Consider the following 563,800-nt stretch of genomic DNA (forward strand, 5'->3'; position numbering starts at 1 on the left):
AATGCTAGCTTGAGGAGAGTTACAGTAGTCCGGCTAGAGATGAAAGCATGAATAAGAATTTCAGCACCAGATGGAGATTGGGATGGTCTAATTTTATCAATATTGCGCAGGTATGAAAGTTTTAACTACAGAGCTGACATGGACACTGAATGAAAGAACTGAGTTGAGGATGACACAAAGATACACATCAGATGACAAAGAGATACATCTACATCTACATTAATGGAGAGAGTGGGAGTAGTTTTGTTAATGGGTGATTTAGAAAGTATTAACATTCTGTTTTGTCTTGATTGGTGCTCTGCTTCATGCACCATTATGTGCATATATACATTCAAGCATTATGAAGAATTGGTATTTTGCTCATGGGCTCCCCTACAGATGGAGAGTGTATTTCACTGCAGTAAAGACAAATTGCACTTTGAGCCCTTCCTTACATGCATTTTTTACAAGCTGAAAGACAAAGACCCAGCATTAAAAGTAAAAGACACATGTAGACTGAGGTGGTAAAGTAATATTGAATATGCAGCATTACACAGTTCTCGTGAACATTATCCAGCCATACAAAGTTACATAGTGCAGTAGTAGATGTGTCAGGCCCAAGTCAGTGCAGCATCACAATAATTTTAAGTTGTTTTTTAAGGGACAATTTTACATAGTGTTGCTTTTAAAAAGGGACTGGAAAGGAGGGATGGAACTAAACACATTACAATAGTTCTGTCAGAACACTGATTAATATTTAGTGTTCTGTCTTGGTGACTTGTGGGTCCTCCATATTTTTACAAGAAAAAATAATCATAATAAAAGTTTTTGGGCATTCCCAGTATTTTACTTGTATTTTCCTGCTTGAGTTCTTGTTATGTACAGACCCTGCATGCTGAAATAGACCATGTCATTTGCTGTTTTGCTGTGCCAGTGTCTGTTTTTTACAGGTCTATTGACATAAAAATGGCCACAGTCTCACACAATCTCTTTTGGGTTTATGATTTGTACTTCTGGTTCCCTGCTTTCTGTGGTCTATATTCTTGCATGTTTGAAGTATGTTAGTATGTTTGCCTTTATGTGCCCTTAAATATGTCTTAATAATTTTGTTATAAGGTAACTAGGTTTACATTTTGTGGAATTTTCCTAGTCCATTAGAACACCAGGGATAGGGTCAGATAGTTGATTGGTTTGAATAGTTGATTGTTTTCATTTTGTTGGCACCATCTAGCTTGCCTCCCCATAGGTCTGCTGCATTCAAATGCTATTAGGAAAACATGTTCTTCCTAACCTTATATGTGTTTGATGGTTAAATAAGCCATATGTTATATTAAAGAGCTTTGGTAAATGCTAGCTGTGCTGTTACTTTGGTCTTTTCACTCTGGGGGTTTACCACAATTTGTGTTACTTTATCAGCTTTATCAAGCTGCTAGTGGTTGTAACTAGACTCAATAGCAATAGAATAAACAAATGGTCATGAGAAACATATAAATTAGCTAACAAAACTGATGTACATCTGTCCCCAAGCTGTAAATGTGCACAGTCTATCTGTGATTCTGCATAAAGTGTGTTGTGATCTGTTTTATTTATTATCCTTTTAAGCCAGTCTGCAGTCAGTACTAGTTCAGGTAGGTCCAGTTCTAAAATCTGATAGCTGAGCTGAAAAGCTGAGACACATTTCGAACCTGTTGTAGACAAAGTGAGACACAGTCAAATTACAAGTATCATTACATGGTGACGTTTAGAAACATTTAAAATGTGTTTTACAAGAAGCCTTCTGAGACAAGAAGAGTTCTGAAACTAGATCCTTGAAGACAAAAACCCTGCTTACTGGCTTAACCCATAACATGTAATACTTTAGCCTTGAAGAGTGGCTTTTATGCATTATATACTACACAACCTACAATCTCAATCTCACTTTTGTACACTCTTGTACAGTGTGCTCAAATGCTGATTGAATAATGTGAATATGCGCAACTGAATTTTTACATGTGTACTACAAGCCCATCGTCATTTCCCCTTTATCAGTGTTCCATTTATTGTGTTGTAATGGCATTGCTCAGTATGGTCCCCCTTTTAATGTGAAAATAAGATTTAGGCCCATTATATATGGCTTACTATTATCTCAATTTGTCAGTACTGGAAAATTAAAGAAGCATACAGAATTTGCAGAGCGCTTTTGTTTGGATTAATGGCGTCGCAGTCCACTGCACACATTCATATGCAGTTATTGCTTACTATCAATACAGAATGGAGAGACGGAGGGTGACGAGGTCTGCTCCCTGCAGTGCAGTTAGTCTGATGGAATACAGTACAGAAAATGACAGGCCCCGCTGATACAGGGAGAAAGAGAGCGAGAGAGCATAAGAGAGAGGGAGCTAGAGAGAGGGAGAGAGCGTGAGAGAGAGAGAAATAGTGAGAGAAAGATCAAAGTCAGCCAAGATTTGTGACTCAAGTGAGTAAGTGAAAAGAGAGAAAAGCCATGTGATTCTGCTTAGTCCCTAATAATGAATGAACTGAACGAATTGTTCTATTCTACTGTGTGTTGTACACAGTAAGAATAAAATTTTAATGAAAGCTACACTTAAAGGCACTCTTTATTCAGAAGCTGATCTAAAAGAATGAAATGAGGGCAGGTATGCAGATGATAAATTAGATATTTGCAATTGCAAATGTAAAACATGTCTTTTAGAACTGCCATGTGTTTCTGGGCATGTTTTGGGGAAAACAAATAACAGACAAAACATTTCAGCTCCAGAATGTAGTAGAATCATCATGCTAGTTGTATTTACACTTTAAATTGTAGTAATACTTGCATATACTTCACAATGGAATCAACCAATCACATTTACATAATACGGAATCAATTTTGTGAGAAAATGATCAACTTAAGCCTTCTGAAAGTCTTACGCACTGTCGATCAGTTGTTAGAGAGCAGTGGCAGCAACTATCTGCTAAGACACTCTGAGCCTGTTTACACCTGGCATTACACCTGACATGCGTTTTTGGTGATCAGATGATGTTCAGCTTTTAATTGTCTGCATGAAAAGCCAGGTGTAAACACCCCTGAGACACATATTGGGAGGTGGACAGAGACGAATCTCATCCACATTTAATACAAGTGTAAATGAAATGCGTTTTTTCTGATCGGATTTCGTCAGGCAGGCAGAGGCTATAGGGATGTTTTGCGACTCCTAAGCAGTCCATATTGGGGGTGGTCAGAGACAGATAAACGGAATGCGGAATGATTATTCCTGTGGACCTTGCCTTCTCTCTACCTCTTGCTCTATTTCCCTCATTTTCTCTCAGTATGTGTGTGTGTGTGTGTTTTTATGTGTGGACATGTGCGTGTGTTTGCACTCAAACTCATGCTTATTTACCAGTAGATGAGAGCAGTATTACAGAGTTTGTTCCCTTGCATTTGGAATTGTCTGTCGCATTTTCTGATAAAGTCATTACAGGATTGTCAGAACCATTTTGATGTTGTAGAACCACCACCGCCTCCCGGAGCAGGAAACTGTTGTGTAAAATGGAAATGATGTTTGTGATGGTGTGCTTTTTCACAGAGCCATTGCTTTCTCTTTAAAAAGTTAGAATAAAACTTTCTTAATGGCTGACAAATAGACTTAATGACATGTTAAGAAAATGTAGGCTCCACTTAGCACTTAGTTATGGTGATCATGAAGCAGAGTTATGAGTCATGATAATCTAAATAATTTACTTTTAGTCTGAAAACAATGGGAGCAATGTGAATTAAGCACTTTACACACGTTACATTATAATCTATGAAAGGAAGCCACAATTATCATTGATTTCTAATAGTGGCTTATCTATACTTTTTCTCTAAAGCAACATTATCTGTCCAGAGATAATAATTCAATAACAGTTTGTTTCAGTTAATTGATCTCTTTTATTTTGTATTATGTGTGTGTCAGCCCTGCGGCGCAGCGCCCCCCCCCCCCCCCCCCCCCATGTACTTTCTGTTCCTCCCGTTGGTTTTCTCACTAAGGACTTTTATGTTGACAGCGGTCGAAGTAAGACGCCATGTTTTCTGTTTAGTTCTGATTCGTTTCACCTGAGAGCTGGAGTACAAAAGGAGCAAACGCAGATGCCTCTGCACCGAGAATTACTCTTGCGATGCCAAGCTGTGAGGTTGGCTTCACGTTCAGGAGACTTCTAGGGAGGTCTATGAGTTAAAGTAGTATATGCTCTATCGGAGCGGTTTGGCGTTCAGGAGTTCACTGTCTGGTTCACCGGTTGGTCGCCAGGGAGATTTGGCGTCCGGTTCCCTTGCACCCTAGTCGAGTAAGTTTATCAGCACCTGACGAACGCAGTTTTGGGGTGAGGTTTTTGTTTGCTAGTTTCATTGGTTCCTTTGCGTTCTAGCCTTCCTCCCCCCGTTTGATTTGTCCCCTCTCGCTTTGCTCCCGGACTACTTTCCAGCCTCAGGTGGTCTTCCAGGTTAAGCCCCATTTCAGTTGTCACCTGTTTGTTTTTTGTTTCTGTTTATTGGACCCTGTACTTTGCTGCCTCGTTTTGGTTGTGTTTGTTTGTTTTGTTTGGTCATTAAAGACTGTTTCCTTGCATTGCTCTGTCCCTGCGAGTGTTCCCTTGTTTCGCCTAGCCAGCATGACAGAATTCTCGGCCCACCCCCTCCAAACAGCGGGGATGGAGGCCTTGGATCACGCTGTTCGTGCCCAAGGTCAATTCTTGGGGCAGCAGCAACACACTCTACAGAGCGTGTCAGAGACTGTCGGCCACCTGGCGCAGCAACAGGTGGGCCAGCAGCAGCAAGTCACCCAACTAGTGGGTGACGTTCAGGGGCTCACAAATCTGGTTAAGACTTCGACTCACCAAGGGCGACCTGCTGCTGCGGATGGAGCAGGGCTCCCGGTCGGCTGCTCAATACTCCCTCGAGTTCCGTACTCTGGCGGCAGGGAGCGGATGGAATCAGCCGGCCCTCTTGGCCCTGTTCCGCAACGGGTTGAATCCCCGTCTGCAGCGGGAGCTGGCCTGTCGGGGCGAGACGTTGGAGCTGGATGACTTCATTGCGCTCGCGATCCGGCTGGACCAGCTCTTAGGTCGCCCTACTCACCCCAGACCCCACGGAGCTGGGGGATCGGTCGCCTGTCCCACGAAGCAGGCCAGCCAAAAGCGGGGGGTATATTACTTTCCAGTTCTGCGGGAGCAGCGGCCTCCGCCTCACCAAGTACGCTGGAGAGTGAGCCCATAGAGGTGGGTATTGGCCGCTTGGCCCCGGAGGAACGCAGTCGAAGGACCAGAGAGGGGCTGTGTTTCTACTGCGGGGACGCGGGGCATCGTCGCAGGGACTGCCGGAAGAGGATCCTGATGGCTTCCTGCTCAAACACCAATGGGCGCGGGGAGGGCGCTCCTCGCGCTAATGCGGTGAGTCTGCCCGTTCAGGGGCTTGTGTCACGGTCGATCACGTTGCCGGTATTAGTGACCTACCAGTCCCAGTCTGTGTGTTGCAGCGTTGATCGACTGCGGTGCAGAGGGGAGCTTCCTGAGGGCCGACATCGTGGAGCGCTCCTGAGACCTCTCCGCATCACCGCCCTGGACGGGCAGCCCATGGGTCCTCGGCCCATCACCCACGTGACGACTGGGGTCCACCTAGCCGCTAGCTTCTTGCACCAGGAGGAGGCCTCACTGCTGGTGCTCCCGGCCTCTGAGCATGAACTGATACTAGGTCTGCCATGGCTGAGTAAACACAACCCTCATATTTCCTGGCCTGACAGGGAGATAGTGTCTTGGTCCTCATATTGCTGCGCACACTGCCTCAATCTCACCCCCCTTAGAGTCAGGTCCACTTCTGTGGAGAGTCCAGAGCCAGAGTCCCTAGTCGTCCTGCCTTCCGAGTATGCGGACCTTGTAGACGTCTTCTCTAAGTCCGGTGCTGCTAAGCTTCCCCCTCACCGCCCGTATGACTGCGCCATCGACCTAGTGGAGGGAGCGGTCTTACCCAAAGCATGAGTTTATCCCCTCACTGGGGAGGAGGAACGGGCGATGGATGAGTACATAGACAAAGCCTTAGCACAGGGGTACATCACGCCGTCTAAGTCTCCTGTAGCGTCAGGGTTTTTTTTTTATTCAGAAGAAAGGGGGGGGTTGAGGCCGTGTATAGATTACAGGGCGCTTAACTCTATAACCAGGCGCTTCCCCTATCCCATGCCGTTGGTCCCGTCCGCCCTTGAACAGTTGCGGGGGGCCCGGGTGTTTAGCAAGTTAGACTTGCGCAGCGCATACAATCTCTTCTGGACAACATACTGGTGTACTCCCCCGACCTGATCACCCATGTGCGTCACGTCCGCCTGGTCCTGGCGAGACTCAGGTCCCACCTGCTCTTTGTTAAATTAGAGAAGTGTGTGTTCCACGTGCCGGAGATTCCTTTTCTGGGTTACATCAGCGAGCGGGGGGTTCTTATGGATCAGGCAAAGGTTCAGGCGGTTCTGGATTGGCCGTCACCAGGCTCGGTCAAGGAAGTACAGAGCTTTCTAGGCTTCGCAAACTTCTACAGAAGGTTCATTAGAGACTTCAGTAGTTTGGCAGCGCCCATCACGTCATTACTCAAGGGAGCCCCGCGGTGCATCACATGGACGCAGGCCGCGGAGGACTCGTTTCAAGCACTTAAGCGTGCCTTCACGTCGGCCCCATTGTTGCGCCACCCCGATCCCCGTAGACCGTTCGTGGTGGAGGTGGATGCCTCCAGTACAGGGGTGGGGGCCGTCCTGTCACAAAGACAGGAGGGAAGCGACCGCTTGCACCCCATCGCGTTTTACTCAAAGAAGCTCACAGGAGCAGAGCGGAACTACGGGGTAGGGGATTGGAAGCTCCTGGCAGTCAAGATGGCGCTGTCAGAGTGGCGCCATTGGTTGGAGGGCGCTGACCACCCATTCCTGGTACTTACCGACCATAAGAAGCTCGAGTATCTCCAGCAAGCTAAGTGTCTGAACCCCAGGCAAGCCAGGTGGTCCCTGTTTTTCGCCAGGTTCCGGTTTCACATCACGTATAGGCCAGGCTCCCGTAACACCAAGGCGGACGCCCTCTCCCGCATCCACCAAACGGCGGAAGGGGGGGGAGGTCGACCCGGTACCCGTATTACCACCTTCTGTTTCAGTCGCGGCGATTCAATGGGACCTCGATACAGAGATAGCCGAGGCGCTATCCGGCACCGTCGTTCCCGCGGTGTGCCCCCCGGACAAGGTCTATGTACCGAGTGCGTTCCGGGAAAGGCTCATTGGTTGGGCCCACGCCTCCCCAACGGCCGGCCACCCAGGTGAGACCCGTACCTTTCACCTACTGGCAGCCAAGTACTGGTGGGAGGGGATGCGGGCAGACATTCACCGTATAATCGCTTCATGTAGCACCTGCGCCCTGTGCAAAACCCCCAAGACGCTCCCTTCGGGGAAGCTCATGCCTCTGCCCGTATGGTCCGGAGGAACACTCCTGGGAACCGGCTAGTAACGTCCTGGACCCGGTGTTGGTCCAGGAGTTCCATGAACGCTGTCCGGACAAGCCGGCTCCCAGGCCTCGCGGTCGCCCCAATAAGTCGCGGGCCCCCAGGGGCGGCTTCGGGCCGCGGTCCACAGGCTCCTTGGGACTTTTCAGTCGATGTTGGGTTGATTTCAGTGTTCATGTACTTTCTGTTCCTCCCGTTGGTTTTCTCACTAAGGACTTTTATGTTGACAGCGGTCGAAGTAAGACGCCATGTTTTCTGTTTAGTTCTGATTCGTTTCACCTGAGAGCTGGAGTACAAAGGGAGCAAACGCAGATGCCTCGGCACCGAGAATTACTCTTGCGATGCCAAGCTGTGAGGTTGGCTTCACATTCAGGAGACTTCTAGGGAGGTCTACGAGTTCAAGTAGTATATGCTCTATCGGAGCGGTTTCACGTTCAGGAGTTCACTGTCTGGTTCACCGGTTGGTCGCCAGGGAGATTTGGCGTCCGGTTGCCTTGCACCCTAGTCGAGTAAGTTCATCAGCGCCTGACGAGCGCGGTTTTGGGGTGAGGCTTTTGTGTGCTAGTTTCATTGGTTCCTTTGCGTTCTAGCCTTCCTCCCCCCGTTTGATTTGTCCCCTCTCGCTTTGCTCCCGGACTACTTTCCAGCCTCAGGTGGTCTTCGAGGTTAAGCCCCATTTCAGTTGTCACCTGTTTGTTTTCTGTTTCTGTTTATTGGACCCTGTACTTTGCTGCCTCGTTTTGGTTGTGTTTGTTTGTTTTGTTTGGTCATTAAAGACTGTTTCCTTGCATTGCTCTGTCCCTGCGAGTGTTCCCTTGTCTCGCCTAGCCAGCATGACTGTGTGAATGGTGTGTGATAGTAAGCTTAACTATAGAAGCTGTTTGATTAGGGTTAGCTGGGTTAAGAAGAAAATGTTAATGAGTCTCATTTTTAAATGTGCAATTTTTCTTTTTGCTCCACATTGTAGGCTTAGCATGGGGATTACAGGGGAATGACCCACTATAGATATATATTAGATATATATATAATCATATCAGTCAAGTTGAGTGTCATTAAGTGTAAAATGTTGATTTATGTTGTGTTTTCAGGTTTTGTGTACAATATGTACAATATTAACTGAACCTCAAGACTAAAAAGCTCCATCAACAGCAAAAACAAAAAATAGAGATAAGGCAATGTTTTTTCTTAACTGTTTTATAGAGAAGCTTGCTGTCTATTGAATTCATGTTGCATGGGTTCATGTTGCGTGGATAATATGGGTTTATGTTAACTGCAATACCAGGTGCAGGCATTGCCTCAAAGATCCATCAAGATTCATCAACAAACAAGCATGAATATTTTCTAATCTTGCTGTGTTAAATGTGCGCATAAAGCTTTACAAGCAGCATTAGTGATGAAATTTGCTTATATACGTTTCATCATATGGCATGTGGAAAGAATTCAGTTAGAGGACCATAAAGAAATAAGATCATCTACATGTACAAATGTTTGAAGATACCCGCTTATTCACTTTTTGAATACCAAGGGTATTCATACAATTATTGTTCCCATTTGGCATCCATACATTCGTGAATCTTTACTCTAGATGTTTGAATGCTACAGTCAGAATTTTGTTGCATTCATCCAGTCAGCCATTCAGCATCACTGAGGTCAGGTACTGATGCTTTCAGAGGTACATGTCCAAATGTTTGTAGGTACCTAACTGGATTGTGCCCCATCACAAAGTATGCTGTTTCACTGCTCCATAACCCAGTGCAAGGAGGCTTTATGTTCTGTCAGTTGCTTTGTATTAGGCATTTTGACTGAGTTCATCTGTGGTTGTTCTAGAGCATCCCTGTGATTTGGCAGTGCTTTTATACAGAGATTATACAATCTGTGTGTGCAATTAGACGTCTATGTCAGCAATGGGTGCCCCTTAAAACGGTTATTTCATTCCAAAACAGCATTTATGTTATTTTTAAAACATTCAAAAACATTTAAATCTAAGTATGTATGCATCTGCTTATCTAATATTTCTTGGTATGGTAGGATACAGGTAGGATATGGTAGGATACTTTGATTCCCTCCTTTTCACTTGGAGAGCTCTAGATTTTAGAGCTTGGCTGTGAGGGTTTGATTACACTTAGCCACAAGAGCATTATTCAGGTTAGATGCTGTTGTTCAATAATTAGTAATTAATAATTAGTTTGAATGCAGTGTACAGAATATGAAAAGCTGAGATACTTCCATGTGAAGTAGATTCAAATAGACACAGTCTCCTTGTAAATTCAGAGTTGGTATCTTTTTGGCTTAGTGAGTGAAGCCACTGTGCTGTGTTACGGCCAGTCTGCAAGAAACAAATCTGAAAAATGGATGTGTACCTGGCCTAAAGGGTAGTAACACATATTAAAAAACAATGCCTCGGGCATGGGCTGAGCTCTGCTATTGTACTCGTTCTCAGGCGGCCCTCTCCCTGCACTCATCTTGTTTTTTTTTTTTAAAGTTGCTCAACTACATCACAGATCGAAGTGTTTATTAGTTTAGTCACTCAGCATTTATTTATACAGGGAGACTGGTGATTTGTCTAGAATAGGACTCTGGGTCAAAACAAGAACCTATTTTAGATATAAAACACAAAGCACAAGACAAAACTAAAAGATACACGGGGTTAGCCAAATTCAAGACTGACTAACATGATAAATTAAAAAGTAATTAAAAAGAGAAATAATAAAAAAAGAGTATAATGTACAAAAAGGCCTGTGGAAACTTTCTGAGCCCTTTTCCCAGCTTGAATTTAGTGGTTCTTACTACATTAGGCATATTCTACAATGCTTTTTTAGATTATATTTTTAGCCTGTGCTGTTATTATCCCAGATAATCTTCAGAGCATCCTACATGGAATAAACAGTCCACCCCTGCCAGCGCAAGTGAGCTAATTGAGCATGACAGCTATTAAATGATGTTAACTGCAACATGGGCTGTTTGATCAAGGGTTAATGACCAGAGTAGCTCAAAAATAATGGCTGTTAACATTCAGAAGTGTTCACACTGTGCCCAAAAGTTGAAAGAGTAAACTTTCTTTACTGCAACAACAGCCTCTATTCTTCTGGAAAGGCTTTACATTCGATTTTGGAACATTGCTGTTAGCTGTGTGTTAAGCCAAAGGAGCATGAGTTAGATCAGGCACTGATGTTGGAAGGTTAGTTCACCTAATTTTTAATTTGATGAAAACTTTTTTTGCGTGTCTTGTTTTGCAGGACAAAGAAATCTTTGAGATTTTTACCACATTTGTCATTGTTGGACATCAAAGCAAATTCGGATATGTACAGAATGTAAATTTAAATGTAATTACTTAACACACCATTTCAATAAATATGCAATTATTGAGTTACATTTGAATAGTGTAGCAAAACAAAGTACCAGCTATTGCTTTCACAGTTGGTTTAAGTAATATAATTTTCAGCTTGTCAGCAGTTGCCATTTGAAAAAAGCAAGTTCATCAAGAGTAATCACTAGTGTGCTTGCCATCACAATATGTTCATCTCCAAGTTTCACTTCTGGAGCCAGACGCAACTTGATTTACTTCTGAAAAATGGACGATTACGCCGTTAACACCCTGCTTTCAATATCCTGGCCAAAAGAAATCATTTTCCCACTTATTGTAAAAACTGACCAGCTGGTGTGTCGTCCACCCCCTTGCGCTTCCCCTCTCCCTCACCAATCTCTGGGATGCTGCGGTCTCCCATGTCCACCTGCTATGGCTGCTAAGACCACGATTAGCAGTCCAGTCACAGCGCCATGAACTGGGAGTCATTCTCCTTGCCGTGGCAAGCAGGATGGAACCCATTTTCCCTTTAAGATGCCTCTTGCAGTTGAGGCCGGCGCAGTGGGCAGCTCCCATTGTGAGGCACACACTGATTCAGGGCTTTAAGCCTGCGTGATTCACCACCATTTTCCATCCTAAAACTGGGCCTGGTTACAACAAAAAGGGGGCAGAAATAGAACTAATATTATTTTTTAGAGTCTTTTGTGCTGTACCACCAGCTCTGTATGATATTGCGGGTAGTTGTTGTGTTCTTGACCGAAAATAACAAACCTGGATAATACAGGCAGAGCACATTTGGTAGAAGACAATTGCTTTGATTTTCTTTGCATATGTCGAAATAAACATACATATATTATTATAGGCCTATACATATTCTAGGTTTATATTTAGCCTACATTGTATGTATACATATATATACAATACATATACATATACACACACACATATATATATATATATATATATATATAGAGAGAGAGAGAGAGGGAGAGAGAGAGAGAGAGAGAGAGAGAGAGAGAGATCCATAGGATCGGACGACACTGAAGCTAAATGCATACAACCACATTTGTTTGATATTATTTGCCCTTGTTAAAAAATATATTTTCATTAAGAATTTCTAAAGATACATTCATATTTTTATCTTTTTAAAACCATCTGACAAAGAACAAACACATGTATTATTGTAGCCTTTATATTCATCATTACCTTAGGGTGCCAATAATCAATTGTGTATAATATTAAATAATGATTAAATATAAAATCTCTTCTGTAAATTTGTGCTGGATGTAATTCTAGGGCTTAACCTGGTCAAGCCCTGCAGAATGGATATGTTCCAGTTTATGAAGTCCTTCTTTATCCACAGTGATAGTGTGGCCACTCGACAATGTGGTGCCTGCTGGCACCATTCCAAGACATCTTCCCACCATCCCCCCTTGTGTGTAAAATCCTTGCACGTTTTCCCCGATGGCTATCTGCTGTAATCTTCCTGAAAATCAGCAATCGTGCAACAGTGAGGATTCAAAGCTTGCATCTTTCCTATAATTTTTCAGGTGACTATCCCTTAAAAAACACCAAGGGTCCGCTAGTAGGCAGCTGCCCCTGCTACATCTTAAACACATGGGCAACCAAGGAAAGCTTGTCTAGTCCGAACGGACAGAAGGGCTGTTGTCGCATAAGTTCTTACAATGATTACAAGATGGGTAAGAGAAGAATGTGCCATAACAATGTATTGCACCCTGTTGTGTAGCCAAAGACTGGTCAGAGTGCCCATGCTAACCTCTGTCCACTGGCTGAAAATGGCTACAACGAGCATGTGTAAAGTGAAAGTAGACACTGGAACCATAGAAGAAGACCATGTGGTGTCATGAGTCTTGGTTTCCTTTAGATCATGTGATGCTCTATGCAATGGTTTGCTGAGAGACCTTGAGTCTAGGCTTTCATCTGGACACTGTGGTAGTTGTATTTGCTGCTCCGCTAAAGAATCAACTCGATCAGTCCGCCTTAGGAATGTAGGTAAAACACACTTTACTCCTGCAGTAAACGTAATGCCGGTGGAAGGCTTTAGAACTGCGTCTGACAAAAACCTTGCCGTATAGTGTCAGTTACACTTTTTATACCCCACTATTACGTGATGAACGTGATATTCACACTTTGAATCAGCTGTTCTTTGATGTCCATTTGCTGAAGCGCACTGGTTTCCATCGCCTTTGATGTCCATATTCAGATAATGCTATTTTTCTGAGCCCCCTGGTGAGGCTAGAGTGAAGTTGATAGATCTCATTGTTTCAAGATAACAAAGTCACCATTTACATAGAAAATAGAAAATAATCTATGCAAACAATACTGAAATTCCTGAAAAATTCCCCCGCATCAATTTGACATTTTGTACCACCATCCTAAACATTGTTGCAGACCAGGTACACCCATTCATGGCAATGTATTGCCTAAAGACAATGATCTCTTTCAGCAAAGTTCAAAACCATGCTTCCAAACAATATATTTGGCAATTCCACACAAAGATAACATTAGGTCCCCAACTGATTTCCATTGAGACAACAAGAGTGACCAGGGCCCACAGCAATCCTTAATCTGGTAATTAAATAAATTGAGGAAAAGTCTTGACACATTTTCCAACATCTTCCAATTATGATTAAAAAAACAGGAAATGTTCTGCCTTATCAAATTGGAACGACCCAACTACTCAATGTCCATACAGCACTGTCTTTTAGACAGTTGTACCACTTACCATCCCATCTTCTTTTTTTAATCTAGAAAGAAGTCAAATATTAACCAATAGTAATATTTTGCCTAAATATTGTGCCTATGTAAGTACTAACAATATGTATTTAGTGGCCACATGAGTGTATTTAGTGGCCACTTCTACAATAACAAGTACTGTTACAGTGTTCTACACTGTCAAATACAAGTTCAATACTCAAGCAAAATGAGTATGCAATAGCCATTCTCTGTTGTGCATGCAAGTCGATTCAAGTCGAGACTGGCTCTTAAATTTTGCAGCACTGGGACAGGACAGGTTTGGGCTTCTGTTTAATTTCTGTGCAGGCCACTGTTGGAAAGCAATGTAAAAATGTAAACAAAAACACTGGCAATCGTACATTGTTGCCAAAGCTAAAACATCTAAAAATGTTTAAACACCACCCACTAAGCTAAAACACCACCCGAAAGAGATGACAAAGATTAATCAAGTGCAATTTGATCCCATTAGACTCCATTAGTCAACTTAGTTAATTGAACTTTACATAGTTCCATAAAGAACCACATTTTGTTATAAATTAGATTTGTGAGGTGAAGTTCCTTTAGACATTTAAGGGTTCACATTCACATATCTCTATTTCAAACACTGGGTCTTATTCACCAATTGTTCTTAGAAACAATGTTTTTCTTAAAACCCACTAAAGCAGTTTTTACAATTCTTATAATTTGGGATTTGTTCAATTCACAAAGACAATGGGATCCATCATTATAACAGCAGCGCTGTGAACAATTCTGCGATTTTAAAGCATCATGAATCTGATGTAGACTTTTTTCAAGAACAAATGTAAGAAAACTCTGAAGACATTCTTCTTTATGGACCAAAATTTGATTCTTCAATGGCATCCCTCAAAGAGCCATTTGAGGTACCTTAATTTTTAACAGTGTAGGGTTAAATACTGTAAGTCTTAAAGTGAAAACTTGTGATAATGAAGATCAAATTATTATTATTACTAAAAATAATGAGACTTGTATGCTAGCTGAAACTGTGGTCTCAGTGCCTTGCTGTACATATTCTACTGCGTCTATATATTGTGTCCTGTGGGAAGGTTTTTAGCTGGAAATCATCCATTTGTTTATCATAAAATTTAAGCTAAATTAGCATTAGCTTAAATCTTGTTTTTCTCTAACCCCCTTTCATACTAGCTCTAGATATCTACCCTAAAAGCTATAAGCTACCCTTAAATGCAGCCTCTATAAAGTATTCCTCACACTGATGCAGTGGCTAGTTTGGTGCAAGCACTTGAGAGACAATCACAGATTCTTGTGGATGTTTTTTCCATGGTGATTTATACTATCCACGCTGGGAGACTGCACTTTGTTGAAAGCCGCAGGAAGGCCAGGGGTTGTTGCGGAGGCCTCATTTGCACATTAGATTATGTGTTTGTTTGTAAGACCCATGCTAGGCTTGCTCTGCTTGATGGATGTTTTGAAAGCCCTTGTTGGCAGCCATGGCGAGTCAAACACACACCTTCTGTGAACCAGGGAGGAATACACAAGCAGCGCCCCGCCAATCCAGGATGATCCTGTCTTTTCTTGGGTGAGTCTGAAGAAATGGAAGAAGTAGGGCTCTGTATGCATACATTTACAGGTGCATAGAATTCTCAGCTTTTTTTTTAATTTTTTTTTTTTGCATTACGAAAGTTGCATCATGCTATTTACACTGCAGTTTCCACTAAAAGGAAAACTTTTTGGTGTGTCTACACCTGCAGATTAATTCTCAACATACCACAGATGTGTATCCACTGCATCTGCACATATGGTAAATCTTGGAATTTAATCACTTTTGTAAAATTTTTTTGTACTTGAATGTGGATATTTGGCTGAATCTCTTGTTAAAGTATATGTACAAAACACAAAGAACAGCATTCATTTTGAAAATGTGTGAGAACCTTGACAGGAATTATTTGGAACACCAAAATAAATGGGCTTGCCACAATCTCCAGTTCATGGTTTATTTGCTACATAAACTACAAAAACATGTAGGTACCACAGAATCTTAGCACTGTGTGTTAAGTCAAGTCAAGTCAAATTTATTTGTATAGCGCTTTTTACAACTGTTGTCGTCACAAAGCAGCTTTACATAATTAGTACTTAAAAAAGAACAGAGACAGAGAAGAAAGAAGGAATAACATGAAGCGTCAAAGACCCCCGTGAGCAAGCCAACGGCGACAGTGGCAAGGAAAAACTCCCTCAGAGCTGGAGGAAGAAACCTTGGGAGGAACCAAGACTCACAAGGGGGACCCATCCTCCTCTGGCCAGACTGTTTTAAACATTAATGATAAAAATTACCAAAGCAGATACAACAGAAAGTTGATAGTGGTGATATTAATAGTGTCAGACAGGCACGAGTCCATCTAGGTTTCAGTACGGCCACCAAACAGGCAGCAGCGGCAGGCGGGTGAGCCATGGGTGGTGGCGGGTTGGGGGGGGACCCGCTGGCCGAACTGGTAGGTGGCAGCTGGTTAGATGCAAGTAGAGGGGACCTCAGCGGGCAAGCTTCCTGCAGATCGGGCTGGGTGGTCATTTACTCGAAGAAGGTAAAGAGAAAAAAGTTAGTTCTAAGAGGAATTTTATGGAGTGCAGAGAATGTTGAGAATCAGCATCTGGGTATGTCTGACGACTCCGGCAGGTCTGATTATCACAGCATAATTAAAAGGAGAGAGCCAGAAGGTAACACGGACACGGGCGTACCCTGAGAACACCAGCATCTATCTGCTCCACTGTCAACAAACCTGAGTGATCGCGTGTAAGCAGCGAGACGACAGCTCCAGCATCTCAGTGTACATACAATTCCCTGGGTCCGCGAACCCCTGGACCTGCAGCCCTTATCTAAGAAACATTAATTACCAAAAGCTAAACTAAACATATAAGTTTTCAGCTTAGATTTAAAGATTGAGACTGTGTCTGAGTCCCGAACATTATCTGGAAGGTTATTCCAGAGCTGGGGGGCTTTATAAGAAAAGGCTCTTCCCCCTGCTAAGGTTTTCTGAATTTTGGGAACGAGTAAGAGGCCAGCACCATGAGATCTAAGTAGTCTTGATGGTTCGTAATATACTATAAGATCCTGCAGGTACTCAGGAGCGAGGCCATGTAGGGCTTTATATGTTAATAAAAGAATTTTGTATTCGATACGGAATTTAACTGGGAGCCAATGAAGTGCTGATAGAACTGGACTGATATGGTCAATTTTTCTAGATTTAGTAAGGACCCTGGCTGCAGCATTTTGCACCAGCTGAAGTTTATTGAGGTTGCTGCTGGAACAACCTGACAGTAATGCGTTACAATAATCTAGCCTTGAGGTAATAAAAGCATGTACTAGCTTTTCTGCGTCTTGTAGTGATAAGGAGTTTCTTAGTTTGGAGATGTTCCTAAGCTGCATAAAGGCTGTTCTACTAATATTAGCTATATGTTGCTCAAATGATAAATCTGAGTCGAATGTGACGCCAAGATTTTTAGCTGCTAAACCAGGAATGATGGAAGAATCAGCCAAGTCTAACATTAAGTCTGATAGTTTATTTCTAGAGTCTTTTGGACCTAAAAGGAGAACTTCAGTTTTGTCACTGTTGAGAAGAAGGAAGTTATGTGACATCCAGAGTTTTATATCCTTTACACAGTCCTCCATTTTCTGTAGTCTAAATTTATCGTCAGGTTTGGCTGATATATAGAGCTGTGTGTCATCTGCATAGAAATGGAAATTAACGCCATGTCTGCTTATAACTGAGCCCAGTGGTAACATGTATAATGTAAATAATAGTGGTCCTAAAATTGAGCCTTGCTGAACTCCATATCTTACTTCTGCATAGTTTGAAGATAAATCTTTTATTTTTACAAATTGGAAGCGTCCCGTTAGATATGATTGGAACCATGATAGGGCTGTCCCTGTGATTCCAACCATTTTCTCTAATCTTTCTAGTAATATAGAATGATCTATTGAATCAAAGGCTGCACTAAGGTCTAGTAGGACTAATAAAGATACGTAGCCTTGATCAGAGGCAAGAAGGAGATCATTCGTAATCTTCACTAGGGCTGTCTCTGTGCTGTGATTGGGTCTAAATCCAGACTGGAATTTCTCATACATGTAATTTTTACTCAGGTATAAGCAGAGTTGTTGGGCCACAGCTTTTTCTAATATCTTAGATACGAATGTTAAGTTTGAGATGGGTCTATAATTAGATAATAAGCTAGGATCAAGATTTGGTTTCTTGATTAAAGGTTTTGTGTGTGTTTAGGTTTAGGTTGGTGTTGCTGTCCCTTTTTTCTGGGTGACAGGGGTTGAAACGTCAAAGTATTTATACAGATTTGAAATTTGCATTACCTGCCCTACCCTTACAGTAACCTAACACAAACTTGGTAAACGTAACCTGAGACCTCAGATCTTCAGTGAAACGATGATCTTACCCTGATAAGCAGTTTCTTCACAATTTTGGTTTGCTTGTCTGACAAGCATACAAAATGCTCTCTCATAGAATTTTATTGGTCTTTCAGACCTCATCTTGACATTTACAGTTCTCCTGAACAACCTTAATAGCTTCCACACTGTAGAAATCGCAAGCTAAAACACTTCTTCGCGCCATCTTCTTACAGCCTTGAACAAAGTTTTTTCAACAAACAAAGAAGTGTTTTCAACAGACTGGCCTGTGGCTTGTTACATTTGGCTAGTACCGTTTAACAACTTCCTAAGTTTGCATTTATAATTAGGAGAGCTGATGTTGTGCAAAGTATCACTCACGGAATGCCATTAAACCAATCACATTGCAAGGCCTGAACTAAATGAAGTAAAATTAAACATATTTAATGTCTAAAGTTAAAAAAGTTAAAATAAAGTATTTTAGCACAGCAATTTAAAATAATAAAAATACCTTTATATTCACAATATTTGTGCTGTAAATGTATGCAAATATAGGACATTGACATATGTAATACAATATGTGTAATAGCTAGGACTCATCCGAGTCATACCCCCTACAAATTACAACAAATTTAAGAAATAATATCTATCTAGTATTTTTGATGAAAATGTAATGGTTTCTTTCCCCTGCTTGCAGATTTAACCTGAAAGCACTGATGAAGACAGCAATTAAAAGAAGATGGAATTCACTCTATGACCCACCCATCTGTCTTTCTTTCTCTGGACATTTCTTCCCTAGCCGCCTGTCAGTCCAGAACAACAGGAGTGTAAATACTGTTTAAGGTTTACTGGACTGAAAGGCTTCCCTTGGGTGTTTCTTTTCTACTTAACGTCTACTTGGACTAAAGAGGCGGGAGCCAGACCACCCTTGACAAACGTATCAGATGTGCTTTTCCTCTGGAGAGGCAGCAGACTGCTCTTTGTTGGCGGGGCAGGTGCCATATGGACAGGAACATGTTGGGCTCTGTTGCCTCTATAAATTGTTGTTGACACTGCCCTCTAGAGATGTGTGATTGTGCATTAGTTCTGCAGGGTCCTCGGCCCAGGGTCCTGGTCAGAGAGGACCAGGAGTCAGTTTGAGTGGAAGAGCAGGACAGCCAGTTTGTCTTATACCACACAATTACATACTCCAGGCACGGAGCCTGTCCATGACCATTTCTGGGGTAAGTTCTTTATTTCTTGCTCCTTTCTTTTCTTTCGTTGCCTGATTTTACGTCACACCTCAGCCTGGTCATAAATCATCTGAGAGGTTCACTAAGGGCCTCATCATGAGTGGGCAACGTGTGTGTTCAGAGACAACAGCTTAACATGGCCCAGTGCCCATGACTGACAGTGCTGTCTAGTCGCAGCACACATTAAATATGTAACAGGGCAGACTGTGTGTGTGTGTATGTGTGTATGCATATATATGTGTGGGTGTGTGAGCCCTACTGTACATTGTTTCATATTGATTCGACTACTGTGAGTATTCCTCATGTCTTACAAGGATTGCTACAGGACCATGTACGAATGCTTCTATTCATGAGTGATGTGAATTCTGGCTCTTTTCATTGACTTACCTTTTCAGTCATCTCACCTCATCAGTCGGTTTCCTCATTCATATTTGTTCAAAATCAGACAACTTACTGATATTGTGGCCGATTGTTTCTTTATTTTTAATTAATCTATTACTGAAAATGTTTCATGAAATATTACTGTACTGTCTAAGTAGCTAAAGTATTACAGAATTCAACACAGCAGAAACATTCTAAACAAAACCACACACATTAACATAAAACATAAAACACCACATCCAAACAAAAAGAAACAAATCAATTAATCAATCAAGTTATTAGAACGGATATTCTCCTGATACATTGTTCTAAAATGTCTCTTCTTGGTAATAGGCATTTCTATTTCATATATGGGGACAATAAATCCCATAATTGCACTAATGAAAATTAGCAACATTCAATTGAACAGAGGTGCCAATCGAAATTAGTATTAGCATTGAAGTGGTTATTTGGTGAGAAAAAACTCTTAGCAAATACTCAGAATATTCAGAAGATCTATCAATCAATAACTTCAATTAAGATCTTAATAAATTAGTGGATGCCTTTTTATATATATACCAGTGACTTATTTTCCCAGGTTTGTTGTTAAATGTTTTTAGTTAATGCTCTTACTAGTGATGTGTGCTGTTTTGTAGATGTAGCTGTACAACGATATGCACAGTCTAGAAATGTATGAAGTATTAAAAAAACATTTATACTAGCATTTCTACATTTAGGATCCAGAACGCTATCGTTTTTCTGTGTATTATACATCATAATCCTTTGCACTGCAGGCAAATAGTAAATAACTACTATATCAAGCCAAATACGAATTTATTAAGCAGTAAAATAGGGACATTGATAATTTCACAGACCTTCTTTTGTGTACACATCATAGTTATGTGCACAACCAATATCTGAGAATTTGGTCTCTATTGATGTGCTTTTTAATGAACTCCATAATAAAATACCTAGTTATTTGCATTACATGTCATCAGAACTGTTTAGTTGTTTTCTTTTTTTCCAAGGTGTTGTTTTCCACAATAGAACATCAACAATTACTGTATATTGACACTTAATTCTGGAGTGGGAATCAGAATTAGTAGAATTTGTGATTGGATCGTAAGGTTTTAGACTGGTTCCTATGGGCTAACCCATTTATATAAACACATTGCATGACAAACAGCCATGTATTTACATCCACCTCAACGGATTTCAAATAAAGCAATCACTTCCATTTTTCATTGTCCTTCCATTTTCAAGCCTTTACTGTAGTTGCCTCAGTCGTTACTTCTTTATGGGTCTTACTGCCTTCAAAACTGATGAAAAGCATCTAAATTAGCTTGAAGTCGATTATTTGAATTTTTGCCTTGGGTTTGCTTTTGCATTGCTTTCACTGTATATTTTGGGTCTTTATCCATATGAAGAGTTAGACACCATGCCAAGTTTCGCAGCAGTTAACTGAATCTGAGCAGAAAGTATTAGTCCATACATTTCAGAATCTATGCTGATACTCTTATTAGCAGTTACATCATTAATAAACACCAGTAACCCAGTTCCATTGGCAGCTGTTCAGGCCTTTGCCATAACAGTGCCTACATCATGTTGGACAGATAATGTGGTATACTTTAGATCATAAACTCTGTTATTTGCCTTCTGCTACTCAAGTTAAGCTTGGTTTAATCTGTCAGAATAATCTTGATCCAGAATTGATGAGTTTTTTTCTGTTTTTGAGTGTTACCAGTAGTTTGTATCTTAAATCATCAGTAATTTCAAATCCACTTAGGTGGAAAAAATGTGTCACTGTCCAAATACCTATGTACCCAATGCTACATTCCATTTACTTACTACACACGTCAGATGTCAGAGCTGGGAATGATGCCAGAGTTAGTTAAACATTCAGATAAATTGTACACCATGTTAAAACATTTCCAAAAACAGTTAAACAGCTAAAGACGTGTGTTTTGACAACCCTTGACTATTGTTTTATGTTGAATCTAACCAACATTTGTTCCACTTGTCCCACTATGTCCCAGGTTACCATTGTTAGCATTGACCCAGGTTAGCATTGTTAGCAATACATATTTTGTGCATCCAAACATTTTTTTTTTATTATTGTTTTAGAAAAAAACAATGTTGTGTGTGATGGGTGTGAAGGGGAAGAGAAAATTGCATTATAGTTTATTATGGGCTGGTCTGCATCATAGAACTCCCAATCTGAAAAGGAGTCCGATTCCAGCCCTGCTGATCCCATATTCTTCAATTTTAGTTAACATTGAGTTTCATCAAGTTGTCTTAATTCTTATCAATACCTCAACATTAAAGCACCAATTAGCTCATCCCTTATTTAAAAGTAAAACCTTGGATTTCTAGTTCACATTTACACCTAACAAGGTGTTAATTTCCCTAGTCATTGCTTAGTAAGGAGTAGTCAGTTAATTTCCAGCTACTGGCTTGTTAAGGCTTTATAAGAGCATTGTAAGTACATTCTAATACCCCATCATACTGAAATATTACCAAAAAGCTGATGGAAAGAATCAGTTCATTCACAACGATTCACTTAATGCACAACCATCCTCAGCATTCAGGTAGACCTTGAGATGGCCAGCAGTGGATCTTCCCTATTCATACCCTGTGCACTTGTACATTCATTTAATTAGTTCTTAAGGTGAGCTATGTTGAAGAGGTCAGGTATTCAATTTCTAATTGGTGTGCATCGTAACATTCATACTATTTCTCACCTTGCTCGCTTTGGAAGCACACAGCCACTGCAGCATTAAATAACTTGTATCTTAAAGCAATTTAAATAGCATACAAATGTTATGTGGAAAAAGTGCTTTAGGGGCCAAAGTTGCTGGAGCTTCTTTAAGCAGCCCTGGAACATTCTGTTAAAGAATTAATAAATAAGCAAGGAATATACTGTTTATGCCCCAATAAAAATGATTTTAAATGATGTTGAATTACCTCCTGCTGACTCAGGATTCTCCCCAGCTTTAGTCCTGCAGCAAACAAATGACATCTTAAAATGCCAGAAACACAGAATGCCAGTTTTTCACAAATTAAAGTCTGGACTAAGGTCCATACCAAGGTTTATGCTTTTTGTTACATTATATATTTAATCCAGTTACTTTTGGTTTCACTTTGCAATTTAGCATGCACGCTAATGAACTTTGCATGATATACCTATGACTCGTCTTCATCACTTTACGTAGGCAGCATCTCCATTTACTTTAAATGGTTGGACTGTAGAAGGGCGTGTGTCTGATTTCAGCATGGTAAAACAGATAAATTTTAAACAGATTTAGATCCAGAATTATTACTAGTAGTCAACAGTCAGCAGTCAACTTAGCAATGAGCGCGTAATTTGAGACTCATTGTGCAACTGTCTAATCAAATTTCAGTTAAATACTTCACCTTATCTTCTCCTAGTGTGCTACCACTGCTCAGTTTTGGTACCTTTCATACCTGCTATGTTATGCTGAAATCAACCAGAATCTGATTGATGTACATCATGCAGGCACCAAGGGCAATAGTCACTAAAAATTGTGAACAGGAAGGGTTTCATGTTTGTCACGAATCTGTACAGTAGCAACATGCATATATCTACTATGACTTAAACATCAACATCCAATTGACACATACTGTATCAACTAAAGGTATTGCAGAACTCTCTCCTCTGACTTACTTGTAGATCCATGCTCCATCAGCCACAGTGTCCTTAACTTCTTTCTCTGCGTCTCCTTGCCTGTGTTTGTTAAGTACCACACTGTATTTTATTAAATTCAGATTTAGATAAGCTTGGGGCGTAGATTAATCAGTTCAAATATTAGATCTCTTCTCACTTGACTGACCTTTTGAGCTGCCACTTATTTTAAAGAACCTTCATTATCCATCTACAGGAAGGGAAATTTGAGAGACATTGAGAATGATCAACATAATAGACCAGATAACACATCCATTCAATGTAAAGTCAGCTAGCTAGCAAGCAGATAATAACAAAATCTCAGAAGCTAAATTGACTATAATTTGCCATATCGTAGCTAGGTAATGTCATCTTACCAGCTGCCTCATGCACAAACTTCACAACAGGCAACATTTGTGTTTGTAATCAAACACTCCAGCAGATTAGTTTAGATTATATTAGGTTAAATTATACAAAAATTGCCATAAACCAGGAATAGAATTATAAAAAATCATCAGCATTTTTTGGAGGGTTGATAGAGTGTACACCTCTTGTGTATATCATCTATATCATACAATTGTATAAGAATTAAGATCATCAGGTTTGTGAACACTGTTTTTTACCTGCAAACCATCACAAATTATCAACACCATGGCTGACCAACAAAACTCCTTTTCTGTACAGTCTGTAACGCAACCTTCAAGAACACTTTAATCACACACAGCCACTAACAACAATAATCACCTGACCCAAGACTTCTTTATTCTCTGCACTACCCAGAATCTTTTTTTAGCAGAGCCATAATTAGGCCCAGTGGGTCTAGGCCTATCCATTTTTCTTACCGCCTGACCAAAATGACTGCTAAAACTTACATTCAACACTCAAATCTTAAAATACTAAGCTGACATCCATGGGAATACGTTTGCTAAACCTGTGACATTTGTTTTATTCATTTATTTTGGACAAAGTAACATATTTTTTAAAGTAAAGTAAATACTAATCAAATAACAACAGCCTGAATCTGATCTGATCTGATGCTAAAAACATGACAATAAGTACAATTTATAGTATAGTTTGATGGCTGGATTGGAACACATTCACTTGTCAAGGTCCCCTGTCATTAATGCTATAAATCATAATACTTAATACTTAATTAATATTGTGCCTTTTACAATTTTGCACTCTATTTTATTTGCTGGATACTTTCTCAATTTCTTTATTTGGAATTTAATAAATTGTGTGATGTTGACTCATTTGGAATCAGAATCAAAATTTAATTTTGGGATAGGAACAGCCCTACTAATTGCGCATAGTTCGCACATGCATGTATTATTTCTATATATAGAATAACCATATTTTAACACATATTCATTCCTCTGTGCACTTATGTGTTGACGAATGCCAAAGAATTTTAAATCTTGTATCTTAATTATAATTTGATATTGCATCAAAATGCATCACCTTTTGCAGCATTTATTGCTGAATGAATCACATTTTTATTGTTGTCAATATGAGTTTCTGTGAAAGACACTGTAATAAACACAGTAGATTTCTTACAGTGTAAGAACCCCAAAGTGAAGCCCGAAGTGCTTTTCCAGCTCCAGGTCTAAACCAAACTGTCCCGTGTGAAAAGCAAGTAACTTTTGCATTCAACTAAATAGCCAATTACATAACACACTCAGCACAGCTTAGCTTAACTATTATCCTGTGAGAAGCTGTTCAGGCAAAGCTAATGTAACACATTTAGCTTGTCAGTCTCGGTTGCACCTGAATACTGACGTTATTGGTTTGTTTTTCCTCTCATCAAAGACTTAAGTTTCTTAGTCACTCTCCACACAGCACTGCATCACCTCTCTGCTCTTGCTCTACTGATATTTGGTTTCCTTGTCAATGTTTACAGGCAGTTTTTACCCCCCCTCCTTCTAGCTTTATTAGCACTAGCCATGTGCTTTGTACATAAGTGGCTGTAGCTGCTAACCTACACCCTTGAGACCTTGTTTGTTTTTTAGCCTTTTGTTTAGCCCAGAGGTTTTGTTGTTTTCCAGTCTATAATCTCCTTTATTCTTGCTTTATTTTAGGGCTTGCTTTTTTCTGTGTTACTGTTCACCTGCATTAGTGTCTGATAACCTCTTATGAGTGTCATTGCTTACAGCTTACAGCATTATCTTTCAAGATCAAGTTTTATTTGTCACATACATAGTTATGCACAGTGCAAATAGCAGTGATATGCTTTGATAACTGTCCACTCACATGAAGCAAAAGGATAAAATATAAGCTAGAAAAACAATATGAGGTAGAATATATAAAATAAAACAAACAAAGAAGCTCTTTCAAATAAAATAACCTACAGAGATAATAACAAAAATATAAGAATATTAAAAAATAGCAATATACAAAAAAAGAAAAGAAATGTGCAATGCAGAGATGGGTTGTAGAGTGTAAAGGGTAATATTTGTTATCTTATCTTAAGCGTGATATGTGATTATTCGTCTTAACAGCTACAGTCCGGGTTAAGAGTCCGAATGGCTTGTGTGAAGAAACTCCTTCGCAACACAACAGAGAGAACAGTCCACTGCTTGGATGACTGAGGTCTCTTAGGATCTTCCTAGCCTTGGTCCAGAATCGCTTTGCTTTAGATGGTCTGCAGGTTAGGAAGCTCAGTCAGAATGATGTGCTTAGTTGAACACACCACCCTGTCTGTTCTGCTTGGTGCTGTTCACAAACCAGGCTGTGATGTTCCCCTTTAGGATGCTTTCAACAGTGCAGGAATAAAAGTTCTGCAGCACCTTCGAGGAAAGTCTGAAGTCCATTGGGCATCTAAAAATGGTAGAGACGCTGATGGGCCTGCATCACCAAGAAGTTGATATGGCAAGAACATGACAGACCCTGCAAGATGTGAACTCCAAGGTACTTGAACTTGCAGATGGGTGATGGCATCATCTGTAGAGTGGATTTTGGCAGTGAAGATGAAGGTGATGAAGTCTCAGACTGGCTTTTCAAAGCACTTCATTACAACTGATATGGGGGCTACTGGGCAATAGTCATTGAGCCAGGCTGGCTGGGGTTTCTTTGGAATGGGGACAATGATGGACTGTTTAAAGCATGTTGGAACGATGCCCAGCAGGAGGTATTAAAGATGTTTTCAAATACCAGAACAAGTTGAAAAGCTGGTCCCGCTACCTTCCTGGGATTTACTCCCATGAACGCTTTCCACACATCTCGCTCCATGATGTTAAAAGGGCGCTGTCCTCCTACAATCTCCATGCATCCGACATGCGTGCGACGTTAGCATTGCTAGCCCTGTTAGCATCAGTAGTGCTGCCGGTTGAAGCCTTAAAGTGTGCATGGAAGTTGTTCAGCTAAAACACCAAATACATGCCTGCACTTACCAGACGAGAGAATTAGGCTTTGTTCTCGGTTATTGTCTGCAGCCCCTGCCACAGGGTTCTAAAGCCACTCTGCTCTGAACTGTGACTTAAGTTTCCTTCTGTAGCATTGTTTTGCTTGTTTTATTGCCCTTCTTACATCATGGCGTGTAGTCTTATAATATTTTATGTTGCCGCTGATCAGGCCAGCATTGTAGGCAGTGGTGCGAGTATACAGAATGGATGGGTATATTCACCCATGGTTTCTGGTTGGGAAATGTCCTGGTGGTGGATTTTGGGACTGAATCATCCACCAGTTTCCTAATGAAACCCACAAACGCTTCTGTAAACACATTGATGTCCTTAGAGATGCTTTGGAACGTGTCATCCAGGGCTTTTTGCAGAGTGGCCACTGATTGGTCCAACCAGCATGCCACCTCCTTCTAGTGACAGAGGAATTCCAACAGACCCAAACGAATATGTAAGAACATATTCTATCATTTTTGAGTGACAACTGGTAATATAAATCAGTTCTGAACTGAATATTGATTATTTTAAAGCATTAACTAAATTACCTTTACTTTGCTATGGCAAAATGCCTGGTTGTAACTAAAAAATGTAGCTAGCTAACTATCTAGCCATGTGTTCAGCTGTTGGAAATGCATAACTTTTATTTCTCACATAATGACAAGCTAGTGCAACATATAAACTAGTTTATCTTTTCAGTCCTTAGCACAATTATTAATAATAATATTTGACTATAAAGGTTTACGCAGAGTTGAAACTTTTCACATTGCCAAGTTGGCTTTTTAATACAATAATTACTTTAATGCCTTGGATGTGCTTAGTTGGAACAGACAAGTGCTGCACCTGCTTATTTGGAACATGAACTGAGGAAATGAGCATTCATATATGGGAGAGTGAGAAACAACTTCATGCAGGGTAAAATATAACATGGATATTTTTTGTAGCATGTGATTGTGATTTTGATTATGTTGCCCACCCCTAGCAGTGGTAGTTTTACTTCTCAGGTTTGACATTTTTACCATAGAAGTAACTTTTAATAAGTAGTTCAAATAGTAGCAAGAGAGGTTTGTCGCTTCCTAGTAAAATTTAAATATTATTTGCGACAGCTTGAAATGCAAAATGTTTGTATTTATTTATGCATACATCTGTGCAAATCTATTTCTATTTTACTCTGCTTATGTTTACTGATATTTCAGAAAAATAAAATTTGACAAAGGCTCTCTTTTTTTTTCTTTATTCTGCTTTTCACAAAATGACCCTTGCTGTACTATTTTACTGCAGTAATAGGTTTAAAGATGATTTCCCATTGATGTTTTGTTAACATTTCAATGGTGTTTCAAGATTTATTCATAGTGCAAAAGAGTTGATAAATCAACATCAGATTAGAATGTTAATTCAGTGGAGTTAATGTTAACAGTTTAATGTTGATTTAACATCTATGCAGTGACTAATTGCTATGTGGGTAGCTTTATCAAACATCACATTTTACCATACTGGGATTCTTAAAGCTAAAAGGTGTGATGACAGTGCATTCTGAAAACTGTTAGCTTGTTGGGTAGCTAATGTTTACTTTGTTGAGTGTAAATGTAGGTAATTCACTAACCATGGATAGACTAGAGATTGTGGTTGGTGTGGTGTGGTACAACACATAAAACCACTAGCTGCCAGTAAACTATTACACTATGTGGGAGACCAGGGTTCGATTCCCAGTCTGGGTGACTGTATGCTGCGCTACACCAATAAGAGTCCCTGGGGCAAGACTCCTAACACTACATTGGCCCACCTCTGTAATACGAGTTACCTTGTAAGTTGCTCTGGATAAGAGTGTCAGATAAAATGTAAATGTAAATGTGGAGAGAAAAGAGCCAGTTCATCTTCAACAGTCTCAACACATTTGGTGATCCATTTGGAACATTAAAATAGAACACATCATTCTGTGTATATTGCATTAGGATTAAATAAACAAATGAAGAACATGGAGTTTACCCTAAATGCGTCCTGTGTCATGGAATCTCTTCATACCTCCTTACCAAAATGCCCCAAAATGCATATATTTGAACCAATATTACTTCCTTAGCACTAGCGTATCAGCCTGGTACAGTTCAGCAGAATGTTCCTCTCCGAGATACTCTCTTCTACCGCCATATCACATTGCCAGTGCAAAGAAGCCATGCACTCCTAGTCAGAGCATACTCCTTATTACTGTCACAAAATGCATAGCGTCAGAGAACTGCTGGCCTAGGAAACAGCACAAAAAGCACTAGGGTTCCATTGTCAAATAATACCAGGCAAAGACGCATATCAGATATACCACAGGATGTAGCTGCACTGCATGACTTGAAAGCAAGTCCTTTCTATGCAATACAATCACACAATAGGACAGACATTGAGAATGCAGGGTGGTTTCTTGCACTAGAATAGCAGTGAAATGATTTTTAATGTGAATGTTCCCCCTTCAGTCTTTTTTGGTAGACTGGGGTCATCAGGCAGAATGTGTTCAATAAAAAAAGTTTGGAAAGCCCTGAGATAGGAACATCCGTTGCATTGCTTAGAGCATTTTATAAGCAATGTTGTGGAAACTGCTAACACTGCTGCACATTTTTTGGCCATTTTTCTTGAGGTTATTCACTTCTTTTTAGTAGTAGTATTAATATTGATATTATTATTATTATTATTATTATTATTATCATCACTTGCAGCTGTGTTTAGCAATTAGAACATTCTATAGGAGGAGCATCATTGAAAAGAAGGAAACCCACACTAGCAGCATCCTATTAATGCTCCAAATGTTATAAATACAGGGTCATGGGAAGGTATTTTGAGTTGGGGTGCATTTAGTTGACCAGGGGCATATTTTGAGCAGCATAAACAAAATACTTTACATACTTTGTAAAAAGAAAACTAGATCTATATGCATATAATTGATACATCAGACTGTAGACCATCTAGTCAGACTGCTGACATGTGGTATGGTATCTGATTGTGTCACGCCCACAGTGAAGCTATATGCTAAAGAATACATGCAAGACTGATGTGGTGAGCAAATCTGCATCACTTTCGCTCATCAGCAGTGTAAAGAAGTTACAAAAACAACAGTACTTTCACAGAAATTTGAAATTGTTTTTGTGCTGGGAGAGTGCTGCATCAGTCTTTATCAGGTTTTCACACTGGCTTGGGTTTGTGCTGAAGCCCTTTTTTTTATTACAGTCAAATTTTATTGTAAAAGTGCATGTGCATAAGGGGCTTCATAATCTGTGTCACAGCCATGAACTTAGACAAGATCTAAGTAATACAACAAAAGAGGAAAAAGCGTGATAGTGGTCATTTGCACAACTGAAGATTCAGAGTAACATTATCCCCACCTACCAGAAATCAGAACATGATTGATTGATTCCTCTTTTCCTCTGATCAACCAAGACTCCACTGAGTAATTTGCATATAGATTTTCCCAGATAATCTTTTTGTTGTCAACCAAAAATTACAAATGACAGAAGGCTGTACTGAATTAGTATGGTAATCTTGCCTAGTTATTTGAATTTCCAGAAAACATCAGGTCTTCTCTGAAGGTCTAGAAGGTCTTCAAAGCGTCTGTGGTAAATTACCAACATATTACTGCAGTCTGAAAACTCTGAGAGTGGCTAAGTATAGATGACCATTCTATTCCTCTGTATGAACTACAAATCATTTGTCTTTGCCTCGCATTGACTGCATTTTACTGTCCTTATTTCGCCCCCTCGTTCACTCAGTATTATTCACTCACTTCCCTGCCTTCACTTGCCCACACACACATGCACAATTTTGGTGCTACACAGCATTCTGGGCAAAATTTAAGTGGCACACTTGTACTAAGATGACACTGCTGGATTTCGTCTGTTCTCATCATGATCAAAAGGCTTCGTTTTTCCCACTTTCTATGTGGTTAATGTAGAGTGAGGAGCAGCATGTATATGGTTATAATGATCTTTAAAAACCTTTTCAGTGAGTGTGTGGGGGGTGGGGTGGGGTGGGGGACAAAATCCTGCAGAAATAAATCGGCTTAGTGGACAGAATTAGAGGGGAAGGGTTTGGAGCCAGGCTGGGATTAAGGAAAATTGTGTGAAATAAAGAGCGAGTGATCAGGAGTGACTGGGCGTGCGTGTGTGTGTCTATGTCTGGAGGGCGAGAGAGAGAGAGAGAGAGAGAGAGAGAGAGAGAGAGAGAGAGAGAGAGAGACAGAAACAGAAAAATGAGAGGAGAGACTGAGAGAGAGGCCTAGAAATGAAGAGAAAGAGACAGACAGACAGAGAGAGAGAGAGAGAGAGAGAGAGAGAGAGAGAGAGAGAATGAACCTTAACATGTCTGTGTCATCAACAGCTGCAATGCTTCCATTTACACACCATTTTTCTGAGTACTTGAATAAAAAAACAAACTCAACTCTTAGACATAAGTTCACTAAAGCCTGGAAACATTTTACCATGTCTGCGCTCTGTCCTTCAGACATCAACCTGAACAACTTCCAAACTGCTAGCTTTGCTTGTCCAACTAAGAAATTAGCCAGAGTGCTCTTAAACCCCTGAGCTATAGAATACCTACAGGGCAGGTAAGCAGAAAGCCTAGCCATCAGAGAGAGAGAGAGAGAGAGAGAGAGAGAGAGAGAGAGAGAAAAAAACAGGAAAGCAGAGCAAAAACAGGAGAAAAACAGCGAGGCCTAGAAACAGAGAGAGAGAGAGAGAGAGAGAGAGAATGGGAGAGTGACATGAACATAAACATACACATACACAGAGAGAAGCATACAGGAAAGTGGAGCAGAGAGAGAGGGTTAGAGAGACACAGGGAGAGAGATAGAGAGAGAGAGAGACATCGAGAAACCGAGAGGGGAGGAGAAAGAGAGAGAGAGAGACAGTGCGCGAGCGAGAGCGAGAGTCAGAGCGAGAGTGAGAGCGACAGAGCGCGCGCAGCTCACACTGAAGCCCATAGATTTCCATCCTGATGTAAATCCAGGGTTTTAATCCTGCTGCTGCTGCTGTTGCGCCGCGAGCCCCTCATTTGACACTCTCCATCAACCCCCCCACCCTCGCTTCATTTATCCACTTCTTCTTCTCCTCCTTCTCTACCGCTCCCGCCGTCGCCACCGCCGCTGCCTAAGCCGAAGCCGAAGTGAACGATGGTCAGTCCGTGGGCGCCTTCACATCGCTCCCGTTTGGCACGGTGGGGATTACGCAGGGAAGAGGAGAGCGGGAGCATGTAAACGCCAAATGGAGTTTGGGATTTACTGCAAAACATGGGGAAGATGACCGCCTTGTCTTTGTGCTTTCTCCTGTTCGCGGATCTGCTGGATTTAGCCTTCGGTAAGTGACGCTCCAACGACGCCTAAGTGAAGAGAGAGAGAGGGAGAAGGAGAGGGAGGGAGAGAGAGACGCGTTGTAAGACTGCGTGCAGAAAACGTTGTAACGCGGTTCCCATGCTAAGCGTTTGCGCGGGCTGATTTCGCGTTTATTGCGTTGCGTTGCGTTTTGAAAAACGTCTCGCAATAAACTTTGCTCTGTTTTTGAGCAGCGGCTGCTTGCTGAGTTCGGGCTGGGGGTATTTGCACGGTGGCATGACTGCGAGGTGGTTTGGGAGATGGGTAGGGCGAGCTAGTTTTGTCATCTAGGGTGGCAAAGAGATGCTGCATTTTGGGGTTCAAAGCATGTCAGACGTGTCTAATCACAGTGTTGACCGTATGCTCCACCGGAGGCATGAAACGGCACTAGTTGGAAGTCTTGTAGGCAAAAAACGAGGGAAACCCTGAACCCTCTCTGCAGATGATGCCAATTTAAGCGTGGAAGGTGGCATTGAAGTTTATTGAGGGCTTGCTGTTGTACAACATACAGAGCTACCAGCGAGAAATCCCTGTTGTGTACTTCTGTAATAGCCCTGTAATGGCTGCACAGTACTGTCTTATAGTCATATCATATATATAGCGTATAACGTCCTACAGTAAACTTGTAATGGCAACGCCACTGATGTGCAAAAAGATCACTGTACTCTGTAGAAATTCCTATAGTTCATTCCTCTTTCATGAGGGACGACGCTCGTGCACTTGGACATGAAATCCATCACTAGACATATCTAGGCTACTATAACTCTTCCTCCACGCTTCACTTCCTCCTGCCTAATTTAAATAACGTGCTGACAAAAAACAACTTATGGGAGCCTTTCCGTGCTCTAAATGGCGAGCTGATGAGGTCCACAGATCCTATAACAGAGATGTGCCAAAAGCCCCCACAAAAAACAACAGAGATGCCAAAAGAATGAGAGATGAAAGGAGGAGTCAGCTGTTGCCCATCGATTCATTATTATCCTCAATGGTGCAGAACGTAGCCTGGCACGTTGTGTGTATGTGTGTAGTGACAAGAAGCGATATCGCAGCTTAAAGAACTCAGGCTTTGCTCGCTCATAGTCCGCCGGTTTGAAGGGTGTGTAAGGAAATCTCATGGCATTTAAGTCAGCGTGAATCGCTCATGTGGCTTCTCCATATGTTCCCCCAACAGTTCTTGCAAACACGTTGCATCGGGGGTTATACTGCATCTAATCTGCGTGCATATCTAGCTATGTATATGTATATGTGAGTGTGTGTGTGTGTGTGTGTGTGTGTGTGATGCCATTCGTGTCATGCCATTCGTGGCTTTAATGACCCACACGGCTGTACACAAGATTTGGCAGAGATAATGCTTTATGAAAATTTCCCTGTGCAGTCATTTGTACGCAACATGGCAAACAACAGCCCCCAATTATTCACCTAAGAAGTGCCCTGCATGCCAGCAGTGACAGTGACTGCATACAGTAAAGCAAGTGCTCTTATAGTGAGCTTTACAGCACAGGGGGTGTGTCACAGGGTATTTACCAGGGACCAGGGCGCTGCATGGGACAAATCACTATTCAGCTCATCACTTTAAGGTTTAGTGGGGTTTAACTTGCAGCTCTTATATATACACCATACGTCCAAATGTTTGTGGACACCCCTTGAATGCATTCAGCTACTTTAAGTTAGTTGGCCCCCATTGCTGATACAGAAGTGCAAATGCACACACAAAGCTTGTCTAGTCTCGAAAGAGAAGTATTGCCAATAGAATAGGAGTCTCTGGTCGGTGTAGGCTAGAGGGGTATAAAGCCGCCCGGCATTGCGCCGTGGAGCAGTGGAACTGTATTCTCTGAAATTATGGTGCTCCATCCAATACTTTTGGGATGAGTTGGGGATGAGGTGTGGTGGTGATCACTAAATGCAATCAAATGCTCACAACAATGCTTTGAAATGGATAGTAACTCTAACAACAACAAAAAAACCCTCCTGTAATACTGTTTATTTCAAAAGAAACAATGAATCGGCAGGTGTTTCGATACTTTTGCCCATATATTGTATGTTTAATGAAGATTAAAGCAAAGACAAGTACAAGTGCGGGCTAGGGGTGGGCGATCTGGCAAAATTATGAGTATTTATCAATAGTTTATGCAAGTGCTTGCAACATTTATTTGTATAATTTATATGATTTATAAAGTAATTGAAATTGCATTGACAGAACATCTGTGTAAGTATGGGTGTTGAATATGTTTAAAACACTATGAATAATTATTTATATCAGCATTGTTTTTTCAGCTTCATGAAGGTATTTTTGGTCCGTAAACTACCATGTTAAAAGTATAAGTTCCTTTAGAAACTTTTGGAGGTTCTTCAATTTATAATATGGAGGAACCTCTTAAGGTGCTTTAAAGAACTCTCAAGAAAATATTTTTAGAAGAAAAAGGTTCCTTGAAGTTCCACAAAGCATTTTAAGAAGTTTTCAAACCTCAAAAAGGTCCTCAACTATCTTTTTTTAGTTTTAGTTTATAAGACTATTTATAAACAAAACAAAATTATAACAAAATGACGTTCTATCTAGGTAAATCCAGGAGCTTTAGATGGTTTTAGTTCTATTAAGAACCATGTTTAAAATATAGATGTGTAAATTGTTTTTTAATTGGTATAAAACCTTTTTTATTCTTTTGACGTCTAAAAGGTTCTTCATACTTGGTTTATCTCTATTACAAACATGGTTCTTTATCACTTTAGAAGCACCATTATTTTTAAGAGCTTGGTCTTAACTAAAGTGTTACCCAAAAGACATTTTCAGGATACTTATCAGGATATGTTAGTATATATATATATATAAAATATAAAATCAGTAAATTCAGTGAGACATGATATATATAACATTGATGTGATAATATCAGTGGGTGGCACATGGTGTTTCAGGTAGTGCATGGGGTTGTAGGTAAAATTTTTGCATCAGTCACTGTCTGCGAGGAGTTGGTGTCCACGTGGGTTTCCTCTGGGTACTGAGTACAGTTTCATCCCACCTCCCAAAAACATATGGTAGGTCAATTGGCTAGGCTCTGTTGCCCCTAGGTATGGGTGTGTGAGTGAATGCGTGTGTGTGGTACCCACTCTTGCCCTGTCCAGGGGGTATTTCTACATTGCACTCAATGATTCCTGGTTATGGACCCACACGACCTTGACTAGGAAAAAGTGGATCAAAAGATGAATGAATGAATGATAAAGTTTGATATTCACACAAATATTTAGATTTGATCCACTATTACAAAATAATATTTGATGATGCATTTAACATAAACATGCTCCCTTGCAGTTATTGCAGTTCATTAATTGCAATTTTTTCTAGAGGTCTAATGATACACTCAGCACACAATTCAAGTCGATTCACCAGTTCACAGTTCAATATTTGAAGTTTAAATGAAGGAAACTGATGTTTCCATGTTGTTTTAATTTCAATTTCTGTGATTTCTGCTGTGATGCAGGATAATTATCTTGTCTTGCACAGCAATATTACCTTTGATTATGTCTCAATCCATAGTTACAACCATACAACTGATTCACGATATGCTCTAAAATTGAAATTGTAAACATGTACTCTTGATGAAAATGGGATCTGGATTAGCACTACCGTGACATATAACATTTGTTGTTGAAGTAAGGAAAACTACTTAAATGCAAACATTTTGGCCTGGTTGCCCAGTGTCACCTAAATGTTCTGCTCTAAATACATAATCAAATATTGGTTTGAAATATTGGTCAAATCTAATCACCATTTGCTCATAATTGTTTAAAAGCAATTATCTGCTGGTACTGGTAAGATTCCAAAAGCATTTCTACAAATTTTTTACAATAATGTCAAAATATGCACCTGTTGCCCACCCCTAGTGGTAGCCTAATACAGTGACATGCTATTGTAATAAATGAAATCACAGTTTGCTTTTCATAATTTAAAACCAAATATGCATGCTGGTAAAAAAAAATCTATATTGTAATATGCATCATATATCATAAATATGTGTTTCAATTTCAGAATGTCATGGTTTTGCCAAATCATCCAACCTTGCTATGGTGTACTGTTACCAGGATCTCTCCAAACTCGCACATCTTTCTTTTTAATGAGCTCGTTTGCATTACTTTGCAATATTGACCTGCCGTGCGATCACCAGGTGCCTCACAGCTTTGAGGGAAGCAAGCTGCCTGCAAGCGAGTCATTCTGCCCCCTGTGGATTTCCCCATTTCCCACTCTAAAGAGAGTTCCTCCCTGGCAGATCCATCATGATCAGGGCGGCTAGCTGCTCCACAGACAGGTGTTGGCAATCCCAGCTGTAGTCTCTCGATAATCACTCACTGACCTTAGCTCTCCCTCCTGAGTCATATCTCAGAGAAACTAGAGGTGACCTTGCTCGAGATTTGTCACAAGAATAATAACGTGAAAAAAAAGAAAAAGTACACTGATCTTTCTAAGCCTGTCACATTGAATATTCGATGCAGATTTGTTGTCTTACTGCTGAGGTTCGAGCTCTGCAGTTCTCGTAGGTGTAACAGTTTTGTCAGTGGTTTTAGGGTTTGACAGACAAGGCTTGTTTTACATGCTGTTGCAGCAGTTCCTTGTTGGGGGCTCATAAGTTTGAAAGTCATCAGTTGTGACAGTGAAATATAAAAGGGGATGATCTGGAATACCTTAGAGGCCAATTGTGCGTCCTTGATACAGTGAGGGCTGCACATAATATATCATTTTTAATCATTTTCATGTTTGGCCTCTGTAGTACTGATATTGCAGAAGGCTGAAATATGCAAATGACTCAGTAGGTCAGCAGGTCATCAGCCCTGCTTTTGAAGATCCACTTTTCTGCACACCTCTGCTCCAACCCTAATCCAGCCCCACCTGAACCATCTAATGACCCAGACTTGATTAGCTGAATTGAGGAAGGAGGTGTGTTAGATTAGGGTTTAGAGGTGAAAACCGTAGGAAGGTAGAAGATCTTCTGAAAAGATTTGGTGACCTCTAACCATCCATGCTTTCTGTTGGTGATCTACCAGGACATTCCAATGCTAATCCAAACCACCTAATCCATTTAACAATTAGCTGAGGTGTGAGGTGTGTTAGATTTGTGTTTGTACGAGACACCTGCAAAAAGGTTGATCTCCAGAAAAGGGATTGGTGATCTCTAACCATGCATCCCGACCAGCCATGGCTCCTGATGAGTGTTTCTGTGGGTGATCTACCTTTCAGCAGTTCTGTGTTGCACTCCTGATCCATCCCCACCTAATCCAGCTAATGGCTGCCTTCAGCTGGGGTGAGGTATGAGATGTGCTAGATTTGGGTTTGTAGGTGAAACTTGCAGGAAAGTGGATCTTCAGAGGAGGCTTGGTGACAAGGGATACACTGATATGAGAGTTAAGTTTAAATCCAGAGTTCTACATGTATATATTTGGCAATGCTGCGACTAAACCATACATGTGTTTTCATGCTGAAACTACTTAAACAGCCTACCACCCTATAGGAAGAAACACAACTGACAACATCCCATCACACAGTGTGAGTGTGTGCTGTTTCAGACTAGATTTGTTTCAGGATTGGATCAGAGTCATATCCAGTCCCACATTTTCTGCCAATATCCCAACAATGCCATTTCTACTACTACGATTTTCAATCTTCTTTATCTTCAGCATGTATGAATTTGCATTCTTCCTAAAGGTTAACAAATCATACTACGCATTTTCACATTCAGGCCAATATTGTAAAGGCATGGTAAACTGTCTTGATGTTCTTGCTGTGGAGGTAGGCGGAGTGTGACTACGGGCTCCTGCTCGGGTGCTGCATCTTTTTTAAACCTCTTTTCTGGCCTCAGCTGTAAATGAAGCTCCAGAGACTTGGCAATGGGAAGGTGACACAGCTCAAGGTTTCAAAGCCTAGATTCACAGTCAGAGACTCTGAGGACGGATGCAATCAGACCGAAACGCTGACATTCCCTACTATCTGACCTGTATATTCCCTAAAGCCTTGTCATGGGAAGGAAAGAAGGCCATTTCTGGCCAGCATCATCGGACAGCATCAGTCATTGGTCTAAAGAGACCCGTATCTTGGCTGGCAACCTTTAAGGCATGCAGTTGGGAAAAGCAGTTTGTATCGAATAGCCATAAAAGTGGCCTTTATGTGTAATATGTTGGTGGGAGCTGTGCTTGTGTCTCATAAGGTTGTTGCCTAGGTGGAAAATGGACTGCTGGTGTGGACTGCAGGGATAGAGCATTATGATGCTTTGCATTATTGTCCTGTCCTTCCTTATTGGCATCCAAGGGGAATGAGAACATTAGTGCATTATCTGCAAACACATCCAGTGATGCCAAGTCATAACACATGGTCAAGGACAGCTTAAGCACACCACTTAAAGTGGTCCAACAAATGCGTTTCATTTTGCGTTTATTATCGCTGTATGTCAACAGTAGCAGTGACTTGGGATGGAATGGCATCTATGTTGAAAGAGGTTTCACCTAAATGAAGGATTTGACGTTCTCATTCTTCATGGTTCTTATATAAATGTGTCCTCTGAAACAACAGTGCTCTCTGTGTATTCTCTGTGGCAAAACAAGCTATTTTATCCAAGCCTGAAGTAACTTAAAATGATCATATGGTTATAAACAGAAGAATGTAGGTGGTAATTTATAGACCTAGACAGTAGGTGATGCTCAGCAAAATTAATTTGCAAGCAATATTTGAAAATACATCTGTAGATTAATACAGATAGATACATAGATACAGTATATACTGCAAATATTTACTCCACACTCAAATACTACATCGGGTACGGACATTTGGATAAGCCTCTTGGGCATGTAAGGTATAAGGCACATACATCAAACTCCATTCAAGTGAATCAAAACACATTTCAGACCGAAACAGAATTTTGCCCGGGAAATAGTTCTGTGCAGAACATGATTTTATCCATCTCTGTTGGATTGGATTGCTCTTACAATCTACTGTGGAGGACTAATCACCTCCCACAAAACCTTTGGCACCCGCAATGGAGGAGTGAGATGAAATCCTTGTAGTACAGGGGTATGGCAAGGAGGAGAATTTGTACATGGGTTAGATCATGGTACAGTGGTGGTGGTGACTGGTGTTTTTCGCTAGAACTACGACTTCAAATTAAATCAAGAAGTGGTGCTAGATTGTAATAAAATGCTACCAAACTTTGCTGCAGCAAATCCAGATTAACAGGACTAATAATATCCTTTATCAGTGGTATCAAATACTGCCTGCAGAGCAGAAAATACCTGAAGTTCAACTTTGGTCCACTTAATAAATTCGTAATCCATGGTCTTTACAAAGGAAGACTACAAGTGGCTCTTTTTAGAGTTGACTAACAACTGAGAGTCGGCTTGTCAAAAATGTTACTGTTAACAAGCAAAAACAAAAAAAATGTACGTCAAAACCTAACCTTAACCCACACCCAAATTTATACCTAAACCTAACCTTGACCTAACCTTAACCTACACCCAAATTTATACCTAAACCTAACCTTGACCTAACCTTAACCCATACCTTAATTTACACCTAAACCTAACCTTAACCTAAACTTAACCCATACCCTAATTTACACATAAAGCCAATCTTAACCCAAACTTAACCCACACCCAAATTTACATCAAAACCTAACCTCGACCTAACCTTAACCCACACCTTAATATACACCTAAACCTAACCTTAACCTAAACTTAACCTTCACCTTAATTTATACCTAAACCTAGCCCTAACCTAACCTTAACCCACACCTTAATTTACAACTAAACCTAATCTTAACATAGACTTTAATTTACACCTAAACTCAACCTTAACCCACACCTTAATTTACACCTAAACCTAACCTTAACCTAAACTTAACCCATACCCTAATTTACACATAAAGCCAATCTTAACCCAAACTTAACCCACACCCAAATTTACACCAAAACCTAACCTTGACCTAACCTTAACCCACACCTTAATATACACCTAAACCTAACCTTAACCTAAACTTAACCTTCATCCTTAATTTATACCTAAACCTAGCCCTAACCTAACCTTAACCCACACCTTAATTTACAACTAAACCTAACCTTAACCTTCACCCTTTTCTACACCTTTATCTATACCTAAAGCAAGCCTTAACCCTTATTCTAAACCAGGCCTTAGAGTGAAACAAGGAATCCTTACCATTTCTGTATAGTCAAACCACTGTGTGAGCCATGCAGGCTCCAAGCAAATGTTGTACAATGACACTGTTTATAATAATTGTTTTTTGGGAAATGTTGTCATACTACAGCTCCCATTGTCACAATTTAGCCAAAATGTGCTAATGATATCTAATTCTTCATTAGCAAGCTATGAATTTCATGCTGTTAGCATGTCCCTTTTCAAAAGAAGTGGAAGGTGTTAAGGTTTCCAATAGAAATTGGCACAACCCCTTGACACTGGATGTGGAATGTGGCTCTTGCCTAAAAGTGGTATTGCTATCTGCATAGCGATACAATGTTGCCATATTGGCCACCTTTATTTATCAGGTGTAGGTGGTGTGGGGGAAGAAAAATATGCTGTGATTTTATTGGTTTATATTGTTTAGAAGTGACAGAAGTGAGTGTCTCTAAAGATTGATAAAAAATATTACTGATAGTTTTGTTTTGAAATGTGACAGAGTGTGATGATTAATATTACCAAGGACATTATCTAACAAGGACAAAAGTCAAAGGTCAATGTAGTAAGATTACCCTGTGGAGATTTTAAACTTAAAGAGCTGATTCTGAGGATTTTTAAAATCAAACTTCTTAGAATCTCTTTGACAGCCCTCCAGCACCCTTCCATCATACAGTGTTTCATTTTTATAACCGGGCCTTTGGCAGGTTATAAGGGCGGCCGCTGGCCCCACTCTGGAGAGCTGAGTGGGAAGAGTGTCTAGATCTTCTGAGCGGCATTTGTAGAGATTCGTGCACTTCACCCATCTCCTCTCAGCTCATTATCAGCCTTCTAATGCATGGAGCTCCGATTTCCTCAGCGGAATCATCCCTGAAGAGCTTTTGCATGCGCGCTGCTTCCGCAGTAATCACTCTAATTTTGGTTGAAAGGACAATTCTGTCAAATACCCTCATGTCTGGCACACAACACATATGTTTAGAAGTTTCCGAAGTCAGAAACAGGCTGAGGGAAACGTGTTTCATCAGAAGCACCATCCTGTATTATTGTATCCAAGGGAACAGGATGCTTATCCAAAACAGAAGATGCATGAATGTGTCCTTGTGGAAATACCACACTATCAGTATGTTGATGAGTGTCTCTGTATATTGTTGTATTGGCCCTATCTAGGCATGGCATTGAAGCGTGCGCTGGGTCCGAATGCTTCCATCGAGATGACGTGTGCATGGCAGATGTGTCGATCCGGAACGTGATCATATTTCTTTTAGGAAGCATGTTGTGTATTTCAGAACAAGATGTTTACATGTGAACTGTGTGATCGGAATACTTGCCTACTCCATGCAAGATTCATCTTCATGTAAAAGCAGTCACTCTGAGAAGTCACAACCGTGTAGCACAAAGTGGGTGTAAAGAGACATGTTAACTTAGAAGTAGCCAGCTGTGGAAGAAGCAGTCCACCAATGCCACGCATCAACACACAACGTGAAATGGATGTCTTGTGCAGGCGCCTGCTGAAGAGAACAAGGGAAAATTTGAAGTGTCATCTTAAGCTTCAATGCAGCGTCACACCTTGTGTCTTAGCTGTCTGTGGCGTCCTCATGCAGACGTCTGTGCTCTTCGCTAAATTTAACCTGCAGCCGTAGGCTCGCTGACCCATGCATCACGCTGGCTCCAGCATCTGCGTGACACACACTTGTTTGTTTGCTCAGATTGATACTTATCTTCTAAGTGCCTGTGACTTAGAGGCCCTTCGCAGACTCTAATTTAGCAGAAGAGCCTTGACAGGACTGTTTGCGTAATAAATTGTCAGAGCTGAGAAGTCGTTGATGTCCAAGTGGAGCGTTTTGAGTAGTTCTAGCCCTACTAGAAACACTTAAGGTACCACTTTACAGTAAGACTAGTCTTTTATTCAATCATGTGAAAAAGTTAGGACACCTATGAAAACATATGGAACATTTGAACAATATTGAACAACATTAAAATATAACAATATTAAAATATAGCGATAATAAAACTAAACACATTTAACTGAAAAAACGTCTTTGAAAATCATTTGTAAAATGTAAACAATAAAAAATACATTTTCCTGTGAAGAAAAAGTTAGGATACTATTAGCTGGTATTTCCCCCTTGGCTGAAATAACTTCAGTTAGACGTTTCCTATAATGATCTACCTGTCTCTGACATCAACTAGGAGAAAGTCTTTCCCTACTCCTCCATGCAGAATTCTTTCAGCTGTGTGAGCTTTCAGCTTTAGTTTTTATACAGATGGTCTTACATTTTCCTCAAGCACCCTCTGATACAATAAAAAATTCCTAGTGGATTCTATGTTGGTGAGCTCTCCAGGCCCTACTGCAGAAATGCAGCCCCAAACCATGACGTGGGTTCTCTAATGCTGTAATGCTATGTCTGGTGTACGCCAAACGTCCTCTGTTGTATCCAAATTCAACTTTATTTATTTATTGTATTTATTTATTATATTTATTGTTCCAGATGTCTTTGTCTTGGTCTAGGTGAAAACTTTAATTTTGCTCCTCTTTCTGCACCTCCCATTAAAAGATGCTGTACTTTGACAGCTGTGGAAAGAGCTAACGGGAGATCTAACGTTGTGATGACATCTTAGAATTGTTGGAGATTTCTTTATGCATTTTGTGGTCTGCTGTTGAACTGAACATACTAAGACGACCATGTTATAATACCTACATCTCTCTATATTGTTAAGATTAAGATTAAATATATTAAAAAAGAGAAAGGTTTTCATTGAGTGTCCTAAATGTTTCACATGACTGTATGCAGCTGAATCTACTAATAATAAGCAAAATTATTATCCTATTGCTTCATCCTAGTCAGGGTTGTGTTGGGTCCAGAAACTACCCAGAAAAGGCAGGAACACCCCTGGACAGGGCACCAGTCCACTGCAGGGTACCACACACGACACATGTAATATTTCTTTCAAAATCAAGGGAATTAAAAAAAAAATTGTCCATTCACTGCCTCAGTAACTCTTTACCTTTTCGCAAATACTTTCCACAATTCTGGAACACTGCTGTAAGGATTTGATGGCATTCAGCCACAAGAACATTAGTGAGATCAGATACAGATGTTGGATGGATAGCATGCAGCTGAATTTACTAATAGGAAAGGGCAACCACAGACCTTTGGACAAGTAAAAGAGATCAGAACTGTATTCTAAGGTCTTAGCAGTATTTGTATTAACATTTTCAGCCTGCTTTCTGCCATCCCCCTGATGATTGCCACAGGTCATGCTTACAGGAGATCATGTACACCACACAAGAAAGTGGTACTATTTTGATCCTTGAGATTAAGTGTGGCATGTTTTTTAGGCCACAAGTATGGCAAAGTAATAACCTTCTTTTACTGATTTACTGCCCACCCACTGGCCTTTTTTTTTATAGATAATACAGACACATAATTTAGGTATGATGTACATTCTTGCCAGTTAATGCACCAGTAAAACCAGTACTATCAGTACTGTAGTTGTTAGCTAAGAGGTTTGAAATGTATTTTGTTTATTTTTATGTTAATCCATGTGACTGTCATACAGTATTTAAACTCATTAGTCAGATTAAGTGCATTAAAAGGGGGACTTGCTCAGTTTTACATTTTTGTGTCTGCATCATGAAAAGAATGACTGATCATAAAAAAAGGAACATAACGGCATGTCCTGTGGCTTCTGCTAAGCTTTCTATTTGTAAATTAGACTCGCAGTGATGTAACCTGGAGTCAAATGCATGCTATCAAAAAATACAAGCAGTGTCCTGGTTTCATGGTGCTGTTTCAGATGCTGCTAGCCTGCTGCTCCTTGTACTTTTTCCTCACTGGCAGAACATATGAAGACTGTAAGCATAACCCTTTGTGGGCTTGGGTGTTGCTTGGGAGAGTTTTTGAAGTTGGATTTTTTTTTTTTTAAACCGTGAACTTCGGAAGCTTCTCTGGGATAGAAAATATGGATTTCTTGGGGCTCTGATGGAGCAAATGAAATGTTTATTTTTACCCTTTTATGTCTAGCAAGTCTAACTGTTTTATAGAAATCTGATAAAACAGTGGTAAAGTCTGACTTTGAACTGTGGTTCAAACCGTGAATTTCACACATTTTACCTAAGGGACAACAGTCAAAATATGGGAATAAAAATGTGAAGGGGATGCAGTTGTACCTTTTTGTGATATTTGGCACAAAACAATACCTTTTCTGGATAAATATCAGTATGAATCATTTTTAAATCATATTATGTACTGTAAATACACAGTATACTGTATTTACATAATGTAAATATACAGTAAATATACTGCATATGTCACCACTTTGTTTGTTTGAAAAGGCAAATGTCATATTAAGCTTAAATAATTCTTGTAAACTCAACATATTTGAGACATTTTTTGAGTCTGTTTTTGCCGCATGCCACTAAAAGGGACTGGCAAAACAATCCACTTTGTTGCCATGCCACATCAGCAGAGGTTATTACTTTGTGATGGTTTATTTTTCCCTCCTTTGTTGAGCAGTATATCAGAACAGACATTACTTTATCTGTTGAGGAAGACGAGGGAGGACGAATCAGCTCGTAAAACCCATCCAGCAGGCGGGGTACAGCAGTAAACTTAGCACTATCACCTTCCTGTAGAGCAGAATTTGTAAGACTAACCTATAAACTTTTAATGACAATAAACATAAACCTACATAAACATTTATGATGACTTATTCCAACAAATGTTTATTGTCATAAAGGCTGCTTGTGTCAATTGTAATATCACCCCAGAAAATGTTTAATAACATTGGTTAAATCTAAAAATCTGTGTGAATTTTCTGTCAGTACTAATATTGTAATAACTGATTGTAGCGATGGACGATGATATTGGAATCATATTGGATTTCTTGGGGCTCTGGTGGGGCAATTAAAATGTTTTTTGCTTTTTTCATGTATAGCATGTCTAACTGTTTTAAAGAAATCTGATAAAACAGTTGTCTGACTTTGAACTGTGGATCAAACAGTGGGTTTCACATATCATTACCTGAGGGACAGTCATACAGTCAAAATATGGGAAAAGTGTAAAGGACATGCAGTTATCTATAGTTGTACCTTTTTGGGATTTTGGATAAATTTCAGTATGAATCATGTTTATATAATATTACATACTGTATTTACACTGTATACAGATCAGTACCAATATTGCAATAATATTGTAGCGATGGACAATAATATGGGAATCATATCAGTATTAACAGAAATATGCTTTAACTAAATTCAGACAGATTTAGATTCAGATATATTTTAAACACTGTTTCAAATTAATTTAAAATTATTTGGGGTCTAGAATAGCAAAATGATAATTTACCTGCATTAGTAACACTGCACACATAAATGTTCTACAGTGTTGTGCACAAGCTGTCACATCCTGGACACCCACTTTTAAATGACAGGCTGCATGTTCCAAAATCATCTTAGCACAAAGATGATTCTTTAGTGGTTGAGTGAACATTACAATAAACATTCTCTCTAATAGTTAAGATGTCAACACTAAGAAGCTTTTGGGAAACTGGGCCATGTTTTGTTGATGAAGTGAAAGTTAGTGAACAAATCCTTTACAGGAAATAAACTTGCAAATGGCATATGCACACCATCTACTAATCTGACAGACTGAATCTAAGGTCTATCAGAGAACACCACGGCAAAGGCCAGGACTTCTGGAACAATGTGCTTAGGACAACTGAATCTTGTGTATTTACCTGATGTTTTTTTTGATAGCAAGGCTTTTCTTCCTTGCTCACCTCACATGAAAAACAAGCTTGTGCAGTCTCTTTTTGATGGTGGATGCATGTGCTTTGACATCAGCTGGATAGTGGTGGCTCAGTGGTTTGAGTGGTTATTGGTGGTGGGGTTGCAGGTTCAATACCAGGGTCTTACTTCGTGTGTTCACAGCACATATGAGTTAAACTCTATCTGGGTCCAACACAAATGTTGAACCATGGCAAGAGATGCCTGTAAGTCCTGTGATGACATTTTAGGATTGTTGTTGTTTTTTTACCCATCTTGCGACCTGCTCTTCGGCTGAATTTGTTAGGACGGTCTGATCTTGCACTGTAATGGCTGCTTTCAAATTGCAAATATCTTTTTAAATCCCTTTCCAGATATGCATCTACAACCTTATTTTTTAAGGTCCTCAAAGAGCTCTTTATATCTGGCCATGGTGATACTACTCACAATGTAACAATCAAAAGCCTCAAAGGAAAAATTCTCAAAGGCATTTCTGTTTATTATATATTCCAAATGATTAAAGACATTTCTTCAGTTGTATGTGTTTAGTTATATAACCTCCGTCTCTCCGTATTGTTCAAATAAAGATCCATTGTCCATGTGTTTAAATATGTTAAAAAAGACAAATGTTTTCATGGGGTGCCCAAGTTTTTTCACATGACTTGTATCCCTGTTATCACCAGAATAGCAAGTAATGTTGTGATATAATGTTAAACTCATACTGCTCGTCTGACACACTACCGTCAGCCAGAGCCTGAGATGTGCAGCCAATGACATTGAGAAAAACGATCATTCTTTTAGTGAAGGCTCTTATCCTTCCTTTTGCTCTTGTTATGCAGTTAAAGGGGGTTGTCCATCGATCCCCCAAGGGTATTTAGTATTGATTTTAATCTCTTATTGCATTCAGGGTTAATTCAGAAAGGTCACAGTGCAGAGCTGTGCTATTTAATGAACCCCCAATAATCCTGCATCTCCACTCATTGTGCTTCAAACCCTCTCTTGCCCTAGATTTGTCCATGGGGCAGCTCAATGTCCGCACAGATGTTCTTAATGTGCTCGGCTGCGTACATTACTGTTTGTGCCTTTTGGCCAGCTCAGAATTACATCGTGTTTCATCCGTGTACACAGAGAAGTCAGGAAAATTTTTTAGGAAAAGGTTTGGGAAAAATGTGCCAGCTTTATTCTGAAAGAAAGTCTGCGAATGAAAATCTCTGAACTAAGTGCAGATGTATTGAATTTCTAGCTCTTTAAAATTAATATTGATATTTGGGGCAGTCATATCCCTTCTAATATTTACATATGCATTTTAGTTTCGCTCTCTTGCTTTCTCTCACTCTTTATCACTCAAATTTACTCTTAGTCTACTTAAAATCTGCTCCACTGTTTCTAGTCCCATGACACAATAAAGTGGTGCTGAACTCAATTTAAGGCCAGGCTATTTCGGTAACAGCTGGAGGTTCATAGGTCAACGTTTAAAGAGTTAGTTTGGATTACTGTGTCTGCTCAATTGTAGATGAAAGCTGCAGTGGTTATGGAACCACATTTTCCCATTTCTGCTTACTGCGCAGTGGCGCTAGGGCCAAGGATCTGTTAAGCCAATGGCCATATTGATGTGCTAGAGAGCTGGTAAATATTCTCTATACAAGGAAGTGGACTTCGCCTTATATATCAAATAGGTGTGATGTACCATATGCCATATAGCAGCACTTTGTAGTTCTGTAATTACAGACTGTAGTCCATCTGTTTAATTCTTTACTTGCATCCTTTAATTGCCTTCTTTCACCCTGCTCGTTGTGTGCTGGTCATCCAATGGTCCTTCATTAGTTGTCATAGGATGCTGCCCATAAGGCACTTTTGGCTGTGTCTGATCCACTCATACCAGAGCAGCACACACTCCTCTGTGAAGTGGTCTTGTGGGGTCTTGACCTTTGAAAAAGGAGGCTAACAAAGTTATAGTCTGTAATTATAGAACTACAAAGTTCTTCTATATGGTAAGTGGAGCTGAAAAAATACCCAAAGTTTATTCCAAACCAGGGCTGGTCATAATATTTTGATATGACTATGAGTAAAAGTGTCCAGCAATACAGCACAAGATGCCACACGGTTTATTAAGTGAAATTCAGACATGATTTAAAAAGCTCTGAGATTTCTGGGAGGTATAAGAAAAATGTGCTGAGAAGAGAAATCCAACCACTATGGATGGTCTGTGGACTGCAAAGAAGAATGTGTTGAAAGCAGTTCTTATAAATCATTCAGGAAAGTGTGATAAAGCACTGTGAGGTGTCTTTAAGACTAGAGATGCTACAAAATACTGATAAAAGATATAAACTATTAGTGTGTATTTCCTGTTTTATGGGGTGGTGTGTTGGTGATTATTACAGGAAAACAAACTTTGAGTAGTTGTTTAGACAGTGTAGACTCACACTGCTTTGGCAAACTCTCCTAAAATGATTTAATGGTATTGATTTCCACACATTCTTTACTGCAGTGCACAATGGTTGGTTTTTGACTCTACACCCACTTCCAAATGCAGGCCCACTAAATTGCACCCAAATTCCACTTAATGAACTGTTTGTTTTGTGTTGGAATATCTGTCATTTGTTGTTTTAAGGTGAACAGATATCAAACATATCAAACGTTGCTAAGCATAGAAGTAGGACATGTAACTATGCCCCCTTTAACAAGAGGTGTAACAGTGCATCAAAAAAGCATGATATTGCAGTGCTAAAACCTGACAATATGTAGCATGGAGAATAGACCATGCTAGCTGCATTGTACATTGTACTGTCAAAATATCATGACAGTATTGAATTGTGAATCCTGTATTTTGAATCATGTGCTGAGTGTTTTGGTATACCTCTACTTTTAACTCATTAGAGTAGTTGGGTTGTAACCTGCGATGGTCATGCGTCTTGTATAGGGGGCATTTTGCAGGATGAAGTGGACAAAAAAATGGATGGATTGGATAAATGGATGGAGTTGTATTGTATGCATGTCAGCATTAGGGAAAAATAGATCAGCACGTGGAACTTAAGCTTTCTGTTTAAATTTTCTGTCACTACTTAAAAGAAACAATGTGCTTCCTTAATTTTTGGATTCTCTGCGATAATTTCAGTGCAAGTACAGATATTCATTATGAGCCTTAGATCAGTAAGTGCTTTTTCTTTAGTTTAGTTTAATATTCTAACCCCCTTACATAGGCCTATACTTCAGTTCTTCACCCTCTTTACTGCATTACTTTTATTGATCAGTTTCTTAGGTCCTAAAATAGAACCTTGTGGGACTCAACAGATTCATACAGTTCGTGCAATTTGGAATAATACAGAATATTAACAGAATTAGTACAGAATTATTAATCTGGCATTGAAAAATCAGTGTGTATCAGTGTATTTTCCTATTTCTTCATTTCTTTCTGTAGTGTAGGTTGAGTAAAACCATAAGCATTTATTTATCTTGTAAATTGACAACTGATCTTTGCACATTGATGGAAGGTAATTTAATTTTGTATAGAGTAATCAGCTTTAACTGAGTAATCGTGGCTGCCTTAGCTCTGTAAAGTTGCTCTCCTTTGCAGTCTGATAAGCGATGGAGGATTTCCACTGATGCCTTTTGATTCCTCATTGCTGTGTGGATCTGCCCTGGATTGGCCCGGTCCAGCAGCAGGGCGGTGGTGACCCGAGTTTTAGAGCTGTGCTCTGAGAGCTGATCGCAGGCTTTTCTCTCATTCTCGTTCCCGTCTGCCTGCGACAGCTGGGTCTGACTCACAACGAGTGAGAATAGTTATTGGCAGGGACGGGGGATGTGGCTGTCTTTTTCCTTTGCCAATCATTGGCCTATGGCGAGATGCCCCATTTAACACAGTTACATAAAATGATTAGGAGTGAAAAGAGGCAATCATTAGGGATAAAGGCATACTATTCCACTGTAGTCATGTTTATGTTACATGTGTACGAAAGGGTTATAAATTATGAACTTGATCAAAAATGTTATTCATTTCTTTTTTTTTTCATGGCTATGATTTTGCTGTTTGCTGTTTGGTGCACCCACTGGTGGACAGATGTTCAGCTGCACACACACAGCTCGTATAATCTCTAGATGATACCAGATAAGCAGCCACACATGAGCCTAAGGTCTCACTGTGCCCAATGCCAGGCGTCAGCTAAAAGGGGTATAAAGCCCCCAACATTGAACTGTGGAACTGTGAAGCTGTGGAACTGCGTTCTGTGGAATGATGACGTAGGGTGCTTTCACACCTACATACAAAGTCTGGACTTTTCAGTTTGGTCCAAAACAAAAGAGCAGGTGGTACCACAAAAAATGGTGGTATCAGTCCAGATCAACTGAACCATAGTTCGGTTTGTTTGCAGGGAGAAAACACTTTTTTGAATGGTTCAGACTAATTTTAGAAAGCAGAGGCAGGCGATTGAATTAGATTAGATCTGGATTGGGCAATATAATTGTCACATGCTAAGCACATTTATTTGGAAAATTGGAACTAGTCTCAAGCTTGAAGTTGCTGGTAATAATGCTGTAATATTAGCAGTGTAGTGGAACCAAATGAATCAATACATTCTTTTTTTTCCATGAAAGGCTACCTGGAGAATTGAAAAATAAACCCACAATGCTCTACACCTATTAAATACTTTTTTCAGAACCGTTTAGCAACTTTTATTTTAAGAAGTGCTTTACTATAATTTCAGAGAAACCAAAATTGGAAGACAGGTATAAAGCAGATGTACGACTTTCAGCTTCTCTCACTCTCGCTATACATCTAGAGCAATGGACTGCAAATGATTCGGCCATTAGAGAAGAATAAAATCTGTCTGGCTGTTGATTCTGAGTATTGTGTGCTCAAAGAAAGGAAGGCAAGGCAAGGGAGGCAATTTCTGCATGGTCATTTTAATCTGAAGAATATGTGGAGCATGCTCCTTTTAGAAAAGCAATGGGACCTTAGAAATCTTGATTTTGAACACTCCTGCAATATGGCCAGGTTCTAGATAGGGTAGAGCTTGAAATATTTGGTGGATCAGGCTTTTGAATTCTCAAGTATTTGTCGAGCTTGGGACTAGTTCAGATTTTACATTCAGATACATATAGACTTCTGTTCTTCAAGGTCTTTAGTGGTTTTATTCATCTTCCGTGATCTTATTCAGTCTACCTAAAGGAGTTTTTAACCTACTTTTTAAACTGTACTTGTTAAAGTACTTGTCATCACTTGTCAGGTTGGCAGCAAAGTCCACTCAGGTCCAGACTAATGCATTAGTGTAGTGATTTCCACTTGATTAAGTGATCCACTACCTTAAGTGAGCATTGTTGGCCATTTAATCAAAAATATATAAATTTACTGTTAAACAGTCAGTTTATCAACTCTTCTTGTGGGCAGTGGAAGTGTTTGTGGTCATTTGGGCATTTAAATGTATGCCGTCTAAAATGTGTAGTGTTGCACTCATTAGCAGTGTGGAGTTTATTCTGATTGGTGTTGGTGAAGTTGGGTTTAGACAGAAATTTGTCAACTTAAACTGGGTTCAGACAATTGTGTTGCCTGTATTTAGTTTGTTACAGTCTGGTTTAGACAGAAATTTGTTGGCCACAGTAAGACAGACTTTTATTAAACAGAACTAAAAGCTTTTCAGAAGCCTCAAACAATTGTTTACTTTTATAGTCAAACTGCAAAACCAGCAAACTGCAGTACAAACTGCATCACGTTTACAGTAATATTAACCTGTAAACTGCATTTAAATCTAACACTTAGCATTATTATGTGTTATAACCCCAATTTTTGTAAAGTGAACTAATAAAAGCTAAAATAATAGCTAATTACCAGAAACCAACAAAACCATTAAGAAAACAGCAATGGTAATGCTAATACTTATAGTTCAAACCTAAGTCACTGAATTGTTAGTAAGTCCTGTCCATTTGGATTATTTTAAGACATCCAACATTTCAGGGCTGTTTAATGCTCTACAAGATTGAAATGAATTACAATATGTCTTACAATATTGAGATCACATCCAGATACTTAGCATTCAGCGCTCTGTGTTTGCTTTGTTTGGTTTTAGTTATTTGGTGCCCGTGTACTGTATGCACACTGATAAAAAGGCACATAGCAGAATTTATCTCTTTGATCATATCAAGGGGATTTGGGAGTTTTTGTAATCACAGATTGTAATCTTTAGGAAGAACAAGAAATTCAGCATGTCCCACGCCAGCCTGCATCTTCATGTATCGCATTAATATGCAAGTGCACACGACGTCAGTGATATAGAAAACACCTTCAGACAGACATTCTGTGCATGCCATGCTTTGCTCATCCACAGCTTCCACTGAGCATTGACTAAATGCATAGGAACTCTCAGCAAGCTGCATTTCTACCTGTGCTGCTTTTGCTCTTTCTTTATCAGTTCATATTCTGCTTAACTGACAGAAAACACACACTTTTCACATTCCCAAAGGCAATGTAGCCTATACTTTATCATGCACTGCTAAACAGGTGCATGGTATATGCATATTATTTAGAGTTGAAACTATTGTTTAGACCAGACACATTTTAGACCAAAGAAATGGGGGATAAATAAAGAGCACATTACCATCTTTTATTAACCGGCAGATGTCAAAATAGCCCCATATTTGAGATGAGTTTTTGCTCGGCTGTTTGAGATCCCAAGGGAAGCCCGGAGGGTTTAAAGCTCTTTCACTACAAATAATGCAGTGGATTTCTGGCCATTATGCCAAATGCCTGCTCTCCTGCTCGCTCTCTGTTTGCTTTATTCACAGTGATGGGTCCGAGAGAGAATCAGGAGAATTCACTCTTGAGCTGGATGAACTTCTGATGGCCTTTGGAAGTTGGACAGAGTGTACCGACGACTGCTTAAGCCAGAAATGTTCTTTGCCTTCCTTGTCCCATTGCATTTAGCTTTTCTTCTGGATTTGCTGCTGTTGTCAGAGACACTGTTGTTTTGGGAAGGTTTCAGTGAATTAAAGATTATTGTGTAGGATGAGTGTAATTTAGTTGTAATTAGGGCAGTGAGGTGAGAAAAAAGTGATTGTGCTCTTGTCTATCCAAGAAACCGTGTTTTATTTATTTATTTATTTATTTATTTATTTTGGGTTGTTATGTTTTTTTGTTTGCTTTTTGGAACTTCAGTGCAATGCGGTACACTCAAGCAGGGTTATAAATCGTTGAATATCTCATCTTACCATAAGCTTGATGTGCCATAAAATGAAAATGGAATTTCATCAAATCCTCTAAATGGTATTTAATGTGCTGTTAGATGAAATATCAAGGGATTTTTAACCAGGCAAAATATAGACATCTTGCAAACATGCTTTAGCTCATGATATTCGAGCTCAGTAGTTCCACTACCAAAGTCTACTGAATACATTTACTAAACACTGATTTGCTTCAGGTAATGCCATTATTGTGACCAATATTCATACGCAACACAGAACCTGGTTTCTCTTTTTTTTTTTTTTTTTTTTGCACATAAATTATGGGTTTGGAGGCCTAAAATGACTGTTGTAATCCCTACCCTCAAATCATGTAGCTACACTAGCTACAGCTGTTCTGCACAGCCACAATCTAGTGATAACTGCACATTGCGCTTCAATTCTTGGGGGATAATCGAGGGCCACAATCAGTCATCACTTGACAGGGTTTATAAGCGATTTCCGCTTACATCTCTTTTCACTCTTTCCTCATTTTATGGCCTAATGCGGATTATTTGAGTCGTGTACTGCGAGTGAAAATGACAAAGTAGTATTGCATCATGACTGTTATAAGAAACTGCTAACAGGACCTAACTTCTTCCCTTCTCAGTGAGACAGCTTTTGTCAAGATGGTAATTATAAGACATTAGCCTGATGGATGCACTCAATTCAATGCATTATAGCCAAATTGTGTTTTTATATATTTTTGTTACTTTTTACTTTTTATAAGCTCAGATTACTCCTTTAATGATCAACATAAGTTCTAGATTATTAAATCCACACACTCTTAAAACACAGTCTTCTCAAGTCTTCAGGTTCCCAAGATACAGTTGAGTGTGTAAAGCTCTGTATGTACAAGGTTCTTTAAAGAACCATCAAAAATGTTTCTGTATATAATCAAAAAAGGTCCACTGTGGTTATGCATATTCACACTCACACATCTCAATTGCAAGTAGAAATGTATATAAAATGGATAATTCCAATCTCCTTTTGTTTTTAGTGATCTAACCAATATATTTACTGAAAGACATTGCAATTAGCTGACCTAAGTAGACGTCTGTGACCGTCCAAACTAATATTGCTTTCAGTGAATGCATGGTTGATTCGTGGATGAGCAGCTTGCAGATTAGAGCAGGCGAGGGAGGGCATGAAAGAGTGGAAAAAACAGAGGGGGGAAAATTCCTAATCCATAGGCTGACGTCTGGGTGGACAGGCCAGATCAGCCGAAGAGGGAGGGATTGCGTGGGCCGGCCATTTTCTGACAAACAGATTATTTCCCATCAGCATCGCTGGCTTCAGTTCCCAGGAGGCATCGAGTAGCTTGATTCCCCTAAGGTCATGCTCTTTAGGCAGAGCGTTAACCAAGAGGGGGAAAAATAATGTAAAAAAAAAATATAATTTAAAAAATCATAATTGCCTAAGGATGACACGGACAGACACTACAGATTTTGTTGTTTGTGTAACAACAATAATAACATAACGCTGGAATAGAGAGGACTATGTTTCTGAAAGGCTAAAATACATACAAGGTGGTCTTATGTCAGACGTTGAAATAGTAGTTCAATTTAGGGTTGCACAGTAAGGCAAATATATATAGTTATCATCAAACGTTTGGGCAGATGCTGTAACTGATTAAACATAAAACACAATATGTCTTTCTTAACATAAAAAAATGCCACTGGTAGCAACACAACCTCAAGGCATGATACATTCACCCCCATGATTCACAGTTGACAATGTGTTCTTTTTTAATAAAATGCAGTTTCATCAGCCTTGGTGCTTTGATTCAGTAAAGTTATATAGAGCCCCTGGACAAAACAAAAAACAAAAGAGCAGTGCTAAGAATAATGCAGAAACATTGATGCAGTTTACTTGTTGTGACTAGCTCCCTGCCACTGTTGATCCTGCCAGGTCCTAGAAGGGAAAGCGCTTAGCACTTCCACCATACCTGTGGGAGCACGTCAGAGCGATCGTCAGAGAGCAAGTCAAAGCAAGCGACAGAGATCAGTCTTGGAAAAGCTGTACTGTTTTAGTTTTTATTTGATTTGATTTGTTTACTTTTAATGCTGTTAGCCCTCCACCATGTCTACTTCCACCCCTCCACACAGTTCCAATAGCTGTACTCATCTATTGCAGAAGAAAAAGTTAGAGGGCAGAATCACACTGTTGCACCAAATCAAAGAGGGAGAACTTACTGGACTGTGCTAGCCTGGATGGATGTGGCGTCATTGCAGGAAGACCAAACATTACTGTGACTTACTAGAGCACTGCAATGATATACAACTGCTACCACCATGTCATTCTATCATCTTCTAATTTCATCTGCCAAATCTAATGTCTAGCTATGACCTACCATATGCCAAGCAAACTAAACACAAGATCTTAATCTGAACTTGCCCCCACCCCCCTTGCCTGGCCCTGAATCTGTAAAAGGTTTCCCAGAGCTAAGACGCTGAAGAAGCATTTTTATGGACAACCTAGCCACTTCAAACCTAAGAAAAGCTAACAGAGCATTGAAGCCAGACTCCACACATTTGCTGTGGTTTATTATATAAAGCCGATGCTTCAGAATAGCCCCATGAATATACATGCTCACGTTCCTCAGTGATAGCTAATAAATAATGTATGGGCCAGTGCATGTCCATATGACTCTGATCAGCTCCTCTACAAGTTGAGTGATGTTGGGTTATAATCCATTCTATTCAAAACCGACAAGAACAAATGCAGTCAGATTCAGAGTAATTAGGGCTCAACCGCACAGGCTATGCTAATGAGCAGTGGCTCAAAAAGTTTCTCCACCCCGCATGTGGGTTTGTGGAGAGGAATGACTCAAACACTCAGAGGCTTAACTGTCTAAATTGGAACGCTGAGCTTAATTTTGGATATGGAGAACAGACCACAGGTCATTGGCCTAGTTACTGCACATATGGTACAATGGCTATGATTAACCTAATGTCCTGAAATGAACCACCATTCAGCCTGACAACTGGTTGTGTGTTTCTGCAGAAACTGCTGTTGACTTTCTTTGTTCATCTGTTTATACTGTCTGCTATAGGGTTCTTAATGTATGTACTATTTCCTGTCAAATTAAGACGAGATCTTTGCCCTTTTGTGTTTGATAATGCTGGTTTGTTGTTCAGGAGTACTGAGTCGATCTTTTTTGCTAATTTAGTCTGATTGTTTTTTCTTGGACAGTCTCTGCCTTATCTGTAGTAGCCTGTTTGCTAGTGTTTCTGACCTAGGACTGTTTGCCTGTTGATTCTTAATTAAACTGCATCCAAAATTGCATCCTGCCTCCACTTTATCTCAGGACAGCCTCCCAAATGAATGCATCTTTACCTCCATAATCCGATATCTCACACATTCATTGTCTGACTTCTGCCAAAAAAAGAAAAACACTGGAAAATGGCCTTCTGCCATGGGGTTGATTATGTTGCCGTAGCTTAACCACTGTCAATTGCTTTGCAGTCTGAAACAACCACACCATTCTGATCAGATTGTGACAATGAGGTTTTCTGCCTTTTCGTTCCATTTAAAATATGGTTTAGGATTTATTATTCTCAAAGCTGACTTTGCTTAATTACAATGATGTTAGCTCTTTACAATCAGGGAGATTATAATTGAATTGGGGTTTTAACATTTGCATTTGAGTTGACAGCCTATTTAAGCCACACTCATTCATGAAACCCTTTTGTTTTCTTGAGTTTTGTGCTGTATTTGCATTTAATCTGTACAGTACTTTCCTTTTATACGTCTTAGAGTTCAGAATAGATCAGCCTTTAAACAAGATTGTTTCAGTTTCCGGCTTGGATCTGTCATTTAGGGCTCCATCTGTGAATTTACTTCTATTTTATTTTGTTGCTCATGAAACGGGGTTAGCACTTTATTTGACAGTATTTGAAATCTGTAGTTTGTAGATTAGTGTTGTAGTGTTCCAATCTACAGCCCTACCACAAGGTAATAACTAGATAAGATACTAAATACAACCGATATTTCTAGTCATGATACACTGTCAGAAAAACAGGTACTATATAGGCTTAGGTGATAGTAAATTTAGACACATTATTATCTGCAGAATTATTGTAATACACCCTCCTTCTAAACAAGCCTGCTTAAAAATGTTTTTTTAGTCCTCTGTTGGAAATAGTTTATGTGATACTCAGTAACATAAACTAGATGTTTCCATCGTTATAGCACAGCGACTCTGGACATCAGCTATAGCTGTCTTTGAGAAACCAGTTTACAACTTATCTAAACAATCTGGGCTTTTAAAGTTGAGAAAATGCTGAAAATTTACTTCAGACATTTTGTCACGCTGCCCGACAGACACTGTGCTAAATCTACTTTGCTGTGTCCTAATAGCTTATAAATGGCTTGTATTAATCCACTGTCTTAACATTAGAAGTCAATAACCGGGCATATTACTTAGTTCTGTGTGTTCTCCATCAGTTTAGAAACTATGCTTTGGGGCTCCAAGTAGTTCAGCGCTCTAATGCGCTGGCACTGTGGCCTGGGGATCACAATTTCAAATCCCAAACCATGCCGCTTTGCCAGAGTCAGAGAGAATGCAATTGGCCTAGGTTAGTAGATGGTTTTCTCTCCTCTCATCACCTTTAAAGGGATGTGACTGGCACAGACGTCTGTTATTTGTTGCGGTACAGCTGGGGACCTGGCCTTTTCCTCAGAGCCTGGTATATATATATATATATATATCATATACCCTCCTAGTGTCGGTAGCGTTGAGCTATGAACGGATGGGGTAATTACTTGTCAATCATTGTCAATATCCAATTACATTGGCCCATCACCCAGGCTTAATACTATACAGCTACATTTTAGTTCCCTAAGGTACAAAACAATGAAAATGGTTACAAAGTGGCTGTTAATGTTCAGTTTTGTAAGGTATACCACATTCTTCCAGGCTAAAGGTGCATATTTGTAAGTACAAATTTAAAATTAAAGCCTGGTTGACAATCAGTGAATGGGGCATTTACACTTTAAAAATTAATAAATAAAGACAAATGGCATCCTTGAAAGTACAACTACAGGTGCAAGCAAGGTACCTGAGTTTGGTGCTATTTTTGTGAACACTGATAGACAGAATAATACGTTTAACACAATACTAAAACTTCCATTATAACATCAATGCTAGTTGATGTAATTGTATATAAGTGGTATAGCAACAGCAATAACTCCAAACTCTGGGCTTTATGTCGTTTTATTAGATCAGTTTCTGCGGTTTAGGACAAAAATGACTTTGCTGAAATGAAGACGCCTACGGAACATGTTCTTAAATGAGATATCTCCAGCTCGCATCTGACAGACAACATCTTTCACACTGCGGCCCCTTCCACCATCCTCCAGTACACAGCTGAGACCAAGAGCACATCGAAAAATCCCACACAGAGATTATGCCAGGCTGGACCAGGGCCAAATGACTCCTACCCAGTCGGTGGTTTAAGTGGAGATGCCTTTTTGAAATTTAAAGTTATTGAACAGCCGGCGGAGGGCAGAGGTAGACATCTGTCATCAGTGGGAGCCAAAATCAGAAGCTAACTCTGCTCTCTCTGGGCTTATACGAGGCCCGCTGAGAAAAGATGAGAAAAGCTGTGCCGCTGAACGAGAAACCATCAGAGAGAAGGTGGTTGGAGACGTCGCTTTGACGCTACAACAATGTCAAACATTATCCCGTTCATTTGAAATATTCCCTTTTTACTTAGTTTCAACTATTAACTCCTAGTTTCTGAGAAAGAACAATGGCTTCTTCTCTAATTAGAACAAGGTCATAAGTTCCGTTCTTCTGATAGAGAAGACACTTCAAACCACATCATGATTTCTCTGAGGTTTCTGTGTAACTTCAGAAGAGGCTTTGTGGATTTTGTGACCTTCATATTTTTCTCCATGGGTAAAAGGCAAGTAACAGTTGCATAGTAACCATCTCTCTTCACACTTGGAGTCTACTGTTCATGGTTACTGTTACATGTTACTGGTCTTTGTATAAAAAGCATGCATACACTGAAAGTGAGCAATTGCATAAGGAGGCTTGAGTCCAACGTCCAGTGGAAAGTGTTGTATTTCCAACACAGACTTGTTTTGCATCATTGTGTTTCTATGTAGTCAATGGTTTGAAACCATGCAAAATAGAGTGACACGAATGTCACGAAGGGCATATTTAACACTTTCAGGCACAAGAGGTACATAAGAAAGAACATTTCCTGGCAGGTGGTAGCTCCCTGTGACACTTCCCCCACTACTCCTGGTCTTTCTTCTTCTGCTCTGGATTTCTTTGAGAGCTGCACTAGAAGTCGTTTAACCCTTTCGGTTCGTTTACACAAGGCGATTACAGCCCTGGAAAAGATGATGAAGTTCCACATTCTGGTTCATTGTGTCTGGAACAATTATCTCATCAAATGCCTTTCAAGGTTACCTTACGTTATTAACCTTATTGAAAACATGATATAAAAGACCTTATTCATGTGATTTGTAAGTAGACCCTCTTTCAGTTGCAAATGAATAGTTCATTACTTATTGGCTGGCTCCATCAAAGAAGCTTCAAAACAGGAAGACGTCGTTTCGAAAAAGAGGATGAGGCTGGAGATAAACTAACTATGTGGTGAATGCAGAAGGGCTGTGGGACAAGCAAGGAAAATAAATGAATAGGGAGCACAAAGGAGCCTGATTAGATCACATACCTAGTGGTTGTTGAGATGGTGGAAGGAGCATGTGAAACAAGGTACGGGGCTAATTAAGGAAAGAATGTTGAGTGCAACTCCAGCACAGCAGCATCTCTCCACTACTTTTTTGTTTCCGCCAATGCAAAGTCTCAATAATAGAACGATGCATTTCCCCTTGCATGACACCTGGATCGCACAGGCTTTTAACATTTATAAAATACTTTCTTTTGAGAAAGTTCTTGCTTAAGCTTAATCATCTTTCTGCCATGGAATGTTGCAAGAAGTGTCAATTTTGAACATTCAAAAGAGTATTCAAAACTTAGTGGCTCAGGGTATTTTGTGGTGTTTCTGCCTAAGTAAATACATCAACCCTTAGTTACAAGTACAAGCATAAATGTTGACAACAAAAGCATGTTGCAGTTTTATATGAATTACTTACATTTACAGCATTTAGCAGACACTCTTTAAGTACTCTTATATCAGCACTGATTACACTTATTGCACCTACTTCACACATAGAATTGTACCACGAACAGTTGTAAGCCTTAATAAGTGCAAGATAAGTAATGATTTAAGTACTCTTAAATCAGCTCTTTTCTTGCACTAATTGTACATACTTCACACTCGTAGCTCATTCAAAATGCAGAGAATTTCTGTACATTTTTTTTCATTCTGAAATGCTACAGTAGTGGTTATTGTTTTTTTTTTTTTTTTAAACAAATGGTCACATAAATATGTAACTAGAGGTGGACCGATCAGTGGTTTAGAGGTCAATAACAATTGCCAATCATCTGTCAAGTATCGCCACCCAACCAGCAGGGCTTGATGCCACAAGACAAGGAAAGACAAGACAACTATATTTACCTTTGATGTTAACCTTCCCAGACATTACTTTACATCATCATAATGTTCTGTGCAGGATGAAATGTACTTTACAACCACAAAGTTGCTGTTGTGTATGGTTAGTAGTGTTTGCTAGCTCTGCTGTGTTCTGATACTCTGGAGAGGACTATCCGTTTAGTAGTGTTAAAGGTCTTTACTCTGCTTCCTCTGCAAGGCACATTCCTATTACACATTCTACAAATGAGTAGAAGTGAGTTGAGTTTGATACAGTGTTATAAAAATGCCAGACTGACAGAGTGGATCCAGCACAGAGCTAAGTACAACACGGGTTCTAATGAGCTGCTGCCGCTGTGCACTAGCTCTGTAGTTCCTTGTTTGCAGCGTTCTGTGACAGAGGAGCCGCTTGCAGAGCTGCTGTGAGTTTGTTGTAGCAGAGTGCCATCTGACTGCCTCTAGGTGCAATTAATAGAGAGATGAACTTGTATCATGTGATTTGTGACATTATTACAATGAGCAAAACAAAACAGAGCTTTATGTTAACTGATAAGTGCAGTGGAGTTAAGAGTTAGCAATTTAGCAAAACAAAACTTTGTTAATAAATAAAGACAAGTTATAAATAAAAGTTTGGTTGTAGTTGTTCAAGTTCAACCAATTATTTAAATGGTTCTTCTCTACAATAAAGATTCAATAAAGATTCAATAAAGAATCATAGCCTCAGAAAGGATTCCATCAGTAAAAGTCAAAGGATAGGAAAAAGACAGTATTAATAACAGTCATTACAATATGTGACATTTGTGAACTGCACAGCACAGTACAGTTTACCTTTCTCTTCATATCAGAAGCCAAAGTTTAATCAACATCATTAATGAATCTGTTGTTGGTCAATTACCTACGCTTCTGCTCATTACTGCAATTACCACACCAAAATCACAGGCTTTTTTATTCCCAGCTCCTCTGCACTCTTTCTACTGTTGTTCAAGATCAGTGCTGAGAAAATGTGTTTTTCCATTTAGTGCCACAAGGCTTGGAAATGTTTTAATAATACATTCAATGTAAGGAATTTAGCTTTTTGCTGGATTTTTTTTTGTTGGGCTGAACGTAATTAAAGGGAGTATTTCTGCTTTGATCTTGAAGTTCTTATGCACTTTTCCTTTCATCATACTCTTTTATTTTGTTTATTTCACCTACAAAAATATATTGGCATAATAGATTTTAATTGTAAAAATATTTGCGCTGTTAAAATGAAAAATCCCGATGTACCTATACATAAGTAGGACAAAAATGGACTGATGTCCAGTTTATTAAAAAGTCTACAGGAAATTGTTGAAAAATTGTGCCCGAAAGGTAAAACTGACAGACAGGGACCACTGGCGGGTTTTACGGCTTCCAGAATGTGTTAGACGTCATAGCCTGTCCTTCACAACCATTTTCCGAAGAGAACTGCATAGCATGAACATGTGGAGCAAAGTGGCACGCAAGAGGCCCACATCAGCGCATGTATGAATAGAAATTCCTGTAGGTTTTTTGCCACTGCTGATAAATCACTCCTTTTTGCCAAAAATTTACAGCTGCTTTGCAAACAATTTTCCATGCATCAAACAAGACACTGCACTGTACACCCTCTTCTCAATCTATGAGTCCCGTCGCACACCACGCAGGTACTTATAGCCTAGTTACTATAACCTTAAACATGAAAGGTGACCAATGTTTTGTCCAGTGACATAATAATTTTGTCCATTAAAACATAAGAAAAGCTTGCTCTGGCAATGATCTTGCATTTAAACGTTTAATAAAAATCAGATAACTCTTTTACACAGACTCTGTGCAGCCTGTTCTGTTTATACTGATATTTGCACGCACAGACTGTGGAAGATTATTGTTTGGGAATAAATAAATTGTGCCAACATGTAGCTGTGAAATGGTATCAAATGTATTAGTATTACCATAATAGTTTATCAGTAATCCATGTGATCATAGTAAGCCCGAGTGCAGATTTCTAGTATAAAAATGTCAGTGCTGTACTACATGCATAAAATGATAAACTTAAGGCAATCATGGCAGGCATTACCGTGATCTTAAACATCTGGGAGTTAGACAGAAATGGTGATCTTGTGGGCTAGTTGTTGCCCTGGGCAAAAGTGATTAAATCTATATATATTCTCTCTCTCTCTCTCTCTATATATATATATATATATATATATATATATATATATATATATATATGTGTGTGTGTGTGTGTGTATATATATACGTATATATATATTAAATCAGTTCAAATTAAAAAGGATCCACATCACTCCGAAATGCGATGCAAATGCACTGTTTATTCACATTTTGCTTTAGAGCGTCATTGACACTTACTTCAACATTATGGGACATGATATCACGAGATAATCTGCCTGCACAGATGTTAGCTGACAGATTCCTATTTATGGTGGATGTAGAGTAAAGCTGTAGCTGGTGTGTGTTTATATGTCATGATGGACATATATATGGGTTATATTCAGCCTGGCAAAGGGTGATGCAATGGATGATCACCCGCGTCCTTGAACTCTGTGATATGAAAATAGGTCAGCTCCTGTTTTTCTGACATAACTCAAAATTACAACTGCAGTCAGTTCCTCTGATATATAGCAATCTGGAGATATGAATTGTGCCAGAACATCTGAATAGCAGATTTCTTTTTTTTTGGTCTACTACTGTAGATTAGACCTGCAGCCACAGGCGCTACCAGGGATTTTTTGGGCCCATTGTAAAGATATTACACCGGGCCCCACAACTCAACAACAATTATGCGAAAACACATTAATAAATTAATAAATTTTTAGGGCCCGCGTCAGTCATAGAATTGTCCTTAGAATCATCACCCTCCCCATACAGCGCCTCTGCCTGCAGCTGTAGAGCAATATGCATTACGTTGCCATTTTACAGTCATGTATCAAGCACAGTTCCTTACCATTTGGCTCATACGAGCTGTCACTTTAATCTGCGCGAGGGCAGCACAGCGCATGCGCAAGGACTAAAAATACGCTCTAGACATGGTATATATAACCAGTCAGATGTCACACGGCCAGTTTGATGATCTCCGCCAATTGGCTGCTGTCTGCAAGATCAGTGCCGCTGTGTCAGTGTGCAGTCGAGTAAAAAGCAAACAGTTCAGTGTCTGCAAAAATGGCATGCTGCTTTTTAGTATTGTTTTTTTTATAGGGTAAGAAGGTTACACACTCGCACACACACCAGTTTTTATTCTCTGTCAGAAAGTGGGGTACCTTGATGTAATACTAGTCGAGTATGCAACACAGAAATGAGTAAGTATTATTGTCTTTTTGAGTATCAATTCTAAGATTTAATCCTTAAAAGCTACTAGGTTTTGGAATGAATCACATTACTTGAGGTGAACATCCAAAAGCAGGCTTTCTTTCTTAAAATACTTCCATTCTGCTACCACACAGGAAGAAACATTGCTAATGGCATCACATCACACAGTGTGAGTTTGTTCTATTTCAGTCTAGATTAGGTACAGGATTGGATTGCAAACAACCAAACATATTCTGCTAATACTGAATTAAAACCAAAACCTGCTGTCAGACTGGTGTCATCATAATATGTCCAAAATCTATTAATTAAATGTAATTTACTGTATGTAGTAATATGCCATGTATGTATTATTGATATGTAAGTGTACTTGTAAAGGTAATATGCTCTTTAATATTATTGTTTATCTTATGACACTTTAATTATGAAGTCTTATGAAGTTTAAATCTGGCTCCCTTAAATGTACATGAACGAATAAGCTATTGTGTCTGCGTACTAGATAGACATAGAACAGAAATCTGACACATCAGACACATCATAATTTTGAAATACCATTCTCATTGAAATACCAGAAATTTTGAAATGCCATCCTCACCAGTTTGGGAGTTCAGAAAGGCCATATGTTGTATATATTTTTCACATTATTATGAAGTTAAGTTTAGCTTTCACAACTTATTTTTCTTGTGGAAAATTGTTGTGATCTAAAAAAAAATATCTTGAAATAATGAGAAAAACAATGTTTGTTATCTGACAAATCAACTTATTTTTCTTGTGACTTCAAGATAAAATGTTATCACAAGCTAACGCTACTGAAATATATAAATAGCTCTTGGCCTTTCTGTAGATAAACAAGTGAATGGTTTACAGAGGTCAGCGAAACCAACAAAGGTCTCTCAGTGTTTTTAGCACATGATCAAGCACTCAGTCAGACCCTAGTACAATGCACTCTGACCATGCCAACACAGGTTACCCTGTTATTTCTATCACTCCTCCTACATGGTCAGGACCTTCTTGTCCTTAAAGCTCCCGAAAACGAACACGCACACACACATGCTGACACTCACCCCTGAGGACAGATTGATGAGGAATGAGAAGTGCTCTAGTGTGCTCTAACTGCTTTGGCTGTTTGCATGTGCAGAAAGTGTCCTGTAGATGAGCGAGTGCTGCTGGCAGAACGTCTGTGATCATTAACTCTCAGGATGCACATTCCCTATAATTAGTCTCTGACACTGGCCTCACCCTGGACCCAGGCTGCATGAGGAAAAAAAAGGAAAGTACAGCAGGACAATTAGCTAATGATACAGAACAAGCACTATAGCGATCGTTCTGCGCTAGGACGCTCCCTTCTTCATTAAAAAAATCACAACAGAAGCTTCTCTCCTGAGAGGCAGTGAAATCTGATTACTGTACACATGCTGTATAGCTGAGGGAAAAACAATGTATGATTCACAGTGTGGAGGGAAGATAAAAAGAGCAGCACTTTCTAGTTGCTAATAAGGACAACTTTTTTTTTACTAAATCCAATTTATATATACTGTATAGCAGTTAGTCCCCTAACAACAATGGCCCCTGATATCGTCCACTTTTGCGTAGTGTGCATTCCCGATCTCTCTCTTTGCCAATTGCTTGGATGAAATAAAAAAAACTTAAGCTCTTGCCTTAAAAAGGCATTTATACTTTATTCTTGCAACAAATCACATCTGAAAACAATATTTAACCATCATAAACTACATTGTAATCTTGCAAATCTAGAATGGAAATGCGCAAAAGTGGCCAATATTGGGGACGGCTGTTGTTAGTGGACTAACTGCTAGGGTTTAAATGTAGGGTTGGGTGGTATTTACTTACTGCCATACTATTACCATGGGGAGAGTAGCATAAACTGTGCAAGTAGCGCAGATGGTCCAGGGTTTATGTGGCTTTCATACTATTTTTAATTCTGTGTTAATTTAAAACCGAAAACCGATCAAACACAAAGTTCAGTCGTTTACACGGTCACAGACAAAATAAACACAGTGCACACTCAATAGTTTAATAAATGTTTAACCACCAGTCTAACAACAACTGCATATGTTGAACTGCTCTAAATCAAGATAGAGAAGTTGGTTAGCCTAAGCTTAGTTGGCATCTTAAACATTTAGATGGGAATGCTAACTGTGGCTTTAAATCACACATATTTACAAGATAAAGCCTTATACCTCAAAGCATGAAGTCAAGTGAATGGTCTTAGGAGTGTTTTAGACTTAATTGATGCACACATTGAAGCCTGGTTCATCCAGGTTAGCTTGCTCTCCCTTTTAATCAAACACAGTCACTAAATTTGCAGCTATAGTGGGCTTGTTTTCAGAGCGTGACATCACCAATCAGTGAGCTCCCACAGCTCTGGCACCCTGTGGCTCTCTTAAATGCACATGAATGAATAGGTTTGTGTACTAGATAGACACAGTGAAAGTCAGATAGACAAAGTCAGTATTAGGGTTAACTCAGTGTTCAGTATTTATATATTAGGAACTTAACAATAAAACTTCTTAACAATGACTGGTTGCTTTTCAGCAACTTTTCTCTTCTCCTGTGCTACTGTATAAGCCTCATCTGAACACCCAAGAAAGTAAATAGATTAATTTTAGTTATCCATATATTTAAATGATCAATTCCATTCCTACTAAGCTACTACTATGTGTGACTATGTCATTGCATCGTTTGAAGAGCTGGCCTCATAGTGTTACAATGAGAGGCCCAGTGTACATTCAGAACTAAATGCTTGCCAATGAGCCAGAATTAAAATTAGAGTGGAGTATTTGTTCATACAATGTGTGATCAGTATCCTGAAAAACAGAGCAGTCACATACTCATGACCAGTTGCATTAATGAGACAGCAAGCACCTTTTTTTGGTAGGGCTTTGCCATACAGTCAAAAAAACACTATCCCATATAACTACTTGATACTCTGATACAGATTTTTTTCAGTTTATTCTACTGCTTAAATGTGTTACACTACAGTTAAATTGAGAGTAAGTTAGTGCTTACCATGTTGTTATTCTAGATTATTATCCAATTATTACATTGGTGTGCCCTTTTTAGCTTAATAGCTAGAACTTGTTAGGCATCTCAGTGTAATTTAGTTAGTCTATTTATGTACTACTATTTTACCCCAAATAAAATATCGTCCTGTGGAGTTTTCACCACACACTAACCCAGATAATACCTAATACTGTCTTCAAACTCACCATCTTGCTAACCAATATAATTGCCAGCACTCTTGATCTTAAATCCTTCCACAGATCCAAGAGTAGACCTCTATAGTGTTTTGTTAGTTTGAGAAAATATATATATTTTTAACAGATATAACAGATAACAGATGTATAGAAATAACGGTCACATTTACAAACTTGCATTCTATCATTTCTATGGTTGAAAACAAACACTCACATGCTTGCTCTAAAGTAGTCACAGTACATCCAACAAAAACTGTAACCATGCATGCAGTGATTCATTCCATGTTCAAAAATCATCCAGTGCATTTCCATTCCACCAGTGGAATGACCACTAGGTGACCTGCAGGCTACATATTCTAAGGCTGCACACCCAAAGGGCTCCACATTCAGTTAATACAAGCTGATAGTAATTTAAGAGCATGACAGATCAAAAGAACTGTTATAGAGAACCCTTTTGCATCAGACAGAAGTTTAGACGTTTAGGCCGCTGGTTCAAACTGATATTCGATGGTGTATTCATTATACTCTATGCATAATAGCTGCTGTCTACACTGTGTTCATTTCACTGAATTTTAACCTTCTACAGACAGTTCACACCCTCAATTTCTTTTTTCTCCATTACACACATGCATCAATTCTATCTCTTCTGTTTTTTTTATGTACTTATTTTGTACAAAGCAGAGTTGTGTAAAGCAGAGAAGCTCATGAAGTACAATGTAGCTGTTTTTAAAAAGGAAATGCAGAAATGATGCACTTACGTTACTGCTCTGTGGGAAATGTCAGATTAACTTATAAGACAACTTATTTCACAGCTTTTTACAGCTCAGCTCAACCAAGACACTAGAGCTCTCTGGTACTCTCAGGTTACCAGTTAACTCACTTCCTGAACTCTGCACTGTATAAGCACTTCCAGCACTTAGACAGTTGTGCCACTTGGGAGCCTGAGACAACTACTCTGTGGGTGTGTGTATATATTTATTTATTGTATTTGTCTTTTTTCCACATTACTTTGTGCTGTATCAGCTTGAGCTTGACCCACCTTTGGCAAGAAAATGGAACAAGAAGGAGGGAAGAATCTTTATTCGGTCGGGAGGGCTTGTCGTTCTAAAGCCAGCCCTGGAGAGACGAGAATTCAGGGATGGGGGTTTCTCTCCTGGTGCAGCCAGCAGATAATTGGTGTGCTAAAGGGAATAGGGGCCAGGGTCAGCACACATTGACCTCAGAGCCTGCAACCCTCTGATTGCCAGTCAGTAAGTCCAATCTGTGACATCTATCCCATGTGATATGGAGAGTCCAGGACACAGTACTTTTGGAGCAAAATTGTAACTTTACTATAATCTATCTTTCATGTGCAGATAACAGGTAATGAATTACTTTTTAATAATACAGTCTGAAGCCAAAACCAAAGTACAATAGAGAAGCAAGATTAAAACTGTGAGACAGGATATAAACAACAACATGGGCGAAGCAGAAAAATGTACAAGCAAATAGGTCATCAACAGACGATGGGTAAAAAGGGCAAATCCAAAAAGAGGCTGTCGGACAAAAAGAGGTCAAAGCTTGGAAGATAACCCAAGGCAAATACATTTGGTTAAAATGTGTGTCTCATTTTAAGACCTGTACTGACTATGTGCTATGGTTGCATTACATTTGCAATTTTACAGTGATGTATTTCAAACTTTTATCCATGGAATTCTGTGATTTTATTTTAATAATTCTGCTTCTATGGGAAGGATGGATAGGAAATAGTACTGTACTAATGTGGCAAATGCAAAAAGATTGAGAAACAGCACAGTTCTCCTGTAATTCATACTGCGCTTTTGGCAAGGTTTAATATGCTGACAGAAAGAGGGAAAAAAACTTTTTAGCTACTTAGTCCAATGCTATCTTTTCTCACTGCATCTTAATCCCATTGCTCTTCGTCTTGAGCTGTGCCAAGAGAAGTTGTAAAGTACTTATTTTTGGACGCTGAGCGGAAGACGATTTTGCCTGCTGTCCTTAAAACCCAGCTGAAGTTGTGCCCATAAAGCGGCTGTGTTTATTCCTCCTCTGCGGCTCCCTGTGGAGCCAGCTGGGAAGGAGCGCGTGGAAAGATGGGCATCTCTTTGTGGACGTGTCTCCCAGGCCTCAGAGCTTGTTTTTGGATGTGTGTGGGAAGAGGATGGAATGGCACTGGAGCGATGGGGGATTGCCAAGTCCCCCCCGCTGCGTGTTTATAGTCCTTATTGGTTTGAAATGTCAGCCCAGCTCAGAAGGGTCCAGTCACTCTGCCTCTCCGCAAATGCCTTTCCACAGTTGAAGCGCTCGGACCAAATCAGCCTCCTGCCAGCTTGGTGGACAGTGTCAGGGCCGTTCAATCAATAACAACCTACAGAAAAAGTTTCAGCTTTGCAGTACTTTTTAACGAAGGCCACTGATGGCCGCTGAGCCCTGATTCCTGGAACGCTACAGTACGCTGCCCATCAAATTAAGGCACCGAATAACATTGTCAATTCAGGACAAATACTTACAAACATTTCCATGAAACAGATATGTGGTAAACCCTTGAATTAGGGTGGTCATGATTACTTATTATTTACTTGATTTGTAAATGCATGTTTTCACTGTATAAGCTTGCAGCATTGTCAAGTCATTATAAATCCACATTGAGAAGTCTGAACAGTCTCCACAAGGGGCAGCCATTAGCAAAAAGAGATAACTGACTCTTACAAATCTTACTTTGGATTTTACTTAAAATACATTCCCTTATAAAAGTACTTATCCCCCTTAAAGTCATCAGATAAGTTTGGACACTTTCTCAGATTTAATTTGGAAGGCCAATTATCCACATTCAAGTGAACGCCCCCTATTACCAGCAATGCCCCCAACGCAAGACTAGCATGTCTTCTCCGACACATGTGAAGCCAGCCACCACCTCTTTTTAAACTGCTGCTGATACAGCATCGCTAGTAGCTAACAGCTAACAGATACATGTTCTCACCAACATCAGAGTAGGAGTGATGTGGGGAGGAAGTGCCCTCAACTCACCCCTGAGAGAGCAAGGCCAATTGTGCTTTCTCTGACTCTCTGAGCTGATGGCAAACAGCATTACCTGGGACTCGCACCAGCGCTAATCGTATCATAGTAGCCGTGCCTAGTGGCACATATCTCCTCTGCTTGAGGGGCATGTACAAGTTGTGGAGTTCAAACAGATTTCAGCGCAATCCCACGTTTTTTCTCTACTACCCAATGAAAAAGAATGGAGGCAATTTCGGATGCCAAATTCCATGCAGTGGATGCGTACCATTAATCTAGTGGACCGTCTTGCATTGGTATTTAACTTATTTTGACCAGTACTTGGTAGAGCCACCTTTTGCACCTTTTGCACCTATTGCATAACAACTTTAGGTCTATATGGGGTTCTACCAGCTTTGAACACAGTTTGGGAGCAATTTTTACTCTTGCAGATTTGCTCCAGGCTGTTCAGGATAGTTGGAGTACATGCAAATATAATTGATTCAGTCCAATTGCTTGGACTGACTAAGAATGTAGAAATCTTGATCATCATGAAAGTATTCAATGCAGGTTCCCAAATTTACTGAGTGCTGATATCACTTCAAGAAGATGAAATGTGAGCTTTGGTGTTATTCCAGCTGTAATGGCTTTGTTTTGTGAGAAATAAAAATAGCTAATTGGTGTTCTGTTGAGCTGTAAAGAAAATGTGAGAGCAGCAAGAACATTACCGGCAAGCTTGTGTCCCCAAACCTGCTCCAATCCTTGAGTGTTTTGAGGGCAGCTGAATGTGTGAGCCTGACGTTTTCATCCTGTTGTAGCATGTGCTTATATAGCTACAGCACCGCAGGTGAGACTGATTTGGTTTACAAGGTCACTCCTCTGAAAGCGAGGTCAAAAGCACTCGAAAAAGTGTGAGCCAGGAGTTTTTCCAGAGTGTAGCCCCATAACACCTCGCACAATCATTTAGCTGCTTCTCTTCCTCTCGCAATCCCTCCCTCCCTCCTCCTTCTTCCTCCTCCTCTTCTTGCTCCTCTCCAGATTTCTCAGCATTTGGCCTCAAGCCATCACACTGATCTGATCTTCTGAGCTCAAGCAAACAGCCGTAAATGGATTTTATATGCGTTTTCACTCCCCTCGCACCTTTGCTGAGATTGTCAGCACTTCCCACATGCCTTGAGCGTGCAGGTTCACATGCCATCATTTCTGCCACAAAATAGCGTCTTTTATGGAAATTCAATCAGGTTTGAATGCCTTTTTACCTCCTCTCCTCAGTTATGTGGCTAGGAGGATTCTGAATCTGACATGCGTTTACCTCAGAAAACAGGCTGTTTCTAGAGCTCCAATTAAAGGTGCGCTCTGTGCTAGGATCAAAATGGCTCAGTTTGGTACACTACAGTGGGGAAAAAAAATATTTAGTCAGTCACAAAAACAAGTTCTTCCACTTAAAAAAAAGAGAGGCCTGTAATTGACATCATATGTAGACCTTAACTATGAGAGACAAAATGAGAAAAATAAAATCAGAAAATCACATTGTCTGATTTTTAAAGAATTTATTTGCAAATAATGGTGGAAAATAAGTATTTGGTCACCTACAAACAAGCAAGATTTCTGGCTGTCACAGACCTGTAACTTCTTTTTTAAGAGGCTTCTCTGTCCTCCATTTATTACCTGTATTAATGGCACCTGTTTGAGGCTGGGAAGACTGAATCTGCAATAGGCAAGCAGCTTGGTGTGAAGAAATCTACTGTGGGAGCAATAATCAGAAAATGGGAGACCTACAAGACCACTGCTAATCTCCCTCGATCAGGGGCTCCATGCAAGATCTCAGCCCGTGGAGTCAAAATGATCACAAGAACGGTGAGCAAAAATCCCAGAACCACACGGGGGGCTCTAGTGAATGACCTGCAGAAAGCTGGGACCAACATTACAAAGGCTACCGTCAGTAACACACTACGCCGCCAGGGACTCAGATCTTGCAGTGCCAGACGTGTTCCCCTGCTTAAGCCAGTACATATCCGGGCGCATCTGAAGTTTGCTAGAGAGCATTTGGATGTGCCTGAAGAGTATTGGGAGAATGTCTTATGGTCAGATGAAACCAAAGTAGAACTGTTTGGTACAAAAACAACTCATTGTGTTTGGAGGAGAGTGAATGCTGAGTTGCATCCAAAGAACACCATACCAACTGTGAAGCATGGGGGTGGCAACATCATGCTTTGGGGCTGTTTCTCAGCAAAGGAACTAGGACGACTGGTCTGTGTACATGAAAGAATGAATAGGGCCATGTATTGTCAGATTTTGAGTGCAAACCTCCTTCCATCAGCAAGGGTATTGAAGATGAAATGTGGCTGGGTCTTTCAGCATGACAATGATCCCAAGCACACTGCCAGGGCAACAAAGGAGTGGCTTCGTAAGAAGCATTTCAAGGTCCTGGAGTGGCATAGCCAGTCTCCAGATCTCAACCCCATAGAAAACCTTTGGAGGGAGTTGAAAGTCTGTGTTGCCCGCCGACAGCCCCAAAACATCACTGCCCTAGAGGAGATCTGCATGGAGGAATGGGCCAACATACCAGCAACGGTGTGTGCCAACCTTGTGAAGACTTACAGAAAACGTTTGACCTCAGTCATTGCCAACAGGATATATAAGTATTGAGATGAACTTTTGTTATTGACCAAATACTTATTTTCCACCATTATTTGCAAATAAATTCTTTAAAAATCAGACAATGTGATTTTCTGAATTTTTTTTTCTCATTTTGTCTCATAGTTGAGGTCTACCTATGATGTAAATTACAGGCCTCTCTCATTTTTTTAAGTGGGAGAACTTGCACAATTGACTAAATACTTTTTTCCCCCCACTGTATATCAGTGATTCACAGACTGGTCTTTTCAGTACTTTATTTAAATAAAATAGCTTCAAGTTGAAATAGGTATTTTACATGCATTTGAAGCATTTTATATTGATAAAAAGAGACGTTGCAAAAAACATTAATATCCAAATAATCCAATAAGCATTTAATTTTCTTGTTTCTCTGGTAGCATTATTTGGTATTGAACATTGATACTACACTTGATAAAACTGTCAAAATATATATTTTGATATCATGATTAGTGCAAGATGATATGAGCTCAAATCAGTGAATGATGGACATGGCTTTTTTTTATTACAAACTGGAGTCATGTGACTACACACTGTAGTTTTGTAAGATTCTGGCTTTGTAAGGTTTATGGCTTCTTCTATTTTTAGAGTATAAAGGGGTAAAAATTGTTAATTTCATCATGTATATGAAAGCTTAGAGTACTATATGTTTTGATCTACAAAATGACACAATAAATGAAGGAATCAGTTTGCAGACTTTGATACTGCAAATTAACCCCCCTGGCACTAGCAATGCTCCCGACACTAGGAGGGTAAGGACTTAACATTTGTCTCCTCCGATACATGCGGAGCCAGCCACCTTTTCTCCATAGTTTTGAACTGATGCCGATGCAGCATTGCCGGGCAGCAGACATGTTTGGAGGAAAGTTCTAGGTCCCCAACTCCGTCACACCAGCTAACAGATGCCTGTGCCAGCAAATGTGGCTTTAAGAGTGATTAGGGGAGAGAGCGCCATCTACCCACCCAGAGAGAGCGCAGCCAAATGTGCTCTATCGGATAGCTGCTGATGGCAAAGCGGCATGGCTTGTGACTCCAGGGCCATAATGGTAGTGCATTGGGTAGCGAGTTGTTACAAAAGCTTCATTTGTAAGCAGTGAATGGCTTACAGGGCCACTGGTTGCCTCTTCTATGGGTTAGTGGTGGGTTAACCTCTTCTGTAATTGTATGTAAGCTGACAGTAACCAACGCAAAAACTATATATATATATCCAACAAGATCCAGGCAAGATTATGTTGTTTCTAAATGTTGGCTTCAATTCTTTTTCAATTAATCGCCCAGCCCTAATCATGATAACCGACATTTCCAGAAGCCCCTAATAACTTAAGAATTTAAATGTGTAAGGAACACATTTTATTGGAAACCATATAGGACAAAAGCAATGGTTCTCTACAGAATTGTGATAACTCAAAAGTTTATTTGTGTAGTTCTTCAGATTGTTGAAAAGCCTTTGCAGATGGTTCCATATGGAGCCTTACAAATGATTCTACATAGCACCAAACGGGATTCTAAAATATTATTTTACAAAACTACATAGAAGCCTTTTTCTTAGATTTTAGGGGTTTCTGATAAAGTGATGACTGACTGCACACAGTGTGTAAAACCTCAGCAACATGGCTATGCCTGATACATTCATCAGTGGCATACACACTTCTGTGACCACTGCCATGTGACTTAAACTGCCGTGCTGAGAATGGTCCACCAATTCTTTAAAAATCAGACAATGTGATTTTCTTTTTTTTTTTTTTTCTCATTTTGTCTCATAGTTGAGGTCTACCTATGATGTCAATTACAGGCCTCTCTCATTTTTTAAGTGGGAGAACTTGCACAATTGACTAAATACTTTTTTCCTCCACTGTATATCAGTGATTCACAGACTGGTCTTTTCAGTACTTTATTTAAATAAAATAGCTTCAAGTTGAAATAGGTATTTTACATGCATTTGAAGCATTTTATATTGATTTATAGTGACTTAAACTGCCGTGCTGAGAATGGTCCACCATCCAAACAATGCCAGTGGTGGTCATATGGTGGCCTCTTTTCATTTATAGGCGAGGTAGAAGGGGGCTGATAAATGATGGGCTACAGTCAGTAACTGAAAACCTCCATAGTCAATATTTCTAATAATATGGCCAATGAGTGTAGCTACAAGTACCGAATAAACTGGCAGCAGCCAGGTTCTGAATAGTACAGCAGCTGGATCAGAGATACAAAGAAGGCATGGATGAGACAGACCCAAACACCAGATTCCACAGCTGTAGCAGATTAATTGATTAAACGCTCGATTAAATGCTAGACTGAGCAGGCTGCCGGCCTAATTCAAAGGCATATGCAAATAATCTAGCTCTGTAGATTATTAGCTAGTCCACTACAGCCCATGATGTCTTCCATGCGTCTTTACAAACACACACACACACACACACACACACCCCTCAGGACTCCAGGGAACAAGCATAATAGATAAAAGGTGCATGCCGGAGAGTACTGCAGCTTTCAAAAAGGACAGGGGTATTCATTTTGCCTTACGTGTTTGTAGGTTACTGTAAAGCAGCGTTATCTGACTTGTTCCTTCTTCACTCTTGTGGTATTTTGCTTTGTGTTAACCTTAAATAAATGATAAGCGCAGTCGTACCAAAAAGCCTCGGCAGCTTATGTTTGCACGTCCTGCTAACTACCCTATTATATTACAGCAACTGCACTGGGACACTCTGACCTTACCACTGTCTTCACTCCTTTTATAACATCTTAAGGATTGCAGGATTTGTTCACTGGATTTACTTCAAAGGCTTTGTCCATTTGCAGTAGTTGTCTGATATCAGCACTGTTATCGGCACTGTAACAGCCCAGGATTAGGGGGTCAATTACTGGGCAGTGCTGCTCCAACTTCAAACAGTTGGCCACTGAAAGTTGCTGATTTAATTTACTTTCATCTTATTAAATACAGCGGTTTTATTCACATAATATTTGGTGTAGTAGCTATATACAGCTCTGGAAAAAAAATGAGACCCTATATTATCAGTTTCTCTAGTTTTAGCATTTATAGGCAATGTTTATAAGGAAATTAATATTTGCGTTGTATTTCATAAACCATGGACATTTCAGACAAATTCCAAATAAAATTATTGCTATTCAGAGCATTTATTTGCATAAAAAAAAGACAACTGCTAAAAAAAAAAACGTCTCAAATAATGCAAATAAATTATTATGATATCATAATGTAATTAAAATAATATAATGTAAAAATGTAATTATTCAAATGTAAACAACACAACAACAACAAAACTTTAAGAGCATTCACTATGGTGAAATAACCTTGACTGCCAATCATAGCTTTCATGTCTTGGCAGGCTATCCACTAGTCTTTCACATTGCTGTTGGGTGACTATATTTCATTCATAGTATGCAAATTCAGGTAACTCAACTTTGTTTTATGAAATGCCTGGAATAAAATGGAAATAAGTGGTCTCTTAATTTTTTCCAGAGTTGTAAATCATCGCTGTCAGGCAAACAAAACCTGTCCAATTTTTAATTTGGCAGTTGTACCTTATATCACACCAGAATATCACAATGAATAGACCAATAGAAATGCTCCGAAGTTACTTGGAATAAAATCATTAACTAATATATTAAGTTAATATATTTTTTCTATCTCAGGTAAAGTAGCTATTTTGGAGTTACAAGGTTTTTGCCTGACAGCGATAATATGCTATGACATCTCTAAAAGGACATTTATGACCTGTTTTCACTATTTATTTAGATGAGTTTTTCATGCACCATTGATTTGGGACCTCTAGGTGGCAGTAGTAATACTTTCACTAACAAATCAGAATATTAGCTTTTATCAGCACAGGTTGGGTTCCTTTTGTGGTCTTTTTTGCATTTGTTTAACAAATAGACCTGCTGCTTTAGCCTGGTGATTTTTGATGTCTTACTAGAGCTGGGCAATATGATGTCATTATTGTATTGTAATAAATGTGTTATCGTGATGTCTAAGTATATCGAGGATACACTGATCAGCTGCAGGTTTCATTACAAACAGTGTAATTAGACTGATTTAATTGGATGAAGAGCAGATCGTTATAAATATCGCATATCGCAAAGAAAGTCTTTAAATATTGTGATATAGTATTTTTATCGCCCAGCCCTATGTCCAACCCGTATTGTTGATAGGAGTGTAGCGTTACATTAAATTACACCAGCATTCAGTTCACAATACAGTTTGGACATCATATTTTGGTACAAGATCAATATAAAATGCCCCCAAAAGGCATAATGCTAGGTTTCATTTTATTTATTTTAAACAGACAGTACTGCAAATTATAGTTTGCTCCACCTAGTGTTATATAGTCTCCCCTGAGGTTGCCTGTATTGTGTTTAAGCAGTAAAATGTAAACATTAGCATCTGCCACTCTCTCTCTATTGCTGGGAACACAACAATACACAACGCAATTGATTTGAAAGTAGAAGACAGGTCTTCTCCCTTGTGTGTATCATTTGAACTTGTAGTCACACAACAGTACTGTTAAACCCCTAGTTGTTAGTGATTCATTGTTTCACAGCAGTCACTTACTGACATCAAGTCAGCTCATACAGTGTATTAAATCTGTTTCCAGAATGATAGCTCTGCACCGCTTTCAGAAAGTGATGTGATTGGTTTAATTCAGTTGTAGAATTAAATCAATGCAAAAGTAATACAGGGTGCAAGCTGCAATAATATAATGTAATATAATACAATGTAATATATAAAATAGTATGTAATATCCCCATGTTTTGAGGCCAGTGCCCACAAGTTTAAGTTCGTATCCCCGCCCACCGTTGCCATTTTAATCGCCTCATCTGTTTCACCGCACGCTTGAAATTGCTGCGTTACCCAGCATGCAGTGAGAGATTTAATACGCCTGGCCACCCGGTACTCCTTCTATGCATTTATACCTGCAAGCCCACCTGTCTGTGTCAGCAGGTGATATGGAAACTTATATGGATTGGAATGGCCGCTGACCCATTTCTCCACGGACTAAGCAATGAGCCACTGGATCTCATCACCGCGAGTGATCCATGGATAGACATGGATGGCCCCACAGCTGTACAGCATCTGCTCCCATCAGGTGCTCCGAAACAACACAAGGCTGTGACAGAACAGCCAATATACGAGTTAGATGGCATACATCACACAACACATGAACGCTGTCAACCAAGACCATTTTATTCAGAGCAGATGGTGTCTATAAGGGACAGTGGTGAAGTACTGCGGGTCAGGCCCAGGTATTGAGTCTCTGAGTCAATCATATGCTGGATTGCGCTTGTTTGAAAGAATTTTTACCAAGTAATTTTTCTGTTTATTGATTTACTCTGCTTGTCAAAAAACACTTTTTGTAAAACTTCTGAATACAAGTGACCGCATTTTCTCTGTAAGTTTGCAGTAACATAATACACAGGATTGCATTTGCATTTGTTTCCACAGTATGCTACAACAGGTATTGATGTTGAAATCAAATTTCTAGTGTGGACAATTAGAGATGGCACAATATTATAATGTTGAAAACTGACTATCAATATAAAAAACACTAAACTTAAGTAAGTTATTTGAAGTTAAGATACTGTCCTTAGGATGAGGATCTAAAAGTAGGCCATACTTAAACTACACAAACACTCCAGTACCACACAGGTTGACTGTGTGATGGTGTATTGTTTGCTGTGTGATGCCATGTTGTTAGCTATGGGATGTCATTGTGTTGTAATAATAGTACAATCCTTTTAGGGCTAAATAGAACCCATTTGAAAAGGGTCTTTTTTGGAAGAACCATTTAACAAGCCAAATAATAAAGGATTCTTCACTAAAGAACTAAAGGATGTATTTCTAATACATGTCCTGGAAACCAGACCTTTTTTGGCCATGTATGGTTTGGTGCTGAGCATTGTGATACATTGTGAAACTTTCTTTTCTGATATTGATATTGAAACCTTGAGAATAAGCTAATTTCAATCTGATATTTCTTATTTAAAAACTACTTAAAGCTTTAAAATGAACCCTTTAAATTAAAACTCTGAATGACCAAACTACTCTAAGACTCTTCTAACCCAGTAAGAAGCACACAGCTAACTACGGAGATCATGAGAACTGATACTTCACTACCAAGTTGATACCAAAATAGTGGTACTAGTCTTTGTAACACCAAAAACTGGCAGTTGGCAGTTTGTGGCACAATGATGTTTTGTTTTAAATAACAGTTATGTCTTTTTTAAAGAAATTAAAACACATCAAAAGCAGGGGGGGGGGACTGAATCTGTTTCTCTGCATGCTTTTTTTCAACCTGTTCTTCAATGGTCAGGACCCACAGGACCACCACAGAGCAGATATTATTTAGGTGGTGGGTCATTCTCAGCACTGCAGTGACTGTGTTAGTACGAGTGGTTCAGACACAGCAGTGCTGTGTCTCACCTCACCACACCTCAGCGTCACTGCTGGGCTGAGAATAGTCCACCAACCAAAAATATCCAGCTAACACCATCCTGTGGGCAGCATCCTGTGACCACTGATGAAGGACTAGAGGATTAACAATGCAACCTGTGTCATGTTGAAAATTAAGTGGTTTATTTTTTGTCATGGTATCGAAATTGGTATCAAGAAATCACAAAATTTCAGTGGTACCAGTTAACAAAATTCTGGTATCATGACATCCCTATAGCTAACAACACACCATCACTGAATGTGCGCTATTAGAAAAATTAATGTTATATACTCAAAATATTGGGAAAGCTGTTTTATATATAAACCTCTTCATATGTTTTGTTTTTAATTGAAATATGACAGTAGAAATTACAAATGTTATGTTAAAGTTAATGTGTTCCCTGACTTTAGGATGGCAGTTTGCACTGTTCACTTTGTTGTAACTTTATTGCAAAAATCTCTGCTCTCTTCCTGAGCCTTTTTTCTTGCGCCATTACTGAGTATTTCGCAATGCTTGCAGTAGAAATATTAGCAATGTGCAATGCTCAACAAGTGCTTTTCCCTGGGGTGACACTCTGAACTCTCTCACATATTAACTCGCAATTAAATCGAGATTTAAACATACTATGAATTGCACTGCATGGTAAAATAATCCGGACAGACAGCACTGTGACACGTATGATATATAATTCAAACAACACTGTCTGGAGTTCAGTTGTCCGTGCCAGAAAGAGTAATAAAATATTGCTACTTAGGTCTTGGGATTTATGGGCTACTTAAGTAAGAGTGCTCTAATTATTGCAATTTCTCCACCAAGACAGACAGACCTCAATAAAACACAGTTCATTCATTACACCAAATTGGCCATGAGTGATGTGATTGCACCATATCCATATAATTTAAATTAGAGTACAGCTCTGGCATAAGCGTTCGCCAGTTTTTCGTCTCGAATGCTAGTTTTAAGAGCCTTAGTCACTTTTAGAGGTCAGACTGATGCAATTGCCTCTAAATGTTATCTCCAAAAGGCAGAACAGAAAAAGGCCTTTATTTTCTGGCCGGCTGTCTTTATTAGCGTCCATTAAGGCCACACAATGTATTGTTTGCTAATTGGTATCGCAGTATTGCCCTTTCCATCCAGTCATATCAGAATATTCTGACCACCCCTGGTTTGGAATGAACTCTGCCCATTATATTAGCTCCACTTCCCATATAGGAGCACTCTGTAGTTTAAATTATAGACTGTAGTCTATCTGTTTCTCTGCAAACGCTGTTATTCTCTTTTCACCCTGTTTTTCAATGGCCAGAACCCCACAGGGCCTCTGCAGAGTAGGTGTTATTTGGGTGGTGGATCATTCTCAGCACTCAGCACGTTCTGATGTTGGATGTTTAGTAATGCCATTCCAACTCATAATCCAGTTCCACTGCTCCACTGCTCTACAGCACGATGTCTTTATACTGGTCTATGATGCTTCACATTGGGCAGCTGCTTCAGAGAGTTCCATTCTAATGGCAGTGCTTTTCTATAGAGATTATATAAGCTCTATGTAAAACGTAATGCCTTTGTCAGAAATGAGTGCATCAAAAGTAGATAAAATTAATATGGTGTATTTGACTGTAGAGTCACGGTTGACCATATATGCAGTTTTAGTAACAGCCTGATACTTGTTTAGTTTTTTGAGAATGCAGGCTGCTTTAGGTGAAGGAGAAAAAGAAAACACAGGATGTGAAATATAGCTGATTTCAGCTGTGGCCAATGATTATCCTGAAATGGCACCACACACTGTACAATAAAAGCTTTTACAAAGCCTCAGGAACCTTGATTGATTGTGACAGCCCTACAGCAGTGCAATTGTAATATGGTGTCTTGTCTATATCATTCCATGCTGCTGCACATCAAGCTTTGTCTTAAATATCAACAGACAGAGGCATATTGTTTTCTTTTTAATGAAACCTGCTAAATGATAGAATATATGTAATAAGCTCTGGAAGTTGAGACTATTAGCCACTTTTATTGCTCTTGGTTTGCAATGTTTCCGCAAGCTCAATGTCTTTTTACACTGGATATGTTCCATCAGTGATAATGCCAGTGTAGTGTTCCTTGAAACCTGTGTATAATGATATACAAACTGGAGTGCACTTAATATAATGGAGAAATCTCTGCTCAGCATGAGCTAACAGTTGTGGTGTTTTTTTCTTCTTCTTTGCCTTTATTATTCTCCTGAATGGTTCCATTATATCCAAAGTCATTGTCTCGCTGTACATTCTGACAGCCACTTCTGACTTGGTGGCTGCAATGAAGAAGGTTCTGCAGCCACCGGGCTGTTTTGTGTTAAGAACAATGATCATTACACTTTCTTCTGGAGCTGTTTTGGTCATTTTATTTAAAGACCCAGCAAAAGTTGAGTCTCTGTGGGATTGCTTAAACCAACAGGAAATCCTCTCATTAAGGAAAGCTATGAGCCTCATCCACATGGTGCTCGTTTATCTCATTATCTACACCTGATACTCTCTTAGAAGGGTTGAGAAAGTGAGCTTTGTGTGCTTCAGAGATGCTTTGTGCTTTTTCTTCCCATGAAAGTGTTTGAAAGAACTTTGCTTCTGCATAAGTACTGTAATGATGACGCTCTCACTTCAGTCCATTTCAAGTGGGAACTATTTTCAGTTGCTGAACAAAGATAGCATTAGATGCTTTTTGTACTACATAGGGGCATTTATAGTATCTCAAAGGTCCCTAGGCAATAGGCCCATATGAGTAAGCACATAAATAAGTGGATAGAATTATTTTGAAAAATGGCAAAGCCGTCCTAGTCCTTGCTAGACTTAGCACCTAATAAGGCTTGGAAAGTTGAAGATAAGTTGAAGATAAGTTGTAGATAAGTGTTCATCCTTTTTGTATTTTTTATAACTAAAGTTGGTATTGTAATAATTGGTAAAAAAACAGAGGGTAGTGTTGTTAAGGCACTGGGAATGTTAAGGCACTGGGAATGCTGTATCTTTGACACAGGTGGCATACAAAAACCATATATACAAATCCAAAAAAACAAAAGCCTTCTCCAGTTTAAACTGTAACACCACAGCTCAAAAATAAGCAGTTAAAATGTGTATATGTGAGTGTTAAAACCCACAACATTTAAAAAAATAATATAATACAAAATAAATAGGTTTAAATCAATGACTTAAAATGAATTTCTTTTACATTTCAGAATTCGTACTGACCATTTTTATGCATTGTATGCATTGATCTGTTCTTAGGTCGCCAAATATTCAACTCCAGAATCAATGTTTACATGTAAGAAAACTCAATCGCTTTCTTTTGGTGCAGCAGTACCAAAAAAGGGCCTCAACAATAACTACCCCCACTGGGTGGGAAAAGTGCAAATCTGGCAACCTCATGGGAGAAAGTATGCATGATGAAAATGACACAGTGTATCTGTTGCTGAATCCTTTAAAATCCCTTCAGTTTTAAAGCATCAACGGGTAGTTTCACTACCATGCCTCTTCTGTTTTCACTACTTTCATCTGTTTTGAGGGGCAGATGACCCAAGGCCCTTCTGTAGTTGGCACCTATAATCAGGATCGTTTAGTAAAAAAGAATGCAGTTTGTTATTATTATTATTTTAAACAGATGGTAAACTGTTTGTCTATAAAATTAGACTGGATATAAGACTGATCTGACAAACTAGTTATTTACAGCGTACTTTATTTAATTTAAATTAAAAATAAAAAATGTCTTAATTCAAAGAATACAGTAAATGTACCATATCTATTGTTGATATGAGTACACTGCATACGCTCCCCCAAAAAAGAAATATGCAGTATATAACCCTCTGCCTCTTGTTTTTTTGTTCCATCAGCTTTCTGACAAGCAAGCCTGTGATTATCCTTCAGAGACCTAAGTAGGAAGGGTACTTTCATTTGCGTTTGAGACGAAAATCTCATTAATTCTGTTCTTATTACACATTTGCTCCGCAGTGTGATTTCATGTAGCATGTTCAAAGCCTGAAGGTGTTCAAAATAATACAAAACATGGACTTGGCCACGCAGCGTGAAGTAATGATTTGGATATATTAGGCTCTATTCAGCTAAGTTTGGCACAAAGTTTGAGTATGATTTGTCAAGTGGCACTACTGTAGATCACAGTGCTTTTGTGCTCATTTTTGTGCTACAACCCAATGATGGACCAGGAACATGGTTAAAGTTCAACAGTGGAAAAAATGGAATTGGGTGAAAATCCCCAATACATGGTTGGATGTTGGCCAAAGCCATGCTAAAAATGAGCTTCGGTGAGACTTAAGGCATATTTCTTTTGTTCCACCAGGAACATAATCATTACACACTTTCTGTCTGAAGAAAATCCACTCCGGTAGCTTTTTAACAAAGGGTTTTCAAACATAATGCAGTCCATTTAACTTCTGTAGTTTATTAAGCTTTTTCAAGAATTTAAGCACTTTGGGCCTGTTAAAGTAATTTACACTTAACGCAAATGCAAAATATGGCATTTAAAGCAGAACAAAGCAATAACAATAATAGATGCTGTGACATTATGTGTTTATAATGGTATTTTAAGATCTCTGGATGAAAAATATCCACTATCATGCATCATTTCTTTTACATGCATTCTAATTATTGGTTAGGCTCCCCCTTGGATGTAACAACACAAAACCCTGTTTAAGGGTTAAGGATGTTTAGAATTGTTACTGTTACTGTTAAGAATTGAAGCTTAAAAGGATTATTTTTGGGTGGGCAATGCAGATGACTATGCATATACAGTGTAGATCAGGCTTTGGATTTCAGAAGAAGAAAAACAGTACTGAACATTAACATTATTTATTAATAAATAAATAAAATCATTTTATGTTGTGTTTAATATCTTATAGTTACTGTACAGATGATCTCTCTACTTATTTGGCTCCAAGTTGCTTTAAAACGCTATACACTATATTTGTGCACACTCTGAACTGAATATCGTGATAATTTACTTTATTTGTGACAATATCATGCAAATTATTGTGCCTCTGCCGTGCATTTGATATGCTCTTAGTACACACACATTAGCATGCAAGCTGCATCCTGTAAAAAGTGCCATGAATCATCAGTCATTCACTGAGAATGTAGATTAATGTAGACTTATGTAGATGCCAACATTTCCTCCATAGCACTGGCTCCTGTAGAGATTAGCTGTAGTTACTGTTCCCACAAATAATATGGTACATTAAATCTCATGACTTGAGGTACATTTTATAACTATAGAGGTGCCTCATCCTTCCACATCCTGCTGTGTTGGTAAAGGCTGTGAGCCGAGGTCACACCTAAAGTTTTTTTTTTTTTATATCTGATTTTCATCTGTTTCCTCCCAAATTGGGACCAATTTACCCAACCCAAATAGACGTGATGCCCCTGACACCAGTGAGGGCGAACTAGAACACGCCCTCTCTGATGCGTGCGCAGTCAAACCACTCATTTTTCGAACTGCCACAGATGCAACATTGCTGGTCGACCAATGTGGCTGGAGGGAAGCGCTGCATATGTGATGTGCCATTTGCCCTCCCTAAAGAGAGCCAATTGTGCTTTCTATGGGCCTTAGCTGCTGATGGCAAGCAGCATGACCAGAATTCGACCCAGCGATCCTCTGATCATAGTGACAGCGCTATGTTCAGTGATGGTTTAAGAATGTGCAGCACTTTTTCCTGCGATACTGTCTTTTCTAATTAGCAATAATTCAATAGTGAAGACATAGCTAGAGAGTATTTCCCCACAGGTTCAGGTCGGTGTAGGCAAAAACGCCAGAAAATAGACTCCCATCAACTCAAATGCAGTTACAGCAGAAAAAACACAGATGCTAGTTTTCGTGTTTCACTGTAGAATAGTTTCACATTGCAGACTCTAAACAGTAAAATCTAAATAATTTAAATGTAGTAGTCTCTTTCCGTTTTAGCCCACTCTACTTTGACTTCACTCTTACTTTATATCGTAGCAGAACACAACACTGAAACTCCTACTTTCCTGGATGACAACTGAAGAAATTGTGTGCATAGGCCCAAATCTTTGTGACGTGGGAAGTCTGAGATACTATGACCAGCAAAATCACCATACCTTTACTCAATTTTTTAATCTGGAACAGCAGGTGAAATGCCAAAAGAACTCTGAAATGTAAACCCAGGTTTTGGAAAAATTGAAGAAACTGTGGTTTCCTTAACTGACAGGATTGAAGCTGTTATAAAAGCAATGGGATGCATACCCAAGTATTAGAGAAAACATGTATGCATATGACAATTTTTTAAAAGCTCCTTTATGCACACTTGATGCAACCTCTCAATCTGTGTTGAGACCAAGAAGACATTTGAAGAGTTTATTTGGACCAAAGCTGCAGCAGCATATAAATACATTCTTTGCTGATGTTCAAACAAAATCAACTAGTGCTGGGGCAGCGAGAGGCTGTTCAAGTAGCATAATAACAAGTCTAATTAAGACAAATGTTTAATCAGTTTACTATATTTTCCATTGTTTTGATGATTAGAAGGAATTCTTAATTGATCTACAATGATGGTAGATTGAGGCAAACAAATGCAAAACTCAAACTAAATTTCAAACTAAATTATGTTCTATTCCTGTAATTATTAGTAATTAGTCATTTAAATATATAAAAAATGTTCTACCAGCACATTTGCAAAGTGAGGTTGTTTTTTGCCATTAGGACAGCTTGAGGTTAATATTTAGTGGCATCTATAACAAAAAAGCTGTGATTTATACTGTTGGATATGCAACATGGTTCTTAAGGTTAAGGTTCTTAAATAGTACTTGGCTTGGCTTCTTTGGTCCTACGATCGATATAGAACTTTTACATTATGTGGAGGTTTTTTGAACTTTCAAATGGTTTCTCACACATGCACTTGTCATTTACATTTATAGTTCACTACAGAGAGGTTTATAAGCAGTCCAGGCAGAGATTCTAAAATCAGTTCTCACGGACCCTCAGACAGTCAAGACTTTTGCAATACTTGTGGACTGATTTGGGTCCCTAGCTTAAGAACCACTGCTTTAGGGAACAAAGGAAGAAACGAGTCTGGGCTGAAATGAAGACATAGAGTTCCAGGAACTTACATAAAGTATCAGGCCTTTAGTACTGGTAATTTCCTTGGTATCTTTGATGACATCATGCCAATATTCTCTGTTTCCCGTCACTTAGCGGCGTTCCGTTGCTTTAATGAGTATTGACACATGCTGCATACATTTTGAAATCTCATATTGCGTCGACTGCTTTCTTGGAGGAACCAATTAAGTGCCATTACTGTCGTGCTAATACACAATATCGACAAAGCGATAAGCTTTAATTTGCTAAAGAGCCTTTTTGCCGAACAAAGAAGTGTCATTCGCTACCCAGGCCGTCGGTAGAAACTTCAATGGCCCATTTTTCAATCTGAAAGTATCCTTTTTTCCGCGAAGCGAGCAATTAAATCAGACTCTCATGGAAGTTACTCGAATTACTCAGCAGAGTCACTCCAATGACTCCAAAGCAGTCTTCAGCTCAAATCCTTCCTCCATTCTTCCTCATTCATCGCTTACATCTCTCTCGTTTTTTCCCCCTGAGAAACGTATTGAAGTTGTACAGAGGGAGGACATGAATATTCATGAGACACAGTCTCTTACTACGAGTTAATCTTCTTCGTTATCTGAATAAGCACGCATGTGGTAAACTGCTGCGCAGCCGCTGTTAACTGTGGGGCACATTTGAGTCCTCAAGGTTTTTATTAAGGCTGGAAATGTACAGTGTGCACTTCTGTTGGAAGGCATGTTTAGTCACAGCTGGAGTACACTATGTTTGACTTTGTTTTGTCTGCATTTTTCGAGGAAAACGATTCAAAACAGCTGCTTTTACGAGCCTTCCTGTGGAACTGTGACAACATTAGCGAACCAGTCAGTGCTAAAGCAGAATATTATGACAAGCAAATAGGACGTAATGGCTTTCCTCTGATGGGATTCACTAGACATTTGTTTGATCTATCTTTCTGGGTCAATTATCCTTGCGTTTTAGATTGGATTTTATGTTCTATTCTGGAGACGGAAGGGGGGACCGACCATCGCCTAACTTTTTGGATTTGTTGGGAATGAATTGAGACAGATTTCACTTAAACACAATGCTTAATAAATCATTATTGCAGTCAGCCATAAGAAAAAAAAGATGAGATGGACATTTTATCCTGATTAGGAGTCTTAATGGGCATGCCCATAAAAGCTGAACTATCCCTTTAACGACGTGTGCTGACTCTCTGGCCCTGTTATTTTTAGATCAATAATGCATTTAGCGATCCATCAGGATCGACGGTGGTCATTAATACTGTTTGAGTAGCAGAAATTTGGTGTGAGGTCATCCTGGAGAACATTTGCAGTGGCGATAAATTGCCTTCCCAAACTCTTTTCATCGTTAAATATAAATGGACACCCAAAGAGGGAGAAAAAAAATGTCCTCAGGCTGACTGTGATACAACTTGTTCCCTCTGTGGCTCTTTAGGTGTCGTCGACTGAGCCCCATTTGGAGCAAGAGCTGCTTCTTGATGGTGCATTAGGAGCACTTCCAGCACTGTCAAAAGAGTCATGCCACTCACCGTCATGCTGAGCAAATGCATTCTCTCGAGTGTTATTTTTTCTTTTTTTTCCCGGTTGCAGTGTTCAAAATCAAGAAACAGTGCGGGAAAGGTCACGAACAGTGCATGACGTTGCATGGTTTATGTATCAAATCAGCGTTCTGTTTCCGACACCCTCCTGCTGGGAATTAAACTTGAGGTTAGTGGTTCACTCGAGGTCGCGCCTTCTTTCCAATGTGGATTACATGTCCATCTGTCAAATTAAACACGTTTCTCCGGTGGCTATGCAAACGCATTTGGGTCAAGTCACTGGAGCCCGGAGGCTTGACTCAATCCCAATGTCTAAATGATCATTCCGTAGAGTAATACATTTTAATTAGTGTCCTCTAGCTAATAATTCTAATACACCTGACTTGAATGCATCAATGTTTAATAAAAAAAGAAAAATGCACAAACTGCTCTGTTGGCTTAAGGCTGAAAGGCAACTACATTTTCAAACATTAACATTAATTATGGTAAAAGCATATCAGCTTGCATTTCTCTGAATCATTGCTAACATTGATTCGTCTGAGAAAAGGTAAGCAGGACTCTGCACTCAATTTGGATCTGCTTTTAATTCTGGAATTAGTCCACTGTTAAAAGGACATTAATTGCCAAAGGCTATATGCAGGGGCCTTTTTCCAGCGGATCGACTCCTTAAAATACTGCTAAACGAAACTTGAAATTGAATTATCTTAATCTGGCATTAAAATATAGATGTAAGTGCCACGACAACAACTGTCTCCCTGTGTTTTCTCAATTGAGAAGCAACATATTAATTAATTTTCTAAGCCCTAATTGCTATAAGCCAATGAGCTAATGTGTCATGCATTTGCTTAACAGTCATTTAATTTATTTACCATAATTAATAGTCATTGGCTCTGCTTGGCTGTCCTAAATTGACAGTGAGTAATTTATGGAAAATCATAAGCATTCGGTGACACGTTGTCATGTTCAGTTAGCATGAAGCCTCCGAACTGTTGTTTAGGTCCAGCACCGTATGTGTGCTGTTAGGGGTGGACAATGCAAGATTAAATTACTATCACAACATCTTTCAGTGGACATAAAGGATGTCATGAATAAATAATAAAAAATAAATAGATAAATATCTTGCCTGAAATAGCACATGCTCACATTGTAGGTGGGATGTTGAGTTATAGTTGGGTAATGTTTGAGTAGTTTTAGTATTATAGTATACCTTTAGATGCTCTTTCAAACGTGCTTCTGGTAAACTGGAAAGAAGTGGCGGAATTAGAAATGCATGTGAAAAAAAGTTTTAATATGAATATTCAATTGATTTTGTATGAGAACAAGAAATTTTAAAAATGTCTTTCAGTTCAATTACAGAAGTACAAATATCCATACTTGCTGTTACTGCTGCTATTTTTTAGATCAAATATTAAAAATATTTTTTAACATTATTATTGACATTATATGGCAGCAGATAAAAAAATATCAGAAAGCATCTCAACTGCTGTGTGCTAAACACGCTAAAGTCCACAACAGCATTATTGCAGAGGTCCATCTGAATTATTTTTGTTCTACAACTCTAATTAGGTAGCCAGCAAGCATTTTCTCATAGTAATAAATGCAAAAAGAACACAATAGCTAGCTACCAAGCAGGAGAAGTGAGAACATTTGGATTATACCTAGATTTAAAACTAATACTACCATCACAAAAGAGTTTTGTGGATTCATAAAATGTAAAACATGTCAGAAAGTAGCAGCAGTATGTAAGAATTGGTATTTTTTGCTCTTGGGCTCCCAGTAATTTACACTTTGATATACCTCTAAAGGCTTAACACATGCATTTCTGGACAAGCTGAGAGATACAAAACTATCAATGAAAGTGAATGAAGCGTGTGGATTGACATGGTAGAGTAATATTTTAGGTTTTTACACAAATATGAGGGTTACACATCATTACGCAGTTCTAGCGAGTGTTGTTCTACCAGTTTCACCATTTAGCAGCGTGTTGAGCCCAGAGTGGGAATGGTAGTGATGCCATATTCCATATTACAAGACAGTGGAACATCAAAATGATTTGTAGCTGTTTTTTAAACCCTTAACCCAGAAAGGCTTATTACACACTAAGGAGTATTACTCAGTGAGGGACTTCTGTACAAATAGGGCTATTCTATGGCAATAGAAGTTTTGGCCCGCCAGCAGGGGTTATGGTAAAAATACTATCAAATACTTATACACTTATCATTATTATATATTATATATAATATTTACGGCAACCTGACTAGATGGAGTAATTATATACCATTTGAAAGGCTTGGACATCAAGGCCATGGTCTAGTGATGTCACTCTGAAATCTATTTGCCCAACGAAGTACATTATATCAGAAACCTGCCATTATCAATAAAGGATTATCATCCTGACTCACCCTTAAATTGTATGAGAGGTTCGTCTGCATCTGAAGCTATTAGAGCAGCAGTCTGCTTAATCTTTAAAATTGCATTCAATTTCTAGATAAAACTAGTCCATTGAATGGTATGATTTTGTACAGTTGTCATGGCAATGTCCTATAGAGTCAAGGACATATGAGAAACCCACAATTCTTCAATGGGAGCAAAGAAAATGGGCCATTTATTTATTAATTATTCCCATGTACTTCTGGACTGATATGATGAGTCATTTTATAAAATATCCAGACATGTCTATAGCTCTTGTGTGCTTCTTCAAAGAGCAGTTGAGGCATCAGCCTTGGCCTCTTGGCCACATCCTTTTGGAATGATCTGCCAACATTTTTTGCTGGAGGTGGCCACGTCCTTCATCAATCGTAATCAAGACCTAAAGATTCGTATTAGAAACGCGATTAGTCAAAAAAACACCTCCTTGGGTTTTCAACCCTCCTTGTAGTGAAAAACGATATGGAGATTGATTTTTTTTGTGTGTGTGTTCAGTTGGATCCAATGTATTAATTTCGTGCATGGCAAATGTTCCCCTTCCAAAAATCAAATTTCCGACTGAAGCGCGCTTGATCAATAAATTTCACACAATGCAATATGAACTTGGCCCTGAAGGTATGGAGATGAATGCCAAGCAGGCAGCAGAGACTGCTGTCTAAGCGCAGGGTGGTTTCTCTCAGAGACTAGTACTGTGTTTCTAATGCAGTGATTTACATCCATATGAAAGGAAGACATGAGACTATGGAGGAAGCAAGAGCATGACCTCCACAGTTACCAGGAAGGATATAGAAACTGGAGTTGATAATAATACGCTTATATACAGTATACTGGGTGTACTATATGAATATGCACTACACAGTAAAAAGTTTGATGTTTTTGATAAAATAATCCCATTATGTTGCAGACTGTAATACACAGATCTTGTGGGCCTTGATGGGCTATATTTCCAGTTTTTTCTTTATACTTTAGCTATTGCCTATACTAACTGTATACAACAATTCACTGTAAATAACATCTCTACAACATCGCCACAATTTCATGCAGAAGGAAAAAAGTTTTTCCACACATTCCAAAGTTCCAGCATTTTTTTGTCATCGAACCCCAAATATTCTTCTGACAAATAAAGCGTGTTGGATTAAGCCTTATATTAAGCTAACTTATAGTTAGCTAGTTATTGTTAGCTTGTTATTGTGAAAGGCCTATGTAGGTGGCATGTGTAGGTTTAAATGTCTCATTTAAATTATGAAATAGAAGCTAGTTAGCATTAGCCCACTCACTGAGCTAACCTTACACATCACAGCTGCTATTCTGACTAACCCAAGTATAGACAATAAAAAAGCCAAGCAAGTGGTGTTGGAATTACAGTAAAAAGTCATAATTCAACAAATAATTCAGTTCAACATGCCTTCGATAAAGCATGTAGGCATAGATGGTGCTTAATGTGTTGGATGTGGGTTGTTTTTATCTCTGCCTTCGGCTGTTTATGGGCACATTTAGCAGACCTGTCCCTTTAGATTTGCTCGCTCCCCCTTTAATATGGAATTCTTAAATATGTTGGGCTTGTTTCGTAATTCCAAAATACATTCTCATTTGGGAAAATCATCATTGTCATTTTTAACTACTGTGGTATACCTTATTACCGCTGTACTGCCCAACTCCATAACTCTTCAAGTATTACTAGTGTTAGACTACTGCACATGCATGGTGTGCTAAACAGTTCGGTGTCCAACACTCCAAAATTTAACATCTCTCCTTTTGTATGCCTCACGCCATACATTAATGGCGTCCACTTCTCAACCGAGTCCCCTCATTAAATCAGTGGAGCAGCACGGCTGTCAGAGCTACGCAGGTGTGCGTGTGTGTGGAGGTTCGGCTGTCAGAGTGATGCAGGTGTGTGTACGTGTGAAGGTTTGGAGAGATGAGCCGCTCTGTCTGCACTCACAATGTCACCCATTTTGAGGTGTGAAGAGAAGGAGAGTAAAAAAAAACAAAAAACAAGCGATCCTGAGTGCCAGTTCGGCCTCTCTGAGTGATTGCGCCACGGCTCATGGCTGTCAGTCTCGTCTGGAGTTGTCAAGAGCGCGTTTGGCCCATAACTTCGGCTTTGCTCTTTGTTTCCGCCGGTGGTTGGAGCAGAGTGAGTGGCAGCCTAGAACATTAAAATGTTCCTTCAAATACCTTTTGACGTCTAAACAACATGTAGCTAATGGCGTTAGCCGAACGCTATTTTTTTCAAACGCCTCAGGACTTGGGGTGGTCGCGCTTTTGTGAGTGGAATGAGGCCGCTAATCGATTCCCGCGCCAAATTGACGCCTTATAAAAGACATTTCATCATGACTTCCCCTGCTGCTTTTCATTACTTATCTTTTTCAGCACCTCGACATGCTTGCCGCGCCACAGATCCGACCCGATAGCGAACTGGTTTTACTTTCAAAGCGCATTTATCTACAGTCACGGGCTTAAATCTGTTTTGCATTGTACAGCCTGAACTAGTCGAGATCCAAAGTGTTTAGTTTTTTATAGATGATTTGCATGATGGGTCTGCGTGATTGCAGTAGTTTTCTTTTCTATTCATCTTAGTTGTAGGGTTTTTCTATGAATTCTGGGAATCAAATAACATCTTGTTTAAACATTTCTGTTCACCAAACAGTTGGACGTCATGCATATGTCCTTTCGCTATAGAGCTGTGTTTAGCCTTGGCTTGTTTAGCCATTGATTATCACTTGATAATATTAATTTTTCTGTTTCTAGGGATGTCCCAAATCAATTTAGTGGTCCCTTGATCTGATATAAGTACTACCTAATGCTGAGTACCTTAATGCTGAGTACCTTAATGCTAGTCCGGTACCTTAATGCTAAAGGTGCCAAAGAATGCATTTATTGGATATTTTAGGTTATTCTTTGACATATAAATAGTCAGTATATGAAAAATGCTCAGATGAGGTCTGATGCCGTTAGGAGGAAATAGCGACTGAGCAGGTTAAATCACATCTTAGTCAGACGCTAAAGATAACTTCCTCATTGATGTTCTTCTCCTTATCATCTGTTCCAAGCCGTGTGGACGCTCTTGAATGAACAGATTCTCTTGGGCTTTTGAAAGTTATTCCAAGGGAAACTGCAAGGTACAGCACCACCTCTAAGCGTTAATCGACCTGAAGGAGTCTTTTTGACGACGCTCTCTGCAAAGTGACGGCTGCAGACATGAGAGCCGTTTGGTCTATCTTGGCAAAGTATGTAAAGGTACTGTATATTTATAGGTAAAGCTACATTAAGAAAACAGCAGGAAGGGTATTCCTAATTTGGCTATGGCATATGGCAGAAGATGTTCCCATCAGAAGTATATACAGGATATCAGAATAGCCTTTGAATAGCCTAAATCACTGTATCGGAGGGTAAAGAGGGTAATAGAGGTGATCTTTTTTCATTTCATTTAATTTCATTTGCAACAATAACTTTTGTAACACTCAAGCAAATATTAATATAATAATAATAACAACAGTAAGCTAAGGTTTATAATGCTTCTAAGGACAACAGAATTATCCAGGAACACACACACAAATGTTAAAAACTGTGGCTCCGCATATGCACAAAAACGCTAAATAGCTAGCACGTATCAATGCGTAGCACAGCTTGACAGAACACTGGCATTTACTCCCAAATTGGGACCCACTAGCAGATTGTCAGATTGCATTGCAGAGTCCATTTAGAACTTAGTGACGCTTGGTTGGAAATTCATGAAAACCCATGTATGGTGGTTTTTGTTGTGAGTTGTGCCACTGATGAACACAACAAAATACCTGAAGGGTGTACTGCACCATTCAATTTGGTTGGTTTTGGAAATGAAATGACCTGCTAACAGAAACTGATGGAAATGTGAAAAAGGTCCATTAAGATTCCTTAGATGCTTGGATTGGGCCCGATCCACTGGATCAGATCGGGACTTGCCTATCCGTTTCGAAGCATAATACTTACCACACTGGAATAATTTTGGTCATTGTCTGGGCTAAGCGGAATGCAAAACCGCATAGGTTTCAAAACAGGGGTCTGCAGTGGTTAAAACCACAGAGTTTTCAAAACAGCGCAAGAGACCGACACTCTTAACATTTGCAATAACATCTAACATGAAGACTAAATGGTTTGACCGTGGGGGTTGGCGCGAGAACGTTACTAATAGCACGTTTTTACTTAGTAAGGTCACAAATACCGTATCTGAGATGCCTCTGTAATTAGTGAACGGTCCATGCCATTGTGATTGGTTGAAAATGGCCCAGCTCCTGAATGTGGCTCTAATTACACCACCGGCTCTCATCTCTCCCAAATGCTTTCCCCACATCCTGATGATTACTTTTATGCGTGTGTGTGAGTGTGTGTGTTCTCTGCCGGAGAAAGGAATTGGCAGGTCACTGGCCAGCTCCGTTTAAAAAGGTCTAATAAGAATTCTAAATAGCAGCACAACAAAAGCTTAAACTGCATATTATTCTTCACATCACAGATATGAATGTGAAATTACACTTATATAATCTACTGCCGGCCGTACAAAGGACGTGACGAACATGTCATGGACAGAGAAAAAAGACACAGCACAGAAGAAGCGGCCACTCTGCAGGAAGCAAAATCCTGCCCACTGGTCACTCAATGTGTGTAAGCCATTATGTCTGCAAACAAGAGCTCGAATTTGGCAGAAATTATGTGTACTGCCTTAGCTGTGTACAAGCAAATTTCACCCTGAAATACCCTTTCATTGCCACTCCAGGATCAGCACACTGATAATTGCACTATGTAACTTTGGTGAAGCTTCTAGTCATATTTGTATAAAATCCTGTACTATTACTTCACCACCTCAGTCCACATGCTTTTATCACTTCAGATGTGGGTTCTGTTTTGCTCAGCTTGTCAACAAATTCACATTTAGGGCTCTCCATAAGGCAGTGATATAAAAGTGAATTCCACTCCCCTGTGTGGAGAGACAATGCTTGCATAATGCTGCTTTTAATACATTTTTAAAAGCCCCAAGCTTTACATGCCTAATAATTTCACTTTAAATGACCCCTCTTTATCCCTTAGAATTATTTCATTTTCATATGGACTGGGTAGTCATCTGGAGCATTCTACAAACTCTTTTATTTTAGCAGAACTGGAGATATTTAGTATTTTTTTTTCATGAAATAGGTTTTTCATGAAGTAGTTTTACTGTACTGTACTGTACTGTATAGTAATGAGATATACTATAATTTCTACCAGTGAATTGAGCTATAAACACTTAATCCCATTATGTTAGTACTCATTAAGTGCTAATTTTATGTTATTTCTCCTGTACAGTTATTGTTATTTTCTAAATATGAAAGGAAACAATGTGTCAGTCAGGCTTAGACAGTCAATGAAAGTTTTATTTGCTTAAATGTTGAAACCTTTGTGTTTCTGTTGCCGTCTCCGAGCGCAGTGTGTTTTCCTTGCATGTTTTCATGTCTAGCAGTGGGGTGCACTGAGGTGCATATGATCCGCAGGCGGAGTCTAATCTAACATTCCAAATCCAGGAGACGTATTCATAATTAATGTCCTGCTCTACAGAGACTCACTCAGTTTCTGTGGTTTAGCTGTACTGGCTAAAAGGTCAGCTCCAACAAATTAGTCTTGTCATCCCACCAACCCACAAGCTCTCTTTAAAAAGGAACATTTCAAACCACCGGGGGTGTCACTTTGAATCACTGCCAGGAGCTTGGGCAGCCAGGGACCTCTCAAGTCACTGGTGCAGATCCGGGAAATTGCAGAGGAGGAGACGTTTCCACAAGTTATAAATGGATGTCAATAATTAATCATTTAAAAAGTAATTATTAAATGTATCGTATTTGCCCATTAACAATTTCTTCTACTCTTGCATATTTGTCATACTTAAATGTTTCAAATCCAACGAATTTTAATAAAAGACAAAGCTAATACAAGCAAAGACACAGTGCAGCTTTGAAATGATTAAGAAATGTGTGAAAACCCTGTGATAAGGCTTTTACATTGGTGTGGAGACATTCTGGCCAACTCTGCTTTGCAGAATTGTTTTAATTTGGCTGTATTGGAGGGTTTTCTAGCATAAACTGCCCATGTAAGGAATCTCACATCTCATATCCACAGCATCTCACTGGGAATCAAGTCAGGACTTTGACTTGGTCACTCCAAATCCTTAATTTAGTGTCTTTTCAGCCATTCAGAGATGGGCTTGCCTGTTGTTATGATGCTGGTATTGTATTTGTATGATGGTATAATGCAGTGTTATTCATAACAAGCAATGCTCTCTCTCTCTCTCTCTCTCTCTCTCTATATATATATATATATATATATATATATATATATATATATATATATACAGTGAGAGATAACAAAAAAGAGTGAAAGAGAATTAGAGAGAAATGTGTACATCCTCACCCGCAGTGATCTGAACCTTCTCATCTCTTTACCTTCCTCTCCTGTGAGTGTATCTGTATCGCCCATCTGCATCTGAATCATTACCTGCTCTTGACCCAACAGAGGCAGGTGCTGAATGGGCTTCCGTGGTAATGGTTATGCGAATAATTAGTTTAATCATGTAATTACAGGCTTGGGGGCCTCGCTGGCCCTCGGGAGCTTGCATCAAGGATCCCACTTGAGTGCGATGGAATCTGGCAGCAGGCAGAAAGTGGATGGAGCTGGGCTTCAGATCCATTCGTCTTGCATGAAACCCAAGCTAACACTGGCTTTTTTCCTGCTCATTAGAGACGTACTTACGCTCTAATGAGGGAACAGGAGGGACAGCGGATGGAGTGTCCAGACACCCAGCGGTCATTCCACTTAGACTTCAAGGTGATTGAGTTGTGTGTCACTGCGCCGGGCTCTATGATATGGCTCCAAATGCTTAGTTAATCTGTCACTCTCTCAAGGGTCTTTTTTACATGTTATTGTTGTTGGTTTGGTAGGCATTTAACTTACATTACAATAAGTTAAATGTAATTACAGAATTACCCATTCAGTTACAGTTTTGGCTTTTTTTTCCCCAACTTTCATGATGAATGGGCCAGTAGAAATGCTCAAAAATAACTATAAAAAAAATAAAAAAGCCTTTTACATTGACTTCCATTGACGGTTAGAATTTGTTCTTTTTCTTGTGAAGTTGCTGTTTTGGAGATTTTATTTTGTGTAATAAGCAATGTTTTTTGGATTAGTGAGTTATTAGTATATGCTATTAGTATTTCCATAGCAATATGAATTACATTCTGAATGTGTGTGCACTGCATTATCGTTAAGAAACTATCAAAGTGCATCCAACAATAAGGGCAGAATGGAGATTATTTTTGCATCGATAGAAAACATGGCACCAATTACACATGCTGAATATCCCTAAAGAACCTTTCATGGAATAGTGTGAAAAAGAACCTCCTCCGGGGCAATCCCAGGACTCTGTAATCCCGGACTCTTAGTTAGACTTATGCACAACACCCGGGACTGTGGCTTCATAAGCCCTTGCACCACACTCAGTCCTCACCGTGAAATAACTCTGTTACAGCCTCTGTATCACCGCGGTCCATGTCCAGCTCAAGGGAAAAGCTCTCTAGTCTTGGCGCTTCATTCCTGTCTTGTTTGCGATAACCTTGATCCTTGATTTTGTCTTGTACCCCTGGATTGTTTTTTTTGCCCTGCCATAGTGTTTTCCCCCCTGTTTAGCCGAAGCCCTGCATAATTTTTGGTTAATTGCCGAGCTGAAGCTCTGCATTGTGTTTTACATTGATATCCAGTCCGAGGCTCTGCTTCTTGTTTTGTTTTCTGCCCTGCCGAAGCTCTGCTTCGTGTTTTGGTTTTCCCTTTTGTTATCTCCTGAACTAGGCTCAGTCGACTTAGTTGGTTTTCCCCTCCCCCTTTATGTTCTCTAGTTTTCCCCTTTGCCCCGTTCAGCTTTCTCCCAGTCACAGGTGTTTTTATTTGCCCAGTTTGTGTTCTGTCAATTAGTTTGCTGCACCTCTAGTTACCTTCTGTTTGGTTGTTTTTTGTTTCTTTGTACTGTTTTGTACCTTGCATCATCCATCCCTGCAAGTGTTTCCTTGTTTTCACTGCTCCGCCTGACCCAGGCATGACACAAAGAATGTAAAGATTTTAGATTAAAAGTTTGTTGATTTGGCCATATATTCTGGTCAAAAGCCGTTTCGAAACCTAGGAAGGCAAATATTTTTGCTCTGTATAGAGCATTGCACTAATAGTATCAGTACTGAAATTGAACTTCTGGCATTTGAAATATAACTACATACCATACAAATAAGTTGCACAGGAGTGGATAAAGTTCACTAGTCATATGTCTAACAGCTCAGCAATGAAGCCTGCAGTTTAAGCTGTTGCACAATAGGAGAAAAAAGGCACTTTAAAACATATGGAGATCTATTTTATTTATTTTTTTTAAAGGCCAATCGGAAGTTTTTTCGAGTGTGATCTCTCATGAATAATGGGCATCAGCCGCAGAGGTCGACCGTGATGGGCTTGTGGAGATAATGAGTGGAGTGACAGTGCTTGAGCGCCGCCAGATTGCTCAGTCTCGGAGCCTGTCAAAACGCACGACAGGGGAGGGTCCCCGAAACCTCGCCGCGTCCTTTATCCATTATGAATGTCAAGAGAGGCAATGTCAAACCTGTCTGCGTGCCTTTCAGTCCCTTCCTCACATGCACCCAACAACAATCCCTCTGTCATTTTCCCCTTCAACCAGGCAGAAAGCTCCTGTGGTTCATCTGCAGGTCATGCATTTCTATCCAGCGTTTACCGGCTTTGAGAAGCTGTGATTGAAGTCGAAAGGCGACCTTTAGAGAAATGCTCCATTATTTTCCAAGCTGATGCTTATCTGCCACATCTGTAGCATACAGACGATTGCCATGGACAATAATTTCAAGGCCTTTTTCTGTACTTAGTAAAAGAAATGGTTAACTTGAAACCTACAGAAGCATCTGCCTATTGATTTCTATTGTAGTCTGTTTTGAAGTTCTATTTTTTTTAACTAATATTTGTCTGTGTTGCTTTTCAGCCTGATCTTTATCTGTGGCATACAGTCATTTCAAGACTTAGAACTAGAACCAAAGCTGAAGCATCTGCCCATTGGCTTCTGTTATAGTCTGTTTTTGTCAATGTTAAGGTTAATTCTTCATAGCTCTACTGAAGCACTATATTTATGCATAAATGTATTTATTCTTTTTTCTTTTATTATTTTTTTATTGCCTATTTCTGATGCACATTTCAAAGGCCTCAAGTGAGCATTCTCTGGCGGAGAAGAGGAACCAGGAAGCCTCTCCTTTCCCTTTGATTACCACATGCCTCTAAACGCAGAGTTTTGGCCCAAATTGCAACCCATTAAAAGGCAATGAGGCATTGTTGGGTTATTACAAAGTTGGTGCCTGACAGCTCGCTGAATAATCCATCAACAGCCATGAGCCGCTGTTTAGGGAAACAAGATTAGAGAAAATATTCACAAACAGTGCACAGGTTCTATCAAAGAGAGGTCAAGGAACATCAGTTTACCATTATAAGACGAAAATAATAGAGGATGAGTTAGATGAGGCTAGATTCAAATCAGCCAAAGGTAGATTTAAAGGTGTAAATGGTTGCTTAAAAAAGTAGTTTGGCTAAAAATATAATTAAAATAATTTATCAGTTACCCCAGATGCTTTCAATCATCCAAGGTGTGTTGAGTATCTGATGTGTGCTTCTTTAGTTTACAGCAAAAGAGGCTAGCGTTTGTTGTTTCTATTTTTTGCGCTCTGTAACACCAGAATGAAGTATAATAAGCTCTGTTCAGTGGCTAATTTATGTAGTCCAAAATGTGCTTTGGTAAACATCAGGGAGAAGGTTCAGAAAATGGAAGTTATTGTTTACAATACAAAGGTAGGCATGCCATGGTGACATCTTAGCTCAGACACCAGTTAGTGGTCTGAGGGTAAACGGATAAGTTACATTAAGAGACAAATGTTTGAGTTCGGGTAAAATATATTGTGTATGACGCAAGAAAAAATACAAATAAGTTTCATGTTGCCGTGGACTTAGATCACTTAGAACAATCTCATCTCCATTAATAAACGCTCCAAAATCTTCATTTGTTTGCCACATACATATTGAGGAAAAATTATGTGTCGGTTAACAGAGGCAGGTGCTCAGCCAAGATACGTTTGATACAGTTAATTGTATCACTAAAATCTTTCAGCAGAACAAACATTTTTACATTTTACATCTGCCCCAAAACGTAATAAATATGTGTGATAACTATTACCGTTTACATTGTTACTTAAGTCTTGGTTGAGTACTATTAGTGAGACTATTGCGACTTGTTGCACTGATGCCACAATATTAGAATTATTAATAATAGTAATAGTAATTTTGAATATATTCATTAATAGCAATAATTTGCTCATACTATGAGGGGAACTCTCTCATGTTTATTTAGTACCTTCATATAAATGAATTTTCAGCTCTTTCTGTTCATTTTTTGGATGAAAGGAGCAAAGGGAGGTGCATGGTCACGTCCAAATCCTTATTTTTACTCCTGAGGACTTGACGGCTCGACCGCAGCTGAGCAAAATGACACAGAATGACTCAGTTGTTGGCAGTATGATAGTTTTCCCATCCAGCCATAAAGGAATTTCTCCATTTGCTCTGGCCTCTTGAGGAGCTGGAATGAAGAAACAAAATAATGTATTGATTTATCAGTTCACTTTATGACTGTTTGTGTGTGTGCGCACGTTAGGAGAAAACCTGTTAGTGTCGACCCAGGGACAATAGCTCTGGTGCCTGTGGATAACTTTCCCAGTCCCAGTTCTACTTTATCACCATTTGTATACCCCCCTGTTAACCCTGCAAGACCAACGCCTTAAAGGCAGATGCCTGAGTCTGTCTTTATATTTATAATAGTAACTAAGCAATATTTTATCACGTAATCTCCGTTCTCTGATTCAGCTCTAACACAGCTAAACTCAATGTTTAACATAAAGATGTTTGTAGATACAGTTGAAACCAGAAGTTTACATACACTATATTAAAGACGAATGTGCATATCATCCCAAGAACAAAAGCAAAAGACCTTGTGAAGATGCTGGTTTAAGCTGGTAAGAGTGTGTGATTATCCACAGTGAAACGAGTACTGTATCGACATGGGCTGAAAGGCCACTCTGACAGGAAGAACTCCAAAATAAGCATTAAAAAGCCAGATTAATGTTTGCAAATGCACACAGGGAGAAAGACCTTATTTTTTTGGAGACATGTCTGATGAAACTAAAATTAAACTGTTTGGCCATAATGACCATCGTTATGTTTGGAGGGAAAAGAGGTAGGCTTGCAAGCCTGAGAACACCATCCCAACTGTGAAACACGGGGTGGCAGCATCATGTTGTGGGGTTGTTTTGCTGCAGGAGGGACTGGTGCACTTCACAAAATAAATGGCATCATGAGGAAAGAACATTATGTGGAAATACTAGGCAACATCTCAAGACATCAGCCAGGAAGTTAAAGCCTGGGTGCAAATGGGTCTTCCAATGGTCAATGACCCAAAGCATACTGGTTACAAAGTGCCTTAAGGAGAACAAAGTCTTTTTTGGAGTGGTCATCACAAAGTCCTGATCTCAATCCTATTGAAAAATTAGGGGCAAAGGAATGGGCCAAAATTCCTGCCAACTATTGTGAGATGCTTGTGGAAGGATATCCAAAATGTTTGACCCAAGTCATACAGTTTAAAGGCAATGGTACCAAATACTTATGATGCTAATGTATTTAAACTTTTTGACTTTGAAGAAAGTAATAACAATTGCCTTAAACATCTCTCATTATTCTGGTATTTAGCAAAAACATTTTGGGAATCCTAATTGTCCTAAAACAGGAAAAGTTTATTCTAAATTCATGAAAAAAATGCATATATGCCTTTTATATAGTGTATGTAAACTTCTGGTTTCAACTGTATATAGATGTATTATTTATTAATATAGTGTTATAGTTTCATTGTAGACTTTTTAACACTAAACATGATAAAAAGTGAGGAATTACTGAACAAAAACACAGATAGCATACTTTTACTTAGAAAAAGACAAGCCCTCACTGGGTTGTGATCTAGTGGACAGAAAATTCAAAGGAAAGCTGTAATGAAGTCCTAGTGAGCCTTGTGAGACTAGACTAAAGTAAGTCATATCCCCTCGTTTTGCCTTGCGAGCGCTGGTGATGGTGATTGCATTGGTTTCATTTCCACTTACGGATTACACAAATACCTGTATTATTATTATTATTATATCAAACAGTTACCTGGAAATATGATATTCACAGCACACAAAAATATGCCAGATGCCAGCACTGTGAACATGATTAACCTATTGTCCTACCTTAAATCATAGGTATATTGTACCTTAAATCCTAGATATACCTTTCTAACACAAAGAGAAGATTTTTACCTGTGAGGCATAGCACTTAATCACATCTGCTCCAAACAACTATGGCAGAATCGATCTGTTATTATAGCATAGCGCTGCGCTCAAACACTAAGGTATGACACGTTTTAGTTTTTGTGCATTCCTGAGTGACAAATGGACAAAGACAGAAGTGGATTAGAGCAAGTCAAAGCACTAAATCACATTTAAAATAAACAGAAAGAAGAATATTGTGCCTAGTGTCCAGCTCAGGCTGGTCAAGCTGGTTACACTGCTTAGTTCTTGCCCAGTATAGGGTGTGTTTCTGTTTGAGTTTAATTGTTTAGCCTGACCAAGCTAGACACCCACCTTGACTAAGACTAACCATGCTGGTTGACCAACGTGACCAGCATGGTCAAGATGGTCGACGAGCATGATCAGCAATGCTAAGCATGACCAAAATCAAATGCAACATAAACTGGTCAAAAGCTGGTTAACCAGTTACCAGAATAGGTAACATAGGTTGACCAGCATGTTTTCCTAAAAAAAAGATAATGCTTTATTAGTCCCACAGTGAGTTCACAAAATGACCAGCTTTTCAACCACCTTAACCATTTCAGACCAGCTTAGACCATCTGAGCTACTAGCTACCAGCGAAAGCTGTTCTTCAGCTGGATTTTTCTGCAGGGGTAGGGGAGCAACGTAGCAACTTGAAGCTAGCTGAGGTCCATCTTATAAACACTGAACATCAGAAACAGTATATCACTTTGTTCTGCCTAATTTAATTAAATTAAGTTAAATGAAATGAAATAAAGGCTGCAGTTAGCCAAGACAACAAAATGTGTACTAATACTCACTGTATTCCCAAGCAGGGAATTAGTATGTTAGCATGTATACTTTTAAACACAGTAGAAATATAATATATAATAAATAATTGTTATTTATATTTGGAATTTATTTTCTTTTAGTTTATCTTCAGCTGAATAGTACCTAAGTAGGTTTAGTTAATATCATTTAGTTAATAACACATGCTTATGGATAGCTAACAGAAGCTCTCAGTCAACATGCATGGCCCTTCAACATCACATCCAGCTGACTAATAGAAGAGCCAAAGCAAAAATCACATCACCTGCAGTCAACTAGCCTAGCGTTAGATAACAGGCAGCTAATACAATATAAACATGATCTGTTTTCAATTTAAAATATGAATAACACTTATGGCTTCATAATAGTTAACTGCTAAGAACTGCTAAATGTAAGGGTTACAGTGAGAGTGTAGCATCCTAACTTTAGTTATTCTAACGTCAGTAGCTTAGTTACGCTTGGAATGCACAAAAATGAACATATGCCTCTAAAACACCTGGCAGTGATCATGGTATGGAGGATGTATGCTTTATAGCTTTGAGAGTGAGGAACTGAAATGCAGATAATACAAGTGGAAGGTGAAGTGAGTGTCTACAAAGCATCTACAGCGGACCATCAAAATAAAGTGTTACCAAGTATTTTTAAGCCAGATTCTTATTCTTGCTTTGGAAGACTATGCGTCTCCACACCTGCTCCCCCAGGACTCTCTCTGTATCTCTCTGTCTCTCTCTCTCACCCCCTCTCTCCCTCTTTTCCCCAGCAGATGTTTGCACCTGATTGCTCCAGACTTCCTGACAGTAGCCCAGGGCCCCGTGGGATGGGTGACCTTGTGGAGAGTCACACAGGCACCGTGTTCCCTTATTTAGGCAGCGTTTGTCATAGCCAGCCGGAGACAAATGAGCATCCTTTTACGCGTGTGCTCTCGGGTCACGGGGCGGCGCATGATTTTCCTCATCACACCACACACACAGAGGGCAGTGAAAGAAAAAAAAAATGTTTTTACCAGATGGAAGGGAACGAAAAGGGCTTCTTTTATGTTCCTATCACTGACTGCTCTTTGTGCTCGTTCCTGTCTCCTGTTAAAGGTCCCTGTCGCAGCCTCACTTTTAGAACAGCTGACGTTTTTTTTTTTTTTTACCGTAGATTGCACCAGAGTTGGGTTTATTGCACCACTTTTAGCTGAGGTGTAGTTGCCCCGTCATAATGTGCATGAACTCCTAACCTGTTTCTAGAAGTTGTATCTAAAGTGAACCTTGAATCCTGCTTCACACTGTCCCCTCCATGATGGACCAAAGTGCTTAATGCCTGTGACTTTTAGACACCTTTCATTTTTAACATTAGTCTGAGTGAGTCTGTTTAGTATTCCTTGCTCTACTTCAGAGTAGGGCGGCCTGGGGGAGCATTATTTCATTTAAGACTTGGTTCCTCTTAGAGATGCCATTTTTACCAAGATTTCAAAAGTGGTATCAGTATTGTAACACTTCTAATTTAAGACCCTGGTCTGGTCACATCATGTTAGTAATATCTGCATTGTCTCCTGAAAAGGTTGTAGCCATATGTATTTACTCTTGGTAGTCAAATGCGCCATCTGTTGGTTAGACTAAAATCTGATTACTGTGTGGGACAGAATATTTAAATTCATGTGTTGCGGGGCAATTATTACTGGTGTTTCGGTTGTACTGGTAGGGGTTTTGATTGAATCTTGGATAGACAAGTGTATTTGCAATGCTATAACAAGGTTCAAATTTGTCTCAGACCACCTTCTGATGTGGTTCGAATAATCGGATTTGTGTCTGTTTCAAACAGATAATTGACAATATTTGGTGGCTGTTTGTGTATACATTTTTCATGGAACCATAGCGCCAAACCAAGAACCCTTTTGTTTTGAGAGTGTTCCAAACCAGACACCAGACAGTCAGGGCTGAATGTGAGATTAAAATGTTTCAGAAAACGTGCCTGCTACTGTTTTTCCGTGGAGGCTGGGGTTATTTAGCGAGAACATGTTCACCAGGAGACGTGGGGCTGTTGGAGAGAAATTCAATTATTTCTAGACACACACAAGGGCAGACATACAGTAAGTTAAGCAAATGGGGCTGCAACAAGTAGCGGAGCGTTTAGCAGCTTCTATCTTGGTGACACATGTACCTGTCCTTCCCCGCTGAAATCCCTCCATTGCTCCCGCTCCTCGCAATTATTGCCTTCTCACAGGCGTGAAAAGAGCTGTCAGGAGTCATATTGTTTTGTTGTCCCTATACAGAAAACTTTTAAGCTGTTTTTATTGACCAGCTTACTGAAGTATAGGACAGTTTTAACTGCGCCATTTCTAAGGCGTGAGGCCGCTTTGTGTTTTTATCCCGCTATCAAGCAATTACTGCCTCCCAGACGGTTTACCCAAGCTGAAAATGGCAATGCTGTCTTTAAGGAGCCATGGTTACCTTTTTATGTGCTATCATGTGAATGTAATTCATTCATTTTTTTTCTCTTTTGTTTAAATCGCTGTACATCACCTAACTTTGCCAATTTTAGGAAGCTAAAATTGTCACATGCATTTTTCATGTAATCACATGTGAAGTTTCCAATGGCAAATGCAGGTAAAACAAAATAAGTAAATAGTGCTTTGTACATGATGTATGTGATTCCAATGTGTATACAGATAAGCAAAATGTGTTACATTATTACAATTTGCATCAAAATAAGTAAACTAAAAGAAAGCAGTTTATCAAGTGTTTATGTAATATATATATATATATATATATACAGTTCAGATATTTTTCAGTGTGTACATGATTTTATCACAATAGTAAAGAAAACAAAAAATGTGATGTTAATATATTGTTTATATAACTTTTGCCATGCTGCTCCTGGTATAAAACAAGTTTACACTGGCCTAAACCGGTTTAATTCCAGCCAAAAAAAACTCTTTGACGTTTTTGCTCAACTGAACTTTTTCTTCCGTGTTTTTTTTAACATGCTCTACACTTGCCTCTTAGCCTTGGGAGCAGAATCCCAGCAGGACCCCTCCGCTTCACATCCCCTTGAGAAATTGACATTAATTTAATGTGTTAATCTATTTAAATCCACATATCCTGATTAATTAATTCAATTAGCACAAACCTGTACTCATGCAGACAATTGCTCTTTAGGTGCCCGTGGATTACTTAATTATAATCATAATTACAGTGATAATTAAAGGCTTGATTGGACCTGCAAAACTAGGAGCAAAAGGGACTAAGTGAAATTTAATATGCTTATCTTGTAGATATGAGTTAGTCATGTGAAGTCTGGACGGATGCACCAAGCGTGTAGCTGTCAACACGTCTAGTTCTCGGTGGTAGGTCGGGCTACAAAGATGTTTGCCGGAATTAATTCGCCCAAGCTTGCGCGGTTCAAGGAAATTGCCTTCGGGTGTTTTATACTGAGATTTATGAGTGGTGAGAGGTTTGTAATCACGTTTTTTTTTTATGCGACGGCACATCATCCAAACTGCACAATGGCTGCATATAGCCTAGTTATGCCGTATTACATTACATAGTCTCGGATTCAATTCAATAACTGAATCGAAACATCCCTATTATGTAGTCTTGCTTAAATGGATCGTAAATCTGCAGTTTTGCAACACTGGGATGTTTGGGTGCCTGACCTCCATCATATGTGAAAGCACAAAACATGTGTGGTAGGATTGATAGTGAGGATAGTTAATATGGCATACATGTAGTTAGGCTAGCATATAAATATTGTGTTGCCCTATCTTGTATACGACCGTTGTTAGGATAGTGTGCATGCAAATGTTTAAAGAATATGTGCTAAATACAACATTTAAAAAATAGGTCTGTATCTTTGCATTGGGCTGAAACAGGCTGAGGATTATTTTTTAAGTTTAGAGATGCAATTTTCATTTATCTCGTTGATGCTAAACCAGCCTTGTAGGAGTTTACCTTTTGAAAGGGCATGGTAGGATTTGAACACTTCCTGTCTTGAATGTTTCTAAAGCAAGCTCTTTCAGAATGTTAATGTCATTCAGCATTATTGGACAGTGGCTTTTCAGGAGTAATATCTTGTTTCAACATGTGAGGCTAGGTAAAGGTTTTCTGGTTTGCTGTTGTTTAGGTGAAGCCAAAGAACGGATTGAAGTTCTAATGTAGCTGAAATCATGCTTGGCATGCTGTGATAATGATCAAAAGTGGACTGCAGAACACATATACAGCCGAGATATATGTACACCACACTCAAAACATGTAATATATGTGAATTGAATGCCCTACTTTGATCTAATAAACCTGACAGTTGCAATTTATTGGCTGCTTAGAGCACCACTATAATTTCCCCTCACTTCCTTAATGTGGTTTATTCCAATTAATGCAGATGCCTTTGCCTCCCGACTGTTAGAGCAGGATCCTGCATGTGTCCTGTAGATGTCTGTGTACGAAAGCTGAAGGAGATCCAGACTACACAGAGCTCTGTGAATACCAATTTTGCCTTTGTCTAAGAAGTTTCGCAGGAAGGGTGGGGAGGTGCCAGCCAAGAAAAGCAAGTAGACACTGAGAGGTGTGACTGAAGTGAGAGGATAATTGAGGCTGCCAACAAATAATTACAGAAATAGAGAGGGAAAATATGACTGGAGACTGGAGAAAATTTGGAATTTGGGTGCTCCTTTTGAGTCTGGTTTTTGGGGTTAAAAGAAAGTTTCATACCTTTTCCTATAGGCAGTATAGATAGTATGGACAAAATTCAGGCTTCAAGGATGGCTGCTATAACTGTATGTTTCTACCAGAAGCGTAAATCGTAATTAATGAGATGGAACAAGTTAGAACTGTTGATTGTTTTTGGTTCATTTCTCCATCTTATTTCTATATCTTATAGCTTAACAGTTGGTTAAGTAACATTTTCTTTTCCTATACTATTATTGATAGTGAAATCCTGAGTATTGGCCATTTCCGACCCTATATGTTTTCTACTACCCTACAAGACAAAACACTGAGCTAACAGCATCACATTGCTGTAGGCTAAATTTGGCACATAATTCATTCTATTCAATCTGTCAATTTTGTTATGTCAGTTAACAGACTGTATTGGCCACCCAGCCCTCCTAGTGAGAGTGCAACCTCCCAGCCACAGATGGCTATGGAAACCGAACCTGCGATATCCTGATGAAAGGGCCATCGCTTTGACAGCTGCTCCACCCGGGAGCCTAGCTTCATTCTTTTGTCCTGCTGAGATCCAGTGCAATTAATCTCTAATATCAGTATGTAATACAGTGTTATAAGCCACATATTTTTTAAACAGTTTAATAAAGACAAGTGTGTGATGATGCTTTGCTTGTCACTTTAAGGCAAAACTATAAAAGCAAACACATATTGACTCACAGCCTACATTAAATGTTGTGCACATTAGATAGATGTATGGTTAGACTCGGTTCAGGTATAGCACTGTAGTCACATTAATTGGGTAACTCAACAAATGCAGGAATAGAAATGCATATATGTTCGAATATAAGAGACAAGAGAAACAGTGAGTGGCCACTTACTTCAGTGCTTTCAGTGGGAACAATAAATAGAACAGCAAGCCCGCCAAGTTTTGCCTCTCTATCTTAATGAAATACACTGAAGGTAATATGAAGACAGTGATAGAAATCTCCCCAGGCTATTGTCAGATTACTCTTCTTCTCAATGGGAACTTGTGCACTCTGATCCCCCGTTGTCTCCCTCCCTCGTCCTTCGCTTTTCCCAGCGGACTGGCCGGACTCTTCTGTCATCTGTTAGAGGTGTAATAGCTTTAGGGAAATGACACTCGGGAGGAAGGGAGGGTAGTGGAGCTTAGCTCCTTTCACACCTGCTCAGGAACAAGGCTGGAACTGGAGGATAAATCGGCCTTTTGACAGCCCAGCCACTGCAGAGAAACTGAAGATAATAAAGGCTGATTAATGCGAAGACATCAGCATGGCCATATAGTAAAATTTGCAGGGACATGATTGTACCAGAGTCGTGGTTAATCGCAACAGACGCCCTTGCTTTACTGGGGGGGTGTGTGTGTAAGTAGACAGCCATAAGATGAGGTGGAAGCACTGACGTCCGAGCGCAGACAGTGTCACCCCAAGTGCGGAGTGAAAGTCACAGAAATGTCGTAATCACCTCACAGTTTTCAAGTGCATGTTCACTGCAGTTAATGGGCAGATTTATCCTGCTATTTACTCTGTCTGAAAGTGTCTGCTGGTGTCTCTGGGTCTCGTCTCTACATATAATGACTCCCACTGTGCAAACACTGGAAAACAGTAGAGCGAGTCTATTCCGGGAGACTGTAGGTGGAGGTCAGAGCAAATTGTCATTCTGCTTCCGTTACAGTCCCGACGCCGCGAGACGTGCCATAATTAATTGCGTGAAAAATGTTGTCCCCCGAAATTGTCTCCTCTCAAGGATGTACTTCCATCATCTCGCCCGTGACAGTAATGGATAAATGTCGGGGTCCGTCCTGTTAATGAAAACGCAGACGCGCTGGCGCAAACGTGCTCCAGTAAAAAATTGCAATTCAAAAGTATTGTTTTTGCTCGGCCTGCTTTGTCACAGCGTATCGGTGACAAATGTGAAGCGCTTCCCATAACCCAATTTGTTTTGTGCCGCAGACATGCGCTCGCCCATTCTGTGTAAATCCGAGCAACTTATTTTAGTCAAAAGACGGAAACAAAGGCCAAATTGATGTGCTAGATATATAGACACAAGCATGTCAAATTGCCATGTTCCAGGTTTCCACATTGCGTGGATTTGAATGAATTTTTGATTTAAACAGCAAAGTATATCAGCAGCACACATCAATTAGTGCCACATCATGGCCACTGCTTTTCTGTGGTAACTGTGAGTAACTTCACATTCAAAGCCTGGTTCCATGTCACTTATCTATTCATTCTTAAAAGTCAGCATAAAAAAATGACCCAGTGGTCAAAAGGCAGGGGGTTGTGCTGAGTGGAGGAGAGCCGCAGTGGCGGGCTGTAATCTGCTTTAATTTGTTTTCAGATCAGGCTTTTGGAAATAGCAGCCCTCTCCCTGAGCAGAGCTCTGCAAAGAACGTGGGCAGGGACAGCTGTCTTCTCTTCCGGCTCTGTTTAATACAGGTTCTCTCACTGCCGCTGCTGCCTGGAGCTTCCGCTCTGATGAATAATTCTGGCTCGGGTGGAACACTTATTCTTCACCAGTCAGAGGATTTTTTTTTCAATGGACTTCTGGAGAATCACAGACCAGCTCTACTTGTGCCGAATTTCCTTTTTTTTAATCCCTTGGTGAGAAAATAGGGAGAGAGGAAGTGGATGACAGATAGAAAAGACTCACCCATTTCATCAGTATGCATGTGGGCTCGCTTGCAAATCAAAACAAAAATCCAGTAATTGAGTTTGGGGCGTGCCCGTTTCTCCTTCATGTGATAGCAAAGGTTGAGCTATAAAAACATTCTCCCCGCTTTGGACTTCACTCTTGTGCCCGCGCCCCCTTGATTGAGGTGATCTGCGTCCATGTGGGCCGGCCCCCCGTTCTCCATCATTCGGTTTCTCCTTCTCCCTCTGTGGTTGCAACAAAAGGCATCGCTCTCAGGAAGTGATGGAGCGCATCTTGAGAGACAGAGGGGGTTTAAAAGGCACTGAAACAAAGCAAGCAGGCAGAAGGTTGGCAGCGCAAACGGGACGGCTGGCAGCCTTTTTAATCCGCGCCGCCGTGCTGATAAATCGGCATGCAAGCTTCATTTTTTATCCCCTGCACCAGTAGCCTGGCCCTTGAGTAATGAGCAGCCCCGGGTCGGCTGTCGGCCCCTTTGATCCAAAGCCCAGGGATTAGAACCCCAGCTGGCTGGCAGATTGGGCAAGAGATTCCTTACTAGACCACCAGGACCATGAGGTGGCCATCATCCTGGGGCACGTAGGCACCAGATACACAGAGATTTCTGGAGTGTGCAGGAAGACCCTGTGGCTCAGGTAATAGTGGCAGAGCAATTCCAAAAATGCACCCGATGCTGTGGGGTGGCCGTGACCAGAGCTAAGCGCCTGGCACAGTTGAAGACTACCTGAGACTTGAACTTTCTCTAACTCCAACTGTGTCTCTATGAGACTTCCAGCCCTTGGACAACAGGACACAGATTGGCTCTTGTAGAGCAACGGAATAGTAGTAACTCAGACTTAGCCATTGCCTGGGCCTTGCTGAGCCTGCTACTGTGAAAGGCCTTGTAGCTTCCAATGTTTTACTGTTTGAGCCAACAACAAAAATGACAATCATGGCAACATTTCATTTAATTAAATTCTGTCCACTTTATATTAGTGTCTCTAATAACTGTGGAGCTATACATTAACAACCTACACCGTCACAAATAGATTGCAGTAATACAGCTTTTATAATTACACGTGCATTAACCTTAGTTTTGACTCATGATTACACAAGCATTTCTTAATAGTAACAGTAAATAGTAAAGTTCATATACATACATAGTACATACAATATGCAATGCCAATTATTTAGATACACTTGTGTGTTTACATGAGTTAAACTTAAAGCTGATGCATGTGTATTTACATAAGCTGTACTACTGTAATTCATCTGAAACTGTAAAATTTTGGTAAAATGAAAACTGGTAAAATGAAATACCATATACCCCAGGATTTATAAATGTTGATGGTATCCTCAAAATGAGGACGGATGAACCAGAAAACAGTCAAAAACACTCTATTCCCTCGATTTGACTTTGGTGTTTTGCCTGCTAGCTAAGTTATCTAAACCTAGATAGCCGGCTATGAGTCCAAACGGAGCAGAATCTTAGTTTGCCTTTCACTTACTCTAAACACCAGTCCCTTGACTTGATGCCCTCTCAGACATTTTTTTTTTTATCAAGTTTTATTACACTTGCTGGGCAGCTGCACTGGGCTGTCTGATACTTGGTGGAGATGTAGCCGAGCTGGGTAAGCAAAGGCTAGCTTAACAAGTGGGCAATGGTGAAATTCGTCTTTCTGTCCTTTCAGCAGCAGCTCGATCATTAGTCACCAATCGCTTGAGTCATTATGGTCTAAACCTTTATAAGTGGGCTTTCTGGCAGCCAGACTTGTGTTCTATGGTGAGCGGACTGTTATCCTGCTAAATAAGCTAATGCTAAATGTTCAAAACCCTGTGAGCTAAATGTTAAAAACCTGTCAGCAAACGTTTCTTTATTTGGATAATTTTTCATTCAGGCAGGCAGACGTTTTAAGGCAGGATCACATTGTATGAAAGCCATGTAAACGTAATTCCCTTTAAAAGATCTTCAGATGAGAATTTATGTAAAGTTATTCTGATATTATCTCCTGCGATAATTGCGATTTTGAATGGTTGAGGGTTAACTGTTAGACTGTTGGTGAAGAAGCAGTTTTGACAGTCTGAAACTAAGCTTAAGATGCCTCTGACTCAAAGAAAGGACACGACACAAATATTCTTGTACAGGCGATCCCATTCTATTGGGGCTTAGTGACTAGCTGCTAAAAGACTAGACACAATGTCAACAATACTGTTCTACAAAAGTGTGGCATGTACTGATTTATTCATAGCAGCCCGCGCATTAGCCAGAGTGTTTGGACCTCACATGTTGTCGCTAGTTTGGTCAGCAGTGGTCTGTTTATGTCAATGATGTCTCTTAAGATCATTCGAAAGGTTTTTTTTTTGCTGTGTTTGTGTACAGGTGACCGGTCAGTGCTGCTTTGTTATCCTTCCTTTGTGAAACATTTCTTTTATTTAATTCTTTTTTGTTTTTAAACTTATTCTGGGAACAACCGCTGGGTTTTACAGTCTTGCTGGGCATTACAGTGTAACTCAGGAGCTTCATTAGGCCATGCTCTGGTTGATCTTTTGTCTTCAGCTCTGATCAGCAGTAATATGTTTTCAGTGGTTGTAGAAGAGTAGAGTATGGTGTGATGTGCTTAGTGTAAGCAGGATAATAAAGGGGCAGATGTAGTCTACAATAGCAAGTGAACTGTGAATCTGTGAGGTGACATTACATTGGATTTTACTGCAGCGACATTAATAATGTGACACTCAAATTGTCAAAAGCATGTTCATTTGTAAAGCATATTTTATACAGTGAAAGCATTCAAAATGCATTTCATTAAGAAAACAAATACGTGTATAGGAACGAAATAAAATAACATGAATAAAACTAAATATAATAAATTATAAATTATAAAAATAGGATAATACAGTGACATCCCTGTAAGTGCTGTTACAGGATAAAATTGCAATATATATATATATAAAGAACAGTGTTTTAAACTGAGCTGAAAGCTGGGAAATTAAGAAGGTTTTCATTTAAAACGGTGTGATACCAGGGCTCTAATACTATATACTGTGGTATTAAAAATCATTATGGTATCTTAAAATAATGATGGTATTTCAAAGTTACGATGTGTTATCTGATGTGTCAAATTTCTTTTCTGTGTCTGCCTAGTACACAGTCAAAAAAGCTCATTTCTCCATGTGCATTTAAGAGAGCAACAGGGAGGGGGTGCTTTGGAGATCTGACTGGTGATGTCACACTCTGAAAACAGGTGGTAGTTGCAAGTTTAGCAATGTTGAGATTGAAAGCCAGGCGAAGTATAAAGCAGTCTTCTAAATATGCCTGAAAAAACACTCTGAACAGCGTTCGCTCGACTTGATCTTCTCAGGTATGAGGCTTTATCCTCCAAATGTGTGTGACTTCAGTCTGAGACAGAAACGTTGTCTGTGCTGTGGAGTTTAGTCTGCTTGCTAAATGATCTTAGCCTAGATAGCCTGCTATGAGTCCAAACATGGCAGAACGGGACCTGTTTCACCTTTCTGTTATTCACAACACTAGTCACTTGACTTAACTCTTTAAGACACTAGCTAGTTTGTATTGTCAACACTCGTGTCAGTAGCTCAGCAGTTAGTCAACAGCAGGTCATGTCTGATACTCGGTGGAGCTGCAGCCGAGTTAGTTAAGCAAAGGCTAGCTTAGCGAGTGGGCTACAGATCTAAAACCATAGAGAAAAAAACTTTAAATTCAGCTTTCTGTCCTTTCAAGAGCAGTCGCTACATCATTAGTCACCAGCACGAGTCATTATCTTCTAAACGGGGGTGGGCTTTGTCAGTTAGACTTGAATGTGTTCTCTGGTGAGCAGACTGTTAATGCTAATGCTAATGCTACTCAGCTTCTCTCTCCTGATTCAGAGCAGTTAAAGAATTGTAATTGTCACCCTGATGGTCTAACATTGATCAAATTACTTACATTTACATCATAATAGTATTGTTTACTGCAATCATTGTTAAATAACAGTTTACTGTGCACCTAAATAAATACCCCGCTATGAGGTGAAAAATAGAAAGAAAAAACTTGGAAAGTTGATGGAAACTGCTCCCCATCCGATACAGAACATGTCTATACTAGATTTAACTTTATATATTGACAGCTAAGACATACCGACAGACTCGGATCCAGTGCTGGCTTTTTTCATGCATCAAAGAAATGCAATAACTTTATGATTGTGAGCTGGAATATCTAACCCTTGCAGTTGTATTACAGTGGACAGAATGCTCTTTACTACTCTTTGTAAATTGTAGCTTCGGCTACCAGTTGTCCAGTCCATGTAGACAAACTGCTACTATATTAAAGGTCAATGCAGACTTTTAATTAGAATTCTTATACACATTTCTAATTGACCAGATTAATGCTATCAGCATTTTTCTTAATCTTTCATTGACGTGGGTGTAGGTGGAAGATTATCCAGGCTTTTGCACTGGATTAATGCATCCTCCTTTCCTGTTAGTGACAGCAGGCAGTTCAGGGCACAGGCTTGAGCCCTTTTTTTCTGCTGTAGAGTTGAAATTTTTTCCTTTTTTTTTCCACTGTAATGGGGAAACCCCATAGCGCTTTAAGCGCATAGAGCAGAGCTGCTCTCTCTGGGACGCTGTTTTAGGATACTGCTGATGTTTGTGGAAGCCAGCACTGCTGCAGGGGGCATCGTCACAAATGCACACACATACACACACGGGCACTGACTGAGCTCCATCAGCCAAGCATAACAGCCTGTTTGATCTCTTAATTGAGTCCTATCTGACTACACTGCTTTTATTTACCGTTAGCATTAACGCTATCTGAAACGTAGCCGATCGCAGGGAGACCAAGCAGAAAGTGGCTTACATGCCTGTTGAGCCCCCAACCTCCCCCCCCCCGCTTGCCTCCTGGGTCTCTACGGGGTGATAAGTGGGCCGTTTTATTTCGAGGGAGAGCTTGGCACAATGAAGAGGCTGTGAATGGAAAGAGAGATTGCGAGCAGTCACTCGAGGGGTTCGCTCCATAAGGCCCAGCTCAGAGAGCGCTGCGTCCGACTTTGATAGATGGACTCCAGTTCTTTGGCGCTCAGGGGCTGTGTTCTCTCTACAATGGCTACAGTTTGACAACAAAGTGGCTGTTCCTGTTCTTCCATTCTGTCGCCCCTCCGTTTATAGTGCTTGTCACCTCCAGCAAAAATGTGACATACGGATACTCTGATATGGGAATTGTGAGGCAATTTTCAGTATTGGTTATAAAATGTAGAAATTGAAACAACCTGATCTATCTGCATTGGAATGAAGTACCATAACAATAGTACATAATTCTGAATCGCAATACAGTATGTACTCTGCGTATATGCAGTCCCTTCAGTTTAGGTATGGAATATTTACATCCTGTTTTATGGTTTTATTTGTGAAAATTGTGTATTATTTTGTCAAACTTGAAAACAGAAAGTCCTATATCCTCAGCTAGAGGCTAACCAATATAACAGTAGCTCTTATTATTGCAAATCTAGCAAGTATGTTATGTCCATGTTATTACTGTTGATATACAATCCTGGTTATCCTGGTTGAATATAGCCTTAATTCCTGTCTGCGTTCCTTATCCAAATAATATATTGCTGTCACTTTGTTTTTGCAGTTTTTTAATAATAAGCTAATTTAAATTCATTCAATCACATTTTTTATTTCCTGCTTTTCATTTGCAATTTTAAAATTTGTTGTTTACTTACTTGTTACAGTTCTGCTTTCTCACATTATTTTGCTTTGATCATTATATACCAGCAACAGAATACTATTTTCAACTCAAGCACTGCAACTCAAAGAAGCAAATATGAATTTACGGATATAGGAATTGTGGGTTAACACTGGAATCCAATATTTAATGTGTGTCTTCAAAATAATGAAACACTTGTGCATATATGTTAATTCTGAAGGTTTGTGTGTTTATTATTATATAATATATTATTACTTTGGGTTTATTATTGTGATGGTTATTTTTCACATACTACTTTACTGAGATTCATTATTTCAGTGACACTTAGCGACAGATAATTGAAGATACAATAGAATACATACGATTTTCTGTGCCACAGTGGTATTATCGCAAATGCTCTTTAGAAGGACTCCAGCATTGGTCACATGGTATAGGGAGATCAGTTTCCTATTTGTCTTACGTAACACCTGCAATTGCTTGTGGCTTGTTACTAGCCAGAAGTGTGGAATTAGCTGGTAGCGAGGGCTGTGAATACCTTATTAAAACCCTTCTGAATGATCTATTTTCTAGCTTCTGTGGCATTTAATCTTTATCACCCCCTGTTTGCGGATCTGTTTGATGAGAATTTATGCTTGTTGGTTTGGCCTGGAGAGAGTAAACGTGAAGAATTGCAGATCATGACTCAGTCATTACAGTGACTCAAACAATGCAGTGAGGCCTTGTACTGAAAAGGCAGGTTTAAGGAAAACGGTGTGTATACCAGCAAATTATGCAAAATATATGAAATTCTAGTCCTTTATTGTTCTCTCATTGCGAGGCCTGGATATCTAAAGCGATCTAAACATTTTTAAAACACTTAAGACACTTAAGGTATAGGACATGCTGATAAATTACTTCGGAGGCTTTGTTGCCCTGCCCAGTAGAGACACAGGTACATTTTTTTGAGCCTAATGGTTTGTTAATGCCCTGTAATGTTTCCAGTTAATGTGTAACCCACTGTTTTTACGTTTTACCCCAGTAAACTTTAGCTTGATCATTATGTTATTTAAAAAACGGATGTTAATTATGACAGTAATGTAGTTTTCAAAGTGATGAAGGGCAAACCTTAATATAGGGGCTATGGGTTTAAAGGGAAATAAAACACCACATGTACATAATATATTTACAAAGGTGTTCAAGCTTAGTCCTCTCTAGATATCCAGTGATTTTGTTTTCCAACATCAGGTTACTTTTCAATCACTGCTAATATGGCCCAGTTCTACTCACTACAATACCCAACATGCCCAACTACTGCATTATACAGTCATTAGGGTGAAATCCTTTCTTCTAGCATATCTGCTTATTTTTGTGCTAAAAATACAGGTGATTTTAAAGTGTTCAGACTTTCTGACCTAGACATTACTTTGTCACCATTGTAGTAATGCTTTTTTACAGTATATTTTGTATTTTGGCTGGCCCTTTAAGGACAAGAAGTGTATAAGGACTCAATTGCAGTATTATAGCACCATATAACAGATCTTTGGCACATGATAACTACTCTTATGTTAAATCATATATACTCTTTCATATGGAATAATATGGATGTAAATATACATTTACCTTACAAATAAACAGCACTGATGCCAGATGCAAAGGCGTCTTGCTCTTTGTGTGCCAGTGCATTTGTTTGAACATCCTCGCAATTAGAGGGCTTGCTAAAAATAACCTGTCTTGTGTAGTGGGTGAGTTTAACGCTAAACCTACAGGGTGCCCTGCTGAATAAAGCGCATTCACTTTGTTTCCCATTTTCTAGAGCATGGAACAGCTGTTCCCCAATTTAACCGTTAGGATTGGAGTCCATTGTAAATGCTGTGCATATTTATTTTTTATGACTGAGCAGCAGCACAAAGTATTTTAACGACCGGTTAGATATTTGTGCATGTGCAGCAGCAGGTCATTCAAACTGTAATTTTTTGGTTCCGACAGCTTTAATGGAAGCGTTCATTTGCATTCAGCACCCAAATAACAGCTACAATTGGATTCAGTGTGTGGATGTGCGTCACTGAAGGTAATAAAGCATACAAGATCTTGCCAACATCATGTTATGAAAAAATCTGACAGAGATAAAGCAACATTTAACTGTGTGCCAAGCCAATTAACTGCTTGTGTAACTGCCATTAACTCTGATTGATCACCCTGATGGAGCTCGGAATGATGTCCACTTTTTTCCACAAAGATAGCAGTCCGCATGCTTGTTTGGCCTTTTTTTTTTTTTTTTTTTTTTTTTTTACAAGAATACATTTGTGTTTTCCATTTGATAGACATTAGAAACCAGCATGACCTACAGAACTAGATTACTACAGACCACAAGTTTAAACCCAGAATATTCTGATCTGTAGGCAGAGACTTTAACAGGGAGCCACACTAGGGCTGATTGAATAGAACAGTGATTATTACCATATTTGAGTCTGATATGACCTTCTTAAACCCTTTAAACTTTGTGTGCAAGCCCGAACTTCATTACTATGATTTCTTACACTAGATTCATAGACCCTAAAATAGAACCTTGTGGGAATATACACTATATCTACATACTACATACATACAAGAATGTACTACACACATCCTTGTGGGGTAGTAGAGTGTTTGAGTAACAAGAGCATTAAGAGCTTAAGTTACAGATCCATTTTAAATCTAATGCTCAATTGGTTTGAGATCTGGCGGCTGTGGAGAATAATATTTTAGTATTATAATATTTTAGTATTTAGTATATTTTAGTATAATTAATATTTCTTTTTAATAATATATTAGTTGATTCAAGGGTCAAGCTAAAGGTTAGATGCAGGGTTACATTCAGTAGACAGTAATTTACATTCAACTTAGAGTTTAATTACATTTAATAAATATTCAGCTGAATGTTCGTTGAATGTCAGGTGAGCATCTACGAGAAATCTATAATGGACCATATAAGTAAAGATGCCTTTTTATCTTCATCAAATCACTCTTGTGTCCTGTGGATGAGGCAGTGTCAGCCTAGAGGAGACCATTTTATCAGGATAGAATGTTTCATTGTAGTATAAACGTCATCAGTCAGAATAACCCTGTATTGACTTGCAGTGACTCCTTTGCAGTTACAGTTGGACCCAAGTGAGGCCAGAAAAATGCCCCTAGAGCAGTAGCATGAGCATCACACACTGAATGCATGCCTTGGATCATAATTTCAAACCCTGTTTGTCGATATCTTTCTGTTGGATCTAAATGCAGAGGTCACTTTAGTCACTATTCCTGTTGACACTGACCTGCCAAACCCCTGTCATCCAGGCGTTAATAATGATCTCTCTGACAAAGACACTCATATCTTTTCCCTTTCTTTGATCCAATATCAAGGTTAACTAACAAGTGCAACATTTTTTATTTATCATCAAAAAGGGTTATATATAGTACTGAAAATTGTTTATTTGACTTAACAATAATGTAACGTTTTTGGGGAAATATAGAACCGCTTTTGTTTTGATTGTTTCTACAAATGTTGCAAACGTTGTAACCTTATAGTTGGATTTAGCAAGATAGAATGAGGGGAAAAGAGGGGAAAATCTTAAAATAAATTGGGATTGGATAAAGATTCTATAAAGAGATCCTTAATGTAAAGAACTGAGCATTTAGGTCTTCAAAAAGTTCTTTGAGATGTTGTGGGTTGGTATCTGGCCAGTGGATTATGTTTAAAATGTTTTATTTATTATGAATAGGGATGTCAAGATACCAGAAATGTGGTAGTTTGTAATAATACTACCAAAATTATATGCTTCTAAATACCAATTATGATACCACGAACAAAAATAGAAAATAAATAAATAAATGTTTTTTAACATGAGTACTTATTTAAAAGAATCCATTTTTTTCAGCAAGAACAACTCCTTGGGGAAGAACCTTAGAGGAACCTCCTTTGAAGTGTTTCTTACAGACCATAAGATAGGATGTTAATGCAGTACATCTGGACGATATTGTTGTAACACTTTTATCAAAGCTTTCATGCTTTGAAAGATTTTCACCATTCATTATTTGTTTGGAAATATTCTTTGTATTTACAGTAAAACTTTTACATGAAAAAAACATGTAAAATCTTCTTCATGAAGCGGCACCATTTATTTTTGTATATGTAGCACGTGGTTTCTTTTTCACTCTGGTCCCAGCACACTCCGCCTTTTTACGTCCCTTTCGCTAACCAATCTTTTTCTCTCCAGTACTGAAAAAGAGACAGATTGGCTTGGGGATTGAGGTTTCAACTTTGATGCCCCGGAGAGAGGATGAGAGCGAGCACAGAGCAAGAGAGTGAGGGAATGTGAGAGAAAGTGAGCGGTGGTAGAAGAGAAACAGTGACCTATGTAGCTAGTACAATTGGAGCTGCAAATAACGAAACTTTGACTTCATGCCTGTGAGCATGGCAGTGAATGAGAGAGTTATTCGGGGTAGCTCTGCCCAGCCAGTTGTTTCAGATTCTTCTATGCTGGGGCATCTGATCACACATGTCTAACCCCCAACCCCCCTCTAGCCCTTTGGACAAGGCATTGGAGACCATTTCGTCAGTTCATTTGAGCACCCTAGCGACAAATGGGTCAGCCAAGGAGATCCCAAACACTGGTTACATTACACTGGCAGACTTGCTCAGACTGGCTTAGATGTACATATGTCACTCATGGCTAGCAACTGTTTTTGATGGGTTTGAAGAAATGTCTCACTCTCCGTTTGTGATGAAAAAGGGTGTGATACGGCAACAAAGCAATGCAAGAAAGTGTTGAAGTATCAACAACAAATTCGTAATACATACTTTGTACATTTACAGTGGGGAGCCAAATTATCTTCAAGGACAACAAGGACTAGTAGAGGATGCACTATCCCTATTGGTCACTTATTAGTTGAATTTCCTACACCACCCCGAATCCCAGTGCTGCATTGCCCTCCCCAGCAGACAGGGAGATATAACAACGCTAGCTTTCGTCAATTAAAACCTCTCCAGTCTCTTAGTGGATAGAGACTGCCTCCTGATTGCCATCCGCTCTGCGCCACATTGGGGGGTGGTATATTAAAGACGGGCCCCCCACCTCTGCCCAAAGCTTTGCGCTCTCCAAGCTGAAGCATGTCATTATTAAAGAAGCGAATCACGCTGATTGTACGACCCACAACATTCTGTTGACGAACGAAGACCGACTCTGGGAGGCAGATTGTCTTCTTCTTCTTTCACGAACATTGTCTTCTTAAGCAGAAAAATATCTTCAGGTTCATCATGTACAAATACACTTGAGGTGCTGATTTTCTCCGTGATTTGAGCTGTGTAAAGCCTCAGTTATCACTGCGATTTTAAGGGGTCAGAGGGTTGAAATCCAATGTGTCCACCTGATTACAAAATTTGAGGCCCTCACATATAGGCTACAGCTTAAAATGCAATTCTAATATTTCATGTTGGCAAATAATATGAGCAACACTAGATTTATTCATAAACCAGCTTTTTTGTCAAGCTCTTGATCACAGTGGAGAACGGAGTTGTTGTCTAGCTAGGCCTGAAGTGATGCTTGCCATGATTGCATTGATTGCGTATTTCTGATCTTGTTCTAATTGGCTGTCAACAGGACTATTCAGACTGAAGTGCAATAATAGTTGCGGACTGTGTGGGCGACACGGGCACAGATCGTTATGAAACCTCTCTCACTTTCTCTCTCTCTTTTTTCTCTCTCTCTCACTGTAGGTGTACCCTACAGTAAAATAAGAAAATCATTGCTTTCCTTTCAGTTAGCTCGCACATTATTTAATGGGATGGTGCAATGCATATGATTAAAAACAGGATAATTTTCCAAATTGATGTCGGCAAAGCAACACTGATAGAGCAGTTTGTTCTGTTCTAAGGCTATTTTTCCCCTCAGCAAGTACTATACAATGAACATTCTTGGAAAAGGTCACGTGGAGCTAATCTTTAATTTAATTTTTTCGCAGCTTAGCACTGAAGAATTAAATCCCTCAGCTGGGTTTTAGGTTTGAGTCACAGCTGTGCTTTATGGGACCCAGCTCACTGCATTATTCTGGAGAACAACAGATACTTGTGTAACACACCGGCCATCCAGACGGTCTCTGAAGCACTTAGCCTTCAGCTCAGGGCTGATCCAGGTGTCGAACAATGGTGTAGATGATTCTACAGCGTCTGAGAAGCTTCTATAACATGAAGGTGAATAGAAGGTGAAACATAATTGATGTCATGAAAGCCCCTTTTTTATCTATTTGGTGATTTTTTCTCCCAAATTTGAAACTACCAATTAACTCATCTGTTTAAAACTCCCCCCTAGCACTAGAAATGCTCTCCACACCAGGAGGATAAGGGCTTAACACGTCTCCTCCATACACGCGAAGGCAGCCATGGCCTCCCCTGAGCCACTCAGGACTCAGGAAAAGATTGTAAACATTACAACAAAAAATGAAACATTATAACACAAAATGCATTATGATGCAATTTAACTGGGAAGGCTTTGTAAATGTGTTTTTTGATGGAATTGAGACATTGTTTAGAAACAAAACCAAACGTTTCAAGAACATCACTTGTTCTGCGGGACCCTAAGAAAGTGCTTGAATTTCAAAACTTTTCAGCTGAAATTACTCTTAAAGTAATTAACATCTCATTTGTATGCTGTATCCCCTACGCCGCCGCTGGAGGATGAGTGGTTTTGGAGTAGGAGTTTACTTTTTATCTCACTCTCCTGTTTGCCAAAATAGTGCTGGAACAAGAGGCAATCAGGACATATTTACAGTATCAGCTCCTCTTCTGAAGAGTTTTAATTGCTGACAGTCAGTAAAATTATCTCCCATTCTTGAGTTATGGCTGGAAGCTGAAGGACGTTCAGTTCCAAAATGCCTTAATTTACATTTTTTGGTCAATTTTGCCAGTAAACATGCACATTGTTTACTTTGTTTTATAGATCTGCCCCTAAAGTTGCATATAAATGAAGCCTGCTCTGCAGTTGTGCAGGAGACAATTTAACATTGATATTTTTGATCCCCCATGATTGCTTCATTCTATATTTAGTTGTGCAAGGACATTTATGTATGGAATAAATTCGCCAAAAGAGTTTAGCAATGTGCACTTGATTGGTGTCGTCTACAAGGATGGACAGCAGTGGCTGAGCTATTTTTTGATGAAAAATGACTTTGAGTGTGCGTAAATTACATGTAAATTACCAATGAAAGACAGTAGCCACCAACAAGCAAGTTTTCATAGAATTTGAATAGAATTGTGCGGTTAAGTAAAGTTCCATTTGTTACTTATTGGAAGTAATACTTCATAACAGTTTAATTAACAGAATTAACAGCGTTCACTGTAGGTTATAGGGACTAAACTGTAGTTTATTGTCAATGTCATGCCATTTAATTCATAAACACAAACTATGAAACCATCATTTAAACTTTTGCCATGATATTGTAATTTTGCTGACATTAAGGACAGGAATCAGATGGAAGTGCAAGCTGAATATGAATAAAAAATGCACATTTTCTAATTATAATTGCAATTGTGTAGGTAGGACTGTAGTACGGACTTTATTCTAAGGGTTATGGCTATTGTCTCGAGTAATAGCCAGTAATGAGTCACTTTAATCATGCAGCTTCAAAATGCTGTCTAACTCTACATTTATTCAAAGGGCTAAATAAAAAAGCTAAAAACATCAATGTGAGCTGAGAATTAATTACTTTTCAGTCAGACCACTGAATGGTTATAGCTGTAAATCACTGCAAGAACACTATGGCTGCGTTCCACAGGCCAGTTGGCCTTGCTTTTTGACGTTTTCGAGAGGCTTTGTTCCAGAGACGCTTTCTCAGCACAAAAACACTTCCTTTCCTCTCTGTTCCCCAAGGAACAATACGCCTGCTTTGTTCCACCCTGTTTTCTTTCCACAAGCTTTGATAGCTAGCATGGAAGTGCTAAAACATGTCCCTGGCACCACAAATCAGCCCTGTTTATGCTCCTTATGATACAGCAAGGGGTACTCTTGTTGAAGACAAAGTCCGCCATTCTTCTCTTCCAGCAGGCAGTCCCACCAGCAAAACACAGCCCGAGGAGGTCGTTACCATTAATCACACTGCGAAAATTACACAAAGACCAATCTGGCTCAGTCCATCACATGGCGCATTTTGTTTTCTTGTTGTGTGTTTTGGCAGATCTACATTATTAATGGAAGAAAAGCTGCTTTCACAAACCCTCATTAGATGTTGTTTTAATGGAGACCCTGATGGATTAAGATGCACCAGAGGCATTCTCGTGCTTCTATGACCAGCTAATATGAGTCAATTACAGCACTGCACTCCACAGGCCCTGGCATCCTGTGCGTTACGAATATATGTATATTTTTTAGCTGTTTTTTTAGCAGCGATCATCACTTTTTTTCCAGTCCACTTCAAAGCGATTTCAACACCAGACACTCATTTCGCCACACTTTCATTTCTTCTTTCTATTCTGCAATGGTCTGCTAGTGGTCACTGGAGATAAAGTGCTTTAAATGTGGCAATGCACAAACAGCATCTCTACTTGCAACTTATCTCATCATATTTTAGCATTTAAATGTTGTTTTCAGGTCAAAAAAATTAAGATTCTATGTTGGTAGAATGATGTTGATGACAGTTCGAGGTCAAAGGGGAGTCTTGCTGTTTACTATTATATTTGTTTCATGTCTGTAGGTTACTCTGATCCTGGGTAATGAAGCCTAGAATTAAATTCCATGAATGGATCGGTTCTTTGGATCAGACTAATTATCTGATACCCGATCCAGCAAATTATGTTAGTATGGGGGCCGATATTCGATCTTAGTATGGGAACGGTGCATCCCTAATAATCACGGTTCTAGTATTTTGTCCATATTGTGCAGCACTACCAAGGACCACTTTGTCCAATGAGAGCAAATATGCCTCTGCAGATTAAACAAGCAGCAGGCAGCATAAGCAGTGGCTGTGTTGGCAGGTTATGGAAGTGTAATAATCAATATAGCTAACTGATTTTTAGCAGGAGTCCGAGTCCTGGTGGATCTGCTGATTTCTGCTGTGGGTCCTGATCCCTGTAGTAGGTGAAGGTGAGCAGATGGAAAGTCCAGGGCTTTGTAAGGTTCCTGCCCAGCTTTCGCAATCGGGGTCTTTGGCTAGAGGTAGGATCAATACCACGTAGCAACAAGCGTGAGAAACAGAATGTAGTGTAAGCCTTCCCGGTGGATATAAGCTCGGCTAAAGTCTGCGGAACAGCGCACATGGCAGTCTGGCCAAAGTAGATGATTCTGACCAGTTGTTTGCGATACAGTGAAATGCAGTTTTTTTTTGCTTTGTTTACATTATTTACATTATGGGCATTTGGCAGACGCTCTTTTTCAGAGCGACTTACAAAAGTGCTTTTTACTCAAGAATAACCTCAGCTAGTTTGAATAGACAAAAAATTCAAAAATACCTTTTTAGTTTAGACACTACTAAACACAAATCAATATGGAGACACTTTAACTCATTATGCTGCACCTGAAATTGCAACTGATGCATGTTGCAAAAAGCAAGAAAATATGTATGAACAAGTGTATGCATTAGATTCTGCGAGAGACAACAGTACAACAAATTAAATAGGCATTGTCATTACACAAACATCCCACTAATCATTGCTGATTGTTATTATATTACCTCCTGTACAGACACGGGTCAGCATTCTGCATGTCATGAGAAATCACAGGTTTCACTCGTTCGCTCCGGAACAGCTTTAGTCAGGGCCGTTTTGTTGTCAGATATTGCATCTGTCTTCCACCTGCACTGGTTACAGTGCTGCCAGCCATGACAGCAGAAGCGTGCCACCCGTGGGAGCGGCAGCCCTGATTGGCAGCAGACGGTTAGGAGGCCTCATTGATGTGCAGTGTGAACAGCATGCTGACACCAGAGGGCCCAGCACACTCTCAGGTGCGCAGGGACCCACGATGCATCTGGGCACGTGTGTGATGGGATGCAGTTGGCCCTTGACAGGCTGGCACAGAGCAGACCCAGGCAATCTGCAGCCCTGTTGAGATCAGTCAGCGCGGGAAAGGCTTGTAGTTATTGGACAGTTATGATCTTCTTTTCTTTGGTGCTGTCACGATTAATCAAGTAAATTTAATTACTTGATGTAAAAGAAACAATGACTGAACTTACTTAATAGATCAGCAGTAATTATTGGGCAGTAATGATTATGATAATGCATAGCATTGCAGCCTAAAGAATGTAACATGTATCCCTTTTTCTGTTCGTCCTTTAACCATAGCAGCTACCTTTTACACTGAGTGAACATGTGATTAAGAATGATCCAATAGGAATTGGACCATTAACTTACATTAAAAGTTAAGAACATTCTCCTATTGGCCTTTCTGTTCCTGTATTTTGAGTGATCTGATCATGAGTGGACAGCGAGATGTGTAACTGTAGACAGATGTAACAGATGTTGTATGGTAAGGAACTAAATTGAAAGAGAAGTTAAAACTCAGGACATCCTATCAGGATGCTTTTTCATTTGTTATGTGGTCAAATGCATCTCTGACCAAATGCATTCCACTAAGGAATAAAAGATGATTTGAGTGATCCAGTCCAAACAGTTCCTCTTCAAGATGATTTGGACTGAATTCACTCCTGTGTATCATTAGATCACCTAATTCATACATTAACACCACGTGTAAACAGACACTAATTTATAGGCATTACTTGCCATATAGTTGTTCATGTCTTCTAATCAGTGCATTTAGCTATGTTAAGTTGCACCCATTGCTGACACAGATGTGCAAGTGCACACACATATGGCTTGTCTAGTCCCTGTAGAGGAGTTGGGGATGGGGCGGGATGTTAATCATCCAGTATTCTCAGTAACACTCTTGTCACTAATTGCAATCAAATCCTTACAGCAGTGCTCCAAAATCTAGTATATAGCCTTCCCTAGAGAAGGCTTTTGTTGTTACTTCAACAAAAAGGTGAACTCTTTTTTAATACAGTTGAATGACAGTGGATACACAGGTGCCCTAATATGTTTGTCCAATATGTTTGTGTATACTCATCAGACTGTAACTAAATAAGTTAGCACATTGGCTAGTGAGGTGGTAGCATGAACCCTTGCTATGGTATAAACCCATATGTGTTAAAAGACACACTCACAAATCTCTTTTTCAGACACAGTTTCTTTGGTCTGTGGTTCTCAGTGCCCCCCTAACAACCTAGATTTTTCACTCTATTCTGATGTACAGCAAGTTGGTGTAAAGGAAAAATCTGCTCCTTCTCAGGACTGATTTCAAAAGCACTGAAGTAGGAAAACACCAAATTGCTCTAAATAGTTGGTAAATTACTTGTTTACTATATTTGACAGTGCCAGCACTACTTTATAGTTACTTATTTTCCTGCTATTGGGGTCTGACTCTCATTTGTCTGTTCACATTACCCAAGTCTACGGAATTAGAGTGGGTGGTTTGGCACTGACCGATGTTGAGTTGGATTGCTGGACCACACAGCTCTAGGGATGTATTAGAAGCAACATTAGCAAAACCTCTGTGGCTTCAAGACCCACCTTCTGCCTAATAAATCTGAACCTTCATATGTTATTCAACTCTTTTGTGAGCTGCATTCTTGTATTGTGGCAGAAAAATCCTCAAAAAAATTAATTTAACATTAAACTCTGTTCATTTGGTTCTGCCTCAGTCCTGCATTACTGCCGTGAGTGGTTTACTCGAGCAGAACATACACAAGGTGACCTTTTCATTAAAAAAGGTTAACTTTTTCTCCATTTTTTTTTTCCGCACACATTTTTGTTTTCAAAAATGAGTTTTTTTTGAGTATGCATTATGTACTCAAAATGAAGTGTATGTGTGAATATTTCCATCTAATCAGAAGAGAGATAGCATATATGGATGCGTAGCATGTATCACAATGTTGTTTTTTGCAAACAGTTACAATGGGCATACAAAACAATTGTGCCACATTTAAAATAGATGAAAAACTATAAGTATAATTAGTTAACCTACTGTCTATATTCCTGATTAGTCAAATTTTTTTACTTCAGTGTTCAGTTATCAAAAAAATGCACAGCCATGCCGAGATTGTCATTCGGCCCATTCCTCATTCTGTGTTCTTCTTTTGGAGTGTATACTTGTACGTTTTCCTCTGGATTCATTTCCCCAGACAACCTCTCAGACAACAGCAGTTTGTTAGATTGAACTCACGGCTTTAACTCACACACAGATACCTGCTTGAGAGCAGGTATCTGTGTGTGAGTTTTATTGAGATGTGGGAAATAGAGCTGTACGATTTTATGGGTGCTCAAGCTCAGGGCACAGTGTAGGCAACACATCAAGGACAGAACAAAACTTCTTAGAAAAATGCACTTTGTAAAAGAAGACATTTGAGGAGCCCACACACACAGTAGAATTCAATTCAGTTAAATTTGTACAGCATTTATTCCAAAGCAGCTTTCCAGAGCACAGATTCGGCCCCCAAATGAGCAAGCCGAGGGAGATCTAATAAACTCACTAATAGGGCCTAACGATGTTGAGGGGGTAAACTTGCATATGTCATAAGCATTGCAACAGAAGAACAACAGACAAGGAGTCAATGTAGCCATATTTACTACTTTACTCTTTTCACATTATCATGATATAATTATTTTCATATTTTGGTCCCACCATGGCTTCCAGATTAGCTCACACATACGGAGTCACTTAAAGCTGTGCCATCACTTTTGCTTACCAAGCATGAAAGCATTAGCAGGAAGCAGACTCCATGCATAACTGAAAATGCTGCTCTGGGTGGAAATGCAGTTTTATGACCAAGCAATGTGTTATTTCTGCTAATACGGGGTGTCTACTGTAAACTTGAAGTAAACTTACGCAGTGCGGCAGGTTACACTGCTCTAAAACAAATTATGAAGTGTGCGATCTATGTGCTGCCATCTGGTTATGACTACCGCTTTGGATCATGTGATGCAGTCCATTTTACAATACTGTTTAGACCCTTTACAATGCATATGCTGTCCTAAGACATAAATAGTCCTTAGTAGAGATGGACTGATCAGTGTTTTTGGGGTCCATACCGATCGTCGCCTCAGCACGATACCCAACAAGGGCGGGGCTGGATGCCACATTAGCCTTTTCCACACTAGTGAGCACTTGTTCTTTGGTGAGCAACCCTAACTGTGACACACAGGGAGCAGTTGTGCTTTAGGTGTCTTGCTAATGACACTGTTACAATAATTCACGGAATAGACACCACTTTTGGAGCAATTTCTGAAGCTCTTGTTTTTCCTTAAGCATTCACAGAGAAACTGCTAATTTTGATTCCTGTTCCTAAACTGTGGGCACATAATTCAGTTCCTATTCTTAAGACATATTATTTACCACCAGGTTATGTACAGTAGCACTAAAAACCTGGTTAACTGTGTGCTGATCATCACCCTAAAAACATTTGATCCAAATGCTTTTTTTTTTTTAAGAGACACGGACACAGGGGTATCCACAATAGTGAGAATGTTGTGGCTAGGGGTTTTCAAGCAGGCCTAAGTTGTAGAACTGTGGAAATGTGGATGTGTGAGTCTGGAAATACCTCTCAAACCATACAACTACAGTATGTTAATGTACATTAATACATAAACAGTTACTTATTTTGCATTTAGCTAATTTATCAATAAATTGCATTAATAATCTATATGACCAAATGTTCTTCTTTTAGTTCAATGTATAATTAGAGCTACCTGAAACCCCTCAGCAACTACGGTGCATAGCCATAGCTAGGTCACTCTGATATTTGGATTAAATATTTTTAGGATGATAATCAGCCCAAACTTTTGATTGATACTGTAGTTGGGGAGTAATTCTATAGTAAGGAACTAAAGAGAGTAAATAGACAATTACAGTAAAAACAAAGGTAAAAGCAGACATCATTTGAACTGTATTTTGTTTTAACACCTACCATTAATTTCTTGATCCTATGCCGTGAACTTGCATGCAGTTTGATTATCCTATGATAAACTGCTGACCTTTAGACCCATTGGTGTGTTTTTAGACCTGACACAGTGCCATGCATAATGGTGCAGAAATCAAACTGCATGGCACTGCGTTAGGTCTAAAGACACACCAATGGGTCGAAAGGTCAGTAGTTTATCATAGGATAATCAAACTGCATGCAAGTTCACGGCAACATCGATAGCAAAGTGAAGCTCCAGCCCTGGACATCTTATCACCATTGCACCGTGTAATTGGATGATCCAACCGCAATCTCTCAAAACAGTGAGTGCTTGCACATGTGGGGTTGAAGTTTTAATAGCTGGGGCAAGTGAAGCCCATCTGCTGTGGACATGTTAATTGGTAGACCAATGGAAACCTTAAAGCAGAGATTTCCAAGAGGAAGAAATGCCATCTTGGAGGGGCTGAGCGGCCGCGGCACTTTTCTCCATCATTAAAAACTGTTTGTGTGCTGCCGTTTTGCTGTTGAGGCGTGTAGTAATTGGGCCTTTTAGTAGTCGCTCTGGCTTGGACATCAGTGGGGGAAATCGTATGAAATCTGAAGCTCAGCTGAAGCATGAGCGCGCAGGCCATGTAATGAGCTCTTTTAAAATCCCTCTGCTCACGGCTCTTTCACTATCAGTAAGTCACGCAATATTACACTGGCCCGCTCACAGCGCCTCTCACCCACATTCAGCATATGACCACAGAGCTTCTCTCAGCAGCCGAGGACAAGTCAACGCACCACTGACCAGACCGTGCTGCGTTTCAATTGAACAGGGAAATATTAAATATTAGCGCTGCAATACATTGTGTGCTGCGATGTTCAATTGCAATTAAATTCTCTCACAAAGCGGCACTGCACACTACGTGTCGAGAGTGACAGTGGCCAGGAAACACATGAGGAAGAAATACTAAGAAGAACCAAGACTCACAGGACAAACTTCAAGCAGAAGGAAAAACACTAAAAGGATACAAGATATAAAAGCAAAAGCTCTCTAAGAGTGCATTTATTCTTGTCAGCTTCGGTTAGATTAAAACAAACCCTGGTGTGATTTCTCTGTTAGTGAGGTTTGTTAGAATAAGTGTGAATGCATCCTTTCAAACTGAGGTGAGAACCAAACAAGCAGACCAAGTCCACCTGAGCGAGTCTCTGTCTGTTTCTAAACAAGCTCTGGTTTGCTTGCTGGTTTGTTTGAAGTATGAACAGATTACAAACCAGAGGCAGCACATAATGTTGCAAGACGGTTGTGTTATAAGCGTTCTTGCAGCTTGAGTTGAGCATGGGTGAGACTCGGAAATGACTTACAAGACAAACTCCAAATGAACCTCTGAGAGGAACCAAGACCTAAGTAGAAAAGCTCTCTAACAACATGCGGAAGCAATACTGAGAAGAACAATGACTCACAGGAAAAACAAAAAAAGGATGAGGTAGAACCACTGAGAGGAACTAAGGCTCAAAAAGAAAAGTTTCCTGAGATCATAAGATAAAAAAACATAAGACAAGATTTCCTAGGTGCTTGAAGAGCAAAAACCAAACAAGACTCTAAAAGACAAAGTCTCTCAGAGCATGAGAAAGCAAGATTTTAAATGAAGAAAAAAAAATCCTTAATTGCATAGTCAGACAAATAATTCATCTGTACAGAGTGCATGGGGTTTCAAGTAATGTTATGCAAGAATAGACCTTGTTTATTTCAAGAGCCACTCAAGTGCTCGATACTCAGAATAGAACCTCCATCCACTTAAAAAGCTCCAGGGTAGTTTTTTTTTTTAGTGTTTCGAATGACCGTGCCATTTTGAACAGATAATGGTCTAGCTCTTTTGGCAAATGGCTATACCTCACTTAGTCATTTGACATTTAAGTAGAAGAGATCCTATCAACCATGCAATCTCGTCGGTCTGTCTCCTATGGATTCTCGACCATTGCTGGGCCTCGTTTGAAAAAAAAAGCAGTTAAAGGTTCTTTCCATTGCTGAGAGGGATGCATGGGTGCTAAGTGGAGGGGATTTGTTGTAAAAGCTCTGACTCGTGTTAATGACCCGCAGCCCTTGCTGAGGCTTATCCATTCAAATCTCCTCCAGCGTGGAGATCCCTGGAGTGTGATGATTAAATTAAGATTCTTTTAACAAGCATGTCGAGGTGCACTGAGCCCCTTGAAGTGGATCCCATTCATGATCCACCACAGCCGGCCACCGCAGAGTCCATGTTCAAGCTTAGGAGCTGCCCATACAGGGGTGAGCGTTACGATTCGAAATTGGAACAGTGCTATATAGTGGTATAAACTTTGTATCAACTACCAGTTAATGGTAGCAGTATGTGCCCTATGTTAATATGCCATTTTTTTTTCATTTTACGTATTACCATTCATAACCATAAAATGCCGTACCCATGAGTCAAAACATTAGCCCAGGGTTAATTATTAAGTTAAGTATTTGCACAGTGACAGGATTTTTGTCATTTTGCCTTTGTGGCTCAAATCCTCAGTGGATTTGAATTTGAATCAGGCAATTAGGATGTGACAATGGGATTTAAAAAAACTGCATTAATCTTCTAAAAATTACAAAAGTATTTTAATACTTAGATGCAAATTCCTTGCACTCTGTGACTGCCTAGAGTCTGGAAGCCATTGGCATTATCAAATGGCCAGTCCAGTACTGTAGCCGCCTTCAGTTGCTGCTTGTTTGTCTTTCAGCCTTCAGTTTTGTCTTATGTAAATGAAGTTACTCAATTAAGTTGACTCTGCCGTTTAAGGACATTTCACCACTTTGCATTAGGACGTTCTTACGTTGCTTTTGTGGTATGTTTTGGGTCATTGTCCATCTGTATTGTGAAGCGCCATTTTATATGTTTTGCTGCATTTGACTAAATCTGACTGGTAAAGTAACTTGGTCTGAAGATGTTTTTTTCACCAAGGAAAGAATTCTGTGTTCACTTAGTTTTCTGCTGTGGTATCCTAGGCATTTTGGTGTTGCTGAACTCCTCAGAGCATTCCTTCTTTATATAATGTTCTGTTTTTTGCCACTTAAAGTTAGACTTAAAGTTAAAAAAGACTTAAAGTTTTTGCTATCTCTCTGATAAGTTTTTATTTTTTTTGATCCTCTTTCACTTTCATTGACACTTCTTTGGACTGCATTCAGAGAGTTCCATTGAACAGCTATCAACTGCTAATTCTTAGTTAATTGTCCAATTACTTTTGAGCCTGTTAGAAGGAACTATATAATGGATGTTATTCCTAAACTCCCAACCCTTTAAACCCTGTGCAAAGGCCCACACTGGAGTTCTTCATTCTTACAAGTACATTACTGCCACAATTAGCATGCGTTTTATAACCAAACCCTGTGGCACTCCTCAAAATGTGGTAAACTAAATGGTTACCAAACAGTATGGTTTCTGCATAAGGAATAATAACTGAATAATAAATCTAGGGTTCACTGTTCACTGTTATAACCTAATTTGCTTTGCATGTATTTCTCTTTAGGGTGTAATAGTAAGTCATATAACATAAGGGGTTAATGCCCACTTTTTATCAAACCCCTTGACTTAAAGCTCACAATCGCATCTTGCTTTATTTCAAATGCACTAAGGTGGTGTACAGTGGCAGAATTACTGGGTCACTATTCAAATACTTAGGGAACTTATTGTATATGCTTAGGAGGAGAGTATTTTCAGTGTTAAGGATCAGTGTTTCTTTGAGGGCAAAGGCCAATCAAAGTTTGTAAGAAAGTGATGTCAGGGCGCTCTGGCAGTGTGACAGGACAAAAATGTGAATTCTGAGATAAGGATAGGTTGCAAATCTAGAGGAATTTGTTCTTATCTAGCTGGTCAGATTTCCCCTGAGTGTTAGAGTGAGGCTCATCTGTCCTCCTTTAAGATAAATGTACAGAATAGCCGACTCTGTCTGAAGCAGTCTGAGACACTGATAAGGCTTCAGGAACATCGCTCTGGCCAGCGATGGGGCTGTTTTGCTTGACAAGGGTTTAATTAAGACCATAACAAGGGCTGATCATTAGAATGTACAGAACTGGCTGTACATTTTGCTCTGGTCTCCTGTTGGAAATTATATTTCTTTTATTATTGTAAGCTGATTTCTTACACATGATTCTGCAGAGATCTGTATCTGGAGGCAAGATCTGTAAAACTACTGTCTTAAGGGAGAGAAATCTTTGAAAAAAATATTGGATTAAGCGATAAGATAAAAAAATATTGGATTAAGCACCATCATTCTAGAGAACACATTGCACTGCTGTACAGCTCAATGCTGGGGATTCTAATGGCCCTCTAGCATGCGCTTGGCATTAGGCATGGTGCCATCAGGTTCACATTGATCTGCTCCAGAGAGTCTTATTCTATTGGCAGTGCCTCTCTACAGGGGGATGACAGCTGTGTGTGTGTGTATTTGCACATCTGTGTCAGCAAGGGGTGCAACTTGCAGTTGCTGAATACATTAATTTGTAGGGGTTTGCACAAACATTTGGACATATACTACAGACAGACAGGCGGATGGATAGACGGACAGACCAACAGATAGATAGATAGATAGATAGATAGATAGATAGATAGATAGATAGATAGATAGTTAGATAGATAGATAGATAGATAGATAGATAGATGTGTGAAGTGTGTGAGAAGTGTGTCTGACCAATAAGAAGTGACCACATGTTAGAAATGTATCTGGCATCAGTGCCACCAGGTGTCCCAGCTGCAGGAACTTGCTTCTGGTTAGATTTGGTCTCTGATATGCAGATTCTGATCATGACTCATAACAACTGTGTGTTTGTGCTAGGGGTTTTACATGTTTCTGAGAGAAATGCCAAAATTCATAAATATATATTTGGAAGTCAGAAAGATGCTAGCATGTGGCTCAGATATGCTTGTGTTGTATACTGATGTTTAGCAGGTGTTTTCATGTGCTCAAAGAAACTAGTGTCTTAGTGTATAGTGGAGAAGAACAGGAAGTCACTTGATCTGCCAACTGGACACCACAAAAACAAATGATAGAGTGGGTTAAAAAGTGAGAGAGTGCAGGCGATGTCATAAAGAAAATGATCATCAGATGTGGTTCAGAAATGTGTGGAGATGAAAAAATCATTACACCCACTATAGTAGGTCTGTGGACAACAGTACACATTATGTGAGAAACTGTTCATTTAGACCATAGGTGGTGAATTGATGGTTGGAGTATAGCACAGTATGCTGATTTCCCTGCTTCAAAACACCTATTAATTCTGCAAATTAAAGAGTGGGTTGAATCAGATGTGCTTGAACAGGAAAAGCACAAAACTGTGCAGGAAGCAAGCCCTCTAAAACTGGAGTTCTCCACCCCTGATGTAAGCAATTTGTCATCAGTCATCAAGGCCAGAACAGGACTAATGCAGTACTGATAGTCCTCGTTTACACCATGTCACTTCATGTGATGAGTATCTGCATTGCATCCTGATAAGATTTTGGCCACATGCATTTACACTTGATAGTCACACTGAAATTTTGTTAATTGCACAGCAATTATTACTGGTGTTTTGGTTGTTCTGTAGGATTTTGGGTTGTCTGAATGTGTCTTGGTGAAACAAATAGGTATAGACCTACAGAATGGAAATCATTTGTACTTTGTATTTTTTAAAATGTCACCACTAGCTCTTTTTCATCCATTCTAAGATTTTAAATGTCAAAATGGCTGCAACATTTTGACTGCAGTGAGCAAAGGTATATTAGGAGAAAAACTGATGCAGTATTTCTCCAACTGCATGCTTTGAGTTTGTGTTGCAGCCAGTGGCATTGGAAACATTCCACTGAAAGAGAGAAAAGTGAATATAATTAAATTAAATTAGATAATTGGATTGGCAATGTTGTCAGCCAACCAGAACAGAAAGTTTCTCATGTCTAGAACTCTCCATTTCAACAGTGCTATGCTGGATGTGTCACTCTCCGTGGTGCTGAACTGCAATCGCACTTTTGAGTGGGATTGAGTGGATCTGAGTTGAAGTACTTTTGCAAATTGCCACAACACGCCTCTCCAGCTAAGTTCAAATTTGTTGCAGTGATTTTATTTGATTTCTAAAGCTATGTTAAGGCTTTAATCAAACTTAATTCCAAAACACTCAATTTGTGGGTTCCTGTTGAGCCGTGCATATTAAGCACAATATTGCAGAAGTGAATGCTCATGGAAATAATGCACTCAGAGGGATTTAAGCTGCATACTTCTGACTTTAGATACACATTAATTGTGGAAATCCCCGTTCTGGTTAATACTTTCATCAAATTTTCTGTACAGCTGCTTGAGTTTTGCATAGTTGGTAGACGGCAATTTAATTTTCTCATCCCTTCAGGCAAATGAACAGATTGTCAGGGACTGAAAAAAGACTATTTGGAAATTACTTACCACCATTTTGTTAATATTATTTTGGACTGTGTATGTGTGTTTGTGTGATTGTGTGATAGGGGGGTAAAAATATGGAATAATTATAAAAATTGCTCTATAAATGGCCTGGACTACCGATTAAATCTGTTCATGTTTACCAAAAAGTTTAAAAATGCTTGTGTGTTACTTTCTCATTAATAGGAATCCCTAAATGTATTGACCTGCGCATATGGCGTGAGGAGATTTTCATCATTAGAGTATTTTACAGATACCTTCAGTAATGTAAAAGCTCTAAATTTTAAATCCAAATGTGGAGAAGGAGCAAAATTAAATATTACTGTAAATTAAAAGAGTTAGCTGGTAGATAATCAAATTAGACTTTTACCTTGTTTGATGTTCAGAAGCACTTTTGGCCATCTTTCTTTCCTCGGCTGCCTGCTGCGAGATGGATAATGGCTCCAGGGATAGATAGACTGTGTGGGGTGTGTACAGTCTTGCCCACAAGTATATGGTAGAATCAGGGCAATAGTGCCTGAAGGTATTGGTCATAATTCAGTATCACATTTTTCCCCTAATACAGTATTTTGCAATATCAGATGACATTTCCATTGGCATTAATAACATAAATGAATCCATGTTTCATGCAGGACAATGTGCTATAATCTAAACAGTAAAAAACAGCAGTGCTGGTGATAATCTATTATTATTGGAATGAATAATAAAGATTTTTAATATAATATCTATAGTGAAAACTATTTGGTAGGTTTTAGTGCTTTTGCAGTTTGAAACATTTTTTGTACCATGTATTTGAACAATATTACCTATAACACTGACAGTGTGATTATTTATTGACATTTGGAAATAAGCATCAAAAAAGCATAAAGATAAATATTCAAATGTATGCACATTTATGCAAGTAATTATGATTTCATTATGTTATATAGTAGTGTCATTATTAATATATTTTATGTTTATTAGATAAATCATTATTTAATTACAACACTGATGTTGTATCAATCAGGGTTGCGGTGGTATGCAATTTCACAGTTATGCCATATACAGTATTTCACAACTCTTCCTCTTGTTGTTCTTCTTCTTTTGTTTTATTATTATTATTATTATTATTATTATATATTACATAAATGAAACGTTTTTGTTTGTAGTTAAAGCTTGAAACAATTTATTAATAAAATTATATGTAAAATCTCCCTTAAAATGTGATGTGAGGTGGAGCTCAACACTTTTTTTCCCAGCCAATGATTGTTTTCATTATGAATTAATTAGCTGATATAAAGGGTTAATATTCTACTTTGTATTTTGTATATGCTGTTTCCATAATTTGTAATGAAGAAAATTAAATGAAATTTTATGTTGGGGTAGTTGGTGATGGTAGGAAATGGGAACCCCAGACGTTACTGGATACACCTAGACAAAGCACATAAGTCAAGTCAAGTCAAGTCAAATTTATTTGTATAGCGCTTTTTACAACTGTTGTCGTCACAAAGCAGCTTTACATAACCCGGGGGGTTGCTGTGCTGTGTTGCTCCTTGCCTGGTCAAAACCGGTCTACAAGTTACAAAAGAATGCAAAATAAAAGCTTCTTTACAAGTTTACTTCTGGACTGTACTCACCACCACTACGCCACTGGAAATACGGGTATAGACTGTATATAGATATACATGTGTTGCTCAGCACTACAGGGCGCCCCTCTTTTTATTCCTACTATTTTATTTGTTCAGCCTCGCCCTACGTCTCAAATGTGCCATGCCGAGAAATTGGAACAAGCTTTTGTAATTACAGTCATTAACTCCGTAAGAAACCGATAGAATTGTGGTTTCCTAAACAACAAGACAGCAAAGTTCAACACGCTCAAATTAGTCATTTAGGCTGATCCAGAAACATGTCATTTATTTGCAGTATGGCTGTGTATGTTTAATGACATTTGCTTTTTGTATTTGTATCGTAATATAGAAATGATTAATTACAGCTCACATTAGCAAAGTGTTATCATGAATCATTGGTAAACTCGAAAGTCGAAATACTGGAAGAGACAGATTCAAGGAAAGCACTTCATAAAGTGTGCTATATGCCAGAGATCAAATATGGGTCATCGGAAAAGTGGATGTAAAACTGTGAGCCTAATTGTTCACTGTAGTGAAAGCTAATCAGAAGTGGGCTGAAACATGCTTTTATTTATAGGGTGTGGGACACCACAGCCTAACTGACTTAGAGGGGTAATAAAAAAGAGGACAAACTGTCCGATGCTTACTGTAATTAATGAAGCAAAAGGCGCATTTTCCTTCTACTTTCATCTTTTTTTATGAAACAAGAACTATACATCTAGAAGTTAATATACAGAGAAAATGATTTCAAAGATCCTTTCGACCAAGAACTCATTACTGTACATATGAGGAATGTTCCGGGGTGCCGATTGCCAAGCACAGCACATTTGCATTCATATTTGCATTCACAGATTAGTTTTTGTTCTAAACCGAATGCATTGACATTGACAAAATCTGAAATAAATCAGCAGAATGTTCAATCAAAGATAGATTTTTTTCTCCCCCCAATTTACTACCATTGTAACGTCATCAATCATACACTGCCCAGAGGCATTTGTGAAGGCTTAAGTACAGAAACCAATGTAAACAGAAATATGAGCCTTGTAAATAAAAGCAGCCTCACTGAGTTTTTGTCCAGCTGGTGACGCTAGAGAGCAAGTAATCAATTCTTAATCATATAGTTGTGCCCAAGGGCAAAAAAGACAATTTCAGTGCTCAATATTCTGTAATGTAATCTTACTAAGACTGTTGCTTCCTTGATGGGCAAAAAACAGCTTGAATTCAACACTTCAAGATGAACAAATTCTGGCATGAAGCCAAACTGTGCTCATGTTACATCGCCTTCTAGGTTTTTGCAATGAGCAGAGTACTGACATCAATTAGAGTAAGATACATGCCTGCAAATCCCAAACACTTTAGCCGTACAGTGGTATAATGCTCTATTTGGATTTTCTCAGTATGCATATTTCCATCATTGCTCTCTTCTCTAGCAAATAAAAGTTGATGCAAGGTTGAAGCAAACCTTGCAAGCCCCAAAAACCCAATTAGTGCAATCATTGTTTCTAAAGTGAGACTGGCAGTGCCAGTTTCGGTGTACATATTTCTCAGCATGCTTATAAATCTAGAGTTATAAATGTAGCTAGTTGGTTCTCCCACCTCACCAATTAAGAAGCAAATATTTTCACATATTCCAGGAGTTTTTTGATATGTTATCATGATCTAAAATAAATAAAGTAATAATAAGTAATAAAAAAAGCGTAGATCATTAAATCTGCAAAACGCAGCTAGCAACAAACGGAAACTTTTTACATAAAATAAACTTACTAAAATGATTACATTATATAGGCTACAGAACCTTTGAATCTGAATATGTGAAAATATATCTCTTTACAAAATTACATTTTTATTATTAAAATGATGTCAAATTATGTATTAACAGATAGTAGCTTATAGCTTTGTTATTGTTAAACCAGGTAAAATATCATAGTGCATTCAACAATAAAGGCAATACTGTGATTATTGATGTATATTGTTTAGCATTTTTGTTCACGATTTAAATGTGCCAGCTTTCCTTTACTTAATGTCAAAATTTCATTGGTAATAGACCAACAGAAATGGTGATCCATTTATTTTAGTATAAGACCCAACTACTCTGGGGGCTGATTTGAATGAATTTAAAAAAGGATAAGCCAAAGTCTCTTAATGTATTTTAGGTAATATATCAGGTAAGACAGAGTTAAGTGGAGGACTAAGCTAACAGAAAATATTGCACATTGCCCATCTACATCCACCCTCCTCTGTGAAAGTGTAATTTAGTCCAGCACTTGACTCAATATGTGTCCAGAAAACCGGCTCTTAATTTCATGGAGGATGATTTGGATTACAATTTGCTCTACGCTAAGTGATCTGAGTTATGCCAGACCTTTTTTTCCCCTCTGAGTTTGCACTAATTCTGTAACATTCATTGAACCTCGAATCAGGAGAGCACCCGCTGGCCGCCCGTGCAAATGTGTATAAATGAACGCTACTATAATTATCTTTTTTTTGCCCTGCAGGGTATTTGACAGTGACAATAGAGCCTCTACCACCTGTTGTTGTCGGAGAGACGGTGACGCTGAAGTGCAACTTCAAGACTGATGGCAGATTGCGGGAGATTGTGTGGTACAGGGTGAGTTATGTGGAGAAGTTGTCCTTTTTTAATCACTTTTCATACACTATGCTGTACAACAGTAGAGATCCAAGCAGCGTAATTGTGCTTATTCCCGCAGTGATCCACATACAAAAAAAACGAATACAATCAGCCTCGGAGCGTAAAAGCCACATGGTATGAAAAACTGTTTCCGTTTTCACTCAGGCTGCTTCATTTAAGTTTTATCTTCAAATGTTTTCTGCTTGTCTGGTTTGAGCCACAAAATATTGCATTCCAAGTTAAGCGCGAAATGTAATGCAACCAAAAAACAAGCTGAATATGTATTCACTCAACGAGTACTTTATAAGGAACACTATACTGATACTGGGTTAGGCCTCGCTTTGCTCTCAAAACAGCCTCAGTACTTTGTGGCATAGATTTCACCAATGTTGGAAAGATTCCAGTCCTATGACATGACTGCACATTTCCCAGAGATTTGTCAGGAGTGCTTTACTGCTTCAATTCTTGTGTGCTACCACATCCCGAAGTCTGCATATAGAATTAACACATTGTCATGCTCATTTAAAACCAGTTTAACATCTTAACCCAGAAAGACTACATACACACTAAGTGTTTATTGATATTAAGTGCGTATTATTCAGTAAGTACAGAGACTTTTAGTAATTACAGGGACTGCATCTTTGGTAGGTTTGAAGTTCATAATAACACTTTGGACCGCCGACAGTCCATAGGCTGTTTAAGGGGGCTGTTAATACTGTTTAATAGGCTGTTTGAGAAACCTTTGCTTTGTTACATGCTGGAAGTAGCCATTGGAAGATATGTAAGATGCAGCCATGAATAAATGCTCATGGTCAGAAACAATACTAAAGCATACTGTGGCATTCAAGCTGTGATTGATTGGTATTAACAAACATAAGTGGAACCTGCTGTGGTCTGCTGCTGTTGCAGTCCATCCACCTACACTGTTCAATGTGTTGTGCAGTCTGTGATGTTTTTCTGCTCACCACAATTGGACTGAGAGGTCAGGCTTTCTGTCTGCTCAAAGCAGGTTTACCATTCTCTGTTGACCTCGCGCATCAACAAGGCATTTTTGTCTGAGGATTTTGTCACAGGATTTTGTCTTTATTGGACCAAGTGTAAAAAGAGTAAACTCTAGAGACCGTTGTGCTGAAAATATCAGGAGATCAGCAGTTCTAGAAATACTCAAACCAGATTGTCTAGCACCATTGCTGGCTCATGGCATTTAATGGATTGGACTGCTGCATTGCACAATTCACTGGTTAGACAAGAAAAACAGACCCAAAGCATGATGTTTCCACCCCCATGCTTCACAGTAGGTATGGTTTTCTTAAGATGCAACTCAGCATTCTTCTTCCTCCAAACATGACAAGTTGAGTTTTTACCAAACAGTTCTATTTTGGTTTCATCTGACCACATGATATTCTCCCAATCCTCTTCTGGATCATCCATATGCTCTCTGGCAAACTTCAGACGGGCCTGGACATGTACTGGCTTAAGCAGGAGGACACACCTGGCACTGCAGGATTTGAGTCCCTCTCGGCGTAGTGTGTTACTGATGGTAGCCTTTGTTACTTTGGTCCCAGCTCTCTGCAGGTCATTCATCAGGTCCCTCCGTGTAGTTCTGGGATTTTTGTTCACCGTTCTCATGATCATGTTGACCCCACGGGATGAGATCTAGCTTGGGGCCCCAGATCGAGGGAGGGTATCAATAGTCTTGTGTATATATATATATATATATAGTAAACCCCAATCCATTAATTCATTAATTAATCAATCAACTAATTAATTAACAGTAGTTACAGTAGTAGTAGTAATAGTAGTACTAGCAGTAGGAGTAGCAGATAACAATATAAGAAAAATAACAATAATAACAATAATAACAAAAATAACAATATTGATAGTAGTAGTCGTATTAGTAGTAATAGCAGCAGCAGTAGTAACAGGTAGCAATAGAATTAATAGTAGTAGAGACAGTAGTAGCAGTTTACAAAAATGGCTGTTTAAAGAACTATGCTTTAAATTGCTCTTTAAGGAACCAAAAGTAAGTCCCCTATGGCTTTCTTTTTCAGCATGTTGTAGTAATAGTAAAAATATTTGATACAGTAATTTACATGACTGTATCAATTACTGTCATACTTACCGCCATACTTACTGCCCGCTTCGAGCCACAAAATATCTCTCTCTATGCTTAACACTGATGAATCAGCTGTGAAAAGCGATCCAGCTGTAGTGGGATGACACGGCACGTCCCAGCTGGGGACCCTGATGTGATATTCAGCCGGCCAGTGCCAGTTTTAATAGATCGCAGCTGGGCACTTATACTTATTAGGCCCCCAGTCGGTGTATTGCACAGTGTGAACACTAGACCCAATTATGTATTTTAGAATTCCGGACTCTTTGTTTTTTTTCCAGCGCAGTTTCTTACCGCTGTGGCATGTGTTTTGATTAATGAACATCAAACTGCTGCTTCTGAACGTTTGCCAGACTGATAGCGGGCATTTCTGTGCTTGAGGTTTGACTAGGGAAATATGAGTTTTGAACCGGTGGTCCACATTCAAACTCTTCAACAGGCGTCAAGGCAACTGCCAAATCACAGAATTAATAGCATCCCTTGGTATAGCCCGAGGGTGGTGAAAAATGGGACCCATGGGCCAAATTTGGGCTGCAGAACTGCTTTGTTTGTTTCACTAGCTGACATTGACTTTTATGGTGACATGAGATTTGCCATAGCGAACAAACTGCACAGACTGTTGATTTTTTGCTAACCTGTGGCCCTTGTGGCCTAGCACTCAGATTATGTACAACTTGCTTGTTCAAAACGGTTAGGTACAACTTGTCTGACTCAATACGCTGTGCCCTGGGCTTAGCTGGAGGGGCTCTTTACATTTCTAGATACCACTTCCCCACCTGTGAAAGTCCAAAATCTCTACCCATTGCCTCGTTTTTAGTCGCGCAAGCACAATACTCTCAAGTGATGATGAATTATGGTAATTATATTAAACTGCAGGCGCATTATTCAATTATTAATCTTAAGACTTATTATTCACTAACTACTATAAATTATTCAGTAAACACTACGAACCTAATTTGTACATTGCAGAGTTATGACAGCAGCAGGCTTATCAGGAAGTCTTGTGATAAATATGACTAGACACTAAACATTGGTGTACTAACAACCATCGCCTTGGAGGGTATTTAGATAAGGGTGCATTGAGAGAAGACTTCTACAGAATGAAGCTGGAAAACCAGGAACCAGGCAATTCTTATTCAGTTCATGTACTTGTATATATGTTACTCTGTACTCTGCTACTCTGCTACAAAACCATACCAACATAAACACTTCATGAGAAATGTCATTTACTGTCATGGACAGATAATGTCCATTACTGTGTCTATTACTGTAACAATGTAACAGAAAGAGGCAGGATGCAACAATGTTTATGTCACATGTTTATGTCAAGGCAAGAGTATTTTTCATGACAGTTACCGTCATGGTAACGCAACACTGTTATGTCATTGGACTTAATCTGTTATGACAACGCGTGACGTTTTAGGACATGTTTTATGTGCTTCTTCTGTGTGGCAGATTTCTGTTTACTTTTTTATTAATCCCTATTGTTAAGATTACATAACACCTTAAAATGCAGGATAATTATTGCAGGAACATTATTTAGTTGTCACAATGTTGTCACAACCTCATCATTGGGTAACGCTGCCTCTTGGTCATTGCAATACTTAAAAAAAAAATCCAATTATGTTCCGTTATCAATTTGAACACATCTTATATTTTAGAACAATAAAGTATCACAATGTTCTCACCACATAACCATATTTGCTTGAATGCTGCACATATAAACAAGAGAGCACACAAATCAGCTGTTGCAGAGGGCGCGCTTAGAATAATGTCCTGAGGGCATGGTAATAAGGTATCGGGTGAACAGTGCTAACTTTGTGTGATGTTCTATAGCCAGCTATAATGTTATGTAGTGAAGGTGGACCAAGAATGGACTTCTCGTACAGAAGGTGCCTCCTACCTGCATAACAGTGGTGCCCCACGGACCATTGATGCTAGAGGGGAATTACTCCGCCGAGTGGTACAGAGCAATTGACGCGCCACATTGGACCAGTTACCCACTATGATGAACACCTTCCGTCACCTAATACAGCTAATCCGAGCCAAGGGTGGTTATTCCCACTATTAGGTAAGCAGTCAATACTCTGATCTGACTGTGCATATTAGCATATTTTAATATGATTATACTGGTTATTACGGGGGTTGGGAAAAACTAAAAACAAAATTACCCATTTCTGTGTGCCCCTAGACTTGTTCTTGTCTCTGCGCTGTTCTTGTCTTTTTACACTCTGAGTTTAGTTTTTTCTTGGCTGTGACTGTGGAAAACAGATGCTTAGAAAAATACAGTGTAATATTACAACTGAGTTATTAAGGGAACCATAATCACCAGACAGTATGTACCCAGTGGACTGGAACAAGCCTGAAAAAATATAAGATTTCAGCTTACGCAATAGCATAAGCTGAAAAAAATAGAATATAATATTATTAACAAACAAATTACAACCATTTTTTATTATCATTATTAGTAGTAGTTGTAGTAGCAGTAGCAATTCATGACTAATTCAGCATTTGGCTATCTGCCATCACAGTTTCCAAAAAACATATCATGGGATTTCCCTGCCATATGCTGCATGTTTTTTCTGCTGAACAATTAATTATATGTTTTTCATATTTATATATATCATTAGTACACAAAGTGTGCACATCACTATGTGCGACCACACACCACTGCCTTTCATTTAACCTTGGATTCCCCACCTCAACAACAGGAGACTCATATTTGCAAATTCTGACCTTTTCTGAGACAGGACAAAAAGAGATTAATAGCACTTTACATATTAGCCACAGTCTCATACATCATGCTGCACACCTCGACAGTACCATTGAATCAGAATGGAATATAAGAGCATGTGTTTGTGGTTGTTTTGTGTGGTCTCTTTCTCATAAGATTGACTGTGGGAGGCTTAAATAAAGGTTGATTGTGGAGCATTGTATATTTTTTATGAAGCAAATGGCAACGATAAAGAATGTAGGCTCAATATCATCATTTTGTCTTTTCGGAACTCAAAACAAAGAAACCTGCATAATGTGTACAGTACATCATACTCAGTGCATTATTCCTGGGGCCAAATAGTATTATGTTGTGATTTTATTGGCATAATTTAAAATGTATTGGTGGATCAGTAATGTGGTATGGTTTAAGATTGGTCTGACAAAATAATTGACGATCTTTGGATTATATCAAAGACTAGTCGGGCCTTATTCACCAACCGTTCTTGAGAATATTTTTTTTCTTAAAACCCACTTACATAGTTTTAAATTTAAGAAATTTAAACAACAAATATAAGAAAAGTCCTAAAGATATTGCTGAATTGGTTTAAATAATTGCTCTCCACCCAGTCCCCAGACTGTCCACATTGGTGCTCAAACACAGAGTAATAAGCAAAAATGTGGTCCATGGTTCCACCTTGGCCCCACATGTGGATGCCCACCAGGGTCAGTGATTGGACCAGGAGGGGTTAAACCTGGGCTTCATCTGGGTTGTACACTGCATTCAATGCCTTGATCAGAGCCATGTGTATGTAATGCAATGTATGTTCAAACCCACTTAGAGCCCATCCCCACCTTAGAGCCCATGCCCACTTAGCCTGTGTTCCACCCATGTAAGCCTCGCATAAGCATGTTGACTGGAAAGATTTCAGGCTTTTGCAAAGATATATACATATATTATGCAGTGTTACTTTTGTTCTGTTTACTTCTTTATACTATAATTGGAGCACAAAAATATGGCGCTAATGAATGCTTCAGCGGCTCAGGAGCATTTTTTCTTTAACGAAATGCAGGTTTGAGGGAGCCTTCTGCAGACAAAAGCCGTCAACATCTACTATTGACTGCTGATCAAAAAAGCAGGAGGTGGTAATAAGAATCAACTCCTTGTCCCTGGTGACTTCCCGCTCAACTCAAGGCGCTGCACATTATAAATCAATTATCCATGCTTGGCAGTCAACATTTCCTTCTACTTGACTAAACTGTCGACTCCTTGTTTCTTAACCTCACTCAGACCTTCCTGAGGTTGATTTCTACCTCTGGGAATCACCGTATCTAATCGAAAAGAAGCTCTGAAGAAACAGCGGCGGCTGTTTGAATTAAAGATCGCAGCAGTGGGTTCTTCATTAGCAAGGCTGCTCTTATCTCCACAGCCTCTGTTTGAGGATTTTGTAATGCACACCAGCACACAACCTGCTGCTTCAAAACCCTATACACGCTCAGAGAAAGCCTGGACCACACTCAGCCACTCTAGATGGAGCAGAGTTCTGTTGATAAGCGTTTTGCCAGAGTTAGGCAAGAAGCAGTCTTTCCTTTATTTTGAAACACATACATTATAAATCCACACCCCTGCTGTCTGTATGTCTGCCGACTGTGTACTATTCATGTTCTTATAAGTCATATATTTATGTGTACGAGTTGCTATTAATGTCTATTATTTAGGTATACAATTACACAATTACATAGACATCCTTAAGTCTCTTATACTTTATGTGTGTATTATTACAGACAGTTGCAATTACTGTCCCTGTAGGTCCATTTTATACGTGCAGTTACAATAAATGTCATATCAACTATACTACATAGGTGTTACAGTTGTTTACATGTATATTGAATCCCCCTATAGGTTCCGTATATATGTAAAAGACTGTAACAGACAATTTTAATTACAAGTCCTTGTAACTTCACTACTTAGATGTCACAGCTGGAACATGTACAGTTAGTCCAGTATATGCAGTCTATAACAGTTACAGTCAATGTCCTTATACATCCACTATGTAGGTGTACATTGGCAGACAGTTGCAATTAATATCCTTGTAACTCTACTGTGTGCAATTACATTATGTCTCATCTGTTGCTATACAATCTGTCAGCCTCCTTCTACCCCATTCATCACTGGTCGGTTTCTGAAAACAGGACCACTGTAGGAGACTAGATAGGGATATTGGATGGTGGATCATTCTCAGCACAGCAGTGACACTGACATTGCAGTGTGTGGTGTACTGGCACAAGTGTATCAGGCATAGCAGTGTTGCTGGGGGCTTTGCACACATTAGTGTCACTTCTAGTTTAAAGTGGTCATCACCCAAACATATCCTGCCAAGAGTGACTCTTTGGTCAAAAGCTAACCATTTATAAAGCCATAGAGCAGTGGTCACCAACCCTTCTCCTGGACATCTAATGTTTTGCAGATCTTGGCTCCAAACGTCATGGACGATCAATGGTCCCGATCCATTTAATCGCTACCTTCAGAGTTTCTTAATTAGCTGAATTAGGTGTACTAGATTTTGGGCTAAAGGTGAAACCCAAATCTTTGTGACCAAGAAAAACTGTACACCAGCAAAGTGGAGCTGCAATTTTTAATAAAGAGACCAGTGAATGTAATAAGCAGGGTGCTTTTTGTCTTGATTTATAGAATGGTCACATTTGATCACCGTCCTATGTGTGGTTGGTGTCACAATAAACAATTGATTTGGTAAAACTTTTGGAGGTTTAGCCTTTATGCCCTATGAGTGACAAACAATACATGTAAAATAAGAATATAGTGCCTCTATGGAAAACTGCAGATTTAGTAAGATTTTGTTGTTCTCAGTGTCGCCAAATGATTAAGGACGTCGTCCTTTCTAAGTATTTTTCTTCCTAGTGTGATTTATGGTGTTTGCATAAGTTTGCAGTAAATCGTGGTTACTTTTTGCTGGAGTAGTCTCATTAATAATACACAGAGAAGACGGCTCATACCCGAAATACTGGAGCTGTTTGTTCCCTCGCACCTGAAATACACACAAATAGTTATGAACTAGATTAAAAGGTAATCTGAAAAGAGAGCCTGCAAGCCTGCACTGTTTCACGGAGTGCAAGCCACTGCCTGATTTTACTGATACATCATAAATATTGAAGAAGCTCCACACTTATATCCTTAAATTTTCATTGGTGTTTCGGTTGCATTATTAAAGTGAAATGAAAAGAGAATGGTTTTAACGCTCTGCATTTTAAGCGATGCCCTCGCATTATCATGCCCTTTAGCACACGTGTAAAATGCTGGAGGAGAAACCTACTCACTTTGTAAGCACTACTACCATCCATTTAGAAGCAAAAGTATTAACGTGAACACTAATACCAGCAAGGCGGATGCATAAATGCGCCTTAAGAGTGTGTGATATTACACCCAGGCGCTCTCGTCACAGGCGCATTTGTATTTCCAGACGACCACGGATTAGACCACCGTGGCTTCTGTAATTCCGACGAGGAAATGCTAATGCAGTGATAGCCTGCTTTTTTGCCAGAGCTATAAATGGTGCATTATCACTTCAAAACCATCAATGCATTATGTTTGGGGATGGGACTGTGGAGAAAGTGCACTGAATCTTGGAAAAAGCCCACAGAGACTGTCTTTCCCTTAGTGAAATTGCCTTGCAGTTCACCTCATGCTGGGCTTGTTCTGATTATGTCATTCTAATGAAGAGATAGCCTGGCCCAGTCCCAGCGGACCCCTCTGCGCTGAAGGCTGAGGGGGGTTTCCGCCTGGCTGCCTGTTGAGTGCCACGCCGCATTACCTGGAATGTAGCAGGGTTAACCTCCCGCAGCTCAGCACTCTGTTCCTGACCAGTGAGAGGGGAGGGGTCGGCGCCAGACTAAAACACCGCTGTGCTTGGAAAGGTCCACTCGTTACCTCCCACACTGTGGCATATGTGGATACGCCACACTCTTAACAAAAAGGGTTCTGTATAGCAGTGGTTCTCATAATGGTCCTCAGGGACCTCTTGATCCAGATTTTTGCTCTGTCCCTGTGTATTGTGAATTGTGGTTGGAGCACAAATCTGGACCATTTGAGGGTCCCTGAGGACCAGCATGAGAACCAGTGCTGTACAGTATGCTGAGTTCTTTAACTTATGACAATAATGGAACCCTTTTTTGTGCTATTTTGAACCATTTTCAAAAAGATGTTTAAAGAACTGTCTCTAAGAGGGTCTACTTCATAAATAAGTTAAAGACATTTTAGCAGACAAGTAGTTCTTTTTCATGATTCTGTATAGAGTCCTTGCTTTTACTCTTTTACATTAAAGAGTTTACATTTCAGAATAATTTGTCGATGTCAGTGTTAATATGAACTGTATATTTGTATGATGTACTTTTAGATAAACAAGCCCAATGACTTGGATGATTATCAGTTTTCCATTGCCACACATCTTGTACCCAGTGATACAAGTGTCAACAAAAAGTTTTTACTTACTCTGCCATATTACAGACACTAGTTTACCAATACCCATCCACCATTTCATTAATATGACTTTGGAATAATCAGATATAACCCCTTCATATCAGGGTTACATAAGCACAGGTTGGGTTCAAAATTTAAAAGAGGAAATTGAAAGTTATTATTTTTTTAATTTTAGTTATTTAATAGAAAACAATAATACTGATATCTTATATTAAGCTGCCTCCAGTAAATGTTTGTGAGCTAATGCAAATCTTGTCACAAATGTCTTGGCAGATGAAACTGTTTCTGTTCTAACATTCTGTAAGTGGGACAATTAACCCATTGGCTGGGTTATTCCTGTGATCCAGAAAATAATCTTGCAGCTGAACTCCCCAAAGACTCCCCAGCACTGTGGAAATAACCCAAGGAAACACACTTAGCCAGCGGCTGAACTATGCAACAAAATGACTCCTGACACTTACAGTGTCTGTAAAACTTGAACAGTCAGCTTTGTCTTTAGTAACACTTACTGATGCGCTAATATCAACAATATAATAATATAATAATTACAGATAACATTTGCATATACTGTATATATATATATATATATAAGTTAATTCATAAGACCACATTACAGATGATAGAATGCTTTAATATTGCACAATATGATGGAATTGTAATACACTATATGTCCAAATGTTTGTGGCCAACCCATCTAATGCACCCACAAAGCTTGTCTAGTTCCTTGTAGAAAAGTATTACCAACAGATTAGGACTCTGAAGTAGATGAACATAAACCTTTTGGCACCCTGCCTAATGCCAGGAGTGGGCTAGAGGGGTATTCTGCCCCCCAACATTGATCTGTGGAGCGGTGGAACTGTATTGTCTGGAATGAGGATGCCTCTACCAATACTTTTGGGATGAGTTGGGGATAAGGTGGGGTGGTGATCATCCAGCATCCTGATCTTACTAATACTGCTTTGGCTGAGTGCAATCAAATCCTCACATTAATTCTCTAAAATCTAGTCAGTTAGGGTTAGTTTCTGGACAGTTTCTCCAACAACTTTTTAATACCCTTGGTTTTCGAGGGAACAGTAAATGAGCAGGTATCCCAATTACTTTGTCCATACAGTGTACATATAGTGAATTGAGAATAAAAACACAATAAGTACCTCTCTTTATAAAGCACTATTTTTCTAAAACTGAGCGATTCTGAACACAGCCCACATAAGTGCTTTTTAGCATTGACCTTTTGTCCAAGCTTTCGCGAATCAGCAATTTTTTTTTGTTTTTGTAGTTTCAAACAAATGGGGTGATAAATAGATCATAGCGATTCACCATCTGATTTAAAAAAAAAAAATGTATCTCTGAATTTTAAATCTGTTTAGCAAATAGCACTATACCACCTACAGAAATTATTCATTAAAACATAACTACATGAACTGGCTTTGTTTTTTAAATAATTTGTATAGTTTTATTTTCAGTAGTCTAGTGTTTTGAGTAGTGGAGTCCTTTGTTTTATTCAAGTATATTTAATACAGAACAGAACTGGATATGCATACATGCATTCTATCCACAGTATGTCAGGAAAGAATGAACAGAATTCAGATTATTATATTGTATAATGTCAAAACAGCACACAGATCTTAGTATACCTATAATACAAATGTTTAAAACCAATAGTTCTATTTTTTTTCAGTTGCATCCACATGTCATTCAGTATATGCAGAATGTAAAAATAATTTCATTAAAAAATACAAAAACCCACTGTCCACACTGGTCCCACTGTCCTTGCACAAGTGGGCTCGTAAATATCACATGTAGCAGGTGTTGTACTACTGAGATCACTAGACAGCAGCGCAAACTGTCCTCATTTAGGAACATACCTCAAGAGGAAATATATACTGTATATTGCAAGTTGCAGTATGAGCACACTATTGGTGTTTCCTTGCAGCCTTAATCTGCATTTGCCATTGAGAACCTGCAGACCATCTGCACAACTGAACAAAGCTGAAAGCGTAACACTAGCTTTCTAGAAGGGGAAAAAAAAAGAAAAAAAGCTGGAGATGGAGCACCTGCAGAGCACGCCTGTGCTCTCTCCCACACCTCTGTAACAGCAGCAGGCTTATCAGTAATCTTTGTGATAAATATGTTCAGACATTAAACCTTTGTGTACTAACAACCGTCGTCTCAGAGGGTATTTAGATAAGGGAGCATTCAGAGGAATCTACTAGGAGTATATTAGGAAAGGGAGCTCTAAAACCTAGTCTATACTAGTGTATACTTGCTCAGTTTATGCATGTTTGGTTAGTTACTTACTGTAGGAACTTACTAGTGCACCTGATGATTCAGTTAGCCTTTTTATTTTATTTAACTTTATATTGCTGACTTATTTAACAGTTATGATTTGCACTCACAGTACATCATTTGCAATACCAGTTCCGCTAACCAACCCCTGGTTGTTTTACTAAGAGTATTATTTCCATCATGACCATGAGATGTTCTTTGGTTGTAGGGATGATTTAGGCATTATTGTGACCTAACAAATTAGACCAAAATGTATGTTTTGTCATGATCCACTGGGTCAGACAATGAGGGAGAACACTCGCAGGGGATGGACCAAGGCGAGAGAGTTTATTAACTCAAACAGGGCAGAAAACAAGGAAAAAGCAGCAACAGATTAACAGGGTTAACGATAAACAAAAGCCAAACGTGACAACCAAACTGGGCAAACAAAAGAGCACACCTGTGGCTGGTGAGGGACGAGGGCTAGGCTAGCATGCCAGGGCTGAGCCAGAAGGATACAGAAAACCTAAACCTACAGGCAGTGCCTGGGGAAAACCGTGAAACAGAAAGACAGCGCGGGTCAGGCGCTTCTGAGACTTACTGGACCTCCGGAGCTGAGGGATCCGCTGCCGAACCCAAACAACAGAACAGATACTATGACAGGGCTAGCTTACCAGAACACAGGCGATAACTAGAGCGCGCACCAGAGCTGACTTTCTTGACGAGAGCTTCACAACCGAAGCGAGGAGAGTTCAGCGCACTCCCATGAACAAGCCCCTGATACTCCTTACGGTGCTCTTTGACCGAAGGTGAGCAGGCAGTAGCGGTTCAGCAGCCACACTTGAGTTTACTTGGGTTTAGCTGACATTAGCAGAGGCCGTTGGAGAGCCCAACGAATAATGCCAGCACTACAAGACACCAGATCCAACCCAGTGTTGACCTGAGATAATCAGAGCTACTAAGAGTTAACAGAAGTCAACTGAAGTCAATTCTCAGCCCTGGCTGCTTGCGCTAGCCCTCCTTAAATGCACCAGCCCACAGGTGCAACACATCAACAGAACGTGAAGTCAAACACAGGAAAGCAACTGAACAGTGAAGCAAGAATAAAAACATGACTGTCAACATAAAAGTCCTTTTCAACATTGGAATCCATGACATGACCGTTGAGCCGCGGCCCAAGACCGCCCCTGGGGAGGGTGCGGCGGCGCAGGCGTGACATGTTTAACCACCATGGTGGGAAATGAAGATATAACTGGCAGTTTGTCTTTTATTTTCATGGGTTTTATTTGTTGTTTTTTCTTAACACTAATTACCATATCCACAATGTCAAAAGCTGTGCTCGCTTAGCTCCCAGTAGTTCAGCTCTTAGGCCAGTAGCTGCCTGCATTCTTCTCCATAAATGGTTTGGAGAGGGGCCGAGTCACCTTGGCTTTTGTGAAGAAAGCTTCAATGAAACTTGTAAACAGTTTAAAAGCTATATTTGAATAAGAGGCTTAAAGTTGTGAATAAATAATAAATGGCTACCTACTTGATATTTTAGGCATGATACATTACACTCATATGAAATTTAATTAAAACATTTAACAGTAGGTCATATATCATATGGCTGAATATAAATAGCTATTAGACATACAATATAATTAGTTAGTTCTGTGTATTTTGATGTAAAAGCCTTAATTTCATAATTGCACTACACAGGGTGTAAGGAGACATTCAACCATGGATTCTGTCAGAGCAACATACATCACATAAGCAACTGGTGTAGTGCAACCTGGAGGTACAGAAGGCTTTTACTACTTTTACTATTGAAATTTTTGAACCTTTAGGTGAAATGGTTTAACTTGTCCAGTCTTCCTTGAAGTGACTTCCTCGAGAGCACAGCACATTGGCTGCCACTGCAATTCTGGACTCTCCCTTGTTTCCTAGGCTGAGCTTCTAGCCCACGTCTCTGCGAAATCCCATTACTGCTATTGACACTGAAGCACGCCATCGCACTATGCAAATCGAGTTGCTCTTGGCAAGATAACGCAGCTTTTTTTTCAGACAGGAAGGGAGTGTACGAATTGCTGCAGTTGCTGTCTTTTTTGCAGAAAAAAACACCCATGCTAAACAATCCTCGCATTAGTAGCAGCTGGTTAGTGGGTGTTTAGTGACAGATGCTGCATGCTATCTGTCACCGGTGGCATGGAGTTTCACCTGACCCAGGTTTTTGTTTCATTTTGGAGTGTCGGTAATCCGAAGTTAAGGGGTAGCAAAGGCGCGGCATTCAGATCCTGGGTTTTTTGAGAGCTCGTGCCACTCGGTTGCCATGGAAACGGGAGTGTAGGTGCAGTCTCGGCAGCACTCTCTCGCTTTGTGTACACACAGCACACTCATGTGGGGCTCCAGAGTGCCATGCTTCTTTCCGCTTTAAACCTCATACACATCTCCTTCCCCACCACCGCCCGCACCAACGTCACCACCACCGACCATCCCATGTAATTTTACTGTTACACATATTTGCAGCTTGGTGCTCCTTTCCCTGTAATCTCCTGGATGGGTGTAGTGGCAGTGTGCTAAAAATATCGCCACATGCATATATATTTATTTTTTAACCTATCTAGAGGAAGTTTGGTCATTAACAGACCTACTAGGCAAGCAGAAGACCAAACAAGAACACGCAATGTAGATGAAGAAAGTTTATTACTGCAAATCAGAGATGAGTCACAATTTTAGGTTGAAATGGCCTAAATTTGAAACAGCTTGTCCATTTTTGTAGTGGGCAAAAAATTATGATATAACTGAATTTTTGACAGTTTTGATATCAATGCAACAGATTCACATAAAAACCAAGCTGTGGGAAACCCCATAAAAAGTTGCAAAAAAAAAAAATTCAACTATTGGAACAGTTGAAAAACATGTAAAAGAAATTGAAAACTATGGGATTAACTATTTTTACTTTTTATTGCAGTGAAAAAGATATGTTCAGAGGATTAATTAGGGCAATTAGGGAATTATACTATTATACTATTATACTAATACAAACAAAAACTGCACTATATTGCAGTTATTACAGGACAGTAGTATGTTCTGAGATTCCTGCGTGTTTTTGTTTCACGCATTATATATTTAGGGCCTGGTTATGGCAAATTTTGCAGACAGGGATTAAGCCCTTCCGTGTATTATAATTCTATAATATAACTATATTATAATTTTCGTTCAAAATGCTAATGTATTAGTAAAGTCAATAACATTATGAACACTTTCAAGTTAAATCGGCCATCACTCGGCCATTTTATGCAAGAAACATCATACCCACCTGCACTCCTCCCTCCAGTCTTTCTCCCTTCCAGCATTTAAAAGGCACTAGATACTCCAAATCAACCGTTTGTTATATAAGCATTTTCGTAGGGGTCATGCAGAGTGCAATCATAAGAGGACTTGTATTTAATGATCCAAGTAATTGTTTGATATCCCCTTGTATTCACGCTTAACTAAACTCGCGGGAAGCATACATCAAATTTACAGAGATGCAGCGCCACACTGTCATGTCTGTAATGGGGTCACCGTCCTCATTGATATGACTAAGTGTGCCTTTTTTGCATCGCTCGTCTCTTCACATCCACAGAGAATCAACAGATGCAACCCCCCACCCCACCCACACCCCACATGCTAATGGCCCTCTAAATGTAGTGTTGTGGCTAATGAGCTCTAGTTTTGTTAAAGGATTGAATTGCGCGGCTTGGAAAAATCATTACCTCCGCGATAGGCACAGGACTGCCGTTATCTGTGTTTGAAATGGAGGGGAAAAATGGAATGCTAATATTCTTCTGGGATTTCTTAATTAGTCTTTTTCAAGACCCCCTTTCTTCCACAATCCATTTCATGTGCAGTGATTTCTCACCAAAGCAGAGGAGTTAAGAAAATAAAAAAGAAACAAAACGAAAAAAGAAACAGCAAGAGTTTCTCTGAGTTACACATGTGTGGAAACCGAGCCTATTTCCTAATTAAGGGACCACTTTAAGGGATATTACTTCTACAAACTGTACTGTATTTTACTTATTTAAGCACTTGTAAGGGCAAATTTACACATTACGTTGGCATTGGCCCATATACAGTAGCATATATTGTATTTTTTAGTGTATATTGTAACCTGCATACCTCCAGTCTAGAATATGAAGTATGCAAATTAATATAGTAAACATAGGAATAAGTTCTAAATATGGTATGTTGAGCGATTTCTTATATTAAAAGTTCTGTCTTCTTGCACTGCATTGTCTTATTTACTTCTGTATGTGTGTGCTTATGTGTGTGTACGGTATTCTGACCCAGAAAGCAACGTCTGCTCCATTCTTCTGCAAAGCATTAAAACTGCTAAAATCATTCCTGTTCGCGCTACACAGAGAGCTCTTCAGTGTCCCCAGTCTAAGTAGTTGTGCCACATAGTAACATGCATGTAGAATTTCTAAAATCAATGCATATGACTAAAGGTCAATCAGACAAAAAACAAATTGTCATGTGCGTCTTTTCTTCTACAATGGAACATCTGGAACAGCAGCTGAAATACAAAAATAGGCAGTGTAAAAGCTGAAATGTGTGCACAATTCATGGAAGAGTGGACTAATATGGACAGGAAATCTATCTCAAGGGTCTGATGTAATCCTTACCTGACTGGATTAATGTTGTTATTAAGGCACAGAGGCACATAACCAAGGATTAGAGAAAAAATGATGCATGCAGCTATTTTGTCTCCAGTTGGTGTGTGTGCTGGGTGCTATTGATTGCAAAATGAAAATCATTATAACTTTAAAATGTCAAGATCAAAGTCAAAAAGGACTTCACCATCCCCACCATATACAAGTACTATAATTTCCTTTTCAGTCTTTGCTTAGCATCTCTTAAATACAGCTGACATGCAAACCCTATGAAAAGCTTAAGAAGTACTCCTTAAAACAGTTTAAACGATAAAGCACTTGTTATGGATTCTTTTTCTGTAAGTCGAGGGCATTAGCAAGCCCTAATGTAGTGGTACAGAGCAGATTCTTTAAATCCATATTGCTTTTTGAGAATGAAAGCGATTAACTTAGTGATTAGGAGCGGATCAGAAGCATAATTTGATATTTGAGGTAGAAACAGAATAAGATCGAAGCTAGGCGTAGCTCCTGTTTAAATATAGCAAATAAGCACCGGGCACATGGAGAGGAGCTGGCATTCTTATGGAAAATGCAACTTTGCTGTTTTATTGAGGTAAGATGTCATACTAACTGATGACTGAGATGCATTTGGCTTAGATGACAAAATATTCACTTGTTTATTGATTTGCTTTGTCATAAACAGTGGTATTGAGTGGAAAGCATAGCAGTGTAGAGCCCAGACCTCACCATATGCGCATTATTGTTGTGAGAAATCAGACATTAATCTGTCGTGAATCTGGAGCCGGGGCATGTTTTAGTTTAGTTCGAGTCTTTTTTTTCTGTGAACATCGAGCGTGCAGGCTGGGATAGATATAAGGTTCTGAAAGGCTTCAGGAAATGTGCCCTTTTGCCATTTCAGAGTGGCAGCAGCTCATAGAGGCCTGAATGTAGCAAATAAGTGCACCCTGGGTTTACATGGGACCCATGCCGCGCTGTAAAACACATTTTTCCCAACAGATGCCGGCAGGAATCAACATGTTGAATAAGCTGTTAGAGCAGCATGAGCATGATGCTTCATCCAGCTAAAGGGACACTAAAGTGACATAATACATTTGAATGTTGTTCATTGTAAGTGCATCTTTCGGCTAGTTGAACTAATTGTTTGCTAGTTCTGACCATGCCTTCTACGTGAAGGTTGAGGTAGAATGAGACTGTAGGAAGGAGGGAGACGATCTCTGAAAAGTTCTGGATAGTTGAAGCTAGATTCCTCGAACATCCATCCCTACATTCACCCATCTTCTTTTCTTCTTCTTGCTGTTCAGGATTCAACATAAATCCATAGCAGGGTTCTTCTCAAACAGAAATATACAAATGGACAGAGGCAGGACTGAGACATAGAACTTTGTTTAAAAAAATGGAAAGCAGAGATAAAAAATAATGCAAATAAGATTAACCTTATTAGACTGGAAGAAGGCATTGTCCTCCTCCCAAAACGTCAGTTACTTTTTACCTCAGCAACCACAAACATTTGATAAAACTTTGGGATTAGTTGGAGTGGCACTTAAACTAGTTATCCAGACCTAATCATCCAACATTAGTACCTGACTTCACTAATTCTCCTTGTGTTTAAATACAATCAAATCCTGACCGTAGTTTTTCAACATCTGGTATAAAGCTTTTAAAGGTTAATACATTTAATTTCAGAAGTAAACACTGGAAAAACAGAAGTCTACAAACATCTAGATGTATAGGCTATATGCTGTTTATATCCAGGCCTTTAACTCATACACTGAGAGATGGCAAGAAGACATAGAGGGTCAAATTTATACATTTCTTTATTACGTTCTATCATTCATAAACAATAATTACTTATCATTATCATTTGCACCTTTACCTCATTTATTTGTATCTGTTGGTGATTCATAACTAAACATTGATGGGCAGCAAATAACAGCTTCATGAACCTGAGGATAAGTTTCCCAATACAAAGCGGAAATGGATGTAATTCATGTATTTATGTACTGCTGTACATTGACGATGTACAAACACCCACTCACTTAAAAAAACATTATATTGCTGCTGTCCAATGAAAAACAGGTAACATATTTTTAGTTTTCTCTATCATTTGAACACTGTAACTGCTATGTACACTGTATGAATAGAAATAGAAAAGCTCCAAATTACTTGAAATAATCTTTTATTTTACATTAACATCCATTTAAACTGTAAAACTACCATTTTGAAGATGTTTCTCATTGAACAGCGACAATATGTAAAAGGTAGATTTTGATCTGTTTGGATGGGGCATGTACTCTACTTTTTTTGATTTTGGGCTGTTTTGGCAACCAAGCATGTGCTGAGTGTTGGTCCTTAACATGTGGGAGCTTATTAACAAGTCAGTTTTGATTGACTTTAATCCAGATCACATTTAAAAATACAGCAGTGGTAAAGAGATGGCAGTGAGCTATACGGTGCATGTCATACATTTTGTGTTGTGTATTGTCTTATTGGCGTTGGAGTTATGAAGCAAATGACACTGTATTGACATCATATGAACAACTCAGATCACTGTGTAAGGTAGGGATACAGTACCGTTGTTTGTATCTGTATTGGTATCTGTATTCAAATTGAAACTAGCAGTGGGCATGGCTAGAACGTAAGATGTAAAATTGTTTAATGATTTAATAAACTGCAATGATTTTTTAAGCACCATTTTTTCACAGTTGTATGGTTTAAGAATGACGAAGAGCATTTATTTATGTATTTATGTATTTATTTATTTGAAAGGTCAGCAGAGATGTGCCACTCTGTGTCCAGCATCTGGTCTGTGTGGGAGCTGAATGTGTTTGAAGCTGCAGCTTTGCTAGAGAAACAGGGAAACGATTAAAAAAGAAAAAAAAAGAAAAAGAAATGAAGAATTAAATAAATGTATGAAATTGAAGTGGATGTATTTCCTTCAGTAAATGTCAGACAGAATCAAGAAAAGCAGTATGTTCCTTTTATTCTGACTGTGTGGCTGCAGACACAAATGCACACAAAGGAACTGACTTTATTGCGTAAACAGAGTGAATATACAATGTTGCATCTGGTCTGGAGTGGGTTAAAACTTAATTAACTTGCAAATTGTTGCATTTTGATGTGTTTAAAACAAATTTCAGTGATGTATTTTATTTTTTATACAGTATCAGTTATGTTTGAGGACTCTTATTTCAATAGAATTTATTAATATTTAGTTTCTGATAATAAACGAAAATCAAGAGTCAAGCGTTGCTTTGTGTGTGTGTGCATAGTGGTATAAACTAAATAAAAGGCTCAGGGGTTATCTAGGGATAAAGCACTTTTGACTGATGACACAAAGCGTGCCTTTCAGCGTGTTTTGGCAGCTGCAAATCGGCCGTCACTTGGTCATTACATGCAAAATGAATCATCTTTCACTCTGGCCTTTCTGCCTTCCTCCTGCTCTCCTCCCTCCAATCCTCTGGAGTATTGAGTCAGATCGATAGGCGTAGCCTCCCTCTCAGACTTTAGCCTGACGCCCTGAACCCCCGGCTATGTGGGTCAGAGATGTGGCGGCGAAGAAACAATTAAAGAAGCCTGCCTCTCCTCCGGTGGGTATAGTGCGCAGGAGAAAGATGGGCTTTGTAATAGATTTTTGTCGGTGTAAAATGAGAAGCTGACCTCCGAGTACAGGCGATGCTGAAGTATCTGCAGACGAAGCGGTCGGTTTACTCCCTGCGGAGCTGAAGGGATATTAATTCGACACCTCACTCTGCGTTATGTTAGTCATGCCCCACCGTTTTCAAAAGCAAACGCTTCTTGCGTCCAAGCGATTATAACACGGCAAGGGAACCAGTGGACAGTAACAAAGGCCTCGGACTGTGTTCATTCTGCTTTATTATCCTCAAGTACCCAGAAGGTGAATCATTCTGCTTGTACCGCAGTGTGGATTTATGACTCGAGACTATAATGCCAGCAGAATCTAGCTGGTGAAGCTCAAACTCCCTTGTGCCTCAAAGTCGAATTTAAAGCGATAGTCCAGCCAAGAATCAAACATATAGAATTATATCCTTATCAGCCAAAACAGGTTTGGTGTCTAAATTCAGCTTCCTTATGGGACTAATGTGGCTAAAAAATTATAGAATCTTATATTAGAATCTTATATTATACAAATTACATGCCTAAATCATCACACACTGGAGTTAATTTTGCATTCTTAAATAATCCCTGATAGACTTGCTTTTTAGTTTCTGACATTGCATGACACACTGATATCTATACAAATATGTTAAAGTACATAAAGAAACAGAGGTAGAATCCACATTGAAGAGTGTAATTGTCCATTTATATAGATAAATATGTAAATGGATAGATATACCCCTCTTCTCCAAAAACTGATTTCTGGTTAGACTACTGCTTGCATTCAGTGCTAAGGATGAGTTTAGAACTTCCAGAGGCCTAGATTTTTTTCTCATGAATTCAGTCCATTAAAACATAATCACTTGATTTTTCTGTAATTTCCCAACCAATGGGAAAGCTTGCTTGGCTAAATCTACCAATGCAGAACAGTTTGCTGATTGGATATTTCTGTTTGGTGACTAAAAACATTAACCATTTTGCTGTAACCATAACAATAAACCAGGACTAGCACTGCAATATTTGTATCTTTATATTGAATCAGACATAGCCTTATAAATCAAGACTTATGTGTTTAATTAGCCATACTGTTTGATCTCACGAAAACTGTCATGGCGTCTTAGCCATGTAACTCCAGTTCAAAAACTACAGCAGCAACCTTCAGGGCATTTGGGCAGAATATTTGGGTGGAGGTGGAAAACTGCAAATGTGATTGTCCATCAAACTGTCTCTTTAAGTAGTATCTGTGGAATCCTAGACCTTGCTCTCTTTTTATCTCTCAGTAATAGAGCCAGTGTCTAGTCTCTCTTTCTTTACCCATCCATTTAAAGCCTCTATCTATATTCTGAAACATCCTAACCATCACTGTACCTTGCCCTTCCATAATCTGAGCGCATTTTGTGGCCACTTGAATAATCCCATCGGCTCATCATTTAGTCCGCAAAGAAACTGGCTTTTCAGGTTTTCCATGTGAAGGAACCTTCTGTACTGTTTTGCTGCCAGGTGTTTGCTTGCATGCTGCTGTGTTTGATCTCACAGTGTATCTGATATAAGTCTGTATAAATGTAAATATATAAATTCACCTTGGAATCACCTTTAGCTCTTGTAGTGTTCAGTGCATCTTCACAGCAATATACCTCAGACATGTCATGTTTACAGTGGTGCTGGCGAACAGTAGGGTTGGATAGTATACTGCTGTAAAAACAGTGGTGTCCTGTATTTTTGTGAATTCTTGGCATCTTTTGTTGAAGACTGATATCAATAATAATAATGATGATGATTATTAGCATTGTTTATGTTGTCAACGTAAAATAAATAAAGAAAAAAAATATATATATATATATAAAATATTAATTAAATATTTAGATGTCTGGAGTAAAAATTGTATGACAAGAATTTCTCATTCCGAAGAAAGTACTCGTATATCTTGTGAGCTAGTTTAAAGAACAAAGCTTGGTTCCAGATTTCTCCTGGACTGGATGTTGTGAGTTTGCCCACCCCTAATGGTCAGTGTGTTGCTGTATCGCTTTCTACAATACATTTTCATACAGTACAGTGTACTGTAGAAAAGCCCTCACAATGCAAAAGGTCATTTTTGCCCATATGTTCACTTGGTAAACTAATCTTCTAGTCTTTATTGTGTTATTGCATGCTTCACATTGCTAGGACATACTCAAGGTATGAGGTCAGATCCAAGGGCAGTTATTTCCCAGCATACTTGAAGCAGATAGGGGTTAAGGGTCTTGCTCAAGGGCACAAATGTAGGTGGACTACAAAAGAAGATTTGTTTTGTTTACAATGTACATATATATATATGTAGCCATGTTCATGTCTCTTTATGTTTATGATTTCTTGTTTTTAGTAAATGCTGATTCTGTAAAGATACTTAGTGATAACACCAGTTGTAAAAAGCGCAATACAAATTAATTTTATTTTAGGTGGTTTGATTTGTTCTGGTTAAGTTTGTTCTTGGTGGGGAATTGGGCGATGGCAAACTGAAACAGTGCATATATCAATATTACTCATATTGTGAATGTAATGTAATTCTATTTAAATCAAGCTTTAAATGACATATTCAGAGTAACTGATTAACAGAGGGACTGATTATTTTTGGACTATTCATTTGCATTGTTGGCTTACATATAACAGTGTAATAATAAGCTGCCTAATGTATTGTTATTGTGATCTTGGCCTTTTGCAATGCTGATATCACAGAATTATAAAGATGACTACTACACTATTTGGTCTGTTTTAATGTAACAGTACAGAATAAACCAGTGAACCGAAATACCATCAGGTGCTTACTCATAGTACTGGACTTTTTCCCATAGTACTGGATTTTTTCTGTAGTATCTGTACTACAGAAAGTAGTATAAGTAGAAAGTAGTAGTATCTGTATACCTCACCTTATACTGTGCTTCAGCTTTTGATGTTAGCAGAAATGAAGGCTCTGATGTTCTGATTGCTTAAAGAAAGCTAAATGTAAAATTTAAATAATTTGCTTAAGCTGAATTCAAAGCCAATCTGTTCATATACAAAGGGGCTTTGTGTGCTGATCTGGATACACACTGTCAATGTCCACAATGAGGGAAGATAAGTGAAAATTACGTGCACGAACATGTGGAGAGACACAAGACAAGAGCGACCTTGAATGGCGTCCCGCATTGTGTTGCTTTTTTTATCAGACTTTGTGTAAAAAGCTTTTTCTTTTTTTTTACTTTGCCTTTTCATTCACTTTGACATTTTCATCAGTGATCACGACTGTATCCTGCAAAACAAGCCACTTTTCTTGATTTGTCTGCATACACATTTAGGGAACAGGACCAGGGTGTTTTTTATGGGTTAGTACTTACCGGATAGCATAGTTGTTTGAGGCTGCACCTGAGTGTGCTTTGTAGAGATCTGTACAAAAATGAAACTCAAAGGCAGAAATATATATGTGTAATATTAACCGCAATCCATGGTGGGATAAACTGGTATCTTACACAGCTGCAGTACACAAAGAATATTTTTAGTATATATTTGCCAGGCAGAAAACAGCAGAAATCCCCCCTCTTCTGATTAAGCTATGCTAAAGCAATGATGGAAGTCACTACACAGCACCGCTCTGCACCCAAACTCCTGCTGTGGACAAACTCTTTGCTACATGGTTAGGGTTGTTACAAACAAGGCTTAAAAATTATCAAATATACAATGCATAACATTTGCATAAAATGCATTTTTACAAAGTGCTGTGAGAACATTCTGTTGCTCCAAAGTGCTGTAAAAAGTGTTTGATTTCCCAATTTCTTTTTTTGCACATTTCCACAAGTTCCTTCTGCAACTCTTGCTGTTATTCTGAGAACAAATATAGAATAAACTACAGAGAGTGAGATATATAAAGCATGCAAAAGAAAATTGTTAAGAGTAGTGTCACATATAAGGCAGGCTTTATTTTAAAACACACAGAAGACAAAACCCAGGAAATCAAAATGAACACAAATATAGAAATATTTATCTGTAGGCATATCAAACTAGAGAAGAAGCAAACAGAATCCAGGACTAGACAAATAAATCAACTATGCAGGGCATGGGCAGGTTAAACACACATGTTGGCGTAAATGCACAAGACTCAACAAAGACTGAGGAAAATGAAAGGCTGACAAGGTTGCAGAATGGCAGGTCTTGAAACAAAGAACACCTGAATACAATGAGGAGCAGGCTGGACAAGGGAGGAGAGAGAATGCACAAGCATAAGCATAGGCGAGGCGGCACATAAACAAAGAGACGACAACTGAAGACAGGATAGACACGTGGGTAAGATGGGCTGCCACTGACAAGTAGCTGAATTCTATCAAATCTACCTCATAATAAAAAATATTTATAACTGAATCATAGCTTAATTCAAGCCAAATATGATGAATGGAAAAACATGGCACAAAAGCCGTCATTTTGGGCCCCTGGATTGAGTCTGGAACCAAACCTTTAGTACTTAATAAAAACTGGATGGATAACACAGTGTATAAGATGCATAAGGTCATCAATCCGATCATGAGGACTGTGTTTCCACATGGCTCTCTCAGTTTGTCGACTCATGTACATTTGTTGTTGTCCATAAGGGGGCGCTTGTAGCGCAATTTGCATTTGCACATAGGTGCACATATATATTCTGATACTACTGGACACATCTTCAGTAATGTTTATAGACTCATCAGGTGTTTTGGGTCTTTTAGCATCATACACTCTTCTTCAGGTCGGCCCTCCCTCGATAACTGATTGGAGATCGGGCTTTATTGGTCTGTATCTTGCTCTCCAGCCACCTTGCCAACATTGACTAACCAGATCATCACACTGGTGATCAATGCTTCCCCTCAAATGCTGCTTCCAGGTGGTCCTCCCATGCTACTGTCAATTCCAAAACAGTACAAATTCCACAAATTAGGTGGAGGCTATAGTGTGGGCAGTGGTGGCTCAGCGGTTAGAGCGCCGGGTTATCGATAACAGGGTTCGATTCCCGGGCTTGGCAAGCTGCCACTGTTGGGCCCTTGAGCAAGGCCCTTTACCCTCTTTGCTCCCCGGGCGCTGGAGTTGGCTGCCCACCGCTCTGTGTGTGTGTGTGTGTGTGTACTCACTGCCCCTAGCTCACTAGTGTGAGTGTGTGAGTGTGTGTTCACTACCACAGATGGGTTAAATGCGGAGGACACATTTCGCTGTACAGTGTACACTTGTGCATTTACGCCAACACCTTTACTAAGGAGGTGTTGTGTGTTTATGTGCGGAGGACACATTTCGCTGTACAGTGTACACTTGTGCATTTACGCCAACACCTTTACTAAGGGAACTTCAGTTGCCTCTTAAGGTCCAACATCAGCTGCCTGGCTCTGATGAAGGCAGTGGCTTTTTTGAAGAGGCAGGTCTTCTTTGCTTGTTTGACTCCAGCACTGACAGATTCTGCAATGGTCTTCCAGACCTGGTCATGCCTCCATCTGTACCCTTCTCTTTGGGCAAAGGGGGCAGGCTCACGTCTCTGCTTTGCCACATATGTGTAGGTATGATGAACTGGGAAGCAAGCACATCATAGACAATCCGGACAAGGAACTTGATATGGTCAGACCTAGCCTTCCAAGGCTCTGCCTGATTCAACCTCCACTTCACTGCATTGTCCCATCTAGTCCATGCCCCCTGTTGGTTTCTCGTTCCAGAAGAGCGATGCTTGCACACTCGCAAATTCTTGCATAACAAGCCATATATTTTTGAGGAGACTCTACTGGAAAGGGATAAACAAATAAGCCTATTAAAAATGGTGCTACAGTTTGAAGCAGCTCTGAAATGAAACCAATTGTCAATCACAAAGTATATTATACAATATCAATGTAGCCAATAATGCATCACTATGAACACATAGTTTAATTTGTATAATTTGATGCTACAGTCACACTTTCCACTTTGTTACTTCACATATTTGAATGTTACAGTCACCCACATTAAAGGGAAAAGCTCAACTGAACACTGTGCTGCTCTTTAAAAGTGTTTCAGAACTTAAACATTTGGATCTACAGTGCAATCGCCATTTTTAGCGGAGAATTCAAGTTGAATCAAGGAATCGTGACAACCCTAGGAATGGACAGATTTTGGCAGGCTTTGAGACATTTAGCTTGATGACTCCACTCCGTCCACCAGCCTGAGAGGCTCTCGCTCTCCTTCTCCCTCTCTCTCTCCTTCTCCCTCTCCATGAATCACTGTCTGCATTAGAGAGCTGCCGGACGGCCCTCTTTCTGAAAGGAGAGAGAAGACATGAGAAACGTGGTGACAAATGACATGGCGATTAGAACAATTTCTCCACGGGGCGAAAGCGAAATCCTCCAGCTTTATCGAGGCCTTGGTTTCCAAGTGTATTTTGGCGTGACAAATAGGAGGAGATAAGGATCTCCCTTCTGTGCTGTGGACCGGGCCAGACAAAAGCAATATTGCAAGGGTCAAATTGATCCATTGTTAGACTTTAGCTAACACTGGGGTATCTGCTGTGGGTGCAGATAGCAAAGCTCTACTGGACTGTAGCTGAGCTTTTTTTATGGGCCAGACATTTCACTGAGCAGTCCAAGGCACAGTGTAGTAAGCCATGGGGAAAAAAGCAAAGAAAAAACAGCAAGGAAGTTGGACAGAAAAAGACAGAGGCGGAATTGAGGATCAGATGATATTGCTAATGTTTCCAGAATTCAACACAGAAATGACTCACCGGTCACCTCTAATAAGGTGCCTTTTCAGTCCTTCCTGTATGTTTTAGTCATTGTATACTGTATCGCTCACTAATGGCATGGTTATTCTCAACTCTCAGGATGTCCTGTGCTGCCTGTTTTTTATTCTTACAAACTGCAGAGGGTTCTTGTATATCTCAGAACTGAAACACGAGAGGCTGGAGGCAGACAGAGAAATCTAAGCAGTTAGAAAAGGTGGACTGCTGCAATTCTGCAGCATGATCGTACTGTGGTGTTGACCAATGTATTCTCTATATCAGTGTACTAACATTGACATTACACAACTGACTTTTAGTTTTAGCGCTACTGATAAATTCATGTTAGGTTGTTTTTATTGTTTTGAAAGAACAGAGCGATATCAATTTATATTAAAACATTACCGGTCCCATGACATGCCTAAAATGCTCATTGGGCTGGCCTGTTTCACACTAGACATGACTATGCTGTATTTCTCATTCTCATTTCTGATTTCTCATTTGGTTTTAGGTAATAGTAATAGTAATTTATTACCACTTTATATATAAATAAGCTATTTTAAGTATTTCCTCTCAGCATTTACATAACCATTAGCAAGCATCTAATGCCATAGTAAATAGAAATATATGATTTATACATAGGCTTTGATATTGTGTCATACTGCTTTGCCATCAGTAGTCGACGTCACAGAGAGCACAATTGGCCCTGCTCTCTCTGGGTGATTAGATGGCACTCTCCCCCTTCATCACTCTAAAACGTTGTTGGTCAGCAAAGTCACCTGTTAGCTGCTGTGGTGGAGCTGAGAACCCGACACGCTCTTCGTAATAAACCTCGTAAAAAACATAAACATCATGCTAGTTGTACAGATGGCCTATAACTATTTGGAAAGGAGTAGCTTAATGTTTGCTCATTTTTTAAATATATAAAATAATAGCAAATTTTTACATATTCTTTAAAAACATCTCAACTTTTTTCATTTTTGCTATAGCTAATGTGACAAGACATGTAAAGGTTTTTGTTTAAATAATTTAGTGCTTTCCTAATTAAATTTTAATGTTACAAAAATTCATGTTATTTACTAGCATGTTAATAATTGCTTGTTAATAATTAAGTAATCATGACAAAGCAGAGCCAAAAACTAAACTTGTACCTAATATACTTGAGCATATAGCATTTAAGTATTTGACTGATTATTTCCCAACATACTGTTGAGCCTTCTTTGCAGTTGTGCTAGGGCAAGGCTGCTTTATGGACCTAGATTGTCTCATATAGCGTATTTGTATGTGAAGGGCATTTTCCCCTTTATGTGCACATAGTTGCCCTGATAGCATGAAAAATGCAATACCAATATGCTACCCAGGATTTAACAAGCTTCTGTGAAAAGGCCCTAGCCACAAGCAAATTATCTAGCTTACACACTAGCCCCAAGTTTCAGTCTGTTGAGTATATATACAGGGTTGGCCATTTATATGGATACACCTAAATAAAATGAGAATGGTTGGTGATATTAACTGTTTGTGGCACATTAGTATATGGGAGGGGAAAAACTTTTCAAGATGGGTGGTGGGTGGTTCAGTGTTGGATTTGCCAAAATGTGGACGCATGAAAACTGTCACTAATGAAGAAACATCAGAGGCTGTCCTAGCTTCATTCAGCAAGAGCCCACAGCGCAGCACTCGCCGCATGTCACTGGAGAGTGGCATCAGTCAAACATTCCTTTGGCGGATATTAGCTACTTACAAATGGCACCCTTACAAACTCCAGCTGCTGCAGCATCTCAACGAGGATGACCCAGATCAGCGCACTGAATTTGCAGAATGGGCAAAACAAAAATTGGAACAGGACCCTCGGTTTACACAGAACATTTTGTTCAGTGATGAGGCAAACTTTTATGTGAATGGTGAAGTTAACAAACAAAACCACCGCTATTGGTCTGACACTAACCCACATTGGATAGATCCCTCCAAGACTGTTGGAACACAAAGAATTATGGTATGGTGTGGTATATGGGGTACAAAGATAGTGGGGCCACTCTCCATCAATGGAAACCTCAAGGCCACTGGATATTTGAAATTGCTACATGATGATGTGTTTCCCTCTTTATGCACTGAAGCTGGCACGTTCCCTGAGTTTTTCCAGCAAGATGGTGCACCACCACATTATGGGTGTCAGGTCCAAGCATTCCTAGATGAACAGTTTCCTGGAAAGTGGATTGGTCGTCGTGGGCCAGTTGAATGGCCCCCAAATCTTTGAGGGTCATCTGAAGGCAATTGTCTATGCTGTGAAGATACGAGATGTGCAGCACCTGAAACTACGGATACTGGAAGCCTGAGCTAGCATTTCTTTTGCGGTGTTGTTATCAGTGTGTGAAGAGTGGGAGAAGAGGGTTGCATTGACAATCCAACACAATGGGCAGCACTTTGAACATATTTTATAAGTGGTCAGAAACTTGTAAATAACTCATGAAAGAATAAGGCACACCATTGTTTTTCTTGTGAAATTCTCAATAAGTTGTGATGTGTCACATGACCCTCTTCCCATTGAAAAAACTAAAGTTGGATCCAAAATGGCCGACTTCAAAATGGCCGCCATGGTCACCACCCATCTTGAATAGTTTTCCCCCTCCCATATACTAATGTGCCACAAACAGGAAGTTAATATCACCAACCATTCTTATTTTATTAAGGTGTATCCATATAAATGGCCCACCCAGTAGTTTAATGCGCAAGTATATTAAATTGTTTTGTACTTTACAATTGTTGCACCCCGGGTAAAAGTAGGCTTTTTTAAAGCTGGCATCATGCTCCACCTTCCACTGTTAAAAATGACTAAGCCGTTCCAGTTTAAAAACCATGTAACCTAGCTCACTGGCCTCAGTGCACTTTTTGTGATGTACAAAATCTAGTACATTAGCGTCACTTCCCCACAGGCAAGATGCACCTAATTTAAGTCTGCTAGACCTTCCCTTGCCTGCTGATGCTGCTTATATTAGCTCCCTTACAAATCGATCAGCCGCAGAGACAAAGTGTTGTGTTAGCGCTCCCATTACCACAGCTGGGAGATATCGACAGCTACTTGCTCTGTGGCGTCCATGTCTGAGTGTTGCATTCGGCTGCATTAGCTGCTTGAACTGAATATTTCAGCACACGAATTTCATAAGTGGGCCGTAAATGATCCCAGTGATGGACATTAGCTCCAAATGAGCAGTGTGAGCGAAAACAGGGGCAGGCCATGTCTGCGATTTGTGGCCAGTGGATTTAGCAGATATTTCCTTCCAATTGCAAATGAGAAACAATTATATGCCAATTGCATCAGATTACTCTGCTGACTGATCTGAAGGAATTCTAGATTCCTTCTAAATTTTAAGGATCACGCCCACCCAGGATGAGCTGTCCAGCCTTAGCTGAGATGATTTGAATGGCTTAAATGAAATGAGAGAGAGTAAGAGAGTCTGTGTGGTCATGTGCAGGTTTAAGACAGAGTGTGTTAAGTAGAGGATGGTAGCGACAAGGTGATGAGAGCCCAGAGGCGGTGCTGCAGGCCGATGATGAAACACACTCTTGCTGTCAGTGTGTCACTTGGAGAGTTTAACTGGTGACGTGGCCCATCAGAATGCCTGCAGCACTAAGTCAATGATTTTTTAACTTAAATGATCTAGTTGGAGGCCAAGAATGACGTAATGCTGCAAGCTGGACAAAAAGTGCCAATTGGCTGAAGTAGTGTGTGTGAGTGTGTTGGCTTAGATCATTATGGCCTTTAGCAGACTCTTGCCACCCATGTCCAGAGTGGCATTTTCTTTTACAATAATATTGTTGTGTGAATTGCTTATAATATAATAATAATAAAAAAAAATCTAGAGTATTGGCTGATACCAATCTTACAAATAATTTTAGCATCTAAAAGGAGCAAAAAAATAAAAATAAAATCAGATTTTTAAACCAGCCTTTTCTGCTGACATTGGTCCAACATCCATTGATACCAGTATGCCATCTGTAGTTGGAACTAGAAAATGTTGCAACATCCAAAATGTAAACCCTTTCCAGAAGAGTAGAGGATGCAGCAACAACTCCAGACTCCTTGTTGATACCCTTGGTTTCAGAAGAAACAATATGTAAAGGACAGACAGGAAGATAGATAGATATGGATGGGGGAAGTCTTAACAACAGCAGCACAGCACACATTGGAATAAACAAATATCAAATAAACCACAGTCAGGCTTTATTTGACTATTCAGCCCTATTCAGACGTAATACGTTTTTTCCTGGGGGGTGGGGGTAATGTAATTATTACCAGAGTTTCGCAGTGATTTTAGTCCTTTTGAAAGGGCCTTCGATTTTCATGCTTGTTCTGATCTGTAAACTGGGCAGGGTAGATTTACACTGGGGTCAGAAATTGATTCTCAGCTCCAGAACTCATGGCTAGGTTATATGACCTCTGCTGACCCCTTTCAAGTATTTACATGTGCTCAGTGGACTAGTGTGCTTCTCATCCTATGCAGGCAAGCTCCTCCTTTTGAGAAATAAAACCAGGCTCTTAAAGCGCTTTTAATGGGAGCATATTCTTAATGATCTGTGTTGATTGTCTTTGTTGTCTGCCAGGGAGGGGGTAATAAAGGACTGATAAAGGTATTCACAAATGAAGATAAATTTCCTCCAAGTTTCCTGCTGCTAACATTTAGTTAATTAAGACAGATCCCAGAAATATATAAATAAAACCGAAACAATTGAAAAGTGTCCCAGTTAAGATGAAAGCCTGCTTTAAGCCTTGATTTTGTTTGATTCTCGCTCTCCAGAAGCACATTTTTTTTCTTCCCAGGCACTAATTGCTCAGTGAGTTAATGATTTACTAAAATACAAAGATACTCCATATCCCTTGAGGCAAGGTGCTCCCCCCATGCTAGCCTCATGTTGTTTATGGTAGTAAATAAGGATTAAGATTCAGAACGCTTCTCGGAGAGTCTGGGACGTTTCAATGCTACTTGGCAGACACATTTATGCTGTTTTGGTTGGTTTAGAGGTCATGGAGCACAATAAAGAAATCCTTTTCTTAGTTTGTTACTGAAATGTGTTGGTTATTAATGTCTTGTGCATGTCAAGTTGTGACTTGTTTTACTACATTCTTGCTGTTCCACTAGCAATTCTAATAAATATTATCATTGATAAGTGAGGGTGTACTGTTAGTCTTGGGTTTGGCGGTATAATGATAAAATGCTATACCGCAGTATATAATAATAATGATGGTATCTCCAAAAGAGTATTTCAAATGTATGACATATCTGCTGTGTCTATTTTCATCTTGTTCACCTTTGCATTTAAGAGAGCCACAGGATGGGGACACTGTAGGACCTCATTGATTGGTGATGTCACACACTGAAAACAGATGGTAGAAAAACGTCCCACACTAGCTGCTAGTTTAGCAAATAAAAGACAGAACAAGCAAACCTGATGAAGTATTCTGGTAAATGTGCCAGAAAATAGTTGAAAGCACTGCTACGACCATTCACTCGACTCACTCTTAAATATGAGGCATTATTCTCTAAACATATGTAATTCAAACCTCAGTTAGCTGAACACAGTCTTTGTTGTGGTTTTTAGTCTGCTAGTTAACTTATTTAAGCATGTGTAGCCAAATATGAGTCCAAGTACTACATAACCTGTTTAAATAATTTCAACACCAGTCGCTCAACTTCACTCTCTCAGACACAAGCTTTTATCATGAACACTATATCCTTAGTGCAGCAGTCAGTCAGAATTGCCACTGTACTGTGCTGAGTGGTAATTGGTGGATCTGTAGCTGAGCCATCTAAGCAAATGTTAGCTTAGCCAGAGTCTAAGACCTTCTACCAAACCAGTAGCTGAAGATTACAAACATACAATCAAACTTAATTACCAAATATTGTTGCTTTCCTCTTGGCACGCTATGCAGTTAGCTAGTTGAAGAGATTGTTGCTGATTGACTGGGTTAGCTTTTAGTCTAGCACTTGTCTTAAATCCATTTAGCCTGTCTTCCTTCTATGTCCTCAGGTTTTCTGTATGCTTATATTACAGTTGCTAATTTACTGCTTTATTAGTGACTGCACATTGCAAAGCAACTGGGAGCTCCATATGACACTTTTGCAACCACCTGGAGCACCATAGCAACCACCTATAAACATCCTAAACATAAACATATAGGACACAATAGCAGCCACTCAACACCCTGGAACCCCTTGGAACAACATAGCAACGGGCAAGCACCCCTAAAGCAACCACAGGCGACACTAAAGCAACTGCTTAACACTAGCTATGCAATCTCTTGAAAATGCATTCAATAATTTTTCTTTACACTTATGTGGCCCCCTAAAACTGCGAACACAATTTTTATTCCCTCCTGATTCTGGCTCCACATCTGCTACAACTAGTCTCTCTTACATTAAGAGCATTTTGCAATTCGACTGAACAGTATAATTTTCAATATGTAAAATAACTGGCAGTGAAGTCAAAAATATGTTTTTACATGCAGCATTGAGTGCAGACATAGTCAGAGGAGAGGGATTGTAAAATCTAATGTCTGGACTATGGAAAGCTCATGGCTGGTCTGTTGCTGGTAAAAGCATTAGATAAAGCAAGGATTAGTTTATGCACAGTGAATTCCCAAAGAATAACAACATCACAGCCCATAATCCAAATGATATTTGATCAGCTCTCAAATCTAAAGTGGTCTGCACTGCTGGAAGTCAAACTGCCAGTATTTGATTGAACAGGGAGACAATCTTGAAGCATGTAGACCAGATCATCACAGTTAAGCATTGTGTTAGGCACTCAAGTTGACAGTCAAATTCCCAGTCAAACAAAGCTGCCCCTGAAAACACTCCAATCTGTATCGAGGCATAGAAATTCACTGCCTTTCAGCCCTAATGAGAGCAAGCAGGACACTTTCATCTTCCACTTGCTTGCAGTTTTCAAAGGTAGCCCTCTCCCCGAATTTCCCCAAATGTCCAAAATAGTTCCTTTCATCCACAGCCTTCGTCATAATTACAAGGCTGAAGCTGTGACTCCAGACTGCCTTGTGTGGGTCTGCATGCTGGCCGATTTATCTATGGTCTGGTTAAACCATTTTCCTCACCCGGCTAATGACTAAGCTAGCAGGAGCCAAGTGGCATCTGAGAAAATGGAATCCTTCCTCTTGCATTTTCAGCCCACTCCTCTCCTCCAGACGAATCCTGATTATTAACTCACCAAGCTTTATTTGATTCATTTTTTTTAGTCACAGCCTTAATTGTTGACAAGAATGCTTACTGTGTGCTGCGCATGCTGAATTACCCAACATCCTCTGAGGCCTGTCCCATATCCTGCTGCGATATATATTGTTGCTTAAGCAAATGACTGACATTTTTTTTCATGTTTTGCTTTCGCGTTCTCTCTTGCTCTATCTCTTTCTTTTTTAAACCAGATACATTTTCATGCTTGTTTAGCTAACATGGTAACAGTGGGCCGGTTCCAGAGGTTTCCTCCTACTCGTTGACTTCAGAAGCCTTGCTAAAAATAGCCCAGGAATCAGTGTGCCTGCCTTGCCACAATGCCTGACAACTTTAAGGGCTTCATAAGGCCTCAGCTCGCTTATTCACCCAGGCAGATTAAGAGGCAATGTAATTAAATCCACGGGAACAAACCCATCAGAAAGAAAAACGCTTATTTTCTGGCGCCCAGGCTTTTTCACATGAAATCCTTCTTACATTAAAAAACGTTTTTGCCCCTTCTTAGACACCAAGCCACCCTCTGCTTGTCTTTCTCCTCTGAAGAGCTTGCTAGACTCCCAAGGTTATAAGACATCTGCAATTACACACAGAAGCCAGAAAGTTTGAAAAATGCCTTTGATGTTTGCTTCTCAGAAAGGAATTAGAAAGACAACAGTTCTTCATGCACAGTGTCAGTCAGTTTTACTCGCCCAGAATTCGCTAGTAACAGTCGACAATTGATTTTGGACAATCTGTGTAATTAATTTATGAGATACAGAATATAGGATGGTCAAGAACACACATGTTGCATTCAAATTCTGTGCTTGTGAGGCCATGTCTAAGTTAGGGGTACAGATTAATTTGGGCCAGAGTGCACTGGAGGAACAACTTTGGTTTGTGAGAACAAAGTCAATCTAATGAAAATATTAATGATGGGCTGGTTTACATTTTTTTAGTTCTGATCCGATCCAATTCCAATACACAACTGCCAATACAGTTGTTGATTCTGTTGCTGAAATATACCAAACAACCTTTCCATTTTCAAATAAGTTGTGAAATGGAATCTGGATCGGTGGCATCTAATGTTATATTCATGATAAAGTCAGAGTCAGCGGCAGAGGTAATGAGCCGAGTTTGCATTCGAATGAACACTGGAACACAGCTTGCTAGCTAATAGTTTTTAATGCTGATTAATATTAATAATCAGCTCAGTAGTATTACATTGATTAGTTGTGAGGTAGGAAAGCTGGGGTTTTCAGTAGTGTGGGAAGCATTTCAAATCTGATTGGATGACATTGAACATTGAAAGTGTTGCACAGGGGGAACTGCATTATACGCATTATACATTATACAATGGGGAAAAAAAGTATTTAGTCAGTCACCAATTGTGCAAGTTCTCCCACTTAAAAAAATGAGAGAGGCCTGTAATTGACATCATAGGTAGACCTCAACTATGAGAGACAAAATGAGTAAAAGAAATTCTGAAAATCACATTGTCTGATGTTTAAAGAATTTATTTGCAAATAATGGTGGAAAATAATTATTTGGTCACCTACAAACAAGCAAGATTTCTGGCTGTCACACACCTGTAACTTCTTCTTTAAGAGGCTTCTCTATCCTCCACTCATTACCTGTATTAATGGCACCTGTTTGAACTCGTTAACAGTATAAAAGACACCTTCTGCAGGTCATTCACTAGGTCCCCCCGTGTGGTTCTGGGATTTTTGCTCACCGTTCTTGTGATCATTTTGACCCCATGGGCTGAGATCTTGCCTGGGGCCCCTGATCTGCAGCTGGGACCAACGTTACATAGGCTACCGTCAGTAACACACTACGCCGCCAGGGACTCTTGCAGTCTTGCAGTGCCAGATGTGTTCCCCTGCTTAAGCCAGTACATATCCGGGCGCGTCTGAAGTTTGCTAGAGAGCATTTGGATGTTCTGGAAGAGTATTGGGAGAATGTCTTATGGTCAGATGAAACCAAAGTAGAACTGTTTGGTACAAACACAACTCATTGTGTTTGGAGGAGAGTGAATGCTGAGTTGCATCCAAAGAACACCATACCAACTGTGAAGCATGGGGGTGGCAACAATATGCTTTGGGGCTGTTACTCTGCAAAGGGACTAGGACGACTGGTCTGTGTACATGAAAGAATGAATAGGGCCATATATTGTGAGATCTTCCATTAGCAAGGGCATTGAAGATGAAATGTGGCTGGGTCTTTCAGCATGACAATGATCCCAAGCACACTGCCAGGGCAACAAAGGAGTGGCTTAGTAAGAAGCATTTCAAGGTCCTGGCATGGCCTAGCCAGTCTCCAGATCTCAACCCCATAGGGAGGGAGTTGAAAGTCTGTGTTGCCCGCTAACAGCCCCAAAACATCACTGCTCTAGAGGAGATTTGCATGGAGGAATGGGCCAACATACCAGCAACGGTGTGTGCCAACCTTGTGAAGACTTACAGAAAACGTTTGACCTCTGTCATTACCAACAAAGGATATATAACAAAGTATTGAGATGAACTTTTGTTATTGACCAAATACTTATTTTCCACCATTATTTGCAAAAAAATTCTTAAAAAATCAGACAATGTGATTTTCTGATTTTTTTTCTCATTTTGTCTCTCATAGTTGAGGTCTACCTATGATGTCCATTACAGGCCTCATCTTTTTAAGTGGGAGAACTTGCACAATTGGTGACTGACTAAATACTTTTCCCCCACTGTATGTTATTATTTATTTATCAAATGAATAGTTCCAGCTCCAAATTTGATTGACTTAGCCATGTGTAGGGTCAGGCTGTATGAAGTTAATATCATACCACTGCATATAAAAAGTATGTCATGCTTTGAAAATCCTTTAAATGTGTGTAATCATCTAAAAGCTTATAAGTGGGGTTTCTGTCAGCCAGACTTGGGCGTGTTCTATGGTGTGTTCTATACAGAGTGTTATCATGCTACTAAACATTGGTAGTTGTCAGACCGATGATCTAACATTTATTGGTTACAAGTGTCTCTTTTTGAGTTGTGATCAATCTATATAGAAGTGTAAGGGTTAAGAGTGTAGCATGTATTACTCCATGGTGTTCATCATTACTACGGTGTTACCCATCTCTTTCCCTGGAGTAGAATTATCCCCCTGTAGAGTGTTCTGATGGGAAAGAACTTGATTTATAGACACTGCTATCTCTTTGCTACTGAACCTTTATCTTTATGTTTTGTCTCGAGCTTGTTTATTTAAATACTGCAACTCACAAGCACACCATTATTAGGAAGTGCTATGCTCCGTTTGCCTGATCAGCAGCAGTCTTAGTAAATAAAGCATTCATTTTGTTGTGACTGCATATTGCTGTTGCATGAAGGTACATTTGTGCTACAACTGTGCTCAAACATACACCTTGCCCAGATTGCTTTAGAAAAAAAAATGTCAAAAAAGGAACCATCCATTAAAAACTAATAATAGTGTGCACAGCACTACTTTCTGCAATAATGTTCCTCATTTTATTTTATTTTTAACATGCTTCAAACTCGACACCCAAATCAGCCTCTTAGCAGCCTAGCAGTTTGAGCAAATGGGGTGGAAATGAAAAACGGCGGTGTGTTTCATCAGATTTCATTAGACTGGCCCGTCCATGTAGCTCTTGATCACGTCAGTTTGAGTGAGCGGCCCTTCGGGGAGGGCCAGGCTGACCGTGAACGAAACTAGAGTAACCCTACGTTGACACCGAGCTTCAACATTCGAGTTTTCTGCAATTGCAAAAAGTAGGAAGTTGCATGCTCTAGTCTCATCTACGTGAGCGATAGATTAGCAGGCAACCAGCTGTGGACATGAAGGTTCACTGGGGATGGGCTTTTAGATCTCATATCAGCATGATACTGCTCCGATTGCCTCTGATCAGTCTGTTTCAAATGTGAACAGTCAACAGGATAACTTTGCGCCTAAGAAACTGGGCGAATGTTTAAAGGGATGGCGGCACTTTCATGTAGCTGATGTCATCAAAGTTGTTTTCCTAAAGATATTCTAAAGATATCGCTGCCGCCATGAGGGGATAGGGCTAGGCAAGGTGTTTTGCGGTCTTGGAAGCGTTGACTGTAAATTTCCCTGATTTCTGCCGCACTTTTGCATTCTTAAAAACTGTTTATTTCTGTTCTACATACTTTATGCTGCATTTTGCACGGAGAGTGCCTTAATATATTGCCTCAATCTGGAATGGTTAGTGCATCATTTTGATTTAGAGCCCCTCCAGCCCTTGTCCCCAGGTGCACCGGGAAAGCGTCTAAGCCCCCCGGTACAAGAAACCCGAGCTTCCAGATACTCACAGTTTGCAGATTCAATTACCCTATTCACGTCCTCCCATAAAAGGCAGAGATACATAAACATCAGCAGGAATTCATAGTATCAGATAAATCTGTCAAACGGTCTTCCTTACACCTCTTTTAAAGGCTGTTAAAGTACCTCCGATGTGAGGCATTTTCCCCTCCACTATTAGACCACTGCGATGAGCATATGCCGGATGAATAAAAGCTGGAGACCAAAAACAGGGAGATGAATAAAGCTTAAGGAAGTCTCACATCACATACTCAAAAATAATTACGTTTTTGAGCGACGTCATAGACAAAATAATGTTGATTATAAGAAAAACCTTCAATAGATGTATCTTTATAGAACTCTATTGAACACTACATAGTGGTTAAAATGTACAAAAGTGGTTGTTCTAGGGCATCACTTCAAAAAATTCCTTTCTAGCACCTTTGTTATTAAGAATGCACCTCTATCCTGCAAGAAAGCATAGGGGGTGTTCGGCCCAAAAACCCTAGAGCCTCAAAATTATCATGGCAAAACAACAACCTGGCCCAGTCAGGCAAACGTTCACGTCAAAGTGAAGAGAGTGGGTTTAATATGCTTTTGGGGCTTCACAATGATTGCTTATATTACAATGGTCTTGACTGTCAGCTTGGTTTCTTTTTTGTTTTACTCCCTGGGCCATAAACTTGATTGCACGCTGCTGGAAAACGATGTACGAAGCACAGATACAGAATACAAATATCCTTTGTTCAGTTCGTTGTAACAAATAAAAGAGATCGAATCAAAGCATGACTGACTTTCTACACTTACCGTGCACTGTATTAGGAAGCTCTCCCTTCTGGCTCCACCTTGCTGGTACACAGTTTATCGTGCAGTTTGTGTAGGCCCTTCGCCAGTGGTGAGCTTCTGCTCTGTCTGTCTTTTATATGCAGTGTCCCTCCCTATCTAATCATCCATTCATCTTTCTTCCCACCCACTATAGAAAGATAAATTAATATCTAAATATCCCTTCCCTTTTTTCCATCATTGTTCACCATTTGATAGATCTGTCTATCTGTCTTCTTTCTGTCCCCTTTGTCCCTTGCGTTGGATGGACGTATTTGTCCATCCACCTGTGTGACTGCTTCACCATTTATTGGAATAAGAAGCTAGTGGGTAAGAAGCCAACTTCAGCCTCATGGTGTACAAGCAAATAGCAGGCTATCAACATGGATTTTTACACAGTTTGTAACTCCAGCTTATCACTCCAGCTTTTAATAAATATAATCATCTTTTGCTGAATGTTCACATGCATTCTGAATGCATTTTCCCAACCAGCGTAAAGACCTCCCACTCGGTGTGTGTTCCAGCACTAAACCGTTCCATTTCTGATTTCAGTGTGTTGCCTCACAATGTGCAAGACATGTGGCAGAAAATGCTTATTCCAACACAATCATAACCTGAGAGGCGGCCTGTCACAGTGTGATGGCCAGTCTATTAGAAATCTAGGCTGGTTGGGGGACCCCTAGTTGCCAGGGCCCCATGGCATGTGGGGGACAGAACTGGACTGTGATGCTGTAGCTAATGAAGCTAACATTGGTTGATTTACACTCAATCAAAGTCGTTTTCCACCAGTTTACCAGTTGCCATGAAAAAGTGTGTTTATGGACAGCACATAAATAAGTTGCAGTGTCGTTTCTGCTATCAAGCCTTTTTTCACCAAATGATGATCCTTGAACACATAAAACACACTGATGCTTTCATTTTAATATCCAGGTGCATCCTCTGTGCCATCTGTTGGTTCAAATTTCCCCGCCAGTCACGTTAATGGAGGCAGTGCCCTTGAGGAACAGATATACTGCAAACAAGCACGCTCAGCCTGATCTTCAAAGGTGCACTCTACCTAAGTCATTTCCACTGTGGTTTGACTTCTCACAAGGAGAAACTTCTTCTTTCTTGCTACCAGTGGGGGATTTTAAGGCTATTTCTCCTCTCTTTCATGTCTTTGTGATGCCTTATTTTTTAAACTTTTTTGTTCTCACCTTTTGATCTGTGAGCATGAGCCTCCGTGGAGAGGAAGCAACGTGATTAAAGAAAAAAAAATTGCCTCATTTCACTCCTCACTGTTATTGAGACTCTGTGATGAAACTGACCTGTGTGCAAGATTGCAGAAATTTATCGCAAAGCCAAAGCCCTTTGGTATGGTTAATGGAAGTGTCTTAAGCTGTTTCCACTTGATCCAGACATTATCCATGTATATCGGAGTGACTGAAAAAAACATCTATCTACACAAGAACACAAGAGGTCACTTGAGCATGCCAGCCCAGCAGGTGCTGAGTTTTACCACTGTGCTTTTATGAAAACATATATTATGACAACTTGCAAACCAGTGAGCTTCATTTTTAGACGGTAACTGAGTGGTTTACTTGGAACTGTGTGGAACAGTGTGGATCATAAAAAAGAAAAACTGACTACATTTGTTAGTGCCACTTTTCCTGCGGACACAAGCACATTAAATATTGTAGTGTGAAGTAGATGTATGAAGTATCACAGTATTATTTTTTACAATACTGTATCGATTCTCAAAAACATAGGATCCGTTTTTTAAGTTTACATGCAAAGATTCATGGCAGACAGTAGTTCATTTAAACTTTGAGGGAGAGGCAAGGGTCAAATCCCAAGATAAAACTCTTGGTATGTTTCTGAGTTAAAAGTGGGAATACTTCACAATGTATAGACCAAACACACAGGTATATAAGGGGTATATAAAATAAACAAAGCTGTAAACAGTTAGTAATCTGAGGGTGATGATACTTGGATGAGTCAAGACTCACATAAACTGGTGCATTCTTGGGAGTGTTCTGGTAGGTATTGTCCATCGAAAGAACTTGTAAAAAAAATCAGATTTCAGGACTACAACGTGCATAACAGCCATGCCAGTACATTCAGCCGGGCTTGACTGGGCTTGAGTGTTTCTCAACCCTGGTCCTGGAGGCCCCGGCTCTGCACATTTTAGTGCCTTCCTTGCTCCCAACACATCTGATTCATTAACAAGTCCTTTCAGGGGGTGTTAAAGCAGGGAGTCCAAGGTTAAGAAATGCTGGACTAGCATAACTGCCATGGCATATGTTGGTGGCCATTTATGTAAGCATTGTTAGCATGTGTTAGTTAAGCTAGACTCCTCAACAAACAAATTTAGTCCTGTCCTCAAATCACTCAAAAACAAAATGGGAAAACTTTGGGAAAACTGTGGCTAAAAGCATGAATTATGATTAATGAAATACGTTGACTCTTCTAATAACATCCACTGTTTATTTAGGGGAAACACCCCAAATCCATTTTTTAAAGCTCCAGCAGTCTGCGGCCTTTGGGTCAGGTTGATTCTCTCTCTCTCTCTCTCTGATGCGAGACTAAGTGTTTTCTGTCCTTGACTACGGCTGTACATCTCATGCACAGTAAACAAAGCGTGACTTTTGCCATCTATTTCATCCCATCTCTCTTCTGAATCCACATTCCGAATCTGGATCACCACTATTGGCTCTTACGACACCACATTACACCCAGTCAGCCGGAAAAGTGTGTGATATACAGCATGCTTTCCGAGGAGAAGTTTATCCTCTCACCCAGCCATAAACACACAGTATATTGAGCTGTTTTTGTCTCTCTCTTTTCCATCCCTTTGCATGTGTAGGCTCTCTATTGAGCACTTCACAAGTTAACCCCTTTTTAGATTTCCTATGGTGCAGACATTTCTTCTTACATTCATTTTACTCAATTACATCTCGCTCACAGGATATTGAAACAAGCGGAAATCTGTAAAAACTGCAGATGCATAAAGGAGCAGATGTTTTATTATTTATTATTGAAATTGATGACATGTTATTGTTCAGGCTGATAAAGAATATCTCAGTATAGAATGCAAATCACATGCAAATGTAATTTTCTAGCAATGATTCTGCAAAAAAAATGTCAGTATTCAATTCTAAACAGTTTCCAGAGATTTAGGTTGTGTTAGGCAACCTTTTTTTTGCCAGTCCTTGCAAAAATCGCACAAACAACTTCTGAATACAGCCCTGCCATAGCTGTATACAAAGCATAAGCCCTGCCTCATTCCACCTACATTACCCAGGTTGGACATAATCAGTTGCCTAATCATTTGCCTAATCATCTCTTTTCCATTGCAGGGCCAAATGGTTACTAAGGCCACAGTAACTATGCTAACTGGTAAAACAGAGCATACTAACTGAATGTGAAATTAAGTAGGGTGTTTTTGGATTGTTTTGGTAATCTTCTTTCATGTGTGCAAAGCAGCACAGGCTTACACTCCAGGGATGCTTACGAGTGTGTCCTTCACAGACCAAGATACAGTCTCTGCCATTTTCTGTACTGAAAATATAAAGACCCCAGATTTTGTGACACAAAGGTAATGCAAATGTAGAGTCAATTAGTGGATCCCTATGCCATTAAGCCCTCCCACTGAACAGTTCTGCACCCCAAGTAGGGTCAGCTTTTCTTTTTTTTTTTTTGTCTTTTTGAACATGAAAACACATGCATTTAAGTCACACATGCATCTCTCACACTTAATCATTTCTCTGCCAAAACTACCACTACTACTACTAATACAAATACTAGTATTAATGATAACAATAGCAGCAGGACAGAAGATATGTATTGATCAAAATAAATAAATAAATACATAACCAGTTGATTTTCATTTTACAGACAGAATGGCCACTAGAGGGCCTGCTGACGGAAGCTACACCAAATGTGCGTAGGCATTTCACTATACTCATACCACCGTGCTCTCAAAACCTTAATCCTGTGTTTTCCCAATGCGAAAAAGTCACACATGTGAGGTTGGAAATGAAAAGTTTTATTTGACTGCATTACAGTTAGATTACATTACAGAGTATTTGGTGGTGTTATATAGTATATATATATAGTTTCCTTCACTGCTTTCCATGATCAGGTTTTTGCACTCCACCCCACACCGTCTGCTCACTTTAAGTCAGTCTTTTTCTCTCAGTCTATAGCTTCCCTAATCAGAGGTGGGTCTTGCTCTCTAGGTCAAAGGAGAAGCCACCTGAACTCCAGATCCAAAGTTCCCTCCCGCTTAAAGTGTCCTCTCACATTATCTGTGCTGATGACATGTTCTAAGCTAGCAAAATCGTGTCAAAAAAGAGAGGGCTATATTAACCCAAGGGACTTACAAGAGGTTGTGCTTGTGTTGCCAAATATTTGTGCTTATAGCAGGTTTTACAGGGGTTAAATTGGCCCAGAGTGCACCTTTGGTTTTCTGATTATTGCAGTTGTTTTGAGAATGAACTATTCATCAACTAATAAATAAGTAAAATGCTTTCTTTGTATTACTGAAGGGTTCTTTTCTCTCATATTCTCAGCCTGAGATCAAGCTGATAAAACCATTCTTTATCATTGACTACAGCCTTGATGCCCAGTCCATGGTGCTGAAGTGAATAGCCGGGCCCTCTGTAGGCATGAAAGAGGAATCTAAGCACTCCTTAAGGTCTTTCATGAGTTGTTAAGTGACTTTTAACACAGAGGCTCTATTGAAATGCAACACCTCACAACTGATCACAGTGACCTTTGCAGTGGCAACGTTACAAAACACAAGCAGAGCAACGGACATATGCGCCACAGGAGAGCAAGAAGAAGAAAAGCGAGCGAGAAAGGGAGTTTTGGAGAGATAATAAAAGAGTAAGAGGCTGTTCACAGCGCGTAGAGGATGAAAGAGCAGGGTAGCCTGGTGTTTTTTTTTTTCTCATAAGGAGCAACAGTTTAGTGGAAAAGCCCCACATAATGGCTCGTGCTTGTGAAATTGCAGTTAGGGTGTGCTGGGTTTCTGAGCTGAAGTACCTCAGTGCCTTCGCTTACAGATGATTCTACACTCCACACTGAAATGCAGAGCAGATTCAGAGCTTTCTGCCTTTCTTTCTTTCTGTCTTTGCGAGCAGACTTTGTCTTATTGTATTCATCACTCTGTTGCCTCTCACACTCTCTATTTCTCAGTCTCTCTCTCTTTCTCTCTCTCTCTGGGATCTTCTTTTCTCTCACTTTTTCTCTTCGCCTTTTCTTTCGCTATAGACCTTTTTCATTCTCCCAACCCCCTCCTCTCTCGCTGTTCTCTTTTTTTTTCTCTTACTCTGCTTCTTCATTCATCTCTCTCTCTCTCTCTCTCTTTGTTTCTAGATTGCTCTATATCTTTTTCTGTTCACACAGTATCTTTTTCCTTCTAATTTCTTTCTCCCCTTCTCTCTCTCTCTTTCCACTCTGTCTGTCCCTGTTACTCTTTTATTCTTTTTTCTCAGATGACCTGTGCATTCTTTCTCTTTTTTTGCTGTTTCCCTTACTCTGTTACTCAGTAGGGCTGTCCTTATCTGGTCCAGTGGATCGGGATCAGGGTTGATCCAGGCATATTTGAATTGCTTGCAGTCCAGTTATGGTTCTTTGTTTTAAACAGAGTGCCCTCAAGGCGCCATTAACAGACATTATTCCCAGCCTTTTTTTTTACAGTGAAGCAAGAAAACACAATATCTGAAACCTTATTAAACTAACTCTCTGTGTTACCTCTATTTTGACTCTCTTTGGTTTTAAACAAACACTGAAGACTACATTCAGAACCGAGTGGAACTGAGAATGCTAATGCTAATACACTCACTATAGCAACCCCAATCATAGAACATTCACCCACTATAAACCAGTTGTCACTTGTCACTATTTATTTTTTTTCTTTTTAATGTTTTCCAGTTTATCTGCCTCTCTCTCTCTCTGATTCTGCTCGGTGTTAAATTCAGATACAGACTGAGCCTTCTGTCCATACTCTGCATTCATTTCACATATATTTGTGTATGTTGTCTAACATCTTACAGATTATGCATTGCATAACATTCATGCCAACGTATAGGACACATGTAAGTATGTGGGCAGTGACAGCTACAAAGTTTGAAACTGACATATTCATTTTCTGATGTAATGGGAGCATAAATGTGCTTTAAGTCTCCCTTTCATTTAAGGGCCCTTTCTTTGAACTTTTTCTCTTTAACTCTCAAACTTTTTGCTCTGTTCTCTAATGTTTACATTACTTCTCTTCTTCCCTATTCTCTCTCATCTCTCTCTCTCTCTCTCTCTCTCTCTCTCTCTCTCTCTCTCTCTCTTTTACTATCTGTATCCCTTTCAGTTTGTTTTTCTTGTTCTCTGTTTTCTGTCACTGTCTTCTTTTATTTACTCATCACTCGTCTCACTTTATCACTTTATCTTCTACTTTGTCTATTTTTAGCCCTGTTCGGAAGTGAATAGTTTTCCATGAGGTGGTGATGTAATGTATTTTTATTACAGGATGTCTGTAAAATGTATGGCCGATTTGCACACAATTTGGACTAATAATTAATTTTTTTACACCATTTAGGCTATAGGCTATGCTACACAATGACTTAAAGCTGCCAGAAGCATCACGCCCCAAAGGAGTCCTTTGGTTGGTCTTCTGAATTTGACTGAGGTTTGAATGACCCGAGGTATCTATGCCATTTAGGGTGAAAGTAAGTACCTCATCAAGCGTCTCCAAACGTTCTTTTTTCCACATGTCGATTAGCACGGAATTAATATAACCTGAGGCAATTTCTACAGCTCGTTTTACAGAATGCTGCATCACGTAGTCCGTAAAAATGACTGGTACTTTCGTACAGAACTAAAATCACTGAGAAACTCTGATAATACTTACATGATCCCATCTCCCTATGTAAAACTATTCTTGTGTAAATAGTTTTAGTCTCTTTCATTTTCTTGGCCCTTTCTTTTCTCTTTTTCTCTTCTCTTCTCTGCTCTCTCGCTGTCCCTGTTTCTGCCTGACTGGAGTTGGCCTAGCGCAGCACAGAGTGGCTGAAAAGCATCCAGGACAGAATGAAAAGGGTTGATATTGCAGTTTCTGTTGGTAAATAATGCATGGCCTGGCTCCCTGTGGGGTGGCAGAGTGCTTTGCTGTAATAGTGAGAGTGATTTATTTAGTGTCTGTGAGGGACGCTCCGGCTGCCTTTTCATTATCGCCGCGAGCCTGGCGAGGGACAGTTCGTTAGTTCGATTCCTCCAGGGGAATGTTCTTGGTGCCTTAGTTATGCTCGCTGTCGTAGCTTCGCTAGCTCCTGGCACCATGCCGGCTCATGTTTCGGGCACAGAGACCCTGGTCATTCATCGTAGACGGAAGAATGTCACTCTGGTAACGTTTGTGTTGCGAACCTTAGTTAAGCCTGTATGTGACACAGATATGATTTTTTTACAGATGTGTGAACACAAAAATCAGATCTTTTCAAATCTGTTTTTTTCACATTACAAGCCCGGCTGGTCAGGTTAGAGCCGGTCTGATCTTTCTCACTTTTCACATTTACCCGCATGACCACATTAAGTTGCTTTTCATTTTTTTCCTTTCAGTACAAATCAACAGATACAGTTTGCACATTTTAGCTCAGACTACTGCCAATCAGAGCAGAGGTAGTTTATAGGAATGCTTTAGCAATACTAGGTAGGGCCTCTTTTTGCTCTCAAAACAACCTCAATTTTTCTTGGGCTGGGTTACTGCTTGTTTTTTCCAGGGGCATGTTAATGCTGCGGACCTTCTATCACATCCGTGTTCTGTTGGATTCAGATTTGGTTAATGGGAAGTCCACTGAAGAACTCTTTTGCTTTGAGAGACAACTTTTGCTTTGTGACATGGTGAATTATCATGCTGGAAGCTGTCCGATTTTATGAAATGCACTACTGTTACATGATTGATTTATTAGATAATTGCACAAATAAGTATGTGTGCAGGTCTTCCTAAAAATTTCTAGGCGGGTATTTACATTGGTGAGCCTGTGCCCATTGCAGCCTCAGCCTTCTGTTCTTGGCTGACAAAGACGTGGACCCCACAATGGTATCCTGCTACACACACAAAATTAAAAAGTCAAGGCAGGTGGATGGACAAAAAGGCTAAACATGTGAACCTAGCTGAAATGGCAAACAATAGAAAATATCCTAGTTTTTGCTAATGCAGATTTGCAGAGTTGTTTCACATTTAAGCAAAGAAAAAAAAATTGTCACTTTAACCCTGGAATGTGAAGTCAACCTATGATGCCTGTCTCCGCCCCCATCCCCTACCACACATACACGCACACAGACACGTCCTGTGTGGAACAGCAGTGGCTATGTTTGCTAAATTTAGGCCAGCAGGAGCTTGACAGCATGTAACAGTTAAAGAATAATGCCCTCTTGTCTGTAGCACGCTCTTTTTTTCAGCTCCCTCGTCCCTTCTTTCTGTGGATTTTGGCTCTTTCATGCTGGGGGTTTTAGCGGAGTCTGCTTTCTATTCCCTCGGTACGGAAACAATAGCTTTCTTCGTTTCTTTTCGTCTGACAGCGCCCCTTCGCTCTCGCAGCGATGTGCACTACACAGAGCTGCAGAATAATGAGCCATGATTTGAGGTAGCGAAAGAATCAGGGAGAGAGAGAGAGATAGAGAGAGAGAGAGAAAGAGAGAGAGAGAGAGAGAGAGAGAGAGAGAGAGAGAGAGAGAGAGAGAGAGAGGAATATTCATATGAAGGAGAAGGAGGGAAATGAGAGGGAGAGAGAGGGGGAAAATGGGAAGAAAGAAAGAAGAGCAATAGGAAGTGAGAGATTGGCGAAAGAGACAGAAGGAGGTGGAAAATAGGGGAATAAAGGGGGAGAGGGAAGACAAAAGAGAGAAAGGGGAGAGAGAGACAGAGAAAGATACAAATGGGAAGAAGGAAAGGCAGTGAGGGAGGAAAAGACAGGGAATGAGGGAGTGGAAGAAGTGTTTCTCATCCTCCTGCTCGCTCTGTGGCCTGTTCGCTTCTTCATGTGGTCACATGACTGTGCCGCTTCATTAAGCCGAGCTGCTTGATCACAGACCCTGAAATCGCCCTATTCCTTCATAGCAGAGACCACAGTGCTCACATACATACAGTCACTCTCTCTCTCTCTCTCTCTCCCTTTCTCTTTCTTTCTCTTACTGTGTTCCTTGATAATAGTAATGATGCTGTGACCCTCTGATTCTCTCAAACCTTTCTCTTTCTGTATCTCTTTTTTTCTTTATTCTAATATTTGATTTACAAACATACAGTATACAGTGCAGTAGTGCAGCGACTGGCACAAACACACACACACAAGACGAAATAAGAGAACAAACCTGAATAAACGAGTGGAGAAACATAACAAGTGATCAATCAAAAAAGTTTTATAATGTCTCAGTTTGAACTACTCAGTGACTTCCTATTTGAGACTTTGGCAGAATCCCATGAGGATAAGTTATGTATTTTGCATCATCCAGACATCCTTATAAACATCAGTGAATGAAGGCTAAATAAAATCTATCAAATCAATCAATCAATCAAATGTATTTTTTACGGTAGCCACCATCCACAAACCTTAGTGATCGCATAGAAGCAGCAAGACGACAGCTCCAGCATCTCAATATACCACAGTTCTCTGTGTCCATAAACCCCTGACCCCCCTGAATCTGCTTAATCTAAGAGGAAACATTCATTGCCAAAAGCTAAACTAAACAGATGAATTCCATCCTAGACTTCAAGATTGAGAGTCCCTAACATTATCTGGAAGGTTATTCCAGAATTGGGGGGCTTCATAAGAAAAGGCTCTTCCCTGTGCTGAGGCTTTCTGAATTTTGGGAACGAGTAAGAAGCCCTGTGATCTAAGTAATCATGATGGTTCATAATCAGTAATAAGATTCCGTAGGTACTCAGGAACGAGGCCATGTAGGGCTTTGTAGATCAATAGAAGCCAATTCAGTGCTGATAGAACTGGACTGATATGGTCAAATTTTCTAGTTTTAGTAAGGACCCTGGCTGCAGCACTTTATACTAGTTGAAGTTTATTGAGTGATTGCTGGAACAACCTGACAATAGTGTGTTGCAATAATTTAGCGTTGAAGTAATAAAAGCATGTGTGCTAGCATCATAATGTTTAGTTTTTGGAAAGATTCTGAAAAGTAGTTGCTGTTTCATGTCTGCCAGGCTATTGATAGAGGGCCACTATGCTATTCAGGATGGTTGCTACATGCTTGCTATAGTATGGTTGCTAAGATGTTGGTGGTATGTGGTTGCTTTGGTATATTAAATGGTTGCAATGGGGTTAAAAGCATATTGAGGCACAAACAGTTGCTCACAAAGTTTCACCATTAATTCCAGAGGGGTAATAATGGAATCGAGCATGCTGAGCGTCTGATATGGCCACTGTGGGAGCAGTGTGTTCCCCGTGTGCTTTTTTCACTCCTCTCTCACACTTTTTTGACTTAAGGGCAGACCATACCAAAGTAGGGTAAATACTGTGTGTGCCCTGGTGCAACCAATTATCTAGAAATGTCTCTGGTGTTGCCGAAGCATAATTATTGTAAAGATAAAAATATGTTAATTGGAATATTACTAATAATAACCATCATCATCATCATCATCATCATCAAAGCAAGCAAACAACAGGATTATCCTTCACTTTGTCTTCTGTCTTTTGTGCATGTGCTTAAGTGGGGAGCTAGTTGTTGACATCAAGGCCTTGTATTCTGCTGCATTTTCCATGAGGTTGTTTACATTGGCAGCTCAGAAAGATGTGAAAAAGCGAACGCTGCAGGGTTGTGGGGTTTAATGGGTTTATGCATGCATTCGCTGCTGAATCTCATCTTCACACTGATCTTGCAGTACAGTAGAAATACACCTGGCATGGCACCCAGCAAGGACGTGGCAGAGATCAACTGGATGCAGGATTGTAGCTGTCCATACACATTAACTGCTCTAGGAGGAGATAACCAGCCTCTTCAGAAACCATAGAACCTAGAACCTATGGCTAATTCAAAGACCACCTATGGATATCTGAACTGATCTTTGGCTGGGTTTACATTACAAGCCTTTTTGTTCAAAATCTCATCTTTCTGCTTTGATGGTTTGCATGCGTATTTGACCAACATTGATCATTAGTGGGGGTCCCTAAAAAGACATGCATGTACACATTGTATCAGCAGATTGCAACAGCTGCTGTCTTGATAACCACAGTGATATGCACAATGAAAAATGACATGATTTCTGATGTGACCATTTATATTATAGTCGTCATAGACACATCTGGTAGGTCTTTTCAAATTAATGTGTTAATAATGTATTACCATGATAAGTTATTAACGATACTGATTTTTTAAATGCTGTTAACTCATTTTTCTAGTTTGACCTTTGGAACTATCGTTAGTAGAGCAGACTGAAGCCTTGAATGTATTGTTATGACAGAATCCATGGTTGTACACCTCTAAAATACGCCTTTTAAATTAAGTTTGAAAAGATACTCTGAACATGCAAGGCCAATGGACAGAATTATACAACCTGTTTGATTGAGAAAGAGAATGTGACAACAATCTAAACTCACAGAGAGTTGAAAGCACTGATTTGAAACTATATATACTATATGTCCATATGGCCATGGACACCCCAACATTCTGACCTCACTCAATGTTCTTGTCATTGAATGCAATAAAGACAAGACAACCATATTCATTTGTGTCAGACACAGATGGAATTTTGCTTCCCATAACCCATCCATGCAGTGAACACACAAACACATCAGTAAAACACATACAGTGATTGTGAGCACACGTGCCTGGAGCGGTGGGCAGGCATTGCTGCGGCGCCCGGGGAGCAGAAAGGGTGAAGGGCCTTGCTCAAGCGCCCAACAGTGGCAGCTTGCAGAGCCTGGGTATCAAACCCACAACCCTGTTACCAATAGCTCGAAACTAACCGCTGCCCCAATCAAAACCTGCGACTCAAGCCTAACCCCCTAACCCGACCCCCACCCACGCCTCCTTCGACCCAGAGCTGGGCAAGAAAGAACTGTTGCCTCTGCAAAAATCTGCCCTGAATCTCCATGAGCTATTGTCAACTGAGTCTTCCTTTGCTGCAGGGTGTTTCTCTCGGTTTCCGCTTTCTTGTTTACTCACACACAGTGCATTCTACGTTCTGGAGATGTGGAGGGTTTAAATGATCAGCGATGTGTGTGGAGTGCCTTTTAGAGAAATCCTGTGCGTTAACACTGCTGGATGTTGACTGCTGCAGAGTGTGTGACGCTGGATTTACAGGTCCATCTAGGCTCTTAGTGCACAGGAAAAAGCTCATAATGCAGATAGAAAGGCTTGCTGTAGTTTACGCTTATACAATGAAAATACATACACCATTAAAAGTAAATACAGTCACACTGTTGCATTGTTTCTACAATGGCTGTGTCCTTCATCAGTCAAGAGGTCCTGCCAAGAAGTCTTTATTGTCTAAACATTGTCCCTGTTTTCAGGAGGTTCCATGTCTGCCATGTCTGGAAGCCCCAGACATCAAAACTAGCCTTGCTCTTCTGGGGTGGATAGGTTCACCATTAGTCTTCACTACAATGATAGTGAGCTTGGGCATGCGATAGCTGATGTAACAAAATTGTCAGTTAGTGTTTTCCTCCAAGAGCGTTCAGTGGTCCAAAAATAAGCAGTGCCTGGCTTAATGCTAGCCTTCTCTCACTTAGCACTGCGCAATGAGGGGAGGGGGACTTTGGATGCTGCTGTTGTTCATACACTCTGAAAATAACGGTGCTTCAAATGGTTCTTAGAAGAACCAATTTTGGTTCCATAAGAATTCCTATTTGTGATAGAGATGTTTAAGTTTGAAGAACCTTTTAGAGGTCTAAAATACTAGTTGAAGGTTCTGCACCAATGTAAAGGCTCCTCACACTGACACAAAAGTGGGTCCTCTTTTACATCGCTTAAAGAACTTTTTGAAACATCTTCATATCTAGGGGTGTAAACAGCCTCAGCAGTTTGACTTGATCAAATGTTCTTTTTTGTCAGTTTCCTTTGCTTATTAAGCCCAGACCTTAATGTCATTGAGTGTTTGAGATGAATGACTTATTATGAGACTTCTAAGACTAAACATCGGAGGTGTGGAAACCTCTGTTATAATAGTTCTGTGCACTATTCACTATCCCCTACATGTGGAAATCTAGATTATTATATAGGGCACTATTCTAGGGAACAGAATTCTACAAGGTAGTAAACGATTTCAGATGTCGTTGTGTGTGAGCTTAGTGGTCTGCTACACATGGAAAGTCTGAACGTTGGCCTTTCTCAGAGAAGCTGTGTGCGCTAATCTTCAAACCAAACAACACAATGGATTATGAATATTTCATGATCGTTGGTACACTATGTATTATAGTGCATTATGGGATTGTTATAATGCACTGAAAGGACCTCTGAAATGTTATGTTAAACATGTTTTCATTAACAATGAAAAACTTTTATTTAATGGTTTGACTGTATCTAAAATAAATGAAACAAGGTCTCTGACTTCTGCATTGTAGATACTGTACATAGGCACATATATATTGTATATACACACTGAAGATGCTACAATACAGGCACAGAAAAGAAGTCTCTAATATACATAATGTACAAACAAACATGTACACAGTAACGAGGAAACAGCAGCAGCACATCAGCGTCTCATTTACACACTGCACACGCACACACACACACACACACACACACACACACACACAACACACAGGAAACACACCCACGACACACAGGAAACACAGTGACAGAGGAAAAGGAAATCAAAAAGTCTTTCATATACTGTACACACACTTAGTATGCACATGCATACACACACTCCTCTCATCTCTGCACTTCTCCTTTAACTGTGACTAAGGCCTCTGTATGCCAGTAGCAGCTTGCAGGAGACTCTATCCTCTGGCAGCAGTGCACACACACATACACTCGCACACACACACATAAACACACTCTCTCTACAGAATAGGGAGTAAGACGTTTACTCAGGCAGTATGTGCGAATTACTAACATGAGGTTACACACACACACACACACGCACACACACACACACAACGCAAAATGCAAAACAGCCCAATCCACAGACAGGGACCAAACTGTGTTTGACCAATAATCTCAGCTAGTTCTGCTGACCCATGCTAAATACCAACCCTCAGAAAAACACCCAGCGTCCATCAGCTTATAATAGTTTTTAGCTGTTGCATTTATTTTGCTCAAAGCCCATACACTCACCAATGCCATGAACACTCCAACACATACACAATATTTTTCCACTTGTTGCTTTTTTCAAAACTTAAAAACCTACCTGTAAGGAAGGAAATTCATGTGTAGTCCTAAGCAATACTGGAAAAAAAGAACATCCTAATTAAATCTATTGCTATACATCCAACCTTCTTCCCCTTTTTCCCACAGTAACTCTGACTGGTAAAATCAGCTATTAATTGGTACACACAGTTTGTATAACCTCGATAATTCCCAGAAGAGCTTCTGGGAATGCTTTCCATAGATGTTGGGGAGATTGGAACATTGGGGGGATTGTGTTCAGCATGTATTCAGCTCCTATTCTGTGGAGATTATACAAGATGTGTGCACCAATTATTAGCTGAATTCACCAGTTACAAGAAGTGACTGGATACTTTTAAACATACAGTGCATTTCTTGATAATTTGCATTTGATAAATGTGTATTGTCTTGAAGGAAGAAAAAAAATGTTGTATTTTTGCCACATTTCTGTGACATTGAAATAAACCCAAAAAACGTTCACTCAGACCTGTCGAATGGAAATGAAATGTAAACATGTGGCATTGCTGCATAACTGTGTAATTATGTATGTATATTGCATATAAAGAGTACAGCACAATCTGAGTAATAACTTATAATGGTTAACATCCTGCTATAAGGGGGAATGGAAAAAAACAAAACAAGCGAATTAGGGAGAAGAGGAGTGGAACACAGTTGAGAGATATTGACCCCATAGGTGCTGTGTTTGTTTGTTTTTGCAGTGCTGAGTGGCTGTCTGCAGCGATAGACTTCGCAAAACAGTCATTTAATTAAATAGTGGAGTATCTGCCTACACATGGCCCATAATTGGTGTGCCACTTTTTACTGTTTGTTTTTTTTTGTTAACCCACAACACTGTGTGCTGTTAAAAATGTTATTTTGCTAATCCTCAAAACTCATCAAAGCAACTTTAGAAGCGACAGATTATACAGTCCCTGTAGAGGAAGTCAGGCAAGACACTTATGTCCTTTTAAAGACATGGTATCTGCTTTTAGTTTAGAGTTAGTCTAGCTATTATTGTCGTTTTGCAAATAATTTAAATTATGCATTACATATCATTTCCAATTTGGTATTTACACTTTGTATAGACAGTTTTGCCAGTCTGCACTTCTGACATGGTTTATTTTGTTTTGATGTCAGATATATAAATGCTGACTAGCATTAAGCTGAGGGACGGGGAATAGAGGGAAGGACGTCTTGCCCACATTCAGAGAAAGTGAGGCCAGTTATGCTCTCTTGGACTCCTGGCCATGGATGACTGTGGCATCAGCAGGCATTCAACTTACAACCCTCAATACACAATAGGGACGATAGGGGCAGTGCTTTGATGGCCACGCAACTTGGGACAAACGCCACTGTCAGACTGAGCCGCATGTCATGAAATGTTACCACATATTGTTTTGAGGTGAAGGTAATTCTGGTTATTCAATTGCAGATGTTTATGTGTGTTTTTATAGAGTAAAGTAAGTCATACCATGTTCTAAATGACGGCCCAACACAAATGAAGGTCTGGATGCAAATTTCAGTGGGTTGGGAGACATTTTTGGTCATGTAGTTACTGTAAGGTTACAACGGTTCACAAGTTCAGTTAGCACCGCAGAAAAAACACGTAATAAATTGACTGAATCTGGGAGTAAATGATAAATCTTTGTTTATTTGATTTTTTCACCAAGCAACAAAGCACAATAGCTTCTCCACCCCTGTGTATATATCCATAAGGAATATAGGAGACCTAAAGTGTTGATCGTGACAAAATGTTCTTGACTAAAATCCAATGTGACACTGTGCTTAAGGGAGCGTTCGGCCATGAATATTTCCCTCCTTTCCTTTAAATACGTGTGACAATTTTTGGTTTATCTTTGAAAGCCTCCTTGCCCTCCTGCTCAGAAGTCTTCTTTGAAGGCTTCCTTGAGCTGCCACAGGAGATTATGATCCAGTTGGATGAGGAGGCATCAATACAGTGTGACAAAGAAATCAGCGTTGAGTTGGGGGGCGGGGGGTTGGGGGTGGGTCTTGCAGAAAGGAAAATCTGATTAAAACTCCTGTTGCAGAGACGTTTAATATTGAACGAGGATTTTTGTTCCTAAATGAAGCGTGACGGGAAGAGTTCAGCAAATAAACACAAAGTCGGGTCTGTAAAACTATGCTTAGTGGTAAATAATGTCTTCCATCGTCTGCTTCTGCAGCTTAACTTGAGCGTGTCTTATTAAAAATGAACAAAAAATGGGAACCTGATGCCACATTGGGTTGGAGTATGTAAGCTGGAAATGAGTCATGGCGACGAGCATGTATTTAGCCAAATCCCCAGAATTGCATTAATACACTTGGACATTTATGGACCTACGGCTGGACCTAAACAAATACATTTGGTATGAATTGATGCCACCTTTAACAGCTTCAACTTGAATGCATTTTCAATTAATTTTGCTCAGTAAACTTTTCTTAATGTCATCAAACACAATTGCACACCATGAGGAACAAAATGGCATAAAAAAAAGTCATAGTCACCTTAATTTTGTAATGCTTTCTACAGCAATATATCACAAAGCCACTTTACAGAATTCCAGAAATAGCAACAAAACAAATAAACATGTGAGCAGACCAAACTCAGAGGGAAGGAAAAACGTTTTTAAGGTTACCATTTTATTTACAGTCAAACCCGTTAAGCCATTAAGTATTTAATGTTATTAATGTTCAGCTAATAATCAACTAATAATTTTTCAGCAGCTATTTCTGAAGAGATTGGGTATAATCCAGTCCTAGTAAAAAAACAAAACTGGAGTTGGCAGATCACCAAAACAATGCATTCATCTTTGAGAGAGAGGAGGCAATCAAGCTCCACTCTCCCTTCAGATATGAAAACATCCAGAGGTGTTTATCTCCATCCTTCCACTGTGAGAGTACCAGTCAATTGCTATAGATGGGTCAAAAATCCCTAACTTGACATCAACCACTGATTCACAGTTTACAAACCACTATAAGCAATAAGCTGATCCACGTCACAATAAGCCTTCATTTTTCATTTTTCATTTTTTTTTTATTTGAGATCAAGAAAACAATACAACTGGCCTAGGCTCATGCTTATTCATCAATATCAAGTCAGTTAACAATATCACATTACTTAAGGCTAATATAACTAGCTAGGCTGATTTACACCGAACAGTCATAACATTAACACCACTGACAGGTGAAGTGAAAACATTGATTATCGTCATATTCAGCGGCATCTGTCTACAACAAGTGAACAATCATTTCTTGAAGGTTGATGTTCTGAAAGAAGTAAACAGTGTAAGGATGTGAGTGATTCAGAAGCAGCTCATGTTATGATGGCTAGACAACTGGGTCAAAACATCTCCAAAACACTTCAAATTAGGTGTTGTGGGGTTTTCCTGGTTTGTAGTGGTCAGTATCTACGAAATGTGGTCCAAGAAAGGAACCAGCATTTGAACACCTTCAGAAAGAGTTTTTGTGGAGTCCATGCCTCGAATGCTCAGATCTGATGTGGCGGCACAAGGGGGAACTATTTAATATTATTCAATATCTTAATGTTATGGCTATGGCTGGTATGTAAGACAATAATACACTGCTGATACTCATATGTATTGTGTGCAAATGTGATTTATTATCCTTTAATCCTTTCTGTCAGCAGAATTATATTGCATTTTTGTTGTGAAATAATAGCTTCAAAATCTTGTTGATGCTCCACTGACCTGTTATTGGTAGAACAGCGCTGCTATCTTGGGCTTGGTACACTGCTATCTGCACAACGCTGCATAACCCAAGCTTCTTTCTCTTCTGGTGACAGATTTTGCATCTTTCCGCTTGCAAAATGCACATGAAAAGCGTGTCCTTTAGACAAACATATTTAAAATTTGGCATTTCCAAAACAATAACTTCAATATGAGTCCATTTGTCATGTAATTCTGACACAGTGAAATTTAAATAAAAATCAAAAACAACAATAACAGCAACAATGAGTAAATTCCAACAGTGATGCTTTGTGCACATACTTATGGACTAGTGTTGTAAGAGTTATTTCGACACTGTGGATTTGGTGATTTGGTGGTGTAGTATAGGCTTTTGTCGCAGGATCTTTTTTTTTTGGGGGGGGGGGTGGAATAGCAAAAAGCAATTGGTTTACATCTGCATGTTAATCCACATGAACCTGCCTGACACTTCATCAGCACAAAATAAAGGCAAAATCCCTTCACTGGATTACCGATAAGCCAGCTGAGGCCACGCTGACTGCCTTAGTAATACGTAGAACCCAAAACCGGGTTGCCGCTGATAATGTCGGCAGAGTTGGAAATTGCTGCTGTCTGCTCTTAAACACATCAGCCACGGTTTTATTTTTAGAAAATTGGTTATAAAAATATCCACCAAGTCGCATACAAACACACACAGACACACAGACACACACACACACATATTCTCAGTATGCTAGACAGATTGGACAAGAAGTTGTGTCCATGTAGCATTTTGACATGCAATCTAATTAAAGTCATTGCCATCGTAGTGGTGAGAGGCTTCGTTGCATTTACAGTGCAACATTCTTTCTACCTATGCAAACCTACGGGATTGGTCTTTTTAAAAAGAGGATGGCTTTTTAAAACCACCAAGGCAAATCACCAGCATGGCTTCTGCATAATGCACGGCATCCTTCTCTTTTAGCTCAGACACCAGCTGATCCAGATGGTGTGAGCTGCTGTCTGGTGGGGCAGGAGGAGGATGTCTCTTCTGGAACACTCCAAACATATACAGCCACACCAGCTCCTTCGTGGCCTATAATGGCTTCTGGGCCATCTGTCTTACAGAGCCCTGGTCCACCTCTCCCTGACGCAGCTGGAGAGCCAAGAAGTTACATTTTCATGTGGAGGAACACTAATGATTGGTCTTCGTTGCATAATTTAAACATAATATGTTTTAATCCTAGTGGTGTACAATCTTAAGTTCTGAGATGTAGGATCTGAGGTGTAGGTTCTTATCATTCTTCTATGCTTTCTCAACTGGAAATTCAGTTTCCAGCCCAGAAGACTATATTTCTGTCTCTAAGAAGACCACTTTATTAGAAACATTTCAGACTAGAAAGAAACAGTTAGAGACTGAAGCCCATCTGTTGATCTGCAGTCTGAATTAGCCTTCCTCTACCTCTTCATCAGTGGTCAGCTACTGAATATTTCTGTATAGTGAACCACTCTCAGGCAGTGGCATTGACATATGTGAAAACCCTGCAACACTGCTGTACCACTCATACCAGCACCACACAACTACAATGACCACAATGCTGTGAAGGAAGAATAAGTAGAGGCAGGCTGACAAATTGTGCATAAAAACAGATGGGCTACTGTGTTTAATTGTGCACATACAAATCACATACAATTCAGGCTTTAAGGTAGGTGGTACTCTTTTAAGTCACCTGATGTACTCTGTCTTATCTGTTTAACTAAAGAAAAGCACCTGGCTAAAGGCAACCACACACTGTAGGAAAATCTACACTGCGCCAAGAAGGGTTCTCTGGTGCCAGGTAGCAGATAGTACACAGTGTGGCTTTAGCACACAGCCTGAAGTGTCACAAAAAAATGTGCCAATAACAAGAAACTCAAGCTGATTTTACACCTATGTAGATTTATTGGAATAAAACCTTTAGCATCATTTAGTGAATTTATAATAAATAATGTAAAATCAGCTAACTAACTCTTCACACTCTTGCTGCTGTCAACCTAAAAGGAGGTAGAGGATAAAATCTGGTTTTCCTAGGCTAGTAACATTATTTAGAGGCACATTTGTCGATTACCCCTGGTTTGTTTATATTAAAGACCTGGGATTGACTTTCGACCATCACAGCCGGTATGGCCGTACAGTGTCTATATTCAACTTTTTCTTTCTATTTTATGTATTTTTATGTTTGTATTATGTATTTATTCGTTTATGTAGTGCAGACACAGTATTCACTTTTTACACAGCCATTTTCCTCTTAACTTTATTGTTAATAAAACAATGTGTTTTTGTTACTGTGCTTTTAAGACTGTTATGTACTGTTCTGATTGGCTGCCCTGTATGGCGCCTTTTACAGAAAGCAATACAGGCTAAGTTGTGACTAATAAACCTAGCCAACCAAAAAAAAAAAACCCTACCCTACCTAAACCCTTGTATTACAGCATAGCTTTAATACTGTAACGAAAAGTCCTTTCGGATGGTGTTGCTGTCCTTATGTTGTGTCCTACTAGTGTAATGTGCTGTTATTAAGCTAATTGTAGCTGGTTAACTTTTAGTCAACTTTCACTCATGAGTCTTCTTGTTAAAAAAGAAGCTGGTGCTTCTCTTTTAAATTGTGTTGAGCTCCAGTTTGTTTTTGAGGGTAACAGCTAGCGCCGGTTAGCATTAGATTTTATGCTTGCGCGGATCTGTGTTTGCTCCCCCTGGTTTTGCTTTATCATACGCTGAGTTGCATGTGCTAGATTTCTCTTACTGTGGACAGCACAGAAGAAGACTATGAGGCCCGGTTCACATATCAATCTGTATGCTAGTAATCTGTCTGGTGGTGATGTGCTGCTCTCAAGTATCAACAACACATTATTATCCTGTTGCCATTGCATTTTACCGTTTCGCCATCTTTGATTAGAGCTTTCGCTAGTGAGCTGGGTTTATGTGATTCTTGGGCATGTAAATATAAGTCAAGACTTTACCGACACAGTCTTGAGGTTTTGAAATTGGCCCGTTTTCCAGCTCTGTTTTGGTTATATAGTGAAAGTAGATTTACGTTTAAAAGAAGGCACAACAGTGTTTGAGATTCATGGTATGTCAGTTCCACTGTGAGTACCAAACTCACATACACTCATTATTCAACTATGCCAAGGAAAATACAGTTTGACATTCTAGGGCCTTTTTTGAACAGCAAAAAAAGGTGTCAGGACCGTTGCCCATGCCTTCACTGTACTTGTTTCCATTGATTGATCATCTGAATTAAGTCTTGTCTCAGTCTCTTCACCCTTTTCTGGCCTTGTCCTCTGACCAAGCTTTATTTTTAGAGTGTGCAGTCTGCGGATTATGTAATGTATGATTTTGTCTCCTCGTTGACTTAAGGCTTATGTAACACTTCAGATTTTCCTTTTTTCCCTATTTGAGTGTGTGTGTGTGTGTGTGTGTGTGTGAACCCTGCATCCTTGTGCAGCCTCACAAAGCCTCACCTAATTTGACAGGGAATGACAAGAAAGTGGGAGTTCACACTTACATTTAACACGGTGGAGGGAGGGAGGGCTAGATAGAGGGAGGGAGGGGATAGAGGGGGGTGTCTGGCCACTGTCTGCAGGGAGCTGAGGCCTCAGGCTGGATGATCAGCTGCTGTCAGAGCCAGATAGACTGCATTTCCCCCGTCCCTGACTGAATGTCCTTAAGCAGTAGGTTAATGTATGTCCCAGACAGCACACACTAGGCATTGGTAAGCAGTGCAAATTCACAGCAGCATTCTTGATGAAGCCAGAGGAGTCAGTCTGCCTTGATTTATCTGCTCAGCCACTGGGAGACCAAGGCAGCCAGACACTCTTCACTTGTCTCAGTTTGCCAAGGGCTCATTTTTGCCATTACGTTATGAGAGTTAGCTCTTTTGATTGTTAAAAAAAATGTTGAAATAGTTTAAATGGCCAATGGCATTGCCAGTCTCGGTACTTAAACCTTAATGTGACAGTTTGGCCAGTAATCAAATTTGCCCAATTTCCCCCTGAACTTCTAAGTTCTCACAGGGCTTGTTGTCCAAAGTTTGCTCCTTTAGATTTCCACTGATGTTGTGATACTATTGTACTCAATGAAAACATAAGAACCAACATTATAGGAGATACAGTACTGTTCCCACAGTGACAATATACTTGCTTGAGCAACCTGCTGGACTGGGTAAAAACAGACCCTGTGATAGTCAACTGGTTAAGCTGGTCGTGCTGGTTGATTAGCTTGGTCAAGGTGTTTGTGGTGGTAAACTAGCTATTCATCCTGGTATGCCAATTTGGTTTAGCAGGTCATGCTGGTAAACCGTCAAGTTAAATGAAAACTGCTTGGTCAAGTAATACAAGGTAGGTCAGACATCTTGGTCAAGCTGGTGAAACTAGTGATGTTATTATTTTAAGACCAGTTTAAGAATATTCAGACATTTGAATATATATCTGTTTCTCTAAAAGTCAAATGATTACAAGTCACAAGTACATTGAATATGTACTAATCATCATCTTAAAAACATTTGATCCTTATTGCTAAAGTGACCATATTTCGGTTTTCCAAAAAAGCACACTGTTGACACTTTTAAATTTAAATTGTTGCCCTTGTCTGTATTTCTGATATTTTTTTGTTTCTGAGGTAGAGACAGGGAGAATGAGTGGCGTTAATCCAATCTGGATGCTAAAATCTGATCTGATAGCTTTTAGAAAACTTGTCCCAGCTGACCACAGCAGTTGTGGATCTTTACTGTGTATGATTTCAGTACTGTTGTTTAATCTTACTTGCAAACTTGTTCTAAAATAATGGATTATCTGATGTTGCTCAGAGAATGGGTTCCACTTTTGAGTCTGATTTTCTTTCAGTGTTTGTTCCCCAAACTATAAGGAAATTGATAAAAATTTGGTTTGAGGTTTGAGAGACTGAAATCAATGTCTGTTAGGCTCTTCCACCACCCCCACCCCTCCCTCTCTCTAGGTTTTTGGCCTGTTAGACAGAGACTGTTGTTCTTCTTAAGTTTTTTATTTCTGATTTTGGCCAGTGTCAGCCAGCATTGCACAGAAGTGATGTGGGGAGAAAGTGCCATCTACCCACCCTGAAGAAAGCTAGGCCAATAGTGTTCTCTTGGGACCCCGGCTGCCAATGGCTAGCAGCATGACTGGGATTCAAACTAGCAATTCTCTGGTCATAGTGACAGCACCTTATTCCACTGTACCACTTGTTATTCTGAAGGTTTTAATCCACACTCCCTCCTCCAATAAGGGCTCAGTTCTCCCCGGTTGCTCTGGAATAGAAGTGATTGACAGCAAGCATGTGACACACACCTATAACACACACTCACACTCACACACATTGTGGCCACCACCCCGATAGCCTCCTTGCATGTTGCCAGTGCGCAGTGCACACACCAGGGCCTCATTACTGCGTGTTTTTTTATCTTTGTGACAGGTGCAGCTGCTTTCACATCACTTTTGGACAGTGAAAGTGAGGAGGGTGCATGATATGGATATAAATATGAGAAATAAATGTTTTGCTGCGCTTATGTGCCTCATTACCACATCATTATATAAATCCACCTACAAAAAATTGTCTTCAGGGTATGACACCAGCGCATCCATAAAGAAAGTGTGCATGACAGCGGTCTCAGTTGGCAGCAGTCAGAGTCCTCTGTCTTCAGCGACCGCAATGGGGCAGAGTTGAAGAGTGTGGACGTGTGCAGGTGTGCGTGAACATGCAAGTGTGTGTTAGTGCAAACATTCCAATGCCATCTGCACAGACACACAATCAGATTTTAGTTTTATGTATGTGAAAAAGACAGTAATGACAATCACTTGAATTGTGAGTATTGGATATTGACAGTTCAGTGCGGTTCCGCTAGCAGCTGGTTTCATTTAACAGAGGATTGATTAGATAAACAGGGTATTGAATAATGACTGTAAATACTGGACTTATGACATGCCAAAAGCTATGACATAGCAGTATATAAGTATTGATTATGACGTGGTGTTACCTCAGAGGATAGATGGGGGTTGCCCATACTTGCACAAGTTGTGAGGTATTATCTGGTGAGTGAGGTTGAACGCTGTCCTGCGTGCTCATGTCAAGGTGATGTGAGTTACTGGCGTTTTGAGCAAGGGACATTGAAGACGGGACATTTTGTTCACAAAGCTGTACAGGCTTTTAACATTAATTAATCCACAGTGTCACGTGTGTACCAGGAATACATCATAGAATGCATCACCACCCACAGTGGACAGCACAGGAGAGGCCTGTGGGTGCTTAATTGTGGCCACGGCATCTAGCTAGAATTGTCTGTGCAAGTATCCCATCTTCTTTCAATGCAGGAGGCCCCACCCACATACCCCTCAGGTCAGTGCAGCATTGTTTAGATTCCATTGGATCTGGGAGCAAAAGACCCACCAGAGTGCCTCTGTGAACACGACGGCACCAGACACAGCACCTCATTTGGGGTTGCGAGGACCCTGGAGGGCTTGCAACATGGGATCCTGGGATCCGGGATCCTGCACCTAGGCCTGTCACGGTAATCCTGTTATTGACTTATTGTGCAACATATGGACATGACCTCAATAATTTTTGCTGACCTTAGTATTGCCATTATGTTTTGCACTTATATTTCACTGTGTGGAATGATAGAAAATCTGTCATCAGTTTTAGTTTTCTGACCATATCTGACTCTAACTCAGCCAAAGTCACTGTAAAATGTGTAAAACTAACAAGCCTTTTGGGAAAGCAGAGTAAAGACTTAGCACCACTAACTTACTAACATCACTCAGTATAGTGAGTATCAGTACTAACAACTAACCGCACAACAGGTCATTGATTTGTCTTCATATGACATTAGTAATACATAGAGCATGATCACACATCTGAATGACATCAATCTGGTGTTTCAGTGGAGAGCAAAGTTTGTTTCCTATTTTCTTTTTTTTGATCTAATCAATGGTCCAAATACCATGATCCGTTCTGAATTGTGAGTTCTGTGATTCTTTACACCCCATGCGACAGGTAAAGACATGTTACTCTAAACTAACAGCTGCACAAATTCAGCCAGAAAGTTTGAAAGTCCAAAAGGTTTCAAAGTCACTGTCCACAGCTTCGTTGTGGGAACAGTTTGGCTTTAAGCTGAATGAATGTGGAAAGCCCATTAACGTGAGCGAGCTGGTCGACTTTGTTTGAAAACAGTAGTTTTATTGTAGTCATGTTTTATTTATTTATTTATTTAAATCCAATGTCTGAATATTCTTCTTAATTAAAAGGGTGTAATTGCATTATGCTTTATATTATCATTATATCAGTGGCATCAAAAGGTCTTGATTTTAATATAGTTTATTACAATTATTTCTGAGACAATTTATTTAAAGTTAAGAAATACCATGGAGCTGTGGGTGGCTGTCCAGATTGCGTGGCTCAGCACCCCTCTAGACATCTTTCTTCGACTTGAAAAAATGTCATGTCAAGTTGCTGCACTTTGTCGGGCAAGAGGTATGACCAACATCGTATTAGTTTCTGTCCGATGACTTTTGGCATGTCAGTGTATAAGCACACAAGCAAGTCCACCTCTAAATGTCTCAAAGGACAGAAAATTAAGTGGCCAAATCAAAGTCGTACTCGAATTCCAGTGAGATTCTGTGGCAAGACTGTAAATGAACAGTTGTAGCCAAATTAAATTGGATCTGCAAATAAGAGTGGGACCAAAATTCCTCCACAGTGATATAAAAGACAGTGATATTGGGAAAGAGACAAATACTTTTTAGCATTACTGTAAAATACGGTATTAGTGTCCTGCTATACTGAAGTGTTATCAATTTCTCTTCTCATCGTATAAGCCCATGCCTAAAGCAAAGCATGGTTCACCATCACAGACTGAAGCACATTAAGATGAACAGGAAGGATCTGTTTAATGCTGGACCCTGTGGAGATGTTGCAGAAACCTTGCAGATGCTATCGGAAATAGCGTAGTTTGCAATCAGGATGCAGCACGGAGGGGCTTTTATGTACAGATATTGCCGTGCTTCTTTAAATAGAGATGGGCACACATAAACCCCCCCTTGTTCGACCCTCTGCTCATACTTCATACGTCTGGGCCTATCACTGAACAAAACCTGTCGCTCTCTCAGGAAATGTGATTGTTCCTATTGTGAGAGTACAATATTACGCAAATTAGCATGCAGACAAGCTATTGTTACAATATGAGGATGGGCACAATGCCCTGATCATCTCTTCTTTTTTTGGAAGGGGGGTTTCTTTCAATAATTTGTTAGAATCACTCAAAGACTGGCAATAAATCTTATTAAACCAATAACACAGCATTGTTCCGCATGTGTAGAGATGAGCCGAAGTGTGTAGAGATGAAATGCATCCCCCACCACCAGCAGCCCGTGTAGAGAGACATCATTTTGATTTCATTTCCGCAGCCTGGCTCTGAGCCTCGACTTTAGCCTCCGTGTTATGCAGTCTAGTCACCAACTCGCAAAGACGAAACCAGGTCAATGGCAAACAAAGGTTGTTTACCGAAAGCTCTTTGCTGCACCATGGCCAAACAGAGTGTTGCTGGCTCGTGTGTTCGTGTCCTCACAGGATGGAGCTTAACGGCACTATTAATTTTTCCTGTACATTTAAAAAAGAAAAAAAGTAATTGCATGTACAGCACCTGTTTATTACACAGTACTAGTAATAAACAGCACACATTTTATTTGAGAGAGGCCTCCGTCCAGTCCATGCCGTTTGTCAGTAAATATTAGACAGGAGATGAGGGGGGCTGTTTACATAAAGAGCTGAGGATAAATTAATAAACAAACAAGACAGGGCAGGTTTACTCCAACAGTTGCAAAGAATAATGCAGTATCTTGACATCTACTTCTCATCTACTATCACAGTATGGCAGGGATAGAAAGTTTAGAACGTACTTGTTCTCTGTTCAAATTGCAACATGCACTTGTTATTCACCGCCTGAAGGCACACACCTTGGAATGCCTCTTTGTACTTTTCGGTAAATTATTTCTTACTTAAGGCTTCATTCTGTCTAAAGATTTTAAGCTTTCAATCTATTTTCATAACTTGCCAGGCTGTTATTGTAAATAACTTGTTCTTAATTATTTGCCTGGTTAAATTAATGGTTACATTAATTTGAATGCATACATTAATTCATAAACTGTATGTCTTTATGCTTCTGATGAATGCATTCAGCTAATTTAAGTTTCACTCTTTGCTGACACCAATGTACAAATGCACACACACAAACAGCTTGTCTAGTCCATCCAGAGAACCATTGCCAATAGAAAAGGACATTCTGGAGCAGATAAACATGAGCCTATTGGGACCATGCCTAATGCCAGGCATGGGCTATAAGAGGGGGAAAGGGTGGTGATCATCCAACATCCTGACCTCAGTATTGGTATTGCCACTGAGTACAATTAAATCCTCACAGTATCCTTCAAAATGTAGTAGCTACTCCAACAAAAGTATGATTAACAGATGGGGTGTCCCAATACTTTTGTCCAGGCAGCACACTAAAAAGTCATTTAACTACACCCTTGTGTTACACTTTTATATGTGTCTTCACTGGGTCTGACAACTATATACAGTAGTTTACCATTACATTTTAAAAGTATACAATTTAAATATTTAAACTATGTAGCATAAAGATGCCGTTCCACCTTCATACGGTGCCAACTTCATATATATACATTCTTGCACCTGAAACTCTACACTATTTGGAACTTTCCAAAAAGAAGCTGGCGAATAGGAAGCCAAATTCAGCCTTGTCAGAGAAGATTTGTTTGTTTACAGTGTCATAAATCACATCCTTCTAGTTCTGATAGCAGAAATTCCTCACTAAGATCATGAGAACATTATTGTCTGTCCTCCTTATACCCAGTTCACAACTTGACAGGCAGCTCACTTATTTTCCATTTACAGCACTGAGGAAGTTGTTCACTGTTCACTTGTTTAATGCAATTAGAAAAAAAGTTAAATCTGAAAAAAAAGTTTAAAAAGTTACAAAAAAAAAAAAAAGTTTCCACATGTATAAATACTAGAGATGTGCCAGTTTTTTTGCCCTCCGATCTGATCTGAGTACCTTAATGCTGACTGTCGATGATACCTACTCAATTCAGCATACTACCTCTACAAAATGGCCTTTGTGACGGACACAGTGCACTTCCTGGTCCTGATTTGGCAAAAGAGCAAACGGTAAAAAAAGGGAAAAAAAGAAACCCTAACCGGTACAAAGTGGTATGGTGTGGCCTTAGTAACTATTGCCCTGAAGTAGAAAAGAAGTCAATGTAACTGCTTCACTATTTATGGTGAGAATGGAGGGTAGGAATTAGAAGCCAGCTTCAGCATCGTTTTGGCTGTTTGTTGGTAACATCACTACACTTACCAGTTTGAACAAAGCTCTTTTTTGTTTTGTTTACCACAATAATGTCACAAATATGTGAATGTCTAGAGAATTGGGAATCTTCTTTGTTAACGGTGCTTAGGATGCCAGAGGTCTCTCTGCTACAACAAAACTTTACAAAAAGACTAAAAACAAAACATACCAGATCCATTGAAAATGCCTGGATCAGCTCTGATAAAAACTTCATTATTGAGTATTATAAGCACTTCAGAACAAATATACATCAATGCTTCAGAGGACCTGAACAGATAGTAGATGGAACAGGATTAGCAGACCGGTACAGCCATGCTTCTTTTACTACTTCAGGAACAGGCTAGAGCTGATGATATCATTAACAGAAGGCAGGCAAGAAGTCTCTTTTGCATTACTGCACATTTCCATCAGGGGGTGAAGACTGTCATTTAAGCTGGCAACAGACATAAAAATCCCACCACTGGGTCTGTACCCTGCAGTGACAAGCCACAGCAAGTCTCACTGGAGGGGCCATTTATGTGAAAGGGTTGAATATTTATGGCTTTGGTTTGTGACAGTTTCAATAAGAATAAGAAGGCTACCAAAATTAGATTTTTAGATCTTTAATAAATGGTCTGATCATGTGAAAGCTGCATTGTGTGTTTATTTGTGCTGTGTTTATCCTCTATTAAAATATGAAAATAAAATTTTAAAAGTATAATAACCCCAAATTGTAATTGGGGAGTTGCTCACATACTGCCTGCATGTGCAGTGTAAATTAATTAATTAATTAATAATTAATTGAAAAGCTAACTTTTTGCAGATAAAATAGGCAGGCTTCCTTCTGGAGCTGCATAATCTGTTTAGCAATGAAAGTGATCCAGGTCATGTTTCGATTAAGTCACTGGCCCTGAGACATTGGCTTTATGTGTGTGCGTGTGTGCCTGTGTGTGTATGTGTGGTGTGTATCCCGCGGCAGCTGAGCGTATGATGCTCTATAAATAACCCTGGCTCTTTACGACCCAGGGAATGTGCTGAGGTTAGTGAAGATCACATTGGACTCCACCCCTTGTCTCCTCCCTCCCTCATCTCTTCATGTGACTCCCTCCTTCAGCCGCCCCTGAGCCTGTGTCTGTGGATTTGACAGAAGCTGTCTCATCTATTCTTTTTAATAGCTTTTTTTTATATCAGCTTTCTGTCTTAGTTTTCAACTGTTGTTACAAGCAGGGCTGAAATTATTTTCATAGGATTTGCTGACAAGTGTTTTTTTTTCTTTCCATCTAAGAATGTAAAGTAGCTTGTCAAAAGCCCATCTCTTGCATGAATCGTAAAAAAATAGAAAACAGAACAAACTTACAGCCAGATGGTGAGCTTAACCTTTAGATGTGTTAGAGATTGTTCTTTTGCTATACTGTTAAAATGTAACAATGCCATCACATTATAATATACTAGTGGGCAAAGTGAACAGCAGTGCATGTAAAGGTCTGGAATATACAGTGCCCTCCATAATGTTTGAGACAAAGACACATTTTTCCTTTATATTCCCCTCTCTGCCACAATTTGAAATAGCAACTTAGCATTGAAGCCGTCATGTACAAAACTTCAAGGCATGTCCCTTGCATGCAATGGCTGCTTAAAGTTTTTGATTCATAGACATCACCAGGTACTGAGTATCTTCACTGATGATGCTTTACAAAGCCTCTGATGCAGCAACTTTCTTTCAGGCCTTGTTTCTTTAAGTTTTCTCTTCAGCAAACGGAGTATACACTCATGTTGAATTTAAATCAGGTGACAGGGAAGAGCTGTTCACTGATATACTTAGAAAAACACCTGTGTTGCCTTAGCAGTGTTTGGGATCATTGTCTTGCTGTAAGGTAAAGCGCCGTCAAATGAGTTTGGAGGCATTTATTGGAACTTGAGCAGATAAGATGTTCCTGTGCACCTCAGGATGCATTGTGCTACTGCCTTCAGCCATTACATCATCAGTGAACATAAGTGTGGCAGTACTTGTGGCAGCCAAACATGTCCAAGCCATGACACCCCACCACCATGTTTTTTTTTCAGAATTCTGCAGTCTGGCCATTCTGTTTAATGGTTTGTGCCTTGCACTGTAGCCCCTGTATTTCTGTTCATGAAGTCTTCTTCAGATGGTCTCTGGCAGTTGCACACCCACCTCCTGAAGGCTGTTTCTGATCTATCGGACAGACAGTTAAGAATGTTTTTTTACAATAGTGAGGATTGTTCTTCCTTTAGCAGTGGGGGTCTTCCTTGGCCTACGAATCCCTTTGCAATTAACGAGCTCACCAGTGCGCTCTTTCTTCTAAATGAGATTCCGCACTGTTTTTTTTTTTTGGTAATCCTGTCTCAAATGGTTATTCTTGTTTTTCAGCCTAATAGCTTGTTTGACTTTCATTGGAAAAGCTCTTATCCTCATGTTAGACAATGGCAACTACAGACTCCAAAAAAAAAAGCTTAGAATCAAGCCTAGTTATATTGTACCTGTTTGATATGGAATTTTAAAAAAACTGTGGAGCAGAGAAGCATATAAAGAAAAATGTGCCTTTGTCCCTAACATTATAGCCAGAGCATTTTTAAAGTGACAAGGCTTGTAGAGTGCCCCCGTCAGACCACTGTCAGTTGATTGGTTGGTTGGTTGGTTGGTGTGGTGCAACAGATAACACCACTCCATGTGGGAGACTGGGGTTCGATTCCTGGTCTGGGTGACTATGCTGCGCTACACCAATAAGAGTCCTTGGGCAAGACACTACACTGGGCACTACACTGACCCACCTCTGTAATACGAGTAACCTCGCTCTGGATAAGAGCGTCTGCTAAATGCCGTAAATGTAAATGTCATAGGGACAGACCACAAACCACCAACAGGCTAAACAATGTAGGTACCAAACCACTTGAAATTTCCAGGCACTAGACATCTTATGGTACCGAGACTATGGTTACCTGAGCTGCTGTACAGATACCATCTGGTCAGGGCTGGACCAATTCTTAGCCTGCCTTTCATATGAATGGCCCAGATTAAACAAAACTCACTTGATCAAAATGCCCACTGCCCCCCTGAGAGACTATTTTTCTTCATATCACAGTACATTTATTCACGTCTCATTGCGGTACTCCCTCAGCTCAGGTGTTGGCCTCTGTAGTCAAGGAGACATGGACCGAAGGGATGTGTGCCGTTTCACTCAGGGATCCAGGTTCATCCTAATTAAGTGGTGGGAATTCATTAAGGCGAAACGAATTAAATGAAGGCAAGTCTCTTTAGGATAAACTCACCAACGATTAGCCTGACACACAATAGTAACAGTATAATAACAGAGCAGTAATTGTATTGCATGTCACACTGCTTGCCAGAATACATAATAATATCAAATTCTCTGACCATCAACTTATGATTCAAAGAAAATAAAATGCAGTCAGGAATTTTATTGCATTGGGCATGTACTTTCAGTTGGCATGAGTCTGTTTTGTATTGTATTATTGGATTTATAGCCATGCTCTTTTACTGACGGACCTTGCATTTTTGTATGCATTTTATTGCATCCACTCTCCTGTTGGTAAATGCAATGCAATGCTGGCCTTTTGGTGATTTTGAGTTGCATCTTTCTCCCACTGGTGGAAGTTTGCCACTGTGAATTGCTAAGCAACCTGTTTTCCAAAAGACATAAAGTTAAACACATTTCTTTAATATTTCTTTTCTTTAATATAATCAAGATTACTTCCATCATTTACAGTGTCAAAATAACCAAAAGTATAAAAGGTTTGGGCACTCTACATGGTCAGTAACTGGCAGGTATCACAGCATGTACACACTTTGTAACCAGCTGAGAGGTTTTTATTCCTTGTTTGGTGAATTCTTGCAAAAGGCTTTGCAGAGATTCTTGGACCATCTTGCATGCAGTGCTCTTTTGAGATCTATGGATTGTAGATTTGAAGGTGTGTTTAGGACATTTTCCTGCAATAGAAGGCTACTGTGTTACAGTAGATGTGATGTTTGCTTGCAGAATTGCAGGTATTTAATTGATTTCATTCTTCTATCTACCATTATAATGTTTAGATGTTCCTTTGAAAACACCTGTCCCATCCTCCTCTGGTCGACACCAGATAACACAATAGATAAACAACAGTTTAATAAACATTTGTACAGGACGTTTTTCGATGACTCAAATGGGAGTTTTGGTCTTCTAGATATCTTATACATATATATAAACGATTGTGATTGAGCTTATTTACTTTTACAATTTGTGTCAGCAACATTTTGGCAACAACCAAACAAAGAAACAAACCAATAAATAAATAAATAACATGTGTACCTGTCATAGTGTCAACAGTACTGTCAACAGTGGGTGACCTTTAAGCCTGACGACACTCAAACAGTGTGAAAAATCTACTGTTTGCATACTTGTTTACCTGCCATATTATTATTTTGCTTTGTATATATCCCCTTGTCAACTAGGCTTATTTTGTTTACCGCAATCTCCTTATCATCTTCCTCTCGAGCACAATGACAAAGGTGGAGGCTTCTTCCCATCCACTTGCTTCTGTTCATACAGGCGAGTGTAATAACCTTTGCTCTGCACCCGTCACCACTCATAGTATGATTGCTGATTTTTTTTTTTTACAAGCTCCCACTGCTTATTGAATATTTTCATATGCACTTGAACTAACATGAACATATTTTCATTTTAGAACTCAGACAGATTGGGATGTGTCCTCACCTCATGCTGCTGCAGAGTTATCGCACATTCTGAACTTTTCTTCAATATGGTACAGTGTGTAATAAAGTGTCATTTCAAACCATGTTTTTATTGTTTTTTTAAACATGGCTACAGAACCAGTCAAAAGTTTGGATCTGACTAAGCTGCTGAAATGCTTAAAATTTGTTTACAGTCTTCAGTTCTGTCTTAAACCATCCCAAGTGGCTACTAATGTGTAATATCTGAGAGACGAATCAGATGGTTGGCTGTAAATAAAGGATCAGGTTATTTTCTGGAAATAAATTCATACATGGACATTTATTTACTATTTTTATTGGACTTAGAAACACATTTTAGAAGGGCAGTCCACAAAAGCGTTAAGTAAACAAGGCCAGGTCAAAACCGTAAAGATCTATAACTAGTACATGGGACAAGAAGCAAGAGAAAGAAAAAAAAAGAAAAAATGTAGGGAAAAAAAGAGAAGCCAAAGAAGTGGTAATCAAAATCAAATGCTTAGTATGCAAGTCTATGGCAATAAACAGGTATTTATGCATATCACTTGGATGACGTTGGGCGTGGGAACAGTTTGTGATTGGTTGAGGGTGGACATGTAGTAGTAATGGATTACATGGATTATGAGAAATGGAGTCCTGGAGATTTACAGCTTTGGTAGAAGAGACAGAAAGTGTGCATAATTGCATAATAACAAGTACTTTAACTTCAGCAAATTAACATTGGTGCACATGTATGTTTTCTGGCAGTTCTAGTTCAACAGAGATGCTTGTAAAAGACAAGACAGGTACTTAGCTAGGACTTAGTAGAAGACATTGTTTCTTGTGCATGGAAATCAGAACACAATTGGCTGATTTTACTGCCTTTAATTATGAAGTTGGATAATTTGATGATCTAGGCCTTAGTCTAACTCCTAAAGGTCAGTGGGAAAACATGTTTGGATGAATCTACTTTGATACTAAAGAAAAAATACTTATTGGGGTTTTTTTTCAAGAATTTAACTCCTGCAATATAATCTCACTTGATTGTTCCAGTTAAAATATATAACCTATTTGGTGTTTTTTCACCTGTCCACAGGTAGCACTCTTAAAATACACACAAACACACAAATCCTCTGTCAGGTATTCAAAAAAGAACTGAAAAAACAGCACTGTGAGATAATGTTGGAGAAAATTCTGCTGCTAATGAACCTTTTAAAAGTTTTTGGCAATTGAATTAAATTAGGTCCTAGCTCAATTTTAGTAGAGACAATGGAAAAACATATATATATATATATATATATATGTTTACATTTGTAACTTTTTAGGAGATTCTTTTATTTATAGAGACAGCGTAATTATGTTACAAACAAAAGAGAATGTACAGTCAGGAGTCTTGCCCAAGTACCAACCAAGTATTCAACTTCCATATCCATATACCTGCTTATACTTTGCTTTTTCTGGTTTATTCACTATTAGGTCTGTTTAAATTACAATTGGTATTCAGACATGACAAGCACTTTTTTTCTTAGAGTAATGTCAGACAGACATATTCTTGTCTCTTGCCTTTTTACCACAGTTTTAAAGCTTATATTACAGACAGCTATAATAGTGGCCGGCATCAAGCTGATGGGAAAACACAATTTTCAAACATGGGTTTGCTTTTAGTGCCTGACCTTTGTGCCATCACCTCGCTGTAAACTCACAGCAAGGCAACGCAGAGCTCTTGGCGTGTCTGCGTGCCCGAGACGAGCTCTTAAAGAGACGAGCAGATGGCCATAATAGCCGTTTGTGCCTGAAGACTGGTGCCAGAGTGTGTTTCTGGGGCTAGCTGTAACTTGTTGCCTTTGCCTCAGGAGAAACACAACCGCCATGTCATCTGCCAAAGAGTACAGTAATTACTTTTACTGAGATTCCTTGAGAAAATCATGCCTACTGGAAAGGGAGGTTTCATTTAAAAAAAATATATTTGCACCAGCATGTTGGATATTAAATCCATAAATAAAAAATAAATAAATTGCAGATATAACATTTTTTGGACAATTTTCCACTGATACTATTTCTGTAATATTATTCCTGCACACACTCAGTTTTACCACAAGTATGGCGTTGTTAACTTGCTACTTTTGAAAAACATTGTTTTCTATGTATTTATTGTTTTCATAAATATGAGAACTTTAATAAATTATATGCCTATTGACACAGAAAAAAAACACTGCAACATAGCGCTGTTCAAACTTTAAGACAATGTCGCTTATATATCCATGGTCAATGCATTCTGCTTCTTCCAAAAGACAGTGTGAAAGAAATTGTGCAAACCTAATATATACTACGAGATTTATTTCATCAAGCTTTTTTTGCATATTTTGGAAGCAAAAATTGCGCTTTTGTGGACAGGAAAAAAAACATGGGGTTTGGGCTTGGAGGGGGATGCATTTAAATTCAGACTTGAAGGAAGGTTGCAACGGGTAGAGCAAAATTAATCAAAGGCTGAAGTCGTCGGTGGTTATTTAAGTCTGTGGTGGCTAAGTAAATACTACTTACTGCCCCTTAAATCATTTACCCTTTGCATTGGGATTATTTATATTTCCGTTGTGTACGGCGTTCGAGCAATTATAATTTGATGTGCCCCCTAGTTTACTTGTGCTGGCTTTAGGCGTTCAGCATGTGTTTCCCAAAGGACTGTGGGTAGCATGAGTTGTTTGTGCAAATCAAACAAATTTAGCATTTACTTTGGCAAGAAGAAATAAACCACAGGTATCACTCACCATTCACTATATCCAGTATAGATCCAGTATATAGGGACAAATAAAGCCTGTGGTCCATCAGCTGTCATGTACAATTTAACAGCCTCCCTCTATGCTATTCATCATTGCTCAGTTTCTGACCACAGGACCGACCTTTTGCCAACCGTATATTATTAATGGCACTGACATGATACTGACACAGTTGCATGTCCAACCAAGAGCGTCTCCCCTGCCAGTTTGATGAAAAAATGTAAACTGAGCATCAACAATCTGTAATTGCACATCATCAAGGTAGAGGTTTCTAATAATGTGGAAATTGGATTAAAGGGAGAAAGACATCATCTCTCTCATCAGAGTGAACACTTTCTCAAGCCTTAAATTGAGCATTAACAATCCCATTAAAAACCCGTCACTGTCACCCATTTCCTTCGTCTCGCTCTTTCTCTCTCTTTTTCTGTGTCTCAGCGCAAGTTCAGTCATTCAAATGCTTAGTCACTTTCTTTCCCCGATGGACATTAGTGAAAAAAGGTGCTCGTCAAGAAAGGAGATGAATTGAGCGAGGAGTGCTTTGAATACGGCTCTCCTCCATCGTACCTCGTCACATTTCATTAGTTCCTGTGAGCCGCGGGCTGTTAGCCACTGACAAAATCCAGCGCTAGCGTCAGTCATGATTAGAGCCCTGGGCTAAAGTGCTTGACTGTCTAAAAGGGATAGATGAAACAAAACAATACTTGAAAAATAAAAAAATGAACTAGATTGCTCTATTTTTGCAAAATGTACTTATTACTAATACAAATAACTTTATTACTAATACAATTAACCTTTGATCATGAATTGAGAATTACCAATTTACTTTTGTTCAAGTCAATTTGCATACTTAACTAAATATTAATTAGTTAATTTACTATGCTTTCCCTGCTTTTAAAAGTAAAGTCAGCAAGTTTACAGTGAGCAAGTGAACTTGACATAACTTAACAAATCGACATCACTTGAGGCAAGTGTTGACAATTTAGGAATGAAGTTCACGCAGTGATAATTGTATATACTTCCTGTTCTTTCCATTCCAATCTTCAAAAGCATTAGTTAGGGAGCTTCAGTGCAAAACTAAAGAAACAAACTTCAGTCACCTAATATAGGTTAACTGACCGCTGGAATATTTGGGTGGAGGCATATGCACTTGGGGTAAGGGGAGGCATATGCACTTGGGGTAAGGGGAAAATTATGTAATGTGATTTCCTGATGGTTTCATCATGTCTATTTGGCCTAACTGGCCAAACTAATTTCAATACTCCCCAATAGCTCTTAAAAGTAGAGCATTAATAAAACTGAAAGGATCAGTGTTGTAATTGAAAGCTTAAGAACTAACCTTACATGCAGCTACAGAGAGTAAATGGTGTCTAGGACCACTTGTATTGCTGTCTAAAATATGTGCAGTGTATTTCTAGTGCAATTATTCCTAAGCAGTGATGTACCAGTTCATTTTTCTCAGTTTTTTACTCAAGTATCATAAAGTTGAGTATTGGCTTGATTATCTGATCTGATTGTTTCTATAGATAATATGGGCAATTTGGTAAGATGTGTTGTTAAATAATTCTCAAGGAAAATCACTTTGTTTATAGTAAACCATGTATATAATGTGTCATTGTGGACTGTATGAGAAAAAAAAGTTGTCATGTTCCACTGTAAAATAGTTCCACACTGCAGACTATAAACTGTTCTGTTACCTTCTGAGAATTCTCCTAACTGCTGCATACTATGAATAATGTCCATTAATGGGGCTTAGAAGATGCCAGAGGGCACTGTGCCAGAACACAGTGGTAAAAACAAAGTACTGGAAGTGGATCAGGCTTAAAGGCTGATGCCTAATGGCCAATAAAGTATGCCTGGATCTCACACAATCCCGATTCACTGGATCGTATTGAAACATCCTTAAATAAGACATACTAAAGTTTTTCCTTTTGTTCTTGACAGGTTACAGATGGGGGCACCATTAAGCAGAAGATCTTCACATATGATGCCATGTTTAATACCAATTACTCCCACATGGAGGACTATCGCAGGCGAGAAGACCTGGTGTATCAGTCAACAGTTCGGTAAGATTTGTAATTGTGTCTATAAATTCATTTTTGATTTATTTATAGGCACCGAAATGGCAAAATCATTTGATAGATTGTGGGTAGGTGACAGACACTTACATTCTAAAGTAAGGTAGTATCATGAGAGCCATCAATTATGGATATGTGTAAAAAGAAGAGATTGTGCATTATATGTATGCTTATTATGTTGCATACATTAGTGTTCAAAAGTTAGCTTGTTTGGTGTCTGGTTCTTTAATTTCCTCATATGTCTAGACCTATTACCAGTTTGTGGTTTTATATGTATATATTTGCAATAACTGCAACCCCCTGACATCATCACAACTGTTGTATTATTTTTTAGGATGCTTTTCCAAGCAGAATTTCTTGGCAGCGTATTCTGGGTCATTGTCTTGGTGCAATGAAGTTCCTCTCAGTTAGATTTGAGACATCTCTCTGTAAACTGTAAACTCTGTAAATTGTGCTAATACCACCATCACGAGTAACATCATCAATAAAGATAAGTGAGCCACTTCCAGAAGAGGCCATACAAGTTACACTAGCTGTACAGTCCTTGAGCCGCGAGCAGATTCTTTCTTTCTGCAGACTTTGGCCTTTCCATCACTTTGGTAGAGGTTAACAACGGTTTCATCCTCCATGGCACAGATACCCTGGGTTGTTCAAGTCTGTGATAAGCTTCAGTCAAGTACAGGTTCCAAATTCTCTGCTCAGTGCTTATGCAGTGGCTCTGATCAATTAACCACCTATTCTCAGCTGCAAAATGGCTTATTCTTTTCCCATATACTGGGTTTTGGGTAGTCACTATAAATACTGAACTTCCTTGAGAAGAACTGGCCTGAACTAAACTGTAGAAAATACACCGGTGATAACAACTTTCTTTGTTCTACCTCTTAAGATAAACTTAGCAATCAGTGAAAAAACAATGTGAGAGAATCACTGAACATGTTAATAAATGTGTCACATTGCAACAAAATAAAATTCTTTAAATAATTATTATGTTTCTGAATAGAAGCATAATAAAGGATGTTTTTGAGGTCCCAGCTTGTACTTAACCTCTGGCACTGCAGCCTGGGAGCAAAGTGTTTTTTTCTGGGATGATTATTGCAGAGTATACAGTGGTAGGTAGAATCTTATTTTATTCCACTGTGTGTGTCTGTGTTGAAGTATTTTTTACGTAATGCTGGAAGCGCAGTGATGTTTTCCAGGTAACCTCACTTTACCTGAGGCACTGCTTCAGGGACCACGATGCACAGCAACAACACACACACAAACTCAAACACACACACACACACACACACACACACACACACACACACAATACTCCTCTCCATACCACAGCCTAAAGAAACACTCTGTGTGAAGAGACACAGGTGCAAGCAGATGAAAAGGAAAGGAACAGGGGGTGGTGGGTGGTGGAGGGGGTCTGAGAAGCAGAAGGATGAAAAGGGAGATAGATAAGATAGATAAAGACTCTGATAAACAGAGACACACACACATGCACACACACACACACACACACACACACATACATACATATATATATACATACTACGGATGTCCTGATCAAGGTTTTTCACCCCAATCCGATAAATAATACAGCCCCACAATTTTGGTATGGTGTGCTAATCCACACTAGTAAAGAGCAGTAAAAAACTATATTTTTAGTACTAGTTTCTGTAATCAGACTAAATTATAGTCTGATCTGCTTTCTGAGCAGCTTAGGAACATGTCTATTAGTGGAGCCTAGAGGACGCCAGATGGTACCCTGCTACAGCAAAACCTAATATATAAATATTATGTGTTTTTCTATAGTATATGTAAACTTCTGGTTTCAGCTGTAGATACAGAGAGAGTTGCAGAGAAATGTATACAGTCAGGTCCATAAGTATCTAGACAGGCTTTTTTTTTACATTTTGCCTTTGCACACCATCCCAAGGAACTTGAAATGAACCAATCAAAAAATGGTTAAGGTTTTGGTTTTATATAGTTCATTCATTCTCTCAGGCTCAGAAGTCATTGGACAATTCATTGATAAGCACTTTTGTGGCCAGGTGTATACTGTATTTCATTTAAAGCAGCAGTTCATGCACTCCTAATATGTGGTCCAGTGATGTGATGATGCAAGTAAATAAGACCATAATTAGACTAAAAAAACAAGACTAGCCTATTAGAGAGGTAACAGAGAGAGTCTTTATTAGTGGTGAATCGACAGTTAATACAAATAAAGAACACAATAGCAATCTCAGCAACACCAAAAGGTCTGAAAGATACAGAAACCAGCACAGAAAAGGTAGAAGAATGCAGGATTCTTCATTTCAGTCTACTTCAAGTGATACTTTGAGAATATTATATATAGATTATAGAGATTAAAGAAGAAAAGGAAGGGTTTGTGACCGGAAGCATACGACATCATCTGCCAAATGACACTGCTGTGGTAGGGGCATGTTTTGGCTATTGGATCTGGTTCACTGGTGTTTATAGATGATGTGGTTGAGGGTAACAGTAGCAGAATTAATTCTGAAGGGTTTAGAAGGATACATTCTGCTTACATTCAGGTGCTGTAAAACTGATAGGATGGTGCTTCATAGTACAGATGAAGAATGACCCAAAACGAAAAAAAAGAAAGAAACCAAAGCTTCTTTAGGCAATGAAATGGAATGTTCTGAAATGGCAGATCCAGTCAATCGACCACCACCCAAGTTAGCATGTATTTCACTTACTGAACACAAGACTAAAAGCAAAAAGACCAACTGAAAATCGTAATTACCTCAACATATATGCAATACAAATACTAATATGGTTAATTCAATATTCTTGTTAAACCCCTTAAATTAAAGCAGCATTTTGCCTCTGTGCACTTTGAGCCACCTACTTTACACCTGTATTTTTAGACAAGCTGAGAGATACAAAACCGAAGTGAAATAGCACGTAAACTGACAAGGTAGAGTAATATTAAAAGATGCATTATGCAGTTCCACTTCACTAAAGTTATATAGCATCGCTGTCCAGTGAAAAGTATTTATCTCCAAAGGTTGACTTTACAGGCAAAAATATTCTTAACTATTCATAACTATAGTTATGAAGAATGGGAGTTCATGTAAAATATTTTTTTTCCAAGTAATATGAAGCATTTCTATTGGTCTATTCACCCAGAATTCTCTACACAGTGTACAGAGCAGCTACAGGGTTTAAACAATGTAGACAATTAAAAACAGACAAAATAGAAATACTTGTTTTTAAATGGAAATATGAGAGAGAGAGAGAGAGAGAGAGAGAGAGAAATCTGAAAGTGAGTAAAAGAGAGATTGAAGGAAAAAAAGAGATTTTGGCAAGCACAGATAGAGGGAAATAAGGGAAAGTGGTGGAGTCTCAGAGATGCCTAGTGAAGAGAGAGTTGATTATAAGCTCAGTCTTATCCACTCTCTCTCTCTCTTTCAAGCCACATGGCACACAGAGGCGTTCCTGCAGGCTCTTTCACATCTCTAGCACTGGAACAAGCTATTGCTGCAAAACTGGGACACACAGACATACACACACACACACGAACAAACACTCCTCCCCAGCGGGAGGTAAATTGACAGCCGCACCGTAAGCAGCAGCAGGAGAGACCCTGCACTGACCTCTCCATCTCACACAATGCTCAGCGCAAAAGAGTCAAGCAGCGAGGCAGTCTCACGCTACACACACACACACACACATACTTTAAGAAATCTCTTCTTCCTACAGGTCCAAGGCCTCTAATTCAGCCTTCATCCCAGTACTGAAGGTTATATATACTGTAGTGTGTAGTAATGTCCCGTGCTGAATGGCAATATAAACAACATATATATTATCTATTATATTAACTTATATAGCTTATACCAAGCACTGTATTAGCAATACCTGTTCACCAACTCATTAATGCAATTATCTAATCAGCCAATTGTGTGGCAGCAGTGCAATGCATAAAATCATGCAGATACATCAATCAAAATAATTCATTCTCCATTGTTTGCAATAAACTAATACAAAAACAAACAATTTAAATAGCTTGACACAACTAATAGTACAAAATAACAAGTGTTTTCTCCAAATCCAACATACAATCCCGCTTTTAATGACTACTGCAGTCTCAGACTAATTCACCCCTGAACAGAATGCTTCATAAGAGCACTCTTGTGAAAACTGATTCCCTTCTCTCGTCTGCAAACTTTCTTATTGTAGCACAGACAAAAGCTGCACAGTTCGATACTTCAATATGTGCATCCAGCTTAAAAGTTTAAGATGACCGCCATAAGATGGTGGTGCCGCTGACTTGCCTGTCAGGACTCAAATGCACTATTTACATATGTATATTTATGATCTAAAGTTTAGTAATGAGTATATTACACAATATTGCACTAACCATTAAGGAATTAAAATCTTTTATTACATATTCCCTGCATTTTCACAAGCTCTAAAGTAATTGAACAATTGGCTGATAAGAAGTATTATGTCCAAGTGTGGCCTGTTCTTATTTTAATTTTTAATAGTCTCAGTACCACAGAACTGTTAATGTGAGTCCTTTATTAGTCAAGGGAGAGAAAAAATCATAACAGAGAGATAACAGAAACTTAGGAGTGGCTAAATTCACAGTTTTTATATTTTCATTAAAAGGAATGAACCGGTGAGCTCAGCAACACCAAAAGGCCTCAAAAGACTATTACAAAAAGATAATTGCAGAAATCAGCATTTTTACTCTTGTCTACAACAAGGAGATGTTGCCTTAAAATGCAAACCACTAGCAACAAGCAAGGTGTTACAGATCAGTCTGCTAGAAAACATCAAAACAAAAATAAATCTGCCCCATTCTGGAACCAGATTTTTAACTTGAATATGCAAAAGAAAAGGAAGGGTTCATCATTTCAGGCATACTACATCTTCTGTTAAACATGCTGGAGTCACTGTTAAGGCATGGGCATGAATGGCTGCTAATGGATTCACTGGTTAACTGGTGTTTACTGATGATGACTGCAGAAAGACATAGCTGAATGAATTCTTAAGTGTATAGAGCTTTCTGCTCAGATTCAGTCAAATGCTGTGAAGAAATCAGGCTAAGAAATGGAATGTAATTAAAAAACAAGTGATCAAAACATTTAAACGATGTTACAATAAAAACATTTCAAGTTAAAATTGAGAATATCATTTAAAATGAATAACAGTATAAATGTATATATTTCAACAATTTCTCATTAGGTTGATTGAGATGTTCAAGAAAGATTGTCCAACATAGCAACAGTTGCTATTAAAGAACGCCTATGTAAGAGGAGCTTGGATCGATCTAGACTAGCATGCCATGACTTCAACAGCGATTCCATAAAAGAATCATTCTTCTGTTGTTACCTTCTGCTTTGTGGGCGCAACCCCCCCACACACACACATCACACAGCGCGGCCACACACAGCATATTTTATCACTCTCAACCCTGTTGTGCGTCCTCCAGAGAGTCGTGTAAAGAAATCGTCAGTATGTGACTACCAGCGGCTCTCACTGAAGTGGTGAATTTTCCTGGAGGGTGGGCGGTTCACATTGGGTTCGTGGGCCTCTTATATATTGGCATAAGCGCCTTGAGCGTCTCAATGGACCATGTGAGAAGACGAGGTGTCCATGACGATGATAGCAGAGCCGGGGGAACCTTGTGGAGATGCGCTTTTGTTTTTGAGTGACAGCTGAGCTATGAACTCTCTCCTCTTCTGCACTAGCAGCTCAGCGACAAAGAGCTTAGCTGTCATATCGACTGAGAGAGAGAGAAACAGACGAGTGAGAGAGAACAACGTTGCATTGCTAACATTATGACTCTCATTAAACATTCAAACCTACAGAATTAATTTTTCAAGAATCTTCAGCAACGCAGGATCCCACCGGAGGGTCAGGGTTTTCGAGGTGGGCTTGGTCAAGACACGGAATTTCAATTTGCGTCGTAATGCCGTCTGGTTTGACACTCTGGGCCCTTCCTGGGAAAACTAAGCTGTCGTGCAGAATGATGGTTGAGGGGGGGTGAGGGTGGTTGGTCAGTGTTCAAAAAGAGAAAAAAGTTGAATAAAGTCAAACAGGAGCCAATCTTATATGAACGTTTAGGCACCCTTGGCCAAAGGACACATTTTGTCCTTTATGTTTTTTATTGAGAAGTAATAAACACAATGTAGCTAATCAGCCATAACTCACCCTATTTATCCTGTCCATCTTAATGCACAAACACTTCTATTGTATAACATAAAAAAGTGACCAGTGCAAAGATTTGGAATAATGTGCTAAGGCTCATTTTTTTAACAGGGCCTCAGAGCTTGATTAGCTAATTCTCTGATTCTTTAAACCTTGTACTAGCATTCATCAAACATGTGTTCCTCTTAGCAACTGTCGCCTGTGCGCATTGGGGTGGATGTATCATGTTTTAGGTTGTTACCACGACTGGCACTGGCAATATTGCACAGGTGAAGGGAAATAATAGATTCTACTCAATAAAGGCAAAACTGTTCACAGGCTGTGCCAAAGGAGGTGTCCTAGGTCCTAAGTCCTGAGGATCTGAGGTGCCCAAACTTTATCACAGACCATGTTTATTATCATTTATTTATTGATTTCTTTAAAAATATATATATGAAAGACTACACACCTGCTGTATTTATGCCTGTATTATCTACATGTGCTGTGTTTACTACTACAAAAATAAATAAATAAAACTAGTTTCATGCAACTTTTTATATTCAGGTTCCATTCAGTATTCTGTTTTTTGTATATACTCAGGTTCCATTCAAAAAGCTAATTTATACTCAGGTTCTGTTCAATATTCTCAGGTTTTCTTTGAAGATATTCTTTGGTCATCTTGCAAGGTCTGTTTTCAAATTCTCCATGATATTTAGGTCAGCGGACTGTGAGGGCCATTCCAGGAGCTTTAGTTTGTGTCTCTTCAGGTAGTCCCTGTTGGACTTTGAGAGATGTTTTGGATCAGTATTCTCTTGTAGAAGCATCCTTTTTAGCATCAGCCATTTCACAGATGCTTTGACATTTGCATCCAAAAAACATTCTTCGTTCCACCCATGCAATATTGGCAATGCCACTGTCATCAATACACCCCAAACCATAACAGATCTACTGCCATGCTTCACAGCTGACAAGGTGTTCTTTTCATGAAATACAGTTTCCTTTTTTCTTCAAACTTACCATTGCTGATTGTGGCCAGAGTGTTCTGTTTTGAATACATCAGTCCACAGCACTTGCTTCCAACACCGCTGGCTTCTGTAGTGGTTGTGTAGCATACTTTGCTCACAGTTAAGGTTTCCGTTGTATGACTTTTACATGAAGATTATGTTTGTGCAAGCAACGCTGCACATTATTTTTATTTTCATATCTTTAGACAGTTGCCTAGAAGAGTCAGTGGTTGCTGAGGGTTAGCATAAGGTTTGAGGAGTTTGAGAATGTATAAAGTTTGGAAATTTGTTTCAGCTGCCAATTCTGATTTACGGGCCAGCAAAGACACACAATGGACAGTGAGCACAGGTGGCCCAACCAGTGGGCAGCCTCCACTGCGGCGCGCAAGGAGAACTGGATTCCAGATCTGAACTTCTGGGCTCTAAATACTTATACTGGTATAATAATAAAACAATGCACACACACACACACACACACACACACACACACATATATATATATATATATATATATATATATACAGCACCCTCCACAATTATTGGCACCCCTGGTTAAGATGTGTTAAAAGCTTTAAAATAAATTACATTTCTATTGCAGAAGCATAATCTCACACTGAAATTTTAGAAAAATGTAACCTTTAAAAAAGAAAAAAAAGAATCTAGGAACAGTTAATTAGTAATTCATCACTTCTTGTTTTCCTGGGGTATAAATATGACATGACACAGAGCCCTATTTTTCTTATCCACTCATCAACATGGGAAAGACACACCATTCAAGTAACACAGATGTGTGTCGACCTTCATAATTCAAGCAATGGCCGCAAGTAGTTAAAACAAATAGAACAGTGGCAAACAAGCCTGTATGAGGCTGCAATTTTATCTTGCTACCACACACAGTGAAAAGGATGGTATTAGAAGTAAAACATTCTCACTGTTAGAGAATTACATCAAAGAGTAGCATCTTGGGGCCACAAAGTCTTTTTTAAATCCACTGGGTCTTTCAATAAGATAATGACCAATGTGGCCAATTCTACACAAAAATGGTTCTCCAGACACAAAAGCAAGCTCCTCCTATGGCCATCTCCGTCCCCAGACCTCAACCAGATTAAAAACCTGTGGGGTGAGCTGAAGAGGAGAGTGCATAGGAGAGGTCCTAGGATTCTGGACGATGTAGAAAAATTGTGCAAAGAGCCCTCTTTTTGTATTCTCTTGTAAAATGTTATATTTACATGCTTTCATGTAAAATAATTATTTATTAATGTGATATTGGTTCCCACTGAATAAATGCACTTGAATTAAAGGTTAGATTTTTCTTTTTTTTTGCATTATTGTCCTATATGATTAAATTTTCTAATAATTTAAAATTTATTAGAAGCCTAAGAACACATCTTTATTAGGGGTGCCAACAATTGTGGAGGGTGCTGTATATATATTAGGGATGTCTCAATGTAAAACCGTGGTATGACTTTTCTAGCTGTGGTTGAAAAGTTGAGCAGTTGAAATGTGAGATATTTGCTGCAGTATGATTTAGTTTTAATTGCTCTTTAATTACTGTCTAATTAACTGTCCATTTACACTTAATAGCAGGGTGGGGTCTAGAGTCAATTTAAACATCAAGCTGTCCTGCGTATGTAATTTATTTTAGACATTATCAAGCATTATCAAGAAGAGAGAGAGGCAGAGAGAGATGGAGTTGGAGATAGGCAAAGAGAGAAAGAGAGAGAGAGAGAGAGAGAGAGAGAGAGAGAGAGAGAGAGAGAGAGAGAGCCCTTACATTACCCATTTTCTGCTCTTATTTCATCTTTATTCCTCTAAATTATTATCTGTAAGTTCTTTCATAATTTGAAACTAAATCTTTGTGTAATTGAAACTTAAAATTCAATCTGTGAATGTTATTCCTGAAGAGAACGAAGAGAGCATGCAAGTGAGAGAAACAGACAGATAGAAACAAAGACGACTTTGAAACCTCTTCGTTAAATGACTATATCAGTACAGGTTCCGAGGAGAGAGAAATAGAAGGAAGAGATAAAGAAGGAGAAGGAACAGGGAGGAAAGAAGGGAGGAGAGAGAGAGAGGAAAATGGAAAGAGAATGAGAGACAAGAGACCTGACTTTATTAAAGCATCAAAAAAAAAAATTCTCTCTCTCTCTGTTTCACGTCATCTTTCTCCCTCTCTTGTGAGCATGCTCCAGGGGGGCTTTAAGTGTATTGATTTGCGATGGCAGTTTCAGATTTTAGCCGTTCTAGGCGTTTTAAGCGACACAGACGTTTCATAGACTGTTCAACCCAAAAGCTTTTAAGAAAACAGCCATATGTTGAAAGAGTGATGGGGAGGAGAATACCTAATAACACTTTGATGGTAAACTGCATGTAAACCAATCAGATGCAGTCAAACCCCCTAGTGCTGTGTACCTGAAAGCACAAGCAGCCAGAACACGGTACAGTCAGTGTTCAAGCCCCTTGCCAGAAACAGCAGGTACGCTGGTCTTCTTGGCAAAATAAAAGGTGAGAACTATAATTTATAGAAAATAATCATAATTTGTATTGCAGCTATTTCAGATATTTTCCTGGCCTGTATGAAAGTGAGAGAGTCTAACAATCTTGGGGACAGGGAGGATACCAGGTAAGGAACAGAGAAATAGAGTGATGAGAGAGAGAGAGTGATGAAAACATTCTGGATGGGGTTCACATGGGCAAAGCAGAACGACTCATCCAGAGAATGAGAGAGGAGCCAAGACGCTCTTTGAGAGCGGTGCGAGGGCAATGCCAGCAAAACCGCCTGCGGGTGCCAAGGCCCTCATCAAACCATCATAATCACCGCATGTCAAACAGCCCCGTGAACGATCGAGAGAGAGAGAAAAACAACAAACTATCATTAGCAGAGGCTGAAATTGTAGGCATCTGCAAAGTGAAACCCCGGAGTGGATCTATTTCTATTCCTCGCATTGTTGCCACTGTCGCGGCTGCGTAATACACCGCAATTAAGCCTGACAGCGCTGTTCAGCATCAGGCAAAAGTGAGTTAGCTAAAGATGCAGTGCAATGTGTATATGTGTGTGTGTGTGTATGTATTGTGGAACGGAAAGCAACAGGGGATTTTTAGCATGAAAGCAGTGCCAAAATAGCGAGAGAGAAAGAAAGAGAGAGATGAGCGCACCGGCCTCATTCAATATGAATGACTCTCGTCAATCGAGCTGTTTTCTGCTTGTTTAAAAGGTTAAAAGCAGCAGGACTTTTGTCGGGTGGCACCAAATGCAAAGCAAGTGCCGTCAGATCATGCTGGAGCAAGGCTCCTTTCTGATGAGGAGAACAAAACAGAGAGGAAAAAGAGGCAGGGCTGAGGGAAAGCAGGACAAAAATGGAGGAAAACGTGCCAGATGAGTGGATGTCTATGTTGTCACTGGCAGATTGTCGAGAGATGGGAGGGCTGGAAATAAAGGAGAAGGGGAAAAGGATGAAGAGAATGTGCTGAAAGAAGAAAAGGACTGTTCTCCTAAAGGTTGAGCTCCACCACCACTCGTTTTTATATTCAGCTCCATCTATCTTCTTAGCCAATTCTTCCTGGGGCATGCTAAATGTGGAGCCTTGCTAGAATCACTTGACAGGACACCTACTAGTAATACTCCCTCCCCCTCACACACAACAGGTAAAATTTAGGGCGCTGTAGTTGTGCACCCATGGCCTGCTGTAGTTAGCTAGCTAGTTAAGTAGCCAAATTTATCACCTGATAGTACATTTAAATTAAGCTAGCCATCTGTAGCCTTGGTTAACAGGCAGACTGAATGCCCTACCTAGCTAACGAATTAAGCCTCCCAATATCTCTGAAAAAATTTTCAGTTTTGGTCCCTCCAGCTGTTTCTCCTCATGTTCTTATGGAGTTTCAGATGTCACTGTCTCACCCAGTAAGTCATAATGGGGATATACCCATATTTCTGGAAAGCTGCTTTGGAACAACAACTGCTGTAGTAACAAATGCAAATAAAACTCAACTGAACTGAAATGTGGCATTATCGCAGCATTATTATTTTAATTTGTATCTAAATGAATTTGCAATCTCATTCATGTCCAATCGAATCATTTTTATTAGCCATAGGTCATCTGGTTCATTTAGAAACTACTGTGGACTTATTCATGTACACAGTTTAGTGGTTCAGTGAGTACAGTGACTCATACTGTAAAACTGCTTTGGGAATGTATGTTGTAAAATCATGGCTTACAATAAAATGGAATTGAAAAGAGCTGAATCGAATAATCCTCACTGGACCTAGAGAAATCAAAACAAGGCTTTCATCTTCAACTGAGTCAAGCTGCCATGTAAATAGAGAACACACAGCCGCCGTGTTATTTATGAACAACACTGTCTCCTGAGATACAGTATCACAGAATGTGAAGGCTTCACACTGCAGCTGGACTCAGACTGATCAATACTCAGACTTGGACCAATTAAGAACAGCTAATAGAAGATCAAAGTCAGCAGTCATGCCAAAGAAAAGGTGCTGTGATTTATCTCTTGTTTTCCTTTGTGTTTTCTAGGCTCCCTGAGGTGCGGATCTCGGATAACGGGCCTTATGAGTGCCACGTGGGCATCTACGACCGGGCCACTCGGGAGAAGGTGGTGCTGGCTTCAGGGAATGTCTTTCTCACAGTCATGTGTGAGTATAAACTAAAAGCTGTGTGTTAATTCATGGAGTGCGGAATACTTTTCATAGCCTAATACAATGGGCTAAATAACTGTATTAAATCTGTTAAGTCTTCCATATTTTAAATTTTTTTCATTAAAAAGAACAGAGATGCTTAATGTAACTTAGGTCCTGTTACACTTGGCATTAACATTCCTTCACTGCAGATCAAATCATCATTCAATCAAGACAAGTGCTCTTATCAAATGTAACACCCAGGTATTGATCAGGCTGTGTGGCGCTGTGGCAAAGTAACTGGTTCTTATCACTGTTTCCAAACAAAACTTTAGCAACAAACAAGAAAGTGCTGTTGAAGGTAAAAGGCATTATAGGCAGTAGGGTTGCATTAGTCAAGTCAAGTCAAGTCAAATTTATTTGTATAGCGCTTTTTACAACTGTTGTCGTCACAAAGCAGCTTTACATAATTATTACTTAATAAAGAACAGAGACAGAGAAGAAAGAAGAAATAACATGAAGCGTCAAAGACCCCCGTGAGCAAGCCAACGGCGACAGTGGCAAGGAAAAACTCCCTCAGAGCTGGAGGAAGAAACCTTGGGAGGAACCAAGACTCACAAGGGGGACCCATCCTCCTCTGGCCAGACTATTTTAAACATTAATGATAAAAATTACCAAACCAGGTACAACAGAAAGTTAATAGTTGTGATATTAATAGTGTCAGACAGGCACAAGTCCATCTAGGTTTCAGCACGGCCACCAAACAGGCAGCAGGCTGGCGGGTGAGCCATGGGTGGTGGCGGGTTGGGGGGGGGGGACCCGCTGGCTGGACTGGTAGGTGGCAGCTGGTTAGATGCAGGTAGAGGGGACCTCAGCGGGCAATCTTCCTGCAGATCGGGCTGGGTGGCCATTTACTCGGGGAAGGTAAAGAGAGAGAAGTTAGTTCTAAGAGGAATTTTATGGAGTGCAGAGAATGTTGATCATCAGCATCTGGGTATGTCTGATGACTCCGGCAGGTCTGATTATCACAGCATAATTAAAAGGAGAGAGCCAGAAGGTAACACGGACACGGCGTACCCTGAGAACACCAGCATCTATCTGCTCCACCGTCAACAAACCTGAGTGATCGCGTGTAAGCAGCGAGACGACAGCTCCAGCATCTCAGAGTACTACAATTCCCTGGGTCCGCGAACCCCTGGACCTGCAGCCCTTATCTAAGAAACATTAATTACCAAAAGCTAAACTAAACATATAAGTTTTCAGTTTAGATTTAAAGATTGAGACTGTGTCTGAGTCCCGAACATTATCTGGAAGGTTATTCCAGAGCTGGGGGGCTTTATAGGAAAAGGCTCTTCCCCCTGCTGAGGTTTTCTGAATTTTGGGAACGCGTAAGAGGCCAGCACCCTGAGATCTAAGTAGTCTTGATGGTTCGTAATATACTATAAGATCCTGCAGGTACTCAGGAGCGAGGCCATGTAGGGCTTTATATGTTAATAAAAGAATTTTGTATTCAATACGGAATTTAACTGGGAGCCAATGAAGTGCTGATAGAACTGGACTGATATGGTCAAATTTTCTAGTTTTAGTAAGGACCCTGGCTGCAGCATTTTGCACCAGCTGAAGTTTATTGAGGTTCCTGCTGGAACAACCTGACAGTAATGCATTACAGTAATCTAGCCTTGAGGTAATAAAAGCATGTACTAGCTTTTCTGCGTCTTGTAGTGATAAGGAGTTTCTTAGTTTGGAGATGTTCCTAAGCTGCATAAAGGCTGTTCTACTAATATTAGCTATATGTTGCTCAAATGATAAATCTGAGTCGAATGTGACGCCAAGATTTTTAGCTGCTAAACCAGGAATGATGGGAGAATCTGCCAAGTCTAACATTAAGTCTGATAGTTAGTGTAGCAGCCAGAACTAAAGCACCTCATTACATACCTGTAAAAGAGATGCAATGGCAACTGAAGGGTTGTAGGTTCAAATCCCATACTGCAAGAATTCTATCTTAGTAGGTGAAAGCGTCGTAATATACAGTTTATTTGTGAACCATTCCATTGTAGATTTTGCTTTATGTTTTGGATCATTGTCTTGTTGGAAGATAAATCTCCGTCCCAGTCTCAGGTCTTTTGCTGACTCCAACAGGTTTTCTTCCAGATTGGTCCTGTATTTGGCTCCATCTTACCATCAATTTTAGCCATCTTCCCTGTTCCTGCTGAAGAAAAGCAGGCCCAAACCATGATGCAGCCACCACCATGTTTGACAGTGGGGATGGTGTGTTCAGGGTGATGAGCTGTGTTGCTTTTACGCCAAACATAACGTTTTGCATTGTGGCCAAAAAGTTCGATTTTGGTTTCATCTGACCAGAGCACCCTCTTCCACATGTTTGGTGTGTCTCCCAGGTGGCTTGTGGCAAACTTTAAACGAGACTTTTTATGGATATCTTTGAGAAATATCTTTCTTCTTGCCACTCGTCCATAAAGGCGACTGATTGTTGTCCTATGATCTAGTGATCTATGATCGCTTGCACAGTGCTCCTTGAGATGTTTAAAGCTTGGGAAATCTTTTTGTATCCAAATCCGGCTTTAAACCTCTCCACAATAGTATCTCGGACCTGCCTGGTGTGTTCCTTGGTCTTCATTTACATTTACATTTATGGCATTTAGCTGATGCTCTTATCCAGAGCAACTTACAAGGTTATTGCATTACAGAGGTGGGCCAACGTAGTGTTAGGAGTCTTGCCCAGGAACTCTTATTGGTGTAGCGCAGCATACGGTCACCCAGACTGGGAATCGAACCCTGGTCTCCCACATGGTGTAATAGCTCACTGGCAGGTAGTGGTTTTATCTGCTGCGCCACACCAACCTCATGATGCTCTCTGCGCTTTAAACAGAACTCTAAGACTATCACAGAGCAGGTGCATTTATACAGAGACTTGATTAAACACAGGTGGATTCTATTTATCATCATCAGTCATTTAGGTCAACATTGGATCATTCAGAGATCCTCACTGAACTTCTGGAGTGAGTTTGCTGCACTGAAAGTAAAGGGGCCGAATAATATTGCACGCCCCACTTTTCAGTTTTTTATTTCAAAAAAAATTTTTAAATATCCAATAAATTTCGTTCCACTTCACAGTTGTGTCCCACTGGTTTTTGATTCTTCACAAAAAATTACAATTTCATATCTTTATGTTTGAAAGCTGAAATGTGGCAAAAGGTTGAAAAGTACAAGGGGGAATACTTTTGTAAGGCACTGTATATATAAAGGACTGAAGTTGTGTTGTTATTTTGTTGTCAGTAATGGAGTTTTCAAACAATCACCTCTATCGCATTTCGTGGTAAATGAGTATGTTTAGAACCCTGTACATTCTGTCCTGTGAACATTTTTCTCCTGTGCATCACTGGAGCCTCTAAATTACAAGGTCATAATACTAATATTGCTAAATGCAAGCTAATGCTCCTGTGGATCAGTAAGACGTCAGTAAGCTACACCAAAGTAAGTCAGGCTATGGTGGTTGTATCACTTTGTGGTTAGTCATCTTTCTTTAAGAATGACCACAACAGTAGTGAGTGCAGGTCAACTTGTCATGGATTTTCCAAGCTAAGAAGGGAGAAGGGAAAGCTCTATTGTGTTTCAGTGATGAAGAACAGATAACTGCATGATAACCTACATTACTTCCTTGAGAAAATATCCAGTTTAACTCCAGCTTCTGCTGGTAACTGGTTTCAGATTATCTAAGATAGTCTTTAATGGTCAAGATGACTGAAAAGCTGCTCATATAGGTGAAACACTGTATGCTGGTAAGCAAGCTAGTTAACCAGCACAGCATATGATTTCATTTAAGTTTGACCAAGTATAACCAAGGTGGTTGACCAGTTTGGTCAAGCTGGTCATTTTGATGGACTAGTCAATTCAGTATGCAGTAGCCTTAGCTTACATTTAGCAATATTTATATTTTGACTTATTAAGGACCTTGCAAATAGACCAGGAGTGTCAAATGTCAAATGGGCATAACAAGGACCACACATTGGCATATGACTTCAGTGGTCTACTGTTCTTTATCATTATATTATTAAATTACCACAAAAAGTATAATTGAATTATTAAACTTTTTTACAATTTGTTTTATATGGAAATTATAATATCTAATTATTTTATATACAAAAAATCTTATTATCTGCCAGTAACATTTTTCTATGGAAAATAACTAAAAAGAAAAAGTCTAGATTTAAGCAATCCTTTTTTATTCTTACAAAAATATCAGAAGGAGAAATACTAAATATATGGACTATATTTAAGGTGATTTTGCTTGCCCAGATATAATTTTTGGCAGAATCTGACTTCTGGATGTGCCTTTGGGGTATAGCACTCAGCCCCCCACTGCCCCAAGTAACATTATTATGCTGGCAGCAAAATGACCAATTATATTGGAATTGATGGAATTTCACTATACTTCTTCTGTGCATAGATGGGCAACATCTAGACACAGGACACATAAATGCCAAATGTAAACAGAGTCATATTTTTAGCCATTCTTTGGCATGAAAGCACTGGCTCTACCTGTTCTATAAACAATGTAAACAAAGTAAACTTTAAATTTCTTCTGTTTCTTTACAACAGATTTTCTTTAAAGGTATAAATAGTTTTGAATTTGAATTTTATAACGGCTCAGTGAATGTTCCTGGTGTCTAGACCCATCTATCAGAAATGTGTTCCGTGGTCCAGGCATTGATTGTTTGTTTTTTTTTGGTCTTTTCTTCATTTTCACTCTCCTCTATTAGCTGCGCACACTGATTAGCTTGGTGGTTTGGATGTCCTGCATCAGCAAAAGAGATCAGTCTATTATTCTTTCTTTGAAAAGAGAGAAGGGGGGTGAAATGGCAGAGAGGGCGAAATGAGGCCTGTTATGGACGTAATGAAATCATTACGAGCCATGGTTCATGGTGCTAGCTAGTACTTCTGGCGCTGTATTTTTGGGCGTAAGCACTGTGTCATGGGCTTTCAACCATTCTCTGTCATATGGCTGGTGAAAGTGCTTCATCTTCTGGCAGTGATTAGTAATATGAAGGAGCAAGCAAGTGTGTGTGTGTGTAATGACATTTACTTAGTAAGAACGCCATTAGGGGGGCTGCCTGGGTGTGATAAGGGCTTTTGAACAAGCAGGGGTGTGTGTGTGTGTGAGTTGAGTATTGGTGTCTTCGGTTCTACTTCCTCTCCGTGCCAGTGTTTGTGTCGTGCTGCAGGGGGTTGGGGGGTGTGAAGGGGTATGGGGGCTCTCGCTCACACAAACACACATATCATTATGGTGCACTTTCAGCAACTTGTGGAGAATATGGTGAGCGTCTCTGGCTTCCGAATGCTCCACTTCTCTGTGTTCTTCTTCCTCTGTTTTCTGCTTCTTCTTTTAACTTTTTTTTTCAGTGGCCATTGCTGTTTCTCTTTATCCACATACAGTGTTTAAGAAGGGTGGTGATTAGTATTAGTAGTAGGTTTTATCTGCTGTTAATACTTAAAAAGATAAAACCTGTTAAACACATGCAAATATGTCACATGTACCTAGGAGCGAGAAACTGAAGTGGTGGTGTTATGTTCAAACTGGATACATGTCCCTTCCAATAAAATAACTAATATCAAAATTTTTTATATTAATTAAATTAATATCTAATTAATATCTAAATAATATTAGTAAATCTGGTTGACAACATGACAAATATAATTTTTCTGTAAAGAATACTGTAAAATTGGAGCAATTTCTCCAGTAATTTACATGATTTGTTAGTTACAGTACTCGTGCTGTATTTTACAGTTACATTACTGTTTTTCTAGCATTAACCATTTGAATCCAAGGTTTATTATTCTGTTATAAATTATAATGTCAGAAACTACTTTGACTTATTTGGTAAGAGTTTAGCTAGTCTATTTTGTGGAGTTCCACAGGGTTTCATTTGGGTCTATTACAGAATTACATCATGAGGGTGAAGAACTGAAGGTTTGGCCTATGTACATGGTTTAAATTACATAAATTACACTCCCCTCAGGGCATTTGTACTTTTGAAAAAAAAAGAATATAAACTCTAATACATAGTCATTTATTTATTTCAAGCAACAAAGAGCATCATTGTTTGTTATCCTGCTGCATGATGAAGACAGTGTCCTGCACTGTTTGTCAAAATACACATAATTTGAAGGCATCTGAAGTCATTAGCTGCCCTTGCCAATTATTTATTTATTTATTCAGTATGTGTCAAAGATTATGCCACTGCTATTGTTATTATCCAATTCCGTGTTAGTTGTTCACCTCAATTGATTTTAAATCACCAAAACACTAAACCAAAATGTAAGCATGCCTCAAATGTGTGATCTATGTTAGTCTTGAAACCAAGCTAAATATTTTAATCTTAATTAAACCAATGATGCCTGCTTGAATTGCCAGCAATATTTATAGCTCTGTAAGAGGCAGTAAAGGTGGATGTGGAGCTATTTCCGTACCAATGACTGCTTTCTGCCTGTGATGAGTGTGATCTGAGAGCAATTATTGTGAACCTTGATTCTCTTAAACGACAGCTGTAGTTGTATTAATGATATGTAATAAACTTTCTTGTCTGTAATCAGCATTGTTGCAGGGCTAAGGGTTATTTATAATTGAATTATACTGTATTCTTTGCTGAAGATACTAACATATAATTTTATGATAATGGGTGTTTACTGTAAGCATTTTTACTGTCCTATCATCTTGGAAAATCGCTCATTTATGTGTCAAACTAGCATCACGTTATTCTTATCCTCACGTTTATACGTCCTCATTCAGACTTTCATAGTAAAAATATGTTGTCCCCTGATTTGGTTAACTAGATATTGGATGACATTTCTTTCTAAAATATGTATTACCTATCAAACTCTTCAGTTCTTTCCTCTTGCTGTTGGATTTTGCCTTGGATTTTTTTTTTTCAGCATTTTTTACTTGTTAATTTTTAATCTGGTAGTTGTCAACAAGTAAACAATCCTAGGCAAAATCCAACAGCAACAATATTGAAATGATCTCTATTCTGATTGACTGCCTTGTTATTGGTGTATGATAAAAATCTGTCAAGGCCAAAGCACCCCTTTAAAAAAAATGCTAAATGGCTATAGGCTAAATCAGCAGTTATACACTCATGCACAGAGGTTTGGGCATCCCCAAGAATTTAGATTTTTTTTTGGTGCAGCATGTAATGTGTGTGCTGCACTGTTCCATAGGCCTGGAGATGTGTATTTAATCCCTGCTCAGTTTATTTTCTGTGAGGAGTGAATGTTCTCCCTATCCAGGGTGTATTTCTGATTCTGGGTTGGCTCTTGACCCACTGTGACCTTGACCAGTAAGAATATGGAGAGATGTTTATTCACTAATTTTCTTGCTTGCCACTATAAAGGACACCGAAAATCTTAATAGTGTATAAGGTAAACACATAAAGATCCTGCCTGATGCTGAGTTTTTTAAACTCTGTGAAAGAGAATAACCAGAAAGGGAATGCTGCACCAATAGAAGGGGCCACACCTACATGAATGAATTATGCTGGTAGCAGGAGTGTGTTGTTCATTGATGCTAATAGACTGCACTTTATCAATGGACGTGCATTCACCCAATGTATCCCCTAATCATTCAGGAGATGTGTGGAAGTTGTGTGTGTGTGTTTGAGAGTGTGTGAAAGCCATGTGAGTGTGCGGTTGCGCTTAGCCGGCTCTAAAAATTCCCCACTCCCACACTGAGGATGAAGAATGGCCTCTAGCATAGTGGCTAATTGCCATCTAAGCTGAAACAGAATTATTCATAACCTATTAGTGTGCCAAGTTCACTGGGTAGAGAGTGGGGAGGTTGTATGGGGAGGAGGAAACGTAGTGAGTAAGAGAATGAAAATGAGTGAAAAAGTTAATTAATAGAAAGTCGTGTACCGAGAATGTTTTAATTTTTAAAGGACTTCATAAATAAGAATTATCATTTAGGTGAATCCTTGCCAGTTATTCACTTTTTGAAGGCCGAAGTATTCGATTTCTTTGCTGAAAGAGCTGAATGAACTTTTTGGATGCCATTGCTTCCAAATGGACAGCTTTTTGCCTTTTGGTGAAGCATAGATAAATCGATGCTGAAGATGACAACATACAGTATTTTACCATTTTGTTAGCAAGGTGAGTTTTTGTTTTGACTGCAGGGCCAAAATAGTGGTATACACATACGCACACACATCAGGTGGTAAAACTGATCAATAATTCCAAGGCTGCTTCCTTCCAATACTGCATTCTCTATTTACCACAAACTGTTTTGAAACACAACAACAAAAACAACCACGTTTGGCTAATCATACTGAGGCAGCAGAGATGACAGAGTGATAGAGCCTGTCCTGAAATGTCACCATTTGCTTCCCATCTGGCCCACAGTCCAGAGCCAGACCAATCTACTATTACCTGATAATATTGACTGATATAAATTATCCAGTGTTGATCAGCAAACATACTGCAGAAAATGGACCAATATGTCGCTTGTTTACCCCTGTTGCAAGGTTTTTAACCTGCAATTTCCTGACAGTTATATAGGCTGAACTAGTTAAATTGAACAAGATCATGGCTGGTGTGGTGCAACAGATAACACCACTACCTGCCAGTGTGCTACCACACCACATGGGAGACTGGGGTTTAATTCCCGGTCTGTGTGACTACGCCGCGCTACACCAATAAGAGTCCTTAGGCAAGACTCCAGACATTACATGAAATGTATCCATACATGTTGAGTGCAGTCACTGCAGTGTAGAGTAGATGCAGAGTAAATCTGGCAGTGGGCTTGTGTAAACATGACCTGGGCCCTATGACACTAGGAATAATTGGCCACAAGCTAATAAACTTCAGTGTTACGGGGCTTCTTGCCAATTACCTCTGGTGTTATGGACCCAAGGCAATCAGTTACCAGACTGTGGTCAGTCAGCTCAGGTGTTACAGGCCTGTGGCCAATTAGCATCAGAGCTGATTTGTCAGTGACCCATTATAGTAGAGCTAATTTTCAGGGGGGGGCATAACATCAAAGCTGATTGGCCATGGGGGATTCAAAGCAGAGCTGATTGTCGCATTGATATTAGCTGATGTTGTTAGCCTGTTACAGATAGCTATTATTATGCTGCTATCTGAAATAGGCTACATATCACTGATACTGTGATGTGCTGCTGGTATTATTTACAGCATTTTTGCAAGGTTAATGAAGTCACTACAGCCTTCCATCATTGAGTTACATTTATGGCATTTAACTTATGCTCTTGTCCAGATCGACTTAGGTTTTGCATCCTGTTGCACAGAGAGTTTAGCCAGCTTGTCCAAAGTTGATATATTATGGTGGGCTTGCCCAATCAGGGAATTGAACCCTCATCTGCCATACGGAATGTGGTGCTATTACCCACTACTCCACACCATTGTGTTATAGGTTTGTTGTTTAAAAACCACTGTACCTAGTCTGTGCCTGTGTCTGGGTCACTTGTAATGTGTGGTACAGTAAACAGAGCAGGGGTCCTGTGTATTGCAGAATGGCTCTGGAGGAATGTTATTTCATTCCACTGTATATTGTATATAGATGGACTGACAAGTTCCTTTGTGATTGTTGAATTTGATTATAGCACCACAGAAGGTATTTTAAATCACATTCTGCTGTGGTAACTTCAAAACATCAGACTAGTGACAGGACCATGCCTATTCTCTATTGACAAGATTAACCTCAAGCTTCAGTTCAGTAAAAGCTAATGCAAGAATTCAAAACCCAACACAGCCGCAAACTCCCCTTGAGGGTCTGGCAGAAGCAACCACAGCATTAGAGTCTAAATCAGCCAATTCAAAACCCACTTCTACCCACAGGATACATCCCACACAGTTTCAACCCCATGCCCACCAGCATGAAACAGCCCACACAACTGCTACTGCAAACGTACTGATTACTGTACATCCATTACTGTATGTAAATTATTCTTTCCTTTACTTACTCAATCATTTCATTATTTTAATGAGGGTATTTAAATAGCAGTACTTACATGCATTCACTTTCGATTATTACTTTTAACTGTGTCAATTACAGACACATTTCACTTCACTTATGAAGTATGTTTCTCTGTTAACTACAACAGCTGTGATGGCTTTTTAGGTATCTAAGCAGTGCTGGAACCTTATTGCTTACTTGCTTCTTCTTTTTTATCATTAATTTTATTCCTCCCTAAAACAAATGGTGTAAACCAAATGGTGTAGAGGCATAAAATAGGGTCAATATGTAATAGTTTCTCCCAAGACTTTGATTGTCCTCAAGGTGGGCACTATGGTGCAATGCAACAAATTTGTCTCTACAATTCTTAAAGTGTGAGATGTGCATTCAAAATTCATTTTTTTCCTGATTCCTTGGCTTTCAGATAAATCATGTTGGTTGCACTTCCACCTAATTAGATTTTATGTAAATTTGCTTAATATCTGGACATTAGTTTTGCAAACTAGTCAACAGTCAGTCAACATATTACTGGTATTCAAATTAAAATGCTTGCAAACGTCTAAACCTCCAAAATGATCAGAACATCTGGACATTTATAAGCAACTCACAAGATCTTAAATAAATATGTAAGATAAATCAAAAATGATACTCAAATACAAAATTCATTCAAAATTACATTTTAACAAAGCATGCAAAATGTGGTTTGAATCAGCCCTTGACTTTGTGTTAAAAATGTAAAGCCAAAACATTACTTTTTACAGTCCAAAATAGGTTTGTCAGTTCTCACAAAACTGATTTCATAACATTTTCATCACTTTGATTTTCCAAATAATTACTTAAAATATGTTGATGTTTCTAATTGATATGCAACTATATGCAAATGAGCCCTTTGGCACTGAGCCAAAGTATGGAATTTCATAAATGTTTGTGCAATTTTGACACTGCACTCATAAAGACCAGATGAAATATGGCCTTCACATTTTGGTTAATGTAAGTGTCCATAATACTCATAACAGCTAAATAATTGTATTTCAGCAAATTATTGTGAATCAGTGTAGGATTTACAATAGGAAGTTGATTTGCCCCTGGGAGCAATCTATTATATAGAATCTTAAAGAGTCATTGGAATTCTTCATTTGAAAACTGTGGGTGCCAATTATTTTTCTTTTTAATAATCTAATTCTTCTTTTTGTGTGCATACAGCTTTTATTAGGCTTTAAGAGCTTTGACCCTGCATCTTGTCGCTTTCGGCTTTATGTGGAGTTTCCACATAGTTAGGTACACATTAACTGCCCACTGTACCAGAAACATTACATTGTACTTCAATTTCCTGTCCTTTTTATGAGTCTCTATATGTGTAGAATATGTGTAGAAATACAGACTGTAAAAATAGAATAATGCATCACTGGTCAGTTTCTAAACTCTGACCAGACACAGGTACAAGTGTATCAGGCATAGTGGTGTTGCTGAGATTTGTACACATGTCTGTGGCACTACTAAGTCCATAATGGTCCACCACCCAAAATATTCAGTTAAGACTGCATCTGTGGTCAGAAACTGACCAGTGATATGTAGCTAGAGGACAGAAAACACAACCTGTGCTTCAACAAATGGGCTAAAATTTGTACTGTACACAGCAAAATGGAGCTTGAAGGTATGAATTTGGAACTGACCAACTGGAAGTGCGGTTTCATCAGAAGGTTATACAATACAACTCTTAGCCTGCAAAAATATAACCTGAAAGTACTTTTAGAATTACCTTTATTTTAACTGAGTACTCTTAAAGCTTATACTTCTTCTCAAGCAGATTGTCTTTAAAGTGCCACTTTTTAGTCCTCTTTTCTGCCACTGAAACTGACCTGCAGACAATGTTAGTCTACAAGAAGCTCTTCATGCTTCCGACATTAGCATACCACTGCCTGCAGTGCAAAATTGTACAGGATAAGTTGTGGTATAGCATTGCAGTGTAAGAATGAACTGTTGTTTTAATTTAATATATTCAGTAATGTGGTGTACATTGTGAAAGTTCATTGTGACATTGATTGTTTTTAATAATGCCACCCACACAGAACCCAGGTTATGGATCTGTAACTATACTGGGAAACTAAATGAACTTGACTCAGTGTGAAATGATTCAGCCCCAAGTGTGAATTAGTTTTACAGGTTATATGCCATTACTAAAGTTTTTTATTAAGAGGACTGACACACTCTGCATATCTCCGTCTCTCCGTCTATTGTCTTTGCAATTACGATACTAAATAAAATGGTTTGACGGACATTAAACTGGAATATAATGTGTTATTGATTTTGTACACTGTCAAAGCTCATGTGGATTTTTTTATTAACCTTTGTATACAGGATATAGAGTGGGGGGAAAATTATTTAGTCAGCCACTGATTGTGCAAGTTCTCCTACTTAGAAAGATGGGAGAGGTCTGTAATTTTCATCGTAGGTACACTTCAACTATGGGAGACAAAATGAGAAAATCCAGGAAATCACATTGTAGGATTTTTAAAGAATGTATTTGTAAATTATGGTGGAAAATAAGTATTCGGTTACCCACAAACAAGCAAGATTTCTGGTTCTTACAGACCTGTAACTTCTTCTTTAAGAAGCTCTTCTGTCCTCCACTCGTTACCTGTATTAATGACACCTGTTTGACCTCGTTATCTGTATAAAAGGCACATGTCCACACCCTCAAACAGTCAGACTCCAAACTTAACCATGGCCAAGACCAAAGAGCTGTCGAAGGACACCACGAAGAAAATTGTAGACCTGCACCAGGCTGGCATCAGCCTTAGTGATGAGGGAGCAGGAGACAGAGTGTCGTCCTACCAACCAAGAGAAAGTCACTTTCTCCTGGACACCCAGTCATGGATGGCACAGGTATTGCCAGGGATCAAACTTGTGATCCTTCTCAAAAGGCTTCATATATTCTAGAAGACAAGTTATATGTACATACAACCAGGTGACACAAAGTTACATGGATGGTAGCCTTTGTTACTTTGGTCCCAGCTCTATGCAGGTCATTCATCAGGTCCCTCTGTGTAATTCTGGGAATTTTGTTTCCCCTATTCTTATGATCATTTTGACCCCACGGGATGAGATCTAGCTTGGGGACCTAGATTGAGGGAGATTATCAATGGTCTTGTATGTCTTCCATTTTCTTACAATTGTTCCCACAGTTGATTTATTCACATCGACCTGCTTGCCTATTGTGTATTCACTCTTCAAGGATTCAAGGAGACTTGTCATTCGCATCACATGCGGTACATGGGGTGGAACAGAATTAAGATCTCAAGGTCCCTGTTACACCCAAAGAGCAATACACTGAATTAAAAATAAATAAATAAATAAATAATAAAATCTAGAATATAAGAAAGGTAGACATACATAGAAAAGTAAGAAAGCAAAGAAATTAAAAATAAAGTAGCAACAGTCTAATCACAATGTGAAAGGATTGTAGCAGCATGAATGAGTCACATGGCTAATTTTGTGCATATCAGTTACCATCAGCTGCAACTAATAAGGGTACCTTTGTGACTGTTTTGGAGTTAATGCTAAATCTTCAGTTTTTCAAGAACAACATATGTAAAATAACCAGTTTTATTCCTTCATTTGTTCCATATTTAGATAAGCTAACTATTAATTTGTCTTTTGCATCATAGTGGGTTGCATGCTTGTGGATGAGGTATTTTTCACCTCACCTTTTTTTCCGAATAGGCTTGCATATTTGAATTTCTTGACTTTAAAAAAAAAACATTCTTGAAGACCAGACTTTTAAATGCCCAAAGAAACCCTCATGAAGAAATCAGCAAGTCAACCTTATTTGACTGGGATGAAAATTTACCCCAGCTGGTGTGTAGGGAGCTGAGATTGAGTGAAATTGAATGTGCCAAAAAAGGCCATATGCAGATGAGGCTAAATGCTGAAATTAGACAGCGTCTAGACATCCAGAGGTTGAGTCTGGACAGAAGTGGCAGTGGGCAGCTGGGTGAAAAGCTCTCGAGATGTACTTAAAGCCACATTGCTAACTTATTCCCACAGCCAGACGATAAGAGGAACTGGCATAATTTACTTCCAGCTAGTAAAATCCGAGCCGTTCGGAGAGCAAAGGCATCTAGTGTTGCTTGATTTTTCATTTTTTTAAATCATGAGACGAAGTTCAGTTCTGATTGTATTTCATCTATTAATCAGGCTGTGTAAGTCACACTGATGTGGACTTTTCAGCAAGGCCCAGAAGGGAATCCAAGGCCAGGTCAATTAATTGGACTAATCATTTGCTTGAGTAATTTAACCCCTTTGGGCAAAAGCTGCTTAGATGCATCATAATTTAATTTCTCTCTCTCTCTCTCTCTCTATATATATATATATATATATATACATATATATATATAAAGCGAGAGAGAGAATAAACACTAGTACACACAATTAATATTGAAATTTCCAGTGAAAATGCATTTCATTAAAAGAGTGTCTTTGCATGCAGCATTGCATCCCATTTAACTCTACTCTCTACTAAACTAAATACTATATGTTTTTCATGAAGAGTGGTGGGTTAAGAGAGGTGCCTGTGAAATTCTACTGGTTGTAGCATGGAGTTGTGTGTTTCCCAGTGCTGAATTCAGTCAGCAACAAGCTGTCGTACAGTAATTCAGTATTTCAAACAAGAACTCTGTGAAAGTTACAGACCAAATTACCCACTGATTTTCATGAACTTAGCAAGTGGTTATTTTGTCTGTGTCTGGATACACATATTCATGTTTTCTAGACAGATTAACCCCACATTGGAAAAATGGGGTTTTGGCCACTGTTGTTTAGTGTATATTTAGTCTCAGGACATGCATATCCATCAGAGATTCTCTGCTAGAAATGATGGTATCACTTTACTTGAATGGTCCATTATAGATGCTTCATGGATGCTCACTTGACATTCAACTAACATTCAACTGAATATGTATTAACTGCAACTAAAGTATTCTATTAACTATTCTATTGTCTCTTGACTGTAGCCTTGCACCTAAACCCAACCCTAATGTAACATACCCTTAAATCAACCCTAACCTTAACCCTTAACTGTTCTACTGCTCAGGTGTGCTGATATAAGAGTGCATTTACATTGTAACATGGTCATTAGACAGGTAGCAGGAGGGTGTGCATCTGGTCTGGCATAGTGGTGGGGGAGCCTGGTGGTCGGGCTGGTGGGTGGCGGCTGGTCTGCTGCAGGTAGAGAGGATCCCAGCGGTCAGCTTTGTAACAGGTCGATCTGAATGAGTGGACAGCCATTTACTTGCAAAATTACATGCAAAATTTGTGAATGTTGTGAATGAAACTTTATACGAACATTCGGGTACTAGAAACATGCTTGTCCATTTCATCAGTTAGGAGACTGCATTAGCATTTACTGTATTCTTGTCACATACTCTATTTTGGCAGAAATGCAAATTGTATAAAGCTTGTCCAGATCCAGAAATACCATAGTACAAAGCATTGCTTTCTTTTACAGCCAGGATTCATTTTTTTCTAGACAAACAAATACTAATTGTGTCCTTGTACCACCTTTTAATAAGCAGGAAAGTAAGAAATCTTATACTACCCCTCCCAGTACTGAGGAGTGTCTTACTTTCCTACTTAAAAGTGTGACCTTATGGTGGTAGATAAAATTTTCCCAAAATAATTACACGTCACTTAAGTAGTTTGTGGTAAGTTTCACCACACACTTACATAGTTATTACCTAAAACCTGTTTTGGTAGTCCAGTGTAATTTTTAGTTTAGCAATTTAATACAAATTGCCTAGGGCTAACTTGTCTGTAGCATTGATTTAGTATTGATATTGAGGCACTATAGCAGGAGTCACTACTGAAGTTCAGATGTTTGGTATTGATCCAACACTATGAAGCGAAAGTGACTACGGAGGGTTAAAGTCAGTGTGTGAACTATACGGTGATATGTTCAATGCAGCAAGCTGAAATAAATGTCAGTACCAGAGGTAATACATAACACAGCACCATGAGCACAGGCCATGACTATGACTTTATTGAACGAAGGGGCAGGGAGATAAAGGTTTTGGAAAGATATCTGAGCCACATTGGCCTTGAGTCCTAAGCGGATTCCTGTTTGAGGCTTGATAGGTGAGCTCACTACCTGCCTGCTCAGTTGGATGAGCAAACAGCAGCGAATGAACGAAACAAAGGAAAGGGAAAATAAAAGTGGGTTGCTGGACAAGGTCTCTTAACAAAGATGTAGTCAATAGTGCTGGGTTGATATTTCTCTCAAACTTTGGAGATTACATAACTCCATTTTGGTGTCATAACTGCATGTTGCATAAGTGTATTTAGTTTCTGACATCACAACCAATAGCCCAAAATCTCTCTGCAGAATCAGAGACATTCATCCCTTTGTCAGGTATTAAGTTGCAGATTTCATTTAATAACCCAGGGATTAAGGACAGAGGGAACTTAAGTCCACATCTGTTCTGTAATAAACATTTGATGATTTTTTTAAGACGTACTAAAACTCAGGCCTACTTATAACATAAATGATGAATTCTACATCAATTCAATATTCCTTCCTCCAACATTAACACTGTTAATTGGTAACTAATAGTTTGGTGTTTATAAATATGTTAATAAGCCAGTGTTAGGTATAAGATGTCATTTAGTAACTAAGTTTTTTGCTCATCAGTTAGCAATTCAAATTACTGATGAGTTTGTAATTATTTCTTATTGTAATTATTTCTTCTTGTGCTTATTTACTCATTAACTATGTATGATCTGCTGCTTAACTGTGTGAATTAGTTGATGACTGTGTATAAAGGGCTAACATGATAACTAAGATGAGTATTACCTGTTAATCAATCTACTGATTAGGTGCCCAGACATATCTTCATATTTCCAACACATATTTTTTAAATTATTACTTTAAAAGTAAATCTATGATCTTCTTGATATTCTTGATATTCATTATTCATGAATATCATTCATTAGGTCATTTTATTTGCAGGATGGTTTATGTTACCACATTGTTTATCATTGCTATAAAATATTTAGACAAACATGACATTTTGCCACAATATGAATGTATATATCTGAAAATACATGATGCTGTTACTGTAGATGATTTTTGTTTGATAATTATTTGCAAGAGTTTCCAAAAAACATTCTGCTTAGGGGGTAAATTTGTAGTGCATCATTTATATTCATAATATTGTCTGCTGGTGTTAATGTTTATATGGAAATTATATGGAAGTCCCAAGCTCATCCAGTGACATAATTAATGGAACTGGTATTGGCATATATGTTAATCCCAATCCAGTTCCGAGTCCATTAACTGACATTATTCCTAGCTGGCATCACTCAGCGTTCTCAGAAGGTAAATAAAAGTTTAGAGTCTGCAGTGTGGAACTATTTTACAGTGGAACCTGAAAACACCACATAATATCTGAAACTTCAAAAAAACTATCATGGAAATGCTCTGTTATACCATAATATAAAACATCAGTAGTTATTTCACATCATAGTTGACTGATACTGACTAGATCGGCTGATACTCCGCATTAAGAGACTCGAATAGGATTTGGGAGGCAAAATACATCCCAAATGGCAATTACCTGGTTTTCAGCTCTCTATTAATTGACAATAAATAAAATACAGATACATAAATATGCATATTTAAACAGTGTTACACAAAAATCTTGTATCTTCATTGTTTTACTTAATATAATTGAATTGACATAATTGAATTTGGCAGTTGTTCTTTATATTGTTGTTTTTATGTCAAAATTTCTTGATAAACGGACCAATAGGACCAATAAGTTTTATTGAACCAACATTAAGTGAAAGTTAAGAATTCTCTTCTCCTGTAAATTTGCCCTTTTTGAAGATACAATGTATCTGCATGACAGCAACAAAATATGGCTATATATGGATATATGTATATATGACTTGACACCACCACATAAAATGCCAATAATATTAACTTTTTTTACACAATTTCACTACAGCTTTAATAATTTTATACTAATAATACTTTCATCATCTTGTTCTGTTGATTTTCACAGTGGGGTGACAGTAATTCCTGTGGGCGCTGCGTGTTGTAGTACGATTGGTATTCAGGGGTAGTTTCACTTTGTCAGGCAGTTCGTCCTTTTTAGGAAATGTTTAAGCGTGTTGTCCCACTGACCTCCGCCATTTTATCACTGGGCCATAAAAAAACAGGCGCTGCGGTGTGTAGTTTGTTACAGCAAAGAACATCCTGAGCCGTGTTTATGTGGCTTGTCACGTAAAGCTAGAAATCCTTTGTTTTAACCTTTGCAGGAAAGACCAATGAGGTAATTGAGAAAACACTGCTCAAGAAACAGCAGGGCTACAACATGGAAAGGTGTTTCCATTACACATGCCCAGCTTTAATTAAGCTCTGTGTGTATTCAGCCGCACAACATTTGGAAATGGCTGGTATTAATGATGCCTTGACCCTCGCCTAAACATGAACCCAACTGAAGACAAGCAGGGACATTGGGACTGCTGGCATGATGGATGGTTGTGAAATGTGTGTGTGAGCATGTTTTTGTGTGTGTGTGAGAGAGACTTGCTTCTCGTTTGGGCCGGGCACAGGCCTCGTCTCGCCATGATCACTGGCACCAGGGGCTTAGGAAGGTGGTCTTGAGGACAATATATACACCAGATCCATCATGTACGCTCCTGAGTGGGCATTATGTGTAGCTCAAGGTTACCATGGACCATGAGACCATCCTCTTTATCATGATCTCACATCGTGGTGAATCTCATTATCTTGAATCCACATTTTTTCTCGCACCTCATCTCCTCTGAAGACCACTGGAGCGCATAGCCTCTCACTAGGAGGAGATTTGGCTTGTGTAGTGAACGGTAGGTCTATGGCTGACAATGCATTGGGTATTGCACAGCATGAAGTATATTGCTGTCTTCTTTTGTATATCTTATGGCTCTGTTTCACACTTGTTAAACCATAATTACAAAGTTTTTGCGTTTAGCTGCTCTGTCATCAGACCATTCATTAGTTAGGTCTATTTGGTAATTGTACTATTAGCAACGGTTCGTCCTTTTAGAAAAGCATGTTGTCCTCCAGCATTTTATCACTGGGCCATAAAAAACAGGCAGCACAGGGGTGTAGTTTGTCACAGCAAAGAACATCCTGAGCAGTGTTTATGTGGCTTGTCACATAAAGCTAGAATTCCTTTATTTTAACCTTTGCAGGAGAGACCAGCGAGGTAACTCAGAAGACACTTCTCAAGAAACAGCATGGCTGAAACATGCAGTGGTGTTTTCATTATGAATGCCCAGCTTTAATTAAGCACTGTGTATATTTAGCTGCTCAGCATTTGGAAATGCTGGTATTAATGATGTCTTGCCCATCGCCCAAACACAAACTCAATTGGAGACAAGCTTGTCAAACCATAATTACGAAGTCTTTGCGTTCAACTACTCTGTCGTCAAAGCATTCATTAGTCAGGTCTATTTGGTAATTGTGCTACTGTCATTATGATTTGATATGACTTTGTCAAACGGTTTATTCTTTTTAGGAAATCTATGAGCGTGTTGTTCCACTAGCCTCAGGCGTTTTATCAGTGGGCCGTAAAAAGTGGCACAGCTTGTAGTTTTGTGCGTCTAATTGTGCTACTAGCATTACCTAGTTAGCTGTTCTGATCAACAGAACAGCTGAGCCCTACCATCCTGCTACATTTTCCACTGATTTGTACATGTAATAGTTCTTCTATCATTTAATTATGATTTAATCACAATAAGCAGATATACTATTTGTACTTATATCTTTGATAACCAAACTTTCATTACAAATTTTATCACACTGAGAAGTTTGCGTCTAATTTAATTTAATGATGACAATGGAAATTAATAATGACATTGTAAAGGTTTGAAAGGTGACGGTTTTGACAGTTACAACATGAACCACATTTAGTTATTTCGTTTTTTTTTATTATTTATGTGTTTTTTTTTTTCGCCGATTCAGTTTAAAAATGCACTAAGCCACAGGCTTTAAACTGCAGAGATAAGTGCTTTTCACCTCCATTCAAGTCACACAGGTTTCACTAATTAGGTAATGAGCTCAGGTGCATAAATGAGGAGGAACACTAAAATCTACAGAGTTTTACAGCTCTCATCACGTAGTTTCCTCAAACTCTCTTTCAAAGCAACAGTACCCAATTTATACTAAATGTGTAAAACAGCTCTTTGTCTACAAAATATGAAGATACATAATAAAGTGTTTTAGTGTGCATTTTTTATATTCATGTAAATGTCAACAGTTTAACAATTGGTTTTTTTTTTTTACAAATCTGGTTTATTGTTTGAAATATTTGTTTTTGGTCAATCTGAATTTACATGTTGAAGAAAAAACATAGTTTGAAAAAAGGTTGAAAAATCTATGCTGAATCATGATTCAAACTGTGAATGGGTTAAACCATTACACTCCTACTCAATATAGAAATGAATTTATTATTTATAATTTACAAATTTGTGTGTATATAGTCCCAGTAGTGCTGTGTAATCTGCCATAGAATCTGAAATGCCTGAAGTGTCCTGTACTGGGTGGTCTCTTTATTGTCATTTGTAAAGTCAGAATTCCCACTAAGCTTAAAAACAGCATTTGTACATTTATTTGCTTTCTCTGTGGTTACACTAGCACTCTGATCCAACCTTTACATGTTGTTCTAGATTGAGCTTTGTCAGAAGTGTTGCAACACAAAAATTCATTTGTTGACAAAAGCTTTCTTTATGTTTGAAATGTTTGACCTCCTACTGCTGGTCTTGTCTTGAATGAGTGAAGACGATTGAGGAGCATCTTCCAAGACATTTAATCAGAGCTTTGTTGAAAAGACAAAATAGAAACATGATAAAAAAGAGAAATGAATTATTAAATGCCTGTCTGAGAAAGAAACCCGAGGGTGATCATTGAGGGGAAATAAACAACCACCAACTTCCTCAAGGATTTCCACCCGAACTCTTCACTGCCAGCGTCTGTCTCATTTAAGAAGCAAAAAAATGCTTATTTCTTTTATTCTCGCCTTCAGGTTTTTGTTCTTTTTTATGGGCTTTAAAGTGCCACTGCCTGGCATGTGCTGATTTGAAACCTCTTTAAATAGTCAAACCGTGAGCTTCATAATTTATACAATTACTGCATGATGGCATGAACCTGTCACCCCTCTCCAAACTGACACCACCTGGGCCTGCTTTCTGTCAGTGAAGAAGCTCATCAGCTCAGCAGTAAGCGCAAGACCATGAGGTCACATCAGGACTTCAAGAGCGACGTCAAAGAGTGATTAATACGTCTGCTTTCTCACATAAAAATAGTTCATGATGTATAATTCAAAGGCCGTCTATGGGTTAAACATGTGACAAAGTGAAATGCAGACACAGGATAAGCAGGTATATGCCTTCAGTCCACTAACAATATATGCCTGTTTGTTAGGCATATATAAAGTCATTTTCAGTGACATAGAAGCAAGGGAAAAGTTTATTTTCAGATGTGTGACTGGAGATGGGACAAAGTGTCGCCTTGGTTTTAACTGGCGCCTGGTACATCTAAACCGAGTCACGTTTCAAAAGAAAGTAAGCAGCGATAGACAGAATTACAAAAATAAGTTCAGAATCTGACGAATAAATAAATAAAGACAATTTATTCAGCGATGGAGGAGACGCCTTTGACTGCAGTATCGTGCCTCCCTGAGCATAAAACACATTGCACTGAGGAAAACACGTTGCACTTCTCCGTGCAGGCTTTTTAAATTCTTAATTAGCAGCGCCGACCTGAAGGTAATTGGGTGTGAAAGCCGTAAGTCATAAATTCAGTGTGTTGTTTGAGTGCCTTGCGTTTCTGATGCCCAGTGAACTTAGTGACCTTTCAACAAGCCTGAGCTAGCAAAGGTCACAAATAAAGGCTTTTAGAGGAGTTAGCTGCACATTGCGGATAAGGCAGTGTGGGTAGAAACACTGTGCCATTAATCCTCTTTAACTGCCAGGAGTGTATCATTACTATTGCCATTTTTGTTATACATTCAGATTACATTATATAATTATTTACATGTAATAAGTACACAGTTATGTAATGGACTACACAACAATGACTTTTCATCCCATTTTTTAAATAATAAAGTAGCTTCTTTTCAACTTCCAAACACAAATGTGGCATGGACCGCAAGTTTAGTATATGAATATTTCTGCTCAGTTTATTATTGAGCTATGAATGAGACATAATAAACTGCTAAACGTAATTGAGGTAGTAATCATTTTCTCTGCATTTTTAAAGGTCTTTGTAGAACATTACAACATACATATGTGTTGTAATGACAAAAACCATGAATCTGTGTAATTGTGAAAATCCATATAATTAAAATTTATAGGGCATCTGTATAGGTTTGGCAGACCTAAATGTAAAGCAGCTTTATGTTGAACATACAAATAACTTGTAAGATGCATCCAAACCTAGCATGAAGATAACATTTCAATTTTGAAGAAAACTGATAACAAATAAGCAAAATTAGAGCTAATTAACTTCTTTTTTGCCTAACCGTGTGGCTGCCTCTATTAAATGTATGATGCCCTCGCTTGATGTTTAATACATGTGATCTAGTAAAGCTAAAATTACATAGATTTTTATTTTGCTAGTTTCCAAAACTGTCATTTTGAACAAGAGAACACGTGAATTTGAAAGTTACATATCACTCGCATTTTGGACAGAAGGTTTCATCTGTACTTGTATTACAATAAAGTGATACAAAAAAATATGGGAAACTTCCTGTTCTCTACTAAACTGTCTAGTAGCTCTTCTAAATCAAAAGTTACAGTAACTTAAAAAGGCAGATATTGGTGAACATCATATATTTACTTTAAAATAGCTATAGAATATGTCACAGGCTACTGTAAGTATAATTTACCTGCTTAGATAAATAAAGTCCTTAATATGTTTCAATGAGTCAATTAATAAGGACATTTCCAGATTTGATTGTTTGGACTTTTTGTTTTTGTGAACAAAGCCGTACCGTATTCATATAGTCTATTACTGTTGCATTTTTGTGTCAGGTTCGCGTTGCCGCGCCCACCCCGAGGGCGGTCCCGAGCCACGGACCACATGCTTCATGTTCAAGGACTTTTATGTTGACACCCGGTTACTGACTGCGCCATGTTTGTTCATGTGTTCATTCCTGTTATGTTCTACAAAAGGGGAGCAAACACTAAGGTCTGGGCCGAGAATTACTCTTGCGACTCCAAGTGTTATGTTGGCCTCACGTTCATGAGACTTCTAGGAGAGTCTATGGGTTTCGGTAGTTTATGCTCTATCGGAGCTGTTTCACGTTCAGAAGGAGTTCGCTGTCTGGTTCACTGGTTGGTCGCCAGTGAGATTCGGCGTCCGGTTCCTTTGTACTCTAGTCACGTAAGTTTATCAGCGCCTGACGAGCGCGGTTTGGGTTCCTGTATCTTGCTCCCCCCCTGTATCTTGCTCCTCCGTTAGGTTGGCCTCGCTTTGCTCCCTGGCTGCCTACCAGCCTCAGGTGGCCTTCAGGTTTTGCCCGCATTGGTTTGTCACGTTTGTCTTGTTTATCCCTCTCTGTTATTGCTGCACTCTTGTGTTTTCCCCTGTTTATTGAATAAAACGTTATCATGCATCGCACCGTCCCTGCGAGTGTTCACCCGTCCATGTCTAGCTTAGCCAGCATGACATTTTGCTTCAAAAGAATCTCAGAACAGAATTCTTTACAGCTGTCTCTTTGCTTTAGTGTTACCTGTAGTTGGCAGAGGAGAAAACATAAATCACTGAAGGCCGTATTGCACAGCAAACACCCTGGCCCTTTGGCCTACGCTACGCAGCCCAGTCAGCATAGCTTAGCACAACACTGAGCTTTCCTGGCAGCGTGAGGCTACTCAGTCATTTGTGCCTGGCGTGCAAAGTGTTCACTTAACTACTCACTTTAAATATAGTGGGGCCGGAGGAGCGGCCCGCTGTGTTTCCTCTCCCATGCTGAGCGATTGTTTAGTAGATTACTTTAGGACTGAGCGTGTCATGCCTGCCGAGGATCCGCCATTATTTTCTCTGCATGAGCTCTGGAGCTGTTTATTGGACCGGTACTCCCGAAACGCTGGTCCCTCGTTAATGCCTCTTTGGGGGTGGTGGGATGCATCAGGGGCATAGCAGATAACATAACATGGGGTGATGGTATTCACCCAATCATATGACCTAAAGTCACTATGTGATTAATTTGATTTGCATGACGTTGGCTTACTGTAATTTGCTCATTTGTTTGTCATTATTGTTCATTTTCACTGCAACATGAATTTTGCTGTAAAGTGCATCGGATTATACATGTGTTTGTTTATTGGTCAGAAAGTGTGGTATTGGCCCATGAATGGGCCATGTGATGTTTAAGGAGTTACCATAAACCATCAAACCAAAATCATATTCAACTGCAAACTACAAACTAACATGAAAATGTAGTAGTATGTAGTCTGTAATTTACAGAAATCCCAGCAACCCTAATGTGCCTGGGATGCCACACATAGTATCATAGTAGATGCATTGGAAAATAGTTTGTAATAAGGTAGATGGCCCTTATAAAATGGCTATTGAGTGAATGTATAAAGGATGGCATGTGTGTCTTGTGACATGGACATACCAACACATCAGGGTACTATAGAGCATAAAGAGGAACAGCCAGGGCCAAGTCAAACCAAGGTCTCCGACAGGAGGATATGTGATAAAAACAAAAAAAAATTACTTTGTTTGAACAGAACATGATTTAGAACATGATGTCAGCATTGCATCAGACCCCCCCAAAAAAAAAAAAAAAAAGCAAATGCAATACAAATGACCTTTCTCCATTTAAGTTAAACCTAGCAGGACAGTCTTAATGCAGTTCTTCATGCACTCTTGAACAAACATGCTTTTGTGCCTGCGCCCTTCATCAAATTGCAAGATATTCATGAGTGCCTTCTTTTAATAATCTCGCAGGTCCTGTCTTCAAACAGGGAGAGATCTTAAAAGAAGCACTCACCTTGAGATATAACCTTGGAACTGTGTGTGTGTGTGTGTGTGTGTGTGTGTGTGTGTGTGTGTGTGTGTGTGTGTGTGAGTCTTTCATGACAATGCACTCCGCAGGCTTCTTTTACAATGTTCACACTTTTATCTTGGGCAGTGTGCCTGGGCCCCAGTTCCCTGGTGGGGTTTGGGCCCTGTTCCTCCTCCTCTTCCCCACGAGCCTTCATCATTGGCCGGGTTCCTCTCTCTACGGGGCCCTGAAGCACTGATAGAGGAAGAGCTCCTCCCCAGAGAGCCTATGATTGTAGCTCGGCAAACTCATATTCCCACCTCTCCTTTGCTCTCTGTGTGATGAGGCAAATCAATGGAAATGTTGGAAGCTGATAGTGACTTTTCCTCTCTTGCAACTTCAGAAAGTCAGTGGGAACAAAATCCATAAGAACAACTGAGTTATGCACTTACATTACAAGTTTGTCCAACTCAACCATCCAGTCTGTCTGGGAAATCTAGGGCTACGGTCAAATGATAGGACTTTAGTTTTAAAGCTAATACAACCCTGATTACACATAGATCTGATTGCTGTACACATGTTTAAGTGTGCAAGACAATAGAAAAAGGTTCTTCACATGCTCATTAAAACATACAAAATAATTTGACACCTTTAGGGCAGTCATTTTCAAAACTTTGCTGAGAGATCCCTTCTAAATGGGCCATATTTTTTCCTGTTTACTGTGTTGGTTTGACGCAAAAAATTGAGGACCAATTTGAGAGCTACTGCTTTAAGGAAATCAAAAACATTTCTTTTGAAGGCATGGTTGTCCAGTACTGGTCCTGGAGATCCACCCCCCCTGGAAAGTTCAGATTCAACATACGTGGCTCAGATATTAAGAGGCCCTCAAAAGCCTTCATTAGATAAGGGTTGGAGCTAAACTCTGCTGAGGATTACATCATCAGGACTGAGCACACATCTCTCTACACTTTTACAATTAACTGGGCTGCAAAGAGTTATTTGCACGATACCATAGAAGAACCATTTTGGTTCCATAAAGAACCATGTTTGTACAAAAATGTGTGTAAATAATCTTTTAAAGAAATGAAATGGATGTAAAGGCTCTTTATCAATTTAAAGGTTCTGGTGGGAGAGGAGGGTGAGACACATTGCGGACATGTGAATGTGAACCCTGAAGTCAGAAAGATTGAATCTAAGCAAAAAATGAGAATTAAACATGGAGTGACTGTGGCTTATTACAAGCATCACGCTTTGTGTTACGCTTTGTGATGCCTCTTGTGTTGACTTTCCTACATGCCTGAGCCCTGTGCAAACATTAAATCCTGTTGAATCTTTGCCAAACAGCTTCTTCTCAGAAAGTTCATTTCGTGCTGTGGCTAAGCAAGGTCAAAGCTTTTGTCTCTCTGAGAAAGAGCTCACCATCTGTATGGTAAATGATGCATGACACACTCCGACCTATAAAGGCCGTTCTGAAATTGAGATATGAAGAAGAAAGTCGTTTGTAGCCAAGTGGGTCGTTGCATTCACAGTAGATGCTTGGCTTAGGTATTCGATTTGTGGCTCTGGCTGATACACATACACACATTTGATAAAATGTTTACAAAACATATATATAAATAAGTTATAAAACATGAACAAAATAAAAATAATACAGTGAATTAAGCATTGGGCTTTATCCTTGGCTGGGAGTCCCAAAGAGCACAATTGTCCTGGCTCTTTCTGGGTGGGAAGGGTGGCCCTCTGTCTCCCCCATCACTCCAACACAGTGTGGGTGTCTGTTGGCTGATGTAACAGAACTTGCAGTTAGTGTGCTGCTATAAACATGGCTATCAAATGGCAGCAGGTTTTAAAGGTATAATAGAGCTTCAGGTGACTTGGAGGAAACACTCTAGTTTTCACCTTCTCAGCACTGGTAGCATCAAAAGCCACTGAGTGGGAATTGTATAAAATAAAAATGTAAACTAATAGAATGCTAAGCCACATAAAAATGGAACATTAGGGGCATAATAAATATGAACTGGTAAATAGTTCCACATTTTGGTGCTTAAGGATTAAACACTGCATCATTAGTCATTTTGTGCTTTATCCTGGGAAAATTAAATGAAGTAGCAATTGATAATTTTAAGACATGAAGATACAAAAACATATTCTGTCAATCATTCTGAGATGTAGATGCTAATCTATTAAGATATTTATAAACTAGTAAAATTCTATTTTAAAGCCTACTCTAAAGAAGACTAATGCAGTAAAATTAAAACGTTATCTCTTTACAAACTGTTTTTTGTGAGCAGGCAGCATGTACTGTCAGCCACGAGCAGGGGGCCCGGCCAGCAAAGTATGAAAGCTGGTGGGGTTGGAGCAAAGAACTCCAAGCCCCAGAATCCCCAGCGGTAATCAACGCTGACCAGACACACCTGTGTGGCACGGTATGAATACACCCAGCCAAACACAATTCCTCATTGCACCTTTGTAGAGGGGCAAACGGTAACAGTGGTTTTAAGTTGTGAACAGCAAAGAGAAGCTGCAGTGAAAAGAGGAAACAGTTTATGTTGTGAACAGCGAAGAAAAGCTGCAGTGAAAAGAGGAAACAGTTTATGTTGTGAACAGCGAAGAGAAGCTGCAGTGAAAAGAGGAAACAGTTAGTTGTGAACAGCAAAAATCTGAAGTGAAAAGAGAAAAGCATTTGAGTTGTTGTCTTTTGTTTGAGTAAACATCGTTCCTGGTTTTTCCTTTGTTTGTTTTCCCGCCGTTTTTTTATATTGCTTATGATCAGTGTTTATACTGCTACCTCTCACAGCTGTGGTGGCACAGTGGAAGTACACTGGGTTCCCATTACCAGGGTTGGAAGTTCAAGCCCAACAGTCACCAAGCACACACCATAAGGGGAGTAGTTTCATTTAATCATAATAAAACAAAAAGTTTAAACTGCACTTGAGTCCAAACCCCACACCTACACCCGTAGATACAGGTAATCCAGTAAATTCCATGTTACAATAGTCTAGACGTGAATAAACAAAAGCACTGACCAGCTTGACAGCATCTTGCAGTTTTTGAAACATACTTATTTTGTCATAATATTTTTCAGTAATAACACAAGTCTGATATAAGATTTAATGATGAAATCAAAATGTCTTATACTAAACTAAAACCATATTCTGTTTAAGGCTGGTTTATGCAGTCAAACAATGCATAGCTCAGTATTTTTCAGCCTTTTAGGTACACTTTTAAAAAAGGGGCATCACAAAGCATAACACAAATCGTCTTGACTTCCTTCTGTGATAGAAAACAGAGATATGTATGTGGTTCTTAGCTCTTGTATATGTTTTGTTAAAGATCTATTTAAACGATAGATCTTTGTCACTTAAACAAAGGTCACTGTAAGGTCTCTTTTTCAGTACCATACTAAGACTAAGCATAGGTGATATGGTAAAAATATATCACAATATTTATTGCAATATTTTGGCATGCAGACAAAATGCATCTGTAGTATCAGATTCTTAAAAATTGCTGTTCATATTTAGGACAGTTACTTCAAACTCTGATGCACTTCATGTAATTAAACAGTACTAATTACACTTTCTGTAATTAAATGTGCAGTTGGTCAGTGTTCTTTTCAGCGTAAAGTTCTTTTACGCTGCCATGTATCAGAATTTTTCATGAAAAATCATTCCATAAAATTGCCCAGACCTACCATAGTCCAGACCAGAATCTTTGTAGAATCTCCATAAGTCGGTGGTACTTCCAGGCATACAGTGCCCTCCATAATTATTGGCACCCCTGGTTAAGATGTGTTCTTTAGCTTCTAATAAATTGAGGTTTTTTTTAAATAATATAGGACCACGATGGAAAAAAAGAGTAAAATCCAAACTTTAACTCAAGTGAATTTATTCAGTAGGAAAAAAAAACCCACATTAAGAAATAATTGTTTAACATCAAATCATGTGTGCCACAATTATTGGCACCCCTGATGTTAATACTTTGTACAACCCCCTTTTGCCAACAAAACAGCACCTAATCTTCTCTTATAATGTTTCACAGGATGTGAGAATACAGATAGAGGGATCTTTGACCATTCCTCTTTGCACAATCTCTCTAAATCATCCTGCGACCTGGGTCCTCTCCTCTGCACTCTCCTCTTCAGCTCACCCCACAGGTTTTCAATGGGGTTGAGGTCTGGGGACTGAGATGGCCATGGAAGGAGCTTGATTCTGTGTGTGGTGAACCATTTCTGTGTAGATTTGGCCATATGTTTTGGGTCATTATCTTGCTGAAAGACCCAGTGACTACTCATCTTCAGCTTTTGGGCAGAAACCACCAGATTTTGTTTTAAAATGTCCTGGTATTTCAAAGCATTCATGATGCCATGCACCCTAACAAGGTTCCCAGGGCCTTTGGAAGAGAAACAGGCCCACAGCATCACTGATCCTCCCCCATATTTCACAGTGGGCATGAGGTGCTTTTCTGCATACTCAGCTCTTGTGTTACGCCAGACCCACTTAGAGCATTTGTTGACCAAAAAGCTCTATCTCAGTTTCATCTGACCAAAGCACACGGTCCCAGTTGAAGTTCCAGTACTGCTTAGCAAACTCCAAACGTTTGCGTTTATGATTGTGAGTGAGAAAAGGTTTTTTCCGTGCATGCCTCCCAAACAGCTTGTTGGCATGCAGATAGCCCCTGATGGTTGTTTTGGAGACTTTGTGACCCCAAGAAGCTACCATTTGTTGCAATTCTGTAACAGTGAGCTTTGGAGACCTTTTTATTTCTCTTATCATCCTCCTCACTGTGCGTGGTGGCAAAATAAACTTGCATCCTCATCCAGGCTTGTTTACCACTGTTCCAGTTGTTTTAAACTTCTTAATAATTCCTCTGACAGTAGATATGGACAGGTGGAGGTGAGTGGCTATTTTCTTGTAGCCATTGCCTGACTTGTGGAGGTCAACACACATCTGCCTTACTTGAATGGTATGTTCCTTTGTCTTTCCCATGTTGAAGAGAAATGGCCTCTGTGTCACGTCATATTTATACCCCAGGGAAACAGGAAGTTGTGAATTACTAATTAAATGTTCCTACATACTCTGATCAACTTCGTAAACTACTGTAGAATTGACAGAAATACTTTAATTACATTTATTTCCTAAGAAATGTTAGGGGTGCCAATAATTGTGGAACAGGTGATTTTATGAAGAATAATTATTTCTTAGTCAGGGATTTTATTTTCCCCTTAAAATTCACTTGAGTTAAAGGTTGGATTTTACTCTTTTTTCCATCGTGGTCCTATATGTTTCCTATAATTTATTAGAAGCTAAAGAACACATCTTAACCAGGGGTGCCAATAATTATGGAGGGCACGGTATATCTCACATTCTTTCAATGACTGGGCAGCTTATTTTAAGTAGTGGTAAACATGACAAAGACACGCTTATTAAGAGCAGCTTAATTGCATGTACATGATGTGTTTTCTAACCCTAAACTTAAACGACCTCAAGAACTCTTGTTTTTTTAAGAGTTTTTGATGGTCTTTGTTGCACTTGACCAGGTAGGTTAGCCCTGCTTCTCTCTGTTTTTTCCCTCCCTTAAAGATCGTGTTTGTCCTGAAAATAGACGATAAAGAATTTTTTTTGGGGGGTGGGGGGTAGGTTAAGAACCGCTGAGTGATGTCTGTAGGCATGAGACAATGCATTTTTCTCACTCAGCCATGTCTCCCAAAAGTTTGCATACAAATTACATTTAAGGAATTGAGGAATTCACATTGGATTTGGCAACCCTCCTGCCTATAAATCTTTCAGGTTAGCTGGTAAGAAATGCTCTCGTCTGCCAGAATGGCATTCTTTAATTAGCTAAATGGAAAAGCCATGTACCAGCACCAGCGTGGGGAGAGGCAGGATTGTAATGACCCCCCTTGAGAACATATTATATACCCACTTGTTTTTATTCAGCGCTGCCAGTCGAGTCACCCAGCTCACCTGTGGGACAAGAAGAATCTAATTCCTTTGCCAGAATTGGGCCTTGTGCTCTCCCATGTGGCTCAACCCTCTGTTGCTAGCGCTGGTACATTACAAAAAAGAGAGAAATAAACAGAGAAAGAATGGGGACATGCGAGGCAGAAAGAATGATCCCACCTCACCACATAAAATAGGTGTAGATTTAGAGCCTGAGACTTAATAAAACCTTCCATACATACCAAGTTGCATATACTTGCACTGAGCATTGCATATCCAGTCAGTCAGTGCTTATTCTTGTGATCAGAGAGCGCCGCATGACAGTAATAACTTGTGAGAAAAACAAATCCATCTCATCATCCCCTAAAGCAATATTTTCCCTTGTCCTATAGTATGCCTGCCCTGCACATTTAGTGTTTTTCTGCTCTAACACACCCAGATCAACTCAGGAAGGACTTGTTAATTAGCTGAGTAATTAACAAGCCCTTCAGTAATTAGCAGGGTATGTTTGTTCTACCATTCGGAGATTGACGGTTCGATCTCTGTGATGCCCCAGCCATTTGTGCACGAGAATTCAAGAAAGGACAATTGGCCTCACTCTCTCTGGGTGCCCCCCCTTGACCCACATCACTTAATGTAATGCTAGTCAGTGTGGGTCTCTTAGCTGATGTAGCAAAACTAGCACTTTTTTTCAAGCATGTTCAGCAGTTGAATGATGTTGCCTTAGCAGCAGTTTAGTGGCTTACTTCATGTGTCTGGGAGGAAGCACATGCTAGCTTTCACCATCCCAGTAATGGTGGCATTGTGTGAAAGTCCTAACTAGTTGGTAGGAATTGTAAATGACTCAAATTGAGTCTGAATTTTGGGATAAAATAAAAAAAGTTGGGGCAGGGGTGGCATGCAGGTTGGAATGTAACACAGGTTTATGCCTATATATTATATGAAAGCATTATAAATTGCATTGAAAAGATTTGGCTGTATTGAACAACTTGAGGATTTAATATTTTTATTATGATTCATTGTTTTATTATCCAAAATTGTTACATATGCCTTAATAAACATTTCAGTTTAAATTATTAGCCATTTATTTTTCAACATAATTAATTTATATTATTATTTTGAAAATATAAAAAATCATTAGTAATATTTTGTTAAGTATTCAGTCACATGAAACATGGACCTTTTGATGGTCTTTGTTGCACTTGATAAGGTAGGTAAACTATTGAGTCATTTAATGCTGAACCCACATCTAATTAAATGTACCACTGAAATAGTATGTTATTAAACTTGTACTAACAATTCCTAGTTATCTAGATGAACGATTACATAATTATTAATGCATACAGTATCTAATAGTTATATAACTATATATGTTTACATTCTGACAAACTATTAGATAATATCTAGACTCACATTTAGCTTTCCCTGAGGTCCTCTGATAGTGTTTGTATTGGTTTATGTACTAAAACAGTACATTTTTATTATTTTTCAACCTCTTTTTAGGTGGGAAGAATTGGCTACCCTGTCTACGTCCACGTTCAAAAAGCAGCCCAGGCTATATAACTTTATAACTTTAAACAAGCTAATAAAGGTTTGTAAAGACAATGGCTCTTTACTTAAATTGGCCTCTTAAAAAGACTATACTTTAATAGGGTCATGTATTCGTATCAGAATACATTTAAAATCTCTTTGAAGTTTAAAATATCAAAAGGAGACTGTTATTCAGTACAGGGAGGACATGTTTGTGTATGTATGTGTTTATGTTCTGGCTAGATCTTGACCCAAAATAAAATAAAAAACTAAATGTACTGCGCCTCATGCCCCCCCTACTCCAGAAGCAGGTTTGGGAGCCATTGCTCTAAAGGAATTTCTACTCTTTCATCACTATAATGTTAAATAACACCTTGTTATTTCAGGGTCCTTCACTGCCAGCAGTTCTGCTGAGCCCCAAGTCCGAGCGTCTCCCAAGCCAGTGTAGTAAAGTTTGCTGAGCCACAGCAGCGTCAGAATTAAATTAAAACCTAATGGAGTCAGGCGCACCAAAAAATACCCGCAGCCTCGAGTGTGTCAAAGTCAATATGTTTGTCAGATTGGCCCTGGACGGAATGACTCGCCTCTATAAATGATACCTTGTTCCATATAATGAAGACTCCGTGGCTTGGCAGGGCCTGTTGAATGTGACTTTGCCCGAGAGCATGCGCTCTCACAAGCACGAACACCACTGTGACAGAGCGCCTATAAAATAAAATCAGTCACTTTACCTGCCTTACAATAATAGCTGAGCTATTTTTGTCATGATACGCGTGGGTATCACTGAACACTTTCTAATGTCTGCTACGTTACATTATGATGGAGAAGAATCTTGGATTTTCTACCGTACAGTGTGGGAAAACCTTGTCAGCACTCTCTAAATTGATGAGGCTTTTTTAAGCTAAGGGCTCACATGCGTGGAGGGCTTTGCAGTAATGCTGAATGACCCTGCCTTTGCCTTTTAGCCAGGCTCAGAAAGCGCTTCATGAATTATTGTTACGAAAGAGCTTATCTGTTCATGACAGGTAATTACTCAGTAGATTAATGGCTTTCTCTGACCCATCAAAGCTAATACAGAAGCTCTCCTGCTATACGTTCTCTACGCTTAATCGATGGCTTGTCGCTCACAACGAGATGGCAGTCAAAAGTGTCATGCTTTTTGGTGCGATAACACATCATGATTCACTGTGACAATTAATCAGCCTTATTGTTCATTAGTTTTCTGCACCCTCACTCTGCACCTCAACTTGACACATAAAAGCTAGAATGGCTGATGACTGTATTTTTGAGCTGAACTGGAACGGTCGTATTATGCCCCAGCCAATGACAATGTCTGTTTTGCGTAAAGACAATAACCATTGCTTTTTGAACAGCAAATGAAAAAAGGCTGTTATACCATTCAATTGTGGCATGTTACTCAACTAAACAACTAATCCAAATGACATTTAACATTTTTATTATTATTATTATTATTATTATTATTATTGTTATTCAAGGATATGATTATCTATTATATAATCTAATAGAAAAGTTATCAACCTAGAGATATGGTCTCATTGGTCTTATTCCAATGCATTGCACCCAGACTGGTCTGTGACTAGGCAGCCACATATGCATGGTGGGATTCACTGTGTGTTGTGACATAATTTTCCATGTCATTAACAAAAACAAGCACCACTGTGGCATAGTACCCCCAGGTGAATTTATGGGGCAAAACAGTGCAGAAAAAGTAAGTGAGTCTGCGGGTGAGTGTATTATGCCATACGTGTAACAAGATGGCTCAATATGGTGTTTTACATCTAAACTTTTGATATAGTAGCCCTTTGGTTGATTTGGCTGAGATTGAATACCGTTTACTGACCTTATGTGTCAAAATTAGAACGCCCAGCAAACTATTGCAAGTCCTTTTTATTTGACCTTCCTTGGAAGTGCACATCTAGCCATTTCAGAGATACTTCGACCCAGAACTTTGTGTGTAATTGTTATTAATTAGATCATAAATGTCAACAAAACAAGCAGTTAAAACACAAAGTTTTTATGACTATCACAATTGGTGATCTATGTTCACCAAAACAAGTCTTTATTGTTAGGCATAAAGCATTGTAAATGAGTTGAAACATTAACCACGCTGCAAATATGAAGGTAATATTCCTAAGACCTTAGAGTTATGCTGTCTTTTGTTATCTGTAAGCCAAACACCAAAAAATCAGTTGGTGGTTTAAACAATCAGTAAATCCTTTATGAAGGTAGCCATGTCAAATGGTACTGTATATATTTCTTATATATTTCTTATTAGGGATCTTGCATCTGAAGTGATGTGCTGTGAGTTGTGCTCATAATTCTGTCCTTCATTTTGAAGTGAAAGCCTTAGTGTTTGAGTTGCTTGTTGCCTGCGGGTAAACGCAGCCACCCTGGCAACCCTGCCTCAGCTGTGTTTGGCCATAAACAGACAACTTGTATAATGTGCTTAGCGCAAGACTGTCACAACACTTTTAACAGGGCTAAATGATACTCAGCACCTGCCAAACCTCTGAGGAGGATGCACCTGTGTCGCATCTAGACCCCTCTGACAATTAGTCACACTGCCGGCATGTTATTTGCAGAGAAGAGTGTGCCTTCATAATGTTTTAGCTGCAGTCTGTTATGGAAGCATGCGGCCATCTGAGTAATGACCACTACTTTAAAACTCACCCATCAAACACCATACAGCACATCAGAAAATGTACTTCCAATCACTGGCCAGGGTGTGAGGTCATCCAGCTTTATAGGCCCACTATATACAGTAATTGTACAATAAGCTTCTAAAAAAAATTGTTGACAAAGTGTGGTAGTACCATAGCACTGTATGGTAAGTAGTTTGTACACACATTAATGTCCCTCATAGGTTGAGAGTGGGTCCACCACCTGAGAATTCACCCATCCACCCATTCAGAATCTCTGACCACTGATAAAAGGCAAGAGAGTGGCTATAACAATGTACACACACATGTGTGTATATATTAACAGATGGACTCCAGTCTCTTAAGGATGTTAAGGGTTTCTGTTAAAGCGCATTGTGTGCCACTTAGGAAGTGTTCTCTATTAATAGCTCATTGGCACATAAGAGATAATGTATCTATTTGCATAATCAACGCTAACAGTACAGAAAGTGCAGACATAAATAAACACTCTGATAGACAATGACTAAGATGTTGGATGCTTCGGCTTAGAATAGCTTTGTACACTTAAGTGAGGTTGGAGCCATTTTTGACTATGATCGTCACTTGAGGTTTTCATGTTTGCATAGGTTTGCCTTGTTTCCTTTCAATATATGCAAATAAATGTGAGTTATTCTTTTCATGTTCATGGTAATGAGACAACAAAAAAGATGCTGACCCACTGATGAAACTCATCAAGTCTATTATCTGCCACTCACCCACAGCGCATAAATGTCCACACTGTGAAAGTAGATTCACTCCAAATTCCAGAATGTGAATCTTTTTTTAACCTTTTAAATCTTTTAAACATGACTTCAGCAACACATTCAGAGACGGTAGCAAATTATTGATCTAAGAATAATTTATCCAAATTATGTGGGAAAATACAAAAAGCACCTGTGCATGCTTAGTTACGTCATTTCTGTTTATCATGTATGATATTGCACAAATGTACTGCAGACTAACTTTACTGGATCCCTATAGCAAGCAAAGAATCAGCCTTATATAGATGCCGACATCTTGTTAAATGACTTTGAGCTTGAAGTGATTATTTGAACCCTTCAGTGACAGATTTTTTTCCCCAAAAGCGGTGTCTTAACAATATGAAGCAGTCTCATAAGGGATTCATTTTCTACTGCCTTATGATGATTGTGCCGGGCTGCTTTGGGAAACTCTCCCGTGTTCAGTATGTTCCATGTGACTGAGCACAGAGACACATCAGGAGACACTGGGAACTCAAAGGGCTCAAAGCAGCAATTTTTTAGCATGGCCCTGGTACATGGGAGTTTCTGTCATTTTCTTAGTTAACACGTCATACAGTAAGAGTTAATATACATTTCTTATTGACGTAGACAGTCTAAAGCATTGAATTATTCAACTGTCATAGTATTAGAACTGTGTGTGTTTGTGAGATAGTCCTAGTTCAGAGTGTGAATGGCCTGTGAGAAGAAGCGCTTCCATGGCCGCAACAGAAAGAACAGCCTATTGCTGGGATGGCTGAGATCCCTTACAATCTTCCTGGCCTTGGTCCAGCACTGCTGTTTTAGTCTTGAATGTCTCATTGAATTTGCTGTTCTTTAGAGACTGGACATTGTCTACTTGGATCTGCGGTTAAAATGGTAAAAGATAAGGTGATTATAAATGAATAGAATAAGAGTGTTTCTATCATAAGTAACGTGAGCCATGGTGAAAAGAAGAAGAATCCAAAGTAAGTGAAAGAGCGTAGAATTGCAAATTGTGATCAGAGCTGCCATTAGATTACATATTGTGCACCTTGGTCAACAAAATTGTATTTGTGTAGAAGCCCTTTATCTGACGGTGAAGAATTTGCAAGATGGCTGCAGGGATTCACTTCCACTGAGCAACAAGAGAATTAGTGCGATTAGGCACTGGTAGATGATGAAGCATGATTAATCATTTCACCAAAAAACAATAGCATGGTAATACTAAGCTTGTGTACGACTGCTCAGCTATGGAGTCAATGAAGCTCCGGTTCTCAGCAGTGAGTGTTGCAGCCGAAGACAGAGGATTTTACTTGCAATGCGCTTCAGCACTCGGCAGTCCTGTTCTATGAGTCTTCATAGCCTACTGCTTCACAGCTGAGTTGTTGTTGTTTCTCTGAGACATTTTCACTTCACAATACTAGCACACAGTACCATACCACACAGTTGACACATACAGAAATGTTGCCAAACTGACTTATTTGAAATGTGGCATCCTATGACAGAGCCACACTGAAAGAAACTGAGCTTTTCTGCTGTTCATTCAGCAGCCAGAAAAAGGCATATTTATTTGTTATTATTTGTTCCCAATAAAATAAATAAAATGAAAAGAAATGAATTGAAATTGTGCTTAAACAGTTAATGTTACTTTTAAAAATAACCGGCCCACAATATTGCAGTCAATATTGTTGATGGATATGGATAAATGAGTGTGTAATACAATTAGTGTTGTTTTTGGCAGGAGCTAGATGATTTTTCTGATAATACTTTTTTTCTTTCGTAAATTAAGGGAATGTGTTTTTTTTGGGGTTTTTTTTTATAGATTCAATGAGTGCACCAAGAAATTTTGTGTGGTGGACATGAGTTGTTGCAGCAGAAAGCCCATTGATGGTGACTATAGGGTTTTGGAGGATCTTCAGAAAATGGTCAAATGGTTAAATATTAGTGAATCAGTGACTTGTTTTAGACAGGCCGTGTGATCAGCAGTAGAACAGTAGTAAGTAAGTGCAATGACTCAGGCCAGTGTGCTTCTTAACTACATAATTCATTCAAATAAATACATAAAAATCCAAGGCTAATGTAGTTAACTTGTATTTGAGCATTTATTAGAAGTTTATTGGACTTTTACATACATCTGAAAACATCTTGTATTATAGCCTTGTGACATTATTATTTTTAGTATATTATTTTATATTAATGTTTGTTGTAAGAGGTTAATGTAGCTAACAATTAGCTAACTCTTTTTTAGAAAAAGAGACTTTATGTATGTTTCTATTACACGTGTTGGCCATAGTCATATATATTCTTTAAACTATTATAAAGTACTGATCTATTTGTGTATCTATTTGTGTTTTTTTTTTTTTTTTTTGGTGCAGGTGCAACAAATTAAATATATATTTATTATATTATAGTATTATATACTTTTTGCAGTAATATTCACTGTAATATGCAGTATATGTTTAACTGTGCTAGTTTGAACAATGAGAGATGTCCTTGAGACGTCTCATGACCAGGGGCAACCTTTGCAGATTTAATTTAGCTTGTTTTCCAATCTGCTGAAAGCAGAATGCCTCATGGAAAACAGGAGTTTTTTAGTTTAGTGCAATGGGCAGGGAGTTGATAATGACAAATTCCCTGACTTCTAGACTTGAGCAAGCCTCATACAAAAACCGAGACTATTTTGTGCATGGTGCTGATATTAAACACAGGGGAAATATGAAGATGTGTGAACTTCTGTTCAAACGATATAAATAGCGAAGCTAAATAAAAACTTCACATATGGGCAAAACATTTTTGTCAAATGTACTTTAATGTTGTCTCTGAAAAGTTATTCAAGGGCAGGCAACAACTCCAGCCTGTTATAAAATTACAGACCAATTCATTAAATATGTTGAAGTGCTTAAAAAATTGTATTAAAGAACACCTAGGCTTATAAAAAAATAAAAGTTCTTAAATGTTTAGTTTTTTTTGTTCGTTTGAAGGATGGATGATGGAGAACTATTGCATGGTCTGGATGGTCCCAGTAGTGAGATTTAAACAGTGTTTACAACATTTGGCCTGAATTCCTTTTCAGCTGACTTCAGTAATTCTACTAGTTCATCAAGTCTATCATTTATCCTCCCTCAACATGCAGCATGTCCCTAAAACACAAGCAAAACATTGGATGACATTTGTAATATGCTTTTGTGGGAATTGCCATGCGTTTTTTACACTTTTCAACACCGCAAATATAACAAGTGCTTTCTCTAAACTCAACACAAAATGACTTTAATGACTGCAGTCTCACAATTATTCAACCATGACAAGCGTCTTTAGTACTTAGTAGAGCATCCTTTTGCTGTTTTGACCTGCACAAACATGATGCCTAGCCGGACACCAGCTTCTGACAGCATTCCTGAGGAATCTAAGCCCATACCTAATGAGCAGTGGCCTCAGTTCACTAACATTTTTGGATTTGTGTGCTGTAACCACCTTCTTCAAATCCCATCAAAGATTTTCTATAGGGATCAAGTCAGGAGACTGTGATGATCACTCCTGAATCCTCCAGGACTTCTTCTGAAATCTAGCCTTGGTGGGCTTTGAGGTGTGCTTGGAATCGTTGCCCTGGTCCAAAGACGTGATGACATTTTTCTCCTAGAATTTCCTGATACTTGATTAAATCTGTCTTGCTCTCCACACACTGCAGGTTTCCTGAGGAAACAAAGCAGCCCCAGGTCAGTGTGGGCTTCATTCTTCCTCCTCCAGACATTTAGCTGATCTATCTATAGGGTTTCATTGTTTCACAATACAGAAACCCAGAAGTTCTGTGGCTTAATTATATGATTTTGAGCAGATTAGAGTTACTGTTCTTGTGCTTTTTGGTCAGTAGAGGTCATGGAGACCTTCAGCGTTTAGTAAGCACCTTTCTGTGCAAACTGAAACCCCTGTGCCTGCTGCCAGAATCTTGCCAGAATCTTGCTGCAGATCTTTTGCAGTCATTCGAGGACTTTTGACCACCTGCCTTCTCAAGAATCTGGTGAAAGCTAATAATAGCTTCCTCTTTCTGCGACATCCAGTTAGTGTAGCCAGTGTTCCTTTACTTTAAGCTTGGGAACTATGCTTCCAGTTGTCCAAGGCAACAGTCTATTCTCTGAACACATTTCTAACATGCAGTCAAACATTACAGTCAACAAACCCCTGGTCAGTCCAGGTTGTTGATTGTGTTTTATCTTAAGCACATCTTGTGCAACTAACGAAACCTTTGTCACCTCAATGGTGAGAAGTCTGAGCCATTCCTCAGCCTAGAGACATCTTGTGATGCAGAATCCTAACTTTATGGTAGGAATTAGCAATGAACAAATCAAGGCAGAGGAGGACACTGATTAGAAATCCACAAAAGCATCTAAGCTCATAATGAGCTTATAACATTTAACTAAATTCAGTCAAAAAGTTGCCATATCATTTTAAGTTGACCTAACTTTATCTGTAGAAACCTTTTTGGCACCTTTTTAGAGTTATTTTTAATCAAATCCCCTTTGCTTACAGCTAATTTGCAACGCAACCGAGCAAACAGGTTTTCCCCAGAACTCTCAGTTTCCTCCAGCTGCATAATCAGAGGGCAAACCACAGCCAGAGAACAGTCTGAAAAAATCCAGAAGAAGAATGTTTAGAGCCAGTGAATTGAGTGGAGATATGAGCAGAGCATGTGAAATAACAAATGCGGGCGACGTTATCAAAAGTCAAATGCTACGGAGGAAACTAATGATGAATTAAACAACGTTCTATTCACGCTTGAATATTGCATGGGCTGTGTACTGGGCGTGTTGTAAATGGAGTGAATGGGCATGGAGTTGCTGGTATGCATTCAGCCTCTCAGAGGTTGCTTTGGCACATACTCTAAGCACAGCTGCCAAAAGTACCTGCAGAGATGCAGCCTTCAGATTGGCACAGAGCAGAATGCTGACCACCCACCCTCGCATTATTCAAACTTCAAGAAGCCTCGTTCTTTGCACAAAAAGCAGAACAAACCGCACCCCATGCCTGTCTTCGGAGAGCCATGCTAATTAAGTCCCCCGCTAGGTCGGCATACTCAGAACCAGGTCTGCCTCAAACATACTCAAGTAATGAGGAGAGGGGCAAGGTAAGATATTTTTTCAAAGACATAATTAACATGAAGACGTTGCCTTTTTTGACGGCTAGTCCGTGCTCACGACTCTAATTGTACTGTACACAGTTTGGAGATACGTGGCCAGTATTACAAGTGTTAAAATAATTTCCCAGCACTTTGTGGATTATTATCAGCGCAACTTTGTGACTTGCGAATGTTAAAGGGTAAGGCCAGTGTTGGTGTTTATAATTTGTTTAGTATATGTAACCATTTATTGATTCCTACACTTCTTTTAGCCGCTTGCATGACTCCCTGTAGGGTATTGCATTAATTTCCCAGCTTTGTTGCTCACATATGAAATGGTGCAAAAGTCATTAAGGAAGAGATTTTTTCTGAAGATTGGCATAAGACTGCCATAAGAAAAAAGAAGGTCAAAGTAATGTAAGTGCATTTTTTTTTTTTATTTCTAACCACAATGAAAGTCCACTGGTGGACCACCAAAACTGCCCCCTTGAGAGAGAGGAGAAACTCACACTCCACTCTCACTTCAGATCTGTTCATCCTTCCACTGTGGAAAGATGCCCAAACACTGTAGGTCTGTAAGGATGTGAAGCTGATCAAGAAGCTGTTGGTGTTTGCACAACTCTTCAAGACAGACATCATTAAATGTGATTGGAATGACTTGGATGGTGATTAGCAGAAAATCCTCTGCAGTGTCTTAGATAGAAAATGGTGGTGTGGAAAACTGATGGATATTTATTTAAATCAGGTATGTCTACAGATCTGGATCAAGCAAGGCGCAGAGCCCCGGAGGAGCCAGAACTGAAATAATCAATATCAAGTCTCCCCAACAGGGGGAGATACCATGACATTAGACTTAGATTAGATTTTTTCCAATCTACTTCATTTGGTATAGGTTGTGTATAATCCCATCTTTATGCCTTTACATTACTCAAGAGAGTAAGCGAATATAAAAATCACTACAACTATGCTAATAGCAAGCTAACAATCATGTGCACTGAAAGGACACTACATCAGAATAACTACTAATAAACACTATTCAACTTTAAGCTATTAAAGTTATTACTTGCAACTGTTCTAAATTTATGTTAAATGTTTAATGTTTTCTAATGACAGTTAATAATATAAAAATAATAACTTTAACCTAAATAAAACTTTTCTTCAATGAAATGATGGTCTCTGACTGGCATTCAATAAACTTGTGTTTACCCTTGTTGTGTTGACCCTTTCTAAATTTCTCTCAAAAAAACCAACAGGCATATTTGGATCTCTCTCTCTCTCTCTCTCTCTCTCTCTATATATATATATATATATATATATATATATATATATATATATATATATATATATATATATATATATATATATATATATATATATATATATACAGGACAGGGTCCCATTTCATTTTTTATTTAAATTTTACCATTGTTGCATTTCCTCTTGTTGCAGTATTAATATAAATAGGTATATAGGTATATATATGCACTTCAGAAACTTGGACAGTATCGGTAACTGGTGCTCTCCACATGGTAATGAGAACCTCCACAAAGAAGCCTGACATCAAAGGCAATTATTAATGAGTAAAAAAATATAGTGTTTGAAAAGTTTGAATATAAGTTTGTCTTGAGTTTCTTCTTTTAGTATAAAAGGTCAAAGATTTGGCATTTGTAGTATTTAAATATAATACATTTGAATATTTACCACAGTTAATGATGGTTTGTTTATCTTAAATCTGCAATAAAATGTTTTAGGACAACAAAGTTACAGTGCTGACATTTTAGGTAATTTCATCAAATTTCCATTTTACATAGCAAATTTCCATTTTCGATTAAATTCACAGGTCACCCAGATCTCAAAAACAGCATCATATGGAAAAGAGAACCCCACACCTCATTCCTGGGTTGATTTACTTGGATGTTTAGGGTAATTGTAATGTTGCATGTTCCACCTATGCTCTAGTATTAGTTTTTCTTATACTGTCCTCAAGCACCCTCTGAAACAATAAGAAATAAGCAAACTAAACAAAATATCTAAAGTTTACATGAGACTGGCTCCTCTAACGTGTTACGTTGATAATGTCGCACGTGATACTGTGTAATATGTATATCCCACCCCTTGAGGGTGCCATTATAACAAGCTGATCAATGTTATTCACTTCACCTGTCAGTGTTTTAATGTCATGGCTGATTGGTGTATATTTTGTCATGTGGTCTGCATATTTTCTTAGTAATAATTAGTATTGTATGCCACGTGTCAAAAACTTTTGTATTTCCATTTTAATCGCCAGTCCTTTGTGAATGCTTAGAAATACTTGATTCACAATATATTTAAATAGATATACGGTTAATAGTTAAACGCCTGACTATGCAGGAATGATTTGATTTAGATGATTGGATTTAGCATTCACTTCCTTTCTGCTGTCATTTACCTGTTGGTTCAAGTTGGTTCTGTCACACTGTGATGGAGAAATGAGACTTTGCAGTGGTTTTCAGGCCTCTCAAAAAAGGCATCGCTCTCCATCTGTCTAAAATATGTGTGGGCCACACCAAGCCTTTTGGCACTTCGCTGTGAAATATGGTGCAGTTCAATTCAGCTGCCTTTCGGAGGCCGAGCATGCATGATGACTTTTTGGGCCTGGCGCGCGTCTGTCAGCTGGTGTGTGTGTGATGTAGCCTTCTGTGTAATGTTGCCAGGGGGGATTGCTAGCATGGCTGCAGGTGGCAGCGTGTGCTTGTGCTGGGGGTTGAATGATGAATGCCCTGCAGGTCAGATGGCTCTTGTCGGGCTCATAAGTTTATGGCTCCATTTTTTCCCCCTCCGGTCAGTAAATTAGGTGTTTTATATATATATTTAAAAAAGCATCTAGAACAGGCTGTACAACCACGGTGATCAAACAATTTGTCTGTGACACCTTGGTCACTGGGGAGCCCTAAAAGTCCTGGAAAGAGAGCTTTCTGTAAATTACCCCACTACCCACTAGGAAGGGTGGAATAGGCGAAATCGGAGCAGATTGCGTTTTAGGCCCCCTGTTGGATAAGCGGCGACTTTCATGGCCTGCGGGTGCCAGGGTAGCATTACAGAAGCTGTGCAGGACACTGGGCACCCATCTGCTGCTTCTTTCCTTGGGCTTTCTTTTTTTCTAGGAAAATCCTTTCCTTTTGTCTGCCTCGCTCTGTAGCTTCTTCCCTGAAAATCCTCCTCTCATGTCCTGCTCGTCTTCATTAGAGTCTTGAGGCCGCTTTCTTTTTTTCCTCTCCACTGAGAGCTCTGGAGGAAGCAGAGTGGCAGCTAAAGCTGCATGCAGCCGTGACATATCTCATTGCATATCATATGGGAGCAGAGACATGAGAGGCATTTTTTTTCAGCGACTGAGCTTAAGTTCAGTTCAGAAAAGAGTTCCCGGGTGAATGGGGGAGGCTGCTCGCTCACTTTGGCTTTCTGAATGAAAAGAAACTCAGAGGGAAAAGTTTCGCCTTTCAAGTGCAAGAGAATTATCTGTTTAACGTGACATTTGAATAACAATAGCTCCGAGCCTTGATGTCTTACAACTCTAGAAGAGGTGCAACCCCTATGAGGCACTACGCACTGAACAAAGTGTGTATCTGAGGCAGGATGTATATCTCATGCAGTCATTTCAGTGCACATGATTGTTAGCTTGCTATTAGCATAGTTGTGATTTTTTATATTTGCTTACTCTTTTGAGTAATGTAAAGGCATAAAGATGGGATTATACACAACCTATACCAAATGAAGTAGATTGAAAAAAATATAATCTAAGTCTAATATCATGGGATCTCCCCCTGTTGGGGAGACTTGATATTGATTCCCTCAGTTCTGGCTCTTCCTGGGCTCTGCACCTTGCTTGATCCAGATCTGTAGACATACCTGATTTAAATAAAGCTTATGTGTTCCAGGTATTAAATGCTTATATAAAGACTTGTTTTATCATCCCTGCTTGCAAAATCTCTATTGTGTAACCTGGGCATTCTGAGACAATCTCTTGTCTTGTCTTGTCTTGTCAGTTTCTTGTGTTTGAACCCTTTTCCTTGTTTCATGATTGTTGATTTCAGATTTGTTTGTTCAGATAGTTTGTTCTAGTGTGCTCATGCTTAGACCCCTGCCTGCTTTGATGACTGTAAGTATTGCTCATAATAAAGCTACAATAAGTAACAAGCCCTCTGTGGCCATCATAAAACCATTGTTTTCTCCAATTATCCTCCCCAGAAAGTTTGATGGAGCAATAAAAAAGGAGCAGGCTTTTGTGGGTGAGACCTTGTACTATTTGGCCGGTTGTGTAGGGTCTTTCCAGTCTGAGAAAGCCCAGCTCTTGTTTGTAGTGTCTCTGCCCTAAGGCTCTTCATCTAGTCTAGAACTAGAGGCACACCTGAATCAAGTGAAGCTCATTTGCTCTAGATATACTTCCCCATCATTAACAAAACTCTACACAACTACAACCATTAGTGTCGCACCTCATTTCCTGCTCAGCTCAACTTTAGACTTTAATATGATTAATGACTTCTGTGACTGGGAAAGTGGACAGCTTTTTGACATACTGTGTCAGTCCCTTCTGTCACCTGGCAGTCGTTGTGGCTGAGGAGAAACCTTGTCAATGTCTTACTCTCACATACATACACACTAGCAGTCTTACATAGAGTCTCCTGCTCCCCAACCTTCTTCCTTCCTTCACAGAAAAGGGCGGAGACAAGCCCTGATAAGAGCTGACAGCCCAGTAATGATGAATGCAAATGAAAGGGGCGTGGGGCAAATGCTAATGCTAAAAAGCACAATGGGCAAAGTGATTAAAAAGCACTCTGGCGCCTTTTATCTCATGGCGCTGCTCATCCTGGAAGGACTCTTTCAAAGGCCTCTTTCGGATCCCTCAGGCTTCTGCCATCCTTCATCTCAACATCTTTTTTTCTTGCCCAAAAGAGAAGGCCAAGTCTTTGATTGGGCTTCACTGGCTGAGTTTCTATCACTCAGTCCAAATCAGCACCTTTCCACACCAACACAGATTTTTAGCTTGGCTGAGGTGTCACTTTTCTTGTTAGGATCCCGACTCCTGTGGGACTGCTTGTGGATGAAGAGTCTCCAAGGGTGGTTGAGATGCGTTTTTCAGGTGCAAATTTCTTTCCTCTTGCTTACATGCATAAGCTGTAGAAATATTTTGTTAGCAAGGGAGTCCTTTAGCTGTTGCTTGGCCCTAATAGATGTTGACAAGTGGTATCGAGGGACTCATGCTCACAGTGTACAGCAGCAAGGATGGGAAAAACTCCAAGGCTCCACATTTTAGCAGTTACACTGTGACTGCCATAGTACATTTAATACTTTGGGAAATCATACTCATATAATGGGCGCCAGAGATGTCAACAAGTCACCAGTTTGCAAATATATGTAAGTCTTAACAACAAGCCATAGGTAAGTACCCCCCAACCACCTAAAATAAAATAAAGTCAAGTCTATGAATGAAAAAAATGAATCTTATGAAGTTGCAGGTATATGACAAAAAGCTAATCTTTCCAAAATACAAATTATCTTAAAATTAGAACAATATGCTTAGATTACCTTTGAACAAAAAAAAAATGATGGAAACCAGCAATCAAGCCAATTAAATATTTAAGCCACTGAAATGTGAAAACATGTATTAACTCAAATTCTGTATTAAACATTGCTAGCATGTGTGGTTAGCGTACTCATGATTATTGTGAAGTTTGATAAAGTTTATAAGCACATGTTATACCGCACCGGGTACTCCCAAATCAGTTTGAGTTCCCAAGCCATGCCGCTTTGCCATCAGCGGCCGGAGTCAGAGAGAACACAGGTCGTTCTCTCTCCACTTATCACTCTTAAGCAATGTTGGATGGCTCAGGATTCTGTTGGCTGGTGTGAGAGATGGTAATGGTGAAGAGATGGTGGCTGGCTTCACATTTATCAGAAGACACATCGGAAGTCCTTACCCTTAATTGGATTAATTGGCAGTACCAAACTGGGAGAAAGGGGAGGGGCTTAAAACACTGCTGCAGTCTGTTGCAAAAGTTGAGAAAATAGTACTCTTGACAGAACATTCTACTGACATTCTCGTTTTTTAAAAAGCAGCTTTACGGAATCAGTAATCAGTAAAAAGACAAGATATCAACAAAATAAGAAGACATGAAATGTCTTGAAATTAAAAGTGATTAATTAATGGTCTGATTTAGGGCTGTGACAGTTCATCAATTTATACCGAACCCTCACAGTATGGAGGTCACTATGTTCGGTGCACAGTTGCACAGAGCATACATGGTACCGATGTTGGGGTAAATACGGTAATTTCACAAGGGCATGTGCTACCTGGAACCTTTAAGCTGTAAGCAATTGGATTTCCATGGTATTGTGGGAATTGTAGTGGTTTTAGAGTATTGTTATTGTAACTGTAGTCTTGTTTTTCTCCCTCACAGTGCAAACCAAACCATAACCCCTAGTCAGTTTCCAACAACTGGACTACACATTGACATCAAGTATATCAGGCATAATGCATTGCTGGTCTTTTTACTCATCACTGCTTGGTCTAGAATGGTCCGCCACTAAAAGCAGCCCTGTGGACCGAAACTGACCACAAATGAAAGGGCAAAAGGATAGCTAACACAAAATATGCATCAACAGACATGCTACAGGTACTAACTGTGCAAGACATAGCTACAGAGGAAATGTTTCTAAGAAAGTAGCAAGAACGTGTAAACATTCAAAGGAGGTGGAAAAAAAAACATCTTAGCAAATATGTACAGTGAGTGGGAAGCGGCTCGCCATTTTTGTCCACAACATAAAGACTCACTTTGAACGGGTTTTGTGAGTGTGTCAATCGTGGCCCCCTGGAGAAAGTAGGCCCCCTGCCACTTGAGCACTTACTCTGCAGTGTGCAGTGCATGTGTTTGTGATGCTTAAATCTGATGCCGACTTAACAGGAGCTAGACTCCCGGAGTTTTTTTGTTCATCTTTTGATTTTCATAGAGGCTAACAGGCTAATACTTGATCTAATACTTGATGTAAGCACAGTCACTTAACCAGTAACTTTATAGGAAAAGGAAAAAAAATATTCTTAACGTTAATATAATTTGGTTTGAAGTAATTATGATCAATGTCTGTTAGTCAATTTGCCATTGTGAAAAAGCCAGCTAGTGTAGAGAAATAAAAAGTTTATATGACTGAGAAAGCTGAGAATAATATTTTGTAATGTAATGTTTTAATACTTGCATGTTTTAAGCTTGCCACTACAATCAGAGACGTCACATGGCATTACAGAAATGCATTACATTCAGTGTGAATGTTTCTCAAATGTCTAATCTTTGTCATTGTCCTAGGGAATAAAAGCTTTGACAGCCATCTTTAGATCAAGAATAAGTGGTTGACTCTTGCGTACTTCAATAGAATATGTATACTTTTCATTGAAGCTAATTAGTGGTTATTATTTTTATTATTATTTGCACCCACATGGTAGACAGGTAACTGAAACCATTGCTTTACTCTTACTTGAGTCGTGAGCGCATTAATTAAATTAAAGCAGGTTATTTTTGGCTCAATCGCATCATTGGTTTTGTCTGATTATTTGTCATTATTCTTATTCTAATCCCATTTCAAACTGTTGATAAACACCTTGATCACTTGACGAAGTATTTTCAGAGATAGCATTTCATTTTTTTTTCATGCCAGGACGAGCTAAATGTCACCCATAGGACCCATAGAAATTTGGAAGTGATTAGTTTCAGGATTCAGGAGGCCCCGGCTTGTAATTAAAATTAGGGAGATTTGAATATTTCATTAAAAAAAACATATCAGTAAATTACTTTCGGTTGAAAAGCAGCCAGGGTCGACCCCTGTGACCTCCAGCTTTCGCAGAGGGCCCTCGAGAGCTCAGTACCAGACCTGGGTGACAGAGAAGGGGTCTCTGGGGTTTTCTAGGGGTCATTTAAATCCCTTTAATCACAAAGCAGGGAGATGTGCCACATGGGAATGCAAGGCTGTTCCTTTATAGAGCCGAGGGGGAAAAGAAATCCATTTGCAGGTGTATTTTTAAGAGACAGCAGAGACAGTCGCTTCAGTCCATGGCACAGGAAGAACAAGAAGAAAAAGAAGAAGAAGGCAGCTCCTATTAGGAGGTATTGCTCTGCTGTGCAGACTCTCTGAAGGAAGTAAATGGCTGACTCATTTTGAAGGGGACAGAGAGGTTTCAGATCCACCCATTTGGGCCTGCATGTCTACAAGCTGCTCCTTTTATTGGCTGTAGTGTTCCATATTTTGCTTCTTCTTTTTCTTTTTTTCCTTAATGTGGTCAAGCTCTGGAGGAGAGCTGTAGTGGAATTTCCTTCGATGAAACCTTTTTGTGTTAAAGCCCTCCAGCTGGCTAAAGACCTTTTATTGGATTGCTTTGCAAGTGCTGTAGTCTGTGAAGTAATGCGAGGATGAGCTAAGTGTGCGAGAGATAAGGAATATGGAAATAGATTTTCTCTCCCTCTGTGTGTGTGTGTGTGTGTGTGTGTGTATGTGTGCATCTATGAAAGTAGACTGTGTAATGCTCAGTATGTGTCCATGTTTTTTTGCATAATTGGTTATTCATTACTATAAATGACAACAATAAATAAGAATGCTGACATAACATTCAGATACACTTACTGGCCACTTAGAAATCATGGAAATTGCTGCAGGGGGCTGGGAGGATTTAGGCACTCTCATTTCGAGGGCAGGTTTCTACTCAAGAAAAAACATTTTCTATGTCAGTGAAAATATTACAAAATATGCAGAATGAACGCCAAAGAGTTCCAGCATCCCCATTTTCACCATAAACAAATTAAAGCAACCACCTAATCATTATATCATATAGTTTACATACCTGCCATCAGTCATGTAACATTGTGGTATGAAGCACAGGGTTTTTTTTTCCGACTCTAACATTTAATGTTAAACACAGCATTACCCTGCTCTACTTTTTTAAAGACCGTGGGAACTTTAGGTGTGCTAGTTGCTAGCATAGGGTACAACATTCCTAGCTCTATCAGTAAAGTTGCCTGTGGTAGAGAAAACTAAGTTTAATACTGCAGACAGGTTTTGGGGTGAAGACAAGAAGTATTCACACCAAAACATACATTTTTATCAGCTATGTTGTGCTGACAGCAGTTAGCGGTAGGGATGTCCCAGTCAAGTGTTTTTTGCTTCCCCTGATCGTCAGAGTACCTGAATGCTGACTGTTGGCTGACAGGGATCTGATCCAATCTTTATGTTTCTAAAACAACCCCACAACTTGGGTAGTAAGTGCTGCTAATAAACACTAGTAAAATCACTGTATTTGTAGTGAACAGTTTATATAATGAGACATTATATATTTTGTTTGGTACATATTTTTTTATTAGCATTTTAAACTTTACAGTGCACTTAATATCTTATAATCCAGTCTGACTGACCTCCCTAGCCATTCAGCTTCCAGTTCCTTAAAACACTGCAGTCAGAGTGTGTATAGTGGTGGTCTGAACTGACTACTGGTGAGTGTAAGTGGTGATATGTTCTAAATGTGCTTTACCATGCTCGTTTAGAACCAGAGAAAGGAGTGTGGTTCTCCTGCTGGTATAATGAAGCTGTTCTATGACAGTTTTGTTTCTAACAGGTGCAAAGAGAAAAGACAAGGTGGGAGTATATCTCTTAAATGAATATAATGGAATAGAATATCCGTGTTGTTGCACAAGTACAACAAAACTGGGTGGTTTTGGCAGCGTGGACAAAAAAAGCATAAACTTTTAAGAAACACATATTTGTGAAAGGGGTTTAAGTCATTTAAATACAGTCAAAGCACAAGAACCACAGCTATTGCATAGTTCTACACTTCTGACTCAAAACTGTGTTGTTATCTTCTAAGAAGTCCCTCATTGCGACAGCTGAGAATCATGTCTGTTAATAGCATCTAGAGGATGGCAGAGGGAGGTCTGCTTTACCTGCTGCTAAGTCTGGATTGCCCCTGATCCCAACACTGTGGACATCTCTATTAGCTAGGCATTTAAAGCAGCATGTGAGAATTGTCATTTACTGCTTCAGGGCTCCTTCTACAGTCTGGAGGTGTAATAGGCATGAATTTCTGGCCAAGCTGAGAGATACAGAACTGGCATCTGAAGTAAAAGAAGCATGTGGACTGAAGCGGTAGAGATTTTACACAAATGTGACTATAGTAAAGTAGACTAAAAGGCTTGTTTGTGGTTGTGTACATGCAATTCATTTCAAATGTCCTGTAGGGTGGAAGGTGAAGCTGAGTCCTACTGGTAACTTAAAGAGCTCTGGGTATGGATCTGATTTTAACTGTCTGTATCAGGAGGCGAGAATCTGATCCATTTTTTACTTTTGTAGGCAAGGATTTAAATCTACAGGGGGTGCAGCAAAAATATCAAAGGGCTCTAAGATTAAAGAGAAGTTGTAGTTTTATTTTTTGCAGTATATTTTTCTAATGATTTTAAGATCCCCAGAAAAACATTAGTCACCTTGCATGTTTAAGGTGGTAGTCATTTAAGGCACCTGCAGATGGATGCACGAGGATGATCAGGCTATAAATTCCTTGTGGGTTGTGAGACAGGATTCATTGATTGAGAAAGGTGGTACAGTGCAGTGAATGTCTTGTTGAATATGTAAATGGGTTGGAAAGCAGATGTTAATGATGGAATAAAAGGTGAGATAGCATATGGGTGTGCCATAGTGTGAAGGAAGTAAAATTTGCAGGTGTATCAAGGCATACAATTGTATGGGTCTATCAGCAGTGTCAAAAATCAACAGGAAATTCTCGTCATTCTTAAGCAGAAGTGAGGCCTCATGCGTGCCACTCTGCTCCAAATGTTCGTGGTATGCAGTTCCCTGCGGAGTGTTCTTTCAGAAGTTGGTTGTGAGCGACCTGTGTTGAGTTCTAAAAGCATAAGCTGTGAAATACGCCGGTGATCCCAGTCCATCAGTTTCATCTTTTAACCACAATTACAGCCTGGGATTTTTGCCACTGCACTTGACTTTAATTTAAAAGATGGAAATACAGCAATGTTATTTTTTTAACCAGAATGGAGTCACTGTAAGAAATCATTCATTGCATTATTGAACAGTTTTAATTTAGTAACTGTATTTCATTTTTCTGTGCTGCAAGAACAGAAAGAGTAAAGAATTCCACCACTGAAAGAATACAAACAATGCTTTCTATGTCTAAAGTTCAGACTTTGATAAAAGGTGCAACTAACCTTGCAAGTGCAAAAGAAAGGAGTAAGAAAGGCCCAAATGCTGTCGCATCTAGCTAGAGATTTTATTCTTTATGGATTAACTAAGGTAGTGTTGTGTGCCAAGCATGGAAGCTTTAGGTTTTAATCAATTCACCATTCAATATTTCAACTCAGTGCTTCATCAGGGATTATCTTGCTGTCCTTGGCTTTTCAATTTCCTTGTTTACATTCACTTTGTCTATTTGTATTTAGCCAATAGCATTACCAATCATTCCCAATCATATATACATAAACACACAATATGTACACCTACAGAAGCTTTTATGACCTCCCATTCTAAACCCATATATATATATATATATATATAGAGAGAGAGAGAGAGAGAGAGTTCCCCCACCCCCTTGCAGCTCTAACAGCAGGTTTGTAATCAGTTATTAAGTCAGCAGAGTGTTGGAGACCTTTATGCACTATGCTCCTCAGAACTCTGTGACCCCACTCTGTAATGTGGTCTGCCTTTTTATGGCAGTTTCTTTCTAAATGCTTTCACATTTCAATAAAACCACTAGGAGGGTGGAATATATAGGAGGGGAAATAAATTGCAAACTGATTTGTCGCAATGGTGGGATCCTATTACAGTACCACACTGGAATTTGGTGTGCTCTTTAGAACAACCCTTTCTTTCACTCATGTTTGTAAGGGCAAACTGCATGGCTAGGTGCACCTGTAGCAGAAATATCGCCATTCATATTATGACCACCCCTGCTTTGGAATGAACTCAGCCTATTATATCAGTTCTACTATCTGGTGTGCTGTGTCTGATCCAGTCATACCAGCGCAGCACACACTAACACACAACCACCATGTCGCCACAGTGCTGAGAATGATCCACCACCTGCTCTATGGTGGTCTTTTGGTGTCCTGACCATTGAAGATCAGGGTAAAAGGAGACAAACAGAGTATGCAAAGAAACAGATGGGCTATAGACTATAAAGTGGAGCTGTTGTAATGGGCCAAATTCATAATATGAAGGACAATTTTGGCACAAAAGACAAACCATCTCTCACTAAGAGCCAGAACAAGATGGTCCTCTTCAAATGACTCCTTTCATATGAGCTCCGAAACACTTCTAAAACTGATAGAGGTCCGCTAAATTACACGCTATGGCTCCAGTGGGGCCGGATTAAATTAACCGTGAAGATAACGGCAATCATGGAGTTTTCCTTCCAGAGAACATAATGCTCAGGAGTATTACACTTTAATAAGACTAAATTTGTCATCACTGTAACCCCCTGGTCTCACCTTGCACACTCCATGAGGAAGGGAGTATTGAGGGGTCAATTTTCAGGCTGTAATGGAATTTATATCAGTGATATCAAGACATCAGACATTTATGACTACAAAGAACAAAGTCACATCAAAGTTATTAGCAATGGATCATTGTGTGATACTTTTAACCAAAGTCAGTTTTCCTGAGCAGCATTTTTAAAAAGAAAGCAAAGTTTTTTGCTTGTTGATTGTCCAAACTGTGTGGGCATTTTACACAGTCACAGTGAAGGTGTAGCCGTAAAAACATGATTACCCTCAGCACCACAAATGTTTTCTTTTTGCTAAGATTTTATTTTCTTGCAGAGGTCAGACTTTGAATGTGGTAAGTGCACTAGGCAGTAGGAATCAGTGCAATCATGCAAACACGTTAACATTTGCTGAAGTATGTAACAATGGCTAGGTGACTATAATTAGCAACAAATCAATCAAGAAACATTAGCAAGTAATTGACTAGCCAACAAGTTTATTTATGTGTATACTCTGCCTAATAAGAGAGAAGGAGCAGCACTATCTCATAAAGTCCTTTTTTACTAGTGTGAAATTTTGGGACTGTTCTTAAATTTAGGCACTGTAGTCACATTCTGTGTTCAGACTGCAGAGCGTCTTCTACTTAAACCACATGTGCCACAAGCCCTTCACCTGTGACAAGGTCAGCAGTCCGGCAGAAATTATTTTTAAGGGCAGTGTAATGGACGGAAAGTTTAACTCGCACGTTGATGGTAGCAATGTAGATGGTACATGCAAAATATATTTTGCAGCAGTAATGCAGCAGTGAGCAGTTGTCAGCATGTTCTGTGTTTCCTTTAAAAACTAACACTTTCTCTTATATCTCCACTCTCAGAGGTGTAGCTATATTTTCTTTTCTTTTTCCAAACTAAATGGAAAACTATCGGCCAATTCTAACATTCCACAAGATGTTCGAAGCCCAGGTAGATACAAAGGATTAGGTTGTTTCAGGATTGTTTAATCTGTCCAAATGATCAGTGCTATCATACCAAACTGACCCATGTCCTCCAACCGGTTTTAAATTTGCCACCCCCTTTGTTAATCTTATGAATGTGATGTGTGAACAGGACTGTATCAGGGAGAACGACATTGTCAGATGAAGCTAACAGACTTCAGGCCATTTAAAGGATGGTTATATAGTACTCGCTTGTAGGGTTGGACGCTTTTTTATTTTTTTTTCTACCATCATATGGGGCAGGGAGCAGGACAGAAAGTGGAGGTATAGTGAAACAGCAACTTACGTGTGCTTGTAATTATTGGAAGCACTGAAAAATAAGTCAATAACTGCCAAGGACTGTTCTTTAAGTAAATTGACAATTTATTGACAAGATTAATCTAAACAACCAGACCACAAGTTAGAATGTTGTCACTGCTGCCTCCAACCTTGTACTTGGATATTATCAACCCTTAAAAAGAAAGCAAAGTTTTTTGCTTGTTGATTGTCCAAACTGTGTGGGCATTTTACACAGTCACAGTGAAGGTGTAGCCGTGACAACATGATTACCCTCAGCACCACAAATGTTTTCTTTTTGCTAAGATTTTATTTTCTTGCAGAGGTCAGACTTTGAATGTGGTAAGTGCACTAGGCAATATTGACAATTTATTGACAAGATTAATCTAAACAACCAGACCACAAGTTAGAATGTTGTCACTGCTGCCTCCAACCTTGTACTTGGATATTATCAACTGTGGTTGGACTGTGAACAGTTCAGTGCAGGATTTACTTACATTTGTACTGGAGGACTGCAACAACACAGTGCTAACAGTAAAGGTAAGCTGGCTGTAATCAAGGACACTTGTGGTTAGCACTGCAGCCTTCACTTGCATTTAGTTCTTTTACAATTAAAGCAATATATATTACAAATATATTACAAACATTTTACAATTAGCGACGTCCCGATCAAGTTTTTGAAGACCTTAATGTGCTCTTTGTGTTTATACAAATAATACAGCCACACAATTTAGGTAAGACATGCTGTTAATTAACACCAGTAAAATCACTGTATTTTTAATGAACAGTTTGTATAATGAGACATTATTCTAATTTATTTTGTTTGGTAGCATTTTTTTTAATACCATTATAAACTATACATTATAGTGAGCATAGTACCTTTTAATTCAGTCTGACTAACTTACCTGACCATTACCTTACCATGGTGACCATATGTTGTCTATGAGGAGACAGGCTTCCACCATCAAGGTGGAGCTGAAAGGGTAGGTGTTTCTAATAAATTTGCTGGTCAGTGTATCTTTGGCATTCCTCCTTGTGGTCCATTATGCAGTGTTCGGCATTGTTGCATAATCAAATAGTTCATATTGTACATTTTGTTAAATTATTATTTAGCTTTGACTAATAACCCAAAAGAGACAGCAAAGGTCTAATTAATAAAGCCATTGTTCAGTGCTTACCTTCATGATCTTAGTATGACTAATATTTTAGTTACTGCACAACTAACACTGAGCCCTATCAGTGTGCTTTTGATAGTGTTTTAAGTGCACATGCACATTATAAACCAAGCCAGTGGCATCTGTGATGGCATATCACACTATATCTCTAATGTGAGCAGATGCTCTCTCTCTCTCTCTTAGACAGTTAATAGTGCGTTCTAAAGTTAATTTCCCTCCATACGTCCTCCATCAATATGCAATTAAGTGCAGAGGAAACAAAAGCTCTCAGACCATCAAACACCCCCCCCCCATTACTACTCATTTTTAATCAAATAATTGCTGTGCTGTGTTGGTTGAAAAATAACACACAGTTTTAGATGTAAATGTGGCACATAAAAACAATCTGCACTTTTTTTACAATGTAGCTTTCTTTCCCCTAGTTCCTGTGAGCATTATCGATCACATTTCACGGATACTGCTTCTGCAGGGCTCTCTTTTAACCCCCATCCCCCGATTTCACACACCGTTTCTCATCCCTTCATCATTCCTGAAGCCGAAACGGGGCCAGTCCAGGCAGCAGGCAGCTGTATTTCACTCAGCTGGGTGTGAAAGGGAAATCTCAGGACGTCTTTCAAGTGATAATGCAATCGATGGAATATTCGGCGGCCACCCTTGACGGTGCATCAACTTGCAATCAGCAAGAGACAAAATAGCGAAAAAGAATGCAACAACTAATGAACTGACCGTGGCCACACACTGTTTTGCATTTATATCATTTTTGTAGATTTATTTTCTGTCTGTTGTTTTTCCCATAGGAGCTGAGCTTAAAGTTACAGCTTGGTGAAAAATTAAGTGTACACAATTTCAAACTTGTTCTAAATGTAGCCCATCAGCCAAGACATATTTACATGTGTTTCTTTAGTTAGACTGCAACAACGTTCCCCACTGATGCCACAGACGACAGTGTGTGAAGTCCAAAAGATCATAATTGATCTAGCTCTCCACCTAAGCCCCCCCCTCCCCCCCACGTATAAAAACGTTTAGATTAATACAGTGTGGAAACTATTTTAAGATTTATTTATATTCAAATATATATGTTTTTATATATTTGATCATTTTAATGTTACACAGGTTCCTAGTCCTTTTAGAATCTTCTATGGCTTTGTTCATCATTCTTGACATCTATAATTCCTATATTATTCTATTAATGATTGAAAATCTGTAAAACTGCAAAGGACTATATTAGCTTAGTAGCACTAAGGCCAATTTAAAGACACAAACCTCAGGCAAGTAACATTCTGCAACATTTTGGATAATTGGAAAATTGTCTGGGGTTGTTTTGGCTCTTGCTTTAAGTAAGTTAAATTGGTCTTGAATAGATACAGAGAACAGATGTGAGCTAGTTTTAGGGCATTGCATCACTCGCATGTGAAGTATCTGTTGCTGGGGAATTCAGCTTCTCCTGTTCCACCACTTCTCTCAGAGCTGTTGTGGGATGTGTTTCTGTTTTTTTTTTCTTTCCCTGTGCTGTGGCAGGCTGTAGGCTGTGGATATTATATGCACAAGCCTTCACACTTCATCTTTAACAAGCTCCGTCTAACACTCACCAGGGTGGCCAGCCCTTTTTTATGATTTAAAACAGCTGTGCGGGACCATATTAGAATGCAGAAAGTGGTAACAGCACTCCTGGGAGCGATGTGTTGTCTTGCTATGTTGGTGCTTTTTCTTTATGTATAGTGACCTTTCACTGGTACACTGTTGTCTCAACTGGGTCCCCTATGGTGTATATGAAAACATCTCTTCTTATCCTTATGATTATGATGCACTTCAGTTCCATTTTGGTTAATTACTCACTAAAAACACTAATTGTGTGGAAAGCATGGATTCTGATCTTTTAATCCATACCACATTTGTATCTATAAATGGAAGAGGAGTTGTTTTTTTAGGAGTTGCATTCAGTGAAAAGTCATAGTTGTGTGTGCAGTCACGTTCTAAGGAAACCAAAGCCATCCTTTACATTCATGCATGTGCAAAACCAGGGTCTATGTGACAGAACTGAGCTGCCGCCAACATGCCCTGAATTTCTCAGCTGCCCGAATTCTCCCCAGCTTGCGCCTCCTGCACATGAAACAGCATCAGAGATGCACTATTTCAACAAGTGTTTCACAGACCAAAGTGAGGCAGAGGAAAAAGCTAACATGTGAGGGCACTGGCTGATGAGTGAATGCTTGATCGACAGACTGATGCACAAACCGTATGAAGGGGGCATGTAAAAAAGCATTATTAATGGCCCCCATGCTGATATGTGTTGAATTGTGTGACAGTCTGCACTTCTCTCTCAGTCATTCTTTTCCCCTGTGTGCTCATGAATGCTATTTCTCTTTCTTTCAGCACCACCAAACAACATCTCAGTGGTAGCAGAGAACACGCCTGCACCTTTTAGCCGCTACCAGGCCCAGAACTTCACACTAGTCTGCACTGCCAAAGGAGGCAAACCTGCCCCATCGGTAAGTCTGTGTTAAGCATATCTTACCTGACATATTGTTGGCTGTCTGTTCTCATTAATGTACTTGGACAGAATGCATTTTCCTACAAAGCCATAACAGAGTGCTATCAGCATTTGGAACTGGAGGTTACTATGTGTTACCATGTTGTTTATCTATTTATGAAGAAGCTTTCTTTATAGTGAAAAAAAATGGGTATTAATCAGTCTTGAGTGGAGTGCATATTTGTTGTAAAAATTAGAATATCTGATAAAAAGTACAAGATATGTTTAAGTATAAATAAAGTAAATAACCTTTTAGCCTCAGCAGTAAAGGGTTAATTGACTTTGCCACACTTCCACACACATCACAAATAACATTTAATTCGAGCCTCGTTAAACCTTGCAGTCCCGTTTAGCCATATACAATAGCATGATGATGCTATTGTCTGTTAGAGCAAAGACCCTGCTGCTTAGCTCCTGTCCACTTAACGCCCGCAAGCCTCCTGTCCTTCAAACCTTACATTTTTTGTAACCTGCATGGTTTGGAATTGAAGCCATGAACTCTAAGAAATGCCACTGGAGTTGAGATTTTGCCGTGGTCGCTAAACTCCAGTAGGCCATTAATCACGCTCCATGGGTGCATAATAATGTATTCCGGATCTATCCTGCTCCCATCTCCAGCAATTAAGTGCCCAGCGCGAGAGGAGCACGAGGTGAAAATGATTTCCGCCACCCTGCCTGCAGGCTTGGCCGGCCGCTAGGCTAACTTGTGCGAGCCTTCGTCCTAGGAGTGCTGGGCTGGTGCCTGGGGAGATGCTGCCACGTTTCTGCACTCATTATTAGCCTCCCCGCCGATGCTCGCTCACTCAGACATGACGTTGCTCTGAGCTTCATCAGACTCTACTTTACCCTCGTCATCAAACTCCCAAGTAGACCGCCAAGACATAGGCAGGCAAGCGAAGCTGAGAGCAGGTTAGGTTCAAAAAGAAAAGGTTCTGTTGCTGTTCGTCATCTTTTTTCTTTGCACAAATATTTAAAGACAAAAGTTGATCTTGATTTGGGCGTGTTATTATAGTGATAACAATGTCAAGATATTTTCAGTGCTATTTTTGCAATGCTTTTTTCAACAGATCTTTCATTTAATGCATCATTAAATGTATTAATAGTTGCCCCGTATTTTATACTAGGTGAATTAGGTAAGAAAAACAGAGGAGTTTTGCTACGGAAGCTCCGACATAAAAGGCCCAAAATCTCCGTACTGGCACGCTGCGTTGAAGCCTGCATTTGAAACTAACCCAGCTAACACGTGGGGCCTAGATGGAACCCATGTGAGCTTAAGGTGGACTACAATGATTGGGCCCATTTGGGTCCCAGTACAAAAGTATATACAGACCCACTTGAGCCCATATCCACCTGGATTCCACCTAGCCCACGTTCCACCCATGTGAACCCCACATGAGCATGCTGATTGGGAGCTTTCTAAAATGGTTAAATGACATAAGGATGATAGTCATAATGGCAAGTATTAAGTATTTAAATGATTATTGTGCTTCATTTCTGAACATTTTATTACAGTATATTTCCAAACATTTGGAATTAGTGTTTCTTCCCAAGTAAATAAAGAGTTGGTCTCTTCCTTTGCTGTAATAGTTTTGTTTTAGTGAAGGCTTTGCGCTACAATATTGGAACAATAGTGTGAGACGGATCTGATGGCATTCAACCGCAAGAGCATCAGTCAGGTACTGAAACTGATGTTGAGCACAAATGCTTCTCCATCTTACCCCAAAGATACTGGAATAAGCTCAATGACTCCAGAGAATGCAGTTCCACTGCCTCACAGCCCAGTGCTCGGGGCTGTATACTCCTCTATTCAAAGCTTAGCTTTCGCCTTGGTGACATTAGTATAATGTGTGGCTGCTTCAGAGCATCCCATTCCATTATCAATGAAAAGCCAACAGCACTGTATTTATGACCAAGCTCAGTTAATTAGCACAGCATATGAACAATAAAATAGCCATGTAAAATCATTATGGGTATGCTAATAGCATGTCCATTTTATTTTTCGATTGACTAGGCTCACCTCTCACTCACCTCTTGCTTAATATTCATATTTTTGCCCCATTTTACCAAGTCAGTGTGAGGGTTCTCAGTAGCAAAAGTTTTGTTTTTACAGATGTAGTAAAAGAGCATTAGATTGTTATGCTTTCTCCTCTGCTCGTTGCATTAGCTGCCATCATCAACTAAACCATACTAACATGTCCAACTTAACAGAACGTAATGATGACACAACTGAAGAAATGGCTGCAGAATCAGTAGAGCTAATGCTGAATTGAATATATGGAGCAAAACAAAGTGAAACCATGAGAAACTCAAAAGTTTCAAAAAAGCATCAGCCTGTTCTCTCATATTGCCACAATGAGATTGTACTGAATCCAGTTGACATTGCAGAATTCATGACAACTGTACTTTATTTTATTTTAACAAAGCCGTTGCACCCATTGCAAACTTCTATGATTCTTTAATAGGAAATCACCTCTAAGATAAAGCTAATTTCTAAGATAGTACTGGTGCACATAGATATAGATAATTCAAGATTAAACACAGACAATAAAGCTTCTAAAATACATATCATATGATTTATTTGAAGCCTTTAATGAATTTTAACATTTACGCTCTATGTTGACTGTAAATAGTAATTGCAAAGAGCTTTGGCGTAGACTTGCCAGGGCTGTTTTGCCACTGCTGTTTTCCATTTCTGACAGCTAGCATTCTGGTTAGACTATAGCTCATATTGACAATCTCTATACATATGTCTAAACGACTTCTAGAAGGCTCAAATACTTTTTCCTTACAAAATGTGTGCCCACTCATTTGGTTGATTCCACAGTTTCTTCCTATATACAGTTTGTTGGTAGCTACCCACCCAGCAAAAAAACTTGGTTGAAAAGATAACTTTGCATGACATCTTAACAACACTGAAATTTGGTTGAAAAGTGAAAAATAAAAAGCTGTCTTTTAGATCAGTGGAAATACTCTTAGAAAAAGACATTCATCTACATCTAAATTTGGTTGCAAAATGAAAGTTGAAAAGACATTGTTTCAGGTTGCTTCTTGCACTTACTGATATTTACATCAAATTATTGTCATTGCTATTTTAGGGCTATATGTGGTCCAAAAAAGAAATCCATTTTGGACTAAATAAAATTCCATTAAGGAACCACCGGATTTAGCCTATATGGGGTCTGGTGTGGGTGGGTAATATTGGTCCACTCCTGAAGTCCTAGCTGACGTAAGAGCTGGCCTGGTGGTCACATTAAAGTCTTTAACATAGACAATGCTAATTTGCATTGGCTAGCTAATGTCGGCTAACTTTACTAGCATAGTCACATTGTAACTTATTTTACTTACCTGGAAAACATTGAGTTTGTGAAATTAGAGTGAGATAGTTAACTGCTATTAAATTCCATTATTTCATTACATCTGTAAGTGAACATTGTAAGTAAAAAAAGAGCCTGAGCATGATGTTTATTGGTGCTCTCACTGTCATACATTCTATACAGTATCACCATGCCTTATACTGGCTGCTACATGTACATTTATAGTTTTTAGTAGATGCCTTTATCCAAAGTGTTTGGTTTTCCCCTCAAAAATATTCCTGGTAAATATATACCCCTGAGTTATTGTAAGTTCTGCCAGGGACAAGTCAGTGGTGATACACAATACACAATATTTGAGGCCTAGAGAGGCTTTGTGGGCCAACACCAAGGAAGCTACACAAAGCCAGTAAGGAGTATGTAGCACTAGAGTGACATGGTGGAACCTCAGAAGATTGAAGACTTGTCATGTTGTTGCACTCAGAATCAGTCACAGAATGCTCCATGCTGGAAAAACGTGACATACAGATATTTCACTTCTTGATGTTGCAGTCAGTACAGACAGAAAACCTTATGTGAAATGCAGAAACCTTGTTCACTGTAATAACATGCATAAAGCTACAGCTATAGACCTGATGTACATATGCTGATTTTATTTGGCTGGGTGTCAGATCACTATTACTGTCAGAAATCATCTACACTGTCTACATGTCCCTCAACATTCTTAAAGTATGACGCTTTTCATATTTGGAGGATTTATAAAAGTGCAGTAGAGGGTTTCATCCTGTTTCATCCTATGCATTATTCAGTGTTCTTATACATTGAAAAAGTTATTTCTAAACTAACTCTACCTGCTGTCAATTTAAAATGCCTGTCTTCAAACCTGAAGTCTATTGTTTTGAGGTTAAGCGTTGTGGTTATAAAGCCTCAGCAAAGGAATTAATTGTGCTTTGCAAGGGCTCATGCAAAACAGGGTCTCTTTTTCTTGCTTCTTTTTTTCTCTTGCTAAAGCAATATAACAAGATGGGGGAAAACGAGTCCAGTCCAAATTATATTACATCTAATTTGGAACTCTGCCTGCAAGCCTCGTCTGCGAGTCTCTAATACGGCCTTACAAGCTCTACAAAACACTGCTCTGAAATTAATGCATTTTTGGAAATAGTTTGTTGACTCGGAACTTATAACAACCCCGTGGAGGGTTTTTTTGACGAATGCAGCCAAAGTCGTCTAGTACTCTACTGTATGACTAAATCAAGACCTAGTAAACAGATTTGGAGAATGTTCAGAGATGGATCACCCACTGCGGCAGTCTCCAGAGTCTCCGGCCCGCACTGTTTCTTTTATCTTCAGACTGATCTGCAGCTCTGGTCCCCAAGTCAGCAGCCAGGGAGAATTGAAGTGGTAACATTAAAGTAACTTTTTTCCACCATGTGCAATGCCTTCGGTACGTTTAAAAATAGTCTTTTGGTATTTAGGCAAGATAACCACAGAAACAGCTTATATATTGTGATCTGATTGCAGTAAAGTGTGGCAAAGTCTATACACTCACAAAAAAAAGCTATTTTATTTAGACACTTAAAAAGAATATGTCTCAGGTATGCCATTGTTCCAAGGGCAAGGTATCAGCCTGAATTTCATATCCCAGTAACTTCAAATGCTTTGCCCCGTTTACTTTTTTTTTGAAGTATCTCATTTAGGCTTTGTCAGAGTCATTGCCTTACAGCTTATTTCCTAAATGATCTGCTGCATTTTTTTTGCTCACTTTTTTTCTTAGTCTTTCTGTTTGAGAGTCTTTCAATAGCAGCTCAAAGAAAATCAATGCCATGGCTTTATAATTTCACCACCTTCTTGAAATCAATTTGTGACAGCCATTGTGCGTAGCTTGGGGCTCAGAGTAGTACATCATATACACATAGTGCAGTGCACCCAATTTATAATACAGGATTGCTCTCTCTGCCCCTTTATGTTAAGTTGTGTTATCTGACAGAAAGCAAATCCATTCTTCTTTTTCTTTTCTTTTCATCTTTCTTTGCATTTCAAACAACATGAATGTCAGGCTGTGTAAAATAACTGATTTTGACTGCTATACCATTGTTTTCATTACTGCACACTGCAACAGTGTACAATAACTTTAATAATGTGCGTTAACTCTTAATTCTCTAAAGTTACTCAAACCTCATTCTCAGAACTGTTTGATGATTTTCAATACCGTACAATATTACAACCAGAAAATATAAGAAAATTCTTAATCCTGCAAAATCCATCTTGAAATGGAGTAATCTAGCACTATGACCCGGAGGTCGCAAGTTTGAATCTCAAGCCATGCTGCTTTGCTATTTTCAGGTGGGCAGATGGCACGCTCTCTGTCCTTATCACTCTTGAAGTGATGTCGACTGCTTGGCTTATAAGTAAAGCATGAACATGCAGTATGCTGTACAACTTCTAAATGCTCTATAGTGGCTCTCAATACTGTGTTTAGTACTGTGTAGGCCCTTCCAAAACCGCGTAATCACTCTCAAAATTATAGAGTTATGAAAACTGGCTTCTGAGGATTTTTCTTCACCATGATACTTTAGAATTCACTGCAACACAAACATAGCCTTTGTGCAATGAAGCAGCATCCAGCCATGTACTCCAAGCACTGAGAAGAACCTGTACGCTGACCCTGCAGGCTTTAGTTCTTTCTCCCCTGAAACTACTTGTGAAAAGCCAGCGGTCGAGCTTATGTCGGGCCATTGAAGCCGTCCACAGAACAATCTGGCACTGATTAAGAGGAAGTCGGATAATGAAGGCTAATAACGGCTGTGATTAAGTAAGCGTGGGCCCTCCAAGTTCTCACTCCTGTGCCGTCGCCATAGAAATGGCGGCACCATCCCTATTCAATGATGAATTGTGACAATGTTAGGTTGGGGGGTGGGAGGAAGGGGTGGTGTGGCAGTGGGGTTATCTGTCCAGAGAAGCAGAGGCTATTGTCAAGCAGCTAAATGAGCTAGCTGCTTGAAAAATTGGGCAGCTGGCAACACTCAACATGCAGGTGCTTTCATTAGCGGCCATTCACAGACGAAGCATGCTGCTTTCCGTTTGCCATTGTGCTGGAGCACGCATTGCGGAATTACATTTCTGTTTGTTCGTGGCCCTACATCTCTTTGTATGCAGCCTTTCATTGTGATAGTGGGGGCATGAGGACACAGATACAATTGAAGGCCTCAGCAAAGGCCTAATGGAGAGTCTCTTTAATACAGTCAGGAGGTGTTTCTCAGCCAAACAGGGACATACTTCCAAAATTCCCCCAGGGGCACCACACTACCACTCAAAAAAGTGGCCATCTAGTTTTTGGCCATATGATGAAGAGATAGTTAGATAGAGTTAGATCCAAGTCCAACAGAGCAACAGAGCATGATGTAACAGAATTTGCTGATAGTGTTCTCCTCCAAGATCATTGAACTGTCCTGTGGCATGGTTTTAGAGGCCAAAGATGTGGACGATGCCTCAAGGGACTCGCATCACTTAGGATAGTATGGGACACACTAAAACTAGGGTGTCCATCCATCTATCCTCTTGTTTTTCTCATCCACTTCTTCCTGGTAAGGGATGCGGAATCACTGAGTGCAAGGAAAATAATTGTATCTCTTTTTTAATTGTAATAATTTTTGGTTAGACTTATGGTTCTAATAAAATCATTGGCTTAGCACAGATCACTTCATGCTGGGGAGGATTACAATTCCATGTATAAATATGTTCCCTTAAAAGTCTATTGACATGCTACTGCTATTATTGTATATTGCTGTGGACTTAACCCTGGTTCTGGCATCACTCTGTTCTCTTGCTCTAATAATTTTCATCTCAGGGTGAATTTTTTCTTTGTTATGCTGATTTTGTTTTTTAAATCACGTGTGTTACAGCAGTACAAAAAGAGCAAGGGCATCTAGAAGCAGTCTGTAAAACCACTGTTTTAGGGATCCAAAAGTGGTTTGTCTGTGGCATCACTTCAGAGAACCCTTATTAGCAGCTTTATTTTGGCAAGTGTAGAGTGACAATCAAAAGTTGAATGCCTGTCATGTGTTTAGCATAATCTTAAAAGCACTGTGATTTAAAGCAGTGGTCACCAAACTCGCTTCTGGAGATCTTACCCCACTAAGGAGTTACAACACCTACTGAACACAGCTGATCCTGATATTTAGCCCACTGGCTGAGCTGGATCAACATTATTGTACTTGACTTGAAGCTTTGTAGTTAGATGGAGCTCCAGGTGGAAGGTTAATGGCCACTGACCTATAGGGTTATGATTAAATGCTGTATTGAAAAGTAAATGCTTATGTTTGAATTTATTTATATACTCATACATTTATATAACATGAAACACTATAAAAAAATAAAATGCATCCAAGATGACTCCTTCTGATGCTGCTTGATAGGGGAGGTATGCATGAGTGCTGCCACTGTTCCTGTATTCTGAATTATTAAAACATGATTGAAACATTTGAAAGGAATGTGCCACTTACTGCTCCTGTATCCTGAATTATTAGTGCACAATGCTCTTAAATGTTCTTGAGAGGACAACATCTAAGCTTCTTCAGGTTTTACTTCTAGAACAAATTTAAAACACATCATTCAGACATTCAGAGATTTCTGAGGGCAGACTCAGGTGGAGTTAGAGGTAAAGTTTCCAAAAAGGTCGATCATAAGGAGTTGGGTTGGTGATCACTGCCCTAAAGTTATATTAAAACAGTGGTGCCCAATCCTGCTCCTGTAGACCATAGTGAAGAGGTCAGATCAAGCACACCTGAACGCCTTTATTACTTGACGTTCACTACTGTTCTAAACTTTGGAAAAACCTTATTGTGTGTAGGCAAACATTTGACTGGCACTGTATGTCTTTGCATTTATTCAAGTCTCTCAATGTCAGGTTGATGTGTAGACCCTTCTGCCTGGTTGTAATCACTCTCTTAACTAAGACATCAGCCTTAGGCAGGTCGCCGCTGCGTGAGCAGTTCATTACCGCTATAGAGTGACTGTCAGGAGAGTGTGACAGCTCAACCTCTACAATAATAGCTGAGATTTAAGAAGACTCATTGCACTTGTCGCACCAAGCTTGGGTGCAACAGGAAAGGCAATTCGGCAGCAATTTGCAAAAAACACAGAAAATCCATCATTGGTGTTATCTGAAAAGAATCATAGCAGTGAGTGCAATAGTGGATAGCAGGCAATCAATGTAGCACATTAATGTGAAGTTAATATAAAGCTGTGTTGTCGTTTATACAATTGATTATATTCAGTGAAAAAGAGAACAATGAGCATGTTCCTTGACAACTGCAGTAGTAAGCATTTACCAGTAATGAGCATGTTCTGCATTTTAGAAATTATTAATCTAATTCAGTGGTACATTAGGCTTTGTACATGAACTACTTTTACAATTCCATACACTGTTTGTTTGTTTGTTTTCTTATTTTGTTAAGCAGATCCTTCCTAATGCAACCTTTTATCTACTCAAAGGTGCTGCATTTTTTTCTGTGCCGTGTGAAAACACACTGAGGCTTGTGAAAAAAATACAGTTCTACATACTTCACCCATGTGAAGGTATTATTTATTTCATGCTCCACATGTGTATCCGAAAACGCCATTATTCAAGGGGTGTGTTCCCGCTCACACTCAAACACACACACACACACACAAAAAGCCTTCGCTACCTCAGTGTTGGCTTGATTTCTTGCAAGGGGAACGAGGCATAAGAAATGGAGGGAGTGGGGGTGAGCTCAGAATAGACAGCACTGGGAAAACATCAACACTTTTGTGCTGCAACCTTGAAAGCAATATATATTTATATGTTTGAGTCTGTAACTGTTGGTTCCTGTATGCGTCTGGGGCGTCTAAAACGAAAGAGGGAGGGAAGCTGCTTGTGTGATAGTAATCTGTGTGATTTGCATCACTATGAATAGGCGTTCTGTGAATTGTTTGCAGCACCAACATGGTCATGGCCGTGTTCAGACCCTGCGAGATTGAGAGAGAAGGATCTACAGCTCCACACGCTGGCGAACAATGTTCAGTGCAACCTGAAAAAAATCCAGCCAACCCAGAGAGCTGCACAACTGTGTGGCAAAAAAAATGAACTAAAACATTTTTTTTTTTTTTTTTTTTTTATTGTTTTATTTATATATTTATTTATTGCTACTGCTGTTCTTGCTGCTGCCTCTCGGAGACAAGTGCCCAGGCTTAACGTCAATTTGAAAGGATCTGCCGTATTCACAACTCGTTTCGGTCCATATGCCGTAAGTGGCTGGTGTTACATTTCCGCGGCGATGCCCGCTGTGCCCAGCGCCTGACTGTGATGGCTGTCATTGCTGGAGCTGGGCTAGAGTTGGTTTAGCATTTAGCTCAGCGAGTGGCTGAGTGGTGGTGGTGGGGGGGGGGGGTGATAATGGTGCAGCGATAGTTAAATTGACTCACACTGTGCTGTGCAACTCCTCAGTCCATATGCTACCAAATTTCACAAACAGTGCTACATAGATGGAGCCTTTACGTTTATAAGAGCAGAGCACATCTCTGTAGGACTTCCAAGATTATTTGATCAAATTAATTATTTGATCTAAGTAATTAGGCCTAGTGTAAATTTTGCATGACAATGTAATTGCAAATTATTCTGGTAACTTTTATTGCAATCAGAAATGGAGCCTGAAGCACACAGTCATGGACATGCTCTTGAAGAATACTGTTTGTGTCTTTTTAAAAACTTCATAGACTTTCCAGTCAGATATTCTGGATTTTTCCAAAAGCTCAAAATGCTTTGCAACTGTTCAGTTGAGCTGTGATTACTGGATTGCTTATGAAAAGAACTGGGGACTAATTGGGTACTAATATAATACTGGGTTTCCTGATAGATCCACAGAGCAGAATTTTCAACTGCAGAGTGAACATCACAGTGAATACTCTTTCTACCATTTAAGATCCATTTGGAAACCGGGCCCTAATCAATAGACAGCCCCATGCCAATGTTCAGCTGAATCTGTCTGCAATTACAAAGCTTTTTTTACAAAGCTTTTTTTATAAGCAGTGTACTGCTTTTTCTTTATGTATACTTATATTCAGCATGATTTACGGCCTTTGTCTGCACAGAACAAACTTTCTGTGCAAAGAAACGAACTTTCACTCTCTCTTTGCGGACTTCTCCCATATCTCTCCTCCTACATATATATATGTGTGTGTGTGTGTGTGTGTGTGTGTGTGTAAGTGTAAATATTCTGTTTACTTAAAAGCACATTTCTACTTATTTTCAAAATTTGACATATTGGAAAAACTAAAACCGAACCTATCCTTCAAACCGTATACTGAAACCCATAAAACACACCCATCAAAGCAGCTGTCAAAAGATCTAAAAAACTAAAGTAATCAATGCCCACAAGTCAGCAGAAGGCTGTTTTCAGCTTGCATGTTACACAGTGTATACTGTTATTAAGAAATTGCTGTTTAAGGGACCCGTAGAGGTCAAGATGACATCTTGAAGTCTAAGCAAATTCTGAGAGAACTACTTGACAGGTAAATCTAAACCAATATATAACTGCCAATAACCTGCCCGAACATCTAGCTGATTCAAGAGGGTAGTGCATCTACACAAGGGGAACATCTACACAAGTGGGGATGAGTTTTGGCATGACAACTGGGATGAGTTTTGGTAACAAGTGCTGATCAAGTAAAAATAGAACTCCATGGCCACAGTTAGCAAATGTACACTTGGGGAAAAAACTGCAAAAATGTAGAAACTACATTTCATGAAAAAAAAGCCTTCTGCAGCTGTTTTAGGATGGGATGTATGCTGAGCGGCGACGCCGCATTGGCATTGAATAAGAATCAGATATAGATTGCATTATATATTCTGCAACATTTGCAACTGATTATTGTTTATTTATTGAGTTACTGTCAGTCATTGTGTAATCAAGAAATTGGTTAATCGTGACAGCCCTACAGCAGTCATGTTTTCTACTAAACATTATGCTCTAACAAGTTCTCTGATGGAGTTCAGTTGATTTGCATCAGATAGTTTGCACCAGATAGTTTGACAACAATGTTTTGTTAGAGAAGGTAAGTGTGACATCATATGGTCATATGGTTCCTACTCCTTCATGATTGTAACCACTTGTTCTCACTCTCGTCTAAAGGATTCCTTTTACAGTTGAGTCTCTCTAGGGGAACTGAAGCTCCATTTTGCTCATTCTTGTAGTAGTTTGCTGCTCGTTTATTTATTCACTGGTCTCTTGTATTATCTTCCAGATGTGTTAAGGGTATTGCTTTACCTTTTAACCTAAGCTATTTCTTGAGAATTTGCTTAATTTATAATCTGTATATGAACAAAAAGTCTACAATCACTGATTCTCTCATGGCAACATACATCTAGCAACTGGGTTGCAACATGCACTGATGAGGCTGCAACAAAGAATCAAACAATAAAACCTGCATAGTTGGTTAAAGCAATGAAAAGATACTGTGTAATGCTAACAGTCGTAATATTGAATCAAAAACCCTGTATATGTATACCTTTATGCATCTACAGCATATATATATAATTACTCATACACACACATGCTCATAGATATTGACACAGTCTGAAGGCCAGTCTTTTATATCACCCCTGTTTACTGCCATTACACTTATTTACCCACTCAAGTGGAGGGGCCCAGGAGGTGCATGGAAATCAAAGCATGCCCCAACAACCCACATGCTCTACGCATTCACCAAAAAAATAGAAAGACAGAGAGGACAGAAAGAGGCAAGGTGCAGGGAAATGTGGGGTGTTGTGTAATGACCCTTTGATCTTTTGCAAATTGAATTCGAAATGTCCATAGGTCCCTAAATGAACAGGCGGATTAGAGAGACAGAATTTCTTTTTTCCCCTCCTTTTTTTTAGGTGAGAGGCAGTAATTATACAGAAGGACGAGTAAAAATGGTACTAAAAAAAGCAGTGTTTCTATATTCTAATTTTGCTACATATATCTGGAGGTTGTTTGTAGAAGTGGTGTCTTAATTTCCTGTCAAATGATTTGCCACTCAGGATGCTTAATACCGAAACAGAACAGAGTAGAAAAAGCCTGTGTAATATTAATGTGCTCTGTCTGAGCAGTAGTACAATACAAAAAGCATGGCACATGTCTCAGCCATGGCTTAATGACAGCACGGCATGGATCAAGCTTAGCTGTGGCCCAGATTTCTGCATTTAGATATTCCATTTAGAGTAGCTGTAATTTCAATAGATTGCTGCAGCTACTATTATTAAGACTTTTTTTCATGTTTTCTTCCAAGATGGTTTACATTCACGTCCGTAAGTAACCCATTTCTATAACTAGTGTTAACACACCTGTGCTCTGTGCACTTTAAGCACATTTAACAAGTTAGTTGCAGATATGAACACTGAATGATGAGCACAGTAATATATGCATTTTTTTCCAATTTACTTAATTAAAGTAAACTATTTAATTAAAAATATTATTTTGCATTCCTGATGAACCAGCTTAGTGGTTACAGTAATAATCAGGGAATCGGTAGGTCATTATTAAGCAGTGTTCTGAAATCTAAACATTTTCCACAAGAGCTATTGGCACTTACTTACCGACAAAACCGACATTTAGGTCCAACTAAGTTACTACACTAATAGTAAGTGGAATAAATATGTAGAGAAGTGCTCTGCATGTAAATGGAAGAGTGAGCAGGGAGTGTATGCTGAGGTAGACCAGTCTAGTTTATGTTGTAAACTGCATCTCATATGTAAACATAGTATACAGCAACAGGAAGAGTAAATCAGCTGGTGTTTAGGTAGTGAGAACAGTACATAGCCTTTGTCCAGAGAGGAGTTCAGTTGAAGTGCATCAATTCCCTGAGTTAGTGGAGCTCAGTGTGGATATGGTGGTTGACCTGGAAGGATCAGAGTAATCAGTGTATATGTGTGTGTGTGTGTGTGTGTGTGTATATATATATATATATATATATATATATATATATATATATATATATATATATATATATATATATTGAGGTTGGTTAGTGTTGCTGATATGTGTGTTAGTCATGTTCATCACTTCAAAAAATCCTGACTTTATAGGCAGCCTGAGTATAGCTAATGTGCTAATTTGGTGCTACCATACCATTCCAATAAAATTGCTGGTGGAAATTAGTTTTACCATATTGTTTGTACTCAGGCTGCCTATAAAGTCAGGATTTTAGCAGTAAAGACTACTGTATAAAGACATACTGCTGTGGCAAGTTAATGAAATTAACCCTCTACTGAACAGTGTGATTAACATGACTAACAGCTCAAGCTGGTTAAGCAGGTTGACCACCTTAGGTCTTGACCAGCATTTTCATTTGCATCTTAAGGTGGTCTTTTTTAGCAGGGTGGCTAAAAGCGATACAAAAGATACATTAAAATAATATCTAAATTACTTGGTCAAATGGTTAATCAATAAACTGAACTGTAATGTGTGTTTTTTCTGAGTCAAAAGTGCAAATTAAGTGATGTTGGACATATATTGATGGTACTGTAGCTTTACCAATGAGAAAGGCAACAAGGGACAAAGTAAGATAATTGCATTGCTAATCTGTAAAATCGTTGCGCTTGATTTGTGCCCAGCTTCGGTCATTGAAGATGTTGACTTTACGAAACAAATGGTATTCTTAGAACATGACTACAGTGTTTCACGCCAGAAGACCCTGATGGGAAATTAGCCATAATAATTTGCCTTTGCCAACACGTTCCTGTGGTCATAAACATTAACATGTTTTAATTTTCCCCTATTTCCCTTTATAGACTATAACATTAACTGTTTTAAAAATAGAAGGTTAAATGTTTAGAAATTGGATTTGTGCCACTGCAACCCAGTAGCCTCAGATATTCCATTCTCAATAGCTGTAATGTCACTAGCATGTTGCAGCTGCACTGCTAACTCCCTCTTCTCTGTGTCGTTCTCTTGCAGGTATATTTTAAACGAGATGGGGAGTTGATAGAAGTGATTTCCTACATTTCACCCACGGTGGGCGATGAGGGCGGGGGTTCAGCTGGGGTTCGGGGGGCCAGACCCCTCATCAGCAGGGACCTTGATGATACCAAGTTGCAGAAGTCTCTCTCCCTACTGGGGCCGGATGGCCGGCCGGGCCGCCTCTACACGGAGAGTCCGAAGCGGAGCTACACAGCCAGGCAGCCACGCTACGAGCCCAGTCCGGCCACAGAGACCATCCCAGAGACGGTGGTCAGTCGAGAGTTCCCACGCTGGGTTCAGAGCACGGACCCGCTCTACTTTTTCAGCAACACGCACATTCCCCAGAGCGACGGCTCTGTCATGGTACAAGCCAAGCTCACCTGGACCCTCAACCCCCAGTTGGACAATGATGCCCTGTTCAGCTGCGAGGTCAAACACCCAGCCCTTTCCATGCCTATGCAGACAGAGGTTACTTTGGGTGAGTTGGAGATTTTTTTGGAATAATGTTATATAATAACAGAATAACTAAAAAACATAATAATGTCCCATGTTTTGAACCACTTTAACATTAAATATTGGATCTTCATCTTGTAGTTTAACTATGGGCATGACACAACCGGTTTCCGCAGCACATATTTCCGGTCTCCTTGTTTGCATAAACTGGCTGCTTTCTCTGTGCAAATTTCGCATGTCACATGTGATCTACTGTGGCTTTCTGTTTTCTCAGTGTGGTTTTAAAGTAAGGTAGTACTGTCAGAAGTACTGTGTGGCATTGTGGTGCACTAGGGAATTGAAAAGCTTGAAGTCAAGAAGCACCTGCATGCATCGACGCGTGGTGCCGACACTGGTGTGCGTGCGTCAAACTGTTAGGTGGACTTGAGGTGAAGGGCAAGAGAGTGATTTCCTGTTTGGATGCCACCTACAAGATTTCATGGTCCACTCTAAATTAATGTGTATTCAATGTCATTCTGACTGACAAACCTTCATGTTATGGTCAATTTTGTGATTTTGACGGATGTCACCCTTCTACTACTACTATGCTATCTGGGAAACATTGTATAATACAGTGCTACTTGATGTATTAGTCTAGAACTAAACTCTGAATGCAGTCAAATCCCCCAGCAGAATCTAGTAGGCAACCTTTACTGGACAGTAAAGACTGTTACTCAGACAAAAACAGGATACATTCTTTTAATAGATTTAGAACGGTGTACTGTTAAAGAATGGTGTACTGTCAAACTCAAACTCAAAGCTACCTATTGTAAGGTATGAATACACTTACTTCTTAGCACTATGGTTTCTTTTGAGCTAGTCAGGATTTGCATAAAGGAGAGAGAAAGATTTATCCTTGGACCTACTTTTATTTTCCTGAGTGTCCTCCACTGCCTTCCTCCTATCATCTCTGCATCTCTTTACATCGCCCTCTGACAGATGCGTTTAGAACAACTCTGATTTCCATTTGTTGCTTAATTGCGTTACAGCCGAGCAGATTGCGGACCCTAACGCGGAATGCAGAATTTCTCCCGTGACTGACAGGCCAATTCATTGCACTGTCTGTGCGCTAGATTGAGTTAACTTACACCCATTATTGAAAAAGTCAACCTGAATTAGGAGAGTCGAGTGAGAACTGAAGCATGCGGTGGCCTTAGAGATAGTGTTGTCGTAGACCACACTGAAGTTGTCCAGTGATTTCTAAAAGATGATGCACTTGCTGTGCCAAGTTAGCGCTTAGCACTAAAAAAATATCATTGGTTTGTGCTTTAAACTTCTTCTTCAAATGTGTTTTCTGTGAGCTGATGATGAGGAGAGACAACATTATTGTGATAATGAGTGGGCTACCAACAGCCTTATTTTTTATGGAGATCTGAGCCTCAAACGCTATGCAGACAATTTTTTTGCTTTTAATGCTAAAACAAAGATGGCCTCCAGCAGACACCATTATCACTTCAAAGGCCAAACAAGCTCACAACCCTCCCTCCATCAGCCCCGGCGATGTGACGCAGCTAAACAGACGTTTCTCTCACTTAGTGACATGGAAACAGTTGAGAGCGAGTGAGAGAACACACAGGGAGCTGGGTTGGTACAGGTAACCTGCAGTGCTCTCTCTGTCTCTCTCTCTCTCTGTCTGACGAAAATCTTTCCATTCTTTTCTGAACAATACATCCTCTTGCTCCCTCTGTGCATTTCATGCCTGGTCAGGCTGAATAGGAACACATGGATTCTCACAGACCCTCACAGTGGTATGTTGTTCTTGTACAAATGTTTGAATTTATGATCACTGTAGACATCACATGGCTGAAGTACAGTACATTAGCGCTAGGTGATCTTGCCAGAAATCATGCTACGATATGTTTTTCCATATAATAATTCCATGCAGATCTCTATATAGAATATATAGAAGTCTCATAGATCCCTTTTGCCATTTAAAACCGCCAGCTGCTCTTTATGTTTTATAAAATGGGCCAGTAAAATTGGGTGGTTTTGATTTTATTTTGATGTTTTTATACTCTTATTTTAACATTAAAAAGAAAGAATGCACAGATATGGGAGATATCCGATATGCCGATATCCACAACATACGCATCTGTCAATGTTGGTTGTAAATAAATACACTGCTCAAAAAAATAAAGGGAACACTCAAATAACACATCCTAGATCTGAATGAATGAAATATTCTCATTGAATACTTTGTTCTATACAAAGTTAAAAGTGCTGACAACAAAATCACACAAAAATTATCAATGGAAATAAAATTTATTAACCCATGGAGGCCTGGATTTGGAGTCACACACAAAATTAGAAAAAGTGGAAAAACACACAACAGGCTGATCCAACTTTGATGTAATGTCCTTAAAACAAGTCAAAATGAGGCTTAGTATTGTGTGTGGCCTCCACGTGCCTGTATGTCCTCCCTACAACGCCTGGGCATGCTCCTGATGAGGTGGCGGATGGTCTCCTGAGGGATCTCCTCCCAGACCTGGACTAAAGCATCCGCCAACTCCTGGACAGTCTGTGGTGCAATGTGACGTTGGTGGATGGAGCAAGACATGATGTCCCAGATGTGCTCAATCGGATTCAGGTCTGAGGAACGGGCGGACCAGTCCATAGCTTCAATGCCTTCATCTTGCAGGAACTGCTGACACACTCCAGCCACATGAGGTCTAGCATTGTCCTGCATTAGGAGGGACCCAGGGCCTCACAAGGGGTCTGAGGATCTCATCTCGGTACCTAATGGCAGTCAGGCTACCTCTGGCGAGCACATGAAGGGCTGCGCGGCCCTCCAAAGATATGCCAAGACTGCCAAACCGGTCATGCTGAAGGATGTTGCAGGCAGCAGATCGCTCTCCACGGCGTCTCCAGACTCTGTCACGTCTGTCACATGTGCTCAGTGTGAACCTGCTTTCATCTGTGAAGAGCACAGGGCGCCAGTGGCGAATTTGCCAATCCTGGTGTTCTCTGGCAAATGCCAAGCGTCCTACACGGTGTTGGGCTGTGAGCACAACCCCCATCTGTGGATGTCGGGCCCTCATACCATCCTCATGGAGTTGGTTTCTAACCGTTTGTGCAGACACATGCACATTTGTGGCCTGCTGGAGGTCATTTTGCAGGGCTCTGGCAGTGCTCCTCCTGTTCCTCCTTGCACAAAGGTGGAGGTAGTGGTCCTGCTGCTGGGTTGTTGTCCTCCTACTACCTCCGCCATGTCTCCTGGTGTACTGGCCTGTCTCCTGGTAGCGCCTCCAGCCTCCGGCTTGATGTGCCATCCTGGATGAGCTGCACTACCTGAGCCACTTGTGTGGATTGTAGAGTCCGTCTCATGCTGCCACGAGTGTGAAAGCACCACCAACATTCAAAAATGATCAAAACATCAGCCAGAAACCAAAGGTACTGAGAAGTGGTCTGTGGTCCCCACCTGCAGAACCACTCCTTTATTGAGTGTGTCTTGCTAATTGCCAATAATTTCCACCTGTTGTCTATTCCATTTGCACAACAGCATGTGAAATGGATTGTTAATCAGTGTTGCTTCCTAAGTGGACAGTTTGATTTCACAGAAGTTTGATTTACTTGGATTTATATTGTGTTGTTTAAGTGTTTCCTTTATTTTTTTGATATATATATATATATATATATATATATATATATATATATATATATATATATAGTGGCCTTCAAAACATTTGGAATAAAGCCACATTTTTCCTCTACAGTTTCAAATCAAACCAATCAGAGACATTCCAGAGTTTAACCCTTTAAAAAGTATGATCCCAGAAAGTATGGTCTCCAGCTTCTTACTAGATCTTAAATAGTTCAGTTCATTTACTTGAAGCAGAATCAACTGCAGCGCTGTTGTAAAATTTGTTTTGTGAAATTTCAGCTTTATGCTGCGAGATAAGCACAGGACAAATGTTTTGCGTTATAAATATAATATATAACTTTTTTATTTAAAAATTTCATTCAAAATAAATGTCATCAATTGATTATAACCTGCCACTGCCAATCATTCTGCAGTTCTGAGCAGGCTGTTGCTTGTGATTTTTAGATCATTTAATTGTGATTAAAGTGCATTAATATATAAATATATGTTGAATAGGACATTAGTAAATGCTTATTCTTAGGCATATCTTTTGTATTGAAATTAGTCTTTTTAAATATTTTAAACTGGTAGTCAGTAGCTATAATTTAAGAGTATGTGCTTACATTTCGCTGACGCAGGTATCTACACTAATAAGGCAATGAAACAAACCATTGTAAATATGTTGTAAATACCTGTGAAGCCGAATGTTCCAAACATTAGGGTCCTCTGAAAAGAATAGGGCTCTGTTAAAATCTCAGTATGGTAAAACCAAAATGTATGTGTTTATAATTGGTTATTTAGTAAGCAATTTATTTATTTAATTTACGATCAACCCAGTGGGTTGTGCATTAACATTTATGAAATTTAGCTGACGCTCTTATCCAGAGCAACTTACAAGGTTACTCGTATTACAGGGGTGGGTCAACTGTTGCATATGCATATTTATACTTGTTTCCCTTTTAAATGAAGCAAAAAGCATGCTTTGCAGCCTAGTGTACTGAAGTAGCAACTGTTTATCAGATAGTTATAGGTCTATATTTGGGCTCAAGTCTTTTTCCAGCAATGTAACAAGACTTTCTAGTTCACAATAAAGCACTTTTGTACATTATGCTCAGTAATGCAAGTGGCAAAATGATTTCATTGAAAAATACATATTATATCAACTAAATTGTATTTTTATATGATGTAAAACGTACAATATAAACTTACAATATTCTTATTTTAGGCAGTGTGGTTTCAGTAAGAAATATAGAACAAAGAAGTATATTGGATACAGTGGATTTTCCTTAAGTATCTCCAGAAAATGGCACAGTCAAGTCCCCTGCTGGGTGACAGCTGGTTCTTCTCTGTTAACCCTTCTCGGGGAGCTACAGAATTTTTGGTTCCGTTGGCCTCCTACAGCTCTCTACGACACAAATTCCCAGTGTTCTCACCAAGTGTAATGCAAAATAACACACAAAAATGTCACCCATAGTGAAACAAGGCCACACTCATTCAAGTCTGCCCCAAGAGGGCCAAGCTGCGGATCCAAAGCTGCAGTAAAAAGCGTGCTCCCACACGATGTAGGCTGGAGGAAAATGAACTCACAGGAGTGTAGGCCTAGAAACAGTGGCTTGCTAACTGTCAAAAGCTTTCATATTTTGACGAGGCATTTTCAGCATAGCGATTCATGCCATTAATTTAACAGTAGCTGTGCTCCTTTAAGGAGACCGCTGTAGCACCCTGCCCTAGACTTTTCGTTGTTATTGCCTTGAGAATACAGAACAGAAAATGCGCATTTGTTGATTTTAATTGGAACACATTTAAAATTCAAAACATCTGGAAACCTGGCTTGAGTTACACACATCCCAGAGTGACACTAATGTTGTGTGTCATGCTGTATGTGTGTGTGTATGTGTGTGTGTGTGTGTGTGTGTGTGTGTGTGTGTGTGTGTGTGCGTGCATGCATGCGTGAGTGAGTTAGGTGATAAGAGAATGTAATTTGCATGTGTGTCATAAGTTCACCCAGAATATTTACATGTAGATTGCATTATCTGCTGTGACAGCAGTGGCACAGGATAACATTGTGAGCATGGATGTATAAGCTGTGACTTAACACTGGAGGTTGTCACACTGCCTAAAAGAAGCTTTGTTGTACTTCAGAAACGCTAAGACCATTTTAGCTACAACTAATTCATTCTGGCCCAGAAATATGACAACCAAATCCAACAATGAAAAATGGATGAGTGGAAAATCAAGATGTAGAAGAGGTTAATAGGTGATGTGCAGGGTCTTTTACAGAAGCACTAAATAAACAGAATATTTGGACGTTTACTAAATTACATTTATAAGAAGAAAAAAAGGATTCTGTTTTCATTAAAATGTAAAAACGTACTCATTAGAGTTAATGTGATTTTTCTTAAAATTGAAGTACATGAATTGAAAAATAGAATTTAAATTTAGGTTTAAATTGAAGTAAACTGTTCATCCTAAGAGTAATTATGATAAGTTTTGGGAGGAGGAGCATGCTTGAAGCACCTCATCCTCCCAATCTAAATTAATGTACATTCCCATCTTTACCTGTGTTTCATCAACAATGTCACAAAGTCACAAAATTATGGATTCTATTTGTACAGAGCATTATAGATTTTTAGATCACAGTATTTCTTTACATGTTGAAATCTAGTATTTGGGATTCAGCCAGAAACATGCATTTTCAGTGACCAAAAACTGTGTTTTCATGTGGACAAAAAACTAAAAAACAGACAAAAACCTCCATATACTTGAGGATAAGGCATGTCTCACTCATAGCTTTACTTACTCATAGCTTTACTTACTCTGGCCTTCAAGCTCAAGCAAAAGCTGCCTAGCTCAAATGTTCCTCTCTCTTACAGTCTTCACCTTCTTCCATATCCATTCTTGCAAAAAATAAAGTAGTACAAAAATTCTAAAGTTGATGATTTAAACAAGGTTTTTCTAATAAGGATGCTCTAACACACTTGTTGCTCCCTCCACCCCTCATTTGTAAGATCTTATTCATTAATTTTTCCAGTGCTTTAAAAGTAAAGCCTCATTCTCCAAAATCTTCCTAAGAATGTTCTTAAATTTGTTCTTGAGAAAAGTCCTAACAAAAAGTCTGTCGAATTCATGATGTGTTTCTAAACTGTTCCTGCTCTGCTCCTATAATGATGGATCCCACTGTACTGTACAAATCTTAAATAAGTAAACACTGGTGAATGTCAGAATCTTTGTAAGAACTGTGTAAGTGGGTTTTAAGAAGATATATCTTTTTAAATTTTAGTTTTGGTATGTCCTTACATAACTGATTGTGAATAGTGTATTAAAATGAAAGTAGTAAAGACTTTTAAGCAGTTAAAGACAGCTTTTATCTATCCTTTATTGCTGAGAAACATATTCACTCTCTCACTCTGTCTCACTCCTTCAGTTGTCCTGGTTATCTCGGCACTTACATCAGTACTTGTGATTCGCTTGCGTGTGTTTGCTCAGGAAATGAAACAGTGAGACTCACAAGTAATAAATCTTGCATCGTTTTTATTATTTCCATGCGAGCTGGAGAAAGACCCAAAATGGCCTGGTATTGTAGAACATGCGCAAAACGTTCATGCTCTGTGACCTGCTCAGTGCCACAAATGGATGCATTTGGTCTATGGAGGTGGTTCAGTCTGAGCTTTCCCTCCACCTCAGCACACTGTGACTGGGCTTTAAGCCCTGGACTAGCTGGCTGTCAGTCAAATCTGAAAAACACGCAGCCTATCCAGCCGGTGCCTTTCCATAATTAAACCCCGGCTCAGCAGCAAGGATTTTGCATGGAGGCAAGGTGTTTCTGATTCAGCGAAAAAAATATCAGTTCTAATCTCTCGGCCCGAACAGAGTGATGATCTCTGCCTACCCACACGCGCTCCTCCATCTGAACAGTGATAATAAGGACGCAGATGTTCAGCTAAAGATGCGTGCCTGTGCATGTGAGGCTATGCATGTGTGTACATGTTCATTCAAGAGTTTGGAATCAATGTTTTTAATGAACTAAAATCTTTTTTTTTTTTTTTTTACATGTCAAGTCAAGTGAAGTCAAATTTATTTGTATAGGGCTTTTTTTTACAACTGTTGTTGTCACAAAGCAGCTTTACATAATCAGTAATTAGTAAAAGACAGAAAAAAAGAAAAAATAAATAATGTAAGAAGACATGAAAAATCTAAGACCCCCAGTGAGCAAGCCAACGGCGACAGTGGCAAGAAAAAAACTTGGAAGTGATTTGGAAGAAGAAAGAAACCAAGGAGGAACCAAGACTCACAAGGAGGACCGATCCTCCTCTGGTCAGAACTATTTATAAATTATTGATAAAAGTTACCAAACCATCTATACTGTTGAACTGCTCAGATCATAATCATAATATAAAAATCATGGTGTAGTATAACTTATAGTCAATATAGTCATGGCACTGATGGTAAGAGTAATTAGAGTAATAATAGTTAATAGAGGTAATATTAATAGTGGCAGATAGTTGAGTCTGTTTAGGTTTTAACATGGTCATTAGACAGGTTGCAGTGGTAGGAGGGTGTGCCGCTGCTCTGGCATGGGTGGTGGTGCATGTATGCAGCATGTATGCAGCAATTCTAACATGATGCAATATTATACCATATTGTGTGACTTTGGGTAGTCAGCCTTGAATGTTTATCCGCCTCAACACAAGAGCCAATGGCATCAACCAGAGTTAAAACATTCTGAGTTTAAAAATATATTATATACATACACATAGCTATAGCAGTTAGTGGAGCAGGTGTCAGGCTGGCTTGCTAACATAAGCTAATCTACACTGAACAACCCTCCTGCCTAACAGGACACAGGACATCATCTGTGGGCAGTGTAGATCACTACTATGAAACAAATTAATAGGAAACACCCTATAAAAGGCCAGTCAAAAGTAAATTGTAATAATTTAAAGGCTTATTGTTCAATAAAGCATCTAAACATACCTAATGTACATTGTATTTATTAATATCACAAGTTATTCCCTGAATGGTCACATAATTATACTATGATCAGCCATAACTTGAACAATATTCATTACCTTGTTACAATGGCACTTGGAAAGGTTTTATTGAACAGTCAGTTCTGGAAGTTCATGTGTTGGAAGCAAAAAAAAAAAAGGGCAAACATAAGTATCTGAGTGACTTTGACAGGGTTTTGAGAGGTGTAACCTGTATGTAATAGTCAGTACCTACCAAAATTGCTTTCTTGTGCAGTCCATACCTTCAAAGGTCAAAGATGTTTTAGCGGCATGAGGGCAACCTACACAATATTAGGCAAGTGGTTTTATTGCTATGACTGATCAGTATATGTGAATATGTCAAGCCAAATATTCTGTGGATGATGGTGAATATGTATGTGTGTGTTTATCAAGAAGTTTAAGCTGCTTCCTTTCGTTCTGCAACAAACATTCATCCTAACGACCATTCTCATAAATTAGACAAGACAATCCCTTTCACATTCAGCCTCATCTAATCCATTCTGACAGTATGTTCTGATAGGTAATGTGAGGGGGATTAGGCCAGGGCCCAGTTGGTCGAGTGGACAGGATCAAATAAGGACAAGAGATTGGCCAGCTGTGTTCATCAGGAAGGTTTTCAGACAGCTCTCTGGTTCTACATTACCAGTCAAAAATTTGGAATTGTTTGTAACGTTTTAAAATTTGGAAAAATAGAACAATGACATAAGATAATAAATGTTGGAATGTATAAAACTTTAAAAGCAAAAATAAAATAAAAACTAAATACATAAAGGTAATATAAACAAAAATGAGTACTCGCATAATGTTAGAATGATTTTACTCATTCATGTGCATCAAAGTTGTTTATTATGTAATTTACAGAATCACTACTTTCAAAATATTAGATTTTAAGGATATTTACATTACATCTTACAATGGTATTCAAAATTCAAATCATTTACAACCAATGTAATTTAACCTGAATCAGTTACAGGTACAGTATCTGCAGCAACAGTTATTGTTTACCATTGAAAACATAGATTCGAAAGTTTTGAATGGTGATTCCAGCCTTTTAATGCTAATATCAGTTCGCCATGTTCAGTCACTATCATTAACCATGGGCCGTGGCACTCCCCTTGCTTTCCGCAGCAGATCCATGACAGAATGTGTTGTCGTAATCAAAGGTGATGACGCGGGCTGCCAACTGTTTGTGTTGGACAGTGGCCCGGCCATTCCCAAGCATTGCGTCATTTCATCTTCTACAGACAGCATCTTCATGACGCTTTCTGTCGCAACCAAGAGTGCTCAGAAATACCAGTATAAAATAGATGGCCACAGATGGTCTGAGCTGGCAGGGCTGTAGTCTAAATGCGGCGAGTGAGTAAATATCACAGGCTACCGACTCATTCTCACCTTCAGTGCAGAGGCGATCCAGCTTATTGATCCCTTAATTCAGACACTTGATACAGGGGAAGTGGTGGGGTCAGTTTGTAAATGGCTGTTCCTTCCATCACGATCAGCGGCCATATCAATGTCCCACCTGTGTTTCTCAACAGTTTTCTAAAGGGGAGAGAATCGATATTATCATTGACTCATGATTCATGTCTCGACAAGCTCTTAATCTCTCCCGTGTATCGTCCCTTAAAATCTCTTTCGCCAACTACATCCACAGCTAATATCGGAACCTATTTCTGTAATGAGAAAAAAGGAAGGACCCTCTAAAGTGGTTTCTTCGTATTTTTGTGTGATGTCTTGCCTGTGACTTGATTTATGTGTGAAAGCCACATTCTCAAGAGCCATTACAGATGTGAGGATGGAAATCATAATCCATTAGGCAGCAGTGGGGCATAATCGCTAAAATGACTAAAACCGGAAGATGCCTCATTAGCTTCGATGGACGTGAAAGCCACTTGATTGATGACAAAAAGAGTGATTAGGCGTTGTTTCGAACACTCTTCAACAGTTGGATTATCTCCACTGTGACTAGCAGCCAAAAAGCTATATTAGCCATAACAAGGATTTAAAAAAGAAACAAAAAAGTCCCACAGCTTCAAAGCCAATCCCTGTTTACCAAGCTCAGCTTTGGAATTATGTATTAGTGCTAGCATATGGTCCACAAACCTTGTTTTTGTGAGACTTGATGTGGCTGAGAGTTGGAAATTGGTGATCATGGCAAACGATGCAGAACCAGTTAAAGCAGTGCCAATTGGAACCCCTCAATCACATTCAATCTCCTACCCCATAAAATCCTGCGACCATGCGGCCATTGGGAGTTTTCCGCTTGAAGCCGGCAGAGCTTCTCGCTTTCATGACATGGGCACAACCTGAGACTTATCTCCCCTCTGTGTACACAGGAGAAATCACTTGGTTTCTCAGAAGGTCACGATATTACTCTCTGTTTTGTGTGTGTGTGTGTGTGTGTGTGTGTGTTTCCTCTCTCTCTCTACACCCAGCCTCTCTCAGGGACCAAATTAAACCCATCTGGGGGCTTCCGTCCGTACAAGACAAGGGAATTAGTTCTAGAGTGTCTCTTATCTCACTACCTCCACACTCTGCCTCACACGCTCTGTTTCTCCTCCAGTAATGAGTATCTACCCAATTTAGTTCCTTGTCTCTCTTGGGGAATAAATCCTCTTCAGCTCCTCAGATGAAAGCAAGTAGGAATCCCCAGGGTCCCCAGCAATGACCTCGATGTCCAAGACCGTGACCTTAATTGCTAATATTTGTTGGGCAGAAATGACTGCCTTTCAACTTTGAGCTTGAAAAGGCAGGGAGGATGATCTGTTCTTCTCTTCTTTTCAGCGGCTCCAAAAGGCCCCAAGCTCCTGATGACCCCGGCAAGGGCAAAGGTAGGGGACACGGTGCGCATCACCGTCCAAGGATTCCAGGTAGGATCTCCAGGGGTAAGTGCATGGGGGTTACGAAACCGGGGCCATGTTCAGTTTTGGATACAAGGAGCCGCAAACTTGTGTGTGCAGTTAAGTCTGTGGCTGCTATAGTGGCCATTCTTACAGAAAGGACAATATACTATGTGTATCAGTCAGATCTCAAGCCACTTTTAGCTCTTCGAATGCTAACCAGGGATGTCCCTGACAACTGAGCATTTAGCTGATTTTCGACAAGAGGAGGCTAATAGCATAGCATAGCATAGCAGGGCTAACAGTGGAGAAAGTTTTTTATTTAAGTGTTTTTGAGAATGTGAGAATATGTTCTCGCAATATATCTTTTATGGCATGGCTGGCTACAATTAAGTGACTCACACAATTGCGTTTCATAGCTTTATTGTAAGCAAAATGGCTAGAATGTGGACATTCCACATATTTGGCATCCTCCACAGAAAGGCCCATGAAATTATGCCCCTGTGTCGTTATATTCAAAACCTGCCAAAATACTTGGAAAAATGCCCAAGATGTACAAATATCAGAAAGTATTATACAACATTTAAACCAACATGACATGAAACGTAGACTGCTTTTGCATTGTTACCCACTGATTATGTGTCTAGAAAAATTGCAGACAAGTTTTTGCTAGATAATAGTGTTGGAACCAGTCCCTATCAAGCATCATCAGAAAATGTAACAACATAAAGTACAAATAATTACCAAAAAAATGTAAGGGCCCCTGAGTGGCGCAGCCATTTAAGCGTTGGCTTGGGTTGATTCCCGGTGATACCATAGCCATCTGTGGCCGAGCGTCAAGGAGCTTAACTGGCCTTGCTCTTTCTGGGTGGGTAGGATGGCCCTCTTTCTCTTCATCACTCTGTGTAATGCTTGCCAGCACAGGCGTCTGTTAGCTTCTTTAACAGTTGCAGTTAAACTTTACATGCTAGCCTTCACTCTCTCACTACTGGTAGATTTGTGTGATAGGGGGGCTACTACTCACTGGATAGGAATCGGAAATCAACTAAAAATAATTTAAATAATGTTGGTGGAACAAACTTCTAAATGTTTTCAGAGTATCAACATCCTTTAAAACTATGACAATGCCCTTAATCCCATGCAAGCAGAAGGGCAAATCTTTTTATAACCAACAAAAGAAATATAACTATTGCTTTCACATACCAGCCCATATTTGTCCAACTGCCAAAGCACTTTACTTACTTATGCTAACTTATATAGCTTACCTGCTGAAAAACAAAAAAACAGCTAAGGTCCAGTCTGCGCTGGACTTTTATGGGCAAGGAGGAAAAAGCAGGTCATTGAGACAAAAATACAGACCGCCTAAGAAACCCAGCATAGGGTATGTTTTCAATTTTCTTTTCAGTTTGATGGTTTAGTTTCAACAACATGGCCAACTCAACCAAGCTTATTGTCAAGCTCTTCATTGTAGTAGACCAGCTTGGCCATGCTTGGCTAAAGAACTAGCTGATTTGCTTGATTATGCTAGTATGCAATCTTAACCATACTAGTTATCATGTTAGACCTTCTAAACTGCTAAACCATAATACTGTAAAGAAAACACACCCTATACTGGTCAAGAGTTAAGCTTTATAGCTTAACCAGATTGAGAAGCTATTGTTTAGCAAAGCTGCCCAGGTGGAGTGTGGGCTGCCTTGGGTAAACCATAAGATTTAGTCAAACATCTTCCAGAAAAAACATCAGCTAGTGTTGGGGGTGTTTAGAGTGATTTTTGGTGAGAAAATTCTGTAGAGCCTTTTTAAACATAGCAAAGCAAAATGCTAATTTGGCGTTGCTTCTTAGTGTGTTTACTTGCAGTTTGTCATGCTTGCCACAAGGCATGATAACATCTGATTGAAAACAACCCAGCCATCTGCTCTACTTTCAGGTGTAATTCTTTTCTCCTGGTGTTACACAGGCTTTTTATGGCTAAGCACACAGGCATGTATATATGTACGCAAAGCTAGCCTTTAGCGCTTCGCTTGGCTTTTTAGCCTGCCTGCTCTAAAACAGAGCTCAGAGAATAAGTTTTAGAATAAGGCAGATTTATCGGTAGCTATCACTGTCTGCCAAAAGCTGGAAACTTTCCCCCAGCTTAAAAAAAAAAATAAATAAAACGATGGCTTTGATCCTGCCTAGGTCTTTGTGACAGGCATGACTCATCCAGCCAAGGCCGTTCAGGTAGAGTTTAGGGGACCAATGCCATCATCTTTAAATCGTCTTAGATTTACTCGGCCATGAGTCAGCGAAATGATGAGGCAATTCAGTTTTATTAGACAATTACTTATTGTCGTTGTTTTATTATTACAGCTGAAGTACCAACTAGCAGCCAACTAGTGGGGGGCTCAGGTTGTAGATCTGACAGATTCACAATGTACATCCCACTCATCTAATCAGGTGATGACTGTGTATGTGTATATTTGAAGTGCTCCTTTAAATAATGTTAGGAGTGGTCACTATAAACAGGCTTGATTGGTATGCACAGCGAAAATTTACACTGCTGAATTCACACTGGGCAAAAAGAATGGAAATTCATTGAAAGATTTCTTCTTTATCTTTTACTGGATCACGGCCCTGGGTTTCAAGTGTAGATAAGATCTCTCATAGCACATGCAATTAATATCTCCCTGCTACTTCATAATTGGATAAAAAAAAATCTGTATCCCCTTTGGTTGATTTTTAAAGAGCACCACACTGCTAGGAGTGCACAGTATATCAATGTTATGTTATCAATAAATGGGAAGTTTTTTTTTTTGTTGTTCTTTGTAAATTCTGGGCCAGTTCTAATATCTGATATTTAATGTAACACATTGTGACACACATTACTAGTGACTAGTGTTACCTAGTCAGTCTGCACTTGTAGCAAACATTTATATATCTACAGGATTGACATATTGTACTCACAACACAGTTTTTTTTAACATCTCACCACAGGGGACTTTCAGAGACATTTCAAAGAAGCGTTTTCTTTATTGCAAGGCTAATTGATAGGTCAATTATCAACCATCCTTATTGGCCCAAAAATTCCATAGCGGCACATTTCTGCACACAGTGTCATCTTTTTCTGTTTGATATCAAACTGACAGTTTCTAATATGGAGATGGACGTCCACTTGTCTCTGACAGATTCCTTTTTTTCACTTATCTTCATTTCCTAATTCATCCAATATTAGAGCCAAAGGGGATATGTGACAGAAAGGCTTCCATCAAGCCTTTCCACTGTGTTTTTCTTTTTTTTATCTGACCTGATGCCACCAGCAAGCACAAACTCATTTCACCGCTGTCAGGGTGTGAATGTGGAAGTCCAACGACACGTAGTTGAGACGTGCTCTTATATCTGTCATTATCAAAGGTTATACGGCCTGGCCAGACAAGTCTGTTGAGCCAGACAGATGACGTTAGCCAGTCACTTATCACTTAGAGAACACAAGCAGCTTGTTCTTATAGAGGCTTCTACTGCTGTCAGTTATTCTTTTCAATCTGTAAAAATTACAGCAGTATATGTGACGTGATCATTGCTCTTCAGATATCTTGCCGTATATTTAAAGCGGGTTGTCCATTGGTTGCATCATGCAGCTCATGCGTGAGGGCAAGAATAGCTTATTTTACTGTGACCTTCAACACACACAAAGGCAGATATCATTTTATGTGAATGTTTAGGCAACCTCATTCTCATAGTCTCATTGTTCTTTTTTTGAGATGTAGTAAACACATGTTCTTATAACAAAAAATGTGGCCTGTGAACAAAACTTGATTAGCTACAGAAGCTGTGTCTATTACATATGTGGTGCCCAAACTGCAATCTGTAAACACCTATATATTGTTAGGTGGAGAACAAGGTATAGTGAAAGTATTGGATGTACACAATCCTTTGGTTAAATTCACAAATTGTGTTGGTTTTTTAAGCAGGCTTCCAGGCATAGACAATGCTTTACAGACCTCCCTTGTAAAATGCATAGAATAAAAACTGAATATTTTGTGCTTTTGTGTGAAGTGCCTAGTTGTTGTGATTTGCCTGTACCTGAATAACCCTCAGCCCTTTCATGGACCCCTTTGCTTGCTACTAAAACTGTGTTTACATGCACACAATGGATGAAATGCTGGACAGAACTAAGACATTTACATAATTTGTATAAAAGACAATTGTACAAAAAGACAAAAGATGCAAATAAATTTTTTTAATTAATTTAATTAAAGTTAATATCCTGTTCAAATGCCAGAATAGCCATTGGTCTTACCATCAATATATATAATATATATACAATTGCTCACTTTCTTTCCATCACTCACAGCAATGCAGGCGTGTGTTAGTTGACACAAGAATTGACAGTTAGAATTCTCCTCCAAGCATTTTGAACTGTCCTATGATGTTGCGGTAACGACAGCATGAAAAGATGCAGCGTATCTGCTTTGCAGCACCTCATTGGTGGTACTGTTCTTTATCACCACTGTTGTTTGACTGTTGATGGAAGATATAACATTTTGTGCATTTTGTGCTTTTTATTCATATTATTCATATTATTCTGATTCTGTCATATTTTTATTTTATGTTACCAAACAAATTGTTTTTCAGATGTTGATGTATTTTCTTTGCCATGGCATGGATGAGCGCAATGCATCCGGGTACTTTGCCCTTGCATAATTCCCCCACCTGTTTTTGGGTGATCACTCTAATTTGACTGGCAGTAAATAAGAATTTGCTTTAAAATCTTTGACCATTTTATGTGCATACAATTCCTTGTACCTCATTTATAGATATTAGGAGTCCAAATCGGTAATTTGAGATATGTAATTAATTATGCCTCAATTACCTATATTTTTATTACCATGCTTTTTAATGTAGCATTTAGAACCTTTTTGAATTTGATTGTTATGACTGTAATTATGGCATAATTACAACAATTATTGCAATAAATCAGAGGAAAATCCAATTTGCATTAGCCAGTGCTAGCGACCTAGCTGTTAGCTAGCACTAGCTGACCTAAACCTTTTTGTTTTAGGCATTAAAACATTATTTAATCATAACATTAATCTGAGATTTTCTTGACTTTTCAATAGGTTCCATGTTCTGCTTTTTCAGTGCAGCATCAATTTTCAGTACATCACAACTGTTGACTGTTGATCATTAACTGACCTGTGATGAAGTTTTTGACACAGACACATATTGACTTACCGGGTCCCACAGTTTACCATTTTTATCCTCTCTGCAGATGACCTAAAGCCTCTTCTTCTGTCTTTTGTGAAGAAAATCATAAACTAGGATTTGTGTTATTGTTAGACAATCAAAATGCCATGCAGCAGCTTTTAGGCATGGTTACACTATCCTTTCCAATTTGACCGCAGCAATATGATTTACCCAAAAGTGGGGGTGGTCGTTCCGATGACAGGGAAGTGCCGTGTGGTTACTCTCATCCATAATGATTTTGGAGCGTTTATTAACGTATTTAAGCTCAGTAATATGACAAATGACATATTAGACAACACAATTAATAAAATTACATGGCTTTTACCAAAGGCATGCACTGCAATACGTAGTACTGTTACCACTGACCAATGTACCAATGTTTTTTGGCCCTAGACAAAGAAAGTATTTTGAAAGTACAGTTTTTACACAATGTATGTGGAGTTGCAATAAAGCTCATACCTCTTGTAGTAGTGCAGAAAGTGGCACAACACTTCTTGTGAGACTGAGTGGAAATAATCTGTGAAAGCCTTCTTCATCTCAAACATTCAGGGTAATATTGGCTTGGACTGCATCTTTTAATGCTGCTTCGCTTATAAAAAGAGCAGACCTAAGGTCATACTATGGCAATTGAACTGTGCTCTTTACAAGGTCACTAGTGGTCTTACCATGTTAAATCGTTTGAACTAAACATAGTAAGCATTACTAAACATAGTAAATGTTATTCGAAACTGTGCAGGGCAGAAAGCTCAGCGAAGGCGTAGAGTTACAATGTGCAGACTCCCTCTGGTTTCCTCTGCAGGGAAATGTCTCGATTATTGATTTAATTCTTAAGTAGAAGGGTTGGTGGGGGAATGCTGCACTAACTGTATGTCTAATCTTTAGGCAAAAAAATAACCAAAGAAAAAAAACAGCATTAAATACATTTTTTATTTATACTGTTAAGTTACCAAAGTGTAGTGAAACACAGCTTTGTATTATTGATAATATGGGATGTCTCCATCCCTTAAGGCACATTTTAGCTTGAAAGTGTTTATGCATTCAGGAAGTGTTTGGCTGCAGACTGAAGGAGGGTCTCTTGTACTCTTCTGACTCTTCGTACACACACACACACACACACACACACACACTGTTTCCTACAGAACGAGGTGTTCCCTGAACCCCTCTTCACATGGACGCGAGTGGGAGGTAGACTACTGGATGGCAGCACGGAGAGAGAAGGAAAGGAGCTGATTTTGGAACGGGTCCCTGCTGACCTTAACGGCTCCATGTACCGCTGCACGGCTCAGAATCCTCTGGGATCCACCGACACGCACACGCGCCTCATCGTCTTTGGTAAGTTCATCCCTCAGCATATACACAGTTAACAGTCTTCTGGAACCAAAACAAGCATTTGCTGTGCCACACTCAGTGTCACTTTAGCCTTTTGGGTAGCCCTAAGCAGATTTTTTTGGGTGCCATTTGCCTAGGCATTTGCTTACACAACATAACTGTACACTTACAACCCAAAAGTTATTAGTGTAACCTCTGGTGGTTTTGGGGCACTGTGTACCTATGGGTTATTAGGCAGAGCCTGCTCTGGCACGTTGACATACACCAGTCAGCTGTAATATTGAACCCACTGACTTAAAAGTGAACAACACTGGTTATCTCGTTACGGTGGTACCTGTCAAGTGGTGGGATATATTTTATGGCAAGAGTGAACAGTAAGTTCTTGAAGTCATGTGTTGGATGTGTTGGAAGTAGGAAAAATAATTCTTCGTAAGAATCTGAGCTACTTTGACAAGGGCCAACTGACTAGATGGCTAGATGACTGGGTCAGAGCATCTAGCAAACTTACCATAAAAGTGTATTGTGTTAGTCCAAATGACCCTCATCATAGTCCAAACAACATACGTGAGTGCAGAGTGATAGGGCAAGAAACCTCAAGGTTGTGTGGTTAAACTAAACTAAACTAACCAAATTAGACAGTTAACAGCAGACTTGCTTAGTTTATTAGTGAGGTCCTGTAGTGATGTTGGATGATTAGCTCTAGTGCCACTCCAGCTCATGCTTCAGCTCAAAGGCATTAAATGGAGCTCCATTGAGTTACACAGCTCCATAGCCAAATGCGGTGGTACTTTGTACCTCTAGCTGACACATGGCATTGAGCATTGTGACCTTTGGCTGCTCTAGAGAGTCTTGTTCTATTTGCAATGCTTTTATATGAAATATATACCATCTGTGTGTATGCATACTAGGCTCTTTTGTTTGTGTGTTCCGTGACTCTATATCCTGTGCAGATCTTGCTGCCTGGGACCAAGTGTCCCTCTGAGCTTTGAGTCTTATGAGATATCTGCCTATAGTGGAGCTGCAGATCTAATCAAAGAGGCTCTTTAGGAGATGAAGGACGTTCACTCTTTCAGTGAATAATCCCAGACACAGCCATGGTCATTTACATCCACGCTCACACATTTCACTGGCGCAGCGCATATACAGTTGTGCTCAAAAGTTTACATACCCTGGCAGAATTTTTGATTTCTTGGCCTTTTTTCAGATAATATGAATGATAACACAAAAACGTTTTTTTTCCGGGCTGATGAGTGCAAATTTGCCTCCAGTATTTGCTGATAACATGCTGCATTCATCTTTCCTTCAACTTTGACCAAGTTTCCTGTGCCTTTGTAGCTCACACATCCCCAAAACATCAGCGATCCACCATAGGTGCATTACAGTAGGAATGGTGTTCCTTTCATCATAGGCCTTGTTGACACCTTTCCAAATGTAACGTTTATGGTTATGGCCAAAAAGTTCGATTTTGGTCTCATCACTCCAAATTACCTTGTTCCAGAAGTTTTGAGGCTTGTCTCTGTGCTGTTTGGCGTATTGAAGGCAAGATACTTTGTGGCATTTGCGCAGTAATGGCTTTCTTCTGGCAACTCAACCATGCAGCCCATTTTTCTTCAAGTGCCTCCTTATTGTGCATCTTGAAACAGTCACACCGCTAGTTTTCAGAGAGTCCTGTATTTCAGCTCATGTTATTTGTGGGTTTTTCTTTGCATCCCGAACAATTGTCCTGGCAGTTGTGGACCAAATTTTTGTTGGTCTACCTGACCGTGGTTTGGTTTTTACAGAGCCCCTGATTTTCTATTTGTTAATCACAGTTTGAACACTGCTGACTGGCATTATCAATTCCTTGGATATCTTTTTGTATCCCTTTCCTGTTTTATACAGTTCAACCACCTTTTTCCGTAGATCCGTTGACAATTCTTTTGCTTTCCCCATGAAACATCAGTGGCTGGATGAAAGATGCAAGAGTCTGTCTGGATCTCAGAATTTGTGCCAACTTCTGTGCATGATATCAGGCCAAAATCACCAGGGTATGTAAAGTAAAAATTATAGAATGTAAACTTTTGAGCACAACTGTGTGTATAACAGGGAAGAGCAGAAATAAAGAATATAAATAAAGAACATATATTCTTTATTTCTGCTCTTCCCTGTTTCCCAGAACAATCTGTACCACATACACAAACAACCAACACACCCATTGCTGCTTGTAAATATGGCACACAAAGCGGCTTGCTAATGTAAAAAACAGTCAGTGGGGCGCCAAAGCTTCATTCAGAAAGAGGTAGGGAAAAAATACCCGCCTTCATTCTCCCACCCGCTCCAGATCCATTACGGAAGAGAAGACAGGCAGTCCATCACTTGACTGATCGTCCTGCTGCCATCTCCTCATTAAGATCTCCTGAAAATTTACAAATTGTTGGGCAGGCCAAGAAAGGTGTGTGTGTGGGGGGGGGGGGGGGGGCGGAGCCATTTGGCTGAAAGTGACACTTTGAGGAAGGTGCTGTCTGAGGGGACAGATTGGGCCAAAAAGAAAAGGAGCATTAATGTCCATTTAACGGCCCGCCGCACCCCATGGCATCCGCTGCCCCCCTGCAGGTTGTAGGCCATCAGTCTGTGTCTGAGTCAGAAGCTGATGGAGAGGCTTTGGACTTTTCCCCCTGGACTTGGAATGAAATGGTGATGGCGCTTGGCTGGATGACTGAGAATGGGCCTCGGCGTTCAGCCCCTTCATTAGACATCAGCGGCTCTAATAAAGAACAGAGATTAGTAGCAAGAGAGGAAGGATCCCATAGCTTTGGGTCTCAATAATTGACATCCGCTGTAGAATAGGTGGAGAGAGTAATGATGTAGAAGATGACTTTCGGGTAATGTTGTGAATGTGGTGGGCGTGCTCAGAGGGCAATAGGTGCAGCTTAGGGGCAGTTCTGTGAAAAAAATCAAATTCACATGGTTTTCCCCCACAAATGTTTGCTATAATTCGAAATGTGTAGATAAAATATAGAAAAAAACAGACTATACAATTATATTGATGTTAGCTGTTTACATACTTTGTATATTACAGTGTCAGAAACCATACATTTTATGCTAACCATGTATGACCAACAGAAAAGTAAACAGTAATGAAATGGCCGATTCTTAGTCAAGGTCAGGGGGAAAAGTCAAATGTCATTCCATGGAATGGTAATTCATTTTAGTGGGTTAATTTACATAAAACTGTATTTATTGACAGTTACAGTAAGTCAGTAATCAGTAATAGAGTGATAATTAGCATGATTACATCAAAACTGCATGCATACAAAATATTTCATTTAAACTTGCTATTTGTAATGGAAACTATGGCATTTGCATGAATCAAGTAGATTTTAACAGAATTTCTATATCATGCAGATTCAGCATGGTAAATTTGGTTAATCTATGATTTTGATGGGTGCGAAGTGTCAATATGTGAACCTTTTCATTATTTGTCATTCAGACTATCAACTACTACTTAGTATTTGGGTAAACTTGAGTGGCACAGCACATCATTTCTGTGGACTGTCATAACCAATGAGAGCTAAAGGATTTTCTAAAAATTTTACTGTTTCCTAAAAGGGAGTGTCTACAAATAATACTACTTGGTTTCTGAAATGGATTGTCTGCAACTACAGTGCTAGGTTACTGAAACTGACTGTCTACAATTAAGACTGCTTGGATTCTAAATGTATCCCCTTTTTCACTGTTCACAACAGCAACTTATGTTCTCATGTCCTCAATTATATGAAGTTTTAACTAGTAACAGAGTATAATCAGATTACATTATTTTAATGTATTTTAATGTAGTAATTTGAATTGAATAACACAGCTCAGCTGTGTCTTGATTTCTGTGTACCAGTTGACAAACAATTACTCTTACAGGGTTTATTAATCGTCACACCTTACAGGTATAACAAGTAACTGTAAAATTTAACAGCATTTTACAAACTGTCTTGTTCTTTTTATTTGTGTTAAAGGTTTGTTAGGTGTTTATAACCTAATTATTACCATTTTTCTCAAACCTGTATAATCACTGAACAAAGATAAACTAAAACCTAGCTAAACACACTTACCCATCCGCAGTTCTATGCTGGAAGGGGAAAATATTTGGCACATAGCATGTTTAAACACTTCCACCATAAGGTAACGTCTCTCGGCCCAACAGCCTCTTTACACTCCTCATGCAAGTCAGGTCCTTGGACACATGACTCATGAACCATTTATAAGGGTAGTGTTACAGATTTTTGAAAACGTCTTGCTGAACAACTTCTTCAAAGGAGGTTATATACACTGCTCAAAAAAATAAAGGGAACACTTAAACAACACAATATAACTCCAAGTAAATCAAACTTCTGTGAAATCAAACTGTCCCCTTAGGAAGCAACACTTGGCATTTGCCAGAGAACACCTGGTCCTGTGCTCTTCACAGATGAAAGCAGGTTCACACTGAGCACATGTGACAGACATGACAGAGTCTGGAGACGCCATGGAGAGTGATCTGCTGCGATCCTTCCATTAGGTACAGAGATGAGATCCTCAGACCCCTTGTGAGACCATATGCTGGTGCGGTTGGCCCTGGGTTCCTCCTAATGCAGGACAATGTTAGACCTCATGTGGCTGGAGTGTGTCAGCAGTTCCTGCAAGATGAAGGCATTGAAGCTATGGACTGGCCCGCCCATTCCCCAGACCTGAATCCGATTGAGGAAATCTGGGACATTATGTCTCGCTCCATCCACCAACATCACTTTGCACCACAGACTGTCCAGGAGTTGGGCAGATGCTTTAGTCCAGGTCTGGGAGGAGATCCCTCAGGAGACCATCCGCCACCTCATCAGGAGCATGCCCAGGCGTTGTAGGGAGGTCATACAGGCATGTGGAGGCCACACACAATACTGAGCCTCATTTTGACTTGTTTTAAGGACATTACATCAAAGTTGGATCAGCCAGTAGTGTGTTTTTCCACTTTAATTTTGTGTGTGACTCCAAATCCAGGCCTCCATTGGTTAATACATTTCATTTCCATTGATGATGGGAATGAACAAAGTATTCAATGAGAATATTTCATTCATTCAGATCTGGGATGTGTTATTTGAGTGTTCCCTTTATTTTTTTGAGCAGTGTATTATAAGTAAACTGCAATTGAACTTTGCTGGCCTATAGCCGAAGAAAAGTTAGCATCTTTCTCCTTGCATTTGTTAGTTCCACGGTGTACCATTGTTATGTAACGGCCCACCAACACATGACAGCTCTGTATTATTTCAACCTCTAACACATTGTCTCTCTCTCTCTCTCTCTTTCTCTCTCTCTCTCTCTCTCTCTCTCTCTCTATCTCTCTACTTTCTTTTCTATTCTGCAGAAAACCCAAGCATGATGAAAAACACACAGAATCAAAACAGTAAGTATGGACACCTCTGGGACTGTTGACTGAGATGTGGTTCGGGGATGGTGTGTAGGAGAAAAGTTGTTTTCTTCTTCTTCCTGTTTGAGGAGGATCTTTGACATATTTGAAATGACAAGAGAGCCACCTGCGTAGCATTGCACACTATATGAATTCAAAATTGGATTTTTTGCACCAGTAATATTTCAGAGGTTTTGCGGGGACAGGGCTGTGCATACATGGTTATGATATGCACAAAGGAAAGGCCTCTATAAGCCTGTTAATAACATCAGGAGGGTTTATGGATTGAAGTTACAATGAGATGCGATGTGGTCACGTATTGCTGTGGTGGAGGACAGCACCGTTTCGTCTTTGTGGATTTTGTTCCCATATTTTCATTGCCTGCTAGCTCTAAGCCAGTTAACAGATTTTAACGTTAGCCGGTGGTTTGTCGTCCAGATCTTTCCACTGTAGGATCTGAGTGTCTCTGTTTACTGCACCTTGGTGCCTCAAATCATTTATGCTTCTTATGTTTTTTGTACTTATTTCTCACTTACGGCTCATTGAAATATGCTGAGGTGTTCTGTCAAAAGGACAGATTGTAATACAGTCCACACCGCAGTTAGAAGAGAAGATATCATAATGATTTCAATTTGATGAAATATTATCAGTTATTGTTTTGCTAGTCTTAACCCTTGTTCGGGCAAACTATGTTGGTTATGTTGGTGTATATGCTGATGTTAATTGTTGGTGCAGGCTAATGGTGAACAAATGTCTATATTTATTTATTGATCCATGTTTTTTGTTGCTATGTCGTACTAAATAGCCCTAATAGACACTAATGAGAGAACAGCCAATGTCTCTCTCAGGCTTTCGTCTTAGTGTTCTTTTTTGTTTGTTTTTCAGCTGCTCTAGGTCCACACACAAATAAAATAAAACTGAACTAGGTTTACCAACACCTTTTTCTTTGTTTTTAGTGTTGTGATTGTAATGTTATACAACAACGGGGTTTATTGCCTTTATTATGTCATCAATGGCATCATAATTATGGTTATTTAAACAGAATCTAGAATGTTTTCTCCATGTTCACCCGGGTTTATTTGATTTGTCTGTTTTTTTAGCTTTTTTTTTTCAGGGACAACTGCTAATACTAAAATATTAGTCCTGTTGGTGTGTTCTTTTCATAAAGGAATAGTTTGACAAAACATCAATTGCACATGATTTACCATTTCAAATCAAATCAAAGTTTGTTTGTCACATAACCACATAGTTATACATGATACCACTTTTAGTGAAATGCTTTGACAACTGCCCGTTCACATGACACAATAAGCCATAATATAAGATATATAAAATGTAAAAATAATAAGACATAATATAAAATACATAAAATGTAAGAATAAAGCAAATATGACAAATAACCTAAATAGATATATACAGAGATAATATATAACAACAAAAACATAAGAATGGAATAACAGTATATACACAAACTTTACACAATATAGAATTTAAGAATTTAAAAGTAGTGTGCAATTTAGAGATACGTTGCAATGTGCAAAAGTGAATGTGCAACATTATGCTGTGTGTATGTCCTAGTTCCTGTCCTGGTTCAAAGTCTGAATGGCCTGCAGGAAAAGACTCTTCCTCATCCTCTTTTGTTTATGGTTGGGGTTCTTCTCAATCTTCCTGGCCTTGGTTCAGCACAGTTTGTTGTAAATGGACAGGAGGAAGTTCAGTTTGAATGATCCACAAAATTGAACACAACACCCTCTGGACAGCATGCCTGTCCTGCTTGGTACTGTTCTTGAACTAGACTGTGTTGTTCCTCATCAGAACGCTTTTGTTGGTGCAGGTGTAGAAGTCTATTGGTACTACAACACTGTATGCAGATGATAATGCAAATAGCATGCTGGTTTGAGTGTTGTAGGAAGTGTTATATAAATAATAAAGAATTAAAGCTATGGTTTACATGTACTTTAGTTTCTTAGTTTCTTTAGTTTTCAGTTTCAGATGTAAAGATGGGGAATTGTAAAATTAACATATTGGAGACACTCTTCCTTTTTCATTTTCTTTTCCTTTTACAGTTTTTTTCCTTCTTTATACACTTTTGTATCTCTTTGCCTCTTTTTTGTTGTTCTTTAGTTTTTTCTCTCCACTTAAAGTTTGGTCCCTATGTTTTACTTCTCTCTCTTTCTCTCTCTCTCTCTCCCTTTCTCTCTCTCCCTCACACTTTAACCCCCTCCCTCCGCTCCTTGGTACCTACGAATGCAAATTTGAGTATGTAAATTTTAGCAGTGAGCAGGTGCGCATATGTAGGGACAGAATGAGGTCACGCTGAGTGTTCAGTCTCCAGTCCCCTCGTATGCAAGTCAAATGCTTGTAGAACAAGGCCCTGTGAGGTCAGTGCATGTGTGAGTGTGTGTGTGTGTGTGTGTGTCTGTGTGTAGTTCTCCTGACACATAACCAAATCGTTCTTACCACTCGATGTCTGAGCTTAGACATAGCCTGCAGACTAAGCAACACTATTCTGGGCTACTTCTGGGCCCTAAGGACCAGTTTGCCACACCCAGGCTGAACCTCTCCAGCAATTGCTAATCTAATCTTTATCTAAAACATCTGGAGTGTGTGATCAGTAACCACTTTTTGAAGAATGTTCCTGTACTGTTCCTGTAAAAAAAGTAAAGAAATCGTGTTAATTAAAAAATGGCACATAATAGATGTCACTAGGTGGATGATGGATGCCTTTAGTGACTGTTTCAGTAAATGTCCAACACATTTTCATTACATGTCCTGCATCTGTAGCATACAGTTACCATGGACAATTATACTGTGCTTACAAAATAACAGAACACCTGTTGACTCAAGAGCTCATTTATAATTGTAGTAATTAGACACTGTTTAAACATTTTGAAATATATAATGCAAGTCATAAACTACAGATATTATACTCTAAAGTCCCTTTCACACCAAGTACAATTTTTATGACAAAAAAAGTGATGCAATTAACACCGTAGTGGAACCTTCACACCAAGTCTAACACACTCTGTAAACTGGGGTACAAACTCCATGGCTATCATAAAATTCACATTTTTCCCTTTTTCTCTGCTTCCTATTTGCTTTTGCTCTTTTTAATTTTCTGCTCCATACGAGTGCTTATTAGTAAGCTATAGTTCTTTGTGGACATGAACAGACCAGGATGCACCTAGACAAAAACAGCTACATAAAGTGGCTGTAAAGTACTCACCATTACTCCTCAGCCTTTCAGCTTTTACTATATAGTCAGCGTGTTGCTGCTTGTCATATAAGCCTTTATGTTCTGGTTCGAACAAGATGAGCTGTTCTGCAACCATGACAACGGAGCTGTGATTGGGTCTGCTGATTATTTTCTCATCCGAGAAAGGCAGAAAACAGAGCAGGCTCAGATTGCGTAAAAAAATGCTTACTCAGTGTCTCAGTTTGTCAGTTTCAGGTCGTAAAAGTACTGACATAAGAATGAGACTGATATGGGACAATGTTTAAGAAAAAGTACAAAGTAGCTGTTTTTTGATTTCTGCATGTGGAACGCTTCTTTAAAATGCTTATTGGCCATCGTCTTTTGTGCATTTATTAGTAATTGTGTAATATATGTATGAGTTGTGCCTGTAGTCACTTGGCATTAGTGTACAGCTCACTCAGAAACCCCTTACAGTGCATTAGGCAATTATAGTGCAGTATCTACATATCTACAAAGCTACTTGGTCATTGCCTACTTGTCTTCCTTGTTAGAACTTCAGAGAGGTACCCAAGCAGAAAGAGAAGCCTTTTCCATGTCCTTGTATTTGCTCTGAGGCCTTTTTGTGGAATAAAGCAAACTGCTTTTGTTCTCTCAGACTATGTGGTAAAACCCTGCTTATAGGGGTCCAAGCCTATGTGGAATGTGATATGTAATGTAAACTGTAAAATCTGCACTTTCCAAATAAGTTTTCCACTTGTTGTGATGAGCAACAAGTGAAAAATGCAGGGCACTTATGTTATTACTAAGGGTGAAGTAAATTGCCCTTCATTTGGCCTTAAAGATATACAGACAGGTGACAAATAAAAAAAACTGATTAAATCAATGTAAAAACAAGTACAGATGCTTCCAGACAAGTAAACTTACTGCATTATACAATGAAGAAATAAAAATCCTATCTTGCTCTGTGGCAGGTATTAAAATACTGAGTAGGACTAGTTGGCCTCAATTTTCAATTAATATGAGGATGAGGAAGATTTGTGAAAAGGAGAGTAGAGTTATGAAATACATAAATCTTGTGCTATGACTGCACGTTTACATGCTTATAGGGCCATATTATTCACCCCTTCCCGACAAGCATCTTCTGTACTTAATAGAGCACCCTTTTGCTGTTTCGACCTGCTGCAAAAGTGAAACCTAGCCGGACCCCAGTTTCTGGCAGTGGCCTCCAGTGCAGTAATATTCTTGGGTTTGTGGGCTGCAACCTCCTTTTTCACATCCCATCAAAGATTTTAAATGGGGTTCAAAGTCAGGCAACTGTGACAGCCAATCCAGAATCTTCCAGGACTTTTTCTAAAACCAACCCTTGGGGGACTTTACAGTATGTGTCAGGTTATTGTCCTGGTTGAAAGTCCATTGGCGCCCAATTTTCAGCTTCCTCACTTACATTTTTATCAGTATATTATGTATCAAGGATGTATATTGGAAGTAGAAAATGATCAATTATTGTGTCATTGAAAAATATTTCATTTTAACATTTAACATTTAACATTTTAACATCAGACCATGGGACAAATTTTTCAAAATGCATCAGTCTTGCTTGGATGTTCCTTCTAGATGTCCACTGCTGCATTTACATACTCAAATATCTAATATTTCAATTTGTGGAGAGGATGCAGGAAAACCTTTCAATTAAGATTTCTGTGCATGTGTCATAGTCACAGTTGAAAACTGCACCACCGCTCCAGTGTAATCTACATCAAACAGGGGATTTAATTTGCCTTTCTAGCAATTCTACAAGCAGGCCTCTTAAAAGTCTTTTTGACTTTTAAGTTGCTTGACCTCCACTTTTACTGTTAACTGACATTACTTAATTGGGTTACGAAGAAGAGAAAATGAAGGGGCTCCAAGTGGCTCAGCAGTCTAATGTGTAACACTATGTCACTATGGCACTAAAGTTGCAAGTTTGAGAGAGTACAGGTGGCTTTACATTCATATCAGAGGAGACATTTTAAGATCACTCTTTTTTAAGAATCTTATCTTCTTCCTCTACTTATGCCACTATTCACAATATTATGTTTCAGACCATTTAGAATTTTGATCCCAAACATGTAAGTTTTTAATAATGTGTATTTGTTTTCTGTTTTTTTGTTTTTCTATCTATAGGTGGAGCCCTGGGTTTGCACACGCTTAGACTGACGTTGCTGCCTCTCGTCCTCACAGTGACCGCAGAACTGACGTGAGCATCTGCAAAGGGGGGGGAGGAACAAAAAAGGAGATGAGGAAAACACTCACGCGTCTGCTCCGACCAAGCACACACACTCTCTTTCACACACGACCCACACACTCAAACAGATTGTGAACAGACCCACTTGGTGTCCGTCTTTCGGTGGACATCAGCATCCTCACCTGGGAGAAGGAGCACTACATTCTCTCTCTTGCCCTCTCTCTTTTTTTATGGAAGATGAAGATAATAATATCATTATCGATTATAACAACAAAAAGCAAACAACTCACCTGATATAGGAAGAAGAAGAAGAAGAAGAAGAAGAAGCACCACCTCACGTCTGTCCCTTCGCCTCACACACCAAGTTGTCTTTTTTGTTTGTTTTCCTGCCTCACCTCAACCCGTCAATTAAGGATAGATCTGTCATTGAAATGAATCGAAAGGAAAGGAGTCTGGGCTTCTTCTAAGATTAACTTTTTAAAGGTTTGCAGGGGACATTATTATGGACACACGAAAGAAGAAAAAAACAATAAATAGTAAGTGCTGCTCCACTAGTGCTGGCCCACACAACAACAACCCTGTATTCTAGCACAAAACAGAAGATACCCCTTTTTTGAAATCATACTTATGTGTTTTTAGCACAGTTTGTTCCCATTTTTATTTTATTTTCTTGAATGGCTCATGGCTGGAATGTACAAAAAAAGACTTGATTCAAAAAAAGGAAAAAAGTCCTGTGAACTGGTGACATTATCTTTAAGAGTTATGAAAAAAATACTCTTTTTAAATGTATTTTTGTGTACATCCCTGTAAATAATGAGAAGTATATAAAAAAAAAGAATCAAATTCAGAGTTATAATGGGTTATAACGGGTTATGGGGTCTAAGGGAAGGAAAACTTTTAATGGCTTTATTGCTTATATTTGGTCATCCCCAGTAACCATCACCAAGAAACCTCACCAAGGCTTTCAAAGAACAGTGAAATCGATATTGATAGACTTCCCCATTTCTGATTTCATATGTTCCGCACCTGTGTCATCAGTGTGGCGGGTTTCAAACACGAGACAAGAAAGCAAAAACTCATCCTTCTCCATGGTGTACGTCTGCCTTTTTCTCGAGGTTGTGGTGCATGTGACGTTTGACGATTATTTCTCTCCTTACATCTGTTCAGCGGCTGCTCCTCACCACTCGCCCACCTGTTTCTACCCTTCTTTTTCTTGTTGCATAATATATTCAGTGACCTGCATTGTGTACAGTATGTAACTCTCTCCTAACAGTTACTGCTAGGATCATGTTAGCCACCATACCTCCCCCACCCTCCTTCTCCCTCCCTCCCTCCCTCCCTCAAAGGAAGCTGAGTGTAAACAGGGTTGTTGCATTTGTTTCATATCACCTGTATTAAAAAATGGAGATGATCAACTCGACATGGCTGGTGTGTGCTCATGCTAACATATGATTGGTTTATGACTGACCTGTTTGATGGGATCCGACCTTTGCTGTCTTTGCATCTGTGTCTAGCGCAGTGGTGTGACGAGGATCTTGTGCTGTGCTCCATTTACCTCAGAAGTCAGAGCTGGGAATGACATCGCACCTGAGCTGACCGCATTCCAGCTAAAGAGTCTGATGATTGTATACTATTTTAAAACATTTTCAAAAATCTGAATGCAGCGGCACGGGTCGTTTTCAATGTCCCTAAATTCAGCCATGTCGCACAGCTGCGTTCTCTTCACTGGCTTCCTGTAGCTGCTGCCCGCATCAGATTCAAAAACCTGACGCTGGCCTACAAAGCCAAGAACGGACCAGCCCCTCCATACTTGATGGCAATGGTCAAAAGCCGATCCGCACCTAGAGCCCTTCGAACTTCAAGTACGACTCGGCTCGACCCGCCATCCCTCAAAATCTGCGGAAGACAAGCATCCAGGCTTTTTTCTGTCCTGGCACCAAAGTGGTGGAACGAACTTCCCCTGGGTGTCTGAACGAATAGAGTACTATGGTCACCTTATTGTCTTGTGTTATGTAATGTCTAAGCTTAAAGGTATCTTTGAACTATTAGTCTATTCTAACTTGCTATTTTCTTGGGTGTAAGATAAAAATGTAAATGTAAATGTCAAAAACAGTTGGAGTTTGCCACAACTGCCAACACTGAGGTTGGACAGTACTGTGTGTGTATATATACTGTTTTCATGAGACACACATGGAACATAGAACATAGAACATAGAACTGTATCATACTACTACCTATTACTAGTGCAGTGTATGGTGCAGCCATCCGGGACTTCTGTATATGCAGCAAGGCCCTGTCCCATTGCTTGCACTTGCACCCTCGCAATCCTCATTTGCGCATATCCACTGGGTGTGCAAGGCTGTGGGGTGTCCCCTTTTTTAAAATGTCCTCAATAAGGGTGCTCCCCCGAGCACTTGATGTTCCCCTTTGTAAGTGTGCATCGAGTCACACAATTTCCCATGTTCCACTATGATCTTTGCATAAACTCTAAGTGTTGAATCTATTATCTTTTTCTTTATTACGATTGAGATGTTTTTGTGGCCATTTTTATGAAAATTCTAAAATCAAAAGAGCACAGTTTAACTTGCCGTAGAGATGTTAATGTTTCAATATCTTTGAAATAATTCTTTGCCACCATTCACTTATCTATTTTAGCAGCAGCACACAGCATTGTGACGACTTGGACGATTACACCCCTTTTACCCATCCTTCAACAGCTTCATAAAAGTGCCCTTCCAGGAGGGGCTTAGGTCAAGAATTGGGTAAGCCCAAGTGTTTCAAGTGTTGATAAAGTGAGACAAGGAGCAGAAAACAGGAGCAGGAGTGTAACCCACAGTGTTATCTAACCAAAAAGTGCTTAAAATGCATTCAATAACTGCTGTTTATCACTGTTTGAATATTGGTACCCCATCACAGGAACATAACAATAACAACACTGAACCTGTTGGCAATTTTAGATCTGCTTATTGTCAAAAACAGTAAAGGGGAAAACCTATCATCTACCATTTTACAAAACCCCAGCACACAAAGGTGATGCGTGGAATTGTGCAATCAATTTACAGTTCCTAATAAATTCTTCTGTGCGAAAACAACTCTGATGTCCAGAAACAGTCTGAGTGCAGACTCAAGTCTGGTCAATGTTTTGAAACATGTTGAATAAAAGGTTATATATATATAAGTCTATTTAAAATGTATAATTAATTTTCAATTATTTCCTATTGTTCAAATGTTCAGTTTTAGTATTTTATGAAACAGTATTTTCCACTGATGATTGTTTAGAGCAGAATTGTGTTCCTAATATCTTTTCAGCAACACAGTTCAAATTAATGACCCATAATTTGCAGCCCAATATATTGATTATTAGCCAACAAAATCTCACTCCTGACTCTTATTCTTTATTAATTAGAGCTGAGCCAGTTTGCATTTCTTTGTATGTAATTACTGAATAATAATCATTAGGCTGTAACAAAAAAACAACTTTAATATATGTATACTGTGTGCATCTCACTTCTGATGAATCTGATTTGACTTGCTTGATCATTTGTCTACCAGTACCAGTTTACTATATGGGACTTTTAACATATTTACGGATTATTTTTAGGGAACCATCAATACAAAATGCAACCAAATGCTATCATAAATTAGTGTGCTAGAGTTGTGGTAACAATTATCAGCACCATTCAGTAGGTTTACTGTTCAGTGAACACCAAAAAGCACTGTTAAACTGGCCTTTTCATACAAATTCAGCGCTTGGCACAGTGCACGTTTAGTCCGTCCACTCACAGGTCAGTTATTTGAAGTGAGCCTTTGCGTTGGGCTTCAGAGCACCAGCCTTCTCTCTTAAGGTTCAATAAGATGAGAGCTGGATTGGCTTCAAAACCTTCTTCTCTGCCTACTCTTCTTCTAAGCTACACTGCTCAGAAGTCATTAGGAAAGTGTAATCTGTTGACAGCGCTGTTTAACCCTTTTGTGCCATTGCATAAGTTTGTCCTCTGCCACTCAACCATTCCCAGACTGACCCTGTGCAAAGTAATCACTGCTTTGTTTTTATATCACATTCCGAAGAATTGCAATTTAAACTATTCCAGACACACCGTGTATTAAAGGATTAGGACCGAAGCCTAGGTAGGAGGGGAGATTTTAGGATAAGTCCCCATCCTATTTGGATTGTGTTTTCACCTTCCTTTATTTATCTCATTCTGATGAGTTCAGGTTGCTTTAAGAACATTAAGATCCAAACGCAGATTTTTTTTTTTTCAATGAGCGTTCTGTCAGGGTTTTTTTTCTAAAGGCATTTATTTCATTCATATACCTTTGCAGGCTTGAAGAGCCCCTGCATTGCATTCTAGGTCTCTCCACATCTCTATTGATATTCACAGAAGGCACCAACGTCCTCAGCTGAAATAAAAGCATGGGAAAGTGCTCAAAATTGTGGTTTAATGGCTTATTTAGTGTGCCTGAATAACACTCAGACCATTAGTTTGTTTACAGAATGGTCACATTCATGTGAAAAAGAATATGTTTTCATGTGTTTTCATTTGCAACCTCATGAGGATCCAGCCACTAATTACAACTACAATATGCAGCAGAAATGGATAAATGATATGCCCTGTGTTTATTAGAAAACAAAAAAACTATTCAGTTAGACATAAATGGAAATCTATTGAATATGGAATTAATTGTAACCAGTTTATGACAGGTGAATTATTTTTGTCTTGTCTTGTTTTTGCCTACAATCGTAGATGCTGCACATCCAACACACTCACGTGGGGCTCACACGGGTAGGACATGGGCTATGTGGGTTCCAGGTGGGCATGTGCTCTGAGTTGACTTTGTTACTAGAACCCAGATGGGGCCCATGCTTAACCCCTCCTGGTCCCATCACTGACCCTCGTGCGCATCCATACAGTGCATCCGGAAAGTATTCACAGCGCTTCACTTTTTCCACATTTTGTTAGGTTACAGCCTTATTCCAAATTGTATTAAATTAATCTCTTTCCTCAAAATTCTACACAAAATACCCCATTATGACCATGTGAAAAAAGTTTTCTTGAGAGTTCTGAAAATTTATTAAAATTAAAAAACAAAGAAATCATATTTACATAAGTATTCACAGCCTTTGCTTAATACTTTGTAGAACCACCCTTGGCAGCAACTACAGCCTCAAGTCTTTTTGAATATGATGCCACAAGCTTGGCACACCTCTCTTTAGGCAGTTTTGCCCATTCTTCTTTGCAGTACCTCTGAAGCTCCATCAGGTTGGATGGGAGACGTCTGTGCACAGCCATTTTCAGATCTCTCCAGAGATGTTCAATCGGATTCAAGTCTGGGCTCTGGCTGGGCCACTCCAGGACATTCACAGAGTGGTCCTGAAGCCACTCCTTTGAGATCTTGGCTGTGTGCTTCGGATCGTTGTCCTGCTGAAAAATGAACCGTCGCCCCAGTCTGAGGTCAAGAGCGCTATGGAGTAGGTTTTCATCCAGGATGTCTCTGTACATTGCTGCATTCATCTTTCCCTCTATCCTGACTAGTCTGGCAGTTCCTGCTGCTGAAAAACATCCCCATAGCATGATGCTGCCACCACCATGCTTGACTGTAGGGATGGTATTGGCCTCGTGATGAGCAGTGCCTGGTTTCCTCCAAGCATGACGCCTGGCATTCACACCAAAGAGTTCAATCTTTGTCTCATCAGACCAGAGAATTTTGTTTCTCATGGTCTGAGAGTCCTTCAGGTGCCTTTTGGCAAATTCCAGACGGGCTGCCTTGTGCCTTTTACTAAGGAGTGGCTTTCGCCTGGCCACTCTGCCATACAGGCCTGATTGGTGGATTGCTGCAGAGATGGTTGTCCTTCTGCAAGGTTCTCCTCTCTCCACGGAGGAACGCTGGAGCTCTAACAGAGTGACCATCGGGTTCTTGGTCACCTCCCTGACCAAGGCCCTTCTCCCCCGATCGCTCAATTTAGATGGCCGGCCAGCTCTAGGAAGAGTCCTGGTGGTTCCAAACTTCTTCCATTTACGGATGATGGAGGCCACTGTGCTCATTGGGACCTTCAAAGCAGCAGAAATTTTTCTGTATCCTTCCCCAGATTTGTGCCTCGAGACTATTGTCTCGGAGGTCTACAGACAATTCCTTTGACTTCATGCTTGGTGTTTGCGCTCTGACATGCAGTCAACTGTGGGACCTTATATAGACAGGTGTGTGCCTTTCCAAATCATGTCCAATCAACTGGATTTACCACAGGGGGACTCCATTTAAGCTGTAGAAACATCTCAAGGATGATCAGTGGAAACAGGATGCACCTGAGCTCAATTTTGAGCTTCATGGCGAAGGCTGTGAATACTTACGTAAATGTGATTTCTTAGTTTTTTATTTTTAATAAATTTTCAGAACTCTCAAGAAAACTTTTTTCACATGGTCATAATGGGGTATTTTGTGTAGAATTTTGAGGAAAGAGATTAATTTAATACAATTTGGAATAAGGCTGTAACCTAACAAAATGTGGAAAAAGGGAAGCGCTGTGAATACTTTCCGGATGCACTGTATGTGGGGCCAACATGGAACCCAAGGACAAAACTTTCTGGTTCCCTGTTGGGCTGCCAAATATCCTGGACCATAAAAAGCTCTTGGGATTCAAATAGAAAGAGCCCATCATTTGAAATATGTTTTGCAATAGTAGTGTTAATGATTAATTCTAGCCAGTGGCATCGAATTTTATTTGGCATATTTTGATGTTGGATATAAAATACAAGGCCTGCCAAAAGCACACAATAACAAGTTGTTTACTCAGTGCTCTAAAATATCTACTGGACACATGAGAGGAACATGGGTTGAGGGAGCGGTCCAGTGTAACACAAGTGTAAATTATTCAGACCAATGCCTGTTGGTTCAGGTTTCTTGAGAGCAGCTAAATGATAGTGCTATCAAGTAGCAATAGAGCATCTAAGTTAAAAAAGACAAAGTTTAATAGGGTCAGGGAGTGTCCACCGTGCTCCTGAAAAGGGGTTTCTCAGCTGGACATCAGTGATTTGGCTGATTTTGGATAAAGAACAGTATAACAACCTATTACATATAAACAGTGTTTAATGTAAACTATGATGTAACTTCTGATTCATGTTTTGGACTACCAAATAACTTGGCCAAGTTTGACTGTGCAAACAGCTGTATCCTGGTCATTCAGTGCTTGTATGTACTTAATGTTCAATATCAGCCATCCCCACCCTTAACACAAATGCAAATGTTAAGTAACCACATGCTTGTAATAACTAGGGCATGTCCTATCGACAAATATCATATAACCCAAATTAATTTCTCTTTTTGTTTTACAGTCCCCTTTTTCTTGTGGTTCACATCAAATGCTATATTAACAAACTATGACATGAATGTAAGTTTTTGCAATATTGCTATATTGACATATTTCACTGGTAGCATGAAGCCACAAAGTGTTTTACTGCAAACAAGAGATAACTCACTTCTTCTAGAAAAGTAAACAATCCCATATCTATGAGCTGTGGATTTTATTGCAGTTGCCTGTACCAGGTGGAACAATACCCAGATCCCGCCCTCACGGTGTGCAGCATGTAAATTCTTGCAGGTATCAGGTTCCTAGTCCCTCTGTGAGAAAAGAAAGAGAGCTGACAGTTTTCAGACATTCTGCCTGTGATGCACTAGAGACAGCATCCGGAATAAACTTCCAATATCCAGTTGACCGTCAAACCTGCTAGACCAGAAATGCCAATAGCGGATCTGCTGGGAGTGCGCTTTGACATGCAGCTCCTGAGCAAGCTGACTCTGTCTGTGGCTGCGATTCTGATCATCTCCTGGGCTTACAGATTTTACAGCTCGAGGGCTCAAGGCCAAACTCAGACCAACAGCAGAACCCCCCTGCCCAGGGGCACTCAAACAGGCCCTGAAACCTGCAGCAACTGCAAAACGGTGTTACGACCCCAGAACAAAACTGCAGATAAGGAGACTAATGGAGAGCGCCAGTCTAGACAATCCTCTGTGGATTCTGGAGAAATTTTTAAAAGTGATGCCATGCTTGAAAGGGAACAGTGTAAAACTGAGGTCTTTGCGTTCAGCATGGAAGATTCAACTTCTGTGGGGAGTAACATGGATGTTTTTTCTCAGTGTGCTGTTAAGGCAAAGGGTGAGGCAAAATACTGCAAATCAGGATTAACGTCACTGCAGTCAGGTGAGGCTGACAAAACTGCATCTAGTCCAACTGGTCGTCGTTCACCATGCCTGCTAAGAAAACTGGATGGTGTCGTTGAGGTTGGCCGAGAGCTCCGGCAGGACTTGGGTCACTTGGGCAGCTTTTCCAGTTTCCAGTCCAAGGCAGAGATCAAAATGGAGAATGCTGACCTGGTGCTGGAGGGAACAGGTAACCAGACTACTGGAGTACGTGGAAAGATTTATGATTATTATGTTGAGACTTCCTCACATTCAGTTTCTGACTTGAGCCCCACTAACTCTCTAAGTCCAACATTTGGACCATATAAAACCGGAAATTTGTTTGATTCACAGACATCAGAATTGTCAAGTATCATGGATAAACCCCGAACTTCAAGTCCCCTACCTTCCTCTTTAATAATCAGGGATCTGGAATTATCTCATGAGTCAGATGGGGAACCTCTGTCTCCTATGAAATCTGAGCCAATAAAACGTCTTAGACATGGACTAATTCGCAAGGACAGTTACCTAGCTGCAGCAGTAGACTCTAAACTACAGATTCCATTTCCTCCTCCAGTGACTTCAACACCTCTCAGTCACTCACTAGTACGTCCCAGCGAGGTGTCACAAAACTGTTCTGAGACCAATACAGAAATGCAACACATCCGAAGGGAATCTTCTGAAGATCCACAAGTAGAAACAGTGGCTGGAGCCAAGTTTTTCAACTTTCCTCAAGAAAACACAGAACTGGAGAGATTAACAGGCAAGCTTGATTTAGGCAACTGTCTAGAGGCTCTGATGCTGGCCAAGAAACATGGACACAGTGCTCTCCAGGAGGCTGCTCTTAGAGTCATGTCAGACAATTACTTTCAGGTCCTACGAGATCCAGCCCTATATGGCAGACTCAAAGCAGGTGAGCGAGATCGGATCCAACGACAGCGCATGAGAGGCAGGCGATGCTTAATGGTGGCAGACATGGAGTCGCCGGAGTGGAGCAGATTTCCATTACAGTCTACTGAGGCCAATAAAGCATCCAGTGGACTATACTACTATGATGACTACAAAGACACCTGGCATCTTCAGTGCCAAATTCCTCAGGAAGTTTTATCTAGGGGTTGTGCCATGTGCACAATGGACAATTACCTGTTTGTGGCTGTAGGATTTCAAGGGAGCAGTCTAGCAGTGCCTTCAAGGAAGGTCTTTTGTTACAATCCTATGACATCCATTTGGAGTGAAATCTGTCCAATGAATGAGGCAAGGCCTCACTGCAAGCTTGTTGCCCTACAAGACTATGTCTATGCCATTGGAGGGGAGTGTCTGTCAACAGTCGAGTGTTATGATCCCAGGACCAACAGATGGAGCTTTGTCGCACCACTTCCCAATGAGACTTTTGCTGTTGCCCATCGGGCCACGGCTTGTAATGGGGAGCTGTTTGTCTCAGGAGGCACGTTGAGGTACACTCTCTTACGCTACAACCCCAAGACTGATGTATGGAGGCAGAGTTTGATAGTGGGCAGCAAAGAGAGGACTACAGAAATGGTTGCAGTGCGGAACTTCCTTTACCGGTTTGACGTGAGCCCCTCAATGGGCATCAGTGTGTATCGTTACCATGCTGTGGCCAGGCTTTGGTATGAGTGCTGCTCCAAGCGAATGCCCCACTGCCCTGCCTTTCAGTGCATTGCCATGGATGAAATTATCTACTGCATCAGTCGGCAGTTCACCATGAGATTCTTAGCTGACGAGATATCTCCAGGCTTTGTGGCAGAGGATTTAAAGGTCCTTTCGGCAGCCAAGGGCATTTTGTTCCCGTTTGTCCTTGCTCTGCCTGATAAAAGCACTATTCAAACCAGTGTTTGAGCAAGGTCAACTCACGTGAGCAAAAGACTGAGTGGTAAGAGTGAACACCCAATGTTGGAGACCAGATTAAGACCAGATTAAGCCCCTTGATATGCTACTGAAATGTGCAGTCTTCTTAATCAGTGGCAGTAGAAGTGAAATATCAAGGCTGTTAAAGCCAGTAATTGTAAAGCTAGATCAGATTCATTGTGCACTCTCTGCTCAATAAATCTGTGGTTCCAATAAGCGCTGTTTGTTATTGGGGTTCTCCATCCTCTCTTAAGTCTTAAGTAAACTCCTAAATCTCACTAATGCTTGGGTGCTCCTGCTTTAAGTGTTTCACTTAAATATACTGCTCTCTGGAACTTTATAAGCGAAACGTCAACCAGTCAATATGTAGAGCAAAGCAATGCTGCAATTGCTAAGGTTGCTGTAATGAATAACTCAAATGCTTGTCATTTCTAGAATTTATGAAAGATTGATAAGGATATTCATGGCATGCTTGCTTTTACTCCTGTTTAGGAATTTGCACCCATGAATAATTCAGGATGATAAATATTCTTCTTCCATGTCCTTTCGTGGAAGCCAATGTCATAATTGTAATGTGCAACACTGTCAAATGAGCGCAGCATAATGTAATGGTTTGTAATGCTAGTTTTACCTCTACTTCTACGTTTACCTCTAACCTGGACATCTTAATCCTAACACATTTCTTGTCCATATATTTTCATAGGCAGTCATCATTTTCTGTAAGTTACCAGGACATAATGAAAATAACATAATAAATGTATGTAGTAAAAGTCTGGTCTCTTGTGTGTGTGAGTGAGGCTGTACTTATCAGTGCTTGCAAGAAAACATTCACATGGCTTCTTTAAGAAGAAAACAAATGTATACTTGGTAAAGAAGAGTGTTTACAAGAGCGTCATAAAACCAATGCGAAGCAATGCTCTAATGACTTTTAGTAAAGACAACAACTCAATGTGATTTACACATGAATCTGTGTGATCAAAACATAGTTAGAAAAACAATCAACGTGAGCGTAGATGAAACAGTGAATGATACATTGCACTGCTACAGCTTGCTTCCACATCTATGATCTGTAACTATAGCACCATCAAGTGGCCAATAACAGGGATTGTTGGAAAATGAGCTGGGGCTGTGACACATTTGTATTGTATGATTGACAAACGGAGAGGGATGGAGGGGTTTAGCTGCATTGCAGGAGAACTGTGACACAGATGGTTGACCATCAAAAATAAGCATCCTTAATTTTAGGTAATTAAACACTTTGATTCACTGTAATTAAACACCTAATGGGATGGGAGTTGGACAGGTCCCCTCAGAATCTCCCCCAACCCCAACCCCCCTCAGCACCACCACGTATGAGTCAGTCCTCAGCACCATTTTCAAATTGAACAGTTCGTGCCTCAGCAAAGCTATTCTGGGACGGTAATGAAGCAAATTACATCCACGCCAAATGTGTGCGAGAAATAGAATTTGCAGGTCGTTATTGGCTAAATTGATAAGCACGGCTCAGCAAATAGAGCCAATTCAATTTCTCTCTCTCTCTCTATCTCTCTCTCTCTCTCTCTCACCACACACACACAAATATACACACATACATACAGTCAGTTACATATAAACAAATAAAAAGGGCCTGTTCTGAAAACAAATTAGCAACGCATAAATTCACACCTGTGTCTATAAGATTACAACTAAAATACTGCAAGACATAAAATATACAAAAAAAAACAAATATAAATATAAATAGTATGTGGGTGCTCGCTTGAATTATTCACTGTCATGACTATATATATATATATATATATATATATGCACCCAGCACAAAGTAGAGCATAGAAAAAAGTAATCATTATTTTATGTTGTATGTTTAATAAATAAATAAAAAAACAATAAACAATGCTCAGATGTGGTTTTACATGACCATTAAACGCTGTTATTTTCAGAGATTGCAGTAGGCTCTAGTAGGGTTAGCTTTTTATTCTAGCACCTTCTAGCACCTTTTGCTACATCGGCTCTCCCTTGGCCATTGTGTATCTGTACAGTACAGTATATGGCTCTCGCGCGTTCAGCTCTTCTTCCTTTGCCCAGTCTCCCTCATTATGCTATAAATCATCTTAAGGTTCTTTAAACCTTTACCTTTAATGGCTATAAAAAGTTGTTATTCTTTAACTCTAAACTTTTAACTTTAAAATTATGTGATGTTTGTTTAAACAACTTAAAACATTTTGTTTTACAAGTTCTAAATGATGTGAAGCATTCAGATTGCAAGCAGGTACATTAAACTTTAATGGGTGAAGAACGTGTTAATTACGTGCAGCTTTTTAAAACATTAACCTTTAATTTGTAGAACATTTACTTAATATAGATGTTCTTTAAAGCTTCACAAGGCCTATGTGTTATACAGCAGGGTTACACACATTGCAGTGGTGGCAGAAAACTGTCTGTGTTTCCAGGTTCGGGCTTCAGCTCCAGGTTTTTCTTGTTGCCGGAGATGAGGCGTGGCGCTCTGGCATGGCGAGGCTGGCAGAAAGCGCTTGTGGGGTGCAGAGGATACGCAGCTTTATACACACTCAGCATGGGCAACACACCCTGCTGCTGTTGCACCCGCGCCTGAAACGACTCCAGCAGACCGTAGTTTGTTGGAGGTCCTGTGTGTGTGTGAGAGAGAGAAAAAGAGAGGAGGAGAGAAGGACTCAGCTGTTCTGCACTGCAGTCATTAATTATCCCACTGACAGATTTGGAACATTCTCTCTGCTAACTTTTAGCTACTGCTACTCGTCATAGCTGATGCAACAGCAAGGCTTCTTATGTGCATTTTCTTAATTAAGGTTTGGTTTGTGTTCTATGACAAACAACTCTTAACCCCTCAAACTGCAGGCTTATTATTCTGATATTAATTTTAAAGGAATATTTTGATAAAACATCAAATGGATTGGATTTTTTAATAACCCCAGATGCAGTCGAACAGTGAAGACATGTTTAATCATTCATTATTTATTTTTTTCTACCAAGTAGGTACTGTCAACTAACCCAACTTTCCTAGCACTAGCAATACTCCCCCGACACTAGAAGGGTAATAAAACGTCTTCTCCGATACATGTAGAGTCGCTTTAGATTATTTAGTAACTACTAATTGCAGGAGAAAAGCCTCAAGCATAAGATACCCCTGCCTAAATGATGACACCAAAACTAAACTCTGAAAGTCCACAATCCCTGTGAATTTGAGGTAGTTAATCTCATTTGATATAATTGAATAATAGGCATCTGTGAGTTTAAATTAAGATGTATTGTCAAATAGGGCAGAGGGAGAGGATTTTGAGGCAGATGGGGAGGCAGAGATTTTTTTATTTTTTTGAAACACATCCACAAATGCCATTTGTCATTTGCCACAAGCCTATATGTGACCACAGTTCAATTCCTCAGTCCGATGACATTAATAACTTACATAGTTAAAAGTTATTCATAGACCTGAAAGTAGTTACTGAAAATAATGTATAAAATAATTAACTACACCATAAGCCTACAGCATTAGAGGTTAAAAATTGGTAAATAATACCTTGTATTGGATGGTCAGATCTCTCTGGGATCCAGCCCATTTTGTCGGAGTGCCAGGTGCGGAGGGTGGGGAGGTCAGAGGTGCACTGGCGGCTATATGACTCATCATAAAGAGAAACCAGGAAGTGAGAAGTGGGCGTGTCATGATGGAACAGAAGCTGCCGAAGGGGAAGACCCTGCAGACAAGGGTCAGACCAAAGAACATTTTACTTTTACAATCAAACGGTAACTGTTTTTCATTTTTATTTTTACCTTGTAACAGTAACAGGCCAGTCACCCAATAATAAGTCAATCAATTTGCAATGTTTTCCATTGAGCAGTAGAACACATCTGATATTGTCTCTAATGTTAGATAAGGCCACAGCTGTGGCAAATACACATTCTTGATATGGACAGTTTCTTTTAACTAAAAGCAGTTACAAGTGTAAACCAGCAGCTGTTTTTACTTCAGTCAGTAGAATAGTACAACTGGTACATTTGGTGGAAAAACTGTACTATTATCATGTATAAAACAAACACCCATAGTTCAAGGGCTTAAACTATATTGAGTTTTTATGTGGGTCTTCAATTCCTTACTGCTATAATAACCTAAACAACAGTTTCACACCAGTTACTGAATCCTCTCTAGTAGTTACTGAATAATAAATCTTAAGATTAATAGCTATGATACATTTTGCTAGACCATGTAACCAGCATATGCTGATCTGGGAGGAGACTACAGAAGAGAGATCATAGAACACTGGGCTAGAGTTTAGGTGGCCTATGTGAATAAGGGACTGTACTAAGGTCTTAGATTAAGTAGATTAGATAGAGTAGATTGACTATAGGTCCTAGGACAAGAGACTCTGTGTGGACTAGGAGTAAAACTAAGAGACAGAGAGGTATTAGTGTATAGGGCTTTGACTGAGTTGGAAAGCAATGTGATGGGCTGCATAGAATTAAACTCAGATTTGTAGTTGAGGTATATAAGTTAAAAAGGTTATAATAGGTTGTTTGATTCATAATCACACTCTGGCTAATAAATAATATGAAATCTAAGCATGGACCCCAAGGAGCAAGCTGCAGGTGACGGGCAAGGAAAAAACTCCCTGGAAGCAGGAAGAAACCTTGAGAGAATCAGCAGTTTGGTAGCGGAATCCATACTCTTCTGGTTGGCGCAGAATTGTGGAAAGTTACTTTTGGCTTGGAAACATGATAGTTATGAGAATATTAAAGTGTCGAGGGAGGCATGGTTGTAAGCAGAGTAGTTGCTAACCTTAGTTAATGCAGGTAAGGGGAAAACTGTTCCCTAAAAAAGGTCAAATGAGGCCAGATTCTCATGGTTCATGGTTCTGGCAGTCCAAAGATGGCAAGTGCCCAACAGCACTAAATTGTCAATGCAATTAAAAGTATACTACTGTTTCGGTTTAGAGTGCAGTTAACTAACAAAATGTCTATTTAACTTAATTATTTTAAATGTTAAATATGTATTACATTAACTGTATATCACACTTCTTGTCCAATATCAGTTGAGAGTTGGCTCTTCAACAAATTCACAATTCCACATTCACAGGGGGATCACATCTACTGTATCTCCAACTGTGCCATATTATTTCATGTGATATTATTCAACATACTGGGGGCGTCTGAATTGTAAACATTGTAAACCGTTTTACATGCTCCCCACATGTCAAGTCAATTAGGCAAAAATCTCAAAGGTCAGTATAAAACAAACACACACACTTGTCTGCTTTCATGATAAAGGTATAACATCACCATCATGCTTAAGCTTTTTTGAAACGTGAATGTGTAGTTAAGAAACATGTTAAACATAATTAATCTACAGTATTTTCTGCAGCAGTGGCTGTTAGCTACAGCCTCTTCCCAATCTGCGAGGCTATGTAAAGGATAAATATGGCCATGGTTATTAAAAACTAAATAAGATTTTGTTTAATATTGAAAAGCATTTTATTTTATTTGAATGCATTTGTTGTCTTACATACATACAACCTACATTTATACCTAAAAATACAGGATTATAATGACTGCTGCAAGGAACATGACCAAATTATTACTGTTCTTAATATATGATTAGTAGTAATTGTCATATACTGCACACTCAAAGTGATTAATTTATTCTGTTGAGTCTAAAATAATATATCTAAAATATTGCACTGTGAGCATTTTATAAGGTTAAAATCATTTAAATATTTCTACTTTAAGAATGAAACAGAATTTATACAAGGTCTAGTTTTATGTGTCTTATGTGAGGCAAAGATCTCAGTATTGTTCATTTTTTAACTTGCTTGATGCTCTGTACATGGAAGTGCAACCTCTCATCTTTAATATGTAATCTGCACCACAAGGGCCCAAACTTCTGCTACAGGAAATGCCACTGGGTAATATATCTTTTAAAGAACATCAAGAAAAATGGGGCTTGTCCTAAAGCACTGCAGTAACACTTTTGTTATGGCCCAGCTGGGCCTTTAAACAAAGACTATTAATCCTAAATTGTAATGAGAAGATAATGGGCCCAAATGAATCCCTTGACCCAACAGATTTGAATTTGGAGCTTTTCAAATTAAAACGTGTAATTGTGAAGGAGATGTTTAAATAGTTGGCAGATATTTGTGGTAAAATGTCTCACAGGCATATTCAGAGTAAGGTTGTTTAGTCCTCCCACTACACAATCAGTTTTTTTCACTATAAATAGGACAGGTGTACTGCTGCTGTCCAGCTGTAGTATTCCAAATGATAGAAAGATTAAAAGTAGAACTCTCCCACTGGTATATGAATAACTGGGCTACAACATTTCTATGGTTACACTGCAAGTTCTGAGAAACCACATACACATAATTTCTGTAACCAAAACTACACTCCTGGTGTGATATGTAAGGAAGTTTGTTGTGTAGCCCAGACCTCGGCTCGCCGTAGTGCATGCCGCCTCACAATCACATCAGGCCTGTGCCCCAGCTGGGGCCTAAAATCCAGACGATTGGTGCTGTTTGCTGTCTTACACTCCCGGGTGAACTGGAACACACACAAACACACAAGCTTGTTTTATACCTTGTCAGAAAATTAAGGCATTATGTTATACTGTATGGTTTAACAATTTACCAATGTAAAACAAATACTTACTTTACTACCTAATTAATTTTTCTGCGGATTTTTAATTCTACTCCAACATTTCATTTTCATTTCCAACAATTCTCTGTACTTTCTATTTCTTACATTTTAAAAATAGCCTTGTTACTCCTATTTCATTTCGGCTTGTCATCATTCAAAACAAAAAAAACCTATCTAGATAAATCACACCATCTGGAAAGTGTGACATACCAGACGTATGTAGCCTAGTATGAAGACGTCCATAACAGAGACTTAAGTGAAATGTCCCAACTAAGCACCACATTCACATTCCAATAGGTTATTGTTAACATGCATCTGAAGCTTTTGGCTTTTGTTTTCTTACATTATTACATAATTTTACTTTTATAAGTAATACTTTAATACTACTTTAATAAGTAGTTTTGAAACCAGTACTTTTATACTTATACTTAAATACTATATTTTATAGAAGTCTTTTTTAACCCCAGTATCTGTGAGCAGGCAGCATGTACCGTCAGCCACCAGCAGGGGGCCCGGCCAGCAAAGTATGAAAGCTGGTGGGGTTGGAGCAAAGAACTCCAAGACCCAGAATCCCCAGCAGTAATCAACGCTGATCAGACCCACCTGTGTGGCACGGTATAAATACACCCAGCCAAACACAATTCCCTGTCGCACCTTTGTAGAGGGGCGAACGGTAACAGTAGGATTATGTTGTGAACAGAAAAGAGAATAGCATTTGAGTTGTTGTCTTTAGTTTGTGTTAACATCACTCCTGGTTTTTCCTTTGTTTGTTTTCCTGCCGTTTTCTGTGTTGCTTATGATCAGTGTTTATACTGCCACCTCTCACAGCTGTGGTGGCACAGTGGAAATACACTGGGCTCCCATTACCAGGGTTGGTAGTTCAAGCCCAACAGTCACAAAGCACACACCATAAGGGGAGTAGTTTAATTATAATAAAACAAACTTTGACTGCACTTGAGTCCAAACCTCACACCACACAAACAGAAAGGTGCTCACCAGAGTTGGTGCCGATTAAGGAAGCTTTACAACATCAAGGCATGGCCATCGGCTACCATGAGCAACTGCTATTGGCGATCACAGAGCGGTTGAACAGCTGGTTACAGTTCAGGCTGAGGCCACGCAGGCCCGCCCTGAGACTGCCGCACAGCCAGTCCCACTCCCTCCTCCTGAGGTAGCTACGGTTGGACATGAGGCCCACTTGGTTACACCTGGTTACACTGGGGAATCAGAAAAATGCAGAGGATTCCTGCTGCAATGCACTCTTGCATTCGAGCAGCAACCTTTCCGGTTCCCCACAGAGCGCTTCAAAGTGGCCTACATGGTGTCTCTGCTCACGGACCGAGCTCTAGTGTGGGCTACGGCCCTGTGGGAGCAGAACTCTTCTGACCGCCTCACTACTCAGGCACTCACTAAGGCATTCATCAGATGTTTTACCAGCCATTAGAGGGCAGAGCACAGCTGCTATACCTCACCCAGGGTGCACGCTCTGTAGCAGAATATGCTATAGCCACTCGTGACCTACCCTCTACACTCACCGACCTCTATGACATGTGCATCCGCCTGGACAACCGCATACGTCAGAGAGCCAGAGAAAGAGCACGTAACCCTCGTGCTACAGGTTTTTGGCACCAGCAGCCAGTCAATCCCACTTGGGAACCCCCACCACAGGAGGCTCCTGAGCCCATGCAACTGGGGGGTGCCCGGTTACCTGACCATCTACCACCCCGACCTGTCCCGGGGGACAGGCCTAAGATAGTCCTTCATAAGTCGGGAAACGAGAGGGTCTAACCCAAGCGGGGGACTCGGCCTTAGATCATGTGTTATTCCCCATCTCGGGACTTCACCTCCCGGTTACTCTAGCCCAGGCTACCCCTGGTTGGAACTCCACAACCCACGAATAGATTGGACAACCCGCTCAGTTTATGCTTGGGGGCCACATTGTCAGGGGACCTGTCTGGGTCACAAGGAAGAATCCCCCCAGAGAGACTCTAAGCCAGAGTCAGTCCTTCCTCATCTGGACAGGGTTCCTGAGGTGTACTGGGACTCCCATTCATTGTTTGTTCAGACCACAAAAATTTGGCTTACATACAGCAGGCCAAACGACTGAACCCTGGGCAGGCCAGATGGGCACTGTATTTTGGCCGCTTCCATTTTACACTGTCCTATAGGCCGGGTTCAAAAAACACCAAGCCAGATGCCTTATCCCGGCGGTGGGAACCCCGGGGATCCAATCCAGAGCCAGAACCAATCATCTCTGCCTCTCAAATAGTTGCTCCTCTCTGCTGTAACATTTAAGGAGGACCTAGTGCAAGCCCTCCGACAGGAGCCCGACCCCGGGGTGGTCCTCCTGGTCGGCAATATGTGCCCTCCGCAGTTCGCCAGGCGCTTCTGCAATGGGGACATTCCTCCCCATTTTCTGGCTACCCAGGTGCGGCCCGGACATTGGAGTTCCTCCAGAGACGCTTCTGGTGGCCGGGAATGGACAAGGACACACGTGCCTTTGTTGCCTCTTGTGAAGTGTGTACCAAGAACATGGCACTCTGGTCCCGACCACCTGGCCTTTTACACCCATTGCCGACTACGGCTCGTCCGTGGTCCCATGTGTCCCTGGACTTCGTGACTGGTCTTCCACCATCCAAAGGCAACACGGTTATAATGGTGGTCGTGGACCGTTTCTCCAAGGCATGCAAGTTTGTGGCATGCACCCTGTGCACCCTGAATCGAATGGATAGGCTGAACAAACCAACCAAAACCTTGTTGTTCGCAGAACAAGACATGGAGGTGGGGGGTTCCCTCTGCTGTGCAGCTTCTCCGTCGATGTCGTAGGACCTGGCAGAAGGCTCGGGCCACCCTACTGGCGACCTCGAGGGCCAGAAAGCGGATTGCGGATCGCAAGAGGCGTTGTGCTCCACCTTTCCGTGTGGGTCAAAGGGTGCAAAGTATGAAAGCTGGTGGGGTTGGAGCAAAGAACTCCAAGCCCCAGAATCCCCAGAAAAGCTGAAGCGAAAAGAGAAAAGCATTTGATTTGTTGAGTTGTTTGAGTTAACATCACTCCTGGTTTTTCCTTTGTTTGTTGTCCCGCAGTTTTCTGTGTTGCTTATGATCAGTGTTTATACTGCCACCTCTTACAGCTGTGGTGGCACAGTGGAAATACACTGGGCTCTCATTACCAGGGTTGGTAGTTCAGTCACAAAGCACACACCATAAGGGGAGTCGTTTCATTTAATCATAATAAAACAAACTTTGACTGCACTTGAGTCCAAACCCCACACCACACCGTAACAGTATCTACACTTCCACCTGACTAATGAATGTGAATACTTTTGACACCTGGTGTGTGTACATACATGTAAACTGTGGATGCTGTAGCACAATGGAATCACTGCCTGATTCCCAACCTGGGCAAGCACCCCTCTGCAACATGAGTTGGTCTGAATAATGCAGATGTACATAATGTAAATAAAGAGCCCTTAAGTGTGTGTTATGGTAAATAATGTCCCATCAGTTTTAAATTCACAGTGGATTCACTGTATTTAGGTTATTCATCTTCAAAGATGTTAATGAAGATGTTTATTAGATAGTTATTCATGCTTTATAAAATAATGCTTAAACATAACATTATGTTTCCAAAATTCATTTTGTCAGTTCCTTCAACAATATAAAATAAAATAAATAAATATGAACATATAATCAGTTAATCAGTTACATCAGTTTTCTGCGCCCTGGTTGTTTACCTGTGCACTACACGCACCAGAAAATGCATACAGAATTCTAGGTTTGAAATTACTTTTTTGTGTTATGTTTTTTTTTTGCACATGGGATACATAATAAAAGCCATATTCAAAGTGTTATTTATTTAATGATCTTTATGTAGGTCCAAATTTGTTTTCTTGTAGTTACTTAATAAAACGTCTGAAGATTAATGGCTATATTTTACATATAGGGTTCAAGGGTTGAGATCTGTACTGTATGGCTGATCATGTCTGATAAATGTTTTTACTCTTTCAGTTTTAACCAATGAAAAAGGTTAACGTAGGTTAACACGCACATACACACAGTCACAAAAAAAGTGAGTTGTAAAAAAATGGTCTCTGCAAACTCTGCAAACAAAGCACATGTTCAGCAGACTTACTAATTGGGGCTGTATTTCCAGCACCTCTCTCTATATCTCTTTATCTTTCTCTCTCTTTCTCTTTCTTTCAGTCGAATGACCAGGCTCCAGCCAAATGCCATTTGTCCAACATCCTGCACCATTAACACTACTGCTCTGCTGATCAAGCTGAACTGAGTGGCTGTAATCACTTTTGCATAGATCTGGGCCCAGCCTAAAGCAATCTTCAACTATTTGGACTCTAGCCATGTAAAACTCTCACACTTAGAAATAACACCAACTATTTGCAAGAGTTGCACTACAGAAGGGAATACAGACTCAGTGTACATAAGTACACAGATGAAACGAAAACAGTGTAAAATGTCTTGTTCCCAATTAAAGGTGCAATATAACCTCACAGTGACTCTCAAAAATCATTTGCTATTTAAAAAGCATATAGAAAGCATCCAGTATGAATTTAAACTGTAATAAAAGGCCTTGCACTAGATAACTGAACATTGCTTTGATGATCTGATTGCATTAGCATGAGAGCATTATTTATGTCAGGTTCTGATGTCGATAGTACTACTGATGTTTACGTCAGGTACTGAAGTTACAGCGGTTTTGAATAGGACATCATCACTCCTGAGAATGCCTCTTCAGCCTGGCATTGGGCCTGAAGTGAGACTGCTTAAGAGCACCCTATTGCATTCAAACTGCGGAAGCTTTGTTGGTGCTATATAGAACCAAACCGAAAAGAACCACCTACAAGAGGTTTTCCATCATAGAAAAGAACGGGATTTTGATTTACTTTCTTATATAATATTTATTTTATTTGCTTAATTTAGCTTCTCTTAACTAATATTAGGAGTGCAATGGAAACAAAAGTCACAGTTTGATTTGTACCACGTTTTGAATCTCACGGTTCTGTATGAGTGCATTACAACAGTAAAGTGCAACCTAAACGTTGCATGCTGGATGTGTTACTACAAGAAGACATACAAACAACTGTTCAATAACACTACTATCATGATTCCATGTGTTGAAATACAATAAATATAAATGTTAAACGAGCAGAATGCTGCTGAAATAGCTACTTGCTTATTCACAGTCATTTCGCATTAAAACAGAAGAGTGAGAGAGTAAATACCGACCATGTGAGACACTCTGTCCACAGACAAGGATGAAGCAAAACAGGAGTGGCAGGAGGAGGGGGGCAAACAAGACTACAGTGACATTCCATGAATAAGCAAAAGCTTTTGAGCTTTTACTGTGCTAGAATACACTCCACAGGGTGGACCCACATATTTTCTACACAGCACTGAGCTGGTTTACTGGATTGAGCTGGTTACTGGAGCAATACGTCTAAACCATTACATTTTCCATTGTCCTTACTCCGTACAATGACAGTTCAGTTCAATTACATGTACCCTTACACCCTAGTTAATATCTTTTCTTGTCTGTGCATGTGTCTAGTGTCTGTTTTGTTATCCAAAAATATAGGTAAAAAAACAATAGGTATGGAAAAAATGTTTGAGTATGATATTAAGCAGGACTTTTGTGAAGTGTTATATGATTAATATACAATACAATGGCATAAATCCTGTGCCTGTTTCATTTGCTAAGCTCTGTGCCAAGCTGTGAAGCCAGTAACCAAATGTATTTAACACTCACTGTGTAAATAAACCAGCTCCGTGCTGTGTAGAAAATATGTGGGTCCACCCTGTGGAGTGTATTCTAGCACAGTAAAAGCCCAAAAGCTTTTGCTTATTCATGGAATGTCACTGTTGTGTGTGTTTATAGGATTTGGACATGGAATTTACAGACGTAATTTCCTTTCTGCATGGTTTAGCACTCAGAGAGGTTAAACTGACCACTGACAGGAAGAAGCAATAAAAGGTCAATGGAACTGGTGCATAAGACATAGAGATAAAGTGCTTAAGAAACTGCTTAAAAATGTTTTAAAGGGTTTTTAGCACTTTATGATAATTAACTCTGTAGTGGAATTACAGTTTTATAATTGCATTACATTTAATGACTGTATTTAAACCAAGCCACCATGAATTAAACAGCAATGAAAACTTCTACTTACATTTTGTTGAATTATTTCTTTCTAGTAGCTTATTGAAACACAAATTATTTATTATCTGAATGAACTAGGATTGCATAATGATATTAGAATTATCTGTATCAGCAGATGTTTAGATTTGACTGATAGACTATATGTCCAAATGTTTGATGGGTAAAACTGTGGAACTGTGTTCTCTGGAATAAAGGCACATCCTACTTTTGGGATGAGTTGGAGAGCTAGGTGGGGTGATGATCATGCAACATTTTGAACTCGCTAACACTGCGGTCACTGAATGGAATCAAATCTTTACAGCAATGCTCCAAGATCCAGTAGAAACCATTTATTTCTGGACACTAGAGACAATTACTCCAAAAAACAGGATTATTTGTTGCGGTGGAACAAATTGTACTGCTTCTTGAAAGTTAGTAACACTTTCAGGACTACCAATGATACACAGTGTAAAGTTTCAAGTTGTGGTCACAAGGTTTTGGAAGACACATAGTCCAAGTTCTTTTCTATTTGAACCACTTTGAATGTTCAGTACTGATCCTGTAAGTGATATTATTCACAAATAAAAAGAAAAATAAGTATAGAACCTTGTGCTGTCCAGGATAATGAAAGCGAATTAAATGGTGTAGTAATACCTGTAGCTTCTCCTCCGCCCAGTTGCCTATCAGAACTTTGTTGGAATACCTCGGCTCGATCCTCCAGCCTGGCTGTGTCCATTTGTTATAACCCACGTCCTTCTCCTGCATGCCACCTGCTGCTGTCCCTCATACAGGACGTCTGTGGTCTACTTGTTGTAAAAGCTCCTGCACCAGGATAAAGGATGAAAGTGATACTGCCATTGTGACCCAGTCACTGTGGGGGAGGAGGGAGAGTTCTGTTACCATGGATGCAGAAAACACAGTGAAGGAGCTCTAAATGTAAAGAATAATAAAAAGAGACTTGCACTTTAATGAGGGCCCCACCTGTAGTGCCTGAGGAGAATACAAATAAGCAGGGTGTGTGGGAGGAATCTGAAACAGCACACTATTTACAGTTGTATGATTCCACATAAATCTAAAACATATGGATTGATGCTGTTGCTAAACAAATGTTTGTTTGATTTGTAAAATACAATATGCAAGGTTGTAAGGACAAAAGTTAGAATATCATTAACTTCCTTTGTTGCATATCACACCAAAACTCCTGACTGTAGGCTTGCTTGTTGTTGAGCTATACACTAGCTTCCTAGTTCTTACTAAGTCAACAAAATGTATGCTAACTTGTGTGAACTAGCTAGGATGTGTTTAAATATATCAAAAATTAGCCATTTTGTTCTATAGTTATTAATTACTATGTTTGTATCATTTAATAAAACAAAATTATCATTTACTAACCTACTAGTCAGAGTGCAGAGTATGAGATTGCTGATGTTGGCACACTGATACTGTCCCTGCCAAAAAAGGTGCCTGACCTGATCAAGCTTGTTAAGCTGGTTGACAATGTTAGCTCTTGAGCAGTTTTGGGTATGTTTTTGTTTGATGCCTTAGCTTTGTCTATAAGCATGACCAACTAGACCAGGCTAGACAACCAGTATTACCGTGCTTGACCAAGCTGTTCGACCAGCATGAGCAGCATGACTAAAAGTAAATAGCATAGAGCATGTTTTCCACAATCTTAATAAACAAGATTGAATAAACTGGATTAATCATTTCTCATGTTGGTGTTTCTCAACAAGTCCAACTGAGCCTGCAAGGGTTTTAGGCCGAGTTTCACACGGCCTGTGACTATGAGCATGTTTTGGTTAAAACAACAGCACACACACAAAAAAAGTCAATAATACACAGTGACTTGGTGTGTGGAATACAACCTATTTTAATAAGACTCACAACTTTCCTATTAACTTTTAGCACCACCTTCTTGCATACTGAGTGTGTCTTCCCACTTTCACTCACCATCAGTGTGAAATCATTCCCACCAAGCACCCTCTCCCTATGTGTTTGTAAGCTGTGTAGTGGTGTAGTATCCTGGTGATAGTATTAAAGGCAGCAAGCGCAAATTATTGCTCTCTCTGTTACTGAGATTGGGTTTATTTTAACTGAATGCTGTTGTGATTACTAATGCAGAATTATGTCGTCAGTGTTTATGAGAATGACAGTTGTTAATATGTCCTGTCACTTCCAGTGAGAACAAAATCAAAGACTTTTAAGTTCAAAAATGTTTTTTTTAGTACACTTTACATTTACAGTATATACAATAGGGGTTTAAATATATATGCTGAAGTTTGTTTAAAGTCTAACTAAGTATAATCACAACAAGTATAAGGACAGTACATTTAACAAAATTGAACATATGTACTATTTTTTGGTACATTAAATTTATCTTTGTCAACAAGCATGACCATCCAGACCGGGGTGGACAACAGCTTGACCAAGCTGATTGACAAAAATGGCCAGCCCGACCAAGCTGGTCGACCAGCATGACCAGCATCACAACTCACAAAATTTCCATTGACTCCTGGCACCACCTATTGTACTGGGTGTGTCTTTCCCTATTCACTCACCATCAGTGTGAAATCATTCCCCCCAAGCTCCCTCCATCTCTGTGTTCCTTTATAAGTTGTGTAGTGATGTGGTTGTTTGGTCTTTGTGTTGAAGGTTTATTTTAGTTGGTTGTTGTAATTATTAATGGAAAAATGAAAAAAATGTAAAATGAAAGCTTATAAGCTTATAACAGTGCACACAAGAAAGTCCAGTGACTGAGTCAGCTGTGTTGGTTCAGTAATACACAGTGGCTTTGTGTGTGGAATTCAACCTATTTGAGTAAAACTTCTGTCACCACCCTCTTACATACTGGGCGTGTCTTTCCCCCTTTTCTCACCATTAGAGTGAAATCATTCCCTCTAAGCTTAGTGTTAAAGACTGTAAGAGCAGATTATAAAACTTAATTTGGTAATTGTTGGTACTGCTTGGTTTTTTCCTCTGTTTACTCACCGTCAGTGTATGATTGTTCCTCTTCCAAATTCCTTTGTCATAAATGTTTTTTTTGTTTGGTTTATAATTGCTATTTAAGTTTATAGTATTTGAAAAATAGGTGTCAATATGCTGTAGTTTGTTTAAAGTCTATGTACTTATTATTAAGTTAGTCATATTTCAGCACAGTACATTTTACAATTTTTGTGCAAAATTAAAATGTAGCTTTGTCCACAGTCATGACCAACCAGACCAGGCTACACAACCAGTTTGACCAAGTTTAATCAAGCTGATTGACAAATGTAGCCAGCCAGAGTAAACATGTCTACCAGCATGATCAGTGTCACAACTCAAACCTTCCCCATTGGCTCCTTGGTCTACCTACTTGCATACTGGGCAAGTCTTTCCCCATTCACTCATTGATCAGATTGAAGAACTGTGCTGGTTAAGAGTGGATAAACCAGCTGGCTTAGTAGCAAAGAGCATGTTTTCCCTTGGATGACCAGTTTTTTAACAACCTTGATAATCAAAGACCACCTTAAGGTTAATGTGCTGCCAGTGGTTATGGAAAACTATCTTGTTCTTGGAGGACAATAATATATGTATATGCAAGCTTAAAACAGCACGCAAAAAACAGTCCAGTCAGCTGTGCTTACAACTTTTCCATTGGCTTCTGTCACCACCTTCTTGTATTTTCTTGTGTCTTTCCCCCTTCAGTCACCATCAGTGTGAAGTCATTCCCCTCAAACTCAGTTCCTCTATTTGTTTCTTTGTAAGTTATGTAGTGTTGTTTTTTTGACTGTGTTGTTGATTTCAAAAGCAAGGTATGGCAGTACTCCCTACATTTACCATTAGTTTGAAGTGATTCCTTTTAAACTATGTTTCTTTCTGTGCTTGCTTACAAGCTATGTAGTTTTGCACATGTCTGAATTTTAATCATGTTTTGAATATAGGTTTTAATATATGCTGAAATTCTTGAAAGTCTACCTAGTTAAAATTAATGGTGTGTTGGTTTAGTACAGTACACTCAACCCAACTAAACTTATGCTTGACCAAGCTAATTGACAAATATGACCAGCCAGAGCAGCCAGAAGCCATTCCCCCCAAGCTCCCTCCATCTCTGTGTTTTTTGTTTTTGCAAGATGTGTAGTAGTTTGATTGCTCTAAATGATTAAGTTTGTAAGTGCAAGTTGTCTACCTTTGCTGCACAGATTGGTTTGTTTGAATGATGTAAGATGGTATTTTTTAACATAATTAAATGTATTATTTTGTACCATTTTTAACCCAACAACCAGACTAATATCAGAACAGGCCAGACAACCAGTATGATCAAGCTTGACCAAGTTGGTTGACCAGCGTAACCAGCGTGACCAGCATGACCAACATTGAAGTGAAACACACACTGTGTTGGTCATGAGTGGGTAAACCAGCTGGCTAACTAGCAAAGTGCATGTTTTCACCTGGATGACCAGCTTTTTCACAACACTAATAATCAAAGATCAGCTTAGGTCTTCTGAAACCAGCAAAAGCAAGTCTGGAGCTGTATTTTTCTGCAAGGGTTTCAGGACAAGTTTCAGACCCTCTGTAACTACAAGCATGTTTCAGTAAAAAAAAAATGAGCTTTTTAACTAATGTGCTGCCAGTGGTTATGAAAAATAATCTTGTCTCTTGGAGGAAAATAATATTTACACAAGCTTAAACCAGCACACACAAAAAGTCCAGTTACTGAGTCAGCTGTGCTGGTTCAATAATACACAGTGGCTTTGCGTGTATTCAACCTATTTGATTAAAATGCACAAGTTTCCTATTAGCTTCTGTTGCCACCCTCTTACATACTGGGTATGTGTTTTGCCCTTCACTCACCATCAGTGTCAAGTTATCCTGCTTAAATTACCTTCCCCTATGTGTGCCCTGGAAAAATCCGCAGTTTAGGTTTTCATAACACTTTGACTTATTTTTAACATGTTCTGTAGTTTGTTTAATGTCTAAACAGATATGATAATGTTATTCCACTACAGTGCATTCAGCACAATTAAACCTACCTTTTTGTGCAATTTTTGATTGATTCAAATTTAGGTTTGTCGACAGCTGACCAGATTAGGCTAGACAACCAGTATGACCAGCCTCACAACTGGGAGTGTAAAGTCATTCCACCTAAGCTCCCTCCCTCTCTGTGAGTTTAAATAGTGATTTGGTTGTCTGATCTCCATTAGTATGGTCAAGGTATGTGATTGTGAGCATGTTTTAGTTAGAAGAAAGAGAGACTGTTAAATAATGTACTGCCTCAGACCACACACACCAAAACTGAATCAGCTATGTTGGTTCAATAACACCCAGTGGCTTTGTGTGAAATTCAACCAACTTGATTAAAACCTGCAAGTTTCCCATTGATTTCTAGCACCACTTTCTTACATACTGGACCTGTCTTTCCCCCTTCACTCACCATCAGTGTAAAGTTATTTCCCCCAAGCTTTCTCACCCTATGTGATTATTTGAAAGCTGTGTATTGTTGTAGTTTGGTTTCAGTGTTAAAAACTAAAAGAGCAAGTTATAACTTCTGTGGGTCTCAGTGTAAGATCATTCCTTACCAAACTCCATTTTAGCACAGTACACTTGCTGCTGTTTTACTCATGCTTTTCTAACTATTTTTATACAATTATATTTTAGCTTTGTCAACAAGCACGACCAACCAAATCAGGCTAGACAACCAGTATGACCCAAGCTTCACCAAGCTGATTGACAAACATGACCAGCCAGACCAACCTTGTCGACCAGCATGACTAGTGTCACAGTCAGTGTCTTTCTCCATTCACTCACCATTCACTCTCCCTCCATCTCTGTGTGCCTTTGTGCAATATGTAGGGGTCAGGTTGCTTGGTCTCAGTGGTGAAGGTTGTAAGAATGAGCTTAAAAGATGATAAAAGCATTGTATATTCATAAATATAGAACATGTTATATAAAGCAGTTCAAATATTGCACCTCTGAAATTACTGCACATATGAACAGTATAATTATTGAGTATTTCACAGATGAACCATAGCGTCACATGTTGAGAGAGGAATTAAGGAGTTTGATTGGAATGACCGCCTATGACGCTCTGTGGTGTATTTCAGGGGAATGAGTCTTGCATTGAATGTGCTCCTGTGCCTCATCACTGTGTTGTAGAGAGGGTAGGAGACGTTATCTATAATAGCATGCAGCTTAGACAGCATCCTTCTCTCTGATATTGCCATCAGCAAGTCCAATGCCACACCCACAACAACACTTGTCACCACAAACTCATAGAAGATCTTGAGCGTAGTCTGGCAGATAGTGAAGGACCTTAGAAAATAGAAATGACTTTTCTGTAGAGGGTGTCAGTGTTCTTAGCCCAGTCTAGTTTATTGTCAATTTACATGTATTTCCAGTTCTCCACAGTGTCCACATTGACCCCCTGATGGACACAGGGGTCACCGGCGCCTTGTTCTTCCTCAGGTTCTCCACCAGTTCTTTTGTCTTTGTCACACCAAGCTGTAGATAATTCAGCTCACACCGTGTGATAAAGTTCACTGTCGCCCTGTATTCATCTTCATCGCCCCTGCTGATACATCCAACTATTGCAGAGTCATCAGAAAACTTCTGAAAGTGGCAAGTCTGTGTAGTAGTTGAAGTCTATGGTGTAGAGGGTGAAGGAAGGGAGAGAAGACCGCTCCCTGCGGAGCTCTCTGTCCAATGTACTCTGTCCGACACACAGTGCTGCAGGTGTACATACTGTGGTCTGCCAGTCAGGTGGTCCACAATTCAGGACATGAGGCCTGAATTGTGACATGAGCCATCACTGTCAGCTTGTCACCCAGAAGATCAGATTGAATGGTGAAATCTGGAGAATCAAAAAACAAGATTCACAGGGCTGGCTGGCTTGTCCAGGTAAGCGTAGACTCGGTTAAGCAGGTAGATTATGGCGTTCTTAACTCCCAGATGGGGCTGATGGAGGGGGTTCAGAAGTGGCTGGACCATGGGCCAGAGCTGGTAGGAGACTAGCCTCCTTCATGACGTGTGATGTGTGTAGTCATTGATGTCACTGGGTCACGGCGTCTTCGGAACCATTGCTCATGTTATGCTGTCAGTGTTGGTGATGCTGTCTGCGCTGCTCAAGAGTGCATAAATCAGCTGACTTACTAGCAAAGAACATGTCACCTGGATGACCAGCTTTTCCACAACCTTGATCTATCAAAGACCAGCTTAGGTCATCAGAAACCAGCTAACAGCAAAAGCTGGTCTGGAGCTGCATTTTTCTGCAAGGGTTTAAGGCCAGGTTCACTCTGTAACTACGAGCATGTTTCAGTTAAAAGAAAAAGAGACTGTTAACTAATGTGCTGCTAGTGAATATTGAAAACAATCTTGTGTCTTCTGAGAAAAATTATATAATACAGTGGCATTGTTTGTAGAATACAACCTATTTGAGTAAAACACACATTCACTCACCGTCAGTAAGAAGTCCCTTTCTCTATGTGTTTGTTGGTAAACTGTGTAGTGTTGTAGATATCTGGGTTTTAAGTACTCCTGAAGTTTATATGTAAAATGTTGGAGTAGCAGCATATGTAGTTTAGTTTGCTAGTTATAAGAAGTTTGTTAAAAGCCTACCAAGTTATCATTTAAATAGTGTATTTAGTATGGTATACTCAGTACAATTAAACATATAATTTTGTCATATTTTAATTTTATTCAAATTCAGCTTTGTCTGCAAGTGTGACGAACCAGATCTGGCTAGGCAACTAGTTTATACACACATTATATTTATTATATATATATATATATATATATATATATATATATATATATGGGTTCTGTGTTAATGGTAAAAGCAAGTTTAAGTTTTTCTGTTGGTTATTGATTCTACACTTTCTACAAGATTCTACAAGTTTTCTCCCAAGCTCCCTCCCCCTATGTGTTTATTTGGAAGTTATGTGTTGGTATAGTAGTTTGGCCTTCAACTTTTCTGTTGATTATTGATACTACATGTTTACCTGCTGAATGTGTTTTCTCTATTCACTCACCATCAGTGTGAACCCCCCCCCCCCCCCCCAAAAAAAAACCCTCCGTTTTTATTTTCTTACTTGTATTTACAAGTGAGAAGACTCTAAGTTTACAGCTTGTAAAATATATGTTTAAATACATATGCTGTAGTTTGTTTAAAGTCGACCTGCTTATTAATAACAGTCCCATTTTAGCACAGTACACGTAATGCAATTAAACTTATGCTTTTTACTATTTTTTTGCACAAATACACTATGTAACATACACTGCACTAGTCAAGAGTGGGTAAACCAGCTGGCTTATGAGCATAGAACATGTTTTCATCTGGATGACTAGCTTTTTAACAAATTTGATAATCAAAAACCAGATTAGGTTAATGTGCTGCCAGTGGTCTTGCAGGAAACAAATATATATATGCAAGCTTAAAACAGCACACACAAAAAATACGCTGCACTGATGTTGTATTTAATAATTTTTCATGTTGTTCTTGCATACTGGGCGTGTCTTTTCCTCTTTAGTCACCATCAGTGTAAAGTCATGTATTTGCATACTGAGTGTGTTTGTTTCCTTTTACGCACCATCAATGAAAAATTTCTTCTTAGCTGACTTCCCTTGTGTGTTTTCTTGCAACCTTTTTAGCAAGAAAACATTTACATTTACATTTACAGCATTTAGCAGACGCTCTAATCCAGAAAACACACAAGTATTGTACATGCCTGGATTTTAGATATGCTTAACATATACAGTATGTAAAATGTAGTATTAAATACCTATGCTATAGTTTGTTTAAACTCTACCTACTTATCATTACAGTTCTTTTATTTTAGCCAGCTTATTTTAATCAGAATCAGTATCAGAAATACTTTATTGACACTTTATACTTCATTCTTAAACACATAAAATAAACACTATAAATAAACACACCATAAAATGTTAAACAAATGAGAATTAAATGTGTATGTTTATAAATTATGTGAATATAATAAAGTGGCAAAGTGGCAGTAACTGTGATCACAAAAATAGAACATGCTGTTTACATGCACTTGTCACCACAGACTCATAGATCTTGAGCGTAGTCTGGCAGATAGTGAAGGACCTCAGGTGCCTTAGAAAATAGAAATGACTTTAGCCGTTTCTGTAGAGGGTGTCAGTGTTCTTAGCCCAGTGTAGTTTATTGTCAATGTAAATGTATTTGTCGTTCTCCACAGTGTCCACACTGATCCCCTGATGGACACAGGGGTCGATGCCTTGTTCTGCCTCAGGTCCACCACCAGTTTTACTATTTTTGTACAATTATAATGTAGCCTTGTCTACAAGCAGGACCAGACCACACCAGACCAGACTAGACCACCAGTATGGCCAAGCTTGACCAAGCGGGTTCGCCAGCATCACAACTCAGAACTTTCCTATTGGCTCCTGGCACTTTGTACTTGCATACTGGGTGTCTCTTTCCCCATTCACTCACCATCAGTGAGAAGTTATTCCCCCCAAGCTCCCTCCCCTTGTGTGTGCCTTTATATGTTATATGGTGGTGTGTTGTTTTCAGTGTTTAAAATGAAAGTTGTTTCATTCAGCTGCATGTTGTAGAAACAATTAATGCTTGTTATGCTCTCAGTGTTTGTGGGAATGATGGTTGTTGAAAATGCATTTAGTGTTTAATACAAAAGCAATTTTAACTATTTTTTTTTATTACAGTAAGTAAGCAGTGTGCAAAAATAGGTTTAAGTTAATGTGCTGTTTTAGTCTACCTGTAATTAAATTAGTTCCATTTTAGCACAATACACTTAACACATTTAAATCCATGCTGTTTTACTCTTTTTTTAACTATTTAAAATTTAGCTTTGTCTACAAGATGAGGTTGCACAACCAGTATTACCATGCTTGACTAAGCAGATTCCTATTGGCTCCTTGCTCCACCTACTTCTGTACTCGTCTTTCCTCATTCACTCACAATCAGTATGAAGTCATTCCCCTGAAGCTCCCTGCCTCTCTGAGCATTTTTGAGAGATATAGAGAATCTAGTGGTTTGGTTTGAAGGTTGTAAGAACAAGTTGTTGTTTCTAATACATTCTGTGTATAATAATGCAGTCATATGTTGTAGTTTGCTTGAAGTCTACCTTGTTGAAATTAAAATAGTCCTAATTTAGTAAAATACACTTACATTACACATTAGATATTTGCTTTTGTACTTTTTTAACCAATTCAAAATTAGCTTTGTCTACAAGCTTGACCAAACAGATCAGACTAGACAAGAAGAACCAACCAACCAAGCTGGTTGACCAGCATGACCAACATTGAAATGTAACATACACTGTGTTGGTCAAAAGTGGGTAAACCAGCTGGCTAACTAGCAAAGAGCATGTTTTTTTACTTGGATGACCAGCTTTAAGTTTACAGTATGTAAAATATGGGGTTAAATACATATGCTGTAGTATATTTAAAATAGTTAACTTTAGTACAGTACACTCAACACAACTAAATGAACGCTTTTATACAGTTTTTATTCTACTAATACTTAAATTTAAAATCTATTAGCTTTGTCTAAGAGCATGGCCAACCAGACAAGGCTAGACAACCAGTTACACTGTGCTGGTCAAGAGTGGGTAAACCAGCTGGATTACCTTAATAATCAAAGACCAGCTTAGCGTAGTGTTGCCAGTGGTAATGAAAAAAAAAATTGTGTTTCGGAAGAAACAAATGTGTTGGCAAGCTTTAAAACAGCACACACAAAAATAAACAGTACTGATTGGGTTTAATCATTTCTCATGTTGGTATTTTTCAACAAGCCCAGTAACTGAGTCAGCTGTGCTGGTTCAATAATACACAGTGGCTTGGTGTGTGGAATACAACCTATTTGAGGAAACAACTTTCGTATTGGATTCTGGCACCACCTTCTTGCATAGTGGACGTGTCTTTCCTCTTTGTGTTTCTAAGTAATTCAGGGTGTAATAAGAATGCAGTTATAATGCTAAAACATGTTTTAATTGCACTTTATGTTTACAGTATGTACAATATGTTTAAATGCTCCTGCAGTAGTTTGTTTAAAGTCTACCTAATTATAGTTTTGAAAGTTCAATTTTAGCACAGTACACTCAATACAATTAAACTTTTGTACTATTTTTATACATTTAAAATGTAGCTTTGTCTACAAGCTTGACCAGATCAGGCTAGAAAATCAGTATGACCAAGCTTGAACAAGCTGGTTTATCAGCATGACCAAAAGTAAAATGCAACATACACTGTGCTGGTTAAGAGTGGGTAAACCATCTGGCTTTCTAGCATAGAGCATGTTTTCACCTAGATGAACAGATTTTCAACTAATGTGCTGCAAGTGGTTATGGAAAACAATCTTGTGTTTTGGGAGGGAAACAATATATACAAGCTAATAACAATACACACAAAATAAAAGTCCAGCTTTATCGATCCCGCTAATTTTAAAATTAGAGTCTAATAAAAGTAAAAGTATAATTAATAATAATTATTAAAATTTAGCTTTCTCTACTAGGATGGCCAACCAGATCAGGCTAGACAACCAATATGACCAAGCTTGACCAAGCTGGTCGACCAGCATCCCCACTCCCATCTTTCACTTTGGCTCCTTGCTCCACCTACTTCTGTACTGGGCGTGTCTTTCCCCCTTCACTCACCATCAGTGTGAAGTCTTTCCCCCCAAGCTCCCTCCCTAATTGTGTTTCTTTGAGAAATACGTAGTGGTCTTGTTGCATGGTTTAAATGCTTATGTTGTAGTTTGTTTTAAGCCAATCTCATGATAATTGAAGTGGTCTTGTGTGAGTAAAATATGCTTAATGCTACATCCTCTTGTTTGTTTAAAGTCTACCTAAGTATAATTAAAATTGTGTTGGTTTAGTGCAGTACACTCAACACAATTAAACTTACACTTTTGTACAATTAAAATTAAGCTTTGTCTACAAGCATAACCAATCAGATCAGACTAGAAAAGTAGTATGACCAAGCTTGACTAAGCTGATTAACAAACAAGGCCAGCCAGACACACCTTGTTGACCAGCATGACCAACATCACAACTCACAACTTTCCCATTGGCTCCTGGTACCACCTACTTCTGTACTGGGCGTGTCTTTCCCCATTCACTCAACATCAGTGTAAAGTCAAGCTCCCTTCCTCTCTGTGTTTTTTCATGAAATATGTATTGGTTTGGTTGCTTGGAATCAGTGTTGAAGGTAGTAAAAAAAGCCTCTCTGTGATAGTTGACAATATGGTATTTGTACTGCGTTCAGTGTAAAATAATAATGTTGTAATGCTAAAGTGTGTTTTAAGCAGAATTTAAGTCTGAGAAACAAATATATGTGCTGGCTGAAAAACAGAACACAAAAAAATAAGCCATATTGATTTAATCATTTCTCATGTTGGTGTTTCTTAACAATTATACATGGTATCTTTGTGCGTGAAATACAACTTATTTGAGTAAAACACAAAACTTCCCCATTGGCTCCTGGCACCACCTTCCCGCACACTGGACATTCCATCCCCCTTCACTCACCATCAGTGTGAAGACAGTTCCCCCCCAAGCCATCTTCCCCTGCGTGTTTAGTTGGAAAGTTTATGTTGTTGTAGTTCTATGGCTTTTGTGCGCAAGGTTATAGGAAGAACTTACAGATCTCTTTGCTGCTGAAAGTGGCTTTGTAATATCTGTTTGCTATAACAGTCCCTTATGCATAATTATGCCAGTGGTGTTTAAGAAATTAGTAGTTAATATGTCATGACAATTTCAACAAAGTCCAGGACTACTATCTGGACTTACTGTGTATGTTTTGTACATTTTTAATAAATTCAGTGTATAATAGCAATGTAGTTATTATACTAAAATGTATTTTAATTATGCTTTGTTTGTACAGTATCCACAATATAGGTTTAAATACATATGTAGTAATTTGTTTAAAGTCTACCTGAGTATAATGAAAATAGTTCAATTTTAGAATAGTACACCTAACACAATTAAACTTATGCTAATAAAAGTATAATAAGTACACAAATAGTTGTTACTGGACAATTTATTTGAACCCCCTACCTCCATCTTGCCGATGAACAGTTATAGGCTGTGACCTATTTTTTGAAGTGATTTGTGTTCGCTTTAGCTACTTTAAGGATATTTATAAAAATAAAGTGGAAAATAAACTTGATTTTTAAGCAGAATGATTACTCACTAAAAGTTATTCTAAGCTTCAGAGTGTCTTTATGTAGCTTCCAATGTGATCCACTGCTCTCCTTCCTGCAGAAAAAGTCATCCAGCCACTGTTAAAGAAACTAATGACACCATGGAATCCGTCAAGGACGTGGTGCCAGGTGGCGTTCACTCCAAGGTTCTTAAGCCTCTTCTGGAACAGGATCCCATCGTCTCTCAGCACATCATACTCACATGTTAGGATGAAGGTGGGTGGAGTGAGGACGAAGAGCATCATCCTTGGCCAGCAAAGGAGAGAACTCCAGCTGCAGTCCATTCTAAAATTCTATAGGATTTTAATACTGCATCATACAATTGCCACACACCTGTATGGCCTAATTTGTGCTGAATGGTGCAGTCTTACTTTTACTTTTCTTTACACAAATATATCACAAAGAAATATTTGATTGCCTCAATACTTAATACACAAAAAACCCTCACAGGGTACTTTTAATAATAATGTTTAATAATACTGTTTAATAATAATGCAGTTTAATAATAAAATGTGTTTTTTATGTTCACTTTAAATTCACAGTATGTAAACTAGTGGATTAAATACATATTATGAAATTTGTTTAAAGTCTACCTAAGAATAAGTTAAATATGAGCACAGAACACTTAACACAATTAAACTTATGCTGTTGTACAATTTTTATACAATTACAAATAAACTTTGTCTATTTGACCATCCAGACCAGGCTAGACAACCAGTTTGATGCAGCTGATTTACAAACATGGCCAACCAGACCAACTGGTTGACCAGCAGGACCAGCATCACCCATTGGCTCACCATCAGTGCGAAGTTATTCCCCCCAAGCTCCCTCCCTGAATTTGTTCCTTTATTATCAATGTCATGGTGTGGTTGCTTGGTGTCTGTATTGGAGATTTCTAATGCAAAATAATGCCTTCAATATTTGTAAGAATGACAGTTGTTAATATGTCCTTTAACTTCCAATGAGGAACAAACAGGACTGGGAACCTTTCCAATACATTCAATGTATATTAGCAATGCACTTGTAATAATAAAATATGTTTTAATTACACTTTATACGTACAATGTGTAAAATATGGGTTTAAAAACATATGCTGTAGTTTGTTTAAAGTATGCCTAAGTATAATCAAAATAGCCTTATTTTAGCACAGTACACTTAACACAATAAAATGTATGCTTTTGTACTATTTTAAGCAATTCAAATTAGCTCTGTCTACAAGCTTGACTAACCAGATCAGACTAGACAATGAAGTATGACCAAGCTTGACCAAGCTGGTTGACCAGCATTACCAGTGTACCAGAGTTCAGAGCAGACAGGCAGAAACTAAGGTTTTGCTTTGTACTTCTCTCAATAAATTTGTTACTCACTTTGATACTGACTCCGAGACTCAGTGTTTCTTCTGTCACAAGTTTTTCCACCACAACAGTGTGACCAACACTGAAATGTAACACACACATGTGCTGGTCAAGAGTGGGTAAACCAGCTGGCTAAGTCCAATAACTGAGTCAGCTGTGCTGGTTCAATAATAAACAGTGTAAATACACTTTCGTATTGGATTCTGGTACCTGGTACCCTTCACTCACCATCAGTGTGAAGTCATTCCCCCCAAGCTCCCTCCCTCACTGTGTTTCTTTGTGAGACATGTAGTGGTCTGGTTACATGGTTTAAATACCTATGTTGTAGTTTGTTTAAAGCAAATCTCATTATAATTGAAATAGTCCTATTTCAGTCAAATACATTTAACACAATTAATCACAACTTTGTGTTTTAATTATACTTTGATGGTACAGTATGTAAAATATAGGTTTAAACATATATGTAGTAGTTTGTTTAAAGTCTACCTAAGTATAATTAAAATACTAGTATAGTATATTAGTAAGTATATATTAATATATAACAATTTTAGGACAGTACACTTAACACAATTAAACTTATGCTAATTAAAGTATAATAAGTACAGAAATAGTTGTTACTGGACAATGTATTTGAACCCCCTACCTCCATTTTGCAGAGTTACCTATTTTTTTAAGTGCATTTGTGTTAGCGATTATCTACTTTAAGGATATAAAAAAGAAGTGGAAATTGATTTTAAAGCAGAATGATTGCTCGCTAAAAGTCATTCTAAGCTTCAGAGTGTCTTTATGTAGCTTACAATGTGATCCATTGCTCTCCTTCCTGCAGAAAAAGACATCCAGCTACTGTTAAAGAAACTAATAACACCATGGAATCCGTCAGGAACGTGGTGCCAGGTGACATTCACTCCAAGGTCCTTAAGCCTCTTCTGGAACAGGATCCCATCGTCTCTCAGCACATCATACTCACATGTTAGGATGAAGGTTGGTGGATTGAGGCGAAGAACATCATCTTCAGCCAGCAAAGGAGAGAACTCCGGCTGCAGTCCGTCTTTGATGATGTGGTATACCTCATCATTGTGTGCTGGGGTCACCTGCTTACAGCAGATTGATTTAATGAGTCAAGTACCAGGGACAATATTCTAACACAAAAAAGCAAGTGAAGAGATATTAGGCCCCGAGTACTGAGTACCTTTTTAGCATAGAGGATTAAACTTTCTAAACTTTTCTTAGGAAAAAATCTATTGGAATAATACTGCATCATACATTACTCTAGGTTTTCCACATTTGGCACAATTTGTGCTGAATTGTGCAGTTTTACTTTTACTTACCACACCAATATAACACATAGAAATACTTGATTGTCTCAATACTTCACAAACACAAAAAAACAGGATGTGATGGAATGTTACCAACATGCCAGTTTGCACATGATTACTATAACCTGGTATCTTTACTGATGTGAGAGTGTGCAGTCCAAAAGATGAATGGCATAGTAGACTGGAACTGGACTATATCAAATCAAATGAAATCAGTTTTATTTGGATAGCACTTTTTACACAGCTTTACATGAATCACTAAGAAGACAAGCGATCAACAACACATAAAAAAACCTAAAACTCCCAAGCTAACAGTGGCAAGGAAAACATTCAACCAAACATATTCACTCACCCACCCAAATCATTGATTTCAGGTGTTCCAATTAATTCCATGGCCATAGGTGTATAAAACCAAGCACCTAGGCATGCAGACTGCTTTTGCAAACATTTGTGAAAGAATGGGTCACTCTTAGAAGCTCAGTGCATTCTAGCGTGGTACCGTGATAGGATGCCACCTGTGAAATTAACCTGTGAAGTCCTGTCCTGAAATTTCCTTGCTACTAAATATTCCACAGTGAACTATCAATGAAAAAGAAATCAATTGGGAACAACAGCAACTAGGCCATGTAAAATGACAGAGCGGGGCCAGCAGATGCTGAGGTGCATTGTGGGCAGAGATTGTCAACTTTCTGCAGAGTCAATTTCTACAAACCTCCAAACTTGTCTGACTGCATTGTGCCAAGTGTAAAGTTTGGTGGATTGGTTATGGTGTGGAGCTGTTTTTTAGAAGTTGGGTTCGGCCCTTAGTTTAGGTCCTGACCTCAACCCGAATAAACACCTTTGGGATGAATTAGAGTGGAGATTGTGAGCCAGGCCTTCTCATCCAACATCAGTGTCCAACCTCACAAATGTGCTTCTGGCAAAATGGTCCAAAATTCCCATAAACACATCCCTAAACCTTGTGAAAAGCCTTCCCAGAATAACTGAAGCTGTTATAGCTGCAGAGAGTGACCCGACATTATATTAAACCCCAGGGATTAGGAATAGGGGTCACTCAAGTCATATGCGTGCGAAGACAGGTGAGCAGATACTTTTAGCAATATAGTGTAGGTGTCTTGGTGGCGTTTCTCACTAGTCTCCCTACACAGTCATTCAGTATGTTTGGACGGCCTGATTATACATGTACCATATTACTTCCATCTTACTTGTAGTTATAGCCAAGAATACTGATAAACCACTGACCTCCTAGACTACAATCATTTGAGGCATATCCAAATCAATGCACTAAGGTGAATTTCACTAATAGTGAGACTTCTAGCACTAATTGCCAGGACATTTGTTGAATTAACTCACTTTAAAGGGGGTGAATGTGTATGAGTCACTTATACACGTGGACAAAATTGTTGGTACCCCTATGAAAGAAAAACCCACAATGGTCACAGAAATAACTTGACAAAATCTTGACAGAATCTGACAAAAGTAATAATAAATAAAAATTCTATGAAAATGAACAAAGGACAATTTGACATTGATTTTGAACCATGCCTCAACAGAATTATTTTAAGTAAACTCATTAAACAGGCCTAGACAAAAAATGATTGTACCCATAAAAATAATGTGACCAAAAGGACATGTTAAATCAAGGTGTGTCCACTAATTAGCATCACATGTGTCTACAATCAGTCTACAGTCACTGTGCTGTTTGGTGACATGGTGTGTACCACACTGACCATGGACCAGAGGAAGCGAAGGAACGAGTTGTCTCAGGAAATTAGAAAGAAAATTATAGACAAGCACGTTAAAGGTAAAGTTTATAAGACCATCTCTAAGCAGCTTGATGTTCCTGTGACTACAGTTGCGCATATTATTCAGAGGATCCATGGGACTGTAGCCAACCTCCCTGGACGTGGCCGCAGGAGGAAAATTGATGACAAATCAAAGAGACGGATAATACGAATGGTAACAAAAGAGCCCAGAAAAACTTCTAAAGAGATTAAAAGTGAACTTCAAGCTCAAGGAACATCAGTGTCAGATCGCACCACCTGCCATTGTTTGGTGTTCTGCTTGATCGTCTCCCATGAAGTCCACTTTGGCTCATTGTTGAAAACAAATCATAGAGCCAGACTGGAATTTGCCAAACTACAGAGGGGAAAAAAAGTATTTAGTCAGTCACAAATTGTGCAAGTTCTCCCACTTAAAAAAATGAGAGAAGCCTGTAATTGACATCATATGTAGACCTCAACTATGAGAGACAAAATGAGAAAAAAAAATCCCATTGTCTAATTTTTAAAGAATTTATTTGCAAATAATGGTGGAAAATAAGTATTTGGTCAATAACAAAAGTTCATCTAAATATTTTGTTAAATATCCTTTGTTGGCAATGACAGAGGTCAAACGTTTTCTGTAAGTCTTCACATTGAGATCTGGAGACTGGCTAGGCCACTCCAGGACCTTGAAATGCTTCTTACGAAAGACCTGAAAGACCCAGCCACGTTTCATCTTCAATGCCCTTGCTGATAGAAGGAGGTTTGCACTCAAAATCTCACAATACATGGCCCCATTCATTCTTTCATGTACACGGACCAGTCGTCCTAGTCCCTTTGCAGAGTAACAGCCCCAAAGCATATTGTTGCCACCCCCATGCTTCACAGTTGGTATGGTGTTCTTTGGATGCAACTCAGCATTCACTCTCCTCCAAACACAACGAGTTGTGTTTGTACCAAACAGTTCTACTTTGGTTTCATTTGACCATAAGACATTCTCCCAATATTCTTCCGGAACATCCAAATGCTCTCTAGCAAACTTCAGACGCGCCCGGATATGTACTGGCTTAAGCAGGGGAACACGTCTGGCACTGCAAGATCTGAGTCCCTGGCGGCGTAGTGTGTTACTGACGGAAGCCTTTGTAACGTTGGTCCCAGCTTTCTGCAGGTCATTCACTAGGTCCCCCCGTGTGGTTCTGGGATTTTTGCTCACCATTCTTGTGATCATTTTGACCCCACGGGCTGAGATCTTGCGTGGAGCCCCTGATCGAGGGACATTAGCAGTGGTCTTGTAGGTCTCCCAATTTCTGATTATTGCTCCCACAGTAGATTTCTTCACACCAAGCTGCTTGCCTATTGCAGATTCAGTCTTCCCAGCCTGTTGCAGGTCTACAATTTTGTTTCTGGTGTCCTTCGACAGCTCTTTGGTCTTCACCATAGTGGAGTTTGGAGTGTGACTGTTTGAGGTTGTGGGCAGGTGTCTTTTATACTGTTAACGAGTTCAAACAGGTGCCATTAATACAGGTAATAAGTGGAGGACATAAAAGCCTCTTAAAGAAGACATTACAGGTCTGTGACAGCCAGAAATCTGGCTTGTTTGTAGGTGACCAAATACTTACTTTCAACCATTATTTGCAAATAAATTCTTTAAAAATCAATTTTTTTTCTCATTTTGCTTCTCATAGTTGAGGTCTACATATGATGTCAATTACAGGCCTCTCTCATTTTTTTAAGTGGGAGAACTTGCACAATTGGTGACTGACTAAATACTTTTTTCCCCACTGTACATGTTGACAAGCCCCAAAGCTTCTGGGAAAATTTCCTATGGACAGATGAGACAAAATAGAACTTTTTGGCAAGGCACATCAGCTCTATGTTTATAGACAGAAAAATTAAGCACATCAAGAAAAGAACACTACTGTGAAACATGGAGGAGGCTCTGTTATGTTCTGGGGCTGCTTTGCTGCATCTGGCCCAGGGTGAATTGAATCTGTGTAGGGTACAATGAAATCTTAAGACTATCAAGGGATTCTAGAGAGAAAAGTGCTGCCCTGTGTCAGAAAGCTTGGTCTCAGTCGCAGGTCATAGGTCTTGCAACAGGATAATGACCGAAAACACACAGCTAAAAACACCCAAGAATGGCTAAGAGGAAAACATTGGAGTATTCGGAAGTGGCCTTCTATGAGCCCTGACCTAAATCCTATGGAGCATCTCTGGAAGGAGGTGAAACATGCCATCTGAAAAAGGCACCCTTCAAACCTTAGACAAATGGAGAAATTTGCTCATGCGGAATGGGCCATTAACCTGCTGAGAGGTGCAGAAGTCCCACTGACAGTTACAGGAATTGTTTGATTGCAGTGATTGCCTCAAAAGGTTGTGCAACAAAATATTAAGTACAATATTAAATATTAAGTACAATCATTTCTGTCTAGGCCTGTTTACTGAGTTTATTTTTTAAAATAATTCTGTTCAGTTCGAAATCAATTTCGGATTTTCATTTGTTCATTTTCATAGATTTTTTATTTATTATTACTTTTGTCCGATTCAAGTAATTTCTGTGACCATTGTGGCTCTTTCTTTCATTAAACGAGAGGTACCAACTATTTTGTCCACTTGTGTATTTTACTTTATGTATTTGTATTTAATTGACTGTATTTTGTTTTGTAAATTCCTATAAAAAGTTATATTGATAACTATTTATAAACACAACAAAAGTGGAAAATATCCAAGTGTGTTGTATATCAGTACACCTGAGCATAACAACAGGCTTTTGTGGTACTAGTGGTACGGTGATGTTTACCAATAATTTATAAGAGGTTTTGACCAGGGGAGGTTCCTTCCAAAATTTCTTTCTCCAGCTTTGAGGGAGTTTTTCCTTTTTCCTTATTGCTGTCACCTTTGGCTTGCTAACTTTGGGTTTCATGTTGTATGTGTTACTGCTCTTTTTTGTATGACTGGATTTCTCTGGTTTGCAAGATCAGTTGTAGGTTTGATCTTAGTCTACATTACTACAATACAAGTCTACAATAAACCCACTTGACTTGACTAGTCTACATTTGAACTTACATACAGCTGGTCCAACCAACTAAGCATAATAGTGTAATATGTGTAGGCTCTTCAAACTTCCCTCTCATTGACAACATCTGATTCTAGGGTAGAAAACCAAGCAGGAAACTAAGCGGTTCTTCTTCACTCAAATTAACCTTTCTTGGTACCTTTATATACAAGTGTCTTTAAAATAAACATATTATCATTTTAAAATACTCAGACCAATAAAAATCCATTCCAATTATAGCTAAAGCCATCAATATGTGTTGTTAGAACCCACCATTGGCTTTCGGTCACTTCTGTCTCTGAATTCAGGTGGTAGATTAGCCGGGTCAAGCCACTTGCTGTAGTGCAGTTTTAGCTTGGCTGGAACGTGTCTTCCTGCCAGAACATCCTGGCATACGGACATGTCTCCGTTGACATACTGCAGGACATAGTAGACAGTCTTTTCCCTAGATAGCAGGGGCACAGACTGGTTCTGCTGGTAGGATGGCAGGCTGAAATCTGCCATTTGTAGGGCAGGGTAGATGAGGACCAGAGCAAGAGGAGATGTCAGGTCTCCAGCCCGTTTTCCTGTCAGCCTCTGACTGAGAGCGGCCGTCAGGTTGCCTCCGGCACTGTCTCCACCCAGCAATACTCTGTTCGGGTCCACCCCAAACTCGGTCTCTGCCACTGAGAGGAAGTGGAGGGTGGCAGCCTCACAGTCATCCAGGTGAGCAGGGAACCTGTGCTCAGGGGCAAGTCTGTAACTGTCAGAAAGAAACAAGAGGGTTTGGGAGGGATTTAGAAAAGACCGCAAAAGGGTTGTTGCTTTCTCACTCAGTATGTGCTTTGGAGACAATAATGATACCTAATCTATTTTACCAGTTGTAGTGAACATTTTATTGTCTATGCCTAGATTTGATCACCACTTTTAAATACAAAGTATTCTGAATGTTTGGTTTGCTCTGGATCCCATGAATGAAATTATAATAAAGTGAAATCCATAATTTAGGTATAATTATGAGGCAGATGTACAACCCCAGGAACGAATTTAAAACAAAATTATGGATTTCAATTTATTATAATTTAATTATTGGCGTTGTACATCTTCCTCAGTCATTTTACAATCATCTACAGTTGTATCATCTGTTCTTCATTGTGGGCACATAGAACAATTCTTAATATTTTAAAGCTGACTACTAATTGCTTGAAACTTCTAAAGTTGCATAGAACTAGTAGGGGAGAATAGGACGCAACCCAACAATAAAATAAAATAATACCTTTATTCTAGCAAATGTTGCAAGGTCAACAAGGTCAACAGAACATACTGTTGGTGTAAAATCATGCCACAACTCTTACACATTAAAATGGTGATTCCAAACTTCTGTTGTGTACTTATAATAATTTCTCATTTTTAACCTTACCCAACAGACACAACTGTGGTGTCGCACTCTTTTGCAATGTGGTTGCAAACATCATCATACATATCTAAATTCAGAAAAACAGCATTGTTAGTATGACTCTGTAACATATTAGACTAATATTATTATTCAGAGTAACACAAGCTTCTGTTGCTGCATGTCTTACCTATATTTCCCAGCACCCATCCTCCACCGTGAAAATACATCATTCCTCTCCTTTTCTGATCTGAGGCTGCTGTAGGCTCATATACTCTCACAGGCACGCCACCGAAGGTCATGTCTTTAATGCGAAGACCAGGCGGGGCTGGTGGCGTTCTGCTGCTATATTCTGTCCACCATCGAATTAAACCTATCTGACTACACAGGCCCAGACGCTCCAAGATTTGGCACTGAAATAGATTCAACACAACAGAGAGTCAACAGAATTTCATTAACACCTAAACATTTTAAGTTAAAGTAGTACATAGAAAGAAAGTCTACGAATATGAGGTAAAAGATTTTTTTTAGAATAAATGATCAAATGTATGGAAAAATTCCTTTGCTAAAAAACTGTTTAAGATTTTCAACTAATGCAACCAATAGTCAAAAAACTGAAAAAAAAAGCAATTTGAGTAACAGAAAATGAGCTTATTTCTGAAGATAAAACTGACTACTGGCTAAGACTAGGGATGCACTGATCTGACTTTTTCTGTTCCGATAGTGATACCGAAAGGTAAACTTTGCGTGTCGGCTGATACCCGAAACCGATCCGATACCACTGTTGAATTAATAAAGGCATCAGGATTGACTTAAACATTACTTTACTAAGTTTGTAAAAAATCTGACAAATGAACACAGATATAAACAAACCAAAATAAATAATTGTGCTGGAACTTCAGCTCATCCCTTCTTGGTTTTCCTTAAATCAAAGACCAACTGTGGCAGTGTGATTACCCCTTCCCCTCGCTCTTGGCAGTCTTCCATTGCAGATGCAAGTCTCCAAACGAATAGTTCAGCTAGTATCTTTATCTATCGCTGAAAAACATCAGAAACAGCAAAGCTGTGGCTTTTATACTGATACTGATTTTGGACACTTCTGGGACTCAAAACTGTTTGGCCTGTGTGAGAGATCTCCCTCTCACGCCTCCTCCCTGCACTGCTCTAGATTATTGGCTAATAGTTAAAGACAGGTTGAGGGCACAGCGCTGGTTTGACCGGGTAAGACTTGCTGTTTGCCACGGTATGTGTATCATGTCTGATTCTTAGTTATGGAGCCTAGAATACTGGTGGTCTGGGAATCGGGTTCAGTTAATGGATCAGTCCTGTGGATCTGCCTAGTTATCCTGATACCCGATCCAGCCAATTTTGTTAATATCGGAACCAATATTTGACCATAGTATCGGATTGGTGCATCCCTAGCTAAGACCTATGCAGAATTTTCACATTATGTACCTAATGTACAGTATCTATTGAAAACCTCTCTCTTATCCGATTACTTTATTGCATCATACTAACCAATGCCTATGTCTGTTAGCTGACATGCTGTTAGCATTTTCATCTAAGCACACTAAACTACACTGCATAAGTAGCAGTTTGAAAAGATGATGCTGGCTGGCTTCATGTGAGTAGGAGGAAGCACTTGCTAGCTTTCACCCTCCCGGTAGGAATCGTGTGATGAGGAGTTCAGGTTAGTGGATGGGAAAATGGTAATAAAAATTTTGGAGAGGACACATGTTTTGGAGGAAGCATATGCTCTCCTTCACCCTTGCAACACTGGTAGAAACGTGGGAGACCTAGTTAGCTTGTGGAATTGGCAATTACAGAATTCGTCAAAAACTAGTAATAGCCATAAGCTAACTATGATGCTTTTACTAAGATGGCGAGTTCTAAGCATGTCACCAGCATATAATAATGTGGAAGAAGAATGTATGACTGTAAGAGTAAGAGACTGTAAGATTCTAAACACCTGAACTGGAGTTCAGGCAGCTTCTGTTTTGAGCTAGAAGGCCAGACCCCCCAAAAAACTTGAAAGTAACTAAAGAATTGTTCTGAGATCTTGGATTGTGTTTGGATGTAGGTAAATTAGAATATTAGAGATAAGAATGAGAATATTAGCATGTCAGGAGTTAGACTGTGATCCAAAAGTCCTTAGGTTGCAGAAGATGTTATTTCTGAATATAGAACTGCAAGGTAGAGAACCAGAAATGATAAGGCTTTGACTGAATTCAATAAAGCACTCACACTGACTTTGTTTTGAGCAATTTAACAATTTATCCTTTAGTACAAATACAGTCCAGGACAGCTGAATGTCAAACTATGATGCACTATTCATTTACTGTTGATGTCTTTAGATGTACTAACATAAATGTATTTTCAGAGTAAAAGAGGGATATTTTGAGGACACATAAATGAATAAAAGCTTACAAAAGTTATATGCATACTTACCCCAACATCCATTCCTACCAAACCACAATGTAGCACGAGTAGTTTTGTACGATTTGCAATTCCAGGAGGAATCGTTGCCTTTGTTGCTTCAGAACACACCAGGCCAATGAACAACAAGCAGAAGACTGCAGCCAGCGCAGCAAAACCAAAGAACAAACTTCCTATCTCCATGGCTAACTTGGGAACATTTGCGTGAGGCACTGAACAAGTCACACTAGCCCCGTCTCTTAGGGCAGGGGAGTTATATAATTCCTTTCGCAATACTCCAAATGACCTGGTAACAGAGGGGAAGGAGAAGGCGTAGGCTATGGTTAAACAGAAAAAGAAACATTTGATCCCCTGATTTGAAATTTGCAATGAGGTAAATGTTGCTGTACTTAGCTTACACTTGATGATACATATCATAAAACGGGATACAAATCAATATATTGTGGTACTGTAAGCAAGGCGATATATTGTGTTTTTTGGAATTCAATTTTAGAAAAACTGTCACAGCATAAAAACACACACCACCATATGCATAAAAGAAAAGCTTACTTTTTATGTAGACAGAACAGTGGGCTCTTAAGACAGAGTACAACACTGCTACCTAGTGGTCGGGGTTTAAACATAACACAAAATGAACCACTGTCTGACACAAATCTTTACATGTAAACTATTACTTAAAATGTATATGTTGTTAATAATCAGTATAGATTAAACAGTATAGCCACACATAGTATTATGAGTTATGGATAGGTGATTTATCTATACTTTCTTACACTCCTAGTAATTATCATTGTGTAAAACTGAATGCCTAAATCCTCACATACTGCATCTTAAAATGTGTTCAATTGTTAAATAATCTCTAAAAAACATTATGTGATTTTGACACACTCTTAGCTTTAAAAAGTAAAAAAGTAAATCCAGAGATAAAAACAGACATAGAGTCCGAGTCAGCCTAGAGACCAGCGCTGTCTTCAGCCACGACAAAATGTAACAAAAATGGTTGCTGATAGGGTAACATCATTGACACACCCATTGAATGGGAAAAAACTTCCCTTAAATCCTGTTGCACACTCTTTCTGGTTCAACAAAACGTACTGTTCAACCCGGGGACTATACCAAAAAGGTGTGCAGAATTTTGAGATTGAACAAGCTCCAGGTGATACCAAGACAAGATAAACAATATACAAAAAGTGTGTGTGTGCCATAGAGCTCCAGGCATCTGGGTTTGTTGGCTTGATTCTTGGCCTCATCACCAAGTGACACATCAAAGTATGTTTGCCCCCTTCCTCCAGACACAAAAATACAAGGTAAGTCCATTAGCTATGTAAAATTGCACCAATGTTTGCGTAACAAATGTATGTTGTACCCTGCAATGGACTGGTGTCCTGCCAAGGAGGTATTCCTGCCTTGCGACCAATGATTCCTATTACCCTTCACATTTAAAACTATTCTTATTATAAGTAAACAGAAACACTTAAATCTGCTTTAGGAAAAATACCAGGGAAACATAATGGTCAAATCTTTGCTCATATAATAACTAATTTGGATGTTTGTTGTGACAATTCTGACAATAAAGAGGAAATCAGTATGGCTATAGCACTTCTTATAATGTTTTTTTCTGACAGGATATAATTTCTATTTTCTGACAGGACCTGGACTGACTGATGCTAAACCTGAGTGATGGTGGTATTTTGGTGTCTTTATGAGCTATATGAACACCTGCAGGATGAGGAGGTGGACTTTTTATTTTTGCAGTGAATTTTTGCCTCATGCCCAATGATTCCAGGACCCACCGTGCACTAATTGTTATTAATGCATGGATCACACAGTTATGGATCGGTAGTAATGAACTGGCAACTTACTTGCTTTAAACTCCACTCCACTCGAGACTACACCTCAAGGTACACTTGACATTAAATTCGCCTCTTCACTCATGCAGCTGCGCTCGAACAGTCCAAATGAATTATCCTTTCTCTACATTAATATATCACTCTACATTAATATATCAAATCCAGCCACAAATAAAAATACATTCACACTGATTAATATTTATAGGCCTCCAGGGCCCTATTCTGAATTCTTAAAATAATTTAGTAATTTTGCTGCAGACTTGGCAGTGTGCAGCGACAAAGTTATAATAGTTGGAGACTTTAATATTCACTTTGAAAAAGCAGACGATCCATTAACAAAGGCGTTTGTATCAATTTTAGATTCTGTTGGCATTACACAAAACGTAACTGGACCCACACATTATTGTAATCATACCCTAGATTTAGTCCTGACCCTGGGTGTTAGCATTGATCAGCTAAATATTCTACCTCAGAGCTCAGTAATATCAGATCATTATCTAATCTCCTTTGAGCTACATCTTAGGCAAAATGTAAATTCGTCCCCCAAACACTGTCTAAAGCGCACAATAACCACAATGACAGCTGTACAGTTTACTAAAAACCTCCCACCCCTATCCACCTTAGCTTACACTCCGTCAGACCAAACTGAGCTAGTTAAATTAACAAACGGTCTAGAATTTTCAGTTTGGTCTGACGGTTTGGTCTAAGGTTGATCGAAGGGTATTTACCCTTCGATCAACCTTAGACAAAGTAGCACCGTTTAAAAATAAAATGTTGAGGCAAAAAAGGCTTGCACCGTGGTACAGTGATCATACTTGTACCTTAAAACAAACAGTGCGGAAACTAGAGCGTAAATGGCGGACGACCAAACTAGAGGTGTTCCACTCCGCTTGGAAGGACAGCCTTAATAAATATAGAAAGGCACTCATTAAAGCTCGCTCAGTGTATTTGGCCTCGCTGATCGAGAAAAACAAAAACAATCCCAGAGTTCTTTTTACTGAGATCTCTAAACTTACTAAAAGCCAGGCAGATACTCAACCCCAGATTCCAACATATTTAACCAGTCATGTTTTTATGGACTATTTTAATAATAAAATAGAAAATATTAAGACAACAAATACAACCCTGCTTATTAAATCAAACATGGTCGTCACCTGATGTAGCTGCTTTAGAACATAACTTAGTTGTAGAACAAAGGCTGGAAGCCTTCTACCCACTTCCACAGCCCGAACTAGAAAAAATTATTTCCTCAGCTAATTGTACAACCTGTACACTCAACCCAATTCCCTCTAAATTGCTAAAAGAAATACTCCCAATTATAATCAGACCTCTTTTAACAATTGTAAATTCATCCCTTTGCCTTGGGCATGTACCCCAAACCCTTAAAAGGTATAGCAGTTATAAAACCTTTAATCAAGAAACCAAATCTTGATCCTAGCGTATTAACTAATTATAGACCCATCTCCAACTTAACATTCGTATCTAAGATATTAGAAAAAGCTGTGGCCCAACAACTCTGCTTATACCTGAGTAAAAATTACATGTATGAGAAATTCCAATCTGGATTTAGACCAAATCACAGCACAGAGACAGCCCTAGTGAAGATTACAAATGATCTCCTTCTTGCCTCTGATCAAGGCTACGTATCTTTATTAGTCCTACTAGGCCTTAGTGCAGCCTTTGATACAATAGATCATACTATATTACTAGAAATATTAGAGAAAATGGTTGGAATCACAGGGACAGCCATATCATGGTTCCAATCATATCTAACGGGACGCTATCAATTCATAAAGATAAAAGATTTATATTCAAATTACACAGAAGGAAGATATGGAGTTCCGCAAGGCTCAATTTTAGGACCGCTATTATTTACATTATACATGTTACCACTGGGCTTAGTTATAAGCAGACATGGCATTAATTTCCATTTTTATGCAGATGACACACAGCTCTATATTTTAGCCAAACCTGACGATAAATTTAGACTACAGAAAATGGAGGACTGTGTAAAGGATATAAAACTCTGGATGTCACATAACGTCCTTCTTCTTAACTGTGACAAAACCGAGGTTCTCCTTTTAGGTCCAAAAGACACTAGACATAAACTATCTGACTTAATGTTAGACTTGGCCGATGCTTCCATCATTCCTAGTTTAGCAGCTAAAAATCTTGGTGTCACATTTGACTCAGATTTATCATTTGAGCAACATATAGCTAATATTAGTAGAACAGCCTTTATGCAGCTTAGGAACATCTCCAAACTAAGAAACTCCTTATCACTACAAGACACAGAAAAGCTAGTACACGCTTTTATTACCTCAAGGCTAGATTACTGTAATGCACTACTGTCAGGTTGTTCCAGCAGGAACCTCAATAAACTTCAGCTGGTGCAAAATGCTGCAGCCAAGGTCCTTACTAAATCTAGAAAAATTGACCACATCAGTCCAGTTCTATCAGCACTTCATTGGCTCCCAGTTAAATTCCGTATTGAATACAAAATTCTTCTATTAACATACAAAGCCCTACATGGCCTCGCTCCTGAGCACCTGCAGGATCTTATTGTATACTACGAACCATCAAGACTACTTAGATCTCAGGGTGCTGGCCTCTTACTCGTGCCCAAAATTCAGAAAACCTCAGCAGGGGGAAGAGCCTTTTCTTATAAAGCCCCCCAACTCTGGAATAACCTTCCAGATAATGCTTGGGACTCAGACACAGTCTCAATCTTTATATGTAAGCTGAAAACTCATATGTTTAGTTTAGCTTTTGGTAATTAATGTTTCTTAGATAAAGGTTGAAGGTCCAGGGGTTCGCGGACCCAGGGAATTGTAGTACACTGAGATGCTGGGGCTGTCGTCTCGCTGCCTACACGCGATCACTCAGGTTTGTTGACGGTGGAGCAGATAGATGCTGGTGTTTTCAGGGTGCTCCCGTGTCCGTGTTACCTTCTGGCTCTCTCCTTTTAATTAGGCTGTTATAATCAGACCTGCCGGAGTCATCAGACACACTCTGATGCGGATGCTCAACATTCTCCACCCTCCATAAAATTTCCCTCAGAACTAACTTTCTCTTTCTCTTTTTACCATCTCCGAGTAAATGGCCACCCAGCCCGACCTGCTGGAAGATTGCCCGCTGAGGTCCCCTCTACCTCCGTCAAACCAGCTGCCACCTACCAGTCTGGCCAGCAGGCCCCCCCACCCGCCACCACCCATGGCAGACCGGCGGCTCTCCCGCCTGCCGCTGCTGCCTGTTTGGTGGCCGTGTTGAAACCTAGATGGACTCGTGGCTGTCTGACACTATTATCACCACTATTAACTTTCTGTTGTATCTGGTTTAGTAATTTTTATCATTAATGTTTAAATAGTTCTGACCAGAGGAGGATGGGTCCCCCTTGTGAGTCTTGGTTCCTCCCAAGGTTTCTTCCTCCAGCTTTGAGGGAGTTTTCCTTGCCACTGTCGCCGTTTGGCTTGCTCACGAGGGTCTTTGACCCTTCATGTTATTTCTTCTTTCTTCTCTGTCTCTGTCCTTTATTAAGTACTAATTATGTAAAGCTGCTTTGTGACAACAACAGTTGTAAAAAGCTATACAAATAAATCTTACTTGACTTGACTTGACCTTTTCTGTCTGCTTGCCTTGATTCTGCCTGATCTCCATCTTACAGCTTCACTCAATATACTGGCCGAGCTGACTACGTATCCACATGGGTAACAGATCAGGCAGAATCTAAGGAAGTTAGCCTTAGTACCCTGCGACCCTGACCAAGAATAAGTGGAAATGAACATGAATGAATAAATGAATTCATTCTTTACTTTACTCTTAGTCATTTCAGTCTTTTGGCTCCTACTATTTTTTTACGCTGCTGGCCTGTTAAGATTCAAGCCAAATGACTACCCCTTTCTGCCACGTACACAAAAGCTATCATGCTTATTACTTACAGTACTTACAGTACTTAGTCATTTATGTAGAAGCGATGTACATGAGCTACTTTGGCCTTTCAGTCTCCTCAGTGTTACTGTATTGCAGGCGGAATGAGCAGGGCTCGGCGTGGGCTACTGCGCAGTAGCGAGTACACGGCACACCTCAAAACTGTTGTTTGCTGCTTTATCGATCTGCTTTCTCCGTACTTGTGTTCTTGCGAGCTTGTTATTAAAAGATTACAAAGAGTCAAGTCAACTTTCGCGTTCTTGGAATTAGAATAATACCAAGGCAAGTCAGACTCAAGTCAGTTCATTCAAGCTCTAGTTCTCTACCAATATGACTATAACGTTACCTGTCAGAACAGGCATGCAACAGGCTACTGGAACATTGTGGCCCAGCAGTTTTGCATTCCTGTTTTGTAGCTAGCACTATATAACAGAATACTGTTTGGACTGAATACTGTTTAACAGATATGCGTTTTGAACAGAACCGATACTAATACAAACACAGGTGTGGGGCGCTCTGATTGTTATTAATGCACAAATCATAACAATTCTGTTATAGTTATGAACTGGCAACTTACTTGGTTCAAACTCCACTCCACTCGAGACTACACCTCAAGGTACACTTGACATTAACTTCGCCTCTTCACTCATGCAGCTGTGCTCGAATAGTCCAAATGAATTATCCTTTTCTGTCTGCTTGCATTGATTCTGCCTGATCTCCATCTAAGAGCTTCACTCAATATACTGGCCGAGCTGACTACTTGTCGACTCCACATGGGTAGCAAATCACACAGAATCTAGGGCAGGGAGTGTCTGTAAAGTATTCGGACACAGCCGAACGTGAGGCGGTCACTTTAGTAGCCTGACCGAAATGTTTATAAAAAAAACAGAATATAGTATACAAATAAACTCTCAACAATACGATTGTTATTAACATATTTACTGACTGGAATACGATTTTAGATTAACATTCACTTACGTCCCTGCAGTCTGTAAGTCGCATAGTTGTGGCTTTTGACCACTAACTGCCCGTTTTAGGTCCTGCCACAACATCTCAATACTGTTTGCTATTATCTGTAAGATACTCAAATTTTGTTTCATATCAGCCGAGGTGGACGTGCTCTTAGGATTTACACTGCTGTCAGTTTTTCTTTCCACAGTTAATAACTTTAATTAATAACAATAGTTGTATGTTAATATTTTTCCTAAAGAATTCTGAAGTTCGGTGAGTCTTGTTTTATGGTTTTATGCCCACTGCATTTTGTCTGAAAAAGACTGAGTATAACGTCCAATGTAAAGTAGGTAGTTATAATGTCTGTGGAGTTTAATTTTCATTTAAATTAATTTAATTTAATTCATTTAAGTTTAATTTTAAGTGAAAAGGTCAGGTGATGTTATTACTATTTAAGGACAATATGTGTTTTTGTCATGAGCGGTTAGAGCGCCGGGCTATCGATAACAGGGTTGTGGGTTCGATTCCCGGGCTCGGCAAGCTGCCACTGTTGGGCCCTTGAGCAAGGCCCTTTACCCTCTCTGCTCCCCGGGCGCTGGAGTTGGCTGCCCACCACTCTGGGTGTGTGTGTACTCACTGCCCCTAGTTCACTTGTGTGTGTGTGTGTGTTCACTACCACAGATGGGTTAAATGAGGAGGACACATTTCGCTGTACAGTGCACACTGAACAGTGACAAATATGTGCACCTTTACCTTTACCTTTTATATGGATTTAAAAGCATCCTATATGAAAAATACTATCCTCCTATATATAATATGTCTCCTATATTTTCAAACAAACCCCAAAAGAACTTGAAAGTAACTAAAGAATTGTTTTGATTATCAGTCTCAAAATTCAGTAAAGGGTAAAGGACAAGTTCACTCATTCACTTAAGTATTTCACTTTACTATCTTTACTTGAATATCTCAGCAACCGTTCCCCTCAAGTAATGGTCTTGGCACCGTTCCTCTTCACCCTGTACACTGCGGACTTCGTGTACAGCTCACTCACCTGTCAAGTTCTCTGATGACTCGACGATCGTCGGTCTCATAACTAATGAGGAGGACAGCGAGTACAGAGAACTGATTTAGGACTTTGTGGACTGGTGTTTGCAGAACCACCTTCAGATAAACACGTAAAAGACCAAAGAACTGGTGGTGGATTTCCGCAGGTGCAGACACCGCCCTCCATCAGTGAACATCCAGGGTATGGACATCGAGAGAGTGGACTCCTGGGTGTTCATCTAAACAACAAACTGGACTGGTCAGTTAACACTGCTACACTCTACAAGAAAGGCCAGAGCAGACTCTATCTACTGAGGAGATTGAGGTCCTTTGGAGTGCAGGGAGCATTCCTGAGGACTTTCTTCGACACAGTGGTGGCATCTGTCATTTTTTAATGGAGTGGTCTGCTGGGGCAGTAGCATCTCGACAGCAGACAAGAAGAGACTGTCCTGGGATGCTTCTTAGATCCGGTGCAGGTGTTGGGAGACAGGAGGATGACAGCCAAGCTGGCATCCATGCTGGAGAACAGCTCCCACCTTATGCATGAGACTAAATGTAAATGAATTTTTATTTCAGGTGATTTTAAAGCCAGGTCCATTCATCATTAGATGTCAACAAAATGTAACATATATATTGCTACAGTCCAATGAAAAACATGTATCTCTATTTTTGCCCGTTTTTAATTTTTTCCATGATTTAAACCCTGTAGCTGCTCTGTACATTGTCGCAATAGTTCTGGATGAACAGACCAATAGAAATGCTCCAAAATTATAAGGAATAAACTCTTATTTTACACCGACATCTATTCAAATAGTCACATGGTTTGGGCACCACAATTCGGGAAAATGACATATTTAGTTCCTGAGTGAAAATAGCTCAAAATTTCCTCTACAGAACGAATGCTTTTTAAAGCACAATTCACAGTGTGAACAGACGGCCTTAGCTGGTTCTTCCTGCTTCCTGCTTTGTTGATTAAGCTGAACTGAGTGCCTGTAATCACTTTTGCATAGACCTGGGCCCAGCCAAAGAAACTATTTGCAAGAGCCACGCTAAAATATGTCTAGAGATATGAGGCTTAAATAAATTATGTAAATTAAATGACAAATTCCACTCATTAAATTTTTTATCAGTTATTATTAGTATTTATTATAGTATTATTATAGTATGGTATTTATTATAGTTATTATTTTATTTTTCATACAATAAAACAATTGAACACTTGAAAAGTCACTTTATTCTTTATGTTAAGAAGTCATTTTAAAGGAGTCCTGCTTTAGTAAGAATTAGAAGACTGACTGAATTTGGGCTATGACAAAAAAATTGCAAATAGTTTAAATTGATGTTGGCCAACCAGTCAAATTCATTCATGATTTAAAGTAGTCCATGGTTTCAGAGTGTCTTTATGTAGCTCACTATGTGATCCATTGCCTTCTTTCCTGCAGGAAAATTCAGCCAGCCTCTGTTAAAGAAGTTAACTATGCCATGAAATCCGTCAGGGATGTGCTGCCAGGTGACGGCCACGCCAAGGTCCTTAAGCCTCTTCTGGAACAGAATACCATCATCTCTCAGCACGTCATACTCACAGGTCAGGATGAAGGTGGGCGGCGTAAGGCGAAGAACATCATCCTCAGCCAACAATGGAGAGAACTCCGGCTGCAGCCCGTCTTTGATGATGTGGTATACCTCACCATCGTGAGCTGTGGCAACCTACAGCGGATTGATTTAATGAGTCAAGTAGAAGTGAAGATAGTCTAACACAAAAAGCAATTAAGAAATAGATTAGTAGAAGAAGTATCAGACACAAAACCCAAGTCTTTTATAGAATGACAGTGGGATTTTTTTACGTTAATTCATCGTCCTTCTCTTTTAGGGTCATTTTAGTGCAAAGTAAATTACTAACGATTTAAAGTAGAAGATTTAAGCAAAGGTGAAGCAGTTCATGAGCTGAAACAAATGAACAGAAAACATATTTTTCTCACAAAAATATAAAAAAAGGTTATATTAATTGGAATCAAGGTTTGACATTATGTGGATGAACTTTTAATAGTAGTTAGTAGTAGTAGGTAGTTAATGCCATGGAAGTTCGCACCACTTCCTTTTAAAATAATATTTCTAGCAAGGAAACAAAACTTACCAAAGAGCACCTCTCTGCCCCTTTTAGCATCACATATAGCTTTGTGGTACATAAAGCACATTAGCTTTGATGATAAGTATGTTTATTCTGTCATCTTTTTGACACTGTTCTCCCGGCTTACATGCATAAGAATTAATAGTTTAGTTCTTGACTGGTTTTGCCTTACTAACTGGCAAAAGTTTGGCTCTATACGTGAATAAAATTCAGGCCTTCGCCCAGTTTCTGATGGTATGCGCCAGGGTTCTGTTATTGGACCCTTCATGTTCATATTAAACTTTAAACACATCTAAGTCAGATAATTCCCAAGTATGGTTTTCAGTTCCATCATTATGCAGATCAGATTTACACTGATTTGCACCGCATCATTCACCATTTCTTCTCAATCTCAAGTGTTTGCATTACAGATTAATATATGTAAATCATGCACTCAGTATGGGCTGCAAAATATATTTCTCATCTGACTTTAGTTCACTCAAAACTCACCAGCTAGAATCCTCACATTGCATTGTTGGGTTTGTATATGTATATATATATATATATATATATATATATATATATATATATATATATTTATATTTATATATATAAATAGTGAGTGCTAGAATTCACTATATATAAATAGTGAGAGCTAGAATTCACCTTTGGCTTTTGGTCACTTCTCTCTCTGAATTTAGGCGGTAGATTAGTCGGGGCAAGCCACTTGCTGTAGTGCAGCTTTAGCTCAGCAGGAATGTGCCTTCCAGCCATGACGTCCTGGCATACAGACATGTCTCCGTTGAGATACTGCAGAAAGTAGAAGACGGTTCTGGCTCTGAACAATATGGGCACAGCGTGGTTCTGCTGGTAGGATGGCAGGTTGAAATCTGCCATTTGCAGGGCAGGGTAGATGAGGACCAGAGCAAGAGGAGATGGCAGGTCTCCAGTACGTTTTCCTGCCAGCCTCTGACTGAGAGCGGCCGTCAGGTTGCCCCCAGCACTGTCTCCACCCAGCACCACCCTGCCCGGGTCCACCCCAAACTCAGTCTCTGCCACTGAGAGAAAGTAAAGGGTGGCGGTCTCGCAGTCATCCAGGTGGGCAGGGAACCTGTGCTCAGGGGCAAGTCTGTAACTGACAGGAAGAATTATACAAATCAGATATATGGATGCATCTATGTAATATTTAAATCCTTTGAAATATGTGACCAGCTATTGACAATTAAGGAACGATCACTGGATATTAATATATATATATATTTTTGGATGAAATAAGATAATGTCAACCACTCCTTTGTCGCGTTTTTTATTTACTCAGGGTCTCTTTATGCATTATTAGATTTTGGTTTAGGATGTCATTTAGTGTTTGAAATGTGCACAAATTCAGGAGATCAGAAAGGGGACACATTAATGTACACTAAAAGCATAATAACTACATTAACAACTTTATTTTGGTGTAGGGTTGTTATGGTGTCCTTTTTTAACACTTAGTCACGGTGACCTCACTGCAGATTTGCTTTAAATATTAAATTGAATTTATTTCCATCTGTTCCTCTCTATGCTTTAAAACAGTAACATAAGCAGTTTCTTGGTCTAATTTTGCTGCGGTCAACTACATCCAGACACCAGCTGAATCCAATAACCCTCTTCACAAACATTTACAAACTTATTTTCAGCCTCAACATTACGAACAAAGAGATTTAGTGCTAATTTGATCAGTTTAACAATCACATAGTATTTAATACACTTACATATTTACATATTTAATACACCACTGTTAACAGTTTGCCTTCGTTCACTCACTGATAATGACAGCAGGATTTAAATGGCCTCGCATATTTTATGGAAAGTCATGTCATCAAAATATGTTATTAGACTAAAATTCAAGAATAATGACAAGATATTATATTAGGTGAAATAAGAAGGTCTGTATAAGTACTGCTATTCATAATAATGCACAATATTAGGTTGCTTAATAAAGTGATATTCTTTCACCAGGTTTATCATGCAATTAAAAATGTCACACCCTTTGTTTATATACTTACCCAACAGACACGACTGTGGTGTTGGACTCTTTTGCAATGTGACGGCAAACTTCATCATACACATCTACATTCAGAAAAACAGGATTGTTTGTATTACTCTGGAACATATTAGACTACTATTTTCATACAGATCAAGCTTCTGTTGCTGCATGTCTTACCTATACTGCCAACAACCCATCCTCCACCGTGAAAATACATCATTCCTCTCCTCTTCTGGTCTGAGGCTGCTGTAGGCTCATATACTCTCACAGGCACGCCCCCAAAGGTCATGTCTTTAATGCGAAGGCCGGGTGGTGGCGGCTGTTGTCTGCCGACAATACATCCTGTACACCATCGAGTAAAACCCACCTGACTACACAGACCCAGACGCGCCAAGATTTGGCCCTGAAAACAGATTTAACAACAGACACTCATAATTTCATTAACCAATTAAAATACAAACAAAAAATGACTAAATATCAAATTTTTAAAAATAAATATTTGATATCAAAAATAAACATCAAATTACTTATACGGGAGGAACACTTTTATTTGTTTATTTATTTATTTATTTATTATATTTTCATTTGATGTATATGAGCACCATAATTTACCATTCAATAGTTTAATCAGTCCTTTATTGGATACATCTATACAATATCTGGAGTGCAGGAACTAAACCTGTGTTCTTTTAACTGTATTCATCTAATCAAAAAACTTAACTGAAAACAATAAAAGATTATTACTATTTATCATATCTATTACATTGTTATCTGTCTATTTAAATGCCAATTTATGATCAAAACATTTACTGCTGTGATTAATAATTTTTAACATTGTTTGCCAATTAACTTGGAGCAGCCATTAACACAGATTTTTTTTTCTAGCCTGTAATGTGGATGTTTACTCAATATGTTCAACTGAGCAGTACAATGTTATCAGCTCAGCTTAATTTGTGATGGTCTATTATTGAGTTAGACAATGGCCAGACCACATTTTATTAGTCATTAGTATTACCTAATAATAACTGGAAAAAAAATTGTGTTATTACCCAAGAGGTTTTCACAGCACTTTTGTATATGGGGAAAATGAGTTAATTATTCAGTAAATTAGATTTTTATGCCATGCACCAATCAGATACAAGGATCAGATATTGGTCCTTTTACTAACAAAATTAGCTGGATAGAGTATTGGGAGAATTAGGCCGATCCACAGGACTGATCTATTCACTGAACCCGATTCCCAGACAGCCAGTATTCTAGGCTTCATAACTCATAGCAAGTAGCAACAGCAAGTCTTACTCTGTCTAATAATCCCCTATCTATATTGGAGGACAGCCGAGAGTGAGGGGGAAGGGTAATAACACTACCACAACTGGTCTTCAATTTAAGAAGAATTGAGAAAAGGAGGAGCTGCACGCTCTTTTTTGGTCTCACAGACTTCAAATTTTAGAATAAAAGTCTTGAACCCAGACAACAAGGTGCCAAGTTCCAGCACAATTATTTATTTTGGTAACAAATAAATAACAATTCGATTCATTTATATCCGTGCTGTTTTTTTTTAGATTTTGTTTTACAAACTTAAAAGTAATGTAAAGTAATGTGTAAGTCAATCCTGATGCCTTAAGTCTCTTCCACATGGTAAGGTATATGGTTTATTAATTCAACAGTGGTATTGGACCAGTATTGGATATTGGCTGATACGCAAAGTTTATCTATCGGTATTGCTATCGGAACAGAGAAGTCAGATCGGTGCATCACTAATTATTATGATGTTACAGTATTACACTAGCAGTAGACTAGCAGTACGTATGCTTTATGCCTAAGTATGTGAATATTAAAGGGTTAAAAAATTAAAGATTTTCAAAAACACACAGTTTAGCACATAATATTGATAGTTGCTAGTGCAGCATTCCCCCAACAGAAAAGTACTAGTTTTTACATTGCTATGTTAGCTGTTTTTCTCTTATCTAATCTAAATGTATTTAATAACCTGTAGATTCCATTTAGCCTCAATTCTTTCCACCAAATGTTTGCTGTAGCTGTAAGAACCACTCAATGTTAAGAAATTCTGGACCATTCCTCTTCTTTTTTTTCAACCATTCTTTAGTTTATTTATATGTGTGTTTTGGGTCATTGCGTTGTATCACCCAATAGCTTTTCAGTCAGAAACTGCTACCCTATCCTGTGAAATGTTTTGATGCAACTTTAAAAAGAATTTTAGCCCAAAAAGAAAAGCGGAGCTGCTTACGAGCCCTAAACTATGACACATTCTCGACTTCTAGTCTCATTTAGTTTAGCTTTTGGTAATTAATTCTTCCCTTAGATAAAGGTCCAAGGGTCCAAAGTTCATGGACACAGGGAATTGTAGTATACTGAGACGCTGGAGCTGCTCACTGCTTCCATGTAATCACTCAGGCTCCTGCTACCCTCTGGCACTCTCCTTTTAATTAGGCTGTTATAGTCAGACCTGCTGGAGTCGTCAGACACACTCCAATACCATATCCATGAATCCATTCAGAACTATCTCTGTCTCTTTACCTGTTAGAATACTGGCCGCTGGGGTTCCCTCTACCTGTGTTAGACCAGCTGCAACACACCAGTCCGATTACCAGGCTCCCCATCACCCATGCAAAACCAACTGCGTACCCTCCTGCCACTGATACCTGTCTAATAATAATGTTAAAATCTACATGGACTCTTAACTGCCACTACTAATTACCACCATTAACTCTAATTTCTCTCATTACTTTTACCATCACTACCGTGATTATATTAAATTATATTACACCATAATTATATTATGGTATATTATATTATATTATATTACAGACAATAAGAATATGTTGCACACCTGAGCAGTACAATAGTCTTGGTGGTTCAGTGATTTTTATCAATAATTTATAAATAGTTCTGACCAGAGGAGGATGGGTCCCCCTTGCGAGGTTACTCCCAAGGTGTCTTCCTCCAGAGGAAGTTTTTGAAGTTTTCTTGCCACTGTCGCCTTTGGCTTGCTCACTGGGGGTCTTAGGTTTCCATGTCTTCTTATGTTGTTGATTTCTTGTCTTTTTTACTGCTTTGTGACAACACAAAATGCTATACAAATAAATTTTATTTGATTTGATTTGTCCATAGAATTGTGGAACATTCAGGTTGTCTTGGCTAAATTTCAGATTGCCTGCCGCAGCAACTTCCTTTGTGGTGTCCTTCCATGACCACCATTCTTGTTATATTAAAGTGAACACATAAACAAAGGTTTGCATTTTGTTGATGTTTCTGTAGGTATTTTGCTGTTACTATTTTGTTCTTTCTCACATATTTTAAGACAGCCCATTGTTCTCTTGAAGTGATCTTAACTGGACACCCACTTCTAGGCAGTGTAGTAACAGTCCTGAATTTGTAATTGTGGACCATTTGTCTATGATTAATGCACACCAAACTAATCAATAATTATTAAGAAGAACAATTATTATGAAGGTTTGTCAGTAACAAGAATTTGTGTCTTTATTTACTGGGCTAAGCACCTCTAAAACCCATCTCAACCGAAACATTGTTTGACTATTAACTCTTGGAGAAGTTAATAACACATAGGTTCACTTATTTTTTCTAGCCTGCACTGTGGGTGTTTATTCAATGTGCTCAATAAAAGACATTAACAGGATAACTGTATGTTATTAGTTAGATTGTGTTTGTCTATAATTGTGATTTAGAACACATTTTATTAGGAATCAATGCAGAAATCAAGGCCTCACTTACTTTTTTTTTTGCAATTGTATATATAACCTGTATATCTCTATGTAGAGGAGACGTAATCATCATAAACATCATTTAGCCAGTTTTGTGAGATATTACAGATCTTAGATATGCAATAACTGTACAACACGATTTTATGTTTTATACCAAATAACATCAGTACAAATTATTCTCTTAAACATTTTTACAGGTCATTTTTGTCAGCCCCTCAGTATCGCGCCCTCCCCCGGGGCGATGCAGAGCCGCCGCCCACAGGCTCACAGAGGGACTTTTGCTTTGTGTTTCCGTTTATGTATGATTCTAAGACTCGGTTTATGTTAATTTACGTCATGTGTGTTTGGTTCAGTTCCCTTATGTTCCGGGTTTTGATTGCTTTCCTGAGTTAATCATGCGTTTCACCTGAGGCTGGGGGTACTTAAGGGGCTTCGACGCGAGATTCCATGCCGAGAATTATATGGCTTAGGGTTAAGGAACCTCGAGGTTCCCAGCTGTTTCCACATACGCTACGGTACCAGGTTTGGTCGGCTTTGCTGTTTGGGTTCTGCAGTCTCAGGTGTGTTTTGTGTTGGCCCTTTGGTTTGTCTCGTTTGCATTTAGTTTATCGTTACGCCCTGTACTTGCTGCATGTTTGCTACGTTCACCCCTTTCTGTTCTTCTGTGTTCTGTAAATAAATATACTTGCATTGGACCCATCTCTGCGAGTGTTCATCCCTCTGTGTCTGGCCTAACCCGCCATGACCATTTTAAAACAACATTTTATTCTACCACTTATCATATTTGACTTATCTGTAAAACTTTTATTGATAGAAATATGATTATATTTAACAATATTTGGAAATATTATATCTTTTGCAGCAAACAGGTTGGCAACTTGATTGCAAATGTCAAAACCCAAATCAATGACTCAATTTAAAAACGTTTTTGTAAAGTTTTGTGACTTGGGGAGAAGCAGAAGCCAAAAGATACAATTAAAAATCTTTACATTTCATTAGATTCAATACGTCCACACTTTGTCATCTTCCTATTAATATTAAAATGCATTGCTTTTATAGTGTAGATGTTGCATTATGGTAACTCTACCATTTAAAATATAGAACTCTTGATCTAAGTTGAAATTCTCAGAGTAAAAATGGGATTTTCAAAAATCACTGCTGTTACACCTTGTTGTAAAAGTGTGCAAATCCAACTACCTTACATTTGAAAAATTTACTAACCACCACTGGCAAACACAAATACATCTAAAGATAAGTCTAGATAAACTTGGCTCTGAGCACTTTCAGAGAACAGTGGGTAAAATGACTTTTGACACGTTTGTGTGGGTGTATCTGGGCATTAATACCCTTGAGAGAAAGACTGTGCTTTAATGACAAGATAATACACACAATCTACCAGTGCTTATATAGAGATGTGTAGTGTTGTTTAGAAGATTACAGTAAGAAAGGAGCTTCAGTAGTAAATGCAAGCTGAAAACTTGTGCGTTATTCAGGTGCACTAATGCTTCTGACTAGATAAAATAAAGATCTCTTTTCCATGCAGAGCACATTGAAAGTAAGGTCAGATGTCGGCTCACATGGACTTTGTATCAAGCAAGACGTTACAAAATAACTTGCCCTTTAGTATCAATACAATCCAGGATAGTTAAGCATGAACTTAAATTTACTGGGCCTGCAGCTAATTTAAATGTTCTATGCCTTTTAAAAAGGCCACTGTTTCAGTGCATTTATATTTGCAACCAACATAAGGTATGCATTGCACATATGATATAAATATATATCATTCATATCAAGAAAATATATCTTACAAAAGTAATATGCATGCTTACCCCAACTGCTATTCCTACAAGACCACAGTGCACAGCGCGTAGTTTTCCACTGTTAGCAACTCCTGGAGGAATCTCAGAGTTCATTGCTTCAGAATACACCAAACCAATTAGCAACAAGCAGAAGGCCGCAGCCAGTGCAGCAAAGCCAATGATCAAAATCGCAGTTCCTATCTCCATAGCAGCTTTGGGGAGCTCTGTGTTGGGCAATGCGCAACTTTCAAATGTCCTTCCTCTTTATAGTTTAGGGACAATGTTATCTTGTGTCTTTCACAATACCAGTCTGAACACTCCTCCAAATGACCTTGTCAAAGTGGGGAAAAATAAGCATGAACTATGATTAAGGAGCTGATATTACAGAGAATTATCCCAGAAGTATTTTATTGATGTATATGTATGGACATGGTTAAATTTTTTATATATGAGAATGTAAACAGCACCACCTTTTGACAAAACTGTGACAATGATGTGTGTTTACTAAGCAGCAGCCTTTTTGAAGCCCGAAACCTGAAGTCCTTAGGTTTAGGGAACATACTAGAGGTAAACTCTTTGGTATTAAAAAAACAACAAAAAAAACCCTTTGGAATACTGTGCTCAGTCAGGGCACAGATTATGTTCTGCAATGTAACCAAACTGCACTCACCTGAGGAAACCGCTTTGTCCAGTATTTATCAACCCTGCCTTTGAAGATCTTCATTCATACAAGAAACTTTTAAAAAACAAATGAATGGAATTCAAATAAACTACAATTAAATATTTGGGGCTAGATTTCAACGGTTCAACTTTCACTGTTGATCTGTAGATGGCAGTGACACTCTGACTGATGAAAGACACCAGCTCCAGTGCAGACCAATGTAAGTTATGCAGGAAATACCATACACAAGAATATTTCAGTAGACTCACCTCTGTCAGTACTATGTAGCATTTAACTTTTATTCCAGGGCTTTTCTACTTTTCTTATTTGCTTCTTTGCTGCAAATGAGGTTACAGTAGCAGCTCAACAGTGGAAGCACATTTCACTGCAACACATTTTCCACAGCTAAACAACCATTTAGCCTTCCCAGAGAGGCTCTGGGCCATTACTAAGAAGCTCAGGCTTGCACAAAGCAGCCATTGTGAGCCTGCTTTTAGGCCCATTCCAGTTTGAGCAATTCTCCATTCAGCTTTCCACAGTAAAAGCTGAGGCTGGGGCCAAAAATCACAGCCTGGAATCTCCATGGCTGGCTCCTGGATTTACAGTGGGGGTTTAAGAGGTATTTACAAAGGTCTCCGTGTTCTGGGCCTGCAGTGGTCACAGGAAATCATTCTTTCGCCCAGGACTTATAGCTCTGCAGAGTTTGTGTAACAGTGGCTTTGGAGGAAAGTGTCTGATAACAGAGCTATTATGTCTGGATAGTTGCATGCATATAAACAAACGTTTAATAACTGTCACCAAGACATACTGTCACCATTCCCCCACCATTCACATCCATGCTATTACAACATTCAACAGCTTTTTTGTCAAGTCTTATATTCCACTCTTTAGTAAAATTGTCTGCAGAGCCTGAAGATGAAGACACTGGACATTATTCTTCCCAGAAGCCCATTGCAGAAATGAAGTGAGGGGAACAGTCAGGGTAAAATGGTTGGTTCCTTTATTAGAAAACCCTTGAATAAATGAAACCAACCAATCAGGAATATCACTGTTTCACTTATGTCTTAACTGCACCAATACTTTAAGGTCTGACACATGGGGACCCTTTTCCCTGCTGCCATCAAATTTTATAAATCATCCTCTTTGATGGAAGAGTTTTAGGATATGCATACAACCTGACATGCCATGCAGTATTTCTTTTACCTCATTTGTGTTGTATCTATTGGCTGATCCTACAGTTTGTTTGCTTAACTTTGGTTTGTTTGTATTCAGTAGCAAGTGCAACCTGTACTCCCTCTCCCTTAAGCAAAAACAGCAAGTACTGTGCTTTAAAGGGTCCTCAAACTAATATACTTTTTAATTAAAGATGGCAGAACCAAGAACTGATCTAAGAAGAACTTTGTATAAGTGCTTGCAGTCAAGTAAATATGTTTATGGTTAAACTACAATATTCATCAAAGAATTAAGTGACGTCATAACGTTTTATAATGGATATGTTAGTGTGTTGCTTCATACTAACACTCTGCCATGCTAGCTAACATTTTAAAATTCCGCTTTATAGGTGGTTGTAGAGCATGATGGCGGGAAAAAAGAATACAAGAAAACATTGTATTTTGGTCAAAGTTTTTAATCACAGCGACATCATCACAGGGTTTTAATCTAGAGGTAAATAGTCCTAGTGTTACCAATTATCTAATACTACTTTTTTATTTTTAGGTAAATAAAAAAGTATAGTAGTATATAGAATATCACCAATTTAACCTTTACCATTGGTAATCATATCAGATATTGATGTTATGACTTAAATATCGCCAAAAATATCGAACCGACGTCGAAACCGAAAATGTAAATCCGCGAACAGAAACGTTTCTTGCTAAACCGGTTTACAGATATAGTGTAAGCCATGGCTACACTTCAGTCACGTTGACACTGTGTGTGTGTGTGCGTGTGTGTGCGGGGAGGGGACAGAGGGCAGTCGAAAACAACCCCTCACAAAACACTCGGTGGAGAAAAAGCTGTCAGTCAGGATTAATGGCCACTTTAAAACTCCCCTCAGACTCCGAGACAGTCGGAGACAGTGTCAGTCAGGGCTGAGGTGACTAGCTGTAGCTTTAGCCTGCATTACACCTCACACACTTGTCGCTGCTAGCGTCCAGCTGGACTGACAGGGTTCAAACACTTGGGTTTTCGTTTATGTCGATGTTTAAGTTCACTGAGAGTCACTTGGGCACGGTTAAAGCCCAGCTTCTCAAAAATAAAGAAGCAACAAAGATAGAAGATCAAATGCTAGGAGATCCGCAGATGCTAACGGCTGGAGAACAACAAAATCCAAGTGCTTAAGTCTGAACACGAATGAGAGAGTGCTGAAGCCACGGTTCATTGTTGAACAAAAAACTGACAAACGGTGAGTTTCAGTGAACAGGAGGGGTTTCTAACAAGTCCTGTCACCGGCTAAAATGGATGTGAGGGCGGTGGGCTCCGTGCTGCTTTTACCCATTCAGATCCTCTACCACACGTTGCGGGCGGGTGTGCGGCTACTGCTGCCCGGCACGAGGAGAGACCTGAGCGGCGACGTGGTGCTGATCACCGGGGGTGGACGGGGCATCGGTCGCCACTTGGCTAAGGAGTTCGCGAAGTCTGGAACTAAGAAGGTAAAAACATAGCTTGAAAATACGTTCGTTTCACGACTGCTTTCTTTTTAAAGCCAGCTAGCTACCTGTTGACTACGTTTTTTCACCAAGCGAATTAGGCAGATGGTGGTTGACTAAAAAGTCTTATTGTATAATTGTATTAAAAGTTGCCCATGTTCAGTGGCCATACACTTGGTCTGAATTGATGACTTTAGCAGGACTGGGGGCTGTTATTATGGTATATGGTATTATAGCTAGTCCTGTTCATAAACCGATAATTACAGATAGTTTATGTGTCTTTATCGATGTCTGTGAGATCGTGAATCTAATTATGTTGAAACTGATAGATATCATGGCTGGTTGGGATTTACCGTACTTGTTAATGCAAAATTTTTAAATAGGATCATGTTCATCTCATTCTCATAAGAGTAAAGTATCAGATTATAATATAAAGAGGCATTGCTGGATTAGTATTAGCGTCACATTAAGTGTGGTGCATTGTCATGATGTTTTTTTTTTTCAAAACAAATGGTAATCAGCAGATTGAGTTATGGCAAAGTATAGACCTAAAGCCTTAAAATTATTTCATATCCTTTTATACTTATAGGGACTTAGAGACTATTTATTGTGCTTATTAATGCAGAGTATAGCATGAGAAATATTATTGCGTTTTCATAGATCAACCTAATTTCTATCTGCAGTATCTGTAGCACATGATTGATTACCATGAACAATACTTTCCACATACTTAGATAACTACAGAATAACCCACTGACTCCTAACACACTTACAATAGAAGCCAGTGGTAAGATGTTTCAGCATATGGAATTGATTGTATGTGAGAATCTTCCTTATGGTACAGATGCAGAAGATAAAGCTCAGGGTGGAAAACATTGGAGTATTACTTTAACATGATGTATAACTAGATGATTCAGTTATTATGTGGTTGAGAAGTTTATGGATGTTTTTCTTTGGCTGCTGCTTGTATTATCATCTTAGTGGCTGTAAGTTGTAATGCTTGGCATGTCGGTCTGGAAACAAACTGGCAGTCAGTGCCTTCATGTTGAAAGTCAACAGTAGGAAAGAAATGTGTCAGCCTCACCCATCCAAAACACTGCAGTGCTCTTATATTGGAAATGTACTACATATATTTATACTACAACCTATTTTCAACTGTACATTTTCAGTTAATGATGTAGAAATACATTTCAAATAGAGATAGCATGATACAGTTTCTTTTTCCTCATAACTCATCTCTAAATCATGGTTATAGGCTTAAACTCAAGTAATTAAAGCACTTCACTTAAGATGAGCATCTAAAATAGGCTATCATGCTTAATCTACCCAAACACCATTCTAGCCCACAGGAAGAAACAATTCTAACAACATCTTATCACACAGTGGAAGAGTGTTCTATTTCAGGCTAGATTTGTTGCTGGGTTGGTTGAGATCCATGACTTTTTTCTAGCCCCTTTCACATTTTCTGCAGATATCAGGCTATTACCAATACTCATCGATACAAATATGCCATTTCTAATTATAGATCTCAGCCTTCAATTTTGTGTTCAGATTGTGTCTATATTCTGGACTAAATCTTTGAACCAGTGTTGAATTATTAAAATAATACTTCCTCACCTAAACAGTAAAATGAATAGCAAAATGTACTCTTAGCTGAAGAATGTTATCATTGCATACTGGCAAGAGTGCTGTAATTTAAAATGAGTAAGGTAACTGTTAAGGTAAACACAGTTCTACGTAAACACCAACTCTGTTTATTCTTGCATTATGGATTCCTGCATTAGGGGAAACACGTTTGCAAGACTATGATGAAGTGACTACACTCACCACAGTGACCAGTGTTTCTACTGAATTCTGTTCTGTAATGACTGAAAGACTTTGACCATCATTTTTCTCAGAATACCAAAAGTGGACTAATATTAAGGCTGCATTATTAAGTAACTTATAATTTTGTAAATTAGACAAGCATGTGTGTATTAACAAAAGGAATAACACGTGTCTCTATAGTTTGTAATATAATAGCAGTTTTGTTTTGTTTTTTTTGTTTTTTGTTTTAATTAATTTATAGGCCCTGCAGGCTTAGTGTTCAATTAATAATAGTAAGACATATTGTCTTAAACTAATGTAGCAGTGAATGTTATGTAGTAATGGGGCTGTCGTGTGGAGCTACATAACAAATACTTTTTTTTACTTGACTTTACAAATTCTCAGAGATTCATTCGGTAGTGACTTGTGGACTTAACTCTTTGCAGCAATTCGACAAAGGAAGCCAGCATGGCTCTCAGCACCCCATCGCTGTTCATTGTCAAGGTGTGAAGGCTTTAGGAGCAACACCTGCACTTGTTAGCTTCACAATGATTCCATTCTAAAGAATTTCTAACGAGGATGCCTATAAATGCACCATAAATGTGCTTGCAGAATGCACAGAAGACTTAGACATACCACCCATTGGATTCAGGTGCAGTCTGCATGCTCAGTAGCTCAACATAAAGGAAATACCCAAACCAATCTGCTGCATTTTGAACTTACTGTATCCACACTCTTCTGTCATAAGTACAGGGAAAAGGTTAAAATGGCTGACCATTGTAATTACTTGTAGAGAAAAGCAAGGGAGAGATTAGGTTGAAAAGCAAGACAGTATTTGTTGTTTGTTGGTTTATGATGTCTTTTGAGAACATCTGTGTTTTAGCCTTACAGCATCTAACACTATATATTGGAACTGTGTAGCATCTACAATGGAATTTGGGGATACTAAGCTGAGCAAAATGCATTTAATAAACAAGTTTTTATTAAAGGAAGTGCAAAAAGTAGGCTACAACCTTGGCAATAGTGCTAAAGCCCCTCCCTTTCCTCTCCACACGCACACACCTTTCAGGTGTTTAAATCCCCATTCAGTTTCAATATGTGCCTGTACAGTAACAAATGTTTTGCACATGCAGAAAATAATACATAGTACATTAATTAAATGTTTCTACAGTATGGAATGTAGATGATAAAACAGCAGTAAATCTCTGGGTACTATTTTGCCTTACAGCACTCTGCATCACTGTTAACGTTTCTGACTTCTGTTTCTTTGTTTATACACACAAATAATGAATTTGTTTACATTTAAATTATGTGGAAATGAAATTCAAGTGGAATTCCTATTTAAGGCAGAAATCATCAAAATTTTGTGGATTACAAACCTAAAAGGCAGAATTCTGTTAACATATGACCCTTGTCATTGCCTCAGGCTAAGTGACAGCTTCAAGGTGCCGAAGCTGGAGCTGGTAGTTAGGTGTTAAGGAAGTGAGCCTTATGTAAATTGCACTCTTACTCTGTGTGTGTTTGTGTGCAGGGGGAGGGTAACAGGGTGTATACAGCTCCCAGCTGAGCAGTGCCCTGTGGCTGACCCCGCTGTCTCCACACTAATTAGACGGCGGCAGGCGACTGCCTCCTGAACTCCCAGTGCCCCTATTACACACACACACACACACACACACACACACACACACACACATGCACACACTATAGGTACAGCAGTGAGCTCCTACTGTTAACCCTGTCTTTTAAGGCTGTCCTAATCACCTATATTATTTGTTAAGTAATTGTGATTTAATTGGATGATTAATTGACTATTCAAAAAGATACACATTTTGTTAATGTTCTCATTTAAAGTAAGTTAACAAATCCTTTACAGTAAACAGGACACAACTAATTTGACCAGGGAGCCTAAACTTCAGTTTGATCTTCAGTGGGATCAGACCAGACGGGCTATCAGTGAGATTTGTGTGCCCATGACCATCACCAGTTTCTTGGACTACGTTTTAGGTACTGACCATTGCTTACTAGGAACACCCCACAAGACCAGTGCTATTTTGGAGATGCTCTGGCCCAGTCCAATCCAATCATCACATTTTGGTTCTTGTCAGAGTGGCTCAGATATTCACACTTGCCCATTTTCCTGCCTCCAAAACAGCAGCTTTTTGAAAACTGACTGTTCAATTGCCTGCTTAATATGTCCCATTCTTGGCAGGTCCTACTGTAACGAGATTATCAGTGTTATTGACTTCACTCTACTTTAAGGTTTTAAAGTTGTGGCTGATTGCTATGAATACATATTATAATATATTATAAAATATTTGAGATCTATGGATGAATTTTCTTCATTAATTTCTTCACATTATAGCAATATTAATAAATTTTATATAATAGGTTCCCTCTTATGTTTACAAACACAAAAGTGGTATTGGATTTTAAAATCATCATATTCCACATAAAATTACATTCTTTGATTGTCACTGCAGATGATAATAATACAGTTATTAGGTTAAGCATGGTTATTGTTGTTGTTTAGAGAGCTGAAAACTCTATTATGAACTCCACTGATTCATTACTGTGTTCAGAGCAGTACAGCAGTGTCCCCATATGATGGGATTAGTCATGGCCCACTGCTTGTTATATTGCCCTACTGTATGCTAATGCAGCGCAGTCAGCCATTACTTACTTTAAAGACTCGTGTGATAAGGCTCTCCGATTAATCACACAGAAAGTATTGTTTCGGAGGCCACCTTGTGAAGACTGCTCTCTAAAGAAAATATCAAGTTTGTTGTGAAATCCTGTTATAAGATCAATCTAGACCTTTCCAGTAATTGCTTCAATAGCCATGCAAATGGAGCACACACATGCAAACATACCTGGTCAGATTTATCCAGCACAATCCAATCATGCAGAGGCCCAGGAGCTGACGCAAACTGCCTTTTATCCGTAAAGCAAACGCTGGAAGGTATGCTCCTGCCAGTCCTGCTGTGCTTGGATAAATGATCGCCATTGAATGGATTTAGGAGATTGAAATAGCAAACATTAAGTTGAACCTTAGCTCTTAGAAACCAAGAGGCTTATTGGATGACTTAAAAGGCTGGATGCTTTCTTACCCTAAATAGTACTTTATATGTGGGTAATAGAAATGGATAGAAACAAAGAAAAAAACATTTTATGGCCATTTTAAAGTACGAATGAGCTGAATTGCTCAGCTTCTTGCAACAGGTACAAATTTCCGAAAGAACAAACTAATTGGGCCAATTGTGAACACTAGTGGCAATCTGCTTCTAAAGAAATGCATTGCATTCTCAAGGCACAATCAGCCAGTGGTGTTAAGGTGCACTTTTTAATGTGCACATGGATTTTCATGAATAACATCACTGTACTCTTAATCCAAATTTCTTTTTCTTTAGTTGTTTGTCTGCAAAATAGATAATGTTTTTGGTCACTGCATCAGAACTCAACCTCCTGGTCACTGGTACTAAACCTTACCCCTTAATGCCACCTGGGTCCCCAGTAGCAAGTACACTATATGTTCAAGTGTTTTTGGACACCCCTTCTAATTAATGCATTCAGCTACTTTAGGTTGAAACCATTGCTGACACACCTGTGCCTTGGCTGGTCTAGTCCCTGTAGAGAATTAGATGCCAATAGAATAGGACTCTGGAGCAGATGAACATGAACCTATTGGCACCATGGGGTGGTGTACATCCAGCATCCTGAAAGAATGAGGTTTAAGAAATGTGGCCACCAAAAACACAGTCATGCTTAACTTAAACTATTGTATAAATCTGTAATTCTACAGTCTAAATATAAAATTCTATACTCCAGGATAATTAGTTAACTGAATGTTACCAGGTTACTGATTTTTTTTCATGAAAATATGATTGAATATTGGATTACTGTTGGTTAAGTCATACACTGTCTACAATTTTAGCCACCTCATTTTTCTTTTTCACACACACACACACACACACACACACACACACACACACACATTTAAATAGTGCTTTAAAGCTCCTGGAGCAGAAAATGGCTGGACCCATATGCTCATCAGGCCGTGTTATCACACCAGGAATGTATGTGTGTGTGTGTGAAAGAGAGAGAGAGAGAGAAAGAGCGAGAGAGAGACAGCAAGAGAGACAGAGAGAGATGAAGAGACGGCATCATCATCCCTTATTACATTACCTTTCCCTGACCCCACAGACTGACAGATCTAATTGCCCAATCACTGCCCCCTGTGTTCCTGTCCTGGCCAATCCACTCACACACTCATCTCTCTTAATCCCTCACTGAAGTATGTGTGGCCTACAAAAAAGGCCTTGCTGTTCCTTTAGTGAAAGGCACTCTTCTTGTTTTTACTCACATTCCAGGTCACCAAGAAGAGATTTATTTATTTATTTATATTTCCAGATTTATCTAAAGAGAGATAGCGAAAGGGAAACTATCTAAGCATTATTAGCTACGTCTGTATTAAATGGGATTTGGTTGCCATTAGACTTGTCTATAGTTCTTGGATATAAGACTTAACTACAGTTATAAAAGTTCTTAAACCAAAGGATGGGAAAAACAAATGCTTTTAGTGATCATCTTTTAAAATTTTTGGAATCTGGATACACTCATTGACTTTCTAGTTGTTATTGAAGCTGTTGAAAATAAGGTGGACTGGAAATCTTTCTATCTATTCAACCAACAGGGTATGTTACAAATTGTATATATTACTAAAAATATTCTTTGGTTCAACAAATTCTGAGTTAAATTCTGTAATGTCTTATTTGGGAACAAAAATTTTAAGCATCATGGTGCTTTCCAAGTGGTTCAGCTAAAATTAGAAACAGGTGTAAACAGTTTGAATTGTTGCTTCTCAATACCTGACCATGATGTTGACTCATTTATTTCATTTGAATAGGTACTACATCTATGTGTAGTGTGAACTAACGGCCTGATGATCTTGCTTTCTATTGCTGCATTTACATGAATCATAATGGTGTGCTGTAAGTTTTGTTATTAATACTGATTTATGTTAACTAAGACATGCCTTATTGCGTTTTTTCTTTAGCTGATCCTGTGGGGACGCACTGAGAAATGCCTAAAGGAGACATGTGAGGAGATAAACCTAATGGGGACAGAGTGCCACTACTTTGTATGCGATGTGGCCAACAGAGAAGAAGTGTATAAGCAAGCCAAGGTGGTACGAGAAAAGGTATGCCATTAACTTACATACAGTGTTAGAGAAAAATCTAATTTACAAAGTTACACCAAATATAGTCAGTCAGCCAATATGTGTTTGGTATATCTAGCAAAAAGAAGTAACTGATATTTTTGCAAAAGTATCACTTTATTTTCATTTCGGCCTTAATAAGGTCAGAGCTGCTACTATCTTGACCGGCACAGCTTGAATAAAGATTACTCCTCACTTGAAATATCTGGATAAGATAAGAGTGTGGCAACTGGCTGGCTTTCAGCTGCTTTGACATTGGGATCCAGTCATAAGTGGATAACAGATGACTTACAGGTAGTCGTTCTCTTTTTTTTTGTCTTATCACGGCAGGTTGGGGACATCACCGTTCTGGTCAACAATGCTGCAGTGGTGCATGGGAAGAGTTTGATGGACAGTGACGATGACGCCCTCTTAAAGTCTCAGCACATAAATACAATGGGACAATTTTGGGTCTGTGTTACAAGTATAAACCTCCTACAGAGTGCACTATGAAGTGAAAATGTTATTATTGTTTTCGGTTTGATTTGATTGATGAGGGTTTTTTTTTTTAATCACTATGTGACCACAGAAGCTTTTTCCATTATTCTGGAAAACAACACCCAGCTTTTTGTGTCACAATAGCACAATACATAGGTCATTTATAGACAGTTCATTTATATCTGAAAAGTTAATGAAATAATGCCTTACAGGTCCCAGGCAGTCACAACTTTTTAAACTATTTATCTTGGCAATAAGTGTATTTGCTTGTAACGTTACAATAAATACAACTAAACAATTCTGTAATCAGTAGTCGGTACTCATGTGTTGTATTTTAGTAAGAATTGAAAAATAAAGAATGCAGTTGCTAATGCTAAAGCAGTTTTACCTTCCTGGCAAGTCAGTAGAAGCAAATGGAAAATTGAGTTGAGAGAAGGCAGTCTAATGGTTGGTGGCCCGCACCTCTAGGTGTCATTTTCTAAAAAAAAAAATGAAAGGGAAATTCCAAATTGCAGACTTTCTGTCAAAGCACTTGGAACATTACAGTGAAAGTCAAGGCCTCAAAGTCTGTGGCATCTGGACTTTTCCAGCTTGACTTGAGATCAAACAGCTTTATCTGAGGCTGAGAGAATTGTGGGCGTCTGTGTGAGAAATAAAAACCATGCCTGCGGTTGCAGCGTTCCTTGACATGATCATTTTTCCCGTCTGTGCTTCAAACACCTTTAGGAGATGCAATGCATTCACCTTTTCCATGTTTTTTTTCTTTCAGACTACAAAGGCATTCTTACCACGTATGCTGGAGCTGCAGAAAGGCCATGTTGTCTGCGTGAACTCCATCCTCTCTCTGTCGCCTATACCCGGTGCTATAGACTATTGCACCTCCAAGGCTTCATCTCTGGCCTTCATGGAAAGCCTGACCCTCGGCCTGTTGGACTGCCCTGGAGTTGGCTGTACCACTGTGCTCCCCTTTCATACCAACACAGAGATGTTTCAGGGCATGAGAGTCCGGTGAGCTGTCTTTTCCTGCCCTGCTGCATCATTGATTTAAATGTCTGCTAATAAATGAATCCTTTAATTGTCTTTTTTACACATAGCACTTTTTAATACACTGCTTAATAAGCTTCTAGCTGCCCTTTATATTGTGTTAGCATTTCATAATGAGTGGACCAATCAGGTCCAAAATCTAGTTACATTTTCCTTTTGGTGATAATAAAAGATCACTTGTGATCAGTGATTTCAAACTTTTAAACTATAGTGTATATGTGCAAATGATTATAAGACTTGGTATGTGCAAGAGCAATGCCAGCATTATAGATATTTAATAATACATATAATAAGCAGTAGTGAAACGTTGTCAAAGATAATGGCACTAATAATTTGATTGGGGTATCCCAGGTTCCCCAAACTCTTCCCACCCCTCAAGCCAGAAGTGGTTGCACAGAGAACAGTGGATGCAGTACGGGCCAACACAGCCTTTGTCTACCTTCCATGGACAATGCATGCACTGGTTATCCTCAAAAGGTATGGTCCTTATGCAAGCACTAGCTTCAAAACAGTCTGGTATATAAAGTGGTAATTCAGGGAAACTTTTTCCACATAATTTCCCCTTACCTCATAGTAAGTCAGTTGGCTATGGATGGACAGTCTGTCTCCATGACTGCTATTCCTGCTATGCAAAATACATTATGTCCAAAAAGTAATCAACTTGTACTACATTTTGTCAGCAGGCCATGTGGGCACAATAGAATGTCTGTTTTAGCAATGACTGTATCTTAAATTAGCCGAATTTAGTATTTACAGGGACTGTGAATAATTTTAGACTCCATTTGGTTTCCATTACCTGTAAGCTATCTTTGTAGAATTGTAGAATTACCTTTGTAACTCCAGTTACACAATTTGACACTAACATGTTTATTATGAAACTTGTTAAATAATAATAATGATATTTAATAACAGTTATTATTATTATTATTATTACTATTATTAATATTATTATTAGTAGTAGTTTTATCTATGTAGCACTTGGCAACTACATTTATAATATTTTGTTTCATTGTTTCATCTTTCAATTTTTGTCTTGATTTGAAGAAAATAAATGGGTAAATTGGAAGAAATGTTGTGTCTTCTCCTATTTAACATGCTTTATCTGTTCTTTCAAACAGCCTCTTACCCCAGAGTGCTCTTGAGGAAATCCACAAGTTCTCAGGAACCTACACATGTATGCACACTTTCAAGGGACGGACATAAGAACTATGTCCTACTAACTGTTTCTCTCTGATGATGAAGACAGAGTGTATTACACGTCTGTGTGCTGCTCATGACTGGTGACGATGAAAAGTTCATGAGCCAGATGAGCCAGCTGTCCATTTCTAGAGACACTGAATGGAGGACAAACGAAGAGATGACGTGAAAATCTGTGGCAAATGTTAGGTTCAGAATGCAGGACAAGCCTCTGGTCAGTTTTGGCCTGTGTCTTTTTTTTCCAGAATGAACTTTTAACCATTCACCCACACTGTGCATGGACTGGCCAAAAAAAAGCTGCCTCACAGCCACTATTGTACTGATTTTGTACTTAACCTTTCCTTCTAACAGCCTGTTTTGTTAAACTAATGTCACTGTAAATTAAAATGCAGTTTCAAGACAGTTTTTAATATTTCAATAGTCTTGGGTGTGGGAAAAAAAGGGCGTTAGCTACTTTGATTCATTTTGTGTGTGCGTTGTTGCCAGATTGGGTGGACATCTCTGAACAAAAGTGACAGAATTGCAGTTTCTTCCAGCCATGAGCTCAGAGTCTCTGTGTGTGTTTGTTTTTATACATTTTTAGATCTCAGGATAGGGCTACAGTTTGGATTAAAATCTGGGCTGGGCTGTTTTGAAAATGTAGTAACTAAAACATGCAGATGTGTAGAAAGTAGAAGTTAAAAGTGACAGAAATACTCAAGTACAGATACTTTACAAATCTAATAAGTACATTAACAAAGTACTTCGTTACTTGCCACCTTAATAAATGCTGCCACCATTATATATACATATGTACATATATTGTACATACCTACACATATAGTCCACATCAGACATATTACTACATATAGGTATTTACCATATACATTGGACATGGAGTATGCACAGAGAGAGAGTGTGAGCGAGAGAAGTGTGTGCATCCCTGTCGAGAGGTGAACAGTCAAAGACTCCACAGACAGCGAGTAGAGGAAAACCCAAAACAACTAAGTCTGACCTGCCTGACCAGTCCACTCACTTCACTGTCAGAAACACTTAGTGTTTCACTCAGTGCTGAAAAAGGCTCTCGTTAAAGCAGACATGAAATCCTCAGGAGCCTGTAGGAGAATTACAAGAAATCCAAATTTCAGTTAAAACGGCACTGACCACTCTGTTGATTTGTTGTTAAAAAAGCTACTATGTGTCCAAACAGCAAAGTTGCATAAAGGGTGTTGTTAGTAAAGATGACTATTTGGGCTTAAAAGCTGGAAAAAAAAATTTAACCAGAAATCTGTCTGTAACCATTTACAATGTCTGTGCAACAGATATGACATATGTATGAAATTTGCACTTCTATTATTCACACTATACATTTTTAAAAAAAGGCATTTCTTCAGTTTTATTTATTTAGTTATATTAGCGCTCAATATTGTCCAAATGAAAATTAAATGTTAATATGTTTTAAATGGTTAAACAACACAACGAGGCAAGGTTTTTTAACCTGAAGATTGAAAATGTAATTAGGATCAGTAATTGATTTGTGGCTGCCCTGTTTAGTTTTAAAATCAGACTGAGCTTTGCAGAAACCCTGGTTGAGCCAAGAAAAAAAGGTGGTACATGTCTATTAGTCTGAAAATGGTTACAAAGCCATGTCTAAGGATCTACAGCCAAAGTCATACTGTCCAAATAAAGATTGTTTCGTACAGTAGTAATATTTGAAATAGTAATATTTATGAAAAATATTTAAAAGCTCTCCAAAAGCACAAAAACTCATTGTCTTATTATTGGATTTCTATAGAGCTCCTTTAGGACAACATGAGTTGTTTTTTTTTGATACACAAATAAATGTGATTTGACTTGTTTTGGGTCATATAAGAAGACAATGATAAGTACTCCCACACAACGGTTACAGTTTTTGAAATTTGAACTTTTAAATTTGGCCTAGTCAAAGTCCTGATGTAACACTGCAATGAGCTGAAAAATTCTCCACAGTTGCAATCATAACTGACAACAGTTTGTCCAGGTTAGCTAAGGTTAGCTTAGCAATTCTTGCTCTGGAGATGCAGTTGGCCTAATCAGTTTTTGATTTTATTTTGACCTTTTAATTACATAATTAGTATTTGTTTATTTGGTTACTTTTATTTAATAGTAACATACACCTTTACTGAATATTGCTGGTAATCATAAACTTTTTATTTTTTTTGTTCACTGATCTTACTGTGTTGTTCTTGGTTATTACACAGGTTGCATCCACTATATTAGCGAAAGGCAAGGAGCATCATTCGTAAAAAATAAGTTTAAGGCACATGGTCACACAAAGCTAGGTATCAGGAGCACATTTACCCAGAACCTGGAGGCACATGAACGTAAGAGCAGCACTTTTGGCAGAGATCCAGTGGAAATGTCTTGAGGAGGTCCAAAAGCCACATCAGAGTCAGAGGATGCATGGAATGATGCCAAGGAGAAATGAGAATAGGATTTCTAAAAGTAGAGAAGATCACCACATTAACAATACTAGGGAGGGAAAAATAGGTGGTGGTGTTGAGTTTTGCTAGAGAATAATATTAAACTAGAAAAGTTCATTTCCTGAAGAAAATGCAGAATGGTTGTGCAGCTTAAATGGTTTATTAGCTGGTTGCAATGGTATCCCAGGTTGTTGCTTAGTGCTAGATGGATGCTACACTGTTGGAAGGTGATTGCAATGGTATTGTAGGCAGGTGTCACAGATGTCTCAAGTTGGTGCTGTTGTACCCCACAGGGTTGGTTGGGTGTTACTTGTGTATTTGTAACATTGTGACATAAGATGAGTGCCAAAACTTTAAAAATAAGTGTGCCTCCTAAGTGGAAACTGTGCATTCAAACAAAAGCTGTATCCAAGCCTGAAATATTGAAGCCATCGCACCACCAACACTATCTGTCTAAATGTTTGTATTCCAACCTTCAAATGATTGAATTTAGCCACTTTAAGGTGGCACCTATTGCTGACACATTCATTTATGCATGCATAGCCATTATAGGTCTCCGTAGAACCATAATGCCAAGAGAATGAGATGTGCTGGACCAACTGCTCAAGAGCATAAGGTCACCATGCTCAAAGTCAAGTGTTGGCTAGAGGAATGTGAAAACACCCCGACAGTTGGTTAAATGGCTATGGAGCAGTTGAACTGAATTGTCTAGAGTGTTGGGGCACCGTCAAATACCTTTCCCCAGTACTTGACCTCCATGTTGCTCTTGCGGGTGACTGCAATCAAATCATTAAAGCAATCAACACCTACTTTTCGTAGAAGAGTAGTAAGCTATTACTGGAGCAAAAGGGAGAGAAATTTCTTGTTATTGATCTTGATTATTAACAGGTTTCTACAAACTTATGCACTCACTGTCCAATTTCTTGACAATACCTACAATACCTTGTATGGTTACTTCACAAACTGTATCTCATCTATTAATTTGATTATTAGACATAATCTGTATGTATTATTTGAGTGGTGGGCCTTTCACAGCACAGCAGTAATACTGGCAAGGTAGTGTCATAGTTGTGTGGCATAAGTGTTGGCACACATCACTGCTCTCAGGCCCTCGTTATCGCGCCCTCCCTCGGGGCGATCCCGAGCCGCCACTCACAGGCCCATATAAAGACTTCCTGTTTTTTTGGGTTGATTCATGTTTAGTTGGGTTCGTTCATGTGTTGCATCTGGGACTGGGAGCATTTAAGGAGCTCCACAACGGCCACTCGGGCCGTGAATTAAACCTCATGGAATCCTTGGATCTTCTGGGATCTCCTTTTCCCCCCACACGTTGGTGGTGTGTTCAGGTTGGCAAGTGATCCATTCTTAGGCAAGTGATACCACAGTTTGTTTCAAGAGGTAAGCGTGTTATGTACGCTTCCTGCTCATGCTCCTAGGCGTTCCTGGCTCGAGGCAGTAGCTACATACTTAGGTTTGGCCTGCCTTATTTTCTAGTCAGGCAGCTGGCTCTCCAGCTACCTCCGTATGTTCTCAGAGCGTGGCTCTAAATCTAGTGCTCTGTTATTAGTCAAGAGAATTCTCAGTGTTATTCTAGAGGCAAGTGAGGTATATTCGCTTCCTGTTCATGTTCTTAGGTAACCTCAGTTCTAGGCAGTCTCTGCTAGTCCAGGTTAGGTTGGCCTCGTTTTCTGGTCAGGCAGCTGGCTCCCCAGCTACTTCCGTTGGTACACAGAGCTCGGCTCTTCCCCTTAGTTTGTATCGGCCCGTTTCTGCCCAAGCTAGGCTTGCAGCTTTCTGTTTAGTCCCCTCTTTTGTTCACCCCCCTTGTTATTCTTTTGTTCAGCTCAGTGCTCCTCCCAGTCCCAGGTTCGTTGTGTTCGCCCTTTTGATTGCCACATTTGTTTTGTGTTCACGGTTTTGCCATGCGTTGCTGCACTTTGCTTTTCTTAGCCCCTTGTTTTGTATTTTGTTAAGTTTAATAAACGTTCTTGCTTTGTTCCATCTCTGCGAGTGTTCATCCCTTCTTGTCTGGCTATACACACCATGACAACTGCTACGTTGAGAGGGATCCACCACCCAAACATATCCAGGCATAAGCAGATCTGTGGTCACACAGTTCAGATGAGTAACACAAATTGTGCACAAATAGATGGGCTACAGTTTCTAGCTGTTCAACATGGCTTTTTTAGTAATTTGGATGCGTGTTTAGTGTTTTCCTAAAACTCTTTTAAATTAAATTTAACTAACACTGTTTAATACCCATAGAATTAGTGTGAACTGATTACCAGTTGAAGACTGCCATTGTGTGTGTGAGAACAGATAGGACTTTTTTGCATGCTTTCTATCCTCAACAGTTATGCCTTGTGTATAAATTAAGAAGCACTTTGTAGAGCATGAGTTTCCTCAAGTTGGCTCCTAAAGCAAGTGTGTCTTGCTGTGCAAGCCAAAAAACATGGAAGTGTCCCACCTCTGGTTGCCAGATATGCCTCATAAACATTCGCCTGAATCGCAGAAAAAACGCAAACACCTTCTTCAGTGATTACGACAGCGAATAAAGATTGTGATAAGTATTTGACCCACATGCGGCAGACATGGAAAAAGCTGGGAGGGAATGCGCTCGGCTCAGGGAAATAGGAGCCTCTGGTGGGGACTATTTTTCATTGCCCCAGAGTGGCCTGTTTCAAAAGCTGGGAGAAGCGTGTGGAGTCGGCAGCAGATCATGGAGTTACGGAGTGCTGTGCATATGTGCAGAATGAGGGGGTTTGAGTCACATAAGGCAGGTTCAGTGCAGGGTTAGCCAAATACAGGATAAATCACGCAGTGACAGAGAGACAACTCACCTAGTCCTGTGCGCCCCAGCGCAACGGCCCAAATACAGGTGCAGAAGAGAGGAAGAGTCCTAAAATGTCACACAAGGGTGCACTCATAAAATTCAGCTTGAATAATGTGGAGTAATCTTTTATCTGTGGAAGGATCCAATAGTAGTAACCTGAGAACACATTCTTAAAAATAATGGTTTTAAGAATGCTTTAAGAAGGTTAAATCTTTCTTGACTTGGATGCACAGTGCTAGAAAATCATTTTCACTTGTATAAACCTTTACTTTAAACCTTTCTTGTATGTAAAATCATTAAAAGGATCTTTCAATGGGCTGGTGTGCAGCAATGGTGCTCTTGCTGCTTGAGTACATCTCATAGTCCTGGTCATTAACAGATGAGTCAATTGTTTGAGCAGGAAAATCATCTAAATGTGACCATTATGATCCCTGTTATATAGCATTGCTATAGAAAAACCATTTAGGACCCTCGATTTAATGACTGGGACGTGTTTAAAAACGCCAGCCACCAGTGACTCTCTTGGTGATGTAAATGAATATGCAACATTTGGGTAATCAAGAAGTGTGTGAATGATGTGACCATCTTCAGCAAGCAGTGCTGGACCTCAGTCAGGTAAGCGCTTTCGCTCCTTGAATGCAAACACAGGGATGCGAAGGAGTTTTATCGCATAAGCCATTTAGACTCTTAAACAGGACTGTGGCTTTTACGACTGTAGACTACACCCCAGCAAAGGGCAACCCCAAGACTTTTCACTGAACATGATTACTTAATATCATAATTATTACAAACTCCTGCTCAGCTACACAACATTATGTGGCACATCCACTTTTTCTTCTTGTTCTTTACACTTGACAACTCATCCCTGCATTGTACATTTCTTTTGTACAAGAAAAGAAGAGAGCATGTGGCTTCACTTCTGTTGACAATAGGGTGTTCATCCAAAGTTAACAAAGTTATTCAAACTGGTTTACCAAAAGGACAGGCTATGGCTGACAGTATTGCCCTGATACTAATGGTGCTGGTTCTGCAGTTCTTGTTAGCATTAGAATTAGCATTGTCTGATTTTTAAAGAATTTATTTGCAAATAATGGTGGAAAATAAGTATTTGGTCAATAACTAACAAAAGTTAATCTAAATACTTTGTTATATATCCTTTGTTGGCAATGACAGAGGTCAAACGTTTTCTGTAAGTCTTCACAAGGTTGGCACACACCGTTGCTGGTATGTTGGCACGTTCTTCCATGCAGATCTCCTCTAGAGCAGTGATGTTTTGGGGCTGTCGGTGGGCAACACAGACTTTCAACTCCCTCCAAAGGTTTTCTATGGGGTTGAGATCAGGAGACTAGCTAGGCCACTCCAGGACCTTGAAATGCTTCTTATGAAGCCACTCCTTTGTTGCCCTGGCAGTGTGCTTGGGATCATTGTCATGCTGGAAGGCCCAGCCACTTTTCATCTTCAATGCCCTTGCTCAAACAAGTTCAAACAGGTGCAATTAATACAGTAAATGAGTGGAGGACAGCGAAGCCTCTTAAAGAAGAAGTTACAGGTCTGTGACAGCTAGAAATCTTGCTTGTTTGTAGATGACCAAATACTTATTTTCCACCATTATTTGCATATAAATTCTTTAAAAATCAGACAATGTGATTTTCTGAATTTGTTTTTCTCATTTGTCTCTCATAGTTGAGGTCTACCTATGATGTCAATTACAGGCCTCTCTCATTTTTTTAAGTGGGAGAACTTGCACAATTGGTGACTGACTAAATACTTTTTTCCCCACTGTAGCTACATAGGCAGCATAATGTGTCCGGAAGAGCCAGTCTTGGATTTGTTGCTTTGAATGCTGATAGATAACTTCACCAGAAGAACTGTAATTTAAAATATCTATACTTTTCTACTGACTTCCCCAACATTTATTGTCCACCTGTAAAACCCACAGTTGTGTGATGTTTACTAAACATGAGTATTTGACTGTACCAGCTTGCACTGTCCAAAAAAAAAAACAACTATAAAAAATTCTAATGGAATACATTTTCTCAAATACTTCTCAAATACAAAGATTTATTTTCACTGCATTTTGCAGTTAGTAAGGATGGGGATGGCTTATTATCATTTAAAGGACCAGGCCTCAAACTGGTAATTCTGAACAGGGCTGGTTTTGACATGGTAAGAAGGGTACGATAGTGCACTATCCTTGTGGTGTTTTGACCAAAGAACATCACAGACATTTCATTAAGGGTCCATTAACTGTGTTAACTTATGGAAAAGCCCAGACATATATATCACCTGTAATGCAGAAAGCACTGTATATCTATGGAAGCTGAAATCCACACTATTACAGCCTTTTCCCCCATCCTATAAGCTTTTATGAGATTATAAAAGGGATTATGAGAGAAGCTTAAATATCTCTTTCCATTTAAACCCTCTAAAAAGCAATTCCACTGTTGGAGAACACTCTGTGAAAGATACATTTACATTTACATTTATGGCATTTAGCAGACGCTCTTATCCAGAGCGACTTACAAGGTTACTCATATTACAGAGGTGGGCCAATGTAGTGTTAGGAGTCTTGCCCAAGGACTCTTATTGGTGTAGCGCAGCATAGTCACCCCGACTGGGAATCGAACCCCAGTCTCCCACGTGGTGTGGTTGCTCACTTGCAGGTAGCGGTGTTATCTGTTGCGCCACACCAACCACCAACATGACATTTTGTAGAAATTTAGAATTTTAAAATGTGTACTAGAAGAGTAGTGCTTATTCAAGAAATGGTCCTAGTGAGATCCACCATTTATTCATCACATATAAGCTTACATGACAAAACGAGAAGGCGCTGACCCTCAGCAAGGGACTGATCGCCATACCCAAGTTGCCTTGTCAGCTAAGAATTATGGACAGCTGGGGCTTGCGGTCAAAGGTCCTGTTCACAGGAAGACTAAGTATCTGAATTTTCCTGGACCCTATATCCTAGCTATGTTGTCAAGCCTGAAATAATGACTCTAATCAACCTGAACGTAAAGTAATTAAAACAATATAAAAGTCACAGTTATGATGAACTGCACCATTAAATCTGTGTTAGACTAAAACACATCTTGTAAACCCAAAAGTAACTGTGGTTAAGTACATGAGGTTGTACCAAAATTCTTGACAATGTTAATATGCTCAAGGATTTATAGATTCCATGATACTATTTACCTGACATAAAAATAATGTTGGTCATTCCAATTAAGACTTTTTTTTGCTATTTCCTCTGTTGAAATTTAGTTGGGCAGGACAATATTGGACAATACTGACATCGACTAAGTATGTATGCTCTTCTACTAAATAGCGAGAAGGTTATCATTTTGAAAACACTCCTAACTGTAATACTGGATGGATTCAATAAAACAAGTTAAGTCTTAAGTCGTGCCTTAATCCTTTTGATAGCAAGGGTTCCTTCTTGCACATCTCCCATGAGAGTCAAATTTGTGCTAGGATGGCCTGATTTGATCATGCTGGTAACTGTTTTAAATGTTCTCTACTTGTAAATTATTTTCCAGGCAGTGGAATAGCTATTCTGAGATCTTTTAAAATCCCTTTCCAGACTCATATGCATCTACAACCTTCTTTCTGTAAGCCCCAGAAATCTCTTTGAATCTCGCCATAGTGATACCACTCACTTCAACAGTCAAGAGCAATCCAAACTAAATGTATGAGATTTAAATAAGACAGGCTCCTCCATAATCTGATGTGCTGCACCTGATGTTAATTTTAGACATTTTTAATAGTAATAAATGTGAGTATGTCCTACATTTTTCCACACAGGAAAATAGCTTTCACTCCTGACTAAATGTATATAATCTAGATTTAAAGTTCATTTTCTGACCTTCTGGTAAAATTCTGCTGCCATGAGGTACACTACTGTCAATCAATGCGCAGTCTAAAATATATTTTTATTTTACTCAGTAATTCTTTTTTTTTCTTTTTGTTCAATGATGAAATCACAGATCCTTAAGGTTTTAATAATTTCTTTCAATATTGACAGTTAAAATATTTGCAATCAATCCAAGGAATATGACAACGCTTCACAACAAAATATTTATTAAAATAAAATATTGTAAAATACCTCTAAATTGTTACATGACAAAATATACACACTTAGGCTTCCACAAGGCATCTAAGTTTCATTCACTTTCCACAACATTCAAATAACTGTAAATAGTACCAGATGAGTTGTAAGATGTTCCTCATTATAGCTTACCATAGTGGCATATTAACATTTCTAAAATGCATCCAATGGAAGCCAACCATTATGTTTTTGGTGTTCTTAGTTTAAAAGCATGTATTGTCCAAAAAAGTCTCTTAGATTTGGAAATGGACTCTTGCAGTAGAGTAGAATAGAGGAGAGGAGTAGGGGAGAATAAAATGGAAATGCTATTTGGAAGTGCAGACTGCTGGGTAAGCTCAACTGCATTAGCGTGTGCCCTTTAATGCTAATACTTCCTCTCTGCACAGACAGTACAGCAAGGCGTGACTTATCTTCATAGCATCTCTGCTAAGCCATTTTAATGTGCCACAGTGAACTTCCTCTCCTGCTGTATCTTGTATTTCATTAGCGCTGGTTTCTGGAACGGTGTTATCGTGGAGACAGATCAAAGCCGGGACAACAACAGGTCCGTGGAGATCACAGCCAGTTCCAGACTCAGTCGGTGAGGAATTACATAACGAGCATGCAGCCAGGTCAGGCTTACTTGCCTCCTCTAGGCCACACTTTGCACCACAGCTTTGTTCTGGGGAGCAGGCAAAAAGCTTCAGCTCTAATGCTGAGACAAGAACTAAGGACACAAAGAGCTTTGTTGAGCAGTTGGTTTGAACTTAGCAGAAACAGAATGCCGTAATATTGCATCTAGGTCATAGGATCGTATTTCAACATGAAGGGTCTTACTGAACCTCTACTTAGGCTTTAGAGTATGGCCAAAGGTTTGATATAAGCAATATGGCTTATAAGATATTAAAACTGAACATCTTTACTCATCTTTACTGAATATCAAAAACCTACAGGATGCTCACAGCACACAGTAAAACACATTGTGATTAGTTACAGATGTCATTAGCTTTTAGAAGCGTTCTGCAATATCAGTTTAGTCAGTTTGCGATAATAGTTAGCAAACAAAATACCATGCAGCCTTGTTTCCTTAATAAAAAGTGTGCTACAAATGGTTTCTTGAGCCATGTCATAGATTGTTTTCCTTAAAGAAAAATATATTTCTGAGTTAAAAGAATATTTTAAAGGCTTGAGACAAAGTATGGTTCTATACCAATTTGTGTGTTCTTCCTAAACTTTTTACAATTGGTGTAGGTTCTTTCATCTTCATAACTTCTTCCCAACACTCATTAAAAAAAATGGGACTATGAAGAACCATCCACTAAAGGTTTTCAGGGACCCCAAAGTGACACCCTCACTTTTATGAGAGTAATCTTTACTATAAGGTAGAAATAGCGATCTACCTGTTCTTGTTGTCCTGTTTGGTCTAGGAAAATTGAATCTAGGTCATCTTGTAGACCAAACAGCATGACAGTCCTTTACCAAATCTCTCATATCCTCTGCATCTGTAGTGACAGTTTGGCTTGGAAAGTCAAAGGGAAGTCCTCCAGGACTGGAAAAAGAAGTCCTCAAACTCAGTCAGGGTAAATCCAAACAGACAGAGGGAATAGATTATACATAGTTTACAGCTTGTGGATGTTCTCATGGGTATTTATAAAGCTCCTAGACCAGCACATTGAGAGCCTGCACTGAAAGTGCCATCCCCAGACGGGCCATTTCAGGAATGTTATTCACGACCCCAACCACTTCCTAGCATGTTACGCAACCATGTTGAGCTCCAGAGGAACTGATCCCTTGTCTCTAGCGTTAAACAAGGTTAAAAAAAAACTTAGTGGGTCAAGAAAAGGATACGAGATGTTCTTCATTCTCTGAGTGAACAGAGGAAACAGCTTAAAGAGCTTACACACACTTTAAACATGCAGGTCCGGTCATGAGTGAGTGAGAGACCAGATGTGTTTGGAAGCCTTCGGTCATTAATTAATACCAAAGGAGGTCCTTCATAGGGGATGAGGAGAGTTACCTTTGGGTGACCTGTAGCACTGTGTTTGCTCCTGTTGGATTTATGAGGTCGTTTGATGTGAGGACCCATGGGGAACTAAATCAGAAACATCAAGAGCTCCCCCTGAACGACTGGCCTCAGCTTATCAATAAATCCGTCAGATGCGTCATCATTGATCTCACAGGGAAGACCACTGAGCCAGAACTCTTGAATAAATTTATGCCGGGAACATCCATCAATCGGAAATCCTCTATGCCATCCACAAATTTGACAATTCTGGTGGCTTAAACTTTACATTGAATACTAGTTCTTAATTCCACCATCTCAAACCAAATAAACAGAAGGCTTAAGCATGCCTGATGATTCATTCTATAAACACCCCACAATGTGTGGCTCTGTGGTGGTTAAGATGAGAGGGCATGTCTTTTTCTTTCCAGAGAGGGAGGATATGAACTACTTCACTAATGCGGCAGCCAGTGGTAAACACATAGCTCATGGTGAGACAAACCACAGAAATATGGCTCTTTGTTAAAGCCCTCAGCTAAACCCCTGTTTACCATGACACCCTCAATGAATGGCATGTGACTATCTGGCAGTGTAAAATTCGCTCTCAACACCAAGGAATGAAGGAATGTTAAAGATCCTAATAAAAGACAAAATGTATTTTTGAATGTGCTAAAAGTTGTTTTTATAGTGGTGGACTCACTGACTTACTGTTTTATTTTACAGCTCATTTAGTCATTTTTCCACACTTAGGTCAGGTTTAAAATAAATCGAGCAGTGTCTGCCTGCAATGTGTTATTGTGTGTGGCCCAAAAGTAACAAAAATATGTCCACAAATTAGTCTTCACAACCAAAGTTCCATATTGTTTCTGTTGTCATAAAACTTCCCTATATTATTATTATTATAATTACTTTTTTTAACCTTTCAAAAACATCAGTTTTCCTAATGTATACTACCTTATGGGAATAATTATATGTGAATAATTATGGTCAAGTTAGTACAAATTACATTAACAGGATCCATTTGATCAAAACCCTAATTTTCCTCACTTTTGAAATGAAAGAGTCTGATGTAGTATAAACACTGTTAAAGTTTCAAAGTGTACAGTTTACTCCCCAGTCTATATACTTCATATATCTACATGCAGCTTTAAAATAGCTTGTGTTTCATTTACCATTTTTGTAATGTCACAAACATGGACACATTTACATATATACCCCCCTGTTCAGCCTACAGCAATTTAGCTTAATCCATTCCCAATTCAAAAAGTTTTATAGCTTTACGTAAAGGTACAGTAACAAAAACAGCTTATTGAAGAGAGGGTGGGTGGTAATACTAACACACTATTGGATCTAAATGCTAAAAAAATCATAAAAAGCTGCACATAGATGTTTCCTTGGCCATACATTGTTTGTGGACACCCCTACTAATGAATACATTCATCTACTTTAAGATGCCCCCGCAGCTTGTCTAGTCCTTGTCTATGTCCAATAGAATACAACTCTCTGGAGCATTGAACTGTAAAGCAGAGGAACTGTGTTTTGGGATAAGTTGGCGAGTAGGAGATCAGGTAGGGTGGTCATCAGCCAACATCCTGACCTCACTAATGCTGTTGTCAGTACAATCAAATCCTCACAGCAGTGCTCCAGAATCTAGTAGGAATCTTGTTGGAGACAGTTACTCCAACAAAATCAGGATAAACTCTTTTTTAATGAACAAGCCAAAACTGTCTTAAAACTTTTTTGTCAAAATGGGTTCTTTGGAGAACCACTTTTGTAACTTCAAGAACTACTCACCTGAAGGTTCCGCCTGAAGGTAATTTTTTTTTTATAAAGAAGATGTGTGGGTCTAAAGAACCTTTACAAAGTTAACTTACAAAGAACCTCCATGTAATGTAAATATTCCATACTAATTAAAGGTTTCTTAAGGAAAAACGTAGGTCCGGCCAAGAAACACTTGGGAAACTTTTAAGAGTAGAGAAGTGGTGTGTCTCTACTAGGAAACAAATCCTTTGTGGCTTAGCCAATACACACACACAGCTGGGCCCTCGACCACTGGAGCCGCACAGAAGCTGGAAAGCTGAAAAGAGTAATCGGTGGTTCAACACCTGGGAGTGAGAGGTCATGCGTAGAGGCAGGGGTTCACACTAGGTGGGGTAATTAGCCAGAGAGGTGACAAATGAACTGCCTCAGAATTGCTCCAGGGACGCCAAACACTGGCCTGAGCACCGTTTAAATTATATTATCTTGTCGTCTAGACTAAAGCTTGTTATAATCTCTTTAATTAAAATTCAGCAATGTGGTGCAGACCTTGCATTGACCATATCCTGTTCTGGAGTGTGTCATTTTTCATTGGAATTTGTCTTATTCACAAGTGTATTAAACAACTGGGGCACCATTAAAAGTAGGAATTTATGTCAAGCTGAACTTTGGATTGTTTTTATTATGAATATGGTCACTTTAATAGATAAAAACTTAATTCATGGGAGTAAATCCTATTACTACTGAGACTATATAAAGCTTATTTTTCTGATGCATTAACTGACCGAGGAATGTATTAACCTGGAATCCTTAGTGATTCAATCATCATCCAGTTATTGATTCTATTAGGAAAGGAAATAAAACCCAGCTCTACAACAGTGCAATATCCCTGAATTTACAGCACATTTTAATGGCAGAGAATTACTTCAGGAAGGTGTAGCACTGCATATTATGACAACAAATGATATTTATTAAGGTATCATCCCTCATCAAGTTGGTGGTCCTGCAATATAGGGGTTTCATTTTTGGCTGCCAGTCTCTTCTTTTTTTTTCCAGAGCTGTCTTCAGAGGTCAACTCACATGATTTCAGTTTTATGGTGTGTGTCTCCTTCGTGCAAGTGTTGCAGTACCCGCTGCATGACCTTATCCTTTCCTGCCACCACAAGGCTGGGCCCATGATGAGCTTCATTTGGGCTGGACCACGCTGGAGCGCAGCCCTGGAATCCCCACATCTGGCTTATATCTGTGCCTTACGGTCATTCAATTTTGTGGCTGATGGCTTCCAGTAGTTTCACAAAGAATGGATTGTTTAGAAGTTGTTGGGTTTTCCTCCTCCGGGCCGCACTGGCGCCGGTGGCCGCAGCTGGAGCTGCTTTTCACAGCTACAGCTGCCGGCCCTCTAGGAGGGAAGACAGGGAGGAGTCCAGTGGGAGTCTCTTTAGCAATTAAATGCAGATACAAGAGCTTTTGGGCTTTTCTCATTAGGAACACAGTGTAAGTAGCCTACTGTGCTTGCTGCATAAATCACCAGCAATAACAACAGTGTGCTGTAATTTTACATAAATAAATTGCCAAATAAATCAATAAATGCTGTGGACAGTGCAGAAGGCCTTCTTTTTTAATTGTTTTGCACTGCACAAACATTTCAATACAGCCCTTTGTCCATTGCAAATATGTTGGTCACTGCTACTCTAAGAGTCCTTGCTTTCATAACTACATAAACTAGTTTTTAAAGCAATTATTGAATAAAATGCAGAAGTTACTAAATAATAGGGATGTCCTTTCTTTGTTTTTAACCTGCACTGAAGAGTGCCCTTTTGAACCGAGTGGTGGCTAATGCTAATGCTAATACACCCACACATTAACAACCCAAATCATATTACATTCACAAACAACAAAACTCAGACTGGATTATACTATATTAAACAGACAATACAACAGTCACTTTAAGAAAAGTCTCTACTAAACTAAATAAATCATTCCAGAATGTTTCATTATAGAAACAAAAATACGTAATTAGCATTTCTTAGCAGCACATCTAATCTAAACTGTGTGGCTGCACAAATATCGGATCAGTATCAGCTGATACTCACATTTAAGAGACTCTGATCAGATTGGGGGGTAAAAGAACCTGATCGGGACATCCCTACTAAATAATAAGCCTTATAAGTGAGGAAAGCCTTAATGACTGAATAATAAGGCTCCAGTCTGATATTTTAAAAAATCTTTCACGGATGTCATTCACCCCTTTGTATGTTTGTTTGATTGAGCTGGAAAGAGTTCAAGCTATTACATTTTTGTAACCACTGGATTTGCCAAAAGGACCTTTAAGGAACCTTTTTAAGAGTGTAGCAAAACAACAAAATCAAGGGTTAAACTTAAAAGTGCTTTCTCTCCCATAACCATTGGATGTGCATGACATACTAAATTTCATTGCGAAGCAACTCCTTTCAAGAAGAAGAGTTAACAATCAGGTTCTTTTCCTCAAGCTGCTTGCACTCGCTCAGACCCATCCTCCCTCAGTCATGGCCTAAGCCTCTTCAGGCTGACAATCGGGTTCAACTTCAGGTCAAGCTCTTGGATTGACAATAGGCCAGGCAGTCTTGAATAAGAGCGAGCAGACAGCTTTCCCACAAGGCCTTCTCTCTCTCTTTCTCTTTTACACACACACCCCCACACACAAACACACACGCCTGCAAACACAGTGAAGGTGCTTAGCTTAGTGGCCTTCCTCATTTTATACATATTAACACAAATCTTAGTATTCTTCTTCAACCATCTGTGTTGTCTTTTTGCACATACAATGGACCCTTTGATTACAATGGAAATTTAGAGTGTTTTCATCTTTTTTGTTTTATTTAGCTTAATAGGTGTGTATTTCTCATGGTGGAAATACATATTGAATTGAAATGTAATGGCATTGTAAAGAACGGAAAACAGTAAATTTGGCATTGGCAAGCATAACTTGAGGGGAAAAGAGGCACTTGAAAATTGATGTAGTAACATTAGTGATGTTATTTAATCTTAAACTCAAAGAGGCTATATGGGCCTGTATGTGAACATGCCCACACCTAAATTCTTCATAATTATAATACGTACGCATGTACAGCAAATGGCAGTAGTTAGGTAATATTTTAGAGCCCGAAGATCACTTTAAGGAGTTTCATTTCGTATTCTCATAATGATATATAGATATGTTAGAACATACTGCAATAGAAAGCATTTAAAGTGAGACTGCATAACATAGATGCAACTGAATAATTCATTATAGTTACTGAAAACATCTTAGAAAATTAATCTTTTCAAATCTAAAACACTTCCATGAATTTGTACCTAAATGACCATATTAGTAATTGTAATTACCAAAGATATGATCTAGTAATAATTGAATAATAAGCCTTAATAATAAAACCGACCCTCTTAGAAAACGTAGTACTGAAAAAAGGTTCTTTTACATGCAACAATATTGGAGCCCTTTTTGGTGCGATATGAACTCTCATCTCTGAAGCCATCTACAAGAGGGTTTCCATCATAGAGAAGAGCATCGTCCTAAATGTAGTTGTGTTTAAAGGGTTAATGGCTGAAAGATTATCCTCCATTTTAAGGAGTAAAAAAGCCATTCACAGATATGTCAGTCGCTCTGATCTCGGGAGTCTCTCTGTACGTGTGAACTGTTCAGCCTGAAAGAGAGAACGTCCTGGAACGTCAGGGCAGATCGCATACATTTTGCGGCGTGAACTCTGGCTGAACTCGCGGGTTTCTGTTTCAGGCACGCTCTGACAGCCTCCCCCATGACCCGGCTCGCGACTGAGCGGTTCACCAGGAGGTCCTTCACACACACACACACACACACACACTCCCTTTGCTCATAGTCCCAAACCTATGCCCTGCTTTTTTCTGCCTTCCCAGCATGCAGTAAAGAGTTATTCTGAATAAACTGTTGAACTGTTTGATTGAAAATATATTTCAATATATTTATTTTATTGTGGAATATTTTAATAGCATTGTATCAGACTGCCAAGCTCAACACATTTCAGTTGCGTACATAAATTCAACCCTGATCTTTGTATTTATCTTTGTATATTATTTGTATAACTGCAATTTGTTTTACTACTTCTATTAGTTATTTGTGTCATTATTTAATTATTTTGGCATTTATTGTTAGTTATGCACATTTGAGCTGTTACTTGCCTGACAGGTGTTCTATAAATACAGTATATCATTATAATTATAATTCTTAGTACTAGTAGTTTAAACTAAAAAACCATTTATGCTTTGTCCTGGGTTTATATACAAAAGTGTTTGGTGGAAACCTTTAAGAGTTTTTGAATGAGCATTGGTCTTTATAGCACCAGAAAGAGTTTTCAGTAGTATATTTAACCTTTTTTGTTGAGTTTGATAGAGTGTAATAGTATGTAACAAGACACTCACACATAATAATATTAATAACAATAATAATAATAATAATAATAATAATAATAACAACAACAATAATAATAATACATTTATTACAAAATGTTATTTTCTATGGGCAGCCATTCACTCCCCCTGCTTTCTTCTCTAACCCTTCCACTCCCCATTTCTGTCTGTTGGACTATAATGAGAGAAGCAATTCAAGTACAAATGCACAAATGCATAACACATTGTTTCGCATACCAGACCCACTTGCGCTAACACAAACTCAAGCTGCGGCTTAACATCCCAGCAAGTTCAACAGAGGACTTGGATGTCACCTCCTTGTTACTGCATTTGCATGTAAGTCCCGATTTAGTTCAGATCAGTGACCACATGTAGATTTCAAAGGTCTGCCCGACCAGGAAAAACAGAGAAACACTAATATAATTCATCCTTAACAGTAGTTTGATGCTGGAAACTATCTACTATTAATAGCACATGAATACACTACAATCACTCTGTGTAACATGAGTAAATGCAATGAAAACATGCTAAAGAAGTTCCCAACATTTTATTAGGCAGCAGTATGTTGAGATGTGTCTCCCAGGGTTGTAGCAGTAATGTTATGCATTTATCTGACTTCCTGACACCATTATAAAGTTATGTAATATTCCAAGCATGTCATCTCTTCTCTTTTTGCTTTGCATTTATTTTGCATTTATCAACATTATTAATATAAAAACCTGCATTGAACATTAATGTTCATGAACCCAGAGGCAGCAGCAGCCTTCAAATCAAATACCAGTGTGACTACAACATACTACACTCTACACTAAGTTGAGTGTTAAAAAGTGTTCTTTTGAGCATAGAAGAACCACTTTTTGTTCCTCTCAGTGGATTGTTAATAGTTAAGTTAAAACTGTGTAGAGCCACATGATGTAAATGTTCTATGGTAATTTATCCCTGCTAACTAGGTAGCAAATGTGTGATGGACAAAAAAAATCCACCAGACCTCTCTTCACCTCTTTCTTCACTACATTTTTCTCGGGAGAACTTTTATGCCAAGAGGAGGCACAGTAGAATGATCAAAACTCTTTTTTCAAGAGGTTCTTTTGTAAAGACAATGGGAACCATGACAACTCAGAGAACCATTTGGATGCTTATGTAACTCCATGATGGCTCAGGGACCCTTAGTGAAAAGGTTCCACTATTGTCAAACAACCATTTGTTAGGACTATGTAGAACCTTTGGCTTAGTGTGGACTTTTCCTTTTGGTCTTGCTGGAATGTTCCAATGAAAACTTGTCTTTCTTCATGTTTAAAACAAAGTGTAAAAAACAGATCAGTAAAGAATACCTGGCTGCTTCTTCAGGTTCATATATAGACTGGTTATCAAATGTTTGTGGACACCTAGCTTATTGGAATGCTTTTACAACATTTTAATACAAGTTCTCTTTGTTTGGCTTGTTTGTAATCAGAAGATGAAAGAACCATCACATAATGTAAATGAAGTAAAGGCCAAGTCTGCATGTCCAAGCCAGGAATTGTTCAGGGAGCATTATTTCAAGCGTCCAGGATAATGAACACAGTAAATAATATATTGAGTTGTCAACTTTCAAAACACACCAAACTCCAAGCCACCCATCTTTCCCTGTAAAGTTTATTACATGTAACTGTAGCTTCCAGGCCCAGTCTTGTCATAGCAGTGTCCCCCCGCCCCTAATTAGCCTACCACTTATCTCATTAACTCCCTGCCACCACCCATTTTTACTGTCCTGCTCCTGACATAATGGGAGGCACCACTTATCCAATCAAAAGACCCCTGCTGGGACTGCCTGTCCAAACTGCCAGACTACTGGCAGTCTCCATGGTTTCCTGGTGTGTCCAATCACTGACACTGAGCCGTCTCCTTCTCCATATGGATTAAAAAGTTTGTAAGCATAGAGGCTGTTAGTTAATCCACATAGGTAGTGAGGCAACTAACAAAAGTATCCTTTCTCTGTGGTTTGGACCTCATCAGTTACCTGTAATGCTTTCCATGGAATGATGAAAGACTAGACATTACTGTCTCTGTATAAGTTAAAAGGTTGGAGGAAAGGTCCAGGTCCAGATTTCGAATGCACATGTTGCAGCTAACACCTTTGTCTGCCAACATCATATAAAAGTGCTGAGGGGAGAAAGTGCCAACCCAGAGAAAGCATGGCCAATTGTGCTCTTTTGGACTCCAGCTGCTGATGGCAAAGCACCATGGCTCAGGATTTGAACTCGCAACCCCCAGGCCATAGTAGCAGGGCAATACACTGCTGAACCACTCAGAGCCCAGAAAATACTGTTTAATTTGGCTCACATCCCATAGAGGTTCTTTTAACTTTTAACTTTTAACTTTTAAAATAGCTAGGTGTCCAAAAAAGGCTACTTTGTGTGTATGAACCTGAAAGCAGTTTTTGCTGTATCATATTTCATCCGAAGCTGCATTTTTAAAGTTTTTTTAATCACTAAAGCTCTTTTACATGCTGAGGTGGAGTAATATCATTTTATTACAGGATGTCTGTAAAATGTATGACCTTGTCAGCCCCTCGGTATCGCGCCCTCCCCCGGGGTGATGCCGAGCCGCCGCCCACAGGCTCACATATGGACTTTTGTTTCATTTCCGTTCTGGTGTCGATTCATGAATCCTGTTCATTTGTGTTCATGTTTGGTTCATAGTGTTGATTTAGTCTCGTTTCATGTTAATCATGTTCATGTGTTTCACCTGGGATCTGGGGTACTTAAGGAGCTTCAACGCTGAGCTCCTGGCCGAGAATTGCATTGTTTGAAACCTTGAGGCAGCCCGATAGGTTCCCCTTACTGCTTACGGTGTGTTTAGGCCAACTTCTGATCTCAGTTCATCTCTGCGAGTGTTCATCCCTCTGTGTCTGACCTAACCCGCCATGACAGACCTATTCACACAGGATAAGAAATCTCAACCTAAATGACTGATGAACGCATGGCTACTTGATTTATGCCATTCTGTAGCAACTAAAGAGTATTACATGATGCTAAACAATCATATAAACCATAGTTATACAAGTCTTTTTAGTCATCTTCTGGATTGTAGTGTTGTGCCTCCATATGTGTGAAAACACCTTTTCCACAGGGTATGACAGAATAAACACACGTTGATTCACATGGAATTATTATAACCTGGGGTTATATTTATAGCTCAATGTACAGAATGTAAAAGGCACCAGAATCAATGACCTGGTGCATTCAAACAGGAATAAGAAACCTGAGAAACCCTGGTAATAATTACATTACCCCACCTTCCCATGTAAAACTAATCCTGTCCGAATAGGCCAGAACAAAACATTATGAATCCAAAAGAAAAGGTCTGGGAAATGTTGGATGTTTGATTTTACCATCTTACGTAACACCACCCCCCCACCCCCACCTTGAATGAGTGGCTGCAACTCCTCTGCAGAGGTCCTTTGCTTCACCAGCCTCTTCTGGCGATTCATGACCTGTGCTTCTCCTTCTTCTCCAAGCGGGACCCCCGCAACGGAAGCATGCAGCAAATAAGTTTGTGTTACAGGGCTCTGAAGGGTTTCTTTCCAGGGCCAAATGCCTTCATCAGTGGCTTGCCCTGCTCACTTAGTCAGCAAGGGAAAGATCTGAGCTTGGGATAACCCTACCGAACTATACAGGTTCATCCGCAGGCCACTGCTTCCCCACCCTGTCTCCAAAAACCCTCTTCAAACCTACAGTTTGGTCTCTTTTCTTGCTTTGATTTTAGTCAGCTTCATTTATTTTAGTACTACGTATACAAATTAATTGCACAAGTCTACTTCAGTTATATCATGGAAATTGTATATATGAAATATACAGTGCCTTGCAAAAATTTTCAACCACTTGAAAAGTCATCAGATTTGTCTCAAAGTTTGCACAGATTAATGATATCTCTCTTAATAGAACACAGCTGGCATAAAGTTTGGACCGTAAAAATGCTTACCTTTTATGGATAAAAAACCCCTTTAACTCAAGTACTACTGGTCAGACTGTGAATCTGAGAAAATGCAATGAAATAGAAGGCCAAAAAGGTATTAGCAATGTTGGATTAACTGTGAGGTAATTAAAGCTGCGTCATACCACCCAGGCACTGTCTACACATGACAAATCCCTCAAAATTTAGTGCCAGAGCAAGTAGGGGTCTTGTGAGGTAAGAGATGCCAACAATCACTTTAAAGGAGTTAAAGAGTTCAGTAAAATAAAACCGGAGTAAACTAGTCCATGACAATAAGAGCTCTGCATCCAACAGGCCTGGAAGGGTGGCTAAAAAGAAAACATTACTTAGGAAAAACCTCATCGAAGCATAGTTTGTCAGAAAACATCAGTGTGGACCAGCTAAAATGGCATTCCTCAACCATCACAACAGTGAAGTATAGTGGTGGCAGCATCATGTTGTGGGTATGTTGCTATACAAAACACATTGTGCAGCAGTCCCACAAACACCGTTTGGCCCGATCAAATACTGGGAAATACTAGTCAAGTCAAGTCAAGTCAAGTGGGTTTTATTGTCATTTCAACTACATACAGAGTACACAGTGAAACGAAACAACGTTCCTCCAGGACCATGGTGCAACATAGACAGTGCATACAAAACACAAGTGCAACACAACAAGTGCGGACAGACAACACAACACAGTACAGACAGAGAATAATAAATAATTGCCGGTAGTGTGCAAATTATGCAGTGTGTAATAAATATTGAGTCCAGTGAGGTAGTAAAGTTATTAGTGCAAATGCTTTGTGCAAAAAAATGCTTCCCATTTTATCTGGGGTAAATGGTTGGAGAGAGAGAGAGAGAGTGTGTGCATGTAACAGAAAAGACATCAGTTCAGAAGTTGAGTTGAGTTGAGAAGTCTGATGGCTTGGGGAAGAAGCTATTGCAGAGTCTGGTCATGTTGGACCGGATGCTGCGGTACCTTCTTCCTGATGGCAGGAGGAAGAACAGTCTGTGTGAAGGGTGGGTGGAGTCATCCACAATGCTGGTTGCTTTGCGGATGCAGGGGGCAGTGTAAATGTCCATGACGGAGGGGAGAGAGACTCCGATGATCCTCTCAGCTGTCCTCACAATGCGTTGGAGGGTCTTGCAGTCAGAGGCTGTGCAGGTCTCAAACCAGGCAGTGCTTAGGATGCTCTCTATGGTCCCTCTATAGAAGAGGGTGAGGATGGGTGGAGGGAGACGGGCCTTTCTCAGCTTCCGGAGGAAGTAGAGACGCTGCTGGGCTTTCTTGGCTGTAGAGCTGGTGTTCAGGGACCAGGTGAGGTTCTCCGCTAAGTGGACACCATGGAACTTGGTGCTCTTAATGATCTCCACAGAGGAGCCGTTGATGTTGAGCGGAGAGTGGTCTTGTCTTGTTTTCCTAAAGTCAACAACCATTGGGTTGTTGACTGTACACCAGTCTGTCAGCTGCTGCACCTCCTCTCTGTATGCTGTATCATCGGCGAACTTTATGATGCTGTTAGAACTGTGTTTCGCTACACAGTCATGAGTCAGCAGGGTGAACAGCAGAGGAATCAGTACACTGCCCCGAGGTGCCCCAGTGTTCATTGTGATGGTGCTGGAGCTGCTGTCCCTGAACCGGACTAACTGGGGCCTCCCTGTCAGGAAGTCCAGGATCCAGTTGCAGAGGGGGGTGTTGAGGCCCAGCAGGCTTAACTTCCTGGTGAGATTCTGTGGGATGATGGTGTAGAATGCAGAACTGAAGTCTATGAACAGCATTCTGACGTAGGTGTCTTTCTTCTCCAGGTGGGTAAGGGAGAGATGAAGGGTGGTGGTGATGGCATCGTCCGTGGAGCGGTTGGGACAATATGCAAATTGCAGGGGGTCCAATGAAGAGGGCAGTTGGGTCTTGATGTTCCTCATGACTAGCCTCTCGAAGCACTTCATGATAATGGGCGTGAGAGCTACGGGACGGTAGTCATTGAGGCAGGACACCGTGGACTTCTTCGGCACGGGGACGATGGTGGTGGTCTTGAGGCACGTTGGGACATTGGAGCTGTGCAGGGAGACGTTGAAGATGTCCGTGAGAACATCTGTCAACTGGTCTGCACACTCTCTGAGCACTCTGCCGGGGATGTTGTCTGGTCCCGCAGCTTTCCGTGGGTTGACTCTGCGCAGAGTTTTCCTCACATCCACTGCAGTCAGACACAACACCCGCTCGTCTGGCTTGGGTGTGATCTTACTCACCAACATGTTGTTCTGTGCCTCAAACCGTGCATAAAAGTCGTTCAGGGTATCGGGGAGGAAGGCATCATTGTCACAGGACGGTGGCATTGTCCTGTAGTTTGTGATTTCCTGGATGCCCTGCCACATGCGCCGTGTGTCACCCGTGTCTTTGAAGTGGCTGTGGATTCTCTGGGCATGTGTGCGCTTTACCTCTCGGATGGCTCGTGACAATTTGGCTCTTGCTTTCCTTAGGGCCGCCTTGTCACCCACTCTGAAGGCCGAGTCGCGGGTCCTCAGTAGCGCACGCACCTCAGGAGTCATCCACGGCTTCTGGTTTGGGCGTGTGGTGATGGTCTTGGAGACAGTGACGTCATCAATACACTTGCTGATGTAGCCAGTGACTGATGCTGTGTACTCCTCCAAGTTAACAGAGTCGCCTTCAGTTGCAGCCTCCCTGAACATGTCCCATGCAGTGCACTCAAAACAGTCCTGAAGGGCAGAGATGGCTCCTGCCGGCCAGGTTTTCACCTGCTTCTGAACTGGTCTGGAGCGTCTGATGAGAGGTGTGTATGCTGGAGTCAGCCACACAGACATGTGGTCCGAGAACGTGAGGTGGGGGTGGGGCTCCGCCCGGTACATGCTGGGGATGTTTGTGTAAACAAGGTCCAGCGCGTTCGCTCCTCTCGTTGCAAAGTCCACATGTTGATGGAATTTAGGGAGGACTGACCTGAGATTTGCATGGTTGAAATCTCCGGCGACAATGAACAGTCTGTCTGGACTACTACAAGACAACATACTTCAGTCTGCTCAAAAAATAAGTTCACCATTCAGCACAAGGGCCAAGCAAAAAAAGCAGCAATTGAACAACAAAAACATGAATGTTCTATAGCAATGTCAACATCCCTAACTCATTCCAATAATGAATATGTGGCATTAAAAATTACGTCCACAAGTACCATTCAACCGGTCTGAACCATGAAGAAAGAATGGGAAAAACTGGTAGAAACTTACTTTAACATACTTACTCTACCAAGTTTAAGTCTGAAAGGGCTAAAAGATAACCAGCTTGCACAATGCTAATTGGCATATAAACATCTATCACTCTTTAGCTACATTAGCCTCATAGGTAATAAAAGAAAAGTGATAAAACAAAAGAAGCAAATCTCAGACAGCAGACATAGTGGCTATATCCAGGCCAAGGGCGGGAATTGTGAATGTTTTACGCAAACTATCACTTTAAGTCTTGTCACCCTATTAGCACTTTGTGCGTCTGGCAGGAAGATGAGACTTCTTTCAAGTTTATGGCCCCTTGCCACACCCTCCAGCCTCGCGGCTCCTGACCCCTGGCTGTGGAGGATGTGGAGCAACAGCCTGACAGGAGAAACAGAGTGAGAAAAAGTGAATTTAAGAAAGGGGGGACAGAGAGTGACTCTCTGAGGATAAGAGACTTGAGGCTCATTAAAGAAACTGCGAAAGGCTGAGAAGTAGTGAGTGTCTAAGCAGAAAAAAGTTCATCCCACTTCTTAAGCTCCGTCCACTCTGCATACGGTTCAAATTGCTGCATGAGTTCCAGTACTCGGGCGGGTCACGCCGCAGTAAGGCATGAAAGGGATTAGTAAAATAATAACCATAAAATTTGTGAAATGGAAAAATCGCAGTCCTGCAAAAAGCTCTGGAAAAAAAAAGAAAAGAGAGAGATCTGACATACAGCATCATTTGCTGCCCAGTCATCCCTAATCATCCCCACATGGCCCTTCCAGTCAGTTCTGTTAGCAGCATAGAAGGCGCCCGGGCTTGAATCTACTTCAGAGACGAGGCCGAAGGGTTTTGGTTCTGCTCTGTCAGGCAGGAGTTGTATCTCTTAGGCAGCCGGAGCCTTAGCTTTTAAAGCCTGTTGGGAACCTGGGAATGGTATTACACTCCTAAAAATGAAAGTTCCTAAAAGGTCTTGGCTGAAGGTGCACTTCTTTTTCTAGGAAAAAATTCAATTGGTATCAATCCATTACATTATCACCAGGAGGCTCTTTAAAAGATTATTTGTGGAAAGTACAGCCCCTTCAGTACCCCCCAGATTTCAGCAATGAAGAAGACTGCCTACTAGCCAACTAAAAATAGTCTAGAATGTTTAGTTGGAAGCTCTGTTTCAGTGCTCTTTACAGAATATACTAAAATATATGTCAATGTCTGTTACAAGTCTTTTCTAAGACATATGGAACATCTTTAACAAGCTTTAAGGTTTAAGTTAGAATGATCAAATAATGTTAATGTGTCGGTATTGTCTAACACAAACATTATATATTAGAAATTATTATGTGTTAAGAGAAATTAGCATTCATAAACAAAGCGTCCGGTCTCCTCATTTATAACATCTCTGGCTAAACTTGATACTCTATCCATACCACAAAAGATGAGCCTTAAAGTATCAACAGTTATCTTGGACTGCATGCAAAGCTCAATAGGCATCCTGATGAACACTACTTAGTTGGTCTTGGTGTTTTGGAAGATGTTATTGTTGCATGGGAATGACTAATTTGTTTTGGAACTACTTTTTGATGAAAGGAATTGACAGTATTAAAGCATAGTATGAAATATGAGTATGCAATTTAGGGCTTCTTTGATTTATTTAGATTGCATTTTGTAAAAATTTGTATAAAAGCATAAGAACTCTCAAGGTTTTGCATTATAGTGAGAAATATCACATCTGTGATGATCTTAGGCTGCTCGCCTTTGCCTCATGTGATTTGCGATAACACACTTCTTCTTGTGTTCTATTTCTTAAATACAAAAGTTTTCAACCAATATGAAGAATAATGTAATCACAAAGAACTATTTAAGCATCCACCTTGTCATGGGTCTATCACAAACACAATCTAATTAACAACACACAAATAAGTGCACTCTTCATATATTTTATTGAGCACATTAAGTAATTAACCTCCACAGTGCTGCATGTCTATATATATATGGACATGTGTACATATGTATGTGTGTGTGTGTATATATATAGTGATCAACACAACCAGAACATGGCAAACAAGAGGGTGAAACCAACCAGACCTGAGACCAGGGGTTTTGCTGGGGAACCAGCTACTTGGCAAGAGCGGCTAGGCTGACCTGACCTGGAACTGCTGCATGGCAGAGGGTCGCCTAGCTGGAGCGAGAGTCGTGGGTGAAACTCAGATAGCGAGCAAACCTCACTGAGTACGCCAGGTGGCTTGTTCGCAAATGAGGAAGTCGAGCCTAAGCTGGCCTAAACACATCGTGGTCAGAGACGGGAACCTCCCGCGCTACCTCAAGGTTCCAAACCATTTGATTCTCGGCTTCGAACTGTGCGTCGAAGCCCCTTAAGCACTCCCAGCCTCAGGTGCAACACATTAACTAAACAAGACGTGATGAACCTAAATCGAACACATGAACATGAAAAAAACACTGAACTGATTAAATCACACATAAACGGAAACACAACAAATGTCCTCGTATGAGCCTGTGGGCGGCGGCTCGGAATCACCCAGGGTATATTTTTATATACCCTGAAAATAATGTGACCAAAGTGACATGTTAAATCAAGGTGTGTCCACTAATTAGCATCACAGGTATCTACAATCTTGTAATCAGTCATGATTCACAGATGAAAAAAATAAGCATATCAAGAAAAGAACACTGATTTCTACTGTGAAACATGGAGGAGGCTCTGTTACGTTCTGGGGCTGCTTTGCTACATCTGGCACTGGGTGTCTTGAATCTGTGCCGGGTACAATGAAATATCAAGACTATCAAGTCAAGTCAAGTCAAGTGGGTTTAATTGTCATTTCAACTACATACAGAGTACACAGTGAAACGAAACAACGTTCCTCCAGGACCATGGTGCAACATAGACAGTGCATACAAGACACAAGTGCAACACAAACAAACAAGTGCGGACAGACAACACAACACAGTACAGACCAGAGAATAATAAATAATTGCTGGTAGTGTGCAAATTGTGCAATGTGTAATAAATAGAGTCCAGTGAGGTAGTAAAGTAAAGTTCAAGGGATTCTAGTGAGAAATGTGCTGCCCAGTGTCAGAAAGCTTGGTCTCAGTCACAGATCATGGGTCTTGCAACAGGATAATAAGGAGTTTGCTCATGAGGAGTGGGCCAAAATACCTGCTGAGAGGTGCAGAAGTCTCATTGACAGTTACAAGAATCATTTGATTGCAGTGATTGCCTCAAAAGGTTGTGCAACAAAATATTAAGTTAAGGGTACCATTATTTCTGTCCAGGCCTGTTTCATGAGTTTTTTTTTTTTTCAAATAATTCTGTTGAAGCATGGTTGAAAAGCAATGTCTAACTTTCATTGGTTAATTTTCATAGCATTTTTATTTATTATTACTTTTGTTAGATTCAAGTTATTTCTGTGACCATTGTGGGGTTGTTTTGTGGGGGTGTTTTTATATTAACCAAGGGGTGCCAACAATTTTGTCCATGTGTGTAGTAAGTCAACCTCTGTGTTAAAGACTCAGTTAAGGAGCTGAGATTAAAAGTGTGTTTTACAGGTGCACTGTTATGTTATTAGTTTAGGTAGATTGTGTTTAGAATTGTGAGTTTGATAATGATCAGACCACATTGTAAAATCCGGATATTTCCAAAGGATTTACTTTCTTTATTGAAAAGTGGTTCATTCATAGTCGTCCCTTATAAACCCTTTTGGGCACATTTATTTTTGGGACTGTAAGGTAAAGGATGTTGGAATACTCCTAAAAGCCACATAAAAGAAACCAAGTTTTCCAGCTAGAGATTAGCAGCCCAATCACAAACTGTCAGCTCAGCTGGAGAATAGACTTCACTGCTATGCAGTTTTAAACTGCTGCAGGGTGAGCTTTAAGCTCTCTCCAATATAGAAATCCAGAGACCAAAAAGGGATAGAGAGAGACAGAAAGAAAGAACAAAAAAGAGGTGTTGAATGCTTACAATTAAGTGGCATTTCGTAATAGCACTTTAGGGGAATTGAGTGTGTTAATATATCTTAAAATGCCCTTTCTGAAAATTGGATTTCCATTAAGTACCATGGCAAGGAATTTTAACAAGGGCCAGACCAATGTCTTGGCAGACAATATGTCTTTTTTCTTCCCCTTAAGAATCTTGGCACTAGTAATATGTGTAAATTGGTTCATTTTCACAAAATTAACCTTGTGGCTACTGCTAATTCAAAACAGGCAGAAAATACCCTTAAATGCAAGAGTTTCAGCATATGTCAAGGAGAACAAGAGCCCATGTGGATTATAGTCAGTCTGACACCCATTGCAGTCTGACACTCGTTGCAGACACATATAGAGACATCCCTGTAGAGACGTATAGCCAATACTATACTCTTCTCTGGAGCAGATACACACTACTGTTGGCACCTTGCCTTATGCCAGGCGTGGATTGGAGGTGTATAATATCCCTACATTTCTGTAATCATTTAAGCATTAAGATTATGTTTTTGTTTATGTTTTGTTCTGCACTTTTTCCCCTCTCAACATACCTTACTCATCGCAGCCAAAACATTCTACTTTACTTGATCAGTTGGCAGGACGGTTCCAAAATATATCAGCCTTGTTTAAACACTGATTTGACAACTCCTGACACTAAATTTGTTGGGGATGCAGGAAAAGTTCTTTCATATTTGTAAAAGTTTTACTGCACAGTATTGGTGCGCCACCAGTCCAGAGTCTGTCAAATCTTCCAAAAATCTTTTGCAGTCAAATCGGTTTTAATTTGCCTTTCTAGCTATCCAAAAAGAAGTTGGCCTCCACCATTTCTGTTAACTGACATTTCTTTATTGCATTATGAAACTGAGGAAACAGCTACTAAAAAGCCCTTTGCTGTCTTCTTAGAGTAATTTTGTTCTTTGTGGGCATCCATTACTTTTAACTGTACAAGGAAAATTATGGGAGTTGCAGTCCTGAAACAAAAGGAACAGTCCTGGACTTCAGAGTTTATCTGTCAGAGTTGATCTGTCAAGTCATGGCTTTTGAGAAAGGCCAATAAATTTTGTGGTTTGGCTGCCTAATGAATTGACTAAATAGTTGGAGACCACTAGTTCTCTAAATATATCCTGAATTGTCAATATTACAATGTTTTACAATTTAATATTACCTTATCAAGAATACACATGATACTATTTCTAACTATTGCACCATGGCAATACCACCAGGAACCTTTAATGGTTTCATATGACAAAAGTGGGTGCGCCAAGTCATACCAGTGCCACTGCTTTCAAGGCCAGGGGACAGTCAACATGTTAGACAGTATTGGCATGCAAGTTCAGAGCGGAGTAAAAAGTATGTATAACAGTAAAAACAAAATCACTGTAAGAAAAAATGGACACCCCACATTTATAAAGTTATAAAGAAGTAAAGTAGACTTACGAAATGTAGCTCTGCCTATGGAATACAACTAATTGCATAGTATAGAGTTGTATTGAAGAGGTTTGTTTGATTTTGGTGCTCAGCATGACAGCAATTGCATTTGGTACACATGCATAATTATCAAGCTGGGACAAAAAGCTATTCATAAAAGGAATACCTGTGAGACATTAAATCTCAAGAGAGCTACAAATCAAGGCAAACAGTGGAGGATAGAGGATAAACACTTAATGATACACAATAATTGACACTCAATGGACATTTCAAATTCTTTGTAGCGGCCACAAACTACTCTTGCATTTGCATACTTCATCTATAGAGTAACTCACAATGAGTGAATAACTTTTCAAATGTTTTGTTCAAAAAATGTTTTGTGTACACTTCACAAAAGCTTTTGGAATAATTGTAGGTTAACGGCTCCAGCTCCAAATATATACATCAAGAGAAAGCCTATATCCTGCATTTTTCCTGTATTTGATTTTTTTGTAATCATGTCAAGAGGCTTTTATTCTCATTCCATCTGAGTACAAGTGCACAGTGGAGTAAAATTACATTGCTTCATCGGGCAACATGGAATAGAAACAATACAGTATAGATACATCAAGTGCAAACACTTTGTAAACATGTGTAATCAGAACAATACAATAAACATAAATACAGCAGACATTAGACACAGTTAACAGTGCCAAGCAGTCATTTTATAACATACGTGAACACAGCAATTACTGAGGTAGAACAGAACAGTTCTTTTGTAATACAGTATTTAGCAGCAAGTCAAAAAGTAAAAAAGTGTGCAAGAAGGTATATGGTGGGAGCATTAATGGAGATGTGTATGTGTTTGTGGATGCATATGAAGAATCAATAATTAACTTAATTAACTTATGTTTGCACCATGCTTTTAGTTTTATGAGACTTCCTGACTTTCTTGATAGAAGCAGTTCAGTTATTCAGTAATAAGTGATAAATCATGATAATTCGATTTTCACCAAACTGCTTCTATCCCAAATTACTCTTTTTGTGACACTATAGAACATACTGTACATACATGATCAAGGCAGTAGCAGTCATTTTGAAACTTCAGTTTTGTCCAATTACATTTTCAAACATAATCTAACATTCAAAAGTCAAACATTTTAATCTATTGCTTAAAAAGACCCAAAATGACCCAGCTATCTTAAGAAACACAGAAATGGAGGGTGCATTGCATCGGTCTTGCTTTGAACAGCACAATTAATATGCTGTTACCAGTATGGAATTCTACAAAAAGAATTGTTTTCTTAAAAGCCTCCTGCTAAGTAAAATATGATAATGACAATGCTGAGCACAGCAGAGACAGTACCTCTAAGCATCCATAAGGGGACAGAAGTGATACAAAATCATTCTCCCTATTGAGCTCAGCCTGTGAACGACCTCACCAGCATTGTGGACAAAAACACCCATCACTCTTTGAAATTCATTTACCATGTACCAAAAACAGCCATGATTCAATTTAACATAACCATTTCCAACCTCATCTTATTATATAGAAATAAACAGACTGTTTTTGTTACTGTGCCTTTAAGACTAATTTATGTAAATAAGCTCTGTTTTGATTGACCACCATATACAGTGCCTTATGTGTCTATTCTGAAACTCTCATTATACCGTTAGTGTGAATTGGCAGGTCTAAACTGCTAAAGACTGAATGGGTAGATGGTAAATGTTTATATATATATATATATATATCACAAATGCAATGACTTCAGAACAGAACAGTAAGTATTTAAGCAATATTTGCATGCTACATCAAACTTCTCTTGTCTAAACCTTCAATGTTTTAGTCAAATTCCAAGGTAAACCTAGTGACTGCTGGCTCTCAAGTGTCCTTCAGCTTGCCCTGGCTGAGCTCAGAAGGCAGAATATATATATATATATATATATATATATATATTTATCTCTTTTGCCCCCTTCTGGATGTTTAGAGGTACTGCCTCTGCTGTGCTCAGCATTGTCATGACTGTTTAAAGCAAGACCAACGCACCCTCCATTTCTGTGTTTCTTAAGATATATAATTAAATCCACCTAAACTAGGTCGTGTTTTGGGTCTTTTTAAGCAATGGATTCAAATTTACACTTTTGAATGTGGTTTTGGACATTGTTTGTCATACTATTATGGTTATGTACAGTATGTTTACAGTGTCAGAAATCACAAAAAGAGTTATAAGAGATCACTTTGCAACAGTTTACCCATACAAAATCTTTTCCTAAGATTTTTTGTTGCTATACATAGACATATAGATATAAAGGCATATGATGCTTAATTTACATTTGAACAATTATCATGATTTATCACTTATGACTGATATTGTTAATCTGACACATTTGTTATCTGCTATATCTCTTTTCCTCAAATATATACCCATTAATGAAAAGCATGTACAATACAGAAATGTCCAACGTCTGACAAGCATGTTCATTTACACACTCAATACTTGGTTGGGACTCATTTACCTAAAGTACTGCATCAATGCTATGTGGCATAGAAGCAATTAGTTTGTGGCACAGCTGAGATGTTATTGAAGCCCCGGTTGCTTCGATAGCGGCCTTTCCAGATGTTTCCAAGAAAGGGGGTACAACTAGTTTGCTTGTGCACAATTGTGTTTGCATGTTCTAAACTAAACCGAGAGATACACAGTGTTAATCCTATTTGAGTAGTACAACTCAAAATAAAATATTTAAATAATTTGAGATACCGGATTTCAGATTTTCATTAGATATAAGACCTACGTATTAAGAGTAAAACGACTTGAAATAAGTCACTTTATATGTAATGTCAGGCCCTCTTTATTGCACCCTCCCCCCACAGGACCATATAAGGACTTCCACCTTGTTTCCGGTTCGTTTGTGTTTCATGTTCATGCGTTGCACCTGGGACTGAGAGCATTTAAGTAGCTGGCTGACAACTTATTCTTCATGTTGCCAAGTGTTCTGATCTAATCCGAGAGATATCTAAGTCTGGTTTTAGAGACAAGCGCATTGCGTTGCTTCCTACTCATTCTCCTTGGCGACCCCAGCTCACGAGGCAATCACGGCATACTCAGCTTGGGCTGGCCTCATTATCTAGTCAGGCAGCTGGCTCTTCAGCTACCCCTCTCTGTTCTAGTTACCCCTGAATCCAAAGCTAGGCTTGTGGCTTTCATTTGCCCCCCTTCTTAGTTTACCTCTTTGTTGTATCCTGCTCATCCTGTCGCTCCCAGCTCCTCCCAGTCCCAGATTTGTTGTTTTCACAGTCTAGTTTGTCATGTTCTGTTTGGTTTCCCGTTCTGGCCGTTAATTTGCTGCACATTGTTTTTCATTGCACCATTGCAACTTTTTTAGATGCACTAGTATATAAGGACAAAAATAGTAATAGCTGTATAGGAAGGAGGCCATTATAAGTAACCGTTCCATTTTTTTGTTTAAAGAAGGTCTACCCATGCAATTATACTAAATATTCTTTAATAAATTTACTTATTTATCTTTTCCATAAGTTTTTGAAGCAACAGTCCGGACAAAGTGCTTGTTAGCGGTGTTAGATTAGCAGCTAAACTAAAGAAGTAAATGGTTGATATCAAACTTTGTCCTGGTTGATTAACTGCAACCTGGTTAAGTACTAAATCATGTTCATTTGATGTTTTGCTGAACTACTCCTTTGGGTCAAGGTAATAGAGTGGGGTTGTGAAATTTTGTTTGAAGTTTGTTTCCTTACAATATTTTTTTACGGAAATACCAGTAAACATTAGCACAGTACAATTAATTTGCATAAATAAGTGTGTTAATACATTTATATAAATGAATACATACATTTTTACATCCCAAAAACTTACATCCTATTGCACTCACATGTAAGCAATATAAGTAATGCATATCCATTAACATCTGAATACATTGCAAGTAAAAGCTAGTGATAAAATGTTTTAAAATAATCAATATTCAGTTTTGATTCAGAATTGATTTATATTAACAATAATCACTCAGAAATTGAACATTTGTACATTATTATAAGTACTATTACATTAGAGCCAGCAGTTAGCTGTAAATGTCAATGATATCTGGGATCTGTGTGGTTTTAATAATACATTTTTATTTACTTGCATTTTTTCAATAGCTTCTTGAAGCAAATATCATTTCAAATATGTTTGCTTTATATTGCTTTAATATGTTTGCTAAATATTATAACCATGTGGACTATTGGGAGTATTGGGACATCTGCTTATTCATTGTTTTCTCAGAAATTAAGGGGCTGATTTGAATGCATTAAATGGATGTTGAATTAGCTTGCCATCTCTTACTGTAAACTAAAGAAGAACACCAAACATGTCTTGGCTGACTAACTGCAACTGGCATAGGTACTAAATCATGTCAGTTTTGCCAAACTAATGTAAGTGATGTGCTCAGGCTGTGCCTATTCTGTAAATTATGTAGTTGCATTTAATTGTTATTCTGTATTACAAAAAAAGTAATGCTGCTCTAAAACTGCAAGAGTTTAATTACCTGATGTTGAGAGAGAGAGAGAGAGAGAGATGAGAAATGATGCCTCTGGACACCTGCTCCTTATCTCCACTACTTAGGGTGACCAGAAGAGGGTGATGCTACTACATCTTACCATATTATCATGTGGTTTTACTGAGAAGTACTGCCTTGTGGAATAACACACAGCTCATAAAATGCTGCTATTTTTATCGTAAAGCTGCATGTCATTAGCAACATTTGCATAGACTCTCTCCACAAATTAAAAAGATCTGTCACCGCCAGGGTTTACCCATTCTGTTTTGACCCAATCTGTCTGTTTCCAAACAGATCTAATACACTTAGATCCATAAGTATTTTGACAGTGAATTTTTTTTTTTTAATTTGGTCTCTGTACACCACCTCAGTGGATTTTAATTTCAGCAAAGCAATTAAGATGTGACTGAAAAAGACAGCCTTAAACCATCACATCAACCATCATTTACATTTACATTTACGGCATTTAGCAGACGCTCTTATCCAGAGCGACTTACAAAGTGCTTTGCTATTTACCCAAGAAAAGCCTTAGCTAGTTAGAATAGACTAATAATTCAAAAGATACCTCTAAGCTTAGACACTGCTAAACACAATACAATAAGGCGACCATAGAACTATTCGTCCAAGTACTCTCTGAAGAGGTGGGTCTTCAGTTTGCGTTTGAAGACAGCGAGCGACTCGGCCGTTCGGACACCCAGGGGCAGCTCGTTCCACCACTTTGGTGCCAGGACAGAAAAGAGCCTGGACGCTTGTCTTCCGCGGATTTTGAGGGATGGCCGGTCGAGCCGAGCCGTACTTGAAGCTCGAAGGGCTCTTGGTGCGGATCGGCTTTTGACCATTGCCATCAGGTATGGAGGGGCTGGTCTGTTCTTGGCTTTGTAGGCCAGCTACAGGAAGCCAGTGGAGAGAACGCAGCAGTGGAGTGACATGGCTAAATTTTGGGACATTGAAGACGACCCGTGCCGCTGCATTCTGGATGAGTTGCAGGGGCCTGATGGTGAGCAGAGGGAGACCAGCCAGAAGAGAGTTGCAGTAGTCAAGTCTGGAAGTGACGAGAGACTGAACGAGCACCTGGGTGGCTCTCTAGAGAGGAAGGGTCGAATTCTCCGGATGTTGTACAGGAGAAATCTGCAGGACCGAGTTACGTTTGCAACATGACTTGAGAACGATAACTGATCATCCATCACTACACCAAGGCTTCGAGCTTCTGTAGAAGGAGTGACCAGTGAGTTCTCAAAGGTGATGGCAAGATCGTTTTTTGGTCCAGCAGTTCCCGGGATGTACAGCAGCTCCGTCTTGCTGGGGTTGAGTTTGAGGTGGTGAGCCGCCATCCAAGAAGAGACGTCGGCGAGGCATGCTGAGATGCGGGCAGAAACCTGTGTGTCAGACGGTGGGAAAGAGAGCATGAGTTGAGTGTCATCGGTGTAACAGTGGTAAGAGAATCCATGGGAGGATATCACTTTACCAAGAGAGCTGGTGTAGAGTGAGAAAAGAAGAGGACCAAGAACCGAGCCTTGTGGAACGCCAGTGGAGAGACTACAAGGAGCGGACATGTCGCCCTGCCACGTTACCTGGTATGAGCGTCCCTGCAGGTATGATGCAAACCATCGCCATGCAGAGCCGGTGATTCCAAGACCGGCAAAAATAGACAGGAGGATCTTGTGGTCCACTGTGTCAAAAACTGCAGAGAGGTCAAGAAGGATCAGAACCGAGGACAGTCTGGCAGCTTTAGCTGCATGGAGCTTTTCTGTAACTGCAATGAGAGCAGTTTCAGTAGAGTGTGCAGCTTTGAAGCCAGACTGGTTAGGGTCCTGAAGATTGTTCAGAGTGAGAAAGAGAGACAGTTGGTTGTAGACAGAACGTTCTAGAATCTTTGAGAGGAAAGAGAGAAGAGAGATAGGTCTGTAGTTGCCGATGTCCAAGCTGTCCAGAGTTGGTTTCTTTAGGATGGGCACGACTCTGGCATACTTGAAGGCCGATGGTACCTGACCTGACAACAAAGACCTGTTTATGATAGAGGAGATGAAGGGAAGGAGGTTTGGAGCGATTGTTTGGAACAGAGGGGATGGAACAGGGTCTAGTGGACAGTTGGTAGGATTATTGGAGGTGAGAAGATGTAGGAGGTCATCTGTGGAAAGAGGAGAGAAATAGGTCAGAGAAGAAGGAGGAGGAGGGCAGTGCCTAGAGAGGGGGGTAGAGGCAGGGGGGGAAGATTGGCGGATCTTGTCAACCTTTTCTTCAAAGAAGGAGACAAAATCTTCTGCAGACAGGGTAGTGGGAGGTGGGGGAGTAGGAGGGTTAAGGAGAGAGGAGAAGATGGGGAAGAGTTTACATGAGTCAGATGCAGAGGATTCCAATTTCCCCCTGTAGTAAGATGCTTTAGCGGCAGCAACTTCCGTTCTAAACCTGGAGAGAAGAGACTGATAGGAGTGGAGGTCGGAGTCGTGTTGTGACTTCCGCCACTTCCTTTCAGCCAGTCTTAGCTCTCTACGTTTGTTGCGGAGAACATCTGACAGCCACGGGGAAGGTGGAGAAGAATTTGCTGACCTAGGGGAGAAATGTCCATCACCCATGGACATCACCAAATGCTGAGTTTCCTAAGATGCTTTGCCAGGTCCTTACTGCAGCTTCCTTCAGTTGCACCAAATTGTTGAATTGCCCACTCTTTCTACAACTTTGTGCTATCTCTCTAATAGGTTTAATTAGTCTTTTTAGCCTAATGATGTCCCCCTTTACTGGCATCAATACTTCTTTAGACTGCATATTGAGTGTGTCCCTGATATTCTGCCAAAAGGAAATTCAGCGCTTCAGAATCAGCTCCAGACCTTAAATATCCTTAATTTATCCCAGTAACCCATTGCATTAAGGCTGAAAGTCTACACTTCAGTTACATTTTGATTCAATTTCAATATTTCCTTTTCATATTAAATGTTGTTTTCCTTTGTTCCCTGTCATGCATTGTTTTGGAACAAAAATATGTCCAATGTAGGTGTATGTAATACTTACAATAGTTACTAACAAATGATCTGCTAAAAAAAGGTCATAAAAATATTATCAATTTCCAGAATAGCCTACAACATTAAACTTTTTTGGTCCACACATTTTTCACTAAAAAAGGTTTTGGATGGAAAGGTAATGGAATTTTTATAAGTAATAGAATTTACAGTGGCATGTTTTGTCATTATGCACATTTAACAATTTAAAGACTGAATGAACTAGTTGATGTTTCAGGAAGCATTTGGTTAAACCTTCAGCTGCATGTAACAATTGCCAAGTGGACTTAAAGGACTTCACATCTGTAGCATGAAGAAGCAAGAACTTACAAAACTTAAGAAAAGTAATTTGCATATAACTTTTCTGGTCAGTACTGCTTTACTGGACATTTGAGTGGTTTGTTGCACCACAAAGTAGCAACATAATCAATTTGTACATTACCATTTTTTCAACTTCTCTTTATCCCTTCAATTTGAACAGGCTCCTTTTGTTAATATGCCTTTAAAACATATGTATGTTTTATGTAAAGGAACACATGTTGGGATTTGCTGTCCTTGTATGATTTTACATTTAAAAAGCAGTCCAGCCTGAAACATTATTTAAAACTCAATATGTATGAATGGGCCTAAACTGCTATAGTAAATATACAGATATGTGTTACATTGATTGGGACATAAAAGCGGTCTGCAGGGGGCTCCCTGGAAGCTGAGGCTTTTTGCATATATTATAGCCTTCTGAGCGTAGTTTTATGTCATCTAGAGCCTTTTTTTTATAGATATGGTAGCCAACACTTAAACAGGGAGTTTTGTTCTGTCAGTATGTTCCTGAGACAATTATTACAAAATTGTGATTGTGTTAACCAACAGCATTGCAGTTAGCTTTCTGTACGTCATGACAGAACATACAAACAAGTCATTCAAACATTCAAAAACAATGCTATTCAGGGATTGGCATTTAGATTTTTAGTCTATATTGAATTCAGGAATATGGTCATAAATTAATTTTGTAATGTTAGAATTTAAATACAACTTTCTGTCACCTGATAAAATATCTAAAATAACACATTAATACATGCCATATGAACAGTGAGACAGAATGTGCCTAGTCAAAGCTGTAACTTCAAATACAGTCATGAACCATTGTACAGTGGGGCCAAAAAGTATTTAGTCAGCCACTGATTGTGCAAGTTCCCCTACTTAGAAAGATGAGAGGTATGTAATTTTAATCATTCAACTAGACAAGAGACAAAATGAGGGAAAAAAATCCCATTGTAGGATTTTTAAAGAATTTATTTGTAAATTATGGTGGAAAATAAGTATTTGGTCAATAACAAAAGTTCAAATCAATACTTTGAAACATAACCTTTGTTGGCAATGACAGAGGTCAAACGTTTCCTGTAAGTCTTCGCCAGGTTTGCACACACTGTAGCTGGTATTTTGACCCATCCTATTTCATGCAGATCTCCTCTAGAGCAGTGATGTTTTGGGGCTGTCACTGGGCAACACAGATTTTCAACTCCCTCCACAAATTTTCTATGGGGTTGAGGTCTGGAGACTGGCTAGGCCACTCCAGGACCTTGAAATGCTTTTTACAGAGCCACTCCTTCGTTGCCCGAGTGTTTGGGATTATTATCATGCTGGAAGACCCAGCCACAATGCTCTCACTGATGGAAGGAGGATTTTGTTTAAAATCTCACTATACATGGCCCCATTAATTCTTTCCTTAACACGGATCTGTCGCCCTGTGCCCTTTGCAGAAAAACAGCCCCAAAGCATGATGTTTCCACCCCCATGCTTCACAGTAGGTATGGTGTTCTTGGGATGCAACTCAGAATTCTTCTTCCTCCAAACATGACGAGTTGAGTTTTTACCAAAAAGTTATTTTGGTTTCATCTGACCACATGATATTCTCCCAATCCTCTTCTGGATCATCCATATGCTCTCTGGCAAACCTCAGATGAGCCTGAACATGAACTAGCTTAAGCAGGAGGACACGCCTGGCACTGCAGGATTTAAGTCCCTCTTATTGTAGTGTTACTGATGGTATCCTTGATTTCTTTGGTCCCAGCTCTCTGCAGGTCATTCATCAGGTCCCTCCGTGTAATTCTGGGATTTTTGTTCACCGTTCTCATGATCATTTTGACACAGGATGAGATCTTGCATGGGGCCCCAGATCGAGGGAGAATATCAGTGTTCTTGTATGTCTTCCATTTTCTTACAATTGCTCCCACAGTTGATTTATTCACACCAACCTGTTTGCTTATTGTAGACTCACTCTTCCCACCCTGGTGCAGGTCTACAATTTTCTTCCTGATGTCCTTTGACAGCTCTTTGGTCTTGGCCATGGTTAAGTTTGGAGTCTGACTGTTTGAGGCTGTCTTTTATACAGATAACAAGGACAGAAGAGCTTCTTAAAGAAGTTACAGGTCTGTGAGAGCCAGAAATCTTGCTTGTTTGTTGGTGACCAAATACTTATTTTCCAGGATTTCTTTTTCTCATTTTCTCATATTTAAAGTGTACCTATGATGAAAATTACAGACCTCTCTCTACATAGACCCTGTAAAACTGAAAGTTAAATGCTCATTTTGATTAAAGATCAACCCACATATAAATATAAATAAGACAACTGAGATTTATGAGATATCAGTTAAATTGTAGATGAAAGAAAAGTATTTTTTATTGAAATTACTTTAACATTATACATTCACATAGAAATACAACAACTATTAACAACTATTGAAATACAGCTCTCTAAAAGGCCTGTGCTAATATGTGCTGGGTAGTGGTTCAACACTGAGACAAATTACCTAAAAATAGTAAGGTGGGGATTGGATGTTGAGAGAACATTACATTTGACAACAAAATGTGTGTATTGTGCATCAGGCAAAAGCATTTTATTTGCTTGCTAATATGGGTTAACATATTGGCAAATGCTGCAGTTTGAGGTTGGATGTATCCACTGTAGTTTACTTGCTGTATATCAGTAAGTCTCAGCCTCAGCCACCACTGCCCACAGGAATACCCAGAAATAAATGGAAACTGCATGTTAAATTCACCATAACTCTCAGAATCTCATATCTCACAGAGTTTAAAATAGCTTTGCCTATCTGCCCTTCTGTGTACAGCTTTTTTTTTCAGTCCTATGGTTCTTAGTTAGCTGTTTGTCAGTCAGTGACTCAGCTGATAAATAATTGGGTTGAATGAATAATTAGGAATTAATTATTTTAAGTTAAATGTTAGCAGTGGTCATTTCTGCACACCACTAATCCTTTCAGAGTGAGATACAGTCACTATAATTTATAGTACGAAAGATATATATATATATATATATATATATATATATATATATATATATATATATATATATATATATATAGTACGAAAGCATAATCCTGATTTACCACTTTCTTCACCATTCACCATGGACAGTCTGTTACTGCTCCTTTTACATATTATTCAAATGGGCCTGCCCAAACAAATTTAGAAGTGCTTGAAACATTTGGCTTACAAACTGTTTAGCTTGTAGATATATGAACAAAGGCCTAGTTGTTCTAGCTGCCCTGTATTTTGCTTCATTCAAAAAGCAGTCTGGGCTGAAACACTTCTTATAACTTTTAGAGTGAATGGCCAGGGACACACTGCTAGATTAAGCAGACATAGGTAAATCACAAAAGCAATCTTTTTTTTTCTTCTGTATAAGGTGTCAATAAGTCTGTTTATGAAACCCCTAATGTGAGGACAGAATAAAATTCATTTATTTTGACATTAGCAGTGGCTATAGCATCAGAACCATAATACATTCAAAACAGGCTGTTAGATATGTGGGCTGGGGAGTGAAGTGTACAGTTTAAAAGTCATATAAACACAGTCACTGGCACCGGCAGCCACAGTCCTGTATGCACTGTGTGTACATTTTTTTAACCATTTTTTCTTGAAAATAAAATTGTGACCACATTAGATCATTAGAATTTTTTTATTAAATAATGTGCTCAAGAATGAGATGCATTTTTTGGCCACTCTCCACTTACAACGTTATGACTATGATTAGTGCTAATGTCACTATGTTGTAGTGATAGTTGGCAATGAAAATTTTTCTTATAGCCCCTGTCTTTAATGGCCTGTTATTTTGAGAATCATAATTTGTGTGTGAGATCTGGACTTGATCATCTGGTTTGGTTTTGCGGTTGTGTATTGTTGACTGTTCTCATGATAAACGAGGGAGGCTGTTGTTTGCTTGTACTGCATGTTTATCTGTGCTAATTATTTAATATAGTATATAATCATTTAGTGTATTGCAGGCTTTTATTTAGTTGACTGTTTTTCAGGTCTGTTGGCTGATCTTTGAAATGCATACAGAGGGGTAACCAGAGTTTTATGGTGTTGTATTGATAATCTGCAAAAAAAAACTTTAATCAATCTTTCTCTAGCTCATAACTTACTTGCTGAGTATGCGCGTGTGTTGGAACTTTACAGGTAGCCCACCATAATATTTATTCCTTCCGGCACCACTGAACACCATCCAATTATTTTATTTTTTGATATTCAAACTTTAAGTAGCCTATGCACAGATTTTCAGTTGTTTAAAATGTATATTCAGGAACTTTATAAAAACCCTAAACAAGCGACCATTAATCAAATCAAATTAACTGTGATTTCTCCCATCTATGCACGTTGTGAGTTGACCTCTGGCCTAAGGCCAAACTCATTCATTTAGACTAATTAAGAGTTTTAATGTTCTTGCATATTTTGTAGTTGGCTGCACCCGATGAACTTGTGCTCAGTTGCCTTTTAGCACACAAGAGGATGTTTTTTCCCAGGTGAAAGAGCATTCATGGATGAGGAGCACAGGAAAACAAAGCAGCCTTTCCATGAGTTTACACCAGATTTCACAGAGTAAATTAGTGTGAAATGGGCCTTTAGGGAACATATGATTGTAAAGTCATTTGATGTGAATAGAATTTACGATTACACTATTAGGCATTATGATCCAGATGAACATATTTGTATACACTAACATTAGCGTAATATCTGCATAATTTCTTTTTGATCCTATTGTCTGTAATTGTGCTTTTATTTAAATTAGACCACATAATTAAAAATAATCTCAAGTTTTATATTCTCTTTGCACTTGGAGGAGCACAATCTTGCAGTTATGCTGTAGCTAAATGGATATTGGTGAGTTAACTGAAGTGTACTTTCGGCTAGGTATTCTTGCTAGTCGTCAGGGATACACTATCACTAGGAGACATTTAAAATGCATTTAAAGACAAAGGGTCTTCATCAACTACAGTAACAAAGACAACATAATTGTATTTATTCAACATCAATTGCAGTTGCAATTGCAAAGCTTAGGTCAGCTCCATGGTTATAGGTGGATGCATTTGAAATGCCCAGAAAATGGTTTACAAGTGAAGAAAAGTTCCTAATCCGATACTGGACATTCTGGAAATGCAGCCATCCCATTTCCAGATGACTGTTACCCTGGCTGGTGATCTGATGCAAACTGGTCACACCCCAATGTAGTATCTGGTGCTCACCTGAAAGTATCTGGAGCTCACCACATGGTATTGGGTGCTCACCACTTTTTTTTTTACTTAAAACAAAATAATTGACCCTATCTGTTACTAACATGCATGAAGAGTACAGGAGGGAAGACAGCAGTAAGACTATTATAGTTCTTCCAGAAATTTGTTTATAAAACTCATTACACACTAACTAGTATTTAACATAGTACATACCCATAAACCATCAATTCTACTCAATCGTAATGTAATGATCTGGTCAAGATTGGTGTCTATATTGTAGTGCATATGCACATGTAGGACAAACTAAAACAACACTGGAAATGTATTGCATTAATTATACCAATGAAAACATTTAGAGAACTTGCATACAAGAAAATAAACAAGAATAAAACTAAGAATCAACAAACAAATCCAGAAATTACAAAATATTTGAGCTGAAGTAAAGTCCATATTATTGCATTTGATAAGCATCATACATAACACTAATATTTAAATGATATGTCAAACAGGTCTTTTCGTATTTTGTAAAGACTTTCAAGTTGAACTGCTCTCTTGTGTTATGGTCAGACATTTTTTTCCAGAGTACTTGTCCTTCCCTTCCATAGCTCACAGGCATTGTAGCAGAGTCCTAATTACATCATACTCCTGTGCTTAGAGAGAAAGACAAACGGTGGCCGACCTTTTCCAGGTGTCAGCAGCTCTCTCTCCCCCTCTCACTATTGTGCGAGGTAGGATTAGATTAGAGGAAGCTGATGAGATGAGAGGCATTGAAGAGAAGAATCACAAAATGTCCTTCCATGCTTATTATAGTCATCATAATAAGGTTGAGACCTTGACTTTTACGATGCTAGAGATATGCCACATTTGCAAGAGAGCGAGTGACACTTGAAGGGCCATAAAACACATGTTTACAAGATTTTTAAGGCTCTAATAATACTTTTAAATGTCTTCTATAAATCTTTATCAAACTTATACCCTCAAATATACATAGCCCTATAGTCTTAAAAAGCAATGGTTCTTGGATAAGCTTTCATTTGGGCTGAATCTTTTATAGAGAATCTTTAAAGAGGGGTTCATGCTTATATTTAATTTACAACACTTGTTTAAAAATTTTTTTTTAGAATGCAAGTGTAAAAAAACCCACACACCATACAATCAACTGTTCTCTACCCCACTCATCATTGGTCAGTTTCCCACAGGATTACTGCAGAAACCCACCAGCATGCTCCACTTATGTCCTGATATTAAAATCATGATTACTAATAAGTAGTCTTTGAGTTCTTTAAATATTCATGCAAATTATAGATCTAAAGTTCATTCCCAGTGACAAGATTTCAAACAGGTTCCACTTTGGAGTCTCAGTTCCTTCCACTCCGTTGAAGGTTTTTTTCCCCTCCTCAATGTTTAAAAGCTCTTTGACCTTACTTGAATCAGAATCTCTATTTCACCAAATATGTTACACATACAAGGAATTTGTCTTGGTGAGAGCAACATGTATGACAAGTAACAAACACAGAACACATATTATTTACAGTATTAAACTAAAGGAAAATTACACTAAACAATAAATAGGATAGGGGATAAATAAAAAAAGTAAAAAGTACTACAGGTAACAAGAGCTGAAGAAGCTGATAGATGTGAAACAGATTTAGTTGAACAATATTATATATAGAAAGTTACAGATGACCTGAATATTTACAGAAATAGAACATCTGTACAGGTGTGCAAATAGTCCTAGTGCAAATAGCAATTCAGTCCGGATTGGTACAGTTCAGTTGTATGTTTTGGGGTTTACAGTGGGAGGTGTCCACTGTGGTTGAGGAGCGCTACAGCTCTGGGGAAAAAGCTGTTGGCATGACGTGTTGTGCTGGTTTTGATGGACCACAGTCTTCTACCAGAGGGGAGTGTCTGGAAGAGGAGGTGTCCTGGATGTGAGGGGTCAGATGTAATTTTGCCAGCACGCTTTCTCACCCTGCTGGTGTAGATCTGCTGAAGTGATGGCAGGTTACATCCAATGATCCTCTCTGCTGTCCTGATGATGCACTGGAATTTGGCTCTTTCTTGTAAGGTGGAGAAACCAAACCAGATGGTTATGGAAGCTGTGAGAATGGACTCGATGATCGCTGTGTAGAACTGGGTCATCAGGGTCTGTGGCAGGTTGAATTTCTTGAGCTGTCTCAAGAAGAACATTCGTTGTTGAGCTTTCTTGATGATGGAGATGGTGTTTTCCTCCCATTTCAAGTCTCTGGAGATGGTGGTGCCCAGGAACTTGAGTGACTCCACCATGGATACTGCAGTGTTGATGTGGAGGGGGGGAAGGGGGGGTGGATTGCGTCGGAAGTCCACCACCATCTCTACAGTCTTTTCTGAGTTTAGCAGCAGGTGGTTGTTGCCGCACCAGGGCACCCGCTGCTCAATTTCCTTTCTGTAAGCAGACTCCTCACCGTTGGCTATGAGGCCCACCAGAGTGGAGTCATCTGCAAATTTCAGGATCTTTACAGCTGGATCTTTGGACACAGTCATTAGTGTAGAGGCCAGTGACTGGCCTATAGGATGGCTAGCACACTTCATTAGCAGATTCAGTAATTGTTTACCATCAATGTGAAATTACAAGGTAGGGAATTCTAAAAAAAAAAAAGATTTTTTTAAATGATTTTTTACATTATATGACACATTGTATAGATAATGAAGAGGTCAGTAAGTCAAACTTAACCCTAATGGTAAAAATTCTTTTGGTAAAAAATGTGGAATCTCTCAGACATGGTGTTCACAGCTAATAATTTCAAATGACTGGTATCTGGATTGTATCCAAAAAAGATTTTCACCACATATGGCAGTAATTATTGGTGTTTTGGCTGTACTGGGATGAGTTTTTGTTGTCGAATGTGTCTTGGAGAGAACGCATTAACACTGGTCATCCTCCATAAGTGGTTTGAGCAATCGTATTTGTATTTGTTTTTTTGTATCCTTAATTTCCCAACCTATTCATTAGTAGTCTCTCCCTATGCCTCCTACATGTAATGCTTCTGACACTGGTGGCAACCAATGCACTAGCAGACACCAGTCAGCATCACACTAAAGTGATGTGGGTAGTGAGGGCAAGGCCAATTATGCTTTTTCAGGCTACAGCTTCTGATGGGAGGCAGAGTTGTATCTGTTTTAAATGTGTATCAGTGTTCTCTGACACAATTCCCAGCAAGCATCAGACTTTCAGGGATAGACAATGTAGAGAAAAACTGTAATAAAATCCCTGTACTAAATGTATATTATATATGATACAATGATATTGCTTTTGTGTTGTGATGGATATATAAAGCATTACATATCATTCCAAAAATGTCATTTTAGTCATATGTTGCTCACTTAATTTTACATATGAACTGCTGTATTGGCTGTAAAAACACAGTATTGTGAATGTGTCTGACAGGATTGCAGGAAACCTACCAATTGACTAAGATTTAGAGGCCAGACTTTTTGTAGCAATGGTATTGCTGGCAGTGCCTTTATGGCAATACTGTTAACTGAAATATAAGGTATAATTGTTTGTGGAGCTGCTGGCTAATGCTACATTTACATTATATCACAGCAAACAACTTACCTTGTTGTCTTTTGGCAGCTTTGTAGGTATGTCACACCTTCATTTATTAGTCCAGTGAAATTGACCCTGGTTTGTTTTTACCCTTTGTGTGATTTCTTTGGGCAGGTGTCAGTACAGTAAACAAACTCTATCACGAACCAAAACGGGTGCACCAAGACTCTTGAGAAGAGATGATCTCAGGTTAGTACCAAACCAACTCTGGAGCGATCCGCTTGTGCTAAGAATGTGATCTGATCTCGATCTGACCCAACTTTCTGGTGTGACATGGTCTCCCATAGCCAGATGTTAACCTGTTGCCCAGATTTTTTTTTTGCACAGAAATATATATTGGTCCAGAACACAAGATTGTCTTCCTGTATTTCTTTCATGCTTCTAGCCCAGACAGGACTCTAGAAATAGGGAGGCTACTGTCTACTGCACTATGTAAGTTTGGCAGGACAGTTCTCACAAGAACATAATGCTGCACAAAGTCATAATCCTGTAAAATCTTGCACTTCAGATTCCTGTATCTCTCAGTTTGACAAATGCACATGTGCCATGAAGGCGGAGCTCAAATTATGGTTTGTCTTCACTGCAATTAAGTAAAAGTGAAATATCCACCTGTAGGGGGAGCCTAGGAGCAGAACAAAATCCAAATCCAAAATATCTATTTCTAGCTCCTGGGTGTAATTTGTCCTTTAAGCCACCCCTAAATAAAATGTATTTCTGGATGAGCTGAAAGATACAGAACTTGCCTGAGGAGCATGTGGACTGAAACTGTAGTGTAATATTACAGAATTTTACAAAAATCACCATAACAATGATTTTTGGGTAGAAATGCCACATAATTTTGCTTTAACTCACACAATTCTTAGACACAACTTAGACAAACTTTGAATGTGTTGTTGCAAAGGTTCAATTGCAGAATTGTGTCAGAAGCTGGCAACTGCGGTAAGAATGGACTTCCAGCATGTAATTGGTTGAGGAAAGCATCGGCTCCCCAGCTCCACGGCACAAGTTAACAGACTCCTACATTAGATTGCTGAACCACTCAGAGCCCTTGTATGACATTCTTAAAATAGAACTAACACACTAAAGCTTTAAAACTACCCAGGGTAATATTTTTTTATTTGAACTGTAATATTACATCAAAAGCTGATTTAGACCATGAGGTTTGTGATTTAAAGGCATTCAAGTGTTTTTTTTTTTTTTTTTTTTTTTTTTTTTTAATGTAATCTGAATCTGGCCCTGTGAAACGTGCTTCTCATTAGCATAATACTGTTTACCACTCTCCTCATTTGTTTCATATAGTGTGTTCTGAATTAGTTCACACACTTATACCTACTTGATGCAAATCCAATTTCATATGTCCCATTTACCTTGCACTTTATTGCAGGCTCAACACTTTTTAATGGAGTGAAAATAGGCCATATGGAAAACAGTTATATTTTTAGAAGATTTTGAAAGCATGGTGCCTTCTTTGATGCTTTCTTACAGCACAAAAGGTCCTGTTCTCTCAGAAAAGCAGTAGACATATCAGACTTCAGACAGGGCTCACTTGTATGTAGTGCGTGCAATAATGTGAATATTGCTGCAAACTCACTGTAGATTCTGTTTGCAATTATGACAGTATAAAACTCCGTACTTTACTGTACTTCATATATGGTAGTTAAAACGTGCATTGTACAATCTATGAATGTGCTGTTTGGGGTGACAAAATAAAAGAACCATTTTGGTTTCCCTAAAGAACAATGTTTGAAAAAACATTGTAAGTGCCCTTCAAAGCAACATTATGTAGCATTTTACCTTAAATTCAGAGCTTTAATATCATGCTAAAGCTCCACTGACTTGTAAAAGGCAGAAGAGTATCTTTACCATTGCTACTAACTATGGTGAAACGGGCATGACAATAGGGCTGCACCTACCTATAATTTTTTTTTAATCGATTAGTCAACTAGGCAAATTAGACAACTAATTTTTAATATTGCAACACATTAAGAAACGTAAGGGCACTATTCTGTAACAAAAATAAAAACAAAAACACATTCAACAATCTAACAAAATAAATAAAACAATGTAAAATTCAAGTCACTTCCTGTATGAACACTAGAGTGTTTTACAGTCCAAAATAAAATTAGTTTACAATATTAAAAACTAGTACATATATACAGTGCCTTGCAAAAGTACTTGAGGTTGAAAAAAAGGTTGAACTTTTCAACCTTTTGCCACATTTTAGGCTTCAAACATAAAGATATGAAATTGTAATTTTTTGTGAAGAATCAACAAGTGGGACACAATCGTGAAGTGGAACGAAATTTATTGGATATTTTAAACTTTTTTTAGAAATAAAAAAACTGAAAAGTGGGGCATGCAATATTATTTAGCCCCTTTACTTTCAGTGCAGCAAACTCACTCCAGAAGTTCAGGGAGGATCTCTGAATGATCCAATGTTGACCTAAATGACTGATAAATAGAATCCACCTGTGTGTAATCAAGTCTCCGTATAAATGCACCTGCTCTGTGATAGTCTTAGAGTTCTGTTTAAAGCGCAGAAAGCATCATGAAGACCAAGGAACACACCAGGCAGGTCCGATATACTGTTGTGGAGACGTTTAAAGCCGGATTTGGATACAAAGATTTCCCAAGCTTTAAACATCTCAAGGAGCACTGTGTAAGCGATCATATTGAAATGGAAGGAGTATCAGACCACTGCAAATCTACCAAGACCCGGCCGTCCCTCTAAACTTTCAGCTCAAACAGGGAGAAGACTGATCAGAGATGCAGCCAAGAGGCCCATGATCACTCTGGATGAACTGCAGAGATCTACAGCTGAGGTGGGAGAATCTGTCCATAGGACAGCAATCAGTCGTACACTGCACAAATCTGGCCTTTATGGAAGAGTGGCCAGAAGAAAGCCAATTCTCAAAGATATTCATAAAAAGTCTCGTTTAAAGTTTGCCACAAGCCACCTGGGGGACACACCAAACATGTGGAAGAAGGTGCTCTGGTCAGATGAAACCAAAATTGAACTTTTTGGCTTCAATGCAAAACGTTATGTTTGGCGTAAAAGCAACACAGCTCATCACCCTAAACACACCATCCCCACTGTCAAACATGGTGGTGGCAGCATCATGGTTTGGGCCAGGGAAGATGGTTAAAATTGATGGGAAGATGGGTGGAGCCAAATACAGGACCATTCAGGAAGAAAACCTGTTGGAGTCTGCAAAAGACCTGAGATTGGGACGAAGATTTATCTTCCAACAAGACAATGATCCAACACAAAATCTACAATGGAATGGTTCACAAATAAATGTATCCAGGTGTTAGAATGGCCAAGTCAAAGTCCAGACCTGAATCCAATCGGGAATCTGTGGAAAGAGCTGAAAACTGCTGTTCACAAACGCTCTCCATCCAACCACACTGAGCTCGAGCTGTTTTGCAAGGAAGAATGGGCAAAAATTTCAGTCTCTTGATGTGCAAAACTGATAGAGACATACCCCAAGTGACTTGCAGCTGTAATCGCAGCAAAAGGTGGCGCTACAAAGTATTAACGCAAGGGGCCGAATAATATTGCACTTGCCATTTTAAAGTATTTTATTTCTAAAAAAAGTTTAAAATAGCCTACACACCTCACTGACAAGAAATCAGACATTTTGTGGACCATATATGTTGGCAGAGAGCCATTTGAGAACAATCAGGCCCTCGTTATTGTGCCCTCCCCTGGGGCAATCCCGAGCCGCCGCCTGCAAGCCCATATAAGGACTTCCGCTTTGTTTCCTGTTTATTTGTGTTGAATTAATGCTCATGTGTTGCACCTAAGATTGGGAGCATTTAAAGAGCTGGCTATTACAACTGATTCTGCACGCGTTGGTGGCATGTTAATGTTGGCAAGCGTTCTGATCTGGCTCGAGTGAGATCCTAGTCTGGTTCTAGAGGCAAGCATGTTATGTCAAGTCAAATGTATTTGTATAGCGCCTTTTACAACTGTTGTCACAAAGCAGCTTTACATAATTAGTAATTAGTAAAAGACAGAGACAAAAAATAAGTGACGTGGAAGTAAGACATAAAGGATCAGTGAGCAAGCCAATGGTGACCGTGGCAAGGAAAAACTCCCTAAGAGCTGGAGGAAGAAACCTTGGGAGGAACCAAGACTCACAAGGGGGACCCATCTTCCTCTGGTCAGAGCTATTTAAACATTATTGATAAAAATGACCAAAACAGATACAGCAGAGAGTTAATAATGGTGATATTAATAGTGGCAGATAGTTATGAGTCCATTCAGGTTTTAACATGGTAATTAAACAGGTAGCAGCGGTAGGAGGGTGTGCCGCTGGTCTGGTATGGGTGGTGGTGGGTGGGGGGCCTGATGGTCTGACTGGTAGGTGGCAGCTGGTCTGACGTAGGTAGAGGGGACATCAGCGCGCAATCTTCCAGCAGGTTGGGCTGGGTGGCCATTTACTCTGAGAAGGTAAAAAGAGAGATTTAGTTCTGGGAGGATTTTATGGAGAGTAGAGAATGTTGAGAGGTATCATAGTGTTTCGGAGAACTCCAGCAGGTCTGACTATAACAGCCAAATTAAAAGGAGTGAGCCAGAAGGTAATGCAGACACAGGAGCACCCTGAAACGCCAAGATTTTTAGCTGCTAGACAAGGAATAATGGAAGCAAAAGGAGAACCTCGGTTTTGTCACTGTTAAGAAGAAGAAAGTTATGTGACATCCAGAGCTTTATATCATTTACACAGTCCTCCATTTTCTAAATTTATCATCAGGTTTGGCTGATATAGAGAGCTGTGTGTCATCTGCATAAAAATGGAAATTAACGCCATGTCTGCTTATAACTGAGCCCAGTGATAACATGTATAATGTAAATAATAGCGGTCCTAAAATTGAGCCTTGCGGAACTCCATATCTTACTTCTGTGTAATTTGAAGATAATTCTTTTCTTTACAAACTGATGGCGTTCCGTTAGATATGATTTGAACCAGGATTGGGCTGTTCCTGTGATTCCAACCATTTTCTCTAATCTATCAAGATTTGGTTTCATGGGTTTTGGGTACATGCCCTATGCTAAGGGATGAATTTACAATTGTTAAAAGAGGTCTGATTATAATTTGGAGTATTTATTTTAACAATTTAGAGGGAATTGGGTTGAGTGTACAGGTTGTACAATTTGCTGAATTTGCATTGTTGTATCCTGCTCATCCCCTATCACTCCCAGCTCCTCTCAGTCCCAGTTTTGTTTTCACCGTCTAGTTTGTGATGTTCTGTTTGGTTTCCCCATTAGTTTGCTGTTTTCATTGCACCCCTTATTGCATCTGTTGTGTTTAAATAAAACATTGCTTAGTTCCATCTCTGCGAGTGTTCATCCCATCTTGTCTGGCCATACACGCCATGACACTACGTGCGTTTCATGTAGAAAAGCCTTTGGTACCTACACTGGATGATTACTGTTAGCAATTTCTGTGTGAAATGCTCCCACACTTTAGATGCATGTGGCTGATTTTTATCTATTTATTTAGATTTTTTTTTGTAGCAGCAGTTTTTTGTTCATGTGTTTGGTTCAGTGTCTCGTTTAATGTTCATTTGGCTCATGAGTTATACTTGGGATTGGGGGTATTTAAGAAGCCTCAACACCGCCATTCGGTGTCGAGAATTGTATCGTTTGGAACCTTGAGGTCGCTCGAGAGGTTCCCCATACGACTGGAGGTGTGTTACGGTCAGCTTTGGCTCGGTATTCACAATTCAGGAGCAGGTCACCCTGCTAACCACGTTATCAGCGAGGCTCGCTCACTCACGGTCAGGATTCACTGGCTACCCACGTCCCAGCAAGGTGACCCACGCTCGCAGCAGCACACTGCTGTTCAGGTTAAGTCGGCCTTGCCATTTTGTCTAGTTGCCGGTTCCCCAGCTCTCTGTGTCTTGTTATATAGAGCGCTGCTCTAGTGTCCATTCAGCTCCCAACTCCTCCCAGTCCCAGGTCTGTTATGTTAGCCCTTTGTGTTGTCACGTTTCGGTTTTGTTCACATTATTCACCTCTCATTGCTGCTCATGTTTTTCGTTCCCTTGGTGTTTTATGTTCGTTTGTTTGAATAAACCTCCTTACATTGGATTCCATCTCTGCCAGTGTTCATCCCTTTGTGTCTGGCCTAGCACGCCATGACAGCATTAACGAACATTATGCAAATTGACAATTTCATAATTGATTACATTGCCCCAGCACTACATGACAATGCTTATGAGAACTGTGTAATGCTTGTACAACTTATGTATGATCCATAGAAAAGCACCACCAATAGAATAGGATGCCCAGGAGCAGCCACACAAGAGCCTAAGGTCACCAATGCCAGGTATTAGCATGGTATAAAGGCCCCCAGTACAGGGTTGTGTCTTTCTCTGAGGGATGGAGCTTTATCTAGTGCCTTTAGAATGATGAAGTGGCGCCGCTAATGATCCAACATCAGCACCTCACCTCAATACTGCTTTTGTAGCAGAACATGATCAAATCCTAACAGTAATGTTCCAGCATCTAGTATAAAGCCTTACCCAAGTACAAGGTGTTGGCTACTGAATGAAAGCATGAGGGTTAGATGAACAGGTGTTTACAAACGTATGGCTATATTATTTAGATTACTTCAAAAACCCTCAAAAAACAATAGCATCACTATATCACATTCAATCTCTTTGAAATCCTGAAAGAACAACATGACAGGCCTGTGATAAAAAGCTAATGGCTTGACCTAATTAGAAGCAAGATTACTCAGCATAGATTGCTTTGGGAATGTTCTCACAGTCCCCCCACCTCTGTTCACAAACCAATCAGCTTTGCTATGCTGGATTAATCTAATGAGAGACGCACACATCAATCACATTAGAGGGATGTGGTCTCCATGGAATGTCACATTAAGGCCTATTCAGTCTTAACAAGGCTGCATCCTCAGTGATTGATGATTACAGAGGAGACAAGGCAATTATATTTTGACAATTGGTCTAAATATTGGAAGAAATATCAGTATGTTATTGTAGGCAACTTAATATGGTGTGTGTGTGCCTGACAGATGCCTCTATCACACATGGCCACAGGCACAGTCATGCTTGTGTATTCCTTTGATTATAAATTCTCCATATGCTTGCACCCTAGCAGACATATGGGTGCTGGGATGAGGGCAACCTTTCAAATCTAGCCAGCACTCACTAATCCACTTTCTTCATGCAAAGCCAAAACACAACAGGCTTCTGTTTAGTATGCAGTATTTGGGATACCAAGAAATGTATTTATTCTTGAGATTTCATTTAATTAAATTTGGTAACATCCAAAAAAGTATTTTGTTATATCTACTGCTGTGAGGCTGAAGCTTTACAGAACACTTGGAAAATTTTAGCGAAATCTAAAATTGTAGCTTTAATGAAATTTTAGCATGCAGTTGACAGCTTAAAATGCTACACCATTAAGGTCTATATGGCAGTGACTATAATGATTAATCCACTGTTTTCCTACTGTTATACATATCAAACAGTGGCAATATTAATCAATAATATACCATGTTAAGCAATCAGTTTCACTTCAATTGAGTTCAATCAATCCTGTGAGATAGAAATACTGGGGTTTTGAGGAAGAACACTCGCAGGGGATGGTCCAAAGCGAGAACGTTTATTAAAACAAACAGGGTAAACACAAGAAAAAGCAGCAAACTTACAGGGACAAAGGAAAAACCAAAATACAACCGTGGCAAATGAACTTGGGCAAAACAAAGGCGCACACCTGAGGCTGGCGAGACACTAGGGACTAGGCTAGCATGCCGGGACTGAGCAGGAACTATAACGCAAACCAAAACCTACAGACAGTGTCTGGGGAAACTAGAGATAACAAAAAACTGCGCTCGTCAGGCGCTCTTGAACTTGCGTGACTTGAGAGCTGAGGGATCAGCTGCCGAACCCAAAAGACAGAACCGATACGAGAACGAGGTTCGCTACCATGAATACCTTCAGTACATTCAGCTCGCTACCAGAGCTCTAGACCGTGAATCTGTTCAGTGAGTAAGCTCACTAAGCTCAACACCATGAATCTGTTCCTAAGGTTCAAAAGGCTCAGAAGCTATGGAAGGTTAAATTAGCCCCCTTTAAATATCCCAGCCTAAGGTGGAACGTATTAATCAAACAATGAACTAACACAAGATGCTAACACAAACGTGAAGGAAGACATGAACATGCGTGTCAACATAAGTCTGTGTCAACATAAAAGTCTGTGTAGCGCAACCAGAATGTGAGTGGCATGACTTGAACGTGACTGTGAACATAAGTCCTCATGAAAGCCTGCGGGCGGCGGCACGAGACCGACCCTGGGGCAGGTGCGGCAACGTGGGCGTGACAGGTTTTCAGAGAAACATTAGAAACAGGGTACAGGAGTAGAGGTGTTGTTGATTTCAGATGGGTGGTTTCACTTTTTATTTTGCCAGTTTAAAAATGAATTTGATTTGATAGAATTCTGATCGCATAAACTCAGTATTTTAATTATGGTAGTTTCAGTTTTTAAGTAGAGGATAAAATGATGTGTATAATTTTGCAGATGATGCTGCAGTTATTTCATTATTATTCAATATTTACATTCAGTGTTATGGTTGTGTTCATTTGTAACTCTGTAATACTTATGCATTTTAATGAATTTTTGTACTTTTAAGTATTGGACCTGTTTACCTCTGGCTCATCTGATCATACACTGATATTTAATGACTGATTTAGCTGTGTTTCAATGTATCTACCATCAATGAAACATATCAGATATCTATTATCAATGAAGTATCATAATAAATTGGTATGCTTCTTGTATACCTTCTCACAGCAATACAAATCCATAGTTTTCTATATTGCATATCAGTAAACCCTTAACTCTGTGTATCTTAATAATATATTTAATATATAAGATATTTGGACCATCCCAATGAAGACAAGTACGGTCAACCTTAAGTTCCATTTTTATCCACCTTATTTGGCCACACCTACTCATTAGTTTGCTTCTTCTGCTGTTAGAATTTCCAGTCATATTGTATTAAAACTGAATGCAGTCTGAAGTAGGCTACTGCTGTAAATAATAATCCTAAAGGATCATAACATGGCTAGCTGTGCTTACCCAGCATTCAAACAGGCTGTTTAACATTTTATGAGCTGTTTGAGCAGTGTTTCTCAACCCTGGTCCTAGAAAAACACTGCCCTGCAACTCTAAACTCAACTCCTTGTTAATGAGTTGAATCTGGTATGTTGGGAGCAGGGCATCCAAAAAACAGGATCTGCGTCTGTGGTTGAAGGTGCTAATTTAAAACATCCATACGGCTGTGCTTACCATTGTGAAGAGGAAACTCTGTTATGAGGCTCCGGTGAAGCGGACATGTTGGGTGAGACTATCAGGTAAGCCATTAGCCTAAGAGCTAATTTAACTAACAAGCACCCAATGCGACCACTTCACCGGAGCTGCATAACCTTTCTCTGGGTAAGGATGTTCCGATGTTGGTTGCCTCAGTAATACACTTGCAGATCAGTTGTGGCAATTAAATAATTAAAAAATAATATAAAAAGCTCCAAATTCAGCACAGATTGGCATGTTTAATGGCTACTGCAGTTTCAGAATTATCTAGCCCCTTGAATAGAATCCCTCATAACAGCACAGATTTGCATAACAGGTGGCAAATCAAGGGCTTCAGGTGCACTTAAGATAAAGCACATCAAATAACTGGACTGACTAGGGGGTTGTTGACTGCGGCATTTCATTGCATGTTAGAAATATCCTGGAGATACAGCTGGAAACATAGTTCATACATTCAATGTTAAAGGAACATTGGCTACAGTACACAACAGTAATAAATCTAAATGTATACAGGGCAAGAAAATCAGCTCTTTACAAATCCAGTAGAATAAAGTTTGGCAGAATTCAGTTCCAATATCTTTCTATACTGTTTAAAAGTTATTTGACACATTAATTTCCTAAAGTATAGGCATTATTCTATTTACTGACAACATAGGATACAGATCAGGCAGAATCAATTAATTATTTCAATTATTTAAATTATTTAGGCACAGCCACAGACATCCACAACACTTTATTGTGAATCTGGTAGTCATGTCTGCTGTGGAGTTGGTCTAACAGCAAACAGTAGACTGCAAGTTGTTTGTTGCAAGCTGTCAGAGAGGTAGGTTTCACAAATGGGACCTACACAGTAAAAGCAACAGTGTGGCTGTGGCGGTTTATGTCTAAAACACTATCCATTTATTTCAGATAATTAATTCATATAATATTGTATATACATAATTTATTGAGCTGTTATTTGCCTCAAAACGTGATCTGCTGAGAATGTTAATTTTATTATTAATTTATTGTTACTGTTATTGTTTTTACATAATTATTATAATAGATAACCATAATTAACATTTATATATTTTTTAATTGACAAGTTGTAAGGTGCCAGCATCACAATATAAGTTTTGTATTTTCAAAAAATGTTTTATTTCAAATTTGGAATGAAACAAATAAACTAGACCTCTAAATGGTTCTTGAAGACAGACAGACAGATAAGCTGGGAGACAGGTCATGATGGACAGAGCATGATAAAAAGAAGGAGACAGGCCCTGTGCCCTGCAGTTCTGGACAGACACGCAGTTAGCCTTGCCTGTCTTTCACTCCATAATCCTGTTACACACACACCCTCCACTTCCTCTGTCACACTCAAACAGTCGCTGATGCATCACTCTGTCTAACTTTCCCTCCTTGTGTCTCTTTCGCTCTTCCTCAACCTCCTCACCTTGCCCACCCATCCATCTCTCTTTTCTCTCTATAATACAAAAGAGTGGCAATTGAAGAGGTCACTCTACCCCTAAATGCAATACCTCTAGCCTATTATTCAAACTAACTTGTTAAAGTTTCTCTTATCTTTTCAAAGCTTTTACTGCTGATATCTGATACTTCAACCAAAACAGTTTTACCTTCAGATTTGACTCTCTGGGGAGAGCACATTTCCTTGAGGATTACTGACCAGACAATCAGACTAGCAGGTTCAATGGCTGTAGGGGGAGGGGTGTGAATTGTGGAAAGACTGGAGGGAGGTGGTGTCTGTTGAACCTGTAGAAAAACACATTCAGCTCATTGGTTTTATCCAAACTGCCCCCCTCAGTTTGTTGTCTTGTCGTGAATCTAGTGATCTTCATACCATCCCACACCTCTTTAGCATCATTCTGCTCAAGTTGTCTTTCCAGCTTCCCTCTGTGTCCCTCAGTCTCACCTATAGTTTCTTCTGCACACTCATTGTCTTAAGCTCTCTGTCCTTAAGTCAAAAAGCCTGCTTCTTCTGCCGTGTCTTCAGGTCCTTGGTGATCAATGGTTTGTTTTTGGGAAAACACACCTGCCTTACTGAAACGGTATTGTCCGTGCAGATATAAATATAAACTGTGATGTAGTCTGTGATGGATTCAGTGTACTCACCAGCTGACTCACACAAGACCTCCCAGTCTGTGGTTTCAAAGCAGACCTCTAGAACCTCTTCTGCCTCTGGTGACCACCTCCTGATTCTCTTCTTAGTCACCGGTTGCCTTAAGACCACAGGCCGGTATGTGGTTGTGATCCGATCTACCCTAGTGGAGGAAGCACCAGAGAAGAGAAAGTGTTGAGATGGAAGACTGATGGAATGAATTCACTGAGAAGCAGTCAGGAGCGCGTAGGAGACCTCTCACAGAGGAGAGGCTGATGTAGGCAGCATGAAAACAGGTGCTCAGTTTCACAGGTGTCCCACAGTCATGTGCAAACTTAGTTTGATGTAACATTTGTTTGACACGGAGTTGGACTAAGAAGTGGGGTTGTATAAGGGACTTGAGGGCCAGGAGGAAGAGTTCAGGGTGTGGTTCTTCTCCCAAAATTCAGTTATGTCATCACCCCACTTTAAGCAGCAAGATACAGAGATACAGAGCTAACATCTGAAGGGAAAACAGCATGTGGACTGACAAGGTAGTAATATTACAGGATTTTACACAAATATGACTATGGTTATGCAGTGTTACATTGTTCTCACAGTTGTTATAAAGTACATAACCATGAGTAGCAATGATGGAGGTGTTACTCTCCCTATTACAGGTCAGTGGAGCATGAACAATATTTTATAGCTGTTTTTAAGGTAGATTTAAGGTAAAAAGGCTACATACTGTTTTAATGTACTAAACCAGTGACTTAGAAATACCATACTTCCCATGTTACTTATCATGAATACTCTTTACTGCCAAATGAGTGGGCCTGTAATCTGTAAATGAAGTATTAATTTTATGTTTACCTGTTTCTTCTCTATCTTGAACAAAAAAGCTTAATGTGGCTTAATGTACGACAACAATGATCTAGGAACACCAACATTCTCTCACATGTTGCATATCATGAGTATTCTATAATTCCAAATTTACTGTGATCTAAAAATATAGTTCACATCTTCCTAATTAAAGGTTAAAAGGGGAACACAGTAGATTGTAGGTACATCTAATTAGCAGTAAAGTGAATTTAGGATTAGTAATAAGTGAGAGAAGTTTGCATTTAGAACAATGTGATGTTTAACATCAACTCAGTCAACAACAATCTATAATTAAATTCTGAAAATAGATATGAAACAAATACCTGTAATTAACATAATTTTATATTACAAATAACATTTAAGGACCTAATTAACCCTCTTAAACTGCATATGGGCGGTAAGCAGGCCAAAAGTGTTAGTCTTAGCCCCACCAGTTTGTACAAAACTGTCACTGTCCCAGTAACAGTATGTTATACAGTGTCAAACTACAGGCAAGTCTGTTTGAGATTATTTAACAATAGATTGAGGCAAGCATGTGGTGATTTAGGCATGCCGATTACATAAATGCCTGAGTTTCTCCTGCTTATTAGATATATTAGCCTCTTAGCTCAGGTGCTGATCAAATGGGGGAACATTGTGTATATTTTTGGTGAACTATCACTTTAAGCCCCATAGAATTTAGTACTGTAACCTGAGTGTCCTACATCACCTTAAATCCAGCCTGGCGCTCATAGATCTCTCCTGAGGTGTCAGCTCGTTCCTTCTCCAGCCCTCGGAGGGGTTTCTGGGTCACAGCTTACTTACAATTCACTCGCTTGCTCCAGGCTGCAGGAAGAGACTAGACAAGACATGATGAGGAGGAAGAAAATAAAGAATACACTCAGCTTAGTCTCATTCTGTTTTATTTCCTGCCAGTGAATTTCTCATGTTTTGTGGTCATCACTATTTATATTCTATATTAAGTTTACATGTGGGTTCATTCTTCTTTTTCTTACTTAAAACACCCCAGTAACAGCATGATTTATGGTGATCAGCACACATTCAACCAGGTGTGTTCACAGTTTTGACTAATACTGTATGATGTACTGTATGTCAAGATTCAGGGGGGTGTGATGCAATCATTAAACAATTCATTTTTTTTCTATACAAGATTAATTTTTTTCTCACTAACTCTACTTGGTACTTTTAAAGTAAAATATTTAAAATGATACAAAATGAATTTACTTTTAGTATCTAGTACACCATGTTTAGTGTGTGGATATAGCATTTCAAATGTAGGAATTTCCACCGTTCAGCAACAACCATGTTGGAGGGTTATCAGTCACAAACTAAATGTTTCTTAGTGATCTGCCAACATTTCAGCCATATTTGCCTATTGCTATCCTACCCATGATTCCATGACTTTGGTTTTAATCTTGTTGTAGAGTAAGGAGACTGCTGTGTCAGTAAAATATCTTTGAGACAGGACGCTGTTGTATCTCGGATTGATGGCCCTAGGGTCCCCACATGTTTTAAGGAACATGGGTTGGAGTTTGTTGAGGTTTTAAGCAGGGTTTACGTGGTTCAGCACAAATCTGAGTACTTTTACATTTTGGATGTGTTGGGTATATTGCAGTAATGTATCTATTCCAAGATTGCCACAAAACATACATTGGTTATTTTTTACTCATTTCAGGCTCAGCAATGGTTCACTGGAATCCTGAATAATGAAGCTCATAAATTTACAATCATTAAATGTCTACTTTTCTGTACTGGGAGTGCACACTAGGAGAGTCAGACCATAGGATGGGAGAGTTTTATTGATCTCACCATAATGTTTTGCTGCCTACTTTGTCTATTCCCCAGGAGCCATGTCTGCAGTGTGGGTCAGTGGGTGGTGGTTAAGAGGAAATGCGGGCTTACTGACCATGTCTTTAAAGACCTGCCTGTAATTATGGTTAATGTGGACTGTACTATCTGGAACCTTACTAGGGGGGTAAACCAGGGTTGTGCAGAGAGCTAAATGGGTGTTCACAACATTTATTTAGTGTTGAAATTGTATGTGTATTGCAATGTGACGTAGAATGTGTAGTAGTGGTGTTCACTTAAGTGGAATTATTTACATTCACTGTTAATGGTAAATGGACAATGCAATTACAAATGGTTTGATTCATCATAGTAAAGAGGACTGATTGTGATATTCTTTGTTTAGTCTGTTCTTTTTGTTTTAACACCAATATATGTGTATAAACATTCAACTCCCTCCAAAGGTTTTCTATGGGGTTGAGATCTGGAGACTGGCTAGGCCACTCCAGGACCTTGAAATGCTTCTTACGAAAGACCTGACAGCCACGTTTCATCTTCAATGCCCTTGCTGATGGAAGGAGGTTTGCACTCAAAATTTCACAATACATGGCCCCATTCATTCTTTCATGTACACGGACCAGTCGTCCTAGTCCCTTTGCAAAGAAACAGCCCCAAAGCATATTGTTGCCACCCCCATGCTTCACAGTTGGTATGGTGTTCTTTGGATGCAACTCAGCATTCACTCTCCTCCAAACACAACGAGTTGTGTTTGTACCAAACAGTTCTACTTTGGTTTCATCTGACCATAAGACATTCTCCCAATACTCTTCCGGAACATCCAAATGCTCTCTAGCAAACTTCAGACACGCCCGGATATGTACTGGCTTAAGCAGGGGAACACGTCTGGCACTGCAAGATCTGAGTCCCTGGCGGCGTAGTGTGTTACTGACGGTAACCTTTGTAACGTTGGTCCCAGCTTTCTGCAGGTCATTCACCAGGTCCCCCCATGTGGTTCTGGGATTTTTGCTCACCGTTCTTGTGATCATTTTGACCCCACGGGCTGAGATCTTGCGTGGAGCCCCTGATCGAGGGAGATTAGCAGTGGTCTTGTAGGTCTCCCATTTTCTGATTACTGCTCCCACAGTAGATTTCTTCACACCAAGCTGCTTGCCTATTGCAGAGTATTCCCAGCCTGGTGCATGTCTACAATTTTGTTTCTGGTGTCCTTCGACAGCTTTTTGGTCTTCACCATAGTGGAGTTTGGAGTGTGACTGTTTGAGGTTGTGGGCAGGTGTCTTTTAACGAGTTCAAACAGGTGCCATTAATACAGGTAATGAGTGGAGGACAGAGAAGCCTCTTAAAGAAGTTGTTACATTTGCAAATAAAATGTGATTTTCTGATTTTTTGACATTTTGTCTCTCATAGTTGAGGTCTACCTGTGATGTCAATTACAGGCATCTGTCATTTTTCATTTAAGTGGGAGAACTTGCACAATTGGTGACTGACAAAATACTCCCCCCCCCCACTGTGTGTGTGTAGATGGATAGATAGATAGATGGATAGATGCCCAAATATATAATTAGCATTAGATGCTAGCTGTAATGAGCATTAGCTTGTGAAGCACTTGATTATTAATAAAGTATAGAAATGATTTGACAAGTAAATCATACATTCTGTAAAAGCTACACAATAAATTATTGCAGGAATCAAAAGTGAGGCTTCTTGTCCAATGAAAAGGGTTATTGTAATCTGATTGTGAGGATAAAGCAACAATCTTCTGAATGAGTGAGGTGAAAGTGACAGAGAGCGAGAGAGCGAGATGGAGGCCATAACCCAATGACATTTTTATTTGAGGTGACAACTGCTCTTATTTGCCATTACAGTGGACATCATCTGATTAAGAGAGACTAAACTGACCTAGTACTGAGCTCAAAGGCACCCTTCTGATGTTTTAGCTCTTCCATCACCAATTCCTTATTCTGGGCCTGGCTAAATGGAACTCTAAAGTATTTTTCAGCCCAGTGATTCGAGCCCAACCATAGACCCATATTTCCTGACCTCAGCATTTGTCTTTAAAGGTATTCTACCTGACATTTTTGTTTATTTAAGAAGCATTTGCAAAAAGTCTTTCTAATGGTGAGGATATGAAGTGAAGGATGCCTTAAAACCAATATTACACCCAAAGTCTTATTATTCCATAAGTACAATGACTAAAATGCAAATGCGCTGACTTATTCTTAAGGTAAAGAAATGTCTAATAAATCATTGATACATGGTCAACACATTAACAATCCCTGTTCATAACCTCCCAGGAGGTCTTGATCCTTCCAGGTTGAGAACCGCTGGATTAGAGGACATGGCACAGTGTGGCTTTTCCAGAGTGCCAGCTCAGTTTAGTATGAGTGGGCTGGCCATGCCCATGCCTTCCCTCTCTCTCTCACCCTCTGCCTCTCTATCTCTCTCTCTGTGCTCACGCCTCGGCATCTCAGCGCGCCAGCCTCCGGGCCTGTTCCCATGGCAACCTAATGAGGTAAATGGATGCAGGAGGATCCTCATCTCTGTTCTCTCTACATGCCTAGCAGTTCTCTATGTATCCCTTTTTGGTTAGTGATAATTGAGTAGATAATGGTATTAACACAATTATTTTTTTCAGTGAGACGTGATTGATCAGCACAGTCACCAGGGTCCATTTAGTATTTTCCAGCAGGTGTGTAATGTTCATGGCACATGTGATCTTCGTGTCTGCATCTGTTTAACACTAGGTAGTAAAAAGAAAAATAAAGACTTTCTTCAAGAATCATTAGATGATAAACATCTTATTTGCTATTTGATATTTACTACTTATTTTACAGAACTTGCTAATAAATTATTTGTTATAATAAATTTATTATACCAATTTGTTATGCTTTGCTTTCTGATAAAATTGTCAACATACAAGAAAATCCTAAATTTTAAAAGCTTAACAGCTATTATTTTGATTTTCCTGAACTGGAAACTAAATACAGAAATCAATAATTCTAGACTATTATAATCTTGCTATTAAAAGTAAACAAAATAAAAAAGAAATGAATCCTAGAGCAACATTGTGTAGAATTTTTACTTAATAACAATGTTTGTGTTAATGTTCATCAGACTATTTCTGCAAAATCCTGTTGTATTACTCTATCATGTCATCTGTGATTCTTTAACTTTCGGTAATGGTTCTGTATCTCTCAGCTCATCCTTTAGTGGTGGCTCAAAGTGGGAATTACATTTCCTGGTTTTAGTTCCCACTAAAGGACACACTTTACACATGTGTTTCTGGACAAGCTGAAAGACTGTCACTGAAAGTGAAAAACGCATGTGGACTGATGAGAGAATGTAATATTAAAGGATTTTATGTTAACATAAGTTTACAGCGCTACAAAGTTCTTGCAAGCTTTGTCCTGCCCACTTTACCAAAGTTACGTAGTGCAGTAGCAACTACGCTTGTTCTTCTTAACACAAGTGAGGGGAACATTACAATGATTTTGAAGCTTTTGTTTTAAGGTACAAATGCTACCTAATGTTGCTTTAAATGATAATTTCTAATAAAAAACTCTGTGATGCTAAAGTGAAGTATATCTGTTATATGTATACTGATGATACAACCAAGATCACACGGACCAACTCTAACATCATTTTCATACCGTTCAAAACCCAGCTAGAATCTTGATTCTAGCTGATTCTAGCTGATTGAATCATCGTGATGTTTACCTTCATCACATGCAGTGTAAGGTCAATTTTTTATTTTGTAATTGTGTAACCCTTTGCCACTTTTTTGCTTCCTGCTGTTGAACAAACTGCCCTTTAATGAAGCAGCTATTACACACCAACTGACTTCAATTAGCAGATATGTCCGCATCAATGAGTGGAGGACACGAGTGAAGAGGAATAATAGACTTATTTGGAAGTTTCCTGCTCACTTCAGTGACTCAGTTAGGTGATCCATTTGCATACAGCTACTGATATATGGCTTACACTGCACTGTTTACCCTGCAAACAAACCCCCCCTGTCCAAATACACTGCTAGATTAATATGAAATAGCTAAAGCCAATGAGTGGAAAATCCTCCTTTTTTTTTATAACAGATAACAAATTAACTTTCTGTGTAATTTTCACCTACAGAGGTACTTTATGAACGCTGATAGTGCTCTTTGAGTAAGCACACTGAAACTGAGACAGAGGTCTGAAGCTATTTTGCTATTAGGTCTGAAGCTATTTTGCTATTAGTTTCTAATAGCAGCATACTTGCATAACAGTAAGACCTTAATGAGTGTAATACATAGATGACTTAGTCTTACTTGGTAAAGGAAGTGAAATTTTGTTAATTTGTTTATGCTTTAAGCTATCGTCTCCTGTCTAAATGTACTTTTAAATGTAACTGTCAAATAACGAACAGGTTATTTTGCTATTTTTGACAGATTTTCTGCTCTTTTTGTCAATTGATACCTTGAACCTTTCACAATTAGTTAATTCATTAAATCTTTACCACAAAACCCACCTTATTATCAGATATTTGGTTTGGAAAACTTGGGAAAGTGGGTAATTTTGTTTTAGATAATCAGTATTAGGTGAGCACCAGCTAGTATGAGGCGAACACCAGAAATTATTGCACACTAGACAGTATTAAATAAGCACTATATCTGCTGCTCATCTTATCCTATCTGGTGCAAGCTACAGGCTCAAACAACATAAAATTGTATTTAATTAATTGTGGCTGTATCATTTTAATCGGCTATATTTGCTTCCTGATGCATTTTTCATAAATGGTTATTACTAGAAACATTTTTTATCTTAATACTAAAAAGTGTTCAGCCACATTATCCCATACTATTCTGACCTGATTCCTACTTGTTTTAGCCACCAGCACTTACGCCGAAAATCCCACAGTCACCTGTAGACAGACTTTTTCTAGTTTTTCACTTTCCATTACTTTATTTTTTTCATGTTATTTTGGTTAAGAATCATCAGGTAAATCTTTAGAATAACAAATGATGATGAAAAGGTTAACTCAAAATGCTTTTCCTTTAATATTTGAAGCGCAAAAAGAAAAAAGAATAAATGCTTCCTATGATTGCACAAGGAAAATAGCAAAATACTTTTTTTTTTTTTCTCATTTTACTGTAACTACATAGTAGTTGGATATCTACTGGTATACATGGTGTTCAGTTATGATTGAGAGCAGACATTTTCAACTCCATTTTATCATAGTGTTACACATGTACTACTTTACACTTCAGTGTAACAGCTATGGTATCTTAAAAGATACATTTGACAAATAACACTCCTTTCTGCTACCTTCTAAAGTCACAATTACAGAGACAGGAAATAGAATATGCATATAATGTATTTGCTTTGCTTTGAGAAAGCACAACAGCCATGTAACGTAAAGCAGGGATTATGACCTAAGTGCAGCCCAATAGAGGTTGCAGCCCAATGAGTTTTGACTTCCCATTCAGCTTTAGATTCCATGCAGAAGCATGAATCTTAAATATTGCATTCATAAGTCACTGCATAGAAAGCATGGGGAACACTGTCTTTTCTGAAATAATGATGAGGGTCATTACACCCTCTTGGCCTTGTGCTTTAAATGTTACTACCAGCATAAAAAAATCTATGGTCCGTCTGTCAATTCTGGCCTGTATCTAAATGTGACAATGCAGATTTCTTTCTAATGCAAGAAATCCAGAACATTTTGCAGGAAGATGCATTTCTTTTCTGAAATTGAACCCTGAACATAATCATCCATTAAAAATAATGCAATTGGAGCTTTTCCATGTAGTAAAATATGACCCCTGTTGGAACTGAACAGAACAAATGTTAATTAAGCTGCATTATGAATAAAACACAAATATAAATCAGACATGTAAACAAATACTGGGTTAATCCATGTGCTGAAAGACTTTAAGGAAAATGTGCAAAAAGAACATTAGAATAGAAATAAAATGTTATTCTTTAGAAGATGACTTCCATGCTGGAAAACAATTATGCTAGGTAGTCATGCAGAGACAAAAATAAAGCCCTTTTGTGAACATTAAAATAAAGGTAAAAGAGCATTACAAAACAAAGGGACAAAGAAACAATCCAGTAGCTTCCACTCACTAGCACATTCTCAGACATTGTTGCCCTTGCATAAGACCACATTTCATAAATCAAACAGATATTTAGCAGATCTTACAGACCTTTCATTTTGTCACATGTATATATCTGACGTATAGTATACATATGTTGAATATATGAATATACTTGATGTACAGTAAATATACTATCATTCAAAAGCTTGGAATTCCCGGCCACATTAAGTCAGTAACCTGTACAGTGTTCATTTAATCATTATAACAGTTCAAAAGGTATTTTAAGAAATTAAATGTAAGAATTCATCAGTCAATTTAGGCTCTTCTGCTGTTTTCGTCATCCTGGACACTGATGCACAAATGACCAAAAGATAAATGTTTTTCAATAAGCTAGCATCAGGCTGACACTGTATTTTAACTTAATTTATTATTAAATAAAATAAATAATAAACAGGCATGTTTTTAAATTAGTTTTTTATTTTAATATTCTTTCCAAAAATATTTTATAAATACATACATTTGAGATCAGTCCAGACAATGTTCAGACAGTGGCAAGTGTTCTTAATATGAAGTAATTTAGTTTCCAGTACTATGATACTACACTTGATATCAAAATCATAATACTGGATTGGTAACCCTTCTGGACACTTTTTTTCAGATTTGTAGTTTTAATCTGTATGTACATTTATCTGCAGCCCAATGAGTTTTGACTAAAATCTTAAATGGTACTAGCATTAGAATATTAATTGATAAATAACACAAAGTATTTATTGTGCTCCAGAGGACAAGAATTGGACTAGTGTACGTAAATATCTGCCTTTCATTTATTCTGATGCATCTGTAACTTGCTACAAATTAATTTTACATTTCTCAGCAATGCTACACTCACACAAGGTGATTTGTTTATATGAACCTTGCAGTAGATATTTTGTATGCCAAATGTAATTACACAATGTAAAGATTCTTAAAAGACTGGCATAGAATCTATTCTTTAAGCTTTTAAAATCTTTGCACTTGCACATCTTTTTTAATCTTGGTTCTTCAGGAAACCAAACATGGTTCCTTGGCAGGGTTCTTCAATTCTGTTCCTGGAGGGCCTGGAGTTCAGCATAAATTGAATTGGAAATTGGGTGTGTTTGAGCTGATAAATGGCCACTGCCCACCAGGGACCAAAAACTGAAAAACCTTGTTCTATGGTATTACTTAAACAACACTTTGTGCATTTAGCATGGTTTCAGTGTGAGTTTCTACATTCTATAAATGCATATATATTGACAACTGACAAATACAGTACCCATACATGAAAATGAATAAATTTTGGCATCAGTCTAGAATTCCCATTTAGTTTTTGAATGAGTGTGTATATATGCTGTATATACTTTTGAATGAGTGTATAAATGCTGTATATATGCCACAGTAATAAATGCTTGGAAATCATGTATGAAGTCCATACTGTTCATCAGATCATACAGGACAACAATTTACTACATGAATTTACTATATGAATGTATACTAACATTTATTTTCTGAAGACATGACCAATGACATAATGATGCATGAAAGGAAGCTCTGAATTTTTGTGTCAATATGTCTTTTTTTTCTTTACCTCCATATTTTCTGGAAGCAAGAAAAAGCCACAATAAGGTAAATGTCATATCACATTTACACTGATTATGTAATTGAATTATACTACAGATCTCTCTGAAAGCAAAAATAAATCTCTGTTTAAAACACCTTGAACTCTTTCACTATCCCTCTTTCTGAAACAATGTCTTTGGCAGGGAAAACAGTCACCATTTTAAAGTGCAGTATTTGACACAGCTATTCGTTTTCAGCTCTAAAGTAATTATCTCAAGACTTTTCACACTCACATGATTATTTCTCAAATCACTAGAAAAAACACTGGACCTACATAAGAATTGGCTTTTACCTAATTGTAATGGCCATAGAATTTCAAAATATTTCTAGAATATTTTTTATTTTACTTACTTTTATTTTTTTTACGTATGTAGGCCGCATCATCTTCAAACGAAAACCAAAGCTGCTAACTTGTGCTAATTTGGCAGAATAAAGCAGTAGCATTTTTTTAGAAATGGGAATACTATGGCTAGTTTCCATAATAGCAGTCCAATAGTAATAGGAATAATCAGCCATTCTTTGTAATGTAGCTGTGTTGCTTTTATCATCCTCAGATGCCATTACTCCTTTATCAAGGCCCTTAGCTCGAACTGTAGTGCTAAGTATTCAGAGCTAGAGTCCCTCTTTATTCTTCACTCTCCTCATCTTCTCCTTTGGTGCCTTTACTCCAGCGCTGGAAGCAGTGGACAGTGGATGCCAGGAAGAAGCTGGCCATGATGGCTGCCACCGACACAGAGATGCCAGAGAAAATGATAATAAGAAAGTCAGTTAGGGTCAGCGTGACCTGGCACTCCCGAAAACTGTCCTGGGAGAGCTGACTCAGTGGCACGCGGCGTCCGTCCATTGGTAAGGAGCACTCCATACTCTCTATACCTGCAGAAGGATAACACAAATAAATCAATGGAGTATAGTGGAGGTCCAAAGACAAAGTAAGTGTTTCTAAATGAATCTTGGCATGAAAGAAAAGTTATTTATAGCTAAATCTAGTATGAAATTGGGAAATAAATAAGTGATTACATAATAATACAAAAATAAACATTACATTTAAAGGGTGATTCATGACACTGCTGCAAAGACTTTTTTCTGGCATTTTAATGGTACATTTACATTGTCAAATGTACACAACCCAGCCTGGACGGAATAGACGGAAACCCCTGGTTTGGGTGTAGTATGTTTAGTTTAGGTTTGATGTAGGTTTAGGTAATAAAATTTCTTTTGCTTTGTATTATGTATCATGTCTGGGTTGCGTCAGTAGGAAACACTGCAGTCAAGCTACCTGCATTTTAAATGTGCATATATGTGTCTGGCTGAAGTCCAGGTCTAAGTCTAAATTTTTTTGTACTCTGTAGCAGTTTGAAAAGAGACGGTGGCTAGTTTCATGTATCAGTGGAGATGTATTGTACTTTTCCTCCTAGTGCCGGGAGCATTGCTTCTGCTGGGGAAGCTATGAATGGGTGGGTTAATTGGCAGTATCAAATTGGCTAGCTGATCAGATTTTATCTGTTAGAAATTAAAATGTTTATTATTTGCATTATTATAGAGATGAAAATAACTGTAGAATCCAGAAATAGCACCGTTTTATGGATCTGCTGATGGAGAAACACCTTTACCAGTCACCCACCAGTTACCAACACCTTCCAATCTTATAGGACATGATAAATCTGTCAGTAAGCAGGTTCTTCTGAATTTCTATTAGCTGTAAAAAATGTTGTCACTATTGAGTATCCTTCTTTTGTGAATTCAAAGTGTAAGCAAATGCTGGGTTAGGAATTGTAGTGGTAATTACAATTGGTAAAAATATATACCTGTTTTAAATATACTACTTTGTTAATAATCTATTAATATATATTAACATTAATGAATAAGATATGCATCAGCTTTAAATTTATAATTAACAAAACATGAACCCACCAGACATAGCAAAACAAAGTCAGAGGCCAATTATTGATTAATATTATAATATATGTTATCATGATTGGCTGATAACATATTATAATATATGTTATCATGTACCACTGTCCATTGTGTCAGAACTGTAGAAAAGGAACTGCAACACACATAATTTAGGATGAGAGCTGTGATGGCAAATGTGGAAACATATAAGATCTTAATCTCTGCTTCCCAAAAAATAAATATTCCTCAAGGTTGACAGCTTAACCTTGTAATGACAGATCTCGCAACAACTAGCCACGCTACAACCACCATGCTACAACCACTACCAGTGTCAACAGCATTTCTGAACTTCATTTAGGACTATCAGTTTGTTCAGTGCAAGAATATAAAAACTATTCTGGCTAAAATGCACAAGCAATTACTGCTAAATGTGGTCAATAGGCAATGAGAGAGAAAAACTCAGAGATGGATGGACACTTTCCTGCATAGATTCTGTGACGTTCTGCTTGACACAAGGCTCTGACAATACAATAATGGAAGATGATTTTGCAAGACTGAGAATCTTGTAAGACTATGTGGAAGATTGCAACTAGATTGCAATAACATTTTCCATCATGCTCCTGGTGGGAATTTACAAGAAGAGAAACAGTTGAACAATGAAGCTGAAACAAAAAGCTTTTGGCCACAAATGCCTTTGTGTGCGCAGTAGTTTGTTCGGAACAAAAGTCACAACCACTTTGCTGCTCTGTCTGGTGCTACAGAGAGCTTACCTATTGGTTATTCACAACATTCATGTCACGATTTGCAGGTACCAAGACTAAAATTTAGTTTTTTTTTTTTTCAGAAAGTCAAGAAAAAAGACACCTATCCTAACCACCTTTCACATGATTTTGTCCCGATATTGGAAATTTTCTGCATCAGTAAAATAGCTTGAAAGATCACTTGGTGTAAGGCCGGCATATCGCACACCGGAGACTCAAGACTTGTATGAGGGCATAACCTAACATGGAAAGCACTAATCGACAGCAAAGACATGAGTGGGACAAAAATATGTAACCTGGAGATTTACAGATTTTACCAATGATTAAAAAAAAATTAAAACTTTGGTTTCAAGGTATCTCCTCATTTAAGCAGACAGAAGTCTTGTCTTGTCTGACTGGAAATAACTGCCTGAGGACATGGCAAAGATGTCCAAGTGGTGAACAGACCTATAGGGATGGGATGCACCCATACAAAGTCCATAATTCATGGTTTAAAAAAAAAAACAGGTCATAACGTCATCAGCCCTTTAAGAAAAGCTTTATAGCACAGATTAAATCAAAGAACATGGAAGAACACACAGTTCAGGGTTCAGTCAAAGAAGCTAGTTTTTCCATATTAAAGATGACTAAACGTTTATAACAAGAATCTGTTTAATATGGGCCTGTCTATCTGCATGTCTGCATCTATCTATTTAATGCACTAAAAACATACTCTGCATAAAACACTGTTCACTCTTACAGTTATAGCATCGCTTGTGTGTGTGTGTGTGTGTGTGTGTGTGAGAGAGAGAGAGAGAGAGAGAGAGAAAGAAAAAGAGAGGGAGGGAGGGATGTACTGGAGCTATATACAGCTCAAGCCTGCAGTTTGTGTGGGATAGTTGCTTACTAGTACAGATGAAGTATGAATTTTCTATATGCTTCTGATGCTCACTATTACAGTGCATTACTGCTCTAGAATTCAGTATCCATGAAGGCATATTATACAATTTTGCATAACATTTAAAGGTTGTGCAAATCATGAACACTGGGCTGACAAAAAAAAAATGCTTTCAAGCATTGCTCACACATTTGCACTTGACCTAGAATTTCTTCCATTTGTCACTGTGACAGATCATGTGTCAACAGCTTTCTACATCTAGTCATAGGTCATATCAAGTCCTATGACCTACAAACATGCTCTTTGTATAAGCACCAGATTGCTCAGCAAAAAAGGTACTTAAGGTGTTCATTACCATTAATCAGTTTATTTCAAACCATTACAAATCTTTTATAAGGATAGTCTTACTATAAAGTGTAAAGTATCCATAATTCAGCAGTTGGCATATGTACATTTCAACAAAGATAAAATAATAAAATCAAGACTGTGTTCAGAAAGGAAATTATTAATATTATTATTATTATACCCAAACATACCAGAAATACTTATTGAAAGAGTTGAAATGTAATAACATTTCACAGGATTTGTTTTTGTAGTATTATTATTATTTTACAATTCTGTTTATTGGGTTGGCAAGATACAGAAATTGACACATTTGAAAAAGAGATGTATACATTTTTCAGCAAGTTCTCTCAAGATATCCCTAAGATGCCATCCAGGCCCAGACTGTACAATTACACCCTCTAGAGAACTCTAGAGACACACCATATACAGACCTAGAATCTCTGGAACAACGAAGCCAACCATACAGCTTGGCGTAGCAAGGATAATTCTTGGCAACGAGAATGTCAGCGTGAGCTCCCTAAGTACCCCAGCCTCAGGTGAATCTAATCGCTGAAACAAAAACACACGTGATTACTGAAACCAATGAACGTGAACCTAAGAGTCCTTGAACTTGAAGCCTGTGGACCGCGGCTCGGGACCACCCCCGGGGCGGGCGACGTGACGCAGACCTGACACCCTCACCCACCGTCACTTGGTATGACCTTAAATTAACTCAGATATACTCACAGGATACTTTTTATTGTAATGATTCATATTATGGAAAATTATAATGCAGTTCCTTCAAATGAAACATGATTACATTTTACATACACGAAAGGCCCTAAAGCAGAATTCTGGGCACCATGCATGATCAGTATTTAGTAACACAAGTCATTTAATGGGAATTTTCTCCCATTCTTCCTTGCAAAAGGCTTCTAGTTCTGTGAGATGTTTAGGTCAGGACACTGTAAGGGACCAGCTTGAGTTTAAAATCATTATCCTGTAGTAAATTTCTTTTTATCATCAGCTTTATACATGTGGTTTGATGTTTCCAGAATTTGCTGGTATTTAATTGGACCTCTCTTTGACTGTCAAGTGTTAAACATTTAACTTTGAACTGATAGTGTTACTATATTGGTCACATGATTTGTATCCAAAATGTATCAACATTGTTTAGATGTTCCTTTGAAAATCCCAGATCATTAAGGTTGGTCAACAGCAACAATTGGCCCAACTAGTGGGCAGTGTTCAGGAGCTCATGAAGCTGGTCCAGGCTTCGCTTGAGCCCACTAGTCATCCCAGCCAAATCACCCCTATCCCTTAGCACTTACCCGGTCTGTAAACCAGAAGCGTACTTTGGCGATCCAGAGCTCTGTGAGGGGTTCCTGCTCGTTTTTTTTAACAATCTTAGGCATCTGGCACTGATAAGGCCAAGATGGCCTTCGTGGTCTCTTGTCTCACGGGTAGGGCTCTGGATTGGGCCACTGCTACATGGGAAGACATGCAAGAGAGAAGCTTCCCGGAATTCCTGAGTGAATTCTGGGCGGTGTTCCAGCACCCAAGGGAAGGGCTCTCAAAAGGCGATCTACTGCTCCGGTGTACCCAGGGTGATCGTACAGTCGCTCACTATGCCCTCGATTTCCACACCCTGGCCACCGGAAGCGGATGGAATCTCTTGGGACCCTGTTTCGCGATGGGTTAAACCCGCGGATTCAGAGGGAGCTGGCATGTCGAGATGAGAAGCTCGACTTTAACCCATTGGTCACTTTGTCCATCTGGCCCAACCAGCTACTGAGCCACTTCATCTAGGTCTCAGACCTAGTCCACTTACAAGTCCGCTTACAATTTAGTGTGCATCAGAGAGGGGGATGAGTGGAAGATGGCTTTTCTCACCACCAGGGGGCATTACCAGTACCAGGTTATGCCAACGCCCCCTCCATCTTCCAGTCACTCATCACTGATTTCCTGAAGGACCACCTCGGGCACTTTGTTGTGGCATTTTGGTGTACTCCCCGAGGTCCTGACCAAACTCGGGGCTAGTCATCTGTATGTGAAGCTGGAGAAATGCGCTTTCCACCTGCGCAGAGTCAGCCTCTTAAGGTATGTCATTAGCAAACAGGGTGTGCTCATGGACCAAGCCAAAGTCCAGGCTGTTCTAGACTGGCCCACTCCTTCCACTGTCAAAGAAATCCAACGATTCCTGGGCTTTGCCAATTTTTATCGCCTCTTCATTAGAGATTTCAGTACTCTAGCCGCTCCCATTACGTCCCTCCTAAAAGGGCCCCCCAAGAGTGTGTCCTGGTCTTCACAGGCGGAAACACGTCTCACCTCAGCCCTGTTGTTGAAACACCCTGACTACGGGGTAGGAACTCTTTGTGCTCAAGATGGCCCTAAGCGAATGGTGTCATTGGTTAGAGGGAGCAGCTTTTCCCTTTCTGATGATAATGGACCACAAGAAACTAGAGTACCTACGCCAGGCCAAGATACTCAACCCTCGACAGGCCAGGTGGTCCCTGTTTTTTGAGCGCTTTCGATTCGCCATCACTTATAGGCCTGGTCCTTCCTGGCTTCGACAGTCTCTGTTCATGCAATTCGTTGGGATGTAGACAGGGACATTGCCCAGGCCCTCGCCACTACGGAAGTACCTGCCTCGTGTCCCATGGATCGGATCTATGTACCCAGACCCTTCAGAGGAAGACTGGTTACCTGGGCACACTCATCTCCCTCCTTCGGCCACCCAGGAGACCCGCACTTTCCAGCTTCTCTCCCCAAAGTACTGGTGGGAGAGTATACATGCAGATTTGCACTCCATAGTGGCTTCCTGTAGCACGTGCGCACAGTGTAAGACCCCCAAGACTCTCCCATCAGGTAAACTCATACCCTTGCCGGTGCCCGAGCGCCCTTGGTCTCACCTGGCCGTGGACTTTGTCACCGATCTGCCTGTGTCAGAGGGACACACTGTTGTTATGACCATCATGGACAGGTTTTCGTAGGGGGTGCACTTTATGCCTTTTGCTGCACTACCCTCTGCTATGCAGACCACCAAAGGCTCTGGTGGACAACGTCCTTCGCTACTTTAGCATCCCAGAAGACATCCTGGCAGACCGGGGCAGCCAGTTCACGTACAAGGTCTGGTGGGCCATCTGCGAACATCTGGCGGTGATATTCCGAAGTGAGGCTCACACTCACCCCCAGATGTTCGCAGAAGGCCTACCAGACCTTGGATGGGAACTGGCTGACCAATCAGTGCGAGCGCACCAACCAAGAGCTGGGGAAATTTCTCCATCTGTACTGTTAAGTACCCCAGTGACTGGTTCAAGTACCTCGTCTGGGCTAAGATGGCCCAGAATTCTCTAAGGTGTGTATTGTTTGTTAGTTTTGTCCCTTAGTTGCTGCTGCCTTGAGTTCTCCCCTTGTTTGTAGATCCCATCTTGTGTTGCCCTGCCTTTCCTGGTGTTTCCTGTTTTTTCACTGTCCCGCCTGACCAGGCATGACATTGGCACTAAATGAAGCCACCCCACACGTTGTAATTATGTACATATCAGGCAGATATCTTCTTTTAAGATTCTCTACATTAATATATCCAATCTGGTCAGAAATAAGAATGCATTTATACAGATTTATATTTATAGGCCTCCAAGGCCCTACTCCAATTTTTTTTTTTTTTAAAGAATTTAGTAATTTTCCATTAACAAAGGCGGTTGCATCAATCTTAGATTCTGTCTGCATCATCCAAAATGTAACTGGACCCACACATTACTGTAATCATACCTTAAATCTGGTCTTGACCCTGGGTGTTAGCATTGATAATCTAAAAATTCCCCCTGAAAGCTCAGTAATATCAGACCATTACCTAATTTCCTATGAGCTATATCTTAGGCAAAATGTTCATTTGTCCCCCTGCCATTATCTAAAGCGCGCAATAACCCCAATAACCGCACTACAATTTACTGAAAACCTTCCAGACCTATCGACCTCAGCTTACACTCCGATAGATGTCAGATAGATGGTCTAGAAAATACCCTTCGATTCACCTTAGACAAAGTGACACCACTTAAATGTAAAATGAGAAGGCAAAAAAAGCTTGCACAGTGGTAGTGATCAAAGTCATCCCTTAAAACAAACTAGAGCAAAAATGGCAGACAACCAAACTAGAGGTGTTCCACTCTGCCTGGAAAGACAGCCTTAGTGAATATAGAAAGGCTTGCTTAGCATATTTGGCCTCGCTGATCAAGAATAACAAAAACAATCCCAGAGTACTTTAGTGAGATCTCTAAACTTACTAAAAGCCAGGCAGATACTCAACCCCAGATCCCAGCTACTTTAACCAGTAATGTTTTTATGGACTATTTTAATAATAAAATAGAAAATATTAGACAACCAAACCAACCCTCCTTATTAAATTAAATATGGTCGTCACCTGGTGTAGCTGATTTAGAGCATAGCTTAGTTAGAACAAAGAACAAAGACTGGAACCCACTACCCACAGTCAGAACTAGAAAAAAATATTTCCTCAGCAAATTGTACAACCTGTACACTCGACCCAATTCCCTCAAAAATACAAAAATAAATACAATCATAATCAGACCTCTTAACAATAGTAAATTTATCTTAGCTTAGGGCATGCACCAAAAACCCTTAAATTAGCAGTCACAAAACCTTTGATCAAGAAGCCATATCTTGATCATAGTGTACTGTGAATTACAGACTCATCTCCAATTTAACATTTATATACAAGATATTAGAAATTATGAATTACAAGTGATGCACACTTCTGTGGCCCAAAATAACATGTATGAGAAATTCCAGTCTGGATTCAGACTCAATCATAGCAGATGATTTAGGGCCTCTGAGTTCTTTGCCATGAGGTGCCATGTTAAATGTCCAGTGGCCAGTATTAAGAAATTGTAGCCAAAGCACCAAATACCACTATAAAAGCTGTACACTGACTACTCAGTTTTAATCCAAGTTTTATTTCCATCATGTTGTCCCATGAAAAGATAAAATATTTGCAGAAATGTGAGCGGAGTACTCACTTTTGTGAGATACTGTATGTCCATTTTGAAAAGTTATCAGAAGTCAACAGTTACACCATTATGTCCGCATGGTAAAGCATTCAAACATGGCAGTTACAGGTTGCTAAATGTCATTTGAAGTTAGATTATCAGTAAAAGCTAAAATGAAGTCCACAGGGAGCACAAACCATTGAATTTCTTCTCTATTTTGAAAATATGGCTTTGCAATCTCCAAGTATGATCTTAATGATTTCCTCTCCACATTTAAGAAGCATGGAAGGGAAGCAGGGCTTGTGTGATAGTCTATACTTACGTGTCATCCAAACTCACAGGAGGCAAAAAAAAGATAAATGGTTTCTATTTATATTCACAGAGCTCTTTCCTGTGTAAGCTCATCCCCTTTACTAGACTCAGGCAGTGGCCTCTCGGTCCTTCTGGGGCTGTTTGGTCTGTCCATGTGTCTCCAACCTGTCTCTGCAGGTTGATTAATGCCACTTACGACCCAAAGTTTGCCTGTTTAACATATGGCTCATATTTGGGTCTTTACCTTACCCCCTTCTTTCAAGAGGCAGCAGTGACTGGCTGTGTTTTTATGAAGCAGAACGCATCAATGTCTTTATGATCTATGAACTGGGCTGCCTTATGATTTATTCCAGAAGCCATGTTCCCGTACTTATAGTACAGTCTGGATATATGTAAATGACCTGGGATATGAATGTTGTAAAATGAGCAAAAGGCTTTCAGTTATGTCTTATATCTCTAATATATCAGTTCTAAAGGACATGCCTGATGTTGACAATCCAGGTAAAATGCATCATGCAGGGGTTAGAATTAGGCTGGTATGTGAACCCTTTAAATGGGTCTATGGCAAACTGACTCTGTGCACAAAATGTAGTACATCAGAAGTTTTGTAAAGTACCTTATGTGGACATTAAGCTGAAAAAAGCAGTCTGTTTTAAACAGTTTGTTTAAGCCTTTATTGTTTTCTTGTTTTTGTTTAAGGTAAAATACAAGGTGGCAAGTTAGACCAGAGATGTGAGAAAATCCCCTATTTTGAAATAAAATCTTCCCTTAATTCAAGTACCATTGGCCAGACTGCACAAGTACCATTGGCCAGACTGCACACTTTCCCAATGTGCCTTAAGACCACCACCATCGTCCCCGTGCCGAAGAAGTCCATGGTGTCCTGCCTCAATGACTACCGTCCCGTAGCTCTCACGCCCATCATCATGAAGTGCTTCGAGAGGCTAGTCATAAGGAACATCAAGACCCAACTGCCCTCTTCATTGGATCCCCTGAATCTAAAGGAAAACTATAATAATGAAACTAAATGGCACGTAACTGCAGTGGCCACTTTTTTTGTGTAATATCTGACGCAACCTGACACATACTTACAATCAGGGCTAGTACAACCAGCACCAACGTATATCAGTTCAGAGACTGCTGTGTTTTTGTGTTTACAGAAACATGGCTAACAATCTCCACTCAGGACTGATGATGCTGCTGAAGGCTGAACAGTGCGGTAAGACTCGAGGTTGTGGCTCCTAAATTCCTCCACCATGTGGACTTTGTAACAAGGGGGTGCTTTAGTCTTTGTGGAATCGTGGCTTAGCGACAACATTCCAGACAGCGCCATTCAGCTAGACGGGCTAGCCTCGTTCAGAGCGGATAGGAGCGCGGCTCTGTCCGGGAAGACCCGCGGAGAAGGCGTGTGTGTTTACATCAACACGGAATGGTGTAACAACGCTGTGACTGTCGCTAAGCACTGCTCTCCGTTGGTGGAGTTTATCATAGTCAAGTGCAGACCTTTTTATTTAGTACGGGAATTCTCTGCCGTGCTGATAACCACCGTGTACATACCACCTAGTGCTAATGCTAATGCTAAGGAGTCACTGTGGGAACTGCACGGGGCCATCAGCAATCTGCAGACCAAACATCCAGACGGACTGTTCATTGTCGCCGGAGATTTCAACCATGCAAATCTCAGGTCAGTCCTCCCTAAATTCCATCAACATGTGGACTTTGCAACGAGAGGAGCGAACGCGCTGGACCTTGTTTACACAAACATCCCCAGCGCGTACCGGGCAGAGCCCCACCCCCACCTCGCGTTCTCGGACCACATGTCTGTGTGGCTGACTCCAGCTTACACACCCCTCCTCAGACGCTCCAGACCAGTTCAGAAGCAGGTGAAAACCTGGCCGGCAGGAGCCATCTCTGCCCTTCAGGACTGTTTTGAGTGCACTGCATGGGACATGTTCAGGGAGGCTGCAACTGAAGGCGACTCTGTTAACTTGGAGGAGTACACAGCATCAGTCACTGGCTATATCAGCAAGTGTATTGATGATGTCACTGTCTCCAAGACCATCACCACACGCCCAAACTAGAAGCTGTGGATGACTCCTGAGGTGCGTGCGCTACTGAGGACCTGCGACTTGGCCTTCAGAGTGGGTGACAAGACGGCCCTGAGGAAAGCAAGAGCCAAATTGTTACGAGCCATCCGAGAGGCAAAGCGCACACACGCCCAGAGAATCCACAGCCACTTCAAGGACACGGGTGACACACGGCGCATGTGGCAGGGCATCCAGGAAATCACAAACTACAGGACAATGCCACCGTCCAGTGACAGTGATGCCTTCCTCCCTGATGCCCTGAACGACTTTTATGCATGGTTTGAGGCACAGAGTAACACGTCAGTGAGAAAGATCACGCCCAAGCCGGACGAGCAGGTGTTGTGCCTGACTGCAGTGGACGTGAGGAAAACTCTGCGCAGAGTCAACCCAGGGAAAGCTGCAGGACCATACAACATCCCCGGCAGAGTGCTCAGAGAGTGTGCAGACCAGTTGACAGATGTTCTCACGGACATCTTCACTTTCCCAATGTGCCTTAAGACCACCACCATCGTCCCCGTGCCGAAGAAGTCCATGGTGTCCTGCCTCAATGACTACCGTCCCGTAGCTCTCACACCCATCATCATGAAGTGCTTCGAGAGGCTAGTCATAAGGAACATCAAGACCCAACTGCCCTCTTCATTGGATCCCCTGCAATTTGCATATTGTCCCAACCGCTCCACGGACGATGCCATCACCACCACCCTTCATCTCTCCCTTACCCACCTGGAGAAGAAGGACACCTACGTCAGAATGCTGTTCATAGACTTCAGTTCAGCATTCAACACCATCATCCCACAGAATCTCACCAGGAAGTTAAGCCTGCTGGGCTTCAACACCCCCTCTGCAACTGGATCCTGGACTTCCTGACAGGGAGGCCCCAGTTAGTCCGGTTCGGGGACAGCAGCTCCAGCACCATCACCATGAACACTGGGGCACCCCAGGGCAGTGTACTGAGTCCTCTGTTGTTCACCCTGCTGACTCATGACTGTGTTGCGAAACACAGTTCTAACAGCATCATAAAGTTCACCGATAATACAACTGTGCTTGGTCTCATCAGCAAAGGCGACGAGTCAGCATACAGAGAGGAGGTGCAGCAGCTGACAGACTGGTGTACAGTCAACAACCTTCACTGGAATGTAGAGAAGACCAAGGAAATGGTTGTTGACTTCAGGAAATCAAGACAAGACCACTCTCTGCTTAACATCAACGGCTCCTCTGTGGAGATCATTAAGAGCACCAAGTTCCTTGGTGTCCACCTAGCGGAGAACCTCACCTGGTCCCTGAACACCAGCTCTACAGCCAAGAAAGCCCAGCAGCTTCTCTACTTCCTCCGGAAGCTGAGAAAGGCCCGTCTCCCTCCACCCATCCTCACCCTCTTCTATAGGGGGACCATAGAGAGCATCCTAAGCAGCTGCATCACTGCCTGGTTTGGGACCTGCACAGCCTCTGACCGCAAGACCCTCCAACGCATTGTGAGGACAGCTGAGAGGATCATCGGAGTCTCTCTCCCCTCCGTCATGGACATTTACACCACTCGCTGCATCCGCAAAGCAACCGGCATTGTGGATGACTCCACCCACCCTTCACACAGACTGTTCTCCCTCCTGCCATCAGGAAGAAGGTACCGCAGCATCCGGTCCAACACGACCAGACTCTGCAACAGCTTCTTCCCCCAAGCCATCAGACTTCTCAACTCAACTCAACTTCTGAACTGATGTCTTTTCTGTTACATGCACACTCTCTCTCTCTCTCTCCAACCATTTACCCCAGATAAAATGGGAATGATTTTTGCACAAAGCATTTGCACTAATAACTTACTACCTCACTGGACTCTATTTATTACACATTGCACAATTTGCACACTACCGGCAATTATTTATTATTCTCTGTCTGTACTGCGTTGTGTTGTCTGTTCGCACTTGTTTGTTTGTGTTGCACTTGTGTTTTGTATGCACTGTCTATGTTGCACCATGGTCCTGGAGGAACGTTGTTTCGTTTCACTGTGTACTCTGTATGTAGTTGAAATGACAATAAAACCCACTTGACTTGACTTGACTTGACATGCTGGATCTTGTACAGGGCCAAGCCCCGTCCCATTACAGCTACTCAAACCACATCTTTGTGATTCTTATTCCAGCATTCCGCCCACTCATCAGACGTTCCAAATTGGACCAGAAGCACGTGGAAACCTGGCCCCCAGGAGCTATCTCTGCTCTTGAGGACTGTTTTTGAGCTCACTGATTGGAAAATGTTTAGGGAAGCAGTGTCTTCAGGTGACTCCATCAACCTGAAGAAGTGTACAGAATCAGTGACTGGCTACATCAGCAAGTGCATTGATGCTATTAACATCTCCAAACACATCACATTACACCCCAACCAGGAGAGATGAATGACTGCAGGGGTGCACATGATGCTGAAGACCCATGATAGGGCTTTCAAATCAGGGGATTAGACAGGCCTCAAAACCTCCAAGCTTTCCTGGGCCATCAGAGAGGCAAAGCAGGCATATACAAAGAAAATTCATGAACACTGTCAGGATACTGCTGACACATGTGGCAGGGCATCAACTGCCAACTACAATTCGCCTCCACATGCTTTTAATAGCGATGCCTCCACTCCAGATGCGTTAAATGACTGCTATGTTCGCTTTGAATCCCAGAACAATATGAAGGCGAGGAGGACCACACCTTTTCCCAAATACGAGGTACGTGTCTGTCCAAAGCTGATGTGCGAGTCAACCTACGAAAAGCACCAGGTTCAAATAGCATACCTGGTAGAGTGCTCAATAAATGTGCGAAACAGCTGACAGATGTTCTTATGGATTTTCAACATTTCTCTGAGCACCACAGTCATCCCTATATGCTTCAAGACCACTCCCATTATCCCTGTGCTGAAGAAGTCCCCCCATGTTCTACCTTAACAACTTCCTCTCCATTGCACTTACACCCATTATTATGAAGTGCTTCAAGGCACATCAAACACCAGCTTTCCCACTCACTTGACCCTCTACAGTTTAGGTATCATCACAACTGTTCTACAGACATTGCCATCTCCACCACACTCTACCTGGAACTCTACCTCTTGGACAATAAAGACACCTATGTCAGAATGCTGTTAGTTGTCTTCAGTTCAGCATTCAAAACCATCATACCATCTGATTGAAAAACCGAGGCTGCTGGGCCTGAACATGTCCCTTGCAACTGAGTCTTGGATTTCCTGACCTCAATCAGTCAGGACTGGCAACAGCATCTTCAGCACCACCATGCTGCCAGAAATGGTGTCTTTTGCACAAACAAAAATCCAAACTTCTCAAATGAAAACAGAAATAAACTAAAGTCTGCATGTGTCTGGGGAGCTCTCTCTACGGAAGTAGAGCAGACCAGACTGGCCTGTGACTAGATCTCTCTCCTTTACAAGAGCCTATGTTTTATCCACCTTTCCCCAGATAAAGTTTTGAATAGGTCTCCCTTGCTTAACTTTTTTGCCTTTGTCCTTTGCTGTTAAATTATTTTCTTTTGTGTTTTTCTCTGTTGTTCACAACATGTAATCACTTTTCTTATTTTCCACTCTCCTAGTTTCTTTCTAAACCCAATGTTGCCATTAGAAAACAAGCCATTACTGAGGGGAAAACACATAAATTTCTGAGGGTTGCCTTAGAGTGATCCAGCTAAAATGGTTTGTTGTCAGATGAGCTGAAAATACAGAATGAAAAATAAATTTCAAAAGCTCAACAAAACCTAACACTGCCATTTCACAATGAACACAATCCCAAATATGAACTATGGGTGTGGCAACATCATGATGTGGGAATGCTTTTCCTCAGTGGGAACTGGGCAACTTGTTAAAATTGGAGAACAGATGGATGATGAAAAATACAGGGAAATTCTACTAAGACAATGTGCCTCTGCAATTATCTGCTACAAAAGTAAATCCCAAGCAGTGAAGGCTGTTCATTAGTTATTTAGATAATTCAGGATATGTGTGTTTCAAGTCAAAATGACAAACAAATATGTATAATTAATTTATATAAGGCATATGTTATATAATAAAGATTAAAAAAACATTTATTTCTTCAGATGTGCTTAAAGAATCTTTATTAGGCCTCCTTTTTTAAGGAAACATTAATATAATCTAAGGTGAATGATCTAATTGATGCTGATGAATCTCTCTGTCCCTTTCTCGGTAGAAAGTAGAGCAGCTAATATTATTCAGAAATATAAAAGGAAGCGTTTAAATTGGCACCTTAATTGGGATGTAACAAGTGCAGTGTGAACCATTAGCTGATATGTACATCACTAGAAATAGTCCCAATCCCTTTGAAGGTTTAATTTAATTTAATTCATAGTGTCATTAGTGCATAACTGTAATTTCTGATTGCTTCGAAAAGGCTATAATTTGCATTACAATATTACGTTCAATTATATCAAAGCTGGATTTCTAACACCAGCATTATTTTGTTACAGAATTTAAAGCAAATGTTAAAAATAACAATAAGCTTCTATTAATGTAGGTGTTAAGCTGCCTGAGTCAGCCTATGAATTAAGTACTTAAAGCATACCAACATGCTGTCATATAAAAGGAGCTTTCTGTAAAAGTTCAGAGAATTGTGCCTGTGTATTCTCTTGTAGATTTGCATGATTTTGAAAGACTTAGGTTGGCCAATAATGATATCTATTATGTAGTTCTGAGTTTGGGGTGTTCTTATAATCATGATTAATCACATAAGCACAGGAACCATTTACACCTATGGGAATACATTTACTTTAGCATGTACTGCTGTATTCTAACCACACTTTTCAAAATAAAGGTGGTTCTTTAAGAGGCCTCTTCGTGGAGTAAGTCCTAGAGGGCCAGCATCCAGCTCAGTGACTGCCCCGCATAAACACAATTATTTCAACATATCTGTGAATTGCCAGAACTTACAAAGAGTTACAAGTTTGAAAGAACCGTTTATTGAAAGGATTTTTTAGAAACATAAAGTGGTTATAATATGGGATCAACTTGAATTGACAAGATATGTTTTTTTATGCAGGGTGTCACCCCTGTGTCTCTGTCTGGCCTCACCATGTGCTCACCAGGGGATCTGTTTGTTTTTGTCATTCCTAGCCCCTCCTGTTCTTTAGTGTTCCCATCTGTGTCTCTGTCCTAGCCACGCCCTTGTTACCTCCAGTTGTTCCTCGTCTGTCTGTGTCTAAGTACCCCTTTGTTTCAGCCATCCTTTTCTGGTCTTGTGCATGTTGGTTTGTGGTACTTTGGCTTGGCCTGTCTGTTTGCTTTCTCTTTGTTTCTTATTTGTGTTAGTCTCAGTAAGTTTTGTTTTAGTCCAGATAATCAAGTGACTGGGAGATGCTGGGGAAATCAGTATACATGGTATCTTGTGTTCCTTAAGTCCTTGTCACAATGTGGGCACTGCCAGTGACTGGACAGAAAAATGTTCTAGGGCAAAGTGAATGGTGCCCTGTGTAACTGTGAGGGAAAGCATAGTTTATGAGGCAGATTCTGTGACTTCTCTCTGCAGTCTGTACGTAATGAGTCATGCAGAAGACCATCATGCTGCCCTTTTGCAGAAGTTACACTGAAGGACACAGACACGACACAGAAATGCCATTCCCTCATGTAACCATAGCACTCCAACAACCAAGCTTTTCTAAAAGTACTGTTGCTGTCAACAAAAAAGTTCTAATGTCCAAAAAGGCACCTCTTACCTATGCATAGCTTTTAAAAACATACATAAAAATTGATGCAAAACTTTATGTAAAGTAGCATTTAGAGGCATTAAACACTATTAACTATTTCAGTTTAGTAGCTTTCTTTAGAATAGAGACCACACTGCATTTCATTGTTAAGATGTACACAATCTGTGAAATTAACCTTTAATAACTGTTTATTCTGTTTTAGATACTATAACATTACATAATGTGAATCTGGCAGTTGGCCTTTACATTGTGTTTTAATTTCATGACAAACAGACCAATAGAAATGTTTAAAAATTGCCTTTTTACATTGACTTCCCTTGAAAGTTACGTTTTTTTTCTTTCTCCTGTAAAGTTGTATTGGAAATACAAGGTTTTTGCATGAAAATGACTGTCTCTCTCTCTCATATAGACATAAAGACACATATGCATTTTTTTCTCACTGTCTGACATGAAATCAGAATAAACCTTTTTCTGTTTTAGGTCAATTAGGATTACCAAAATGTTCTATTCGCATAATGCCAAAATAATGAGAGGGATTTTATTTTTCAAAAGTTTAAACACATGAAAATAGTATTTGGTACCATTGCCCTTAAACTGTATGACTTTTGTAAGAATCTTGTGGAAAGATATCCAAAACGTTTGACCATAGTTGGCAGGAATTTTGGCCCATTCCTCCTGACAAAACTGGTGTAACTGAGCCAGGTTTGTAGGCCGCCTTGCTCGCACATGCCTTTTCAGTTTTGCCAATGAATTTTCAATAGGATTGAGATCAGGGCTTTGTGATGACCACTCCAAAACATTGACTTTGTTATCCTTAAGCCACTTTGTAACCAGTTTGGCAGTATGCTTTGGGTCATTGTCCATTTGGAAGACCCATTTGCGCCCAAGCTTTAACTTATTGTTCTTTCCTCATGATGCCCCTTCTGCAGCAAAACAACCCTACAACATGATGCCGCCACAGCAACTGTTTCACAGTTGGGATGGTGTTCTGAGGCTTGCAAGCTTCCCCCTTTTTCCTCCAAAAGTAACGATGGTCATTATGGCTAAACAGTTCAATTTTAGTTTTTTAGACCACAGGACATGTCTCCGAAAATTAAGGTGTGCATTTGCAAACATTAATCTGGCTTTTTTATGTTTCTTTGGAGTATTGGCTTCTTCCTGGAAGAGTGGCCTTTCAGCTCATGTCGATACAGTACTTGTTTCACTGTGGATAATGACACTCTTACCAGCTTCAGCCAGCATCTTCACAAGGTATTTTGCTTTTGATATGCACATTGGGTTGATATGCACATTTTGGACTAAAGCATGTTCATCCTAGGGACACAGAACCAGTCTCCTTCCTGAGCGGTATGATGGCTGGACATTCCCATGATGTTTGTATAATTGTTTGTACAGATGAACGAGGTACTTTCAGGCATCTGGAAATTGCACCCAAAGATGAGCCAGACTTGTGCAAGTCCACAATTCTCTTCCTGATATCTTGGCTGATTTCATTTGACTTTCCCATGATGTTACACAAATAAGCAGTGTGTTTCAGTTGTTCCTTAAAATACATTCACAGGTGTGTCTCTAATTAACTAGATGTTGCCATTAAACCATCAAAAGATCCCAAAGACATCATCATATGGGCTGTCTTTTGACTTTGAAAAAAGAAAAATTGCCCTAAAACGTTCTCCCTCTAATCTTTACCAGATGTTGGTAACAACCAATCTAATCCACACATGGAAAGTAATCAAAATGTCCTTAAATTATGTGTAATAATGAGAAATGAAACATTAACTATTGAACACATGAAGAAAGAGAGGTGCAAAAAGTCATGAAAAAACATGACACCAGCTGAAATCTATCAGTAATTAGAAAGCAGTCCTGCCACAAATTAATATCAACTGCTTCAACTGATGGCCTATTAAAAAGGTGTCTCATTAACAAGATGCCACACAAGAAACATCTCATGATGGGTAAAATCAGTAAGTTCTCTCAAGACACAATCTTATTGTTGCAAAACATACTGATGTCATTCATTACAGAAGAATTTCGAAACTATTGAAGGTTCCAGTGAGCACTGTTGGGGCCATAATCCGGAAGTGGAAACAACATAATTTCACCATAAACTGGCCACAACCAGTAGCTCCCTGCAAGATTTCAGACAGAGGAGTGAAAAGAATTGAGCTGTCCGAGAGCCAAGGACCACCTGTGCAGAGCTACAGAAAGACCAGGAATCAGCAGGTATAATTGTTTTAAAGAAAACAAGAAGTAATGCACTCGCCATGGCCTGTATGCTTGCTCACCACACAAGACTTCAAGAATGGGCCAAAATCACACCTGAGCAAAGTATGCAAATAGTTTCTCTATGCAGGAGACATTATGAAGCTGACATCACCAACAAAGACATTTGTGTGACGTAAATAAATTTCTGTAAATGTATTCAATACTTTTTCCTGTGTCATTTCTTATTACACAGCTCAAGCTCAAAACAAGCGCCAATAGCAACAGCAAAATAAGCCGCTTGGCAATGGCAGAGAAGATTTGGCAAATGTTTCATAGGTGCAACCCACATACTCAGCTCTACTGCTCATCCCACAAATGCATGTTCCTTACAAATGTGGCACCATTTTAAAGGGGAAATTAACAGGCTTTATTGCCAAGAAGCAACAAAGAAACAATCTACCAAACACAATTTTTCTTTACTTTTTGTGCTAAGTTTATATACATAGATGAGCCATAACATTAATACCACCTCTTTGTTTCTACACTGACTGTCCATTTTGCATGTCTGTATGTGCTTTTCATAGTCTGTTCCACATCTGTTTAAATAGTAATTTTAGTATTACTTTTCCCAGCTATAAAGAGGAGTATAAATTGTCTTGAAAATAACAAAGCTGTTCTGTTTCTTTGTACCTGAGTGAAGCTTAGCATGGGCTGGAGTTAACGAGATAAAGCGATTGAGAGTTTTCCAGGAACAGACACCCATCAGCCTCGGAGCAGTGCAACAGACGGCCAGGTTACAGCAAGTGTTGCCACTTGATGGATTACACATGGGATTAGCAGGCAGTAAGGGGGATGGATAGCTAGCTGTGCGTAACATGCTCCCTCTCTCAGTGATTGATCTACTTGGCCACCACTGGCTGATATTGGAATCCAATGTCTTCTCGCTATCTCCTCAACAGCTAAATAACAGATTATTCCCTGAGAAGCCAGTTCTTGAATACATAACAATGATATACAACTTTGTCAGAGTCACATGTACTACATGAATGGTCATTTACTGTATTCAAGGACACATGTAATGAAACACACATGGAGGAAAACTGATACAGCATGAGATGGAGATACTACTACAGCTTTAGAATATATTTACCATTCAATTAATCTATTCTATCTGTTCTATTGCATTAAACATGTCCCTCTTATGAAAGGAGGACGTCTTTTTAGAAAAGAGAATTTAACCCTTTACCTCTCCTGTTTAGTTGTTATTTATTAGTTGTTTTTGGCATCTCAGATGGTCTTTGCCAATTCTAAATAATGAATTATTAACACTTTATTATTAACATTATAAACACCAAAAAGGGAGCTTTAATGTTTGTTAAAACTAACTACAGCAATGCTGAAAATGTGAAGGTAAACAATATAGCTTAGACCTTATAATGTGAATGTAATTTCTGACTAATAAAAGCGTGAGTAAAAGAGTGTGGTTAAATCGGACTTATTAACAAATATCTGCTGAAGCTGACAGGTGATGGAGAAGAAAAAGTAACATCAGTAACACCTGAGGTTTAACAGTATGGATGAATGAGGGTTCACTATTTGGAAAGCAACAGGGCACCACAGTCCTTTTTTATTTATGTGCTATAACTGATTTCTAATGCATTTTACAGTGTTTCAGACTTATGTAATAACCATAATGATTTTTTGTTTTGTTTTTTCTAACCACTCAAAAGACCTGAGGTTAGTTAAAAGTGGTAGCAACCTAGGCTTAGTGTTGTCAAAAGTATTATTTAAACAAAATCAAAAGGTTAAACATAAAAACAAATAAACAGCTACAAAACCAACATGGTTAACAGCATGGTCGATGTATTGACACAAGATGGGGATAAATACAAGACAAGACAAAGGAATACTGAAACCAAGGGGGTGCTTGTACACAAGACTGGATTAGAAAAACTTGGTACACTAAGAACAAGACAGGTCTAGGGTGGAAATATGAAAGGGGACAAGAAACCAAAACCTGATATTGACTGGACTAAAGACAAATTTGGATGTTAACACTTGTTTGAGTTCTGTATCATGTGTTCTATATCATTTTCTGCATATATATATATATATATATATATATATATATACATATATATTTTCTATATCATGTCACATATATAGCTTCAGACCATAATTTTATCAATTAATTTTGCTGCCCCTGTTCTGTCATGTCTGCCTCTGTTTTGTGTTGCCATGTGCTCCAAAGCATGTCGGTTTGTGTTTATGTTGGGTTCATGGTTTGTTGACCTGGCCTGTTTGTGTGATTCTTGTATTGTTCATTTGGTAATCTTAGTGCTTGTTTGGTTTCTGTTTGTTTTATTTTATTTTCCATTATTAAAATATATCCTGTGTGTATGTCTGCCTTTGCCTTCAACCTCTACAAACTTTGACAGAAAACCAAACCTAAAATTGGATGTAGCAGGTGATACCTGGGCCAGATGTGCGATGAGGCGAACCCCCCTCCCTGGTCCGCCTGTCGGGTATGTGGGCAGGTTAAGGAGACCTCCTCTAATCGCAGGCGTAAAAGTCGGCGCAGGAGATTACTGGGGTCTGGGGTCTCTCCTTTATCAGATGATTCTTTGTTTGAGAGTGGTGAGATCACTGGGGGGTGTTGCGGATTGGTACTGTTGGCCTTGAGTCTCAGGACTGGAAAGGCGAGACTAACAGGGCCACATGTCTTGAGGATCTTCCTTCATGGGACATCATGGACTTCCTTATGACTGCGCCCCTCAAACCAGAAGAGTCTGTCCCAGCTCCAGTGTCTGCGCCCAGGCCTCCGGCTTCTGTTTCTGTCACGGCGGCCCCACCCACCTCTGTTCCAGTGGCAGTGGTGGCTCAGCGGTTAGAGCGCCGGGATATCGATAACAGGGTTGTGGGTTCGATTCCCGGGCTCGGCAAGCTGCCACTGTTGGGCCCTTGAGCAAGGCCCTTTACCCTCTCTGCTCCCCGGGCGCTGGAGTTGGCTGCCCACCGCTCTGTGTGTGTGTGTGTGTGTGTGCTCACTGCCCCTAACACGTGTGCGTGTGAGTGTGTTCACTACCAGATGGGTTAAATGCGGAGGACACATTTCGCTGTACAGTGTACAGTGACAAATACGTGCACCTTTACCTTTACCTTTTTTCCTGTCCAGGCAGTGGTATCTGCGCCTACTACCAGGCCAGCAGTGCCAGCTGCCTCTGTTCCTGTCCAGGCAGTGGCATCTGCGCCTACTACCAGGCTAGCAGTGCCAGCTGCTTCTGGTCCTGTGAAGGCGGTGCCCACCACTTCTGTTCCAGTACCTGCAGCTCCCAGGCCGTCTGCCCCAGAACTGTGCCCAGGCTGGCCCCTCGGACTGGACCTCAGCCTTTTGCCAGTCGTGGGTCTAGGTCTGTTTGTTCCTATGTCAATTCCTCAATGTTTTGGTTCCTGTTTCGCTGTACATCCCTGTGCCAGTTTCTCGTTTTGTTTCAGTCCCTGTGCCATTCACTGTTTGTTTCTGTCAATGTCTTGATTCCTGTTCCTCCTGTCCAGCCTGTTTCCATTCCAGTCCCCTGTCCATTGCCCGTTCCTTTCCAATGTCCAGTCTTGTGTACAGTCTTCTGTCCCAGTCCCCTGTCCAGTCTTCAGTTTTGCCCAGTGTCCAGTCCTGTGTCCTTGGTCCAGTCCCCATTTCAGCCTCCTTTTGAGCCTTTAATCCAGTCATGTGTCCAGTCTGTCTATGCCCGTTGTCCAGTCTTGTGTCCAATCTTGTGCTTCACTTCCTGTCCAGTCTCCAGTGTCGTGTCTTGTCAAGTCAAGTCAAGTGCATGTAACAGAAAAGACATCAGTTCAGAAGTTGAGAAGTCTGATGGCTTGGGGGAAGAAGCTTTGGCAGAGTCTGGTCGTGTTGGACCGGATGCTGTGGTACCTTCTTCCTGATGGCAGGAGGAGAACAGTCTGTGTGAAGGGTGGGTGGAGTCATCCACAATGCTGGTTGCTTTGCGGATGCAGCGGGCAGTGTAAATGTCCATGACGGAGGGGAGAGAGACTCTCAGCTGTCCTCACAATGCGTTGGAGGGTCTTGCGGTCAGAGGCTGTGCATGTCCCAAACCAGGCAGTGATGCAGCTGCTTAGGATGCTCTCTATGGTCCCTCTATAGAAGAGGGTGAGGATGGGTGGAGGGAGACGGGCCTTTCTCAGCTTCCGGAGGAAGTAGAGAAGCTGCTGGGCTTTCTTGGCTGTAGAGCTGGTGTTCAGGGACCAGGTGAGGTTCTCCGCTAGGTGGACACCAAGGAACTTGGTGCTCTTAACGATCTCCACAGAGGAGCCGTTGATGTTGAGCGGAGAGTGGTCGTGTCTTGTTTTCCTGAAGTCAACAACCATTTCCTTGGTCTTCTCTACATTCCAGTGAAGGTTGTTGAACCAGTCTGTCAGCTGCTGCACCTCCTCTCTGTATGCTGACTCATTTCCTTGGTCTTCTCTACATTCCAGTGAAGGTCGTTGAACCAGTCTGTCAGCTGCTGCACCTCCTCTCTGTATGCTGACTCGTCGCCTTTACTGATGAGACCCAGCACAGTTGTATCATCTGCAAACTTTATGATGCTGTTAGAATGGTTGGGACGATATGCAAATTGCAGGGGGTCCAATGAAGAGGGCAGTTGGGTCTTGATGTTCCTCATGACTAGCCTCTCGAAGCACTTCATGATGATGGGCGTGAGAGCAATGGGACGGTAGTCATTGAGGCAGGACATTGAGGTGGACTTCTTCGGCACAGGGACGATGGTGGTGGTCTTGAGGCACGCTGGGACAGTGGAGCTGCGCAGGGAGATGTTGAAGATGTCCGTGAGAACATCTGTCAACTGGTCTGCACACTCTCTGAGCACTCTGCCGGGGATGTTGTCTGGTCCTGCAGCTTTGGAAGGAATCACTGTCACAGGACGGTGGCATTGTCCTGTAGTTTGTGATTTCCTGGATGCCCTGCCACATGCGTCGCGTGTCACCCGTGTCCTTGAAGTGGCTGTGGATTCTCTGGGCGTGTGTGCGCTTTGCCTCTTGGATGGCTCGTGACAATTTGGCTCTTGCTTTCCTCAGGGCCGCCTTGTCACCCACTCTGAAGGCTGAGTCGCGGGTCCTCAGTAGCGCACACACCTCAGGAGTCATCCATGGCTTCTGATTTGGGCATGTGGTGATGGTCTTGGAGACAGTGACATCATCAATACACTTGCTGATGTAGCCAGTGACTGATGCTGTATACTCCTCCAAGTTAACAGAGTCACCTTCAGTTGCAGCCTCCCTGAACATGTCCTATGCAGTGAACTCAAAACAGTTCTGAAGGGCAGAGATGGCTCCTGCCGGCCAGGTTTTCACCTGCTTCTGAACTGGTCTGGAGCGTCTGATGAGAGGTGTGTATGCTGGAGTCAGCCACATAGACATTTGGTCCGAGAATGCGGGATGGGGGCGGGGCTCCGCCCGGTATGCACTGGGGATGTTTGTGTAAACAAGGTCTAGCGCGTTCGCTCCTCTCGTTGCAAAGTCCACATGTTGATGGAATTTAGGGAGGACTAACCTGAGATTTGCGTGGTTGAAATCTCCGGCGACAATGAACAGTCCGTCTGAAACCTCCTTCCATCAGCAAGGGCATTGAAGATGAAACATGGCTGGGTCTTTCAGCATGACAATGATCCCAAGCACACTGCCAGGGCAACAAAGGAGTGGCTTCGTAAGAAGCATTTCAAGGTCATGGAGTGGCCTAGCCAGTCTCCAGATCTCAACCCCATAGAAAACCTTTGGAAGGAGTTGAAAGTCTGTGTTGCCCGCCAACAGCCCCAAAACATCACTGCTCTAGAGGAGATCTGCATGGAGGAATGGGCCAACATACCAGCAACAGTGTGCCAACCTTGTGAAGACTTACAGAAAACGTTTGACCTCTGTCATTGCCAACAAAGGATATATAACAAAGTATTTAGATGAACTTTTGTTACTGACCAAATACTTATTTTCCACCATTATTTGCAAATAAATTCTTAAAAAATCAGAAAATGTGATTTTCAGATTTTTTTTTCTCATTTTATCTCATAGTTGAGGTCTACCTATGATGTCAATTACAGCTTTTTAAGTGGGAGAACTTGCACAATTGGTGACTGACTAAATACTTTTTTCCCCACTGTGATGATTGTGTATGAAAGTGTATGAGTGTGTGAGGGCAATGCGTGATTCAGTTGAAAGCAGGAGGGGTTTCCCTCATGTGAGCGAGTCTGCAACGCCAATAATAAGAATATTTTGCATTGAATGAAGTATGTCCCTGATCAAACACATCATTTAATTAAAAACAATAAAAAATTGTATGTTTTGTGTACATTTTGCCCCTACAATTCATTAGATGCTCTAAATGTTAATGTTGTTCAGAAGTTAAAGTATGAATATTTCTACATGTAATACACACTGAATTGACAACATTGGTCTTGTCAAGTGAGGTAGTTACAGGCACATTTTGGTGATTGTGTGGATGAAAATAAATACAGCAAACAGATTTGCATATGGACATTTTTGACAATTTTAACATATGGGGGGAAAGCTAAAACACCACATTTAATTTATGTATGTGTGTAATGTGATGCAGGCAAAAGTAATTAAATACATACACACATGTATATTTATAGATATATTCTATTAAATGGGATGGGATTATTTACACTTAAATCAACAACACTATACATTACTCAAAGTATAGTACTACTGTTAAAATAACAACCAGGGGTGCCCTGGTTTTGAGTAATGTATAGTTATGTAATAGAATGGAATGACAATTCAATTCAATTCAATGTGGCTGGAGCTGTTTAATTGCATGCAGAATCTGTCTGCGTGGCACATAGCTGCAGCGGCCACTCCGGGAATAATAAAAGGGGTTTATCTCTCAATACAGCGGGCTACCCAGCGTGAGTCTAGAGACTGCTGTGTATTTTGTGTTTACAAAAATATGGATGACGATCTCCACTCCGGAACATTCAGCTTGATGGCCTGCTCTGCTTCCATGCAGACAGAGATGCTGAACAGTATGGTAAAAGTCAAGGTGGGGTAGGTGTGGTAAAATCAACACTGACTGTGTAAAAATGAGACACTAGATTACAGCCACTGCCCACCGCTACTGGAATTTGTATATGTCAGAGTCACTTACTAGGACATGGTTAGGGAGGCAGGACTTTAAGGAACTCCATCAACCTGAAGGAGTATCCAGAATCAGTAACTGGCTACATCAGGGATGAGGATCTATGATATGGCTCTCAAATCTGGGGATAAGGCTGGCCTTAAACAGCTAGGGCCAAGCTTTTCCGTGCCATCAGAGAAGCAAAGTGCATGTATACAAAGAAAATCCAACACTTTCAGGATACTGCTGACACACTGGCATGTGGCAGGGCATCCAGGCCATCATCAATTATAAGTCACCTCCACATGCTTGTGATACGGATGCCTCCCTTCCAGATGAGCTGAGCAACTTCGATGCTTAGTTTGACGCCCAGAACAACATGAAGGCAAGAAAGACCATACCTCCAAATGACTAGGAACTTTGTCTGTCCACAGCTGATGTGCAGAGAACACTACAGAGAACTCTATCCCCCTGCCGGACAACAACAGGTCTGCTGTGGAAATCATCAGAAGTTATATATAACTTCTATAACTATAAGTTATATATATATATTTCCCCCTTCCATTTTTACCATGTTCAATAGAGGGACTGTGGAGAGCATCATGAACAGCTGCAAAACCGTCTGGTTTGGGAATTGCAACATCTCTGACCGCAAGACCCTACAATGACTAGTTAGGACAGCTGAGATCATCATGGTTTCTCCCCTCCATGATGGACATTTACATCACACACCATGTCCGCAAATCCACCAGCATTGTAGATTACCACCAAACAGACCCTCAAACAGACTATTCTCACTGTTGCTGTCTGGAAGAAAGTACTGGAGCATCACAGCCACCAGCTCCAGCTTCTACCCCCAAGCTGTCAGACTTCTCAAAACACAACGACTGAGCTGAGAACGCACACTCACACCCACATACGTCATACATATTTACATACACATCTCAATTGATACTCCCACCATGTGACTACACCTTTCAGGTTACTTGCTGCTAAATACTGTATATAAAAGGACCATTCTTTTCAACCTCAGTAACTGCTGTGTTTACAGACCTTATAAGCTGACTGTGCATTCCTTTGTCATATGCAAAGTTACAAACCTCTGAGTGGTGTATCTGAGTTGCGTTGTCCTGTCTGTTTACTGTGTCAAATGTCTATATGTGTATTTATTGCATTGTGATTCCATGATTCAATGTTTGCCCATTTATGGTTGCACCTTCTGTACATAGAGTTCCTAGGTTTCGTGTAATATCTTTTAATAGGACCCAAACTCTCTGGTAGCACCCCTGCATACTAATAAGGAGGTTTCAATGGCTGGTACCACTCTCAACTCTTAGTTACAACTGACCTATAAGAATTGGTTGTTTTTAAATGTAATTATATATGTGAAAAGTGTGTTTATACATTTTTACATACAAATGTAAATTTTTCCTGACAGTTTTGAAAAACACCTATAAGATTGCTTCTTTTGTGAAGAACATGTCATCAGCTCTTTCTGATTGCTGACAATACAATAATCAGTGGCTGTAACAAGATAGACTCCATGGAGAGATCCACAGACTGACCCTGTCACATGAACCTCCTCCTTTTATGCAAGCTTAGGCTTGTATGCACTCTGGCTTGCAATGCCACAAAGGAATTGTGACGAAAATGCATAAGCCATCAAGCCTCCCAGTGGGGCAAAAAGTATTTAGTCAGCCACTGATTGTGCAAGTTCTCCTACTTAGAAAGATGAGAGAGGTCTGTAATTTTCATCATAGGTACTTTTTTGTCCCACTGTAATATACCCTTTAATTCAAATTACATGTTGGCTTGGTTCTAATATTAACAACAAAAACAACACTATTATTATTATTATTATTATTATTATTAATAATAATAATAAGAAGAAGAAGAAGAAGAAAAGTAGAAGAATAATGGTTCTCAGCTTGCGCTAATAGTTCTAGAAAAAAACAAAATTTAAATCTCTTTAAATTCTACATAAGATTGTAATCTCATCCCCTTTCTGGTGTGTTAAAAACAATGCTGAGTCTGGTATTGAAGCTGGAAACTCCATTTTCCAGTATTAGGACAACACTATTAGGCTACTTTCCATGTTTTCAGCCTATGAATATTCATAGCCCATAACTAGGTTGTAGCAGTACATGTGATAAAACAGACAAACTAGTCATGTGTAGTTGTAGTTGCTTTTGCCTGAAAACAGAATATATTTACTTTTTTCATCATTATATTATTACTGCTAACCACCATGGTTGTAAGTCGTTATGTTCTGCCAGCCTTTTCATTAACCATACCAAAGACTTTATTGTACTTTAATTGTATCTCACTGTACTGTATTTTTTATATACAAGAGGAACAGTGCCCTTTAATCAATGTTTTGCCATATTTAGCAAAAATGGTTCATTTTCATTCACAATTCCTGTGTATGTTGATGTTAAATATATGACTACTTTACACACAGGCCATCTTCATTATCCAGGCCATCACAGGATGTGTCATGCTCTGAATTATACATGTGCTCTGTCCATGTTTAACCCAAAAGCAGTGCCAAGAGCACTGGATCATGTTTACACTCATTTTCCTGCTAAAAGATTCATGGTGGTGGCTTGTAGTAGACTGGAGGCCAGTGGCACATCTTAGCCCCAGAGATTTTAGTCACCAAATAAGTGACTGTAGTGGTAAAATCACACAGTGCACTGGCTCTACATGCAGCTCTGTGTGTTTCTAGAGAGAGGGCTCAAACCTGGTCTGACAAACCTAAAAGAAAACAACTAGCAGTTTAATAACAATGTGTCATACTGTGATGTGATGGGTTTGGGTGATGATTTAGGAAGGTGGTTCACAAAATACAGTATACATAACCGTACATAAACTTCCATTATTTGCAATTTACATTACTCTTGGATCTTAAGTGCAAACCTTTTGCCATATGAGAAAAAACTCTGTAAATGTAAACTTTGTAAATGTAAACTAAACTAAACCCTAAATATAAAAGCATAGTCAACTAAGTCAATAAAGACTGTAGGCAACTGAGAAACTTATTTTCTTTCATTAATAGTTTTATTTTAGTGGTCTCACTTGTTTAAAGCTCTATACTTTCAAAAGTGATAAGGCAGAATTCCTTGGTTCTATTAGTGGAACCATGGCTGACTGACAAATGACATCTTTCACTGACTGACAAAAGACAACAAAGCTGTATATTTTTAAAGTGTTTAAAACGATACAATAAATTAAGCATTTGCACAGTATCTTACACTTAATGCTGTTTAGTTGCACGCTTACATTAATGTTTTTTAAGCAAATTGACAGATTTTAAATGTAATTTTGTAATGTGATTAAGACTTCTGCTGTTTTTAAACTGAAAAATACTGTACTCTTTTAATCAATTTATTTGGTGTCTTCATCATTTAGAGGATATTTTAGACTACATTTAAATACATTGCACTTCTAGAGTCCCTGAATGTGGCAGTACTTCAGGGTTTAATGGAAAAGTACTTAATGTACCTTGTATAAAGAGAAGTGGCAGGGTTTATAATTTCTAATTGGATTTAGTTAGACACAGGATATATTTTGGCCCATCAAATGACCTCTGTACATCTTTGCTACCAAAGCAGTCACATAGTTAAGAAGCTTTTTTAATCCATTGAAACCCTGGATTCTCTGCATGTATGTATGTATGTATGAGCCATTGGGCAACGAATCACAAAAAAAAATCGCAAAAGTGAAGGTCCAAATGCAAGGGGCACATGGGAGAAAAGGCATGGCAGAAATCTTGGTATTCTATGTGTGTATTTCTATGCTAGAAATATGTGACGCAGTCTCTGTAGTTAACTAAACATTATACAACATACAACACATATTTTTGGCAAATCCTAACATTTGGAGAAGAAAGTGATCAGCATTTCATGGTGTAACATGGGGGTGAATTTATCATGGGTTGTGTTGCTGTCAGTAACATTTTGGGAACGGATTCCAAAAAATGCCAATGCAATCCCTCTAGAAAGAAAAGTGGAGACAAAATTCCAATTACAAGAACTTAAAGACTTTTAACTAGCAACAAAAGGTAACTGCAAGCTGTGATTTTGCTGAAGACGGTTATACTAAGTCCTAACTCTGTAAAGTGGCCAAAGACAGAGATTTACTAAAAATACTGTATTTAACGTTTGATTCGCTACAGAGGTTGTATGTATTACTCATTAAGAAAAAAATGACAGAATAAGACGTTTGGCCATGGGCTATTTGCCGGTTTTCACTTACAACATACAATTTCACTAACAGTGGTGATAATTGAGATAATCTAATGATCCTCATTCTCCAAATGAGCTTCCCTCTGTCATAGATGCATGGCGGTGACCACCAGGATCTTAATCCTGTGGACAAAAGCCTCTGTGCAAACCCATACACATACTCACATTGTCACATTTTTCACATTTTTACAGTCTTGGTTTCTTTAGTCTTGGTCTGCCTTGGTCTGTTTTTCTGAAATGTGGTGTAAATGGTGGTATTGGTGATCAAAACAAATCTTTAATGCAACAAATCTTTATTAACCTATACATGTTCTTTTGAAGCTACTGTTGTGAACTATATATAATAGCCTAGGAATGATAAGTGTGATCAGTTAAAAAAGTGCTAATATTATATTATTATAATAATATTTAAATTATTGTTGTAATTTAAAGTCATGTTACTGAAGATGGCAAAAAATTTTAATTAGCTGTAGCTTATGTAGCAACTTGTTGGGGTCAATATTAGGGGTCATATTAGGGTCAAGAAACTTCATGAAAAGGACAAGGGTGGATCAATCATGCTTTGGGCTTGTGTTTAAGCTAAAGATGGATGAAAAAAGTGTTACTAAGTACTGAGCATCCAGGGTGGCCAAACTTTTCCTTCTGGCCTTTTCTATGTTTTGTGTTATTTTAAAACAAAAAAATCTAATATTGATTAAAATATGAAATCTTAATTAGGCTTTATTGACAGATAAACCCTGATTTTCTGTTACCGGTATTATATTTAGATTTTTATGATCTGATGATTTTCTGGTTTTGGCTTTTTTCTGACTTAAACTTAATGGCTGTTCTGACTGGAATTTAAATTAAGTTTGGTGTCTGACTAGCACAGTTCTATGTGAAGGTTGGACTTTGACTAGCACAGTTCTATAGAACTGTGCTAGTCAAAGTCCAACCTTCAAGTTGGACCAAGTATGCATAATGTTCTTATTGCAGAACACCAGTATCATCCTAAAGCAATCAATAATAAATAAAAGCAAGCAGGGCCCATATGTGGATCCGCAATTCAATTCCTGTTTTAAAACTGCTTTACGTCCATGTTCATTTCATAGTACGCTTATAAAAATGGGACTTAAAACATTCTGGATTTATTTGTAATTTCTCTAAGGAAAGAGCTACACCTTTAAGACTTATACTATTTCTTTGTTAAGTGTCTTTTTCCAGATGTTATCATAGCAATAAAAGTGCAAATGTTGTCTAAATACTGTGGTAGGGAGAGCAGTAACACAGTCTGTTCCATAACTGGTATCAGTTTTTGAAGATTAACTGACTTCCATTGCTACAGACTAACTGTAAGTTGTTAACCAGTGACTTGTTCTTTTACAATTTACATAGTTTTCTTTGTTTCCTCAAAAACTGGACAGTTTACTGCTTACATTTTACTGGACTTAAATGTCAATAAAAAATAAATATATTTTACCCAGCAGAAAATCTGAACACCTAAATAGCAGAGACTCCATGTTTTAGTTTCTCTGATGGTGGGTACAATGACCACTGTAGTGTATGTGTGAGCTGTCACAGAAAATGTAGTGCCCAATTCCTAGCTAGGACCCAGCCTATCACTTGATGCTACAATGGTGGGAGGATGAAGGCTAGCACATGACTGCTCCAAGATCAGATATTTTTATAAATATCTGGACAGCTTGAAGGGGAATGCTTAAATGAAAATGCTGGCTAAGAATTCACTTAAGCTAACATACAGTGATGGGGAAAATTAGCATAATTAGTTTAGGGTCTTTGGGGTTATGACAACTGTAAAATAAGCATGCAAATTAGAGGTTAAAAAGCTTCAGCAGGCATCTTGCTAATGAACTGCTACAAAACTAAAGATATTTCAACCCTTGACAAACCCTCCCCCCCATGCTTTTAGAGCCAGTTCAGTCAGAAAAACCCTAAGGCAGGTCCAGTCTCCCACCTCTTGTGTGTGTGTGTGTTTAAAAAGGTCACTCTGGTCTATTCATGGCTTTGACCAGCCACAGTCCAACTTCCCTCAAGTCATAAAAAGTCAGTGATGCAGAAATAAGCAGTGAACGTGAGGTGAGGAAGCATGCTCCTAACTCAATTTGGGCAGTATGCTCTCGCTGGGCAAGTTGGCCGGTACGCCAGAGGCCTGGCCCCTGTTACGCTGCTGGTGTGTTCTTGGCTCTTTTCTCTAATGTACTTTGTTATGCCAAGCCAGAGAAGGCACTGAGTGTCCATGATAAATGCATTTGCAGTCCAGAGGCAGTATTTCTGCCAGCTCACCACAGCCAGACTGCAGGTGTGCCTTGCCACTGAACCCAAACTTTTCACTAAAGGCACTCACACAGATGCAGTCATATTATTTTTGGATTTACCTAATCCACATGCAGAATTTTAAACAGGTAAACATTATGTATTTGTTGCTGTCATGTTTATTTAAGGGGACATGTACCACTATATATTTTCATATCACATTTAAAACGTATAAAAAGACCCTATGCATCTCTATGCATTAGGCTAACTTAGTTGGGCGACCTTAATGCAAGCTGTGTATCAGTTTATACAACATACTACAAGAAAAACAGTTAATACACGTGTCCTTTGTGTTGCTTTTTCATAGGCAGCAGGTGTTTCTGGTTTGAAATGTGTTTCTCTTTACACAGATGATAAAGTTTAAAGGCCATACATTTGTGTCAAAACTGGTATTAAGGCATCACCAGACAAATGACATAGAAACATTTATACTCAAAGCAATGATTCTAAATAAAATCATGATCATGGCAACTCAAAGATGGTTCAGTTAAAGTTTCATCAGATGCATTAGGTAACACTTTTTGCATTTCTAAATATGCTACCATGGGCCATCAAAACAAAAAGAGACTGGAATTATTTTGGTTTGATTATCACTGTACAAATATCCATCTCTTTATGAAATGGTTAGCACTTTATCCGCTCTTGGGTCAGAATACACTAGGGAATAACAAACAAAGACAGCACAAGGTCATGTTCAAATGTAAACACGCTGGGAGAGGGACTCATCTGCTCATTCTCAAAGACACACAGTTGAGTTGAGTGCTGACTTGCTCATTTGATACTATAATTACCTAAACCTGACTATTTTTAATATAATATATGAATAATATATCCAATATAAAGGTGAAGGTCATATCTTATGCTCATACACATGGTCATCATTCTGCATAAGCAGCCTTTTCCTTGGCATTCTAAATGTCTGCCCTGTGAAATGACCTTGGCTTTGAGAATGTGACAGCTGGGGTGGATTTGTTTATTTATTTGTTTATTTTAATTTATGTTTTTGCAATCTGAATTTGCATTAAGGCTTGTTTAGATGGATTGTTTGAGACCATATGGAACTTTTGTTTCATAACGGAACAAGAAGGTAGGCATCATCCAACTAATCCCAGAAAACAAGTAAAAGTATTTGTATGTCATTCATTATGTGAGATCATGTGGGTCTTTTGCTGTTGAATTTAAATACTTTGATTGTGTGAACCAGAGGGACTCAAGTCACTTTCTTCATAAACTTCTACTGCCATCTTTAATTTCTGAGCCCATCCAAGTGGAAACACAATGGTAGTACGCAAACTGTTTCTCAGCAGGAGGAGGTTCTAATAAATCTCTTCATATATCAACAGAGTTATATTTTTTTCATACATTTGCACACACACAGATGGGCATAAAAGGAAGAGTCAGGTGCTGTGCATCTGTGATGGAAGTGTGACATTGACAGAGCACATTCCTATCAGAAATGATAAACGTGAGCTGAGCTACAGATAACAATACCATCCTGTATTCAGTGCAACTTGATAAGGTCCTCGTTACGCTCCCTTCTGGAACAATGCCCTTGATTGTCTGTCATTAGTCTGGAAATCCTTTCTTGTTGGGGGGATGGGACAGAAGGAGCTAAATTTAGTCCACAGGAGGGAGTCCCTTTTGTAACTGGGGTATTATAAATAGCATTGATTACAAATCTAACTGGAATGAAAAGAATAACACTAGTTTAATGATGTCTTACACTGAGATATTGTTAATAGGTAGAATGTAACCAACATAATCTCAGCAACTTACCATTTGGAAGCTTGTGACTGTTCTCTATTAGCCAAGTGAAGAGGTTAGTAAAGTTGCAATTACACACCCAAGGATTGCCTTCTAACCTCACCACACGCAGAGAAGGCAGCTGGCTCAGTGCCCCCACCTGTAGGCCAGACAGGGCATTGCGCTCCAGTTCAAGTTCTCTCAGTGAGGTCAACCCCCTGAAGGCATCCTCATTGACCATGCTCAGGTAAGGGTTGTTGCCCAAGCGCAACTTGATCAGGCTACGGGACTCGCCAAAAGTGCCTTTGGGGATTTCAGTCAGGTTGTTGCTGCCCAGATCCAGGAAGACCAGCCTGGAAGAGGTGCTAAGGGTCCCTGGCTCAATATGGGAAAGTGAGTTGTTCCTGAGGTCCAGGTACACCAAGTCACTGTACAGCACAAGGAAGTCAGAGGGTATCCGGGGGATCCAGTTGTCAGAAAGTAAGAGCCGACGAACGTCCAGTGGGATTTCGTCAGGAAGGCGAGTGAGTCCTCGGCCGCTACAGTCCACGGTGTGAGGGTCCGGGCACAGGCACGTGGCCGGACAGTTTTCCCCTTGAGTCAGCAAGGCAAATGATATGAAGGCAAGAAGAGGCTGAAGCCGGCAGACACATGGCAACATGGTCAAGAGAGTGTGAAAGGAGGGAAAAGCGGGAAGGGAAGGTGGATGAGGAAAAGGGGCTGTCAAATGGAGAGAAGGGTGTGGGTCAAAGGGCAGGAGATTAGGAGAGGGGAGGGGAAGGGGAAAGGCAGGAGGAGAAAAGAAGGAGAATCAGTGCCTGCAAAAAGGCATCCTGCTGTCCTGGCGCTGAAATTCTAAAGGATATCTCTCGCATTGAGGCAAGAGGGCAAGACGCGGACACTGGTTCTCCAAGAGATCATGTAGCAAGCAGCGTGTGGAGGGAACTGTAGATAGGCTACTGGCTTTGAAAGAGCGAGGGGAGGAGAGATAAGCTGTGGGAGGGTATGAAGGAGGGAGGGAGAGAGAGAGAGAGACGATGAGACAGAGAGAGCGACATCAAGAGGGAGAGTGAGAGAGAAAGGGGAGGGGAGATTAACAAACAGAGGTAAACATAAACTAGCAAAGCATTAAAGAAGATTTTAGGGGACGATAGCAGGTTTTGTGACTTACAATTAAAGGATTCTCGCTTGTCTTTATTTTACCCACAGTCGATTACATGCAGTGGACAAAGGAAAGCGCCTGCCTGCCTCATACAAAAGGATCCAGCTGACAGCTGCTCCAGCATGCTGATTGAAGAGTACAATTGTTGCGTCGCTCCATTTGTCTCCAATGGAGCAACCAGCGGCTGTGATCGTGACCACAGGCACTTCAGACCTGGTGTCATGAAGCTGCCATTGTCCTAACGTGAGAAAACAGGAATATTCCTTCAATTCCAAGCTGAAATGCAATAGCAAACACTTCGCTGCTTTGCTCTCTTCTCCCTTTCTCTCTGGCTCCCCTGCAAACCAAGCCTCAGCAAAGTCTTTACAGCATCGTTTTTTAGCTCTGTTGCCATGGCAAAGAAATCCGAATATCGTGTGCGTGCGGATTACAGTCCCCCATGGAGAAGTCCATCTGCATGCTGCACGCTCACACACCACTGTTTTTTCTCTCCCGTTGCCTTCCTTGCTTATTATAAAATGTACGCATCTGGCAGTCAACATGTGATGTCACTTCCTAGTAAAGAAGCCTCTTACTTAGCCGCTTACTTCTGACACTGTCCTGTAACTAAACGAAAGGAGGCGCAATAATTCTAATGGCATCCCCACTAATAATAATAATAATAATAATAATAATAACAGTAATAACACCATATTGTGCTCTGCTTCTTTTTCCTCCAGCAGGGATGTCCAGACAGGCAAATTAAAATACTGAAGTAGACCAAGGTTGAGTCAGATGAGGACAACTGCAGTAGATTGAATTGTGACGTAAATGTGTAATTGGTCATAATAGGGCAAAAACAGGCATGAGAAGAATTGCTGACAGAGGATAACATTTTTCACATTGACTGGCCTCTAGAGGACTTCATTAGAAGTTCATATGCTTCTTTCATTTCCACTTGTGAACCAATGCACGTACACCGCTGTCTGGGGGGTGATTTGTATTTATGGAAGTGGTGTAATTGGTCTTATAAGTTTGCTTGAAATGCTAAACACTGCCACTTTATCATGATGATAACAAGTTCAGAATCAGTACATAAACTTGCTGTCATGGAAACATCCTACATTGACATAACATGCCAAAAGCATGTCATGACAGATAATGCCCTGTAATATATGTCATGTGTTCCATTCTGGTAACCGTTGTGACAGTATGTTATTGTTCTGTGTATGACAGTTGTGACATTCAACATTACAGTATTTGTCATAACAGTTATTGCTAATAGCAAAATGACACTGTCATGACATGTTTATATCATGTTTGTCAATGTTGTATAGAAGGGTTGTTTATTATTACAGTGTTGGAGTCAGTGTATGTAATTAAATTCTTCTTCTTCTAATTATTATTATTATTATTATTATTATTATTATATAAGTTATCAGTTGAAATGACATTACAAATCCAATAAAGTGGTAGTAGTAGTAGTATTTCCTGAACTACAAATAATAAATTTCACTTATTCTTTCCTTATTTACTTGAATACCTAAAGAACATTAAGCTAGGTATTATTTTCTGTTTCTTAGATAAGAAATTAAGCTGGTTCATTAGAGGGACTTAAGGATACTAAAAGCCTTCAGACCAATGTCAGACAGTCTTTTATCTTGAACAACCTAATGACTCTAAAAATGATGTATTGTGCTTTGCTGTAACAATCACAGCATGCACACCAGTTTCTAACCAAGGCTGACAATTAATTGAACCCTTGCAATCAAGGCTCCAAGGAGCCAATTTGCTGTGGACAGACATTGATTGCTCTGTATTAGCCCCACTGTTAGTCTGCCCAGGTGTGAAGAGCCTAAGAACCTATAAAAGCTGCAAAACCTAGGCTGAGCAGTGACCTTGTCTGTACTGCTTCATTGATCCAGCTTTTTCTTGTGCCATTGTATGAAATTATTCATTCATCTTCTTATCCACTTATACTTAATCAGGGTCTTGGTACATCCAGAGCCTACCCAGAATCATTGGAAAACACCTTGGACAGTGCACCAATCCATTTCCACAGTACCACACAGACATACCATTCACAGACTCACGCACAGGGGCAATTTACTATGGCTAAAAAACACATGGTCTCCAACCATGGATGTTTTTGGGAAGTGGTAGAAAACTGAAGTGATCAAATCCACAACTTTAGGCCCCTGGTGGCACAGTGCAGCATCTGAATTGTTAATTGTACAGTTTATTTAACAGTAAAACTAAGAAAAACAGTTGCAAAAATATTTATTGGTAAAATTGTGTTCCAGGATCCTCATTTTAACCTTTTCAGATTTTCAGATGATCCATTCATGAAACAGATACCCAAGTCAATCAGCCAACTGGCTTGCCCAGTTAGGGTATATATATAGAACTTAAATATAATCACAAAGGCTCATTTGCATCTAGGAACAACATCTGTATGAAAATGTAATGAAAAAAAGCCATTGTAAATATAATAGAAGTAGAACAGAAATAAAACATAATCTATATTCAAAAATATAGAAAATGAGATTGTAATGATTTGTAATGATTATAGCTACCTACAGTAGAATAATTACCTTAATTAGACTAATTATTAAACCGTGTTATACCGCTAAGTTATTTAACCCCCAGTTGCAAATGAAGTGTGTCAGCAAAATCTTTAAACAAAACCTTTTTCATGTTTGCAATAAGCCAATCAAACAATAACTATTTAAATAGCTCACAACTAATATAACAAGTGCTTTCTCCGAATTCAACTCCAAATCCACATTTAATGACTACTGCAGTCAGAATTATTACATTTATTTCATGACAAGCATCTTTACTACTTAGTAGAGCACCCTTTTGCTATTAAAACCGGCCACAGACGTAATGCATAGCCAACCACCAGCTTCTGGCAGCTTTCCTGAGTAATCTTAGGCCATTCAATGACAATGGCCTGTGTTTCACTAAACGTCATGTTTCACTAAACCACTTGTTCTGCAACCACCTTCTTCAAATCCCACCAAATATTTTTATGGAGTTCAACTCCAGAATATTTCAGGACCTCTCCTGAAACCAAGCCTTGGTGGATGTTGAGGTATACTTGGGATAAATGTCCCGTTAGAAGGTCCAGTGATGCCCCAGCTTCAGCTTCCTCACAGAGGGTATGGCTTTCTTGCTTGAATGAACACATCTTACCCTCCACACGCTGCAGGTTTCCAGTGCCAGAGGAAGCAAAGCAATAGGAAAGGTGCTCTTTTCAGTGTATGCTTAATTTTCCATTGTTTTTTCAAGGTAATTATCTCTTTTCTAAACTTTTTGCACAACTCTCTTCACTTTTATTTCTACCTATAGGTATATGATGTGTTTTACCTCAAGCACACTAGATGCAACTAATGAAGCTCTCGGATTTGCTAATGTGAGCTCTTATGAGGGATTCTATTCAGGGGGTTGAATAATTCCTAAAGTGCAGTAGTCATTAAAAGTGGCATTTTGTGTTGAATTTGGAGAAACCACTTGTTATATTAGTCGTGCAATTTAAATTGTGTTCAACTCAACTGAGTGATCACACATCCTTTCCATGCAACATACATAGATGTTAGGGGATGTTTATATAGGGGATACATATCAGATACCAAACATACCTTGGCTAATTGACATCATCTGGGTTAAGTGATAAATTTGTTTAGCTAAACAATATTTCATTAGTTAAATCAAGTGCACTTCTGGTAGATTTACTTTAACATAACATTAAGCACATTAAAAGGTTTCTGTGTTAAACAGTGTTGCTTAATGAAATGCTCGTCTGACCTGTGCACATAAATTACATGACTGTAATTGCTCTTTAATGTAACAAACTTAAGAAATTGAACTTGAATGTCAATACTGTGCTATGCAACAGCCATTGTTGTCTCTACCAACATAACCAAGTAAGCCACACACCCTATCCCCCTCATCTACTGAGATATCCACTGAGAGCAGTAGACATTAATACACATCACAAATCTTACAGGTTAATTATAAAAGCAGTATGATACCGATCTCAGTAACAATTAGATTAATTAGGAGCAACACTTTAAACATTATGACCACATTGATCAAATCCTGAAACATTTAACAATTAAGGAAAACAATCACAAATGACAGCTCAATAGTGTGGAGAGATGCTTGTGTAGAAGCTAAAAGCCATAAAGGCATTTCATATAAATTTATGCACAGCACCTCTGTGACCTCTGTTTTTGGTGTCACCAAAAACTGTATGTCTTGTCTACACAAAGCTGGCAATTTATGGCAGTGCTGTTGTTTGCAAACCACTTACAGCCAGGTCAACACACAAAGTTGCGTAACCTAGTGTAAAGAGAACAACGCCTGGACCCTTGACCAAAAGAAAAATCAATGCAATCAGATATGTCCATTAGGTTTCAGGTTTGAAGAAATCTGCAGTGTCGGTTTTAATTGCTAAACCATTATAGGTGTCTTAGTGGCCTCCATCACTAGTCTCTTTAGTGCACGGTCACACAGTTTGTGAGGACTGCATGGTCTAGGCAGTTTTGTAAATGTGCCATATTCTTTCCAGTTTTTAATGACAGATATTTTATCTTCATGGTGTATTTGTAGCTAGGAATACTGATTAACCAGTGATAGTTAATCGCCATGTATGGAAGTCTTTTGATTTATATTTTGTGGTTGTATTATTATTACAACTATATGTGTAAGTTAATGACTGCATATGATTATGGGACCTTTATGTTTTTCAGTTCATCTATGTTTTTAATCAGTATTTTTCTGTTTTCTGACAGGCAAAAAATGTCTGTAAAAATATTTATTATTATAAAATTATTGTGGCAACAGGTGTGCCAAAAAATGATAAGTACAGTTTTTTACATGTGTAATGCATGCCATTTAAATCTTTAAAAATGACACTGTATGAATTTAAAGAAAATGTGATGTTGGTACGACAGTCTTATAACAAACACGTCCATTGGACCATAAATAATATGCATGCTACTACCTTCAACTTAAAATATCAAGACACTCACTTTACAATTTAAAGACCACTATCAGTTTGCAGGAATGTGTTCCTTAATACCTCTAGCTGCTGCTGTAGATTTCTATCTAGACTCTCCAAAAACACATTCACACAAGGTGTGGCCGGAAGAGTCTACTAGAGAGGCACTTTAGGACTGTTTTAACACCACAGATTGGATGGACATCAAAGAAGCTGCTACCAACAACACCACAGATCTCCAGGAGTACTCAAATACTGTCTGTTTATACATCATCAAGCGTATTGATTTGATTTGAACTGAGCTGTCCCGGGGGATTAGAAAGGCTAAGAAGCAGTATTCAAGGAGATAGCTCATTACTTCAGCGACAGCAAAGATGCACAGAGACTGTGGCGGGGAATACAGACCAGACAACTACAAGCCTCACAGACATCTTTAACATCTCGCTGAGTAGTCCCCACATGGTTCAAAGACACCACCATTATCCCTATCCCGAAGAAGGTATCGCCCTCGAGTCTCAATGACTACCGTCTGGTGGAACCCACCCCGGTCTTTGTGAATTGCTTCAAATGACTAGTCATGCAACACATCAAGTCTGCCCCCCCTCCCTCCCTGGACCCCTTTCAGTTTGCATATCTAACCGTCTAATCATTCAACCAATAATGCCATCTCCACTGCCCGCCACACAGCCCTCACACATCTAGAAAAAAGACTCTTATGTTCGAATGCTATTTATTGATATCAGCTTGGCATTCAACGCTATTATCACTTAACAGCTAAAAAAGTGTTGTAGCAGTATTTAAAGGACAAAACAAAAGTCCAGTCTGGTCCACTCGCTACCCCAAACTAGCTTTTGCAGCTAAATACTGCCTTTGAGTACCGGCCATATCAACGCTTTTCGAGGACATTTTTTCAAAGCTGGCTATATAGTTCACAAGACACAAAGCAATTTTACCAGAAAATGTTTTAATGTGTTAATAGCGCTGCTATTTTAATGGCACAATATGTGATACTTTTTAAAATTTACTACACTCAGTGTTTTGTATTTAAAGTGTTATTTTTTGTGTTTTGCAATTCTATTTTAATAGCTGGACGTGTGCTATTTGGTTACATTTATTACACTGTTATTCAATGTATTTTTATTTAAAGAGCAATTTTTGTGTGCTGCTATCTATTTTAGCAGCAATACTCTTTTTAGATTGTTAAATAATTCAATTTAGTATTACTGTATTTAAAATAACTATTTTTATTTGAAGTGTTCAAGGAGTTTGCATTATTGTGTTTAAGGTAATTCATTTTTAATTTTTATGTTCTCCACTGCTATGATAAGTGCTGTCAGGTCCTCGTCATAGCGCCCTCCCCCGGGGCTGCTGTCCACAGGCCCAAATAAGGACTTCCTGGTTGTTTGAGTTGATTCATGTTCATTTGTGTTCATTAATTGTTCATTGTCAGTTCATGTGTTTCACCTGGGACTAGGAGTATATTAGGAGCGTTGTCTCCTCAGTTCATTCAGCCGTGAATTGAATCTCTTTGTATCTCTCTGACTCTACTGGAATCTCTGTGACGCTCGAGGATTCCTCACACGTTACCACCGTGTTCAGGTCAGCTCTAGTTTTGCGGTCCATGTTTAGGAGCGATTCTTCGTCCGACTCGAAAGGCAAGCGAGGTACATTTGCTTCCTGCTCAGGTTCCAAGGCGACCCAAGTTCTAGGCAGTACTCTGCATGTTCAGGTTAAATCGGCATTGCTTTCTGGTCTAGCGGCTGGTTCCCCAGCTACCTTCATTTGTACACAGAGCTCGGCTCTGTCCTTACTTTTGAATCTTCCCTCTCTGCCCAAGCGAGGCTTGCGGCTTTGTGTATTTTCACTCTCGTTCAGTTCCCTGCTCCTCCCAGTCCCAGGTTTGTTTTGTTTGCCATCTGATTGGTCACGTTTTGTTTCTGGTTTGGTTCATGGTTTTGCCCACGTTGCTGCACTTTGTGTTTGTATTTGGTTAATAAAGTATCTTGCTTTGATTTCCATCTCTGCCAGTGTTCATCCCTTTAGGTCTGGCCGTACACGCCATAGCAGAATTCACGGCCGAATATCTTCGAACAGCAGAGATGGAAGCCTTGAATCAGGCTGTTTGCGCCCAAAGACAGTTCTTGGAGCAATAGCAACTCACTCTGCAGTATGTGTCTGAGTCTGTTGGTCACCTGGTGCAATAACAGGTTGACCAACAGCAGCTGGTCACCCAACTACTGGGTGACATTAAGGGGCTCACGAAGCTGGTTTAAGCTTTGTTGGAGCCCACTAGTTCTCCCGGCCCAGTCACCACTTCTCATAGTTTGCATCCGGCGGGCAAACGGGATACGTATTCTGGCAATTCAGAACTTTGCGAGGGGTTCTTGCTTCAGTGCTCGGTTTACTATTGTAATCAACCAGCCGGCACTGACCAGGCGAAGATTGCCTTTCTGGTTTCCCATCTCGCGGGTAAAGCTCTGGATTAGGCCACTGCAACTTGGGAGGAGCTTCGTGAAAAGCCCTTCTCGGAGTACCTTGTTCTGACATCCCCAAGAAGGGCTCACGAAGGGCGACCTCCTGCTGCAGATGGAGCAGGTCAACCGTTCGACAGCTCACTATGCGCTGGAGTTCCACACCCTAGCTGTGCGTAGTGGGTGGAACCAAGCTGCTCTGGTGGCACTGTTCCGCAACGTGTTGAGCCTCCGTCTGCAGCGGGAGTTGGCATGTTGAGGCGAGTCCCTTGAGCTGGATGAGATCATCACACTCGCTATTCGGCTCAACCAACACTTCGGTCACCCTACCTCCACCCAGTCCCGTGGTGCTTGGGGGCTGGTAGCAGGTACTAGGAGGCCCACCCATCCCGTAGCCTATCGCCTTGTCCCGCTCCCTAGCCTAGTCACGCAGTCTGCAGCCACCTCCTCGATGGTACCTCCAGACAGCGAAGACTGGGCCCACCGCTTCTGTTCCTGCTGGCCTTCAACTGGCCCTGTGGTGTGGACACAGCAATCTCTCTCTAAACATTGAGAAGACAAAGAAGGTTGTCTATAAGGTCCAATATGCACTACTGTTTATGTTTGCACTAACCATACCCAGATTTTTTATCTGCTGCATATGTCACTTTACTTTTATGTCATTTCAGGGACCTCTATGTATATACTTTATTTATACACTTTATAAGTACATTGCTGCATGTGCCACTTTACTTCTGATGTCATTGTCATGGACCAATCAATTTATTTATACAAACACTTTATACTCGTATATTCCTACTAATTACTTTAATACCTTAGTGTTATTTAATGTTTATGTTAATGTTTGATGTTTATTGTTGCATCATGGGTCTGAGAGTAACCTAATTTCAATCCTGTACATATTGCTCTTGACAATAATGTGTGTTGACAAGTCACATCAAGTCATATTTATTTGTATAGCAATTTTTATAACCTGATGTCACAAAGCAGCTTTACAGTAACTTGGAAAGATGAAAACAAATTAAACAAAGAAAACCCCAAATTAACCCTTAGTGAGCAAGCCAATGATTACAGTGGAAAGAAAAACTCCCACAAAGCTAAAGAAAGAAACTTGGGGATCAACCAAAACTCACCCACTCTCCTCTGATCAAAACCACATCTCAATTAATATCACCTTAACACCTTAACAACTAGTTGGCTAGGACTTTTAAATTGCATAAAAGTAAAAAAAAATGCACATGTGATCTGCTCTCAGAAGGGAAGGGGGCTATTAGTATGCAAGCTGCTTCTGTCTGCATTATTTAAAATTAAGTAACAGCATGAGCTCACTAACACTCAAGCATCACCAAAGGTAGGGCCAGAAACAGTAAAATATATGTATTAGCAGTGTGTTTGTGTTGAAATGAGCCTCTTTGTTGCATACTTTAAATCATATCTGCATTGTCAACCTTTTTTCGTGATTAGATTGCTGTATAAAAATAAACAAATTAAGTCTGTAATGCAGATTATATCCACTGGGTTGCAAAATCATAAAAAAATCTTATTGTCTGACAACTGAAAAAAAAATTTTTTCATTTCTATTTCTATTTTTGTGATGCAGTTCTTTATTTACTGCCAACTACATGGAAAATCGAAGTAAGATCAAAAATCTGTTGAATGACGGAAATGTGGCGGTATAATGTATTTCTATGTTACCCTGAAAAGCACTGAGTTGACCAGTTGATCAGGCAAAACAGTGTTGGACACTAAACATTAGCTCAGCATAAACACTGCACAAGATCATATTGTATGTGTTTTACTTTCAGATTGATTGATTTTTAAAACTATTTACTCTTTAAATAATTCAATTATTCAAGGTTCAATGTGTTTCTGTCCCAGCCATTATAGCAGAATCTTATTGTAGGATACTGTGCATTAGGAACATTACATTTTATTCTGACTATATATAACACAGTAAACATGTTTGTTTTCTATATGTATAATATATAGTTTATTCTATTTCTAGTCTAGCTTTACTTACTAGCGTTGTATTGACTGTGATACATTGTTCTGTAATGCCTGTATGGTAATGTTTAGAATTATCTTTACTTGCCAAGTGTATGTGCTTCTTGAATGGGCTAGGATTGCTGCTTGAGGATGCAGAAACACAGTTTTACCAAATAATTACTATTTCAATTGTACTTCCTTTTATATCTGTTAATGAGAAGTCACATAAAACAAACAATACAACAAAACAGATCAGTAATAAGAAAGCTGTTATACTTGGCAGCCACCTTCTGAAGTGAAAGTTTTTTTACAGCGTCAGCAGCAAAACTCACATAGGCCTGAACTACAATAAATATATTAATGTTAAAGTTAGAGAAAAAGCCTAAAAGAAAACTCAGTTGTTCGTACTGCAATGCAAAAAGGGCAATCTGTACCAACAATGCCCAGCAGGACTTGATGAGCAAGTGGGTATGGGTCAGGGTGGGCTGACTAGCTGCTGAGAGGACGGAAGCTAAAAGCTCCCCAGATGCAATTAAATCCCAGCACATCAATAAGTAATGAATGTCAAGAGCAGCATGTTGTTTGGCTTGGCAGGGTGCTGGTGGCCCGTGGCTGTGGATGGACAGAGCAGGATGCATAGAGGCATACAGAGAGACAAAAGTTGGAAAAGGTTGTTTTTTAACAGTCTGATCTGAGACCAGTTCTGTAGGTCTTTAGAATGGCTGTGAACAGCATTTGACTGGGCAACCTTGGTCTGGGATCAGCATACAAAGGGGCAAAGTCTGAAAATGTCATCTCCCATTGAGCTGATCTTGGAATGTGGTAGACATTCAAGATGCTTGGGCAGTTGTTGAGTTGATAAGCTGCAAGCAATATTGTGGGGAATTTTGGCACAGAGTCAAAAGAGGGCTTTAGGAAGCAAAGTCAGCACTGTGGAGAACAGGAGAACAGCAGGTGATGTGCTATGGAACAGGCATATCTGATCCTAAGCAGTGCTTAATTTGTAAACTGGGAATTAGTGAGCTAAAGACAGGATACCCATAAGGAGGTTTCTGGAAAGCATGACATTTTCTTCATAAAACATGACCCTCCTCCAGTCTATTGTGCCATATAATGTTTAATATTTAATTGTGAATATAATAGACTCAAGCACCACTATGATGTTAATACTAAACATACTGAGTTATGAGTGGCTAAAATCTTTCATAGCATCATAAATCACAGTGGAATGCATACACATAGCTCATGTGTACTGTACTGCAAGAACAGAGGTGCAACCAGAGAAAACAAAAAATTAATTATGGGGTCAGGTCATGTTTCTGTTACTTTCTTAATGTCAGAAACATGGTCTTATAAAAACTGCTCTGCAAGTTGTCAGGATTTAAGAAAGTTACATAGGTAAGAACATACATTTTACATCTCAGCATTACAGCAAGGAATGACGCAAGACAAAGTATGACTCAAACTTATAAGTCAGACCTCCAAATCTAAACAAATCTTGTTCAGTGTCTAGAGCTTGGAGGCAGAAGAGGACATAAATGCAGGGTTTTAATAAAGTTAAATCTAAACACAACAAACAGAACACAACAATAGACAAATGACGGAAAAAAAGAAATACTGAAACTAACAAAGGAAACAAACGAACAAAATGAACAAAACACAATAGGCCAAGCTATCACACTGTAAACCTACATGATCACATACAAGACCAGACAAAGGTAGGCTGAAACAAAGGCTGGGTACTTATAAACAGGGACAAATGATGAACCTAGGGAAGAGGCACAGGTGGGAACACTAATGTGCTTGAGAGCACATGGTGACACAAAGCAGAGGCAGGGATGACAGAACAGGGGCAGGCATGTCACTCAGTTTTGTTTAGGTTATTGTCATTAAAATTGCAATTCAATTCTCATTTTAATTTCTATTTTATCACCATTTTAAAGGCTTTTATATTATATTTTTATGATGAAGAGACCAACAGATAAGGCTGAAAAAGAATTACATTACTATACACTGAAAAACAAAAACCTGACTAGTTTGTCATCATGAACCTTTATTGAACATTATTCAATGTATTTCTAGTCACTTTTACTTGCTTTAAGCCATTGTTCCTATTTAATTGGCAGATAACAAGACAAGACCAAATATGCCAGGGAAAAAAGTATAGATACAATTACTTAAAACAAGTTACAATATCAAGAAATACATCTTATAATCTCTCAATATTGTCACAATAAAACTAAAGAACATGACATTGACTCGATTTAAGATTTTTTTTTTTCATTTCCATTTGCATTTTCTATAGTGTGGATTTCCTTATATACACATAAACATTGGGCCTGTCCCTTTTTATATTTGAATATTAGAATGTATGTTCAATAACAAAACAATAGCTTATATGTTGCTTACTAGTGTCAGCCCAGCTCACCAAGGGCGACCTGCTGCTGCGCATGGAGCAGGGCTCCCGGTCGGCTGCTCAATACTCCCTGGAGTTCCGTACTCTGGCGGCAGGGAGCGGATGGAATCAGCCGGCAACGGGTACTAGGGTTGAACCCCCGTCTGCAGCGGGAGCTGGCCTGTCGGGGCGAGACGTTGGAGCTGGACGACTTCATCGCGCTCGCGATCCGGCTGGACCAGCTCCTAGGTCGCCCTACTCACCTCAGACCCCACGGAGCTGGGGGATCAGTCGCATGCCCCAAGAAGCAGGCCAGCCAAGGTGCGCCAGGGAGTATGGAGGTGGGTATTGGCCGTTTGGCACCAGAGGAACGCAGTCGTAGGACCAGAGAGGGGCTGTGTTTCTACTGCGGGGATGCGGGGCATGCGGGGCCTCCGAGCATGCTCTGATACTAGGTCTGCCATGGCTTAGTAAACACAACCCTCACATCTCCTGGCCAGACAGGGAGATAGTATGTTGGTCCTCATATTGCCGCACACACTGCCTCAATCTCGCCCCCCTTAGCATCTGGTCCACCTCTGTGGAGAGCCCTGAACCAGAATCCCTAGTCGTCCTGCCGTCCGAGTATGAGGACCTTGTAGATGTCTTCTCTAAGTCTGGTGCTGCTAAGCTTCCCCCCCACCGCCCGTACGACTGCGCCATCGACCTAGTAGAGGGAGCGGTCTTACCTAAAGCACGTGTTTACCCCCTCACTAGGGAGGAGGAACGGGCAATAGAGGATTATATAGATGAAGCCTTAGCACAGGGGTACATCACGCCGTCTAAGTCTCCTGTAGCGTCAGGGTTTTTCTTCATTCAGAAGAAAGGGGGGGGGTTGAGGCCGTGTATAGACTACAGGGCACTTAACGCTATTACCAGGCGCTTCCCCTATCCCATGCCGTTGGTCCCGTCTGCCCTCGAACAGTTGCGGGGGGGCCGGGTGTTTAGCAAGCTGGACTTGCGCAGTGCGTATAATCTCGTGCGGATCAGGGAGGGGGACGAGTGGAAGATGGCGTTTATGACCACCAGGGGGCATTACCAGTATCGGGTCATGCCGTATGGCCTAGCCAACGCCCCCTCCGTCTTCCAGTCATTCATTAATGACGTCCTGAAGGACTACCTCGGACGATTCGTGGTGGTCTTTCTGGACGACATACTGGTGTACTCCCCCGACCTGATCACCCATGTGCGCCACGTCTGCCTGGTCCTGACGAGACTCAGGTCCCACCAGCTGTTTGTTAAATTAGAGAAGTGTGTGTTCCACGTGCCGGAGATACCTTTTCTGGGTTACATTATCAGCGAGCGGGGGGTTCTTATGGATCAGGCAAAGGTTCAGGCGGTCCTGGATTGGCCGTCACCAGGCTCGGTCAAGGAAGTACAGAGCTTTCTAGGGTTTGCAAACTTCTACAGGAGGTTCATTAGAGACTTCAGTAGTTTGGCAGCGCCCATCACGTCATTGCTTAAGGGAGCCCCGCGGCGCATCACTTGGTCGCCGGCCGCGGAGGACTCGTTCCAAGCACTCAAGCGTGCTTTCACGTCGGCCCCATTGTTGTGCCACCCCGATCCCCGTAGGCCGTTCGTGGTGGAGGTGGATGCCTCCAGTACAGGGGTGGGGGCCGTCCTGTCACAAAGACAGGAGTTAAGCGACCGCTTACACCCTGTTGCATTTTACTCAAAGAAGCTCACAGGAGCAGAGCGTAACTACAGGGTAGGGGATCGGGAGCTCCTGGCGGTCAAGATGGCGCTGTCCGAGTGGCGTCATTGGTTGGAGGGCGCTGCCCACCCATTCCTAGTACTTACTGACCATAAGAACCTCGAGTATCTCCGGCAAGCTAAGTGTCTGAACCCCAGGCAAGCCAGGTGGTCCCTGTTTTTCGCCAGGTTCCAGTTTCACATCACTTACAGGCCGGGCTCCCGTAACACTAAGGCGGACGCCCTCTCCTGCATCCACCAAACGGCGGGGGGGGGGAGGTCGACCCGGTACCCTTATTACCACCTTCTGTCTCAGTCGCGGCAATTCAATGGGACCTAGATACAGAGATAGCCGAGACGCTTTCCCGCACAGTCGTTCCCGCGGTGTGCCCCCCAGACAAGGTCTACGTACCGAGCACGTTCTGGGAGAGGCTCATTGGTTGGGCCCATGCCTCTCCAACAGCCGGCCACCCAGGTGAGACCCGTACCTTCCACCTACTGGCAGCCAAGTACTGGTGGGAAGGGATGCGGGCAGACATTCACCGTATAGTTGCTTCCTGCAGCACCTGCGCTCTGTGCAAAACCCCCAAGACGCTCCCCTCGGGGAAGCTCATGCCTCTGCCCGTCCCAGACCGCCCGTGGTCTCACCTGGCGGTGGACTTTGTCACAGATCTGCCCGAATCGGGGGGTTACACTGTGGTACTGACGATGGTGGATCGTTTCTCGAGGGGGGTTAGGTTCATCCCGTTCCCTACGCTGCCGACCGCTATGCAGGCGGCTCAGGCCCTGGTAGACCACATCCTCTGGAATTTCGGAATCCCGGAGGACATAGTATCAGACTGAGGGGCCCAGTTTACATCCCGGGTATGGGGGGCGTTCTGCGAGCATCTGGGGGTGAGCGTGAGCCTTTCCTCTGGGTACCACCCTCAGTCTAATGGCCAGTGCGAGCGCACTAACCAGGAGCTGGGGAAGTTTCTACGGATCTACTGTCACGACTACCCCAGCGACTGGTCGCGGTATCTGGTTTGGGCCGAGATGGCCCAGAACTCGCTGAGGTGCGCGACCACTGGCCTCACCCCCTACCAGTGTATGTTAGGCTACCAACCCCCATTGGCCCCTTGGACTGCTGCGGAGACCCGAGTGCCAGCAGTCGATGCATGGATGCACTGCAGCGAAGCTGTCTGGGCCAAGACCCATCAGCACATCCAGACCTTCCTGCGGCGCTATAAGACACAGGCCGACCGGAAGCATGGGGAGACCCCATCATACGCGCCGGGAGACCGTGTATGGGTCTCCACACGGGACATGCGGACTGGTCTTCCGTCCCAGAAGTTGGCAGCTAAGTACATGGGTCCATACGAAGTTGTCAAACATATTAACGAGGTTTCTGTTAAGGTTCGTTTACCCCCTCACTCACGTATACATCCGGTGTTTCATGTGTCGCAGCTCAAGCCTGTGGTGCCTGGGCCCCTGGACGAGGCCACCCCGGCGGACACGCCGCCGGAGCCTGTAGAAGTGGAGGGGACCCCAGCTTACACGGTCCGGCGAGTACTGGACTCCCGATGGCACGGGGGCCGACTTCAGTATCTTCTGGACTGGGAAGGGTATGGTCCGGAGGAACGCTCCTGGGAACCGGCTGGAAACGTCCTGGACCCGGCATTGGTCCAGGAGTTCCATGAACGCTGTCCGGACAAGCTGGCTCCCAGGCCTCGCGGTCGCCCCAGGAAGTTGCGGGCCCCCGCCCGTAGAGGACTCACCAGTCAGCAGGGGCCACGGCCCGTCTCATCGGACCGAGAGGGCCCACTCTTGGACAATCCGGGTTCTCAGGTGTATGGGCGGCGACCGGGGCGTCCCCGTTGGGGGACCCAACCGGACGCCTCGGGGGGGGTACTGTCAGCCCAGCGGCGCCGCGCCCCCCCGGGGGCGATTCCGGGCCGCGATCCACAGGCTCCTGGGGTCTTTTAAGTTGATGTTAAGTTGTTTTCTATGTTCAGGTACTTTCTGTTTCACCACCCGTTGTCTACCAAGGACTTTTATGTTGACAGCGGTCGAAGTAAGACGCCATGTTTTCTGTTTATCTCTGATTTGTTTCACCTGAGTGCTGGGGTACAAAGGGAGCAAACGCAGATGCCTCGGTGCCGAGAATTACTCTTGCGATGCCAAGCTGTGAGGTTGGCTTCACGTTCAGGAGACTTCTAGGGAGGTCTACGAGTTCAAGTAGTATATGCTCTGTCGGAGCGGTTTCACGTTCAGGAGTTCACTGTCTGGTTCACCGGTTGGTCGCCAGGGAGATTTGGCGTCCGGTTCCCTTGCACCCTAGTCGAGTAAGTTCATCAGCGCCTGACGAGCGCAGTTTTGGGGTGAGGTTTTTGTTTGCTAGTTTCATTGGTTCCTTTGCGTTCTAGCCTTCCTCCCCCCCCGTTTGATTTGTCCCCTCTCGCTTTGCTCCCGGACTACTTTCCAGCCTCAGGTGGTCTTCGAGGTTAAGCCCCATTTCAGTTGTCACCTGTTTGTTTTCTGTTTCTGTTTATTGGACCCTGTACTTTGCTGCCTCGTTTTGGTTTTGTTTGTTTGTTTTGTTTGGTCATTAAATACTATTTCCTTGCATTGCTCTGTCCCTGCGAGTGTTCCCTTGTCTCGCCTAGCCAGCATGACAACTAGTAGCTTATATATTGTATAAACATTTTGTGTATAAACTTTCAGCTTACCATACCACATTTGGAGTGTTGGCTTGTAAGTAAAAAGTATTTCTGTCTGTTAAAATGAATTCACATAAATTCTCTGGCTTCTTAAGATGTGTGACATTTAATTAGCATATAAAAAATAGCTAATTGTCTTTATGGTCAGCAGTTCTATGTTGTTTTGATACCTTTATGCTGGGCTAGAGTCATACTTAGACGAGCTGCAGATTCAAAATAGAAAATAGAAACAAATTTATTTATTTTATTTTACTGTACATTGTTCATCACATGTAAGGAATATTCCTTCATTTTAATTTTGACATGTGGTATAGCTTTGTGCTTATTTTATGATCAGCGTAAGACCTCTGAATCATGTTGTTCTGTGGTCAAATGTGTCATGGCATGCTAGGCAAGACCAAGACTCGCAGAGATAGTTTCAAAGCAAGCAGATTTCTTAACAAAAACCAAGGATATATGAAAGGGCAGAATGAGGCAAATGATGCAGCAACTAAGGTGTACAAACACAACACAAACGTAACAAACAAGAGGGCGAACCAAAAATGAACCTGGGACTGGGAGAGCGGCTAGCGCCAGGGGAAAACCAAAAGGGGACCAGAAAGGAATCCTACAGGCAGAGCCTGAGCTAAACAGGGGTTAACGTAAACTGCGCTCAAACTGTGCTAAAATGACTAAAGGGGGAGAGGTGGGGGACCAGCTACTGAGCAAAAACGGCTAGGCCGACCAAACCTGGAACCGCAGCAAGCTGTCTGGATTCTCATGGGTAGCCAGAGAATCCAGACAGTGAGCGAGCAAGCCTTGCAGAACACGTGGATAGCAGGGGGACCTGCTCCTGAATGAGAACAGCGAGCAGAAGCTGGCCTCAACACACCTCTAGCAATAGGGGGAACCTCTCAGGCAACCTCAAGGTCCCAAACCTCCCAGGTGAAACTCATGAACCTTGAATCAACACAGATTCAACAGAATGTGAACCGAACACACATGAACACAAATGAACATGAATCAACTCACTGAACAGAAGTCCTTATTTGGGCCTGTGGGCGGCGGCTCGGAATCGCCCGGGGGGAGGGCGTGATACAGAGGGGCTGACAAAATGCAATATCTTACTTGTTTTGTCCTGAGAGTTTCCCAGAACTGTCTTGTTTATATATGTCCTCATATATATATGTATGTTCTGTGGAGCAAAAAAAACTGGAACTTTTTAGTTTGTTTGGATCAGAGGTATGTCTTGAGGAGGAACAATAAAACATACGCTAAAAAGATCACCCTGTCTACAGTGAAACATGATAATGGCTTGGTAAAGCTCTGGGGTGGCTTTACTTTCTCTGGCACTGGAAACCTGCAGTGTGGAGGGCAAGATGTATTAAATAAAGTATCGGAAATCTGAGGAGAAAACATTATGCTTTATTTGAGGAAGCTGAACTTTGGGCGTCATTGGACCTTCCAACAAGTCAGTGATCCCAAGCATAGCTCAAAGTCCACCTAGATTTGGTTTTAGATGCCCTGGAAGAATTTGGAGTGGACATCACAGTTGAACCCCATAGGAAATCTTTGGTGGGATTTGATGAAGGCGGTTGAAGCACGCAAGGAGGCCACTTCCAATGAGAAATGAGAGGCTAAGATTCCTAAGGAATGATGCTAGAAGCTGGTGTCTTAGCTTCTTCTTATTTCTGCATATGCATGTTTATCAATATGTGTTTCTTGAATGACAGATTCATCCCATGAGTGGATTTTTAAACTACTTCAGTTTGGTGGGAAAACCACAAATCTGGCTTATATATATACAGTCATGGCCATAAATATTGAAAATACACATATTCTCCCAGAAAGAACATTTTTGCACTTACCAATTCTTTGGTATTTACAATGATTATGATTATGTTTTCTTGTATTTCTTTTCTTTGGCAGAAAAATGGCAAATCTGATATCATTCCACATCTTCTAAAAACAAATACTCTGGATTGGGATCAACAAGATGATACCAGATCCATTCAAATATGCCTGAGCCGGCCCCAATCCTGATCCCCTGGCAGTAGTGGTTCAGCGGTTAGAGCTCCAGACTGTTGGTTATGGGTTCGATACCTGGGCTCGGCGAGCTGATGTTTATGTGTAAAACAGTTTGGTGTTTGTGGTTGCTGGAGAAACATTGTAGTTTAAAATCTCAACCGTGTTAAATACGATTTCCCCATTAACACTGTTTTTTTAGATTGTTCTATATGGTATTACTACCATGGTATTTCTCATGTTTGACAGCAAGACAGAAGGTGTACTTCCCATGTAGGTTTACTTTTAAGAGTCAGTGACCCAGTGTCCATCATTGATGTGGCCTGTGAATTACATATTTACACAGTATTGTTTGTTAATAAAGAACTTATTGTGGTGTACAAAATAAGATATAATCCAAAAAAAGTGTCATCACGTATACTATGCCATATACCTGTAATTTTAACTGTCCTCTATTTCCGCTGAATCAGAAGCACTTTAGCTTTAAATATAAAGAGAAGCCTTGCCATCAACCCAACATGGAAAAAAATAAATACATTTATTCTCTTAAGATTACGGCTGTCTAGCAATACCCAGCCACTGGCTGTGGTAATGACCAGATGTTACAGGATTGCATTTATACGTGGAATTAAAATGAAAATGGAAGGATCTGTCTGGCTTGTTGAACTATTTTACAGAATGTATGCTGATATATCGAGTCAGTTTTGGACAAATTTACAAAAATCAGAAATCAGAAAAATCAGGTTAGGGGAAACCTGTTTAAATTTGATTATCCCTTTACTTATGGGTGATGGAATGCACATGCTAATAAGTACATGTGTACCTTTAATTGAGTATTATTGAAGTAGATTTACCCTCCACCTACTCACAAATACAACAATGGTTCTTAATTCTTGATTCAATTATCTTTTACTGTGATTAATTGTATTTGTTTACCAGCTCACCTCTGATACAAAAAAAAGTTTTTGTTAATTAATTTATGTATCGGTGGCAGCGCCAAGGAGGTGAATGCCCCCTAACACTCCAATTAAGGAATGCTTTGTATAAAATTTACACTCTCAATACTTTAATATAAATATATTATAGCTTTAAAAATGAAACGAGTAAGCAACCTCATGTTTATACACCAATAGTAGCTAGTTAGTAATAGTATCTAAATCTGAACATTAGTTTACTAATCTGGCTGTAGCTGCACCATGTAGCTGCATAACCCAATTTATAACAAAAAAGGACAACAAAATGTAAGAGCCTTAGTAAAAAGAAAACATACGCTAAAAAAAGTAAAAGCCTGCTTTTAGTCAGGCTTTGTTTTTGTGGGATCAGTCAAACTCATCATATATGGGCAGAATTTATAAGTTTGTGAGCTGTGTGTGGTGGTAGGCTTTAACAATTATTTAAAGCTTTAACAATTTTTGGTTTGTAATTAGTTATTTGCCTTATATATTTGGTCAGATCCTGACTACCTTCTTAGAGTAAATTGTAAACAATGCGACCTATTATAGCAGACATTTGTATAAGAGTCAGCCATTTCACTATAAGGTTTAGCTTGAGCTATGGCATTTATAAAATGGCTGCTGCTGAGTGTGATCAGAGGAAGATGCTTGTATTGTTGGTTAGAGGGCAGCTGCTGGAGTAACTGGAGCCAACAACTGTGGATTTGTAAACTGGCCAAGGAAGTGCAAGACTATGTCACTGGGTGATTTTCATGACATTGAGAAAGAAATACCATAACACATGAAACACAGTATCAAATTACACATTTGAATAAAACTGAGTATGCTTAATGTAAATTTCTATCAAATAATAGCTAAAATGTCCATGGCAGATAGAAGTAATACATCTGCAGTAGCCAATATTCCAAGAATCTGCCTGGTCAATAAATGATTTCTGTACTTCAGCCTGTATGCTGGCACTCTCACACCATCTCTCCTCAATTGCTGAGTAAGAGCACTGCCTTCACTGCATTTAAAAAAAGAAATGATTTAGTAGATGCTGAGAAGTGCAAGCTACTGAGAAGTGCAAGTGGCCTAGCCAGTAGACAACCAATTACCCAGCAACAGTTTCACACAGGTTGGAGCCTGCTTTTAGTCCAAGCGACCATTTAAACCAGTAATTTGGTCTCCTCTCCCTACTTAGTGATTATGTTGGCAATGGTAGAAACAATTTAAAGCATTTCCTTTAAAGGAATAGTTGCCTCACCACTGCAAAAAAAAACCCACTTTACTCTAAGTAAATCATTCTGCTGTTGTGGTGGCAAATGCTTAAAATAAGACCACAGAAAGTTCATGTCTGTATATTATTTGATCAGTTCCTTTAGATAACCAACACAAATTTGTTAAAACTTAATTTTGTTATGTTATGAATGAAAACCATCATATCACAGCAATGACTTCACAGGTGCTGAGGTATTATTTTTATTTGGGGAAAATGTCTGGATGTTGTGAGTTTAGATTTATTTTTTGTGATAAGTGATCAGAGGTCAGACAAGTGGTCAGAGGTCTTTTGAGCGACATGTTGAATGGATGTCTCAAAGGAAGTCCACAGTTACCATGGTAATGGTGGTTTTCATGCATCAGTGGTGTTACTCATGAAATTAAATTACATTTTTAAATTGATGTGCTTCACATGCCAAATGTCAAACATTATAATAAAGTGGAAGCGATTGGAAATGACAGCAACTCGTAAAATGACATAGCGGGGTCACCACCTTTCTGCAGAGTCAATTAATACAGACCTCCAAACTTCATGTTAGCTCAAGAACAGTGCATAGACAGTTTCATGGAATGGGTTTCCATGGCTGAGCAGCTGCGTGTGGTATAAAGCACGCCACCACTGGACTTCAGAGAAGTGGAGACATGTTCTCTGCAGTGACGAATCGCGCTTCCGATGGACGAGTCTGGGTTTGGCAGTTGCCAGGAGCATGGTACTTAATAATACTCTTAATGCTTCAGTATACCAAAAGATTTTGGTCAATTTCATGCTCCCAACAGGAACAGTTTTGGGATGGCCCCCTCCTCTTCCAAAATGACTGTGCACCATAATATAATAAAATAAAAAAACAAAACAAAAGCAAAAGAGTGAGATCACAAACAAGTAATCCCAATTGGATTTTGGGATTGTCTTTTTTATATTTATTCAATGAAAAAACTGTGATACATGAGTCAGGTTTAGATCACAACATTCCAAAAAAAAAAGATCTGTCCCAATGAACCATGTGAGATTCCAAAAAGGGTATATGAGAATATGAGATCATTTTGGCACAGAGTTGTGATTGCTTTCTCTGAGAGGCCTGTCTCAGCCTGGTTCACACTCATGCTATTAGAGGAACTGTTTATGGGTGTGTGACAGCCGGGCGATGAGAGGGCCATTAAAGTGAAGTCTACGTTTTCTCAGCACTCTGCACTCTGCAGATTTGGTTGCATTTTTTTTCTTCATGAGCTCAAGGGAATTTAAAATAGATTTTCTGCAAGAACTACCCACAATTTATTGAACTATACAGTACTACAGCAGTACTGCTGCTGTTACTTTTAATAAACACTGGAGATTACTTTATTATTTTACAGCAGTTTGCTTACTATATTGGAGAATCTGCATGTGTGTATAAAGGTAAAGGTGCACGTATTTGTCACTGTACAGCGAAATGTGTCCTCCGCATTTAACCCATCTGGTAGTGAACACACACTCATACACACACATGTGTTAGGGGCAGTGAGTACACACACACACCCAGAGCGGTGGGCAGCCAACTCCAGTGCCCGGGGAGCAGAGAGGGTAAAGGGCCTTGCTCAAGGGCCCAACAGTGGCAGCTTGCCGAGCCTGGGAATCGAACCCACAACCCTGTTATCGATATCCTGGCGCTCTAAACGCTGAGCCACCACTGCCAGTCTTGTTCCCTAACTGGGAATCGAACCCGGGCCGCGGCGGTGAGAGTTCTACCTCAGAGGTATGTCAAATAATAAGGATTTTTTTATTGTTCCTTCTTGTAAGACACTGAAGTGACAGGTAAAAAAGGAAAAAGGGGAGAAGAGCTTTGGATGTCTGCTGCTTTAGAAAGATCATTTCAAAGCAAGGTGACAGTAGAGACAGCATTTTGTTTGGAAGAAATAATAAGTGAGAGTGGCAGATGATGTTGGTGTCATTACTGAAGCACTTTTACCATACTGTTTAGTGCAAACCCACACCAGTCTGGGGCTTAAACCCTTCTGTGTTGATCCCCCTTTTGTGATGCTCTTGAATTAACTGGTGACAGACATCATTGCCTTTCAGAGGGAAGTCCACAATTTTTTTTTTAACAAACTGTTCCTATTGTTTTTCAAAAGTATACTAAGAATACAGAAATTATGTGTCTGTGTCCAGTCCACAGTTATTTATTAACTGTTTGACTGGTCTGACTAAGATCTTAGACAGTCTAAGAACTGAACCAAACCAAAACATTCACAAATGTTTTTACAAACGAGCTTTGTAATAGGCACATTTTCACCTTTTTATCAAACATGTTAACTTTGATTCTTCTTTCTTTGTCCTTCTATAGCTCTTTAAGCAGCTGCTGCCAAGCACTTAAAACAATATTAAAATAAGATATTTGTTTTGGTGTCAAAAACCAATCTCAAAATCTCAATATGCGAGTTGTGGATTTATCCAAGAATTCACATTTTAAGTATACTTCAGATACTCTAAAATCAGTCTGATTCGCATTTTTAATTAGGCTACGTTTAACTTAAGACATTAGTTTGTCTGAGATCTGACAGAAGGAGAATTGAAGCATGATCACAGCAGAGTCTTGGACTAATATCAAACTATTGGTGTGCATGTAATTGTCGAAGGAACAGTATGAATTAAATAAAAATGTAACTGGCTGTTGGCAGATTAGAGGCAGTAGTAGAATTGGTGGTAGTGTTTTTATTTTATTTATTTTTTTATTTTATTTTAAAATTGACTTTATTATGTAGGAGTGGCAAACTCATTTGAGTTAACAGGCCACATTACACACAAACAATTGGGCTGGACCAATTTTTATTGAAAAATATAACACTGTGTCCAATTCTTGTGAAAAGATCAAGTTCTTGGTTGGTTATTGAATTGAATTATAGTGAAGCTCACACTGACCACTAACTTTTGAACAGTAGAGGAAAAAGGCATTACAAAACCAAATGTAGTGTTGCAATGCTGAGATTTTAACAGTCTCTGAAAACATTATGGCATCCTGCATTAGGAGGAACCCAGGGCCAACCGCACCAGCATATGGTCTCACAAGGGGTCTCAGGATCTCATCTCGGTTACATCTGGCAAGCACATGGAGGGCTGTGTGGCCCTCCAAAGAAATGCCATCTCACACCATTACTGACCCACTGCCAAACCAGTCATGCTGAAGGATGTTGCAGGCAGCAGATCGCTCTCCGCGGCGTCTCCAGACTCTGCCACATATGTCACATGTGCTCAGTGTGAACCTGCTTTCATCTGTGAAGAGCACAGGGCGCCAGTGGTGAATTTGCCAATCCTGGTGTTCTCTGGCAAATGCCAAGCGTCCTGCACGGTGTTGGGCTGTGAGCACAACCCCCATCTGTGGACGTCGGTCCCTCATACCATCCTCATGGAGTCGGTTTCTAACCGTTTGTGCAGACACATGCACATTTGTGGCCTGCTGGAGGTCATTTTGCAGGGCTCTGGCAGTGCTCCTCCTGTTCCTCCTTGTTGCCCTCCTACGGCCTCCTCCACGTCTCCTGGTGTACTGACAGACACAGCAAACCTTCTTGCCACAGCTCGCATTGATGTGCCATCCTGGATGAGCTGCACTACCTGAGTCACTTGTGTGGGTTGTAGAGTCTGTCTCATGCTACCATGAGTGTGAAAGCACCACCAACATTCAAAAGTAATCAAAACGTCAGCCAGAAACCAAAGGTACTGAGAAGTGGTCTGTGGTTCCCACCTGCAGAACCACTCTTTTATTGAGTGTGTCTTGCTAATTGCCAATAATTTCCACCTGTTGTCTATTCCATTTGCACAACAGCATGTGAAATTGATTGTCAATCAGTGTTGCTTTCTAAGTGGACAGTTTGATGTTACAGAAGTTTGATTTACTTGGAGTTATATTGTGTTGTTTTAGTGTTCCCTTTATTTTTTTGAGCAGTGTATATACATACACATACACTGATGTTGATTCCAAATTAGCTATGGATGAATGTCCTGCCCAACCATGGGTGACAACACTTTGGATCATGTTTTCACAACCATTGCAGAGGAAGTCTGATAACCTCTCACTGTTCCTGCTCCTCAAGTATGTGCTACTTTTAAAACGTGTAAAAACGATAACGCTAGTGTGGCCAGAAGGTAACGTCTACTTTTTACAAAATCAGTATCAGGACAGTGATTGGAGTATGTTCTCTTCTTAAGCTACTATGGACTAACACAGATCATGAACTATATCTTATGTATTTTATGTATACATCTTATTATCTTATACCTTATGTATTGACTGTCACCTCTGTCAAACATGTAAAAATTATTTTTAATCAGAAACCCTGGATTAATAAGAACCTACACGGCTGTGTGCCCTCTGCCGTGCTTGTGGATTACCAGAAAACTCATGCTGACCCTATCATCTGTGTGCCTTATATAAACATTCCTTATATAAGGCTGCATTTTATCAATATTTAACTGTCGAGCCTCAGCCTCAGCTTTCTGTTCCTGGCTGACAGAAGTTGGTATCAATGTGGTCTTCTGCTGTTACAGCCATTCAGCCTCAAAAATGTATGTGTTGTACATTCAGTGATTACCTCTCTCATCAACAAGGCATTACTGATTGTGAACTGTTTTTCAATTGATTAATTTTTTTATTGAACCTTTCTGGTTAAAATCTAGACTGTTGCACACAGAAACCACAGTAGATTAGTCTATAGAATTACTCTAACCAGTCCACTTGCTTTTGCTGCTTGACAACATGAGGACAAGATGAGTGCCAGTGAAAGTCAGGGGAACCATTATATGGCTGAGAAACAACACATCCCTTTCCTAAAGAGACTGGCATGCCAAGGAAGACCTCTTCAGCTGAAAATAGCACAATTCTCACTACAATAAAGATAAATTCCCATACACATTTCCTACAGACCTTTCAGGAGTAGGTGTGGATTTGTCAATGACTGCTAGTCACAAAAAACAGGACAGCAAGTGTACAGCTTTACTGATTGAAGGCAGCAGTGAATGATGTTTCATCCTATGGCACATCTTGTACACTAGACTAGTATTCTAGTACACTAGACTAGTATTCTGTGTAAACTAGAGCATTTCTTCTGGTCTATTCTTCTGGAATTACGTACACAGTGTAAGGAGCAACTACGAATTTCAATCTATATCTACCACTCATGTGGTGGAGTGCAATCAAATCCTTGCAGCAAATGTACCAGCTTCCTAGAAGTGCTCTGTTACTGCAGCAATGAGGTGACAAACCCATCATAAATTGAAAAGTTTGATAGTGGTTTGCAAACCTTTGGACATAAAACACACATAGAGCTGGCAACAGTACACCACTTGAGAAACAGAATGTGCACCCTCAGCACAGCTCCACTGCATCTACTCTCTTACATCAGGCACTGATGTCCTGTTTTCATTTTCTTGCTTTGTTTTCCAGACATTTATTTTCATATTCATGCATTTATTCAGTACAGTTCTCTTCATGCATAAATAGCAAAGGTCTCTGGCAAAACAGGTTTATCCAGCTGAGTTCAAAAAAGACAAATGAACCTCTCACATTTGTCATTTTTACCAAAGCAGACAGATTTAGATGCATGGGCATGAGTTTGTGTCATGCTGCTGAAGAGGTCATTAGGTTGGTTAGAAAGAGAGACTGAAAGAATGACATCATTAGCGTGTCGCCACCAGCCATGTGGGCAAAGGGCAGGCAGGCTAGAAACATTAGAGTACAGAACAGAAATAACTGAGAGAGTATGTCTAAGGCCTCTCTGATTTCTCACCATATCTTAGTAGAACATGCCTTTACATATTTTTGAAATATATCATGAATGAAAGTTCTGCTGTTATCCAGGGACCAAGTACATTATATGAAATACTGAAATCCCTTTAAGCATAATTACAAGTAAGTGCAACCTGCTTTACCAGTTTTAAGCAGTCAAAGTGTTGGATGCACCTGCCTCACTATTATTATAAAATGTCAAATGTCTAATATAAAAACATCAGAACATTGATTCAAAACTAATAACTTAGGGGTGAAGAGTGGTTATCTAGTTCAATATTTAGTAGAAGATTAGAGACAGTTAATGGAGCAAAGGAGAACAAACTCACTGTTAATACACTTCATTTGGTACAGCAAGCACCTTTCTCTGTGTGCTTGCTTTTTTACATGGGTTTTATCTTTAGCTTGTAAGGTAGGCTGGTTTTTAAATATACTTTTAACTAGATTCTGCTAATACTCTTGTCTTAGGGTTAACATAGAAGCTTGGTGCTGATTCAGGTGTAGTTTCCTCTCTCCTCTGTGGCGCTTCACACCGCTCTCTTTTTCTAATCTTAATATTTCCTCTTTTGAATACCATGCTGTTACTGTCTCTTCTCCCACTACTCTTCATATCATTGTTATCTATCATCCTCCTGGTCCTTTAGGCAATTTTGTTGATGAACTGGATGTTCTCTTGAGTGCACTCCCTGTTGACGCCCCACTTATTCTACTTGGTGACTTTAACCTTCCATCAGAGAAACTCCAGTCATCATGCCTTCTTCTAGTGCTATCATCTTTTGATCTCACGTTCCACCAGTCTGTACCAACACAGAGCAGGGAACATTTTTTTACCAACACACAAACTTCTCTGATCACCACTTTCTCTCCTTCTCACTCCCCCTCCCTGCTCCTTCAACCACTACTTCCACAAGTTCTTCCACCCTTTACCGCAATCTTCGCTCTGCTTTCCCCTCAGCTCTTGCCTCAACTGTTTTGACCACTCTCCCTCATCTTTCTCTTCTCTCCCACTAGAAACTGCTACAAACACTCTCCTCTCATCTATCTCCACCTCTGTCAGATGTTCTCCACAAAAAAACGTAGAGCTAATGATGGCTGAAAGGAAGTGGAGAAAGTCACAACACGACTACGACCTCCACTCCTTTCAGTTTCTTCTCTCCAGGTTTAGAACGGAAGCTGCTGTTGCTAAAGCATCTTTCTACAGGGGGAAACTGGAAGCATCTGCATCTGACCCACGCAAACTTTTCACAATCTTCTTCTCTCTCCTCAACCCTCCTACTCCCCCACCACCCACTGCCCTGTCTGCAGAAGATTCTGTCTCCTTCTTTGAAAAAAAGGTTGACAAGATCTGCAGATCCTTCCCCCCTGCCTCTACCCCCCTCTCTAGACACGGTCCTTCTCCTCCCTCTTCTCTGTCCTGCTTCTGTCCTCTTTCCACAGATGACCTCCTACATCTTCTCACCTCTAGTAATCCTACCACCTGTCCTCTAGACCCTTTTGCATCCACACTGTTCCAAACAATTGCCCCAAACCTCCTTCCTTTTATCTCCTTTATCATAAATAGCTCTTTGTTGTCAGGTCATGTACCATCCGGCTTCAAGTCTATCAGAGTTGTGCCTATCCTAAAGAAGCCAACTTTGGACAGCTTGGAGATTGGCTACTACAGACCCATTTCTCTTTTCTCTTTCCTCTCAAAGATTCTCGAATGTTCCGTCTACAACCAACTGTCTCTCTTTCTCACTCTAAACAATCTACAGGACCCTAACCAGTCTGGCTTCAAAACAGCACACTCTACTGAAACTGCTCTCATTGCAGTTACAGAGAAGCTCCATGCTGCTAAAGCTGGCAAACTGTCATCGGTTCTGATCCTCCTTGACCATTCTCAGCTTTTGGCACAGTGGACCACAAGATCCTCCTGTCTATCCTTGCCGGCCTTGGGAATTACCAGTTTTGCATGGCGATGGTTTGCATCATACCTGCAGGGACGCTCATACTAGGTAACATGGCAGGGGGACATGTCCGCTCCTTGTAGTCTCTCCACTGGCGTTCAACAAGACTCAGTTCTTGGTCCTCTTATTTTCTTACTCTATAGTAACTCTCTTGGTAAAGTGATATCCTCTCATGGATTCTCTTACCACTGTTACGCTGATGAAACTCAACTCATGCTTTCCCACCGTCTGACACACAGGTTTCTGCCCGCATCTTAGCATGTCTTGCTGACGTCTCTTCTTGGATGGTGGCTCACCACCTTAAACTTTTCACAATCAGCAAGACAGAGCTGCTGTACATCCCGGGAACTGCTGGACTTCAAAACAATCTTGCCATCTTCTTTGAGAACTCACTGGTCACTCCTTCTACAGAAGCTCAAAGCCTTGGTGTAGTCATAGATGATCAGTTATCGTACCTTTTTTCTGTCCTGGCACCAAAGTGGTGGAACGAACTTCCCCTGGGTCCGAACAGCAGAGTCGCTCGCTGACTGAAGACTCACCTCTTCCGAGAGTACTTGGGCGAATAGCAGAGTGATCACCTTACTGACTTGTGTTTAGTAGTGCCTAAACATAGAGGTATCTTTGAATTATTAGCCTATTCAAACTAGCTGAGGTTATTCTTGGGTAAATAGCAAAGCACTTTTGTAAGTTGCTCTGGATAAGAGCATCTGCTAAATGCTTTAAATGTAAATGTACAGCCATTGACATGTCGCAGAGGTTAACACATGAGGAGCGGATAGAAATTGTGTTGATGTCTGGTGAACGCAGTACCCGGGTCATTGCAGCAGATTTCAATGCAAGACAGCCCACAGCGTAGCACTCGCCGCATGTCACTGGAGAGTGGCATCAGTCAAACATCCCTTCGGCGGATATTAGCTACTCACAAATGGCACCCTTACAAACTCCAGCTGCTGCAGCATCTAAACAAGGATGACCCAGATCGGTGCACTGAATTTGCAGAATGGGCAAAACAAAAATTGGAACAGGACCCTCAGTTTACACAGAACATTTTCTTCAGTGATGAGGTCAACTTTTATGTGAATGGTGAAGTTAACAAACAAAACCACCGCATTGGATAGATCCCTCCAAGACTGTTGGAACACAAAAATTTATGGTATGGTGTGGTATATGGGGTACAAAGATAGTGGGGCCATTCTTCATCAATGAAAACCTCAAGGCCACTGGATATTTGAAATTGCTACATGATGATGTGTTTCCCTCTTTATGCACTGAAGCTGGCACGTTCCCTGAGTTTTTCCAGCAAGATGGTGCACCACCAAATTATTGGTGTCAGGTCCGAGCATTCCTAGATGAACAGTTTCCTGGAAAGTGGATTGGTTGTTGTGGGCCAGTTGAATAGCCCCCAAGGTCTTCCAATCTGACCCCCTTAGACTTTTATCTTTGGGGTCATCTGAAGGCAATTGTCTATGCTATGAAGATACGAGATGTGCAGCACCTGAAACTACGGATACTGGAAGCCTGAGCTAGCATTTCTTCTGCTGTGTTGCTATCAGTGTGTGAAGAGTGGGAGAAGAGGGTTGCATTGACAATCCAACACAATGGGCAGCACTTTGAACACATTTTATAAGTGGTCAGAAATGTGTAAATAACTCATAAAAGAATAAAGTTACGTTAAAACCAATTGTTTTTCTTGTGAAATTCTCAATAAGTTTAATGTGTCACATGACCCTCTTCCCATTAGAAAAAACTAAAGTTGGATCCAAAATGGCCGACTTTAAAATGGACACCACCCGCCATGGTCACCACCCATCTTGAAAAGTTTTCCCCCTGCCATACACTAATGTGCCACAAACATTAATATCGTTAACGTTAATATCACCAACCATTCCCATTTTATTTAGGTGTATCCATATAAATTGCCCACCCTGTATAACATAGTCTTACATTGCTTGAATAGAACAGTTTACACTATGTAAAGGTTTTTATAAATCAGCATTATGCAAAAATTTGTGTTTCTTGGTCCTGGGCTCACCCTACAGGCAGGAAGTGGAATTTACCCTTTTAGCATTTCTTCTTCTCAATAATACAGAATTGTCATAGAAAGTAAAAGAGTCATGTGGATTGCCCAGTACAGTAATATTACCAGATTTTACATAAATACAGCAGATGAAATAAGTATTGAACACCAATTTTCTAAGTAATTATATTTCTAAAGGTGCTATTGACATTAAATTCTCACCAGATGTCGGTAACAAACTAATAAATCCACAAAAGCAAAGAAATCAAACCATAAATTAAGTTATGTGTAATAATGAGAAATGATACAGGACAAAAGTTTTAAACATGCTTACTGAAATTTATTTAACACTTCGTACAAAAGCTTTTGTTGGTGATGACAGCTTCAAGACGCCTCATGTATGGAGAAACTAGTTGCATGCAATGCTCAGGTGTGTTTGAAAGTTTCCTTGGCTGTTTGTTTGGGATCATTGTCTTGTTGAAATTTCCACCCTCGGATCATCTTGAACATCCTGGTAGATGGCAGCAGACTTTTATCATGTCTCTCTGTACATTTGTCTATTCATCCTTCCTTCAATTATATTAAGTTTGCCAGTACCCCACACCATGAAGTTCCCACCTCCAAACTTCACTGTTGGTATGGTGTTTTTGGGGTGATATGCAGTGTTTTTCCAAACACGGTGTGCATTATGGCATCCAAATAGTTTTTAGGTCTCATCTGACCAGAATACATTCTCCCAGTATTTCATAGGCTTGTCTAAATGTTGTTAAGCAAACACGATTCAACATGCTTTTTTTTTTTTTTTTTGCAATGGAGTCAGTGCATGGTGAGCGTGCGTACAGGCCATGGCATTACTTCTTGTTTTTTTTAAACAATTGTACCTGCTGATTTCCGGTCTTTCCGTAGCGCTCCACTGGCTCTTGAACCACTCTTCTAATAATTCTTTTCACTCCTCTGTCTGAAATCTTGCAGGGAGCACCGGGCCTGGACGGTTTATGGTGAAATTATGTTCTTTCCAATGCCGGATTATAGCCCCAACCTCGCTCACGGGAACCATCAGAAATTCTTCTGTATTCTGCACCAGTGCCATCAGTATGTTTTGCAACAATAAGGTTGTAAAGGTCTTGAGAGAGCTCACTGGTTTTACCCATCATGAGATGTTTCTTGTGTGGCATCTTGGACATGAGACACCTTTTTATAGGCCATTAGTTGAAGCAGCTGATATTAATTTGCACTCAGTGGCAGGATTGCTTTCTAATTACTGATAGATTTCAGCTGGTGTCTTTCCATGATTTTTTGCACCTCTCTTTCTTCATGTGTTCAATATCCCTGTGTCATTTCTCAGTATTACACATAACTTAATATATGGACCTATGGTTTAATTTCTTTGCATGTGTGGATAAGACATCTGGTGAGAATGTCATGTCAATAACATCTTTAAAAACCCGTATGACAGCTTCTTCCTTCATCTATGACCTTTGACACACTCAAATGCAGTCACTCCTATTTGATAATCATTTAACATCTACTTTGCAACCCATTTTCCACACATCGAATGAGACATTTACTGCACTGTACACCCTCTTCTCAATCTATGAATCCTGTCACACACTCCGCAGGTATTTATAGCCCTAGTATTTATCATCCTCGTGCAAAGCCATCTGCAGTCTGAAGTCTGAAGTTACAACCACCTTAAACACACAAGGTGACTAAGTATTTGTTGGAGTGGGACACTTAAGCTTTATTTAGTGTAGGTCTTCCTCAAAAATCAATAAAACTATTTATTAACACAAGCTGTGATGGCTGTGATGCATACATTTCCCACTTTACGCTAATTCACCCTATATTTGATTCGTTTTAACTAGCACTGTATAAGAAATGTATGCATCACAGCCATCACAGCTTGTGTTAATAAATAGTTTTATTGATTTTTGAGGAAGACCTATAGGAGGAAGACTATACATGCAGCTGCTCTTAAATCATCTGCAATGACAGGACAGTTGCCACGGAGACCCATTCTGCATGCAATTTGTGACACTAGAGCTGGTTTGATGTCTGCTGGCAAATCACATTCTCAGTGCACCCATGTGACAGGTAGATAAAGTCAGTCATTGCCACACAGAAAGCGCCACTTGCGTCATATCACACATCATTCTCACGTCAATGGAAAGGACTTGTTTGAGTGACATTAGGGATGGCCTTCCTGTTCACAGCTAGTCAGCAAGTGTAAGGACATTTTGTTGGTGGGGGTGACAGTGAGGAGAGACACAGTTGAGGGATATCGAGATGACATTTGAGCAGTGTGGGGTATGTCAGCACCCCTTATACAGGCCAGGAACTGTGATATCTTAGCAGGTGGTTGAGAACTCCATCCTGAGTGACATTGACACATTCTCAAATTCATCACATTAGATGAAGACAATGAGCTGCAATGTAATGAAAATAAATATATATGCATATATTTTTATAATTCACATTTACATATTCATGGACATGAGTGTCATGCTGGTAGTGGGAGTTTAATGATTTCTTTGTAGGCCAGACACAGAGGGATGAACACTTGCAGAGATGGATTCCAACCTTTCGACCTAACCTGAAACGGCAGCGTGCTGCTGCGAGCATGGGTCGCCTGGCTAGACGTGGGTATACTGTCTACTAGTTAAAAGATGAGGTATTGCAGAATTAATTAGAAATGTGACTTTTTATGATTGTTCAAAACTAAATTCCTTAAAAGTATAGAGCATTTTTTTTTATAATTTCAAAAGCAAGTTAACCATACTTTTACACTGTCAGCAGCAATACTACTACTACTACTACTAATAATAATAATAATAATAATAATAATAATAAATTATCATAATAACCAGTGCATTAAAGTAAATACAGTTGTTTTGTTATCTTTTATGTGTTTTATATGTGTTTTTGGAGCATTCTGAACAGAGTATAATCTCTGATTTGTGGTTTAAAGTAATCCAGCGAACAACACATTACAGTAGTCTAGTCTTGAAACATTAATTAAATTGAATAAAAAACTCTTCATACAGTTAATGATAGTGAGCAAACAGGTTTTTTATTTTATTAAAGTATCAAGTTCACTGGAAAACTAGACATACATTTAAAAGCATTCTATTGATACAGACGTTTACACACATATTAATACACAGTATGTCTTTGCGCCACCTTCCTTTACAACATATTTAAAGCAAGATGACACAACATCAGTTTACCTGAGATTACAGCTCCTCTTGGCAGAACATATACTTGCATTGTGGCAAAATGTAGTCCTTAGACTATCAAGAAAATGACTTTCTTTTGGCTTACAAGAGGGAGTCATTGTGCATGCCTGTTTCAGGAAGTTTTGTCACTCACTCACTTGGTTCAAAATGCACTGAACTACATATCCGTAAAACGGAATCATCTGGAGTGATGGAGTTCCATTTAATTAGAGACATAACTAATCATCCATCATCAGTACCTGACTTCACCAATGCCTGTGTTGCTGAATACAATCAAGTCCTCAACGCAATGTTCCAACAATTAGAGTAAAGACATTACGGATAAGTATAGGTTGTTACTCCAATGATGAAAGGACAAACTTGATTTTTGAAGAAATATTGAATAAGCAGGTGTATACAAACATTTGAACACAGTGTATTGTTTTTTTGCATATGTGAAAGAATGTCCTTTAATAGTTGTTGGATTATACGCATAGTTATATACACAGTTCTATTTAATGACTGTTGAAAACAAGGATGCCATGGTTCAATTTCTTCTGTTCTATAGAAATTAGGCCAAAACTGACCAGAGCCAGATTCACCTACTCATTTACTCATTACTACTCATACACAATGAAGGAGGTCTGAAGCATGTCTCAGACCGCCTTCATTGAGCTTACCGGGATACTAAGTTTTATCTGTAAAAGAAAGATGCAGGTCCTGCAGCCGGCACTTCCAGGGAAGGTTGTCAATCACTTAATTCCTAAATGACAAAGAAAAACACAGACATGGTCAATCCATTCACAAATAAGCCCCTGTGAAAAAGAGAATTCCCCAAGTACCCTATGTCAATTAGGGTTTAAGACTAGCTTGATGCGTAGATTAGAAGAACACAGGTTTGGTTGCTGCCTTCTCTGTTTTGATCAGCCATCTTACATGATAGTTTTGTAACAATCTTACACCTCTGTCATGGTTTTGCCAGAAGGAAGGAGACAATGGTGTTGTAGGTTTATGGTAGATCACTTCCATGCATCAATCTCTTATTATTTAACAATGCTGAGGTGCCAACTATGCCAACAGTTATTCATTATAGGGAACCTTTAATACGATTCTGTCTATACATCTAAAGTATTGATGTCAGCCTCTCGGTATCACAGGCTCACACAAGGACTTTTGTTGTTTTTCCGTTCTGGTTTTGATTCATGGAGTCGGTTCTTGTTCATTTGTGTTCATGTATGTTTGGTTCTAAACATACATGAACACAAATTCAGTTCAGTGTTTTGTTCAGTGTTTTGTTCATGTTCACGTGTTTTGGTTCAGGTTTATCATGTCTTGTTTAGTTGATGTGTTTCACCTGAGACGGGGGGTACTTAAGGGGCTTCGACGCTCTGTTCAACGCAGAGAATTAAATGGATAAATGGTTAAGGAACCTTGAGGTAGCCCGAGAGGTTTCCGTCTCAGACCACGTAGTGTTTAGACCAGCTTCGGCTCGACTTCCTTGTTTACGAGCAAGCCACCCGGCGGTTCAAGTAGCGAGGTTTGCTCTTTATCTACCAAGATATACGCACGACTCTCGCTCCAGCTAGACTCTCGCCCTCTGCCACGCAGCAGTTCCAGGTTGGGTCGGCCTAGCCACTCTTGCCTAGTAGCTGGTTCCCCAGCTAAACCCCCGGTCTCAGGTCTGTTTGTTTTCACCCCCTTGTTTGCCATGTTCTAGTTTTGTTGATCACTGTGTTCACGTTTATGCCCTGTAGTTGCTGCCCTTTTTTTGTCTCACTTGCCCCCTTTTGTTTGTCTAGTTTTGTTAAATAAACTACTGGCATTGAGTCCATCTCTGCGATGTGTTCATCCATCTGTGTCTGGCCTAACCCGCCATGACAGAATTCTCGGCCATATTCCCCCGAACAGTGGAGATTGATTCTTCCACCACATATTCTTGCCATGCCACGTATTATAGCCATGCCACATTCCCTAGCCATGCCACGTTCCCGAGCCATGTAACCCAGCCCGCAGCCACCTCCGTGATGGGACCACCGGACAGCGAACCCATGGAGGTGGCCGTGTGCCACCTCACACCAACAACCGCGCCCGAGGTCCATGCCCCCTGGTCTACGCCCATGATCCACTACTCCAGTGGCTGCGCCCAACGCCTCTGCTCCAGTCTCGACGGCGCCCAGCACCTCTGTTCCTGTCTCGGGGGCCCCGTCCAACCTCTGTTCCTGTCTCGGCGGCCCCGTCCAACCTCTGTTCCTGTCTCAACGGCCCCGTCCAACCTCTGTTTATGTCCCGGCAGTGGCATCTGCGCCTCCTACCATGCAAGCAGTGCCAGCTGCCCCTGTTTCAAGGTCTGGTCAGGCGGTTGTGCCTGCGACTGCCCCAAGGCAAGTGGTGCCGGCTGCCACTGGTCCACGCTGCGATGACTGCGCCCTCCGCGTCGGCCCCTGCTATGACGGCGCCCTCCGCATCCATATCCATACTTTCTAGTACAGCCTGTGGTGCCCGGGCCCAGGACGTGGCCACCCCGGCGGACATGCCGCTGGAGCCTGCGGAGGTAAGGTAGGTGCTTCATGGTCATATATTTACAATTCATAGAAATATATTTACACCTGTGGTTAGGAATGCATAATCATTTGATGATTTATGAATGAAAACAAGCATATCACTTCCGACACATTTTAAGACTGTCTATACTGTTTTAAACTTAGTCTCACATTATTTTATCTTTTTTGTTCCTTCTGTTTTGTGAGACATTATTTAGAGTGGTATTTTCAGTGTGATTTTCAGTGTGCATATCTTTACAGTATGTTTACAATTGTAGCAAATTTAGATTTGCAGGTAGATTCAGTTTCCATGAATGTAAAACACTTCACTGACATCTGGTGGTAGGAAGATGTAGAAGCATGGGCATTTGTACTGGGGATAAATGCTTGCAAGAGTAATGTAAAAAAAATATATATTTTTATATATTTTATATAGATTGCATTATTTTACCATATATATTTCAACAGAAATGCCTTTTTCCCATCTTACCAAGCATGCCAAAACCTTCATACTCCACTCTATTAAAAACAAAAAGGGCTAGCAACCACAAGCAGAACCTGGTGGTGATGTGCATCCAGGGGTGAGGATTGTCTCAGAAAACTGTATGCAAGTATCAACACCACATAAATATTAATACCATATTCTCCCAAAGTGGCTGTTCCTTTTTTCAATTTCACAGATTTGACTAGGGCTGTGAGTGTTGGGCTGTGGGCGTTGGCTAGTGGGTGTGTCGCTTTTGGGGGCCTAAATAAAATGTGCCAACTTTGTTACACAATAGTTTTGTAACAATCTTACACCTCTGTTATGGTTATATTGGAAGCGAGGAGACTGTGGCTTTGCTCCATTTCTGCAAGTGTTTCCTGTTTTACAGCCTGACCAGGCGTGACAGTAAGCCCTATGTCATTTAGATTGACATTTTATAGCACAATATACACCTCCACAATAGCTGGATATTTCCACAATTTGTGGCTAAATACACTTAAACAATTTCTTACAATACCTCATTGTAGCACTAGTAGTACCTTAGGTTTATCACACAAATGCATTCACACTGATGAATATTTATAGGCCCCCAGGGCCCTACTTTTTAAAAGAATTTAGTGATTTTGCCACAGACCTGGCAGTGTGCAGCAAAAAAAAGCAGACGATCCATTAATAAACGCGTTTGCATCAATCTCAGAATCTGTTGGCATCATCCAAAACATAACTGAACCCACACATAACTGTAATCATACCCTAGATTTAGTCCTGACCCTGGGTGTTAACTTTGGTAATCTAAATATTCTACCTCAAAGCTCAATATTAGCTAAATCTTAGGCAAAATGTTCCTTTGTCCCCACCGCCATTGTCTAAAGCGCTCAATAACCCCAATAATAAACCTCCCAGACCTATCAACCTCAAGCTTGACTCCGTCAGACCAAACAGATCTAGATAGGTTAACAAAGGGTCTAGAACATACTTTTCGATCTACCTTAGACAAAATGGCACCGCTTAAATGTAAAATGACTAGGCAAAAAAGGCTTGCACCTTGGTACAGTGATCAAACTCGTACCTTAAAACAAACAGTTGGAAACTAGAGCGGAAATGGCGGGCAACCAAACTAGAAGTGTTACACTTTGCCCTAGTGAGTATAGAAAGGCACTCATTAAAGCTCGCTCAGTATATTTGGCCTTGCTGTTCGAGAAAAACAAACAATCCCATAGTACCTTTTAGTAAGATTTCTATACTTACTAAAAGTCTGACTAATACTCAACCCCAGATTCCAACTTCTTTAACCAGTAATGTTTTTATGGACTATTTTAATAATAAAATAGAAAACATTAGACAACAAATCCAACCCTCCTTATAAAAATCAAACATGTCCGTCACCTGGTGTAGCCGTTTTAGAACATAACCGAACAAAGACTGAAAGCCTTCTACCCACTTTCCCAGGCAGAACTAGAAACAAATTTCCTTAGCAAATTGTATAACCTGTACACTTGACCCAATTCCCTCAAAAATACTAAAATAAATACTCTCAATTATAATCAGACCTCTTTTAACAATAGTAAATTTATCCATTAGTTTAAGGCATATTCCCAAAACCCTTAAATTAGCAGTTATAAAAATCTTTGATCAAGAAACCAAATCTTGATCCTTGTGTATTGTCTAATTATAGACCCATCTCGAAATTAACAATCTGGATTCAGATCCCATCATAGCCCTGACACAGCCCTAGTGAAGATTACAAACGATCTCCTTCTTGCCTCTGATCAAGGCCATCCTTATTAGCCCTACTCGACCGCAGTGCAGTCTTTGATACAACAGATCACACCATTCTCTTAGAAAGGTTAGAGAACATGGTTGGAATCACAGGAACAGCCCTATCGTGGTTCAAATCATATCTAACCCAACGCTATTAGTTCATAAAGGTAAAAGATTTATCTTCAAATGACACAAAATTGAGTTACGCAGGGCTCTATTTCAGGACCACTATTATTTACTTTACAGTTATACAGTTATTATTAACAGCAGACATGATGTTAACTTCCATTGTTGCAGATGACACACAACTCAATATATTAGCCAAACCTGACGATAAATCTAGATTAAAGAACCTTGAGGACTGTGTAAGGGATGTAAAACTCTCTAACTTCCTCACTGTCTCTTTACCTTCTCAGAGTTAATGGTCACCCACTCTTCCAGCTCAACCAGCTGGAAGACTGACTGCTGGGGTCCCCTCTACCTGCGTCAGACCAGCTGCTGCCCACCAGTCGGCCCACCAGGCTACCCCACCACCCATGCCAGATCAGCTGCACACCCACCTACCACTGCTACCTGCCTACTCTTACCATCAATGCCATGACTATTTTAAGTTACACTACACCATGATTATTATATTATGATTAGGAATATGTTGCACACCTGAGACGTACAACAGTTTAGGTGGTTTGGTGAATTTTATCAATAAATCTATACATAGTTCTGACCAGAGGAGGATGGGTCCCCCTTTTGAGTCTTGGTTCCTCCCAAAGTTTCTTTCTCTAGCTCTGAGGAAGTGTTTGCCACTGCCACCTTTGGCTTGTTCATTGAGGGTCTTAGGTGTTTAGGTGTCTTCTTGTATTGATGATATCTTGTATTTTTACTAAACTGGTTGTGTAAAGCTGCATTGTGACAACAACAGTTGTAAAAGCGCTTTACAAGTACATTTGATTTGATCTTTGGAATCATCTGAAAGGCTACGATGTAGTTGCAAATAGTTTTTTGGATCATCAGTAAACTTGTCACCTTGCTGTGCACTACTATATGTTAACCACTAGATGGAAGCCTTGGACATGCTTTAAGGCCAACTTTAGCGTTAATTGCCTATCCAATGAGCTGCTTCATGTTTGGCATTTATAAAGCCCAAATGTTACCAAGGGGCAATATACATCATCACAGCTTGTCATGGAGTTAACCCTTGTGGAACAAAAATGTATTGACATTGTGGACAGGTCAGTCAGATGAGAAGATTTTTCCAGCTAATTGATTGATTTGGGCCTTGCAAATCTGAGTTTAATAAAGATAATGTGTTACTTAATGAGAGAGAGAGGGAGAGAGGGGTCAAGTTTCACTGCTACGCTACCAGTTTATAGTTTGGGTATTGGAATAACCTTATGTGAGCCTTGCTTGCTTTCATCTTTTTTGATGAGGTGATGAAGAACATTTAGGTCAAATTAGTTTTAGCCTAAAACTAAAAAGTAACGGGTCTACTTTGTGGCCAATTTTGATGTTTTGCTTATAATTAACAGATATTTGGGCTTTTATTTTATTTATCTTATGGAAAACCTGCCCAAGACCCTCCAAATAATGGCTTAGCTCCCTCTATCCATTATTCTTGTATGATGGGTGAAGTGAGGGTTAGTGTGCGTGTGTGTATTTATTAGTGCTGGGCTATATATCGATACATTAAAATATATCGGAATATAAACAGAGCGGGATATGGAGTGAGGCTATATCGATATTTGATTGCTCAAGTCTAAATCTTGTACAGCGCCTTATTTTGTTCTCTCATTATGGGTCTGTGCTCTGCTCACAGCCCCACCACCCCACCTGCTCTCTCTCTCTCTCTCTCACACACACACACACACACACACAATAGAGGCGAGTAACACAGAGTGTAAAGAAGAGTTAGCCCTAGTCTGTAAAATGAAGAACAGGAGTTATATGGAAATAGTCCGGATTTTACCGGTCAGATGAGGAGCAGAAACGTAGCTATTATCTGCAGGGAATACCGAAAGAAGGTCGCTAGTATTAAAATGCGGGGAGAACTACCAACCTATTACACTTCTTACAACAGCAGCACAAACGTCTGTACGAAGAAGCTGTTAAACTCCGAGCTGCTGCTGCTGCTGGTGGTTTCTGAAGCATGTCCCAGCACCCCTAAACCAGATCAGACAGCGTTGCAAGCCTCCACGCTGTGCCTGACGAAAAGAAAAGCATAAAGTGTTGTGGTATTACTGGGGCGGTAGTTTACTAGCTACATAGCAAAGGGTATGCTCCCCATCTTAACAGCAGAGCAAGAGGTTTCAAACGGCTGATAAACTCTTGACCCACGATACCAACTGCCTAGTCGCTGCCTAACACGTCCATTCAAGTCAGACAGACTCTTTCCAACCGGCTCGCGAGAGTAAAACATTTGCGGACAGATATATGGTAAGGATGCAGTGCTTTGGGCATCGACTTGGTGAGTGCATATTTGAACAAATTAACGTTAACTGCTGTACTGTTATATTTATCAAAATTGGAATTAAGCGGTTAAAGTGAGTTAATTCAATGCATTTACAATGAGTTATATCAGTTAAGTATTTATTACTTATTTAATGAAAACATGCTCTATTAAATTGGCTACAGCATACACTGTAAAATGCTTGTTTTGTAAAAAATAAAAAGCAGGGTATTCTTCGTTTGGGTCCCAAACGAAGAATACCCTGCTTTTTATTTTTAAAAACAAGCATTTTATATAGGCCTATTAACTGCAAATTGTAACAAAAATAAATTAATCTCTAGTGTATACTGAGGTGTTAAGCATATTTCATTAGGGTTAAATTATCTTCCATTTAATACAATTCTACTTAACATACAGTTCTTAAAAAGTAAACTATTTTTTTTACAGGACATGGCATGGATGAGGACAGGGTGACCCGGTTTGACCTCTGTTTATATAATGTTCATAAAATATTTTTTTTCACATTATTTCGCAACGTATATAATATCGTATTTTCTCCATTCAGCTAAAATATATAGAGATATAATTTTGCCCAGCCCTAGTATATATGTGTGCACGTGTGTAAACTCTGTTTTCTCTTTTTTCCCCCTCTTTCTCTCCTTTTCTTGCTCTCTCTTTCTGTCTTTTTTTTAATAATTCTTACTCCTCCCCCTCATGCGTTGATCTGATTTGAGTAATGTTTTCCTCTAGTTATAAAAACATTTTCCTTTGGATCCATGAAGTCTGTAAGTATGTATGTTTGTTTGTCTGTGTGTGTGTATGTGGCCATGTTATGATTACTAAGATGTTAATGTTAACCTAAAGCTATGATGATTGTTCGTGTCTGTGCACTCACCTTCTGGAACCTACGTAAAGGAAATTAGCAGGCAGGCGCCAGCAGTATGCCTGTACTGCTGCTCAATCGTTATCCCTCTTGCTGGGTTAAGATTGTGCAGTTTTCACCTATTGATTGTTCCTGTATGCCCCCACCATTTTAGAAATGTATGCTTCAAATCGAACTGGAGACATTTTATATTAACTTACACTTACACATTGTAACATGAACTTTTATGTACTGTGTACACTGAATATGTTTAGTTGTGAAAAAGAAAACCTAACTACAGTGTGTGCAGAATCATTAGGCAAGTTGTATTTGAGAGGATTCTTTTTATTATTGAACAACAACTATGTTCTCAATCAACGCAAAAGACTCATAAATATCAAAGCTTAATATTTTTGGAAGTTGGAGTGGGTTTTTTTTAGATTTGGCTATCTTAGGAGGAAAATCTGTGCAGGTAACTATTACTGTGCAGAATTATTAGGCAACTTAATAAAAAACAAATATATACCCATCTCACTTGTTTATTTTCACCAGGTAAACCAATATAACACCACAAAATTTAGAAATAAACATTTCTGACATTCAAAAACAAAACCAAAATCAAATCAGGGACCAATATAGCCACCTTTCTTTACGATGACACTCAAAAGCCTTCCATCCATAGATTCTGTCAGTTGCTTGATCTGTTTACGATCAACATTGCGTGCAGCAGACACCACAGCCTCCCAGACACTGTTCAGAGAGGTGTACTGTTTTCCCTCCCTGTAGATCTCACATTTCATGAGGGACCACAGGTTCTCTATGGGGTTCAGATCAGGTGAACAAGGGGGCCATGTCATCATTTTTTCTTCTTTTAGACCCTTACTGGCCAGCCACGCTGTGGAGTATTTGAATGCATGTGATGGAGCATTGTCCAGCATGAAAATCATGTTTTTCTTGAACAATAACGACTTCTTTCTGCACCACTGCTTGAAGAAGGTGTCTTCCAGAAACTGGCAGTAGGTCTGGGAGTTGAGCTTCACTCCATCCTCAACCCGAAAAGGTCCCACAAGTTCATCTTTGATGATACCAGCCCATACCAGTACCCCACCTCCACCTTGCTGGTGTCTGAGTCGGAGTGGAGCTCTTTGCCCTTTACTGATCCAGCCTCGGGCCCATCCATCTGGCCCATCAAGAGTCACTCGCATTTCATCAGTCCTTAAAACCTTAGAAAAATCAGTCTTAAGATATTTTTTGGCCAAGTCTTGATGTTTTTTTTCAAAGGTGGTCGTTTTTCAGCCTACCTTACCTTGGCCATGTCCCTGAGTATTGCACACCTTGTGCTTTTTGATACTCCAGTAACGTTGCAGCTCTGAAATATGGCAAAACTGGTGGCAAATGGCATCTTGGCAGCTTCACGTTTGATTTTCCTCAATTCATGGGCAGTTATTTTGCACCTTTTTTTTTCAACACGTTTCTTGCGACCCTGTTGGCTATTTGCCATGAAACGCTTGATTGTTCGGTGATCACACTTCAAAAGTTTGGCAATTTCAAGACTGCTGCATCCTTTTGCAAGACATCTCACAATTTTTGACTATTCAGAGTCCGTCAAATCTCTCTTCTGACCCATTTTGCCAAAGGAGAGGAAGTTGCCTAATAATTAAGCACACCTTATATAGGGTGTTGATGTCATTAGACCACACCCCTTCTCATTTCAGAGATGCACATCACCGGATTTACTTGATTGATAGTTGGCTTTCAAGCCTATAGAGCTTGGAGTAGGACAACATGTATAAAAAGGATGATGTGATCAAAAAACTAATTTGCCTAATAATTCTGCACACAGTGTAGTTTGACCATTTTTTCCTTCTACTTTGTACACTGTAAAATAGTTTATTCTCTTTTGGTTTTGGCCTACATAGGAATAAAAAACATGTAAATATTGTTTTTTTTAACTAAGATTTTCTGATTCATGGAATGTTTCATTCTATTAAATTAACTAGGGCAGTGCTTCAGAATGATAAAAGATTGAGTATCCACTGCAGCTTAACCTAATCAAAACAAGTGTTTATTTATTCCACTCACATGCACACCACGTCAATAAACAATTTTTATTTATAAAAAAAAAAAAAAATTATATATATATATATATATATATATATATATATATATATATATATATATATATATTTATTAAAACAAATTTATTTTTTAATTTTGTTATTTTAATTAATGCTGTTTAGATGACATTGTTAAACTCTGTTATTTAGGTCATTGCTTTAAAGGATTTAAATCACATACATATTATTATAAGCATTTTCTGTAAAATAATGCACATTTATTAAACAAGATTCCAATTATAATTAAAATAAATTTCTTTCATTTTATTCAGTCAATATTTTCTCTTGTCTGGGGGAATTTATTTGGCTTTAACCTCAATATAACTACAACAAAACTTAGGATTAAACTATGATTTTACATTTGTTAATTCTCAATATTATCAAATGTGAGGAGCCAAGGCATCTGGACTGTCTGCAAAACCACAACCTATGATGCACCTGCTGAGGCATAGTTTTATGTATGGAAAGCCTTATTCCACACTAGTCAGCCATGTAAAATGTTCAAGCTACTCAGTTGTGCTTTATATTTATTTTTATAGAATAGCTTTATAGAATTTTTTGGTTAATCTTTTAAAATAGGATTTTATATATATATTTATATATATATATATATATATATATATATATATATATATAATGTAAGGCATACTGCTCAAAAGTAAAATAAAGGCTTGAAATGTCAATTTACGTGTAATGAATATAAAATTGATTGATTTTTCACAAATAAAGAAACTTTTCATATTTGCCTTTACTTGTATGCATGCCTAATTGTAATGTATGTTTTTTTTTTTAATATGTTACATTAAATAAAGCAAATAGACAGTAATTATGCAGAATGTGCAGAAGTGTGTTTCCCATAGAGGATGTAAACATTTTACTCAAAATCAGGAACACCTAATTTGACCAGAAGCCCAATCTTTTTAATAAGACTGTATGTGTATTGACAAGGATGTAGTTAATTATGGTTTTATTGTGTTTATCCTAGCAATTACTTTCTTTACTTATTATTTTTTTATTCTTATTCTTCCAAAATAATATGATACAGCAATGAGCGGGGGTCCTGAAAGTAGAACCTTCTCTTTTTCATGTGAAACATCTCAGCCAATCTAAGCACAAATATTGCTTTAACCTTAAATCTGATTGATGATTAATTTGTGATTGGTTTCAGAATTGAACTTGTAAATTTGCTGTTGTCCACATAAGCGAATTTGAAAATGTTTCCTAATGGCAGGGGGGCGATGTGCTCAAAGCATCAGACACAAGCGAGAAGGCCAGAATAAACCACTCAGTATAGGCTAAACATTTTTCAAAAGTGATAGATGACTATTCACCGTTGGACTTGGCAGCAGAAGTGTCCTCATAGTTGAATCAGAGGAACACACTGCAGTCATCAGAGAGCAAAGCACTGATCGTTATTTAATTGGTCAGAGTTGCTATTAAATGTCTGCAGGACACACATGAGTTACAATGGAAAGAACTGCAGCATTGATCAGTGACTATTACATAGTAGGAAGCACCATTATTGGCTATTCAAAGAAGTGAATCATACAGGGAGACACAGAATGACCGTTTAGTTGGGTTTGCAGTTTGCTTTCAGAGTGAGGTTGATTGAGATGTAATTTATTACTGTCACGAATTGGTGTATGAAAAGAAGTACTACTGTTATGAATGACAAGTTTCATCAGAGCAACTTCCTTTCTATGAATTGCTTCTGTGGTTATCCATCCATCACAGTCCAACATTTACTTTCAATTTTGTTCCACCTCATACGCAAAGTGGAAAATACAGGTTTCCTGGCTGGTCCAAGACATTATTACCAAGTAAAATCCTTTAAAATGATCTATTTATCAGTTAATCAGACAGTCAAATATGAATTCAAGTCTGTTTTAGCCTTTATGCCTGTATTAAGTAAATGTAAAGCTACAGCAAAAACAATGTACATGCATTAAATATTCTTAAAATTCATGTAGTCATACATTTACCCACCCTGCTGCAGTACAGTACCACAACTGCTTATTTTCTTTTGACTGACTTTTTTTAAGTTCACGTTTATATATATATATATATATATATATATATATATATATATATATATTTTTTTTTTTTTTTTTTTACATTAAAATAACTTTAAAATGTTACTCCAGAGCCAGCGTGCGCAGGACAACATTCTTGAGAACTATGTAACACTGTGTCATGTAAAGTGTCCTTTAGAGAATCTCAACATGCAAATGACACTTCCTGACCCTGGTGGAAGCCTATGAGCAAAATAATATCCAATCCTTGCATAAGGCAGTTTTAAGTTCTCTTTCAAAACAAACAATCTCCAAATGTTTACTAATCACTGTTATGTGCACTGCTTGGGTGAGCGAGTTGGCAGCCAATCAATAGAGAACAGGGTACTTTGCATGTGTATTTTTTTCAATTTATACCTTTATTTTTGCATTTAAGAAAATTTGTGACTCTGACCACATTAACAAAAGTGCGGTGTATTTTTTTTCCCCGTTGACACTCATGTTCAGGTGCTCAGGTGGACCTGATCTGATCTGCTTATCTGAGGCTTTTGCACAACTTTCCATGCAGCTCGAGTTAATGCTGTAAGTTATGCAGAAGTGGGACACACAAAATATTACAATTCTAAAGGTAAAGGTAAAAAAGGTAAAGGTGCACGTATTTGTCACTGCACAACGTACAGCTAAATGTGTCTTTCGCATTTAATTCTAAAATTCTTACTAAAATTTCAAATATTTAACTTTTCACTGACATTATGCTGATTGTATAAATTGTAATTGTAATTCCATTTCACAGAAATTGGATTAGATTTGGCAAAAGTGGTCTTAAAAATGTTGACCTTTTTTCTATATAAATATGTAAATAATTCCAGATTGTCTAAAATAAATACTGTTGCTTTACGCAAAAATCTCATATGTCCAAAATGGCAATATTTATAGGAGATGGGCGTTCAGTGGAAGTGATTTTGGTTAGTTAATTTTTCATTAAATTGGACACAATGTAAAGAACCTAAAGATTTACATTATGTCGAAACGTGAGCAAAAAAGGGCATTACAGCTTCCTCTTCCTCATGCTTTTACTAAATAACTGCTGAAGTGGCAGTGCACTGTGTTGAAGACGTATTGCGTTAAAGGCGTTTTAAGTAATGTTCGTGCTTCTGCACGAAAAAAAATAAATAAAAGATACTAAAAAGTTTTTTGATGGATTGCTGTATAGGGGCCGCTTTTAAAGTCAAGAGGTGAGTGTTTTTTATGAAGATTTTTGTAAACGTTTTAGAGTATTATAATGATTCAGTTATTAGTCTACCTCAGATGTGTCCCGTGTGGACAGTCGGCACACATTGACTGAGGGCTGAGTCGGTTCTGGGTTCTCTGAGGCTCACTGGAGATCTGGCGGCTGTGACGTTCCTGCTGGGCCGGCGGTGGCGGTGGTTAACAGGGCGTAAAGAGGGGAGTGCGGGTGGCCCGGATTAACCGACAGAGCTGTTGGACTGTCAGCGGGTTTCTGACGCTGAACTCCTGAACTCTTTTCGCCTTGCAGGAGCTGCTCCCTTTTTTTTATTTTTTTTTTAAAGCATGCCACTCTCGGGGAGGTCACCCAGGGGTCGGCAGGCTTTCACACGTCTAGCCGCTAACGAGGGCTCCACAGTGGAGTGAGCTGGAGGCCAGGCAATGGGAGCAGCAGGGGGTGAGCGAGGGGTGGGTTTGTTGGGGGTCCGTTGTACTTTGTTCAGACCAACAGAAACATTGGTGTGGCATTACTGTGAGGCATGAATTGGGGCAAACAGTGCCACCGGCTAACTTGTGTCTGAACTCTTGACAGTCTCAGACAGCTTACATGGCTGTTTTACTTAGAAGAAACAGGAGAGGTTTCAATACAAACTCAAATCTGATTTAAAAATGATGCGCTTAACCCTTTCAGGGCAAACATGTTTTTGTAAACAATGTTTTATTGCTCAGAGCAGCACACAATTTCTTTTGACTTTCATTTAAAACTTAATGAGATTTAAGAGAACAAGCAAGGGTAAAAAGCAAAAGCCGACTGATAGTGTGTTTCTCAACACCACTGCCTTTCCTCCAGTCCCACACTCTAAAATAATTAATAGAAGATAAAACCACCACTTTCAGTTTCCTAAAAAAAAGTCTTTATTTGGACACTGCATTAGATAAAAGTTTGACTTTAAAGAACCCATAAAAAAAAGTGAATTTTGAATGTTTTTGTCATCAAATGTGGTTTTTCATGGAATTAAAAATGGGTCTTCTATGGATTAAAAGTGTTCTTTGACCTGTAAAGATAGTGGAACCCTTTTTTCTAGCTATATAAACAGTGACTTCACACTGATGGTGTGTGAAGGGGGCATACCATGAGTGTGCCGTTTTTAAGCTTGCATGGGCCAATCACTGTCCAGTGTAAACTGAAAGAAATAATTACAAATATGTGGGACTTATACATTTAAGTTCACTATGTGTAAAATGAAAATATTTTATTTTCATTTTAAACATGAATTTCAGTGTTTATTACAGCTGTATTTGCTGTATTTCATAAAATGACAGTGTACACTCAAGCTGCCTGGTTTGCGCAAAAGTATAATTTTTACATTTGGCCTTTAAGGCCTTAACATGGTCACATATTAAACAATTTAATAATACGATTAAAAAGTATAGATTTTGTTGAATTGAATATACAGGGTTCCTTAATATATTAATTGTGCTATAACGCAATTCATGTGTCCCCAGATTTTTTTAAATAAATTGAATAAATAATAAAACGGTGATGAGCAGAAGCAATAAGGTTTGCTTTAGTTTTAGACTGGAGTTACAAGATGAATGTAGCTAACAAGAAATGGAAGTACATCAATTAACAATCCACATTGGATTATGGTTAAAACTGGTTAAATGTTATTTTATGCCAAACAGTTGCTTCAAAGAAATAAAAGAAAATAACACCAGTAGACAGATTTATACCATTTATTTTTTAATGAGGAAAGTCAAGTCTGGGCTTTTCAGTTTTTAGAAAATAAACCAAAAACAATATTACAAATAATGAAATTGTTACATCATTCACAGGGTTACAGTCAAGTGTATACATTTTATACATTGAAACGAGACCTCCCATGTCTATCACAGTGGTCGGATGCAGTCATTGCCTTGTGCAGGCCCGCCAAGAGGGAAAGGTCCAGCTGCCCTGTGTGAGGAAGTAGGCCTAAAACACATAGAAGCTTCAACATGAGCCACGCTGCAAGATTGCAATCCGGCCACCAGACGGCGATGCTACACTGTGCGCACTGGTAGTGCATTCAGCAGCCATTTTCTCTCAAAGACTGCTCTCCTGACCATATTTGGAGGACACAGACCACGATACCGAGCCTTGAGAGGAAGCCAGGGCCAGCTTGTGTTTACGTTTAACTGCCATGATCATTGTAATACAGAGCTATAATGGTTTTTCGCTTGCCTTATACAACTGGCACACAGTTGGTGAATGCTTCTGTGGAGACCAACAGCATAAGCTGTTCACAGAGGAGGGGATTTTAAACGAAGTGCAGTGCTGCGCCCATTGTGTTTATACTTGCCAGTAGTGCTTGCAATGATGTCGGCATAGGTGACTGCAATGATTGCTTTAATAACTGACCTGTAAAGTAATGGCTGTTGAGAATTTGTATACACATTTCATAAAGCCATCTAGCCTAACACCTCCTGAGGCCTCATCTTGACCTGCACCTCAACGACCACCTATAAGCTCCTGCATCTGTCCGTAGTGGTGGAAAGCACTGGTTCTGTGGTGATATGGTCTGTAGACAACAATAAGAGCCGCTGACTCACTCTGTGTAACATTCTTTCACACTTGTGCAATCATATCTAATTTATTCCAGCTCTTGAGATCTACAATGGACAGAATATGAAAGGGGAGATGAATGAAGCAGTTAGCCTCTAAAGACATGCTATTGGCTACAAACACAATGGAAAGAAGGATTTATGCTGTACCGTTAAAATTAAATGGACCAGTGTAAATACTGTATTTGTGCTTTTACAAATTATGAACTGCTGAGACTAAGAAAACCTCCACAGCCTTTGAATAAAGACCGTACAGGCCTTCAGATTGCAATGCTAAAGAAAAGGCTTACCCTATAGACTTATTATACTCATGAGATAAACTTGATCAGCATCTGCTGTGTTGATGACAGGGCTAAGTGTCTGGAGCAAAGCTAATACATAGGTTCCAATGAAGGCCTAACAAATCAGTATTAAATAAGAGATAACGCGACAGTGTTGCATCTACAGGATCGGACTGCGTTTGTGGTTTGAATGCATCAGTCTGAGTCATACACACAGAGTGT

General features: G+C 39.6%; 7 protein-coding genes across 12 annotated transcripts; 3 read left to right on the forward strand and 4 right to left on the reverse strand.

Annotated features, from left to right (window-relative positions):
- Positions 1-31,408: 31,408 nt before the first annotated feature.
- Positions 31,409-333,110, forward strand: igsf21a (immunoglobin superfamily, member 21a). Of its 2 annotated transcripts, none has more exons than XM_072665988.1 (10): positions 31,409-31,876; positions 140,893-141,005; positions 217,718-217,839; positions 229,538-229,656; positions 287,968-288,083; positions 302,391-302,871; positions 314,256-314,356; positions 320,674-320,866; positions 326,229-326,267; positions 331,630-333,110. In XM_072665988.1, the coding sequence occupies exons 1-10, from the start codon at positions 31,810-31,812 to the stop codon at positions 331,704-331,706; spliced, it is 1,428 nt and encodes a 475-aa protein (XP_072522089.1). In that variant the 5' UTR covers positions 31,409-31,809; the 3' UTR covers positions 331,707-333,110. The 2 variants fall into 2 exon arrangements, with proteins under 2 accessions (XP_072522089.1, XP_072522090.1); XM_072665989.1 differs by having other exon boundaries at positions 314,256-314,341.
- Positions 333,111-339,324: 6,214 nt separating this feature from the next.
- klhdc7a (kelch domain containing 7A) lies at positions 339,325-342,498 on the forward strand. The gene has a single exon (XM_072666151.1). It carries the CDS (start codon positions 339,419-339,421, stop codon positions 341,714-341,716), a length of 2,298 nt encoding a protein of 765 aa, XP_072522252.1. The 5' UTR covers positions 339,325-339,418; the 3' UTR covers positions 341,717-342,498.
- Positions 342,499-343,790: 1,292 nt separating this feature from the next.
- Positions 343,791-355,628, reverse strand: cfap107 (cilia and flagella associated protein 107). Its single transcript, XM_072666266.1, has 4 exons — positions 355,185-355,628; positions 348,173-348,283; positions 345,276-345,450; positions 343,791-344,367 (listed from the first exon to the last, which is right to left on the reverse strand). Exons 1-4 carry the CDS (start codon positions 355,293-355,295, stop codon positions 344,129-344,131), a joined length of 636 nt encoding a protein of 211 aa, XP_072522367.1. The 5' UTR covers positions 355,296-355,628; the 3' UTR covers positions 343,791-344,128.
- Positions 355,629-367,439: 11,811 nt separating this feature from the next.
- On the reverse strand, positions 367,440-385,428 carry LOC140542708 (arylacetamide deacetylase-like 4). 5 transcript variants are annotated; one of them, XR_011978152.1, is made up of 6 exons: positions 379,017-381,543; positions 376,759-376,981; positions 376,596-376,659; positions 375,470-375,938; positions 369,075-370,153; positions 367,440-368,000 (listed from the first exon to the last, which is right to left on the reverse strand). XR_011978152.1 is itself a non-coding variant. In XM_072665609.1 (6 exons), the coding sequence occupies exons 2-6, from the start codon at positions 379,185-379,187 to the stop codon at positions 369,836-369,838; spliced, it is 1,245 nt and encodes a 414-aa protein (XP_072521710.1). In that variant the 5' UTR covers positions 379,188-379,290; positions 385,359-385,428; the 3' UTR covers positions 368,268-369,835. The 5 variants fall into 5 exon arrangements, 4 of the variants coding, with proteins under 4 accessions (XP_072521710.1, XP_072521709.1, XP_072521708.1 ...); XM_072665609.1 differs by lacking the exon at positions 367,440-368,000 and adding an exon at positions 385,359-385,428 and having other exon boundaries at positions 368,268-370,153; positions 379,017-379,290; XM_072665608.1 differs by lacking the exon at positions 367,440-368,000 and having other exon boundaries at positions 368,268-370,153; positions 379,017-379,290; positions 379,554-379,590.
- Positions 385,429-388,033: 2,605 nt separating this feature from the next.
- Positions 388,034-396,670, reverse strand: aadacl4 (arylacetamide deacetylase-like 4). The gene is made up of 5 exons (XM_072666030.1): positions 396,482-396,670; positions 391,087-391,312; positions 390,929-390,992; positions 389,550-390,018; positions 388,034-388,483 (listed from the first exon to the last, which is right to left on the reverse strand). The coding sequence occupies exons 1-5, from the start codon at positions 396,656-396,658 to the stop codon at positions 388,166-388,168; spliced, it is 1,254 nt and encodes a 417-aa protein (XP_072522131.1). The 5' UTR covers positions 396,659-396,670; the 3' UTR covers positions 388,034-388,165.
- Positions 396,671-399,202: 2,532 nt separating this feature from the next.
- On the forward strand, positions 399,203-410,877 carry dhrs3b (dehydrogenase/reductase (SDR family) member 3b). The gene is made up of 6 exons (XM_072665810.1): positions 399,203-399,763; positions 406,620-406,763; positions 407,112-407,231; positions 408,028-408,266; positions 408,654-408,779; positions 409,421-410,877. The coding sequence occupies exons 1-6, from the start codon at positions 399,569-399,571 to the stop codon at positions 409,503-409,505; spliced, it is 909 nt and encodes a 302-aa protein (XP_072521911.1). The 5' UTR covers positions 399,203-399,568; the 3' UTR covers positions 409,506-410,877.
- Positions 410,878-475,351: 64,474 nt separating this feature from the next.
- Positions 475,352-514,336, reverse strand: LOC140543173 (leucine-rich repeat-containing protein 38). The gene is made up of 3 exons (XM_072666205.1): positions 513,843-514,336; positions 512,705-513,664; positions 475,352-478,930 (listed from the first exon to the last, which is right to left on the reverse strand). Exons 2-3 carry the CDS (start codon positions 513,330-513,332, stop codon positions 478,683-478,685), a joined length of 876 nt encoding a protein of 291 aa, XP_072522306.1. The 5' UTR covers positions 513,333-513,664; positions 513,843-514,336; the 3' UTR covers positions 475,352-478,682.
- Positions 514,337-563,800: the final 49,464 nt, after the last annotated feature.

The sequence above is a fragment of the Salminus brasiliensis genome, chromosome 21, assembly GCF_030463535.1.
Source record: "Salminus brasiliensis chromosome 21, fSalBra1.hap2, whole genome shotgun sequence".
Taxonomy (NCBI): domain Eukaryota; kingdom Metazoa; phylum Chordata; class Actinopteri; order Characiformes; family Bryconidae; genus Salminus; species Salminus brasiliensis.

Excerpts from the sequence above, each read along its gene's own strand:
- igsf21a (XM_072665988.1), top strand. The coding sequence starts at position 31,810 with ATGGGGAAGATGACCGCCTTGTCTTTGTGCTTTCTCCTGTTCGCGGAT. Across the intron at positions 288,084-302,390 it reads GAGGCAAACCTGCCCCATCG|GTATATTTTAAACGAGATGG; the intron begins GTAAGTCTGTGT and ends GTTCTCTTGCAG. Across the intron at positions 314,357-320,673 it reads TCCAGGTAGGATCTCCAGGG|AACGAGGTGTTCCCTGAACC; the intron begins GTAAGTGCATGG and ends TGTTTCCTACAG.
- klhdc7a (XM_072666151.1), top strand. The coding sequence starts at position 339,419 with ATGCCAATAGCGGATCTGCTGGGAGTGCGCTTTGACATGCAGCTCCTG.
- cfap107 (XM_072666266.1), bottom strand. The coding sequence starts at position 355,295 with ATGCAGGAGAAGGACGTGGGTTATAACAAATGGACACAGCCAGGCTGG. Across the intron at positions 348,284-355,184 it reads GGGCGGAGGAGAAGCTACAG|TTCACCCGGGAGTGTAAGAC; the intron begins GTATTACTACAC and ends TGTGTGTTCCAG. Across the intron at positions 345,451-348,172 it reads ATGCACTACGGCGAGCCGAG|GGTCTTCCCCTTCGGCAGCT; the intron begins GTCTGGGCTACA and ends CCTTGTCTGCAG.
- LOC140542708 (XM_072665607.1), bottom strand. The coding sequence starts at position 379,421 with ATGATATGTATCATCAAGTGTAAGCTAAGTACAGCAACATTTACCTCA. Across the intron at positions 376,982-379,016 it reads TGGTAGGAATGGATGTTGGG|TGCCAAATCTTGGAGCGTCT; the intron begins GTAAGTATGCAT and ends AATCTATTTCAG. Across the intron at positions 375,939-376,595 it reads ACCACAGTTGTGTCTGTTGG|TTACAGACTTGCCCCTGAGC; the intron begins GTAAGGTTAAAA and ends TCTTTCTGACAG.
- aadacl4 (XM_072666030.1), bottom strand. The coding sequence starts at position 396,658 with ATGGAGATAGGAACTGCGATTTTGATCATTGGCTTTGCTGCACTGGCT. Across the intron at positions 390,993-391,086 it reads ATGGGTTGTTGGCAGTATAG|ATGTGTATGATGAAGTTTGC; the intron begins GTAAGACATGCA and ends TTCTGAATGTAG. Across the intron at positions 390,019-390,928 it reads ACCACAGTCGTGTCTGTTGG|TTACAGACTTGCCCCTGAGC; the intron begins GTAAGTATATAA and ends TCTTCCTGTCAG.
- dhrs3b (XM_072665810.1), top strand. The coding sequence starts at position 399,569 with ATGGATGTGAGGGCGGTGGGCTCCGTGCTGCTTTTACCCATTCAGATC. Across the intron at positions 406,764-407,111 it reads CCAAGGTGGTACGAGAAAAG|GTTGGGGACATCACCGTTCT; the intron begins GTATGCCATTAA and ends TTATCACGGCAG. Across the intron at positions 408,267-408,653 it reads TTTCAGGGCATGAGAGTCCG|GTTCCCCAAACTCTTCCCAC; the intron begins GTGAGCTGTCTT and ends GGGGTATCCCAG.
- LOC140543173 (XM_072666205.1), bottom strand. The coding sequence starts at position 513,332 with ATGTTGCCATGTGTCTGCCGGCTTCAGCCTCTTCTTGCCTTCATATCA. Across the intron at positions 478,931-512,704 it reads CAGTCACAAGCTTCCAAATG|GTATAGAGAGTATGGAGTGC; the intron begins GTAAGTTGCTGA and ends ATCCTTCTGCAG.